General features: G+C 36.4%; 1 protein-coding gene, 1 long non-coding RNA gene, 2 other non-coding genes and 1 pseudogene across 12 annotated transcripts; 3 read left to right on the top strand and 2 right to left on the bottom strand.

Moving 5' to 3' along the window:
• Positions 35,614 to 35,684, top strand: TRNAG-GCC. Its single transcript has one exon. It is a non-coding gene; the product is annotated as a tRNA-Gly (tRNA).
• On the bottom strand, positions 35,985 to 36,056 carry TRNAA-CGC. The gene has a single exon. It is a non-coding gene; the product is annotated as a tRNA-Ala (tRNA).
• On the top strand, positions 84,127 to 103,325 carry NR4A2 (nuclear receptor subfamily 4 group A member 2). 9 transcript variants are annotated; one of them, XM_005657531.3, is made up of 8 exons: positions 84,127 to 85,452; positions 97,007 to 97,130; positions 97,616 to 98,481; positions 99,259 to 99,388; positions 99,782 to 99,945; positions 100,836 to 101,038; positions 101,433 to 101,611; positions 101,758 to 103,325. In XM_005657531.3, exons 3-8 carry the CDS (start codon positions 97,618 to 97,620, stop codon positions 102,012 to 102,014), a joined length of 1,797 nt encoding a protein of 598 aa, XP_005657588.1. In that variant the 5' UTR covers positions 84,127 to 85,452; positions 97,007 to 97,130; positions 97,616 to 97,617; the 3' UTR covers positions 102,015 to 103,325.
• LOC100521298 lies at positions 168,335 to 168,885 on the bottom strand (annotated as a pseudogene).
• LOC110257064 lies at positions 221,666 to 467,345 on the top strand. Its single transcript, XR_002339238.1, has 6 exons — positions 221,666 to 221,809; positions 232,515 to 232,655; positions 302,536 to 302,632; positions 378,688 to 378,826; positions 459,237 to 459,362; positions 465,750 to 467,345. It is a non-coding gene; the product is annotated as an uncharacterized LOC110257064 (long non-coding RNA).

Raw genomic sequence — 570,708 nt, 5'->3', positions numbered from 1 at the left:
CATGAGGATGTGGATTCAATCATTGGCCTCGTTCAATGGGTCAGGGATCTGGTGTTGCCATGAGCTGAGATGTAGGTCTTAGACAAGGTTCATATCTGGCATTTCTGTAACTGTGGCGTAGGCTGGAAGCTGAGGCTCCAATTCGACCCCCCTTGCATGGAAACTTACATATGCCACGAGTGCAGCCCTAAAAAGACCAAAAAAAAAAAAAAAAAAGAATTCCACGGAGTTTGCTGATTGAATTATCTAACAGGAGTGAAATTTCCCATATGCCTAAGCAATTTTTTTTTCAGTATTAAGATAATTTTGTGAGGAATTTCCCATAGTGGCTCAGCAGAAACAACCCAACTAGTATTCATGAGGACGTGGGTTTGATCCCTGGCTTCGCTCAATGAGTTAAGGATCCAGGGTTGCCGTGAGCTGTGGTGTAGGTCACAGACATGGCTCGGATCCTGCTTTGCTGTGGCTGTGGTGTAGGCCAGCACCTACAGCTCCTATTAGACCGCTACCTGGGAACTTCCACATTCCACAGGTGCAGCCCTAAAAAGACAAAAAATTAAAAAAAATAATTTTGTGGGGAAGAGATAATTGTTAATTTAAGAATTACTCTTCAGAATTATTACACTAGATCCACAAACAATATTAAAAAAAAAAAGGTGTTCCCGTCGTGGCAGTGGTTAACGAATCCAACTAGGAACCATGAGGTTGCAGGTTCGATCCCTGGCCTTGCTTGTTGGTTTAAGGATCTGGCGTTGCCGTGAGCTGTGGTGTAGGTTGCAGACACGGCTCAGATCCCAAGTTGCCCTGGCATAGGCTGGTGGCTACAGCTCCGATTAGACCCCTAGCCTGGGAACCTCCATATGCCATGGGAGCGGCCCAAGAAATGGCAAAAAGACAAAAAAAAAAAAAAAACCTCCTTGCCCACACACACACAAACACACGCACACACACATGCATGCACTTGCTGCAACATGGAATTAAAATAAAACTGAACAAATAAACATGTTGGGGGCTAAAAAGGGAGAAAACTGAGTGAGAGTGTAGGAGGGGAAGCACTTATCATAATCAAGTTTTAAAACTGTGAAGTAATTATTTCAACAGAAGGCGATCTACTGACAACGAATATCTCAGGGAAGTTAAGAGTCTTAAGTATTTCTCCTTGTCATCATAAGCATGACTCAGCATTTGGAATGAAACTATGTTTACTGTCTTTCAGACTGAGTGTCAAATAACTTTGGTGCCACCTAACTCTTCTCCTGTGCCTACAAAAACTTCAGGACTATCATAGGTTTTCAGGCTCACATGATTACCGAAATGTAAAAAGCTTTCCCCTTTTCATTCATTCCTACCTTAACAAAGCCTAGGTTTGCCCACCATTAATTTATCTTGCTTTTGTTTGTAGTGTTATTAGGTAAATTTGGCTTATTTTCTATATTCTGTTGTAACAAAACAAGGGAGAAGTTCTTCCCTCCCTAAGCCTGGGGAGTAGGTTCCCTGCTGCTGAGACATCTAAACCCAACTGCTTGGGGTGAGTTTTACCTTACCCAGTATGGGGAACCTTCCACTGCTGGTACTATTACATGCTTTTTTATGACTATCCACCACATGCCCAGGGTCAACTCTTAGTCACTGCCCCTTTCTAGAGAGAAAAATCTTTCGTTGGTTACCAAAGCTCGTAAGAAAATTTATGAAATGTAAGGACTGAAAGGAGCCATAAATGTTATCAACTCCTACACTTTTGTTTTACAAATGATGACACCACGACCCAGAGGTATTAAATTCTTTACCTAAGTTAACCAACTTGGCTAAACATAGAGCCAACACTAAAATGAGAAATCACTTGGTACAGAGAACAGAGTTTGAGTTTCAAATCCATCCCTTCTAAATTCTTTAACTTCTAGCCTCCTACAATCTCAGTTTCCTCATCAGTAAGGATGTTAATAGCGAACATGAAATACTATTTACTTTGTGTCAGGCACTAGTCTTAACAGGGTACATGTAATCTTTAATCCTCAGAAGATTAGTAGTAGTGTCCACGAAAATCTTAACAGAAATCCTGGAACAGGGAGTTCCAGTCGTGGCTCAGTGGTTAGCATCCATGAGGATTCGGGTTTGATCCCTGGTCTGGCAAAGTGGGTTAAGGATCCAATGTTGCTGTGAGCTGTGGTTTAGGCTGCAGACGTGGCTCGGATCCCGAGTTGCTGTGACTGTGGTGTAGGCCGATTCGACCTCTAGCCTGAGAACCTACACATGTCATGGGTGTGGCCCTAAAAAGACAAAAAGATTTTAAAAAGAAAAAGAAAAAGAAATCCTTAAACAGGACCAGTACCTTTGGGGCTTGGAGATTAGAGCAGCTCAGTTATCATTTAGTGGCCTCCACCTCCTTGTTTTTTGTTTATTTATTTATTTATTTATTTATTTTTGTCTTTTTGTCTTTTTGTCTTTTCTGGGGCTGCTCCCTCGGCATACGGAGGTTCCCAGGCTAGGGGTTTAATCAGGGCTATAGCTGCGGGCCTACACCACAGCCACAGCAATGTGGGATCCGAGCCGCGTCTGTGACCTATGCCACAGCTCTCGGCAATGCCAGATCCTTAATCCACTGAGCAAGGTCAGAGATCGAACCCGCAACCTCATGGTTCCTAGTCAGATTCATTAACCACTGTGCCACTACAGGAACTCCGAAATTTCTTGATTTCTGTAAGCCAGTATTGACTCATGGAGTTGGCTGTTTTGGCAGCATTTGGGGTTTGTATTAGCCACTACAGGAACTCATCCACCTCCTTGTTACTTGAATTCTTAAAAGCAGAATTGTATCTAAAAATATCCAACATGGAGTTCCCTTTGTGGCTCAGTGGTTAACAAACCCAACTAGTATCCGTGAGGATTCGGGTTCGATCCCTGGCCTCATTCAGTGGGTGAAGGATCTGGTGTTGTCGTGAGCTGTGGTGTAGGTCACAGACGCAGCCTGGATCCCACATTGCTGTGGCTGTGGCCTAGGCCATGAGCTGTAGCTCCGATTAGACCCCTAGCCTGGGAACTTCCATATGCCACCGGAGCAGCCCTAAAAAGCAAAAATAAATAAATAAATCCAACAGAAAATCTTCCTGCATCAGAGATTCTCAGGATCAAGAATGAGGTGATAGTACAGTATATGATCCTTGAAAAGAAGAAATAAAAATACTTAAAGATAATTTTTCGTGGCTTTAAGTTTTATTTCTACTTTATAAGAATCTGGGAAAGTGTTTTTTAAATAAATTTTTAAGGTGTCAGTATAAAGTGGCACCAAACTTATTTAGATCTAAAAGTCTTGAGGGTAAAGGAAATGTGAACTCCAGCCTTGGGCAGGTGTCCACTCTGTTCCTAGGGGTAGCACTGAAAACAAGCCTTTGTAAATGTTGTTGATGTAAATTGAGTAATGTTGTTTCTGGAACATAGCCTCCTAGTTAATAGCAGGAAGAAGGCTGTGGGCAAGCAGAAATGTCCCAAATAACTCATGCAGAGAACACGAATAAGTATTAGGTTCTGTGGGAGCTGAAACAAAACAGAGAATTGGGTTCCTCAGAGTAACCCCGGTTATGATTCAGCGAAAGAGACGACTGAGCCAAGAGTAAACAGCCCAGGAAACCGGAGATTTTTTTCAGTTCCACATCTGAATACCTGTTACATAACCTGGAGATGGCTTAAATCTCAGCAGTAAATGCTTAAAATAAACTTGATCCCAGTTTGTAATGTTATGGTGTGATTTTTTAAAAAGGTAAATGAATCTGAACAGCAAAAAAATAGAGCAATAATAGCATTGGACAGGGTTTCTGTCTGTGCATGATTAGCTTTAAAATGAGGAGAACATTGTGTCTTAATTCAGCAGCCTTGAAGCACAGGGGCATTGACCTAATTTCTGCTAAGCCAAGAGGAAGGCCCTTTACACACAAGGGTACAGGCCAGAGAGTAACAGGTGCTGTTCCCTCAGCAAATTCCTTGGACTCAAAAGGGAATCTCCTTCATTCCTCCCCTATCAGCAAAAGCATCATACAAAGCTGAAAAATGAACCACAGAGAAGTAGAGAATCTTTGTTCTCCAACTTTGGGTTGTATATTGAAGTTTATTTTTGAAATAGCTCTTTTGTGGTCAGTAAAACAGAAGAGAATGGTTCAATGCAACTGTCATCAAAGAGAAATTTGAAAACTTAATAGAAAATCTATTATTTTAACATTCTCTAGACCACACTGTAAATAGGTCATCCATTTCCTTTCTACCTAACTTCTAATCCTGGTCAAGTTTCTGAGAATTGAGACAGCTTGACGTACAAAAAGCTAGAAACTGGCATCAGGAATCTGAAAAAAATTTTTTTTTCTAGTCAATTTTGAGTATATGTGTGTTCTAAAAATATCTTTCAATGGTCAAATGTGAAGGAAAGCATTTTTACCTGAGCAGGTGCTCTTCACCATCAACCTGACTCTCTTGGAGTTTTGCAATAAAGTAAAAGTCCAACCCTCACAATGATGTCCTTCCCACAGTGGCTCTTAAAATGCCACAGGGTGGAATTCTAGCTTTTCGATCAGTTTCCTCACCCTAGATGCAATTTACATTCCTGCATTTAGGCAATGTGAAAGAAAACTGTCCCCAGGCTTAATGAGCTAAAGTGAAAATGTTAAAGCTATCCTTTGGTAGCTTAAATAGTGGCCACCCTGGAAACTTTGGATGTCACCTTTTGGGGGGGATGGGGAGTATCAGCAGATTTGATTTAATTAAGGATCCTGAGATGGAGAGGTTTTCCTGAATTATCAGAGTGGACTGTAAATGCAATCACATGTATCCTTATAAGAAAGAAGTAATAGGGAGCTTTTACACAGACAGAAGAGTAGAAGAGGAGTTCCCACTGTGGCACAGTGGAAATGAATCTAACTCATATCCATGAGGATGCGGGTTTGATCCCTGGCCTCGCTCAGTGTGTTGGGGATTTGGCATTGCCATGAGCTGTGGTGTAGGTGGCAGATTCGGCTTGGATCCCGAGTTGCTACGGCTGCAGCGTAGGCTGGCAGCTATAGCTCCAATTCTACCCCTAGCCTGGGAACCTCCATATCCCATGGGTCCAAACGTAAAAACCAAAAAAAACAAAACAAAAAAAAAAAAAGAGAGAGAGTAGAAGATAGTGTCACCATGGACACGGAAGGAATGCAGACACACACCAAGGAATCAGCAGCCATGCCAGAAGAAGTGAGGAATGGACTCTCCACCAGGTCTCTGAGGAGAGTGGGGCCCTGCCCACCCCAATTTCAGTCCAGTGATACTAATTTTGGACTTCCGGCCTTGAAAACTGTGGAGAGTCTATCTCTTGTTTCAAACCACCAAGTTTGTGGTAATTTGTTAAAGCAGCTATAGGAAACTAATACAGCTCCTTTCATAGCTTCCTTCATTTATTTCTCTTTGACATCAATGCCAATCTATCTTTGGAGAGCTAGCCCTTCAGTACCTCATGCCATTTGTGGGGTATTCATCATTCAGGATGCTTCAAAATGCCAAAGCAATTTATAGCCATGTAAATGGGCTCAATTTTCTGCCCTCTGGGTCATTCAAGTAATACCAGAGCCTTCCTAAATTTGAGAGATGTCTGGACCTTTTTTTTTTGCTTTTAGGGCTGCACCTGTGGTATATGCAGGTTCCCAGGCTAGGGGTCGAATCGGAGCTGTAGCCGTCGGCCTACGCCAGAGCCTCAGCAATGTGGGATCCGAGCCACGTCTGCAACCTACGCCACAGCTAACGGCAACGCTGGATCGGTAACCCACTGAGCAAGGGCAGGGACCGGACTCGCAATCTCACGGTTCCTAGTCGGATTCATTAACCACTGCGCCACGATGGGAACTCCAGAACAAATTTTATTTATTTATTTATTTTTGCTTTTTAGGGCCACCACGTCATACGGAGGCTCCAGGCTTGGGTCGAATCAGAGGTACAGCTGACAGCCTACACCACAGCAACAAAGACCCAAACCTCATCTGTGACCTATGCCACAGTTCACTGCAATACTAGATCCTTAACCCACTGAGCGACACCAAGGATCGAACCCGAATCCTCAGGGATCCTAGTCAGGCTCATTACCACTGAGCCACAACAGGAACTCTCAAGAACAAAATTTTTAATCTAAAGTCTGGGGTAGACAGATTGCTACACCACCCAGATCCTCATTCAAGCAGAACTTTCACCACCTGCTGGAAGCACCTTCAGCTGCTGACTCCTTCAGAATGTGCCTCTACTGCAGAAAGCAGCCCCATTCAATGCCATCCCTTTCTTGGACTAGTCCTTACCCTGTGATTGAGTGAAGCAGGGAGATAAAGGCTCAGTTGGGTAATTGGGAGATAATTCTACCAGAATGTGTACGTAACCAAGCTAGTGCTCTGTGAGGCTCCTAGGCACCCAAGACTTTCTGTGTCCTCCACTGATTGTTTTCAGGGAATAAGCCTCAGCCTCCGTGACCTTCCCTGAGTTCCAAAGGCAGTTGCTAATCAGGGAAGGGAAGAGATGCAGAGACCAGGAAGGAGCAGTGCGACCTTGGGGCAGGGTCCTTGTTCCTCCTCAAGGAATATGCTTGAGCCTTTCTATACAACTGAAACCCCCAACAAATGGAAGGGCTACTTAACAAAGCTTTTGTCATTTGGGGAAGGAGGAGGACCATCACAACCAGTCCTGGGGCCATTCAACACCAGCTTTGAGAAACTATGCAAGCTTGCTTCTACCCTGACCCTTATCTATGATCCTGATCCTTATTCCACTCCCCAAACTATAAAACATATCCTAACCCCTTCCAAAGGGGGCAGTGTTTTTGTTTGTTTTTGCTTTTTAGGGCTGCAGCCACAGCATATGGAACTTCCCAGGCTAGGGGTCCAACTGGAGCTACAGCTGCCAGCTGAATGCCACAGCCGTAGCGACTCGGGATCTGAGCCAAATCTGCGACCTACACCACAGCTCACAGCAATGCCCCATCTCCGACCCAATGAGCGAGGCCAGTGAGCAGGCACAGTCTTTAAGGCATTAGCCTGCTGTGGCCCCCTTTGTCTGGCAAAGCAATAAAGCTATTTTTTTTTTCTCCTTTATCCAAAACTCTGTTTCTGTGTTTCAATTTGGCACTGGCAGGCAGAGGCCGGATTTCAGCAACATGTATGCTCCAGAACCCAGAGTGGGTATATGAGGCTTTGTTGGGCTTGCATCACAATTCTCCTTCTCTCTCTGCCCACTCCTGCTTCTGTGCTCTTCTTTTCACAAATATTCCTAATAATAACCTGCATGTCATACTCTGTCTCAGCATCTGCTTCCAGAAAACCAAAGCTGAATCAGAGCCCTTAGTAAATGGGAAGCCCTGGTAACCAAACACTTGAGTCCCACAATACTTAAAATTCATTTTTTCTCCTTGTTCTCATTTATCCACTGGGATTATACTTTTCTGTCCAGCTCAAGTAATCATTCCCTAGGAGTTTCTGTTGTGGCTCAGCAGTAATGAACCTGCCTAGTATCCATGAGGATGTAGGTTCGATCCCTGGCCGGTGTTGCCATGAGCTGTGGTGTAGGTGGAAGAAGTGGCTCAGATTCCAAGTTGCTGTGTCTGTGCTGTAGGCCAGTGGCTATAGCTCCGATTTGACCCCTAGGCTTGGAACTTCCATATGCCCCAGGTGCGGCCCTAAAAAGACAATAAATAAATAAATAAAATCATTCTCTAGAGCCAGGAGCCTTTACAATCTGCTCTACATATCTAAGGCTACAAGGCTTCTCTGAACCACATAAGTATGAGTGGCCATATTTTTTCCCAAACCCCACTTCCTTTCAAACTTTTCATGGCTATATGTTGAGTATCACCTATGCACCAGGCACTATGGTACTGTCCAAGAGTTAGGGCAGTAAGTGCTCTTACCACACAGTCCAGATTATAGCATGCTATATACTCTAGGTTTACCTTTACATATGCCTCCCAGGCAAGGTAAAATGAATTTAACTAGACGAGATGTAAAAGAAATAAGGCGTGGTACGTGGTACGTCTGGAGCAAACTGGAGAGAGCAGACCACATTTAAAGAGATTAGCTTCCTTCCTCCCTAAACTTGGTGATCAAATTTTGTGTTACCAAGTAGGACAACAGATATTATGTGTATCCTTATGTAATATGAAGTTTGCATTATCATCTTGGAATTATTTTGCTACAAGTGCTTAACCTAAAATTAATTAAGCCTTTAATCTGAACTCCAATCAACAAGATAACTAATTCCTTCAATAAGCCAATGTCATAGAAGAAAAGGGGGCAAGGGGGGGGAGGATACTTTTTTGTGACATAACTTAATGTAATACATATGTTTTCATTGGATTCTGGGTGGGAAAGGAAATGAATATAAAAGAAACTTGGGGAACAATGGGGAAATTTAATATAGACTGAGTAAAGATGAACTTAGGGAGCTATGATTGATTTTTTTCTTCAGTGTGATAATAATAATGCAGTTATGAAAAAAATACAGTTATGTAGGAAATTGTCCTTATTCTTAGAAATGCATGCTAACATATTTAGAGATGAAGTAATAAAACCACTTTAAGATGGTTCAGCAAAAATATATAGGTATAGATATTAATAATAAATACGGCAAAATATCAACAATTACTGAATCTAGAGGTAGGTGAATAGATATTTATTTGTATTTCTACCTGCCAGTTAACTTTAAGATTTTCATAATGAAACTCTTGATGTCATGGACCATGATGGGTTCCCAAGATATATGTCTGATTGAGCCCATAAGCTCAGAAGGGTAAGGATAGGAATGTTGTAGCAGAGAGATGGAAAAGAGAAAATGACAAGGTAACTTCTGCTCTTGGATGATCCAGGCTATTTTCAATCTCAGGTAATCCGCTCCCTCTTATATTTAGATATTTTCATTTTCTGTGATACTTAATAAAATGCCTGAATCGCAACCACGCCAAAAAAAAAAAAAATCTTGAGAAAAAACAGATAGGGCAGGCTTTACACAGCTCTTATACATTGTTGTCGTGGAAGAATTAGGCCCAGTGTAACTAGCTACTCTGAATTTTTAAAATGAAGCCAGAAATCTGAAAATTTTGTATAAAATGCTTTTCCCACTTAAAATATTAGTTAGCAACTAAATCTAAAAGCAGATAAACAACAACAGGAGTTCCCATCATGGCTCAGCGGAAACGAATCTGACTAGTATCCATGAGGACGCAGGTTCGATCCCTGACCTCACTCAGTGGGTTAAGGATCTGGCTTTGCTGTGAACCGTAGTGCAGGTCACAGATGAGGCTTGGATCCCACATTGCTGTGGCTGGTATATGTTGGCGGCTACAGCTCTGATTTGACCCCTAGCCTGGGAACCTCCATATGCCTTTGGTGTGGCCCTAAAGAGACAAAATAAAAATAAAAATAAACAACACCTCCGTGTAGTCCTGATACAAAGCATATGGAAGAGAAGCTCTAGGCTCTAGTCACCATCTCTGATTTAGATCCTTTGCACCTTAACCCTTTTCCTTATTCCTTAGCTCTGACCTTCCATCCCTGATTTTCTTCTTTCTCAAAGTGACATCTAGCTAACTTAGTCCTTTTCTCACTTTCGCTCTTCTTTTTTCCCAAATGGCTTCTACTGCTTTGAGCATTTGGCAGACAATGTGAGAATTAATCAGGCTATGGATTTCCCTGGAATAACAGATGATTTAGCAAACTGAGAATTGCTTAATAATTATTCTAGAGCACTAAACAGTATCCTAATGATCTAAAGTAGTTATTAAACCTTCCTACTTAAGATTATTAAATTGCAACATCTGTCTTCAGGAAGCATTGCTATTGCATGTAATATTTGTAAAACATTTACAACTGCTTTTAGTTATATCTCAGATCTTATGATAAGTTTATGGTATTTTTCCTTATTTAATGGCTAAAAACACTAGACACAGAGACCTAAAGGTAACTTGAGTCTTCTGTGGGAGCCGGTATTAGACCTAGGCAAGCTTTCTGGATGACAGGCTGCTGTTTATCCCATTGCACCATGTTCTCTCCAGCCCTTGTTTGCTTTATTAGCTGATTACCAGGCTGCATATTCAACCCAGGTTCCAACTATATTAAGGGCTATTTACTAGCTAAAATCAATACTATTTCGATTAGACACCTGGCATGGCTTTTGGTAACTAAGCATTATTTGGGCTTCACTGCTTTTACTCCATCAGGGAGATGGGAAAGTGCTTTGTTTTGATTTTTTACACTTAGTGGTTACCACTCTTAGCAATAGGAGATAAAATGGCAGTAGAGACTCAATTTGCCACAGCAGAGGCTAGGAACAAAAACATAACCTTTACCGCAAAAGGAAAGGGGCAAAGAAAAATAGAATGATGAACAGTGATTTGACTATTTTATTTTTCCTTAGATAAATCTCTTTTAATATATGTCTGGAGCTCCATATTAGCCCTAAAAATAAAAAGATTAATAAAATACACTCTCTAGGAGTTTTTGTCATGGCTCAGTGGTTAACAAACCAGACTAGTATCCATGAGGATGCAGGTTCAATCCCTGGGCTTGCTCAGTGGGTCAAGGAACTGAGGTTGCCATGAGCTTCAGTGTAGGTCACAGATGTGGATCGGATCGGGCCTTGCTGTAGGCAGGCAGTTAGAGCTCTGATGCGACCCCTAGCCTGGGAACCTCCAGATGCCAGTGGGCAGCCTAAAAAAAAAAAGGCAAAAGACACACATAAACGCAAAACACTGTCAAATTTGGTTAAGCTGGAAAGAAAGTTAAAACAGTAATTAGTATAAAAGAGTGAAAAGAGCAAAACATAAATGTGGAACTGGGTTTTGATATACCATAGGAGAGGGAAAGATTTATTCTTTCTAGAAAGAAAAATGCCTGAAAGGCCTTTTTGTTGGTGATAATGTTGAAATGAACAAAAAAGTCCCTCTTTTTTTTTTTTTTTTTTTTAAAGAGCCACACCCACAGCATATGGAGGTTCCCAGGCTAGAGGTCTAATCGGAGCTACAGCTATGATAGCTGCCGGCCTACACCACACCCACAGTAACGTGGGATCTGAGCCGCCTCTGCAGCCTACTCCTTAGCTCATGGCAACGCCGGATCCTCAGCCCACTAAGCAAGGCCAGAAATCGAACATGCAACTTCTCGGTTCCTAGTCGGATTCATTTCCACTGCGCCACAATGGGAATTCCAAGAAGTCCCTCTTCAATGTAGGTATTTTATTATGAAAGTACAGTAGTTCCTCTTAATCAGCAGGGGGACCTTCTAAGACCCGCAGTAGATGCCTGAACCTGCAGATATATTACTGAACCCTATAGGTACTGTTTTTTCTACACATTTATACTTATAATAAAGTTGAATTTATAGATTAGGTATAGTAGGACATTAACAAAAGTAACTAATACTAAAGTAGAGCACTTATAACAATACACTATGATAAAAGCTATGTGAATATGGCCTCTCTTAATCAAAATATCTCACTGAACAATGGCTTTTCCATTTTAACTAAGCACTTACCCATACACTGTGGCTCTAACTTGCAGTCTGAGGTGCAACAGCAAAACTAGCACAAATTTCTTTTTCTTTCTTCACAAGTTCACAGAAGATTCCTTCTTACTGTAGATCTTAGCAACCTCAGCATACGAATTTTTTCTTTCTATATTGAGAACCTTCTACTCGGCTTCAACTATGGCTTCTCTTTGACATATCTGAATTGCCAGCATCACTACTCTAGAGCTTTGGGGCCATTACTAAGTAAAATAAGGGCTACTAGAACACAAGCATGCAATCCTCTATCTGATCTGATAACCTGGATAGCCACTAAGTGATTACTGGGCTGGCGGGATGCACTGGACAAAGGGATGATCCATGCCCCAGGGGAAGGGAAAGACTGAGCAAAAGACCTTGAGATTTCATCACACTACTCAGAACAGCACAAATTTAAAACTTAAGAATTGTTTATTTATGGAATTTTCCATTTAACGTTTTAGGACAACAGTTGACTGTGGGTAACTGAAACTGTGGAAAACAAAACTGCGTGAATAAGGGAGAATAACTAGTATAATCCACCTTCATTTTATATACAGACAAAAAAGAGAAAGAAATACCTATATTTCCATTACTTAGATCACAATTAACCACTGTTAATAGTTTGCTATAAACATATTAACAATGTTTTCTATGATGTGTATGCATAACTTTCTGAAATAATAAAAACCAAAAAATTTGTCAAGACATAGGCTTTGAGTTAGATTGTTCCAAACCAGAGCTTGCTATTTAATACACTTAATGACTTTGGGCAATCTGCTTAATCAGTTTTCTCATCTATAATATACAGGTAATAATACTTATCTCAGTGGATTGTTGTAAAGATAAATAAGATAAAAAGTACAATTCTTAGAACAATGTTTGGGACTATAAAGTACTCAACATATTCATTCTTCCAACAAATATTTATTAAGAGCTTTCCGTATAAGAACTTAGATGACATAAGTGAATTAAATATGGTATTGATTTTAAATATTATTATTATTATCATGTCCTATAAATCCTCTTTCATTTAACAAAATATAGAGAACATCTTTCTTTTTTTTTTGTCTTTTTGCTATTTCTTGGGCTGCTCCCGCGGCATATGGAGGTTCCCAGGCTAGGGGTTGAATCGGAGCTGTAGCCGCCGGCCTACGCCAGAACCACAGCAACTCGGGATCCGAGCCGCGTCTGCAACCTACACCACAGCTCAGGGCAACGCCGGATCGTTAACCCACTGAGCAAGGGCAGGGACCGAACCCGCAACCTCATGGTTCCTAGTCGGATTCATTAACCACTGCGCCACGACAGGAACTCCGAGAACATCTTTCTATGAAAATAAACTTATAGGAGTTCCCATTGTGGCTCAGTGATAATGAACCTGACGAGTATCCATGAGGATGTGGGTTCAATCCCTGGCCTCACTCAGTGGGTTAATCCGGCATTGCCATGAGCTGTAGTGTAGGTCGCAGACACAGCTCGGATCTGGCGTTGATGTGGCTTTGGCATAGGCCAGCAGCTGCAGCTCTGATTCAACTCCTAGCCTGGGAACTTACATATGCTGCAGGTATAGCCTAAAAAGACAAAAAACAGGAGTTCCTGTCATGGCACAGCAGAAACAAATCCCACTAGGAACCATGAGGTTGCAGGTTTGATCCCTGGCCTCACTCAGTGGGTTAAGCATCTGGCATTGCCGTGAGCTGTGGTGTTGCCTTGAGCTATGGTGTAGGCTCAGATCCTACAATGCTGTGGTACAGGCCAGCAGCTGTAGTTCTGATTGGACCTCTAGCCTGGAAACCTCCATGTGTTTCAAGTGCAGCCCTAAAAAACAAACAAACAAAAAAAACCAAAAAACAAAAAAAGAAAATAAACATATAGACATGGATCCATATCATTATTTTTACTGTCTGCACAGCATTTCAGTGAGAAGCTATATCACAATCTATTCAGCTAATCTCCTATTAAAGAAACTGCAAAGATGGCTTCTAATCTGTATTATAGAAAACATTGCTTTGAATATCTTTGTATCCATATCCAGTAAATGAAAGACATCAACAGGAAGGATTTTATTATCTTCAAGTTGTTCTGAGGTCATACTCTAAACCTAGGCATATTTTGGGCCAAATAGACAATGAGGAGCAGTAGTTTTATTTTATTTTATTTTTACTTAAAAAAATTTTTTTTGTCTTTTTGCCTTTTCTAGGGCTGCTCCTGTGGCATATGAAGGTTCCCAGGCTAGGGGTCTAGTTGGAGCTGTGGCCCTCGGCCTACGCCAGAGCCAGTGCAACTCGGGATCCAAGCCACTTCTACGACCTACACCACAGCTCACGGCAACACCAGATCCTTAACCCACTGAGCAAGGCCAGGGATCGAACCCACAACCTCATGGTTCCTAGTCAGATTTGTTAACCACTGAGCCACGACGGGAACTCCCAAGGAGCAGTAGTTTTAAAGAGAACCCTGTAGGTAATGTAAGGTAAAGGATATAAAGGATATAATGTTCTGTTTTGTTTTCTCTCAACACTCAAGAATACTCTAAGTAGTTGGAAGACCGAGAGCTAACATGAACATTTTCATGATCCACAATGCCAGACAGAATTTTCAAGGACGGCAAACCATTGTTACCTCTTAGCCCACTCTTCCAATGCCTATTCAACCCTTTCTCTGCTCCCAGGAAAAGTACAGAACTACAGAATTGCTTGATACAAAGTTGTTGATTGTTTTTAATTCTTTTTAGGATTGCTCTTGAGGCATATGGAAGCTCCCAGGCTAGGGGCTGAATTGGAGCTGCAGCTGCTGGCCTATACCACAGCCACAGCAACGACAGATCCTTAACCCACTGATCGAGGCCAGGGATCGAACCCAAATCCTCATGGATGCTTGTTACTGCTGAGCCACAACAGAAACTCCTGTTTTTCTTTTTTAAATTTAATGTACCTAAAAATAACCTGGAGCACTTGTTTGAAAATGTTTGTTCCTGGAAGTAAAGGGTACTACCTACATAGATTTTATCTCAGTAAAAAACAATTTGGGGACTGAGAACTTACATTCGTTTTTTGCTTTTTTTTTTTTTTAGGGCCGCACCTGTGGCATATGGAGGTTCCCAGGCTAGGGGGTCAAATCAGAGCTACAGCTGCCAGACTATCTATACCACAGCCACAGCAATTCGGGGTCCAAGCCGCGTCTGCGAGCTACGACAGGACCTCGAGGCTTTACATTCTAATGAACACCCCAACCTAATTAGGATATAGGTAGTCTTTAGACTACACTGAGTTGAACAACTCTGCTATAGTCCCTTGGCATTCAAAGGCAGTTACTGTATAAGAAACAAACACACTACCTGAGTGCTTGTTAGAAATACAGAATCTCAAACCTCACTCCAGTCCTACTGGACAGAATCTGCACTTTAAAAAGTTTCTTGGGTGTTCCCATTGTGGCTCAGTGGAAATGAATCTGACTAGCATCCCTGAGAATGCAAGTTCCATCCCTGGTCTTGCTCATTGGGTTAAAGGATCCGATGTTGCTGTGAGCTGCGGTATAGGTCAAAGATGCAGCTCAGATCCTGCTTTGCTGTGGTCATGGTGGAGGCCAGCAACTACAGCTCCAATTCGACCCCTAGCCTGGGAACCTCCATAAGCCGTGGGTTCAGGCCTAAAAACACACACACAAAAAAAGTTTCTTGGATGATTCACATTCACATTAAATTTTGATAAACCCTGCTCTGTAAGTTAACTATTAATAAATAATAAATAATCTGTGAGTAGATTCAACACAGAAAAAATTTCCCATGAAAAGTAGAAGTCCCATCCATTTGGTTTTGGGGGAGACCTAGAATTCATATAATACTGGACACTAAGAATATGCAGCAAGAAGCCTTGTATCTTACATTCCTTCCAGCATCACTTGAATAATCTGGGGAAAAAAAAATCCTAGAAGTACAAACCAGATATATAAGACTCCTTCACTAACATTCCAGGAAAAGTGATGAGGAAAAATGAGATCTAAATGATCTATTCATAGTTATTCTTTTCTATGTGTATATCAATTTCTAACTCTTTTCTAGGTATGATGGACTTTATGGGAGGTTGCAGCGAGAACGATTTAATAGCTTGAAGTATGATCAATAGACACTAAATGAAATAAAATTGGTTTTGATTTTATTTCTCTTGTCAGTTTCTACCGATGAAACTTTCAAATTATGAAATGATGCTGCTGAAACCAAAAGCAAATAGAGGAAATGATGGAGCTTTTATTTAGCATTACTAGTTGATATTTTAAGAAGTTCAAAATTAGTAGAAATACATCTTGTTGAGTCCCAAATTTCATTGTATTAGTCTCCCACAGGAATCCAGTTGGAGATAACCATTTTGTAATCAAATCTGAACATTTGTCGGGATGTTGAAAGTTTCATTGAATAGTTAAACAATTATTTCAGGTAGGTATGGTGGGATTTAGAGTAAACTCAAGGGGAAAAATAATATATGTTGGGTCAAGCACCAATATTGCATCCTGCAATTTCTTGCGTTTCAGATATAACTTACCAAAAAGTTTCAGAGTTTGTTAGACCTTGAAGATGCAAGGTAACTTTGGTTGTCCTCATCCTCTAAGTTTTTGTTTGTTTGTTTGTTTTGTCTTTTTGCCATTTCTTGGGCTGCTCCCATGGCACAAGGAGGTTCCCAGGCTAGGGGTCTAATTGGACCTGTAGACGCTGGCCTACACCAGAGTCACAGCAACTCGGGATCCAAGCCGTGTCTGCGAAGTATATCACAGCTCACGGCAACCCCGGATCCTCAACCCACTGGGCAAGGCCAGGGACTAAACCCGCAACCTCATTGTTCCTAGTTGGATTGTTAACCACAGAGCCACGACGGGAACTCCCCCTCTAAGTTTATTTTGAATAAGGCAATGGCTGATTTTGATTAACCAAAAAGAGAGAGAGAGACAGACAGACAGAAAGAAAGACATACCATTGAGCCATATTAAGTTCTTGATTAGTTCTTAAAAGTATGTGCCAGGAGTTCCCGTGGTGGCGCAGTGGTTAACGAATCCAACTAGGAACCATGAGGTTGCGGGTTCGATCCCTGCCCTTGCTCAGTGGGTTAAAGATCCGGCGTTGCCGTGAACTGTGGTGTAGGTCGCAGATGCGGCTCGGATCCCACGTTGCTGTGGCTCTGGCGTAGGCTGGTGGCTACGGCTCCGATTAGACCCCTAGCCTGGGAACCTCCATATGCCGCGAGAGCGGCCCAAGAAATGGCAAAAAGACAAAAAAAAAAAGTATATGCCAATGCTCATTTCACCATTAAAAAAAAAAAAAAAAACAGGTAAAATTTCTCTTAATGCAAATTTAACTACATTCTGTCTCTTCAAACTTGTTCTAGTCAATGATAAGGGGGGTAAGGGTGATTTTAAAAGACAAAAGAGGTCAAGAGAAAAAGAAAAACAGAATGGAAGTCCAGAGATCCAGATGAGATCAGTCAGTAGGGAGGCATTATTTCACTCAGATATTTAAATTTAAAGCCAACAGTAACAAGAAGAAAAAGAGCCGGAGTGCTAATTCTTTTCTCATTAAAACTGGAAAGAAATGCTATTTCTGCCTGAAATTAAGGTTCATTATCAGCTATAATACTTAATGGTCCATTTGGCTAGTCAGGGAGAATGGGTCTCTGGAAATCTCTTGATTGCCATTTTTTTTCCCCCTTTTTAGGACTGAACACGTGGCACATGAAAGTTCCCAGGCCAGGGGTCAAATAGTGAGCTGCTGCTATTGGCCACAGCCACAGCAACGCAGGATACAAGCTGTGTCTGTGACCTACATACAACACAACTCAAGGCAATGCCAGATACTTAACCCACTGAGTGAGGCCAGGGATTGTACCTGCAGCATCATGGATACTAGTTGGGTTCATTACCACTGAGCCACAACGGGAACGCCTTCATTACTTACCACTTTATGATTCATGGTATAATATTTCTCAAACTTTTAATATCTGTCTTTCACTATGCTTCTTTTGACAACATTTTTTCAATTTATTTTTTAAAAAGTTAACTTCTTAAGAAATAATTTCTATGAATTATACATTAATATAAACAAATTAAAATAAATAAAAAAATAAATGTCAATATACACCTAAAAGCATTTCATGAACCAACAGGATATGGCAACTCCTGATGCAATAGGTGCTCAATAAATATTTGGTAAATTAACAAAATCAACTTGTTTTTAGTAGCTTGTTTATGAACAGTGAATACACAAGATGCAAATGGAAAATCATTGCCTGTTCATTGAGGTTTTTCTCCAAACCATCATATCAATCATAATTTTCATCTTCTGGCATCTGTTTAATTTAATACAGCCATTCTGCCTAATTACTGGTAATAATCAAATAGTATTTTTAAACTTTTCAGTGATCCTTTTTATCTTTTTCATGGATCATTCACCTTGCAAAGAAAGATCTAAGGGGGAAAAAAAAGTGACCCCAAACCAAATTCTGGGTAAAACTGATAGATTCATCCTTCACTGAACACCTACTGTGTGTGAGGCATTGTTCTGGCTTCTGAAATGTGACAATAAATAACACTTAATCCTGAGCTCAAACTGCTTAAAATCTCATGAGGAAACAAGTCAGTTAACAGATAAATGGCAAAAAAAAGTTATAAGAATGGTATGCATCAGGGCCTCAGGAGTACAAAGGAGTAAGTGACCAACAGTGCCTGAGGACAGCCAAGGTGAAGTTTCAGTAGAGTCAGGTATCAGCTAAACTCCAGGATCTGGCACCATGCAAGGCACTCAAGAGTCATTTATAAAATTCATGAAGAGTGAATGAATAGAGCCAGATGTTAACCACTTGGACAAGCAGGAAAAAAATAGATTCGGACTTAAACTGTCCATTACAACAGGCAAATCAGTTTGAATTTTAGAATAAAGTGATACAAAACATGTGGAGATTTTCAAGCATTCTCATTTAATTTTAAGCAATGAATCCTAATACACATATTCCAAATTACATTTAAGTAATATTTTTCATTTTCCAATATGATTTCAAAGCATGAGTTATTTTAACTCTTAGACAAGTGAGATGATTGGGATAAGTATAAAGTGGGGCAGAAGACCTGTAATCCGATGACAGCTCTACCAGTAACTGGCTTCTCTTCTTGGTCAAACCATAGCCTCTCTGGGCCTGAATTTTCTCAGCTTTGTAAGCATCTAAATTTGGGTTACAGTTGCAAAATGTATTCACAGACTTACTATGTCTCACCATTGTCATTGCTACCATCTGTCCCAGTCTCCATCATATTTTGCATGGATTATTGAAGTAACCTTTTAACTTGACTCCCTGCTGCCTTTCTTGCCGTCATTCGCTCTATTCTCAACTCAACGGCCTGTTAAGAAAGATCAGTTAAGTGAAACCAGACTTCTGTTTAAAAGCTTCCAATGGCTTTCCATATCATTCAGAGCAAAAGCCAAATTCCTTGTCATGAACACCACCCACCCTCCTATCTCCCTAATCTCATCTCCCATCACCTTCACCCTCCTATATTTCATTCCAACCACAGGATCTCCTTGCGGCTTCTTTTAAAAAAGCACCTTCCACCAGAGACTTTGGAATTTACAATACATTATCTCTGCAAGAATAGTCTTCCCCCTTGAGACATCTTCCCCCGAATGTCACTTCCTCAGTGAGGGCTTCAGTCACCACCCTACTTAAAATTTTAGTCCCTTACTAACCCCTTTCCCTGGTTTATTCTTTCCCACAGTCCTTATCACTAGAGAACAATACATTTTATCTTATTTAGTGCATCTTTTTTTTAGTCTTCTCATATTAAAGTGTTAGTGCCACAAGGGTAGGGATTTTTGTCTGTTTTATTCAGGATATAGCCTCAGTAACTTGAAGAGTATCTGGCACATAAAAGCCTCAAAAACGACTTCATGAATGATTAAAGTAATTAATGAAAATAAAGACTCTGAACTAGACTTTCTTCTGTTCAATTCTTCCACAGATGAATAACAGCATGTGTGGTCCTTATTTGTCTAAAAGAAATAGGAGCACATTAACTCATTTTCACAGTCATATAATTTCTGAATCTAGTTAGATATTATGTACACCTTTATGTTCTTTTTTTTTTTTGTCTTTTTTTTTGTTGTTGTTGTTGTTGTTGTTGTTGTTGCTATTTCTTGGGCCGCTCCTGTGGCATATGGAGGTTCCCAGGCTAGCGGTCCAATTGGAGCTGTAGCCACCAGCCTACGCCAGAGCCACAGCAACGCTGGATCCGAGCCGCGTCTGCAACCTACACCACAGCTCACGGCAATGCCGGATCGTTAACCCACTGAGCAAGGGCAGGGACCGAACCCGCAACCTCATGGTTCCTAGTCGGATTCGTTAACCACTGCGCCACGACAGGAATTCCCACCTTTATGTTCTTATTTAACACATACATTAAAGATCTATGCATCCCTTCTAGGACTGTCACTGTTATTTAGAATATATATGGAGTAATTGACAACATTCCCTGTTTTTAAAAAAATACAAAATGGCATTGAAATTATAATAATTTAAAGAGTAAGTACTCATTGGTACTAAATAACCTTCGAAAAAGTTGGGTTTTTTTGGCCTTTTTAGGGCAGCACCCACGGCATATGGAAGTTCCCAGGATAGGGGTCAAATGAGAGCTATAGCTGGCCGGTCTACGCCACAGCACATCTATGACCTACACCATAGCTCATGGTAATGCCGGATCCTTAACCGAGCAAGGCCAGGGATTGAACATGTGTCCTCAAGGATACTAGTTGGGTTCATTACTGCTGAGCCACAAAAGGAACTCCCTGAAAAAGTTTTTAAACCTCATCTCCTTTTTTCTTTGCTTTGCCAGCAGCATGCGCAAGTTCCCAGGCCAGGGATGGAAACCGCATCACAGTTGTGACCAAGACCACAGCAGTGTCAACACTGGATCCTTAATCAGCTGAGCCACAAGGGAACTCCAGATCTCATCCACTTTGAATGAAAAAGTTGATTTCTTTTTAAACAAATACCACCAATAATATTATGCTGATAAAGCCTTTAAAATGTCACAGAGCTACAGAGCTAGAGAGTAACTTGAGATCATTTGGTTCACACTTTTCCATAAAGCATGTAAATATCAAAACTATTTGGGACCCACAAATTTCTTAGGATAGAAACACATTTAGATATATCTATAAGAAATATTATGAACGTTTTCAGATGATAAGATCTATAGCTTAATTTTAATTTGAATGTCTGACCTCACATGTTGGTTCTCTCTCCTTGTGCTTCAGCATCAATTATTACAGAATTGTTGTGTTTAATATACAATTTAAAGAATTAGGAACATAGATAAGCAGTAAATTTTATGTTATTTATGTTTTAGTCTGCTTTAAAACATCAATTCTGAAAGCAGTTTCACTTGAAAGCTAAAATGAGAGCAGATTAATGACATATGTTCCCTGTATTTTTATCACAGTTTCAAAATTTAAGGAACAGCAAGAATGACATCAAGACTATCTTTTTTTTTTTAAGGAGCATTGGATATAGTGTTCATAATTTATTGAAGACTCTGTCCTTGATTATAAGAAAAATCAAGCTTGTCTCCAAGTGATTTGTGCATTTGCATCAAAACTTTTGAATTTATCATTGCAAATCATTTAAACCAAAGTGACTGAACTTTTGAGGCAAACTAAATCCAATTGAATACTTTCTGCTGATTCACTAATTGTGTTAAATATATAAATCATTTTATCTACATTCACCACACACCCATGAAAGAGAATTCAGGAATTTAGAATGAAAAAAAAAAAAAAACTTCTGCCCCTTTAAAATGGTAGTTTTATTTTTTTAACCTTCAGTTTCTACACTAATAAAACAAAGAAATGTTAGCTATCAGAGTTGTTGCAAAGCAAAATGCCTATAAAAGTTCTTCGTGACATAAGTATACTATAAACATATGGAGTTCCCATCGTGGCGCAATGGTTAACGAATCTGACTAGGAACCATGAGGTTGTGGATTCGATCCCTGGCCTTGCTCAGTGGGTTAAGGATCTGGCGTTGCTGCTGTGAGCTGTGGTGTAGGTTGCAGACATGGCTCGGATCCCATGTTGCTGTGGCTCTGGCTTAGGCTGGTGGCTACAGCTCAGATTAGACCCCTAGCCTGGGAACCTCCATATGCCTTGGAAGTGGCCCTAGAAAAGGCAAAAAGACAAAAACAAAAACAAAAAACAAATATAAATATATATATATACTATAAATATAAAAGGCCATCACGATTATTAGTTTTGCCATCACCCCTACCAAAATATTCCCCAAAAGTGTAAGCAAAGATTATGAAATATTGATGAAATAAGAACTGCCTTTTTTGCTAACTCAGCCAAAAATACACTTTGGCACTATGTAGTTTTTTGTCTCAGTTTTATACTAATTGGTCTTTATAACTATGTTGCTCATCTTTATACTGATTATAAGCAGGTTTTCCAGCATTGGCTCTCATTTACTATTATTAATAGCTAACATTTATTGAACTAAGCTTATTATTTGCCAGATACTGGGAGAATTTCATGTGTATTTGTCCATTTACTTCTTGCAATAACCCTAAGAGGTGAGTATAATTGTGTACTCATTTTACCAAGGAAAAAACTGACACATAGAGGTAAATGCCTTGCCTAAATTCAGCGAGCTAGAGATGGAAATAGGATTTAAACCCTGGTAGCCTGACTTGATCCTGAATGTTTAACTATTATACCATGCCACAAACGTTTCATACAGTTGTCTACAGCTACTTTCTAAGGCTGACTGATAAAACCTACCTCTTTATTACTCAAGGCTGTTAGGAGAAGCTTTGGGTGCTTAGCAGTGCTCTCAATTGACTTGAGCAAGCACTTTCACTCAGGATAGAAAACCACTCCAAGGAAACTACTTAGTGTCTGAGCAGACTCAGCTTTTCTGGCCAGACATGATTCCTCAAGAACATGAAGCATTCTCAAGGAAGACTCCTTATCCATGATTCAAACATTTGAAGGTTATTGCTATTATTATTATTTGTCTTTTGTCCTTTCAGGGCCACACCAGTGGCATATGGAGGTTCCCAGGCTAGGGGTCTAATCCCAGCTGTTGCCACAGGCCCACGCCAGAGCCACAGCAATGCCAGATCTGAGCTGCAACTGACACCTACACCACAGCTCACACAGCAACGCCAGATCTTTAACCCACTGAGCAAAGCCAGGGATCGAACCCACAACCTCATGGTTCCTAGTCGGATTCGTTTCCACTGTACCACAACAGGAACTCCGAAGCTTGTTTTAATAACATGTATTTGTTCTATAAGATGGGATCATCAAGCCAGAATATGGCAATTATATTTGGAATTCTTTATTCTGAGGGACAATTGCAGTTAATGACCTTAAGGTCATATTAGAAGACATCTGATTAACTCGATGTCTTCCAGCTACTTGGTGCTAACGGAAAATTATTTAAAATTTAAGTAAAAACTTAAAATGACTGGGAAGTTATGCAAATCAAATACAGGGTAAATCTGTTATGGTCTATTATAGACCAGTTGTTAAAAATATAACCTCTGGAATCATACTTCCAACCCTCCACTTACTTTTTGAAGTTACTTAAGCAAGTTACTTAAACCCTAATTTTCTCATCTGTTAATTAGATGTATTCTAGTTTATGGTAATTATTTTGCTGTTACTTCAAGATGAACAGAGAATAATTTCTTAGAAATACTGTATGGGAGTTCCCGTCGTGGTGCAGTGGTTAATGAATCTGACTAGGAACCATGAGGTTGCGGGTTCGGTCCCTGGCCTTGCTCAGTGGGTTAATGATCTGGCGTTGCCGTGAGCTGTGGTGTAGGTCGAAGATTTGGCTTGGATCCTGAGTTGCTGTGGCTCTGGCGTAGGCCAGTGGCTACAGCTCCAATTTGACCCCTAGCCTGGGAACCTCCACATGCCGTGGGAGCGGCCCAAGAAATAGCAAAAAGACCAAAAAAAAAAAAAAAAAAGAAATACTGTATGTAGTTTTAGTTATTTTCACAAACCCTGTTATTTTTCTTCCATTACATAGAATTAATCTTTGAAGTGGGGGAGAACATCACATTAAATTGGAAATAATTTGTCTGTTAGACATTCAGTTAATTGACCAAATGGAACATTCTTCTCATGGCGCAATATCCTTTTTGGGTAAATACTGCATACATACAACAGAGGAAAGAGGAAGAGTGAAGAGGTCTCCAAGTAACTAATAGCAATATTAATCTTTTAAGCATAAACTCAAGATGAGATGGTCATGAATGTTAAGGAGCATAGCAAAATCAAATGGTATATGATTTTGCAAAACAGCCCCTTGCCATAAATGGAGGTAAAGGAAAAAATAAAGACAAATGTGTTAATAGTTCTTAGTGTTCACCAGTTAAATCTGTAAGTTTCTACTAAGGTATATTACTCATTTCCACAACTTCACAACTGTGCTGGGATGACTCATTCTTGGGTGGCAAAAGCTCAGGGCATGTACAAGCAACTGAAAAGATGCATTTGTCCATTATATTAGCACGCACAGAAAACTAAATCTGTGCAAAATGCTCAGGGAGCACAATATTTTCTGAAACATTGCCTTGGCCCTATTCTCTAGGCTGATGGCATCAAATCTGGGGCCTTGGGAACTGAGGCAAATTGAGCCTACAGCATTGGGGTAGAGAAAATAAAAGGAATTATTAAGGGAGTTCCTGTCGTGGCTCAGCATAAATGAATCTGACTAGCATTCACAAGGATGCAGGTTCAATTCCTGGCCTCACTCAGTAGGTTAGGGATCCAGCATTGCTGTGCACTGTGGTGTAGGCCAGCAGCTATAACTCCGATTCAGCCCCTAGCCTGTGAACCTCTATACGCCTCAGGTGCAGCCCTAGAAAGACAAAAAAAAAAAAAAAAAAAAAGTTGGGAAGTTGGGAATTATTTCCAAGGGCATATCTGGGGGCCATAGTGACAAAGAAAGAGCAGAATACACATCCAAAAAACTAAAATTGGGGAGTTCCCGTCATGGCTCAGTGGTTAACAAATCCGACTAGGAACCATGAGGTTGTGGGTTTGATCCCTGGCCTTGCTCAGTGGGTTAAGGATCCATCGCTGCCGTGAGCTGTGCTGTAGGTTGCAGACACGGCTTGGATCCTGTGTTCCTGTGGCTGTGGTGTAGGCTAGCAGCTACAGCTCCAATTCAATCCCTAGCCGGGGACCTCCATATGCCACAGGTGTGGCCCTAAAAAGACAAAAGGCAAAAAAATTAAAAAAAAAAATCCCAACTAATGACTGATAGTTATCCTCTGAATTAAAGATATTCAGATAATTGCGTTTTAAAAAATAATTTGCATTATTTTATTTATTACAGAAGTAATATGTATAGGTTTTTAAAAATATATGTATAGGCAAAAATACATGTATAGGCAAAATTAAAAATTACCTATAGTAATTTTTATTAGTAATTGTTGGGTTGCTGCTATATTCCAGGAACTGTCCTGAGTGCTTAAAGTATTAATTAATCCCATTTATTTCACAGAACAACCCAATAAGTTTGGAACTGTTATCCTTATTTAATAGATTTTAAAACTAAGGCAGAAAGGTTAAGTAACCCCCTAAAGCTCACACAGCTGGTAAGTGGCAGAGTATGCACTTACAACCCACGTTGCATTAGTCTCATAATCTGTTCTTTCATATAGTCCTCTCTGTACAATTAGGTATATTATTTTCCTTACATAAATATGATGATACTATACATACTTTTCCATAGTGAGACTTTCTCCCCAGCCCTACAGCACCACAATACGTTATGAACATCTTTAGAGACCAAACCATGAGGCATGCTCCTTGGATACTATAGTGACAATGATTTCATGCCCTTTCAATTGACAAAACTAAAAAAAAACATTTCTTTTTCTTTCTTTTTTTTTTTCTTTTTATGCCCACACCTGTGGCATATGGAAGTTCCCAGGCTAGGGGTCCAATCGGAGCTGCAGCTACCAGCCTTCACCACAGCCACGGCAACACTTGATCCCAGTCACATCTTACGACCTATGCTGCAGGTTGTGGCAACACCAGATCCTTAACCCACTGAGCCAGGCCAGGGATTGAACCTATCACCATCGCAGTGATAATGCTGGATCCTTAACCCCCTGTGCCACTGCAGGAACTCCTGTTTTTTATTAAATGTTGTTTAAATATGTTTAAATGATTTAAGTGCAAAGCTGTATACAAGTGTATGTTCAAGGATATCTCACTTTCATTTGCTTTGTTATCACACATCCCCATAGGTTTTTCCTATCTGTTTCCTTTTAGAAAAATGATATATATCTATGTATAAGTATGTGAATGTATGTGTGTGCACAGTTAATGAGGTATGTGGAAACTTGGCTTACAATTATAAATGAACATAGTACATTCAAGAACAAATCAGAAAAACCACAAAGCTAGTATGATTAATAAACAAAGTATTTGACAAAAAGAACTCATAGATTTTGCAGTGATATTTAGAAGTGAAAATAAAAATATTTCATTCCCTCCCTAAAGTATCATGTCCTCCTTATCGTGTCATGCCTATTTCTGCCACCCTTCGTGACCATTACTTATATTTAATGCTTCTAACCTCTCAAATAATCATGCTAATAGAACTATAACCATTTAGATTAGGAAATATTGTAAAAATTGATCTGAAGCAAAATGCTATTTTTTATTTTTTATTTTGCATTTAGTGATGACTTTTTATTTTTATTTTTTTTTAATTTTTTATTTTTATTTTTTTTTTTGATTTTTGTCTTTTTTTTTTTTTTTTTTTTTTTTGTTGTTGTTGTTGTTGCTATTTCTTGGGCCGCTCCCACGGCATATGGAGGTTCCCAGGCTAGGGGCTGAATCGGAGCTGTAGCCACCGGCCTACGCCAGAGCCACAGCAACGCGGAATCCGAGCTGCGTCTGCAACCTACACCACAGCTCACGGCAACGCCAGATCGTTAACCCACTGAGCAAGGGCAGGGATCGAACCCGCAACCTCATGGTTCCTAGTCGGATTCGTTAACCACTGCGCCACGACGGGAAGTCCAGTGATGACTTTTATATTTAGAATTAGCCAGCTGGACTCAGTTAGTGCTATTTTTTTTTTTAAGTGATCCATTATTTTATTATCTATAAGCTTCTTAAAGAATCTACACTTGGAGTTCCGGTCGTGGCTCAGCAGTCAATGAACCCAACTGGTATCTATGAGGTTTGATCCCTGGCCTTGCTCAGAGGGTTAAGGATCCAGCATTGCCATGAGCTGTGGTGTAGGTTGCAGACTTGCTGTGGCTGTGGTGTAGGCCGGAGGCTACAGCTCCGACTGGACCCCTAGCCTGGGAACCTCCATATGCCGAGGGTGGCCCTAAAAAGACAAAAGGGCAAAAAAAAAAAAAAAGAATCTACACTATAATTTATTTAGGGAACTAGTACATTCATAAATTATTTAAATACTTTTACTAAGCTTCTTTAAATTAAATCTCTGGTAACCAGGATGTTGCTTTTGGAGGAGAGTTGTATTTGCGGAACTCAGTCCTCTTTCCTGATTATTCATGTTGAATAGTTGACTTTCTGTTATTGGGTCAGCTTTGTGTTGCTTAAATTATAAAAACTTATTAAGGCAAGAATTCATATTAAGAATGAAGTCAGGAGTTCCCGTGGCGCAGTGGTTAACGAATCCGACTAGGAACCATGAGGTTAGCAGGTTCGATCCCTGGCCTTGCTCAGTGGGCTAAGGATCCGGCATTGCCGTGAGCTGTGGTGTAGGTTGCAGAGATGCAGCTTGGATCCTGTGTGGTTCTGGTGTAGACCAGCAGCTACAGCTCTGATTCGACCCCTAGCCTGGGAAACTCGATATGCCACGGGATCGGCCCAAGAGATGGCAAAAAAAAAAAAAAGACAAAAAAAAAAAAATGTTCCCATGTCTCTGCTCAGAGGTGGCATGGTACAGCTTTCTAATGTTGTCTAGTCTAGCAGGCTTAAAGTGCCATCTACTTTTTTAACATGAATTACTTTGAGAACTCTAAGAAATGTAATGAGAAGATGTCTTCTTCATCCAAACCTATCACTCTATAATCTATCACCCTTTCATTCTGCTACCTCTCTTAGAATCCAGCTGTGTTTTCACTTAGTTCAACTTGTATATTTTCTCTACAAACTCAAACTCCTCGTCTTTCAAAGCAATATAAAATATTCACAGATTATCGGTGTTAAGAAGAATCTTGGTGGTGTAGAATAACACCCTCATTTTACAACCAAGGAAACTGAGGCCTAGAGAAAATAAATGACTCATCTACTATTAAAGGGATTTGAGGAGTAGAACCAGAACTGATGAGCAGCAGGGTATAGGGTAGAAGAGGCACATTTTTGGAGTAAGAAAGAAAAGGAGAAATACAAGGTGGTTGGAATAGTTGAATAAGGCTTCCTATAGAGGAGATAAAGCTGAAACCACCTTTTGAAAGGTGAGAGGAGAAGAAGGAGGAATGTTCCAGATGGAGAGAGCAACCCAAAGCCATCATCATGAGCAATGAGCATGCAGTGCTTCATACATGACAGAGAGCCCTGAGAATGTACGGCTCATACAGATGGCCAAGAAACACATGAAAAGATGTTCAACGTCACTCATTATTAGAGAGATGCAAATCAAAACCACTCTGAGGTACCACCTTACACCAGCCAGAATGGCCATCATCCAAAAGTCTACAATCAATAAGTGCTGGAGAGGGTGTGGAGAAAAAGGAACCCTAGTACACTGTTGGTGGGATTGTAAATGGGTGCAACCACTGTGGAAAGCAGTATGGAGATGCCTCAGAAAACTAAACATAGAACTACCATTTGATCCAGCAATCCCACTCCTGGGCATCTATCCAGAGAAAACCACGCCTCGCAAAGACACATGTACTCCAATGTTCATTGCAGCACTATTTACAATAGCCAAGACATGGAAACAACCTAAATGTCCATTGACAGAGGAGTGGATCCAGAAGATGTGGTACATATACCCAATGGAATATTACTCAGCCATTAAAAAGAACGAAATACCAGCATTTTTTGCAACATGGATGGACCTAGAAACTATCATGCTAAGTGAAGTCAGCCATACAATGAGACACCAACATCAAATGCTTTCACCGACATGTGGAATCTGAAAAAAGGACAGACGGAACTTCTTTGCAGAACAGATGCTGACTCACAGACATTGAAAAACTTATGGTCTCCGGGGGAGACAGTTTGAGGAGTGGGGGATGTGCCTGAGCTTTGGGATGAAAATCCTGTGAAATCAGATTGTTATGATCAGTATACAACTACAGATGTGATAAATTCATTTGAGTAATAAAAAAAAATAAAGCAAACTGTTTGTTCCAAAAAAAAAAAAAAAAGAGAATGTACGTCTGCCTTGGGGAAATGCGCCTGGGACTTGGGCAGTCTGGAGAATCCAGCCAAGGACTAGCTATGTAATTTTTAGGGCCCAGTGCCAGATGAAAACACAGGGTCCCTAGTTCAGAAATTAAGAATTACAGCATGGCACAGCAAAGCATGAAAACAAGTGTGAGGTCCTGGGGGACTGAACAGGACACACATCTTTGAACTTGGCCCTGAGTCTAGTAAAGTTTAGAAAATGTGGTTGCAACTGGGATCCACTGGGGTTGGTGAGCAAGAGTGATATAATGAAATCAATGTTTAAAAATGTAGACCTTTTTTTTTTGGGGGGGGGGTCTTTTTAGTGCCACACACATGGCATATGGAAGTTCCCAGCCTAGGGGTTGAATCAGAGCTGCAGCTACCAGCCTACACCACAGTCACAGCAATGAGGGACAGGATCCAAGCTGCAACTGAAACCTAAACCACAGCTCACAGCAACGTCGGATCCTTAACCCACTGAGCAAGGCCAGGGATCAAATCTGAGTCCTCATGGATCCTAGTTGGGTTTGTTACCACTGAGCCATGATGGGAACTCCCTAAAAATATAGACCTATCTTGAGATTAATTCCTCAATACATATGGAAATTTTACATGCACTGACCCTTTGACATAGCAGTCACCCCTCTGTGGATTTATCCTATACAGGTTTCATACATGAGCAAAATGGCATTTGTTCACAGATATTCACTACAGTGTTGTTTCCACTAGCAAAAGATCAGAGACAGACCAAATGTCCTCTGCTAAGGAACTGGCTAACATAATTATTGCACTTTCATGCCATGAACATTCTCAGCATCTTCATGTGTCTTAGCATTATGGCTGTAGTCTTCATCCCCTGCATTTATTCTAAATCCTTAGGAAATTTGGCCTTAGGGCACTGTTTGTGATTGTGAGACAGAATAAATAATGTTTTTATTCCTAGCAAGTGAAGGGCAGTTAAAAATGAACATACTGGAGTTCCTGTCGTGGCGAAGAGGTTAACGAATCTGACTAGGAACCATGAGGTTGCGGGTTCGATCCCTGGCTTCACTCAGCGGGTTAAGGATCCGGCGTTGCAGTGAGCTGTGGTGTAGGTCGCAGATTCAGCTCGGATCCCACGTTGCTGTGGCTGTGGTGTAGGCCTCCGATTAGACCCCTAGCCTGGGAAACTCCATATGCCACGGGAGCGGCCCTAGAAAAGACAAAAAAAAAAAAAAAAAAAAGAACATAGAGCAATTAAAAAGAGATAGCTCTACACACCTCTTTTATCTCTTTTAGTTAGAAGGAAATTTTTCTGAGATCTATTTTCCTGAAAAAGAAAGAAAAGGCAATGACCACAATAGTGTATACAGTATGTTCCATTTGTGCATAAAGGTAAAATGCAATATGTATATCTACATAGAATATCTACAGAGGGAAACACAAGAAACCTATGATTGTGGGTTGCCTCTAGGAAAGGAAACCCAGGAACTGGAGTGCAGTGGGATAAAGACTAACTTTTTTTGACTTAATTTTTATTTTTTAATTCTTTGTCCATGCCTGCAGCATGCAGGTTCCCAGGGTCAGGGATCAAACCCACAGCACAGCTGTAGCCCAAACCACAGCAGTGACAATGCCAGATCCTTAACTTATTATGCCTCCAGGGAAATCCAAGACTTACTTTTTAAGGCATACTCTTATATATTAAGATTTTTTTTTTTTTTTTTTACCATATGCATGGTTTACTTCTGAAAAACACATTTTAAAAGATCAAATGACTTGAGAGTAAGAGAGAGCGCTTGGGAAAGGAGAAGAAAACCATTTCTACCATTAGATGGTGGGTGGCCAAGCAGCACAAGTTAGGAGTATTTGAATAAATGCTGCACCCAGAAATGGGTGTCAAGAGAAGGATAAAGAGGAATTCCTGCTGTGGCCCAAAGAGATTAGCAATGTTTTGGGAGCACTGGGACGCAGGTTTGATCCCTGGCCCTGCACAGCGGGTAAGGACCTGTTGTTGCTACAGCTGCTGCTTAGGTCCCAACTGTGAGTTGAACCTGATCCCCTGTTGGGAATTCCATATGCCACAGGGCAGCCAAAAAAAAAAAAAAAAAAAAAAAAAAAAAAAAGAAGCGAGAAGGCGGGAGATACAGAGAAGGATAAAGAATTCATAACTCCACCCTAAGGACTCTGTATGGCTTTCAAATTAATTTAATTTTTGAATAAGCAATAAAATGATTGCATTTTCAAAAATTAAGGAAATAAGAAATGCAGGGAGGGAAGGACAAGGAAAGGTAGGGAGAAAATTGAACTGGTAAGAACATGCAGGATGGCAAAGGAAATCAGGGGTTTCCCAGGTAATCCAAGGAGTGAGCTGATAAGGGTCTGCGCTAGGTAGGAGGAATGGGCATGAGGAAGAAGAGCCAGATTCAGTGCCATTTTAAAAGGGGGAAATCAGATGTGTTGACTAATTGGACGTGTTGAAGGACTAGGAATGAACATATCATGAGCAGGAGGATTTTGCAGTGACAGCTTTCCAGGAAAAATTGCTGCATTCTCAACATCTGCATGCATCTGAGAATTACACCTGGATTCTTCATTTCCATGCCTTGATTTTAATCCTCAGGAAAGTAGGCCTTGGGGTACTACTTGTGATTCTAAAATGGAATAAGTAATGATTTAATTCCCAGCCAGTAAAGGGCAATCCAAATGACTGGCTCCACCATTTCCCCAGGGCTAGTTTGTAACCTGGGACAGAAATAAGCTGTGTGTATTAAATCAATACAATCACTCACAAGTCAAAAAAAAAAAAAAAAAAAAGTGATCGCTTTGGTGGCTATGCATTCTAACAGAAACTATTTCTGTTTCTTAATGGTTTGCTTTCTTCAACTCTAAGCCTGGCCACATTTCTATAGTGATACAACACCAACCAGGGACTAGGTGCCTCGAGTAAGTGTCCAAGGTGCTATGACACAAATTATAAGCCTCTGCCTGGCACACGGGGCTGTCACAAAGACCAGGTTTCTTAAGAGACACGACTGTGTAACATTTCATGGCATCCCCTGCTTTCTTCCTCTCTGCCAGCCTCATTTGGGGGCTGCTCATGGATCCTGGGAGCATAGCAGACTAGGGATAGGTATGTGACAGCTTGTGTTCTTCCCATGTTTGACCATTCCAAAGACGAAATCACCGCCTGCCATAGCATTTCTGACATGAAACAGTGTTAACACAGAGTATTACAGAGTATACGTCTGAAACACAATAATACCTGTATTTGTCATGATATGTCATTCAGAATTAGCAAAGGGGGGATGGTTCTGCCTGCCTGAAGAAGCCAAGTCCCCACAGATTCCATGACACCTCGTGCCCCTGCTATTCTATTTTGACACCTCAACTCCTGCCAGTCCCTAAAACAGACCTTGCCAAGGCTCTACTCTCTTCTCTCTCTGTGATTTCCTCCACATTCTTACCTTTCAATTCTGGGCAGTTGACTCCAACTCCACTTCAGAGCCTTAATTTGTCCAGATCTAGACATCAGCTGCCCAGTAGGTGTCTCTCCCTACTTACCTTAGTCAGTATTTCCAGACGTGAACACTTTGCTCCACCCTTTTCTTCCAACCCTGTCTTAACACCACTATTCTTCCAGTCACTTATGCTAGATTCCTAGACTCATTTTTCTTCCTCCTCCTTGCCTTGCCAGGAACCTCATGCCCTCACCCTGATTCAGAACCTTATTGCCACTCCACCCTCATTGGAACCACCTCCTGGGTGAATTTCCATTTTTACTTCCACTTCTCTGACACATTGTTGCCAGGTCATGTCTTCAAAGGCTCTGATCCTTTGCTTGCTCAAAAAATCCTCCACCTCTTCCCTTACTAGGGAATTAATACTAGTCCAACATACTAAGGATGAGTCCTTCAAACTTCTCTTATGGCTTTTATTGTCTCTTGGTAATTTAATCACTGGTGATGAAAGTCTTTAAACTTTTCTTAAATGTTCATATTTTCAGACTCTAGCATTCTGGAGTAATGAGTTCTCTAAATTTAATCTATTTAGAATAAAATAGCTTCTCAATTTGTGTTGTCCAGATGCAAGCAATATAAATGCTACCCAAACCGACTTAAAAAATAAAAGACAACTCATTGTATAAGGACAACTTACTAACTCACATAAACACAAAATCCAGAATTTGTTCTAGTTAGGCATGGCCGCTTCTAGGGGCTCAAGGTCATATTAGGGATGGATATGTCTCTCTCTCTTCTGGACAAGTAAGCTATACTTCCAACCTGTTGGCTCACACCAACAAAGCTTATAGCTCTGGTAAGAACTCTGATTATCCTTGCTATGATCACATATCCATCTCTAATTAAGCACAGTGGCAAGGGAAATTATTTGAGTAGACCTGTCAATGTGACAGAGAAACAGAGATGAAGGGTCAAGTTAGCTTTACTCAAATCAGAAGGTATTGATTCTCTATAGTATAGAAGACTTGTACCAGAAAGTGTATGAACTGCTGGACACACACTCATACTCACATACACCCTGCATGCCTTTGGCTGCATGTAACAAAATACTCAACTCAAAGGGGCTTAAACAATAAAGATCCTTAATTACCATACCTAACCCAAAATCTGGGTGGAGAAATTTCCAGGACTGTGCAATATCTCTTTCTAATTTTCTGCGGGATCCATCCTCCATCTCCTTGCAAGTCGCAAGACGGCTGGAACAGCTCCAAGCATTACACCTCACATGGTGGTGTTATAAGCAGGAAAGAAAGAGATCTTCCATACCATCTTTCCCAGAAGCCCCTAGCAGACTATTGCTTTCTCTCACTGGCAGAAACTGTCAGAAATTCATTCTGGATCAATCTTGGAAAGGAAAATAGGATAATTGGCTTAATGCACCACATTTGTACCTGGAGCTAGGTAGACTCCTCCAGACTTTTACGTAAAAAAAAGTAAAGTGGCTTTTGGTAGGTCAGTAATAGCGTTTGCCATTAGATCACACTTCTTATTTGATTCCTTCCACCAGTTTTCAATTTTTTGTAGTGTTTCTCATGTTGAGGTTTTTTAGATTGCTCTGTAAATTTTAAATCATAACATTTCAGAGTTCAAATGAACTTAGGTTATTTATTTGAGGGCATTTCAATTTTTTTTTTTTTTTAATTCCAGACTACTTGTAACCCACCAAACACATACAAATAAATGGAGAGTTTAAAAGTGAGCCTGTGAAGTAAAAGAGAGGGCTGGGCAAAGGTGAGGCTACTACCAGATCCACTACCTCATGGCCCTGAGGCACTTTTGGAAGGCTAGATCTCTTCAGATTGCAATTTTAAAATCTCATCTCTCCTCCAGTTCTCTTATTTTAAGGAACTGAGGTTCTGAGAGGTAAAATGATTTGAACTTGTTCTTCTGTAGTCTAGTTTTCTTGATTCCTTAATCTCTCCATAACTTTTATGTCTTTAAAATTCCATAATGTATTTGTCTTCAAATTTTGCTTCGTATGCAAATACTAAAAAGTCCTTAAAAATAAATCTTGAGGTAGAAGTCTTTACATTATTTCAGCAGTCTATTATGATCTTTCTCTAATGTCACTCTTGATATACAGTGTTCCTGACTACACATGCAGTATTTCTGGTGCAACTACATAGTGATTTATTCTGTTGTAGGCAGAACAGACCAGTGGCTAAGCAACCAAACATTACACAGGTCACCCACCACTTGTGTCCCAGTCTTGCCTCTAAGAGATTCAATTTTCTTATTGTTGAGTTGGGGGTAATTACTATACCTACTTCACTGGGTTGAAGATATGTAATGTGCTTACACAGTGCAACACACAGTAACTGCTATGTGTTTATTGTTTTTGTCTCCTTTCCCTGAAAAAATTCTTGGCCGTCAAAGGTTCTGCAAATTGCTGGGAATTTCCCCCTCGGATATAAAGGGCCAATGATGTCTAAATCCAGAGTCTTCTATGTCATATTTAGATTCACTTCCATGAAGGCATTTCCTTCATTTTACTTTCTCCCCCTCATATATCGTTGGCATATGGTTTGCAATTTACTTTCCATGGAAACTAAGGGTAAATGGTCAGACTCATCCTATTAGAGCAGAAAGGGGTCCCAGGACTGAGTCTTTCATGTTAAGGAAGGGACAGTTTAGAGAATTTAGATTACCTGTCAAGGATCACCAAGGCTCCAAGGTTCCCTGTTCAGATCACAGAGTTCCAATAAACTTTTATAGCTTGGATCAGGGTTCCAGTTCCCCTTCACTGCCCCCTTATCCCTACTCCTAATCCCTGGCAAATATCTTCATGTACTTGCCTGAATAGCTAAGACAATAAAAGTTAAAAGGGAAGGGTTGTTCTAAATTATCTAAATATCTGAAAATACAGCTAGGTAATTGTATACTCCTGCCTATACATAGCAAACTTTTCAGTTGCCTCCTTCACCAAGGACAATTTCAGAAGAAAGAATCTACTCATAGTGTTCAACATAAGTTAATATAATGAGGTTTTTTGTAAATGTTAACCCAATATTTTATTATAGTTATTCTATTTTAAATAAAATCCATTGCTGCTTCTGATATTGAGCACAGAAATTTAAAATCACTAAAAACATTGCGCACATGGAAATATCTGTTCTAGTAAGATATGGAACCCCTTATCTTCCAGTAAGCATTGGTGGTTCAGTGGTAGAATTCTCGCCTGCCACGCGGGAGGCCCGGGTTCGATTCCCGGCCAATGCATAAGTGTTTTCCTATCCTGTTTTTTCTAAGCACCTCAGGTTTTTAAAACAAGTTCGGTAAACACAAGGAAACATTAGTTTTATGCAAATAAAGAAAGATTAATTAAGGATAATTTCCCTTTCACTCTTTCTTTGAGCAATAGAAACGGCTGATTTCCTGAGGGTGACCGTATTTTAAAATTTTTGCGGGCTCCCTAGAGCATGTGAGCAAAATGTATAAATACGTAATGAGACATAGAGTGTTTTACAATAGTAGACATAGAGTGTTCTACAATAGTTTTAAAAATTTACACCGACTGTTTGGAGATGCCGGGGATTGAACCCGGGACCTCACACATGCGAAGCGCGCGCTCTACCACTGAGCTACATCCCCCAGCCTAAACACTTTTTTTCTGGTATAGGTATTCAGTCCGTCTAGCGCTACCTCAATTGCTTTAGACAAGTTTAAGATTCTCTTTTGGCAAGTCCTTCTGCAGCTTGTTTCTACCCTTCCCACCCTGGTCTTAAATTGCTTCTAGGGTGCATCGGAACTCCGGGCACCCAGCGGTGTGGGGCGCAAACAAGGCCAGCTCCCGAGGACTCCTGCCGGCGCCTAGAGCTTGAGGAAGGAGGGATCTGGGGCCCCGCTGGGAGGGAGGGACCGCAGCGCGCAGAATGCCCGCCCCAGTCGGATTCCACCGTAGACGAATTGCGCAGGCGCCGCTGATCCGGGAGGTCGGAGGCTCTCAGCCCCGGGCTAGGTTGTGGAGGTGTAGGAACCGCCGCTAGTACCCCGGCCCAGGGGCCAGCACGTGGGACGCGCCGCGAGCGTTGCCCTGGTGCCAAACAAGACCTGCTTCTGAAGCAGAGTGGTGGGGACTCTCTGTGCGCCCCGAAATCCTTATGGATTTACCCGTGAGGCACCACCCCCCCACCACTGAAATAAACCCACCTCTTAGGAAAAAAAACATGTCCACGCCAACTCCCCATGAACTGGATTTTGCAGGGGGTATAGGCAACACTTGAAGAGAAAAATGAACATGCTTTGTTATGGGGCACCAACTGAAAGAAAGAGAATGACACTGATACACTTTTTTGTAGCTTAATCGTATATAAATGATGATAAAGTCGGGGCGAGGTACCTGCTCAAGATGCATTTTCCTCTATTTGATATTTATACCTTGGACCCACATGACTGATACAATGGTAGTATAAGTCACTCAACATCTTCTTTATGGTCTTCCGTGCAGTAATCGTTCTCCCAGCCCCAAATGAAGAAATACACCCCGAGTCCAGTTTTCTCGGAAATCGCCTCTCTCCAGCTGAGTGCTAGATAATATGATGAATTAACTTGCATTATAATGAAATGACGTGTGTTGGACCCATCTCTGTGCAGTTTAAACTGATACCAACCTGGGAAGAGAAAGCTGATGGGAAGAAGCCTCAAACACCCTGATGGGAGGCAGCAGAGGAGAGTTGGTGTCAGGGGAGCTGGGTTACCTACACTTCTCACCGACGTGTAAGGCTGACCCAACAGGAACAGCTGGACCTACAATTTCCATTGCCTCCCACTTCAGCAGAGCATCCCTCCTAAATGTAATAGTCCACAGGCCAAAAGCCAGAGCAGAAAAGCAGAAGTTTCAGAATAACTCTGGGTAAACCACAAGTTTCATAATCAAGTCCTAGATTAAAAATAAATAAGTTACTGAGTTTGCTTACAGTAATTTCAACAATTGCTCATAATGAGATTTTGTTTTTAATGAGAACAGGCCACATACTGATCTAATACAACTATAATACATAAAGTTAAAAGAAAAAAAAATGGCACGTCAGTGGACAGTCATTGAGGAGCTCTGCTCCAAACTAAAACATTTCCAAACCAACCCCTGCTTTCCATCTGGAGGCATTAGAACATGAACGTCTTGGGTTGACTCTGAGTGGGGAAACTGGGAGCCATTTTTCACCAATCAGGATTTTCACCAGTGCAAAGTATAACTATAGCACTCAGTTAATTGTAAAGGAAGCACATTTGCTTTTGGTGACAACACCCTGACATTCTCTTTAGGTTCCCTTCCTCTATTATGGCTTATTTCTCCATCACCTCAGGCACTTCCTTTCTGGGACTTCTTTTTCAGGCAATTCTTAAGATTGAGAGCTAAGCCTAGAGAAGGCTCCTTTTAAATGTTCGCTCCTCCTATACTACCAGTCCAAGACCTAGCTTGGTGCATTTGATGAAGAAAATGAAACCAAGCTCTAAAGCCAATAGAGGATGTGAAATTGATTTCCTGGTCTGGCATAACCTAAGAGAAAGATGTTTTTTTCAGCCACTATGGTTTGGGGAATATTTCTTGGATTCTATCTATTCTGTGTGCAAATAAAACTGCCCCAGCTCTGCTTGCACATGAAGAGAGGCTGACCAAATGTCCATAATTCTGGAGTATTAAAAAATTCAGTTCTATCTTCCACCCTCTCCACATCTCTCTTGGTTGGGGACAAATTTCTCCAATTCTCAGTCTCTCTCTGTCACACACACACGCACACACACACACATGCACACCATTCACAACCATTGACCATATGTCTCCACTTTGAAGCAGGTGACGTTTACCTCTGGCACCGTTTCTACATTGCCTTTCACACTTTTGCTTCAGCTCTTGGCAATCTTTGTCCAGCAGGTATTTTTTCCTCCAAGCTGGCAACAAATTAAGATGTTTATTCCCAATTCAAGCAGTAGTTCTTACTCCTGATTGCACATTAGAATCACGGACTGAGCCTTTGAAAAATGCTAATACTTGCTTGAGCCCATTCCCAAACCAATTAAGTCAGAATCGCTAGGATTGGGTCTAGGCATCAGTATCTTTTTAAACTTCCAGGCTATTCCAGTGTGCAGCTAAGCCTAAGAGTCATTTCTTGAGGACTATTTTCAAAACAATAGATGTCTAACAATGGTTGTTAACTAACCTTATAGCATTAATCATTTCATAATACATACATATATCAAATCATGTTGTGTACTTTAATACAATAGTTTGTGTTAATTATATCTTAATAAAACTGGGGGGGGGGAGGAATCCCAAGAGGCATCTATTACCACTCCAATAGTTTTCAAACTGGTGGCAGCACATTGGAAGCACATGGCAAGCTTTAAAAATATATTCTGAGGCTTGAATCTATCTACTGATTTAATTGGTCTGAGGGGGTTTGGGCATAGGAATTTTAAAAGGCATCCCAGGTGACTCTAATATGCAGCCAAAGTAGAGAACCATGGTGTTCAAGTACATACTTTCTCAAGTTCTTCCCTTGGTTGTGTGAGCATCCAAGTCTGCCATGATTCTGACATAAGAGGACTCATTGCCCAGGGCCCCCACATGGGGAAGCTGGCATTGCTACAGGGTGAAAGAAGTTAACTCATTCCAACCTCTCTTCCCTATTTTCCTTCATATAAAATAAAACTGATAGAGGTAGGTGTTTAAGTGCTAAAAACAAGCATTTCTTAACCTCACATATCCTGTGACCTCTACCCCATGCCCATATTACATGAATGGGTTCCTCCCGTGAGCTGTCCCTGCTGATTTGCTGGGCTTAAGACAGGCTAGGAAAGGAGTGGGAGCAGAATAGCTGGCACCTGGCACCTGGGAAGGCCCTGTGCTTGTGGCTTCCTGGATGAAAAAAGATTGATTTGCTTTACCCACCACCTAAACACACAGACAGCTCTTTGAAATATGTTATTTTGCTCCTCAGGGTTAAAACTATTAGGAATTTTTCATCGCCCCAGTTAATTATCATTAATAACAACCTGGGGGCCAAAAAGCTACTGGTTACATTTAATTCAGAGAAAGTTAATAAACATTACTCTTTTCAATAAGTACCCCAAAGTGAAAAATTACAGTGATCATAATTTGCATTTAGAATTAGAAGTATTTATCGAACAGTGTTAGATTCTACTTGGAAAGATGCAAATTCTATAATTTAGATTCTGGTTACAAATAGATGGAAACAGAAGGAGGTACATATTTAAGATGACATTTAAGAGAGAAAAGATGTTACAAAAAACCCAGACTTTTGAAAACTATCAATGGTCAGTTTCAGAAAGGGTGTTTTAAGACTGCAAAGAGAAAAAACAATCCATTTGTATGGGATATGAAAGATTTTTCCAAATATAGATTACTTGCTCAACCATGACAGGAGATTCCGTAGTCTGATAGTACTGGCCCATTCACAAAAACTGCAGGTAGGATATATATATATATATATAGTGTGTAAATATATATATATTTTATAGCCATCTCTGACTGAGGTCTTATTTTATCCAATAACTAGCCCCCTTGAGATTATACAAAATATATTACTCTGTATGAATTCCCCTTAGTACCAAGCATTCACTGAGTTCTACTGAGGCATATAATACATCCTGGCTTTTCAATTTCAGTTGGGAAATTGGTTTAAAAAAAAGGGGATGTGTTTAGGGGTAAATGGACATACAGGATTCTATTGCAGTGATGGAGATATTCTAAAAGATATTCTAAAATTGGATTATGGTGATGGTTGAGTTTTATGATACGTAAATTATACCTCAAAAAAGTTTAAAAAGAGAGGGATGCAAGGGAATGGAATGTGTTAATAATGGAATGGGATTAATGCTACAGACTGTATAACTCATCTGAAAAAGGAAACAAGATGATACACAAAAGAAGAAAAGTGGAGAATGAAAGGCAATGATTTCCTGTGAAAACAGAAAGGAGAAAACAGTTGTTACATAGAGAGGGAAACTAATGTTTCCAATAACTATTGCAAGGATAGAGAATGAATAGCACTTAGATAAATGTGTGGTACTTCAGAAAAAATTCCCTAGCTCTGCAAATATAGATCTCTATTTGAACAATACAATAATAATATGTAACACATAATACACATATATGTTAAGGACTCTACTTTACATTAACATATGTTAATGTAAAACATCTCTGATATTAATTCACTGTTGATTGACTTAGGGATATACTGAAAATAGGGATTACTAGAGAAGGAGGTGTCCAAAATGATTCCCAGGATTCTGGCTTGAACAATGAGGTGGACCATGGTGTCATTCAATGAAATGGAAAACACTGGAGGGAGAGTAAGATTTATAGGTGGTCATTAATTCCATCTTTATTCTGTTCAACTTGGGGTGCATTCATCTCATCTCTCCAAAGGGAGACCTTTTTTTTTTTTGCTTTTTAGGGCTGCACCTGTGGCATATGGAGGTTCCCAGGCTAGGGGTCTAATCAAAGCTACAGTTGCCAGCCTACACCAGAGCCACAGCAATGCCAGATCCAAGCTGCATCTGCAGCCTATACCACAGCTCATGGCAACACCGCATCCTTAACCCACTGAGCAAGGCCAGGGATCGAACCCCATGGTTCCCAGTCAGATTCGTTTCCACTGCACCACGACGGGAACTCCTGAAAGGAGATCTTAAGTAGGTACTTAGATGATAAATTTGGAGACAAGAAGAGAGTTCTGGTGTTGAAATATATATTTGAGAAACATTGGTATAGAGAAAATAAAGGCATGGACTGGATGGCACTCTTTAGAGAGTAGAGAGTAAGACAAGAAGGAAGTGAAGGTCTAGTTTTGAGGAACTCTAAAATTTAAAGATTGAGAAGGGAGAAGGAAAAGAAAGAGCAAAGGAGACAGAAGGAAAGCCAGAATAAGATTTCAGCAATCCCAGTTGAAAAGAATGCTTCAACCATAGAGAGATAAGCTTAAAAATACGGGGCCCTGAGAAATCAGGTAAAATTTCTAAGATTTAAAATGTTTCCGATTTAGTGACATGGAAGTCACTGGTTAGATTTAATAAGTTTTTTTACTACAAAATCAAATAATAAGTTTAATATATGCCATGGAATTCACAATTATTCTCTCTGGGAAGTTTTCCTGTTTTTCTTCTCGCAAAAGAGCTATTTCATGCTCTTTACCTTTTAACACCTTCCTTAAATAAATTTTCTTTTGAAGCAAATTCATCTGGAAATTAGTGAGATCCAAGGACTCAAGAAAGAAGAGACACAACTACCTCTAATCATAGGAGAATTTGCAAATAGGAAAGATTCTTTTTTTATTTTTCTTTTCTGGCCTTAAAAAAATCACATTTATTCATTTACTCATTCATTTACTCAGAGAACATCTACTAACCACCTACTATATGCTAGGCACTATGACTGGGTCTGGGGATAAAAAAGTGACAATAAAGGCTATGGTAGAAAGAACTGAGAGTTCCATTTGAGCACACAGGAGGAACACAAAATCCGGAGTGGGGATCAGAAAGATTTGTATGGAGACTTGAAGTATAAGTTGCAGTTAGCCTTTTGAAGATGAGTAGGGATAAGGAAGATGAAGAAGAAAAAACTAAGCGAAAGGAACAGAATATGCAATAACCTCGAAGCCAAGAGATAATAAGCTTTTCAGGAACAAAATATATTTAGTGGTGTGTGTGTGTGTGTGTGTGTGTGTGTGTGTGTTGTGTTGTGGAATATGACAAGGAAGAGAGGAAGCTGAAAAGGAGGCAAAGTCCAATTTATGCAGGGGTTCGTAAATATCATAAGAGCTTACAGAGCTGTAAGAAACCATGCAGAGCTCTACAGAGGAAAAGAACATGAGATTTTATTTTTAGAAAAGCATTCTGGCTGTAGTTTATTGAACTTCCTGTTGGAAGCAAGGAGACCACTGAAAGCTTCCTTCTGGCATCAAGCAAAGAAATGATAGACTCGGGCAAGAGATGTTTGAGAGCTGCCGTGTCCAATATGGTAGCCACTAGCAATACATGTCTATTGAAATATGGCTAATCCAGACTGAGAAGGTAAAATATCTCATTAGTAGTTTTTTAAAATCATGATTACATGTTGAAATGATAATATTTTAAATATATTGGATTAATTAAAATATACTGTTAAAATTAATTTCACTTACAATTTTACCTTCTGTCATTACTAGAAAATTTAAAATTTTACATATATGGTTCACATTACAGTTCTGTTGGACAACACTAACTTAGAGACTTTGCACTGGAAATGGAGAGGAAGAAAATTGAATGAAGAGATATTAAGGAAATGGGTTTGACAGAACTTTCTTTTTCTTTCTTTTTTTGTTTTTTGGTTTTTGGTTTTTTGTCTTTTTAGGACCATACCACTGCATACAGAGGTTCCCAAGCTAGGGGATGAATTGGAGCTATAGCCACTGGCCTATGCCATAGCAACATGGGATCCGAGCTGTATCTGCTAGCTACACCACAGCTCACATCAACGCCAGATCCTTAATCCACTGAGAGAGGCCAGGATTTGAACCCTTATCCTCATGGATACTAGTCAGGTTTGTTAACCGCTGAGCCAAGATGGGAACTCCAGAACTTTCCTATCAATTGGATACTGTGGATTAGGAAAGGAATAAATGATTCCAAACTTCTGACTTGAGCAACTAAATGAGAGAAAATCTAGGAATAATAAAGTTTTTTTGTTTTGTTTTTATTTTGAGGGAGAAGAAGATTCAGTGTGTTTGAATGAAAATATGAAGTCAGAAGAGAGGGAGACAACAAAGATATGAGAAGAAAAACTTGAGTTTCCCTTAAGAAAGGCATATCTACATTCTTAAAGCAAAAGAAAAAGCAGAAACAGATGGGTTCTGGGATACAGTTAATTTTATAGATTTGAAGACATTTCCATGAAAAAAGAAGAGAGTTCATCCACTTGCCCTTATAGTTAAGTCATTGTGTTTATTTTTATTACTTTTATTTTTATTCTTTTGTCTATTTCTAGGGCCACTCCTGTGGCATATGGAGGTTCCCAGGCTAGGGGTCTAGTCAGAGCTACAGTTGCCGGCCTACGTCACAGCCACAGCAACTGCTGTGATCCGAGCTGCATCTGCGACCTACACTATAGCTCACAGCAACACGGGATCCTTAACCTACTGAGCGAGGCCAGGGATCGAACCCGAAACCTCATGGTTCCTAGTCGGGTTCATTCCACTGAGCCATGACGGGAATGCCATCAAGTCATTGTGCAAAGAGTTGATGAAAATGAAAAAAGTCTAAAGGAGTTGGAAGGATTTCAAGGCAGCACTAAGACCCAGATGAGGTGACAGAGAGAAATGTGGAGAGTCACTGGTCAGCAGTAGGCACAGAGAAAGATACATGCCAGGTTGTCTGTGTAGAGTTCTGAAGGTGCCTATGGTGAAAGGGAAATGGGGACAGGAAGCTTGGGAATTGGCAAGGGTATGACTGAATAGATGAACACAGAATCTAGGATGGAGCAGGCAGTAAGCCAGATGCATGTCTTTAAGGAATGGAGAAGGGGGCGGGAGTTGGTGACAGAAGGGAAGATTTATTGCATAGTAATTATCCAATAAATGTTAGTTTCTTTATTTTTATTTTTATTTTTATTTTTTGCCTTTTCTAGGGCCACTCCTGTGGCATATGGAGGTTCCCAGGCTAGGGGTCCAATCGGAGCTGTAGCCACTGGCCTGTACCACAGCCACAGCAACGTGGGATCTGAGCCACATCTGCAACCTACACCACAGCTCACAGTAATGTCGGATCCTTAACCCACTAAGCAAGGCCAGGGATCGAACCTGCATCCTCATGGATGCTAGTCAGATTCATTAACCACTGAGCCACGACGGGAACTCCTGTTAGTTTCTTTTAACAGTTCACATGCAAATTAATAATTTTATATGGTAATTTTGCATTAGAAAAATATTCTAGCCTTCTTTTCCCAAACCTATGAAGATGCAATACATACCTACACTCTTTCTCTAAACATACACACAAACATACACACACGTAAACACACACACTCACATATGCTCCCCACTGCTGATATATACCAATTCAGTTTTTTAGATCAAACTATTATACAAACTGGGGGTAAATGTGTCAAATTGTGCATTTTCTTTTTGCAGTACAGATAGAAAAAAAGACGTACAGTTTCTTAGCATCATTAACAATAGAAACTTCATAAATGTGCTCAAACAAAAGCTTCTAAAGGTTAGAAGCAGGCCATGCTGGTACATGCTGAGGAAGCATCTTTAGAAAGATTTTCATAGTGAAAAGATGCTGAATTAGGAGTCAGAAGACCTGGTATCCAATCAGATTGGTAAGTTATCAGTTAGGTGTTTTAGGCAAAACACTTAACCTTGCTGAATCTCTGCCTTCTCATCCTTGGAAGACAGGTGGCTTTTATAGCTCCTACAACTCAATAGGTTCTTTGTGAGGATTCACTAAGAAAATGTACTGGAAATTCCTTTGTGGTCTTATAAATGCTCATATAAGTTATCTGAGGGGACTCCTGACCTACTTCCAAGAAAAACTTATCACAGTTGCTAAAGTACTGATAATATTTAAATTCATAACAGGGAATTATAATTTGAATAAAATTTATTATTTCTAAAGGGTAGTTATGTTATTTGTTTATTTGATTATTCTGAAATTTTGTGGAATTTCTTTTCTTGTTTTGAGGAAGTACAGAAATACATCACCTTTTAGATTTCCCTAAAAGTGTGGCTCTTGAGTCATCTCATTGGAGTCACCTGAAATGTTTGTTTAAACCATGGTTGCCTAGATTCAGCATCCAGAGATTCATTCCTCTGGACTAAGACTCAAGAGCTGTATACAAGTGTGACTCTATACATACTAAAAATTTTATAACAACTTTGTTGAGATATAAGTCACCCACTTATAGTGTACAAGTCACTGTATGTTTTTGGTATATTCCAAAGTTGTGCAACCATCACTGTAGCGTTGACTAACTTATTCGGTCAATTAAAAGTTTCATGGAGGTAGAGGTTGCTCTGCTGTTCAGGTACAAAGCACCCTCCTCCATCTCCAAGTATAAAGACAGATAAAAACAAAACCACTGCATGCCATCAGACCGGTCTGCTTTCTGAGCACTGCTGGCCCTCTGCTAGACAAATGTTCTCCATTTTACAAAAGACTTAAGAGATACTATAGACAGGATGCAATCGCTACATGGCCAAGTTGCTGAGCCTGTGGATCAGAAAGAGTTCCTAAGGGCAAAGAATCATGATTGGGCTGAGGTTCCTCAGTCTCCTTAAGGTCTGCTTTCTGATCTAAAGGTCTTTTTCTCTTCTTAAGAATTCAGGATCAATGCAACTTCCTAGTATCTTTAGACAGAACATGTTTTTAATAGCTTATTGACGTTTTCAGTTTGTCAGCTTCTAGAACTCCATTGTTGACTCAGTTCCAGCTCTGTTTAATTACAGGAGAAAGACTTTTAAACAAAAACACTTCATTGTTCCTGTAAATAGTAACCTAAATAGTAAAATGTGAGCCAGGAACACCCAAGCTCTAGAAGGAATCACAGCTCTATTTAGGGTGATGTTTTAGGAATTTTGCAAAGTGCTTTTCTTACTCTATGGGGAGAAAACTGATCTGGAGAAGAATACTAGGTAAGTTTCTTTTCTAGTTTTCTCAGAGAGAGTTTCTTATTTAGTTTATGGTGTGGTAAATTTCTTCAGCATCATAATCACTTATGAGTATTATATATACATACATAATATGTATGCGTGTGTGGATGTCTCTCTCTTTCTTTCTCTCTCTCTCTCTCTCTCACACACACACACATATACCATAGGCTTCTCCTCTCTTCTGTTGGAACTGACAGTCGCTCTGGGGAGGTCATGTCCATAACATCTGAGTTTGATTATGAGGATTAAAAATAACAACAACAAAACCCCACAAATTCCTATAGGGGCTTTAGACCAAAGCTTCCTTTTTATAGATGAGAAAACTAAAGGTCAGAGAGGTTTGGTAACTTTGAACTAGAACACAATTTCCTGCTTTCCTTGGACTAGGTGGTCATATCTCTAGAAGTCTTCTATTTTTTTTAGCTTTTTAGGGCTGCACTGGAGGCATATGGAGGTCCCAAGGCTAGGGGTCTAATGGGAGCTATAGCTGCCAGCCTACGCCACAGCCACAACAATGCAGGATCTGATCCTCATCTTTGACCTACACCACAGCTCACAGCAACACCAGATCCTTAACCCACTGAGCAAGGCCAGGGATTGAACCCACAACCTCATGGTTCCTAGTCGAAGTCTTTCTGCTGCGCCACTACGGGAACTTCTCTATAAGTTTGTTTGACTTAAAGTTAAGAACTCAATGAAATATGATTTTCAGGTTACAATCTAAAAGCTATAATGAAATAGGTCCTAGTTTCTGTTAATAGTCAAATATTACATTTTGAAGATTATGACATTAAAATAAAAGCAGAGTGCAAGTTATGTTTTTAAAATGGTTTTTTTCCATGATGTCAAAATAAAAGCAGAGAACAAGCTATGTTTTAAAACTGGGTATTTTCCTCGGCTGTATGCAAAGACTGTCAACTCAGTATAAAGCCTGGTTCAAACTATCTATGAATGGTTTCCAAATTCCAGAGACCTCTCTGGGAACACTGTCCAAACAGCTGGTGATATTGCCACATATAGATACGTTCTTGGTTTAAAACATGGGTCCCCACAACACTACCCTTGTTTATATGTCTTGAAGCAGCCCCTAGTTCCAGGAAATACTTTGTCATCATGCACTTCACAATTTTTGGTTGCCATCAACCACGTCACAAACTTAACACTCAGTTTTCCCAGTCAGTCTTTCCAGGGACCCAACTCACCTCTGTCTGTTTGGGTTTCCATGCTGACATTTAGAAAAACAACAGTCACTGGACTCATAAAACCCTTTCTCTATATTCGTACTAATTTTAATATTGACTTTCTCCTAAAAGCTCCAAAATATTTTAAGGATTTTTCCCCCCCCTTTTTTTTTACAAGATTGTGCTTCCAACTTGTATTTTTTAAGTGCTTCCAAATTTTTTCTTAACATATGTTGCACAAAGTCTGTCCTATTAACAGAACCCAGTCCTCTTCCAAATAGTATAACAATCCAAAGATTTAGCCTTTCAGCAAGCATTTCTAGGTTGTACCATTAATTTGAGCTTTGTGTTTGGCTCAAATCAATTTGTTTAAACTAGGTTCTCCCAAGTCTCTTCTCTCTGATCATCAAAGATTCTGAGTTCAAATCCATTTCTGGAACACCCAGTTTGGCTGTTATGTCTGGATGGGGACACATTTCTTGGTACTCATGAGGGCAGTGAAAGATTTTTTTTTAAATGAACACAGCAGGATAACATTTGCTTCTAACATTTTTGAACAGCTCTCCTTTGCTTCCTCTTTCTACTCAGAAAACTCTATTTAAAATCACAGGGTTTGATAAATATATGTAACAAAGTAAGAATTTTAGAGAGGCATTATTGTGTGTGATTAAGCACTTTGATGTTACAATCAGATTCCTGGGATTGAATCTTCATTTTCTTATTTCCCACCCTGAATAACCTTGAGACAGGTGCCATTCTTTCTAGGCCTCAGTTTCTAAATGGGAATAACAAAAGCTAAGTGAAGATTGAGTAGTAAATAAATGCAAATCACTTAGAACCATACCTGCTACCTGTGGTGCAGGTTGCAGATGCAGCTCAGATCCCAAGCTGCTGTGGCTGTGGCATAGGCTGGCAGCCGTAGTTCCAATTTGACCCCTAGCCTGGGAAACATATGCCAGGGGAAAAACAAAAAAAAATTCAAAGCAATAATTAACAAAGAAGGAACTTCTCTCAAATTCCTCCCAGAATTATCCTATTTACGTATCCCAGGGATCTCATGTGTATAGCCTATAAACTCTATGGTTCCTTTATTCCTAGTAACTGATCTCTGAATTTTATTTTATTTAATTCAGTTATATAGAAATAGCTAATACTTATTATGTCCTGTGCCACGATGGGAACTCCTGCTTTGAATTTTTATTTTATTTTTTATTTATTTATTGCCTTGGGAATATTACTTATTTCTCTGGATTTCGATTTGCATCATAAAGAAATAATCAGAGTTCCCATCGTGGCCCAGTAGCTAACGAATCCGACTAGGAACCATGAGGTTGCGGGTTTGATCCCTGGCCTTGCTCAGTGGGTTAAGGATCCAGCATTGCCGTGAGCTGTGGTGTAGGTTGAAGATTTGGCTTGGATCCTGAGTTGCTGTGGCTGTGGCATAGGCCGGCAGCAACAGTTCTGGTTAGACCCCTAGCCTGGGAACCTCCATATGTCGTGGGAGTGGCCCTAGAAAAGGCAAAAAAAAAAAAAAAAAAAAGAAAGAAAGAAAGAATCTTTTGGGAAGAGGTGTTTAAGGACTCCTCTATGGCTGTCATTTTGATTATAATCCACTTTTATATCCATTTCTTGATAGGGTTAGGATGTGAATGAAACCTTTTTTGAATAATTTTGACTAATCTGAGCCATCGTGATCCTAGAATCCTGCCATAGCAAAAGCACCAGGAAAACTGAAGTCTGCAGGGAGACAATTTAAGAGAAGGCAGGAGTGTTGCCTTCTTTTACCCATCAGGAAGTTCATTCATAAACACTAACCAGATCTCTCATAGACTTGTGGCAAGGCCAGAAGCTGAAACAAATACTTAGAGTGGAATTTAGGATGATTAATTCTTGTCTTGGTTAGGTAAAGCCAATGATCCAGCCATTACATAGATGTCTCTGCTTATAAGCTTATTTGACTGTTATTGAAATACTCAAGCTATTAACAAGACTTCTCTTGTTCATTAAAGGAATGGTTCAGAGACTAAGATAAAAGAATTCGGAGTTCCCGTTGTGGCGCAGTGGTTAACGAATCCGACTAGGAACCATGAGGTTGCGGGTTCGGTCCCTGCCCTTGCTCAGTGGGTTAACGATCCGGCGTTGCCATGAGCTGTGGTGTAGGTTGCAGACGGGGCTCGGATCCCGCGTTGCTGTGTCTCTGGCATAGGCCGGTGGCTACAGATCCAATTCGACCCCTAGCCTGGGAACCTCCATATGCCATGGGAGCGGCCCAAAGAAATAGCAAAAAAAAAAAAAAAAAAAAAAAAAGAATTCTACATTGGAGAATGGAGATTAAAAGAGATTTAACCCTTCCATGGGGATAAAATACAGTGCAATTTATTCTACGGGTATATATAACCGAGGATATGAAGAGAATAGTGATGTTCCTAAAAATTCAGTGCCTTGATAATGATGGAGATTTGTTTGGGATATATGAATTCAAATCTATGTCCTGTACCCAGGAATTCAGCAACTTTTTGTTTACTGTTTTCTGTTGTTCTCTAGTCCTGCCATCTATGTAAACCTCACCAGGGTTTAGGACTTGCATTTCTTTCTCAACTCCTTTAGCACTTGCATTATATCAGGCTGTTTATTCAACTGTACTAGAGATTTACAACAGATATCCTTGCCCTCCTCTCACAGCCTCTCAAGATGTTGTCAAATATGCTGTTGGCAACACCAAGAGTGACATCAGCAATGGACCTTCCAAAGGTGAATATCCTGTATGTGTTCAATTACAATCAATGACTCAGATAGGAAGCTCACAACTAAAGCCAGAGGGCAGACTATCTGCTCTGGGAGGCTCAGAGGACTATACAGTGATAGGAGAAACGGCATTGTGCCTCCTGGCTTAAATGTACACTCTAGTATAAAGATACAACTCACATTTTACCCACACTCTGCATCTTTCAAGCCAATGGTTGGGCTTGGCCCTGCAAATTTAGAAATGGATGACACCTGACCCTTCCTTTAAGGACTAGATACCCCAAAAAACTGACACTCTGAGAAAACAGAATTAGAAAGAAACAAACCAGCACTTGTAATTCAAATAGAGGAAGTCTCCAAAGTGCAAAAAAAAAAAAAAAAAAAAAAAAAAAGTGAAAAATTGAAGTGATTAAATCAGCTGAAATTTTTTTCTTATAAATTAACCAAGTCAGATTGTAAAAACATCCATTCTGTAATAAAAGCTAAAGCTCTGCATACATGTCAGCTCCTACAGAAAGGATAAACATTAGACTTTATGGCTTTGACATTCTAAAATAAGGAAGGTGAGGAGTTCCCGTTGTGGCTCAGCAGTAACAAACCTGACTAGTATCCATGAGGACGAAAGTTTGATCCCTGGCCTTGCTCATCGGGTTAAGGATCCAGCGTTGCAGTGAGTTGTAATGTAGGTCAAAGACATGGCTCAGATTTGGTGTTAGTGTTGCTATTGCTGTGGGTATTGTGTGGCTGTGGGGTAGGCCAGTAGCTACAGCTCTGATTTGACCCCTAGCCTGGGAACTTCCATATGCTGCATATGCAGCCCTAAAAAGACAAAAATAAAACAAGGAAAGTAAAGTAGTTATACAGATTTTTTGTAGATTTTTCAAGTTAGAAACTTCTAGATAATTATGCGATTCAGCTTTTTACCGGCCCTTAATTTATAATCTCACTTGTGAATCCATGGAAAATCTGATTTAAAAATTAAGACAGCTTTTAATCGACAGATGATTGGATTCGGAAGATGTGGTATATATACACAATGGAATACTACTCAGCCATAAAAAAGAATGACATAATGCCATTTGCAGCAACATGAATGGAACTAGAGAATCTCATACTGAGTGAAATGAGCCAGAAAGACAAAGACAAATACCACATGATATCACTTATAACTGGAATCTAATATCCAGCACAAATGAACATCTCCTCAGAAAAGAAAATCATGGACTTGGAGAAGAGACTTGTGGCTGCCTGATGGGAGGGGGAGGGAGTGGGAGGGATCGGGAGCTTGGGCTTATCAGACACAACCTAGAATAGATTTACGGAGTTCCCATCGTGGCGGCGCAGTGGTTAACGAATCCGACTAGGAACCATGAGGTTGCGGGTTCGGTCCCTGCCCTTGCTCAGTGGGTTAACGATCCGGCGTTGCCGTGAGCTGTGGTGTAGGTTGCAGACGCGGCTCGGATCCTGCGTTGCTGTGGCTTTGGTGTAGGCCGGTGGCTACAGCTCTGATTAGACCCCTAGCCTGGGAACCTCCATATGCCGCGGGAGCGGTCCAAGAAATAGCAAAAAGACAAAAAAAAAAAAAAAAAAAAAGAATAGATTTACAAGGAGATCCTGCTGAATAGCATTGAGAACTTTGTCTAGATACTCATGTTGCAACAGAAGAAAGGGTGGGGGAAAAACTGTAATTGTAATGTATACATGTAAGGATAACCTGACCCCCTTGCTGTACAGTGGGAAAATTAAAAAAATATTAAAAAAAAAAGACAGCTTTTAATTAGAACAGATCATTAAGCAGGGCCATCTGTATTTGATTTGAAGAACCCTTGGTTATAACATTGTTCTATATTTGACTCTAATCTCAGAAATGTGTTAATATGATGTTAAAATAAATTTTGCCACTTATTATTTTTAGACTATCAATAGCACATAACCCAAATTTGCCTACATTTATGAATGTAAGAACTAAAACAAACAAACCAAGAAAAAAAAGTCTTAGAAGCATGTATGCAGGCTGTATAGAAAGGAACAAAATGCTACTACCTTCACACATCTGTACAGCAGTACCCTCCCAATTCAATGGAGCAACATCTGAAGAGATTTAAAGAAAAGAATAAGTAAAAATAGTTACACTTGAACAAGCTGTCTTTCAGTATGAGTAAAAAGGAAGAGATTCTTCGTTATATACTGTCTCAGAAAATATCATGTCCTGCACTTATAATCTGGAGACCAGAGATGATTCGAAACTAAGATTTCAAAATTGCAAAAGTAGTGAGATAAAAGAATTTGCATAGTTTTTCTTACTTAGTGTGGACTTCTTTCATTTATTCAGTTGAAAATGCGGTATCAGATGAATTCTGCAGTTTTGGACACTCTTAATCTTCAGTGCTTCCTTAATCTGTTCTTTCCTCTTTCTTCTTTTTCCTTTCTCTTTTCCAATTACCTGAGCATGAATATTTATTTGCAAATCGTACCTCTCAATTTTTTTTTTTGTCTTTTTGTCTTTTTTTTTAGGGCTGCACCCATGGCATATGGAGGTTCCCAGGCTAGGGGTCTAATCGAAGTTACAGCTGCCAGCCTATGCCACAGCCACAGCAACACTAGATCCTTAACCCACTGAGCGAAGCCAGGGACCAAACCCAAAAATTCGTGGTTCCTAGTCGGATTCGTTAATGCTGTGCCATGACAGGAACTCCCTCTCTCAATTTATAATGAACCTCTCTCCATGTTTAGTGACAACTTAAAATAATATCTGTTGTTCTCAAGTTTTATCACTTGTTTAAAAATGATAAATTCTGGTTAATGATTATATTTGTTTATCTCTGATCCTTCTCCAAATCTCACTGAAATAAAAATAAAGGAATGAAAAAATAAAAGCTCATAGCAGCAAAAATAGTGTGATAAGTAGTGAAAAGAGGAAGCCAACAAATTTGGAAGAAGGAACGGTGATGGATGATCTCTGAGAAGGCTTAGGAATACAACAGGTATCTAAAAGGTGGCAGTAGTAGCTGGAATTGTAAATGCGGAAAAAAAGGAGTTCCCATCATGGCTCAGTGGAAATTAATCTGACTAGGATCCACAAGGATGTGGGTTCAATCTCTGGCCTTGCTCATTGAGTTAAGGATCTGGAACTGCTGTGAGCTGTGGTGTATGTAAGTCACATATGCAGCTTGGATCTGGTGTTGCTGTGGCTGTGATATAGGCCGGGAGCTACAGCTCCAATTCAGCCCCTAGCCTCGGAACCTCCGCATGCTGCAGGTGTAGCCCTAAAAAGACAAAAAGACAAAAAAAAAAAAAAAAAAAAAGAAAGAAAGGAAAAAATAGTTATTAGCCTCTCGTACCCTCATGCCATAGTACCCAGCCACACAGCATGCCCCACCCTCCTGCCATTAGGGGACTATCACCATTCTAGGCAGGTTTCAGGTTATGGATGGATTTCTTTCTATATTTGGCAAGAGCCAGAGACTCATATTCCAGATAAATTAAACTACAGGGAAGCAACACTGACTCATACATCAGAGAATGGGAAGTGAGCCCCTGCAGAAAACAAGGGGAATATATGAAATTCCTATAAAATATCAAGACATCTCAGCTCTATTCCCTGTTCTGCTCCAGAGGAGATCATCAGACAGGAAATTATAATGTAGAACAGGCAGAATAGTGACCCTTAAAGATGCATGTCCTAATCCCCCCATCTGTGAATATGTTATTTGTCATGGCTAGGGGGAATTATGCGTCATGGCTAAAGGGAATTAAGGTTACAGATGGAACTAAGGTTACTGATCAGCTGACTTTAAAGTAAAATTTGAGTGGATTATTTGAGTGGCTCAAAGCAGTCAGAAGATCTTTTAAATGTGGAGGAGAGAGTCAGAAAAGAAAAAGTTAGTGTCAGAATTACAAGATGTGGGAGTTCCCGTCATGGTGCAGCAGAAATGAATCTGACTAGGATCTATGAGCATGCAGGTTCAATCCTTGGCCTCGCTCAGTGGGTTAAGGATCCAGCGTTGCTGTAAGCTATGGTGTAGGTCGCAGACGCAGCTTGGATCTGGCGTTGCTGTGCCTGTGGTGTAGGCCGGGGCGGCTACAGCTCCAATTTGACCCCTAGCCTGGGAACCTTCATATCCTGCAAGTGCGGCCCTAAAAAGCAAAACAACAAAGAAACAAAGAGTTACAAGATGTGAGAAAGACTTGACCAGCCATTGCTGGTTTTGAAAATGGAAGGGGACCGTGAGCAAAATGACGTGGTCGGTCGCTGGAAAGAGAAAAAGGCAAAAAAATCAATTCTCCTGTAGACCCTCTAGAAAGAAACAAGCCCTGCCCACACCTGGTTTAACCCAGTGAGATCTGTTTTAGAATTCTGAACTACAAAACTATGAGATAGATTTGTTTTGGTTTATGTCATCAAGTTTGTGGCGATTTGCTATAGCAGTCACAGAAAACTAATACAAAGGGTCTGGCCCAAATAAAAGTCCAACAATACTGACATTTGGAGAGCTAGGTCCCTCTCCTTTCCCCCTGCATCAGAAGCCTCACATCAGCAAGGCCCTTCTCACTTCACACTGCCCCCTTGAATACACAAGCACAGAACCCCAAATCAGCATATAGAGCTTCCATCTTGGATCTGAATAGACAGTCCACCATCCCCAGGAACGTGAACACAACCTCCAAAATATAAAATAGGAATAAGTATTTTTTAAAAGACAAAATTAAATGCAGAAGAAATAGGAAAGTGGAGGGCAGAAAAAATATGTTAAAAATGTATAATTAATATAATCAGAAAGCTAAGTGAGTGACATATTGGATCTATAAATCAAGAAAGGTGTGTTAATGAAGAAAAGGGAGTGGAGAGGAAGACAGAAAAGAATAAAGTTTATAGAAATTACAAAACATGTCAGCAGAGTTTTTTAAATTATTAGAGTGTTTAGAACATAAAATTGCGGAAATCACCCAGAGAAAAAACTAGAAACAGCAAAAAGACAAGCTACAGGAGAGGAAAAAATAAGAAAATCAAGCATGCCAACACAGGAAGTCCAAAATCCTAACAGAAATTGTTGAGAGAGAGAGTAAGAAAGAAAAGAGTAAGAGAGGGGTGAAGTGATCAAAGAAATAATATAAGAACATATCCTGTTACTGAAGAACATGGTTCTGCAGAATTCTTGGTACAATAAATGAAAGAAGACAGACACCAAAGCTCTTGATAAGATTTCAGAATACCGATGACAGAGGTAAGAGCTTCTGGAGAGAGAGCTGAGACCCTGTTCGAGAAGGGTAACTGCAAGCCCAGGATGCCAGAAGAATGGAGAAATGCCTTTATTGCTCCAAGAGAAAACAGTTAGCTTTTCTTTTCTTTCTTTTTTTTTTTTTTTTGTCTTTTGTCTTTTGAGGGCCACACCCAAGGAACATGGAGGTTACCAGGCTAGGGATCTAATCAGAGCCTAAGCAGAGCAACAGCAAGGCCAGATCTGAGCTGCATCTGCAACCTACACTACAGCTCAAGGCAACGCCAGATCCTTAACCCGATGAGTGAGGCCAGGGATTGAACCTGCAACCTCGTGGTTCCTAGTCAGATTCTTTCCACTGCGCCATGACGGGAACTCCAAAAATGTTTAACTTTGAATTATCTACCCAGCCAAGCTATTAATTGAATGTGTGTGCATAAAAATCTATCAGATGAGCAAGTTTTCAAAAAAGAAAAAAAAATTCCCTCCAATGCATGATTTACTTTACTAAAATGAGGGAGTACACTGAAAGAAGGAAAATCTTCAGTTCAGAAAATAATCAACACAGGGAGTGGTGAGGGGAAGCCCAGGAGTGAGGCAGAGGACCTAGAAAACATTTAGTCTGTGTTCTTGGAACAGATGGGGTGAGAAGAGAGCACCAAAAAAGCAACCAAGCAATACAAACTTGATATATTTGATTCTATTGACCCATTTCTTACTTCAGGGGGATAGTTTAATTTAAAAAAATAAATATTAAAAATTGGGGGGGGAATACAATGTTAGGTATACAGAAAGTAAAGAAAACTTGTAATAGCAACAACCAAATCAGACAATAATTAACTCTGGAAGCGAAGTTATAGAAGAGAGTAAATATAACCATAATAAATTATATATTCCTCTATAAATAAAAACATTTATATGGACACAGCAATACAAACAATTTATGTTGATTTAATGAAAAATTATGATATAATACTATTTGAAGAGTGGGGGGAGAGTGGAAGATTGCTAAATATTTATATTCTAAATTTGAGAGGTAATAATCAATGTTTAAAACTCGTAAGGATAAATGGCATTAAAAGCATTAAGACCCATGTTGGTAGAATCTATAAGATACAGTGAAAGAATTGAAAGTGGTGATCTCCAGGGAGATGGACTAGGAGGGAACCTACTGGGAGAGGTGGGGCAGAGGGTTTCTGTATTTGTATTTATCTTTTAAAATTATGTGCATATTCTACTCTGATTTTAAAAATTAAAATTAAAAATGACTAAACTATTTACTCAGTTGTGAGCCACAGTGAGAGAATTAATACATGTAAGCCTTTACCCTCCTTACCATTGAAAAGAGCTACATATAGCAATGGTGGTCATTTTTATTGTTAGGAAGCTTGAGTTATGAGTTTCCACATCTCTAAAACTCATATTGATTACCTGAGTCATTTTTTTTAATTGGGAAAGGCTAATAAACCATCCAGTGGTAAATATTATCTGTCATCTAAGACAAATGAGCATTTCTTCATTAATTATGCTTAAAACACAAGTATAAATAGCTTTACCTTAACTGTATAAAATATTTGATGCATACTAAAAATTAGTGATGTTATTTCAATGAGTTTTTTTTCTTCCTTCCTTCCATGCATCCTTTCTTTTTACTTTGCACTTCTGCATTTTCCCATTTTAAAAACTTGACTAGATATTCCTCTTATAATCAAGAAAGGCATACATTAGTTTAAAACTCAATTTAAAATAATACACAAAATTTGGTATAACATAATATACCCACATGTAAGAGAAAAACAATGATGATAACACTAAATTTTATCTTCACTGGTAGGATAAGAGCATTTTCTACCTTCTAATTTTCTATATTTTTCAATATTCAGTAACAATGCTTTATTTAGCAGTTCTAACTATTATGTAAATAACATAAATAACATTTAATACTGGAAGCTTCCTTCTTTTTAACACAAACTACTTTAATTTGGGCAGTAAGGATATATATAGGAGGCTGCTATATGCAGGTAGCCAATAGCAAGTCTATTTAGGAATAGGGCTATGGAAAGGACATGCAGTAATTCTTCTGACTTTAATTCTTCTCCAGCCCATTGCATGGCAGCCTTTTGGTTTTGATGGGATTTACAGCACCTCCAGTTTTGGGGAATGGTTCCGGTGTGTTAAATTGATTAGGGTAATCCCATTTCCTTTAGCACCCGCATTGGTTCAGGAACAGACTAACCATGACTGAGTCAATGCATGGCTTTCCCTGGCCAGAGCCACTGGCTCAGGAGTGGTCCAATCTTCATAGGACTGGAATTTAGTTCCTGGTTTCAGGAACTACATTCTCTCTCACTATATGGATCATTGAGAAGCTAGCAAGAGGCAAAACCAAAACAGGAGGGTAGAACAAAAAGAATCATAGAAAAATAGAGCCAAGTCCTGTTTCAACAATACCCTATGCCCACCACAAGATCTAGACTTTTCATTTACCTAAATCAATAAATTACCTTTATTGTTAAGCAGGAGTTTTCAAACTTTGCAAACCAAAATATTCACCTGATAGCATAGGAAGAGAAAATTTTCAGTGCTTCTTGTGTACCAGGCATAGTATGCATTTTATCTCATTTCATCTGCACAAAACCACTCTGTGATAGGAATAATGATAGTAAATTACCCAAGGTCAAAACCCAGCAATTGTTTTGCTAATTTTTATTTTGCTAAGAACATTGTTTAAAAATACCATGTTTTATCACAATAATTTCATAAAAGGAAGAACATTCAACTTAGAAATTAAGATAGCTGTGATCTAAGACCAAAAGACAGTTCTCAAAAAGGACTGTTGGGAATTCCTGCTGTGGTACAGTGGGTTAAGAACCTGGCATTGATGCAGCTGTGGTGTAGGTCACAGCTGTGGCTTGGATTCAGCCTCTGGGCCAGGAACTTCCATATGCTGCGGGTGCAGCAAAAAAAAAAAAAAAAAAAAGACTGTTGTGTCATTAACACGAAGATTTTCACTGTGGCAGGTGAAAGAAAGCTTCATCATGGGTGGATGTTGGACCAGTTGCATAATTTGTCAGTGTCTTATCCTGATTCAGCAGAACCTGAATAAGGTCTGGAAATAGGTTTTTTCAAAAGCACTCCAGGTAATTCTGATGAGCAGCCAAGGTGGAGAATTACCATCCTGGGAGACACAAGCATTCTTCAACTGGAACAGGTCCCTGAGACCTGCTTTCCCAAAGGTTTCTTTCCCATTCTCCAATCTGCTTCTATTTGTATTTTAGGCTATACTTCTCAGCCTGGCAGATCCATGAATCATGTGTCTTCTGATCCTCAGTTTCTAATAATTAAACATCATTTCTCTTTCTCTTGTTGCTCAAAGATTACCTGGTTCCATTTTGATGACTGTTTTCTTACTTAGAACTACCCAGGGAAGAAAGGAAGTCTTCTCTATGAGCTCAGAGAAAGGAAACAGTGGCATGACTATTCCCAAAGACCTCACACTGTAGGTACTTACCCTGGAAAGTGAAGAGCAGTTCAACCTGATCCAGAATAATTTATGATTGCAACCTTTGTCAATAATTTTATTATATAATATATTATAATCTTTGGGGGAATGGGATTATACCACATTTTGAAAACGGACGCTATGATTCCTGAGCTCTGATGATAATACAATTCAGATCGCTAAAAAATTGTTCAGTACTTGACACTTTCTATGTTCTTTTCCCCCCAGTTTCCAGGATCAAAGACTTACTGTATTCATTTCTAGAACTCAGCTATTGTTTCCCTTTCTCCTATTCTTTCTCTAGCCCTTTTTCTCACTTCCCTTATCCCTTCTCTGCACCTTGCTTCTGCTACTGATATTTCTGGCATCTGTTCCTCATTCTGTTAACCTTCCCAAAGTGTGAAGATAGGATTATGTTTGTCTGTCATTAAGATGCATTCATATTTTGCAGCTTTGAACTCAATTGCTTATCCTTTGGTCTAATTAATAATGATCAAGGTAGCAGAACTGGTTTCATTCTGAGCACGCAGCTTCTTTTCTCCAAAGGTTTTAGTAGAGGGAATATAGCTGGCTTATCCTCTGGGGCTCTACAACCCATTGAATACAGTTTTGCTCAGCAAACACCTGAAAACTCCCCAAGCAAGATTTAGCTAGGGGAAGAGAGAGCAAGCCATAAATAATGACTGCTCTGTATTTTTTCTTTAAAACAGAGAAATAACAGCATTGTCTAGATTTTCTCAGCCACATGTGAGGGAGAAAGCCCAGACAGGTATTTATTAGCAAAGTGAACAACCTCAAAATGGATGCCTCCAGGTGTGAGAACTTGATTCCCTGCTTCCACACTGCCTTCATGGCATAATTCCTGTCAACCTCGACAGTCTCTTCTCTCGCTCTTCTACACATACAGGATGCCAAACTCTAATTATCTGCAGTTTTCTGTTCCATGCACTTGCAGAAGAAGCTCTCTCTGCCTTTTCAGTGTTTCCAAACTTTAATCACCTGGCCAACTCCCACCTGAACTCAAGGTTCAACATAGCACAATCTTCATAAAGCTTCATGAGTGTTCTTGGTAGCTTCTGTGGAGACACTATTTCTTGCCAGCAAAAAGGTTATTCCTCTTTTTATTCTTTCATAATGGAGCCCCAGATTTGTTCAGAAATCAGGCAACAATCTCTAGTTCTTGGGAAATGTGGCTTCAGCAGCTGGTCTAAGGACTGTCGTGGGACAAATTGTAGCCAAGAAGATGTAAAGAGAAGTCTGTTGAAAGGTTTTCTCTCCTTGATGAGAAGACAACATCCAAGAAGAAAGTCACTTGCCCACACACCTCCTGCTTCCTGCATTAGAAACATGCTTTTGCTGGGACAAGGGTGCTGGAACCCTTTTGTGCTGCAGCCATCATTTGACATCAAGGAGAAGGCCAGTAGCATTACAGAGATAGCAGCCTTAAGCCACAAGCCAAAACTAGTTGAAGACACTGTTAAGTAATTCTTTTGTTACTTGCAGCTAAGAGCATTCCTAACTGCTACCTCTTCTGTGTGCATATATGTGATCATTGAAGTGTCCATATCATCTCCTCATCTCCTCAGAATCAGTTCCTTCTTTTTTTTTTTTTTTTGTCTTTTTTTAGGTCTGCACCTAAGGCATATGGAATTTCCCAGGCTAGGAGTCAAATTGTAGCTGCAGTCTACACCACAGCCACAGCCACAGCAATGCCAGATCCTTAACCCACTGAGCAAGGCCAGGGATTGAACTCAAGTCCTCATGCATACTAGTTGGGTTCATTACCTCTGAGCCATAATGGGAACTCCTCCTCAGAATTAGTTCTGCCTGAGAACTGAAAACACCTTTGCTCTTAAGGAGTGCTATATGAGTGACAACGGAAAAACATCTGCAACCGGCTGTATCTGGACACATACTTACTATGCCAATAAAAATAAGGCAGCTATAGTGGCAAAAAGATCTCATACTATCACTAAGTGGTAGAGTTTAGTGTAAACCCCATATTGACCAGGCAAATTATTTTTACAGTATGCCTGCATACAGAAATATGAGAAAGAAAATTTTCAGCTGAGTAGAAATAAAAATAATTTCTGGTCTAATGATTTTCAAAGTCTCACAATAAGAAAACCAAACCTCACATTACGGGAGCCAAAATTCATCCATCATCAGCTATATATGTTTCTTGGTCTATATTATTTCTGTCCCAGACACTGGAAGTCTGGACTTCTCCCAGAGAAGAGAACTGTCATCCTGTCACATGATTGCAATTGGCAAGTCTTACCAAGAAAATTTGGCAGAGTCTTAGAACAGGACTAACATATGTTTTATATATGTGTGGGTAGGTGTATATATAGCCATCCATCTACATACATATATGTACACTTATTTATTTATAAGTCTTAGTTAAAGTTAGAAAAATTAATTTAGATGCATATGGGTAACAAATTAGCACTAGTTTAAAAGGAATTAGTATAAACCTAAAAGAAATCATTCTGATTTTTTAAAGTAAAAATGCCAAAATGCAAATTTCTTCCAATGCAAATTTTAAAAGTAGAACATTATGTTAATAACTTTTATCTTTAGGTTATTGCTCATTTATATCAATGATTCATTCACTCATTCAACAAATATTTATGAAATCAACTACTACAAAGACATAGCTAAGACACAAAGTCCTTGCCCTTGAAAATCCTATGGTCTAGCAAAAGACAGAAAAAAAGGAACTAGTTCATTCAATCATTTGAAAAATCATTATTTTCATATATGAGAAAGAAATGTGCTGATAATATGAAGGTGAAAAGACAGAGAGGATACCCTCTTTCATAGAGCTTATGTAACATTAGTGGGAGAAAAACAGTAAATACACACCATCAATATATAGACATAAGGGAGTTATAAATGCAATGTTGAGATTTCAAATAGATTACGATAAATTGTAACTGTGTGCTGCTTTTAATGTATGGACAGGGAAGACTCCTCTTAGAAAACTCTTTAGTGGAGGCCCAAAAGACCACTGGAAAAGAATGTGAGCTGAAGCAAGGGTCTTTTGCTGCTGCTGTTGCTATTGTTATTGTAATAGTAGAAGTTAGTGGTGGTGGTAGTGTGTGTGTGTGTGTGTGTGTGTGTGTGTGTGTGTAGGAAAGGAGTTACTAGAGATGCCTAATGACAATGGGAGCAACTGGTAAAGACTGATGATTCAGGAGAATATGAGGAGATAATTGAGAAACCAAGCCCTTGATAAAGACAGAGGGAATGAGATCTAAAGCAAAACTAGAGGGTTAATCCAGTGATGGCAGAGACACTTGCTCTGTAATAAAACGAAGCAGGCAGAGAGCAAGCAAAGAGTGAGGTGTGTAGACCATTTTAGGTTTGAAAGGTGAAGGAATTTTTATCAAATTACTTCCACTTTCTCAATGATTGATGAAGCTATGTCACAGACTGAGAGCATGGAGAGTAGAAAGGCGATTTAAGGACTAAAGACAAAATGTGAAATTATCATTTTGAAAAGTGGGAATGCAAAAGTCCTATGGAAGTAATGAGATAGCTCTTGACTACCACAATGGTTAATTTTATACGTCAACTTGACTGGGCCACGAGGTGCCCAGATGTTTGATTAAACATTATTCTGAGTGCATCTGTGAGGGTGTTTCTGGGTAAGACTAACATCTGAATCCATAGACTGTCCTCCCCAGTGTGGGTGGGCATCATCCAATCCAACAAGGCCTAAATAGAACAAAAAGGCTAAGGAAATGAGAATATACTCTCTCTTACTGTCTTGGAGCTGGGACATTGGTCTTCTCCGTTTGTACTGGAACTTACATCTTTTCTATTTTTTTTTTTTTTTTTTTTTTTTTGTCTTTTTGCCTTTTCTAGGCTCCTGCAGCATATGGAGGGGTCTAGACCAGGCTACGGGTCTAATTGGAGTTGTAGCCACCAGCCTACGCCAGAGCCACAGCAACGCGAGATCCAAGCTGTGTCTGTGACCTACACCACAGCTCATGGCAATGCCGGATCTTTAACCCACTGAGCAAGGCCAGGGATCATCGAACCCGCAACCTCATGGTTCCTAGTCGGATTTGTTAACCACTGCGCCACCACAGGAACTCCTGGAACTTACATCTTTGACTTCCCTGGTTCTCAGGCTTCTGGACGTGGATCAGAATTACACCATCCAGGGTTTCCAGCCTGCCAACTACAGGTCTTGGGACTTTGCAGACTTCCTAATTATCTAAGTCAATTCCCTTATTATCTATCTATCTATCCTCTCTCTTTGGTCTCTTTCTCTGGAAAGTCCTGACTAATACAACTACTCATTTGAGATTTATAGCCAGCATTTAAAGTGATGTTTGCCAACAAATTTGTTGTGTCTTCACACAATATTAATGGTCAGTTGTTTTGGTGCATGAGGACCATTGGGTGTAACCAGGGTTGCAGCTCAGTCAGTTGAGAGAAGGTGGCAGAAAGAAAGGAGTGAAGGGTGTTGCCAAAGAGTGGCTGAATAAAAATGGAATTATAAGGGAGGGGAAGAAAGTCTCCAGTGCTGCTGCTGGCACCAGAGGCAGCTCATAATCTGACCCTGAAGGCACTGTGTGTGCTGGTGCTGACCTGGCAAAAGCTCTAGGTATATTAGGGGAGGAAATTACTCTAGCACCAGAGTAACTAGAAGAACTGGGTCTGTTTTGGTCTCCAGATCTATAACTGGAGCTATAACACTCCTGGGCCACGGCTTTGATTATAGAATCTAAGCTGGGTACAGAGACGAGAGAGGATCTGGGAGGGCAGATTAATAGTGATACAGTCACAAACCCAACAGATTGAAACACCTTAATGAAGTCAAAATGTTGCTTGTGTACTTGCATTTGCTTTAACGAGGTGTTTAGTTTAGGAGACTATAGTCAGAGAATGCCTGAACTTGAAATTTTAGAGATGATGGATATATTAATGACCACAAGGTCAAAAGTATGAAAGAGGCTGAGAGTGAGTGAAGAATAACATCATTCTATCCTTCAATTGTAAGAGGAGGAGGTCTAGAAATGGAGAGCCAAAGGTATTAGATGTATCATCCACGTGGGTACTGAAGTCAGCAAGAAGGAAATCTATGAGAATAACAGCAGATAATAAAAATACAATGATGTTATCAAATAATGAAGGCAACTGAGTTCTCCAGATGACAACAACAAAGAGGGGGGAGAAGGTGACCAAGTTTGATGGCACAAACTCCAAAGAACTGAGAGTTTGGAATGATGAGGCAAAGAGAACACTCACTCTGGATCAAGTCTGTAGCTAGGTAGGATGTAAGAGAAAAACAGCCTACACTGACTACAATGCATCAGAAGTGACTTACTTAGAGCAAGTATCTACTTTAAGTAAGAAAGCAAAGACTTGAAGCTGAGGATTCGGACAAGTCTGTTGATGAACTGTTAGCTCCAAGTGGCAGAGTAGAAGTGAAAGATCAGGTCAGATGAATGGATGTACAGAGTTGCATGATGATGAAGGTCTAGACTAGGGGTCAGCAAACTTTTTCTATAAGGAGCCATCTAGTAACTATTTTAAGTTTTGCAAACCTGATATCCTTTGTCACAAACACTCAACTTTGCCTTTTTTATGTGAAAGTAGCCATAGACAATTTGTAAAGAAACGAGAGTGGTTGTGCTACAATAAAACGCTACAAAAACAGGCAGTGGGCTGGGTTTGGCTCATGGATAATAAAAAGAGCAAGTGATAAAGTAAGCTTGAGTTCCTGATGATGTGCCAGGTAATGTGGGTCAGAGAGGTGTTTGATACCTTCCTAGAGAAGGAGGATAGACATGGAAGATGTATGGAGTTCCTGTTGTGGCTCCGTGGGTAACGAACCTGACTAGCATCCATGAGGACGAGGGTTTGATCCCTGGCCTCGCTCAGCGGATTAAGGATCCAGCATTGCCATTAGCTGTGGTGTAGGTCACAGACCTGGCTCAGATCTGGCATTGCTGTGGCTCTGGTATAGGCCAGCAGCTACAGCTCCTATTGGATCACTAGCCTGGGAACCTCCATATGCCTCGAGTGCAGTTCTAAAAAAAAAGACAAACAAACAAAAAAAAAGATGAAAGATGTGAAGCTACCAAGCATCCATCAACTCCTGCCACTCCCAGGTGTGTCAGGCAGGAATAAGAGACGACCTTGAGATGGAACTGCTGAGATGGGCAAGAAGCATTAGTTTTGGTGAGGACCTCTGCTTTTGAGTGGCCTGGGTGTAATCTAGAACCATCCAAATGGGTTTCATCTGGAGCTAGAAGCTTGGGACTTTCTCTTCTCCGAGTGCCCAGTGTTGTTGACTCCACTGAGTTGACTCCAATTCAAAGAGAAAGGGCAAGGCAAGGTTTCACATAGGTAGAACACATTGCCTTTCCAAAGAAAGAAGATGGAGTACCTGTCGTGGCTCAGTGGAAACAAATCTGACTAGCCTGCATGAGAATGCGGGTTCGATTCCTGGCCTCGCTCAATGGGTTAAGGATCCAGAATAGCTGTGAGCTGTGGAGTAGGTCACAGACAGGGCTGGGATTCCATGTTGCTGTGGTGTAGGCCAGTGGCTGCAGCTCCAATTGGACCTCTAGCCTAGAAACCTCCATATGCCTCAGGTGCAGACCTAAAAAGACCAAGAAAGAAAGAAAGAAAGAAAGAAAGAAAGAAAGAAAGAAAGAAAGAAAGCAAGCAAGCAAGCAAGCAAGGAAAGAAGGAGGGAAGGAGGGAAGGAAGGAAAGAAAGATGCAATCATTGGTAAATATGGGAATGGACAAGGTTTTCTTACTCCTCTCATGTCTATATTCCAAAACTCAATCACTAAATAGGGAATTTGGATTTCTCCAATGTTTAAAGATGATCCAACAGCTTCCAATCAAGCAGGCTTAAGATTTTGTTAGCCTGTCTTTTTGAGGGCCTAGTGTTCTGCATCAGATGCATTTAGAGTCACTCACCAGTCACTCATTACAGGATCTTAAACTCAATCTATAAAAACAATTTTAAAAGATCCCTGGCCTGATTTTTTTAAAAAATGAAATATTCCCATTTGTAGCAACATGGATAGCCCCAGAGAATGTTATATTAAATGATGTAAGTCAGACAGCAGAAAACAAATATATATCACTTACATGTATAACCTAAAAAGTAATATAGATGGCCAACAAGCACATGAAACAATGCTCAACATCCCTGATTATTAGAGAAATGCAAATCAAAACTACCATGAGATACCACCTCACACCAGTCAGAATGGCCATCATTAATAAGTCCACAAATAACAAACGCTGGAGGGGGTGTGGAGAAAAGGAAACCCTCCTGCACTGTTGGTGGGAATGTAAGCTGTTACAACCACTATGGAGAACAGTATGGAGGTACCTTAGAAATCCATACATAGAACTACCATATGACCCAGGAGTCCCACTCTTGGGCATATATCCGGACAAAATTTTCCTTAAAAAAGACACATGCACCCACATGTTCATTGCAGCACTTTTCGCAATAGCCAAGACATGGAAACAACTCAAATGTCCATTGACAGGCGATTGGATTAGGAAGATGTGGTATATATACACAATGGAATACTACTCAGCCATAAAAAGGACAAAATCATGCCATTTGCAGCAACGTGGATAGAACTAGAGACTCTCATACTGAGTGAAATGAGTCAGAAAGACAAAGACAAATACCATATGACATGACATAACTGGAATCTAATATACAGCACAAATGAATGTTTCCACAGAAAAGAAAATCATAGACTTGGAGAATAAACTTGTGGTTGCCTGGGGGGAGAGGGAGGGAGTGGGAAGGATTGGGAGCTTGGGCTAACGGATGCAAACTATTGCTCTTGGAATGGATTTACAATGAGATCCTGCTGCATAGCATTGAGAACTATGTCTAGATACTTACATTGCAACACAACAATGGGAGGAAAAAGTATGTATACATGTATGTGTAACTTGGTCCCCGTGCTGTACAGTGGAAAAAAAAATAAATTAAAAAAAGAAAATTAAACAACAACAAAAAACCCCAACTATTATAAATGACAAAAAAAAGTAATAGAAATGAATTTACAAAACAGAAACAGACTCATAGACATAGAAAACAATTTTATGGTTACCAAAGGGGGGAGGGGTGGATAAATTAGGAGTATGGGATTAACATATAGACAAAACTATATATAAGATAATCAACAACGATTTACTATATAGCGCAAGGAACTATATATCTTATAGTAACCTATAATGAAAAAGAATCTGAAAAAAATATATAAACTGACTTGCTTTGTTGTACACCCGAAACCAACACAATATTGTAAGTCAGTTATACTTCAATTTAAAAAAAGAATCCCTGGTAGTTCCTGCAGTGGTGCAGTGGCATCTCTGGAGTGCTGGGACATAGGTTCGATCCCTGGCCTGGCACAGTGGATTAAGGATCCAGCGTTGCCACAGCTGTAGCTTAGGTCACAAATGTAGCTCAGATCTGACCCCGGGGCCCAGGAACTCCATATACTGCAGGCAGTCAACAAAGAAAAAAAAAAAATCCCTGGGCTGAAGTTCACTGCAGATATGAAGTAAACTCTACCTAGAGATGGGCTCTTGGATGCTCATTTTGAATGATTCTTGAACACGTTTTCACCTCCATTTCTAAAAGATTTTTTTTTTAAACTCCCAGACCACTAATTATACTTCATAGAATTGGACCAAACATTATTGATGCTGGTTCTTTTTTTTTTGGTTAATATTATTAAAACAGATTCTCCAAATGTTTAAAGTATTCCCTGATAATAAGCCAGGTGGCATTTTATAAGGAGATATTAACTGTTCGAGATACCAGAGTAGAATTTGCTGTACTTTGCTGGTAATCTAAAGGTATCTAATGTGCTTCTTAACAGTAAATTGGGTCCTGGGACACCGGTTGATTGCTTATAACTTATAAGGCTTCTGTTATGCTGATTACCAAAGAGATGGGACTGTCTTTTAAGGGAACATTTCATTTGGTCTTACGGAAGAAAACCACACACACAAAAAAAAGGTTTGATTTAATTAGAGTTCCTTTTTCTTTCTTTCCCTTTTTTTTTTTTTTTTTTTTTTTTTTGTCTTTTTGCCTTTTCTAGGGCCGCTCCTGCAGCATATGGAGGTTCCCAGGCTAGGGGTCCAATTGGAGCTGCAGCCCCCAGCCTACGCCAGAGCCACAGCAAGGTGGGATCTGAGTGGCATCTGCAACCTACACCACAGCTCAGGGCAATGCCAGATCCCTAACCCACCGAGTGAGGCTAGGGATCCAACCCGCAACCTCATGGTTCCTAGTTGGATTCGTTAACCACTGAACTACGACGGGAACTCCAGCTTTTTCTTTTTTACGGGAAATACATACTTTAATCAAAGACATTTCATGATAGATTAAATAAAAATTTGATATTCATTTAGCAATTTTTATATGCAGAATCTTGGGGAAGCAAAGCCTTACAAATTCTCGGTTTACTTAGTTATTTTTATATTGGATCTCTATTTAAGACCGAGAAAAATCAACAATTTAGAATATCCTTGGAGTTCCCGTCTTGGCGCAGTGGAAGCGAATCCAACTAGGAACCATGAGGTTGCGGGTTCAATCTCTGGCCTCGCTCAGTGAGTTAAGGATCCAGCGTTGCCGTGAGCCGTGGTGTAGGTCACAGACTCAGCTCCAATCTGGTGTTGCTATGGCTCTGGCGTAGGCCAGCAGCTGTAGCTCCAATTAGAACCCTAGCCTGGCAACCTCCATATGCCGCAGGTGCAGCCCTAAAAAGACAAAAGACAGAAAAAAAAAAAAAGAATATCCTAATATACATTAATTATGTAAATGATAATAGCAGTTAACAAATATTGAACCTTTACTGTTTCTCAACATTGTAATAAAAATTTTACATCTATGCATTTATTTACCTCTCACTACAATCTTATGGGGTAGGGATTGGTATCCAGTCTTAAAGATAAGTAAATTGTGATCAGCATCAAGTAAGTGGCAGGGCTGAGTATCAAAACTGGATCCATTTGACTGCAAAGCCCTTGATCTTAATCTCTATCTCATTATGCTTCAGAAACACACATTTTAAGCTGGGTAGAATCAATAAGTAAAAGCCAGTTATTGTAGGATATGGATTTTTGCCACTCTTGACAGACAGAAAGATGTGACATTTCTACTTCTGGCAATAGGTCTTCAAGAGTTCCTCTTAAAAATGCAAATCTGTACTCCTAGAAGGATAATATATTTTTAAAAATAAACATTTTCAAGCTCTTAACATGTGTGTCCTTGCAAAATCTTAAAGGAATAGGACAAAGGGTAGATAAGTTTTGATATAGGTAAGGAGTGATGGGTATGGGATAAGGGAGGAACAAGCCAAAGCAGGGGGGAGGGAGCTCTACCTCCAGGAAGCAAGCAGCATGAAGGAAATGAAGGAAGTGGGTATGTGTGGTGGGGCTCCTAAACAGAGGTAAGATGGGAGAACATCTAAGAAAAGATTTTATAGCTCCATAATCTGCACAAGGCCAGTAACTTCTGCTTCTATTAAAAAATTCAATGTACATAATTAGCAAGTATGATAAAATTGATCTGTATGAATTCAAAAAAATATAGTAGCTGCCTTAAGCAATGACTGAGTTTAAATTACCATTGTCCAAGAGTTTATAATCAAGGAAGCATTTTTTCCTTATTTCACACCTATGTGCTCCACCAGTCTTTACATGTAAGATCTTACCCACGATTCTTGCAACATGATTCTGAATTAGCCTTATACCCAGAACAGAGATGCTAGTAAAAATTGATTGCTAATTAGTTCTGTCAGTTCTTTTCATTGCAGTCACATTCTTAAGTTAGTTATACTTGTCGATATATGACTCATTCACAAAACTGCAATTTTAAATACTTAGTACCATCATCATCGTGCTAATAATTAATTATAAGGATGATGATGATGATAAACTGAAGTGGTTTTAAGGTTAGAAATGTGATCTAAAGATGCTATCTTCATGATCTGCGTTTATCCTACATCAATAATTTTGCATCAAATTTGTTCAATTTACAAATCAAAAATAGACTTTTCTGTCAGCAAAGATCATTCTTGTATCTGAAAATCAAGCACAGCTTGTACATCATCATTAACCATAAAGGCTCTGAAATCAGAACTTAGCTGCCAATTTTGTTGATGATGCATAAGATGAAATCGAGTACAGCTGGCTCTTCTGTCCTATGCTAGCTCTGCAGTACTGACATTAGTGAAAAATCTGTTTGTTTTTTGTTTCAGGAAATTAAATAGCTATGACTAAAATGAAGCAGAGGGAACAGATATATCTGGGTAATAAACAGGTGCTATTTTTATTTTTAAGTTTATTTTTCACTTGCAAATTCACTTCAATTACTGTAATACTACTTTAATATGATTAGTTGCAATGACCTCAAAGGAAATATGTGAAACTTCTTAAAAAAAAAAACCTAGAAGGGCCCCCCTTTTTTTGATAAATGGGGACCAAATAACACAAATCATTTATAATTAAAAATTCATCATAAGTAAATATAATTTCCTCCTAATATAATGTTATAGGCAGATTGCAACTTTAAAAAATAGATTTATTTTCTGACTTGTCACCTGCCTTTTCAGAATGGGTACTTCATATGATTTAGGCCCAACTTTGGTATCTTAGTGCTGCAGAAATAGACCAGTTTCTAAATATTTCCTTAAAATGAGCAAATGAGAGAATTTTCAAAAAGGCAATATTCAGTTAATGGCATAAAACTAAATTCTAAAACCCAAAATTTACTGGAAATTTGTTGAATCAAGGGGATCCTTATCCTTTTTTCCAGGTAAGCATTAAACATGCTGTGCCAGTGTGGGGTTGAGGCAAGGACCAAATATACACATGTTAACTGCCACCAGTTCAGGAAATACTGTGAAAGCAATCTTCAGGACATTTTTTTTTTTTTAAGACATAAAAAAACAAAGAGGAAGAGAGGCGATAACAGCAGCATACTTTTGAAAATTGGAAAATAAGTAAATAAAACCTGAGACACTCCACAGACCCCAGAGAGTAAAAACTAAGCAAGAAATGGGGAAAGCTGAGAAACATGTGCATTAATGCAGCAGAAACTTCAAAAGGTTCAGGAAATGATTGCCCTAGGTAATTCTGAAACTGGAAGTGAAGGAAGGTCGGTGCTTCAGGAGGATTGGGCGAAGGCAGACTGAAGCAATTATCTCCTAGATCTCCTTCCCAGCCTACTGTGAGTGGGAGGCCGATGTTCCCCCACCTTGGAATAAGGCCATATTTTATTCTGAACTAATAGAGGCCAGTCACAATTGAAGACCTGAATATTCTATAGAAAACACCCCCTCCAACTCCTTCCCCACTCAGGTCCCAGGACACTGGCAGCCCTGGGACCCTCCACAAAGGAGACAGGTGGACTTTTCTCTAGTACCTGACCATTCCACCTGGAAAGACCTAAAATACTGTTAACAAGGCAACAAACAGCCTTCCCAGATCACCTTGCAGTAAAGTTCAAGATCAATGAGTTCCATATGCATGTATATATTCAGAGCTCCCAATCAGCTTTAGTCTCCAATTCTTAAAGCAGAACATCAGGGATTATAAAAGATCTGAGAAAACCTATAACACGGAAAAGAGAGACCAAAATAAACAAGCAGTCAAATGAAACTTGAAGGAAATGGATACCACACAGGGAGAAATAAATGTACATATTAGTGTGTGTGTGTGTGTGTGTGTGTGTGTGTGTGCGCGCGCGCGCGCGCATACATGTGCATGTATGTGTGTGTATATATATATATAATACATACCCATATATTCATAAACATATATCCATACATACACATATATACTCCCATTAATATTCTCAGATAATTAATATAAGATTTTATAGCCTTGAAAAAAGAATAAAATACTATATAAATGGAACAGAGGACTCAAAAAATAAAAATATATATAATAGTATAAATTAAAAATATGATTTACCAATGTTTATAGCAGCATTATTCACAATAGCCAAAATATAGAAATGCCCCAAACATTCACTGACAGATGAATGGATAAACAGAATGTATTATATACATGTAATGGAAAATTATTCAATCCTAACAAGGAATGAAATTCTGACATATACTGTAACTTGGATGAACCTTAAAGACATTATACTAAGTGAAGTAAGCCAGGCATAAAAGGACAAATATTGTATGATTTCATGTATATGAGGTTCCTATAAATATCAGTCATAGAGACGAAAAATAGAATGGTGGCTGCTGGGGGTGCTTGAGAAAGGAAAGAATGGGAGTTGTTATGTAATGGATACAGAGTTTTAGTTTAGAAAGACGTTGTTCTGGGGGTGACTGATGACAACGATTGCACAGCAATGTGAATGTACTTAAAGTCACTACACTGTACACCTAAAATTGGTTAAAATAGTAAATTTACATTATTTATATTTTGCCACCATAAAGTAAATAGAAAATTTAAAATATATATAAATATCAGTTGGAAAATAAAGGTGAGGAATTATCTCAAAAAGTACAGCAGAAACAGTGAAATGAAAATGAGTAGAAAAGGGACAGGAAATTGGAAGACCAGTCTAGGAGGTCAAATATATAATACATAATGTATATATTTCCAGAAATGGAGAGAAAATAAAGCATACAAGAGGGAGTTCCCATCATGGCTCAGCAGTTAATGAACCCAACTAGCATCCATGAGGACACAGGTTTGATCCCCAGCCTCGCTCAGTGGATTAAGGATCTGGCATTTCTGTGAGCAGTGATGTAGGTTGAAAACGTGGTTTAGATATGGTCTTGCTGTGGCCATGGTGTAGGCTGGTGGCTACAGCTCCAATTGGACCCCTAGCCTGGGAACCTCCATATGCCATGGGTGCTACCCTAAAAAGATAAATAAATACATAAACTGTGAATTTTCTAGCTTTTTAATGTTAGTCTTCAAACAATACAGAGATACCCCAATATGATTACTCTTAACACTTTGGAACCTCCTTCAAGAACTTTTCTATGCAGTTGGAGTTCCCATTGTGGTGCAGCGGAAACAATCCGACTAGGAACCATGAGGACGCAGGTTCAGTCTCTGGCCTTGCTCAGTGGGTTAAGGATCTGGCATTGCCATGAGCTGAGGTGTAGGTCGAATAATCGGCTCGGATCCTGCACTGTTGTGGCTGTGGCATAAGCCAGCAGATGTAGCTCTGATTCAACTCCTAGCCTGGGAACTTCCATATACCATGGGTGCAGCCCTAAAATGACAAAAAGACAAAATAAAATAAAAAAGGAAAGAAAAAGAAAGAAAGCATACAAGAGGAAATCATTAGTAAAATAATTCAAGAAAATTTCCCGTAATTGTAAAATGTTAATTTCCAGATTAAGAGGCCTTGTGAGTGCTCAATATAATGGATGAAAGTAAAATCACATCAAGGTATATCACTGGTAAATTTTATTTTATTTTCTTTCTTTATCTTTTTAGGGCCGCACCCAGGGCTTATGGAGGGAGGTTCCCAGGCTAGGGGTTGAATCCGAGCTGCAGCTGCTGGCCTAACACCTCAGCCACAGCAACTCGCGATCCCAGTCATGTCTGAGACCTACACCAAAGCTGATGGCAACACCAAATTCTTAACCACTGAGCAGGGCCAGGGATCCAACCTGCATCCTCATGGATCCTAGTCAGATTTGTTTCCGCTGAGCCACAAGGGGAACTCCTATTGCTGGGAAATTTTAGAACATTGAGGACAAAGAGAAGATCAGTTTCCGGAGAGAAAAAAATTGGGTCAGAAATCACAATGGCATCATATTTCTTAATAGAAGGACTGGAGAAATGCCTTGGAGTTTCTGTTGTGGCTCAGCAGAAACAAACCTGACTAGTATCTATGAAGACACGGGTTGGAGGTTGGATCCCTGGCCCAGTTCAGTGGGTTAAGGATCCAATGTTGCTGTGAGCTATGTTGTAGGTTGCAGCTGTATTGGATCTGGCATTGCTGTGGCTATGGCATAGGCTGACAGCTGCGGCTCCCAGACACCAGGCCTGGGAACTTCCATATGCTGCACGTGCAGCCCTAAAAAGATAAAAAAGAAAAAAAGATGAGACTGGAACAATGCCTTTTAATTTCTGAAAGAGAGTATTTCCCACCTAAATCTGTTTTATCAGCCAAACTATAAATCAGATGAGAGGGAAGAATAAAGAGATTTTCAGAAATGCAGGATTTTTATAAATTTACCTCCTAGACATGCTTGCTCTGGGGCTTCTGGAAGATATACAATCTAAGAGACAGAGAGAGAGAGAATGTGTAGGGAGGGGAGAAGGAATTGGGGAAGAACACTATGAAGAAGAGGCATAAAAGGGACCACAGGGAAAAGGGAATTCAACACTGGAGAAAGGGGAAGAGAAGCCCTGGATGAGAGGATAAGATTACAGGGTAACTGCTGTTTATGTAAACAGGCCAAACTCCATACTGGGTCTTCTTAGACAATTTTTGGCTGAGGACAAGGCAAGACTCGTTATCCACAGCCTTCCTTCCCTCCGCACAAAACAGCTGTGCATAAAGAAAATTGGTAGAATTACTTTAAATGTTGATGGTATATGAGGCAATAAAAGAGTATGTTCCTAACTTGAATAGTTACACTGAATCCTCTCAGCCATATTTGCAAGAGCTTTCTGATCCTTGCAGACTACAATGCAGAAGAAAATTCAAATCTGCTTAAGTACATTAAATTCTCTCATATAAACATTCCTGCACATAGGAGTCTATATACATGGGTACTTGGTGTTCATGTAAAATCTCTGAAGGGATGGACAAGAAGTTGATGACATTTTACTTCTGGGAAAAAGAAGTATATGGCTGGGCAAAGGAGGGGCATGAGGAAAGGGGGCATAAGTCTTATTTTTCAAGACATCCTTTTGTTTCTTTTGATTTTTTTTGCTTTTTAGGGCGGCACTTGAGGCATATGGAGGTTCCCAGGCTAGGGGTCAAATCTGAGCTGTAGCTGCTGGACTACACCACAGCCACAGCAACACAGGATCAGAGCCGAGTCTGTGACCTACACCATAGCTCATGGCAATGCCGGATCCTTAACCCACTGAGCAAGGATGCTACTGTGTCCTCATGGATGCTAGTCAGATTTGTTAACTTCCTAGCCACAATGCGAACTCTTTTGAATTTTTAATCACAATTCAAAAATGAATAAACTACATTCCTTAAAAAAAAAGTATAACATACAATCTTAAGCAAGAAACTCAATTACTAGAAGCTTATACTAAAGAAATACCGATCCACAAACCAAAAGATGTAGGTGCAGGGATACTTTTGCGTTAGCAAACCTTTGGAAACAGCTTAAGTATTCATTCACTTGGTACTGAAGAAGCAAATTACGTCCATTTCTGCAATGGAATAGTATGCAACCAAAAAACTAATATTTTTAAAGCCCCTTATGTCCTGATACAAAACTATTTCCAAAGTAAGTTGTTAGAGAAAAACAGACAAGATAGATACTTAAACACATGTGTGAGCTCACATTTGCTTGTATACATGTAAACTATCTCTGAAAGAAAATACAAACATTTTATAGCATTAGTTTAGCCTGGAAAGGACTGTATGGCAGGGGAACAGGGATATGACAGAAACGATTTTCTGTACACAATTTTGTAACTTTTGAATTTTGAGCCATTTGAATATGTTACCTTCAAAAACTAAACTGAATTACAATTTTGAAAATGTGGGGCATTTTTAAATAACCAGGGTTATTTTCATCTTGATTCTTTCTTTTTTCTCTCTTGCAATGCCAGTATGAGATCTTTTATCTAATAATAACACTTTGGTTGTAGTTCTGCAATGCTTAAGAAATAAAATCTGTTACTCCTGCTGGGATCAGAACAGTTGTCAGCATATGTGGGCAGCAGTGGGTGAAGAGCTTTTGAATTTAAGGCATATAAACTAAATACCAAAGTTGAATGTATTATAACATCATCATTGATATAGGAGAAATCTTTTATCAATGTCATTTAAGAAGACATCGGTGAGGTACTTCTCTACCAATGAGGACAAGATTCTATATGTGACTCCACATGTCAGCTTTACACTATCCATTTAATCAAGATAGACTAAAGACATGAAAAGAGGGATAATGGGAGCCCCAGACTGGATTTCAAAGCTCTGTCTGGGTCCCCCCCCCCTTTTTTTGGTCTTTTTTAGGACTGCAACTGCAGCATATGGAGGTTCCCAACCTGGGGTCTAATCCGGAGCTGTAGCTTCTGGCCTACACCACAGCAACGCAGGATCCAAGCTGGTCTGTGACCTATACCACAGCTCACAGCAACGCTGGATCTTTAACCCACTGATTGAGGCCAGGAACTGAACCTGCAACCTCATGGTTACTAGTTGGGTTTGTTAGCCACTGAGCCATGACAGAACTCTTGGGTCCCTTTTCAATAGCATGACTTATTGGGATGGCTAGAGGGGCATATTTTCTGGTTCTTCCTTTCTCTTCTATGTGTTTATAAAACATTATGCATATCAGAAATGTGGGCATGAACTTAACTCCACAGAAAACTTTTGAAAATGCTATAAATAACTAACTTTCAGGAAATTAAGCAAGCTCTGTGTGTAAAAAAAGCTCCCAGTATAATGTGATCAAGACAAGGTATAGAAGTGAAGGTTGTTGCCCAAGAATTAGTCCATTTTTACCCAAAATCTCTGCTCAGAGATCCCACCATGTGCTCCATCATACCCTATTTTACTGTCTTTTCCCACCCAGATTCATTTAGGACCAGAAATATTTGATGAGATTATGGAATTACTAAAAAAGCATATCTCACAAGCCTTTTGACTATATGAACATTTACTTTCCCAAACAAAACTGACAGATTTTCCAGGACATCACTGCTTCTACTGTGTTGCCATCTGTCTCAGTACTGAAAACTTGAGTAATCTTTAAGTGGGTAAATCTTTAAATGGAATCCTCTTAGCATGACAAATGACTTTAATGGCACCTCTTAATGAACAAATGTCTATTAGCTTTGAATACCTAGTCTCCAAATGTGAGGAGCAACTTTCAATAGAAGTCTCAAGGACAGTAAACAAGCAGAAAGATGGCTTTTACAGGAAATGTTGGCCAAGTGCTGGGGAAGGTCATGGGCCAGCACTCTTTAGAAACACAACCCCAGCAGTAGGGTGGAGTAGAACCAGACCAGGACAAGGAAGCAACTGGTGACAGGAGACAACAGAGGCAGCTATAGCCAAAACCCAAGTAAAAATGATGAAAGTGGAAGGAAGAGAGAGGCTATAGCCAGATTTTGAAGGGAGGTGGGAGAGGAGGGGAGTTGGAGGTGCAGGGACACTGTTAAAATTAAAATGGACAGGAAGCTCTGATACCTTCAGCAAAGAAAGTTTTGCCCCCCTCTCCTGCATTACTGCTCATCCTTAGCTCTTTGGGGGCCTTGTTCTCCTTCACGATCCCTCACAAGCCACCATTCACTTCCCTATTACTTGCCAGAAGTTGGGACCACAGCACTGGCCTCAGGGAGGTCAGATGTACACAGTTATACTTCCCTATGCTGTTCTTCTTTTCCTTGATTGTCCCAAGCTTCCCCCAGGCTAGTCTGTGCAGGTGTTAATAACAACTGAATGTTAGAAATAAAGGAAGGAAATTACAACAAAGACGACAGATTACAAACTGTTCACTAAATAAAACTTCCCAGTAGTTCAAAGGAAAAGAACAACAAAAAACCTATTATTTACACAGAGATCTCCTTAAGGGCATACCCTGAATTGGTACAACCACTATGGAAAACAGTGTGAAGGTACCTCAGAAAACTAAATATAGAACTACCATAAGATCCAGCAATCCCACTTCTGAGCATATATCTGGACAAAACTTTCTTTGAAAAAGATACATGCACCCCTATGTTCACTGCAGCACTATTCACAATAGCCAAGACATGGAAACAACTTAAATGTCCAATAACAGATGAATGGATTATGTCTGGGTAGAATGGAATACTACCCAGACATAAAAAAAGAACAAATTAATGCCATTTGCAGCAACATGCATGGAACTAGAGACACTTATACTAATTGAAGTAAGTCAGAAAGAGAAAGACGAATATCAAATGATATCACATATCTGGAATCTAATATCTGGGGCACAAATGAACCTATCTACAGAAAAGAAAGAAACTCATGGACATGGAGAACAGACTTATAGTTGCCAAGGGGGAGGGGCAGGGAGTGGGATGGACTTGGAGTTTGGGGTTAGTGGATGCAGATTATTGCATTTGGAGTAGATAAGCAATGAGATCTTGCTGTAAAGCACAGAGAATTATATCCAATCACTTGTGATGGAACATGACAGAGGATAATGTGAGAAAAAGAATGTATATATATGTACAACTGGGTCACTTCGCTGTACAGCAGAAATTGACAGAACATTATAAATCAACTGTTAAAAAAAAAAAAACCCTGATTCCTAGACTTGCTTCCTTGTTTCAAGTCCCCACTGTCTCAAGGCCCACTTATTTACTCTTCTCTTGGAAAAGACCTTTCTTCATAACTCTACAGTACATATCTTTACTTCCTTATGCCCTACTCACAGTAGTTTAATCTCATGGAGGGTCCAGCCCCCTTTCTCAAACAGTGCAACCCATATTATTATTTGTAGCAACACCTTTCCCAAAGCCTGGGTTAGGAAGTATGAAATAATACTACCGAGGGTCTCTAACAGCACAGTCCCCATAGGGTTCACATTTCAATTTGTGCCTATTGGTAGTGGTGAAGATTTGCCACCTCATTCTTCTTGACCATCTACTGGATTCTACACATACACATCTCCCAAAGGCAAATAATAATTATCAAAGACAATTCACATTAAGGAAGAGAAAATTTTCCCTAAATACAACATAATCTGAACAGAGTCTACCCTAAATGGAGATAACTGGTTACATTTTTATTCAGAGTTATGTTGATTCCCATAACTCTGAATTTGTTAATCCTCCTGCTTCCAACTATGCCCAGATTCCTATAGGTCTGTAAGAAACAGGATGCATTACAGTAACCTTTTCAAGTGACAGCAACTCCCTTCCTACACAAAGATGTGAAATCACGGAATTATTAAAGAGTATAGATATAAATGTCTGTGTGTGTGTGTGCACGTGCGCACATGTGCGTGTGTGTGTGTGTGTGTGTGTGTGTGTAAAGTGGGGTCTTTTTTCCAGTTATAATTAGCTTGGCTCTTCTAAGATTTCCTTTGCTATTTAAACTAATGTTTTGGCTCTTGGTTATAATAAAATATTCTGTAATCAAAAATATTGCACAGACATACATAGGGAATGAAATAGTTAAGGGAAAGGAAGGTCTTAAATTTTAAAAAGAGAAGGAAGGTAGCCAAATTTAAAAAATGAGAATTCTTAAACTTTGTAATATATTGCTATAATTTGTGCAAGAATAAAGATTGTTATCATATGACACGTTCTGATAAAATTTAACCTTCCACCCTCTTAGAATTTTACCTTTACTATTTTTGCTATTGTGGTAAATATTTTTATTCACAAGGATTAGGTGGACTCTAAGATCCCAGCTATAAAAATGTGTGACTCTTTCTGCTTCCACATTCTTTTATTTCATGTATTCAATTATTTCCACTCTCCACACATAATTGAAGATGACCTAATGGCCAGGTCCAAAAAATTCCAAGATAAATTAGAAAGAATTTCTGAGCTTGTGGAGCTCAGTTTAGCAGAGGATATAGAGAAATAAACCAAAAATTGCATATGGGTCACAATAGAAGGATGTACAGGGTGAGATGTGGATGAGAGGTATAAAGACCAGGGCAGTGTTGGTGTCAACCAAAATTTCACAGAACCTGGGGGCCCTGAACTGGGTCTTGAAGCATAGACAGTACAGGAAGTTCAGTCCAGTCTGAGGAAAGAGCTAGCTAGTGCCTAGGTACTACTACTAGTACTAGGTACTAGGTAGATGAAGCATCACAGGCAATTGGGGGAACCAGTATTGGCTGACTAGGAATGGAAGCTGAGCTGGGTGCATCCAGAAATAAAGAGATGAGAGATGAACAGGGAACAAAAAGGCTGCTATGTTTCATTCTCCAGCATTTAGCACTAAACTCTCTGCTGTGGTGATAGAAGGGTTTAATGTCTCTGTGGCAAGGAGGGTCTCATCGTCCCTGGAGGTTGAACCAAAAATGGGTATTTCCATTTGATTTTGACATATTCTTTATGTGAGAATATGAAATGCTCCCTCCCTCTGTCCAGTAGCAGTAGCATTATAAATTATATCCTATGCATATGTATCAACATCAGTCTTCTGGTAAGTTCTGAGTTTGCTCTGCTCCAGCACTAAGCCCTTGAACAAATATTAGGGACAAATGTATCAGTTAGGACTCTTTCCAATGCAAAGGACAGAAAAAGCGATCTCAATTGACTTTAGTGAAAAGAGAACTTATTTACTCACATAACTTGAGAGTCAGGTGATAAGTCTCACTTCAAGAAGAGCTTGATCCAGGCTCAAATATCTTCAACCCAATTCCCTTCCATCTCTTGTGTCCATTTTCTCTGTGTTGGCTGGATTCTCTAGAAGACTCTTGCCGGGGTGGCAAACTACATTTTCCATGCTCAAGCACAGAGAACAAAAGAGGGAGAGGTCCTTCTTGGCAGCTCCCACACACATCCTGACCAGTCACTGTGGCTACTTGGGGTGCTGACTGGTCAACGAAAAAGAGAACTAATGTAATTGCTGGTACACATGAATGAGGTCCAGGTAGTATTTATGTGATCATTCATCTCCCATGACACCTGGAAGCTAGAACCTTGACCTCATGGCACTCCTTTGCCCACCCTGAGTTTATTCTGTGGAAATTCCTTCAGCCTTAGCTCCCAGCTCCTTGCTTCTTCCTCAGGAAACAGTGTATGCCCATGGGTATTCTCTTTCCAGTTTCAGGTAAATGCTTTTCCTTCCGAAGCTCCTTCAAGATAGTTGGGCTGTGTTCTGAAACACTTTTCCCTGAGAATTTAGGATTCTAGAAAACAAAGCCAGAAATACATAGATGACTTTTGTTTGATCTCTTTGCATTTTCTCAGTACAACAAAGGCAAGCAAGAGACCTGCTTACAGAGGTGGGAAGGGAGAGGAGAAACAATGGCAGAAAATATAGGGAGAAAAAAAGTGTAGACATAATTCAGATTTCAGAATATCCCAAGGACTCACACATATAATATTTCAAATTAGTAATAGAGAAAGTTCTGGGTTTTCTTTTCTTTTCTTATTTTCCTTTCTCTCTCTCTTTCTCAGATATAAGGAAACAAAGAGACCAACGGCAAATTAGCTGGTGAATGAGTGGCCCTTATAGAAGATGTGTAATGTAAATTGTCTTCACAGGTATTATATGCCACCCCTTTTTAGTGTGGAATTTATGTATCAGTCACAGCTAAGTATAGCCCTGTTCTGACTAATGGACAGTAAAGCTTAGCTTATAATATCTTGGTGTTTATAGTTTTGAATATTATAACCATGGAAAGTTGATTTTAAAAAATGTGTTGGGTTTCTTTCTGCTTTTCTGAGAACTGAACCCTTTATTAGCACCTCTAAATAGTACAGTAAAAAATAAAGAATTTCTAGCAGAAGAATATCAAGGAATAATAATGTCTTTCAACAAGATATGGAGTCAGGCTCCAAACAGGAAAACAGAAAGTGCGCTAAGTAGTCAACACCAGGAGAATTTAATTCAAGGAATTTGTAAAACAGGTGACACAAGGGAGAAGAGAAACCAAAAAGAGGACAGTGATTCTGAATAGGATAAAGCCGCTACAATTCTTAAGGGGGAGGACTAAAGGGAAAAGGCAATGTTCACCGGGCATTTGGTGGGAGCCAGAGCAGGAGGGTAGAGTGCGGAATAGCCTGACTTCCCACTAATCATACCCAGCTGGCAGCCATTCTTGAGGGAAGGCAGGGCAGCTCTGTTAGCAGGATAAGCTGTCCTGTGAAACAGACCAGAGAGAGGGAAAGAAGAGCCAGGAATGAATCAGAGAGCAAAACAGGCTTAGGACCCTGAACCTTCACAAAGATTTTTTTTTTTTTAATTTACTGTTAACTAATCCTGGTTTGATGTTACAATTTATATAGGAAAAACAAAGTTGTTTATAATGGACCCTATCAAGGAGTTAGCAAAGGCTCTACAGCTTGGGGATAAACCATTAAGATCTGGACATTTTCAAAGGGGCAGTTACATATGTATGTTCATATTTTGAACTGATGTTGGAAGACCTGTTAATTTTGCCAAATTTAGTCAACCTTGTTTTTAAGAACACTGCCTGGCTTAATTTCTTGGCTTTTAAAATGAAGAAAGCTCCTAGCTCTATAACCTCAGTTGCCCCTTTCTTTTCATTTAGAACACTAGGAATTCATTATCACTTTCTTGTTAACCTTCTGTTTATCCATTTGAAGGTCACTGAATTTGCTTATACTATGACTTCAATGATATTTTCCAAAATGAATTTTCTATCACCAAAACTACATTGCACAGGAAATGGCAAATGTTTGTGCTGATGTCTTTGAAGACTCAACCTGGTTGGTACAACTCTAAAAATAGATCAGAATTAACTGAGTAATAAGGCACGAGTGCACAGTAGTTTCTTTAATAAATTCGTCAATACCTTTACCACAGAGGAATCTTTTCAAAGGATTTAACTTCAGGTGGACAGAGACCTTGGAAATGATGAGAAGTGTCCACATTCTAAAACATTTATGATTAAAAAATTATAATAAGCTTTATGGTGTCGAGGAGACCCAAATAAAAGATTTCCATATTTTCAGCTTCCTATTTTCACAAATTTCAACATGATCATTTTGTTTTGTTTTGTTTTGTTTTGCTTTGAGGAAACTGATTGTTTCACTGTATTTCTATTGGTCTTAGAACTAAGTTTTTTTTTTTTTTCACCCCTCTAAAACTGGGCATATTTCAATTTTAGCCTTCTGTACTTTAATTCTCATTCTGTTAAACTTTTAAGGGTAAGGATAATGGAGAAAGGAATCGACCACATGAAAAAAGGATAAGAAATAAGCAAAAGAGTTTTAATATCAAACTATGTGAGAAATTGGAAGTTTCAGGAATGCAGCAGTGAAAAAAAATGCCTCTTTACGAGCTGCAGAAGAAAGAACTTTAAGACAAAATTAAATCAGAGATACAGAATATTTTATGGGAAAGGGAGACAGATGTGCTTTTGGAACCGGGAAAATACTGGTTAACTTTTAGTTGTGATCACACTTTGGTGGTGTCTATGTGAAGCAAATGCTTTGGCTCTAAACTCTTTTCTGTCACTTTTATTTATTTTTTTGCCTTCACCAACCTGGAGATAGAGAATTAGGCAAATTCTGACTCTGGCAAAGGACAATCAGGTGACTTTTGCTTGTCTCATAAATTCTGCTCATCGATAAACAACTTGGTGACTTTCAATAGAAAATTTCCTCCTAAAGACCTTACAAGCCAGGCGTGGGGAAAAACTGGAGAAAGTGGTCCTAGTACATTTTGTTACTCATAATATATTCACTCACGTGGTGAATCTGGTGTTGGAAAGGTCCTAAGACATCATTAGATGATAATGGTGTTTGCAGTCATGTAAATAAACCAAATAATGGGAAATATTTTTTCCTCTTAAAAGTGTTTTAATGGTACAGGTAAATTCATTCTTTTTCTGAAGTGGCTATAATATATTTTCTTTGTGAAAAAATGTACAAAATAATAAATTGTAAGAAGGCTGAATTATTCTACATTTGGTTATCCTTTTCCTATGAGACACTGGGTATTCACATTAGTAATTTTATACCTGAACACAGTTTTATTCCTGAGGGTCCTAGAATGCTAGTGTTGAAAGGGGCTGAGAAACCACCCGTCCTTCATTTTGAAGAAGAGGATAGTGAAGCAGAGTTAGGCTGTGATTTCTGCAAGGTGGCAGAGAGATGTAAAATGAAAATATAATTAAAATCTAATAAACAACCCCAGTGAACCCTTCACTACACTATTTTGTCTTGATTGTGAACTAAGAACCATTTCCTCAGCCCTTTTAACTCACTCTATCCATGCCTGGTCACTTCAAAACCTTGCTTGCATCTGCAAATTACATTATCAGCATCCCAGAAAATGTGGAGTTTATATACCTGGGGCCTTTTGATCCAGAGGAGCTACTGTTTTACTAGTCTATTAGGTGATAGTTCCAGGAAAACAGACTACCTCTAGTTTTATAGGAGCACCTTAAGGAGGAGGAGGAGTATCTGAGCCTGGAACAGAACTGCCTAAATATGGAAGCTAGGACAGAAAGTCCCCAGAGAAAAAATTACCAACAGAGAAAGTCCCTTTCAAATGGCAGCCTTGATGAGAAATCCAGAACCCCAAAAAGATTACAGACTTTGGAAAATTCAAATGTTCTATGTTTAAGGTCTATGCTCTGCTCAAGAACAAAAAGACATGCAAAAAAGGCTCTGGGATTGAGAAGATGAGTCCTGGAACCCTTGCCCACGCTGCTTCTACTACCGGGCACCCTTTACACAACTTCCCAAATGGAAACAGTAACGTATGTAGGCCAGGCCCCATAAAAACCCAGACAAAATTTTCCGGTGGAGTTTAGGAAAGAAAAGGTATGGTCCAGACAGAGTGGGATGTAGGCTGAACCCCATGAGATGCACACACAGGCGTATACTTTAAAAGAGGCTAGATCAGGACGTTTAAGAGGGCAGTGTTTTGTTTTGAATGGAGGATTTACTGCCATAAACACATCCGACTTGTACTACAATGAGTACGGGAGAGCTGAGAAAGCATCGAGTTGTTTATAGCAGTCTGGTAGTGAAGTGACAAAAGAGCCCCTTCGCTAAACTCGTTGCCAAGTTCCCTCCCCAGCCTGTTCCCTCAAGTGTCAGTAACCCCGCTCCCGCCCGGGGGAGAGCAAAGGGTTTCAACCCTCCGTGTCCCAGCCGGCTGTGGAGACCCGGGATCCGCTAGGTCCTTCACATCCGCCCGCCCAGCTCCGGGGAGGCGGGGACAGGGGATCGCGGCTGGAAGGGCCGCGGGCGGCCAGGGAGGGCGGAGGGAGGCCGAGGAGGAGGGCGGCGGGCGGTTTTATTGTTTCCTTTCGCCCTCCTCCTCCCGCGCTTGGCCCCGGCGTCACTGGAAAGCCGCCCGAGCAGCCCGGCGGCGGGTTATTTATAGCGCGGGCTGCGCGCGCGTCACGGAGCCCGGCCCGGCTGACGGGGCCGCTGACGCGCTTGGCCGCGGGGCCGAGTCCGCGGGGTTGCGCGCCGGGCGCCGGCGACAATGGGCTTCTGTGTGTGCAGCTGCCGCCGCCGCTGGGGGCCGGGGGAGGGGGGCGGGCTGCCGCTCTCTGACCACCCTCCCTCTCGCCTGCGACCCCCAGAAAGGTAACCGGCCTCCTCTGACCCTGGCCGGGGCCCGCCAGCTGCAGGTTTTTTTTCTTTTAAGATTTTATCAGTAACTTCCCCCTGCCCCCACCTCCGCTTCCTCCTCCCCTGTACCCCCTTCTTGCCACCCAACATGAGGAGAGAGGGGGATTTAGCCGGCCGGGGGCGACTACTTTCTGCGTCCCGGGGAGCGGGACCCGCTCACGGCGCGCCCAGCGGGGAATGCGGTGACCGAGGGGCCGGGAGCGCCGGGCAGGTAAAGTATCCCGGACCTGGAACCGGGGCTTTGTTTGGGTTCGGGGGAGGGGAGCGGGGTGGGTGTGGACGCCGGGCAGCCCTTCCGGGACTCCAGTATTACCCCGCTCTCCGCCCCCCTCGCCTGCGTGCAGGAAGCCAACCTGGGTGTGTAAGCGCGAAGAGCGAAAGAGAAACTTCTGCGTGACTAGCTGAGGCGCCACCGGAGAGGCCGAGATATTACAGGACCCCCGCCCCGCTCCCGCGCGCCCTCCCCCCCTCCCGTCGCCCCTCCCTCGTCTGCTCCCACCCCTTGCCTCTCTCCCGAAGCTTGGGACTTTGGAGTCCTCCCCTCTACCCCCTCCCCGCGGGTTCGGTCCTCGCACGCCCCCGCCCCACGGAAGGAGGGGCTGGCGAGAATTTTAGGGACTTCCTGGGATGCGGAGACCTGCTTGAACCGTCCCCCTTCAGCGGCCGGGAGCTGGGAGAGCTTGCTTGGGAGCCTCTCGCACGTGGCAGGCAGGCAGAGAACTTGCTGTGCCTTCTAGGAAATTGCAATCGATTTGTAATGCAGTTTCGCTAATTGGGAGTTCAAAATTAAACTTTAATAAAGCATTTGTGTCGTCTCGTCTAATTGTGAAAGCTTCCATCCGTCCTGGTAGATAGACTCTAAGTCTCAAGTTAATGGCGCTAAGCTAGATTTCCCCCCAAGTACAATTCCGTCAGCCGGCGTCGGCGCAGCTGGATTTCCGTTAGGTACAGATGTTGCTAATGGCAGCTTAAGCACGGATGGGCAGATAGCATACGGAATGCAACATGTTGCCATATGGTTCCTTTAGCCTTTCACCTCCAGGGATATCAATCACATATATTCTGGGAGGAACTTAATGACTCTCTGAACGGCAAAACGAATTACCTGGTACAATTTATATCCCTTGACCTGATATGTTATAACAACAGGAAGATAGCATCTCACAGTTTCTGTGGTATAAATTGAACTACAGAGCTACATTTCAAATTTTATAACATCAATTTGTAGTTTGAGGGGCGCTGTGAAATCATTCTGGCTGTAAAATCCTTTTCTCTATTGCCCCCCCCCCCCGACTGATAGAAAGTTTATAAAGTTTAGCAAAACTGTTGTCCTGGTAATTGCCCATCAGCTGACCAAATACTATCAATGAAGGTATGGTGAAACGGAAATATGATTTCCAGAGCTAGTTACTTAAGAGCAGTCTTTAGGAACACCATACCTGCAGAACCTAGAAAATTTTTCTATGCACTCCTTAGAAAAATATGTGAGTTTTTTCAATATAACTCCTAAATTCATTTATTGACTACTTGAAATTCGGGGTTTCTAATGCTTCAATCATTCTTAAACTTAGGAAAGTAACTTTCATAAAAGTGCTTAGAAATATGAGATGAAATATAAGAAGGACCTCAGAAAACTAATTTATATACCCCCCACACCCACATATTGAACTATGTGTGTAGTTGACTCCCATGTGTGGTGGTACTGGTCCTTTGTTTTTGCTCCCCTAATTTGTCAGTGACAACATACTGAAGTCCCTCTTAGATCCTAGTGGAGTGATTCTGTAATATTTCACAGGTTTTTTAAAGAAATATCCTGGTGACTAATAAAATGTTGATTGCCTCTAATTTCAGACTATAAACATTGTTGTCTTTTACTGTATCCCTCCTTTTTCTTTCACTAATGCAGAGAGACAACACCGAAAATCAAGAAATAACTTAAGGGTAAAAAAGTAAAATAACTTACAATAACTTTTTTAAAGAACTTTTACCTGTTCAAGGGATATCTGAAAACTATAGACATAAACTTTTGAAGGATTTTGCCTCCAACAATATGTGAACCACATTTTTATTGTGAACTGATAGACTAGTGAAACACACAAAATAATCTTAAAATGTATTTTCAATCCTGTCAAGTCTCAGAATCATTTAGAAATTACAAGTAATATTTCTCCTTTCTCTTTTTGTAACGGCTGATGGTTTGTTACCTAGTGCTTGAGTTAGGGCCATAATTTTGATAACTATTAACATAAGATCTTTTGTGTATGGAAATAGCACATTTTATACAAAACAAAATATATCTGAGTTACAGCAATCTTTAGTGGAGGCTGTTTTTGGTAATCTTTTAATGACTGAGATTGTATTTCTCTTTGTAGCATCAGCATTCAATGAGTTTTAATCTTGATCAGTAGTGAACTTGTCAATAATGACTCCATCTCCATGACTTCTGAATAGGCAGTGAGTGTGTCGTTTAATCAGTCACACAGAACTCGCCTTATAAAGCTGTTATTGTCATGAGCAGATATTGCAGGCTTTTGTCAAGCCCCGTGATTATTAACGTGTTCATTCTTCAAAAGCCAGGCTGAAAGTCCTGCTGTGCTTTATTTCAGAATTCTAGTCCATCGGTACATAAAATACTAAGCAGCACTATTTGCTTTTTCTCAAGTTATATTACATATATCCTGAATAATTTGGGGCCCACTTGTAGACAAAAACTATGTGTGCTTTTGGTATACATATATAGTAACAAAAACAAGATCCTTATCTTGCATCATGATTTACTTTAAATGAAGATTTGATGGATGTCCATTGTTACTCTAGATGAGGTGGCTGGCTGCCAAGGCGATCCCTATAGCTGGAAAGTACTAGCATTGTTATTGTCTACCAGGGACTCACTTTCTATTTTTTGAGCTCTTCTTTCAATATTGCCCTTCCGTATTGCTAATCTGAGAATTTGTTTGAATATGAAAACTTTTGAAAATGTGTTTGTATTGGCCAAGATTTTCACCAGTGTTTCTGGCTGCCTGCTGATTTACAGTTTTATCTTGAGCTAGCAAGTATGTTTTAACTGAGAATGAAGAAATACTATTAAGACAAGGTCTATTCCCCAGGCTCCAAGTAATTTTAATTGTGGTGTAATCCTAGCTGCTTTCTTATTTTTACTTAGGAATGTATTTTAAAACACTAAAGACAGCACAGATTTATGCTTTTCTCAAGGTAACATGGGATAAGTTGTGGATAGGCATTAGGCCTCTAACAGGACACTTCATTTGAGTGAGTGGGGGTGGGGAGGAGAGCCTTCAGGGAAGAGCATACAGTCCCACTGCACTGACCCTGTTTGCTTTTCAAATTCAAAACCCACATTGCTGCACTGGAAACTTGTTTCTCTCTTTTATAGACTTTGATTTAAAAAAAAAAAATTTTTTTTAAACTGTCACTCTGTAAATATTTAACCAGCCAAGCGGAAAACATTCTTTTATTCTCTGCTATATGCAGCTTTGTTTTTATCTGGGTTAGTGTGAGGGCCATGTAAATACCACATAAAAATCTGACTTGGCTTTCTTCACTTTGATGGAAGATTGACAGGGTCTTCTTTAATTAATCTTGTTCTCTTTCATGTTCTGTATTCAGATATTGAAATACAGTATTTTTATACATTTATAAGATTGTGTTTGCATTTATTTAATTTATGTTTCTTTTTTTAAAGCATGTAGCCTTGAATGTTTGTTCTGCTTTTTTTTTTTTTCTTCACATCATTACTCTGGTACTGCTTGATGTAACTTGATTAGCTCCCTCCCCAGTCATGATTGGTAATTAAAATAGGCATTAAAATTAGTCACTTAGCAATTTTGCTGTTCAATTGGCAATTAAATTACTTAATTGCAATTAAAGTCCTAATTTTAATTGGCAAAATGATAGATGTAGATTTAAGATAATATGTATAAATACTTTAATAAGTGTCTATATAAGGATTACTTAATTACTCAACTTCAAGTTTATGCTGTTAACTTTAGAACTTTTAAGTGAGCAATGAAATTTATATTACATCTATTCAAAGGATATGGTAATTAGATTTATTACTTATCACTACAAGGGTCCTTGCTATAAGTTACTTTTGTAATGTTAAAACTCTAGGCTTGATAATTGCAGAATTATGATGAAGAAAAGGGCACATATTTTTTTGTCATAATATATCAATACCATATTTTTATTTTGTATTAAATTGAGAAGTTCCTATATGCCAGTTAGTCTGAGGGGAAAAATCCCGAAACAGTTATTTTATCATTAAAAGTAAAACAAAAACAAGTCAGTTATCATATACATATGAAAATTGTTGCAAAGTATATGTTTTTTATCTACTGAAAGAAAATCCTATGTAATACTGTGATGGTTACTAATGTTGTTAACTACTTTTAGAATTTCAAATGTCCTTGATATTTTCTCATCATATAGCAAGTTTCAGAATCTTTAAAATGTCTTTCAGAACTTTGTACTTTTTAATGACTCCCATGTTTACTGAAATTATCAATGAAATCTAAAACTAAAGTTAACCCTTCCTTGCTTAATCAAAAGAATTCTTATATAAGAAAATGTTGGTGATTCTCAGTGGCTGGGAGGAGGGGAGAATGGAGAATTATTGTTTAATGAGTATAGAGTTAGAATTTTATTTTATTTTAGGCCCCAGCATGCAGCTGCTTATTGTGGGATTTTAGTCCCCAGACCAGGGCTTGAACCCAGGCAGCAAAGGTGAAATTGCCAAACCCTAATCACTGGACTAGGAAAGAACTCCCAGAGTTAGAATTTTATAAGATGAAAAGTTATGGGGATGGGTGGTAGTGATGCATGCACAATGATCTGAATGTATTTAACACCACTGAATTGCACACTCAAAAATGTAGATGGTAAATTTTATGTTATGTGTATTTTACTACCACAACAAAAAGAAAATAATACGAGGTTAATTTAAAAGCAAATATTTAGGAGATAGTTACTGAGAGTCAAGAATTAGAAGATGGAAGATTTTTATTATGCAAAATACTTTTTGAGTGGCATGAGGTTTCACCATATGTTCAGTTTTATAATTTTAATTTACAAGTAGATACTTCTAGAAAAAAAAAGAGTGCTGTTTTCTTCTGCACATCTTTACACATTTCTAGAACTGAGTGCTGAATCAAAGTAAGAATTTTTAGAGTCTTTGCATTAAGTGGTTTTTGAGTGAGAAATGGGCTGGGTAAAACTGAGTAAAATCCACAACTACCCAAAATGTGAATTATCACCTAAGTGGTTGACTTATTCCCTAAACATCTCATAGAAAAGGAACAAATGATTGGTTGATTGATATCTTATTAATGCAAGTGAAATGGCAAAGCAAATAACCAAAATCTTCCATATTAAAAAATATTCTGTAGTTTTAGAATTTGGGACTTTTTTCAAAGTGAAAATTCTTTCATCCATTACTAATGTAAAACTTTCTGCTGAATGGCAACAAATGCCATAAAATTTGTCCAAATATAACATAAAATATATCTCATTATGCTTAGCATTTTTTCCATTAACTAATTTTATTGTGAAATATCTTCAAGTTACCTTGATTCTTACAGCATAACATTTATGTCTGTTTACTATATTTGAATTGTAAGGGCTAATGGCTACTCTGAGTACGTTTTGGGAGAATAGTGAAATAAATCCCCAAAGAACACTTTCCCATGCATTAAGATAGAAAATCCAGTGGAATTAAATTCATGTTTGCTTTCTAAATTATACCAAAAGCACAATTTTATTAAGTATAATCTGCTTAGCCATGCATAAAATGAAATGCTTTGGTTTAGATGGGAGTATGTGTTATTTACATTGTTTTTTATAAAAATATTTTTCCTATTCATGTACAAATATGTTCTGCCTAGTATTGGTTAATATCATAAAAGATAATATAGTAACATTACTTTCCTAAATGCCTTTTCTGAGGTCACCTAATATTGTATATTGATGGGAATAATAATTTTGTAATTTATTTTAGTTGGTTTCAAAACAAGGAACTACTTACGTGCTACAGGACCACTTTTTACTCCCATTTATTATAAATTGTTAAGAGTCGAGGACCTTCATTTGTGATAACTTTGTGTATTTATACATGGCAAAAATTTAAAATTATATCGGATTCTGGGTCCTGAAAAACATTATTGTCACATTAATTGAGTTATAAAGTAGTTTAAAGAATCTTGAAGGATTGCAGTCATATAAATGCAAAATTTCAGTTTCTTTTAGCCTAAAGCATCATTTGAACATTTTCTAAAAGGTTGTTCAATTCTACATTTTGATTCCATTATACGTGTAATTAAACCTCTATGCACAAAAGCATTCTCTTACGTACTAGCAAATACACCCACAGGAATCCTCTTCTAAACTATAATTTATTTAAGCATATAATCATAGGATTTTAAAACATGCTTTCATTTTTCCAAACTATATGCCAATTTGAACTGCTTGGTGATAAAGTGAGAGATTTTATTACCATTTTGATTTTGTTTTCTCCCTATGACCTAACAGTGAGTTAAACATGGGCAGGAGGAAATAAAGAAAATCTATTGTGAACCTAATTCCAGTGTTAACTGTTTCCCCTTTTGAGAAAAATAGAGAATCAAGATTTGTAGTTATTTATGAATTCCAGCAGAATATAAATATGTGGGCCTGCAGCAAGCTCTCCTGGGGTTTGGCCTAAGTAGTAAATAGCTAGTGAGAGAGAGAGAGAGAGAGAGAGAGAGAGAGAGAGAGAGTGAGAGTGTGTGTGTGTGTGTGTGTGTGTGTGTGTGTGTGTGTGTGAGATGTATTTTCTTGAACGTTGTGGAGTCAGGCCCCCTACTGACAGTATCAGTCAACTACAGACATTGGCCTTTCTACTGATGAGGACATAGGATTCTGGAGTTTTGAGTGTGGTCATTCTTTATACTCTAATGTCTGCTGGATCACTTCTACCCCGACGAAATCTGAGCCTTACCAAAAATACCAACCAAGACTCAGCTTACCCAATAATTGGTTTGAGGATCAGTCTTGCATCCAGTGTGTCTTCCTAAGACACACTTCCTAGGAACTAGAATAGGAATTCGATGAGAAGACAACTCATTCGGATTGCTGACTAGAAGGTTAAAAACAAAACAAAACAAAAAAAACCCTTTTTTTCCTCGGGTAAATGTTATATTTATTCAATCCATTCCCAGTTACTAACAATTATTAATAAGCTGCTATGAAAACTGCACCTTAATCTTGTGTACTGAGACTTGGTCAAAAGCTCTGTTACCTAGAAGCCAGAGTCGACAGGTTGCTGTTATAGAATAACGCATCACATGACAATGTTTGTCTTCCTTGGAGCTCAGTTTAAGAAGTCCAGCACACTTTTCCACTTACTGAGAGAGAATTTTCAAATTGTCCGCAGACGCAACCCAGGCTAAAGCCAAATGTTTTTTTTTGTTTGTTTGTTTGTTTTTCTTTCTTCTTTTTTTTTTTTAATGGCTTAAGGGAGGAGGAGAGTGTGGAGGGAACGTACCTACTTAGATCTGCGTATGTGTGTTTGGAGAGTGATGGTTACAACCTTAAAGTTCTCCCGGCCCCCGCCTTCCTAGGAATATATTAAAAAATAATAACTGCCACCCCAGCATGGCTGCGCTTGAGTTTCCGACTGCCTGAAAATAGCTGCTGGGAACCTGGCCCACCGCTGGGATCAAGGAAAGCTCCCCCAGGCCGCGCCCTGCTCCATCGCGGAAGGGGAAGGGAACCCGGGAGGGCGCCACCGAGCTAGAGCTGCTGCTATTTTGGGCCCAGCCCGGCGGGTGCGTCAATGCCTGCGCCCCTGCGTCACCGCCACCCCCACCCCTTTCCTTCTCCCCTGCTCTCCAAACTCTCACTTTTTCCCTTTCGTTCGCGTGGAATCGCTTCTGCCCACAGGGCGCTGACGCTACTCAGCTCATGCTAATAAGCTATTCTTCGCCCTCCTCCCCTCACCCCGCTACTCACACGCCCAACACACTCTCTCTCTCACTTCCTGGTTTAATTTTTTTCTCGCTCTCGCTAGGGCATAACTGAGCTGCTGCGGCTGCGGCAGCAATCGCAACATCTGGGGGAAACTTAAGGTGGTCACGTAGGTTTTCCGAGGCTGCGGCACAGAAGAGCCTGCGGCTTCTCGGGGCAGCCGCGGGGCATCTGATGGCAACGCCCCTCCGGCCTCCCCAGAGCAGAAGGCGAAGGGAGCAGGCAAAGGCGGGTGTGCAGATTAGAGCTGAGCGGCTCAGGAACCCGGAGAGTTCCAAGGCGCTTTCGGCTGGCCAGTACTGGGAACACCAGGGTGGGGGCGGGGGGCAAAGGGGCCCCAGCAGACTGGAAGCTAGCCACGCCGAGCGGGGAGGGGCGGTTGGAAGTCTCCAGGGGCCAAAAGGGGGCGCTTCCGAACCCTCCCTGCCCCGGTGCCTCCCCCAGTCTCTCCAGAGAAGCTCCGAGGCCCGCCCAGCTCCGGCCCAGAGACAGGAAGGGGGTTCGCTCCCGGGAGAAGCGGGGTTTCTTTGCTAGAAAGCTTCTTGTGCCCTCAGCGTGGAGGGTGGATTGATTTCCCAAGCTGAATCTGCGGTGCCTGGGGCAGCCGCGGGGGTGCGGCGAGCTCCTCACACTCGCCGGGCCCCTCTCCTGGGAGGGCTGGATTCAGAGTACGAACGCTTTGCTGAGATGAAGCCCTCACATCCCCACGTTTAGTCTTTACCTCTTGGCTCTCAGATTGAGACTGCGAAAGCCCTTGTGCTGCAGAGGAGGGTCGATTTATTTCCCTAAAACTTGTGGAATGGTATGAGTTGATAGGCACCCAGGAGTATCAGAGTATGAGAGTTGGTAAAAGGTGAGACTGGAGCACCTTTCTGCAGAAGGCACACCTGTTGCCCGCGGCTCAGCTGCATTATCTGCAAGAGGAAAGTGGGCGACGCCTAACTTTGACTTTTGGGGTCCCCGTAGGGCTAGTTCACTGTCTACCCCCAGCTCTCCTCTCCTCTCCCCAGGCACTCTGTCCTCCCTCGCACGTGAGCACTTCAGGGAAAGAAGGGAACACAGAAAATGGGTCCTACTCACTCTTCTCCACTTTGGGGTGTGTGTGTGCGTGTATGAGAGAGGGAGAGAGAGAATATGGGAGGGAGGGAGAGACGGAGGGAGGGGGAGAACACACACACACACACACACACACACACACACACACACACACACACCAGAGGAGTAAGGCCAGGGACAGGAAAAAGAGAAAAGGAGGATGCACTGGGCTAGGGAAATCCCATCCCAAGTGCCTCAGCCCTCTGAACATCTCTTGTCATGGGACATCTGTATTCGCTTCCGTTAACAATTGTGACAATTGTGGGTGGGTGAGGTTACGGCGCCGCCAGGCACACCCCATCTCGTGCGATTCCAGGTGCGGGCTACCTGGCCCATGTCTGGGTTCCCTTCCGCCCAGGCTTTTGTTGCACCCTCCCCCACGTGTGAGCGGCCGAGCAGCAGCAGTGGCGCGGGGGTTGAGGGGGGGAGGTGAGGTGAGATGTCGAGGCGCTGCGGGCTGCGCTGACTTGAGTGGAGAGGTCACACCTCTTTCGGAAAAAGAAAAAAAAAAAAAAAAAAAAAAACCTAGCTGGCTACCAAGGTGAACCCTGAACGGTTCCCACCTTAAAATCTGCCCTGCTCGTGACGTCAGGTCGGAAATATACCAAAGCGAGCGCCGGCCAGGAGTCTGGGGAGCGCGGCGGCGCGGCGATTGGGCGGCGGGCCGCTGACGCGCGCTGACGCGCGGAGACTTTAGGTGAATGTTGGCAGCGGCAGCGCGAGCCACATAAACAAAGGCACATTGGCGGCCAGGGCCAGTCCGCCCGGTGGCTCGCGCTCTGCTCCGCGGTCCCGTTCGCCTGCCCAGCCGGCCGCTTTCCCCTGCTCCCTCCCTGCTCTCGGCGTCGCAGCTCCCATCGCCCCTATCGCCCACCCCTCCCTGACCCTGACGCCCCGACTTCAGAGGGAACTACACTTCGGCTGAGTTGAATGAATGAAGAGAGACGCGGGGAACTCCTAAGTGAGTAGGTGCAGCCCATACGGCTGGCGTTCTTTAGCCTTCCTTCTCCTTTTGCGTGTCTCTTCCATCCGTTTGTATGGCGCAGGTTCTCTTGGAAGTGGGCGCTAGAAGCGCGGAACGCGAGTGGGGCCGGAGCGCTGGGAGTAGGTGTGCGCAGCTACAGAGGACATTTGTCGGAACTCAGCTTTGCCACTCAGCAGAGGCTTCCAGGCTCCTCATTGGTGGAAGTGGAAGGGAGGCTTGCATAGTTTGGGGAGTTGCGGACTTGCCGCGGAAATGTGCATAAAGTTTGCTCTTAGTGCAGATTTGATTATGGTCTTTGAACACGTAGACTCCAAGTTCTGTGTTTACGGGAGGCCTGGACGCTGCATACAAAGTAACAGGGAGTAAGTTCTTCAGTTTATGTGTTGCTTGGGAACTGTGTCACCGCGGCTGGCCAGCGTGCCCAGGTTTCCTGGGTATTATTGGGTAATGGGGGGGCAGTTGGTAGAGTGACCTGTTACTAAGTTGCTTGAAATTTCTGGTTTTAATCTATGCTGCGCTTGCGTATGGTATGTGAATTTGTCAGAGACAGAGACAGACAGAATATTTAAAGAGTACAGCTCTGAAGCTGCGAAGTTACCAGAGGGTTAATATTCCAGCCAGTCATATCTGTCAAGTGCTATGAGGGTCAAGAGTCTCCTTTCTTTCTACTTTTTCTGATTATCCTCCCTCCCCCATGAAGCAAGATTATGAAGGGATGTGAGCAAGGAGAACAGAAGGATTGGGTGTTTGGCTTTCTTTTTTATTAGTAATAAAATTATCTATGCTCTAGAATGCCTTCTAAGTGGGAACGTCTGAAAATTACTAGAACACAAGAATGCCTTGTTCCAGCAAGACTGTGGAAGGCTGGATAGGGAAGGTGCTCAGCTTGCTATGTGGAGAGGTACTTCTAACACTGGTGCCAATTTTGGATAAGTAGTTATTTCTCTCTCTCTACAACTGACCTAAGATGCTCCTGGAAAAATAGGGCCCCTTCTTTCCATTCCTTGGCAGTTTAAGATGAAAGACCAACTTCCTGGAAAAGTGAGTGCCAATTCACCTGTATCCCCAAACCTAGTACTCTGTCAAAAGCTCTTAGGAAATCCAGATGTTTCCATTCAGATTGCCTTCAGGGCTACCCAGGCCTTGCTAACATTTTGTAACTCCTAGGGGTGGAGGGAGAGATTGTTTTCACATTTTATATTCTTGACTTCTACTTTCTCCCCCCGCCTTAAAAAAGAAGCCAATTTCACCCATGGGGGGGGGGGTTAAGAGAAGGTTCCAATGGTATACTTTAATTAAACCCTAGTTTCTTCTTAGTTCCGAATTAAACTAAAATGGAAATGACACTCCCTTCCCACCCCCCCACCCTAGAAAAAGGGCCAATTTATTTCAACATAAGTATTAAATAAGCACATGGAATTCCTTTCCTCCTTCAGAACTCTCTCTCTCAGAAGGATTTGAGTCAATGGCTGAATTTTTCTGTTGTTTCCAGCCATCTCTTTTGCACATTCATATTAACTGCTAAGTTTGGTAAAGGCTACACACTGATTTCCAATTAAACAGTCAAGAAGGGCTTAGAAGGGCCTGCTTAGTGATACAGATGCCCAGCCAACAGCCAAATCTGTCAGGGAAAGTCACCCTGAGGCTTCCTGTGTCTTTATTTCAGGGAGGAGATCCAACAGGCTGGGCTCTCCACTGCTTTTCTAAAGATCTTGGAAACTTTGTCCTTCATTGAATTACGACACTGTCCACCTTTAATTTTCTCGAAAACGCCTGTAACTCGGCTGAAGGTTAGTGCAATATTATTTTTTCCCCCTTTCCTCCCCCGAGTTCCTTAAACGTCCAGAAACAGGGCAATGCGATCTTTCTCAGCAAACCCTGTAACTTAAGTTTTTTCCCAACCCATCGCCTTCAGGAACAAGTTTCTCATTGTGCAATTCAACTTGATTTCTAGATTGGGCTTGCTGAACTCGAGCTTCAGAGGAAAGGCTCCTTGGAGCAGGGTTGCTCGGAAGAAGGGGTGAAGGGGGAAGCGTTGGAAATATCTGGGAATGGAGACCCTAGTAGTTTTCTAATTCTAGCTTTTGACTGGATCAGCCTTTCCTTGCCCTGTACTGTTTTGCTCCGCAGTCTTCGCGCTCTCTGCCCTTCCTCTCGCGCCCCTACGCGCTCTCCGACCGCCGCGGGCTGCCGGTGTAGCTCCAGGTGTACCCGAGCCCGGGAGAAAGTGTTCAGTTGACCAGGCTGAGTGTATATTACCCTGTTTCATTTCCAGCCATGCCTTGTGTTCAGGCGCAGTATGGGTCCTCGCCTCAAGGAGCCAGCCCCGCTTCTCAGAGCTACAGTTACCACTCTTCGGGAGAATACAGCTCCGATTTCTTAACTCCAGAGTTTGTCAAGTTTAGCATGGACCTCACCAACACTGAAATCACTGCCACCACTTCTCTCCCCAGCTTCAGTACCTTTATGGACAACTACAGCACAGGCTACGACGTCAAGCCACCTTGCTTGTACCAAATGCCCCTGTCCGGACAGCAGTCCTCCATTAAGGTAGAAGACATTCAGATGCACAACTACCAGCAACACAGCCACCTGCCCCCCCAGTCCGAGGAGATGATGCCGCACTCCGGGTCGGTTTACTACAAGCCCTCCTCGCCCCCGACGCCCACCACCCCGGGCTTCCAGGTGCAGCACAGCCCCATGTGGGACGACCCAGGCTCGCTCCACAACTTCCACCAGAACTACGTGGCCACCACGCACATGATCGAGCAGAGGAAAACGCCGGTCTCCCGCCTCTCCCTCTTCTCCTTTAAGCAGTCGCCCCCCGGCACCCCCGTGTCTAGCTGCCAGATGCGCTTCGACGGGCCCCTGCACGTTCCCATGAACCCAGAGCCGGCGGGCAGCCACCACGTGGTGGACGGGCAGACGTTCGCTGTGCCCAACCCCATCCGAAAGCCCGCGTCCATGGGCTTCCCCGGCCTGCAGATCAGCCACGCGTCGCAGCTGCTCGACACGCAGGTGCCCTCGCCACCGTCGCGGGGCTCCCCCTCCAATGAGGGGCTGTGCGCCGTGTGCGGGGACAACGCGGCCTGCCAGCACTACGGCGTGCGCACCTGTGAGGGTTGCAAAGGGTTCTTTAAGGTGAGCCAGAACCGGGACTGAGGAGACAGGTAGGGGCCCCCTAGTGCCCAGAGCCTCAGAGAGTACTCTCCGCCGGGGTGCAGGCGTCTGGCCCCAGCTGATCTCTGACCTTCCGACTCCCGGGGTCCGTGGAGGCTGCCCTGCAGGCGACCCTGGGCTGCTGCGGGGGCTTCTGGGTGCCTGAGAAAGGGGACTGGGAAGACGGGAAGACCCGAGGTCTCATCCCCGGAAAGCAGCCGACCCAGCAGGCCCCCGCCCGAAGTTGCTGTAGCTGAGTTGGAAGAGGGTCATTTGCATGTGCTAGGAGCTGTCTTCTCTGTTCAGATTGAAATTGGTTAGGACAGAGAACCGTGTCTGAGCTAACCAAGTGGAACAGAATTCCCTATGGTCAAATTAAGTGATCTCTTTATTTCGCCATCCTGATTGAATAATCTTATCATTTTAAATAGAGAAGGTCTCTAAGGAATGTAAATAATATGAATGCCCACGGATTTGTATTTACTGAGCGTCTCCTTCTCTTTCTCTTGGCATATAAAACACAGCAAGGAGCGGCAAGGTTAGCTCAAATGTTAACGCTATCAATTTTCTTCTGTTAAATGCCCTGGGGGAGGAAAAAGAAGAGAAAGACAAGGAAAAGGACAAAAATTAAAAAGGAGTTGTGTATGTGTTTGTTTGTGGGGAGTGTGTGTGTGGATCATGGCGGTTCTGTGTCTGGATTCCCTTGATTGTTGGATTTTCAAAATAAATTGTTTCGGCCTCTATTGTCTCCCTTTGCAGCGCACGGTGCAAAAAAACGCGAAATACGTGTGTCTAGCAAATAAAAACTGCCCAGTGGACAAGCGGCGCCGGAATCGTTGTCAGTACTGCCGATTTCAGAAGTGCCTGGCTGTTGGGATGGTCAAAGAAGGTAGGTTGGGCAAGCGGCACCCCCCCCCCCCAGTCTGCTCCCTAGGGCAACTGCTGCTCCTACCCCAACCCCACTTTCCTCTTCCCAGAGCCGAGGCGGGTGAGAGAAACCCCACTCGCTTCTGGCCTCTAAGACCGGGCTGCCTGCTTGCCCATCCTGCCCTAGAGAAAGCCGCCAGGCCCTTCTTGACTTTAACTATACGACCCATTTGGAAGAGGATATAAAACAACCCTGCATTTTTTATGCTTCTCATCAGTAAAGATGTTACAAGCAGTGGGACCCTTTGCCGCCCGGCCGGTGCGCCTGAGGCCGCAGTCTTTCCCCCCGGAGGGATCCAGGAGGCAGCTGGGTACCGTTTGGGGAAGCGGAGCTCACCCGGCTATTCCTTTGCAGTGGTTCGAACGGACAGTTTAAAAGGCCGGAGAGGTCGTTTACCCTCGAAACCGAAGAGCCCACAGGAGCCCTCTCCCCCCTCGCCCCCGGTGAGTCTGATCAGTGCCCTCGTCAGGGCCCATGTCGACTCCAACCCGGCTATGACCAGCCTGGACTATTCCAGGGTAAGAAGCTGGTGGGGCTATCTTGCGGACAAACCAACAGATGGGCAGGACCCCTTCCCCATACCCATCACTAACCCCCAGACCCAAGGGATAAGGGAGGCAGGCAAGACTGTGGCTTCACAGCTCTGGGCAGGGCCTGAGTAAGACAGAATGAGGCTGGGAGTGGAGACCTGAGGACAGGGTGGAGGCAGGAAGAGAGGCCAGGCCACAGTGGTCAAACCTCTGTGAGGCCCCTTCCCAGTACCACCGTGGACATATACATACTCATACCCTAACGCCTCTGATGCCCAAACCGAAGGCTGTGCCAAATGCCCCCACTTGGGGACTACCCCCAATCCTCCATAGAGATGCTTTAATCCCCATCCACTCAGGCGCCATCAGGGTGAGGGATGCCTGCTTGGGGGTCGGGGGAGGGGAAGAGAGGGTATAAGCAATAGCAGTGGGTGGGGGATCAAGTGGTCAGATTCTCTTTTACCCCAGCTGTGAGAAATGTGCGGGCTTTAATTGGAGGAAGTATGTCAAGCAAACCTAGAAGCCACTGCAATTTTATTAAGATTTGCAAAGGGCGTCTCTGCTCAAGACCCACTCTGGGATTGGCATGAATACTAACGTGTCAATTGTTTTGTGGAGATAAGAGTGAATGTTTCCCAGGGCTGGTTGGCACTGTATTTAGTCTGTATGGAAATGGTAATTTACATATTTAAAGCAGCGACCTCATAGCACCATCCCTAATTGAATTAATTGCCCCGGAACATCTAATTTTCTTACTGGTCAGAGAGAGGTTTAATTGTTATAAAAACCTGGCTCCCCTACTAGAAACGAGGTTAGCAATTTCACGGGTTATATATTTTAGAGAACCTCATTAAGTGCTTTTTAAAATGAAATTCCAGTTCCAGGCGAACCCTGACTATCAGATGAGTGGAGATGACACCCAGCATATCCAGCAATTCTATGATCTCCTGACTGGCTCCATGGAGATCATCAGAGGCTGGGCGGAGAAGATCCCGGGCTTTGCGGACCTGCCCAAAGCCGACCAGGACCTGCTTTTCGAATCGGCTTTCTTAGAACTATTTGTGCTGCGATTAGCATACAGGTAATGGGGGGGGGGGCAATCCAGGAGGCTGGGAATGGAGGAAGAGAGGAACAAGAAAGGAAAAGGAAGAGGGAAAAGGAAATAAAAGGGGGGAAAGGGAGAAAAACAGAGTGGGAAATGAAAGAGGGGGAAAGAAAGGAGAGGTGAGTCAATAAAAGGAAGAAAAGAGAAGGAATGTGCCCAGAAACCTTGGATGAATGAAATGGAGGTGGGGTAGGGGGCGTTCTTCATTGTTATGAAATTAAACCCTTTCAAGGTCCACTGGTCTACATTTTATTAACTCTTCGGTAATTAGGTGCCTCTTAAATCCCTCATTTATTGCTCTTCAAGTAATTAGTTGTTTAGCTTTTCTCTCTCTCTTTTCTCCCCTCTCTCTCTTTGGTATTAATTGCAGGTCCAACCCAGTGGAGGGTAAACTCATCTTTTGCAATGGGGTGGTCTTGCACAGGTTGCAATGTGTTCGTGGCTTTGGGGAATGGATTGATTCCATTGTTGAATTCTCCTCCAACTTGCAGAATATGAACATCGACATTTCTGCCTTCTCCTGCATTGCTGCCCTGGCTATGGTCACAGGTCAGTACTACAGGCACAGGGCACTTCTCCAGAACTGCCCAGTGGGATTCATCCCAGTGTTCCCTTACTGCTGACCCTCCCCAGTCCTGCCAGCTAGCTAACCACTTGGTGCATTCCTCTTTTGTTTCTGATTGTGTTTTCTGCAGAGAGACACGGGCTCAAGGAACCCAAGAGAGTGGAAGAGCTGCAAAACAAGATTGTAAATTGTCTCAAAGACCATGTGACTTTCAATAATGGGGGCTTGAACCGCCCCAACTATTTGTCCAAACTGTTGGGGAAGCTCCCAGAACTTCGTACGCTTTGCACACAGGGGCTACAGCGCATTTTCTACCTGAAACTGGAAGACTTGGTACCACCGCCAGCAATAATTGACAAACTTTTCCTGGACACTTTACCTTTCTAAGACCTCCTTCCATGCACTTCAGAGGAACTGGAAAGAAACCCAAAACTGCCCAGACGGGCAAGTCACAGGGCAGAGAGATCCCCCTGAGCTGCTTCAGCTCTAGCCGGCCCCCATCCCTTCCACACCCTCCCAGCCCTTTGATCCCTAAAGAAAAACAAAAACAAAAAAACAAAAACTGTTGCTATTTCTTAACCTGCAGGCAGAACCTGAAAGGGCATTTTGGCTCCGGGGCATCCTGGATTTAGAACACGGACTACACACAATACAGTGGTATAAACTTTTTATTATCAGTTTAAAAATCATTTTATTGTTCAGAAGGAAGATTCCTGATGTATGATGGAAAACGTTTGGCCATGTTTGGTTGTTGCAGTTAAGACAAATGTAATACACATACACACATATACACACACACCCACATTGTAAGGGGACCCACAAGTATTGCCCTTTAAAAGACTTCAAAGTTTTCTGCTGTAAAGAAAGCTGTAATATATAGTAAAACTAAATGTTGCGTGGGTGGCATGAGTTGAAGAAGGCAAAGGCTTGTAAATTTTCCCAATGCAGTTTGGCTTTTTAAATTATTTTGTGCCTATTTATGAATAAATATTACAAATTCTAAAAGATAAGTGTGTTTGCAAAAAAAAAAAAAGAAATAACTACACAAAAAGGGACAAGCATGTTGATTCTAGGTTGAAAATGTTATAGGCACTTGCTACTTCAGTAATGTCTATATTATATAAATAGTATTTCAGACACTATGTAGTCTGTTAGATTTTATAAAGATTGGTAGTTATCTGAGCTTAAACGTTTTCTCAATTGTAAAATAGGTGGGCGCAAGTATTACACATCAGAAAATCCTGACAAAAGGGACACATAGTGTTTGTAACACCGTCCAACATTCCTTGTTTGTAAGTGTTGTATGTACCGTTGATGTTGATAAAAGAAAGTTTATATCTTGATTATTTTGTTGTCTAAAGCTAAACAAAACTTGCATGCAGCAGCTTTTGACTGTTTCCAGAGTGCTTATAATATACATAACTCCCTGGAAATTACTGAGCACTTTGAATTTTTTTGTTTTTTTAAAATGTCTAAGATTGTCAGTTAATATATTATTTTATGTTTGAGTAAGAATTTTAATATTGCCATATTCTGTAGTATTTTTCTTTGTATATTTCCAGTATGGCACATGATATGAGTCACTGCCTTTTTTTCTATGGTGTATGACAGTTAGAGATGCTGATTTTTTTTTCTGATAAATTCTTTCTTTGAGAAAGACAATTTTAATGTTTACAACAATAAACTATGTAAATGAACAGAATTTTGTCTTTGTTCTGGGTCAGGTAAAGATGATGACTAAACAGCTATATACAAGAGACAGAGTTGGAGAATGACTGGGAGAGGTCACTTATTCAACATCTGAGTTTCAAAATGACAGCCTAGGAACTGGGGAATTGAGCAAATTATCCAGAGAGTTCAGCACAATGTTTTTCCTTAACCAGAATTTTCCACAACCTACATTTATGAGAATCAGTTGAGAATATCCCAACTCTCCTGTCAACTTTACTAGTAGGTGCAGCTTTCAGAAGAGAAGTTCAGGAGACCAAAGAGTTTTTGAACTTTTGCAGGGTTCTAAGTCTTCAGTTTTTGTCTTGTATAGTGTTTAGAAAGTATCTTTTTAAGACTCAAGAAGTCAACATGGATTCGAAGTGTGTTCTATGCAATCTCCTATTTTCCTAATTCCTTGTAAAGGATCTTGGACGAAGAGCCAAGCAGTCTGGTTCCTTTGGCATAGAGCAGAACTCAGTAAAAGCTTTTTTTCTTTTTCCACATTTTTTTTCTGTTACTCCTTGAGTGGACAGTGATGAGGTTCAATTGGCAGTTTTAGAATAATATTCTGCCTTGTAAGTTTCTCAGATAAAGAATAAAGTGTCCATTTGTCAGGTCCTAGGTCTTGTCAGGAACAAACAAGTTATATGATAGTCTCTAGGATTCCACCAACACCAACTTTTAGCAAAGAAAGTAACTAACACTGTAGGAGCAACTTCTGGTCTGAGCTTCCTCTCAGTCACCTGGTCCTTGGGCAGGGAGGTCTAGCCAGTTTCCCTCAGGCCAGTTGTGTATTCATAGAAAGTGTAGGATGGGAAAGGTTTTCTTCATGGATCCTGGTGAATTACAGATAGTCTCCTGGTCACTCGAATTTACAAAGAGTGTTACTGTTTTAAAAATGCAAAGTTAGAAGAGTAAATCGCCAGTAGAGTTCTCAGGTTATTTTTACTTTACCTTTTCTTCTTTAAAAAAAAAAAAAAAAAGAGAGAGAGAAGAAAAGAAAAAAAGACATGTTTTGCTGGTTGGGCAACAGAAAGAAAGCAGGTCTCCGTGATAACTTAAGGTTATTTTTAGGAGATGCGTTTCTCTGCAGGTAACTCTGAGGGGCAAAAGTGGGTGGTCACATAAGAGATTAAATAATAAGCTAAATGTCCAATTTCTTCGCTTTCTTGAAAAGATGGGGCTTGCCATTTCCTTTTATTTTCACAACTGCTGCCCAACCAAAGCTGTACACTAATAAGCAGAGAGAAAAAGAAAGCTCTTTAGAAATGTTGAGAGTCTGCAGAGCCGTCAGCACAGGTCTCCCAGGTGTCTGCAGCCCCGAGACAATTACATTCCGACTCAGAATCCTGGAGAGTTGGACCCAGAAACGAACTCTTGCTGGTTCTCTCTTAAGGAAGTGGCCGCGCATCACCCGAGGCCAAAGGGATGCCAGGTAGTGCGTCTCCGGAGAATCTGGAGTGAAAAGAGGGAGGGTTGACTCTCTCCAATGCCTGCGTGCAGATTGCACCGGTTCGGCGTACATTCAGCTTTAATTCCTAAATAGAAAAGTGGCCAGTGCTTTTTCTGTTTCGCAGTTACCGAGTCAATTTCCAGCTCCCAGCTGCGCACCAGGTTGTGCCGGGAAAGAACCTCGCAGGCGTCCTTCCTGCATCTTCCTGGGTCCGCGAAGCTGAAGATTTTCCTGTCCAGATCTTTCTAGGAGTAAAGCCCAGGAAAAGCAACAGACACGCTGCCTTGCCTTGTAAAAGACAGTCATTGCATGGAACTTCTTTAGAAAGAGATTAAAACTTTATAAAGGAAGTTCCATATTGCCCTCCTCTCCCCAAGTTCTCTTAAGAATTTCAGTTACTGTGTGTCGGTCTAGCTATGTACAAAACTTCATCATTGTTCGGAAGACATGACCATACATACACTTCTCAGCTCTCGAGGAGGGTCTATTTTTAAGTCTTCACGGTGTCTAGATCCACGTTGAGTAGTTACTTAGAACGCCCTGAATTTATGGAGAGTTGCCCTTAATTCAAAGCACGGGTAAAGTGTTCAGGCGGCCCTTCCTCCGACCTTCCGCTTGCGGAGAGAGAGCGAGAGTGTTTGAATTACTGGACCTGATTCTAACAAAGATACGTCTGGTCCAGGGAGCCGAGAGCACAGTGCGGTGACAGTGGCACCCAACGACCTAGTCTTGTGTATTTCTTTCTGGTGCTCAACTCCATCCTTGGTGAATTGGTGTGCCCTCTCCACTAAAAATACCGATCATAAGTCTTATGAGACACGGGTTCTCCGAGTGCAAGGAGCCGGACAAGGAGAAGCAGATATTCCTGCCAACTTCAGAATGTCACTTGAAGGTTCAATTTTACTTTGCCATGAGACTCTCTTGGCTCTGTTGGTACTTCAACACGAACAGTTACTTATCTAATTATTTTAAAAACATAGGTATTGGCAGTGAATATTTCCGAGATACAAACTGGTATCTGAGGGAAAAGTTTTTACTTAATTGTAATATTTTGATCACAGAGTTTTCAGGTACAGGATGGATACATTTCCATCCCGCTAGGCCCTATCCAGGGTAGCAATACCAGGGCACTTCCAGGCATCTCGCGTGTTGCGCTTCTTTGCGCCACCAGCTCCGCGCCTGGATCCGCACTTGCGTCCGTTTCCTTTTTTATCCGCGGCGCGGCAGCGCGGAGGTGGCTGCGGAGAATGAGGGCTGGGGCTTCTCGGGCTGGCCTCGCTCCTCTCGGTGAGAGAGGTGCCTGCTTCTGTCTCGGTGCCCTATGTGTCCGACGCTACTGGAGACTGGTTCTATCATGGTGGGAGGGGGAAAGAGGGTAGTTAATCCCGCAGATTTAAAAACTTTTTTTGAGTATAATTTTGATGGTTGAACAGAGGTCTAGGAGTGAGTATCTCTCTAAAAAATTTTCCTCCAAAAGGGGTTTTAAGCCCCCCCCCACACACACCTGTGCCCGCTATTCGGGAACAAGAACTGTCGCTGCGTGGGCGCGCCCGGAAATTTCTCAGCGATGCAGATCTTTTGAGCACCCCGCGAGCCGGGACTTGACTAAATTTTAGTGTCCCACGGAGGAGGGATGGGGATTTGGGGTCCCAGCCGATGCCTAGCCAACCGATCCTCCCCATAGGTCTCAGCCAGGACTTAAAAGAGAGCGCCGGGTTGTGGCAGTCTTCGGAAAATGTTCTGCCTAGATCTGTGCATCTGGCAGAGCTCAACCAGGGGATAGCGTTTCGCAAAGCCGCATTTTTTTTTTTTTTAAGTTCAGTCTATACTGGCTGACTTTACTAGTAAGAAATTTAGGAATTCCAAACAGGGTCGTCATTTTTTAGTAATTCGTTTTTAATAATAAAACAAACACAAAAATCCGCTTTCCCTTTTTCCTTTTTAAGTTTACTAGAAACCTCAAATTGGATACTACACATAACCACTTAGGATGGAGAGGCTGTCATTTAAATCCATTTTCCCTTAGTCTCTCCGTTTTCTGAGCACGACTGGAGATGACCCTGGGGCCTAGAAGGGTCTTTGCTCTGACTTTAATTTTGTGCTTCTTTAGCGAAAGTCCCACTTCAGTCGGAAGGCGCCTCCGGGAGCAGGAAAGAGGGGCCCCACCCAATACCGGGGGCATAAGGAGGAGACCCGACCCCAGGTTCCTGGAGGCGCTGTGCGCTCCGGGTCCAACAGACTGTGGCGGGAGAGCGAGGCTCTAGCTACTTACTCCCCACCCCTCGCCTTCTCACCAGCTCCCCCCTCCGCCCCCAAGCGTGGTCTGATTTTGAGGCCCCAGGATTAGTGGAGACGACGTGCGTCTGTGATTCGTGGGTGCAAATGTGGGGACGCAGGAGCTCCAGCTCTGCCCACTGCGTTTTGGAGACTTAAAATTTGGCTCTAGAGGTTGCATCAAGGGACTTCCCAGGGAGCCCTGGAACAGTTTTGACGAACTCGCCCGGGTTAACTCTGTTTCCTCCGTTTCCTGCCCTGCCCACCCCAGATGCTCCCTGTTTTTCCTGGCTGTTCCTTGTGCCCCAGGGCCGGAGGCCGCAACAGGTTCTAATCATCGCCTGGCCAGGTCCGGTGCTTCGGGGCGCGAGCACGTGCGGCCGAGCGCGCCCCCAGCTTCCCCTGCACCCACTGATCAGTGGTCAGTCTTGTGTTCCCCCTAGCTGTGAGCGGGGCTGGAGCGTCCGTCCACCCTGCACTGGGGAAATCTTTTTTCCTAGTTGCAGGCGCACCGATAGGCGGGGCAGAGGCGCTAGGGCGCGTTTCCAAGGCGCATCCGCACGGCGGGAAGGGCCGGGAGAGGGGCTCCTGCACCCACACCACACGTGTGCTCCGCACGTGTGCTCTTGACCCCGAAGCTCCGAGGAGAGATCGCGAGCATCAGGCTCCGCTTTCAGGTCTCCTCGCACCACAGGTTTTGAGCCCTAGGCCGGCTCGCCCCGGGATGCGACTCTTCAGGTGGCCAGATGAGTGCTGCGCCTGGAGGGGCCTCAGCGCAGCCGGTCCACCTCTCTGCCTGCGCGGGCGTGCTCCTTCCACTCCTGAAGTCGCCGACTGCGGGCTGCTGGCTGCTCTCTTCTTGGCTTAGCAGACCTCTTTCGTGCTCAGCTGGACTTGACACAGCGCAGAGCAGGGACCTGGATCCTTGGAGAGATCGGCTTCCAAGCTTTCCTCCGCGTTTCTTTCCCTCTAGTTGTTCTCTCTCACTCCGGTTTCTCTGCCTTTCTATCTAGCTTGCCTTTAGAGAAACTAGGCTTTCCAGGACATGTGCCGTCTGTCGTAACAGGGTTTCTGTTAGAGACTTTCCTGGGGCAGTAGGGGGCGGGGGTGGTCGAGGGGCTGCTGTGCTCGTGAGAACTCCATCGGATATTGGAGGTACTTCTAGAGGGACTGGTCCTGCCAAGAGAGGATCGTGTTAACTATCTCAAATTAAATTGGACTTTTCAAAAAGGTAGGAGGTTGAGGGAGAGAAAACTCCCTACCAATAAGCTGCAGGTAGGCCAGTGGTTTTCAAACTGCGGGTCTTGACCCATTAGTGGTTTGTAAAATCAGTATGATGGGTTGTGATCCGAATTTTCTCTCAAAGAAATAAAAGAATCACAGAATAGGAATCATAAGTGTTTTGGACAGAATAGCCAAAGTGTAAAATGTCTGGGCATTGTTGGCTGAAACTTCTTGGCTTGCAATGCAGAATGTATTTATGACTGTGGGTCTCAGTCAAAAGTTGAGGCACCTGACTGAGCCGGAAGTGAAGGAGAGGGGTTGCTTGTTCTGAGAGATGCTGATAAGAGAATTTCAGTAATGTGCTTTTTGTGGTCAGTCTTTTCTGTCTTATTTATTTATTTTTTGTCCCCCATCTCCTTCCTCCCTCTTGGGAACTCCAAAGAGGTTCCACATCTCTACCCTCTGGCCTGTTAGGTGTCTGGAGCCCTGCTGGGCATGGTAAGTTCCAGAGGACAAGCACTCAAGATCATCTCTTTTTCCTTTCCCTCAGCAACCTAGCACCTGGGAAGAGAGCGAACAGTGAAGAAGGTCATGGGGGAAGCTAGAGAGAAGGGAGAGGAGTAACCATCACACTCTTTACCACTTGCCAGGCCCTCTCATTTACTGGCCAAACATTAGAAAAGCATCGAAAACTTTTGAGGGGAAACAGGTAGAGACAAGGCTGGATAAAGATAATGAACCATACTGAGAAAGATCAGATGAGTGGGGACTGAGGAGATGGAAGAGGAAGGGGACATGTGAGGATTTATTTAATCAGAGTGTTAAAATTGAAGGCAAATAGAGATGGAAAGGAAAGAACTTAAGTGACCTAGAAATACAGGATGTCAGGGCTCCATTAATAATGTAGATGGGCTTAAAAAAAGGAGGAGAAGAAGAGATAAGAGTAAATAAAAAGGGCACATAAAGGATGCTGGTGGGCAGATGTGAGCTGGAAGTTGGATGTAGAGGCCATGGTAAAGGGATTATATGAGAGAAGATGGCTTTAGGTGTGGGCAGCCTTGGGTTAATAGAAATCACACAGAAGTTTCAAGTTACATCATAAAGGAATTAAAGAAATTAAACCCTTGGCATGGAAATGTACCCTGCTATTCCATTCTAACTGAAGGGCTTTGAAAGCAGGCTTGTTTCCCATGGGGTGCTGCAGCCTCCAGGCAGGGATGATGTGGATGCCTTTTGAAGATCTGAGCCAATGGGAAAGGCAGAATCAAATGGCAGATGAGGTCACCTTCCTTGATTTCCGAGATTCCTCCATCACAATAATTTTGCCTGCCATGTTGTAAGGCCAGATCTCATCTCATGTAATCCTCACAGCTCCAACCTGGGATGTTCATAAAGTTAATTCTATTTTACAAATGAGAAAAGTTTCAACAGGTATTGTTAAATACCTTTGCTTTTAAGTACATGGCATAATTGGAATTTGAACTCAGAATCAGGGCTACAATTCCAGTTGCCTTGCTTTTGTGCTATCTGGTGCAGGAGGATTGTACCCTTTCCCCAAAACTTCTGTCAAAGCTGACTGTGAGTTTCTGTGGGGCATTGAGGATGTTGCATTCTGACTTCTAGAGGAAAGCAGTGACCTAAAATAATAGGGTAGTGATAATAGGTGATAATAGTATGTTGCTCTTCTCTCTTTTTTCAGAGAATAATTCCCTTCTCTCAGAAGGGGATTATTTTGATTGTGTTTTGATTGCTTTAAGAGTTAATGCTGAAGGAGTTTTGAGTCACTTGCTTTGCTGCCCAAGAAAAGAATGGGAATGACTGTTGTATTTATTTATGCCACCAAGAAAGTCATATTAAAGGTAGTAAAGAGGAAAAATGTTTTTCCTCCTCAAGCGGTTTGAATTTTCTTATATTAATCATTTGATTTTTAGTCAGCTTCTGCATTTCCTATCAGGAAAACCAAATTGTACATCAGTAAGTTCACTTTAGTCATAGCCTCAAGCAGGCCACTTTCTAAAAACCGGTGGTGTATAAACCCTTCACTCTTTCTCCTACTTCTCCTGTATTTGTGGACTACAATGTTTAACTGTTATGAACATGTTCTCAAAAGCTACTCTCACAGTCCACCAAATGGCATAAATGGATTTTTGCTTGGAGTGTCAAGTAGAGAGTAATATTTCTTCAGAAGACTATCTGCATCTAACTTGGCATGGTCAGAGGGCTGCAAAAATTGTATTATGTATTACGCAATTTATTAGAATATTGTACTTGACAAACAAAATATGGTGGATTTAGGTCAGCTGTTTGGTTATACAGTAGATTTAGTTTATCTTTGACATTTCATTTAAGCTTCACTTATCTGAGGGCCAGGAATTGGAGAAGTATGTTCTGCATATGTTATGCTTCTTGTCTTGTAAAACTTACTTGTCTGCAGCTATCTGGAAATAATTCACCATCAGTGACTTAGGACAAGGAAGCCTTGTGACATGTTTTGCCTTTCTGAAACAAAGTTCTGAAAAGTTGGATTATGGAGACCTTCACAGGGGTTTTTATTTTTGAGGAATAAAGATAGCTGCCTTTGCTTTCTTGGTCTTTTGGTGAATGCTCTTCCCTGTATAGTGAAATGATATAGCTAAAAATAAACTTCCAGAAATCCATAATGAATCTATCCAATGCCAAGAATCTGTGTTCTGTGTACTTGTCTGACTCTCAGCAGTGCTGGGCAGAATGTGCCTGGGCCACATATGTGGAAACAACATCAAAAACATTTGACACATCAGTGACTTATTTTTAATATATCTGAGAAAAATAAAATCTGTTGCTGTAAAATCTGCACTTGCAGATGTGTTAGCCCTAAATAACCTTTAAAATTGGTCGTGGTGTAGTGGGAGATGTTGGTATTCATGAGTGTTTTGACATGTTTGACATTTCATGTATGGTGTACTGCTCTATCTGTCTTGCATTTTTCCCCCAGTAGTGCATGTTTTCCTGCTAAAATGCAGCTCTTGGTGTTTATATATGGGGCCTATAAGTCTCCTTATTGGATGAATTATTTCTTATTATCTATGCAAATACTATTTTAATGAATTAGATTATCACTGCCTTCTCTGCAATAACCATAAAAAGAGAGCTGTATAAAGAAGGCATGATTTGATTTTTCATTTTTAAAGAAAAAATATTCTTGATGTTTGTCAAACATGCCAAATTTGCTACAGTCCTGGATTAGCACATAAGGAAAAGCTATTCTATGGAATGATTATACTCTCAGAAGCTGAGGAATTTGTGTACCAGAATCTGGCATAATGAATAGAGGTTTTGAAATCTGTCTGAGTAGCTTTTAAAATTGTCCTCTATTCATTTATTTTTGGAAGGGGTGAAACATTCCCTCGTAGGGAATTTCCAGTTGAACTGAGAAATCCAGGTGGCCTTGAGGTGAGTATACTGTTAAAAAACCCACAAACCTACATGTAGATAGAATCAGATTTCGACAGCATTCTCTGAATAAGATAAAGTCTTGATACTGTGGTCATCTTTCCTTTGTACCATCTTCTATGTTAGTTCTGCAGGTAGAACTGAGTAAATGAGTTCAAAAGATTTAGCTAATCTTTGGTGAGGTGTTTTTCGAATTTATGAATACCAACCATGCTATGGAAAATAATTACACTTTGTTTTTTGAGTGTTGGAAAAGGCAACAACTTTGACTGAAAAGCTTTTGCTACCACTTTTTTACCTTGTGTGATAAACATGGGTGCTACACAAATTCTGTTCTAGTGTCTATTCACACTTGTCTATGGATGGATGATCTGGCAGAAAATTTTGTAATTCAGAACTAATAAGTTGCTTGTTACCTTTTCTTCCTTTAAAACTGATGTTGCTAATAATGTGACTTCCCTTTAAATGTTCATCTCTTTAAGACTGTAACTGACTCTCAGGCTTTGACATTTTTTTGTCCCAGATATTTCTCCTGTTTTTAATCTCCACCTGTTGTCACATGCCAGGTCTGCACTGTAACTCCAGGTGAGAGGACAAAGGGGCAACTTACTCTGTCTAGGGTGTCAGGGCTGCTTTTCCTCTAGAGTGGAAGTTCTATGTGCACTTTCCTTTGTGACCTCTCCCTGGGGACTCACACATCACCTCCATGACACACACAGCAACAGTGGCCTGGGGTTTGACAAGAATACCGTAAGTTTACTTTTGGTTAGCACAAGTATTTAATGTCGTGTCTTGCAATTCAAATGATGTCAAGAGACCAACTTTTGTGCACCATCTGCTCTCTTACTGGGATGGTCTAGTTTCTCTTCCTGTCTCGCGAAGCCTTAGGTCTTTCACATCCCTTTGAGGATCTTTCTGAGCAAAATTTCATTCATAAGACACGAAACAACATAAAACTCTAACAGGGAAGGTACAGTGCTGTTCTTTTAAAAACAATATTTTGATTTGTAGTGCATTATGAATGATTAGAGTGTAACACTAACAAGAGTAGGAATCTCATTTCCAGTGTTATGAGTTAGGGGAAAAAAGGCAAGGCTCCTCTTCAATGTGCAGTGTTTTGTATGCTTAACATTGCTTTCATCAAAATATGTACTGTTGATTCATTCATTACATATCTTGTATGTACTTAACAGAAAAGCAAGAAAAAGAAAATCAAGTGCTTGTCTTTCCTTGAGTTAATTTCCCTTAACATGTATTCAAAATAAGCACTCCGATGTAGCAGAATATAAAATACTTATGGAATTTGATGACTATAGGAAAGTTGGTGTGGGTGAGAAATGCATCATTCATTAGATGGCAAGCAGCAGTATATGATATAGAAAAGGCAAGGTACTATAAACAGGAAGCTGTAAATAAGAATTTTTTCCCTTTGTGTAACTAGAATACAAATGCTTGTGTTATTTAGACATTCATAAATTTTAATGATAACTTAGTGAAACAGGACCATAAATATGGAAACAAGGCATATTATTAAATGTATGTGATTTTACAATGAATGCTTATTATTTTTAAAAGTCTGTGTTCCTATGGCTTTCACTTAGAAAATCAATCTCCCACTACTATGAACAGCCTAACCATTTTTTTTTTCCTCCAGCTAATAACGGTAACTTCCAAAATTTGGAGACAACTCCAGCAGTCAAACTTAACAACGCTTTGATCAAATTATAAAACTAGTGACCACAAAGAACATGAAATCTGTGATACAGTTCCACAAAATCTCTTTTGAAATATTATACAGATTAACATGAGCACTGTCATGAGTGCTGAAAATTGGTTGAAAGAACATAAATAAATTGAACTGTTGTCTGGCAATAAGTTGATTTGTGTGGAGTGATTCAGTGAGGGTGCTGTTATAAGGTTTTTATTTAACCTTATTATTAATAATCCTAATAATGGGCAAAGATCACATTAATTACACTCACAAATGGTACTGAATGGAGAACTTGGTGAGACTGGAGAAATAACAGAAGCACAAAGAGAGGTCAGGCATAGACAGAGAAAATAAAGCACTTCTCAGCTGAGACAGATGAAAGCAAATATATCCAGTACAGGTCTCAGCATAACGGATTCGAAATACAGAGTATGAGCGCAAGGGAAATATTTGTAAAATGCTAATGCTTGGAGTGAAGGCTAAATTAAAAAAAAAATTTGCTAGAAATATTCCACATAAAATTGGAGTAAAAAAGAAGAAAAGCTTTAAATGCTTTGTAAAGCTGCATGCCCAGGGACTTCTTACTATCAGAACAAGAGAGGTGCAAATCCTTTTCAAGAAAGCATTGGGGAGGCAGTGCCTGAATCCCTCATGCAGTCCTGAACTTCCCAGCACCGGAGGGATGTTGACAAATTGGACAGGTTTCAGAGAACCACAACAAAAATGATTAAGGGCCGGAGCAATTGACTTATGAGAAAAGATTAAAAGAACCAATTATGTATTGCTTATCCAAACAAGACAAGCCGGAGAGTGGGGAGGAGACACAAGAAAACCATGTATGATTATTTGAAGAGTGTAAATACCAAGGTAGGAGATGAATTGTTTAGATTGGTCCAAGGTGGTGATAACTTTGAGGTAAGGGGAGGAAAATAAATAAAGAGGAATTTGGTAGATTATCAGAAAAATAAATTGCATGATGTTACTTGAAAAATGAGAACAATTTTGAGGAATTAGCATACTGCATTGCTTTATTGTTATTATTATTTTAATGCAAAAAGGAACATTTATTCACTGCTAGGAAAACTTAAATGAGAAGGAGGAAAATGAAGAAAAAAAATAGTTTACTTCAATTTAGAATATGAAGGATTTTATATATAGTTTAACTTAAATGGCATATTCAAATAAAAATCAGAATGTATCTTAAATGAAGCTATCCTAAAAATAGGACCTTTTCTTCTTTCAGAGGTCTTAGCTGGAGAACCATGTATTCTATAGCAGGGTAATCATACCTTGGTCATTGTAATCACAGGATTTTAACGTTTTCTTTTAATAAAATATTCCTCTCATAGAATTGTTCTCCTCATAATGGAAGTGATGTTGATGGAACACAGCCCAGTATCAAATATTTAAAGGAGCAAGAAGTGTTCTCATTTGTCTTTTACTAGTATTTTTTCTGGCATGTCCCTCCGAAACTTGGCTCAGCTTGGAAGGGTAAAGTAGGAATGGAATGAAGTGACCACTTTAAATTGTAACAAGCAAGGAAGTGAGGGAAAGGATATTACAAAGCATCCCACTCTAGGAGCCAAGCAAAGGAAAATATTTCTTCCGGTGTCAATGAGAAATATAAATGGATCTAAAAAACGTTAATGGCAAAAAAAAAAAAAAAAAAAAGTGAACTGAAGGCTCATAAGGGGCTCCTGCTTTCCCTGTCGTAGGAAGAGAGTGATTTTTCTGTGCTAGAAGATGCAGCATGTGAGGTAGAGAGATGCAGAAAGAGAATCTCATTAACATGAGCTCTCCACTCCCCATGCACTTTGAAACTGCCTGCTGTCAGGCTGCTGAGAAGCCAACATATGCAGGCTTCCAGGGCGTGCCTGCTGCAGAAGGCTGCGTGTAATTATTCCTGGATAGGATCCTATATATGATTCCATGATAATACTGACTTCTAGTCTGTCCTTTATTTGAACTGATATTTCCTATATGCATAATTTAAGCTTCTAACAGTAAGGTATCATACTAGGGGAGCACACAGGTATTTTCTCTTAAGCTACGATAGTAAACGCTGAAGTCTGAATTCTCGTGGATTTACTGTGCTGATTGGAAAAAAAAAAATAACCCAAATAGCCAACATTTGTTTTTACATTTTTTTTGAGATGTTGTTTATAGCCAGAACATAATAGCTTGTGTCAATCACTGATTTCATCTGGAATATCTTTAAATTTCTAATAGGTGTGTTTTATAATAAAACATCACAATTTTAATTTCAGGATGACATATAAAGTGTCTATGTGGTACCCTTTTAGTCCGCTGCAGGAGGTCCCAAGTGATTTTCTTTTATTATTTGCTAAAAATAGTTTTCAAAAAAATGCAATAAAAGTCAATGAATTGTATTTACTGGACAATTTTATCAAATGAAAAGGATGCTATAAGAGTTGAGTAGATTGGAATTCCCATTGTGGCGCAGTGGTTAACGAGTCCGACTAGGAACCATGAGGTTGCGGGTTCCATCCCTGGCCTTGCTCAGTGGGTTAACGATCTGGTGTTGCCATGAGCTGTGGTGTAGGTTGCAGTAGCGGCTCGGATCCCGCGTTGCTGTGGCTCTGGTGTAGGCTGGCAGCTACAGCTCCGATTGGACCCCTAGCCTGGGAACCTCCATATGCTGCGGGAGCGGCCCAAGAAATGGCAAAAAGACAAAAAAAAAAAAAAATAATAAATAAAATAAAAAAGAGTTGAGTAGATTTTTTTCATTTCATAAATGATTATAATTTTTATTTTTATTTTAGCTAACTCTTCAGCTCAGAGATTTAATTTAATCATTTTTGCTTTGAAAAGTGATGAGATGACACAGGTAGACTGTACTGTAAGCAAACATTTATAATTGCTAAACTGCTTTACTTTTGTTACTGTGTTAATGATTTAGAGGAAAAATGACCTTACTTTTGCATTAAAAAATTAATTAAAGTAAACAAAGCTGTTATCATTGACTTTTTCTTGTAGAACTAATGATAAATTTTCTAATAAAGAACATTTCTGCTGTAACTGTTCATTTAAAAATTCCAGTGTGGATAAAAGAGGGGTTGATTTTTGTGGCCGCACCTGCCTCATATGGAAATTCCCAGGCTAATGGTTGAGTCAGAGGGGCAGTTGCAGGCCTATGCCACAGCCACAGCAATGCCAGATCTCAATCACTTCTGTGTCCTATGATACATCTTGCAGCAAACACCAAATCCTTAACCCAATGAATAAGGCCAAGGATCAAACCTGCATCTTCATGGACACTAAGCTGAGCCATGACAGGAACTCCTCAAACATCCTTAATTCTTTTCTTCATTTAAAGGAATGTTGAATTTTAATTAATTAAATCATTTTTTTTTCTTTTTTTGCCACCCCCTTGGCATATGGAAATTCCCTGGGGAGGGAAGGAATCCAAGCTGGAGCTGCGACCTACTCCACAGCTGCGCAACACTAGATCCTTGACTCACTGTGCCACAGTGGGAACTCATTTTATTTTTAAAAATTTTATTGGACTATAGTTTACTCACAAAGCCATGTTAATTTCAGGGGTACAGAAAAGTAAATCAGTTTTACATATACATGTGTCAGTTCATTTTCAGATTCTTTTCCCATATATGTTATTACACAGTATTAAGTAAATTTCCCTGTGCTTTACAGTACTGGGTCCCCATAACCTGTCTATATTATATACACCAATATATATCTCAATCCCAATTGCCTAACTTATCCCCACTCCATGTTTCCCCTTTGGTAAAAATAAGTTTGATTTTGAAATCTTTGAATATCTCTCTGTTTTGTAAATTTTATTGTATCATTTCTATTATATTCCACATAGATTGATCTCATATGGTATTTGTCTTTCTCTATCTAACTTACTTCACTTAGTATGATAATTTCTATCTCCATTCATATTGCTGCAAATGGCATTGTTTCATGCTTTTTTATGGCTGGGTAGCATTCCAGTATATATATATATATAGCACATCTTCTTTATCCATCCCTCTGTCAATAGTCATTTAGGTTGCTTTCATGTCTTGGCCATTGTACTTTTTGTTTGTTTGTTTTTGTTTTTGTCTTTTTAGGGCCTAACTCAAGGCTTATGGAGGTTCCCGGGCTAGGGGTCTAATCGGAGCTGTAACCCCCCGACCTATGCCACAGCCACAACAACCCAGGATCTGAGCCGAGGCTGCAAGCTACACCTCAGCTCATGGTAACGCTGGATCCCTAACCCACTGAGCAAGGCCAGGAATCTAACCCACATTCTCATGGATACTAGTTGGGTTCATTAACCTCTGAGCCATGACAAGAACTCCAGCTATTGTAAACAGCGGTGCAATAAACATGAATAGGGGTGCATGTATTTTTTGATTTATGGTTTTCTCTGGATATGTGCCCTAAAGTGAGATTACTGGGTCATATAGTAGTTCTATATTTAGTTTTTTTAAGGAAGCTCCATACTGTTCTCCATAGTGGTTGCACCAGCTTATAGGAATGTTGAATTTTAGATTATTCTATTTGACCTAGGTTCTACAGCTAATGGCAAGTATCTTTATTATTCTAACTTCTCGATAACCAGGAATTTATTGCAGGTGAAATTGAGAGTATTTTTTCAATTAATCATTTCATTTTCCTTTTTAATCTTGTCATGGCTTTAAAGTGGAAACTTAGCCCTAACCCTTGCATTTGTATGCTAAACCTTTTATTCAATTTATTTCTTACATGATATTGAGTTCAGGTTTTTGACCACAAAACTTCCTGAAATGATTATGTATTCTTTTTCATAATTTTTTTTGCTGTTTGTGGTTCCTTTCAGTCTTGTCTTTTGAAAGCATAGGACAAGTCCAACCAGGGTGGAGGGGTCATGTTAAGGAAGCTAGGAATTATGCAATGAGACAGTATAAATGAATTGTCTAGGTCCTTCCAAATTCACTATACCATTGCACAACACATGAATTTTCTTTGAGTACAAGAACATTATTATTAACTATGACATGACTTGTGCAATATTTATAATGTCTAATTTGTGAGTTAAATTGATTTTTGAGGCAGTTAACATTTGTTGTCTTCTCAGGAAGATAAGCACTTGTCTGTTTAGAGAATTGTAAATTGAACTTAAAGTAGTCTCACAAGGTTGACTAAGGCCCTCTTTTTCTTGGCCAGTCTTATCTTGCTTCCTTTGCATGTCAAAGACAATATCTCAGTTTATCTCCAAGTACCTAGAGGGAATTGTGTCACAGAATGGGGATTTGAAAACAGTTTTTTATGAGCACTTTGATATTAGACACTAACTACTTTGAATACGCTTTTAAAAGGAATGAAAGATTTATCTTTTGATAAATTTCTGGGACCTAGTGAAAATACTTAGGCACTCAAGTGTTTTACTCCATAGTGCATTAACACATTTATATTCCAGATAAATGTCTCAGAAATGACTGTTTTTAGGCCCACTTTAGGAAGGGCATATTTTGCATATAAAATATTATGATACAGTGACAGAATATTATAGCATTTAGTGAATGATTTCATGAATACTCTCCCAAGTGCTTTTAGGATGCCAAATGTATCTAAATTACATTATGTACATTTGGCTTACTTATACAAAATGTATTTATTTATAGAAAAAGTAGTTTTTTGAGATGATTCTTTAACATATGTGAATAACTTCCATTGACTTTTTCCCAAGGAATAAGATGTTGTTGAGTTGGTATGAACCTGAGAGTTTTTGACAATTTTGCTTGACACTTGCTTTGTGGATTAGTAAATAATAATTTATGTTTGAAAGATGCACATAATGCAGAGGAAATGCTTGAGGCAGTAGACATACATTATTACATATACAGATACCAAATTGCTCTGCCACTAATTAGGGCACAGATAGTGGCATGCCTAACCAAAGGCAAGCAAAACACGTGTTCAGCAATTAAAGTAAAACTTATGTCTTCACAGGTTCAAAGTCTGTTTAAAACAGTCTAGGTCATATAGATAAAATATAAGCAAGTAGATGTATACACAGCGCCCAGTCCTGTATTGTACTGAGTGCAAAATTAAGCAGCCCTCCTAGAGAAATTCTCTAAGCAAATGGCACTTGGGTGCTTAGTGTAGCATTGCTTTAAGATTGAAGGCTGAAACCAGCTAAAATGTCTTTTAGAGGAATGATTAAATAAACTATGACACAGTCAAACCATGGAATATAACATAATAGGTAGAAGATATGAGGTCTGATATATGAATATGGCTATGGTATATCACAAAGGGATATTGTTAAGATAACATCTATAGTTGTGTGCCATGGTCTTATGGTTCTAAAACCAACTCCAACGTGTGTGCTGGCAGGGGGTAGGGTTCTCTACATCAGCAAGCAATTCTCAAACACCAGTTGGGTGTCCTACAATCCAAGTCAATCTTGAAAAGACCTACCAGGAGATTGTGTCAGATTCCACCGGCTAAGGCCTCAGTCTCACAAGACTGCCCCTTTCCTTCAGATGCCAGTTGTAAGCTCAAGTTATCACTTGCACCTCTGACCACCTGATTATAGATTGGAGGTTCTAATAAACCTTCCCCCCTCAACACTCATCTCAGACACAGGATGTCAATCTCAAGTCCAGTAGGTTACCTATATTTCTGGCTGACTAGCTATATATCAGTGATTCCTAAAACCTCCTCCTCAGATGCGTTTATTCTGGCTCACAGAACCCAGAAACATTTTGCTTACTAGATCACTGGTTTATTGTAAAAGGATGTAACTCAGGTACAGCCAGACAAAAAGAGAAGCTCAGGGCAAGGCATGGGGAGCCCTCTCCAGCCCTCTCCAGGCTCCCAGCACCTCCAGGTAATCATTATCTGGGAAGCTTCTCTCACGTGGTCCTTTTGGAGGACCTTGAAGATTAAAGCCTCCAACCCATTATGGAGGCCTCAACCTCTTATCCCCTCCCCTTCCCAGAGGGGCATGGGAGGACAAAAATTCCAACACTCTAATCACCTGGTTGATTCTCCTGGCAATGAGCCCCCATCCTTAAGTTCTTCAAAAGTCACCTCATTCACATAAAAAAAGACTTTAATCACTCTTAGCCCTTTGGAAATTCCAAGGGTTCTGGGCCAGAAACGGGCAAAGACAAATACATATTTCTTATTATTAATCACAATATGTAGATGTGTATGTATAATATGATCTCAATATTTGTATTTGTAAATAAGATCATCATATACATGTGTTACATATAATGCTTTATACATAAATTTAAATACACGAACAACATTCTGGAATGTTGCTTGTCGCTCAGTTTTTTTTTAAATTTTTTTCCCGCTGTACAGCTTCGGGATCAAGTTACTCTTACATGTATACATTTTTTTCCCCCACCCTTTGTTCTGTTGCAATATGAGTATGTAGATATAGTTCTCAATGCTACTCAGCAGGATCTCCTTGTAAATCTATTCTAAGTTGTAACTGATAACCCCAGACTCCCGATCCCTCCCACTCCTTCCCTCTCCCGTCATCAGGCAGCCACAAGTCTATTCTCCAAGTCCATGATTTTCTTTTCTGAGGAGATGTTCATTTGTGTTGGATATTAGATTCCAGTTATAAGTGATATCATATGGTATTTGTCTTTGTCTTTCTGACTCATTTCACTCAGGATGAGAGTCTCTAGTTCCATCCATGTTGCTGCAAATGGCATGATGTCATTCTTTTTTTATGGCTGAGTAGTATTCCATTGTGTATATATACCACATCTTCCGAATCCAATCATCTGTCGATGGACATTTGGGTTGTTTCCATGTCCTGGCTATTGTGAATAGGGCTGCAATGAACATGCGGGTGCATGTGTCTCTTTTAAGTAGAGTTTTGTCCGGATAGATGCCCAAGAGTGGGATTGCGGGGTCATATGGAAGTTCTATGTATAGATTTCTAAGGTATCTCCAAACTGTTCTCCATAGTGGCTGTACCAGTTTACATTCCCACCAACAGTGCAGGAGGGTTCCCTTTTCTCCACAGCCCCTCCAGCACTTGTTATTTGTGGATTTATTAATGATGGCCATTCTGACTGGTGTGAGGTGGTATCTCATGGTAATTTTGATTTGCATTTCTCTTATGATCAGCGATGTTGAGCATTTTTCATGTGTTTGCTGGCCATCTGTATATCTTCTTTGGAGAAATGTCTATTCAGGTCTTTTGCCCATTTTTCCATTGGTTGATTGGCTTTTTTGCTGTTGAGTTGTATAAGTTGCTTATATATTCCGGAGATTAAGCCCTTGTCAGTTGCATCATTTGAAACTATTTTCTCCCATTCTGGAAGTTGTCTTTTTGGTTTCTTTTTGGTTTCCTTTGCTGTGCAAAAGCTTGTCAGTTTGATTAGGTCCCATGGGTTTATTTTTGCTTTCATTTCTATTGCTCTGGCAGACTGACCTGAGAAAATATTCATGATGTTGATGTCAGAGAGTGTTTTACCTATGTTTTCTTCTAGGAGTTTGATGGTGTCTTGTCTTACATTTAAGTCTTTCAGCCATTTTGAATTTATTTTCATGCATGGTGTGAGGGTGTGTTCTAGTTTCATTGCTTTGCATGCAGCTGTCCAGGTTTCCCAGCAATGCTTGCTGAATAGACTTTCTTTTTCCCATTTTATGTTCTTGCCTCCCTTGTCAAAGATTAATTGACCATAGGTGTCAGGGTTTATTTCCGGATTCTCTATTCTGTTCCATTGGTCTGTCTGTCTGTCTTGATACCAGTACCACACTGTTTTGATGACTATGGCTTTGTAGTATTTCTTGAAGTCTGGGAGAGTTATGCCTCCTGCTTGGTTTTTATTCCTCAGGATTGCTTTGGCAATTCTGGATCTTTTGTGGTTCCATATAAATGTTTGGATTGTTTGTTCTAGTTCTGTGAAAAATGTCATGGGTAATTTGATAGGGATTGCATTGAATCTATAGATTGCTTTGGGTAGTACGGCCATTTTTACAATATTGATTTTCCCAATCCAGGAACATGGAATATCTTTCCATTTCTTTACATCTTCTTTGATTTCTTTGATTAAAGTTTTATAGTTCTCGGCTTATAAGTCCTTTACCTCCTTGGTCAGGTGTATTCTGAGGTATTTGATTTTGTGAGGTGCAATTTTAAAAGGTATTGTATTTTTGTATTCCTTTTCTAATATTTCATTGCTGGTATACAGAAATGTGACAGACTTCTGAATGTTAATCTTATATCCTGCTACTTTGCTGAATTTATTAATCAGTTCAAGTAGTTTTGGGGTTGAGTCCTTAGGGTTTTCTATGTATAGTATCATGTCATCCGCATACAGTGACAGTTTTACCTTTTCTCTTCCTATTTGGATGCCTTTTATTTCTTTTGTTTGTCTAATTGCTGTGGCTAGGACTTCCAAAACTATGTTGAAGAGCAGTGGTGAGAGTGGGCATCCCTGTCTTGTTCCATATTTGAGTGAGAAGGCTTTCAGTTTTTCTCCATTTAGTATTATATTTGCTGTGGGTTTGTCATAAATGGCTTTGATTATGTTCAGGAATGTTCCCTCTATACCCACTTTGGTGTCACTCAGTTTTTAATCCCAGTTTTATTGAGAAATAATTGACATACATCACTGTAAGTTTAAAGTGTATAGCCTGATAATTCCTTGTCAGAGTATAGAACTACCATTGATTTTTGAATGCTAATTTTGTGTCCTGCAACCTTATTAAATGTCCCATTGATTGGGGACCTGAATCAGGCCTGGTCAAGTGAGGCCTCCGATTTTGCTCTGCAGATGGGACATGTAGTGGGCTGTGCTCTCTGTTCAAATGCCACTGTTCATAAGGATTTTTTTTTTTTTTTTTTTTTTTTTTTTTTGCTTTTTAGAGCTGCACCTGTGGCATATGGAAGGTCAAATTGGAGCTACAGCTACCTGCCTATGCCATAGCAACTCGGTGTCCAAGCCGAGTCTTCGATCTACGCCAGGCCTAACGGCAATGCCAGATCCCTGACCCACTGAGCCAAGCCAGGGATCGAACCTGCATCCGCATGGATACTAGTCGGATTCATTTCTGCTGCGCCACGACAAGAATTCCTGTTTTTTTAAAAATAAATTTTATTGCAGTATAGGTGACTTTCAATGTTTTGTTAGTTTCAGGTGTTCAACAAAGTGAATCAACCATACACACACATATACATCCATTCTTTTTCAGATTCTTTCCCCATATAGACTATCACAGAGTATTGTGCTACACAGCTTCGCATGGGCTGTGGTTAGGCTCCCTGGGTGGATAGGCTGAAGACTGTATTCTGCATTGAGCAGGGCTATGAATTGCTTCCTGGAGGAAGCAGCTCTAAAACGAGTAAAGCTCTGTTTTGTCTTTTTTTTTTTTTTTTTTCCTTTTTTTTCTTTTTAGGGCCGCAACTGACTCGTATGGAAGTTCCCAAGCTAAAGGTCCTATCAGAGCTGTAGCTGCCAGCCTACACAACAGCCACAGCAACTCGTGATTCGAGCCCCATCTGTGACCTATACCACAGCTCACCATAATGCCAAATCCTTAATCCACAAAGCGAGGCCAGGGATTGAACACTGCATCCTTATGGATACTAGTCGGGTTCATTTCTGCTGAGCCATAACCTAATGCTTCTTTGTTGTCTTAACTCAAGCTCACCTGAACCCCCAAGTTTCCTGGCCAAAAGGGGCCACCAGTTTTTCTCTGCAAACCTCAGCTCTGTCGGACCTTCTCCTGGCTTGAACACCTCTGGGCCGCACAGCTTTTAGATGTTTGCACCAAGTCTTCTTGTCAAGTGGGGCTGGAAAACTCTCCCCAGGGGGTGGAGTAGTGGCTCATCACCTTTCCTGGGAAAACTGGACTTTAGGGCCTGCCAAACTCCTTGTTGGAGGATTTGAATTAGGCAGATTAACACCCTGCCGAGCTCTCTCTTATTGATTCTGCAGATGAGCAGAGCCACCGGTGGGGATTACTGCTTGGGCACTGGGGGTGTGAACCCAGTCTGCCAAGATATGTGTGCTGGTTTTGCAAGCCCCTTCCCCCTTGTCCACCAGTCAGATTTCCAGGAACTGGGCCCTGGAGATTCCCCTGCAATCCCTGCACTGTGAAATAGGAGTAGGGGCTCCCACAAACCAACCCACAATGCTAGGGGAGGCTCGTTGTCCTCCGGGGTTATCTTTTCCCACTGGAGGAACCAGATGCTCAGGAAAGACCTATCCCAGTGCTGTTGCTTGGGCCTGGAGGAGGGGCAATGCAGTCACTGTGCAGCTGCTTCTCCTACCTTTCTACATTTTGTGTTTGCGTGTGTATTAAATCTTCACAAGGTGTATATTTTTCTTAGAAAAAATATTACACATGTGAACTTGACATGAGCTTGATATGTCTGCTGTTCTGGATTGGCTTAAAGCACTTTTAGACCTTAGTGAACTTTGATGTATAGAATGACTATATTGCAAACTCCACACAGAAGCAATTACTGAGACAAATGCAAATTTATTGTTTTGCACAATCTACTCTGCTACTCAAGACTCTTAGTGTTAATTCATTTAAAAATATATTGAGAAGTTCTCATTGTGGTGCAGCAGAAATGAGTCTGACTAGGAACCATGAGATTGCGGGTTTGATCCCTGGCCTCACTCCGTGGGTTAAGGATCTGGCATTGCCATGAGCTGTGGTGTAAGTTGCAGACACGGCTTGGATCTTGTGTTGCTGTGGCTGTGGTATAGGCCAGCAGCTACAGCTCCAATTCAACCCCTAGGCTGGGAACCTCCATATGCCGCGGGTGCAGCCCTAAAAAGACAAAAAGACAAAAAAAAAGTGTATTGAGCACTTAGTATGTGTCAGGCTATGACAGAGCTGGGAATTAAAATGAAAAGAAAGACAGAGTCCTGTCTCCTCCAGAAAATACAATCCAGTGGGAAATACAGACAACTAAACAGGCAATCCCCTATTGTTGTATTTTTCTAGTTGGTGAATATTTTCTCTTTCTTTGCTTGTAGCTGTCACTTCTCAGTATTGAGTTGTTACAAAAATCTGATTTGAGATGTTAGTAATTAGTAGTGGATGAATAAAACTGTTTTTTCTTGCTCAGGAACTACCTGCTTTGTTTATTGTTCCCAAAAAGATAACTTCATAAATATGGAATTGGTTACATACATAATATCTTCTTTATTCAGCTGGCTTGTTTAAACCTTTTGGGAACAACCACTTGCAAATTAATGAATAATTATTTACAACTCTCATTGATGGAGTACTTTCTATGTATCCTTTACATGTAGTAACTCATTTAATCATCAGAACAATCCTGTGAAGAGGGTCTTATATTCTTCATTTTAAAGACAAGGAAACAGAAGCACTGAGAGGTTAAGTAACTTGCCAAAAGTCACACAGCCAACAAATTGGAGGCCGAATTTAAGTCCTGGTAGCCAGGCCCAGAGCCATTGCTCTTAATTAGTATACTATATTGACATCGGAATGAATTAATACATAAATATTTTCCAGTCACACCCTCGGCCTAGCTCTCATTTAGCACTTTCTCTGGTTCTGTTAGGTTGGTATTCTTAGGTATCTCTCTCTCTCTTTTGCTCTCACTCTCTCTTACTGGGATAACATGAAAAATCAGGAAAAGTAGCAGTTATGTTATGTGCATTGTGCATCATGATTAAGAACAGACTTGTGGATTGAATAGAACCTGTGGTAGCTTTGACCTATGTAGACTTTAGAAGACTTATGTTTTAAGGGTGAATGACGTACTGTGGAACCAGGCTCAGTTGCTGTGTATATTGAAGAGAGGAAGCAGTGAAGAAAGAATGGCATTTTGTAGCTAAATGAAAAAATAAATGGTAAAGAATACCCAGTTTGTTCAAATAACTTGCTGTGGCTTGAGTGAGGGGGTTTAACCTCTCTAGATCTCTGTTTTGGGTTCCATACATTAGGAGTTAGATTAAAGAACCTATAAAATTACCCCAACTCTAAAATGTTTGACTCTAAGTATAAAATAGAAGATTATGACATATTATAGTTGCTCAACAAATATTTGTTTAGTGATTAATATGAGACATGTATCAATTTACTTAGTAGGGTCTAAGCCAGTGAAACCTTAGCACTATGTTCAAGAATGCTATGATTTCCCAACTTTAATATTTATATTTGAAGTCAGAAGTAGGAAAAACTGATATTTTATATATGTGTGTGTATATATATATACATTTGTATCTTCATTTCAATGCAGGTATCTTGTTTTGGAGAGTTAAACATATAATTTGAATATATTCAATGTGAGATAATGGTGAAATACCCAAATGTTACTGCTCATTAGATAGATGAATAAATGGAGGCTTTTTCCAAGGATTAAATGACAGAGTTGGGTTGTCTTAGCGAAAATTGTGATTTTTCTGCCTTGAATTTTATGTATCTAAACAAAGCCAAATAGATCTGTGTGAATTCAAAGGCAAGCAATTCTAGATAGTCTCTCCAAGTACCTTCAGGATGTGAACAAGACAAAGGCAATTCTGAAAGCATGGCTCCAGCACAGTGGTTTCTTGGTAACAGGGATAGTAATGGTGGTCACCAGGATGGGGCTTTGATCTAGAAGGGAGTGGGTGTGGGTCTTGGAGAGGATGGTAGTGGCTTATTAAATGAAGAATGGATCTATCCAGGGTATTATTTTTTTTATTTCAAAGGTTTGCTGTCCAATCTGTCTTTTGGATCCTGTATTCCTAGAATGATGCACAGCAGAAATAGAAAAAAGAAAATTGAGAGCATGTGACCATGGCCTTATAGAACAATCTCTTAGAGATTCCTTGCCTGCTGAGAAGTTGATGATAACTAAAAAAGTCACATACTTTGGTTCTATTTTCTCACCTTGCCAAATCATAATAGAATTTAGAGTTTGGAAAATAACATTATGAACATTGTTTAATTACATGGAAAGTATATGAAAGGGAACATATTTTTTTTCTTTAGCAGATATACTATGCCCTACCATACTCTTTACTTGACAATTCATATTTTCTTTTTTTATTCCTTGGAGTTTATAATAAGCTTTAAAACAATATATGAAATAGAGCCTAGGGATTCCAAAACATGGAAGTTGGTGTTCATAAAGCATTTGTAAGAAAAAGCTGATACAGCTTTTGAGGCCATCCTTGTTAACCCACTGTTACTATATGTGTCTGAGGAGCATATTAATATGCCTATTAGCAATGTAAGTCTATTTCATTTTTGGGTCAAACAGCCAAAAGAATATTTCTTTTTTTCTTTTCTTCTTCTGATTGCCCTACCTGGGCTGTAACTAGCTGAACATTTACAACTCTGAATGATATAATGCAATTAAGACTCTCTATAACATTCTAATTTGCATATCTCATTATATAGAGTGACACCATTAGAAGACATGTGTTGAAGCTTTCAAAATGATTATGATATGTGAATGTATTATGGGATGAATATGCTCTGCTGAAACAAGATTCTACAGTATTCACAGGCATACTTAAGCTAGCAGGTGCTTTTTGAGGAAGTAATTTCTATGAGCAAGTGGCAATCACATTCTTTATTTTGGTTTTCTTTTTACGTACACAAGCACAAAAGCCCAAAATAAAGTGTAAATACTATAAAATAGGAGTTTTAGAAGACAGAATTATTCAACCACAATTAGCTGGGTTTCTTATACTGTTTGTCCCTCTAGATCTGCCCATTCGTTTGGGTTTGGTAAATTGCAGGCACCATTAGTAGAGAGAGGTTGAGGTATTTATTTTCCTGACTTCTCCTTGATGGACCAAGATTCAGCAGTGACTGAATTTGAAGGAGGATTTCCATGAAATGAACAAAGTTTATGCTTCAGAACCACTCATGAATACAGGCTCTTTCCAAGGCCCAGAAATATGCCCCCACAATATTTGCATGATCACATGTTTTCGTGAAAAAGAAAAAAAAATTCTGACATTAAAAAGTATAATAGAAAATAAATTTTAGAATATTTCAATAATACACCACAAATTTTAAAAATCTAAGCAAGAACTTCGAGATTCCTGATTAGGAGATAAATGAAGGATACTTTCTTTTATTGTCTCTAAATATATTTATTTAAAAAACTGAGAGATAAATTAAACAATTAATGAAATATGAAACAAAGGTGATAAATTGAGTGATTAAATCAGTAGAAACTTCTGATAATGAGAAATAAACAAATTTTTTTCAGATCATACTAAAAGCTGTAATTCATTAAGAGGAAGAGATAAATTATGAGTGTTAAGAATGAATAGACTCTTGAATTGTTTGATAATCTAATTAACAAAGAGGAATGAATCATACAGACACATTGGGGAATGATACAAATTTGTTGATACTTTGACATGAATTACTGACATCGATGAATATAATACAAAACTCATAATAAGATGAGGACAGTTAGGACAAGTTGGTTAATGACTATTGTCAACTCAAACAGTATTTAATACTAGTTGCTATGTAAGAAAACTTGAAGTGTCTTGAAATCTCATAGTTTATATGTGACGGACACTTATGGAGTGTTTCCAAAATTTGAATACAAAATAAAAAAATATTACATTAACAATGGCAATAGTGAAGCTGTAAATTGTAATAGTTGATTATAAACTAACAATGATGAAAAACAAATTCCAATGCATCATGTTAGAGAAAATAGTGACTCTATTTTCTCCCTATAAAAAAATCATTATTTTTTTTTTTGTCTTTTTGCCATTTCTTGGGCCGCTCCCGCAGCATATGGAGGTTCCCAGGCTAGGGGTCCAATCGGAACTGCAGCCACCGGCCTACCAGAGCCACAGCAACGCGGGATCCGAGCCGCGTCTGCAACCTACACCACAGCTCACGGCAACGCCGGATCGTTAACCCACTGAGCAAGGGCAGGGACCGAACCCACAACCTCATGGTTCCTAGTCGGATTTGTCAACCACTGCACCACGATGGGAACTCCCCTTCTCCCTATAAAAAAATCAATCGTAGAACTTACTATATGGGGAAGCAATTAGAATATGCAACTAAAAGAAGTTAGATAAAAGATGTTTCAAACTGTTTCTATTAGTTAATTAATTAAAAATTACTTTCTAAAGTTTGTTATGTTTGTGGTATTTGTTGGATTTAAAAATTTTGAGTTTTTATTTTAAAATATTCACATTCATGCCTAATTTTACATTTAGAATTTTGTGTAATTTTTTCTTAATAGAGCATTATAAATTATATAAACATAAGCCCTATAAAACCTGCATCATGATCTCTCTCCACAGCGTAGTTCAGCTGAGATCTGGTAACAGCTCTCTCACTTTGACCATTTGGGCCTAATGGTAGTAACCCCTTCCTGATTTTCTGATTTTCTGAGGAATTCATCACCTTTGTTGGTTAACTTAAACAGTGTTTCTCAACCTTGGCACATTGGCATTTTGTCTGGATAGTTTTTGTTATGGGGGCTGTTCTGTGTGATATAAAATGCTTAGTGCCTCCCTTTGCCTTTGTACTCTAGATTCCAGTAACACTTAAGTTGTGACAAGCAAAAACGTCTCCAGACATTGCTAGATATCTCCTGAGGGGAAAAATCATCATCTCCAGTTGAAACCACTGTTTTAAAACCTTATAAATAGTCCCTTTATTAAAAATCCCTTTGATTGCTTCTTTTACCTTGAGGCTTTTTTTCTAAGACAATTATCAAATATCTATTCAAAATATAGGAACAGATATGAAATTGTGATAAAGGTTAAAAATATGGACTGGACCAAGGAGTTCCCATTGTGGCTCAGCAGGTTAAGAATCCACTAGTATCCATGAGGATACGAGATTGATCCCTGGCCTTGCTCAACAGGTTAAGGATCCAGTGTTGCCAAGAGCTGTGGTGTAGGTCACAGATGCGGTTTGGATCTGGCTTTGCTGTGCCTGTGGTGTAGACTGGCAGCTGCAGCTCCAGTTCAACCCCTAGTCTGGGAAATTCCATATGCTGCAGGTGTGGCCCTAAAAAAAAAAAGGCAAAAAATGGACTGGATCATTTTTTTCTCACTAAAATGCTATGCATTATATTCCTGTATGTGAAGTAATAGTCTGAAGCAATTATTTATAAATGCTAAGCAGCTTAAAAAGAAGAAAAATATTTAAATGAATAATAACTATAAAAATGAAAACAGGAAAGTATATTCTAGAGAGAAAAAGGCATAATGTCAATAGATAAATATAGCAAAGAACAAAATTGAAAGTAACTGAATCTGCTCAGATGATTCAAGCAAATAAAACAGGGAGAATTACAGAAGAAACAAGAGTGTAAATTTAGACAGGACTTTCAGTGATGGCAAAGTGAAGGGGGTTGGCAAATCCTCTTCCTCACAACCAACAGTAGTTTTTTGCTACTGAGTTACAGGAGTTCCTAATATGCAGTTGCCCCTTGTACAATGTGGGGGTTAGGGGACTTCAACCCTCTGCACAGTCAAAAATTGGTGCACAACTTGTATCTGCAGTTCCACAACTGCACAGTGGCAATACCACGTAGTTATGCTGTAGGCCACAAGGGAAGTCCCCTATATTGAAATCTTAATGTCCTTGTTGAAGATCAGTTGGCCTTATATGTGTGGATTTATTTCTGGACTCTGTCTTCTACTCCACTGGTCTATATGTCTTTTTATGCCAGTACCATACCGTTATAATTACAGTAGCTTTGTAATGTATTTTGAAATCAGGAAGCGTAATGACTCCAGCTTTTTCTTCTATATCAAGATGATTTTGGCAGATCTGTTATGATTCTGTATGAATTTTAAGTGTCTTTTACCTCTATTTCTATAAAAAATACCATTGGGATCTTGACAGAGATTTCACTGAATCTGTTGACCACTTTGGACCACATGGACATTTTAACAATACTAAGTCTTTCAGTCCATGAACATGGATGTCTTTTCATTTCTGTATGTTTTAATTTCTCTCATCAATATTTTGCAGTTTTCAGTGTACAAGTCTTTTACTTCCTTAGTTAAATTTATTCCTAAGTATATTAGTCTTTTTGATGCAATTATAAATGGGACTGTTTTCCTAATTTCCCTTTCAGATAGTTCCTGATTAGCGTATAGAATTGTAACTGATTTTTGTATGTTGATTTCATATACTGCAAATTTACTAAATTTGTTTATTAGTTCCCAGAGGTTTTTTTTTTTTTTTTTTTTTTTTTTTTGGTGGAGTCTTTAGGGTTTTCCATACATACAATCAAAATCACAATGAGGAGTTCCCGTTGTGGCTCAGTGGTAATTAACCCGACTAGTATCCATGAGGACAAAGATTGTATCCTGGCCTCTCTCATTGGGTTAAGGCTTGCTCAGTGGGTTAAGGATCCAGCGTTACTGTGAGCAGTGGTGTAGGTCGCAGACTCAGCTTGGATCCTGCATTGCTGTGGCTGTGGGGTAGAATGGCAGCTGTACCTCTGATTCAACTCTTAGCCTGGGAAATTCCATATGCTGTGGGTGTGGCCCTAAAAAAAAATCACAATAAGATATCATCTCACACCTATTTGGAAGATTACTTTAAAAAAACAAAACTAGTAGGTATTGGAAAGGATGTTGAGAAGTTGGAACTCTTGTTCCACTAACATTTTTTATGGGAATGCAAAATAGTGCAATCTCTAAGGAAGACAGGATGGAGGTTCTTCAAAAAAAAAAAAATAGCTCTACCATGTGATTTGGTAATTCCACTTCTGAGTACTTATCTAAAAGAATTGAAATCAGGATTTTGTGGAGATATTAGCACTCTTGTGTTCATTGCAGCACTATTCACAATAGCCATGATGTGGAAACAATCTAAATGTCCATCAGTGGATGAAAAAATAAAGCAAATGTGGTATGTAATACAGTGAAATATTATTCAGCCTTAAAAAGGAAGGAAATTTTGCCACATGTGGCAGCATGGATAAACTTTGAGGACATTATCCTGAGTGAAATAAACCAGTTACCAAAAGACAAATGCTGCAGGATTTCACTTATATGAGGTATCTAAACTATCTAAACTAGTCACATTTATAGAAGCAGAGAGTAGAAATCTAGTTGCCAGGGATTGGTTGGGTGGGGCTGGGAGCGATGAGGAGCTGCCAATCCATGGGTATAAAGTTTCAGTTGTGCAAGAGAATAAGTTCTAGAGCTCTGCTGTACAACATTGTGCCTATAGTTGACAGTACTGTATTGTACACTTAATGTTAAATGTTCTTCCCATAACTAAAAAAAAAAAACTTTAAAACTGGATAAAACTCTCAAAAACAATCTCTAGAAATTAAGCAAAGGCAAATAATGACTTGAGAAATCTTTGTTTATAAAAATACTGCTGAATGTTAGGTAAAAACAGTGGGAGTTTGTGGTGTTCTTGCCTGGGGCTCTTTCCTTCCCCACTACTCCTCAGCCTGGTTAGCACAGTAATAAAACCAGGGCTAGCTGTGAAAAACATCAGTTTCACTGCCAGAGAGGGCAGGCTTAACTTGGAATGGAGAGTAAAAAATAACCCAAGCTCATTGGTATTGTCAATAAAAATAGCAAACCTGGAAGAAAATGAATGGAGAAAACCTACAGTTCTCCTAAGCTAAGGTTATAGCCCTGTCTAGGGCAAGAAACAGACAAATCAATAAGCACAATATTTAATAGGGAAATTCTGGAAATGAGGTAGTAACTCTTGGCCTAGATAAGCTCTACACACCTTGCTGGCTGACTAGGAGGCAGTGCACATAAGCAGGAAAGACCAAAAAGGGACTTGTAAAATAGTAAAAGCCAGGGAAGACTTGAAAGAAGCTCTCAACCCACATACAGCTCCATCAACAAAGGGTGGAAGACTTATTAATTCAAGATGTTTGGACACATTCTCTGATCAAGCATTGGTTGGCTGCTATGTAATCAGGATGAATCCTGGGAAACTAGGCTTAAAAAAAAAATTGAGCAAAGACATCAGTTCCCATTCTTCAAGGAGAAGAAAGTTTCCACAGATTAAATCCAGTCATTAAGTCCAAGTCATTAAAAAGAAGAACAAAACAAAACAAAACAAAACAAAAAACGGCAACCATAACCTTCAGGAGGAGAACAGAATCCAGAGTTGCTAAATATTATCTAAGATATCCAGTTTTCAACACATATTTGTGGAAAATTCATAGAAACAGAAAAGTATTTCCCTGAGTACTTTTCCTTTACTCAGAAAAAATAAACAGCCAATACAAATTGACTCTGAGTGGGCACAGATGTTGGATTTAGCAGAAAAAATTCAAAACAGCCATTATGAACAGAATTAAAGCAACTGTGTAATTATGTTTAAAGAACCCAAGGAAAATATGGTGATGATGACTCAATAAAAGTAGAAAAATCTATAAAGAATAGAAGCTATAAAATAGAATCAAGTGGAAATTCTGTAGTTGTAAAGTACAATGACCGAAATGAAAAATTTGCTGGTTAGGCTAAATAGCAGATTTGAGATGGCAGAAAATTAGTGACTTCGGAGATATAGCAAAAGAAATTAACCAATCTGGAGAACAGAAAGAAAAACATTTGAGAAAAAAGTGAACAGAACCTCAGAGACCCAGGGGGCAATATTTAAATGTACTAACACACGTGTAATTGAATGTCAGAGAAAAAAATAGAGAAAGAAATAAAAAAAAATTGAAGAAATAGTAGTGGAAAAGTTTTCAAATTTAATGAAAAACATTAATTTACAGATTCAAGGATTTCAATGAATCTCAAGTAGGATATGCAAAGATACACAAATAAGTACACATCTGGACACATCATTGTCAAACTGATGAAGATGGAGAGAAAATGCTCATCATATACAGAGGAACTACAACATGTTTAATAAGTAACTTTTCTTCAAAAACAGTGGAGGCCTGAAAGAAATAGAATAACATATTTGAAATGCAGAAAGATATAAAAGATCTTGTCAACCAAAATGTTATAGTCAACAAAATTATTCTTGACACATGAAGAACTAAAGATGTCTCTAAGTTAAGACAAAGAGAATTTGTTCCTAGACCTGCCTTACAAGAAGGAAATACTTTAGGATGAAAAGAATGATACTAGATGGTAAGTTGAACCTACAGAAAGAAATGAAAAGCCCGCAAATAGTAAATATGTTGACAAATATAAAAGTCTGTATGCATATACGTTTTTCTTCTTTTCTTAATTTCTTTAAGAGATATGACTTTTAAAACAATAATTATATTACTGTATTGTTTATTTTACAATATGTGTGGGTGAAGTATATGTGTTCAGTAACACAAAGGAAGAGAGAATAAATGGAATGATATTGGAGAAAAAATTGCTTTCTTTTATTGGAATTAAGGCAATGTTAACATGAAGCAGATTGTGAATAGATGAAGCAGATGGATATTGTGATTTGCACAGCTATCAGAAAATAGGTAAAAAATAAACAGAAAAATTAGAACAATGTAATAAAAATATTAATTTAGTACAAAAGAAAGCAGTAAAAAGGAGCTGAGGAATGAAAATGGCATATATAGAAAACTAATAGCAAAATGGTAAATGAAAATTTAACCACATCAATAATTACATTAAATACAAGGTTGGCTTAAGATAAAAAAAGAGTCAACTACTGACACATGCTACAATGTCAATGAACCTCTAAAACATACTCAGTGAAAGAAGTCTGACACAAAAGACCACGACTTGCTTGGTTCTATTTAGATATACATTTTAGAAAAGGAAAATCTACAGAGACAGATAACCAATCAGTGGCTGCCTGGGTTTGAGTGTGGGGACAGAGTTGACAAAAGTGGGCATGAGGGGTGGTTTTAGGGTAATAGAAATGTCCTTAAACTGAATCATGGTAACTGCACAATTCTACATGTTTACTAAAAATAATTGAATTATAAAATTATAATGGGTGTAGTTTTTGGACTATAAATAAAACCTCAGTAAAGCTATTTAAAAGAGCAGTATATCATCATGTTGGTAGACAGTTGATGCTTTCTTGTACAAACAAAATGGAAATGATATTTCAATTTAGCCGTAGAAGTCTAGTTGTCTTATGAAATCATCAATATATTCAAATTTATTATCATTGTTTGAATTTTTCTGTTAATATTAATGAATTATGCTTTGCAGGTGAAAGAATTTATATTAAGTAGTTATCCTTCAAAATTCTGAGTTAGTGTAACATCAGAAGTATTAGAGAGAACTGCCCTTTAGGTTGAAAAGGGATCCAGACATTTTCCTTGTCATTTCACCGTTTTGGGCTTTATGGTTAGGTTTGCCTACTTTTATTATGTCCTTTTCATTTTTGATTTTCTGAGTTCAGTGACCTAGCTTAACTCTCTCTTGGTTCAGTCCTTCCATACTGCTTGACTGGGTGATAGTTGTTAAGCCAATGTTGTTATATATTACAAAATATTTTTTTTTTGTCAACAGTGTGTACATGTAAGTACATATCACACTGGCTTGCATTGATTACATTTGGGCCTGTGTATCTGGTCTAGCTAACATTAATGTGATTTAAACACTAGCTTGACTTAGTTTGGTTTGGTTTGGATTTGCCCAAACATGTTATCTGTTCATACATTAAGCCTCTAACATTCATTTGCGGTTTTCAGCCATGCCCCTTTCAGTCAGGTTAGATAATGTGACTTGGGAAGCAGATTTCTTATTAGCATACTGTCTGATCAATCTAATAGACTTTAATTCAGTTCGGTTTAGTGTATTCCTCCCCAGGGTGCAGCGTGAGTCTCTTCAAATTGTTGAGGTAAAGCTCTACTCATACAGCACTTAATGTGCCCCAGATGGACTTACCTACAATTCTCCTACAACAAGTTATACGAGGGGCTGCCAATATGTAGCCTCTGGTTTAGTCCCCTAATTATTGGTTTACTGAATCATCTGGTGCACTTTTCCAGAAATTTCATCCATAGAATTAATGTAGAAGTTATTGAAATGAGTTATAACCATTGAGATGAATATTTGAAGTCATCTGAAAATTCTAGGAAAAAAGCTAGTGAAGGTTTTTTGTTTGGTAGGATCATTAATGTGTATGAACTCAATGAGCTATTGAATATTATAACTAGGATGATATAATTATATCTTAAAAACACTTTAAAAAGTTAAAACCTGTAAAATTTGCACATGAGTTTTCATTACTATATTTCTGAAATACTTTTCTAGATTCAGCTTTTAAAACAGAAAAATTTATGTTCCTTTTTGGTGAAATTATTTTCTACTATCCCTATTCTCCCATTCTACCTCTGCATTTGAGCTTGTCGTTTTGTTTTTTTTGTTTTTTGTTTTTTTTTGGCTGTTTGCTATTTCTTGGGCCGCTCCCGCGGCATATGGAGGTTCCCAGGCTAGGGGTCGAATAGGATCTGTAGCTGCCAGCCTACGCCAGAGCCACAGCAATGCGGGATCCAAGCCGCGTCTGCAACCTACACCACAGCTCATGGCAACGCCGGATCGTTAACCCACTGAGCAAGGGCAGGGACCGAACCCGCAACCTCATGGTTCCTAGTCGGATTTGCTAACCACTGCACCACGACGGGAACTCCCAAGCTTGTCGATTTTTTTGTTCTTGCTGTTTTCCTATTTTGGAAGTTTGAGAAGACATTGTGCAGGAAAAAGAATGTGGATTTTCAAGTCAAACAATCTCAGGCTTAACTTTTACTTATAAGAACAAGTGTTGTCCCATTAGGCAAGTCACTAATATCGCAGGGCTTCAGGGTCTCTGTCTTAGATGGGGGTTGTAAGTCTATCTCAGAGGGTGCTGTGAGGAGTGAAAGTCATGTTCATAAAGCACCTGGGACAGGTGGGTACACAGCAAATATTAATTGATGCCCTTTCCTTTCTTTTCCTCTACTTTTCCTTCACTATTACAACCTTTGCCTGTCTACGTAAAATAAGCTCAATGGTAGTCATTATGCCCTTTTCCTCCCTTAAAAAGCCTCTGCCTGTCTTTTAGAGACATAAGACGACAGTCATTCATTTATTTCTTCATTGACTATTTATGTGCCTCCATTACGTGCTGGGCAGTACTCCATACATTGAATGTACAGTTATGAACAAAATTAAAATCTCTGCCTTTAAGAAACACACTTTCTAGTAGTTATGAGTAACCACATGGAAATGTTTAGCTCTTTATAATAAAAAACCTGAGTTGATATAAAATCTAGCAGTATTTCCACACCTTTGAAAGTACGACCATAACTTGCCAATGACGTGGTTGTTGAATGATTTGACTTTAGAAAACAGTGGCTGTCCTCATGTGAAGTCTGGTACCAGATATTTTAGACAGTTTGAAGACACTTAAAAAAATAAAAATAAAAATAAACTAATACTCTCACAGATATTCCTTCTTTTTTTCCTTGAAATAGCCATTAAAGGCAGGTCTTATTTTTCTTCGATTTAGAATAAGGAACCAAAGCTGAGAAGATGATAAATTTTGCCTAAGTTCTATAGGCAGAAGGTAGTGATTCTCTTTGTCTTCAAAATCTATTTTCTTGATACTATGTCAAGAAAATGTAGCTGCAAGATAATATAGCAGCATTAGCTAAACAGACAAACTCAGTTTCTAAGAATGGTGACTAAATGGTCTGTCTTTGATACTCTCATCCTTCTCTATCTGACCCTGTTCTTTCCTGCCATTTTTTTTTTCTGCCTCCCCCATGGCTACATATAGAAGTTCCTGGTCTGGGAATCGAAGACCAGGAATGGAAACCGAGCCACATCTGTGAACTTCACCACAGCTGCATCAATGTTGGATCCTTAACTCAGTGCACCAGGATCTAACTGGTGCTTCCACAGAGACAAGCTAGATCATTAACCCATTGAGCCATACCAAGAACTCTATTCATGCCTCATGCCATTTTAAATGGCTTAACCAGGGTTATCATCTAACACAGATTCTCTCCAGAGCAGAGGAGGAAATAAATGATTTCAAGAGTTGCTTCAGTCTTGTTATTTATGATTTTTATGGGTTCGTATGGAAATGTTTTATGCCATTAATTTGCATTTTTTAATCAGAGGATACTGTTTAACCCAAATGAATGAATCTCTAAAGAAAGAATTTCAAGCATGGGGACAAGGGAAATATTTTATGGATGGGTCAGGTACAGACTTTCTGAGCCCTGATCTAGTCCTGCAGATTAGGCAGTTACCCACTCCAGGACCCTGGATGTGCATTACCTAGGACTTCAGAGATAGCAGTGGTTTGGCTAAGTATGAAGTTCTTGTATATAAGGAAGATAAAAGGTACGTTGTCTATCTTACATACTACTCTTCTGTGACAGTCTGAGAACACCCCTTTGATGACAATAATCAGTGATTTATAGAGTATGTTCATTGAAAAGATTTTGCTGGACTGGGTGAGTTTTTGATAAATTAAACCATCCTTCTAAAATCCTCTTTCAAATGAATTTCTCCTATAAAGATTTACTTCTCTTAAAAAGTATATCAAAAGACAAAGTCACCAGTACCATATCACTATGTAATTACAATTACATAAACTTTTGAATGAAAACAATGACAATTTCAATGGTAAAAATTGATCGTAAAAATGTACATAGAATACAACCAGAAATAGATCCTGATATCTGTTTTTCCTAGGAAAACTAATTATAACAACACACAGAACATGTCTTTTATATCTTGTGTCCTTAAAATAAGAAATCTTTCCACCAAAAATTGTCTCTTTCCTATTATTTGGTCAGCAGAGAAGAGAAATTGACTTCCATAAAGAGCCAACATCTCCAGGTTTTCTTCCTTCCTAATTATACAGAAAGTTAGTCTGAAGTCAGACTACTTTTATGCATTAATTAACCTAATTCCCCCATGCAAATATTTAACAAACATTCAGGAAACAAATATTCAGACATTGATTGAATTAAACAAATATTCAGACATTGATTGAATTAAACTGAACCCATAATCCAGATTCCACATGCTGTTTATTTTTTTCCTCAGTTAAAGTTGATGGGTGGGTGAAGGTTTGACTTTTCTTATACTCCTGAGGTTTTGAGCATCATTTTATATAATTGATTTCCCTACAAACTGACAGTCTGGTAGACAAGGAGCATATTTATTTCTTAGTCAGAGAAATGGGCTACAATCTGGAACACCAGGACTGATCTTTCTCAAGTGAAATCTATTTCTTTCATTTAAATCATGTTTAATCTTTTAAAAATTATAGTAAGACAAGAGGAGTTGCAGAGAAAATTCAAGGTGTGTATAATACCTAAGCACAGTTTTGCTTCTGTTAGTAGAAATGTTTGAATGTCAACAGCATCACATCTCAACCAACAATTGATAATCATGGTTGCCTTGTGAATATGTAGATGATTTGCCTCAACTTGATAATAAATTGCATCAAAGGAAAAGAAGGAAAGGGCAAAGTAATAAGCTTTTTTTAAAAAAATATACTGTGATATGCCTTACAAAATATCCTCTCTGAAGGTTTTTGACTATTGCCCTTTCTTTCTCCTCTCCAACTTAGCTCTCTCCTATCTTTATTCAGTAATCATTTATTAAGAAAGTGCTATACTGCAGGTTACTACTTACTGCTAGGTTCCAGTTAAGCTAGTCTTTACCTTTTAAAGAATAGTTACTGTACATAGCATTTTGAGGGGTAGAAGAAGGGAGGAGGGGAAGGAGGAGGGGTGAGAACAAAGAGGGAGGTGGAGAGAAAGGATAAGACAAAGGCAAAGACAAGGGAAAGTTGTAAATGTTAATTCATATTAAATTGAATTTTATTTCCCTTGAGTTGGTTCTTTTGTTCACTTACTAAGTGTTTATTGAGAAAATACTATATTTTAGGCACTATCCTAAGCCCTGGGGAGGTAAAGTTGAGAAAGACTTGCTTAGGAAGTTCCCTGGTGGCTCAGTGGGTTAAGGATCTTGTTTTGTCATTGCTGTGGCTCCAGAACTTTGAGAGGAAAAAAAAAAAGTTCTTGTTTATTCCTGTCCTTAAGGAAGGTAACCTGCTAGGGAAGAGGGGGGTCCATAAAGCACATTGGTCAGGTGCTGGGGAATCGTGTGATGCAGAGCCACATACAAACTGTGCCTGCCTAGGGAGAAAGCCTCCAAATCTCCCATTAGATGAGAAAATGATGCTGCATTTACTATGAGAAGACCCAAAGTAGAACAAAACAAAACAGAACACTTTGATATGTCAAATTGGTCTAGATAAAAAAGGATTTAATGAGAGAAATTGAATGACAAGGCTATACTTCTTGTCTCCTCATCCTGCAAATCCCATTATCAACTTAAAATATAGAAGAAGAGTAAATTCACCACTTGCTTAATGTTTTAATGCTTATAGACTGCCAACACACTTTTGAGTATATATCCTATATGATGTTATTTTGTGGTAAGTTTAATTTATAAGCCTTTAAGCATTGTTCTCTAATCTCAAATTATTCTTTATCATAATGGCAAATTAGCAATAGTTCAGTGACTATTTTAACCACATTTAACAAACTGCCTGATATTTTAACTCTAGAAAACAGAGTTATTCTGTTATTATTATTTTATTCTGGGGAAGTGTTTTTTTTTTTTTTAATTGGCATTTCCTAAAAAAACATCAGCTCTGCCAGTCATACCATTATGTGGTGGTAACTTGGATGCAAAGTTGAAGTTGGAATGTCTTTCCTCTCTGAGAGCACAGGGGAAAGGACAAATGATGCACCTTACATGTTTTTCTTTGGGAGGCTGAGGCACCAAGTGAATAGCTGTAACCCACTCTGTGAGCTGCCCATCAGATGAGAGTACATTTACTGGATGTGGAAAAAAAAAAAACTTCAGTTTCAGTGTCCCTTTAGACAAGCCATCAAAGTAGCCCTGGCACAAAGAAATTAACCATTCCTTTGAAGTTATTTTATGACCAAGAAAGCAAACATTATAGAAATAGAATTTTCATACATTATAATGTAGAAAAGAGATGTATAATTTTATCAAAATCATGTTAATAGTAAAACAAATTATGGTAAATTAGATACTAAAACTGTTCAATGATGGTACATAATAAGTGTAAAATTATATGAATTCTTTTTATAACTCTGATTTTGCACATTCATATATACTTAATATAGCATTCAACTTAAGGTAGCATTCATCCTGTTAGAGAGAAGGCACTCTTAAGCAAGATATTAATTCATGAGCAGAAATATGCCAGAGATTTTTGAATAGATGAAAATCCTGGAACTACTTCTACTTTTGCCATTTTAGCTTTATCATATATATGAGAAGAGTGGTACTGATTCTTTCTAGCAAATTTAATAATAATTAGGTAATTGAATCTCCAACTTGGAGCATTTTTTCCTTCTTGGGTATCACATATTTAAAGCTTCTCTGAAGCCTCCATATGAACAGTTTCCTAGGAATGAGTCTCATCACAATGAAGCCCTTTACAGTTAACCCAATTTCATTAGCTAGTGAGAACTATCAGAATATTGGCTTTCCCACTCTTTACATACTATTTGTTAATATGAGACACATCTATTTTTATTTATTAACTAATTCAAATTTAGGCTAGGACATTTATTTTATTATAAAATTTATTATAAATAACCTTTATTTTCAAACATATTATTTTATTTTTTGTCATCTAATTTATAGCCTTCTAATCACCCTGTAGTTTTTGACTGGTGTCTATTCTGCAACACACCACATATCCATTTTCTCCAAAAGGCACAAGTAATTATGTCATAGATCTATTTGTGCTTTTCTAATTTCTAGGCTGGTGAAAATAGAAACATTTGATATTAGCAACTTAACCAATAGTATATTTAACATACTGCTGTGTTTATTAAAAAAAATCACATTCTTTGGAGAAATAGAGAACACAGAAAAGCTAGCATATAAATGTTGTAAAAACACAAATTGTTGATAAGTGATAATTACTGTGGCATTTTTGTTGTTTTCTGGATGAGATGTCATCAAATAGATTCAGAAATGTCTGTTCTTTTTTAATCAATATACCACATTCAAATACTGTAGTAAAGAAAGATCCATCATAATTGCTTGAAGCCTATAAGAAGCCCATTTTTTTTTGTTATCTCACTTGAATTTACATGTAATCAAGCTTGAATCTGCTCACTGTTTTAGTTCAGGCAGTGTTATTATCTTAGAAGCCACTGTACTCTTGGCAATAGGAAGGTCCACCTGGTTCTTGACTAAACCTGTGAACTGGTTCTTATTTAACATGATTGTTTCACATTTTCATCTCTGCCAAGAATGTTCTTTTCTCACATCAGTCTTACTGGTCAACACATGCTTTGTTGATAGGAAACTTATTGTTAGTCTCAGGGAAAGTTTCCCTCCTTCCCTCAGTTTCTGCTTCCTATAGACTTTGTTATTATTATTGATGTTTTTGTTTACAGTTATTGAAATATAATTGACATATAACATTGTATCAGTTTAAAGTGTATATGATGATATGATATATGTATATACTGCAAAGTGATTACCATGGTGATTTCAGCGTAATTTTGTCACCTCATAGTTCCACATTTTTAATTTTCTTGTGAAGACAACTTTGAAGACCTGATAAGGTTAATCCTTCCTGTGTAAGACTTGTGAATGGTTATGTTTGCCTCACTGTATTTTGGTCCAGCATCTTCCTGACTGGACTGTTTCTCCTATCAGACCGAACTCTTTGAAGACAAGAACTCTATCTTAGTCATTATTTTTTTCCCCCCAGTACATGGTGTAGTACAAAGTCAATATTAATACATATTTATTGCGTCAAAAACAATGTAATTGCCATCCTTATAAAAAAAAGATTGTTGTAATACCTAGAAGTGAGAAGGAAATTTGGATCAGTAGGCACGACAGGATTAAACATCTTGAAGGAGTCATGACAATGAACCCATTAGATAATATATATATATATATATTTGTCTTTTTGCTATTTCCTGGGCCGCTCCCATGGCATATGGAGGTTCCCAGGCTAGGGGTTGAATCAGAGCTGTAGCCACCAGCCCATGCCAGAGCCACAGCAATGCGGGATCTGAGCTGCGTCTTCGACCTACACCACAGCTCACGGCAACACCGGATTGTTAACCCACTGAGCAAGGGCAGGGACCGAATCCGCAACCTCATGGTTCCTAGTTGGATTCGTTAACCACTGCGCCACGATGGGAACTCCCCATTAGATAATAGATGGCTCTAGAAACCTCTTTTTAAATCCTTAGGATTAAAAAAATAAAAGGATTATTTTATTTTAAAAAAATTCTCACTGGCTTAGAACCTATGCGACTTAGAACCTGTGTGGTAAGTTCTATTTATCAACTATTTCCCCATTCCCCCTCCCAATTTGTGAATAAGAAGGAAACATCCTAGATGCATAGATAAGTGATAAAATCAATATAGCAAAATGTTAACAGTTGTAGTCCTGTAGTGGATATTTGGGTGTTTGGTGTGCAATCTGACTTTTTCATAGGTTTTAAACCTTTCAAAATAAAATGTTGGGAATAAAAAAAAGGAGAAAAAAATAGGTATCAATCCATAAGAGATGTGGGGTACAGGTCTCATTGAATTTCTTAACAAAATCTACTTTAAAAAAAAGGACATATTTTGTAGGAATACTCTGAAAACTCCATCAAGCCTCAAAACTCGAAGAGAATTGCCAAGTTATGCACATCTTAAGATTTTTCTCTTATAAAGCCAAGAAATGTGAAACTTATTAGCAGTTCTCATGTGTGGTTTTATGAGGAAAAGGAAAATGCAGAAGTTAGTGTTCCTATGGCAATGAGGCTTCAGTTCTGATTCTTTGCCCAGCTTTGCAACCAGTGAGCCACGGCTGCGGATTCCTCACTCAACCAGACAGCTGGCGGAGCCTCCTAGGACTGAACAGTTTCTTTGACAAAAATCTTTGCTGGATCTGCCTTATCTTTTCTTTTCACTTGTGTTAGAGAAAAACCCATGCTTATGTACAGATAGCTTGGTAGATTTTTCATAGAGCTTGCTTTCTTTTCATAAACGTATAACCCATCTCTTTTTCATTTTTTTGTGCTTGACTTATGAATCAGTTTGCATTTCACAAGCTCTGATCACATTCAGGAAAAAAGTCTGAAAACCAAGGCATCATCTCTGGAGCAGGAGGTCAAGCTCTCTGATTGATGGCATTGCAATGGGGATACAAATCAGTTATATTAGTCACCTAAAGCTATATCCATGGTGTCAGTGGATTAACAGTAATGCACCTTCAAACTAGGTCTTGGGTCATTAGAGGTTGCGTTTGTTAGAGGCCAAATTTAGATCACAGCAAAAAGATCTGACACAAGAATTCTTCCCACTCATGGGCTGTATCACTTGGGATTATGTTAAGTTTTGATTCCCCCATCTATAAAGGGAGCTTGATCAAAACCTAGGCATTCAATTGCTTATGGAGAAACAGTTGTAAGGATTAGGGGATAAGAAGGGGGAGGATTAATTCTAGTTAAGTAAAGCATAAGGATGATTGTCCTTTTTCTCCTCTCTGTCTCTCAGTCATTAGGGGTTCAGGATAAGGTTTGTCTTTCCCTCTGAGATAAACTTTTAGAATTAACATACAGTAAAACAAACTTTTTTTTTTTTTTTTGGTGTACAGTTCTATGAGTTTTACACATGGACCTGTTACCTGTTACCATCATCACATTCAGAGTGCAGAATAAGTCCCTTTATGCCAAAACATTCTCCCATACTAACACTTTATAGATCCTTTCTGCCCCAAACTCTAACCTCTGGCAACCAGTGACCTATGTTGTGGTACTAGAGTTTCATAGTTTTGAGAATATACCATTCCACTCACAAATATGGACTATGATATAAGTTTTGTGCATGGACTAGCCTGGTTAGCCACTTTTGGGAGTGGGGCGCTAATGAAGAAAGTGGTTCAGGGGAGAAGAGTTGGAAGAATTTCTTCCTCATCAGTTACATGCCCCTTTTGTGAGCCACAAGGAAAGCCCAATTACATGCCCTTTTGAAAGTCTCTCTTCAACTTAATTTTCTTTCCATATTACTACAGAAGAGCTAGGAAGAGTAATTAAAATCTTTTTTCCTTTGTCCTCCAGCAAAGATTCTGGTAAGGAAGTAATAAGTTTATGTAATGGAGGGGAGAAGAATTCTTTTTTCTTAAATGTTGTGTAGACACAATCCACTGACAAATGTAACCTAGCACTTTGATAATCTTATATGGTATTAAGGCAGGTACCTAAAAACCTCTTGCGGCTCTTAAGCACGGTAAGGATGATTTTATACCTATGGAGAGAGCTGCCTAGTGACTCCTCAAGACTTTCTTGATCTTGGACTTGCCTCTTGCCAGAGAAGTGAAGAATGTGCTTACTGGGGTATGGCCCCCTTTTCCTTCATGCTTAGTCTAATTGATTTAGCACAATCTGATGGCCTCAGCAACTGCAATGAGCAATTGCTAAATTGATAGAAATAATTGGAGTTCTTGGGCTTCATTGATAGAAGTAGATCATCCCAAAAGGGGAGTGGGGAACTAGTTCTATTTGTGCTGCAGAATACCTGGAATGTTTTGCCTAGTTTGGGGGCCATATTTTACAGGTGAATTGACTAAACTACTGAAATGAGAAACAGGTTAAAGAATTACATGTGGTTGGCTTAAAATCAGAAGACACAGCAGTATGATGCTTGTCTTCAAATATCTGTTATGCAGAATTGGGTTTAGATTCATTCTGTTACCCACAGAACAGTGATTCTTAAGTTTTATGTGTCATAGACACTTTCATGAATCTGATGAATGCTTTGGGCATTTGATGCAGAAAAATGCACACATACTATCTATATATGTATATTTTAGGAAGTTTTAGGAAAAATATGCATACATTTTCAGGAAACCCCCAGATGTGATTTTTCCTTAGAGGATGGATATAGAAAGACCAGAGTAGCAGGTTTTAATTTAGTAACAGCAGAACTTTCCAGTGATTTGAGCACTCTGGAGCTGAAATTCATTGCTTCAGGAGTTAATAAGCTCTCTATCACTAGGTAAGTATAAGCATAAGCTGAGAGTCCTTGATGGCTATGTTGAGGAGGGATCTTATAAATATGGTGGAATTTTGGCTAGATGAACTCTAATTCCTTTAAAATCCTGAGAATCAGTTAGATTCTATGAGTTTTATAGGAAAAACCTCATATACCATGAATGGTCTCTAAGGCATATGGTAATCCTGTTCACAGACACTGACATTCATGTATGGCTTTATAGAGTATTTGATTTATTTTAGGACTTCTGCTTGATTTCCTCTTGGTCTGCCCCGTAATTTTCATTAGCTCCATTTGGAGTTCTTTTTGGGTTTGGCTCTATGGACCAGTACCCATATTCATTGCAGTAATAAAGTTTTAAAAATGAGATATAAAATCATGTGTTAGTTATCAGATTTCCTTACCTCATTAGCTCCTAAAGAATAGAAACTGGAGTGTTTAGGTTGATCTTGTAGAGACACCTGCTCCATGGGGTTACCAAAGTCACTCTGTGACTCACTGCCATCTTTTGCACAATCATATTTCAAGGAGCCTTTAAGCCAATAGCACTAATGGCTTTATAGCGTTTTGCTAGAGGGAGGGAAAGGGGAAGGAATGGGGGGAGAAAGGGGAGGAAGAGTGAGAGAGAGAGGGAGAGGGAGGGAAGGAGGGAGAGAGAGAGAGACAGAGAGGTAGAGAGAGAAATTGTGCTCACTTTTAGACATAACCTCTTAATACTGATCTACCATATTGCTGAACTAAAAGAATAGATTTAGTTTCTATTTTTTCAATCCTTGGAATTTTTTCTGACCCCGGAAGCAAAAATGTTGCCTAATGACAATTACGTTGCTTGGGGCTTCCAGATCAATTTGAGGTAGAACCATAACTTTCTTGTCCAGACAAGGCACAGAGAAAGAATGAATCAGATCATTTCCCAAAACGTAGAGACCTCACAAAGAATATAAACCGAGAGACATTGCTACGGAAGCATTTGCTGCTATGTAATTAACAAGTCCTCAGATCTCTGATAAGTTGGTTTAATTTATATTTTAAAATATTGATAAAATACGTTGCTAATCTTTTCATTCCCAATAACTGGATGTTACTTGAGAGATTTCTAAGAGTAGATTCTTCTACAGGAAAGCAACATGTTTCTCAAAATGCTGGCTATTTCTGGGAATTATCATACCAGGTATTAGAGTAAGGAGATCAATGTGTGGAATTTTGGATGTTGCAACCAGAGGAATAGCTAAGAGAATGTCCAGAAAAGGGCACCTGAACTGAATCAAGAGAATGTGAGTGCTGCCATCTGAGGACAATCTAAAAATATTTGCTCTCATCTGTCTGGCAATATGCAGGCTAAAATGAAAAATGATTGATGCCTGTCAAATTATGAGAGTTATGTATAATTGGAACCAGACTTAAATGCAAATGAATGAACATATGTGAATGGGATTTAAATAGTTCCTGGCACATAGTAGGTGTTCAATAAATGTTAATTCCTTTCTTGTGAAAGCTTATTTGGTAGTTTAAAAGGGGAAAGTTTGAACGCAAATACAAAGAAATATATTTTGCAGCAGGTAGTAAACATATGAAATTTGGTATTGAAAGAGAGGGTTTTGATGGAAATGTAGAACTAACTTCAAAATAGACTTGGATAAATCAAGAGATGATAGATATATAGTGATTAGTTAAGGGAAATGAGGCTTTGTAGGCTGAAAGGACAATTTCTAACTTCAGAAAATAAGTTTGTTGTTTGTCTCATTATAAAAGACACATTTGTTAAATAATTTTGAGAAAAATAGATGAAAAAAATCCGAAAATCACTTATGATATCACCAGTTAGTGATAGCACTCAAAATTTTACATGCGTAATTATGACATTTTTCCATGTAAATGAAGATACTTTATGAACCATACATAAATGTTTGATAATTCTGTCTTAATGAAGTAAACTCATATTAAAACTGGGTCAACACAATTTTATGTGGTTAATATTCCAAAGAAGAGCGATAACATATAAATTATGTAATCAATTGCCTATAGCTGGACCTTGATAATTTCAAGTTTTTGCTATTAGAATTAACATCAACATCTGAGTATCTGTCCTTGTGTATTTCTGAAAATATGTTATTAAGTTGAATTCTTAGAAGTGAAATTACTTGGTTAAAGAGCATGAAAAATTTTGAAGCTTTTAATAGATATTGCCAAATGTCCTCCAGAAGTATTACAATAGCAATGTGTATGCTTATTTTGGTGTAAAAAGTACTCATTTCCTCAAATTTTCTCCAAATCTGAGTATATTAAAAACAACTTACCTGTTAATATACTTTGATTACTAGTGAGATTAAATATGAAGTATTTCAAATGCTTATTTTTGAGGGATGCATACAGCCCTTTTATATACTTTATCTAATTTTGTATTGATGTGTTTGCCTTATTAACTTCAGAGACTTTTTCGGCGTTACCATGGAGTTGATCTTTCTTCTTTTTACGTGTGCAAATGCTCCTTATTTGAGTTCTGGCTGGATTTCTACTATAGAAGCCAACAGGATAGGATCTCTATTTCCCAAGATCCTCTGCAATTGTGGTGGTCATGGGCTCTGGTGCAGCTAGCAACTGCATCCATCTGGGATTTTAAACCTGGAGCTAGTGATGCAAAAATGTAGGGAAAGATGAGGATTTGTTCTGGTAATATGGCAGCTCAGGTAGTGTCAGCAGCAGCACCTCATATCTCATGCTCAGCTTCATCAGCAGTGAGGTTATGGGCAGATGGAATCTGTGATGTGATTGGTTATGATTTTGGCTGCTCAGCCCCCACTGATTTTAAAATTCAGGTTTGTTATGGTGTTTGCATACAGTAAAGATTAAATGTATTGTTTGATGAGTTTTGATAAATGTATACAGTTTTATAACCACCACCATAATACACAGAGGTAGAGATGATTTGCTCATTTACTGGCTATTTAACATGAGCTAAGCATGACGTTTCATTTACGTTCTTTTATTTAAGTTGTATCACTTACTACTTTATGTTGTTGGTTTTACTATCATTCTCATTTCACCAGTGAGATGAAAGATATTAAGTAACTTGCTCAAAACAACAAATCTAATTGGCGGTTGAGTTAGATGTAAACCAAGACAGTCATTTCTCCTGCTCTGCTTTGCTTCCTCACATCGAAGGATTGTTCAATTGTTAAAATACTCATTACCTAGATGTCCATTTAGAAGTACAATTTCTGCACATTATTCCTGTTTTAAATCTAGAATACTCAGAAACATAACCTAAAAACAAAATAAAATTCAACCATACATAACTTTATTTTGGCATTGGTTACTGGGTTCCCTAGACATAATAATTGGGTGTCTAAGGTATTTGTATGGTATTCATATCAGATAAATCAACATGAACTTATTGAATACATCTATGTACAGGGTAGATTACTGAGTAAAGAAGATATAAGTAGAGGACAATGTATGGTCTTAGTTCTCAATTTTGATGAGAAAAAATACATAGAAATTAATAAGTTAAGGTGCAATAAAAAATTCTTTGTGGGAGTTCTTGTTGTGGCTCAGTGGGTTAAGAACCTGACTAGTATCCATGAGAATGCTGGTCCCATCCCAGCCTTGCTCAGTGAGTTCAGGGTCCAGAGTTGTGTAAGCTGTGGTATAGATTTCAGATGCATCTTGGATCCAGTGTTGCTGTAGCTGTGGCATTGCCCAGCAGCTGCAGCTCTGATTCGACCCCTAGCCTGGGAACTGCCATATGCTGCAGGTGTGGCTCTAAAATTTTTTTTTAATTTTTAAAAATTTTAAATTCTTTATTAATGAGGGTTAACTGTGTGAAAGAGTAAAAAGGGACAAATGGGAGTGTTATTAAGAAAGTTCTAGAAGGAAAGAATGGGTTCAAATAGATGTATTTAACAAGGTGTAGATTTGGAATAGTAGAAGGAGGAGGAAGTTATTTCTATGAAAAAGTTGGGGAAGTGAGAATGAACTAAGCACTTGTAGAAGACAGACACTAACTGGAGTGGAAAAACTGAGTTGGAAGGTAGGATGAAATAATGTTGCATAAACATATGTTAAAAAGGAATTTGTATATCAGTGAGAAGTTTGTGCTTGATTCCATAGGCATTGAGGGAACAGTGTACACCCTTGAGCCAGAACAATAATTTAGGAATCAGGAGTTCCTTTGTGGCTCAGCAGGATAAGGATCTGGCCTTGTCACTGCTATAGCATAGGTTTGATCCCTGGCCCAGGAAATTCCACATGCCTAGGGCATGGCAAAAAAGAAAAAAAAAAGAAAAGAAAAAAATAATTTAGGAATCATGATCTTTGTTCTGATAAAGCTAAATTAAAATATTGAACTATGGAGGCCCCTTAAATAAATACTAGTGTTCCCCATGATTTATCTAAGAACTTCTTTTATTCCCTTTTAACAGCCTCTTGGTGATCTTTGTCACCTCTCTGTGTAACCAACCCTTCCTTTTAAGAGGAGGGAAATAATTTTTAATAACTCTTTTTTTTTTCTTTTTGCCTTTGCTAGGGCTGTTCCCGCTGCATATGGAGGTTCCCAGGCTAGGGGTCTAATTGGAGATGTAGCCACCAGCCTATGCCAGAGCCACAGCAACACAGGATCTGAGCCGCATCTGCAACCTACACCACAGCTCACGGCAACACTGAATCCTTAACCCACTGAGCAAGGGCAGAGACTGAACCCGCAACCTCATGGTTCCTAGTCGGATTCGTTAACCACTGAGCCACCACAGGAACTCCAATTTGTAATAACTCTTAGTGGAGTACGATCTGTAAAAATACTGTATCACTATGCTGTACACCTTGTAAATCAACTCCACTTCAATAAAAATAAAACAAATTATATAATATGATTCTGTTCATTTATAATTTTTGGCTAATAATTTTTTTTTCATTTAGGTGCACTTTTTTTTTTCCCACTGTATAGCAGGGGGATCAAGTTATCCTTACATGCATACATTTTTTTCCCCACCCTTTGTTCTGTTGCAACATGAGTATCTAGACATAGTTCTCAATGTTACTCAGCAGGATCTCCTTGTAAATTTATTCTAAATTGTGTCTGATAACCCCAAGCTCCTGATCCCTCCCACTCCCTCCCTCTCCCATCAGGTAGCCACAAGTCTATTTTACAAGTCCATGATTTTCTTTTCTGTATAGATGTTCATTTGTACTGGATATTAGATTCCAGTTATAAGTGATATCATATGGTATTTGTCTTTGTCTTTCTGACTCATTTCACTCAGTATGAGTCTCTAGTTCCATCCATGTTGCTGCAAATGGCATTATGTCATTCTTTTTTATGGCTGAGCAGTATTCCATTGTGTATATATACCACATCTTCCAAATCCACTCATCTGTTGATGGACATTTGGGTTGTTTCCATGTCCTGGCTATTGTGAATAGTGCTGCAATGAACATGTGGGTGCATGCGTCTCTTTTAAGTAGAGTTTTGTCTGGATATATACTTCAATAAAAATAAAACAAATTATATGATTCTGTTCATTTACAATTTTTGGCTAATAATTTTTTTTTTGTCGTATTTTCAGGGCCGCACTCATGGCATATGGAGGTTCCCAGGGTAGGGTTCTCATCTGACCTGTAGCTGCCAGTGTACACAACAGCCACAGCAATGCAGGATCCGAGCCACGTCTGTGACCTACACCACAGCGCACAGCAATGTTGGATCCCCATCCCACTGAGTGAGGCCAGGGATCGAACTTGCAACCTCATGGTTCCTAGTTGGATTTGTTTCTGCTGTGCCACTACAGAAACTCCCTAATATATTGAAATTTATATCGTCACCAGGATGCAGTGGAGAAAATATGGCCTTGTAGTCAACTCCCTAATGTGAAACAATGAGAACTAGACTTACCTGCATATTCTGTCAAGATTGTTTTCAAGTTGAAGTGAAGTGATGTGTGTGAAGCTGAGTGTGTGCCACCTTGGAGGAACTCAGTAAATGTTGATTCTCTCCTCCTCCTTTCTTATGTCTACCAGTGACTGATAGTAGAAAACAAGAGAATGAGGAAATAGCAAGTATGTATCAATGAGAAAACTTAGAAACAGTCAATAATTTGTATATTTGTTTTCTATATTGTATGTTTGCTGTATATATTGGTACAGTATTTTCCTCATTATCATTATTATTATTTTATTTTTAATTTTTTCTTTTTTTTAAAGGCTGCACCCATGGCATATGGAAGTTCCCAGACCAGGGGTCAAACTGGAGCTGCAGCACAGAAAAAAATTAAAAAAATTTAAAAAGTCCTACCCTTGAGAAAATTCCTAATTGAACATGTAAGTAATTACAAAGAGTAAGTAAGCAAAATTTTAAAGTAATTATTTTTAAGACCATGTTGAGGTTGTTAGTGTGAGTTTGCAAAATGGAGCAATGGAGAATGGATTGGGAAGGCGTGGTGATGAAGTCCTGAGCTCCTGTGTGCCTAAAATACTGTGTCCACTGCTTATTAAAACTAGTACAGCTGAGGGATCTTTGCCATAGTTATCAACCTGTTCTCATCTTGGCTTTGTCATCTGTGAAATGAGGGTATTAATAATAGTAACTGGCCTCACAGGATCGTTGCCTGGATTAAACAACACAATATATAAATGTTAATTATGGAGTTCCCGCTGTGGTGCAGTGGGTTAAAAATTCTACTGCAGTGGCTCAGGTTGATGCAAAGACCTGGGCTCAATCCCTGTCCCGTCTCACTGGCTTAAAGGATCTGGCAGTGCTGCAGCTGTGGCTTGGATTCAATCCCTGGCCTGTGGGTATGTCCATAAAAAATGTTGGTTGTGTTTATTATCTTTTATAGGTATCATTTGATTTGCTGGAATGTTATTGATATAGTTCATCTTTTCTTCTCTGGAATAATCTTAGCACTCAGAAACTTTCATTTTAAAATAAACATTTACTTAAATCTTGTTAGAAACTACATATTTCAATTTTAAAGCATGCACGTTTTAAAAAGAAACAATAAGAGTATGGAAAATTTGTTATTTTGAAACAATCAGTAGGTTAAATTTTCCCTAAGAGAGGAGTGTTCTAATTTTTATATTTAATGAAAGCAGGTTAACATACATAGACTGATAAAAGGAATTTACACCTCTGGGATTTTTTACCCCCAAGCATAATTGCCTTGGAATAGGTGGGGGACACTGTGCAAGGATGGCTTTATCACTTACATTTGTTGTTCTCAAGGATTATGTGCCATGAGGGTGAGGCTGAGAAGCCTCCAGTTATATACCAGGTCTATATGTTGATAAATCAAAAAAAGCCATACTTTTATAAGGGGAAAACACATTCAACATTTTTTCCCCTGGTTAAAGTATGCAGAAAACCTGCTTAAATGGGGCATATAATTTTTAATAACTTAGGCCTTTAGTCCTTGGAAACGAACCAAGTATGATAAATAAGATGAATGCCGGTGAATATTGAGTGTCTCATCATCACATCATCAGATTTGAAATCACCTGAGAATGCATGTGAAGGGTAGTATTCTGAAAGGATTAGTCTATAGTCTAGCTGACTCTGAAGAATGTGGAAAGTTGATTGTAATCAATTAATTAAAAATATCTTCCTGAAATTTGAGAGATACTGACATGATAATCAAAAAATAGTGTAAGAATTTCATTTCAATAAAAAATTATCAAGGTTCAGTTTCTCATATAAATTTTTTTTGTGTGTCAGTTTTCTTTGACTCATGCAGTATTGGCAAGAAAAGATGTTTCTATCTTGCACCTTTCTTTTGTTGACTTTTGACCTTTGATTTTTCAAACACCTTATAGTCTACACATGGGTAGGTTGCTCTTATTTCTGTTCTTATTTTATGGATTATTCTTAGGAGGAATGTTCACTAATTAGCCCAAGAGAAAAGCAAGGTTTGTGCATTATTAAAAAGCAAATGAGGAGTTCTCTTATGGCGCAGCAGGATAAAGATCCTGTGTTGTCATTGCAGTGGCTTGGGTTGCTGCTGTGACATGGTTCCATCCCTGGTTTAGAACCTCCACATGCTGTGGGGGCAGTGAAAAAAAAAAAGTTGGGGTTAGTAAATGCAAAGTATTACATTTATTTATTTATTTATTATTATTATTATTTTTTTGTCTTTTTGCTATTTCTTTGGGCCGCTCCCGCGGCATATGGAGGTTCCCAGGCTAGGACTCGAATTGGAGCTGTAGCCACTGGCCTACGCCAGAGCCACAGCAACTCGGGATCCGAGCATCGGAGCCCGGTCTGCAACCTACACCACAGCTCACGGCAACGCCGGATCGTTAACCCACTGAGCAAGGGCAGGGACCGAACCCGCAACCTCATGGTTCCTAGTCGGATTCGTTAACCACTGCGCCACAACGGGAACTCCGGTATTACATTTAGAATGGGTAAGCAATGAGGTCCTACTGTATAGCACAGGAAACTATATCCAATCACTGTGATAGAATGTGACAGAAGATAATATGAGAAAAACAATGTGCGTGTGTGAGTGTGTATATATATACATGAATGACTGGGTCACTTTGTTGTACAGCAGAAATTGACAGAACATTGTAAATCAATGATACTTTAATGAAAAATAAAAATAAAAAAGTAAATAGATGCATTCATTCTTTCATTTAATCAGATATAATAATTTAAAACTGTATTAAACCTTTCCCTGAATAACATAAAGAAGAGAAAATGTGGAAAATTAAAGAATTAGGTAAACTAGAAAAGCTTAGATGAATAGATAGCTAGTGAAGAAAAAAATTTACTGTATATGCAACTGGTTTTAATACAGAACCAATGGATCACCAATGCAAAAAACCTACACCTGTGGAATTTAGTCTACTTTTATTTTGAAGGACACCTAGCTTCTTAGGAGTCCCCCAAATGAAATAGCACAGATAGATCAACAAGCAAAGGAAATTTAAATATACAGAAAAAATGGAAAATGGTGATTGACCAGACTATCTTATGAAATATATCTGATTGAAAATAATTAGAATAGCAATTTTCAATTTTGGTGTTGAGGTATCATCATTAGCTAATCAAATATTCACTGAAACTCAACATACTCTAAAATTATTAAAATTATAAAAAGGCATAAACTTATTAGGCATAATTTTAAGAACAAAACAAAATATAAGGGATCAAAACTACAATAAGATTCAGAATCATAGAGCTAGGGACTAAAAGTGTTATAATAACTATCAAATATAAAGCTGTAAATGTCAAGAAAATGAACATTTGACAAATCTAAATTAGATTGGTTGATATGAGAGATAAGAATTGAAAATTATAAGTCAAAAATATAGAAAATTTTAGTGTTTATAAAAAGGCTCAGAGTTCATAACAGAGTTCATAACAGAAGAAACATCAGTTCATCTTAATAGAGTTGAAGAATGTGAATGTATATTGATTAAATTAAATTCACAAAAATTCCTTCATCCTAAAAATATTCTCAAAAAGAAAAGCAAAGGAAAGAGGAATCTTTACTGCAACTGCAAGCCTATTATGTGTTCATATTGTGAGAGAAACACTAACCAAAATTAATCCCATAAATTTTCTAATTTACACAAGAACACACAATCACACACAAAAGTAAAATGCATGTGGTGCATTTGTGTATATATGTGTGTGCATACTAATATTTTTTAGCATAAAACCAAAATTCTAGGACTTACAATAATAATTCAAAAGAAATAAGAAAATTAATCAACTCTGTATAATACTGTCTCACATTGAAAGCGCCTTGCTCTACCTTAAGAATTGACTTCACAGATAAAGTTTCATTATCTATGAAATGTGTATAAAAATCTTTACCTTATATTGTCATGTATGGATTAAGTAAGGAAATATTTTTTTCATCCAAAGTACAGAATAATTTTATTTATTTTATAACAATTTTTTTCCATTATAGCTGGTTTAAAGTGTTCTGCCGATTTTTAACTGTACAGCAAGATAACCCAGTCAGACTTACATATATATGTTCTTTTTTCTCCCATTATCATGCTCTATCATAAGTGGCTAGATATAGTTCCCAGTGCTATACAGCAAGATCTCATTGCTTATCCATTCCAAAGGCAATAGTTTGCATCTATTAACCCCAAATTCCCAGAAGTTAGGAAATAAATGGAAGGGTCTTAGCACACTATCAGGCATAGAGAAAGTCTTTCATAAAAGCAAATACTATTAAAAAATTATTAAGAGAATTGGGGAACTGAATGCTTATGCCACTAGAAATGCTTTTATTAATGATACTGAATGATAAACATACTAAAAGACCCTATAAAAGTAGAGTGAAATATAAAATAGTTGTAACTGTTAGCTAAAATTTCCATTTTTTATGGCTAATTTCTTGGGTTAGTTGACAAATGCTTGTTTTGGCCATTCTATAAAGGGCTTCATACTCTACTGAAAGAAAGTAAAAAGTCTATTGCATACTTTTCAGTGGTATGTTATACAAAAAATTCTTTTCTCAAAGTATATGAACTGACTTCTCTCAAAGATTGAGCTGCTGCTATGACAATGCCAGATCCCTGACCTGCTACACCACAAGGGAACTTCTCAAAGATCAATTAATAAATGACCTAATATTCGTGGCAGATTAAGTATGGATCCGGGACCAATGGAAGTTCTTTGTACATCTAAAATAGGTAAACACATAGGGAAGTTAAAAGTTTTGTTTTCTAGAAATCCACATTCTTTAGATCTATCTAGGAAATCAGTTGAATATGCATGAAACTGTGTTATCATCTGGTTTACATTTTTCCATCTGGTCCAAAGAATAGTGTCTGTCCAATCTCTTGCTAAAGCAAATACACTATAATTTGTTATTCTCCAGATCTACTAGTTCAGTAATTCTGTTAAAATGGAAATTTGGCTAGTTGGATATCCATTTATTTATTTATTCACTCAATTGTAATTTCTAAAGATAGTAATGTATTATTAGTGAATCCTTATTGGCATTTGATGATCACCATTTTATAAATACTTGCAAGATATCAGTTCCATCAGCATTCCATAATTTTGCTGGCCTGCAATTTTCAGAATTCAACATTCAGCATTTAAACTTCAATGTTTTATTTTGTTTTTAATTGTATGCACACAATATTCCATCCCATGAGCAAGCAACTATGAAGACTCAGCAAAAAAAAAAAAAAAAAAAATGTGCCCAGAATTTGGCATAAATGATAAGATACTCAAAAAAAAAATTTATTTATTTACATATTTTTAGAGGTGAACTTTCTGGGTTTTAAACCCCAATTTCAAAAAAAAAAAAACCTCCAAATTTTAGTTACTTTCTTGGTAAGTGTGGATGTAGTAATACTTGTGTTATAGGATGGTTGTGAATAGAATAGTCACAGCCAAATAAGTTGTTTATGAGGCATCTAATACAAGATATGGAACATTGTAGAGATTCGGTAAACTAGAGAAGGAGTTGTTATTGTTATTCTATCAGCCCAATTTCAGGCACCCACAGGAGTGGTCCTGCAGCTGTCTGTTCAACTTCTCTACACTTTTTATTTATCTTAATTAATTAATTAACTTTTTGTCTTTTTAGGGCTGCACTAGCAGCATATGGAAGTTTCCAGGCTAGAGGTCGAATCATAGCCACATCAATGCCAGACATAGGCCTCACCAGCAACCTAAACCATAGCTCATGGCAAGCCGGATCCTTAATCCACTGAGTGAGGCCAGGGATTGAACCCACGGATACTAATCATGGATACTAATTGGGTTCATTACTGCTGAGCCACAATGGGAATTCCAACTTCTCTATGCTTTTTAACCTCTAGTTGTGGTGCAGGTTTGGGCCCAGGAGAAACTCTGGGCTAGAGACTGTAATTGTGTAAGGAATGGGGGTAGGGTGAGGATTTGGAGTAGGGCAAATAGCAATGGGAGTGTCACCACTGAGCCGGCCAGCGAAGTGATGTAGAGACCCATCTCAAGAGGCTAAAAGGTCAGAGAGGTGAGTAAAGATCTGAGAGACTTGGGGCCCACTCTTATAGAGTGGAGGTGATATTATTGAAACAGAAAGTTATAGGTTGGTTAGAGTCTTTGTTCAAAGTCCAGATGTACCATTTGTAACTGAATGGGGACAGTGATGTCAGCTGAACACATTTAATACCCAACACTTTATGGTGCATTGGAATTGAGCATCGTCAACCTGAATTTATTTCCCAGGAAAAGGGGGAGTTAAACAACAGGGAAGACTAACTGCACATCTTCTTTGATTTCCAATGGCATTATGTCTTCATAAACCCATCGTAAGCTGAAAATACTGTTAAATCAAAAATGTACTTACTATACCTAACCTATCACACATCATAGATGACCGCTCAGAACAATTACATTAGCATACAGTTGGGAAAAATCATCTAACACAAAGCCTATTCACAATAAAGTGCTGAATAGCTCAGGTAACCTATTGAGTACTATACTTAAAATGAAAATGTTGTATGGGTACAGAAAGCTTGTAAATGTATCAGTTGTTTACACTGGTGATTGTGTGGCTGGCTGGGAACTGTGGTTCTTGCTGCTCAGCAGTGTGAGAATGTCGAACTATGTTTCATTAGCCTGGAAAAAGATCAAAACTCAAAATTCAGGAGTTTCCATTGTGGCACAGTGAAAATGAACCCAACTAGGACGCATGAGGTTGGGAGTTCGATCCCTGGCCTTGCTCAGTGGGTTAAGGATCCGGCTTTGCCATGAGCTGTGGTGTAGGTTGCAGATGTAGCTTGGATCCTGAGTTGCTGTGGCTGTGGCCTAGGCCAGCAGCTGAAGCTCTGATTCAACCCCTAGCCTGGGAACCTCCATATGCCATGGGTGCAGCCCTAAAAAAGCAAAAAAAGCAAAAAAAAGAAAAAAAAAACCCAAAAAACCCCACCAAAACCAAAAAACAAAAAACCTCAAAATTCAAAGCATAGTTTCTACTGAATATGTATTGTTTTGGCACCATAGTAAAGTAAAAAAAATCATAAGTTGAATCACCATAAGTCGGGACTGTCTTTGCATCTTTTCCCATTTGGAACTGAACCCCACTGGCCCCAAGCAGCTCCCACTCAGGCACAGTGAAATCTCTCAAACACTTGGCTTATAGAGGCTTGAACTTCTTTATGTCAGAAACAAAATGTTAGAGATAAAGGCTTTAAAATGCAAATAAACTGAAATAAATAACAAAATTTTTTGTTTACTATATAGGAGTTGGTTGAAAAATCCAAAATTTGTCTGGAGCCCTGTCCCAACTATGATTTATCTCTCCACTAGGGGAAATATTCTAAAAAAAAATTAGGTTTATCGAGGTATAATTTACATATAATAAAATTGTCCAGAGGTTTGCTTTTGATGAGACACAAGACAACATTTCTTCAGCATCTTACTAGACAATTTTGCAAAGGCTATTTGGGCTGTACCACAAATTGTTGATGAAATTCAGCTTCCCACACCACAACTGTCTAGGTTGGAATGGAAACAGCATCCTATCAATGACTGAGGTGGAATCCAGAGACCAGCCAAGTCCATTATATTCTTGTCATTTTTTTACACAGGCTCTCATGCCTCCCAAACCCAATACTGTTTGCTCTGGGCTTTCTAACCCCTACTTCCTCTCTCTCTACAAATCTTCCTTCCAGTTGCAGCTCACATTTCATTTTAAATGATTCCATGTCTTTAATGTTAGTCATTAACACAGAGCTATAATATGCACATTTAGCCTACATAGAGAGTCACTTAGACATGTGTCTAGTATTACAAGCATGCATTCACCCTCCCCAGGATCCCTCTCCTTCCACATGCTCTAGATGTTCTTCTCTGATAGTGTGTTAGCTCCGTTGAGGGCACTGACTGTTGTTTTAGCCACTAATATGGACCAGGTAATCAGAGCAATGCCTCTCATAGACTAGGGATTCAATAACTAGTAATTAAATGAATGAAGTCTTTGAGCATTCTTCAGCAAATATATGGTTATTTGGTAATACAACATTGAATGATTAGAAAATTATCTTTCCCTCATAGAGTTTACATTCTAATGCTTATGTGAGTGTTAGGAAAGTCAAAACACTAGACAATAGGAATGAAAACAAGTGTAGTTTCAGACCTTCCTTGTACTATAGCAAAAATAAATCAAGCAAATGAAATAGAGAGTGACTGGTAGGGGGTTTTCGTTATTTTAGTTAGAGTGGTCCGGATAGTCCTCTTTGGGGAGGCAAATCTGGGCAGAGTACTAAGTGATGTGAAGGTTTTGAACATGAAAAGATTCATGTATACAGAGAGTATAAAGGTCCTGAGATAGGAACATGTTTTTTGCATTTGAGGGGGAGGGGGTGGGAAATGCTGGCAGGAAGATGAGCAAGGGCCATATTGTGCAGCTCTTATAGTTTATGCTGAGGATTTCAAATTTTATCTAAATGTGATAGAAGCTATGGGAGAGTTTGGAACAAGAAAATCATATGATCTCATTTACAGGATTAAAAGATCACTGAGCAAAATGCTATTTGATAGAGACCAGCAAGAAAGCTATGCTAACATCAGTGGAGAGATGATGGTGGATAGAGTTGGGATGGTGGCAGTGGAGTTTCTGGACATTTATGAAGGTAGATTTTGAAGGTGAATTTGATGTGGGTAAAGGAAAAAGGAATTAACAAGGGGGCCTAAGTTCCTCAATTGAACTGGGGAAATCCCTTTTACTATATGTATTTCCTTAGGGAAGAGAGTGAGTTGATGCGTTTTGGCAAAATACTTATTTTGGCTCCCTGGAAATACAAAAGAAAATGGTTATTTAGAAAACAGTCCACTTTATTTTTTCTTTTAATATTTTTTATTTTGAAAAATATCAAACCAGAAGGTGAAAAATAGTGTAATGGACAATGATATATCTTATGCCTATATTCTTTAATTTTTAATGTCTTGCAATATTTGTTTTGTCTCTCTCCATATACACACACAAACACACACAATTTTTCCTCTGATCCAATTGAAAGTATGTTGTAGACTTCATGAAACTGCACCCCTAATATTTCTGCAAATATTTACTGTGAACAAATTCCCTTACACAAGCACAAGACCAGAGACATTGAACATTGATACAATGCTATTAATTTAATATGCAGTCTCATATTGACATTTTCTCTGTTGTCCAAATAATGTGTTTCATTTTCTTCTACCCTTGAGTCAATCAAGGATCATACATTGCCTGAGGTTGTTTCTTTAGTTTCATTTAATCTGGAGAAGCCCTTGGCATATTTTTCTATAAAGGCTCAGAGGGCAAATATTTTAGGCTTTGTGGGCCAAAAAGAGTGCCTGTTGCAACTACTTAGCTCTGCTATTACAGTGCAAAAAGAGCCATATACAAACTGAGTGTGACTGTGTGCCAATAAAACTTTATTAATGGACTATGAAATTTGAATTTCATATAAATTTCATGGTCTATGAAATATTATTCTTCTTTTGATTCCCAACCCCCTGAAAATTAAAAAATATAACCATGGGCTGCTTGTAGGCTGTACAAAAACCAGCAGTAGGCTGGGTTTTCTGTCCACTGGCCTATAGCTTGCCATTCACTGATCTAGAACAATCTTCTCACCTTTTTATTGTCCTTAACGACACTGACATTTTAAAAAAGTCCATGCTTGTTGTCATGTTGAATGTCAAAATAAGATTAGTCTGATTATTTCTTCATTGTTAAATATAGGGGAGTCATTTTTGCAAGAACATATACAGTTCTTTCTCAGTGCATCACACATTAACAAGTGTACATGATATCAGTTTAATCCTGATTTGTGGTTCTTTCTTTCTTTCTTTCTTCCTTCCTTCCTTCCTTTCTTTCCTTCTTTCTTTCTTCCTTCCTTCCTTCCTTTCTTTCTCTTTCTTTCTTTTTCTTTCTTTCTTTTCTTTCTTTCTTTCTTTCTTTCTTTCTTTCTTTCTTTCTTTCTTTCTTTCTTTCTTTCTTTCTTCCTTCCTTCCTTCCTTCCTTCCTTCCTTTCTTTTTCTTTCTTTCTTTCTTTCTTTCTTTCTTTCTTTCTTTCTATCTCTCTCTCTCTTCCTTCCTTCCTTTTCTTTTTCTTTCTTTCTTCCTTTTTTTTCCTTCCTTCCTTCCTTTTTTTCTCTCTTTCTTTCTCTTGTTTTGCTTTTTAAGGCCTCACCCATGTCACATGGAAGTTCCCAGGCTAGGGATGGAACAGGAGCTACAGCTGCTGGCCACAGCCATAGCCACAGCAACGTGAGATCCAAGTGCGACCCATACCACAGTTCACCACAACACTGGATCCTACACCCACTAAGCAAGGCCAGGGATCAAACCTGAATCCTCAGGGATACAAGCTGAATTCCTTTCTGCTGAAATATGATGGGAACTCTCTCCCTTCCTTTCTTTAATTCAGTTTTGTGAGTATAAAATGGGATGTTTTTATTGATATGACCATGTCCATATGCAGAGTGCCTAAAAACATTGAATTTATAGTAAGAAACAAATTGATATCCAATAGAAAAACAATGAAAAAGAGAGAGTTCAAACACTATGAACCTTGTGCATCATTGATGGGCATAAAATTAGTAAGAGACAAACATTTGCAAATGAATGAAGAGTTTTGTGTCATTCTTATTTTTACTTCATTTTGTTAAAAAGTTTTTTTTAAAAATCATGTCCAGAAAATTGGGCCAGCTACATTCCTCTCTTCATGGTAAGATATTATCGTCTATACCTACAGGACCCCCTCTCATTTTATTTCTTCTTTTTACTTTTAATCTTACTTTTAATCTTCCTCTCTACCTCCCAAACAGAAACCCACTCTTTGCACTCAGATATATATGCATTACAAAAATATAGAATGTTGTCTTGTATTCATATGTTTTAAATTCATATAAGTGACAATGTATTATAATCTCAGTCTTTCATCTCTTCATATGATTATTTTTCTATTGGGTGTTCCTGGGTTTCTCATCTTTTACCTGTTGGTTGGAGTGTCCTTCTATCTTCTAGATATAAATTGATAGTTTTTTTTTTTTTTTTTCCTGGCGTAGGGGTTGAACCAGAGCTGCAGCTGTGGCCTCATTTGTGACCCAAACCTCAGCTTTTGGCAATGCCAAATCCTTAACCCACTGAATGAGGCCAGGGATCAAACCCTTATCCTCATGAAGACTATTATGTGTTCTTAATCTGCGGAGCCACAACAGGAACTCTGACTTTTTTTTTTTTTTTTTTCCCTTTTCAGGCCAACCTTGGCATGTGGAATTCTCAGGTCAAGGCTCAAATCTGAGCCACAGTTGTGACCTATGCTACAGCTGTGGCAATGTTGGATCTTTAACCCACTCTTGGGTCAGGGATCGAATCTGTGTCCTAGTGCTGCAGAGATGCCGCCAGTTCTGTTGGGCCACTGAGGGAAGTCTGATAGCTATTTTTGATGTGCAAATTGAAGAGAGAGAGAGAGAGAGAGAGAGAGAGAGAGAGAGAGAGAGAGAGAGAAGAAGAATGGAAGAGAACAAATAGAGCAGAATGTTAACAGTTAATGCATCCATTTGGAGTTTATATGGGTTCATATGCTATTCACTCTACTGTAGGTTTGAAAAAGCCTATATTAAAAATGTGGGGTATTTCTTGGCATCAGTAGATCTCTCAGATGCTTTGAAGTTTATGTGGGGAGCTGAAATACAGAAAGTATTCATACATTAATTCAGCTATTGAAGAAACAGTTATTGATAAATGACCATGAGCCAGGTGGTGAATGAGATAAAGACCCCATTTTTTTTTTTTAAAGTCCTCACCTGCAGCATATGGAAATTCTCAGGCTAGGGGTTGAATTGGAGCTACAGCTGCTATCCTACACCACAGACACAGCAATGTCAGATCTGACCCGCATCTGCTACCTACACCACAGCTCACAGCAACACTGAATCCTTAACCCACTGAGTGAGGCCAGGGATTGAACTTCCATCCTCATGGATACTAGTCAGTTTCATTACCGTTGAGCTGCAACAGGAACTCCAAAGACCCTAATCTTAAGGAAGTGAATCCTAAGTGCAGTGAAGAAGGATGGTCCATAAATGAGAAAACTAGTAAAGAAAAAAATAATTTCATATAGTAACATATACTCTGAAAAAAATTTAAAAAGTTTTATGGTAGTTACTGGAGAGATTCTGATGTACTTTGAATGTGAAATCAGTGGATTGAATGAGTAAAGAATTTTTAGGTTAAAGACAGAGTGTGGTGACAGAAGACTGGGGACTCTGGAATCAGGCAAATCTGGGTCCAAACTCTGGTCTCTTCACTAGATAAGGACACAGACAGACTTGGATTTAGTTCCTAGTTCATTCTTTGGCAAATAATAGATTCCTAATAAAGAAATACATTCTTGCTCATGTTTTCTTAATCACTGAATAGAACAGAACCACTAGTAGGAGGTTCTGTCAGCAATCAAGAGAGGAAAGAAAAGAGAGTGGGTGATTAACACTAAAGCAGGAAAAAGAGGAGTAAGAAAGGAATCAGGATGAAATAGAAAGATGGAGGGAGAGGGAGGGAGGACAGAAAGGCAGGGGCTGGAGTTCCCGTCATGGCGCAGTGGTTGACGAATCCGACTAGGAACCATGAGGTTGCGGGTTCGGTCCCTGCCCTTGCTCAGTGGGTTAACGATCCGGCGTTGCCGTGAGCTGTGGTGTAGGTTGCAGACGCGGCTCGGATCCCGCGTTGCTGTGGCTCTAGTGTAGGCCGGTGGCTACAGCTCCGATTCAACCCCTAGCCTGGGAACCTCCATATGCCGCGGAAGCGGCCCAAAGAAATAGCAAAAAGACAAAAAAAAAAAAAAAAAAAAAAAAAAAAAAAAAAAAAAAAAGAAAGGCAGGGGCTGAGGCTCAGGGAGGGGATCAGTGGGATTTATAACATAAAATGGAATTCTCTTAAATGAAGGATAACTCAGAATTGGTGCCATAGTTAAACAAAGACTGAGCAGACAGACCCTTTCTTTGGGGGCTGCTTGAGTTCATGAGACAATATTAACATTAGCTCTGTTCCCTCTCTGGCTTTTTAAGGAAGCTGACTGACTTTGCATAATGCCAGGCTAACGTGAGTGTAAAACCTTAGAGGTGTGCAGGTGTAGCTTTGAATAAAATCGGGCCAATTGGGGGAGAATAGGCCATGGTTATTAGTGAGCTTGAGAAAAGTGCCAGGGTATTATTCAGAGAAATATCTGGCAACTGTTCCATTCTATACCTTGATTTTAAGAGGTTTTCAAATTTAGTTCTTAAATTCACAACAGGTTGGAAATTGGCAGCTGTTTTGTAGACTGATGTGGCTTTCATTAAAAGACATTTTGATTGAAAATGGTTCTCCTCAAGAGTAGCAAAGGGGGGGGGAATTATCTTGGAATTATGCTGTAGATTTTTTTTAACTAAGAAAATATTCTAATTCATAATGATATGAATTAGAAAATTATTATCCTATAGTGCCAGAGCTATAGTGTAGGAACTCAGGCATGGCAAGGAAGTCAAGAGGGGTTTAGGAGGATCCAGAATTATCTCACATCAATATAAGCATGCACAGATATAGGAAATCAGAAACCAAGAAGGTAAATCAAAATTGGGTAATAAATATCAGAGCTCAGGGATTTCTGATATCCTTTTTAACTCTAGTCATAGGAAATGGAAAGTAGTTGGCTAAAATTTTAATAAGAAGTTAGAGTAAAGAAGTTCCACAGAGTTTAGTCTAGATAGCTCAGTACTCAGCATATAGTAACACATGTTGAATAAATTAATGAACAGATCAGAGGCATCAGAATGAACAGAGCTGACCCTCTTCCATGGTTAAAGGAAAATATTGTTCTGGCCCATCTTGGACCCATTTCTGCTCATCCTGGAGATGGCATCCCAGTTTTTCTCTGGTGAACCATGCCCAAGACCCATCCATTCTTCACTCATATGTATCTACTGATCTTCTTCCTGCTACAGGGTGAAACCTGATTCAGACTAGAGCCATCAGTGTAATTTACAATCATGGCTTCAGTGATTGGTTCAGAGAAAGGACCGTGGCTCAAATCTTCCAGTTAATGCTAACCTGGGGATTTTTGTTGGAACGCCTGGGGAAGAGTACATTCTATCCTTTGGTGTGGTTGGGAATGTAGCATGTAAGTCTGCTGCTGTCAGCTGTACTGTGACCACCTGAAAAGAAGAATCCAGTGCCTGAGCACTGGACCAGCAGAGATAAAACGGAGGAAAAGAACAAACCCATTCTAATACCATCAGCTGAATGCTTGTGTCTAAAATTCTACATTAGACTGTAAAGTTTTGTGAGCCAATCAATTCCTGGTTTCTGTAAAGCAACTCCGATATTCTGATGTTTTAAACAAAATCGGTTAAGTAATTTCCATACAATTACTATTGGAGAAAATTATATCTCTTAGTGAGTGATCAGAGACAGAAGGAATCTCAATAAATATCCAGACTGTTATTTTATTCTGTGCTAGATACTAGTTAAAACATAGCATGAGAATTCATATTTCAGAAAATGGATAATCTAGGCTTCTATTTTACTTAAATATATAAGGGTTTGCTATTTTATGTTTCTAATGTGCTACTTTATTGAGTGAAAACTAGAGTTATGAAAGTCTTCTCATGACCTTTCCATGTAGAGGGAAAATAAAAAATTTCAGCTATGACTGATTATTCATGGAGTATATGCTATACTAATTAAAGATCCCAATTTAATTTTGAGAATACAGTGTAGAATAAGTATGAATCTTAAATAATGGCATGAATCTACTTACAATAATTGTATGATTTACACTCTACAATGTTCATACAACTCTAAGTACCCACATAGTTAAAGCTAATTTGTTAAGATGCTTAAAAGTAGGGCAGTGTTTTATCAAGTACCAATTTGTTGATCAACCATTAAATAATATGGTCCAGAATATAAAAATAAGGGAAATGAAGACTTTAATTAGCCAAACCAAGCACTGGAAAATTCATGTAATAACTCTCATATTTACTTTATATGAGTCTAAAATATTTCATCCAAAATATATGGTATGAATTATACCATTTGCATATAGAGAAACCTGTAGGAAAATGCCATCTGTTTGGACATCGTGATAAGCAGAATAATGATTCTGTAAAGACACCCATGTCCTAATCCCTAGAAATTGTGAATATGTTACCTTAACAGCAAGGAATTAATCAGTGGTAGAACCCATATTGCAGAACCTAAGGAAGAGAAGTATCCCTTTAAAATGCAATTGGGAAATTATCATTCGGAGATCAGACTGCCTAGATATCAGGATAAGTGCATTAGATTTTCTAAAGAAGTAGATTGCATCAAAGTATGTTTTAATGGCAATGGAAATTGAGGCGATAATGGAATCTTGAAAAAATCTTAGAAGTTATTGAGTCCAGTAATTCTTAAACTTGGCCATGAACAACTTTGGGAAGATTTTTGAAAATAGAGATTCCTTAATTTCATCTTAAGTTTATCGAATCAGCTTTTCCAATGGTGTTCTTCAAATTCTATATTTTAAAAAGAGCTCCTCAGGTGATGCTGATATGAATGACAAATATTTTGGGTTCATTGACTAAGTCTAACCATTTACCTAAAGCATTTATTCATTTTCCAGCACCTTATTCAAAAATTCAGCAAACATTGGGGGTATGAAGGTAAACAAGTCAGAATTTATTAGCCTGCGAATTTACAAGCCTAGTGATTTTTAGGTATAGAAAGAATTCAGAATCCAGTGGAGACAGATTGCAATGAAGTGCAAAGTGTTCATTTAGGAGTAAGTAAAAAGCCAGGAGAAAATGCATATAATGCAGCCTAATAAATGGAATAATAAAAAGAATTAACCAAATTTTCTTTTTAAACTCTTCTAATCATAAGACATACTGCTCTTATGGCAACCATTGTATTCTTAGCTACAAGTTTGAAAATATTTCTTTTACATTAGTCAAAAATACCCCATATAACTTTTTAAAAAATTTTATTTGCATTTATTTTTGTGAAATTTATTCCTGGACCATAAGTTTTTGTTTCTTCACTTTCTTCTGGGATATCTTTTTCTTCTGTGCAACATCCTTTCCTGGCTTAGGAACAATCTGCTCTTTTTCAGTAAGGATCATCTCAATGTGGCAGGGAGAACTCATATAAGGGCTCAGACCATGAGCTCTGTAAGTCCTGCGCCACATATTGGGGGCTTTGTTCACCTGGATGTGCTCAATGACTAGAGAATCTACATCTAAGTCCTTACGTTCAACATTACTCTGCATTTTTTGAGCATGTGCAAGAAAAATTCAGCACTCTTTTTGGGTCACCGACCCTGTGCCCAGCCCTGCTTTTTGGCCTGGGCACAGCTACCAACTTCACCACCATAATGATGGAATGGCACATATTACTTCTGTAGAGTGACATCCTTCGGCTACTTTGTGGCTTTTTGAATATGTATACCCTTAATGGCCTGGACAGTTTCATGAATGTTTCTGAAGTGAAGGCAAAGATTTGAACCTCTTGATTTGCATGATTTTGTTGGGTTTTCTGGGCCAAGTGAATAGCAAACCATTTTTAGAGGTCACCTCAGGTCACTTAGTGGAAAAGCCATGTAAATTTTAACTAAGAGTTTTCATTCTTTTCATTATAGCCACATGAAGTGAGAGGAGTAAATGAGATGCTATAAGTGGCTCAGTGCCAGGCTCAGACATCTAGATTAGGCACAGCTCTTGTGTGCTTTCCTAGCACTAAATCCACCTTACTACAATGTCTTCTGTAAGACTGTAAATGCCTTTGAAGGTGAGACTGTTTCTATTCTTTCAGAATCCTTAGCAACTAGTATAAGGTCTGGTATGGGTTCTCAATAAATATTTGTTAAATGACTGGACAAATTGGTGTGATTTACCAAATCTTAGGTTTCATCCTTTTTCTTTTGTTTTCCATGTTTCTCTTCCTCTTCATATCTAGACAGTATTTAAAATAGTTAAATATTTTTCTCTCATCCAGAGTTAGCAACTTTGGTTCATTCAGCTGTATCTCACAATATTTTTCAGATTCTTCCCCACCCTTGCCTTCTTCTCTGAATATTTTTTTTTCTTTTTCTCTTTTTTTCTGAATATCTTTGGAAGGTCAATTTCCCTATGAGAATGTGACAATTCCCTATGAGAATTGATTGTGAGGCTATAGTTGAAGTACAAGCAGCACAGAGTATTCATAAGCCCATCATCCACCTGGTTGCAGTCACTGCAGTTCTGTCAGTGAAGCCTGAAGAGGCCTTGTCTGCTTAGCCATTCACCTTATCACCAGGTTGCCTCAAATTGAGCAGGCAGCCAATGAAAACAAGTAGGCTTTCATCATATTAACTTTTTGAAAACCACTCCTTCCCCAACCTGTTTTGTGCCTTTTTTAAAAGCTGTAACTCCATGGAATTTAAATCTGGAGTTTGAAAGACTTTATACTTAACTTTATTAAATTTCACTTAGATTTAGTCTGTGGTTATATGTTTTAAATTTACTTTGTAAAATATCTTCATTGGTCCAGTGCCAACAAATTTCCATATTTGTTGAACACACCAGCTTACCTATATGAAGTTTAATGGTAAAATTTTGAGGTCAGAAAAGCTATGAAATACTGGAGTTCCTGTTGTGGTGAAGTGGAAAGGAATCTGACTAATATCCATGAGGATTCAGATTCCATTCCTTGCCCTGCTCAGTGGGTTAAGGATTGGGCATTGCCATGAGCTGTGGTGTAGGTTGAAGACAGGGCTTGGATCCTGCATTGCTGTTGCTTAGGCCGGCATCTGTAGCTCCCATTCAACCCCTAGCCTGGGAACTTCCATATGCTGTAGGTGTGGCCCTAAAATGCAAAAAAAAGAAAAAAAAGAAAAAAAAGAAATGCAATGAAATACTACTATAAACTGCCATTTAGAGAGATTGGAATCTACTAAAGTAGTTGATGAAGTGATTAATGAATCAATCTTGATTCTTCAGTTTATTTGTTACAAAAGATATAAATTTATCTAACTATATAAATTTCCATTTTGCATGTCTATTTTATTCACAAGAGTCTAAGTGGGAGACTTTATAAAAAATCTTTTTAAAATTTAGTCTATTTGTGACATTCCTCTGGGGTATTCATAAAATATGAGACCAAGAATGTGGCCTGAAGCTAAAAATTATTGAAGAGTGGAGTGACTCTACAGAAGCACCTAGGTTTTGGAAAAAGAATGGTGGGTCGGGGATCCAACGTTGCTGAGATCTGTGGTGTAAGTTGCAGATGCAACTAGGATCGGGTGTTGCTGTCTGTGGCTGCGGCATAGGCCGGTGGCTATAGCTCAGATTTGACTCCTAGCCTGGGAACCTCCACATGCCGCTGGTGCAGTCCTAAAAAGATACACACACAAACAAATGAAATATAGGAAAAAATGGCGATGTATGGTGATGAAACAACTTCCATATCCCATTATCCATATCCCAGCTTTCCTTTGGCATGTAATAAATTATTTAAGACTATTAAATTTTGAATTCTATCAGGTTATAAATCAGAGCTATTTTTTCTTCGAAGTTTTCTATGTAATCTAAATGGTTAAGGACTGTTCAACCATCATATTATCATATCACTGAGTAGTGTACTATAATAATAATAATGATAGCAATAATACTATATTATCTCTGTTTTATAGTCAGGAGAGAGCATATTGTCTAGTGAGTAGACCTGGCTTTGTGCTATCAAAATATCCTCATGCTCCTGATTTAAGGAACTGGGCAGTCTTAATAATGGAATTATGTCTACTTATAGAGGGAGATGGGGAGAGATGCTGGAGATGTGGTTCTAAACATGAATACATATTTAGTCATTGATGCCGATCCCAGGGCCTTTTGTATTCCATTCAACATCCTCAACCCTATGTCCATTTGGGATATGGTTTTTTTAAAACTGCATCACGGTGTTCACATTCTTTCAGCTTCCTAACTTTGGTTTCTTTTCCAAATCTTGAGATTTCCTTCTTTTCTCTCACCATCTTTGTTTCTACTGTAGAATTATACTTTAGCCCTATAATAATGTAAGCTGGCCAATTATTTCACTAACCTTGAAAATATGTTATCAGGATTGTATGAGAACAAGAGAATTTCAGTTCTGGTATTTCAGCTCAAATCTTTCCTTGGTTTACTTTTCCAGGTTTGGTTGATGTTTCCTCTTGTTATCTACAAATTCTCTAGCTTTATCCTATAAGCTAAATAGATACAATTTTGCCTACTAATTCAGAGGAGAGTCAATGAACTGTCATTGATAGCTACTGAAAGCCCCTCTTCTGAGACATTATTTTAATCACTGTAATCTTGTAATTTTTATTCTTTTCCTCTTTGTTTAAAGATTTTGTTATAAAAATTTTAAACATACCCAAAATTAGAGTGACTAGTTTCATGAGTCCTGTATGTTCATCATCCAATTTAATTAATTGTCAAAATTTTACTAATCTTGTTTCTCAAAGATGTACTGGATTTTTGTAATGAAGGAGAAATTAATGGTTAATTTTATGGCATGAAAATTATTTTCCTACCACCCTTACAATGTTGTCACTCATTTTCCATATGTTCACTTTTTCAAAGGTATTTAGCTGGACTCTGAACTTAAAAAACCTTTATACTGTTATTTATATGACAGTTCTGATGTAGTGTGATGTCCATAAAATTGGATAAAACTGTTATTAAACAATTTTCCAAGACCATAGAAAAACATAACTTCAGAAATTATAATTTCCAACTTTCAATACAAAGCATAGAGTACTCACCTTTGTTTGCTTACTCTTTCTGACTATATCATCTTCATTTAGGCTTAAGTCCAAGGGTGATGGCTATGTAGATTTGTCTGTTATGAATACCAAGTACTTTATTGTAGAAAAAGAATTTAACTAATTAGTTATGGAAAATATTATTTAAACTTTCACCCAAAAGATACACTAAAGAAAGGAAATGGAATACAAACATTTACATAACAATAAATGGAGGGCTCTAATGTAAAGCAAGAAACAGAGCAATTTAGAATCAACTTGTTTGCTGTTGGTTAATAAGAGGATTTAAGTGTCCTAGCTAATGTGTTGTAGACATTGTATTTTTCTAAAGCTCCTTACAATAACAACAAATGGAATGCTTTTGGTATGCTTCTAAGGTCTCTCTTCAATGGTCATGCAAGAATGGGACTACATTTTTGTAATTATGTGCTGGCCTTGAGTAAGCAGCTCATTGCACGATAGTATGACAAAGTCCTGCTTGCTTCCACTACTGGTCTGACCAAATATCTGAAAAATTCACAATTAATAACATTTTGGGGTTATGACATTGATTGCTTAAATAGTGTAATTGCATTCTATGTGAAACCTAATCTAGTAAACCGTAACCACTATTATCATACTGGCCCCACTTCAGTTATCAGATCAGCTAGTCACATAGCTAAAAGATGACCAGAAACAAATGGAATTTAATGGAGGAAAGGGAGAGAAATAGATACAGTGCAAAAGATAACTTAAGAAGCTTTGAAAAACACAAAGGGCTCACTGCTTGGGAGCGAAAAACTTTGGACCAAGGATTGGGAGAGCATTCTTTTTAAAATTTTATTTATTTTTTTATTACTCAATGAATTTATTACATTTATAGTTGTGCAATGATCATCACAATCCAGTTTTATAGTATTTCCATCCCACACCCCCCAGTGGGAGAGCCTTCTTAAAGGAGATAACAAATGACCAAGCAGTAACTCTACCTTAGACAGCCCTCGTCCAGATTATTGTAGTTACAGATAAGAGATAGTGAGACTATTTCTCTATAGTAAGGATTGATTTTATCTTTTTTTATGTAAAACTTAGTTTTCCCTCTATACTAGCATATCAGTAATCATGGTTTTAAGGTTTAGCATGTTCTGAGGAAATCCATGAATGACACAAAATATTGAGATTTATTCTCACAAACCTAAATTAATCACAAGGGACAGGGATACAGAACTTATTGTATTTATTAGCCAGTAGATTCCTGACTTCAGTATTGTTTGGATCATAAAACTCAGGTCCATGATTGAATAAGGAGGCATCACAAGGTTTGGTTAAGTAAATATTCTTGAGTTATAATCTCTTGTTTATTAACCCAAGTGCCACACTATATTCCTCAGACAGCCTGGGATTATAAAATGTGAAGACTAAAAATGTAATACCATAGAAATCATGTAATTAAAAACTCAAGTGCCTTAACATTTTTGAATTTTGTATTTCTTATTGGTAGTTTTGTTTAAGATCTCTTTTGGCCTGGATTAGATAGAAATAGAAATTAAAAATCATAAAGTTCACAGTCAACATTTTGTGAACTTTCATCTGTATTTCACTTTAAGGGTCTTGTAAGATATGGCATCTTATTTTAAAAACATTTAAATAAATTTGCTAATAATTCCTTTCTATTTTATGCATGAGACATGCTATGAAATATATCCAAATATTTGGGCATAAAATATAAATTGTAAAGACTTAAAGCTCTCCTGGTGAATCAACTATATGTCAATAAAAAAATATAAAATATATCAATTAAAAAAACTTTTCCAAATAAGAGATCTAAGGCAATATTAAACATAACTTGGTTTCTTTAAAAATACTTCTTCATTTAATAAACATTTTTTGCATTCCTAATCTATGCAAATCTCTATACGAGCTGTTAAGAGAGTATATAGTTGAATGACACTTGGTATTTGCAAGAATGACCTTCTATAGTGTAGCTATTCTGAGAATAATTATTTTTAGGTCAAAGGTAGTGGTGAAACAAGTTGAGTTACAGAAGACCCAAACTGGATAGACTAGCTTTCAGAGGCATTGGGCAACCGTTCATTTACTAGGATGGAGATGGAGGAAGGTACAAGTCTCCCAGGATACTGAGTGATCAGGAGAGAGTGGTCATCAGCAGGATTAATTTCATTCTGATCTAGAGAACTACTAGAGTATTTTTATGTTGTACCTAGCTAGAACCAGATTTAGAATTTCGAGTGGTCCTGTGTATGAAGAAAGGTTTAAATTCTGTGCAGTGCTATTGCTCGACAAGTGTAAATAAAGGAGAGAGAGAAATCTAGCTGGATTGTGAAAGACAGGAAGTAACAAATGGTTCGAGACTATTGTAGGCAGAATAATGGTTTCCCAAAGATGTTCAAGTCCTACACCCTGGAAACTACGAATATGTCACTTGATGTGGCAAAAGGGAATTGAAGTTGCAGATAGGTTGCTAATCAGATGATCTTGAGGCGGGGAGATTATACTGAACCATCTGGGTGGGCCCAATGAATCAAGGGTACTTAAAAATGAAAGAGGAAAATAGGTGAGGTAACCAAAAAATGGCTGCGTGAGAACTTGATCTGCTGTTGCTAGCTTTGAAGATGGCGGAAGAGAGCTGTTAGCCTGGTATAATGGGTCGCGTCTCAAAGCTGAAAAAGGCTTCCTAAGGAATGGATTCTTCCCTACACCCTCTAGAAGGAAGGCAGTCTTGCCAAAACCTTAATTTTAGTTTGGCATGACCCACTTCAGACTTTGTGACCCACGTCAGACTTTACCTTGTCGTGACCCATTTCATATCTTACAGATTTCACTGTACAGATTTCACTGTAAGATATGAAATTTGGGTTTTTTTAACTAAGTGAGTGATAATTTGTTACAGCAGTAATGGGATACCCAAACCATAAAAGTCAAATTGTTCTGAGCTTTATTTTCCTTTAGTCTAAAAAGAGGGTTGGAATTCACATTTGTGGCTCAGCAGTAACAAATCCAGTTAATATCCATGAGGACATGGGTTCAATCCCTGGCCTTGATCAGAGTTGCCATTAGCTGTGGTATAGGTCACAGACAGGGCTTGGATCCTGCATTGCTGTGGCTGTGGCATAGGCTGGCAGCTGTAGCTCAGATTCAACACCTAGCCTACATATTTCCATATGTCATGTGTGCGGCCCTAAAAAGCAAAGCAAAAAAAAAAAAAAAAAAAAAGCAAAAAACAAAAAAGGGCTATAATACCTGCCTCCAAAACAACTATCTCAAAATTCTACTTCAAAACTTACATGACATGAAGTAATTTTACAGGCCAGGGAAATATGAAATGTTCAGTTAGTATAGTTACTTTTATGCAGCTTTATTATGTACTTTGGGAAGAGGCTCAGAATCACTTTCTTCAATATCCCTCTATAATTCTTGGAGATAATTTTTACGTATGCACTGCTGACGTGTGCTGCTGGACTGGACAATCAGGCCACAGTTTACGAATCATTTCAGATAGCATTTAACAGAGTTCCGCATCAGAAGCAAATGTCTAAGGTGCAGAATTGTGAAATAGAAAAGAAGTTGACAGCTTAGACTGAAAACTGGCTAAGGGCAGAAGTTAAGGGTAGAAGTAAATGGAAAAATTTCAAGCAGGACAAGGAATACCTTGGGGAAGAAGACTGAAAAAAATCAGAGACACACAGCAGATTTTTTCTTTTATGTCTAGCACTGTTTTAAAAACTTTATATCCATTAACTCATTTGATGCTCCAATGAAGTTGGTATTTAACTATCTCTATCTCATATATGAGGTCACTGAGGCAATTAACTTGCCTATGTCACATACCTAGTCAGAGGTAAAGCTGGAATTTAAGCCCAGGTAGTCTGATTCTAGAATCCAGGCTCTTTATCTTTAGACTCAGACGGAATTGTAATATTTAAGTCATATTTCCCAATTTTATACTCCACAGGGCTCTTGACTCAGATACAATTTTAATAAATTTAAAATAAGCACCAAGAAATATTGGATTGTTTTGAAAAATTAACTTGTGGTCATTTGTTATATGTGATTGCCCTCCCTTTGTATATTTGGAAGAAAAATTTGAAGTTATGAGTCCTGTCCCCTGATGTGAAAATCAGAACTCAAATTCTCAGGTGCTTTCATAGCTGGAGACGCAGTTGTGCAAATCAGATGCTTGCACATGAGGCATGCTTGCACAATGTGACGTAGAGCTTCTGGTTTTCTGCTATCTGTTACTGATTGCAAGATCAGTTTCCTGATGCAGAAGTGGTATCAGTGCTAGAAGCAGTAAATATGACTGAAAATCAAATTCTAGTTGTGACTTGGTGGTGGTGGTGGTGGTGGCAGAAGTGGTATTGGTGAATTTCTTACTAGCTCTCTGGCATGATTTTAGCCCTTTACTACTTCTGGAAGTTTAGAAGCAAGTCTCTTTTCCAGCCCTCTCAACAATTCTGTGAACTACCTAAAATTCAATAAATTCTTTTTCTGCTTTAGTTAGCCAGGGAGGATTCTGTTGCTTGCAGTGAAGAACTCTGACAACAGAAGAGTCAAATGAGAAAACAATACCAAGTGTCCTTTAAAAGGGGAGCAAAATAAGTTATAGGAGAATTAAAGGATTAATGTAAATGATTAAACAATAACAATAATTAAAAATATAAATTAATGTATCTATCAAATCACTAATTGTGAGATGATTTTCTAAGTGTGAATTATATAAATCTGACTAAAAATTGATAGTTATATACATTTAAATGTATTATGTGTAGAAATAGAGAGGTAAAAAATAAACAGCTAATGGATAGAGTTCTCTTGTGGCTCAGAGGGTTAAGAAGCCGGTGTTGTCACTGCAGCAGCCTGGACAGCTGCTGTGACACGGGTTTGATCCCTAGTCTGAGAACTTCTGCCTGCTGTGGGTGTGGCCAAAAAAGAAAAAGAAAGCACCTAATAGAGGGAATTTTCATAGCAATTTAAATAGTCATCTGCAACTTCATAGCAAAATGGCACAGTTTTTACTCCCCTACCTAGTTTCTGAAAATAATACAAGTCAAAGGAACTAGTTGATATTATTCGAGTACCTATCATTTGCTTATAAATACAGAAGTTATTTATCTTGATGTCAACTATATCAGAATGAATTAGTTTAATATAAAGTGCACAAGAACATAATAAAGCATTTATTTAGAGTTTCTGGAACTTTTTTTTGTTTTTTTTGCTTTTTCTAGGGCCGCTCCCACGGCATATGGAGGTTCCCAGGCTAGGGGGTTGAATCGGAGCTGCAGCCACTGGCCTAAACCAGAGACACAGCAACGCAGGATCTGAGTCTGAGTCGCGTTTGCAACCTACACCCCAGCTCAGGGCAACGCCAGATCCTTAACCCACTGAGCAAGGCCAGGGATCCAACCCTCAACCTCATGGTTCCTAGTCAGATTCATTAACCACTGCACCACGATGGGAACTCCGAGAGTTTCTGGTACTTTTTAAAGGTATAAAAACACTTGGAATTTTCCCATGACCATAAGGTTTGAGATTATTTTAAAATAGCTAATTGAGTATTCTTGTTGTGGCTCAGTGGAAACAAACCTGACTAGTATCCATGAAGTTGTGGGTTCGATCCCTGGCCCTCCTCAGTGGGTTGAGGATCTGGTGTTGCCATGAGCTGTGGTGTAGGTTGCAGATATGGCTTGGATCTGCCATTGCTGTGGCTGTGGTGTAGGCTGACAGCTATAGCTCCAATTCGACACCTAGCCTGGGAACTTCCATATGCTGCAGGTATGACCTTTAAAAAAAGTTAATTGGAATATTAAATCTTCAAAAGAGGAGGCATCAGACTGTTAATTTGTGAGTTCAACAAACTTAAGGGAAATTGAAGCCTTTTAAAGTTGACTTCTAAAGTCAACTCTTTGTAATTACAAACATACATTTAAAAAATCATGACTTAAAACAAGAAGTGTTAGCTTGTAAATTAGGCTTGGTCCATGTAGGCAAAGTAAAGCAGGATTAAATAATTAGAAATACTCTCTAAATTTGATGACTAATTTTAATCATTTGGAGCAGTTACTCCTTTTCATTGGAATTAGTATATTTCAAGCTACTCAATTACCTGGATAATTATAGTCACTCTCAATTTCCATTCACATTCTGAAAAAAAAAAGAAAGTTGTTATTTTTATATCCAACAATTGTAATTTGTATATTTGCAGTGCTTTCTACAATATCTTATAACAGAAAATTAAAAAGTAGTGGAGTTAGTTCTAAGATACATCCTGGCTTGGCTAATAGCTAAGTAACCTAGGAAGATGTTGACTTAACTTTTTTGAACTTCAATTTCTAATCCGTAAAATGGCTATAATGATACTTCATATTATTAGTATGAGGATTAAACAAGACACAATTGGTAAATATTTGACAGATTGGATACAATCAATAGATGTCTTAGAAGAACTAATCAAAAATATTACAAATGTAATAATATTTATTAAGTTAATACATATTTACTTAAAATCAAGCATACCAGCATATGTCTAATACCTAAATTGTTTTAGAATGTTTAATAAGCTTTGAAACATATTTGTGGTTCTTTTGGAGGATGATTTTATTGTACTTTGATTCTCAATTCCACTCACAAATGGAGAGATCAATAGCATACTAAATACTGAGCAGCAGGCAAGCCAGTTTTCACATATACGGAGATTCAGGATTATTTTTATTCAGAAGAGTTTTGTCTTTCTCATTATGTCTGATCTGAGCTAATATTAAAACAAGTCTGCATTTTATTCGTAAGTATTACCAGGCAGCAAGATACAAATACTCTGAAACAAGCTCAGTATCTTGGAGAAGCATACTGAAAACAAAGTGTGAATAATCCATATTATGAAAATTGATCATGAAGGAAAATAAAATCAAAATATTTTCTCCTGGATTTACATCCATAAAGTTTTACTGGTTAGAGTTTGCATATGGGCAGACAGCCCTCAAAGAACATTAATGAACAACTTTCCACATTGTACAAATATTGAGAGAAGATAGTTTGCCATGGGTGAAAAAAATGGGTGATGTGTTCTATAAATGTCTATTTAGGTCTTGGTTGTTGACAGTGTTGTCCAAGTATTCTATTTCCTTCTTCACTTTCTGCCTATTTGTCCTATCAATTATTGTACATGGGACATTAAAAATCTCTGATTATTATTGTTGAATTATCTTTTTTAATTGAAATTCCTCGATTCTTTCGGACTTTATGTTGAAGAGTGTCATGGCTCTTGAAATTGACTTTTTGAGAAGAGTGTTATGGATTTGAGAAGAATGTTTCAGGTCCCATTTTGTTCCTCATCTACTAAATGAAATTTCATACAACATGGGTCTTATCACCTCATAGCATTCTTATCGACTTCAGCCTTTCCTTTGGTCACTGTTATATTCATTTTCTGAATGCACTACCTTGATCACCTGATCATTTTCTTTTTTCTTTTTTTTTTGAGGGGGGGGTGCTGCACTCACAGCATGTGGAAATTCCCCGGGGTCAAATTGGAGCTGCAGCTGTAGGCCTATGCCACAGTCACAGCCACACCAGATTTGAGCTGTATCTGTGACTTACACCACAGTTCCTGGCAATGCTGGGTAGAGGCTAGGGATCCAACCCCGCATCCTCATGGACACTAGTCTAGTTTGTTACCACTGATCCACAACAGGAACTCCTACCCTGATCATTTTCATCTCTGCCATCCAACACCTCTGTTTAGTAACATCTAATTTCTTTAATAAGGCCCAGGTTCACAAGGATGGTTTAACGTATGCAAATCAATCAACTTCATACACCACATAACAAAAGAAAAGTCAAAAACCACATGATCATCTCAATAGATGCAGAAAAACCATTTGACAAAGTCCAACATCCACTCATGATAAAAACTCTTACCAAAGTGGGTATAGAGGGCACATACCTTAACATAATAAAAGTCATTTATGACAAACCCACAGCAAATATAATACTCAATGGGGAAAGGCTGAAAGCCTTTTCACTAAAATCTGGAATAAGACAAGGATATCCACCTCACCACTGTTATTCAACACAGTACTGAAAGTCCTAGCCACAGCAATCAGACAAACAAAAGAAATAAAAGGTATCCAAATTGGAAGAGAAGAGGTAAAACTGTCACTGTATGCAGATGACATGATACTATATATAGAAAACCTTAAGGACTCAACCCAAAAACTACTTAAACTGATCAACAAATTCAGGAAAGTAGCAGGGTATAAGATTAACATTCAGAAATCAGTCACATTTTTGTATACTAACAATGAAATATTAGAAAAGGAATACAAAAATACAATGCCTTTTAAAAGTGCACCCCCCAAAAAATCAAATACCTGGGAATACACCTGACCAAAGAGGCAAAAGACTTATATGCTGAGAACTATAAAACATTAATCAAGGAAATTAAAGAAGCTGTAAGGAAATAGAAAGATAATCCATGCTCCTGGGTTGGAAAAATTAATATAAAAATGGCCATAACTACCCAAAGAAATCTACAGATTCAATGAAATCCCTATCAAATTACCCAGGCCATTTTTCACAGAACTAGAACAAACAATCCAAAAATTTATATGGAACCACAAAACACCCAGAATTGCCAAAGAAATTCTGAGGAACAAAAACCAAGCAGGGGGCATAACTCTCCCAGACTTCAGGCAATATTACAAAGCCACAGTCAAGACAGTGTGGCACAGGTACCAAAACAGACATACTGATCAATGGAACAGAATAGAGAAGCCAGAAATAAACCCAGACACCTACAGTCAATTAATCTTTGACAAAGGATGCAAAAATATAAAATCGGAAAGTCTTTTCAGTATGTACTGCTGGGAAACCTGGACAGCTGCATGCAAATCCATGAAACTAGAACACACTCTCACACCATGAATGAAAATAAACTCAAAATGGCTTAAAGACTTAAATATAAGACAAGACACCATCAAACTCCTAGAAGAAAACATAGGCAAAACACTCTCTGACATCAACTTTACAAAAGTTTTCTTGGGTCAGTCTCCCAAAGCAACAGAAATAAAAGTAAAAATAAACCAATGGGACCTAATCAAACTGATAAGCTTTTGCACAGCAAAGGAAACCAAAAAGAAACCAAAAAGACAACTTACAGAATGGGAGAAAATAGTTTCAAATGATGCAACTGACAAGGGCTTAATCTCTAAAATATACAAACGACATAAACTCGATAGCAAAACAGCCAACAACCCAATGGAAAAATGGGCAAAAGATCTGAATAGACATTTCTCCAAGGAAGATAGACCAGATGGCCAACAAGCTTATGAAACAATCCGTAATAGCACTGATTATTAGAGAAATGCAAATCAAAACTACCACGAGATACCACCTCACACCAGTCAAAATGGCCATCACTAATAAGTCCACAAATAACAAATGCTGAAGGGGGTGTGGAAAAAATGGAACCCTCCTGCACTGTTGGTGGGAATGGAAACTGGTACAACCACTACGGAGAACAGTATAGAGGTACCTTAGAAAACTATATGTAGAACTACCATATGACCCAGCAATCCCACTCTTGGGCACGTATCTAGACAAAATTTTCCTTAAAAAAGACACATGCACCCGTATGTTCATTGCAGCACTATTTGCAATAGCCAAGACATGGAAAAAACCCAAATGTCCATCAACAGATGATTGGATTAGGAAGATGTGGTAATATACACACAATGGAATACTACTCAGCCATAAAAAGGACAAAATCATGCCATTTGCAGCAACATGGATGGAACTAGAGACTCTAATACCAAGTGAAGTAAGTCAGAAAGAGAAAGACAAATATCATATGATATCACTCATATCTGGTATCTAATATACAGCACAAATGAACCTTTCCATAGAAAAGAAAATCATAGACTTGCAGAATAGACTTGTGTTTGCCAAAGGGGAGGGGGAGGGATTGTGATGGATTGGGAGCTTGTGGTTAATAGACGCAGACTATTGCCTTTGGAATGAAGTAGAAATGAGATCCTGCTGTGTAGCACTTGGAACTATGCCTAGTCACTTATGATGGAGCATGATAATGTGCAAAAAGGAATGTGTACATGTATGTGTAACTGGGTCACCATGCTGTATAGTAGAAAAAAAATAATGTATTGGGGGAAGTAAAAATAAACAAATAAATTCCTTAATAAGGCATGCAAATCCTTAGTCATAGTGATTTTGTACTATCTGGACTGGCTTAGTCAACTCAGGCTACTACAACAAAATACCATAGACTGGGTGGCTTATACAATAGAAATTTATTTTTTTTATAGTTTTGAGGGCTAGAAAGTCCAAGATTAAGGTGCTTTCAGAGTTGATTTCTTTCCTTTTCCTTTTTTTGGCCATGCCTGTGGCATGTGGAAGTTCTTGGGCCAGGGATAGAACCTGAAACACAGCAGTGGCGCAAGAAGCTGCAGTGACAATGCAGAAACCTTAACTTGATGTGCCACAAAGGAACTCCTAAGATGCTTTCAGAGTTGGTTTCTGATGAGAATTTTCTTCTTGGCTTGCAGAAGGCTGCCTTCATGTTAAGTATTAAGTCCTCACATGCCTTACCTGGGGAGGGGCCATGGGGAGAGAGGGAGAGCAAATCTGACTCTCTAGCACCTCTTCATCTTCTTCTTCTTCTTCTTTTTTTTTTTTTTTTTGTCTTTTTAGCTATTTCTTGGGCCGCTCCCGAGGCATATGGAGGTTCCCAGGCTAGGGGTCTAATCGGAGCTGCAGCCACTGGCCTACGCCAGAGCCACAGCAACGCGGGATCCGAGCCGCGTCTGCAACCTACACCACAGCTCACGGCAACGCTGGATCATTAACCCACTGAGCAAGGGCAGGGACCGAACCCGCAACCTCATGGTTCCTAGTTGGATTCGTTAACCACTGCGCCACGACGGGAACTCCTCTTCCTCTTCTTTTAAGGACATCAGTTCTATTGGATTAGGATCCTACCCTTAAGTCTCCATTCAACCTTAATTATCACCTATGGGACCTATTTCCAAATACTTTAATTTTGAGGGTTAGTGTTTCAACATATGATTTTTTTTGAGGGTCAAAATTCAGTCCAGAGTATGTACTATTTAGGATTAGGCTCAGGAAACACTAAATAACAGAGGCTTAAAAAAAGACAGAAATTTACTTCTCTCTCACGAGAACATAGGCAGCTCTGAGATGATCTATCTTTCCACAGTGAGAGGGACCCTGGCTTCTCCTGTTTTGTTGCTCCTCTGTTCTCAAGAAAAGTCTGCTTACTCCCTTTAAAGATACTTCTGGAAGTTGTTCACTCCACTGCCAGCAATGAGCCATTGCCCAGAACTTAGACACATGGCCACCCCTACATGCAAGGAAGTCTGGGACATTCAGATTTTATTTGAGGTGGATGTTCTATTACTGAGGAAAATGGGAACAATGCATACTGTAGGACCACTATCAGCCTCTGCTACAGCATTTTCTAGCTTTTTGTTCCCCTGTTAATTTATAGAAATTTCCTAAGCTTTTGCTAACCTGGATTACCTTTTATTTCCTACAACTTTATGTTGTTACAATCTCAATATTTCATTATGCTCTTCTTTATTTATGGAATGCATTCCTGGCTGAAGGTGAATTGACAGAATGTGGCCATAACCCTTTCAGGAGAGAGGGAAAACATTGGGTATTTTTGAGGAAACTGGACAAAAGTCACTGAAAGAACTTTTTCTATGAATAATTATGGTCTACCCTGAGCTATGGTCACTGACAAAGCTATTTTCTAGAATGTAGAAAGGCCTGATTTATTATTGTATGGTGAGGGATTTGTATGCAATGGAACACTGTTGATCATGGTAATTTTAAAGTAAAAATAACCTGCTTTCAGAAGAATGTTTTATGTTTTATTTATATTTCTCCAAAGCAAATTTTATCAATTCTATGGTTTGTTTTGGTGTGTATAGTGCCTAGATGGCACTAGAGAAAGATTCTCATGCTCTTTTGTAGTAAACAGTGGTTTTTCATTGTCAGAATGATTATTGCTCTAGTGATAGGCAATTCTTTTTTTTTTCTTTTTCTTTTTAGGGCTGCACCCATGGCATAGGGGGGTTCCCAGGCTAGGGGTCGAATCAGAGCTACAACTGCCAGCCTACACCACAGCCACAGCAACGCAGGATCTGATCCTTGTCTGCAACCTATACCACAGCTCACGACAATGCCAGATCCTTAACCCACTGATCCAGGCCAGGGATCAAACCCCCAACCACATGGTTCCTAGTCGGATATATTTCCTCTGCGCCATGACGGGAACCCTGTGATAGGCAATCCTTAATTTTAACTTGTGTAGTAAATATTAGTTGTTTTGTCCATCATTATTATCCCAACATTACTCTAAAAGAAAGTTATTTCTAAAGTTTCAAAGAACTCCTTTGTCAAGCTTGTTAAAAATATTTTCTAAAGTGGAAATCATAGATATTTTCTAAATTTTTTCACTTTATGTATAATTTTCCTTTATAAATGTTCCCACCAATAGTTAGTAGAATATTTGTTATTAAGAAAGTGCCATTATTAAGGAGACTGACTAGAGAGCCACAGTGTCTTATCGGGGATACTTGAGAAAGCTTTCTTTCTGTACCTTATTGAATTTAGACGTGCCTTTTTTTTTTTGGTATTAATTTTTTTTATAATTGATTTACTATATTCTACCAATTTCTGCAATACAGCAAAATGACCCAGTTATACATATGCACATTTTTTTCACATTATCCTCCATCATGTTTCATCACAAGTGATCAGATATGGTTCCTTGGGCTATACAGCAGGATCTCATTGCTTATCTACTCCAAATGAAGCAGTTCGCATCTACTAACCCCAAACCCCCAGTCCTTCCCACTCCTTCCCCCTGCTTCTTGGCAACCTCAAGTCTGTTCTCCAATGTCTGTGAGTTTGTTTCTTTTCTATAGATAGGTTCTTTTGTGCCATATATTAGATTCCAGATAAATGGTATTATATGGTATTTGTCTTTCTTCTAACTTACTTCATTTAGTATGAGAGTCTCTAGATCCATCCATGTTGGTGCAAATGGCATGATTTCCTTTTTTATGGCTGAGTAGTATTCCATTGCGTATATGTACCACATCGTCTTAATGCATTCATCTATTGTTGGACATTCAGGTTGTTTCCATGCCTTGGCTATTGTGAATAGCACTGCGATGAACATAGGAGTGCATGTATCTTTTTCAGTGAATGCTTTGTCTGGATATATGCCCAGGAGTGAGATTGCTGGATCATATGGTAGTTCTATATTTAATTTTCTAAGGTATCTCTATACTGTTTTCCATTGTGGTTTTACCAATTTACATTCCCACCAACAGTAGAGAAGGGTTCCCTCTTCTCCACACCCCCTTCAGCATTTGTTATTTGTAGACTTACTAATGATGGCCATTCTGACTTGTGTGAGGTGGTACCTTAATGTAGTTTTTCTTTTTTTTTTGGTCTATTCAGGGCCGCACCCTTGGCATATGGATGTTCCGATGCTGGGATTGAATTGGAGCTGTAGCCGCTAGCCCAGGCCAGAGCCACAGCAACTTGTGATATGAGCTGCATCTGTGACCTATACCACAGCTCATGGAAAAGTCAGATCCTTAACACACTGAGCAAGGCCAGGGATTGAACCTTCATCCTCATGGATCTGAGTTGTATTTGTTTATTGCTGAGCCATGATGGGAACTCCCCTTCAACGTAGTTTTGATTTACAAAATTTTAGCCATCAAAATCCAGCAACATATAAAAAAAGATCATTCACCATGACCAAATGGGATTCATCCCAAGTTCACAAGGATTCAACATAGGCAAATCAATCAACATCATACACCACATTAACAAAAGTCAAAAACCACATGATCAACTCAATTGATGCATTTGACAAAATCCAACATCATGATAAAAACTCTTACCAAGGTGGGCAATAGAGGGAACACACCTAGACATGCCTGTCTTTAAAGATCTCCTTTTAAAACCTGGTATTTTACAGAGCACAGTTTTGTGTTATATACTTTTTCTCTCCCTTCCCTCCTTCCTTCCCTTCCTCCCTTCCTCTTTCTTCCTCCCTCCCTCCTTCCCTCCCTCCCTCCCTCCCTTTCTTTCTTTCTTTCTTTCTTTCTTTCTTTCTCCCTTCCTTCCTTCCTTCCTTCCTTCCTTCCTTCCTTCCTTCCTTCCTTCCTTTCTTTCTTTCTTTCTTTCTTTCTTTCTTTCTTTCTTTCTTTCTTTCTTTCTTTCTTTTTTTTTCTCTCTCTCTTGCTCTTTCTCTCTTTCTCTTTCTTGTGAATTCCATCAGGATGGGTGAAGTTAGGCTATGGAAACAAACAACTTACAATATTAGCAGGTTAAAACAACAGACTTTATTTCTTAGTTGTGCTCCACACTCCAGTGGAAGCTGGCAGTGGGCTCAGCTCAGTTGTCAGATAGGGACCCAGGCTGATGGAGGCTCTGACCTAACACACACTTCCACAATCTAGGGACAGGGGAAAGAGGATGTACTCTTACAGATTCATCCCATAAGTGACACGTGTCACTTCACATTTTATTTGCCAAAGCAAGAGACAGACCACATATGAGTTCAACAAGGTAGGGAGGTATAATTCTCCCACAGGAAGAACTGTGAAGGGTAACGTAGCTTCCCACAGCCTTGACACAGACATGTTTGGTGGTATGGAATGTTTAGTGGTATGGAAATAACACAAATTCACTGATATAATTTGCAAGGGTATTTCAAGACCAAATGGATGACCTGGATCACTACTTGTTACCAAAACTGGTGAGAGTTCGGGGAGATATGGGACTCCTATTTCGGTCTGAGACTTGAGAGGGATAGAGTTTGTTAATGGGCTCAGAAACTGGACCTCTGGATCTAGGTAATAAAGTTCAAGCTTACTTCAAAAGGAAATAGTGACTATATTAATCTAATTAAATGACTGCTCTTTGGAGTGTTAAAAACATTCTCTAGTTGTGCCTGAATTTTCTAGCCAAATCAATCTATCCATTGTTTTCTACCTATTTGACAAGTATTCCACAGTTCAGGAATACTAAAAGGCTTGGTAATCAGTAAAAAGTTTGTAAATTTACCCTTTAAAAATTATTCCCAAATACTAAAAGAGATAATCTATATTAATGCTCACTTTATTGACCATTTAAATAACTTTTTATGTGATCACAATTATAGTCAATTTTCAAAATTCTGTGACTTTTCTTTGAAAAATAGATAAATAGATAATTTTTTTTTTTTTGTCTTTTTGCCATTTCTTGGGCCGCTTCCGCGGCATATGGAGGTTCCCAGGCTAGGGGGTCGAATCGGAGCTGTAGCCGCAGCTGTAGCTGCCAGCCTACACCAGAGCCACAGCAACGCGGTATCTGAGACGCGTCTGCAACCTACACCACAGCTCACGGCAACGCCAGGCCAGGGACCGAACCCTCAACCTCATGGTTCCTAGTCGGATTCGTTAACCACTGCGCCATGATGGGAACTCCCCTAAATAGATAAATTTGTTACGATTTATTGGGTACCCACTATGTGTCAGGAATTATCAATTAATTATTTTTAGTTCTCACCAACTATAAGGTACTAGCCCCATTTAGGATAAAAAATGAGTTCAGGGACATCAAATAATTTTTCCTAAATTTTTTAGCTAGTAAGTGAGATTTCTTTGAGATTTAAACTCAAGTCTGCTTGATGTCAAAGTAAGCCTTCTTTCCCTTTTACACACCACATCTTTCTACTACCCTGTACAAAAACTATGGTGCGATATTTTCTTTGCATATTTTGCTTTTGAAGGTGATGTTGATGATAGTGTGATTAATCAAACATTTACTAGACATGATTTGTTCTTGAAAGAATGTGAAAGTTGGGTGGCTTGCTCCAATTATTTACTGAACTCTTTCCTCTTTGTTCTGTATACTGCCATGTAATTGTTTTTCCCAGTGGATTTTAACACAATTTCTATTACTACAGAACTTCACAAAGCATCGTTCTATTGAAAGTCATATCAAGGCGCAGCTGCTTAAAAGACCAACTCTAGTATGTTTTGACAAGTAAAGCTACTTTGCATCACAAATTAACATTTATTACTTTCTCCTACTTCCTTTTCCTTTTGCTAGCCTAGGCAGCTTAAAATTATGGAAGATTTTGTATAAAACAAATACTTATTTCCACCATATGAGAAAACTGAGAGATAGTAAAATTAAAAGACATTATTAATTTCTAACAAATCTATTAAGCTTGGTAATTTAGTCTTCTCAGTGGGTCAAGGCCGTACTTCTTCATCACCTCTATTTTCTTAGAAAAATAAATTCTTGGTTATTGATGTGACATTAAAATATCAATTAAAAATATTAGATTTTGAAGATAATGAGAAAACAATCCATAAAATGAAAGTAGAAGTTTTCAATGAATATATACAACAGAGGACATAAAGAATATACACACTGACCATCGACCATCTGTACATCAATAAATAAAATACAAACACAATAGGATAATAAATAAAACTTTGATTAAATCCTTCAAAAATGATGATGTCCTAAAGGCTAGCCTTACTAACTTTTAGGAAAATAGAGAAGAAAAGCACAGTGATACACCACTTTACACCCAGCAGAATAGTTTAATTCAAAACCAAACAAATCAACAAAGAAAAAATCCACACCTGACAACAAATATTAATAATGGCATAGTATATTCAGACCTGCCATATACTGATGGCGAAAATATAAACTGGCCTGACCATTTTGGAACTTTGCGTCAATATTTGTTAAAGCTAAATATATGACCAAAATAATTGCTGTCCTAGGCATACGCCCAAAAGACACATGGACATCACTTTAACAAAAGTCATAGACTAGAGTGTTCATCACAATGTTATTATAATGCACAATAATACTATCCAGGTGCCCGTCAATCATACAAAGGATGAATGAATTGTGATATATTAATACTGTGAAACAATGAGAATGAACGTGCTACAACTGCAAGCAACAATGTGGGTGAATCTCACAAACATAGTATTGAGTGAAGAAATCCATACACAAAGAGTACACCTTGTGCAGTTACCTTTACAAAAAGTTCAGAACAGGATAAAATGTTGCATTGTGTTTGAAGTCAGAATGGTGGTTGCCTTGAGGAATAGGGAATTAGGGGAGGAGTAATGACAATGGGGTGCTAGGAATATCCTATTTGTTGATGTGGGTTAACATTGAAAGTTATATTTCAATGAAATATTTATATTTCAGTGAAAGTTCATAAAGCTATACATTTATGATCCTGGAACTTTTAAATGTTATACTTTTTTGTTTGTTTGTTTTTTTTAGGGCTGCACCTGAGGCATATTGAGGTTCCCTATCTAGGGGTCCAATAGGAGCTGCAGCTGCCGGCCTACACCACAGCCACAACAACGCCAGATTTGAACCACATCTGTGACCTAATCCACAGCTCACGGCAATGCTGGATCCTTAACTCACTGAGCAGGGCCAGGGATCGAACCTGTTTCCTCACATATACTAGTAAGGTTCGTTTCCGCTGAGCCATCATGGGAACTCCTTAAATATTAAACTTTAATAAAAGATGTATTTAATCTCATGTGTGCTTTTCCTTTTAATAGAATCTTCTTAGATTTATATAATTCCTTTGATATGCCCACCTATACAAAATATACTCCTGGTCAATCCTTAATCCTTAGATGAAGTATACTCAAAGATTAGTATACTTCATGGATACTAGTCAGAAGTATCCAAGAAGGTAGGATACTTCTGACTAGTATAAGCAGGTTTAGATTGGCCAAATAAAATCTGAATTAGATATTAATTAAGATGTGTCAAATGTAAACAATCTCTACATTATAGCACAACTTTGAGCCACTTTTTATAAAAATAGGTAATTGAGAATTGTTTATTTATAACATTGTTGGAGAGACTTCTCAATTAATATTTCTATTAAGTAGGCAGAAGAGTTAATTTTGCTTGTGATGAAATACTGGGCCCAAGAATTTCTAACCTGTATTATTAGATTTTTCTTTATCCTTACTGTTCTATACTTTCTCTCTCTTTCTCTCTGTTTTTACCCACTGCAAGAAGACATTTCTGTTCACTTAATGGATTTCAGACCTTTTAAAAAAATTCAGATCCATCTGATATTTATCTTGATTTAGATGTCATTCATAGTGTTTGCAATGAAAGAGATTTTCTATATGCCTTTCTAATATCTAGTATCTGTCACTGCCACTAGACTGGTTCACCTTTGGTTTTCTTTTCTTTTGATGAAATGTTTCATGAGAATAATATAAGATGCATAAATGTGCATTTAAAAATTAATTTCAAATATTAGGTAAAACTGTTAGATTTAGAGACCGGGTTTATTGACCTAGATAGAAGTAATAGCCTGGTATAATTTTAAATGTGATGATCTTTGTGTAACAATTAAAAAAGAGATACAGGTGGTAATTAAAGAAACCCACTTGTGATCTACATAGTCATGTAAAAAAATTGAGGACTCAAACTACTACCCAGATGGGGTCTTCAAAGACTCTGATTTTGCTTTAGTGCATCTAGAGCATTCAAACACTCATGAAACTTTTTATATTCATTTTTTACTGATGATCAAAGAGATGGAGAATGGAAGGGGTGATTTTTGGGGGTAGGTGACTGTAGTGAAATATCACTGGTAATTACAGTGTGTTTTACTTAAATGTTAATTTTTTCCATTCCCTCATGTACCCCTCCAAATGACCACCTTTCTAACTTTCTCTAGGATAATCTAAGAGAAAGGACACTATCTCTGGTCCACACCCAGATAACTAACTCTGTGGCAGCTTCTTTTTTTTTTTTTTTTTTTTTTTGTCTTTTGTCTTTTGTTGTTGTTGTTGTTGTTGCTATTTCTTGGGCCGCTCCCACGGCATATGGAAGTTCCCAGGCTAGGGGTTGAATCGGAGCTGCAGCCTCTGGCCTACACCAGAGCCACAGCAACGCGGGATCCAAGCCGCGTCTGCAACCTACACCACAGCTCACGGCAACGCCGGATCGTTAACCCACTGAGCAAGGGCAGGGACCGAACTTGCAACCTCATGGTTCCTAGTCGGATTCGTTAACCACTGCGTGTGGCAGCTTCTTTATGATCCCCTCAACTCTTCTGTGGACCTCTGATCATCTAGCCCTTTCTTTAAGTATTAGTCTTTCAAGGACGTGTTGAAAAGTTGACCAGACTTAACTGAAAATTTGGCTGTAGAGAATTTCTTATGCATGTCCTATACATGGGTCTCGCCTCTCTTTCTCTGGCTTTCAAGTTGATAGTTTCCACTGCCTGTTCATCTGTTAAGACTCTCTTCCCATTTCAGGCTGCTCCATCCACACCACTCCCTCCACTCCTTTCATTTTTTTAATGTAGGACAATGCAGATAGGTCTTGATTTCACTGTCTTTTTCCAAATGAAGCCCTGGGGGGCTTCAGCATTGAAACTCAAGTGGCCTGTTAAGGTATTTTGCTTAACAAAAGGCCACCTAATCCAGAGAGAGATTATGCTTGTTCTTTGGTGGCATCAGTGATTTCAGTTAGTTCTGTGTTTCTTTTTTTCCCCTTCTGTTATAAATATAGGAACATAAAATGTCACAGAGGAATCTGCCATTCCCTTCTCGTGATTATTGATATCACTAGTCAGACATTCTGCCATTGCTAAACAGGCAGATTCTTTTCTTGTGTTTACAAGTTTGCCCATACAAAGCTATCTTGAATTGAGTTGTGACTGACAACCCTCAGAAGGTGATGTCTTTCACCACCTCTTGGTGCCAAGAAGCACATCAGAAAAATGAAATGATCATAAATATTTTGTGGAATAAAATATAATCAATGAAGTGCCAAATTTAAAAAATCCCTGGATAAGATTTTTATTTTATATAACTGAACTACAGGCCTATTTAATTCATATTTGCATTTAGCTTCAAAATGCTATTTCAATTTGGCACAAACTTCTTCTAAGTCAGTGGTTCCCAATGGCTGAGTGGGGTGAAATTCAGACTCTTATGTGTAGGTGAGTATGTGTGCATGTGTCATAAGTGTATGTGTGTTTAGTTTTATGTATATGTGTGTTTGGAAGAAACCTCTTTCTAACCTGCATCAACCAATCACAATTGAATATACTCTTTCCCAGTCCTACTAGGAGTAATTGCTGTATACCAACATCACAAAGGGGTTAGCTATGTGATCAACTTCTTTTATAATTATGTGAATTATACTTTGCAACTTTGGTGCAAAATATTAATATTCTGTTGATACAATTTTATTTTATTTTACCTTTTTATTTATTTTTTTTTTTGTCTTTTTGCTATTTCTTGGGCCGCTCCAGCATCATATGGAGGTTCCCAGGCTAGGGGTCTAATCGGAGCTGTGGCTGCCACTTTACGCCAGAGCCACAGCAACGCGGTATCCGAGTAGTGTCTGCTACCTACACCACAGCTCACGGCAACGCCAACGCTGGATCGTTAACCCACTGAGCAAGGCTAGGGACCGAACCCGCAACCTCATGGTTCTTAGTTGGATTCGTTAACCACTGCGCCACAACGGGAACTCCGATACCATTTTAATGCCTTGAATTATTATCTGAAAGCATCCCCTTCATTGACCACTCCTACTTTTATTTTTTTATTTTTTTTCTTTTTCGGCTACCCCTGCATCATATGGAAGTTCCAAGACCAGGGATAGGATCAGAGTTGGAACTGTGACCAACACCACAGGTGTGGCAACACTGGATCCTTTAGCTAACTGTGCTGGGCTGGAGACTGAACCAGTGCCTCCACTGACAAGCTGGATCATTAACCTGCTGTGCCACAGTGGAAACTCCTACCACTGCTATTCTTTATGTGTGTCAAAAAGTCTAAAAAATTAACAAAAGCAAGCACACAAAGAAAAAAATCTGGAGTTCCTGTCATGGCTCAGTGGAAACGAATCCGACTAGGAACCATGAGGTTGCGGGTTTGATCCCTGGCCTCACTCAGTGGGTTTAAGGATCCGCGTTGCTGTCAACTGTGATGTTGGTCGCAGATGTGGCTTGGAACCGACATTGCTGTGGCTGTGATGTAGGCCGGCAGCTGCAGCTCCAATTAGACCCCTAGCCTGGGAACTTCCATATGCTGCGAGTGAGGCTCTAAAAAGCAAAAAAAAAAAAGCAAAAAGAAAACAAAAAAAACCAACTGCATAATCTTACACTCTTTATCAGCTTCTTTAATAATGAGAATAATGAGAATTTTAATAATGAGAATTTTATTTATTTATTTTTAATAAATAATGAGAATTTTATTTATTTGTTTTTAATAAATAATGAGAATTTTCTTTATTTATTTTTTTAATAAACATAAAATGCATATAGAACAAAGTAAAACATATAAGAGAACATAAGCAAGAAATAAGTTTTTCTTCCATTTCTGTTTCCAGTGACTCATTTCCCTTCCTCAGAGGAACAATTGTTCAATTGTTCTAGTTCCCTTTTGTTCCATAAATTATCTATTCACATATAAGCATAAACATCATTTTTCAATTGATCTATCACCTATCAATAATCTGTTTACTTTTCTATCACCTATAAATCTTGTAAAACATTCTAAAGCAGCACTTTAAAAAAAGTTGCTCTAGAAATTCTACTGTATTTTATTATTAAATTCATTTAACCCATCCACTAATGATGGGCATTTGATTTATTTCCAATCTTTGGCTCTGACAAACAACACTGCAGTGAATAACCATTTACATATGTCAATTTATTTATGTGCAAGTATGTTGGTAGGATAAGTTTCTAGAAGTGCAGTTGTTGGGTTTGCTGAATTGCTCTCCATAGAGATTATACCAATAACAGTGCTACTTTCAATGTAGACATCATACAAAACGTATACAATAAATTATAATTATTATTGTGATTTTATTATTGTCAAAGTTCTTCTAGAAAGTATGTATTATTTTTTTGGTCAGGACTGTGGCATGTGAAAGTCCTTGGGCCGGGGATCCAACCTGCACCATAGCAGCGACCTGAGCCACAGCAGTGACAACACTGGGGCCTCAACCTGCTGAGCCACCAGGGAACTCAGGTATGTATTATTTTTTAGGATAAGATGATGAAATTTTGACTTGGGCTGGTTAATGACTTGCCCCAAACTGAACAATCTCTGAGTCAGAAGCACTTCCCAGACTGGTTTCTCTTTCTCTTAAAATGGTGAAAGAAACTGTCATGTTGTGAGACCTGACAGAAGCCAGAAGGCAACTCCAGGACTATCCCTGAGATATGTTCTCATTTTACTATTTCATAGAAGAATCTATCCTTTCCTCTCTATTCCTTAGGTGTACAGAGAAAGCATGCATGAATATATATTTTATGAATGATAAATATAAAAAGGAAAACTTCTGGAGATTAACTGTGGAAAATCATCTCTGCCTCCTCATCTGTAAAATAAAAAAATGGACTAAATTATCTCTTAGAGTTATATTTTAAATACAAATAGGTCAATTAACGTGATGGAGTGTGATCTTTCCAAAAATTAAGTGCTGAATGAAAAATTTGAAATGTTTTTTGGAACATCCCCCCATACCTTTCTTTCGTTTAACACAGAAAGGGATAATGACTACATACCTTCCAGATTTGGTAGAACTTGACATTTCTCTCCTTTTGGCAATTCAGTATAATTATTTTCTATTAGGATTATAGTATCTCCTCATACTAGGCCTATTAAGTGGGGGCACACCCAAGAGGGTATTTAGAGAGAAGAAGGTATTTGGCTGTCTGAATTGTTTTAGCATCATTGCATGCTTCCTGGATGTTATTCTAAATGATACGCTTTATAGTGATGGCATTTAGTTGTCATGGTATATGTGCTTAAAGAAACACACTTATAATTGTGTGACAGTTTCTCTTGCATATTCTAAGAAAGGGTTACAATCTGAGTTCTGCAAAGTACAGCCATGCTTCCACAGATTTTGCAAATACTGCTTCCACTTTGTCCTCTACCCAATTTTATTTTATTTTTTTCAAATTGGGGTTTAAAAAATAAGTACTGGTTTTGGAAGAGAAGTAAAAGTAAAGGTCAGAAATGATTCTCTTTTGCTTGATCTTAATTTTGAAACTCTGTTTATGAGAAGCATTTGCAGAAAAGGGTTTGAAAGCTAATCATTTCACTTCCCCTCCCTTCCAATAATGTGAAGTGAAGTGACTGTGGCTTTTATAGACTTAAGTTAATATTGTATTGTAATATTGTAATATTTTGATCTTTGTGTGTAGACCCTTTTAATTTATTTATTTTCTTGTTTATTTATTTTCACAAAGAATTGTTTCCTATTTTAGAAAAAAATCATGTTAAGAAAAAGCATCTTGGGAATTCCTCTCATGGCTCATCAGAAACAAATCTGACTAGCATCCACGAGGACTCAGTTTTGATTTCTGGCCTCACTCAGTGGGTTAAGGATCTGGCGTAGCCATGAGCTTGGTGTAGGTCATAGACATGGCTCAGATCCTACGGTGCTGTGGCTGTGGTGTAGGGCAGTAGCTACAAATCCGATTGGATCCCTAGCCTGGGAACATCCATATGCTGTGGGTGTGGCCCTAAAAAGACCAATAAATAAATAAATAAATAAATAAATCTTGGCCATTTGTTTTGATTTATGAGACACTCTGCATACCTACTGAGTAAGCAACTTAATTTTTTTCTGTTGATATAATTTCCCTAATCTTTGGACTCTGAGGAAATTCAGGTCATTGGAGAAATTATAGGTGGAGACAATAAAAGTCTGGGAGTCAAATAAATAAAAAACACACCCAGAAACTCAAATTGGAGATGAAGAGTACAGAATAATTAGAAAGTATTTCCTTTTTCCTTTTTGTCATTATTTTTTTGTGTTCTTTCTCTTGTCTCACTTAAACTAAATACATAAATATGTATATTTTACTATAGATCTCTCCTAAATGGGAATCTGCCTTCAGAAGGGGGGGGGGAGGACAAAAAAACTAACAGATTTACTTCCCTAATCTGCTCTATAGATACTTATAGGAAGTTGATTCTCTTCAAAATAATCCATGTGCACAAAGAAAAAAACAGTGAATTAAGCTGACTGCCACCTTTCCCCAATCTGATTCTACTATTCTCTGTGGAAAATCTTAGACCTTGGAGTTCCCGTCGTGGCTCAGTGGTTAACAAATCCGACTAGGAACCATGAGGTTGTGGGTTCAATCCCTGGCCTCGCTCAGTGGGTTGGGGATTCGGTGTTGCCATAAGCTATGGTGTAGGTTGCAGACGTGGCTTGGATTCCATGTTGCTGTGGCTCTGGTGTAGGCTGGCGGCTGCAGCTCCGATTGGACCCCTAGCCTGGGAACCTCTATGTGCCGTGAGTGCGGCCCTAGAAAAAGACAAAAAAAAAAAAAAAAAAACAGACCTTTAAGAAAAGTCTGTGGGTTCAGAGGGTAAGGAAGATAAAAGAGGAAGAGAAAAGAAGAAAAGTATGGATGATCGCATCTCAGGATGGAACAAATTAGAGCTGGTATCAGAGACGGCTGAGTAGAAGCTAGACTTGCAGTCCCATTGACTGCAAGGAACACCCTTCTCCCTCTCTTCCAGTGGGATTCAGGAATTCCACCAGCCCCCAGCTATGAGAAATGTACTTATTACATGAAGAAACAGAAAAACCTTAATTTGAATGAGAAAAGATAATCAACAGATGCCAAGACTGAGATGATACAATGTTGGAATTATCTGATGAGGATTTTGAAATGGTGGTCATCCTAAAAATGCTTCAAGGAACAATTACAAACAAGCTTGATAAAAATGAAAAAATGGAAAGTTTTAGTAGAGATATAAAATCTGTAGAGACAAATTGAAATTTTAAACTTAAAATATGGTAAACCAAAATCCCAAATGAAACAACAAACAACTTACAGAATGGGCTCAACAGTAGCTTAAAGAGGACAGAAGAAGGACTCAGTGAACTTGAAGATAAAAACAATACAAGTTATATAACCTGAATATAAGAGAGAAAATTAATGTAAAAAAAGTAAATGGAGGCTTAGATATGTTTGAGACTATAATAAAATATCTAACAACTGTGTCGTCAGAGTCATGGTTAAACTCCTGAAACCTAAGGATCAAGAAAAAACTTTTGAAGCAGTAAGAAAGAAATGACAACTTCCCTATAGGGGAAAAGGATTCAAATGACTGAAGATTTCTCAGGAACTAGGGAGATCAGAAACAAGTGCAACAGCAGTTTTCAAGTGCTGAGAGAAAATGACTGTCAACTCAGAAGTCTACAGCTACTGAAAATATCCTCTGAGAATGAAGAAAAGAATAGCCATTCTCAAACAAAGGAAAAGCAAGAGAATTTGTTGTTAGCAGAATTACCCTAAAATAATGACTAAAAGAAGTCTTTAAACAGAAGGGAAATAATATAAGAAGTTATCTTAGAACATTAGGAAAGAAGAAAAGACAATGGAAAGAGAAAAATATGGGAGCATGTAATCAGTATTTCTTTTCATCTTGAGTTTTCTAAATTTTCTTGGGTAGTTCTCAATGTTTGGTGTGGCTTTCAGTGTATGTAGAATAAATATTTAAGATAATTATGTTGTGAATGAGGGAGAGCAAAGGGACTTCAACAGAGTTAAGCTTTCTATTTGCCACTTGTACAGATAGGTATCAACACTGAAAAGCTGTGAAAACTATATATGTGAGAGAATGTAACACCTAGAACAACTACGGAAAATCTGTACATGGAGATACACCCACAAAACACTGTAGATATATAGGGATAGAATTCTAATAAAAGTTCAAACAAAACAAATGAATAAAGAGAACCACTTAAAATTATTCGAGGAATGTTTGAGAAGTTAAAGTTACTCACACATTAATGAAAGTGATCAGTCAGTTGTTTGCTTTCTTCCAAAAATCCAGTTGAGGGGTGCTGCACAGAGCAAAAGCGTATTTTATTTGAAGTGGAAAAGGCAGTAGGGAGGCAGGATCAAGATGGCGGAGGAGTAAGACATGCTCACGACCTTCTTCTGCAAACACATAAAAAAAACCCCCATCTACATGTAGAATGATTGGCACAGAACATCTACTGAACCCTGGCAGAAGACCTTAAACCTACAAAAAGGAGAAGAAAGCCTCCACATAACTGGGTAGAACAAAAGGAGAAAAAAAAAAAAGAGAGAGAGAGAGAGAGAGAGACAGGATGGCACTAGCACTCCTGAGAGGGAGCTGTGAAAACAGTAAGGAACCCCTACCTGGGGAAGCCTCCTAACTGATGGGAGATCAACTGAGATGAGGGACCTCAAAGCCTCAATAAAAAGCGCAGAGCTGGACTGAGGAGGGCAAAGCAGAGATTGAGCAGCACCAACCATCAGTACCTCTTCTTGGGCTGGGGCTGGGAATTGAGACTCAGGCTCCGGAGGTCAGTACGGGGGAGAGGACTAGGATTGGCTGGGTGGGGACAGCCTGAGGGGGTAGGGAGTGATGCACCAGAGACTGGTGAGCTGAGCATTACGGCCCAGGGAACTGGGGAGGAAGTCTTAGTCTGCAGGAGAAGCAAGGCACCATTGTTGGGGAGGGCGAGACGAGGAGGGGTGGACCTAAAAATTAAAAAAAAGGAAAAGGCAGTAGGACAGTTTGGAGCTGTTGGGTGAGGTGCTTAGTGAAGGCCGAGCATGGAGCACAACCATAAGTAATAGAGGGATGGGGTCGGGGAAATTAGGAGATGGAAAAGGAGCACCAAAAGGAGATTTAAGCATGAAGAATTTTACTGACTTCAATTTTTTGCCTGACATGGGCTCTTCATTCAAGTTAGAAGGAAGCTTCCCTTCTATTCTTTCTTGTACCTCTTGGATTATCACCCACGTCTCTCTGGACTTAAATTTCCAGGGTATTACACATTACATTATACAATAGGCTAAGCAGGTTATTATGGAGAGAGTGTGGGCCTAGCTGTCACGAACACATCACTTTTTTTTGGCTAAATTAGTTTTGAGTTCCACACAACAGACTGAGCACTTGTCTGTTAGACCAGCTTCTCTGTGGTGGGGGTACTTGGGTTCTGCTAAAATGGATGCTCAGTTCTAATGATCAGAGAATTCCTCTCACGAAAATTGTCAGCAAGATGCGAGAAGCCCTTCTTTTTCAGCAGATTATTATGGAAAGTTTAGCTACATATAACTTTTCAAATGCAGAGTCAATAGCTACAGGGTTTTAATATATTAAAAGAAAGTCACATCTAGACTTTGGGATTCAGTGTTGGTGTGTAAGCCAACTTTTGCACTGAGTGAAGTGGACCCTGCTGTCAGCTAAATGTAAAGAAGGAATAGAGAAACACACGCATACACCTCTTATGAGGTCAATTATTTTTTTAAGGTTACAATGTCCACGAAGCATTTGTATTTTGAGTAAGGTATACAATGACAGAACAGCTATCATTTTCTTTTTTTTCCTTTTCTTTATTATTATTATTATTTTTAATATTTATTTCCACAATACAATTTTTTTTCTACTGTACAGCATGGTGACCCAGTTACACATACATGCACACATTCTATTTTCACACATTATCATGCTCCATCATAAGTGACTAGACATAATTCCAAGTGCTACACAGCAGGATCTCATTGCTAATCCATTCCAAAGGCAAAAGTTTTTATCTATTAACCCTAAGCTCCCAACCACCCCACTCCCTCCCCCATCCCTTGGCAACCACAAGTCTGTTCTCCAAGTCCATGATTTTCTTTTCTATGGAAAGGTTCATTCGTGCCATATATTAGATTCCAGATATAAGTGATATCATGCAGTATTTGTCTTTCTTTTTCTGACTTACTTCACTCAGTATGAAAGTCTCTAGTTCCATCCATGTTGCTGCAAATGGCATGATTTTGTTCTTTTTTATGGCCAAGTAGTATTCCATTGTGTATATATACCACATCTTCCTAGTGCAATCATCTGTCTATGGATATTTGGGTTGTTTCCATCTCTTGGCTATTGTGAATAGTGCTGCAATGAACATGTGGGTGCATATGTCTTTTTTAAGGAAAGTTTTGTCCGGATATATGCCCAAGAGTGGGATTGCTGGGTTGTCATTTTCTTTTCTCTCTAATACCATCCTTCCAATCTGCTGCTTTAGATCTTGGGCCTAGATCTTAGATTTTTTTTTTTTTTTTTTTTTTTTTTACCATTCCCATGGCATGTGGAAGTTCCTGGGTCAGGGATTGAGCCTGCACCTCAGTAGCAACCTGAGCCTCTGCAATGAAAATGCCAGATCCTTACCCCACTGTGCCACAAGAGAACTTCCAGATTGCCTTTTTAGACACCTCAACAAATATTTTTTTGGACTTAAATCAATGAAAAAACACATATAGGATAGTATCCATTTATGTTGAAATCCACTTACTTCCAAGCTATCATTAATGATTACTATCCCATAACTTCTATTATTCTTTAACCAAAATAAGTTTTTTGAATTAGTTTTCAGATGACTGAGGATCTATGTAGAAATATAATTATTTCTTTTCTATTTCAATCTGGCTTCTCTGCTTGAAGTTCATAGTTTTAGAATGAAAAGTAGTAAAGTAAGAAAAAAGAGGAGTATAAAATATTATTGTTCCCGTGGCTTTAGAGTCATTTAACAAAACACAATTTTTAGGTATATGCTTACTATGAAACTCACTAAATGAGTTTCTTTAGAAGATAAACAATCCTTTTCTCCTGCATATCTGAGAGGCCCAAATATGTAATGAGTCAGTCCTGTGTAGTTTCAAAATAGGAACCTTTCAGCTTGAATAGAAGAGAGGTGTTTTCTTGAATAATGGGTGTGTGCACTTCTGGCTTCTTTAAGCAGAGAAAGAACCCCAGAGGAGAAGTCCCAGGGTGTATCCTTACATTTACACTAATTAACTCCTTAGGCACTAGTGCCCTGTTGGCTTTAGATCAAATTTGTGATTAAAAAAGGACAGGTTATTCAGTAATTATGCAGGACCAGCCATCTTTATAAAGGGGGTTTGTCCTTATTTTGTAATGAATTAGCTACAGTTGAACTGTCTATCGTATTTCTCAGAATATCATCATTGAATACTCTTGGACCACAATGTTAAGGAAGGGATTAGCAAAATATCTGTATTTAAAGTGGATATTCTGTATGTGCATTTGAGATGGATAACCATTTTTATATATACATATATTTTTGCTTTTCTGGGCCATACCTGCAGTATATGCAAGTTCCCAGACTAGGGGTCGAATCAGAGCTGCAGCTGCCAACCTATGCCACAGCCACAGCAACACGGGATCTGAGTCACAACAATGCCGGATCCTTAATCCACTGAGCGGAGTTAGGGATTGAACCCGCATCCTCATGGATAGTAGTTGGGTTCATTACCACTGAGTCACAGCAGGAACTCCAGTTTTTCAATATTTTGAACAAGTCCATTCAATTCACAATGAATAATCACTAAAGACACTACTCAATGGGATATATTTTGAGAAGTTCAGGGGTATTAATAGGGGAGAGGACTAAGGTAAGTGTGAGAGCTCGAATATGGAAATTTGAGAACAGTTAATATGGTGAATTATCACATCACATATTAGAGTTTTCACTTGAAAGACATTTCAAATTACACCTTTGAATATAAGCTTTTAAAAAGACAGGTATATTGATGGTACTCAAATAGCTATTAAAGTGGAAGAAATAGGGGAATTTCCGTCATGGAGCAGCAGAAATGAATCCCACTAGTATTCATGAGGATGTGGGTTCAATCCTTGGTCTCACTCAGTGGGTTGGGGATCTGGCATTGCCATGAGCTGTGTAGGTGGGGTCGCAGATGCATCTTGTATCCCGCATTGCTATGGTTGTAGTGTAGTCTGGCAGCTTCTAGCTCTAATTAAACCCCTAGCCTGGGAACTTCCATATGGCTCAGGTGTGGCTCTAAAAAGCAAAAAAAAAAAAAAAAAAAAAAAAAAAGAAGAAGAAATGGGTCAAAAAATTTCTACTTGTGTCCATTGCACAAGGCTCTATATCTACTACATTATGCATATGGGTTTGATTTTGCTTTTTGATGTGGAATGAAATCCTCTAAGAACTGCTAGGAGAGGTTTTTCTTTCCTCATGCTGTCATTGCCAATCTACTTGTAGCAATTTTTCCTTACTCAAACCCTACCTAATAAGATGTCATGTTAGAAGTATGATTTATGAATATGGTTTGAGTCCTTCCCAAATCAGCTGGAGTGGAAAATAAATGAATTCGTGAGTCATGATGAAGAAGTCATTTGCTTATGATACTTTTTTCTATCCAAAGTCCTATATTTAAAATGTTGAGATAGCTTCAGCAGGACTGTTGTTACAGCCATGGTAAAATGGCTTTAACGCCTGGTGGCTGCTGAGTTAGCCAGAGTGTCACTTCACCTCTGCTAACCACATACCCTCCAAACAGAGAGGAGATGCTCTGTTTCTCACACTTCACCTTACCCTACTATTGTTAGGAGTTTTCAAAAGTGAAGACATGCTTCTTTTCCTGGGGCAACCTCCTTGAGTGAGAAGTATAGTTAGAAGTATGAACTATGGAATGTGTTAGAAAAAAAACCAGACATATCTTTCTCTTCTTGGTGTGGGGCTAGGTATTCGTTTAGTCTTTTAAAATGAAATCACAATGTGGTATTTGATTTTTTTTTTTAAACTACAAAAGTACCCATGACATTTTTCACAGAACTAGAACAAACAATCCAAACATTTATATGGAACCACAAAAGACCCAGAATCCAAAGCAATCCTGAGAAACAAAAACCAAGCAGGAGGCATAACTCTCCCAGACTTCAAGAAATACTACAAAGCCACAGTCATCAAAACAGTGTGGTACTGGTACCAAAACAGACAGACAGACCAATGGAACAGAATAGAGAATCCGGAAATAAACCCTGACACCTATGGTCAATTAATCTTTGACAAGGGAGGCAAGAACGTAAAATGGGAAAAAGAAAGTCTATTCAGCAAGCATTGCTGGGAAACCTGGACAGCTGCATGCAAAGCAATGAAACTAGAACACACCCTCACACCATGCACAAAGATAAACTCAAAATGGCTGAAAGACTTAAATATACGACAGGACACCATCAAACTCCTAGAAGAAAACATAGGCAAAACACTCTCTGACATCAACATCATGAATATTTTCTCAGGTCAGTCTGCCAGAGCAATAGAAATTAGAGCAAAAATAAACCCATGGGACCTCATCAAACTGACAAGCTTTTGCGCAGCAAAGGAAACCCAAAAGAAAACAAAAAGACAACTTACAGAATGGGAGAAAATAGTTTCAAATGATGCAACTGACAAGGGCTTAATCTCTAAAATATATAAACAACTTATACAACCCAACAGCAAAAAAGCCAATCAACCAATGGAAAAATGGGCAAAAGACCTGAATAGACATTTCTCCAAAGAAGATGTACAGATGGCCAGCAAACACATGAAAAATGCTCAACATGGCTGATCATAAGAGAAATGCAAATCAAAAGTACCATGAGATACCACCTCACCCAGTCAGAATGGCCATCATTAATAAATCCACAAATAACAAGTGCTGGAGGGGCTGTGGAGAAAAGGGAACCCTCCTGCACTGTTGGTGGGAATGTAAACTGGTACAGCCACTATGGAGAACAGTTTGGAGATACCTTAGAAATCTATACATAGAACTTCCATATGACCCCGCAATCCCACTCTTGGGCATCTATCTGGACAAAACTCTACTTAAAAGAGACACATGCACCCGCATGTTCATTGCAGCACTATTCACAATAGCCAGGACATGGAAACAATCCAAATGTCCATCGACAGAGGATTGGATTCAGAAGAAGTGGTATATATACACAATGGAATACTACTCAGCCATAAAAAAGGATGACATCATGCCATTTGCAGCAACATGGATGGAACTAGAGAATCTCATACTGAGTGAAATGAGTCAGAAAGACAAAGACAAATACCATACGATATCACTTATAACTGGAATCTAATATCCAGCACAAATGAACATCACAGAAGAGAAAATCATGGACTTGGAGAAGAGACCTGTGGCTGCCTGATGGGAGGGGGAGGGAGTGGGAGGGATCGGGAGCTTGGGCTTATCAGACACAACTTAGAATAGATTTACAAGGAGATCCTGCTGAATAGCATTGAGAACTATGTCTAGATACTCATGTTGCAACAGAACAAAGGGTGGGGGAAATAATGTAATTGTAATGTATACATGTAAGGATAACCTGACCCCCTTGCTGTACATGGGAAAAAAAAAAAATTAAAAAAAAAACTACAAATTATGCAATAAGTGAAATGGTGAAAATGTAAATATTCTTGAAACAGCATTAGCTTTCTAATTTTAAGTAGTATTGGAATTTGTTGTGCAGTCACCAGCATATGCAAAGAAATTGGTTTGGACAAAGACATTTCATTCAAGACTCAGTCAACAACCTGATAATTGGTGCAAAATTAAATAAGGTGTTGGTGTATGTTTCATTTGGAATAAGTAATAGTAAAAGACTGGAAAAAATTAATGCAATTAAGCTGATTAAAATGTTGTGTCATCCTCCTTTACATTAAAACATTTTGTTCAAAGAAGAGAAATGTTACCTTGTGAAGAGTATGGACTTTAATATAAATATTTATTGAACTGTAATGTCTCATTTGATAAGAGTATGTCTCTACCATGCCCAGCATTTTAAAGACTCTACTGGCAGTAGAATCACTTTGCTTCAGAAATGTAGCAGGCGAATTGTAATTGTCCAGCCAAAACTGGAATCAGTTCAATAGACTATCCCCCATGTTTATCCAATTGCAAGTAATGTCAAGAGGTGAGATGTTTGATGAAGGGGATATGATTTCTCATCTATGAAATGCTATTCTCATTTGTTCCTTTGGGAACTGTAGCTGTCAAAAGGAAAAAAAATAGACAACCAAAAAAAGAAAATCTTTATCCAAAGATAACCATAGAAATGTCTACTTAATCCAGGTTTTGAAGAAAATTTTATATATCTTGGTTAAAAAATAGAAGGCCTTTATCCTTTTTTAGTCAATCACATATAATAAAATATATCATTGGAGTGGTCACCAGGATTTCTGTGATTAACAAGTCTGTATTGATCACTTCTTATGAGTGCAATGGACTGAGAGCTTTTGGGTAGTCACGTTCCTTGGAAAACCACTGACTCTTACTTTCTTCCTGTCTCCCATCTGCAGATTTAGTTCCCCTGGTAACCCTAGAGAATCTTTTAGCTCTCTTAGCATTGCAGTTCTCACAAAATATTTTGGATGTGTTCTCTCACAGGTAAAATATTTTATTTTACAAAACTTTATGCTTCCGAGACACTATAATATTGACAAAGTAAAAAAAAGTGTGAAAACTATTTATAGTTAACTCATTTAGTTTGACAATTAGCCAGAATCAAACGTACTTTGTGTATGAGCTATAATTAATATTCAATGCTATTGAAAGAGCACAGTTTTACTATCTAATGCAAAAAATGGATTTAGTATTTGGATTAATTTAGAAAGTAGAGGCTACCTAATTGTTTGTAGATAACTGTTTTTTTTTATAACAAATTTTATTGATGATATAAAAGACCACCTAGACTAATGTCTATTTATCTGGAGAACTTCTTGGCAATTGATTACAAACATGCATTTAAGTAACAGATCAATCACACAGATGGATTAGAATTAAACTACCAGGTGTTTTTATTTTAGTCATTTCCAACTAATAATGCAATGTATTTGCAGTTTTATTTTAATTCTTTGCAGCAGTTTTGAAGATAAACTGGCTTTAGTGATTTCTGTTTGGTTCAAAGAGCAACAATGCAGTAATCTTATCTTGGAAGTGTATGTGTGTGTTTGTGTGTAAGAAGTAGGGAGAAATATGAAGCTCTTCCTATCAGCTGCTTTTTGGATAGCACTTTATTTTAGCAATCATTGCTGACAGAGTAAAAAAAAAAATCAAACCATAGACTGCCAAAAGAGGAAGAAATATGTTCCTTATTTTATGAATAAATATTCCAATAACATAGACCTACTAAGTAGTTCACAGAGGTAATCTCTTAACTGTATCTCTAAGACTACCTATATACTACAGCCATAATATGGGGTGTCCCCAGTCTTGAGAATTCCTCTCTCATATTTCTGTAACAGAATAAGCTATAATTGTTAAAAATATTTTAAAATAATAAAAAACTGCCACTAAATCATTTCTTCTGTTAGTAAGGTGGGCCCTCTCAACAAATTTATTGATTGAATGGGGGCATTCGGTGAGCTTGATCCTTCTAAGGGACAATCCACTCCTGGGAGAAAAGTGGACACTCTTAGGAGTTCCCATTGTGGCTCAATGGATTAAGAACATGTCATTGTCTCTGTGAGGATGCAGGTTTGATCCCTGGTCTCTTTCAGTGGCGTTGCAAATTCAGCTCAGATCCTGGGTTGCTGTGGCTGTGGCATAGGCCTATAGCTACAGCTCTGTTTCAACCCCTAGCCTGGGAACTTCCATATGTCATAGGTGGGCACTTCTATTTATTGTATTAACTTTTTCAGTTTTTTCTTCTTGCTTTTCAGGGCCACAAATGTGGTATATAGAAATTCCCAGGCTAGGGGTCAAATTGAAGCTATAACTGCTGGCCTATTATGGCCTATGCCATAGCCACAGCAACACAGGGTGCAAGCCACATCTGCGTGAGCCACGTCTGCAACCCACACCACGGCTCACAGCAACACTGGATCCTTAACCCACAGAGCGAGGCCAGGGATTGAAATTGCATCCTCATGGATACTAGTCAGGTTCATGGCCTGCTGAGCCACAGTGGGAACTCCAACTTTTTTGAACAAGACTTTTTTAGGGTAATGGAACAGTGATTTAATGAAAAAAAAAAAAAAAACAACACTTCAAAACACATTCTTGTAAAGAATCTCTATAAGCAATGTATTAGACAAACGATCAAGCCCCCTAAAAATATTTCATCCCTCTTCATTAGGAGAGTACTCTAGGAAACAAATACCAGGGGGTCTATCTCCTTATTCCCATTTTACAGTTAACCTCCAAGGACTGACTTTTTAAAAGCAGAGTTTACCATATCAGTGAATTCTGTTCTAGCCTTATAATCAGGAAAGGTTTTCAAGAGGAGATGAGAAGAGAGGTGTAGGGCATATACCTTAAGGATGGGAAAAGCATGATATAAGGCCGACAAGGGTAAAAGAACTCTATAGGGCATGGGGTTGGAGAGGGTTGAGAATTAATAGATGAAGTAACTCTCTGACAGTGTTTGAAGGATTATATAAAAGTATGGAACCCAGCTGTTCTATACTTTATGAAGGCCAGACAAGAAGGAATGGACTGAACTTGAAGTAAGAATTGACAAAGGACGTTCTTCAGTACTGGAAACACTTATGAAAGGAGGTTCTGTCCTTGTCCCTTGATACACACATACATGTTCCGCTGTTATTCTCAGTTGACAGAGACCAGGCTGCAAGACCTTTTGAGGCCCTTTACAGTTTTATAGAAATTTGAAAACTAACTGAATTGAATTATGTGACTCTGAGAACAAAAAATTCTGGTAAACTATTCTGCCTTTCCAAACCCAAGGTCTTAAAGTCCTTTCAAAACAGTCAGGATACGCAAGGATCACTGGAAAGACAGTCTTTGCAGGCCTATTACTTTCCTCTCCTGTGAGCCAAATAGAGAGTTTTCAGTTCATAGGCAGCCATCTGGTCATTTGCAATTAGGGGCAACGATTCACTCATCCATTCTTTTATTCCTTCTTTTTAAACATTTTTTGAGTGGCTATTTCAGTGCTAGAGTCTGACTCATTTCAGTAAAACAGTGAATAAATGAAAATTTGAGTACATGCAATTATGTAAATACATATATAAATGAAGATTATTGCTTTCATTTGTCCATAGATGAGCTCTCTATCTCAGTTAATATAGATAAGCCTGGAAAGAAATGGATGACCATTTAGGGTTATATTATGTAGCGAGTTATTCTAATTTGTTAACATATTTTTTAAAGTATTGTATATTTCTGCAAACTGACATTGAAAACAAGGTTTTTACTTGGTGGTTCCAAATTAGTGCTTTTCTCCATGTTGGAAATTAAGTTGCTTTCATTTTTTTTTCCACCGAAATGAACAGCCTTCAGATAGAAACTTAGAAAGTTACCAAGTCAAAGGGTAAGAACATTTTTGATGCTTCTAATTCTATCCAGAAATTCCATCAAGAGCATATGAGTGTTTTTTTTTTCAATGCACCTTAACCAGTATTGACTGTTAACAACACACAAAGTGTGGAGTATCATTAAATGTTTCCAATTTGAACAGTACTGATGAAATTATTCCTAGGTAGGCATATTATCTTGGGCATATGAGACTACCTTCCAAGCTTTTAAATTAAATAAATGCTTTTGTTTCAAGCATTACATTCATTCATAATATTTGACAAATATTATCTGTGTATCTGATAAGCACCTACTATGTGTCAGGCTGTGACCTCTATTACAAGAGTGGTGGTTTAAATTTCCTTTTCAGGTCACTAAAATGTCTTGCCTAGTTTAGTGCACTGGTTTTCTTGTGTTTTTCCTGGATCCAGTGTTTCTTTTTCACTTTACCAACTGTGATGGTTAATTCTGTGTGTCAACTTGACTCAGCCATGGGGTGCCCGGAGATTTGATCAGATATTATTCCTGGTGTTTCTGCAAGGGTGTTTTTGAATGAGATTAGGATTTAAATCAGTAGACTGAGTACAACGGATTGCTCTTCTTAGGTGGGTCAGCATCAACCAATTAGTTGAAGGTCTGAACAGAACAAGAGGCTTTTCTCCCCCTGCCTCCAAGTAAGAGAGAATCCCTCCTTCCTAACTGCCTTTGGACTGGAACCACACCACTGACTCACTGGTTCTCAGGCTTTTGGACTTGGACTAGAACTACATCACCAGCTCTCCTGAGTCTCAAGTTCAAAGACAATAGATTTTGTGATTTCTTGGTATCCATCATCCCGTGAGCCAATTCCTCATAATCTCTCCCTCTGCCTTTCTGTCTGTTTCTGTCTCTCTGTCTGTCTAGGAGATAATATGTGCATCTGCTATTGGTTCTATTTCTCTGGAGAGTCATGACTAATCCAATTACTATAGCTAAAGTGATCTTTCCACAAAAATCTAGTAATTCTGTTTTCCCCCTTGGAATTATTTAGTGAGTTCCTATTGCCTTGCAGTAAACCTCAGACTCCTTAATGGTTTTCTTCATGATTCAGTCCCTGCTTTCTACTTCTCTAAATATATCCCTCATTTTCTACACTCTCTCCATATTGTTATATTTATATTTCCTTGAACACTCTGTGCTTTAACACCTCTCTGAGCTACCTCTCATGCCCTTCCATCTTCTTAGTAATATCCTCACTGTCTTTCCTCTGCCTCATGTCTACCCATCCTTTTGGTTCTCTGCCTGGACAGAATGCTTCTAGGAATCACTTTAAATCCCTTAAATCTAATTAAGGTGTCCCAGCTACTTTCCCTATGTTAACACTTTATATCATAGTTGCCCATTCCTTTATCTGACATCCACATTGACATGGAGAGTCCGTGGAAACTAGCTTCTAACACAGTGCCTGACATAGTCTAGGCTTTGAGTGGACACTTGTTGAATAAATGAATGGAAGCCTTTCATGAGATTTTAGGATTTCCTTTATCTGCTCTATGAAATTGTTGACGTTGCAAATCAATCGCATTATACTCAATGAACCTGGTAACACTTTTAACAGATATGAGTTTTGCCACTGTCAGTGACCACAATATTAGATAAATAGAATTCCAGAAGATTAGCCCCCATTCAAGTAGGTGGATTGTTTAGGTAGAGTGATCTAATGCTTTCTGCTTTACCAATGATCACTTTCCTATAACCATATCAGTAATTCTCAACTGGGGATGATTTTACCCCCTAGAGGGCTCGTGGTAGTATCTATCTGGAGACATTTTCATTGTCATGGCTTGGGGCTGGACATGGGGCTACTGCTGATCTTTAGTGGGTAAAGGCCAAGGATGCTGCTGATCAGTCAACATTGTACAGTGCAGCTATCCCAACAAACTTATCAGGCCCCAAATATTGATGGGGCTAAAGTTGAGAAATCCCAGTCTGTATAAATTCAGGGAAAGTTCATGAAGAGCAAGCTGTCTCATGTGATGGTCATATTGTAGTTGCTTGATACCTCTTGTCTTTTTAGGTTGTTGCATACTATCTGACTATTAAAGGAAAAACAAAAGAAGGGAACCAGGCAGCCAAATGATACATAGTATTATTACATGGAAGCTGTTTTGGTGCTGTATTTTAACTCATTAACATTTAAAAATTGTTATGCAGCAGAAAAATAATTATGTCCTTTTAACGTTGAAACAAAATCCATTTTTCCAAGCATACTTTTTTTTTTTTTTAAGGGCATATTGCTTTTAAAACACCAACTGTTTTACAAGCACAGTAATCACATTGCTGTTGAGTTTATTGTGTTTTGTTAGGACACACTTTACAGTGTGGAGAATGCATTTTAAAGTAATTCTTCTGGGTGCAGTTATGGAAAAGAAAAAGGTATGCTCTATTTTTGTAAATGAACAGTTAGCAGCATAGTGACCCCCTCTGGCATGTGAAAGGTGCAGCGGTTTCTCTAGGTGGTTTCTGGAAAGTTCAGTATCTGAGTCTTTGACCTTCACTTGAAGAAATGAAGAGACTAAAGAAACAAAATAAGAAATGGAGAAAATTTAAGGGGCTCTGAGGACTTCAGTGCCTTTCAGGAGAATAATTTATTCTGCTCATGATCAATGATTCTTTCGTGGCCCTTCATTTGCCACTTTCATTACCCTTTAGAGCATTTGTTTTTGGGAGTTCCCATTGTAGCTCAGCAGCTTATGAACCTGACTATGTGTTCAATCCTTTGTCTCACTGGGTTAAGGATACAGCGTTGCCAAGAACTGTAGTGTAGGTCGCAGAAGCAGCTCAGATCCCACATTGTTGTGGCTGTGGTGTAGGACGGCTGCTGCAGCTCTGATTCAACTCCTAGCATGGGAACTTCTATATGCCATGAGTGTGGCCCTAAAAACAACCAAAAACAACCAAACAAAAACAGGCATTTGTTCTTGACCTGGTTTCATTGACCTACATATTCACATGTTGAATTTCAGGGGGTTTCTGATTCACCGGAAATATATACAAGATTGATATGTATGCAAATTTAATAATTTCTCAATGAGAGTGGTTCATAGCTTTATCAGGATCTTGAAAGGATTGTGACTTGAAAATATCTGAGACAGTTATTTAGGGCATGTACGGGTCCTACTGTAGGAATTCTGACATTTGTGTGGCTTCAGGAGAAGGTGTACTATGTTTAAAAGGGAGCTGCTTAATCACTAGTTCGGGCTATGGCAACTGCTTGTAGAATTGTTATGTGCTGCCTGGGACATAAGGTTTGCTTTGTCCTTTTATTCTGTCTTTTACACAAATGGGTGCCAAGGGTCCTGAGAGGTCACTTTCAGACTTTTACTTCTCTTGCTTGCCAAAGATGAGTTGCAACTCTCTGTTTTCATCCAACTCTGCCTTCATTTGATTTTTTAGCCTTAAAATAATCTCATTTAATTACATGTTTTTCTTACATGGGATGTAATGTAATTTGGGATTAAATATAAGGGAAATTTGTATATAAATAAAAAAAGAGGAGTGCAACTTTTTGTGTTTTTTTCTACACATGGGGATTCTGGTCTGGTCTTGATTATACTGAAGGTTCATTTATATGCTTCTTAAAGGGTTAAGATGTGTCTCTTTCCAGGCAGATGGAAAGGCAGATGCACTGCCACCTCTCCACATCATCATCCTGTGTGTGGAACACAGTGGGAGGGCAACAGTGGCTCCTGCAGTTGACTTTGGAAACATGCAAATTTGCTTTCTCCCATGACAAAATTACACAAGAACCGGACACACAGTAATCCTCAATTTCCCTTTCCTTAGAAGTTGCCAGTTGTCTGACTCTCTACTCTTGTGCAGTTTGAACACATAAATGTTCTCTAGACTGCTTGCAGTGGGGGTTGGGTAAGGCAGAAGGGACTGCTCTGATATTAATATAAGATTTTTCTACCCTCGACATTTCTATGTTCTTGAGAGAGGATTATGTGATTTAAGTTTGTATAGTCACAATTCAGTGAGGGCTCCTAGATTCATAAATAGGTAAACTCTGATCGTCAGAATAATAAAAGGTGGCAAATTTATTTTTAAAACAAACTGAGCACGGAAAGTTCCTATATAAATATGTTTTGAAATGGATGCATCTACTATAAGATATATTCATTGTGGATTGGAAGCACTTATTCAGTGCTATACTCAGAGAATTTTTGTAAATCATGGATTTACAATGTTTGATCTGTGCATAAATTGATGAATATCAATATTAAATTATGGTGTTAGTATAGCACTATTATTTTCCTCAATATCTTATTAAGGAAGTTCCTTCTGAGGATAACGGAAGGTCAAATACTATATCACACAATGGTCTAACATGAAACTGAGATGTAAGTGTGAGTGATCAGCGTGAGAATGCAGATGCAATCTTTCTTTCTAAGTATCTTAAAGAAATCGTAAAAAAATTTTGCTTATAAGAGCCATGGTTCAGAATACTTTGTGGCTCAGGTAAAGTATGAGAAGACCTTTGTGTTTAAAAATGCTTTTATCTTAGGACGATGTCAGAGCTCTGGAGAGAACTCAGTCTAACTTTTGCACGTGAGGGACCACTTGGGAGCAAAGGTTAATTTAGGTTATAGCTACAACAGTCTCAGGTAACAGGTAGGAAGGCTCCAACATCATCCTGGTTGTTCTACTGGGCATTGCACCAAATTGGTTAAACAAACACAATGGGAGCCACACCAAATTGTCTACTTAAGGTCAGAACATGTCCTTTTGATGTAATTTACACCAATGAAAGTAGTATAACAATAAATATTAACATAATAAATTGTAACAATAGTAATAGCATTCAGAGTCCTTAGTTGGGGTTCAAATGGATTTAAGAACATATTCTTTCCGGGAGTTCCCGTTGTGGCGCAGTGGTTAACGAATCTGACTAGGAACCATGAGGTTGCGGGTTTGGTCCCTGGCCTTGCTCAGTGGGTTAACGATCCGGCGTTGCCGTGAGCTGTGGTATAGGTTGCAGAAGCGGCTTGGATCCCGCGTTGCTGTGGCTCTGGTGTAGGCTGGCGGCTACAGCTCCTATTCGACCCCTAGCCTGAGAACCTCCATATGCCGTGGGAGCGGCCCAAGAAATGGCAAAAAGACAAAAAAAAAAAAAAAAAAAAGAACATATTCTTTCAAATTGTATTATTCTTAAACTACACCAGTCTAAGGAATCATCTCTAGTTTAATGCTTTAATTTCAATAAAAATGTTAAGTACTTATTAAGTGCTCACTCTATATATACGCTACATAGGCTATATAGCACATGAAACTTGTTCTTTAACAACTTCCGAAGTAACTGGGGAGATAAAATATATACCATGACAAACTAGAGAAGCATTTTAGTGTATTATTTAAGATAATAGTTTTTAAGATGACAGTGCAAGAAATGTGACAAAGTAAGACATACTTAGTAATGAAAGAATTTCAGGAGACAGAGAGAGTGCTTCAGGCCGTGGTGGAGATTTTATTGGTGTGAGGAGGTAGGATTTAAGTTTACTTTTGAAAGATGTGTGAACTCTCAATAGGTGAAGTAGAGAAGAATGGACTTTCTATTTTGGAACAGCTTGAACAAATGACATTGAGCTGTGAGTTTGGAGGACAGTGAAGGAAGAAAGGATTTCAATTGTGGTGAAAAATTTGTGAAGCTAATTCAGCCAAAGTAGGTTGGATTCTGACTATAGTAGACCTTGAATGACAAACTAAAGAGTTTGCATTTAGCTCCTATTCAATTCTGAGCCATTGAAGATTATTCAGATTTCCTAGGCCTACTTGTGCTCTCTCTGTAACCTATGAATATCAATGTCTGCTTTTAGGTGTTGGAAGGCAAGTCCAGAGAAAGGACAAAAATTGCTCAGTTAAATGAAGTTAGGATTCCATGTCAGCAAGAAACAACAACGAAATTACTTTTTCCTAATCTGAAACACCTGATAGCATATCCTTCCCAGGAATGAGCCAACCATGGGTGCACTGTTCTCCAGTAATCATTGTCTAAACACACCACTCCATTCACCACAGTCTCCTGTGTACATAGTGCTGGTTGAGGTGTTTGTTTTATTCCACAGATAACTGTGCGTTATACCTGCCATCAATCACCAGTCATAGGTGTGTCTCTTAATTACCACTTAAAGGTCTTCTGAAAGTGACTTATGTATATTATTGCTCTCTTTTTCCCTCAGGTTAAAGTCCTTGTTTAGAGCCAGAAAAGGATGCTGACAATGGACTGTTATATTCTTTGTTCGTTTGTTTGTTTTGGCTGTGCCCACAGCATGCGGAAGTTTCCCGGCCCAGGGATCGAACCCCATGCCATAGCAGTGACAATGCTGGATCCTTAACCTGCTGAGCAACCAGGGAACTCCCACATTCTTTTTAAAGTTATCTTCTCATTCAAATTGTTGATGTTGTTCAGGATTACAATTATCATTGGTAAGAGTTTGTAATGTATCTCCTTGAAACAGGAAATAAGTGTTTTTCTAAGGGCAGGAACCAGATGATTTTATTACCTAATGTCTGATTTTGCAAAAATAAGAAGGTAGATCGTACAGATTATAATCTGTAGACCGTGAGGTTACTTCTAAGCAAAATTCTAGAATGATTTATTCAGCTATAGTTTTGTGTTTAGACAATGAACCCTTGATCATTTTCAGCTAATTTACTAGAAATACATCAAACTGCCCTTGCAGCCTATTTTCTTTTACTCAAATATTCTTTGCTATGATACATTTATTTACTTAACAAATGTTAATAAGTCCAACTCCATAACAGGCACAATGCTAAGATACAGATATATAGATATATAAGTCTTGTTGCACATGAGGCATGGTTCTTGTCCCAATGGAGTTTATATTCACTAGGAACAATGCCCCCAAACAAAACTGAGAACAAACAATAAGAGTACCCTGCAGATAAGCCTATGACATAAAAAAGAATTTAAAAATGCTAATATATCTTTGAGGGAACCAAAAAAGGGACAAAGGTTGATAAAGATCTATAGGCGTTGATATTCAAGATCGTATATACATTGAAAAGCATGTGTTATTTAGCCTCCTCCTTATTAGGGTAGACTGGTTTGAGGTAACAAAGGACTCAAAATGTCTTAAGTCCAACACAGTAGAAATTGATATCTACTCTAGAAATGGTCCTCGGCAGAGTTCAGGCAGGCAAGAAAGCTCTGCTGTATGCAGTTGCCCAAAGACCCCTGGTTCATTCAACATTATAGCTCTATCATATCCTAGAATTGGGTTTCTCAACTTTGATTTTATTTGTTTTGGGGGAATGTCCTGTGCATCATAGGATATTTAGTATATGTGCCTGGTCTCTAATCACCAGAAACCAGTAGCACTCCCTCTTTTCCTCCTTGTGCCAATCAAAAATGTCTCTAGCTGGTGTTCCCATCATGGCTCAGCAGTTTAGTGAACCAGACTAGCATCCATGAGGATGTGGGTTTGATCCCTGGCCTTGCTCAGTGGGTTAAGGATCCAGTGCTGCTGTGAGCTGTGGTGTAGGCCAGTGGCTACAGCTCTGATTTGACCCCTAACCTGAAACCTCCATATGCTGTGGTATGGCTCTAAAAAGACAAAAAGACCAAAAAAAAAAAAAAAAGGCTCTAGCTATTGCAAGATATTCTTTGCTCTAGGGCCTCATTGCCATTTGTCTTCAACAGGCAGAAGTTAAAGACAGCAAAGAAGAGGCATATCTGTTCTCAGATCCAGAAATGAGAGGTCTCCCTTCCACTCATATTCCTTTGGAGACCTAAGTCATGTAGCCACATCTAACTTCAGGGGGGGCTGGGAAATATGGTTTAATTATGCATTCAGGACCAGGTACAGGGTCGACTCTGTTTAGATGTTGTAATCAGAGAGATGTTACTGTCTTCCAGCTGTTTGCCTGCAAAGATGAGCCGCTGCTGGTCAGCTGGATGCCTTCCTTATCCTGGATCTTGGCCTTCACATTCTCATGGTGTCACTGGGCTCCACCTCCAGGGTGATGGTCTTGCTGGTTAAGGTCTTGGTGAAGATTTGCATTTACATTTGTGAGTGAATTCAAAGATACTGTGAATCCAGTCCTACTGAGTCATCTCCATACCAACACACCACTGCTCAACAATGCCAGTCACCTCTCTTGTTCTTATGGAAAGACCACCCCCGCCCCCAAGATTTTGATGGTCTACTAGTGGCCTCTGCCATACATTTCAAGGAATTAAAAACTGTAATTTTCTTATAGTTTCAGAATCAATGAACTCTCACTGTCAGCTTGTTATACGTGTGGAATATTTGTGTTATACTTGGTGAAAGAGCTATCTTGTACATGGATCAGGCCCTGCTCCTGTTTTCTTAGTGTTCAGTGCAGAGTCACCAGTAGGCGACAGGCTTTGTGAAAGTCATCTCAATCCTGCGAAAGCGCTCAGAATTGTATAATGTGCCACTTTCTCTTTGATTACATTTTTACTTTGACTATGTCTGGTTTTAATGACTGAATTGTAAAGGTATGTGGAGAAAACAAAATACCTAGCCTAGAGGAAAACAACAAAAAGCCATTTCAGAAAAAGGAAATAGGCCCTCCAAGGCAAATGAAAAGATCTTTGGATATTTAGCTAGTAAATATCTTTTGTTCTATAAGGGAGTTTTATTTTTTTGAAGGTGAAGACGTAAAATTTTTTCCCATAGAAAACTAAGTATAACACTTAAACAACTATTAGAGTGGATACATTTTTTAAAAATTAAGTTTGAACAAAGAGTTTAAATATTGTGGCAATAAAAACTAGAGTGGATCATCTTTGAGAAGAGACAAAGAAAGCAGAAGATGAGAAGATGAGGATAAAGAAGAAAGAGGAGGAGGGGGAGGGGAAAGAGGAGGAGAGAGTGTCTTCTTGATGGTGCTATTCATGAAAGCAGGGCTGAGTCAGACCATTCTTCAGTATTCCTTTCTACCCTCCTGCGATGAATGTGGCACACATACTGTGTCTCAAAACTGAGTTAAACTACTATCTCCATTCTGGCTCTTATAATCATTACAGAAAAGTTGGTTCCTTTGAGAAAAGAGGTATTGGCTAGCTCTGACTATCCTGAGGGATTTAGTGTAGTTTGTTTTCCAATCAGATCACTTGGAACTAGGCTTCTCCTTATTCCTGTCCAGAAATAATTTTTTGGGGGGGCATTAATGGAATCTTGTCATTCTGGCAATTTTTGTCAGGTAGGTGATAGAACACACTTTTAACTAAATATTTGGTATGTTTTAATATTAAAGACTCAAATGCTAGCTAAAGTAATTTCATTATAACTTCCAAAGAAAGATTTCATATCACATGTGCTCATGTAATCATGGGCCGAACTTCAAAATCCACCTCTATTCCATTTTAACTTAATATGTTCTCTTTGGCATTTTCACATGCTTTAGAAGTCTATTTCCCAGATCTGCTCTTTCATCTGGAACTAAGATTCTTATTAAGAAACAGTGCCATAGACCTACCATTGGAAAACATCCCTCTTCAGGGCGTAACTTGGCATTTATAGACTCATGCAGAGCAACAGGATGTGACAATTGAGGACAATAAAACAATGGTATGTATTGTACTACAATAGAGTTTGACATGATAAAAGCAATTTGAAGGGCCAAATGTAATTTGCCAAGGCACTTGTTCTCTAAGGAGTCACCACTGACTTTCCTGATACACTGGTAATGTGTTTAAATAAAGCAAGAAATTAAGTCTTTAATTTTTTCCCTCTTTACTTTAAAATGCAGTAACTGGTTAAGAGTTTTCAATTTTTCTTTTCTTTTCTTTTCTTTTCCTTCCTTCCTTCCTTTCTTTTTCTTTCTTTCTTTTCTTTCTTTTGCCTTTTTAGGGCCATACCCTCGGCATATGGAGGTTCTCAGGCTAGGGGTCTGATCAGAGCTACACCTGCTGGCCTATGCCACAGCCATAGCAAGGCCAGATCCCAGCCGCCTCTGTGACCCACACCACAGCTTACGGCAAGGCTGGATCCTTAACCCACTGAGCGAGGCCAGGGATTGAACCTGCAACCTCATGGTTCCTAGTTGGATTTGTTTCTGCTATGCCACAATTTCTTAATTTGTAGAAAAATGGACACAAGTTAGTCCATAGTTACAGAGTATAAATTTCAGTGGGTTAGCTTATTACCCCGAGTATTAATTATTTTGAAAGCAAACCAGGATCTTAAATGAATGAAGGAAACACATGGGGAAAAAAAATGTCTTCCCAATGGTGGGAATATATGCAAGAAAAAAAAACAGAGTTAAAGTGATTATGTAAATATCCCTAATGCCTGTAATGCACCTTTCAAACTTTGTCACTTATTTCAAGACCTCAGTCTATGCTTTCTGCATCCCCCAACTCTGCTTCCTCTGCAAATTACCTTACACCTTCCATCTCAAGCTTCCTCAATTTTATACTCTCGAAGTCTGTCTTACATTTCCTTCCACTCTTTTGGTTCTGAGGAACAAGTGTTCTCATGCACCCCTCAGCGCTGCACCCCCCCAACCCCCTGTATTTTAATCTTCAAGTCATATTTAGTACATCTGCCAGGACACTGGCCCATTTAACTTGTTTTCAGTCATCTTAACCCAAGTTTTTCAAGCTACTTTGTCTTTTTTCTCACTCCCATCTTGAAGTTTGCAATCTTTGTTTCCTCACCATTCAATAATTCTTTAATCTTTTGAAAATAAAGTTCTCTCTGGAAGCAGCCTAGGTTTTTCACACACCTGTTAATCATTCTGTTTCATACATTTTCCTCTTCTAACTTTCCAAAAGGAGGTGGTTTCCAAGTTTCAGTCCTTCATCATCAGTTTCCCTGCTTCTCCATATTGGCAATATTAGGTACACTCAACTCTTTCTTTTCCTTCCCTTCCTTTCTTCCTTTCTTCCTCCCTCCTTCCCTCCCTCCCTCCCTCTCTCCCTCCCTTCCTTCCTTCCTTCCTTCCTTCCTTCCTTCGTCTTTTTAGGGTCAAACCTGCGGCATAGGGAAGTTCCCAGGCTAGGAGTCAAATAGGAGCTGTAGCTGCCAGCTTTCTCCACCTCCACAGCAGCACCTGATCCAAGCAGCATCTGCAATGACCTGCATTGCGGCTCAGGGCAATGCAGGATCCTTACCCAACGAGTTGGGCTAGGAATTGAACCTGCATCCTCATGCATACTAGTCGGGTTCAGCACCGCTGAGCCACAACAGGAACTCCAGGTACACTCAACTCTTACCTCAAGGAGGATAATTAGTGATGATGTTATTGTCACATTTTTTTTTTTTAACCTTTGTGGAGATTCTGCTTTATACTGTTAACTGCCTGCTGCCAATCCAGTGCAGCATGTTCCAAACAAAAATTGTGTTCCTGCTGTGGCACAGTGGGTTAAGAATCTTGACTGCAGTGGCTCGGGTCACTGAGGAGGCATGGGTTCTATCTCTGGCCTAGCACAGTGTATTAAAGAATCTGGCCTTGCCACAGCTGCAGTGTGGCTCAGATTCACTCCCTGGCCCAGGAACTTCCATGTGCCGTGGTGGGGTCAAAAAAAAAAAAAAAAAACCTAAAAAAAAAAATGCAGTTTTTTTCCTAACCATTTCCCCAAACTTTCTCATAGTCCTGACTCCCTCAGTTTCTATATGCAGTCACTTGTTAAGTTCTCAACAGTTTCACAGCCTCTCTCCCATTACCCCCTTCAACTCCCAGTGCAGTCTCTCTTTTTTTATGATTTTTATTTTTTCCATTATAGTTGATTTAAAGTGTTCTGTCAATTTCTACTGTACAGCAGCAAAGTGACCCACTCATATATATATATAGATATACACACACACACACTTTTTTTTCTCTCACATTATCCTCCATCATGTTCCATTGCAAGTGACTAGATATAGTTCCCTGTGCTTTACAGCAGGATCTCATTGCTTACCCATTCCTCAGTGCAAAATGAAAATTTGTACTATTTTACTAGTTTGCTAGATAATCTTTCTGTTTTCTGTATTCTTTTCCTTCCAATTAAATTTTTTTTTTTGTCTTTTTGCCTTTTCTAGGGCCGCACCCGAGGCATATGGAGGTTCCCAGGCTAAGGGTCTAATCAGAGCTGTAGCCACTGGCCTAAGCCAGAGCCACAGCAATGTGAGATCCAAGCCACGTTTGCAACCTACACCACAGCTCACGGCAATGCTGGATCCTTAACCCACTGAGCAAGGCCAGGGATCGAACCCGAAACCTCAAGGTTCCTAGTCAGATTTGTTAACCACTGCGCCGTGATGGGAACTCCTCCAATTAATTTTTTTTACTCTTGTCAATTAGATCACTAAATTATTGTTTCACATTAAAGGTTTTGACAGACCTTTGTTACACACTGAGTGTAACTGAAAACCCCTTAGCTTGGCATTGAAATTGTCCTTTCTTGCTGCAGTGGGAGAGAATAATACTTCCTAAGTGTCCTTAGATGATTAAATGACCCACCATGAAATCAGGAAAACAAAATGTGTTGACTGGGATTATTTACTCTCCTTACTTATGTGCCATGGTTGTCATAATTCTCTTTGAAATACTTTATAAAACCATTGGTTATAGAGTTTTGTTTGGAACTGATGTCAGTTTGGTAGACCTCTTCATTGTTTATCAGTTTAGTTGACAAGTTTTCTTATTATTTACCCTCAACCACAGTTGCATTTTATTGCTATAGTAACCATTTAAATTCCTTTTTTAGTAGAAAAACAAAGCATTCTTTGCTGTAGTTGGATGGTTGTCTTCATTTGAAACGGAAACCACAGCTGAAATATTGTATTAACCATTATGTAAGTAATGTACGATTTCAGATTTTAATCAGATAATTTTTCTATCAGTTAGAATAAATTATGGTTTAGGTAACTGCCATACTGGCATTTAAAAATCCATTAATTCAAAACTGGTAATATGTTTCTATATGCATACAACTTTCATCCCCTGTTTATTTAGAAAACAAGCACTTATGGAGTTCATTTAGAAAAGATAATAATCTTTGTTATTTCAACCAATTTTGCACCTTCCTAACCACTAAATTTCCTAACCAGACAAAATTAGAAATATAGCCTGGAAAGGAATTTACTTGAAGTATGTAATTCACTATGCTTTTTGGTAAATGGATTGGGATTTTTGTTTCAAGCTGTCACTCTTTGAAAATGTATTTGTCCCAGGCAGGGTTGCTGATGTCACAATTAGGAGTTTACATCCTGGGAGAGGTTTTCAGTTGAAGCTGGGGTGTATCCGATTCAGCCCTGAGGCAGAAAAACTGGACAAAGCAGTTTTTTTCCCCCTTCCCCTTTATAGAGTGTGTGATTTGTGCAACAGCTTTGGCTTGGCAAATAGGGAAGTGTCAGCGCTAAATCAGCTTTACTCTAAGGGCACGGTACGCCTGTGTTTCTCAACCGAGTGATACCCAAATCCAGGACCATTTTACTTCAAGTGGAATACACACACAGAGCAAACATTCTCAAGGTCAGTCTATGTGTTCTTTATTTTTCCACTGTAAGAACCATTTTTTCTTGTTCAGAAAGAGGCAGAGAACTCATTCATGCTTCAGAACAGTAAACTCCATGGAAAAAAAGTGTTCAAAGAACCACTTCTTTTTAAAAAGAAGGTGTTATGTAATCAGTGTTTATGGAACAATCAAATATGGGGGCTGGCAGCCTAGGTTTACCTTTCTGAGCACATGGTTGGCAGTCTATTTGTGGGATGGCCAGATTTCTATGGCATAAGGCAGTGAACAATTGAAGCAAGTACCTATATATTTGAAGCAATATTCCTTGATTTACCTATAATTATAGTATTTCAAGCAGTAGTAGGGTTGAGGGCTGAGTCATTTGGATTATTCTTTCCTTTTCTATTTTATTTTGGTGGAATAAGTAACAGCTAAATGATGTGCTTTTTTGAGATGTGTGTACATATATGTCATTGTTATTATTATTATTTTCACAATTTTGCAGTTCCACACAGCTTACTCTTGTATTAAACTAGATTCAACAACTTGATAAAGAAGACCTGAATTGTCCAGATGCCTGTTTTGGAATGGAGGAGTGTGGATTTTTCTTTTCACTCTATCTCATGCTATTAGAGACAGAGTCACAGTGACAAATGGCTAGGTCTTTTACAGGCACAGGCTCAGTCAATACCTCTGGATCCCTCCCCCACCCCCAATTCTCAGTCATGAATGCTGTCCTATTGTTTCTTTTCAGCTTGTGACACTTCACATCTCTTACCATTTTCCCCTTAGTTTTATATAAATTATGTGTGGATAATGGAATGAAATGGTTTCCATGGAGCTGAACAAATATAGGTCATAGCGTAAGGAACTCTTGAAGTACACAGGTGAATTTGCATATATTTTTAATTATTCAGTTCTATAAGTAGGATGGGAACTGTGAACAAAGTTGAGCTTTCTCTCATTTCATATATATATATACACATTAAAAACTGAAACTACACAAAAAAAGTAAAACTTAGTAGATGGAAAATCAGATGGAAAATCTTTTTAAAATATATTTTTATTACCCAAGTTGTTCTTGTTGTAGTGCCTTGGGTTAAGGATCCAGTGTTGCCACAGCTGTGGCATAGGTTGAAGCTGTGGCTCAGATTTGATCCCTCACCAGGGAACTTCCATATGTCCCAGCAGTGGCTACACACACACACACACACACACACACATATGCATTTATTACCTACTAACTTTCTGCTTACTTTTTGGTGCATCAGGTTGTAAATTTATCTGTGCACTTGTCTCTTTAAGCCTCCCATATATCTAGACTACTCCCCTTTATTTATTTATACATTAATTAAGTCATTCAATAAATATATAAGCTTTGGACTCAGATGGACCTGGAGTTGAATCCTAGTTCCACTCCACGCTAACTTTCATTCAGGAGGAAATTTAGTGAAACTTGCCCAGTGTGAATTTCTTCATAGGTGAGGTTGTGATGATTATACTACCTTACAAGGTTGCTGTGATGCAGAATGATATGTGTATATAAACTCCTTGATCCAAGGCCTGGTGCCTAACATGAGCTATAGTGGCCATGAGAAGGTGACTTGAAGACTTCCAGTTACAAGGAGCATGACCAAGAACATCAGCTTCTGTGATCTGAAATCCAGCAAAGCATTGACAATGAGGCCATGTGTAGGCTGCCTCTAGCCAATGACTGGGTGAATCAAGAAGAGTGAGGAAGGTTCATTCCTGGAAGATAGGAGCCTCCTCAGCATAGTCACTTTGACTCGAGGACATCTTGATGACCTTGGCCTTGTTGAGCCTTCCTTACATGGCAGGGCAGTCTAGGACACTTCCACCCAACCTTGTTTCCTTCTCTTTTACTTGCATTGTGGTCTGAAGACTCCCCCGGCCTTTCTTGGCTCCCTCCTCACATTCTTTCACAGCTGTCTGTGAAATCTTTTGCATCTTGGTGTATGCTTTTCAGAGCACCCACACTAACACAGATATTCACTAATGATAGTTGTTCAAAGACTATATTTATTACCTACTTGTTCAAAACATTATTTGGACTCAGTCCATGATGGAAAGTTGAATTAAGCATATTTCATTATTTCAAGGAAGTGGGAACATGATATTTTGATGCATGGCGTTGCAAAGCTAAAAGATAAATACTGAAATTTTTTACCTCCTAGATGAAAAGTGCCATAAAAATTAATGATGGACAAAATAAAATTAAAGGCCACCTTTTAAAATAATGTCATTCAGAAATGTGACACCAATGCATTTCTAGTCTCCTAATTTAACTTTATTCTAGCCTAATTCCTCAGACAAATGTTTATGAAGTAAATTTGCAATGAGGGATTTGTAATGAGGGAGTTCAGCTTGGGTTTAAGTTAGTCCAAAATATGCTATATATTTTGGTAATCAGTTTTACCAGAACCATGAGAATGTTGGTAGTGGAAAGAGAAAGACATTTGGATTAATTTGACTTCTCCCATTTATTCTGACCTTGGGTCTGTTGCAGGAACTTTTATCTCTTATTTGTTGAGTTAAATTTGAACTAGATGAACAAAAAGGCCCATACCCTTTGATCTTCTGGGTTCAGTAGTTCCACATCTTTTCAGATATATTGATACAGTGATGATTAGAGTATCAAGATACCTCATTTTATTAAAGCTTCCGTAAGTGAACTGACCACCCCCACTGTTAAAGTTTGGAGAGGGTTTTCTGAAAGAGAAATTATCTCTCTTTTTCCCTTCTTACTGTCTCGACAAGTTATGTGTGTGTATATATATATATATATATATAGGCATGGATATGCATATGTTTTGGGAGTATTTTGTTTTTAGTTTGATAGACAAAAATCATTGCATACTGCCCTTAAACTTGGGTGATGTTTTAGTTTTTTTAAAGTATAGTTGATATACAATATTCTATTAATTTCAGGTGTACAGCATAGTGATTCAATTTTACATACATATATTTTTTCAGATTCTTTTCCATTATAGGTTATTACACATATTTACTAGAGTTCCATGTGCTATTCAGTACATCCTTATTTATTTTTTTAAATGTCGTGGTGTGTTTGTGTTAACCCATACTCCTAATTGATCTCTCCCCCTTCCCTTTTATAACCATAAATTTGTTTTCTATATCTGTGAGACTGTTTCTGTTTTGTAAATAATTTCACTTGTATTTTTTTTTTAGATTCCACATGTAAGTGATATGATATTTTACTTTAACTTGTTTTACTCAGTATGATAATCTCTAGGTCCATCTGTGATGTATAAATTTTTAATAATTATTTTTTAAAACTTATAGAGCATCGTAGACAAAAATCATTAATTCTCACTCTCCCAGGCAATGTAAGAGGGAGGTATTTGTTATTATAATAATTTTATAGATTAAGATCTTAATAAACCCAAATTTCAATAGCTTTTTCAGGTTCAGAAATAGATCTGACACATGCTGATTTCCAATTTTCACTTGACTCTACAGATATTTCTTATAATTGAGGAAAATTGTGTTAACACACCCAAATATCTTGAATTTTTTCCTTCCATCACAATTCTGTATACCGCAGAAGGGCACTAGTAGTTTGATAGTGAATACACATATTAAAGGGGTGGATTAATGAGAATTATCATCCATAATGTGAAATAACTCAGTTATTACAATCAGCAGTGATCCTTCTTTTTCCATACCAAAGTCAATAAATAGACTTTTAGTACACTCATGTTTGAGGCAGAAAGCTTCCGATTTTCATAACTTTCTTACCTTCCTCCACAACTCTGAGGTAATGTTATGCATCAACTCTGAGGTTGCTCTTGGTCTTTTGGCTATTCAGGACTGCTGAGTCTGGGACTTGAGTATATTTCAGCCTAATCTTCCCCAGCACATTCTCTTTCAACCTACGGCCCTAGACTAACTGTCTGCTTCTGTCTTCCATCATCATCTTTGTAGACTCTACTTGGGTTCCTTCACTATAGCCAGAAAATTTTAAAACTAAATATTAAAGATGTGTATCTCCCAAGTCCTCTTCCTACTTCTGCTGGTCGTGCTGTCATATGAAGTATCTATGGGCTGACCCTATCCCCACGGCATGGCATAAATATGAACTTGGGGAATCTTCCTCTCAACAAATCATTTGTGTAATTCTGAGTTCTTAAATATGTCAACAAAGTTTTTTTTTTTTTTTTTCCCAATGAATGTATAAAACAAGAAGTACATCTGAGGTGCTACCAGCCCAATTCTGGTATGATATTGTTTCTTATTCCTTAAGCCTGTGCTGTCATCTTAGAACTTGTGAATATATTTTTCCTAAAGCTCTTATATTGACTTAAAGTTTCTAGATTCTCTGTGCTTTTATGCTCAATAAATCCCTTAATTTTTCTCCTATAAATATGCAGGCAGAAAAACGATAAGGCTAGTCTTTCTCAATTTTATGTTCTCTTCTGTAAATATTGCTTAAACTTTCGTCAGCTGCTCTTGCTTGAATTATGTGAGATGAAGTTTGATTTTTCGCAAAATTGCACGAGTCATTGTCTAAACAGGTTCTGAAATTCCACATAGAAATATAACTTCGGGGGCTTTCCCACCTGAGGGGCGAGGACTTAGAGGAGTATGGATGTCTGGCCACTTATCCAGTTACCAACTTAAACCTTTCTCTGAATATCCACAGATCAGCTTTTGGGATATTCCAGAGGGAAAAGAAGCTTCTGTGGCCGAATCATTTTAGGAAGTGCTGCATATTTGAACTCTTCCTGTCTTTGTTCTTCAGGTGGACCTGACCTTAAACCTTGATCAGAAAAATTGTCCATAGCCTATTTTCTACAATATTGGGAGAGAAGTGTCCATGGGCTCTTTTTGTCATATATCCCAGCATTTTAGAAAACTTTCGGAGCTCCCCTCGTGGCGCAGTGGTTAACGAATCCGACTAGGAACCATGAGGTTGCGGGTTCGGTGCCTGCCCTTGCTCAGTGGGTTCATGATCCGGCGTTGCCGTGAGCTGTGGTGTAGGTTGCAGACGCGGCTCGGATCCCGCGTTGCTGTGGCTCTGGCGTAGGCCAGTGGCTACAGCTCCGATTCGACCCCTGGCCTGGGAACCTCCACATGCTGCGGGAGTGGCCCAAAGAAATAGCAAAAAGACAAAAAAAAAAAAAAAAAAGAAAACTTGCTACCCAGAAATGCTAACATCTTGCATCTAAATTTTGGAGCCTATAGTTGACTCTAATTTGCCATTGATCAAATGCTGTTGTTTAGCTTGTTACTTTCTTGAGGGAATAGGAAGCATCTTTATGCAACTATGTGACACATTGACATGTATTAAATATGTGAGTTATATTAGTACTTCCATAAATACATTGGTGCCAAACAAATAAAAAGCAGAATATTCTTGTTACATAGGTAGCTGCCTGGGTAAGAGGAAAGGCTAACATCTTTTTTGTAAAGACCCCATTAGTGTGTTAGCTCTTAATCTTGGCTTGTATAATAGAATCACTTGAAGTGCTTTAAAAGAATTGTGATGCCCTGGTGTCACTGCAAACTAATTAAATCAGACTCTCCAAGGAGTGAAGGAATATGGAACCCAGGCATCATCATTAAAAGTCCTCAGAAATGCTGATATATGGCCAGAGCTGGGAACCACTAGTTAGACAAATGTCAACTTAAGTCTAATGATTTTCTTTATGAGTGTAGGTTGGTGCTGAATAGTTGGGTTTCGTGGCTTGTGGGTCACCTCCTGAAGAAATGCTTTGGGCTCCTGGGACTTTAATTCTACAAAGTACACCTTGGGGTATGAAACAACCTCTGTGTGTGCTGCCAAAGAGCTGACCTGACCAGTTGGTTAAGGCAATTCAAGGGCAAACAAAAGCCTGTGATTGCCCCAAAGGAACTGTGAGCTTCAGGTTCCCAGGAATGGAGTGAAACCAGGTTACACTCCCAGAAGCTTTAGTGTAGGAACAGAAAGTCAAGAAAAACAACAACAACAACAAAACCAAACATGGGTCAGCTCCTCCCCTTCTTTCACATACTTTCAGATACCACTTTCTATAACCTTGGGGTCCAGGACACTCATTTATTTCTTATGAACCCCCTCTGCAGTTAAATCTCACCTAAATCTTGAACTTGAAGGTATGGTATGCCAACGTAAATTATTAACAACAATATAATGAGTTTACATGGAAAAAATTAAAAACAGAAAAAGACCAGGCTAAACCAAACCAAACCAAAACCTTTGTAATCTATTAAACCTGAGTAGTAAATATTTGGATGAATAAGCAGATGGGTAGTTTACATCAGAATCATTCCCAATGAAATCACTGCCATGAACATATGGGTGCATGTATCTTTTTCAATGAAATTTTTGTCTGGATATATGTCCAGGAGTGGGATTGCTGGGTCATATGGTAGTTTTATATTTAGTTTTCTGAGGTACTTCCTTACTGTTTTTCATAGTGGTTGTACCAATTTACATTCCCACCAACAGTGTAAGAGGGTTCCCTTTTCTCCACACCCTCTCTAGTATTTGTTATTTGTTGACTTGTTAATGATAGCCACTCTAACTGGTGTGAGCTGGTATCTCATTGTAGTTTTTATTTTTATAATTTCTCTAATAATTAGTGACGTTGAGGATTTTTTCATGTGCTCACTGGCCATCTGTATGTCTTATTTGGTAAAATGTCTATTTAGCACAGCACTATTCACAATAGCTAAGACATGGATACAACCTAAATGCCCATCGACAGATGAATGGATCAGAAAGATATGGTACATATATACATTGGGATACTACTTAGCCATAAAAAAGGACAAAATAATGCCATTTGCAGCAATATGGGTGGAACTAGAGACTCCCATACTGAGTGAAGTAGGTCAGAAAGAGACAGACACGACATGATATCACCTATATGTGGAGACTAAAATATGGCACAAATGACCTACCTACAAAACAGAAAATATCACGGACATGTAGGATAGACTCATGATTTCTGGGGGAGGCGGAGAGGGAGTGGGATGGATTTGGAGTCTGGGGTTAGTAGATGAAAACTCTTGCATCTGGAGTGGATGAGGAATGAGATCCTTCTGTATAGCTCAGGGAACTATATATCTAATCACTTGTGATAGTACATAATGGAAGATAATGTAAGAAAAAGAATGTATACATATGTATGACTGGGTCACTTTGCTGTACAGCAGAAATTGACAGAACATTGTAAATAAATCATAATGAAATGAAAATAAAAAAGAAAATCACTGCCTTTCCTTCTTCCCATGTTGTTGATTCCTTTCTCAGGGCTGGAGCTTGGTTCTGATCCTGTGGGACCAGCTTATCTTAGTGCGTCTCTAGGACCTGTTAGTGTACTGTCCATCCTCTCCCACCCCCAAGGGCAAACACCCAGGTCACATGGCAGAGGAAGCTGACTGATATGCTTAGATTCTGATCTCAGTCCCCAGAAAGCCTGGATGGCTTTGGGGTGGCAGACGCCAGAGGGCAGCCTCCTCTGGTACCTCAGCATGTACTGCAAATGTGATCACTTGCTACGTGTCCCATGACATGAAAAGTTTGGGAGGTATATGTTTTCATGTCCAAAATTGGATTATTTTTCTACTTAGCAAATTCTATCTATTAGAAAACAAAACTCTACATTTCAATTTATCATTTAAACCTTGACATGCATGTGTTGGCCCATAATGAGACCTGATTGCTATGAATGAATTTCTTTTAAACAGTTCTCAGGAAATTTATGTTTTTCAAATCCTGAATGTTACTGACGTTTTCGAGTCCCCCCCCCCCCCCCCAAGTCCTTTTGCTAGGTGTTACTCACATGGAGAGGAGGAGATGGAGTAGAGTTCTGAAGCAAAGGAAAACTTTATTCTTCGATCAAAGAATGGAGAGCTGTGAGTTTCAGCTCCAGAGAGTGCTCCCCTAGTTAGCGGTGGAGGTGGGCGGGCGCAGCTTTACTGGGCTGTTGTCAGCGGGAATGGTGGGTGGAGCTTCCTCTGGTTAGCGCAGGCGCAGCTGTGCTGCTCCGTCTCAGGCTCTGGCTCAAGATCCTCGTGCTAGAGTAGCATCTCAGCACACGCCTCACCACACGCCTGCCTGGTCGCCACATCCAGCTGAGGTGTCCCGCGCAGCGCTTCTGCTCACGGTCCAATGAGTTGAGGTGTAGGTGCTGCTGTTTTGCACCGGGAACTCTGGTCTGAAGGGCTGAGGCCTCTGCACGCGGCACCCAATTAACAAGTGCAGCTAGACTGAGCACAATGGAAAAAAAGGTTAGAGTTTATTTTATTACCCAGATTCAATTTTAATTTCCCGGAAATTGTTAATGGGCTTTGCCGAGGACAAGTCCTCAGAAAAAGATTAGTCCAGAATTCAGGAAAACAAGAGAATGCATTATAATTTTCCTGTGAGAACAACAGCTAGGTAATCAGGAGGTTCCAGGTTTGAAGGAATTAACTGATGTTAAGTCAAAAACAAGAGCAGGAAATACTGACAAGGGAGTTGAGGACTCCAGACAGCAGAACTGGAACTAGGAGAAGTGGTCACCATTTCATCAGTCAGTCTTGTAGGTAGCTGTTGCTTGGTTTTAGGGTGTGTTTATTGCTCTACTGCTGACACAGCCATTCTTGCAAATAAAACACATATTAATGTTTATGCACATAGTATATTTTACATAAGTCCTGTGAGTGCTCTTCCATGTGATAAGTTTTGGAAGAAAAGTGATTCAAATAGTACCTATTTGACTACTCCTGGAGTTTTCCAGTATTTAATATTTGCTGGAGGCTATAGTTCTAAGTACTTTAACAGAAAAAGTACAAAGAAAAAAAAGAAGTGAATTCAGTAATCTGACAGGTGAAATACCAATCTACAATCTAAATAGCAATATCAATAGCAATATCAATTTCAAGAGCCAAACCAAAATCAGAGCAAGCAGATAAAATATTTTGGTCATTAAAAAAATGGATTAGTGTGTATCAAGTTATTTGCACCCAAATATCCAGCTTGAATGTCCTTTTGGATGCATTCTGAACAATGCAAAATGAAAGAAGCTTTTCTACATCTGGAATATATGTCATGGAACAAATGTTATGACTATTTGATATGGGCACTAATGGTTTCTGTGTTTAGAATTTCATTTTAAGAGTAATAACTTTTAAATCTTTATGGCATTGTCTTTTAATTTTTAAAATAGTTTTTAATTGGCATTTTTGTACTAATGATTTCTTCTGTATTTTCAGTTATCAAATATTTATATCATAAAAATCATTTTTATGTTAGTGAATTTTAATATATATTGTTTATAATATTAACAAACCATGAATTTATTATTTATTACTGACTTTTTTTTTTTGTCTTTTTGCCTTTTCTAGGGCCGCTCCTGTGGCATATGGAGGTTTCCAGGCTAGGGGTCTAATCGGAGCTGTAGCAACTGGCCTGCACCAGAGCCACAGCAGCGTGGGACCCGAGCCGTGTCTGCAACCTATACCACAGCTCATGGCAACGCCGGAACCCTAACCCACTGAGCAAGGCCAGGGACCGAACCTGCAACCTAGTCGGATTTGTTAACCACTGCGCCACGACGGGAACTCCCATGTATTACTGACTTTTGACTAGAAAACCTGTGAAAATTTAGTAGAAAACCTCTATCAGAAAAATGATTTGTTGTTTATTATTATTAAGGTCACTTCATTTTTATTTTTAAATATAAAATGTTACCAAAAATACAGAATGCTTTGATTTGGGGAATTTCAGAGAATTTCTTGTGTCCTAATTCTGGAGATTAATATCAGAAATACGCAAGACTAAGATATAAAACAGAGATATCCTGGGGACCAGTATCAGGGAAAGAGAAGATCAGCATGAAGCCTAGGAGGCAGAAGAGTTGGGAGGTTAAGCCAAGTTCAATTACAGGGTGTCAGGACAAAAGACACCAGGAGCAGAATGGCGTGGATACCAGAATTGGAATCCTGAAGACACATCAAAGTCAGGAAACATCAGAGGCAAATGAGGGGGCAGAAGAAAGGGAGTTAAAAAGGAAACTAATTCCAGGGGTCAACATCTTCTGGAATCAAGATTGCTTTATAATGCCTGAGCTTGGATCTCTGTGGTCCCTGAAGCTAGAGATTTTAAAGGAACAGCCAGTGTTGCTTCCTTCAGAATTTAAGGATTTAAGGACATGCATTTGATAAATTCACCTTTTGGAAATTGATCAATGGAGAATGGTGATAGGAAAGAAATCTATTTCTGTAATCAGAACTCTTCTTACACTTCTATTTATTATTTATGCATAACTGATCTTTCCCTTTCCTAATTTATAAGGGGAAGACTGGAGGGGTGGTGCATAGGAAGATAGAGAAGAGAGGAAGAAAGGATGGGGGAGAAGGAGATAGGTGAAAGTGGAGTCATTTTTAATCTGGGGAAGAGAGAAAGTTGAGGTTTTTTTAATCCCTATTTTCTTCCCATAGGAGCAAAGGAAAGGGAAGTATTTTTCATCCAAGTTTAGTGAGGGACCTTCAATATAATTACTTGTAGAAATTGAAGGTGCCTGCAACAAACTAAGGCATCCTGGTCCTTATCTAGACTTCTGCTAATCTGATTGGTGTGACTACTTGGGCAGGAGGAGAGGGGAGTTGGAGAGAAATGTCAGGCAGAGAGAAGCCTACAACCTGACTGTTTGGTGTGGCACTAATGTGGTTTGTTGCTCTGGATCTCTGCAGTCTTACAAAGTGGCCAGACCTCATCCAATTGGCTGAAGATCCACCTAAGAGGACTGAATGCGCGATCCTGCTGCAAGAAGCATGGTGGACGCCTACCCAGTGGGTTAGAAGAGGTTGAGCAACACAAGTCTTCCATACCAGGTATCAGTTGAAATGAGGATGGGCTGCACCCCAGCTATCTCAGGGCACTCACCTGTGCCCTGGGGAGCACCAGCGTTTGTGCATGGCCACACAGAAGGTTTCACGTAGCAAAATCAGCAGAGTAGATTCCAATTGCATGTTTAGGTTCTTTCCCCTTTTAAACGTATTTCTCCTAGGTAATCATAATCCATGGGTTATTTCGTTGTCACTTCAACTGTTTCAATTGCTCTGATCTTTTATAGTTCTTTAACACTGCCATGTTTCCTTTTGTGTCTAGGCTTTTACATTTATTGTTCCATTTGCTCAAAACGCTTTTCCTCCTGTTCAGTGACTCACTAACTCCTACTAATTCTTTCAAAGTTTCAGCTTAATGTTGCTCATTTAGGGAGCTCTTCCTTAAATTCCTAGGGGTTTTATCCTCCCATACTGTGCTTTCTTATTCTGAAATTCCTGCTTCCCCAAAAATGTGTCAGGAATAATACCTCTTATTCAAAATTGTACTCCAGGACCTACCACTGGGCTTAGTGGAGTATGAATAGTTAATGTATATCCTTGTCTGAACAAATGAAGGAAACTAACTATAGCCACAAAAGGAGGAATGAGAGAGGTAGATTCGTATTATGCATATCAATCAGTTCTGTACTTCGGACCATTTGCACTTGGAAGCATTGCTATGGCCTAATCAAAAGTCAGTTTTGTCTCTAGCTATTTACCCACAGGCAGTCAGGATTCATATATATCTACATTGACAATGTTGATTTTGATTGTTTTATTATTTTTGGCAAAGCTCAGGTGTGGGAAAGCAGTCATGGTTGTACCCAGGTAGGCCTTTCACAGAGACGGAGCTGGGGCGGTTTACAGAAGATGGTCTGAAGACTCTTAAGGAATCACTTATTTTAAAGATCTCTAACTTATTAGTCCATACTGTGCCAGAATTCCATAGCAATTGAAATACTCCTTTGAAAGTGAAGGTACACTAAAGAGAGATGCCTTCTGGGGGTGGGCGGTGAGGAGTAATGTGGAATATGAAACAGCTCTCCTTTGGTGGTCTTAGGTTCCTATGTCTGTCATCTTCTACTCAAGATCTATATCTCCTCTTCCAGTCTTGTAGGTCTTGCTTGTTGAGTACAACAGGAGGCCAAAGGCCACTGGGGAATCTTTAGTTTCTTTAGCAGGAGAGGAGGTGCATGGCCAAATGCATGGCATGTCATGGCATGGCATTTCTGAGTTTCCTGTTAGCTTTGAAAATCCACAGTTTCATCGAAAATGGGGCATTTTATTGAAATGAAACAGCCCTGGACTAGGAGTCAAAGACTGAGTGTTTTGTAATTAACAACCTTGGATGTCAGTTAATTTCGCCAAATTTTAGTTGCTTCCTCTGAAAATTAAGTGTTGTAATTTATGATGTCTTAGGCCTTTTCCAACCTTAACATTTAATAAATATTGATAATTATTCCCAATTATGGAAAATAAGGAAGAATAAACTTTGAAAATTCTCTTTTGTAATAATGCAATAATTTTACTTATGAGAAGGATAGGAAATGGGTAATAAATATATTAAAAAGGGAGAGAGACATTTATCTAGAACTTGCCAAAATATATTAAAGAAGAAATCTCCTGAACATGAATTTTTATTGAAATGTCCATCTTTCCTCTCTGGGAAATTGAAGGACCAAACACTTGAGAAAGATGATCCAAATAGCAAAGTTTCTGGCAGGTTAAGGGAAGGGGTGGGAGAACAAGATTACTTTTATGAGACGTATTTAAGAGAGAAATTCTAGATGACCTTGGCTTTGGCAAAATCTTCCCAGGCGATAAAGGTCATATGAATTTCTCCAATATATCTGTGAATGGATTGATGTGTTACTGCATTTCTATTACTCTGTGAGTGAACCTCACAAACTCCAGGTACTTTACTTCCATATTATGAGTTGAAAGGGATAAGAGGGATTAAGAAAAAGTAAGATTCCCATTTACTCTTTTGTAAAAATTTCAAACCAAGTTTGCTTCCACCATGTACAAAGAGGCATTAGGCAAGGGGCTTACTCTTTGTGTGAGAAGTTGCTGCATGCTGCAGAAATCTGTGGCTGGGCTCTCAAGATGGCCTATTGAAGGCCAGAGGTCTCCTTTCTCCTGAAATTCAAAGGTCTGGCTATAGGAGAGAAGCATGCAGGGAAGATTCCTCCACAAAAGGTCGAAGTTGGCCCCTCATCCGAGACAGATACCATCATAGGGCAACAGGGGGTCTCAAGATCAGTGGGTTGAATTTCCTGCCTCTCTTTAGGGGCCTTCACACTTACAAAAATTAATCCTTTTGATTGACTCTGTCTCCTAATCTTGAAGATAAGCTCAGAACATTTACCAGTTCTCAGCACTGCTTACCAGGCCAAGTCTTAGCACCAAATTATGAATTTTGTCATCAGTGACCTTTCCAACCTTCCCTTTTTACTTGCCCACTTGGTAACTCAAGTCCTCTGCCTTCCTTTTCCGTCAAAGTGTTTGGGATTGTTAAGGATTTAAAGCGATCAAATCATTTAATCTTTTCATTTTCAGAAGAGAAAACTAAGATCTAAAGAGGTTAGATGACTTCCCTAAAGATATGCTTTTAAATCCTCTTGGTGATTTCAATATAAGGCGTCTGAGTTACTGATGTTGGGGAATCATTATTAATTGGTTTCATATGTAGGTCACAAAAATTTTAATTTGGTACTGCTTATCATTTCCAGATATTCAAGTGTCAATGCAGGTATGTTTCAAGACAATTTAAATATGTATATTTATATATATATGTGTATATATATATATATATCATCTCCACATATCGTTCATTTTTTAAAACGTCTTAGCAAAATCTTTTGGGATATGAGTTCTTTGCCACTATTTTGAAAATAATTTTAAACTATGAAAGTAAAAATTGTCTTCCACTTAAAGAGTATAGATCTAAGAAAAAGGAGTAAACAAATTAAGTTTGTGAAACATTAACAAGACATTAGTGATTCAAATACTGTAGAGCGTGAACACAACTGTCAGGTGGACTTCTATAAAAAAAACTAGGTTACTTGCTTCTTGGGTAAGCATGTAGGTAAGACATCTCAGGGCTGGCATGCAAGGATGACTAGACTGGAAGGCAGAGGCATCTGGCCTAGGAATCCTAAAGTGCTATCAATCTTGCTCAAGACAGCTATTTCCATCTCCTCCACATTTTTTGTAACCCTGCTTGATGCAAAACGGTTCCCAGGAGGCTTCTACCTGCCAAATGAACTTCGGCTTTTCTATAGAACCACTGATGTGGGAAATCTTACAAATAAGCAACCTCAGCGGAATATTTTATCATTGACATATTGGCATCACCTTGTCCTTGTTCCCAATGTAAAGGTTTCGCTACCTGCTGAATTGGTCTTCTCAAGTTTATTTTGTCAACTCTGTCAGAGAGAGTTATGATGGATTTTTAGTGTGGAAAAGAAGTTGTTAGTCTTTCAGGTAAATGTTACATCTTTGGATATATTTTCCAATAAAATATTTTAGTGCTGAAGTAAACAAAATTGTGTAATTTTTGTGAACTTATTAGAAATCCTCCTAGATGTCAATGTTACTAATTTTATTAAAATAAACATTAAAACATTTTCTATAACTTAAAACATGGTCTTAACATACTGAGAAATCATAATTTAACATTAAAGGAAATATTAAACATCAGCAGAGTATCTGATTTTTTTTTAACAATTTAATGAATATTTTAGGAGTTCCCATCATGGCTCAGAGGTTAATGAACCCAACTAGCATCCATGAGGATGTGGGTTCGATCCCCGGCCTCGCTCAGTATGTTAAAGATATGGTGAGCTGTGGTGTAGGCTGGTGCTACAGCTCTGATTTGACCCCTAGCCTGGAAATCTCCACATGCCATGGGTGCAGCCCTAAAAAAAAAAAAAAAAAAAAAAGGCAAAAAAATTTAATGAATATTTTATACTTATTTTTAATATTCCTTTTTTAGAAACCAGCATATAAGTTGTTGGTTAATGTTATAATCCTCAATGGAGAACTAGACCACTCAGACTTCTTGCCTTTGCCATATTTGCTCTGAGTGTACTTTTCTCTTCCTAAACTCAGTGGTTTATTAGACGTAACTTCAAAGAAGAACCTCTTCTATTTGCTGTGCCTCCCATCAGCCATTTATATCATTTGAATAATCAGGTACACATTTTTAGAAGTCTTCTTTAAGGAGGTAATATTTCTTTTTTATGGAAAGTAGAACATGTGAAAAGACAAATGCATACAATGTGAATAAAAAGATTTAGGAGTTCTCATCATGGCTCAGTGGAAACGAATCTCACCAGCATCCATGAGGATGCAGGTTCGATCCCTGGTCTCCCTTAGTGGGTTAAGGATCCAGCATTGCTGTGAGCTATGGTGTAGGTCACTGATGAGGCTCAGATCTGGCATTGCTATGACTGTGGTGTAGGCCAGGGGCTACAGCTCTAATTTGACCCCTAGCCTAGGAACCTATATATGCCGTGGGAGTGACTATAAAAAGACCAAAAAAAAAAAAAAAAAAATTAAAGCCTGCCAAATAAGGTCATAGACTTTTGGCTGTAAGTCTGTCTGTGAAGGACTCTCACCTCTTTCCATTCTTGCCAGTAGTGGGTTGTGCTTGTGTTACTGGTATTTGAATTACTTTCCTTAAATACATCTTTTCTTTTTATTATTTATTTATTTATTTATTTTTCCACTCTACAGCATGGGGACCAAATTACACTTACATGTATACATTTTTTTCCTGCCCTTTGTTCTGTTGCAATATAATTATCTAGACATAGTTCTCAAAGCTACTCAGCAGGATCTCATTGTAAATCCATTCCAAGTTGTATCCGATAATCTCAAGATCCCCATCCCTCCCACACCCTCCCTCTCCTCTTGGGCAGCCACAAGTCTATTCTCCAAGTCCATGACTTTCTTTTCTGTGGAAATGTTCCTTTGTGCTGTATATTAGATTCCAGTTATAAGTGATATCATATGTATTTGTCTTTGTCTTTCTGACTTATTTCACTCAGTATGAGAGTCTCTAGTTCCATCCATGTTGCTGTAAATGGCATTATGCATTCTTTTTTATGGCTGAGTAGTATTCCGTTGTGTATATATACCACATCTTCCGAATCCAATCATCTGCCGATGGACATTTGGGTTGTTTCCATGTCTTGGCTATTGTAAATAGTGCTGCAGTGAACATGCGGGTGCATGTGTAAAGACATCTTTTCATTCAGTGTCCTAAAAGTGTCTGGAGCCATTCTAGGTCTGCTGCTGTGGATTAGCTGCTACACAAAATCTTACTGTATACTCTTGGAAGCATGAAGACAATGTCCTGTGTGCATCCTTTATGGAGAACAACAGAAGCTAGTCTCTCTACCAAAGTGAATTTAAATGCCAGTCCATGGGAAGGAAGTTTCCAAATTTGGGATTGCCAAGGACCAAATTCTACCATCTAAGATTAGAAAAGCTGAAAAAACAAACAAAAAACAAACTTGGTGTTCCCTGGTGGCTCAGTGGGTTAAGTATTGGCATTATTACTACTGTGGCTTGGGTCACTGCTATGGTGTGGGTTTGATCCCTGGCTTCATAACTTCCATATGATTCAGGCACAGTCCCCAAAAATAAGATTATAAAAATGGAATATATTCTCATTTCTAATTAACTTTGATGATGCTGATTCTCCATAGAAAGGGTAGTGACGAGGCTTTCAGAAATCTTGGTTCATATGGAAGGCCAAGATGCCAGTGTGGATGAAGTCAGTGATTTAGGCTTGTTTTTTTTTGTTTTTGTTTTTTTTTTTCCTGTATTTTATCCTTTAAGGGCTGTGCCTGTGCATATGGAGGTTCCCAGCTAGTGGTCTAATTGGAGCTGTTGCTGCCGGCCTACGCCAGAGCCATAGCAATGCCAGATCCAAACTGCGTCTGTGACCTACACTACAGCTTACGGCAATGCCGGATCCTTAACCCACTGAACGAGGCCAGGGATTGAACCCACAACCTCATGGTTCCTAGTCAGATTTGTTTCCACTGCGCCACTACAGGAACTCCTAGGCTTCTTCTTTTTTTATGCAGAAACAGTGGTACATTTAGATATGATCTTATGCTACAGGCCATGCCCAGAACTCTCCATATGAAGGTAGTGGTAGGCTTATGGACAGGGCTGCAAAATTCTACTGTACTGCTGTGTTGCTGGTTGTGCCACATTTATCATCACCCATCTCTTGTGTGCTGGTGTATGTTTGTGCATGTGTGTGTATTTCTATTCCTTTCTCTGAAATTAGCATCTGTAGCATTACTTATTTATTTTTTATAACTGCTTAGAGCCATTGCAAAGAAAGAAAACACAAATTATGAATAATTAGAATTGGTAGCGTTTATACACTCTGGCAATTCAAAATCACTCACTATATGCAAAATGCCAAGCGAAGGGATAGGTAGGGTTCAAGGTGGAATAAGATAACTCAGCCCTTTTGGGATACTGTAATCTGGGGTGGAGAAATAGGCAAATCTAGAAGTAGTTCTTCTGCAGGGAAGACCAGGATGAATGGCCCCATAGAGGTGAGGTACAGCATTGAGAACATGGGCTCTGGCTTCAGACTGTCTTGCAAATTCAGTTCTTGTAGCTTAACATGCATGTGATCTTGGAAAATGATTTAATCTCTGGCAGCCTCAGTTTCCTCATCTGAGAAATTGCAGTTAAAATGGGACCTACCCTGTGGAGTTGTTGAGAGGATTAAACATGGTATTTATGTTAAAGTTCCTTTTTAATTTATTTAATTTATCATTTTATTTTATTTTTATTGAAATACTATTGACGTACAATATTATGTTTCAAGTGTACTATGTAGTGATTTGACATTTACATGCATTATGAATGGTCATGTGATAAGTCTAGTAACCATCTTTCCCATACAAAATTATTACAGTATTATTCCCCATATTCTTTATGCTATATATTACATCCCTGTGGCTTATATATATTGTATATCTGGAAGTTTGTACCTCTTAATCTCCTTCATCTATTTCGCTTAACCTCCCACCCTCCTCCCCTCTGACAACCACTCCTTTGTTCTATGAATCTATCTTCATTTTGTTTTGCTTTGTTTTTTAGACTTCACATATGAGTGAGGCCATATGGTATTTGTCTTTCTCTGTAGGACTTGTTTTACTTAGTATGACACCCTCTAGGTCTATCTATGTTGTTGCAAATGACAAGATTTTTTTTTTATGGTTGGGTAATATTCCATTTTATTTGTAAACCATGTCTTCTCTATCTGTTCATTTATCAATGCATGCACACTTAGGTTGCTTTCTTATCTTAGCTATTGCAAATAATTACAATAACTTATGTTAAATTTTTTTTAAGACATAGTGTCAGCCACACAACAATCCTTATAGCTAAATAAGTGTTGCCTATCCTTATAAACAAAGCCCACGGGAATATGGGGTGCTAAGATGTATGTATGATTGAAAGAGTAAAATAAATATGTTTTCATAGATGATTATAATTTAAGGCTACCTAGAGGTGGATTTAATTTACATATACTGGTAAGTTATGCAGGTTTTGCATGTCTGTTCAGTCTGTTATTCAGTGACAAAATACGTATTTACAACAGCAATTAAAGCAACTTAAAGTACCACTGTAATACATCACAGAGTATCTTTGTAAGGAAACACAGTTGCTGTAGATAATTTTAGATGCTCACTATTTTATAAATATTTTAAGAAGTAAAAAACAGCAGTAAAGTGTAGTGCTATTATTTTAAACCCAGAAATCTAAAACTGTTATGGAAGAACTCTAAAAAGCCTTTTAATAAAGGCAGATGTTTCTCACTGCATGAAAGATCTACCTTTGAGTACCTGATTACTGAATTAATGTAATTTTGTAGCATCTTTAAGAAATACATATTCAACATTGTTTTCAGTGTTGCTTAAATAAAAATTTGCAGGTATTGACTTTTTGCGCATAAAGATTGTAGCCAGGTCGAAAGCATAGAATGATAGGCGACTTTGAAATGATGTTAATAAATATCTGTTTTCTTAAAGTTTGCCCAGGAAGAAGTGCAAAAAGGAGCTCTGAGAATAATGTGGACTCTATCACAACAAGAATTACTAGTGATAGAAGACACTGTGAGGAGGAGTAGGTTTGTTTTCAGTTGTGGTTGAAGCAGAGGAACTCACCTTCCTCAGAAATTAATGGAAGCTTTCAATCTTGCTGGCACCGCTACTTTATCATTCATATGACTAAACAGACAATCAATTTAGTGGCAATGTATGGGAATGAAGGGAAGGAACAAATAAGCTATGAATGATGAGAACAGAAAAATCAAAACCCCCTCCCTTATTCTTTTTTAATGGCTAATACCAACAGGGACAAGACTAGTAAAAAGAGGTTAATGAATTGCAAAGATCCTTTAGAAAGTGATTGACTGGTATTGAAGCACAGTCAAATCAGTCATAAATATTTACTTTTATTAGCAACAGTGGGTTGCCTGTTATTTTCAATTGATTTTTAAAGCTGGCAAAAGTCTACCACTGTGACTATTATCAAATGTTCACAATTTTGTCAATATTTCTCTGCTCTAAACAATTCCAGAACACACACAGCCTCCTAAACCCTTATTTCAGTGTATTTTTTTTCAGTACAATTTCCAAATGATTACAAATGACAAGTTAAAGTGAGGTACCCTATATCATTAAGAATAATTATCATCTTTTCATTTTGACATTTGTTCAAATGCATAGAATGGCAGCAATTGTGGGATTAATGTTCTTTGATAATCTATATTCCACTACCATTGACTTGCTAACCTGCAGTTGTGTTATTTGCTTTACCAAGTGAAAATGAACCATAAGAGAAACCTCTTAAAAAAAGAATCCAGTCAGTGTAGCAGCGACTAGAAGAACTACAAGAGTTAACAGGGCAACACCGTTCCAGTTTTTGAACAGTGTGCAATCTTGCTGTTTACATCATTGGATAAAATGCTGCTTTATTTTGTAGAATCCAGTCCGATATAAGGACATTTTCCTGAAACTTGCTGTCTAGACCATCAAAAAGATGGAAATTGCTTTTAACACAGTGTTTGTAACATTAAGATCCAATAATTCAATTCAAAGGAACATAACAAAAGGAATTTCCTACAGATAACAACAAAGAGTTAATATTTCCCAGGGCAGACAAGTTTCCAATTCAATTAGTTTTAATGAACCTTCTGCTCACTGGTTACTGAACTAGAAAGAACAGCAATAAATGCCCAGAGGAAAGAGAGAGAGGATATTAAAGGAGGGTTAGTGTATAGTATATAAATTTCCAAGTTGACTAAAAGAGTAGCCTTGATGTAGTTTTGGGAGCTAAAGACAGAGAATCCGGTCTGTCTTCTGAGTTTAGTGTACGGGAATAGTGAATCTCAGCCAGTTGTTCCGTGTGATAAAACAAACACTAGTCCATCCCCTCTGTCTATTACTAAAATAGTTAATAGATATATAATATAGTCATACAGGTTCTTAAAAGAGCTGAGCATGTTCTATAAGGAAAACATAAAATGAATTCTTTACTAATAACCAGCAAACAGATTTGTTGTTTTATACATATATATAGGTGTATACATCTAAGATAAATGTGTATCTTTCAATTTTTTTAAAGTTATGATAGATTTTTCCAGTTTTTATATAACAGAAAGTATATTTTCACTCACACATGGAAGAGAATAGACATAAAGTTGTGAAAGTAAAAAGCTGCCATACACAAGTAATTTTTTATTTGAGATCCAGAGAATGAGTTTTACCCTAAGAATTTAATGGGTTTCATATTTTTATTTGATTCTGATGGTCACCTTAAACCTGTAGTATAGCACAGCAAACTTATATTTCCAGGATCAAGCTGCAAATCATACTGTGGTTAAACATGCCCACCCTCACAGATATGATTGTATAAATATACAAATCCACTCCAGTTAAATATTTGAAATAAATAGTAGAGTCCAGCAAGAGCCTCCATGTCTATTGTTGTTTCTAGTAAGTATTGTCAGGAATTCTTTCCATTTCTTGAATTTCTTAAAAAAAATTCCTAGTCATACTCATTATGTTGAATTATCCTTTATGTTCTTAGTTACAACCTGGTTCCCACCAATGTTTTGGGACTCTTTCTGGATACTGAACATTAAAAGTTCTGAGTGCTTAAAAGGAATTGATACTTTTTTCATACTGCATAGGATTCTCCTAACCCCAGAGGTGCCCATCTTTCCACAATAGTGTTAAAAGAACACAAGTGCATTCTAAAGTAAGCTGTAGCTTGCATCACTGTTTCATAAGGATCATACTTGAGAATATGGCTGTAAATTTGATCGGCAGCTACAGCATTTTAATGATGCTTATTTTTCCTTGCAGACACATTTCTTTGATTGAGTTTAAAGTTAAGCTTGTGTTTGTGGATAGCTGCTTTGTCAGTGAACATTTGGATTTTGAGATTGCAGCACCTGGGTTGGCTTTGGGAGAAAAATGGTTTCAGCTTCATAATCATACATTTAACCAGTGCCATAACAAAATGAGGATGAAATTGAACCAAATCAGATGCGAAGTGTTAGTTTAATGGTGCAATGTCTCTCTTAAATAATCTTTAAAGAAAACTAGATAATTGACACCAATGACAGGGGTCAACTTCTATGTGAAATGTTATGGAATCTATGTGATCTGTTGTTCAGTTGAGGCAAAGCTGGTTTGATACCTTAAAAGTTACCAAAATTTTGATATTATTCAATGGCCTTCTTTTATTTATTTTCAGTACTTTTTTTTTTTTTTTTTTTTTTAAGAGCCACACAGGTGGCATGTGGGAGGTTCCCAGGCTAAGGGTCCAGTTGGAGCTACTGCTGCTGGCCTATGCCATAGCCACAGCAACACAGGATCTGAGCCGCGTCTATGACCTATACCACAACTCACGGCAACGCCGGATCCTTTACCCATTCAGCGAGGCCAGGGATTGAACCTGCAACCTCATTGTTCCTAGTCAGATTTGTTTCTGCTGCGCCATGATGGGAATTCTAGTACTGTATTTTTATCATGAAGAGAAAACACCCACTTCTTGTATAGTTCCCAAGAGATGACTGCTTTAGGTAGGATGAAGTGAAAAAGAATAGAAAATAAAATGAAATATAGAGCACTAATTTCTAGCACAAATCCTTTGTCTTGCAATTACCTCTGTTCTGGCCCCATAGAAAATTACTATAAATAATGCTACAGTACACTAGAGATCTCACTGTAGTTTAAAAATAGAATCTGATAGGGCTAACCTCTTTGAAAACATATTTATGTTGGTCAAAAGAGGTAATTGCCAGGGATGGAGTTTAAAAATTCATTTCTAATTTAGATACATGTTTTACTTTGAAATTCATTTGAGGTTCTTATGCATAAGTGGTTGGGTGGATTTTTAGGGTTGCTGAAGGGAAGGGTTGGGAAATATAAAATTCACATTTGCACTCTAGGTAGTGATACAGAAAATGAAACTTTAGGGAAAGCGCAAATTCTTTATCAAATGGTAACCAGAATATGAAGTATGATTATGAGCACATTGTTGGAGAAACAACCTGACCTACCAGTAGGGGTGCCTCATGGTTGTAGAATTAAGAGCATATTGTTGGGAGGTAAAACAAAAGCAGAGGAGAACTCCTCCCACAGAACAATAGAGACATATGAATAGGCAGGTGTGGGCAGAAAAGAAAACAGTATCTTAGTCTAAGGCACTTAATTGCAAAATGAGAACACAAATGTGCAAAACACTAAAGACCTCTGATGCCTAGTTTTCTTAAATAGCAAGAGAAACTCTAGAACTTTGCCTCCAAGGTATTACAAGAACTTTGTCAAGTTGCACATGAGAAAATAGAGCCCATGGCCATATAGTAAGCAAAAAAAATTCTGTTTGAGTATTGACATGACAGTTTTTGAAAGTTCAAGCAGAAAACCAATTATAATGAGCACTGGAAAGCCTGGAGCCCTGCTGTTCAATAAATAAAAAGTACAACAAACTATTTTCCAAAAAGGTTCTAGAGAGTTTCTTCTTGTCCCACTACTTACAATCTGATTACATAAATAGTCTCTATTTGCTGTTGAATTGCCAGGCAGCTGTATTAAAGTACAAATCAAATCAAGTCAGGATTAGAAAGTAAAAGAGCATGGTTTAAAGTAATCTATCCCCCAGGAACTGTGCTCGATTCATCAAACAGAGCTTAAAGTACAGTATATCTTATACCCTCGTGTTTCCATGCTGCATTGCTGCAAAACCAGTTATTATTTTTGATATTCAGAGAATGTTGCTTATTGCCGAAGAAGGCTCACTTGCTTATTTAAAGGTACTATTCATATGTGCCACTTATTTATTACTTCTTTTGGTTAAGATTCACGCGATGGACATAAGTACTGAAGACTAGTAGGCTTTTTATTGATGTCCTATCTGCCTCAGCTGTGAATTGTCATGAATATTTCTTATAGAAATAGAGGAATGACTAATTTGTTCCAGATTTGGGGTGATACACAGTTGTGATGATATTAAAGAAAAACTAGGCATCCTTACATGCTATTGACTAATAAAGAATCATGCACACCTGCTCTTGCAAATCCTGCTCCATCTCATTATTACCAAAGGAGAAGGCAAGTTAGTCATTTCAACCTGTAATTGTTTTTGATGGAAATCTCTATATGCAATTGTCAATGTACCCATCCTAGTCATCATTTTTTTTTGGTATTTTTATAAAATTGCTGTCACCTTAAAGTAGAATGAACCAGATTTCAAGAATTATGTGTGGTTTTATCAATGACCATTTTATTCTTTTATTATAGAACAAACTTATTTAAATCTACAAATATAAGCTTATACTTCATCACCTTCATTGTATTTATATATAATAGCTAAGGATCTATTCAGAAATATTATAGTGGCTTCAGTTATCATATTCTATATTTAGCTCCAAAGGGCATAAATGTAGCCTGTGAAGATAGCTAGATATTGATTTATAGTGATAAATTTATATTTTATGTGTAACATGAAGGGGGAAACAGGCAAAAGTGTTATTTCTGTGAGCTGAATGGCTTCCAGAGAATAGGTAATATGTGTTTTAACCAGGCAGACCAATGATCATTTTTCTTCCTACATCCCTGAGCAAAGAAAGAAAAAGTCGACGGCTGCCATTAGTTAACATTTCTCATGTAAGTAGCTCTACTTGCAAACTATGCTACATTAAAACAAGCATTCAGTGTCATCATTGTGCATCAGGATGTTTGAAACATTGGCACCTCTCCATTGCAGTCTCAGGCCTTTCAGCCCAATTTAAAATTTAGTTCTCTGCACTTTGCTAACCTGATCATTACCGCTGATGGAGATCACCTGTAGTGCAATGTAGCCAGATGACTTGGCAGCAGTGGGAAGAGACCGGCATTCGTTTAGGACACTTGGAGCTTTTTCTGCATGGGGACAGAGATCCCTGACTGAACTGTTTTAAAAAAAAAAATTGAGGAGGCTTAATAACCTTCTGTTCATCATCCTCTCCTAGATTTATTATGAAAAGGTCACAATTGGAATTTGCTATTTATAGCCTCTGTGAACCACATATTATGAGTAAGGACCTTGCCAGTTTACCAGAGAGGTAACTGCAGACCAAGATCCTTCACACAAGGTATTTATGGGTCTAGTGGTGCTCATGGAGACATTTACTTGTAGATTCAGGCACGATGATGCTTCTGAGAAATGGCTGGCAAACTGGTCTGGCTGTGTGTTTGAAACAAACAATTTTTGAAAATCTTTTAATGAAATATTGATTTTATCAGGCACATCAAACTAAAGGCAAATGCACCATGGTGTCATGATTAAAAAATAACAATATATTACAGGTAAACTAAGATAAATGAGTTAAGTGCTCAGTTTGCGGTGCAAATTGAAACCATATATCACAAACTTTCATTATATTACATTACTGCTAGAGTACATAATATGGAAACTGATTGAATGGTAATATCAAATTAGTGGGGAGCTTTAGCCTGCTTCAGTTGATGGTGGAATGTGGAGCTAAAAGGGGATTATTTCCATAACAAAAGTTTCTTAAAGATATTTTTTAAGTGAATACAGTTGATAATCAGGAAGACCATGGCACCCTGAAATTGCTCTTCCCAGATATCGCATGAAGAAATGAAGGGATCTGTATTAATTTTAAACCTCCCTTTGATTGGGTGAACCTGTCTCCGTTTTGTATGACATTGTTGCCACAGGTCATTGCCTGGTGCGTTGTACCATGAAACAAACAAATAGAAAAAGGCACCTTCTGGCACTTTAAGTCTCACTGCCATCTGACTACTACCCTAGTGGTTCAGAATGATGAAAAGCAGAGGCTGGGAGAAATCTTCCTATGCTTAGATTGGGAAAAATGAGCATGATGATCACATGTGCTGGGAAGGGCAGGAGAGACAGCTGAAGTCATCTCAGAACTCAAGAGAAAAGGAGAAGACAAGAGGTCACAATTATATTCTAGTATCACATTCCCTTTCACAGAGATCTGATATATTCAGTTTGTTCTTGTATGGTGCTTAGGGAAGTTCTAATTAAGGGAAGAAAGAATTTTGACACATGTGAAGCAGAGATCAATATTTAGCACTATAATCAGCAATTCCTGATGGTTTGACAATGTCACTATACACATTGTAACTATCCATTATTTTCTCAGAGAGGAGAGCCAGGCAGAGGCTAACAGGCTTACCGCAAGCTATCATGAATCACATAAAGCAGTGTCTCATTCGCTTCTATTTGTCTTGCTTTTCATCTTCATTCATCCTTATAAAGAAGGCTGTACTGCCACCAGCACTGAAACGCCACCCTGCCTCTGAACTGCAACAACAAAAAGCAAAAATAGTTTCTAAAAATGTCTACCATATAAAGTAAAATACTTTCCAGAGAAATTGAAAAATAAAAAAAAAGGTAGTGGTGGCTGTTTACTCTCTGAAAGCATACATGGTAGATTCCCTTTACATTTAACCTAAAGGGACTCTATTACCCCTAGAAAAATATTAATTTAAAACACTTTGGGGGGAGGTTATGTTTATAGTAAGTTACAGGTTTAGAATATATTTATCTCATTTTTTTTTTTACCCAGACTAAACAGTGTCTGCTCCATAACAAAGAAAATCCCAATATCACAAAGCTGAGCCAAATTCTGCATAGAATTTTGGTTTTGGTTGTAGGAACAGAATTGTAATAAAATAGCAGAATAGCTAGTCGTCTTAACTTTAGGGGTGCAAATAGGCAATAGAGCTCCGTGTTCAGATTTTCATCTTGCAAGAGGTGTGTGAAGATGTAAATTTTCCTTTATGTTCACAGATGTGAAAATTTTGTTTATGTCATCTCCCCCACTCAGATTTTGGCTAAGATGTTAGTTATGTAGTCTACCTGGATATAATTTGGCTTCTGTTTTTTAAGTTACATATATGGTTTTTATGTCATAGTAATCAGTAGTCATTTTGGCATATTTAACATCAACACAAAATAAAGTACAAATTCTAAGGATACTGTTCATTTGATTTTAAGTTAATTGCATTCTATTGCTCCTTTTAACTATTAAGTGCTGTTCTATGTTTTTTAAAATATTAAAAATGATGCCAGGTATAGTTGATTTTTAAAAATTGTCAGAAAACTGATTTCAAGATATATTTTATTTATTTTTGCACATTAGATTTTGATTGGAGAACAAGTACCTGGGTAACTTGAAGAAATAAACACTCTGTAAAAAGTGATGGAATAATTTGAGTCCAATTTACATACAGAACATTATTTCCAACATTTTTCATAACATTCATAGGCATGCAGCATGCAATGTATGACTGTAGGTGGAAGTGGAAGACCTGGTGTCTTGCATTTCAAACTGTCAGCTGATTCTCACTGCTCTATTCCTGTTTAAGTGAGATGCTGACATAAGCTCACACACTGACTATCCCAAGTAGCACTAATTAAGGGCTGTCCAACTGTGCTTTCTGTTGAGCAGTTTGCTCCAGTGGGTGACAGGAAACAGCCTGAGCTCTGTCTGCGGAATGACATAACAAAGAAGGTTTAAAAAAAAAAAAAAAAAAAGAACACAGATCTGGTGGGCAGGATAAAAAGACCTAAGAGAGATCTAACTTGCCTATTTGTTGCTATGAATATATGATTTTAGATTAAGAAAACTTGCTAAGTCACTGTTTATTATCAGCTTATTAGGGTACTTCTTCCTCAAATTAGTCATAATTATCTGAGAAAAATGTGAATTAATAGGGAACTTGGGGACTAAGCATCCTTTTTATTCGAAAGGTTATCAATAAATATCTTTTTTAAAATGGTGGTCAGGTGTTGTCATTATGATATACTGGCATTATTTGTAACTTGGGGAATTTAGCTTAAAAAGCAAAGACTTAAAGGGAATGACTCCCTTGGGTATGACTCTGAAAGTTAATTTATTAGCAGCTAGGTTGATTAAGGAAGTGTTATCAAAAAACAAAACAAACCAAAACAAATTCCCTCAAATAGGAAGTAACCAGAGTAAGATTAACCTTAAGTACATTTCCTACATTTGTTTTCCTGAAAATATCAATGGATTTGAATCTGAGATTTGGTGCTCATCTCCGCTCCCTCTAAAAGTAACCCTATGTAGAGAGTCTTAAGAAAAAAATATATAAATGAGCCACCTACTCCCCCCAGGTATTATATCATTACTGGGAAGGATAATAGATCAACATGAGTAGCTAATCGAAACTAAAAGGGAGAAAAAATGCCAAACTGTTTTCTCAAGGTGTTACTGTGTATTTTAATGAGCATATCATCACCATCCTCATCATCTCCTAGAAGACATGGGACTAGAACCGAATGCAGAGTTGATTTCTTGACAGCACTAAGCGATAACGCCTCCTGGCTGCTGTGTCGTGCTTGAGAAATTGGCTGGCCCACTACTGTCCTTTTACAATGGTTTCATTTAATTGTAATCCAAAGATCAAAGGTCTGTAACTCTTTAACCAAATTCCAATGTCTGCCAAATTCAATAGCTGTCATTCTTATAGAAAAAGGCAGTGTAATATGTGTGTCCTGATCTAATTTTATAGAAAAAGACACAATTTACATACTGTTTATTTAGTTAAGTCCCTAAAATCAATACCTTTGTCTGTACCTCTTTTGTTTAAAATACATCATGACATGGCAAACGGCTATATAAATGAATTTTTCTAAACCACACGCATTGTTAATGTTTGTCTATTGCACACTCAAAAAAAAGAATAGTTGAAATCATAGCATTTTATAGATCAACCTAAATGTATTTTAATATTGGATTGCTAAAGAATGTTAAGTTTTACATTTCTAAAATTATAAATTTTGTTTGAAAAGGTCAGTCATTTTCCTGAGCCACATTTACCAACAGGAGCACATATTTCAACCATTGAAATGAAAGGAAAAGTGATTATGTTCACTATTAAGAGAAAATAATTCTTAAAAATGTGTCTCTGTAACAAATAAATGAAAACCCAAACAACAATGAGCTCCAGGAAAAGTTTCAGGATGAAAGAGCAGTATTCTCGAGGAAGAAAAATCCCCTTAGGGTGGATAAGAAATAAATCCATTCAAATAGTTTTAGATTCATCTGCAATTCATTACACCTAAGGAAGAAAGGTATGATTTGGTTCTTACAGTCACAGATATCTTTTTATTGACATCCATGGTCATGGCGATATTTCTTTGAAATATAAAGCAAATGATTATCTTTAGAACAATTTTTTTCCCAACTCTGAGAATAGCTATTTATGTGTTAATTTTGCATTTTTAATGACATGTGGCTTTTATATTTTGATTAGCTCTTTAGAATAATTTCCTTCCTTCATTGTCTCTGGTATGTAACTATAATTAGTTAGCAAAATTAAGCGAGATGGATCTAAGTGACACATACCCCGTGGTTGAAGGTGGTGACCACGTGACAGTGAATATTTAAATGTGTGTAAAGACCCACACAGTCACTCCTTTAGTAAAATTTGATAATTTTGTGCTTTAAAAAGCCTAAAGTTTAATATTGTCCACATTTCAATTAATGAGACTTAAAGGGCCAATGTATTTATATATGTTTTCTTTTTACATGAGATGTTCAGCATCTAGTTTTCTGTTAATTTTTCTAGGAAGAATTTTTCTGAGCTGAAATGTAAATAAGTCTTTTAAGATGTGAAACCTAAGCCAGATATCCTCCACATGAGAACAGTTATTGAACCTATTACCTAGTTTATCTCATAAGAGAGAGAAGAACTTAATGGTTCTTGATGAAGGCAAGATAGTTGGGACTCCAAATTAGAAATTTTAACACTTTTATTACTGCATTACCTTGCACTTAACCTTGATAAAACGGCTCTGCTGCTTTTAAGCTCATTTTTATAGACTGTACGCTCTCACCATATTCTAGTTTCCTCATTTTGGTGCTTTAGGTTCTGGTATTTAAGGTTATGCTCTGGCTCTAAGGTATTTTGTGGGTTAGTCTGGGGATCAGAAAACTCTCCATCCTCCAATAAGGAAAATCTAGGAATTTTCATGCTTTAAGAAAGAAAATGTGCCTGGAAACTTAAGAACATAAGTCATTTCTCTTAATTATAGGGTATTTCTAAGTACCTGTTATTGCCACAGTTCTTCCATGAAAATCTATCCATTCATCTCCCTACCCATCAATCTACCTAAAATATATTGAATATCTTTTATATGCCAGGAACTGTGCCAAGAGTTGTAAAAACAAAAATGACTATATCAAAGTTGCAGCTCTCAAGGATTCTGCTATAGCAAAGGAGACAGTCACATTAAAAAAAAAAAAAAAAAAAAAAAGGCAAAAAACCCCAAACTAAATCTGTATTCCTATGTCTTTAAAAATTCCTAAAAGGCTGTTCTTATATCCTTGAAAATTCTGTGACTGAAGTGCCAGAATTTTCTGAAAAGTTGGAGCATACATCTCCTTTCCTAAATTTGAAAGATTAAATGAGAATAATGGGGAGAAAAGGGTACTGACTGTTGATCTAGGCTTTTAGCTGATTTGGGAAAATGAATATCTCATGGTACCTTGAGTAGAAACAATTACTTCTGAAGAATCCAACAGGTAGCTATTTTATCCAGCCTCATATTGGAGAAAAATTATCCTAATACTGAATAGCTGTGGTGTTTACAATTTGTTTTCATTATCTCATTTTTCCATTTGTGGCTTCCATGTCACTTTTCATAGAAACAATATAGCCCATTTCCTTTAAACTTTGTCTTCTTCTGGCTACCTCATCACAGCACTAGCGCCTTCCCAGCTACACCATTTCCAAGGGCAGGAAGGGACAGTCTTCCGAAACTATATTTTCTGTGACTGTCTTGGGTGATGTGTAGCACCCTCCATTTTTTACCCAACAAGTTCCTATCCCTGTCCTGATGCAGGGTCTAGCGTCTGGGACCTACTTTGGCTCTTGGTTATTTAAGAACTTGTGTAAAGAAAATTAATATTTCCCAAACATTAAAACATTTCCCTGGACAAACACATTGCCCAAATAATTGTCCAAATACTTGGACAGTTGACAAAACTTTAGGTCACTCAGTGATGTGCTAGGAGTTACATAATTGTCTTAAGCTTTTGATTCCATTACTTTTGATATGCATATACTTTGTTCAAAACATTTTGCTAGGAAATCTTTCAGGGTACAAAATTTCAAAAGGGTTCATGCCCTTTGGGTTCTCATAATCTAGTGAGTGATTAAGAAAAGTACTTCCAAAACAAGACAGATTATGAAAATGTAGATGATTTGAGAGCAGTTTTTTTCCTTCCCAGTAGTCTATAAGAATGAAAGGATATCACTTAAAATATTTTTTCTTTGAAAATCAATTCACATTTTAATTTTACATGATGTAGACTGTTTTGTCCATTACTTAAATATAATGCTATCATTATTTGGAACTTGATTTAATGCTTGACATGGGCAGTAGAAAATTGGGTTTACTGACCTAACAAGAAAGAATTTTTTCTTGTTACTATTCATGATTCAAAAAAAGAGGACCATGTTAAATGAGAAGACGGTTCTCTGAGGGTAGAAGAAGGACCAGTATGGGCCCTCCTGTTCCCACTTAATTGATCTGACAGACTTTCAAATCTAAAATCTGGAGACTTTGCTGATTATAGCTCATATTCAAGATATAAAAAATGTTTTAATATTTATCTAAGATGGTAGCAAGTAACTATTACAATATCATGATATACAACACTGTTTTAAAAGAAAGAATGAAAGGAAAAATATGGGAAGGAGGGGAAATGGAAGGAAAGGCAGGTCAGCTATCAAGCTGGGCATTTCAGACATTAGTTTATGTAAGGTAGATATTATTATATTCACTTTACCATTGAAAAAGAAAAAAAAGCAGAAAATTTAAGTACCTTGCCTCAGATTACACGTGCAGTAAGTGCCAAACTCAGCTCTAAGCCCAGGTTTATCTGACTTTAGTCTACGTACTTTTTCTATTATACAACCAAGATTCATGAGTAGATGTTTTAAGAGCATGATAAATGAAGCAGGTGTATGAAATACTTAATTCAAATTATAAGACTCTGGTAAATTGCAGAATTTTGAATGGACATTCACTTTCAGAAATTTTTAAAATCCTGTGCTGGCCAATATTAAAATTCAAATAACAACAATAACAACAGCAGCAAGAAGAAAAAGCTACATTTGGTGTGTCTCCTGTTTTATGCTAAAACTCTTTCCTTAAATGATTACCCTGTTTTCTAGATCTTTATCTCAGGAACTCATATCTAAAGGAAAAGCTCATTTCCTTTCAATAATATTTTCTTTTGCTTGCTGTATAATTTTCTATGTGTAAGTGCAGTTGGAAAGAAGAGGGAGATGGCTTGACTCATGTGGGAATTCACTGATTTAGGAGGGAGGACAGATGGCAGACATGGCAAGCCAAGGAGAGGATTGTATCTTTTTCCATTCACATAATGCCTTAGTAGTACGTATTATGCTTTTGACCTTGACTTAGATATAGCTTCTTCCAAGAAGCATTCTTTTGTCCTGCTATGTTTGTGTACTCTTGTAGCACCTTGAACTTACCCTTTCACAGAATGTTATGTTCTACTCAATTGCTTATATATTTGCCTTTCTTCTCCTCTTTCTGTCTACTCTGTTAGGAAGAATCTTGCTCACTGTCTTGCTCATCACTGCATCTCTAACACTGTGTATAGCATTTATTACTGAATTGGGTTTGATAAATATTTGTTGAATGAATGAGGGAAAAAGTAAATGCTAAATATATCTTTTATGCACATTTATTTATATTGCTTTGGAAAATGTTTAAGTCTCCACATGACTTCTAATTATGGAAATGAGGATTTTGTGAAGTTTTTGAATATTTTATGTTCATTCTAAGTAAGTGGTGGGACATTCAGAGCTTGGTATCTTATTAGTCAGCATTTGGTCAGGAAGACAGAAGGCACTCCATGTGTTTCAAACAGAAAAGGTTTATTTATTTATTAACATTTTTGTTAAAGGAAGAGTTTAAATTTAAGAGCTTAAAATCAGTTGGAAGAACTGAGGATGTGGTAGAACTCACAGAAAGTTGTTGCTCGGTTTTGGGAAATCAGAGAATTGCAGTCTATTGCAGATACCCATTGCCAATGGACTCAGTAGCCTTCAGCATGGAAGGGGATGAGATATAAAGAAATCCTGGAAGCCCACTTCCAAATTCTCTGTGCCTGCACATTACTATTGGAAGAATAATAATGGTTTGGATTTTCTTCTGTCTTCCAAATTTTATGTGAGTGCTCTCACAAAGAGAAGGTGTCTTAGTTTCCTATGGCTGCTGTAACAAATTATCAAAACATGTGGTGGCTTAAAGCAACATACATTATTCTCTCAATATTCTGGAGGCCAGAAGTCTAAAATGGGTTTCACTGGGCTGAAACCAATGTGTTGGCAGGGCGACACTTCTTCTGGGGACTCTAGGGGGAATCCATTTTCTTGACTTTTTTCAGCTTTTGGAGAATACCCTTCTTTGGTTCCCTGCATCATATCACCTTTTTCCTCTTCCTATTTCTTTTCATCACACTGTCTTCTTCTCCTTGTGTTTGAAATCTTCCTTTGCTTCTCTCTTATAAGGATATATATGATAACATTTAGGGTCAACTTGGATAATCCAGAATAATCTCCCAATCTTAATAGTCTTAATAACATCTGTGAAGTCCCTGTTGTCTTATAAAGTAATACTCACAGGTCCCAGGGATTAGGAGCTGGATATCTGGAGATGAGGGGAATAGGAGGTGGAAAGAGGGGGTACTATTCAGCAGTATAGGGGAGAGCATACAAAGAAATGAAAACGAAGGCTGGTTATAAACCAATCAGTATCCAGCACAGACTTCAGTAACACGAAGTTGTCAATAAAGTTAATGGATTTTGATCTTTGAGCATTAATGAAGGTATGTCCTGAAAAAGGAAGCCACATTTCTGTTCTAGTCTCTACTCGATGGAATACGTGGAAATCAGTGATTTAAATTCCGATTATAACTCTTTAAAATTTCTTTTTTTCCTGAGACATTCTAAGGTAGGGTGGAAGTAACCAGTAGTTTAGTTCAAATGCTAGAACTTCCTAACCCTAAGAGTCATTCTGTAATGGAACATGCTGTCTTAGGAAATAATGACAGACCCTGATGGGCATGAAATTAAGAAGGCATGTGATTATTGTCTGTGAAGTCTTTAAAGTTCTATCCATGCCAGTTTCATTTAAGGTTTCTGTAATTCATAATTGGAGAAATTATTTTCTGATTTGATTAGATTTTCAGATTTAAATATGAAGAGAACATAAATCTTGTGCTTCTAATAAGTTCTTTATATTTAGTTTTTGCTGAGTTAAATGCCGTGTCTTTTAGTTTACTCTAATTGTAATGGGCTGGAGTTTCGGTGGATATCCCTTGTCCTATTATTTCTGAATTATGGATAAGTGATTATTACTAGCTAACATTTTCTTTTTTCTTTTTTTGCTATTTCTTGGGCCGCTCCTGCGGCATATGGAGGTTCCCAGGCTAGGGGTTAAATCTGAGCTGCAGCCTCCGGCCTACGCCAGAGCCACAGCAACGCGGGATCTGAGCCACGTCTGCAACCTACACCACAGCTCACGGCAACGCCGGATCGTTAACCCACTGAGTAAGGGCAGGACTGAACCCGCAACCTCATGGTTCCTAGTCGGATTCGTTAACCACTGCGCCACGACGGGAACTCCCAGCTAACATTTTCAATTAGAGTTGTTTATAACTTCTCTTTTCTTATGTTATGCACTCTATTTTCAACATCCCTAGGGTTTCTACTTGTAAAGTCTATATTTACTCTATTTTTATCTTTACATCATTTATGAGTTAATAGATTTTCCTAGTGCATTCTTTGAGTCATAACTTATTTAAACTAGTTTGACTTTTATATAGACTGAATATTTGTACACACACCCTCCACCTCAAATTTATATGTTGAAACCTAATCCCTTCTGTGATGGTGTTTGGAATTTTGGCCATTGGGAGGTGATAAGGTCATAAAGGTGGGACACTCATAAATGGAATTAGTGCCTTTATAAAAAAGACTTCAGATAACTCCCTTGGTCCTTTCTCTCTTATGAGGACACAGAGGGAAGACGATTATCTATGAAACAGGAAGTGGACCTCTCCACACCTAATTTCATGGCACCTTTATCTTGGACTTCCCAACATCTAGCACTGTGAGAAATAAATTCTGTTGTGTATAAGCCTCTCAGTCTATCGTATTCTGTTACAGCCATCTGAACAGACTAGAACATATTTCTTTCCCCTACTTCAGTGTGTGCTGTAATTGGTCTTTGAAATTATTCTGGTTCCACATCATTATTGAGATGGAAAGATAGTGTTCTAGAAGAATATTCGATATAGTATTTTTTAACTTATTTTAAGTGTTTGTTTCAGTACCTCTTGATGCCTACTGATCAAAGTGTAGCATAGCGGAATGTGTTTTAAGTTGTAGCTGCAGAGGAAGTCTTCATTGTTGGGTGTTTTTTTGGCAAAATGTTTACATGTCTTGTACATAAAATAGGCTGAAGCTCTGATTTGATGTAAACCTGTGAAATAGTGTGGGTTGTATTCTGAATGATCATTTCAGAACTTTTCAGTTAAAGGACATTTCCCCAAATCTTTTTCTCTTTCTAGTGCTTCCTATTTCTGTATGCATTCTAAATACAGCTCTGGTGACAGTAATTGCTCTAGATATGTGCATGACACCTAATCAGAGCCAGGGAGTCAATGAGTCGTTTTTTAAAAATCCTAGGATAGAGTCTTTTTTTTTTTTCCTTTCTTCTTTTTATGGTGGTACCTGTGGCATATGGAAATTCCCAGGCTGGGGTCAAATTGGAGCTGCAGCTGCCAGCCTATGCCATGGCCACAGCAACACTGGATCCGAGCTGCATCTGCAACCTACACTACAGCTCATGGCAACACAAAATGCTTAACCCACTGAGTGAGGCCAGGGTTTGAACCTTCATCCTCATGGACACTATGTTGGGTTCTTAGCCTGGTGAGATACAATGGGAACTCCACTATCAAAGCTAAATATCTTGTGATACCAAAGATACAGACAACAGACAACAAAAGAAAAAAAAAATAGAAAAATAGGACTTCACATACTGATAAAGGATTAATATTCAGAATATATAGAGAACTCATAAAAGTCAACAACAACAACAAAAACAACCAACTTAATTTCAAAAATGGGCAAAGGACATCAATTGACATTTCTCCAAAGAAGATATACAGATGACCAATAAGGCACATGAAAAGATTCTCAACATCCTAATCATTAAGGAAATGCACATAAAAACAAGACACCAAAACCTTTAAAAATGGCTATCAAAAACAAACAGAAAATGAGTGTTGGTGAGAACATGGAGGAATTGGAACCCTAGTACACTGTTGGAGGGAATGTAAAATTGTGAAATGGTACAGCTGCTGTGGCAAACAGTAAGGTAGTTCTTCAAAAAAAAAAAAAAAAAAAAAAGGGATAGAATTACCATATGATCCAGAAATTCCACTTCTGGGTATATACCTAAAATAGTTGAAGCAAGGTCTTGAAGTGATATTTATGTACTTATGTTCATAGTAACATTATTCACGGCAAGTAAAATGTGGAAGCAACCTAAATGTTCATCCATGAATGAATAGACAAGCAAAATATGATATATATATATGCACACATACATACACAAAGGACTATTATTTATCCTTAAAAAGAAAAAAGTTCTGATATATGCTACAGCATGATGTACACTGAAGATATTATGCTAAGTGTAAGCTAGTCACAAAAAGCTAAACTGCATGATTCCACTTATATGAGGTACTTTGAGTATTTCAAATCATAGAAAAAGAAAGTAGAATGGTGTATGCCAGGGTCTGGGGAAAAGAGGGTAAGGGAAGTTAATGTTTAAGGATTATATAATTTTAGCTTTACAAGATGAGAAAGATTTTGGAGATGGATAGTTGTGATGATAGCACAATATTATTAATATATTTAATGCCACTGAGCTTGTACACATAGTGGCAGTGATGGTAAATTTTATGTTGTATATATTTTACCATAATAAAAAATTGTAAAAAAAGCAGGCCGAATGATAATATAAGATAAATTAGTAAAATAAAGGCATAAAACTGAAAAAGTATTAAATATCTTACTGTCATAAGGGCAAGCCTGAAGCTGTCAGAAGTCAACATGTTGTGCCTATGTATTAAAGTGATCTCACTAAAAAGCACAGAAAAGAGAAAAATCTGGTTTCAATGACCTCATTTGAACTTCTCAACTTCTGCTGTCTGAAGCCTAACATACTTGTTGGAACTTTCAGTTATGTGAACCAATAAATAATTTTTGGTAATCCAATTTAAATTGGATTTTATAAATAAAAAGACTATTCATGGATACAATCTGTAGCTATCTAGATCATTGTGTATAGAACAACTACATGTCACAACTCCATCTAGACTTATTCTTCATTTCTCCACTTAGTGACTTTCTGTCCTGTCTCCCCCAGGATCTAGCTAGTGATCCCTTAATTACCTACCTCACCAGAACACTTCTGCAGTTGGTATCCTAGTCCTCCTCTGCATCATTCCCTATCTAACCATGCTCCCAAAGCATCTTTTCCTTTCTAGCATCATTCCCCTAGTAGAAATAAGCAAAGCTTGTGTAGCTTTAAAATTTGTTTCTGCTACTTCTTTATTTTGAAATCAAGTGTTCCCTGCCTAACTGCTGAGAAGAGGATTTCATAGAACATTTGAAGACAGAAATTGAGTAACAATATATAACCAGTCACAGTAGTTGTGGGATTTCCTACTGAGGAAATGTGAGTTCTCCAGAGCTTCAGTAAAAGGTGGGATACTGGTTGACTAGGGCTGAGTATCTTTGGGGTGGTGTCAATTACCCAAAGGCCCTTCCTTGTTGGTATAAATTCTGGTCCACTGCCAATGAAGATGCTGTGCTTATTTGTGCAAGGTGTCACTGAAAAGGTGGGTATTCCTAACTATACAGCATACATGAGAAACGGTCTCAGTTTCAGGAATCTTTGAAGAATCTTGCGTTTTGTACTCTCAACTCTAAAATGTGTGGTTGCCTGGAATGATGGTTTGAGAAGAGCTTCCCCATTTCTCATGGCTGCTTATCTTGAGGATCTTAATGCTGCTACTTGTTCCCAAATTTCACCCAATGCCATGTTGTTTGAAACTATTGCTTTTGTGTGTGGTTCATGCCCTGTTCTCCTCTTTCTTATAGTTGACCCATTTCTGTTTGCCATTCAATGATTTATACTCTTGGTAATTATTGGTTCTTTAAAGATGCTCACTCTTCACACATATCTAGGCAATTCATACTTATCCTTGTGCTATGAAGTGCTTCTACAAGGAACATTGCTGGCTCCATTTTCCCACTCCCACATATTTCCAAGTGTGTGATATGGGCTCCTTCTATATAGTTCCATAGCACCATGTACTTTCCCACTGTAAAACATTCCACATGCTATAATGAAGCTACTTGTTGACTTGCCTCTCCCATCCAATGACTGCAAGCCTTATGAGGAGAAAAATTTTATCTTATATTCTATTTATGTTAATGCCAAACACAATGGCCCATCGTACTGGTTTAATAAATGAATGAATACATAAATAATTATTCGAGTATACTAAAATCATTTAAACTCTATTCCAAGAGGTTGGATACAGTGGGCATTCTTGAAAATGTCAGAATTTTCTGCAGAATTCACTTGTAGAAAAGACGTATTTTTGGTATTGGAGCAAACTATTAACTGTTAAGGATTTCTTAGAATAATTTAGAGTTAGAAAGGTACCTTGTGTATTATGTTGTTGCTTAATGAAATTTATCCTTTTATACTATGAAATCATCATTATGTTCTTTACCACACAAACCAGATGAGCGTTTTTTTTTTTTTTTTTTTTTTTTTTTGGCCCTGCCCATGACATGCAGAAGTTCCCCAGGCCAGGGATTGAACCTGTGTCACAGCAGTGACCTGAGCCAGAGCAATGACAAAACTGGATCCTTTAACTCAGTGAGCCACCAGGGAACTCCCAGACAAGGCTTATCATGGTTGAGAATTTAATTGTTGACATGGTCTGGAAGTTAGTATAAATGTAGTTGTTTTTGAAATTGAGCCAATATTGAAAGAAATATTGAAAGATTTCACATCAAAATTCACATTTCCAATTTATATTAGAAAACTAGAAATTTATCAACACTCAACCCTCATTCCTTCAAAATAAAGATGAGGTATGGATTCCCCTTCAGATGGAGAATGCCCTTGGTTAGCCATGACCCCCAACACATGAGACATATATCCCAAATTAAAATATAATAGATGTCAGTTAGGGTCCCATGACAACTCATATAAACATACCTGAAATATGGAGAGACAGTAGTTTTTTATAACTGTTAACAACGAGTTAGCAGAACAAGATCTCCAAAGAAAATGAAATTTTATTTGTACTAATTGTATAGAAGCCAATCTGAGGGAGGTGTCTAAAGTTGTCAGTACATGGGACCTGATCAAACTGACAAGCTTTTGCACAGCAAAGGAAATCAAAAAGAAACCAAAAAGACAATTTACAGAATGGGAGAAAAAAGTTTCAAATGATGCATCTGACAAGGGCTTAATTTCTAAAATATTGGAATGACTTATACAACTCAACAGCAAAAAAGCCAACAACCCAATGGAAAAATGGGCAAAAGATCTGAACAGACATTTCTCCAAGGAAGATAGACCAGATGGCCAACAAGCTTATGAAACAATCCTTAACAGCACTGATTATTAGAGAAATGCAAATCAAAACTACCACGAGATACCACCTCACACCAGTCAAAATGGCCATCACTAATAAGTCCACAAATAACAAATGCTGGAGGGGGTGTGGAGAAAACGGAACCCTCCTGCACTGTTGGTGGGAATGTAAGCTGGTATGACCACTACGGAGATCAGTATGGAGATACCTTAGAAAACTATATGTAGAACTACCATATGACCCAGCAATCCCACTCTTGGGCATATATCCGGACAAAATTTTCCTTAAAAAAGACACATGCACCCGCATGTTCATTGCAGCTCTGTTCACAGTAGCCAAGACATGGAAACAACTCAAATGTCCACTGACAGACGATTGGACTAGGAAGATGTGGTATACACACACAACGGAATACTACTCAGCCATAAAAAAGAACAAAATCATGCCATTTGCAGCAACATGGATGGAACTAGAGACTCTCATACCAAGTGAAGTAAGTCAGAAAGAGAAAGACAAATATCATATGATATCACTCATATCTGGTATCTAATATACAGCACAAATGAACCTTTCTATAGAAAAGAAAATTGTGGGCTTGGAGAATAGACTTGTGGTTGCCAAGGGGTGGGGGAGGGAGTGGGGTGGTTGGGGAACTTGGGGTTAACGGATGCAAACTATTGCTTTTGGAATGGATCAGCAATGAGATCCTGCTGTGCAGCACTAGGAACTATGCCTAGTTGCTTATGATGGAGCATGTAATGTGCAAAAATAGAATGTGTACATGTATGTGTAACTGGGTCCCCATGCTGTACAGTGGAAAAAAAATTGTATTGGGGAAATAACAATAAAAATAATAAAGTCATCAGTACAAAAACCAAGGCTTTTAAACATTTTTTACACTGCTGATATTATTTCCATTGGTCTCCATTCTACTCGTGCCCTCCTCAGAACTCTCTCTGCTGTGATTATTTTACATCATAAATTTGAAAGTGTCATTCTCCCAATTAAAACAATTGGCCTCAATGTCTTCTGTCCAGTGGCTCCTACTTCTCTCTCCATTTTCTCCTGGAATTGTTCTTCCCATCTCACCAAGTTTTAACGATTTATTTTGTAGTTTCATAAATAAGTCAAATAATCTCCCAGCAAGACCTTCACACATGCTCATAGCCTCCAGTTTGCTAGAAAGCTTCTCATCTTTCTTGTCTCATTTTCAAACCCTCTTATTCCTAGAGACTTTCTCTAATCACATGGCCTGAAGTGACCTTCCTCTCTCATGGCTCTTTATTATTTACAACACATCCATCATCATTTGTAATTAGATATTTATTAGTGTATTTACATTCTGCCCTATACTACTTCAAGTTACATGAAGGTAAGGCTTACATGAGTCTTACACACTGCTAAATGTAGTCTTGTGTCTACCATATGATATGTTCAATAACATTTTGAAGGAATGGATGTATACTGTATAGACACGTAAATTTGGAGTTAAAAACAGTGAACTTTGCATGATTTGTGATTTCAGTTGTGAATACTTCTCATCATAAGAACAAATAATTCCTAAAATATTGAGTTTACAGTATGAAAAAGACTTGTTTTGAAATATGTAGAATAAACAAATGCTTGTTGAAGTCACTCCCATTTGAAGCAGTAGGATGTACTGAATCACTCCAAACTGTTTTCCAGATGAATGCAGTTTTGTGTTTCTCTTTCAAATGGGAAATGTAGTCCCACTTGGGAAAGTATTGCAAGAGTCAATAAATATGTGACTAATCTCAGTCTGGTTGTGCACAGAGAATTTTCAGTTTAGCAAATAGGTAGACATCTCTCTTTCGTTGCTTAGAATTTTCTTTCTTATAGAACTGAAAATTTCTGTCCAAGGAATGCAAATTTGATTAGGGATAGCTATGCATTGACATTTTGCATTCTTCATTTTTCTATGGTGATGAAATTATGCAACAACTTGGCCTGGCTAGAGTTTTGCTGGTGGGTTTGCACTGTTCCTTGAATTCTGTGAAATTATATCACTGGCATGTAGAATCAGTTTTTCAAGGATAGGTGCCATGGACAAAGAGTTACAATATGTTAACATATCCTAGGGGGGAAATCCTATATTCATATATATTTGTGTGTAGGCTTAAGTTTTTAGCATTTGCTACAAAATATTTACTTTGATTAAAATTTTCTGTTGATACCTGATTGCATTTAAATGTTTTTGTTTCTTGTGAGTGGAAATTGGAAATTGGAGGGTTTAAGTTTAAATTCTAAATAAAAGAAAAATTAAATGAAAGCTCTTTCATTGTTTGCAGGTGCAGTTTCCTTTAACACATTCTACTGACCTATGTTTACTCATGCATAATACACAAATATATAGTCATACATGGAATATTCTTAGTTTTGCAACATGAAACATCTTCAGTTGAAATTAGTTTAAGTCATTCTTTTGGGGAAGAACTGTCAGAAAACTGTTTCGTTCGTGCTTCTTTCTGTTGCTTCCCATTACATGATTCAAAATTAGAAATAGCTTGGAAAAATCAACCTACTTGGTGATTTCAGTTTTAGACTGATAAATTGTGGAGGTTTGATTATAAGCTTGGTCAATAAAATATATAGAAATGCCCCCAAAGCAGTTGGTTTTGTTCACTACTGTATTCTCATTGCTTAGTATAATTCTTGGCAATAGGAAGCACTCAACCCATATTTATTGAACAAATGCAGTTTTATGCTATTACCCAGACTGCCTATATTTGTTGGTGATACTGTGCAACTGTGACAGTAGTAAAACTGAGAAAACGAGTTTCTCTAGCTGCCTGACCAGACTTCTCATTGAGAATAACAAGATCTTGTTGAAGTGGACTGAATAAACCCTGGGAATCTTTGGGAACATCTGGAGGGAGACTGCTAATCTTAGCTAATGTTTGCACAGCAATTTATTCTTCTGAGGGCTTTACTTCTGTTAACATATTTCATCCTTACAACACTAGAAACTAGGGGTAGTAAATGTTCTTCATCTCACACAAGAGAAACCAAAACACAGAGAAACTAAGTAACTTGCTCAAAGCCCTGTATTAGTGTGGGGCAGAAGTGGGTTCTAAAGTCTGCACCCTTAATCCACTGTGCCATTGTGAGCTTGAGGAATGGGGGTTTGAAAATATATTAGCTTAAATATTAAAAGAGAAGTGGACATATTTTGAGCCCAAAGATAAAGAAGGATATGTCAGTAATAGGCATTTTTAAATAAGAAATGCTACTTCATTATTTCCATGCATGTTAATCCAGATATGTTAGATATACACACATGCGTGCTCACCCATATATATAACATTACATATCTATCTATCTATCTCTCTATATGCTTTTATCAGTTAAACATTTGGCTATGTATATGATCTTTTTGGTTCTCATTTATACTTTGTGTGTGTGTATACAATATTTTTTAAAAAACAATTTTAGACACAGATTTTAAGAGAGGAAAAAAGAAGCTATAGTCACTGTTACTGGATAATCAATTGTTTTATTAAAATTATAAAAGTAGTAATTGAACATATTTAGAAAATTTTAAGTTAGAAGGAAAAAAGGTAAAAATCTAAAACTTCCTTTCCCTTCACTGAAAACCCCAGACTTATATTCCTTAAAATGACTTGTTTACTCAGTTTAATCAAGTATTATCAATTTTACATGATAAATTTACATGAGTATATTATACATTTAAAAATTTTACCAAAAGAACAAAGACTGTTTCATTGTCTGTATATATCACATATTAGTTATCTAGCCTTTTTTTTTTTTTGGTCTTTTTGCCATTTACTTGGGCCGCTCCTGCGGCATATGGAGGTTCCCAGGCTAGGGGTCCAGTCGGAGCTGTAGCCACCAGCCTACGCCAGAGCCACAGCAACGTGGGCTCCAAGCCGCATCTGCACCCTACACCACAGCTCACGGCAACGCCAGATCCTTTAACCCACTGAGCAAGGCTAGGGACCGAACCCGCAACCTCACGGTTCCTAGTCTGATTCGTTAACCACTGCGCCACGACGGGAACTCCGTATCTAGCTTTTTATTGATTGATATTTCAGTTGTTTTTGGTTCTTTAATTTTATAAAATTAACTGCACTTTTATAACTCTTATGTGTATCCCTGTGCATATTTTTATAAACATGCTGCAAATTCTTATCATAGATTTTCTCAGTCTAGTTATATATACATTTTAAATTTTTATTTTTAAAGTTTTATTGAAGTATAGCTGATATACAATGCTGTGATAATTTCTGCTGTACAACAAACTGATTTGATTATTCATGTATATACGTCCATTCTTTTTCAGATTCTTTTCCCATATAGATTATCACAGAATCTTAGGTAGAGTTCCTTGTGCTATACAGCAGGTCCTCATTAGCCAGTCATTACATATACCACTGTGCATATGCCAATCCTAAACTCCCAATCCATCCCTCCCCAACACCTGTCCCCTTTGGTAACCATAGTTTGTTTTCAAAATCTGTGAGTCAATTTCTGTTCTGCAAATAGCTTCATTTGTATCTCTTTTTTTGATTCCACATGTAAGTGATATCATTTGATGTTTGTCTTTTCTGAGTAACTTCGGTTAGTATGATAATCTCTAAGTACATCCATGTTTCTGCAAATGACATTATTTCATTTTTTAATGGCTACTATTCCATTGTATATATGCGCTACGTCTTCTTTATCTATGACTCTGTTGATGGACGTTTTGAGTTGCTTGCATGTCTTGGCTATTGCAAATAGTGCTGCAGTGAACGTTGGGGTGCATATATCTTTTTGAATTATAGTTTTGTCTGGATATATGCCCAGGAGTGGTGTTGCTGGATCATATAGTAATTCTATTTTTAGTTTTTGAGAAACCTCCATAATGTGGTTGTACCAACTTAAATTCTCACAGAGAGTGTAAGAGTGTTCCCTTTTCTCTGCACCCTCTTCAGCATTTATTGTTTGTAGACATTTTGATGATGGCCATTTTGACTGGGGTAAGGGGTACTTCATAGTAGGTTTGATTTGCATTTCTCTAATAATTAGCAGGGTTGAGCAGCTTTTCATATGTTTTTGTGGTCATATGTATGTCTCTTTTTAAGAAATGTCTGTTTAGATCTTCTGCCCAGTTTTTGATTTTTTTTTTTTTTGATATTGAGCTGCATGTGTTGTTTGTATATTTTGGAGATTAATCCCTTATTAGGTGCCTCATTTGTAAGTATTTTCTCCCATTCTGTGGGTTGTCTTTTCATTTTGTTTATGGTTTTCTTTGCTGTGCAAAAGCGTTTAAGTTTAATTAGATTCCGTTTGTTCATTTTTGTTTTTATTTTCATTACTGTAAGAGGTGGATCCAAAAAGATGTTGCTGTGGTTTATGTCAGAGAGTGTTCTGCCTGTGTTTTCCTCTAAGACATTTATAGTATCTGATCTTATAATTAGATCTTAATCCATTTTGAGTTTATTTTTGTGTATAGCGTTAGTGTTCTAATGTCATTCTTTTACATGTAATTGTCCAGTTTAACTCTTGTGGGCATGGCTGTGTATGTATATATTTATAAATATGCTGCAACTTTTTGTCATAGCTTTTCTCAGTCTAGTTGTATGCACATTTTTAATTTTGAGAGGTATTGCCAAGTTTCTCTTAAAAGGTGACACAAATTTTTTTAGCTTTTTATTATTATTGCTATTTTTTAAATAGTTATTTCCCCAATACAATTTTTTTCTACTGTACAGCATGGGGACCCAATTACACATACATGTACACATTCTATTTTTGCACATTATCATGCTCCATCATAAGCAACTAGGCATAGTTCCTAGTGCTGCACAGCAGGATCTCATTGCTGATCCATTCCAAAAGCAATAGTTTGCATCCATTAACCCCAAGTTCCCCAACCACCCCACTCCCTCCCCCACCCCTTGGCAACCACAAGTCTATTCTCCAAGCCCACAATTTTCTTTTCTATAGAAAGGTTCATTTGTGCTGTATATTAGATACCAGATATGAGTGATATCATATGATATTTGTCTTTCTCTTTCTGACTTACTTCACTTGGTATGAGAGTCTCTAGTTCCATCCATGTTGCTGCAAATGGCATGATTTTGTTCTTTTTTATGGCTGAGTAGTATTCCGTTGTGTGTGTATACCACGTCTTCCTAGTCCAATCGTCTGTCAGTGGACATTTGAGTTGTTTCCATGTCTTGGCTACTGTGAACAGAGCTGCAATGAACATGCGGGTGCATGTGTCTTTTTTAAGGAAAATTTTGTCCGGATATATGCCCAAGAGTGGGATTGCTGGGTCATATGGTAGTTCTACATATAGTTTTCTAAGGTATCTCCATACTGATCTCCGTAGTGGTCATACCAGCTTACATTCCCACCAACAGTGCAGGAGGGTTCCGTTTTCTCCACACCCCCTCCAGCATTTGTTATTTGTGGACTTATTAGTGATGGCCATTTTGACTGGTGTGAGGTGGTATCTCGTGGTAGTTTTGATTTGCATTTCTCTAATAATCAGTGCTGTTAAGGATTGTTTCATAAGCTTGTTGGCCATCTGGTCTATCTTCCTTGGAGAAATGTCTGTTCAGATCTTTTGCCCATTTTTCCATTGGGTTGTTGGCTTTTTTGCTGTTGAGTTGTATAAGTCGTTCCAATATTTTAGAAATTAAGCCCTTGTCAGCTGCATCATTTGAAACTTTTTTCTCCCATTCTGTAAATTGTCTTTTTGGTTTCTTTTTGATTTCCTTTGCTGTGCAAAAGCTTGTCAGTTTGATTAGGTCCCATTGGTTTATTTTTGCTCTTATTTCTGTTGCTTTGGGAGACTGACCTGAGAAAATATTCGTAAGGTTGATGTCAGAGAATGTTTTGCCTATGTTCTCTTCCAGGAGTCTGATGGAGGTGACACCAATTTTTATGCTCACCAGTAGAACATGGGAAATTCCCTTTTCCCCATCCTATTTATCAAGAGACTTAAAATTAAAACTATCTATCTGATGGGCCAAAAATTAGTATCCTATTTTAATTAGTTAATTGTGGATAAGTTTGAACATCTCATATTTATTATTTCTCTTACTGTAAAATTATTTTGCTATTTTTTTGTGTTGTATTAAATTACTGGTTTACTTGAGCATTCTATCATTTATTTCCTTAATACTTTCCTTTTACAAAATATTCTTGGCCTTCCAATAAGGAATTTTGTTAAGTAGCTCTGTAAAATAGGGCAGATAAAGGTTTTCCTAATTTCTTATAAAATATTTTGCTCCAAAGTTTACCAGAAGGGACTTAATAAGGGGATAGGTGATAGATAACATGCTTCTAAGAAAATAGAGTAAATAGTAAAGGAGAGAAATTAAACTGAAGAAAAGAGGTCTTGTTACGTGGTAATTCTTTTTGATAGTCTTCTATGCTCTAGATTTGACTACCACTTTTAATTATATTTTGATACATATTTATATGGTAATATATACTTTGACATGTTCTCTCTAGAACTATTGTTTTTTAAGCTCAGCACTTACTAAGTAAATCCTCCATGTTCTTTGATTTTCTTGTTAACATTTAAATTTTGGGAAACCATAATCAATGAGAGAATTTCTTAAAAGATTCTGTAAGACATGAACAAAAATATTCCATACTGTGCTCTGATTATAATTAAAATAAATGTTCTTCCTTTTACTTATAATTTTAGCTCTGCATGAGCAACTGAAGCAACTGAATCATTTCCTTTTTCTCCATTTTTATGCACTATAAAAATTTCCATATTATTTTTGGTAAAAACAACAAAATATATCCATTGAAACATTAATTTATATAGCTGTCTCTTTAATTCTTTCTAATTGTAACATGCTTCAATATTTTAATTTTAAGACACTTTAAAAAACTACGGAAATTTGAAGTTAATTTTTATGTGTGGTTGATATGAATTACTTAAAGAAATTTTGGGGTAAATGTACCCTGTATACTACTTTAGTAAAAATATATATTTCAATTTATATATATTTAATAAACTCCTTTTTATATGAATGAAGAAATTCCTGATAATCTGTCATTTAATATTAATCCTTGGAATTTTTATTGCTGCAGCATATTAACTTCTTGAATTTCATTGAAATACTTTAATTGTTTTTATTTATTATGAAACCTACCAAAATATTAATTTCGTCCTTTCTAATTTCATTATAGAAAGCATTTTTTCACTCAGCGTTCATGTTTTCATTGCCAATCTCTTAATTTTAGGACGTCAAATTTATTTTAAAAATTGGATCTTTTGGTCTGTTATCAATTACTTCAAATGTAATTTATACAGAGGCAGTTAATTGGTTCCAAATAATCAAACTTATTATAGCTCTAAAACTTTGTAATCTATGTTTACTCTCTGGACATTTCTAAATTTCACCATAATTTGAGACTTTATATGACTTCGAATAATTTCTGTATGCATTTTCCTGTTAAATTTTAGTTAAAACTTATAATTTTGACTTACATATTATGAATTTTGAATAATGGATAATTAATTGAAAAATTAAACTAAAATTTTCCTAAAAGTTATAATCTATCAACATATATATTTAAACAATTAATGTGAAGAAAATAATTTTTGATATCCTATCTGGAAAAAATTTATCTTTTATAATTGTAAAGATCTTAGAAATACACTCTAAACGTTATCATAAGAATCTTTATTTCTTCCCATATTAAAACACTGTGTGCTTATTTTTAAAATATTGACGCTATGGGGCAATATTTTTGTGTACTTAAAATTAAAATGTTATTTATATATGAGCTAAAAATTAAAAATTTCTTTGTGCTACATTGTCCAGATTATTTACTGAGTCTATACCAGGTGATAAGTACTTTTTGATTACGAAAAATTAGTGTTAAGGAACTTGCATTTACAGTATTGTTCAGATAAGGAAGTGGATCCTTTGTGCAATCCACATTACTGAATTAAGGACTCCTCTCGTTGTGAAGCATCTTGTTTTAAATGCACCACTGGTTGTTATTCATTCATCCATTAATTCCACAATGATTTGTTTATTTACCTGAGGTCGCTAAACATATACTATGTACAAGACAATGGGAATATTTACAGAAAAAATGATTTCGCAAATAGTGGAAAAGAAAGAAATATAAATGCTTTAAATAATAGTACAGTTGAGTATGATGACCAAAGTATCCATGGGAGTCATAGGAACCAAGGATATGTACACTCCAGCTTTACCAAGAATAGTAAATATCATATCAAGGTAATGGAGGGGAGAGGCATGAGAACAGAAGTAAAGCTATTTCGTGTCTTGGAGAAATCTCTGTGGATTCTGGACTAGAAAAGGCAACTGGCAATTGTGACGAGGGAAAGGAACACAAAGAAGTAGCAGTATTATCAAGTGCAAATTAAAACACCATTTAAAAATGCCCTCCATAATTTTGGGAGCATTGCTTCATATACCCTGTTACCGCTTAAAGTTTTTGCTCACAAAATTAGAGTAATGTTTTTCCCCTAAAAGAATGAATTTCTAGTTTTTTATTCAAATTTCTTAAATATTAGTAAGGAATGTAGGTGGCCATTTAAGCCTTGGGATTTCAGGGCTCAGAAATTTCCACCTTAGAGGAATAAAATGCCAAAACGTGCAAGGAAAGTTAACTAAGTCTAAGTGAGAGTGTTGGATCCATGAATTTGGACATAAAAGTCAAAGTTCTCAAGTTTTGAGTACACAGAGTCCTGACGCCCAGGTCTTTGTAATGTTAATTTGTTCTCAAATAAAATAAAATTTATAATGCTTCACTACTAATTCCTTTGACACTGTAGAAAACTAAAGTATTTGTAAAGATACATTTCACCTGCTGACTTTTCTTCAGTAATACCCTACTATTCAGTCTAGGTTTTTTTTTTTTTTTTTTTTTTTTTTAATTGTACTCCTTCAGTCAAAAGCTGACACAACTGTCGAAATATAGTCACTCATACACTAGTCAGTCACATTCCGATAATGTGTCTGTCATCATGTTAAAACAGTCATTTGCTGACATATTTTATGGCCATGAACCTGTTTCAGAAACCAGCAAAAAGGATTGGCCTTTAAAAAATAAGCAAGAGTAGCATTTCCTTCTAGTGAAACGACATATAATTTGAAATAATAGTGTGTCAATAGTGACTATAGGAAATTGCTAGAAAGTGGACATTTCTAAGTCCACATTTATCTGGGAAAAAGTAGTTCTTTTTAAACCAGCAAACACTTTATTGAATTAAAAGCATCTTTGTCATATTCTGAAAATGTTTATTGCGCAGGGTTTGGAGTTCTGAACTTCTCTAAATATGTGGAATAGCAATTTTGTAAAGAATAAATGTTAATACTGTACAAGGTAATATTCTATTCTCAATACCTTTTCATTTATATTAGACCATGTCCAAACTGACTTTGGCATTTAATAACCTCTATTGAAAAGTGTAAGAATAGACAGGGAAAATTTAGAGATAGAAACATAAACATCCACATAGATCAGCGTGTGTGCAATGGTTTATTCCAAAAGCTTTTAAAATATGTCATGTATAGACTCCAGTTATTTAATAGATAGGAAACATTTTTGAAAATAATAAAGCATAGACAAATCCAAAAGCATTATGTACAAATGCACACTAATTTTTTACATATCATTGAAGTTGGTAAAATGAATACTTTAGTGGATCCCTAAGTAGCTATAAGAGTAGTATCTCTTCAGACTGAAGAATTTACCTGCTGAAAATAGCTGCTAGTTCCTGTTCTGCATTAAAATTTATACAAAAGACCACATATTCTGTTCATAATACGACTGTATTTTGATTTAGCAGAATTTTCATGTATAATTCCAAGATCTTATTGTTGAAATACAAAAATCATTAAATATTAAGTTATAAAAACAATTTACTTATTTTCTAAAATACTTGCTAAATTAGCAAGGAGATCACAGTTCTGAAAACCATTTCATCAGTATTGGCCACCTATTGGATTTGTGGGTAAGAAGATCGCATACTTATATGTTAAAATTCTTGAATTATAGTGACTTCTTATCCAACAAGATTTGTTAGTACTTTTTAAGCAATTATTTAAAAGTACTACAATGTTCCTTATTAACATAGACATTTAAATCTAGTATCAGGTCTCTAGCAAGCATTGAAAGCCAAACTGTTTTACAGATGCTTATGCCCACGAAAGCAATTTTAATAGAAGAAATATTATTTCAATTTATTTCACTTACTTGTTTTCTTTGTTCATTAAGCTAATTACTCTAGTCTACATACATGCCTTTCATCTACCTTGTTTCATGAGCTTGATCCTTTCCCAACCCTGAATCGACTGTTACTGAACAGTTGAAGCTGAACAGGAAGGAATTGCAGGTGTCAACTCACAGTTTACAAATATGACATCTCCTCTGGCATAGCTGGAAATATGAAATATTGATTTATGTGCAGTAAAAGGTCTTATAAAAATGATCACATACACATGAGAGATTAATGCGCAGGAGATCAATAGAAATTTCATTCTTGACGCTAGACTGTCACCTATGGTGAAATGCTAAAATACAGAAATCAATATTATCTATGAAATGTCAAATTTATTATAATTATGAGGATGAAAGCTGGCCAAGTGGCTCCCAGGAGAGAAGGAAGGATAGGTTACTGTGCTGAAGCATCCTTCATGTCCCTTGTTCACTTGCTGCCAATTTGAGAGCAATATTGGTGCAGGGGGTTTTCAGGCATTATGTACCGCTGTGTAGTAACAAATTCCTGCTGGAATATTTAACTCTTGAAACTGACAATAATACAAGTGTCCACATAGTCAAAAGGTGCAGAATTTTAGCTACAAAATATGAAGAATATTTTAAGCATAGATTTAAATGTGGTATGTGTACCACAGACCATTGCTTAGGAAAATTGAGCCTTTACAGACAGAAGATTAATAAGATCTTGGTGCAATTTTATTCAAGCTCATGTTCTGTTCTCTCCAGTGGTGGAGGGGAGAGGGGAAATCCTAAATTATCTATTAGTAGGCTTCACATTTTCTATAGTTTAAGCCATTAGCTTGATTCTTAGAAATTGCCATTCAATTTCCACTGCTAGGCAGCAATTCTTTGAAAAGATTTTTATGAGTTTGTGGCAGTCTACCAGTCTCATGTATCAAGTTTAATAGAGTCTTTGAAAAAGTAACACAAAGCTAAAATTTTATGAGCCTATAAGAAAACAATAAAATGAGGGTATTTTGTCTTTCCTTTTAAGTGGGGAGGGGGATTTTTAGAAGTTGAAGTTAAAAGCATAAAAGAAAAAATTCTTCTTTTCACGTTTCTCCATGAGTATAGAAAAGCAGAATGTTAAAGCCTTGTTAATAGTATTATTTTTCCTCATAACAAATACAGGTTTTACTCATGAATATTAGTGAATTACACTGTAATTCTTGCAGAGATTGGGACTTGGAGTGAGTACAAGAAGCATGAATGCACCTGAACAATGAGAGAATTACAAATCTTGGAGATTCCATTGTAGATGGTATAGATGATGAATAGGTTGTGTTATTTGCTGTCAGTTAACGCTATTTTTAGAGTCCTTGTGATTCAAATTTTAATGATTCACAGTTTTTAATATAAGCAGTGTGCTCTGCCAACTATGCCTAGAGGACAGTATGAAAAGCTTGTTTGTTTTGCTACTCTGCTGCCTTGATTTAGAAAGTCCTCAGAAATTCATGAAAGGAGTGAATGAGTGAGTGAAACATTAATTTATCCTATTGTACTCTGGTACCACATGCGTGGTGGGGGATAGAATTCCTTCTCATTTGTGCTTAATATTCTGTTTGTCTTTAGAATTATGATTCTCTTTTCTTTTTCATCCCCTTCTCAGATCTAGATAAGTCTTTGGTAACCAACACTTCTAGTTGAAACATGGACTTGAGGACTAATTGCTACATATCAAAATTTCAAAACATAAAATCTGTTAATATGAATGCTTTTCATTATGCACCCTTCAATTTGTTTCGTCACTGAATTTTTAATTGAAATTACATGCAATATGGGGAATTTACTTTCTCTATTGGTAATGTTAATTTGGTTCGTAATAACTCTTATGCATTTGTGAAGTTTTATTTGTTATTCTATGTTTTCTTGAAACTTCCTAGCTTTAAATTTATTTTAGAGCTTTATCTTTAATCTGATTCTTAGGGAGATGTTTCTTGTCTGTACTTGGATTTAGTTGGAGACATTTTGACTGAAGGGATATCTAAACACTAGTGTGTAGCATTATTCTGAATTTTTAGGAATTGGTATAAAAATTGAGTAGAGCCATTTCAATCAGGCACTTATCCCACTAGTAAATTGCCATTTTTCTAGAGTTTTGGTTTTTCAGTGCTATTATCTGAAGCTATTGTTTTGTTCATGATGTATATTTTCCAAGTATTGCTTCTATATTATTCTTGGAGGAACACTTGTCATAGATGGTACAGTGCTGGCAGAATTGACATCTTTTACAGAGGAAAGCAAAGAGGAGTCAAAGGGAGGTTTTTGTAAACACTGAGCAAGACCCCATGTTAATGTTATTTAAGTCAATGAGTGTTAGCTGAATATTTACTATCTGTAGGAACCCGAGATGAAAACATGAAAAGGGCACTGACAGCTCTCAAGGAATTCAAGAATGGTACAAATAGGGTAATATTTAGAAGTGGGAAATATTTAGAAAAAGAACTTGCAAGACTTGGAGCCTGTACAAGCTATCCTGAATCTTTGGATTGGCATACTCTAGGCGCAAATAAAAACCTATTTCCATATCCTTTAGAAAAGAGTTAGTCCGTAGTCATTCCAGAGACATAAAATACAAAGTCATTTCTCATCTATTATTACTGAATTATTTATTTTTCCTAAATATTATCTCTTTTGGCCAGAATTGTAGGATTATTATTACTGCCAAATATGATGAAGGATTCATAAACTTTCCTCCAGTTGGTAATAAAACACGTTTTTTTTTTAAATCTGGAAAAAAGATAAAGATTTATTTACTTTTTAAAAAACGCTGTAGCATTTACACAATTTATAAATAGAGATTTGGGAAGATTTTCCACTCTATACAGCTTCTTAAGGCTTTTTTTCCCTCTTCTGTACCTCAAGTACCCAAAGCAGTTAAAGTTAATACTTAATGCAACCCAGTTGAAGAGATAGGCATTTCTTGCAGTCAGGTCTCAATTAAGAGATAAAAGACAAAAAGTGCAAAGCACTTGATAAAGCTAAGAATACAAGCCCAGCCATGGATGTGCTTGAAGCTGTCCATAGCGATAACTGGATAGTCAGCTGGAATCTTCTTGAATTGAAGTGGGTGCTCTAACTTATCAAATTCCACATATGGGGAAATTATTGGTGCCTACAGTGGTGATTAACACTAACCCACTGGGTCAGAAACAAGCTGGGATAAAGGTGAAAACTGTATCTGACTATCAACACCAAATACATCCATTTAGAGAAAGATAGCAGAGGGTTTTTTCTTTTTTTATATCTTCAGTTGTGCAGGTTGTCAGGCTGGTCACACAGTTAACGCTGCATATAGAGTGCTCTCTATAATGTGCAAATTGCAATGCACATTAAAATGTAATCTACTTTAATAAGTCACATGAAGATTACATTTTAAGATAATTGTTTGTGTGTTTATGCTACACACCAAAAATATTTTACTGCTTTGTTTACAGCATTTTACCTTTGCCTTCAAACACAATGATTGCAACTATTAGCACTAAATAACTCCCTCTTTCTAATGATTGGGGGCAAAGTTATGGAGGTTCAAATTTTGGATTCCTGGAACCGTAGTCATAATTTAATGTTCAAACTGCTTGATGTTTTGAATTTCTCAAAGTTAAACTTGCTCTGATATTATCATCATCAAAAACCTCATTGGGTATCAATAATTAGAACACTTGAATTATGCATATCGTTTTATAAAGTTGTCCACTTTCCAATCTTTGTAGACAAAAATATTAAGAGATGGATATTTTTGAAATAGATTTTGAATACAGATCTATTCACTTGGAATACGGCCAATTATCAATGATTTATTAGAGTAGGTGAAAAAGAAGTTAGAGGAAGATGGAAATGACAAATAATCTCCAAATTTCACATTGTTTATTCATTTAAAAGTGCTTTCTACTTAGCCACCAGTAAAATAATTTACAAGTGATGACATTTAACTGAAAGGATTTCAATATCTTCCCCACCCACTTATCCATCTTGTAAAGGAAGTACCAATGAATACGAAAGTAACCCATTGGGGTCGAGAGGCAAAACATATCCTTATTAGTCTATGCAAATATTGCACACTCAGCAAGAAGCCAAATGACTGGTCCAGAGTTGGTACCCAACAAATATTTCTATGAATGAATAAATGGAGAATTGAAAATGTAACTGAATTATGAGTTGGCTCAACTATGCATTTTTAAAACCTGGAAATAATTTGATTCTCAAAACTTACCGCATTATTTTGGTTTGCTTTATAGAAAGCCAATTTTTGAATAGAACTATGTAATTATAATTCCACAAATATATGTCATATTACTTAGAAATATTGTAATAGCCTTCCTCTGGAGCCATGAGACTCTAGTTTAATATGCTCATTTCCTCAGTAATCTCTGGGTTAACAGGTAAAATTTCCAGTGAATGTTCTATTTAAATAATTTAGTGATCTTTGTTTTTATCTTCTTGGCTATTCTGACATTCTGGAAAAGTAATGGAAAAATATATTGAGAGAAATGTTTCAATTCCAGGTGATATAAAACCAAACTGAAACAAACTGCAGAAAAAAATTAGTTTATATAAACTAATATAACTGAAAATTGGCAGGAGGTCTTCAGGCATAGTTAGATACAGGAGCTCAGGTAATGTCATCAGAATGCAGACTTTCTTTACCTCTTGGCTATGATTTCCTTTGTTGGCTTCCTACTCAAATAGCTCTTCCCAGAGGAAGATTAGATGGCCCTCATCAACTCAAAGCTGCCTAATTACTAAACTCAATCCAATGGAAACAGAATCTCCATTCCAATATTCTTATCAAAATTCCTGAGTTGGAATTTCCTTGACTTGCTTGGGTCCTGTACCCATCTTTGACCCAAACACTGTGACCATACAAATGGAATATGCATTTTAATTTCTGGATCACATCCTCTTTCATAATTCAATTTGTGTTGCCAGTGGAATGGAATGCTCTGTCTTGGGTTCTAAGTCTAATGCTTGGATTCAGGAGTAGGATTATCATGAGCTGAATCAGAGAACTGAGTGGAAAGAACGACGGCTCTCTAGGAAGCATAAAGTTATATTTCCAGAAGAAATAAGGAGCTCTTGGGAAGATAGCAACAATAGATGACATTGCAATAAATGTAGACAAAAAAATAGGAATATTAGGAAGAGGATTACAAAAAATGAAAACCTGTGAAAGAAGCTCTGAACTCATACTTGCTAAATGACTGGGGTTTTCTCAAGGGCAATCTCCAACTACTATACCAAAAACTGCATAGCATTGCAAAAGAACCAGGTCTACCAAAATATCTTGGAATTTATTTAATTCTGTGGTTGAGAAATGTGGCCAATATGTTATTTTTGAAGTGGGTCAGACTAAGAGAGGAAACAACATACACAGATTTACCTATTTTTAATTTAATCTGGACTTTGGTGTTGAACGCAACTGAGAGTCAAAGTGGGCAAGAGCGGAAGTGGCACATTTTTCCCACAGAAGATATTCTTTAGCTGGGGTGTATTGTGATTATTATCTGAAAATTTTGAAGTCTAGAATACATTAGTTTAAATTTAATTCATGAATAAATTATTTTATTTTTCATAGTTTAGAACCATTGTCTTATTCAACTTTGCTTTGTCTTTTGAAACCTACTACTGAAAGAAGAAATTCTTTTTTTTTTTTTTTTTTTTTTTGGTCTTTTTGCCTTTTCTAAGGCTGCTCCTGCGGCATATGGAGGTTCCCAGGCTAGGGATCTAATCGGAGCTGTAGCTGCTGGCCTATGCTAGAGCCACAGCAACTCAGGATCTGAGCCATGTCTGCAACCTACACCACAGCTCGTGGCAACGCCAGATCCTTAACCCACTGAGTGAGGCCAGGGATCGAACGTGCAACATCATGGTTCCTAGTCGGATTCGTTAACCACTGAGCCACGACAGGAACTCCGGAAATTATTCTTTATATTCCGTTGTTTCTAGCAAAAGAAGGCATTTTTCCATCATGATTTTCAGCACTATTTTATCAGAGTTACAAAATTCTAGACTTTAGGACCACAGTTAAGTGTCTGTGATTTTGATATGATTGAATAGACTCAGGATTATAAATCTGTTTTGTAGATAATTCTCTGTAATTCCTTCTTGATCTACCATTACAAATAGGCAGCATTTCTCTTCAGCAAGTTATTGGGTTGTTCTAAATTGGGCCAAATCTGGTAGCCTATGGTACTTTTTAATCATTTTCTAAATTATCTTGTATCAAAATGTATATGCTTTTGGATTTTATGTATAGAATTAAGATGATATTACAAGATTAGTGTTGAGTTTTAGATAAGGGATTATATTTCAGTTTATTGTGAATTGTTTTCACATTTTCCAGGCAGTTTAATCTGGACTGACTTTATGAGCAGGCATCTGTGTGCTATAGTTGAGGGGCAGCCAGAAGGCCCCCTGGACCTACTAAAACTTCTTTTATCACAGAGTCTCTTGAAACAAGTACCATAATTCCCATAAAGTGAGCCACCTTATCATTAGCTCATTATTTCTAGAAAGCCCCGTGAGGATAACATATACAGTTATTAACAGAGGCATTAACATTTGAAGCCAGCAAAGGTATTGGGCTGGAGAGGAAAGTGGTGAAGGATAGGGTCTTAATCCCTCTGGGATGTAGAGGAAGAGCCTGTTTAATTGCACAAAAAGAAATAACTTCACAGTTTTGCATTTTTCATCATTTTGTGTAGATTAGACTCTAAGACAAGGTATTACTAATGAATTGTTTTGAGATATAAAGATTTTATATGATATTTAATACATTTAATTTTGGAAGATACAGTTCTTTGTTTTTCAAAGATTATTTGTTTGCTCAAATGTTCATTCTTTGATTTAACAAAAGCTGTTTTTGAGTGTACCCTATGCCAGATACTGTCTTAATTATGTGTATCATCTCACTTAAGTCTTCTAAACTACACTTTGAAATAGGTATTATTTTTATTCATGTTTTACCAAATGAAGGTGAATACAGACATTAAATCAACAAGATCACATAACTAGTAAATGATGTGTATAGGAGTTGAGGAGGGTTGAAGCACAGTGAACAAGTACATGAAAAATAGTGCATGTAAAAAAAGTCAAAATTGGTGATGAGAATAATGGGGCTTGGATGCAGGAAGGTAGGGATTATAATGTGTCAATCAGGTGGTTAGGGAAGGATTTGGGAAGAGGTGACATTTGAGAGAAGACCTGTAGGATGAGCAGCAACATGCTATGCAAACACTAGTGCAAACTTCCTAAAGCAGAAAGAAGCTTAGTATATTTGATGAAAAGGAAAGGGAACCCCTGTTAGCCATGTCTCAAGAATAGTTCTTCTGCAAAAGCCTTATCTATTTAGAGATCTAGCAAGATCAGAGGAAGAACAAATAGTTGTTTTTAAAGTTCTGTTCAGTGTTCTTCATTCTCTCTGGAATCAGCATGTCTTGGTTACTGGAGTGTCTTCTCTTTTGGATTTCACATGGAATCTCTCTCTCAATTTTCTTATCCAAATACTTTTATTGGTGTACACTCTAAAACTCCACAGCATTTGTCTGAGAAGCAACTTTTTTCTCTATTCAGTCTTTATTAAGACTAGAGTCTGGACTTGATTAGGAGGAAACATGTTTTTTAATTCACTCAACACTAGTTGAGGGCCTATACAATGTATAATTAGCAAATATCAAAATGAACTTGTCATGGACATTATCTTTAAGAAGTTTAAAGTCCAATATAATAAATATTTTAAAAATACATATTATTTAAAAAAAGGTTAATATTTACCTGATTTGTTTTTTATATCCCATGAATCTTTCTGCATTGTGATTCTACCATTCCCAGAGCCCATAGACCACTCAGAGAAAATAAAGAAGTTATTATTCACGCATAAGTTTCACAAGTGATTTTAAATTAAGGAGACAAAAGTTTTAAAAACCAAGCTTTGTTGAGAAAGAAAATGGCATTCAAAGATCCTAAAGTGTGCCTTTACAGAGCAGGAGCAAAACTTAGAGATCTTAGTGTCTTATTATAAAGTATAATGTATGGAGATTATAAGACATGATGTAAGAAAAATTCTTATGCAAGTAGCAGGGAATTTTTTTTTTACTCTGGGGGTATAAAAGCACAAAAGCATTAAAGAACTGTAGAAAAGAAAGGCATTCCTCAGGTGGCTCAAAGCCTCTCTTTAGTTTTGGCCCTAGAAGGTAGTTATAGAAAGATGGAAAGATTGAAAACAATATAAATTGAGCTAAAAGTTATGAAGTTTTGCTTCTTCATTTTTCTTAGGAACTCTGGGAGGAAGACTGTCAGAATGGCCTACCATGTACCTGTGGGCACAACACAAATTTAGGGAGTGTTAGTCAAATTATAGTCTATCGCACTTGTGCCACTGGAGTTGTGCCTTGCTCAACTGTGACTGAGTATGGCCTCTTTGACTACCTCTCATCATGACACAGAAATGGCTGTGTGGGATGTCTATGCAAAGAGGGACCTGAAATAATTCTCATGAGTCTCCTTCTTTGCACGAGAGATGGAAAGGACTTGAAAAATTTACACATATCTTCAATTGAAGAGGGCAAAAGGAATGTTAATGTTGGGGATACAATGGGAATCATAGCCAGTCCACAGGAGGCTTGTAACCTCAATGAGAAAAGAAGAGGGGTTCTGTACAACAGATGGGTGGACAAGTTTCCTGCTAGAAAGCACAATTCCTTTCTCTAAGGACAGAACAGAATAGACAAATTAAAACTGTAGCCACTTTAGCCCTGAAGCCAATGAGGTTAGAGGCTGCTTGCTCCCTACAGCCTGAGGGATAAAAATCTAAAGGGAAGTAAAGCATGAGGCCCCTTCCTCAGTGCCATGAGGTGTGGCTAGCTTCACTTCACACCCAGATGCCCTCCTTGGGAAGGAGAAGAGGTGTCTTGAAAGGGCACTGAACTTTGAGTTGTCTTTATAATTACCAGAAATCGATGACTCTGAACCAGAGGAGACAGACTTAATACTAGTTTTTGGTAAGATGGAGGATTTTATTAATTTTTCCCCCTGGATAGGCCTCATAATAAATAAAAGTAATATTTCCTCCCCCTCACCTCCATATCTGTATGTGGGACTAAATAAAAAGCAAGATATCTGACAACGTTTCAATAAAGTGAGTTTGAGTTCAGAAGAGAACCAGATTCTTATAGGTAGGAGTATCTAGTTTTATTAAAGCCATTTTTTTTATAACTCTAAAAGAGGATTGTTGACAATGGATGTTTAGTTAATTTGTGTACTTGTAGCTTTTTATGCATTAGTGATCAACTTTCAGGATTCATTTGGATTTTGAATACATAGTGCTTTCAATAATTAAAGAGGATTAGTTTTATTACTGAGCTGGAGATCATTTTGTTTTCCAAATGTATTTGATTTCACCACTGTGTACAGAAAGTGAAGGAACTAGGTGGTTTCTCACTGACTGGGTTGGGTATAATGCCTGGTGCCATCCAATTTGCTTTGGGGTTTTCCATAGACAATGTGATTGGGGGTAGATGAGATCTTTTATGGGTACCTACAATAAACTCAATTTAAATTTCTAACAATAATTTAAAAAGTTGGTATACCCTGGTAAGGTGTTGGTTTTATCTTCTGTTTCTTGTTAACTCTTTTGAAAAATTTCCCCTAACAATGTTCCTAAGGTTAGTCACAAGTGATATTTAAAATGTTTATCAACTGGTATGTCTTATCACCAACCAAACAGAGCCATCATAGACAGGAACCAATCAATATGGCTCTCCAGACTAGAGCTAGCAGATTGTCAGTCTTGGTTTGGGCTAAATAACTGCAGCTTTATTTGTCGTTTATCAGACTTGTACTAGAAGTACTAAAATGTTAGTATTATTATGAAAAATAGAGTTTTCTAATACTCCCTCTCCTCATATACCCACCCCATTTTTGAGATCTGGACAATGTACAACCAGGATAATAGAGTTGTTCCATGTTTAATTTGGGAATGCAGGCAAAAGAGAAAGATATTTTCATAGCATAATAACAGGAGTTATATAATGAGGAAAATCCATATCAGCGGGAAAGGACTTGATTTGTGCTAGAAATTATTTTCATGGAGGCTAGACTGGGAAGGACAATTTTCCTTCATCTTTTCCCCCAGAATATGGAGGCCTGCTCCCTTTCCCTCAGCTTACTAGGGGATTGACTACATGGGTCAAAGCACAGTGAAGAAAGACTCAGAAACCTGTTGGAGCTCAGAAAGAACAAAGTGCAAGGAGATTTTGGAGAATATGGAGAGAGAGGTCAGAGAGAAAGTGTCCCTTGATGTCCATAGGAAACAGACTAGATGTGATTGATAGGCAACTGCTGGCACAAATAAATATTTTCTATCAGCTCTTGGACACTTTGCTTGATTGTCCAATAGCAGCGCTTTTGTGTGGTGATGCTACATTTTTATTCTTTATAATATTAAGGGCATAGTTTACTATTTTGTGTATGTTCCATTTTTCTGTGGTAAAATTTGTTAAATTTTTTTCATCATAGATACACTTTTAAATGGTAATATATTGATATAGGATCATGTTAGCTGCCTTCCCTTCTGAACACTTTTGGTTATTTAATTTATTCCTTTCACAAATAATGTCCCTCTACTATGTACAAGTCACGATAGCCAGGCTAGCAATAGAGTAGTGAACAAAATACTTTCCTGCCCTGGTGGAGTTTACATTCTAGTGTGAAGCACAGAAAATAAATGAGGTAAAGAAGTAAATTACAAAACATAGTATATTACTCCTACCTGGCACTACATAAAAGCATTAACTCAAAATGAATCAAAGAACTAAAATGTGAGAGTTAAAACTATAAAACTGTCAGAAGAAACCACAGAATTAACGTTTCAGCACCTTGGATTAGGCAAGGGATTTTTTTTCTTTTGGTTGAGGGGGGACCATACCTGTGGCATATGAAATTTCCTAGGCTAGGGGTCAAATTGGAGCTGCAGCTGAAGGCCTATGCCACAGCCATGGCAACACCTGATCTGAACCACTTCTGTGACCTACACCATAGCTTGTGGCAATCCCACTGAGTGTGTCCAGGAATCTAACCTGTATCCTTATGGACACACTATCAGGGTTTTAACTCCCTGAGCCACAACAAAAATGCCCATGGGGGAGGGATTCTTACTTATGACACAAAAGCACATGGGATAAAAGTAGATAAATTGGATTTCAGCAAAATTAAAACTTATCATGCATCAAAGGACACCATCAGGAAAGTGAAAAGATAATCAAAAGATTGGAATAAATACTTGTAAGTCATATATCTGATAAGGTCTAGTATGCAAAGTATATTAAAAACTCTTACAATTTACAACAAAACCACAAATATCTCAGTCAAAAAGTGAGCAAAGGACTTCAACAGATATTTTTCTATTGAAGAAGAAGATATACAAATGACCAGCAAGCATGAGAAAAAATATTCGACATTGTTAGTCATTAGGGACATTTCAATAAAACTCACAAAAAGATGCCACTTCACAACCAATAAGGATGGCTATAAACAAACGGAAAATAACAAGTGTTGGCCAGGATGTTAAGAAATTGATACCCTTGTCTATATATTGCTGGTAGGAGTGTAAAATTGTGCTGACACTTTGAATAACACTTCAGCAGGTCCTCACAAAGTTAAACATAGAATTACTGTATGATCCAGCAATTCCATTTCTAGGCATATATGCAAAAGAACTGAAAACAACTATTCAAACAAAACTTGTCCATGAATGTTCATAGTGTCGCTATTTATAATAGCCAGAAGGAAGAAGTAACACAAATGTCTATCGAAAAATAAATAGGTAAAGAAAATGTGGCAAGTGTGGTGTATCAGTACAATGGAATACAATGCTATGAAACTGAGTGAAATGCTGATACATGATATAATATGGATAAACTGTGAAAACATTATGCTAAGTGAAAGAAGCTGAACACAAAAGATCATATATTGTATAATTCGATTTATATGAAATATCTAGAATAGACTGTAGAATAGGTGATAAAATTTGATGATGGATTATGTATGCTATAAAGGAGAAGAAGAGTAAGAAATGCCTTCAAAGTTTTCGGTCTGAACAACTGGAAAAATAGAGTTGTTATTTGCTGAGGAAAAAAAAAAAAAAAAAAAACTATTGTAAGAGAAGGAGGTGTTGGGAAAAATCAAGACCATGGTTCTGGGGATACATTCATTTGATACTTAAAGGGAAGGTTGTTGAACACTAGTTGGGTATTCAGGGAGTGGTCTAGACTCACCAGCAGACAATAATGAAAACCGTGAGACTTTTAAATCATCAGAGTATGGTAAGACGTGAGAAGAGTTTCAAAGACTGAGTGCTGGGCTTTTCAACCTTTAGAGGTTAGGAAGGTGAGAGGCTATAAAGGAGCCTGAGAAGAAGCAACCTTGGATTTCATTCCATTCTGATGGCTTTAATTGTTTTTATTTAGGTAATTATTAAATATACCTCACCAGTTCCAGCCTCTCCCTAAGCCCTAGATTGCATTTTACACTGTCATTTTAACACCCTACCATAGTTGGACAGAGCCTTTAATTCCATGTACTATGATGCTAATTCTCTTTCAAGCCCTTTAATCAATTCAGACCTCACTGCTGCCTTTGGGATGCTGACAATGGCAGCATCATTCCTCCAGTGACCCAGGCTTGAAACATCAAAAACACATATGACTCTTTCTGCCTTGATCCAGATAACATCATAATTCAGACTCTCAACATTACAATAGGTCTCTACAGTCTCTGTCTGCTTCTTCTAGCTCTCCCTTCAAATCAACCCTGTGTACTGTTGTAAGTTTAACTTTCATAAAGCAGAGCTCAGTAATGCTATTTTCCACACAAACTCCTTCATATCTCCCTTTGCCTACCGGATGAATATTTCAAGGCCTATCCAAGTGCAGTCACATCTTTATTTACAATCTTGTGCTCTCTGCCCCCTGTACACACACTTTTGCAGACACTAAACTCTTCTGCTTGTTGTCCTTTCACTGTCACTCTACTTTCCTTCCTAATCTTTGTCTAAATCCTAGCCATCTTTCCAGGCCCATTTCATATGTGGCACTCAAACCTGGACCACAGAACTTTTATTAATCCCCAGTCCACATGCACTATCTCATGCCCCTGAGAAAATTTTATGTAGACTTTTCTTATACCCCAGTGGGGTTTGGTTAGTTTTGTCATTTGAGAAGCTATGCCTTCTTCTGGTAACAACATCTTGAGTTTCTCTTGGGGGAGCTATTTATTCCATTTTCTTCTCTCAGGTGATTTGAGAGGTGTTGAGGGCATTCCTGTTGATGACAGAGATGGTCATATGTTCCAGGCCTGCCCAGACAGCCCATTTAATGCTTCAAGGATGAATAGGCAACACGAACTGGGCAGGTGAATCACTTTCTACCCTTCACCCTGCTTTACTTTTCATTCTAGCCCTTATATAATAAATGTTTATTTCTGTATTTGTCCAATATCTATTTTCCCCATTGGAATATGAGCTCCATGAAGGCCGAAACTTTGTCTGTTTTGTTCATAACACAAGCCCTTAAGCCTGCAACACTGCCTAGTACTTAGTATGTGCTTAATATTTGTTAAATGACCGAATAAATCAGTGGCACCAGCCCAGGTTTACCATAAGAATTATTAGGAACAAGATTTGCCTGTCTCTGAGTTTGATAGTCTGGTAGACTGTAAGTGTGGAACTATCAGTGGCTATTTTGCCAACACATAGGAGAACCGGCCTGAGAACCGAGCCAATCCTGAACCTAGGGGAGCTAAAAATTAGCCAAAGACAGATGTCTATCAACATGATTTGAATGCCTGAACCCAGCTGGTTCTGAACTTACTAAGGCTTGTGGAATTTGCAGTTTGTGAAGCAATGTATTTTTCCTTTCCCCTTAAGGCAGTTTTAGTCATTTGCAATGTTGAGTTCTCTCATACATGGATTTTATTGTACTCTAATCTGTATAGTGTGTCATAGATATAGAAATTTTTTATCTCCTTTGTTGGACTGTAAGCTATCTCAGCTTAAAGGCTGTATATTATACTCATCTTTATGTCTTACATAGTATTGACCTTCTGATTTCCTGTAGTCATTGGTAAACGTTTGAGAAACAATTGTTGAATTAAAGTGAAATTGTCTATTTTTATTTGAACATCAGAAATAGAATTTATTGCATACTATTTTAAAGAAAGATGTTGATATTCCTGAACAAAATGTTTGCAGTATGTCTACGTTTTTAGTGTTCTTTCAAAGGATAAACTCCAATCACTACAAAACGTATTTTAACTAACATTTTATACTATATTCTATAATAATACAATGATCACACTAGAATTTTGAATAAGTGTCTATAAAGGAGTTTGACAAAATTTAGCTCCTTATCAAAAGCCTGGAAGAAATTATTGAAATATCTCTATTTGAATTTATAACTTTGATTTGAGTTCTTCTTTGGTGTATATTGGTTAAAAAATAGAGGGTGGTTCCACTGATTTAACAGAAATGCCATGTTTTGGAATTTGTAGATTAATGTCATTCTAATGAGTTGATTTCAACATTCTTATATATTGGCTAGTATTTCTGCTGAGGAAATTTGGGCTAAATGAAAGGCTATGGCTGTCCCTAAAGCCAGGACTATCTACAGGCTTCTGGCCAGAGTTAGAAACCAAATGACCTGTCTGGGCAAGAAATCGGCAGTTTTGATTACCGAAGCTCAGAGTTTTAAATTAATTGAAATGAGCAGCCAAAGATATAAGGTAGTCTATTCTGATTCATTAGTATTTCAGGAAGAAGCAAACAAAAGCACTTTTTCTGTGGTTTTTTTTTTTTTTTTTTTTTTTTTTGACAGAAGCATATAGTCTAACATGTCCACAGGTCAGAGCCTTGCAGGTTATTCTCAGCATACTTTGTTTTCCCATTAAGGCATGTATTCCCCAAATGATATTCCAGCCAAGAAGTTGGAGAAATGTTTGACCCAGAAGAAGATTAGAAACCACTGTGTGCAGAGCACAGGACTGGGTTGCAGGAGACATCCTAGCTCTAGGGAGGAGCCTGAGAACTGGGACCAAGCTGTCTTTATATAAACTCACACACACAGTGTCTGGCACATAGTAGAGGCTCAACAATCTTTATTTTAATTGGTAAATGAAGAAATAGAGTCCAGCCACCATCCTTGGGGCAGAATTATATGCTATGATACTCAGAAAGTCAATTTTTTTGTTTTATTCTATGAGACTTCTTAAGTGGATTTGGTATTATTCACTGATTAATAGCACTTAGAGACAAGATTTTTGGAATTACATTTCAACTGATACATCTATTGTTGTCTGTCAAGAACATTTTTTTTCTTTAGTTCAGTGCTCTATAGAGTCAGAGAACAGCTGCTCAACACCTTCCTTATAATTTCAATTCATTAATGTAGAAACCTCTCAGACTTTTTTTCCCCTCTAGGTTAAGTGGTCTTAACTTCTCTGAAGCCCCCCAGCATTAATTTTTTCCCCTAATTACCTTTCTCTGGATAATCTCCAGTTCCTCCAAGTACCTCTTTTAAGGGTGTAAAAATTCATTACTGCAGGCTTTCATGGACAATAATAATTCCATTCCTTGCTCTTTGGTCGTGGTAATATGCCCAGTGTTATGGTAATGGAAGGGCTGAGGAAACAGGATTGTTTTTTCCCCCTACTCAGTCACCAGTTAAATACTACCAGCATTTCCAAGTTTACTACATCATGGACTCACATCGACTGAGAAAATCTTAAATGGAGACAAAAGTTTTTAACCTTGTCCTTGTAATATAAAAGAGGCAATTTTCCAACTCTTGCACACACATCTGTAGGCTGGCACTCCAACGTTAGGTGCCATGGGTCAAACTCATTAAACTTATGAAGCTGGTCAAGTCCCAAGCACCTGTTCTAAGCATTCCATATGGTTTTCCTCCCAGAAAGAATGGCCAGTCTGAAGCAGCTGTGGGTGATTTTATTAGCCAAAACAAGCTGGAAGCAAAAGGGAAAAATAACGTAATGAAAATCCTAAATGGAACCCAGTACAATCTCATTAATAGGCTACAAATCACTTAAATAACTAATGAGCCTATGTGCTTGCCAGCATTACTGCATCATATCAAGAAAGTGAAAAATGGACATATGTGTTATGTATTACATCCTCAAAAGTAGGAAACTTGTGAACTGATTAGTTCAAGTAGGAAAATGAAGCCACAAAGTGTGGATTACATGTCACCCATTGCTAGTTCACCTCTTTTTGTTGTGTGATAAAGAAGAGATGTATGTTAAAGTGTTCTACTAGAAATGATAAATATGCACCCTAATAAAACCTCAGAGCAAAATTGTGGGGGTTATCAACTCAGGGGCTATTTCTTGAATTCCCACTTACTCTGGAGTTACAGGCACATTGTTGATTTCTGAGTTATTCACGAAACTTCAGAGTGCTACAAGTCAAAAAAATGTGCAAAAATAGTAAATAACTGTCAAGCCAGAAACAAAGTGTAGAAGATGATTAAAAACTATTCTCATTCCTGGAAATACATCCATTTGAAATGTGACTTCTCTAGTCCTCTTGAGCAGTGAACTTTATTTCTCTGCCCATTCTATCTGCCTATGTGACTTGCTTGGGTCAGTGGAACATTAGCAAATAGCTCAAGCAGAGACTTGAAAAGTCTTTGTACACTAGAGCCTGTGATAGTTAATTTTACAAGCAGCTTCACTGGGCATGAATAGCTAGTAAATGCCCAAATAGCTAGTAAAACATTTCTGTGTGTGTCTGTGAGGGTGTTTCCAGAAGAGATTAGCATTTGCGTTGGTGAGAGCAAATGTCCCTCCCCAGTGTGGGTTGGCAGCATCCAATCCCTTGAAGAACTGAATAGAACAAAAGGGGGGTGCAAATTGCTCCCTCCCCACCCCAGCTTGAGTTGAGACATCCATCTCCTACTTCTGGTTCTCAGGCTTATTGGAAATTACACACTCTACCCCTTCCTCCATCCTCCCTTCTCGGACCTCTTTACTCAGACTGATTTATGCTATTAGCTTTCCTAATTTTCCAGCTTGCAGAGGGCAGACTGTGGGACTTTTCAGTCTCCGTAACTGTGGGAGTCAATTCCTATAATAAATGTCCTTTTGTATAAATCTGTTTCTCTGGAGAATCCTTACTTATATGGGAGCTCACCCTCTCTTATTGCTGAGAATCCTGCATGCACCAAGTGCAAAAGCTTGGGCTACTTCCAGGAGAGAGACCAGAGGGATAGGCTCAAACATTCTATTCTCTCTATCAGAACAATGTGTAGAGAGAGAGGCTCACGCACTCCAGCCATCCTTTCCACAGCCGCAGCTAATTTGAGTAAAGACAAACTAGACCAGCCAGCCCTCAGCTTAACCACCTAGACCAGAGTGCCAAGTCCCCACGGAAATGTGAAAAATATTAAATTGTTTTTAAGTCACTAGAAAAGGCTAATTGATGTACAATGAACTAAATATTTGTGTAATTAAAATCCAACTGTAAAATGTGATACGTGGCATAATGATTAGAGAAATTAAACAAGGGTGAGGTCTGGATGGAAAAGCCTCACAGCCTGTGAGATTTGGTGACTTTGTGCAGAGTATTTTGCAAGGATCTTTTTCTGCTTCATTTTCATCATCAAGCCATCTGCAAATTCTGGTCCATTTATATTTAGATTCCTATAAACACCTTCTTCTGCATCTTCCATTTCATTTTGTCCATGATCCAAATAAATAGAGACATTTGAATTATATGTAAATACTTTGAGGACTGAAATTTTATAAAGTATTAGGATTTTTTGATTGTTCAAATAAAGTATGTCAACTTGGAAGCTAAATACATAATATGGTGGTTTTAAAATATGTCTACAAAATCTTTGACTCCACACTTCCTTTAAAAGGTGGCACCCATATTCTAATTAGTTCTAACTAATTAGTCTGTTTATTAGACCTCTGTATGAAGTTCCATTTGCTTTTTGTTCAATTGAAAAAGGGCAGACTGGAGTTCCCGTCGTGGTTCAGTGGTTAACGAATCTGACTAGGAACCATTAGGTTGCGGGTTCGATCCCTGCCCTTGCTCAGTGGGTTAACGATCCGGCGTTGCCGTGAGCTGTGGTGTAGGTTGCAGACGCGGCTCGGATCCCGAGTTGCTGTGGCTCTGGCGTAGGCCGGTGGCTACAGCTCCGATTCGACCCCTAGCCTGGGAACCTCCATATGCTGCGGGAGTGGCCCAAGAAATGGCAAAAGACAAAAAAAAAAAAAAAAAAAAAAAAAAGGCCCCGGACAGTGATTTGCTTCTAATGAATGGATGGTAGTGGAAGGGATGCCAAGTGACTTTTGAAGCTAGACCGTTGAAAAATAGAATCTCTACTTCATTCTCTCTCTCAGAACATTCATTCTGGAGGAGATCAGAAAATATGAGGACAATCAAGCAGTCCTATGGAGAGGGTCACCTGCTCAGTAACTGTTTCCCATCATTAACTTATCAGCCATGTGAATGAGCTACCTTGGAAGAGGATTAGCCAGCCCAGTATCTTAACTAAAACATTATGAAGGATTCAAGGCAGAGCCTTCCAGCTCAACTGTTCTTGAATTTTTTTGTTTGTTTGTTTTTTTATGGCCACACCCACAGCATATGGAAGTTCCAAGACTAGAGGTTGAATCGGAGCTGTAGCTGCCAGCCTATACCACAGCCACATCAATGTGGGATCCAAGTTGCACCTGTGACCTACACCACAACTCAAGGCAGCACCACATCCTTAACCCCCTGAGCGAGGCCAGAGATTGAACCCTTGTCCTTCATAGATGCTAGATGTGTTCATTACCTCTGAGAGATGGGAACTCCTTCTCTCGAATTTTTAACCTTGAGAAAACCCGAGATTAAAATATTACTTGTCATAAACTACCCAGTTTTGAAATAATTTGTTTCACAGTGATAGATAACGATTACACATAATAAGAAAAGGGTAAAATTTACATAGTATTTATTAAAACAAACTTATAAATAATTAGCTTTTGGTACAGCAGCTGATGAAGGGAAATTAGTTCTTAAGAAGAACTAACTTAAGAGTCCAAATGTAGACCCACCCACATCTTAAATATGTTACGTGATATAATACTGTTGCCTAGTCAGTAGACCTTATTCAAATTGTGGCAAATACTGTCCTTTAAAGAAAGACATTGATTACACATTACTCAGGTATCATATCTCTTTAATGCTGTTTAGTTTTCAACAATGGTTACAAAGTTTTTCACTTGTTTTGAAATTACAAAAATATTTATTTTAGTGTTCAACTTTATTACTTAAGATGCAAAAACTTGCATATACTTAATGTATATGTATATTAATGTGTATATTTTGAGTTTTGACCTATACATACACAAGATAATAAACACATCCATCACCTCCAAAAGATTTCTTGGGTCTCCTTGCCTTTTTTTTAATGTCAAGAACATTAATAGTGAGATTTACCCTCTTAAACAAGTTTTAAAGTGCTCAACACTATGCTGCTCACTGTAGGCTCTATGTTGTGCAAAAGATCTCTAGAATTTATCCATCTTGTATAACTGTAACTTACCTTTGGTGCCATAATGCTTTCATTGGTAAAATTTAGTTAATAAATCCATCGTACCCAAGCCATTTAAGGAAACTATGTAAGCTCCCTTTTCTTTTATCTTCATCCAAATTGGTTGATTTTATACCTTTAACATCTTTATTGTCCATCCTCTCTCTGTTCCCTCTGTAGTTAAGCCCTTGTCTTATATTCTGTGGAATACTGCGGAATTTAAGACATATGCCAGTGAAGTAATCTTTTTAAAAGACATTACTTATAGGATATTATCTAAACTCTTCTGCTTGCACATGATGACCTGGCCCCTGAATATCTCTACAATAACATATTTTGTCCCTGCCAAGCTCATCTTATGATCTAACTGATTACAGATCTCCAATCAAGCTAGCCTGTGTCACAGTTCTAAGGCCTTTGCTTAGAATGTTGTTTACCTCGTTTAACTTTTCTTGTATAACTTTATGGGTTAAGAATCACATATACTCTTTAATTGCTGAAAGTAGGCTTGCTCTTGAAGGGAATGTATAATCCAGAATGAGGAGTTGATTAAATGATCTCAAACAGAAAATCATAAGGTGTAAGTCAATAAACAAAAAAATCCAGAATAAAAACATTTATGTAATTAAATCTTTAGCACAATTGCTGCCAAATGCCATAGAAATGAACATCATTCAGAGAGTCTGTTAATATTGAGGCATCTAAATCCTATTCCTGAAGATTCTAAATTTTTTGGCCAGGGGGCCAAAGGACTAGCAACTTTTTTAAACAAATTCAAAATGGGTATTAAAGACCTAGGCCTTTATTGTTTAGGGTAGGCAATGAGTAATGACTAATTTTTAAAGCCAAAACTGATGTAATCACTATTCAAAATAAATTCTTTCTTAGCAGCAAAATCTAACTGAACCATAAGAAAGTTGGAGTGGCTATTCTAGTATCAGACAAAATAGACTTTAAAATAAAAAATGTTACTAGAAATAAAGAAAATTTTGTAATGATTAAATGATCAGTATGTCTGGAAGATGAAGCAATTATTTATGTACACATATATGTACCAAATAACAGAAAACTAATATATAAGCAAAAACAAAAAAAGAAAAATAATTATAATCACTCAAAATTTTAAATATTCATGCATCAAAGAACATTATCATGAAAGTGAGAAGACAATCAATGTGGTGGGGAAAAATGTTTGCAAATCATATATCTCATAAGATGCTTTTATCTAGAATGTATCAAGAACTCTTACAGCTCATAATTAAAAGACGACCCAATTTAAGAGGATCTGGATAGACATTTCTTCAAAGAAGACATGAAAATGGAAATATACACATGGAAAAGTACTTCATATCATTAATCATCAGGAAAATACAAATCAAAATCCCAATGAGATAGCACTTCACACAAACTAGAATTGTTGTAATCAAAATGTCAGCTAATAACAAGTGTTGACAAGGATGTGGAGAAAAAAGAACCTACCCTCATACACTGCCGGGGGCATAAAATGGTGCAGTCATTCTGGGAAATAGTCTAGCAGTTTCTGAAAAGTTAAATTTAGAGATAACATTTGATCCAATAATTCTACTATTATGTGTATACCAGAGAGAAATGAAAACACATGTCCATGCAAAAATTTGTACATAAATGTTTATGGCAGAATTACTTACAATATCTTAAGGGCAAAAACAACCCAAGTATCCATCATCCAGTGAATAGGAAATATAATGTGGTGTTTGCATACAATGGAATATTATTTGTCATAAAAAGTAATGAAGTACCAATACATGTTACAGTATGGATGAAAACATTATGCTAAGTGAAAGAAACCACATCAAAGACCACATAGTAGGAGTCCCTTCGTGGCTCAGCAGTTAACGATCCCGACTAGGATCTAAGAGGATGCGGCTTCCATCCCTGGCCTTGTTCAGTGCATTAAAGATCCAGCATTGTGGTGAGCTGTGGTGTAGGTCACAGATGCAGCTCGGATCCTGCCTTGCCGTGGTTGTGGTGTAAACCTGCAGCTCCAGTTCCTATTTGACCCATAGCCTGGGACCTTCCACATGCTGTGGGTGTGGCACTAAAAAAAAAAAAAGAAAAAAAAAAAAAGACCATATAGTATATGATTCATTTTACATGACATGTCCAGAATAGGCAAATATATAAAGACAGAAAATAGATTAGTGGTTGTTTTGGGCTTAGGCAGGTGTGGATGGGAAGGTTGGGAGGTGATAGCTAAAAACAGGATTTCTTTTTGAGAGGATGAAAATGTTTTACAACTGATTGTGGTTATAGTTGCACATCTGTGTGATTGATACTGAAAACCTTTAAATCATATACCTTAAATGGGTGAATTGTATGATATGTGAATTATATCTCACTGAAACTGTTACAGAAAAGCTCAACTAACTAAACATTGGCCACATGCATTCAGACTCTTAATAAATGTTTGTTGTGTAACATTTTAATCCATGATTATTAACTCTAAAATTTGTGTTTCATGTTAGATTTGTGTTAGAGTGTACACTCTAAACTTAAAGAATAAGATTTCCTAAAGCAAGTTTTTTTAGAATCATGAGAACAGAATTGTGTTAAGCAGAACAGGCTGTGGATTGGAGTTTTTGCTCAAACTAAACCCATATTGACTCCTAGTGTATAAGCTAAGACTTCTTAATATCACAGGGTGAGAGTAAGCTGAATCACAAACTAAACAAATCAAATCTGGAAACATTATAGGCTTCTTCTTCTTAAAACTAAAACATAAGAGACTATTCCTGAATTTTGGGGACAGAAATCTTAGAATATGGCTATCGATATTGTTACATAAAATGTCTTAAAGCATGCATGCTAGTGTGTCAGACCTACCCACTACCAAACCATCCCAACTCCAGAACACTTTCCTGAATAGTTTCCCCATTTTTTTTTTTTTCTTTTTAGGGCTGCACCCACTGCATATGGAAGTTCCCAGGCTAGGGGTTGAATTGGAGCTGCAGCTGCTGGCCTACACCACAGCCACAGCAATGCCACATCCAAGCCGTGTCCCCAACCCACACTGCACCTCAAGGCAATGCTGGATCCTTAACCCACTGAGCAGGGCCAGGGATTGAACCTGCAACCTCATTGATACTAGTTGGGTTACCACTGAGCAATAATGGGAACTCCTAATTTCCCCATTTTTTGGTTTATATTTTCTTTTTATTTACCTTCTACAATCCATAGATAAATCTTTAGATTTAGCACTAAGAATTATTAGTTTGAAAATTGTATTAAAGGCTATATTTCTTCAACCCATAAACATGTGGAATACTTTCATGTTGATAGACAGCTTCTCTTGGTGCATTGTTGCCTGAGTCTGATAGGTTTATCATCCAGGACATAACATAGTGCCTGACTTATTACTTAAAGCCCTGGAGGACATGAGATTCTTTAAATTAGTGTAATATCTAGAGAAGAGGTGGATATGGCTGGACAGACACACGAATTTGGCTTGGAAAGCCTTTGGGAGGAGAGGAAGGGTGGGGAAGGGAAGGAAATAGAGAGGGAGTCGGGTGTGGTGGAATCAGGCATAGCAGGTGGCTGCTGTGGTGATAGTTTCTTTTTCTTTGCTTTGCTACAGAGCAGTAGTTCTCATGGCGACCTCCTTCCAACACTCCCTTTTCACAACACTTCCCTTCTCCGAGGCCACACTTGAGATTTCTGGGCGGGGTGAACCTGTAGAGGTGAGAACCCCCAGGAATGTTCCTAAGGGCTAGGGTCCCCAAGTGCTTGAACAGAAGGGCTTGCTACACAACCGGGATCTGGGGCTTTTAAGCACTTTAGTCTGAATCAGATACCCTGGGAACAATGCAAGAGCTGTAGCTTCTAGTTAGAGAGAAGTACTGGGGCTTAAGAGGTGGTCTTTTCTCCATATCTGGAGGTGGGAGGAAGTAAGATGGATAGGGAGTCTGGGGTGATAAATGCAAACTATTATATTTAGATTGGATAAACAATGAGGTCCTACTGTGCAGCACAGGCAGCTATATCCAATCTCTGGGGGTAGAATATGATAGAAGATAGTATGTGAAAAAGAATGTATATATATGTATGACTGGGTCACTATGCTATACAGCAGAAATTGATACAACACTGTAAATCAATTATACTTTAAAAAAAAAGAAAAGAGAGAGAGACAGTCTGGACGCAGATCTTTGTTCAAGTCACTTCTCTACAACTTACTAGCTGTATGATCCTGGGCATTTACTTCACTCTACTGAAACAAATTTGCCTTAACTATAAAAAAGATAGTAGGAGTTCTCGTTGTGGCTCAGTGGGTTAAGGATCTGGCATTGCTGTGAGCTGTGGTATAGGTCACAGATGCGGCTTGGATATGGCATTGCTGTGGCTGTGGTGTAGGCCAGAGGCTACAGCTCTGATTGGATCCCTAGCCTGGGAACCTCCATGTGCTGTGGGTGTGGCCCTAAAAAGACCAAAAAAAAAAAAAAAAAGAAAAGGAATAGTAGTAATAGCTGCCTTATATGGTTATTGTGAGAATAATTCTCACAATTAATAATAATATATTGAATCATGAGAATTGTGTCTGATACATGGTTATCAGTAAATAAATGATAGCTATTTTATTATGTGTGAAGACATCACACATCTAGGGCATGGTGGCCCTAAACCTTATTTTCCACTCAGCCACCCAACAAATGTTAAGGACATTTTGGTTATCTTAACATTCTGAGTATGCAACCATCTGGAATATAACTGGAAATATTTTGAAAGACGATAAAAGTTAATTGTAATATTTTTCCCAAATGAAATGACAGCTGTGAATGGATAAGAAACCCTTTCCCATCACTTTTTGGATAGTTCCAAGGTATTTAACATTTTCAGAAGAACAAATTCTGGAGGTCACCTTAGATAGCTTCTTACTTACTAAGTCCATACTATTTGGTTAGGTATTAATTCTCAGCATTTTATTTTTCAGAGAAGGAAGGAAAAATTTTAAACTTTTCTCTCATATGCCCATAGGGTTTGGGATTTCTTAGTTGATTAAGAGTGAACTTAAAAGAGTAAATGATCTTATTGACATAGAATCTCATTTTGTACCAAAATAAGGGACACTGATAGTAATAGTCACTAATTAGCAGGTGATCATAAATAATTCTACTCTTCTCATTGAGGACCTTATTTTCTGGGATTCATTATTTGAATTTGTATTTTGTACCTCAGCAAGTGTTACTGGTTTTAATTTAAAAAATACCTATTTTTTAAAGTGAATTAAAGAACAAAAGAAGAAAATATAGGACAGGTAGAATGTTGATATGTCATAACAGAACCTAGCTCTCTATTTGTGTCATAGTTCTCAGCATATTATGTCCTTAATAAATGCTCTATGAGTGATGAGTGTAATTCTCCTTTTTTTCCTAGTGCATCCCTGCCTTGTTCCCCAGTTCTAAGAAATGTGCTTTCCCTGAATCTGCCATTTTGTGTGCACATTTACCTCTTGGATTCACATCTGCCTTTGAGTCTTTATTTCTTTCTTCTTATTTTAACCATTTTTGAGCACTTTGAGTCTAGGTTTGCTCTGTATTTTTTTTCCTTTGCTCTTTACCCTTTTCTTTCCCCACCTATTGAAAGCTCCAATTTCCAATTTCAGGTACCTTTCCTGCTATGTATTTTTTGTACCATCCAGGACACAGCACAATGCCTGACATTTCAGTACTAAATACAGGTTGAAAATTAATCATAGAATTAATTTAGTGGCTCTATGCAGTTGCAATCTAGTAAAACTGTATGAGTTGCTCTCATAGGTTGGTCAATTCTCAGTCCTCATCTTTCTCCATCTTCTTATCACTCATCAGTCCTTTTTTGTTGCAGTTGACCCTTGAACAATGCAGTGGTTTGGGGCACCAACCCCTACACAGTGGAAAATCAATATGTAATTTTTGACTCCCCCAAAACTTAACCGGTAATAGCCTACTGTTGATCGCAAGTCTTAACAGATCACAGTTGATTAACACGTATTTTGCATAAGTATTATATATTGTATTCTAAAAATAAGGTAAGCTAGAGAAAAGAAAATATTATTAAGAAAATCATAATAAGAGAAAATACAGTTATAGAACTGTACTTATCAAAATCATAAAATTACATCATGTTTACAAGATGTTGTCTCTGTCAATACCACACTGATGATGTCTTATGTGCTAAAAAAACACTGTAGATGGTATACATATTTCTAACATAGAAATCAAAAGCAAAAAGATAATGTGAAAAAGAAATGCATATTTATTTATAACAGTATATATTTTGATAATGAATAAGCCTCAATATGATTGCTTTATGGTAGCCTAGCATTATCACCACTGTTGCTTCCTGGTAGCCTGGTCTATATACTAATAAATGAATCATTCTAAAATTTTATGGCATACAGTATTGGAGTCATTTTTACAGTACAGTATTGGAAAATTTGTTACCTCAAAAAAAACCTGTGACAATAGGCTGATACTTAGTTTTCGTAATTTTTAGAAAGCAGTGTACTATATAATAATGTAATTCTTTGAAAGAAAAGTTATAAAACAATAAATAAACTAATACATTATTAATTTTATCTTAAATATTATTCATATTATAACTATGTAAAGTTAGACTAGTGTCCACATACATTTCATTCATTCGAAACATGCCAAAATTTTTCTCATTTTTTCAATATTTCTAGGCTATGTGGTTCAACTGAGAGTTTTTCAAATAGCTGCAGATCTTCAAACAATTTTCCAATGTATTTATTGAAAAAATCTGCATATAAATGGACTCATGCAGTTCAAACATGTGTTGTTCAAGGGTCAACAGAATTTCTTTCTTAAAACCCCTTTTTTTACTTTTTTTCCAGGAAACCATACTCTCCTGGTTTTCCTCCTTTCATACTTGCTTCTCCTTCTCAGCCTCTTTTGTTAGTTTTCTTCTTTTTAAACTGTTGTAGGTGTGTCCTAGAGCAGAGTGTTACCCTCAATTTGTACTCACTTTCTTCAGGATATTATCAATTCAATACTTTATGTTGTTAAGGCCAAAAATCTTGAAGTCATTCTTGAGTCCTCTCACATTATATAACTAATCCATGAGCTAAATTTGTTGACTCTATCTAAAATATATCTGGAATTCATTGGCTTCTCTCCACCATACCTCTATATTCCTGATACAAGAGACAGTTATACTATACCTAGATTATTTCCTTATCCTCATAATTTATGTTTCCTTCTACTTGTCTCCCTATAGTTTCTTCTCAGACAAGTTGATAAAAAATCAGTAATATCATGTCATTGTTCTGTCAATTCACATATTTAATATCTATTTAAACTGTTCTCCAGTTCTCTTATCATATATATTTTTATTGAGGTATAATCATTATGCAATAAACTAAATATTTGAAGGGTTCAGTTTGATTAGTTTTGACATATGTGTACATACATGAAAAAATCCTGCTCCCTTGTAGTCCATACCTCCTGCTCTTCACCTACCCCCATGTCTTAGGCAACCACTGATAGGCATTTTGTTACTATAAGTTGTTTGAATTTTCCAGAATTTTAAATATGAAATAATACAGCATGCATTTTCTACTGTCTTAATTCCTTTATGCAGCATAATTATTTTGAGATTTATCCATGTTTTCTGTGTATCAATTGTCCATTCCTTTTTGTTGCTGAGTACTATTCCACCATATCAATACACCATTATTTATTTTTCTATTCATCTGTTGATAAACATTTGAGTTATTTCCAATTTTTGGTACCAACAGATAAGGCTGCTGTGAACATTCATGTACAAGTCTTTTCATGGAAACAGGCTTTCACTTTTTTGAAGGTGATGTGGGTAAACACCCAGGGGTGGAATGACCAAATCATATGGTAGGTGGATGTTTCACTTTTTATGTAACTGCCAAACTGTTTTCCAAAGTGTTTGTATCACTTTATGTACCCAACAGTAGCATAATGAGTGTTCCAGTTTCTTCACATTTTAATACTTAGTGTGGCTGGTCATTTAGTCATTCTGGTATGTCTATGGTGGCATATCAATATGCTTTTAATTTGCATTTTTAAAAAATTTTATTTATTTTAATGATTTTTATGTTTTCCATTATAGCTTATTGACAGCATTCTGTCAATTTTCTACTGTACAGCAACATCACTGATTATTAGAGAAATGCAAACCAAAACTACAATGAGGTACCACCTCACACCAGTCAGAATGACCATCATTAATAAGTCCACAAATAACAAGTGCTGAAGAGGTGTGGAGAAAAGGGAAACTTCCTGCACTGTTGGTAGGAATGTACCAACCACTATGGAAAACAGTATGGAGGTACCTTAGAAAACTACCATATGACCCAGCAATCCCACTCTTGGGTGTATATCTGGACAAAACTTTCCTTGAAAAAGACACATGAACCTGCATGTTCATTGCAGCTCTATTCACAATAGCCAAGACATGGAAAAATCTAAATGTCCATCGACAGATGATTGATTGGATTAAGATGTGGTATATATATGTATATATATATATACATATATATACACAATAGAATACTACTCAGCCATAAAAGAGACCAAACTAATGCCATTTGCAGCAACATGGATGGAGCCAATTTGCATATTTTTACATGCCCTATATCTTTTTTTTGGCTGTGCCCAAGGAATGTGAAAATTCCGAGGTCAGGGGTTGAACCTGCGCCACAGTGGTGATCTGAGCCACTGCAGTGACAACACTAGATCCTTAATTCACTGTGCCACAATAAATTCCATCCCTACATCTTTGGTGAAGTACCTTTAAATCTTTTGCCTGTTTTCTTTTCTTTTCTTTTTTATTTTTCTTTCTGACTGCACCTGCAGGCTGTGGAAGTTCCCAGGCCAGGGACTGAACCTATACCACAATAGCAACCTGAGCCACAGTAGGGACAACACCAGATCTTTAACCCGCTGAGAGAAAATCCCTTTTGCCCATTTTCTTATTGGATTATTATCTTATTGTTGAGTTTTGAGAACTTTTAAAAAACATATTTTAGATGTAAGTATTTTTTTATCAGATATATCATTTACAAATATTTTCTCCTGATTTGTGTCTGGTATTTTCATTATTTCCATAGTATCTTTTGAAAAACAAAGTATTAAATTCCGATGGAATCCAACTTATCAATTTCTTTTTTAAGGATTCTGTTTTTGGTATTGTAGTTAAGAATCTTTGCCTAAGTAAAAATCACAAAATTTCTTTCTTATATTTTCTTTCAGAAATCTTATAGTTTGAAGGCTTACATTTAGGTCCATGGTGCTTTTTCAGCTAACTTATATAAATGGCATGAGCTATGAATATTGGTGAAAGTTCAATTTTTCCAGCTCTATTTATTGAGAATACTGTTATTCCACTAAATTGCTTTCTCCTCTTTGGCAAAAATCAGTTGCCTATATATGTGTGGGTCTATCTCTGGTTTTCCTATTCTGTTGTACTGATCTACTTTTCTATCTTTTTTTTTTTTTTAATCTTTTCTCTAGGGCTGCACATGCAGCATATGGCGGTTCCGGGGCTATGGGTTAAATCGGAGCTACAGCTGCTGGCCTATGCCGCAGCCACAGCAACGCGGGATCCGAGCCCAGTCTGCAGCCTACACCACAGCTCACAGCAACGCCAGATCCTTAACCCACTAAGCGAGGCCAGGGATTGAACCCACAACCTCATGGTTCCTAGTCACATTTGTTAACCACTGAGCCACGATGGGACCTATTTTTCTCTCTTGATGCTATATCTACACTGCCTTGTTTATGCATCTTATTCTTATTCTTTTTTTTTTTTTTTTTTGCTTTTTAGGGTCATACCAGCAGCTGCAGCAGAATTCGGAAGTTTCTGGGCTAAGAGTGGAATCAGAGCTATAGCTGCTGGCCTGCACCACAGCTCATGGGAATGCTGGATTCTTAACCCATTGAGCAAGGCCATAGATCAAATCTGCATCCTCATGGATATTAGCTGGATTCATTACTGCTGAGCCACAATGGGAACTCCCTATTCATCATAGTCTAATGGAACGTTTTATATGATTTCCCCATTTATTTATTGTCTGTTTCCCTCCACCCCTAGAATGCAAGCTCCACAAGGGATGAAATTTTTGTCACCTTTTTCTCTGCTATTTCCCAGAACACTGTCTATTACAGTGTAGTCACTTGATACATGTTGTTAAATAAACAAATGAATGAACAGAAATAGAGAACTCAAGTGAGGAGATAGTTGCCTTCTGTCAAACTGAAGTAACAACAGGAGTTCCCGGTGTGGCTCAGCAGAAACAAATCTGACTACCATCCATGAGGACCCAGGTTCGACCTCTGGCCTCACTCAGTGGGTTAAGGATCCAGTGTTGCCGAGAGCTGTGACAGCATGGCTCCGATCTGGCATTGCTGTGGCTATGGCACAGGACAGAGACTATAGTTCCGATTCAAACCCTAGCCTGGGAACCTCCATATGCCACGAGTGCAGGCCCTAAAACAAAAAGACAAAAAAAACAAAACAAAACAAAACAAAACAAAAAAAAAAATTGAAGTAAAAACAGAGCCTCCAGGGAGAGCTGGCTTTTGAAAATATGAGACTGTAGAAAGGTCAGATAAGAATAGGGATTTGGGAGATATCTATATAAAGGAGAAAATTATTGGGATCTTTTCATTTTTTTCAGGTGACTTAAAGACAACAGTGAGGATATCCATATTCTGGAGGTTGGATCTCTGGGAAAGCTGGTCACTGGCTTCTGCCTGGCATGAAGGGTACAGAAGGTAGGATTTCCTTCTTTAAGGTGTTTGGTATATGAAACTGCGTGTTTCTGGCCTGTGCTACCTTGTCCCAGTTTAAAGCCCACTGTACTAGCTTGACATCTGGCTGAGGCATGATCCCTTTCTTTTCATTTCATTCAGCCTTGATCTCCCAATTGGCCTTTGACTGCTGACTTTCGTACTCTTTTTGGTTCCAGACTGTCTGCTTGGCCTGACCTTGTGCTTAATGCTTGACCTCTCCATGACTCCTAGGAACCATACCCTGAACCTAGATTGACTGCTGTCCACAGCTCAGTCAGAAAATGGAAGCCTTTAGAATAAATGAATTATCAAAGAGAGGAGAAATACATAAGTACAGGTCTCTGGGTCAAACCTTGTGAAATGCTCAAAGTAAAGGAAAGGAAGTAGAGAATAAAAAGGGAATAAAAGACACAGAAAAGGTGGAAGAGCATAAAGGGGAATAAATATATTCATGAAGAAATTAGTCAAATGAATGAAATTCTACAGAAATATCATACAGAATAAAGTGTGCATCAAGTTCATTGGATTGTGCAAACAGGAAGCCATTGATGATCTTTAAATACATCCTAGAATTTAGTTGCTAGATAATTTTGGTACTGATTTAAATGTACTTCACCATTTAGAAATGAACATATGTTTCCATATGTGTAAATACAGACTTTTCTAAGAGATGATTTGGCTTAATTCTTACTGAAGGTAAGAAGAAGAAATGTGTGCGTATGGGTGTAGGTGACTAGTAGGGAGGAGAAGCACTTAAGATTTTAAACTTTTTTCTTGGTTCTCTTTCCCCCCTTCTTTCTCCCTCTTACAAATCCAAATATGTAGAAGTAAGAAACCATGGTCTCATTTGAGGGCTGTGCTTTGGGTTAGGCAAGGCAAGTATATGCTTGCTGTGCAGAAAAAAAAAAGACCCATTTTTTTTTTTTTTTGTTCACCCATCTCAAACTCTGATTTACTGTTCTTAAAACCTAGCAACATTTAGAGATCTGTGTTCAGCTTCATTCAGTGACCTCAGCCTGTTCAGATGGTTTGTATGACAGGATGGTCTCATCCAGCTTTTTCAGAAGTTTAAATCTGGGCTTAAGAAGCTAAAACTGGAAGTGAGATGTGATTAAGCGTATCAGAAGGACAAAGGCAGTCTTGTGTTTACACAGCAGCCAGTAAAGAAGCTCATTTTAGAAATATATATATATATATATATATATATATATGTAGACGCATATATACAATGCATGTATATTACATATAATATAGCTCTCGTTTTGATGAAAATATTATGGCTCGATAATATGACTTATTTAAAGCCAAAACTATTTGAAAAAAATCTGTCTTAGCTTTTGTAATTGACAGTGTTTTTAACAAGAATTTTAATGGCCCAGCTTATAGGTTGCTTTATACAAACAACCTGTACACAAACACACGCTCATACACACATTTAAGATACGAGGTGGGAGAAAAAGTACAAGTTTTGGGGGACCCTGCTTGATTGCATGCCACAGTTCAAGGTAAGCAGGTGGCCTAGTGAAATATAAAAGGGTTGCTAAACAAAGAATTTTATTTCCTGGTTGGTGCCTGCAGGAGAGGAATTACAAAAGGAAAACAGAAATCTGACAGCCAAAGAGAGTCCAGAGTTTTAAAATAAAGCATTTTTATTGATTTTAAAAGGTATGCAAATTAATTACAATTTACAAAAAACGTAAGCTTTTTGAAAATAATAGATTATTAAAAAATACCATAAAAAGACAGTTCATTATACTTTCTAAGAACTGATAGTTCAAGCTCAGTAGAAGGATATAACTCTATTTTATCATAGATGACAGATTTTGTTAGAAGCCAAATAAGTATACAGTTTGAAAGACAGAGGGGTATATTGCTTAGTTACCCATTCTTTTGCATAAGCCTTTAATGAATAGATCAAATAGAAAAAAATCCTTAGCGGATAACACCATGCCAAATTCTAAAACATTTTGTGCCACAATTCCAGCCTCAAATTATTTCTAAATAGGAAAGAGCATCTACCTCTAGCTAAATAAAATCTTTATTTTAGTAGACATACAAAACAAATACTGTGTGCTCATTGCCTTTCTGAAATTAATAGTTACTTGCAGCCACAAATGCCCACATTTGTTTTCTTATTTTCATAGATGATTTCACTAAGCAGAAGCCCTTGTTAATCCTACATTCACATAGATAGAAGGTCAAAGTTGGTCAGTGAGCCAAGAAATACCATATCAGGGTTTCTTTCCTCTTCAATTGAAAAAGGTATAAATTGTGGAATTAGTGTATTGATTGAAGGCTACAACTTCAAGCAATCAGTTTTTCTGGCTTGACAAGATTATTTTATCCTACTTTTCTTTTATTATTATGTGTAGTATTTGAGTCATCCTTCAGGCAGATGAAGTGACAGCTTGATTTAACTCAATAAAATCCACCAGTTAGGTAACCTACTGAGCCGAACAAAAGATGAAAACGACTGCAAGGGGCAGGTGCACTGTTAGTTTAAGCGGGCACAGAAGTCTGAAGAAGAAGAAAATATTAACGGAAATTATGCTCTAATCAATGCATTTCTATGGAAACTTGAGAGAAATTTGTAAAACCTTCTTGCTGGGCAATTGAGCAGATAATGCCTTTGCTTTAAAAACAAAACAAAATAAACAAATCTTTAAAACTAGTCTACGTGCCTGAAAAGCAATGCTTCCATAATGACCGTGCTTTTGTTTAATTGCTGCAAGTCAAATAATCTTTAATTTCTTGGTGTATTTGAGATGAAAATGCTGCATAATTGGATTTGTGGTGGTTTGGAAATTAAAACTATAATTTGTGTATCTTCATTGAACCTTTGCTTTCTCACATCATATCCAAAGGATATCTTTCATGCTTTCTTGAAATGAAAGTATTTGTACATTTGCAAATAATATCAATCTGAATTTTCCTGAAGAACCTAAATACATAAGCCATAGTGGATATTTTGTTTGCAGAACTAGAAGAGTCATAATTTTAGATGTTGACTTAATGGAACTAGTTAAGACTATTTAAAGCTCTTTAGACCTAAGGATGCTCATTGCTCTTTGATTATTTATAAAATTTTCATCACTGACAATGGGAATGGCTCCATAGCCGATTGAGAACAATTTATAGAAGCAGACATTTGCTTTTAAATGAATAGTTTCATTAATATTCACTATTTGGAACTTTGGAGACCACACTGTATTCCACATTATTTTAGTGTGTCGACTTGAAAAATACTGGGTTAGAAATCCTGTAGAAATGGTGAGGTTTGTGGTGTGTCCGTGGGGCAAAAGAGAGGAAATAGTTTGATTATTAGAAGGATTTAGGAATTGCTTTCATGACACTCTTAGTTTTCAAATGGTTGTGATATGGTTTTTGTAGAAAGAGTAATTTCTTATGCAACCCAGCTATGTGAGGGCCAATTTTAAAAATGCCTTTTAAAGTTTTCCTCAGTAAATAATACCAGTAATAAATAATTTTCAAAAATAATTCTTGTAAAGTTACCATAAAACTCTCAAAGGATGGCAGATAGATTTTTCCTTGCATACTAATTGTGACCAGTTTGTAGTGTTTTCCTGACATGATGAGAGGATGATTCTGAGGTTCTATCCAAGCTTAGCAGGAACAAATACAATGAGGTGTTAGTAACAATTGCCTTAAACGTAGGATGGGAAAGTTATAGCACATGACCACTTTACTTTTTTCAAAGTGGTGTAAGTCATAGCTAATTGTTATAGTAATTTGTATATAACTTTTATCTTTGCTATTCTCTGACTTCTCTTCCACACATGTTTGTCTCACAGAAATCTCCATAGTTAAGGGTAATTTGTGATGGGCAAGGGAAGTGGTATTGAGGCAGTGTGATTACTAGGGGAGCCAGGGTCTTCATTTACTCCAATGGCACAACAGTGGTGTTGGCAAGTTAAAACCTCGGGGGGGGCGGAACAGGTTGGTAGTACTACGGAGCAGGTGCCCTTTTACCGAAGGCACTGACGTTACAAAAATTCATTTTTTCCAAATACTTTTCATTTCCTTTATGGCCCAGGGAATTAAAAGTACCTTATGAAGCTGTGGTTAACATAAAGGAAATTAAAATCTCATGCCTAAGGATGTAAACTTTTTATACCCTTAAGTTTAGGAGAGATAAAAAAGGAAATATTTTGTTTAGAAGCCATACAGGATTTCTCTCAGAGTCAATATAGTGACTTTGTATGAGATATAATTTAAAAGGTACTATCAAATGTCCAAAACGTGATTCAGCTCTTATGAGCAGAAGCCATTGAAACTAATTAAGGTTAGTGTTATTTTATTTATTTATTTATTTATTTTGTCTTTTTGCTATTTCTTGGGCCGCTCCTGCGGCATATGGAGGTTCCCCCGGCTAGGGGTCCAATCGGAGCTGTAGCCACCGGCCTACGCCAGAGCCACAGCAACGTGGGATCTGCACCCTACACCACAGCTCACGGCAACGCCGGATCGTGAACCCACTGAGCAAGGGCAGGGACCGAACCCGCAACCTCATGGTTCCTAGTCGGATTCGTTAACCACTGCGCCACGACGGGAACTCCAGTGTTATTTTAATAAACTACATTTAGGGAATGAATGACATTTCAGGGAATTCATGTCTAAGGCTGACTTTTTGATCCACATCCCCCACATGTGGTCCATTTTGTGTTTGTGGGGATGAAGCAATTATAGTGTCTCAGTTTAATTTCAAAGTTTATACAGGTTTCTTCTTTTAGTTGATTTTTTAATTTTTTAAATTATAATTGATTTACAGTGTTCTGTCAATTTCTGCTGTACTTTTTAGTATTGAAGTATACTTCACATGTTCAGTTTGATGACTTTTGAGAATTATATACACTCATGTTACTATAACCCAAATAAGATATACAACATATCTATCACTTCTGAAAGCTCCCCCAATGTGCTTTTAATTAGTTCCAGGCTCCTCCCCTATGTCCTTAGGTAATCAATGTTTTGATTTTTAATAAACAACCATACCCCTCACCCAAAACCCATACTATATATATAGTATGGGTTTTATATATATATATATATATATAGTATGGGTTTTATATATATATATGTTGTACAATAATACATGACTCTCTCTCTCTCTCTGTATATATAGTTTGTATGTGTGTACCTGTTTTTGGACTTCTTATAAATGGAGTCATAGCACTCATATGTTCTGTTTTTTATTTGGTTCCTCTTACTCAAAATAATATTTTTGAGATTCATTCATATTGTTCCTTTTTATTTCTGAGTAGTATTTTATTATCTAAAACAGAACAATTTGTTTATTAATTCTGTTATAGGATATGCAGGCTGTTTCCACTTTCTGGTTACTATGAATAAGGCAATTAAATACATGCATTTTGTGGAGACATGTTTTAATTTATCTTGGTGAATACCTAAGAGTGAAATTTCTGGGTCATAGGTTAGATGTATGCTTTGTTTTTTAAAAAAAAATTTGAAACTTTACATATATAACTTAACTTTTATTTTTTGGTGTTCAGTTCTGTGAATTTCCATACATATATAGATTTATGTAATCACCATAACATTCAGGGTAAAGAATAGTTCCATTGCTCCAAAAACTTCTCTGTGATGTCTGTCGTCAAAAACTTCCCCCTCCCCTAACCTTGGGCAGTCACTGATGTTCTATATCTTCATGGTTTTGCCTTTTATAGAATGTCATACAAATAGAATTTATAACCTTTGAGACTGGCTTCTTTCACTCAGCATTACTGCTTTTGAGGTTTGTCCATGTAACTGTGTGCAACTCTATGCTGCTCCTTTTCATTACTCAATAGTATTTCATTACATAGCTATACCATCATTGTATGGCTGTATCACAGTTTGTTTTCACTCATCCATTGAAGGACATTGGAACTTTTTTTTAAAATTAATTTTTGGATAATACTATTAAAAATGTTATAAATAAATATTCAAGTACAGGTGTTTGTGTGAGCATAAGTTTTTATTTTTTTTAAATATTGGCATTTCCTATGAACTTGCTGAACTTACTTGGTAGTTACAAGAATTTAATTTTCATTCCAGGAGATTTCTACATAGACAGTCATATTATCAACCGATGGGAGTAGTTTTATTTCTTCTTTTCTTTTTTTAAATTTTATAATTATTTTTATTTTTTTCCATTATAGCTGGATGTTCTGTCAATTTTCTACTGTACATCAAGGTAATGCAGTTACACACACATATTATTTCTTCTTTTCTAAACAGTATTGCTTTTACTTTATTTTTTCTTACTGACTACACTGGCTAGAATTTCCAATAAAATGTTGGCAAGAATGGATGAGAATGATATTTTTGCCCTGTGGTTGATTTTAAGGTGAAAACAGTTACTCTTTAGCATTAAGAATAATGTGTGCTATGTGTGTTTTTGTTTTGTTTTATTTTTGTTTTTAAATTTCCTTTATCAGACTAAGGAAGTTTATTCTATTTCTCATTTGCCGAGAGTTTTTTTTTTTTAAACCATGAATGGGTATTAAATTTGGTCAGATTTTTCTCTGCACTGATTAATATAATCATCTAATTTATCTTTGTTAATCTGTTGATATGATGGATTCCAGAAATTGATTTTCAATATTGAACTAACCTTATATTCCTGAGATAAACCCCACTTGGTCATGATGAATTATTTTTTAAATTTATTGGTGGATTTGATATGTTAATATTTTTAGGTAACTTTGTTTTGAGTATTTCTAAAGGATATTGGCTAATAGTTAAGTTTCTTCTGTTATGGTCTGTATTGTGAGTAATGCTGGTATATATAATGAATGAGATATGATCTATCCTCTTTTATTTTCCTGGAGAAATTGTTTAGAATTGGTGTCATTTATTCTTTAAATTATTGCTGGAAATCAACAGTGAAAAATATCTGCTTGAAAGACAGTTCTTTCACGTTTCTTCTTTTAGCAAGGTTTTAACAGTTGATTTAGCCTTTTTGTCTAATAAGTCCAATATTGGTGTCATCTTAAGTTTACCATCTGTTGACTATCCTAAACATGAGAAGCTAAAATTTTTTTGGTACTTGCATGTCAGTTTATTTTGGATTGTATCTTAGTCATTTTAATACTAGTTTTATGAGTCTAGGTCTCATTTAATCCTATGGAGAATATCACTTGTTTTTTGTTTGTTTTGGCAAGATCAGGTCTATGCATGCTCAGCTTAGTGGTGAGCCCAGGAGTTCACACACAACTTCATAGAATCATTTTTTTAAATCCCTCCTCTCTGACTTCCCAACGTGTTTCTCTTTTCCTCAGCTGGAAATTTTGGGTTTTAGTTTCTTTGCTTTGACATGCCTCTCGTGTGACTGTACCTGTTTCTAGGGTTAAGCAGTAAGGGGAGAGAGAGGAAAAAATGGTAGAGGAGTGGAGAAACTGGAGGGAGAGAAAAAGCACAGTAGGATTTCCCACCATACTCTTAAAAGAATAATCCCTCTGATCAGTGAGAAAATTTCCCCCTTTAGAAATATCTTATTTCTTTGTTGATTCTGTTTTCTCAGTGAGACTTTCTCTTTCATCTTCCATATATACCAAGCATACCTGAAAGCACACAGTCTCATTATATTAGATCATTTTCTTAGTGAGGATAGAGATTGTTCAAGAAGTGCTTTGATAATTTTTGAACCAGCTGTTTATACATTGTTTTTTAAAATGAAGAGTATGTATTCTTTAAACCATTTATTTTAAAAATTATTTTAGTGGTATTTTACTTACAGTTAACAAAATTGAACAGAATTATTGTTTAAACACATTTGAAGTTTTGAACTAAATTTTAGGGAAGAATATAAAAACAGTAGAAGATATTGAATGTTATGTTTATTAGAAATAATTCTACCAAAATTTACAAAAAAATTAATTTATAAAGTATTTCATACAGGTGATTTGAGTAAATCATTAAATTAATTTTTATGGTCTGAAATGAGAATTGGTACATTTTAACAAAAGATTTTAAAATGCATATAAAAATTTGAGGGTGTTACCATTGTGGCTAAGTGTGTTAAGAACCTGACTAGTATTCATGAGGCTGCAGGTATGGTCTCTGGCCTTGCTCAGTGCGTTAAGGATCCAACATTGTGGAGAGCTGTGGTGTAGGTCACAGATGCATCTTGAATCTGGTGTGGCTGTGGTGTAGACTGGAAGCTGTTAATTCCGATGTGATCCCTAGTCTGGGAACTGCCATATGCTTCAGGTGTGGACCTAAGAAGAAAAATAAAATTGAGTGTTATTCTAAACTGAGATTGAAGACTTTGTTTTCTGATATCTAATAGAAAGAGGAAATGTAGATTATATGTTAATAGTTCTTCATCATCAATACTATATTTATAGTTTTGATTATTTAGGGACAACTTGAAAGCTTCAAATATTTCGCTTGTGTTTATTTTTAGACTTCTTCTTGAAAGGTAGTTTCAAGATTTGATAAATGCTAGTTTGATTTCAGAAGTTTTATTGATATATGCATTAAAAAACAGTGCATGCTTTTATTTTGTTTGGCTTAAAAAATCTTGATTGTTGAAAATACAATATGTTATTGTAATTTAATATGAAACAGTTATACTATACTGTAATCATTTTTTCATCCTGATGAGGCTATTGTGCTTTAAATTTCAATTACTTTCAAAATGGTACACTTACTCAATATTAATGAGGAGGTTTAATATTCTTGAGCTTTTCCATTAATTTCTTTAGACTATATCAAATAGTGCTCAGCCATTCCAAGATTATCAATTTCTCAGACATTTTGAGCAAAGTCATGATATCTGCCTAGCTAATGTGGACACATTATGGAAAGATCTTGCACTAGATTCACCTTCTATGAAGCATCTATGATGAACTAATGTCAACTCTGATTTCCTTTTTTTTTTTTTTCTTTTTAGGCCCCATCCGTGGCATGTGGAGGTTTCCAGGCTAGGGGTTGAATTGGAGCTGTAGCCACTGGCCTGCTTCACAGCAACACAGTATTTGAGCTGCATCTGTGACCTACACCACAGCTCACACAATGCTGGATCCTTAACCCACTGAGCAAGGCCAGGGATAGAACCCACATCCTCATGGATGCTAGTCAGATTCATTAACTACTGAGCCACAATGGGAAATCCAAACCCTGATGTCTTTTTGATGCATTGTATCATTTAATTCTCACAATAATTTTGGGAAGATATCACTTTTATTACATGCTACTGAAGATTATCTTATAGATTAGGCTGTCCTAGTCTATTTGGACTACTATAACAAAATTATAGACTGGGTGGCTGATAAACAACAGAACTTTATTTCTCACAGTTCTGGAGGTTTGGAAGTCTAAGAATGAGGTCTATCAGATTCAGTTTCTTAAAAGGGCTCACTTCCTAGTTTATAGATGGCTGTCTTCTCCCTGTATTCTCAGTGGGGGAAGGGAGAAGGGATTTCTTTGTGATCTCTTAAAAAGGCACCAATCCCACTCATGACAGATCTGCCCTCAAGACTTAATCATTATGCCAAAGTCCCCACTTCCAAGTACCATTGCCTTGGGCACTGGGTTTCAAAATATGCACTAACCATTACATAGAAGAACTAACCAGCTCCTGTCATGGCTCATCAGTATGAATCCGACTAGTATCCATTAGGATGTGGGTTCGATCTCTGGCCTCACTCAGTGGGTTAAGGATTCCACACTGTGGCGAGCTGTGGTATAGGTTGCAGATGCAGCTCAGATTCCACGTTGCTGTGGCTGTGGTGTAGGCCGTCAGCTGTAGCTCTGTTTCAGACCCTAGCCTGGGAACTTCCGTATGCCATGGGTATAGCTCTGGAAAAGCCAAAAAAAAAAAAAAAAAAAAAAAAGCACTAACCATTACATAAAAGTTCTTTCTTTCTACCTTATTTTTTTTAAAACCTTTGTTAACATTCTAAAGTAAATTTAATAATATTTTCATGGAATAATTTAGAAATAGATTGCTCTACAAATAATTATTTGAAGAAACCCAAATTATTGATTCATTTTAGGATAAGTAAATAAGCACAATAACTATTCCATAGAAGATCATAGGCATTAATATCACAGAAGCAGAAAAAAAAAAACAGTGAAATTAAGCAAAGTATTAAAGTGGAAGAAAATACATTGGTGTGGATGGTAAGAGAACATGGTAATAAAAGAAGAGTGATATGAATGTGTCCCTTCGGTTTTTAATATGTGAAATCAGTGACTGGCCCATGGGGGTCAACGTGGTAGGAAGCACGTGGTTCTAGCATGTGATGGAGGGTGTGGAGCACACATAGGGTGGATACCAGGGCACATGTGGAAGAGGTGGCCAGTGCCAAACTAAAAAATTTCCATGTTTATAGTCATGAACAAGGTAAGACACATGCAAAACACAAAAAAGAAAGAACCATGTAATTTCAAGAAAGGAGGAATTTCTGTTTTATTTTGTCATATTGCCTTCTGTTAATTTAACTCTAGCCAACATTGTTTGTAAAATAGTGTAAGGGAGGAAAAAAATGCAATGTTTGATCCAAAGAGTAGAAATTACATATGTGTCACATATCAAAGTGTGATATTCAGAGTAATTAGAATTTGGAAAATTTATGAAACAATAGTGAGGAAATGATTAAAGCCCTAGGAACTTGAAAACATTTCAACTTAAATAATTACAGGCCATAAAGCATATATCATTTTCTCATCTTACCCCCTCCAAATTATTTTTATTTATTTATTTTACTTAGTTCTTTTGAAATATTTAATTTATTTATCTTTTTAGGGCCATACCCACAGCATATGGAAGTTCCCAGGCTAGGAGTCAAATTGGAGCTGCAGCCTCTGGCCTATGCCACAGCCATAGCAACACCAGATCTGAGCTGCATCTGCGACCTACACCACAGTTCATGACAATGCTGGATTCTTAAGCCACTGAGCAAGGCCAGGGATAGAACCTGGATCCTCATGGATATTAGTTAGATCGTTTCTGCTAAGCTGCGATGGGAACTCCCCAATTTATAATAAATTACAAAAAATACAAATTCAATGAAAGATAAGGAAATTGTAAGACCTTATATTTTGGTTAGATCCATCTTTTCATAAATGTGAACTTTTTGCTAAAAAGATGTAAAAAAGTAAAGAGACCAAAAGGGTTGTACTTTTTTCTTTCATCTGGATTTGTTTATAATTAGGTAATCTGAGTAAGTTCCATGACAAAACGCTAATTGTTAAATTTTAATTATTTTCATTAATTCTTTTACCTATTTTTGATGTATTAATTGAGTGTCAGCCTTGTGACATGTACTATTTTGGTGTCTGAAAATAAAGTGGCAAATAATGAAGAAAAATCCTAACTCTACTGGGCTTACATTCAGGTGAAGAGAGATAGATAAAAAAATAAAATGTGTAATATATCAAATAATTATGGCAGGAAGAGAAAAGGAGAACTTTTGTGTGTGTGTGCCAGGGATTTGTTTGTTTCTTTTAATAGGCTGGTCAGGGCAAGGGTCATTGTTACAGAGATATTTGTATAGATGACAGAGATGGTAAGGATATGAACCATGCTGATATTGGAGAGAAGGTCTTTCAGGCAGAGGGACCAGCAAGGTCCCCACATGAGTATGGTTAGTATGTTTGAGGAAAAGTAAAGGGTCAGCATTGACAGGGCAAAGCCGAGTGAAAGGGATATAGCAGCAGATGAGATCACTAAGGTAGTGGAGGCCAGATCACTAAAGAATAATTTTATTCTTGGTGAGATAGAAAACTGTTAGAGAGTTGAAGAGAGGAGTCCTAAGATCTAAAGTTTAAAGATCATTCAAAGTGTTACATTGAGCATACACTGTGTATTTACATGTGTGTGGATTAGGAGTGGTAAGGATGAAAACAGCTAGACACATTAAACGGCTATTGTAGTTAATTTGTTGACAAAACATGGGACAAGGTTATTAATGGAGGGGGTGGTGAGAAGATAGGATCCTTAATATCTAAGTTGACTGTTGATTTCATAGAATTTATGATGGATTAGGAATGGATTTGAGAGAAAGAAAGGAGTTAAGCTTGTTTCCCAGGTTTGGGCTTGAGGAATTTGAAAAATGGGAATTCCATTAAGATAAGGAGGACTATAGGGAGATCAGGTCCTAAGCATAATATGTTTGAGATGCTTCTAAGTGGTGATGTCAACTAGATGGTTGGATATATAAGTCTGATCAAGAAAAAAACTCTAGGTTAAAGTTGTACATCTTGAAGATATCAACATGTAGTAACTGGATAAGATTATCTTGGGAGTGTGCGTAGCTAACAAGGAGAATATTTGGTAGTTAGGGATGAGGAGAAGAGGTAAAGGAGACTGATAAGATGGATCAGAAAGATAAAAGGGAAACCTAGAGTCTATGTTACTTCTAAAGCCAACTGAGGAAGTATTTTAAGAAGGAGAAGGTTAACAGCTTAACGGGAAGTTGGTGCCTCATTCACATCCTTTGGACCTTGCTATTCTGAGTGTTCCTGACAACTTTCAGTTATCAATATGCACACTTTCATACCTGGGGATTGTTTCCAAAACAAAGGAAAATGCACTGTGCCCAAGCATGACCCAGAAATGCTGGGAAATTAGTACAATCCTCCTACCCGGAAGCCCTTAATCAATGACTAGAGGCATCAGTGTATAAATATTCCAGTTCTAGATTTGTAGGTGGGAATACTGCTGAGTTGAATATTTATAATGTTTCTAAGAGTGTCTTAAATGGACTAAATTACAGTGGTAGCTATTTTAATAATACACCCTTCATTGGATGGCTTTCCTTTCCTGTATAACTTTCCACTTACCTATTAGTGTTTATTGCAATTTCTAAATAAATACTTTCATTTGAAACTTTGTATCAGGAAAAACCCAAACTAATGCTGCTGAAAGATTCAGGAAGTTGAGGGCAGTGTTTGGTTCCTTGGAGTTAGTGTTAGTGGCCTTGAGAAGAGTGGTTTCAATGGAAGGTTTAGAGTGAAAGTTTTATTAGATTGCCTTCAAGAAAGAAGAGAAGGAAATGAAGTAAGGATGTGAATTATACTCTACTCTTTTAGGGAATTTATGGTAAAGGGAAACAGAAAGGTAATTGGAAGTAATATAGAGTCAAGAGATTTTGTTTTTTTTTGTTTTGTTTTAACATGTAAGGAATTACAGCATGTTTGTGTGTTGATGCAGTTGATCCAGTAGACAGGGTAAAATAATGGTCTATAAAAAAGAAGAGATAATTCCTGGAATAATGCTTTTGAGTAGTCTAGAAGGAAAGAGTGGATAAGTTGTTGGGAGCATGGACAGTCATCTATGGAAAACAAAGGAAAAAGAGTGCAAGGATACAAATTTGGATAAGTGACTAGATGTGGTAGGAGTTTGTGAAATTTCTGATTTCTTCTGTTTTCATTTATCAGTTGTGACATACAGGAGGGGAGAGGGTAAAATATTTGGAGGAAGATGGAAAAAGTAGGAAATAGGCAAAAGACCCAGAATAGCTAACACAATATTGAGGAAGAATTACAGAATTGGAGAACTGACCCTATGTAGTCTTAGGACCTTTGATAAAGCTGCAATAATTAAGATAGTGTGGTATTGGCAACAGAAAGGAAAAACAGACCCATGGAACAGAATAAAGGACCCATTCAACCTAGTCAACTGATTTTTGACAAAGGAGCAAAAGCAAAAAAATGGAACAAAATCTTTTCAAAAAATGGTGCCAGAGCAACTAGATATTCACATGCCAAAAAAAAAAAAAAAAAAAAAAAAAAAAAAAAAAAGAATCTAGATACAGATCTTGCACCCTTTATAAAAAGTAGTTTAAAATGGATCATAGACCAAAATACAAAACATGAAACTGTAATACTCTTAGAGATAAACATAGGAGAAAACCTAGATGACCTTAGACTTGGCAATTACTTTTTAGCTACTACTCTAAAGCATGATCCATGAAAGAAATAATTGATTATGTGGACCTCATTAAAAATAAAAACTGCTCTGTGACAGTCAATGTCAAGAGAATGAGAAGACAAGTCACAGACTGGGAGAAAATATTTGCAAAAGATGTATCTAACAAATACTGTTATCCGAAATGTACAAAGAATGCATAAAACTCAATAATGAGGAAACAAACAACTGATTTTAAAAAATAGACCACAAGACCTGAGTAGATACCTCACCACAGAAGATATACACAAGGTAGATAAACATAGGTAAAGATGTTCAGCATCATATACCACTAGGGAATTTCAAATTATCAATACATACCTATTAGAGTGGTCAAAATGCAGAACACTGACAACACTAAATCCTGTCAAGGGATGCGGAACAACAAGAACCTTCATTTACTGTTTGCAGGGATGAAAAATGGTACAGCCGTTTTGAGAAAAACAGTTTGTCAAGTTTTTTGCAAAATTAATTATACTCTTGCCATATGATTCAGCAGTCACACTCCTTGGCATTTACTTAAATGAGTTGAAACTATGTTTACACAAAAACCTGCACATAGATGTTTATAACAGTTTTATTCATAATTGACAAAATTTAGAAGCAACTAAGATATCCTTGAATAGATAAGTAGATGGGTAAACTGTGGTACATCCAAATGAAGGAATATTATTCAATACTAAAAGCATTAGTAATCAAGTCATGAAAAGACATAGAGGGAACTTAAATGCATATTACTAAGTATCAGAAGCCAATCTGAAGGGGCTATATGATTCCAGCTATATGACAGGCTGCAAAATGTGAAATTATGAAGAGGGTGAAAAGACTAGTGGTTACTAGGGATTAGGGGAGGGAGGGATGGATAGACAAAGCACAGAGGATTTTTAAAGCAGTCAAACAATTCTGCATAACATGATACTACAATGGTGGGTGCATGTCACTATACATTTGTCAAAACTCATATAATGCACAACACCAAAAGTAAACTCTAGTGTAAACTATGAACTTTGGATAATAATGACATGTCATTGTAGGTTCATTGTAACGAATGTACCACTCTGGTGAGGAAAACTGATAATAGGGGAGTCTCTGCATGTTTGGGGACAGGCAGTATATATGTGGAAAAATCTATACCTTTTGCTCAAATTTTCTGTGAACGTAAATCTGCTTTTTAAAAATAAAGTCTTTTAAGAAAAAACAAGTGGCTGGCCCATGGGAGTAATTGTCATCCTCTTGGTTGTGGTATGTATGCCCATGAGCCTGAGTTACTGGAGTAGAATGGGATATAAGACTGCTGAAGTTGAGAGGGATCAAGGAATGAAGGACCTGAGTGTTAAAAGAGCCATCAGTGTGGATATGACATTACCCAGACCCTTGAAAGTAACTCTGGGAAGGGTGACAATGAGCCTCGTGTTCAAGTGTTTTAAGAAGTGTGGGAAGTGATTCTGGATGTTGATAAATGACCACACAAGGGTGTCACAACAATTTTTTTTTTTTTTTTTTTTACAACACGCAGAGAGTTCCATGCATCATGAATATCTGAACTTGAGTATTGGTAAGATGACATTCAAAGGCTAAGAGTCTTTTGGTAAGGTTTAAAGAAACACAAAACTACAACCAAGAGATCAAACTTGTCTTAAAGCAAAATGCTGAATAATTATGTTATTTGTCCTGTACCACATCGGACTTCTTCTGTCTATGGCATTTATTTTATCCGTGACACTGATTAATCACGTTACACTCTGATGTCAGACTCATTTGGGAACAAGCTGGTTTAGGTACATTTAGTTTTAATTCTTAATAACCTTCTCACATTGTTATTTTTCATCTTTGCATTTCACGTTGATTTTTGTTTGGTTAAATTTAAAGATCTGCTAAGTAAAACAATCATTTAAAATCACAACTAAGCTAATCTTCAGTCTGCGTTAGATAGTAATGTTTGCATCTCAATACGCCATTAAAATCTTGTGGGTTGGCTAACAACATATATCTCTTTTTATAGCCTCTGATTTGTAGAAACGTGGCTTATTTCTAAACTGATGTCAGCTACAGCTGGTTAGGTACTGTGAGGGCAGGAAAAGGACAAGAGCCACTTAAGGAGTTTTTGTTTCCAAATGATTACTCATAGCCATAGAATGTAACATTAAGATGCCTGAGCCTGTAGATTAATCTTTTTATCAACCTATATTCTTTTTTTCCACCCACCACCTCCTGCCATTTAAAATTTTTGATCTTCTTTGTCAGAACCACGTCACAAATTCTTAAAATTATAGCTTGGTAAATTACTTGTTTAGAATTAAAGTTTAGAATACATTTATAGGTAAATACACTTTTCTTGCATTCCTTACTAGGTATCATTTACTTTGACTAAATTTATTTAAACCATTTTAACTTACAGAGAAAGTTCAGGAGTGTTTTTTGTTGTTTATTTATTTATTTACTCAGCTGACATTCTGACTTACTAAAAGGACATCATAGTTTTCCCAATGTGCATCTCTTCAAGAAGTTTCATTTTCTTTTCATTAAAATTTTTTTTCACCTTAAGGAGTTTTGGGACTTGTTATGGGTGATGCATAAGCTCTACCTACAGCATATCAAATGCTGTCAACTGTATTAATAAAAAGTGTTATTCAATATCAAAAGTCCTCGGAGTTCCCTGGTGTCTCAGTGGGTTAAGAATCTGGCATTGTCACTACCATGACTTCGGGTTGATCTCTGGCCCAGGAACTTTGCATGCCACAGGTGTGCAAACCTATATGATTGCGTACCTCTCCCATTGATGCTCCTGCCCCATTGTGGGAGTGCAGACTTTCAGAAGAGGGTTTTCCAGGACCCCTTTTGGGTAGAGCTACATACACTTTTTTTGGAGACATCCTGTGGCCAATATATTGACTGGTTAAGTTTCCAAAAACTTTAAAGAGTTCCTTTTCTTCTTAGAAGTTAAGACTTTTGGTAGATGCTTTTAATTTAGAAGTCATTTTACTTGTTCAAAGGATCTGTTTCTAATTACATAGTAAAAGATATTTTACTATGAATTTATTGTTCATTTTAGAATGAACATGACATAACAGGTGGAAGAACATTGACTTTTATTTTATACAAAGGAAACTGTTGCTGTTATTTTATAGAAAGAAAAATATTTCCTGTATATTTATTTCAATGCTCATACTAGAGACTGTATATTTAGGAAGTAAACCCGACCTTTACGGTATGTGGTATGGGCGCAAGGACTTAACATATGTAAATTCATTAGTTACAATGGCAAGCCCATATGTGTGTTCTTGAAGAACAGAATTATGGGTGTACTGAAGTTTCTAAATGATTGGCTCAAAGATTTTTAATGATATCTATAGTTATTCAGATAGTTGAAACAAAACTACTTAATGGATTAAAAATGTTTGGTAATATGAATTTCACATCACTTGTTATAAGTGTGTTATAAAAATAGTTTAATACCTAGCCTATTTTATATTCTGTTTTCATGCTATACTTTTTAGAAGTAGATAAAACATTGACTTTGACTCAGCACACGCTGGGTTAAATTCTTATTCATTTTATCTTGCATAGTGGATGACAGAGGACAAGTATCCTAATTGCTTCAACTACTATTATTCAAGAGATAGAGCAATCATGATGTATATGGTAGGCCTTGAAGTTAAGAGCTTATTTTGAAAAGATACATCATAATTCTAGGAATGTGTGTGTATATGTGTGTGTGTGTATGTATACATTTATACACATATATGTGCATGTATTAGCATTTAGTATTCATGGACTAACTACTGAGAAAGATTTTGTATATTACACAATCCAGGGTCTGTAGAGAAAAAGAAAGCAGAATGATTAAAGCCACAGCCTATGACTCTTCTTTCTGGGGATGCTATCGCTCTCTGATATTTTATGTATTAAGATAAAGCCAGGTACCTTTGTAGCCTTCATTAAGCATAAGTTAATTGGAGAATTAGGAAGATGAATTTATTTACTTTTAAAATTTTCTGCTCAAAGCACTGTACTAGGTGTTAGGATGGCAAAAGATACACAGAGAAGAGTGAAAAAATTTTTTACTGTTGAGCAGCCCTCTAATAACACTGGGAAACTAAACATATTATAGAATACTCTTAAAGTTTTGTGATGAAAGTTAGTATATTAAAGGTTCTGACAAACTCTGATAGGAAGATATCTGTTTAACTTGAAGATGCCGTATCCCAAGAACTCTTGTTTTGTTAAAAAAAATTATTAATTTCTCCAGCAATCTCTGTTTGATGAATAGGCTTTGGGAAGTCCTAGGCTGCATCTTTACCTTAGTTCAACACCCCCATACTCATACCTCCTGTGTCTAGACCCAGATACATAGAGGCCTCAAGGCAGGATTTCCCTGACTTGCCCATCAGCAGCCACAGCTAATGATTGGGATGGGGAGTTTTGTTTATTTTCCTCCATGTAATCAAAGTGAATGGGCTTGCATTTACATTTTCTCAGATTTCTGATTTAAAAGACTCTGACTATACAGTGTGAAACATTATTAAGTATGCTGATGTGATTTAAATTGTTAGTAAGTTCCTATGTGTTTCCCAGGTATTGAGCCTATTCATAGTGACCTTGCAGGGTCACCATGGTAAACCATTAGACATTTGGAAGAAGAAGAGGCATTTCAGAACCTCAATACCAAGATGCATATGTAGTTCACAACTTGGCCTAAACCATCAATTTACCCTGATTGTATATATTTTTTAAAAATATGGTTGATTTACAATGTTTCTTCAATTTCTTTTGTACAGCAAGGTGAAACAATCACACACAGTTCCATCTACTGAACAGTAGGAGCCCACTGCTATCCACTCCCAGTGTTGCAGTTTGTGTCCACCAACCCCCAAATCCTCCTCCATTCCACTCCCTTCCTTCTCCTCCCCCCTGGCAACCACAAGTCTGCTCTCCATGTCAGTGATCTGCTTCTGTTTTGTAGGTAGGATCATCTGTGCCATATTTTAGATTCCACATATATGTGATATCATATGGTATTTGTCTTTCTTCTTCTGACTTACTTCACATAGTATGAGAATCTCTAGTTCCATTCTGGTTGCCACAAATGACACTATTTTATTCCCTTTTATGGTTGAGTAGTATTCCATTAAGTATATGTACCACAATGTCTTTTTTAAAATTATTTTTATTTTTTACATTCTATCTGGTTTACAGTGTTCTGTCAGTTTTCTCCTGTACAGCAAGGTGACCCAGTCATACATACATACATATATATATTCTTTTTTCTCACATTGTCATGGTCCATCATAAGTGACTAGGTATAGTTCCCAGTGCTATACTGCATCATCTATTGATTATCCATTCCAAAGGCAATAGTTTGCATCTATTAACCCTAAATTCCCAACCCATCCCACTCCCTCCCCATCCCCCTTGGCAACCACAAGTCTGTTCTCATGTCCATGATTTTCTTTTCTGTGGAAAGGTTTATTTGTGCCATGTATTAGATTCCAGATACAAGTGATATCATATGATATTTGTCTTTCTCTTTCAGACTTACTTCACTTAGTATGAGAGGCTCTAGTTCTATCCATGTTGCTGCAAATGGCGTTATTTTATTTTTTTATGGCTGAGTAGTATTCCATTATGTCTGAATACCACATCTTCCTAATCCAATCATCTGTCGATGGACATTTAGATGTTTTTTCACATCTTGACTATTGTGAATAGTGGTGCAGTGAATGTATGGGTCCATGTGTCTTTTTCAAGGAAAGTTTTATCTGGATATATGCCCAAGAGTGGGATTGGTGGATCATGTGGTACTTCTATATTAAGTTTTCTGAGGTACGTCCATACTGTTTTCCATAGTGGTTGTACCAATTTACATTCCCACCGAGAGTGTAGGAGGGTACCCTTTCTCCACACCCTCACCAGCATTTGTTATTTGTAGACATTAATAATGGCCATTCTGACTGGTGTGAGGTGATACCTCACTGTAGTTTTGATTTGCATTTCTCTAATAATCAGTGATGTTGAGCATTTTTTCATGTGCTTATTGGCCACCTGCATGTCTTTTTTAGAGAAATGTCTATTTGGGCCTTTTGCCCATTTTTCCATTGGGCTGTTGATTTTTTTTTTTGCTGTTGAGTTGTATAAGTTGCTTGTATAGTTTATGGATGAAGCCCTTGTCAGTTGCATTGTTTGAGACCATTTTCCCCCATTCCATGGGTTGTTTTTTTGTTTTGTTTTTTAGATGGTTTCCTTTGCTGTGCAAAAGCTTGCCAGTTTGATCAGGTCCCATTGGTTTATTTTTGCTTTTATTTCTGTTGCCTTGGGAGACTGACCTAAGAAAACATTTGTATGGTTGCTGTCAGAGAATATTTTGCTTATGTTCTCTTCCAGGAGTTTGATGGTGTCTTGTCTTATGTTTCAATCCTTAAGCCATTTTGAGTTTCTTTTTGTGCATGGTGTGAGGGTGTGTTCCAGTTTCATTGATTTACATGCAGCTGTCCAGTTTTCCCAGCACCACTTCTGAAAAAACTGTCTTTTCCCCATTTTACATTCTTGCCTCCTTTGTTGAAGATTAATTGACTATAGGTGTCTGGGTTCTCTGTTCTGTTCCATTGGTCAGTATGTCTGTTTTGGTACCTGTGCCACACTGTCTTGATGACTGTGGCTTTGTAATATTGCCTGAAGTCTGGGAGAGTGATGCCCTCCTGCTTTGTTTTTGTTCCTCAGGATTGCTTTGGCAATTCTGGGTCCTTTATGGTTACATATGATATTTGCCTTTCTAATACTGTTTTTTAATTTTAATATAATGCCATTATATTTCCCTGTACACTGTTACATAAATATTATAAAGGTAATACTGTTTATTGTCAAAAATTTAGAAAATTTGAAAATGCAGAAATTTACAAATTCAGAATGAATATATGTATAATTACCCAAAGCTAAGATGACCATTTTTTACTTTTTGCTATAAATACTAGCAAATATTTACTGTATAATTGTGTATATTCACACATCCCATACACACACACTTTGGAAAAAATGGAGGCATAATTTGCACACTGTTATTCGATTTATACTTTTCTTTAACTTTATGATATATGCATTCATCAAATGGATGTACTGTAATTTACTTCATTATTGACAGGCATTTAGATTATCTATAATTTTTTATTTCATTGAACATTCTTTTACATATACTTTTATATTTGTCCAATAATCCCTAGTGTTTGATATTGAAATTTTTACAAAGTATAAGCAATCTAATAAGGTTATATACCTTCTTTACATATTCTCCCATAAAAGTGAAATGTCTCAAGTTCATAATTTACTTTATTTATATATGTGAATAGTGGTCCTGATGAGAGGAATCCAGGATTATTATACTACTAATAAAAATATCTAATTCAATGTTGAGCACTGGGAAATGTGCTGCATTTTCCTAGTGTTTAATGATCAGAGAGTAAAACTAATTCAGGTTTAGCTAAATCCCCTTACTAAGTGCCTTTCCATTCTTTGCTGAACCACTATTGGTCAAATTAATTTTGCTCCCATAACATATTTACTTTTGTGGATCTTTCAGAAAGCTTGTAATGTGGTTTTTGTCCTCTGGAAATTGAAACTAGTTCCTGTAATTTTGCAGTAAAATGTAATTAGGAATGCAATAAACTACAATGAGGAAAACCAAAAAGAAACTCATAGGATATCTTCCAACAAGATCTATAACACATCATCATGGAACAAATATATGAAGTAGGAGCTATTTAAATTCAATCCAAGATCTGAAACAAATTAGCCATCAGGGAGGGACTAGTCTCACTCTGCCTGAAATTCAATTTCCTCATTTGCTAAGTTTTATTTACCCTCAACTTTCAAGGTAGTTGTGTGGGTAATAAGAGATAACCTACGTGGACAGCTTTTGGATATCATCAAGACTAATTTCATACAAAGTGCATCATTCAGGAGATGAAGGAGAATTTCCATTTAGATGGTTTCAACTGAAGATCATTTAATCACATTTAATCAGTCTGTACAGAAATGATGGCAAGGTTAGAAAAGCAAAAAAAGGTAATGGAGACTAACAACAGAGGCTGACAACAGCATGAAAACATTGCACTTGTATCAGTCAGAGTAGCCTAGGTTAGTGATTCTCAATGTCTGGTCCCTGAACTAGCACCATCAGTAGAATCGTTAGAAATGCAAATTCTCAGGTTTTACCCCAGATTCACTGAATGAGAAACTGTAGATGTGAACTAAGTGATTGTGATAGATGCTGAAGATTGACAATCACGGAGCTAAGTTATTTTCTGGTATTAAGGGGCTCCAAATAAATGAGTCCAAAAACATTATTTCCAGCTCATGCTGCATATCCATTTTGGACATGTTTGTTATAGGTGAATTGCAGCTTTTCTCCTTGTCTTCATTTTAGGAAATAAGCTGAAAAACAATTCCTCTGGACAACACTACTTGTCACCATGGAGAAGTGGATTGGTAATATAACAGAAGCTGGCTGAGAAATGACAAAGTTATTTTGCTCTTTATAGGCCAAATTTGGTTGTGTTGTCATGCTCAACTTTAGTAAGTCAGGATGTGGATGTATATTTCACTTATAGTGAGGTGCCTTGGATTACAGGTAAAAAATAATACGGCCTATATAACCACTTCCAGGCTAGAAAAAGTCATGGAAAAACAAAGAGTTTCTGGAGGCTGGGACAACTTGGACCACTGGAAGAAAGCTCAGTAGGAAAGAAAATATGTAGTGAGGATAGCCATTGCTTAAAAGAGGCACAGAAACAGAAGCCTCCAAACTCCTCTTGTGTCTGCACAGGTCATTCCATTGTGGCTCAGAACAGGGCAGGAAAGTGTAGAGCCTGGATCTGGGGTTGGCAGCAAACAGAATTACCAATTTATAAGTAGTTTTCATTAGTGACTTCTTATTTATATGCTGTCTAATCATCTCTATACTCTTTTCCACTCATCAATGTGCAGGAATGCGAACTGACCAAGTATGAAAAGTTTTTATCTTTACCTTGTATATCCCACATTATACAAATTTGATGTCCTGCTGAGTTAAATATAATTCTAATTATCTTAAAAAATTAATTATAGTAGATTTACAATGTTCTATTTCTGCCATACAACCAAGTGACTCAGTCATATATATATATATATATTTTAAAATATATATTCTTTTTATCATATTATATTCCATCACAAGTGATTGGATATAGTTCCTTGTGTTATACAGCAGGACCTCATTGCTTGTCCACTCCAAATGGAATAGTTTGCATCTACTAACCCCAAACTCCCAGTCCTTCCTGCTCCTTCCCTCTCCACCTTGACACCCACAAGTCTGTTCTCTATGTCCATGAGTTTGTTTCTGTTCTGTAGATAGGTACATTTGTGACATATTTTAGATTCAACACATAAGTGATATCATATGGTATTTGTCTTTCTCTTTTGGACTTACATGAGGATGTCTAGTTGATCCATGTTGCTGCAAATATCTTGAATTAGATGGGTGTTTATTTTTTAATCACCATAGCATAATTTGGTACCATTGTCATCAGTGTCAAATAAGTTTGCTTCAGTAGATTTGGATGAAAAGGATCAGAAGACAGTGTATAATTTCTAAAGCAGAGATAGCTTCTACAATTCATGATGAAGAATGGTGAAGTGAAAAAATGTATTTACTGGGGAGTTAGGAACTTTAATTCTAATGCTTGGTCTACTGTAGGCAGGCTAACAATTGTGGGGAAAATGCAGTTTATGCATCAATAAAAAAAGATTGTTTGAGATAGTTTTTAGGATCCTTTTTAGTAATACAACACAATGCTTTTATGTCTCATTTGCTTTTTTATTAGATGAATATTAATAGAGGTGGAAGCAAGATAGAGCTGGTCACCATTTTTTCACCAAGAAAGTCTAGATATATACCATGACCAGCATTAATTTATCCTTAAATATTTCAATCCCAGGAAAAATAAGTTGACATATTGTTGGTTTCAAGCAAATGTTTCTTGATTTCTAGATTGGCAGTAGGATTCCCTTGGAAAATGCAATATAGAGTAAACCACAATAATTCTAAAGAGTCATTTATCTCTATATTAAGAACAGCAAGAGACAGAGAAGTTAGGTATCTTGAAAAAGTATACACAGCTAGCATATAGGAACACTAGAATTTGTGTGTAATCTTGCCCAGTTTTTAAAAATCTTTTTGAGCCTCAGTTTACTCTTCTTTTTTTTTGAAATTTTATTTTTTTTTTACAGAATAAAATACATATATTTAAACACAATTACATTCACACAGATTATTATATCATGGATCTTAAGAAACAGATTAAGTGACTCCCTCTGGAGAAGTGGAATGGAAAATATGCTGAGACAAATAGGAAATTTATTCTATACTTTATCCCATTTTATATGGCTTTCATTTTTACTATTTAGTATTATCTATTAAATTTCAATTTTTTTTTTGTTTTTGTGCCTTTTCTAGGGCCACTCCTGTGGCATTTGGAGGTCTCCAGGATAGGGGTCCAATCGGAGCTGTATCCGCCAGCCTACACCAGAGCCACAGCAATGCAGGATCTGAGCCGTGTCTGCAACCTACACCACAGCTCATGGCAATGCCAGATCCTCAACCCACTGAGTGAGGCCAGGGATCGAACCTGCAACTTCATGGTTCCTAGTCGGATTCGTTAACCACTAAGCCATGACAGAAACGCCCCAATTTTTCTTTAACAATTAGCTTAAAATTGTGTATATTATGCAACTAAAATTTATAAAGAAGGCCTTATATACCATTAAATATTTTATATAGCATAATAAAAAGAATGACTGGTAGAATAATGAAAATAATACACCCTCTGAAAATAAGTAAAATATAAAATGCATAAATTGGTTAAAAAACAGTGTAACTATATAAATATGTCCTCACAATTTGTTACATCTTATTGATTCTTCAATATAGGCATTACACCATTCTAGGTGATGTGATAAACAAGACATTATAGACCTTACATTGTACCATGGAGAGAAATGGTTATTAATAATACAATTGTAGAACTGTATTATTTAATTATACAGTTGCATTATTTAATTATAATTCTCATAAATTCTTTGATGGAGAGGAAATCAGAATCAGATGTAAGAAGACTTCAGCATTACAAGAATGATGTCAAATGACCCCTTTCATGGTGGATTATGCTCTTATTTACTATGAGATATATTTCTTCTCCAGAGATTCCTTGTTTGTATATCAATTGTAGATTTTTGGTTTTCAGTTATTCTGAAGTTTTGATAGATGAGTCTATATGTATATGAGATTATTTTAAGTTGTTCTCTTAATTGCAAGTTCATCTCCAGTGTCCTGCATTTGTACCCACCTCGTTTCATGATTTCTGATTTTGGTGGTATAATTGTGCACGGGGGATGATTTCGTATCTTTACTGTATATATACCTTTACTGGTGAGCCTTGTCATTTGTGGAATTTTTGTTTCCTGTTGCTGTGTTTTCTTTTCTGCCTAGAGAAGTTCCTTTAGTATTTGTTGTAAGGCTGGTTTAGTGTTGCTGAATTCTCTCAACTCTTGCTTATCTGTGAAGGTTTTGATGTCTCCTTCAAATCTGAGTGAGAGCCTTGCTGGGTAGAGTAATCTTGGTTGGAGGTTTTTTCCTTTCATCATGTTAAGTATATCATGCCACTCCCTTCTGGCCTGCAGAGTTTCTGCTGAAAAATCTGCCAATAACCTTATCAGGGCTCCTTTGTATGTTACTTGTTTCTTTCCCCTAGCTGCTTTCAAGATTTTCTCTTTGTCTTTAATTTTGGTCAGTTTGATTATTATGTGTCTCGGGGTAGTCCTCCTTGGGTTTATTTTATGTGGTACTCGTTTTGCTTCCTGGATTTGAGTGAGTGGTTCCTTTCCTATGTTAGGGAAGTTTTCGGCTAATATCTCTTGGACTATTTTTTCTGTCCCCTTCTCTCTCTCTTCTCCTTCTGGCAGCCCTATAATACGGATGTTGGTGGTTTCACGTTGTCCCAGAGTTCTCTGAGACTCTCTTCATTTCTTTTCAATCTTTTTTCTCTTTTCTGTTCTGCATCTGTAATTTCCACTAATCTGTCCTCCACCTCGCTTATTCGTTCTTCTGCCTCCTGTATTCTGCTGTTAGCTGCTTCTAGTGAGTTTTTTATTTCAGTTATTGTATTTTGCATCTCTTCTTGTTTAAGTTTTATATCTTGTATCTCTTTGCTCAGTGTTTCCTGTAAGTTATCCATCTTTGCCTCCAGTTTATTTCCAATGTCTTGCATCATCTTCAGCATTGACAGTCTAAAGTCTTTTTCCTGGATGCTGAGAATTTCCTCATTGCTTAGCTGATTTTTGGGGTTTTTCCTTTCTCATTTGAGTTACAGGTCTCTGTCTTTTCACTTTTATAGGTTTTTGGTGTGATGACCTTTTTATAGATAATAGAGTTGTAGTCTCTCTTACTTCTGGTGTCTGCCCCCCTTGTGGCTGAAGTGAGTATGGGGGGCTTGCTGTAGGCTTCCTGATGGGAGGGGCTGATGCCTGCCCACTGGTAGGTGGAGCTGATTCTAATCCCTCTGGTGGGTGGGGCTTAGTCTCTGGATGGGGTTAGAGGCAGCTGTGTGCCTGAGGGGTCTTTAGATAGCCTGTTTACTGAGGGGCGGGGCTGTGATCCCACCTGGATTGTTGTTTTCCCTGGGGCTACTCATGGCTGACTGATGGGTGGGGCCAGATTTTCCCAAAATGGCCACTTCCAGAGAAAGGCAGCTGCTGAATATTCCCAAGAGCTTTGCTTTCAATGTCCCTCCATCACAACAAGCCACATTCACCCCTGTTTTCCCAGGATGTCCTCCAAGAACTGCAGTCAGGTTTGACCCAGATTCCTATGGAGACCTCGCTGTGCCCTGGGACCCAGTGCACGTGAAAATCTGTGTTTGCCTTTTAAGAATGGCGTCTCCATTTCCCCCAGTTCTATGGAGCTCCTGTGCACAAGCCCCACTGGACTTCAATGCCAGATACTCCAGGGGCTCTTTCTCCCAGTGCCAGATCCCCATACGTGAGAGCTTGATGTGGGGCTCAGAACTCTTACTCCTGTAGGTGAGTCTCTGTGAACCAGTTAGTTTCCAGTCTGTGGGGCTTCCCACCCAGGAGGTATGGGGTTGTTTATATCGCATAATCGCCCCTCCTACCTCTTCATGTGGCCTCCTCTTTGTCTTCTGGATTAGGGTATCTTTTTTAAGGTTTCCGGTCCATTTGGGTGGAGATTGCTCAGTCTTTAGTTGTGAATTTTGTTGTTTTTAGGGGAGAAGTTGAGCTCCAGACCTTCTATTCCACCATCTTAATCCTCTCCCTCAGTTTACTCTTCTTTAAGAGTAGGATTATAATACAATTCGAGTGAATTTGAAACAATTAGGAGAGATTTTATATAAATATTCTTCAGTGAAGCATCTGGTGTTTAGCAGATTCCTTATAATTGTCAGTCCCTCTCACCTTCTGTTTATTCAAAGGTAATACTACAATACCTTGACTATAATAGGTGCTTTATATATATCAGATGCCTGCTTGGTGGGACCTAGAAATTCTAGAATTGGCTATTGCACTAATTGCTATAGAAGGGGTTTTTATGATATTCCTGTCATTTTTATATCTGTTGGCCATGGTGACTAAGAACTTGACTGCTTTGAGTCCATGTTTGAATCTTGACTTTGGCAGCCATTAGCTATGTGACCTTAGCCAGAGACTTTGTGTCTCAGTTTCCTCATCTGTAATGAATATAATGGTGATGAAGATGATGACAGTGGTAACTTTCTCACAGATTTTTGTGTATGTCAGTGCTGAAGAATTTAATACCCGTAAACATTTGAAATACTGGTTGGCATAGAGTCATCACCCCAAAATGGTTAGCTTTTATTTCTCTTTTTCCTTACATGCCTTTCTTAAATATTTATCTCCTAACACACACTCTATAACACATTCTTTAAGTAACTCAAATGATCTCCCTCCAAGAATGACCCCAAATGTACAGTATCAATATGTGTAGGATTCCAAGTGACATTTTATAAATGGGCACCAAAAATTCTCTTAAGCAAAAGAGAGGGAATCAAATGCCAAAAACCAATTAAATAATGTGAAGAGTAAAACACTATCTGACACAATCAGGCGACAGAGAATGAAGGCCAAGATAGCGTTTCCAGCTGTACTCTCTGGTGCCCTTTTTCCCCTCATAACAGGGTGAGTTAAGGCATAGTGTCATCCTTAACTTTGAATTTTGCTGCTTTTGTCAGTTTGTGTCACAACCTTAACATTATTTAAATGTACTTTTTTGTATTTAATATTCATATTCAGGTGTTCAAGCCATAATTTTTGTTAGTAAAAGTGACATTTCTTAAAGTTCATTATTTTTCCACATAGAAATCTCAGACATTAAAAAAAAAAACAGACTTTAAATAATAGAACAGAAGTGTCTTCAGGTAACAGCCACCCCTATGATTTGTCAGTTTAGTACTTGAGTACTTGGGAGAAATAAGTTTGATAAGTCCAGAGTCATTTAGCTTTGTGATTAGAAACCTGGCAGTTAGAGGCAGCCCTTCACATTCAGTGGAGAGCTTATATAGACTGTGTTGCTTTAACGTTTTTTTTGCTTGAAATTTTCAAGCCAAGATGCACTATATAAAATATCCATTAAATTTGTCAAGGATTTCAAGTTATCATGGCAATGTATCTTGATGATAATCAAGAATGTAGCAACAATTATATGGCATCCATCTATGGGGTTTACGTAGAGTACTCAATGGAAATCTTCAAATGAATCCACTTACAAAAAGCAAAATGAGTAGTTCTTATTACTGAGGGAGAGAGAAGATGAATGAAACTTGTTGAAATGTACCATGAGAAGAAATGCAAGAAAATATCAACGTATTATGAGGGTGTTGAGAGGGTCTTTCTAGTCTGATTTTATTGCATACAAATGACATCAATTTTTTCTCTTTTTTTTAACATGGCAGATTTTTTTTGGAAAGTCCTACCAAAGAGTAAAAAGTATTTCACAGGTATTCAACAACATTTAATGTAGGAGACTGTTTCAAAGAGGCATGGTATTTTTCAGTTAGTAGAGTTTGATGAATACCATTTATCACTAATGCTGTCAGTTTATAATAATGGAGAGAAAAAAATAAATAAATTATCCAAAATTAAAAGAAATAAATTATCTAAAATTCATGCCTTCAAATCCCTACACAATGCTTTAAGAGCCAATAATGCTTATTCATACTTCATTCTCATAGAGAGGTCTGTATTCATTTTTAGTTAAAGAGAATGCTATGTCATATTTAACTTTAATAAAACTTGGCATCATCTAAGACTCTAAACAAAAATTTATGAGCATTTGAGTCATAATAAGAAAAAAATTATTTGCTTTATTTAAGAATTTACTTCAGTCAGTAAAATTATAGAGAGTTACTATTTGCAACTTGTCAGGAACATCTAAAACATCTGTATTATAATTCCAACAATTTATGGCCTTCATGAGTCTAATCCAAACTGTATAAAATTAATAAAAATGAATTGTGGGAGGAAGTAGAAGATCCATTTAAAATAACTTTTAGAGATCTTTCATCTTTGCTGGTGTTTTAAAAATGTTTTGTATTCCTGTTTTGCTCTTGGCTGACACATATAATGATATTTTTTAACTGGAATTTTTAACTTTTTTATAGAAGTAAATTGTTGTTCAACACTTGTTTTCGACAGAGTCAGTATGTTTTTGATCCATGTTTGATTGTACCTTTGATATAGACATGTCTTTGTATTTTTATTTTTTTGTCTTTTTATTTATTTTTTTTTAGGGCCACACCCATGGTACATGGAGGTTCCCAGGCTAGGGGTCTAATAGGAGCTGTAGCCGCCGGCCTACGCCACAGCCACAGCAATGCCAGATCTGAGCCGCATTTGTGACCTACACCACAACTCGTGGCAATGCTGGATCCTTAACCCACTGAGCGAGGCCAGGGATCAAACCTGCAACCTCATGGTTCCTAGTCGGATTCATTTCTGCTGTGCCACAATGGGAACTCCTATTTTTATTTTTAATGAAACTCATCTAACCTTCCCTTTTTTCTAAGCAAAGTATCAAAAGACATAGTTCCTTTCTGGAAGAAAAGGTCCTTAGTAGAGAGAACATCATTTTCTTATCCTCTGCTGTCATTTTAGAGCTTCTTGGTGAGACTTGCTTTTTCCAGACAGTAAGTAGGAATTGTAAAGAGCAATTCTTTTTAATGAGAGTGATGCTCACAATTTCCTTATCTATTCAAATCTTAACCAGTCTTTGAGGACCAGGTTAAATTTTACTCCTCGAATCTTTCTTTGACTGTGCCAGTTCCCTTTCACCTCCATACTCAGGATTCCAAAGGAATTTGCAATTTTTTTCTGCCCATTTTTGCACATAATTGTGTATTTAAAACATTATTTACATTTGTAAAATCTCACAAAGGGGTGACATCACAAAGATGTCAGCAGACATTGCTCCTGACTTGTCTCTCCCTCAGAAGAAGAACTAACGACTAACAACAATTGAAGAACAAGATGCAACCTAGAGGATCCCAGAACTTGAAGCAACCCCTTGCATCACAGAGGCCAAGACAGATTTCATTAGAAAGGTAAGAGAAGCAGCTATACACTGACCACATTGCCCCGCCCCCAGGTCACTGCAACACCAGAGGGAGGTCTCCCTTGAGCCTCTGATTCCTCCAGTGGTGAAAGAGAATATGGGGGACTGCCAGTCCTCCTGCTCCAGGATTGTGGGCTGCTTTGCAGTAGTCCCTACTCCAATCTCTCACCACAGGCATTTCAGGGGAATATGTGGGGCTCAACCACTGCTAGTCTGACTAAGACAGAGAAGGGGAGGGGCCTGCAACAACTAGTACATGGATCTTGGCAGCAGTTCATACCTACAGTGCCCAAGTGGTGATCCTATTCAGCAATTTGCTTCTCTGCAGAACCACTCTGACCAAGAAACCCAGCAGGGTGCTGATGGCCTAATTTGAACCCTCAAGCAAGGATTTTTGCCAGCCCTAGATCTAAGTTTACTCAAGCCCAGGTAAGAAGCTGAATCACAGCCCTACCTGCTATGGAGAGTGTCTTCCTGCTCCTTCTGAACAGAAGTTGTGCTAGTGACAACTCTTGGAAGCCATGTGGTCCAGCAGTGCTCAAACCAAGAGGAAGGCAGACAGATTGCCCTGAGAGAAAAGCCAGTACTGGATATGGAGCATCCCTGTGCTATGCACATGTAGGGGAATTAATTCATAGATAACACAGGGTTTTTCCCAGCCTCTCCTGAGCGAGGAGTCCATTTGAGAAATTGAAAGTACCCTGGAGTGGCCCCTCCCAATTCTCCCCATAACTCTACCAGAAGTGGAGAGTATGTTCTGGCCCCACCTGACAAGAAGGGCTGGCAGAAACTCCTGGAGGCTATGTGGCCCAGTGGCACTCAAGCAAAGAGGTAGAGATGATAGTTTGCTGAGCAAAACTAGTGGCCCTGTTCATTCAGGGAACTTGGAGTGCAGGTAAGCTCAAGACAACAGAGAGCTTTGGGGCTGCTTCTCTCTCTATGACCAGTCGAGGAATCCAATTCATAGTGCTCTTCATTGCTCAATATGGCCCATCCTTCAGCCTATTCAAGCTGGGAATCTAAGCAGAAAAGAGGCATAGCTGCAGAGCTCATTCAGTAGCTCAATGTACAGTGGTACTTGAACCAAGAGCACAGCTGATGGCTTCCCTCACCTGAATAGCAAAACCAGGGCCTCACTTGACCAGAGAATTCAGTGAACACTCAGGCCTGATTCAAGAATCCAACAATGAGCTGTACAGGCCCTGGGTCTCATCCTACTGCCCTGCAAGGGCAGGGAAGATAATTCACAGCCCAATCTACTACTGAATATAGTACCCAGTCCTGACCATCTAATAAGTCTGACAGTAGAGTCCAGGCAACCACAGAGCTCAGAGCTCTCATCCTACAGCCTCAACTTGGCAGAGAACCAAGCCAGAAGTCCTATCCAACTGTTCTCAGCCAGTGGGACACCTCCTCATTTCTGTTCTCAGAGTTCAAACAGTAACTTGCCCCCAAATAGACTATAATAGCAGGCCCCACCTACTCAAGGATACTACCATCAGATACACTCAAAAACTCTAACTGAGCTGACTGGTGAAGAGCTGCAAAATCAAACTTGTAAAGTCTGGAAGAGAAGCCTAATTACTCAAATGCACAGACACCAACATAAAGAGTCAAGGATAATAATAATAAAAAAATGGGTAAATATGACACAAAAGTAAAGTAATAAATCTCCAACAACTAATTATGAAGAAATGAAGATCAATGAAAGGTCAGATAAAAAATTCAGAGTAATCCTCTTAAGGAAGTTTAACAAACCTCAAGAAAACACAGCTAACAAAGCAAAATTAGGAAAATATTACATGGACAAAATGAGAAGTTTGACAGGAGATAGCAACCATTAATAAAAAATAAAACAGATATTAAAATAAATAACTGTACTGAATAATTCAGTAGTTTCAAAAATAGGCTTAACTATGCAGCATAGAGAAAAGTCAGCAACTGGAAAGATAGGACATTGGAAATTACCTAGTCACAGGAGAAAAAAAAAGAATAAGAAGGAGTGAAGAAAGCCTTCAGGAATTACAGAACACAATGAAAAGAAACAACATTCTCCCTATAGGAATTCCAGAAGGATAAAAGAAAGACAAAGGACAGAAAATATATTTAAGGCGGTAATGGCTAAGCATCCTGAATCTGAGGATATAAATGAAGAGAAGAAAAAAATTGAGCCCAAAGTTAGTGGAAGAAAAAAATTAATGATAATATATATATTTATATGTGAAGAAGAAAACATATAATAAAGCTATATATTCCAATGTGTGTGTATGTGTGTGTGGAATATTATTCAAACATAAAATTAAGAAATCCTATCATTTGCAACAGTGTGGATTGACCTGAAGACATTATGTTAAGTAAAATAAGTTAGAGGAAGACAAATACTGTATAATATCACTTATATGTGGAATCTAAAAAGTCAAACAAAACCTCTGAATAAAGAGATCAGACTTGTGGTTATCAGAGGCAAAAAGTCAGAGGATGGGAAGTTGGAGGAAGGTAGTCACAAGTTATAAACTTCTAGTTATGAGATAAATAAATACAAGGGATTTAATGTAAAACATGGTGACTATAGCTAACTGTGCCGTATGATATATAGGAAGGTTGTTAAGAGAGTAAATCCTATGAGTTCTCATCACAAGGAGAACATTTTTCTCTTTGTCTTTTCTTTTTACTGTATCTGTATGAGAAGATGGATCTTAGCTGAACCTATTGTGGTAATCATTTCACAATATATATAAATCAAGCCATCATTTTGTATGTCTAAACTTATACAGTGATATGTCAGTTATTTCTCAATAAAACTGAAAAAAAAAAAAAAGCTCATGAAGACAGGTACCGAGATATCAATGCAATACTGATTACTAGGCCCTCAAAAAGTAGCATTAGGATGATCAATTCTCATAATAACGCTGTATTATTTTTACATAAAAGTATTTTTTCTATAATATATAGGGAATTGCAAGCATCATTTTAAGGATGCATCATAGTCTTTTAGAAATAGTATGTCCTATGTAATAGTCAAAACTCCTATAGAACCTTTAATAAATACAGAAAAATACTATATTCCTCTAAGTATATGTTTAATTAGTGTAATATTCTGAAAGAGATATAGTTGTTATTTATATGTTTCCGGAAACAAATGAAGCGAGCAATATAGTTTTAATCATTATAACTGGCTAGTAATATTGGGTCACAGTTTAATTCTTAGGGTAGAATCCAGGTAACAAACAAGATTTTTACTTACATCCAAAGCCATTTAACTCTTCACATCATTTACATGATTTTGGTCATATTATTTGAGGCAGGCCTAATTGTAGATTTTTCAGGTTCTAATTCATTATGATCTGAAAACAGAGTAAACCTCCAATATATGAAACTCCAGAGAACTAAACTCTTTGAAACAGATTTATATGTTATCTTTCTCAATGACAACAATTGGAGGTTAACCACATTAACCAAGGAATGAGCCAGGTAAATAATCTATTCCCCGCAGGAGTCAGAATGGTGCTGGTTTTAACATATTTCACTCAGACAAAGAAATTAAGTATCTCTATAGACTTTAGTCCCTATGGTACATGTTCAAGCATCCATGAATGAAATATCTTTATCAGCTTGAGGCCAATATTCTTTCAGGAGCTTGACCCACTTTGACCTTAACATGACCATTTTTTTCCATATTTGGTTAGGCTTTTCTCATTGTGATTCTTAAATATGATGAAAGTAAAGTGTTCTGGGCTTCAGTAGAGAAAAAAGATGATCGAGTTCATGAGAAATTACTTTCCCCCTAAAATTAATTGGCTGAACAAAATCTGGCTTTAGGAAACACATGTGATAAACAAATTCTTCATATGTTGGGTTTCTAATAAAGCTTCAAAAAATGAACATTTTTGTGACCCAGTATGCCTCTGTGGCAGGAAATGACGTACTTTTCTAATACATTAGAAAACAAAATTAAATTATCACCCAATTTCTGGTAAGATGTAGAAAAGGATTATGGGCTATTAATCTCCTAAGAGTGACTTAGTTTTCTTTAGTTCTTAGGCCTTTGTTATAAAAAATGATTTCATTTAAATTCAGATGTTCTCAACATGTAGAAAAACAATAGTTGCAAAGATCTTTTCTTAGGAAGAACTGTCCCATGCTTCATTTCCACTTAATAATTAAGATTTTGCAAACAAGATGGGGGAAACACTGGAGGGGAAAAGAAGGCACTGATATACCAGAACTAACAGCCCTGGGAGAATGGTTATAAAAAGGAAGAGAAGACACCTATTGCAACTATGCCCATTCTTCTCTGCAATCCATGAACTCTCTTTCCATTACTTTTGGTGTCAACTAGTACCTATCTTTTCCATACCGGTGGTTTCTACATATTCTCCCTATAAGACAGTTTTATATAATGTGTCTGGATTGCTGGGTGTTCAAAAACTCAAGTATATATATATATATTTTTTTTTTTTGGTCTTTTTTTTTTTTTTTTTTTGTCTTTTTTGCCATTTCTTGGGCCGCTTCCATGGCATATGGAGGTTCCCAGGCTAGGGGTCTAATTGGAACTGTAGCCACCAGCCTATGCCAGAGCCACAGCAACGCTGGATCCGAGCCGCGTCTGCGACCTACACTACAGCTCACGGCAATGCCGGATCGTTAACCCACTGAGCAAGGGCAAGGACCGAACCCACAACCTCATGGTTCCTAGTTGGATTCGTTAACCACTGCGCCACGACGGGAACTCCAAAAAAAACTCAAGTAGATTTTAATAGATTTATGGAAGGTGTGGGTTTGCACCATTTAATTTCTATTAAATATCTAAGCAGGATTAGAATGACTGTTGGCTGGAGGAAGCAGATAGGAAAGGGTAATTGTGTTTCATCAGAGATAAAGATATTCCAGGGTAGTACTCGATTGTCCTGTGGAGCAGAAGAACTAGATTCCATATGAGAAGATTTAATTTTGTTGAGCATTCTGGGGCGGTGGAACATATTAAGAAATATACTGAAGGGTATGCAGTGAGTAGATTCAGGTTCAAGTTGTGAAGGATTTAATTACTGGATTAGATTGGAGTTACCTGTGTGAATGACCAAAACTTTACATAGAGAGCAATTATTCAATAATCAATTTATTTTCAATGTTTTCAAAGTGCACCATAACTATTCTCGCTTCCTATTAAGATAGTAATTTTTTTTTTTAGTGTTAATCTCACCTAGAAAGATGATTTTTACTTAATGATAAACTGAAAGATACATTTAGTTTTACTGGTAGCAAAGACATTTGATAGCATGGACAGTAGGTGAGAATTTCTCTAGAAGGAAAAAAGCCTTATAATTATGAAGTAGGGTTCTAGTTCCATGGTAATTACTTATATAGTAATTACTTTAACCACTTGGCCTTGAGGCTTTATGTGATAGTACCTGACACTTATGGTCACCATGAGTTGACTTCACCATCCTTTTTTACCTTTGATGTTAAAATTTTCATCTAATTTGCTTTAAATTTTGCTGAGACTGTTACTACTTCTCCTTGGTGTCACTGTCTTTGGTTGTCGGGTGTCCAGTAGTTATGATATAAAACAATTAGGTGGTAAGTAATTACAAAAAGCAAAATCACAGATAATTTGTAAGACTGAACATTAAAACTTAAAACATTTTTACTCAGGTCATAATAATATAAAGGACTATTCTAAAAGCCACTGACAAGAATGGGAAGAATTAAGAAATGCCATCAAAAGAGATAGCAAAAAACCCCAAACCAAAATAAGAAAAAATGATTCAAAGCAGCAGTAGATTCAAGATAGCACATGCAGCAGGTATAAATATTAGAAGATATATAGTCATATAAATTCACAGGTGTGTAAGAATGTTTACATCCTTGCTTTAAATCATCTCTATTCTGATTCTGCAATCCCATCCCACCTGGATGGCGTGAAATTTCATTTCATTCTTAGCACTCCTGTTTTCTATCAAAACCTTGAGAACTGTAGTAACAGTGTAGTAACCAGAACTGACAGACTGTTACAGGATTGATGACATACCCAGGTCCAATTTTTGGTAGTCCCTTGAAATCCAAAAGTTCTTTGCTTTGATGCCACTCAGAGGTTAAAGGGATGTTTGCCAGGTTTGGGAACACTGCTTTTCATTATTTGGGTTTTCTTTCTGAAAACTGCTAGCCCATTCTTCTGATATCTAGCAGGAGTGGGGCTCAGTTCTTTAGACATCTTGGGACCAGCTGCCTTTCCTGTTTTTCCCACATTAGGAATCCACCCACATACCCTCTCTTTCTCTTTCTCTCACTCTGTCCCCCTTAATTTCTCCTCCCCTCTTTTCTTTTCCTATCCTTCCCCTCTTTCTCTCCTATCTCCTCTAAGCATCAAATGTCATCTCGCCTATGAACTTTAGGTTTACAGCAAACAAGAAGAGCTCAGAATCCTTCCCTCTTTCTGCTTCCCTAACTTCGGAGAAAAACTGCAGAAAACATACACTGACTAGCATCTCAGCAAATTATATGGCACTATATATATAATCAGACCTCCCTATCCACTGATAAGGTAATTGAGCATCTGTGGATTTTTTTTTTTTTTGTCTTTTTTTTTTTTTTTTTTTTGTTGTTGTTGTTGTTGCTATTTCTTGGGCCGCTCCCGCGGCATATGGAGGTTCCCAGGCTAGGGGTTGAATCGGAGCTGTAGCCACCTATGGCACTATATATATAATCAGACCTCCCTATCCACTGATAAGGTAATTGAGCATCTGTGGATTTTTTTTTTTTTGTCTTTTTTTTTTTGTTGTTGTTGTTGTTGTTGTTGTTGCTATTTCTTGGGCCGCTCCCGCGGCATATGGAGGTTCCCAGGCTAGGGGTTGAATCGGAGCTGTAGCCACCGGCCTACGCCAGAGCCACAGCAACGCGGGATCCGAGCCGCGTCTGCAACCTACACCACAGCTCACGGCAACGCCGGATTGTTAACCCACTGAGCAAGGGCAGGGACCGAACCCGCAACCTCATGGTTCCTAGTCGGATTCGTTAACCACTGCGCCACGATGGGAACTCCGAGCATCTGTGGATTTTGGTGTGACTGGCTAGTTGTGGAAGCAATCCCCCATGGGTAAATAGGGACAACTGTACAGTTAGAGAGCATACAAGTTGATTTCTATCTGTTTTATAGTCTCTGAGCCAGAGAGTTCCAAACTTCAGTGAGCACATTTAGGGTATGGCATGAAAATATTAGCATTTCTATTTTTTATTTGGATAATATTATCCTTTAAACTCATAAATTGCTGGCATATTTTATATGAGCATGTTAATACAATAGCAAGTATATGTATAAATAAATATATAATGAAAATGGAAGCTTAAAGCTGAAAGAGTACCCGACATATACAAAACAATGTTCTAAATATTTCAGGGTCAAAGACCTGTTGTATAAAAGAAGATTTTTCAAAGAAAATCCTATTATAAGTTTTTCAAAAGAGGAAAAATTCACATCTAGCTGTGTGTTGTGTGATGGGGAAAATGAGTAGGACATGGATCAGGAAAACTTTATGAAGGCGATACTTTTGGATTTCAGTCATCCAAGCAGCATAGGTACTACTTGTGAAAATAAATTAAGGGAGAAGGGTAATCCTTCTCAAACATGGAAGTCCCTGGGCACCACTGAAGGTACACAAATAATTTTTAGGAGGTTACTCAGATATGGATGTTTTTAAAGAAGCCAAATTTCAGATTCTCAACATGCATTCTTTCTTAAACTGTATCCATCTGCTTCTAAAAATCTTGGGGACGCAAAGTGGTGATTCCAGAATTCATATTTTGTTTTTGGTTTTACCCCTAAACATTTCCTGTATAATGGGGAGGGATCATTAAATATACATTGGAAATGTTGCAACTACCAATTGGCGATTTTTAATACTTGAAAGAAAAGCAGAAGACTTAGAATGGTGTTTAGGAGAATATAAAATAATCACAACACTATGTAAAACACAGAATTATGATTAATGTTGATTGCTGCTTTTGTTCAAGAATTCAGTGATGTAACTAACAATAATTTCAACAACTAAAAGGTTTATAGTGCTTTATAGTATCTAGTTTTCATATATACTCTCTAGTTTTTCTAACATCCTTATGACTCTCAAAGACTATGTAACTCTATAAAGAGGAACTGTAACTCAATACAGGCCTTTGGAATATATCTTATATACATACTATTATGTTATCTTTATGCTTTATTCTTGCAAGTCTGCAAACAATACTGAGCAAATTAGGTAAAAATAAACTTCAAAAAAGATAACTTACTTATAATCAAATATAAGATATGGACCTGTTCTCCAAGTTTCAATCCCCATCTACCTCCTTGCTTCTAAAGTGCAGTTCACAGATGGGCAAAAATAACATCACTTGGAAGTTTGTTGGACATGCAGAACCTCTGGCCACAAAACCAGACTTACGAAATCAGAATTTGCATCTTTAACAACATCTAAATGTTTTATTAAAGTTTGAGAATCACTAGTTATAGATGACAAAGCAAACCTCTCAGGACAGATAAAATAGCTTGGTTAGCATTTACAAAACTCCTTCTTCCAGTGAGTGATTTAATCACTGGCCGCAATATTAGAAATTCTCCTTTATATCCATAAAAATCCAGACAGAAAAGCTAGTTTCCTGTCAGCTCTCCATGTAAAGGGACATAGTATATTGTTTAAATTCAGTCATCACCTAATTTTAATAATGTTTACATAATTTAACCACACAATATCTGAACCCAAAGATCACAGATTAGATAAAAACTATGGGAGTTCCTGTCATGGCTCAGTGGAAACAAATCTGACTAGCATCCATGAGGACACAGGTTCGATCTCTGGCCTTGCTCAGTGGGTTAAGGATTTCTCGTTGCAGTGAGCTATGGTGTAGGTTGCATATACTGCTCAGAACCCATGTTGCTGTGGCTGTAGCATAGGCTGGCAGCTATAGCTCTGATTCAACCCCTAGCTTGGGAACCTCTACATGCACTAAAGACAAAAGACCAAAAAAAAAAAAAAAAAACTAAGGACAGATTGACTGACCACCTCCGCCCCTTTATTTTTGCTTTTTAGGTCCACACCTGTGGCATATAGAAGTTCCCAGGCTAGGGGTCAAATCGGAGCTGCAGCTGCCAGCCTACACCAGAGCCACAGCAATGCCAGCCTACACCACAGCTCACTGAAATGACAGATCCTTAACCCAGTGAGCGAGGCCAGGGATTGAACCTGCATCCTCATAATACTAGTTGGGTTCGTAACCTGCTGAGCCACAATGAGAACTCCCAGAATGACTGATTCTTAAATATTTGGTTGTTCCAGTAAATGTAAATTATTTACATGGAAGGGTTGTATATCATATTTTGAGCTTTATGTTTCTCTTTGTTAGAAGAAGAACATGGAAAAATTCAAAAGGCAACTACAGAGAGATGGCTCTAGAGTTTATTTCCCTAAATTCTTATGTACTTCCCTATGCTTCTAATACTCTTCAGGATGGGTTTTTGTTTTTTGTCTGTTTCTTTCTTTTTTAGCATCAAGTTTAAAAAAAAGAAATATTTATAAAGTTGGTGGTGGTTTGTTTAAACTCACTGCACTTTTGTAAATTTTAAATGACAAGTATGTTCTGCCATTAATAGAGTTTTTGGAGCCATTCATACAAATGTGCCAGCACATGCAAAAGCCACACATTCTTTGTTAAACTAAACAGTCCTAAGCATTGTGTGGACTCCTGGCATAGTATGGCTAAATATTCAGACACATGCCTATATAGTACTGTGTGTTCTGCCAAATAGAGGGAAAACAAAAGAAAGAAAATCATATAAATATACTGGTAAACATTGACTTTGTAAGGAACAGCATAAGCTGCTTTGGAAAAAAAATGTAGAGCATGATTCAAAGAATACATTTAAATTTTTTTCCTTAGGAAAATGTATCTAATTTGTTTTTCATGAAAACATGTATTTAGCAGTGGAGAGTTTTTCATTGGCTAAGATATTTTGGCATATTTATGGTGTAAAGGTGATTGGAATAATATTTGCATTCATTTTGCACTGAAATTTGAAATAAGTATAAGATATACACTTTGTAACATAAAATCATTGCCAGTCAGGATATACTCCCTTTAAGAAAACATAATTCAGTACATGAAAATTCAAAGTGACTAACCTATAAATATGAGGGAATTATTCATGTTACTAAAGGATCCTTCCTTTACCAAACATCTATCACAGGATATCTTTAAATAACTAGCTTCCTTTTAGGACATTTAAAAGTACTAAGTTTAAATTTATGATGTTTAAGAAATATCTGAAAAGCAAACTTGTTATATAAGGCATAGATCTAAGTAGGTTATTTTAGAAGTCCTTAATGATCTTGAATTATGCTATAGTTATAATACATAATTATGTAATTATAGTATATAATATATATATATATATATATATATATATATATATATATATAATCATCACCAACTGAGGAAGAAATTAAAAGGCTAATAGTCAAGCCAATGTGATATTTCCTCAAATAATTTTCTACCCACAAAAGAATACGTCCAAACTCCTTTTAGTTTTCTCTTGATATGATAACTTTCTAAATGGTATTCTATTATGCCTATAAGTATGTACTCCAGAGCAGGTGCTATTTTTTGAAGGCCTATTTGAAATCCATATATCTTTCCATAAAAATCAATATTTTGCTCTCCTTTCTGTCTAAATACTTCCCATAAAATTGTGTAATTAAATCTCCTTCTGACCAAACTCAACTTCCTCTAGGACCTCTCCTAAACTCTAAGGTATCCTGGCAGGTGCAGTGAAAGCAGTGGTTCAGACTGATAGAGTAGCTTGTACTGGCTGTTGCTGGCTTACTTTTCCATTCCCCTTGGCTCTGGGCAAATGTATAGCAGAACCAGTTTTACTTTCTCATTCATGATTTTGCTTCTTGTACAAACTATTACCTAAATCATGCTGTTTTCATTCACTCTCTATATATCATAGAATCTGGTGATTCTCTACATTGTAGGCCTTTAAATTGTCACCAGTGTTCATCCTCTATGAAACAAATCTGGCCACACTCCTCCATTGTTTAAAAGCTTTCCAAGATGTCTCATGTAGTGTGGGAATTTCTCATCTGAAGGGAAATGGCCCAACGACTGGGCCTAAGTAAATGACTCAGTAGTTTTAGAATAAAATTCTTGGGTGTATTATAGATATGGCATGGTTATATATCAATCCCCCTAAACAATGGGAAAAATAGCCAATGGCCTTTGTATTTAAGCCCAAGGTACAGAAGAAAATTGTCATTATATTCTTATCCCTCCCTTTTCAATACCTACTACTGTGTCCATCTTATTTGTACATAGTTTAATCAACTCAGCTTAATCCATCCAATCCCAATTCCAGGTAATAATGTTTTTTCTATGCACATTTTCTCTGTAATGTTTCTTATCTTTATGTAGATATAAGATTTGTTTTATCTTCTCATTTCATTTGCAGAATTTTGCTTTCAATTCCTTTCTAACTAGGTATTTAGAGTGCCTCTGCTTAAGAAAGTATATTCCATCAATTTCCTTTGTCAATTCAGCTGGCAGTATCCTACAACATACGTTTTGTGCCATTCTGAGCAAGATCATAAGTCAGATAGGCAGAGTTAGGCATATTCAGAATGACCTTAAAAATCGTGATTTTTCAGAGTTCTCTTATGCAGCATGTTAAGGAGCTAGTGTCGTCACTCCAGCGGTTTGGGTTGCTGCTGTGGTGCAGGTTCAATCCCTGGGCCATGAACTTCCACAAGCCATGGGCACAGTCAAAAAAGGGTGATTTTCGTAATACTGTTATTGGGAAAATTAGTTCACATTGGTTTGTAATTATGTTGACCCTATCCATCATTTCCCCTCATGTATTCTATTTCATAGCTGGTCAGAAAAGGCATGTCATTTCCTAACTACGCTAGACTCTTGTGGGACCACGTGGTATTTCTCAAATTTGAAATTATTTTCCTTTTTTTTCCACCTGGAAAATTCCTATGCAGACTTCAGAGCTCAAATGTCATCTCTTTAGTGAAGTCTTCTAAATCTCTCTGGGAAGAATTGTATGTTTTTTCCTCTGTGCTGTGAAAACTCACATTAATATCTGTTTTTTAATTTTCAGTATGGAATTTAAAATTCACATTAGTATACTTAACGATGGGTTACATAAAAGCCTAGGGCTCTGGTCATACTATAGTCAGAATAAAAACAAAGAATCGGAAGGAAATTTTGAACATTTTATTCCTTCCTTGCAATGAGTTCTTTCACCTTAGGAGAGAGACCAAGAAGCATGCAATGACACCAGGTGTGTGTAATTTAGAGAATTTTATGTGCTAAAATTATTTTAGTTGTCCAGCTATCAAGAAAAATCCAGAAAAAGATGTAAGCTATTCCAGCAAGTGAACTAGCTCATATTCTTACTTGCATTGACAGGCTACAAACTTCAAACATCACCTCTAACATTTCAACCAATATATTAGATGTTTCTGAGCCAATTTCTCTGCCTAGGTAACTCTTTCATTGAGTTACACACAGGTTGGGAACTTGTCTCATTAATATTTCACACAGGTGTACTATACCACATTCAGTTTCAGCTCTCTGGTATTTAGTGTTTGCAGACATATAGAAACATAGTTTTTCAAGGAATGAGACACTTACTTTCCCTTAATCTAGGCATTACCTTCTAACTTATTTTGGGAAAAATTCTATTATCTCTGGAAGAACCATTGAGAATTTTCAAAAGGAACTCGTGGCTTTTAAGAGTAAAATGATTAGCCTGTTGAAATTCTATATTGGGATTTTATCTAATAAAATTAATTGGAACACATTTGAATTGGAAATCAGGAGAAGCTTTCTCTGTTTAGGATTTTTTTTTCAAGTTTTGGGAACTAATTTAACTATTTCAACCAGAAAGCTTTCACAATGTTCTGAATTTATTTGTACTTGATTTGTGATCTGCTTAGGTTATAGCAACTAGAGAAGATTCTGTATCATGTAGACACGCAAACCAGCTACAATTTGCTCTTACCAGTCTGATTTCTGTTTCTTAATTTGTTCAATGTATTTCCCAAAGTATCCTGTTTGAACAGGCAGCCTGCAATCTATATTTTCAGGACAAGCCTGTAAGGAATGTATTATTTAATTTATTTTTTATAACAATTTTTTCAGGTGGTCTGTGCATTCTTTTTCTCTTGTGTCAGGTGCCAAAATATTTCAAAAAGGAAGCTTACTTCTGCCATGTGTGATTTCTGATGTATGATTTCTTTGGATGTCATTTTGCATTGCATGTGAGACAGCTATTTTTTATTTCTTGATGTCTGTTTCACCCAAAGAAAATCTGTATTTTGCTTTCTGTAAGAAAAGAGCAACTGGGTGGCATCGGAAAAACTTCCACCCACTAACATGGAAAAATATTCAATCTGTCCCATTACATTGAAGTGGGAGACTTTAAAGGGCAGCATACCCAGTTAAGGAAGATATATTTCCATCTGTGATCAATAGCATGTGAAGAACAGCTCCTCTCTGAGCTCTATCCAAAGCAAAATTACCTTGGTAGCTCCTGGACCGTAGATTCTTCACAAATTTCTAAGGTTGAGAGGCCATGGGGAGCCATACCTTATTCCAAGGGGGAGACCGTTCTTTACATGAGGTCCATGGAATACAACTTTTCGTGATTCCCCAGAGCTGCAGGACAGCTTTTAGAGACTGTATCTTCTATGTCGACTACATAATAAGCAAGAGATAAATAGATCCCAGAAAGCATTAGAATAGGGCTCACTTGACAAATGTTTTCTCATTCCCCCCTGTACTTTTATTCCTCTTAACAGAGAAATAATTTGGTTTCCTGATTGGTTTGGGGGAAATGAATATGTTTTCCATAAAAGAACCAGATCATCTAGTTCTCTTTAGTCAAATGGCATCTCTTTAATCCTGAAACTTGTACCTCATCTTGCTATCTGAATATTTTTATTCTCTCAGACATATAAGGATATATAAAAAATTAAAATGCAATAAAAGTCTAACAATGAAACTTCTTCGTAAAGCTATATATAATCTCTCACTTTTTAATAGTAAAGACCTATAAATTCTGAGATCTTTACTTGGTATCATTTGTCAGTTTTTCGTCCTCCCTCCTTCTTCCTTCTTTCTCTCCCTCCCTCCTCCCACTCTCTCTTTCTTTTTCTCCTGATGAAGAAAGAAGAGTTAGCCATACAGATTTTTTTCTCACTTGAAAATAAAAATTTATTTCTATAATACATGAACTAATCAGGTCAAGTTTGGCAGGTATGCATAATTTAATCTGAATGTCTCCACTTGATCTAGGAAAATGCAAACTAACAAAAGTCAGAAAAAAGAAAAAAGTTTCACCTCTGTATTATATCTATATTTAGGTTAATTTTGAGTTTTTCTTCAGGAAAGATTTTTCTTCCCAGGGTTGCTGTTCTTTGGAACTGATGACAGTGTTGTTTGTTCTGAACAACTGGACCTATTGCTCACAAAGGGCATTTTTTTTTCCTAAGGTAATGAGAATTTAGGATTGGTTACTGGTATTCTTTTTATTATAACCTTAACTAATTCTCTTGAATGTTACAATTGAGAAAGCATTATCAGACTGCATAATGGATTATAACAAATTGGGAGGATGTAGAGAACCAGAGTAGAAGGAAGAAAACAAAGGGGTAGATAGATTGGGGAATTTAGGGAGTATTCAGAACCTAGGGTTCAAAACAGAGCAGTGTCGAACATAAGCAATGTAGTACAGTTAAAAAAAACACTGGACAAGGATCTAAAGACAACTAGCCATACCGCTAATTAGCTGTGACAATAGGCAAGGAGTAGCATTTAAGTCACATAAAGCATTTTCTTTTAGTGAAGTCTAGGAAGCACAAGTGATGGGGGGAGACTGAAATTCTCTGTCCAAGATGGTAAACTATCTTATTACAAAATACCACAAATTTCTCAGTCCACAAAATTTCTCATTAGCCTTTTCATTGTGGGGGCATTCATAGAACAGATATTTTATGTTAACCTGTTTTTAAAACCATAGACATGATATAATTTCAAAAATAGTATGAGGTAGTTATTTAATCCTAAAATAACATTTAATTTTATAAAAAAATTACACAATCTCTTTAGACAAGATATCGAAGCTTATATTTATAGGAAAAAAATGTGGGACCTGCTTGTATTTACCAAGCAAAGTAACTTTTTTTTTGGATAGAGTTGCCAATTGTGAGGCTGCAAATGCAAGCGTTTTTCTGCCAAAAGACAGAACTGTGGACTAAATGACCCTTAACCCACCCTTTCCAAATTTATTTCTATTTGTGTTTCTACTTGATGGTATCTGAAAGAAATTTAAACTATTTTTTTTTTTTTTTACCATTCATACCTGAAATATACCCCCAACACATTTCTTCCTCAATAATTACAGCAAGGTGTTTTTTCACTCTTTACTTTGTGAGGCTATCAATAGTCTGTCTGGTCAGAGTGATATTAATATTTGGGGACATTTTCCATGTTCCTCTATGAATCAAGAATTAATCAGAGGAGATTAATTAGTGTGTTGATTATTCAGGTCCCTTAACCTCTCTTCTTTTTCCTTCTTCTTCTCACCTTTTGGTTATTTCATTACTCATTTACAAACTTATCAAAGAGTGGGCAGGGAGAGGAGGTAAAAATCAGCATTTTCTACCATTTTCCAGGGCTGGTTAAAAGTTTGACGTGTAGGAGGAAGAGTAGTTAGGAAAACTGGAGAGGAAAACTGTTAGCTGAAATGAGATTCTTTTTATTACTCAGAGATTTCATGTCAAGTGCAAAGGAAAGATGAACCTGTTACCTTTACTTTTTAAAAACATGTTTTATAATACCAGCATACATTAGTTTAGTTTTCACAGGCAAATCAAAAGATACTATGCAGAAGACAGAATACAAAGCAGAGAAAATTCTAATCTACATAGCTTGAAATGCCTGTTTTTCACTCAGTTACTACCATACAAAAATAATGAGTCCTTGATTCCCAAACTCTCATCTTCCTTGTATATCTTTTTCTTCTGGACATTAGATGAGTTAGCTTCTCCATTAACTTCCAATAAAAATTCTATACCTAGGAGTTCCCATCGTGGCGCAGTGGTTAACGAATCTGACTAGGAACCATGAGGTTGCGGGTTCGGTCCCTGCCCTTGCTCAGTGGGTTAAGGATATGGCGTTGCCGTGAGCTGTGGTGTAGGTTGCAGACGCGGCTTGTATCCCGCGTTGCTGTGGCTCTGGCGTAGGCCGGTGGCTACAGCTCCGATTCAACCCCTAGCCTGGGAACCTCCATATACTGGAGGAGCGGCCCAAAGAAATAGCAAAAAAAAAAAAAAAAAAAAAAAATGACAAAAAAAAAAAAAATTCTACACCTAATTTTACCCGGTAATTGCCTAGTATGACCTCCTATTTGCTTTGCTGTTTAACATTTTCTGTGGTTCTGGAAAAACTGACCTTCCCTTGGGAAGATGTTGTCAGTATTCAACTTTTAGGAGGAAGAATAAGGATACACTCTTCTTTACTACCTGGTCCCAAACATGGACATAAGTGTTGCTTCTAATTCTCAAAAACACAGATGGGCCCAGATTGTAGCATTTAATAATTTTTTCTTAAGATTTGGCAATTACAGAAGAGTACCCAATATAGGGACACCTCAAAATGGATTAAGTATTAGGTATGACTCTTTTAAGTTCTTCTGTGCATCTTAAAGTGAAGTGTTTCTTTCACTACCACTCTGGGAAGACTTAAATATATCTATGTTCTAAGTAGTGCCAGCCCTCTGCAAACATCTGTAGCCTTCAAAGAGGGAGAACTCTTTCTCAACCCCAGTCTAAGATCAAGTTCTCATCTCCATTTCAGGAAATTCACTCACCCATCCCTATCTGTATAAATTGCCCTTATCTTTAGTATCCAATAGTACATGCATATGAGAATGCATAGTCTGAAGTGTATTTGCCCAAAATCCGAGATATTTTGCCTGGCATAAGCCTCACTGTACCACAAACCATCCAGGTTAAGTTGAGCTTCAACAAGTGAAGACATTTCTTCTTATAGGTTTTCCTATAGTTTAAGGATTATTTGAGATTTTGTAGTCATCAGGGTCTTAATTCCTAATCTTTTATGTCAGTTACTTAGAAAAGATCATGCGTGTATGCCCCTGCACACACACACACACACACACAAACACACACACACACACACACACACACACACATTGTCTAACATTTCTTGTAGTTCTGGAAACACACACATACACATACACACAAGCAAAAATTTCCAGAGTCATTGCACTGTAGATCATCATTCCAAGTATTTCTTAGAAGGATATTGGACCTAGAGATGCATTATTTCTCACAGATAATCATACAGAGCAACTTACTTTCTTGGAGCATAGCAAAGGCCTACATTTCAGAAGATGAACTCTTTTTGCGTTTCCTTGACGAGAAATACTTATTATGGTAGTTTTTAAAAATCAGAAAACTCTAAAGGTGAATTCAAGTCCCCCCTACTTCTTTTAAAGCTAGGACTACTCAGAGCCTTTGAAAATGTTTTTTTTTTCTTTCTTTTTTGGGTGTATGTGTGTTTGTGTGTGCCCATGGTATGTGGAAGTTCCTGAGGTCAGGGATAGAACCTGTGGCATTGCTGGATACTTAACCTGCTGCACCACTAGGGAACTCCAAAAATGGTTATTTCTAACTTCCAATAACTCCATTCAAAATTCAAAGATTTGGGGAACAAATTTGGCTAGAGCTCAAGAAATTTGCGCTCCTTCTCCCCAATCAGTCTTTTCCATAGAGTTACTTCTCCCAAGCACTTACACCGTAGATGGTACCTTACTTTTGAAAGGATGGTAGAAAACAACCTGCCTTACCCTTCCTATACATAATACCAGTGCTTTCTTTGCTTCAAGTAAAATGCAAACACAAATTAAAAATGCTTTTTGTAACAAATTTAGTTCTAAGATTTTTGTATCAGCTCGTTCCCATTTGGTTTTAAGGTTTCTTTCTGTGTTAATGAGATTTTCTCTCTTTCTACTTCCAGGCTGTCTTAAGCAGTATTTTGTTCTACGTCTTTCTTGGATCACAGGGAATCAGTTTCAGCTTATTTCTGTCCTGTCTTCTTCCCCTGATATGATGTCTCTTCTTTCTGTAACAACTTATAGCAAATCTATTCTTTCTCTGATTCTACTATGCCTTTTTATAGTGGTGACATGTAATGCCAATCTGCCTTATTTTATTCTAATTAATATACTTCCAGACCCTCTCTGGGTGACCTGACTTTTAAGGAACACAACTAATTGAGAGACCCATCATAAATTACATATGGTTACATCATTCAATAACCTAATCCAAGTGAAACATAAACTGGTATCTTCACAAATCACTGAGTAGCTAAGGTTATGAATAAAGGAAAGACTTGGTTACATTTGAATTATCTCCTTTTTCTTTTTGAACTGATCTGTAAAGAAAGGAAGATGTTAGCAGATTTTCTATTTTTATAGGATGAAGATTAGGTTCAAAAAGGTGTCTAGATTTTGCAGCAACCTTAAAAAAATTATGTTTTCCCAGTGTGCACTTTAGCCTATATTATGGGTTGAATTGTATCCACCTTAAAAAATTAGTATGTTAAAGTAATTACCTCAGGATCTAAGAAGTTAACCTTATTTGGAAATACGGTTATTGCAGATGCAACTAGTTAAGTTACCCTGAAGTCAGAGTATAGTAGTGTGGTCCCCTAATCTAATGATTAGTGTTCTTATAAAAAGGGGAAACTTGGACACAGACATGAAGACAGGGAGAATACACTGTGAAGATAAAGACAGAGATTGAGATGATGCTTGTACAAGCTATGGAATGCCAAAGATTGCTAGCAAGCAGCTAGGAGCTATTGAAGGTAGGCACAAATTCTTCTTCACAGCTGTTGTAAGAAGAGACTGGGAGATGGAGTTAGAGCCTGTCCAGTAGGAGCTACTGTTGCTGGAAATGCTATGTGTGGAAGAGAGAGAAAGTGAGCTTTACCCTGGCCTCTCCACTCCTCCTGCCCTCTTACGTCGGTCAAAGCCTCCTACGGGCTGAACTTATCAGTCAGCCAGTTGGCAGTGGAAACTGGGGTATGTAGTTTGCAGTGGAAATATAGAAAATACATTTTCTGTCCAAAAAGCAAAATAACTGGTAAGGCCAGCATGGGGAGATTTTTCAGATGTGGGGACAGGAGTTGCTAATTTTTCAAAAATGGTACTCACACTTTGTTGAAAAGTGAACCAGCATTTACTCAATGCCTACTCCATCCTGGAAACAGTTGGATGTTTTTAATATTTGCATAAATTATTTCATTTATTCTATACAAACTTATGATTGCAGTTTTATTGCATGTATTTAATTTATTGCATGTATTTATTGCATGTATTTAAGGAGATGAAAATATAGAATACTCAGATATTTTATACATGATTATGTTTCCAGAAGCTGGTAGAACCAGGATTAGATCTATTTGTTTTGCCTGAGTCCGATCCAGACCTATCAAATTTCCATTTTATCTCATTAAACTGTGGGTCACGCTGAGGAGAGAAGTCTAGAGATTGGTAATAGGTGAAGAGGCAAGAACTTGCCAATGAAAAAGGGATAGGCTTTTTTTAGGCAACACAAAAATTGGTTAGGCAGTTGAAAGGCAAATTTATGTGACTGGATAGATGCCAGATAGAGTAGCTGAGATGGAGACTCAGTGTGAACAGGCAATGGAATTTAAAACCTAGTTTATGATACTGTAATGGATGCACTGAGGTTAGAATCTTTTATTATGTATTTTAAATATGCAGATAATGTGGAGAAATGATCACGACTGTTTTATTTCAGTTAGAAAATGCAACATAATTGAAAAAGAGAATGGTGTGTAAACTTGCATAGCTTGAAACTTCCAAACTATAAAGCATTTATGATAATGTGGTTGATTAGTAATTTCAGTGTGGATATGAACAAAATTTGACATTCTTAGGTTCCAACCACAGGCAACAACGAGGCATCATCATCTTCTCATGTCTCAGAGGATCTTTGAGATTCAGTGACCATTGCTGAGGCAGAAAAGCCATAGAAGAGGCCAAGGAAACCATTTCCTTTAAGACTATCATCTACTAAAGGACTTGGAAACTGGTGGTCAAGAATCATAATCTGGTGAATAAAATTTCTTAGGTAAATGATAAGATCTGCAAATACACAGACTTACCAAATTTCTTTAAACTGTTGCTGTACCTGCACCATGGATGAAAGTGGTGTACATCAAGATGACCTATATATTGTCTCATTTATTGGAAAGATTTGTAAACTTCTTTTGAAGGGGACTTCTGCTCTCTCTCTTGGGGTTGGGGCAGTTGTGGAGAGAATCCCCTCTTGCTTATGTCTCTCTAACTGAGAAGGAGTGTTTGATATGTTGGTAAAATTGAGGAGAATTTGACATTTCCTGACCAAGTTCTTTCTTTTCTGGTGAGTGCTCTTATCTAGCCTCAAAAATGGTGGTTGGTTCTCATCCCCCATTCCTGAATTCTTATGCTCTTTTTATTGTTCTCCCTCCCTTCTTTCCTCTTCCTTCCATCCCTTCTGTCCATATCCCCTTTCATCCCCTTCTCATTTTTATCTGCTTCAAAAATTGTTACAAAAAGAATTCTTTCTCTACTTCCTTTTTCTACATGGTGAGCATGGTCAGGTCAGAAGTTCACCACACTCTTTTCTACCTCCCATTATGCTTGTGACTCATTTTGATGATAAAACCAGGCGAGTAAGTCAGAATCTGCTTTGCAGAGTCAACAACCTCCAAAAAGTCAATCACAAAGACTGTTTGGGGCAGGTGGCTGACCTGCTTTCACTTTGGTCTGAAGTGCCAGAGGCATGATTCTATCTCACTTTATCACAGAGCTGGGCATTTGGAGGGTGTGGTACTGTTTTGCATGAGCTGAGATTTTGATCCCTATTGGCTTTGTTTCTATCAGCCAGAATCCTGGGGGAAGGAGGAGAATGGTTGGCACCATGAACCTAACATTGATTTCTTTAACATTAGAATATTTATTAATTTTGCTGTTCAGTGATTCGTTCCTTCGTCCTTATCCTGAACCTATTCCATCTCAAATTTTAGTTTACTAATTGTACCATACTCATTTCTCAGTGGGACCACATAACCTTGCAGATCTCTCACTCTGTTTCTCCTACTACTTCTGTTTTGAAATCATTGTGATGCCCAGAGATTTTGTGCCCACCTCACCACTTTCTATCCCTCAGCATCATATAATTTCACTTCCCATCTTCTTCAACTGAAGCCCTGAATCCCTTTCTTTCCAACACTCTCAATTTCTACTCTTCTATGTCCTTCTGCAAGTAAATGTCCCTTATTGGAGTAATATAATTATCTACCTTTATGCTCTCATATCTGCTATGAGAACTACTAGAATCAATCAGTACCTTGTGTCATTTTGTGTCCCTAAACTTTGTCTTACTCACTTTTTATTCTAACTATTCAGCTTAGATTGACTCTACCATGCATATGGTATATATTTATGCTATAAACCCATGGAAAGCACAGTCTATGTTTTTGAATTCTCTAGGTTAGAGTGTTTTCTTATCTAGAGGCTGAACAGAAACAAACTTCTATGTTTTCCCAAGTAGAGTTATTTCTTTCCCCTCGAAGATCTTTTTAAAACAAGATTCAGTCCTTTGAAGGTCTCAAAGGTGTGCCCTTTCTAATTTTATGCATTTTATAGCCCTAATCCTTTCTCAAGATTATATTTAATCTGAACTCTTGGTCATAACCAACTTTGATAGTCCCATTCCCCTCTCAAGAGCTGTGGCAGAATATGTTAAGTGAAATAAGTCATACAAAGATAAATACTCTATGGTATCATTTATATGTGGAATCTAACAAAAGTACACAAAAGTAGTTAATATAACAAAAAAGAAGCAGACTCACAAATACAGATAACAAACTATTGGTTACCAGTGGGGAGGAGAGGAGGGCAGCATAGAGATGGGGGAATGGGAGGTACAAACTATTGGGTGTAAAATAGGCTCAAAGATGGATTGTACCACATGGGGAATATAGCCAATATGGTGTAAATGGAAAGTAACCTTTAACCATTTATAAAAATTAAAAAAAAATTAAAAGAGCTATGACAGAAACAGATGTAGCATTATTGCTATGGCTTCACTTTCCCTTTTGGTTCTGCCTGATGAGATTTTCCTTTTTTTCTTCTAGGAGATAAGTTTTAAAATCTGTTTGTTATATTTTATCCAGTATTGGTTTGTTTTCTGCTTAGTCCGTCTTGTTTCCAGCTTTCAGCGTATTTTTATTATAACCCCATGTTGCAGGTATTTGCTCACCCTGTCCTAGAAATGAGGACTCAAGGCCAACAGGTAAAATGACATTCCCAGCCCCACATGGCTATGGAGTAGCAGTGCCAGGAGTTGAGCACAGAAAGTCCATACAGTAGCTACTAAACGTATGTGAAATTTTTTGTTCCCCAATTTTACCTTTAGAACTCTTTAAATTATCATCTTCTTTATTAAAAATAAAAAAGTACTAAAATATAGAAGAAACATCTACTTGTGATTACAATTTAGCTCTCTAAATCCTTGAATAATCTTGAGATGATTTTAGGGAATTATATAAAGATATTTAAAAATTCTGGGTGAATATTCACCTTGTATTATTTATGGAAACATGAGCTGGCCTTGAAGTACATATTTGGCAAGGTTTTAGGTTTTAGTATTTTAAGACTAAAAAAGTAAGAAATACTGTCTTCAATTTCTTTATAACTCAGACAGCAAGGCTTCGATATTTACGCTATAGATAGTGGACTTAAAGAGAAGAAAAGAGACACCATTAGAAAAAGTCTCCCAAAATGCCATGCTGTCCTTAGGGAAACATCTTGCATTTGAGGAAATGTGTGATTAGCCTTTGCTTCTACCAAGTATCCAAGCAGTATCCCTGGCCTGGGCCCAATTTGTATGGCTTCACCTCTCTGTATCCTGTCCTTTCAAATATGTGAGAGAGGAAGGAATGTAGGAAAAAGAGAGGTTAAAAATCATAAGTACACATTAGCATATTTAATGGTTAATGATATTAGATTCCACTTTTCCTAGTATTGACATCAAAATGTTATGACCAGCTCTTTTCCTAGCTGACTAGTACTGGTATCTAAGAGGCATATATAGTACATTAACTGGAACAGAATATTTTGGCCTAAATTGCTCATGTCTGTTAGTTTTAATGTGAGAAATAAATTGATAAAATTATAAATATGAAAGGAAGTGAAATTGTCTTTGGGTGGGATGCCCATAATTTATACAACACTCCATTAATGTACTTTTGATATCTGAGAGGTGCTAAAGAATTTGAAAATATAGATGACATGGATGATCTCCTAAAAATACAAATTAGCAAAATTTATTAGAGAAATAGAAAACATCCATAGGCCAATAACTACAGATAAAATGAATATAAAATAACATTGTAATCAACTACACTTCAATACAAATAAAGTATTTAAAATTAATGTAAAATAGATGACAAAATTACCTCTTCCAAAGTTCCTGACCTGATGGAGACAGCTCATTGGAAGGAAAGAAGGTTAAAGTAAGCTGACTCTTTGAGATCTAATTTATATTTGAAAATTACAAACCTATATAAAAGTTAAAAAAAAGCAACAGTACAACCAGCACCAGTGTATTCCACATCTAGATTTACCAACTGTTAATATCTTGCCAAGTCTGATTTCCCTCTCTCTATAAATAGACATACAATTCCCTTTTGCCAAATCATTTGGAAGTAGATTTCAGCCATCATGACACCGCATGCCTAAAAACTTCAGGATGTATCTGCCAAGAACAGGGACATCTTCTGACAAACACACACCATCATCACACCCAAGAACATCACCATTACTTACAGAACACCATACAGACCATGCTAGATAATAAAATTTTCCATTTCTCCCAAATGTTTCATATAGCTGATTTTTTCCTTTTAATTGAGCTTTCTATTAGGGTTTACACATTGTAATTGATCGTTAAGTCTAGTGTTCTGTTCTAAGAACAGCCACCCTGTGCCGCATTATCTCACTCTGTTCTTCTTGACTCTGGAGAATAAATTTAGAGTTCAGTTCAGTTTTCCAGTGGATACCCTACATTCTGAATTCTTCCGTTTCTTTAAGATTTAGTGCAAAGATATTCAGCAAGGATACCTTTAGAATCATGTGTTTCTGTTTGTATTCAATGTTTTTATTCTTTTGGTTTAAGTTTATATTTTAGATAAAATATAGGTAAGACATTTATTCATTTTGAAAAAAATATTAGATTTATAGAAGTGTTGCAGAAATATTACAGAGTTCCCATATACCTATTATTCAGTTTCCCCTAAGGTTAAAATCTTATATTACTATGGTATATTTGTTAAAACCAAAAAACCGACACTGGTGCATTACTGTTAACTAAGCTCCAGACATTACTGGAATTTCACTGGATTTTCCACTAATGTCCATTTTCTGTTCCAGGATCCCATGTATGTTTGCATTTAGCCATCATGTCTCTTTAGTCTCATCTGGTCTCTGGTAGTTTCTTAGTTCTTCCTTTTTTTCAGTACACTTTTGAGATGTACTGGTTAAGTATTTTGCAGAATGTTCATAAAGTTGGGTTTGTCTCGTATTTTTCCCATGAGTAGCTGAGGTTATGGGTTTTGGGGAAGAAACCACAGAGATGAGATACCTGTTTCATAGCAACATACCAAAGCTTATCAGCTTATCACCATGTTAACTTTGATCACTTGATTAAGTGACCTGCTTGCCAGTCACTTTTTCCTTCACTTGCCCTGTCCTTTAGAAGCAAGTCACTAAGTCTCACTAACACTCAAAAGAGGAGTGGTAGATTAAGCTCCACATTTCTGGAGGGGGTGTAGCACTCTGTCTTTTCACTTTTCAACATATCTTATAAGTCCTACTACATCATATCCTTCTCATTTTCTACTTTTTACATCTCTGTGTTAGAGTAGTTGTTTCTTTGAATAAACCATAATTTATTCAATCAGTGATGAACCTGATGCCTGTGGATGAAATATAGATTATTTCTAATACTATGGAATTATAACATCAATTATAAATACTAAATCATAATAGGTGTTTTTAATCTTGTTGAAGAGTTCTTTTGCTCTTTGCATGCTGAGAATTCTTAACAGAGTGTTGAGCTTTATCAATCAGGTTTTCTGTATTTTTTGAGATGCCATTTTTTTCTTATTTTTTCTATTAACATGGTAAATTACATTCCAATATTAGACAAATTGCATTCCCAAGGTAAATGATCATACTTTGTCATGATATATTCATCTTTTTGTGTATTATTGAATTCAATTTGTTAAAAATTGGCTAAGAATTTTTGCATCTATGTTTATGAAGCCTATTAGTTTGTAATTTTCTGTTCTTATAAATCAACAATTCCTCACTTAGTTTTTATGTTTTGTCAGGTCTGGCCAGAGAATGTTGAATGCTTTCTCTTGATTATAATGGGTAATGACCTGGCAGCCAATTACCTCTGTCTCTTGGTTAGTGAATGATTTCAGTTCTTGTGCCTGTTAACTCTTGGTAATGCCATGCTTCCCATGACTCCCAGTCAAAGATAAAAAGGTTTTTCTTAAACAAATCAGTTTGATCATATGTGTTGTGCAGAATCACAATGTGACTCAAATTATTTAATTCTTCCATTATGATAAAAGAATTAATTTGCCACTGTATTTGACCCCTTTTATCAAGAAAATATCTTTATTCTCTGTAATCAAAATTCTGAGCATTTATTAAGGGGCCCTCTCTCCCACCAACTACTGTCTTGTCAGACAGTAGAAAGAGCTGCTGAAAAAGCTGGATTGATATCTGGATAGCTTATGTGTTGAATCTATTGAGCAGATTTATTAAGAGCCATATGTTCTGAATGACAGTAGAGATAAGAATTCAAAAGTTCTCCAACTGATATCCTGGGGTATGTATGAATTTTTTTGTCTGTTTGTTTTGTTTTTTTGCTTTTTTGTTTGTTTCCAGTTTTATTGAGATATACTAGGGGCTTTTCCCCCCTTTTTATTTTTTTATTTTTAATTATTAATTTTTTTGTTTCCCCAATACATTATTTTTTTTTTCTATTGTACACATGGTGACCCAATTACACATTGTCTTCCTAGTTGTAGGGATTGTGCCCTGATCTTTAGTTCTGTCCAGTTAACAAAAGACAGTAGGAATCTACTTTCTTTGAGGGTTTATTTTAGGATCAGGGTGGAAAATCTAAACTTAGGTAACAGAAGATAATTTGGCTAAAAAAGCATTTAACCACTCTATGTTGTGTATATGAACATTCCCTACCATATTCTTCTTAACTTTTGTTTCACTTATGTTTCATTGTGAATTAAATGGTGACAAGATACATAAAATAAAAAAGCATATGAGAGAAATAACATTAAGATAACTTTCTAAAAGGAAAGGGATAGGAATAATAGTCTATAATGACATTTAAGAGTCAAATATGACCTTTTCCCAGTTGAAGTGCATTGTTATTTAATTTAGAGGTCCAAACTGGACTAACCCAGGCAACAGATGTATTTATTTTGACTTAGTGTTTTAAATATGTTTAAATTGGTGCCAAAAATCTTAAGATCATGAGTTTTTTTTTTCCCATAAAAATGTAGAATTCTGGTTTCTTTTGGAACATCAGAAGATTTGGCTGGTCTGGAAATCGTTGCCATTCTGGAAAAAATAAGCTGTTGCTGAGAGGTGTCTGCTTCTTTTAGATGGATGTCATGTTTGTCCCGTTTATAATGGTCCACCCCTGGTCAGTTTTACTTATTTTAATTAACTTTGTAGTCTGAGCAGGCATTTGAGTTTAAAATCTCTGATGTAACTACTTACAGCTTTTTTCCTTAGAATTTTTATGAGCATAATAAAGCAATTTAGTTTCAGATCAGTACGTATATTTGATGAATGAAAAGATGGAAACATTTTTCTGTAGTGAGATCTAGAACTTTTAGGAGGTCTTTCTAGGGTGGACTAGATGAAACTAAGTGTTTAAAGGTATTCAGTATAGTTAATCTGTCTTTTATAAATTTCTTATTGCTTATGACTCAATTATTTTTATTTTATTTCTGTAAAGGATCAAATTTGGTAATTAGATGGTAAACAGAACAAGAGGGTAGGAAGGAAATAGGGAAAGAAATTTTGCACCAACCCATATATTGATTAATCCAGTTTCTAGACTTGAACTAGATTGCTCAAGTAGGACCAGAAAGGTTTGCTTCTTGATGATTACAAACAACCAAAATGATGATTATATTCATTAGCCCACTTTACTATTTCATAATAATTGGTTGGCTTAAACAATTAACTCTCTCATAATTAAGTTAATAATGGAGCAAGAATATGAGCAGTTATTCTGGTGATCCATTTTTGAGGTCTAATAAGGGCAACTAGATCTTATATTTGTTATTATATTAATGCCAAATGGATATTTCATCAGTGAACTGATACCACAGGGAATTCCTCAGAATGAATCTGCTAATAATGTTGTCTAAATTACTTTACTATATTGCATATAAATACTGAAAAATTGCATGTACCAATTATCAAAATAACATGAATGCTTTACGTAAGATTTAACTTCAATGAAGGGGTAAATTTTTTTTGCTTAGGTAAACAATGAAACTAATTGGAATTCCAATAAAAGTTTAGCATACAATGGGAGCATAAGGGGAAAATGCCAGTTTATAGAGATCAGAAGAAAGCTGTCTCTGAAAAAACATGTAGTTCTTGCAATAGATTTGAATCCTAGGAAGTAAGGCTTCTGTGTTGGGCGTTTGTGGCCTTTAAGGCCATTTTGTTTAATCTCCTTCCTACACTTAGAAAACCAACCAAAAAAAAAAAAATCCCTGTGTGATGAAATTTACTTTTTATTATTTGCTTTTGAGAACCAGGACTCAATTCCCAGCGCAAGCAGTTAATGTTGGTTAATAAGAACTATGTACAATGGCTTTTGTAGGTTTTCACCTCCTTGTGTGCCACTTAAGTGAGAAAAAAAACCAAAGAGTTTTCCAATGACTTTGGATCTTTTTATAAGACATGCTAAATAATGATTAGAGCTCCATGTCTAGCTTCTGTAGTCAACTAGACTTCCCACTAGGGAGTGGATTTTTATCATGACCAAACCCTCAAAGTTTACCTCGGAGACTCATGACAGGCTAAGTAGAAATTCTGTTCAATTGCTCTTTTCTCACAGCTGAAGCTTAAGAATTTGAGGGATTCTCTGGTGCTGGGATGTTTTTTTATTTGCATATGTTTTATTATGAAGAGTCTTAGCATTTGTTTCAGTGAATTGCAGGATGTATTGGGGCTAAAATGGAGGAGAAATTTTGTCTCCCCATGGGCATTCATAAATTTAAACTTTCATGTTTACTGTGCTAATTAATATACATTTGATGAATAAAACATACACATGATAAAATTACTTTTATATCTCTATTTTTTAAATGATGTGTTATAAATCCTATTAATGATTCTATTTCAACTATTTTGATTTTACTTTAATTTTGAGTGTAGTTACACTATTTATTCATTGTTAAAGTCCAACAGAAAATATTTAGCAGGATCTCTCTAGGACTGCAATTTCTTCTTCTCTATTCATTCCCTATCTTCTGGGAACATTTTCTTGTCACATAATTTTTCCCTCTCTATTTCTTTTTCAATTTTATTTTATTTTTTTTTAAATATTGAAGTGTAGTTGATTTGCAATGTCATTGTATATATATATGTATGTATATACATATATTTTTCAGATTATTTTCCCTTAATAGCTATTACAAAATACTGAGTATAATTCCTAGTTCCCTATGCTATACCAATAGGTTCTTGTTGATTATCTATTTTATATGTAGTAGTGTATATATATTGATATCAAGCTCCTAATTTATCTCTCCCTTCCCTTTCCCCTTTGGTAACCATAAGTTTGTTTTCTATGTCTGTGGGTCTCTTTCTGCCTTGGAAATAAGTTTGTTTCATCTTTTTTTTTTTTTTTTAAAGATTTATTATAAATCTGTAGTAAATTTTTTTTTTTTTTTTTTTTTTTTTTTTTTTTTGGTCTTTTTGCCTTTTCTAGGGCTGCTCCCACGGCATATGGAAGTTCCTAGGCTAGGGGTCCAATTGGAACTGTAGCTACTGGCCTACACCAGAGCCATAGTAATGCAGAATCTGAGCCAGGTCTGTGACCTACACCACAGCTCATAGCAACACCGGATCCTTAACCCACTGAACAAGGCCAGGGATCAGAATCCGCAACCTCATGTTTCCTAGTCGGATTCGTTATCCACTGAGCCACAGTGGGAACTCCTATCTTTTTTTTTTTTAGATTCTTCATATAAGAAATATCATATGATATTTATTTTTCTATGTATGGCTTCATTTAGTATGGTAATCTCTAGGTCCATCCATGTTGCTGCAGATAACATTATTTCATTCTTTTTATGGCTGAGTAATATTCCATTGTGTATGTATATCACATCTTCTTTATCCATTCATCTGTTGATGGACACTTAGCTTCCTCCTGTGTCTTGGCTATTGTAAATAGTGCTGCAGTGAACATTGGGGTGCATATATCTTTTCAAATTATAGTTTTCTCCAGATATATGTCCAGGAGTTGATTTCAGGATTATATGGTAACTCTATATTTATTTCTTTTTTTTTTTTTCTTTTTGCTATTTCTTTGGGCCGCTCCCGCAGCATATGGAGGTTCCCAGGCTAGGGGTTGAATCGGAGCTGTAGCCACTGGCCTACGCCAGAGCCACAGCAACTTGGGATCCGAGCCGCGTCTGCAACCTACACCACAGCTTGCGGCAACGCCGGATGGTTAACCCACTGAGCAAGGGCAGGGACCGAACCCGCAACCTCATGGTTCCTAGTCGGATTCGTTAACCACTGTGCCACGACGGGAACTCCGGTAACTCTATATTTAGTTTTTTAAGGAGGCTTCACACTGCTGTCCACAGTGGTTGCACCAACCTACATTCCCCCAACAGTGTAGGAGGGTGCCCTTTTCTTCACACCCTCTTCAGCATTTACAATTTTTAGGCTTTTTGATCATGGCCATTCTGACTGGAGTGAGGCGATACCTCATTGTAGTTTTAATTTACATTTCTCTAAAAATTAGAGATCTTGAGCATTTTTTCATATGCTTGTTGGCCATCTGTATGTCTTTGGAGAAATGTCTACTTAGGTCTTCTGCCCATTTTTTTGTGTTGTTGTTTTCTGAATGTGTACAGCACTTGTTTATAATATCTACCACCTATGTGCCATTTGGATAGATGTGTTGTTTTTAAGTTGTTTATTCATTGATTTTGTCTGAGATACTCAAGAACAAGGTTATATATACTTCTATTTTTATTCCTATATTTCTGACTTAATAGACATCTGGTGATATAGGGCAGTGAATATTTTACTGTCATAATTAGCTATTAAAATATATAAATCTCATTTTAAAAGTAACCTTACTATTCTTATCTTAACATTTTCTTAGATATGAAATATTTCTCACTCTATGAGATCACAGTTACAATGGGCAGCTTTGTTGAAAAGAATGATGTAATGTAATAGATTTTCTGCATGTAAACCATAGTTTGATATGTGTATACAATTAAGATATACAAATTTACTCTCAAAACATTGTCCTCCTTGTAACCTTTCTTAAAAAGAGTCATTCTTCTCTCAATTTCGGGTCTTTTTGTTGCTCTATCTTACCCAAGTACATTTTTTATGATTCTATTCCTATAACTTACTTTTTTTTCCTTGCCAGTTCTGCTTGGATTTCTAAGATCACAGGACACTATTTTCCCTCAGAATTTCTACAGAAAGTGTTGCTTTAATGCTTAACAGAATTTTAGCTCACAAAATCAGTATGAAAGAGATTTCATTTTCTTCTATTTTTTTTTAACGTCCATCCAAATCTGACTCTGAGGTTTCCCCCTGCAATACTGGTTGCAAGGTTAACCTTAATACTAATTAAGCTTCTCCATAAAGGGTTCAATAAAGGCTACATCTAGAACCAAGATAATAGACGAAGGCTTTGAGAACCACAGTTATTGGTTTCCACTTGTAACTTTAGAGATGCCTCTATCAGTCTGGAGGCTCTTCAAATATTTTGTCATCCTTGGATCATAGGGACTCTATAAGCCTGGGGCTCCAGTGACTAGGATCTGATTTTCTTAGTTATTCTGTGTATATTTATATAGTCAATGCTACTCAGGGATATCAAACATATCCTCTTACCTATCCTAGAGTTTATCCTTGGCTGCAAAAGGCTTCTTCCTAAATCTCCCACACTTGAACACTTGCCGTTATTTCCTCATGTCTTTGACTCCAATCTCACAAGTCAAAATTCTGAAGGCAAGAGCACATAAAACTGACTGCCTATCTGTGATGTGAAGAAGATAAAAATCTGCAAGGAAAAGATGCATATTCACTTTGTCAAGAGCCCACTGTTTTTTGTCCCTTGACATTTTTTTTAAATAATGATTTTTATTTTTTCCATTATAGCTGGTTTACAGTGTTCTGTCAATTTTCTGCTGTCCCTTGACATTTATCATAATTTTGATTATGGGGACACAATTGATATGCCTCAGAAATGCTTCCATTTTCTGAAGAACATGTAACAGGGAGGTGTGAGAGAACAGCAATCAAAATGGCCAGCTGGTTTGACAGGGCACAGGAGCTGCTGTCATGCCTCTAACCCCACGGCCAACTGATCTATGGTACAATATTATTCTCCTGCAGAGAGACGCAGTCATGGCCCACACTTCTGGATCATAAACAGAGGCTCCTCTTCTAAGATTAAATTTATGTACTTTCTTAAATATGAACCCAACAAGGATAAGCAATGTTTCAACTTTGCCTGCTTTCCATAGGTGATAATAGTGTCACTTAGCACTCAGATAAATAACATTATAAACAGGCTTTTGGAACATCATTGATTAGCATTTCAGGAATTCCTCTTCTGAGTTGTACATAGGGACAAAATAAAAGACAGATGTAATTTGTTTTTTGTGCTCCCCCCCTTTAATTCCTTCCTTATTCTCTTTCCTTGATTCCATGCTACTTAATGGTAGATATCATTCTCTGTGATATTTATGAATAGTAATTAAAGAGTTAGAACATAATGAATCACTTCACAAGCTGGATGAAGACAAGAATATAGAGATAATGGATGAGAATGAGAGCATTCAACAAAGTGAAGAACAGGAAGCCTGAATAGAAATTTCTTTCTCTTTTCTTGTGTGTGTGGGTGGGTGTGTGTGTATCTATTGCAGGATTTTGATTTGTGGTTATCATGGGGTTCATATATGTTGACTCATAACTAAATCTACTTGTTTTAGATATAAAGTTACTTAAGTTCAAACACATTGCAAAACATCTACATTTTTTTACTACCCTCCACCACATTTTTGGTTTTGGTGTCATATTTTATATTGTCATACCTTTGCCTTAACTCTGTATTATAGTTGTATTTGATTTCACAATTTTTGTCTTTTAACTTTGTATTCGTTATTTGTGGCTGATTCACTGCCTTTACCAGTGGGTATTTACCTTTCTATACCTTCTTATTTTTTGTTATAGCCTTTTCTTTTTCACTTAAAGAAGACCGTATAACACCTCATAAGGTCAGTTTAGTACTGATGAACACTTTTAGTTTTTGCTTGAGAAGCTCTTTTTTATTTATTTTTTATTTATTTATTTATTTATTTTTGTCTTTGCTATTTCTTGGGCCGCTCCCGCGGCATATGGAGGTTCCCAGGCTAGGGGTTGAATCGGAGCTGTAGCCACTGGCCTACGCCAGAGCCACAGCAACACAGGATCCGAGCCGCGTCTGCAACCTACACCACGGCTCACGGCAACGCCAGATCGTCAACCCACTGAGCAAGGGCAGGGACCGAACCCACAACCTCATGGTTCCTAGTCGGATTCGTTAACCACTGCGCCACGACGGGAACTCCAAGAAGCTCTTTTTTAAAAGTGATTTTTATTTTTTTCCATTATAGTTGGTTTACAGTGTTCTGTCAATTTTCTACTGTACAGCAGAGAAGCTCTTTATCTTTCCTTCAGTTCTGAATGATAACCTTGCTGGGTAGGGTATTCTAGGTTGTGGGGTTTTTTCCTTTCAGAACTTTAAATATGTCTTGTCACTCTCTTCTGACCTGCAAAATTTCTGCAGAAAAATCAACTGATAGCCTTATGGGAGTTCTCTTGTATGTGACTCTTCATTTTTGTCTTTCTGTCTTTAGAATCTCCTTTTAACTTTTGCAATTTTAATTATAATATATCTTGGTGTGGGTCTTTTTGGGTTTATCTTATATAAGATTTTCTGTGCTTCCTTTATCTGTATATCTGTTCCTTCTTCAGTTTTGGGAAGCTTTTAGCCATAATTTCATCAAATATATTCTCTACCGTTTTTCTTTTTCTTCTCCTTCTGATACCTCTATGATATGAAGATTAGTATGTTTGATTTTGTCTTAGAGGTCCCTTAAACTTTGTTTCATTTGCCTTTCTTTTTACTGTTCTGATTAAATAATTTCCATTATTTTATTTTCCATATCACTTATAGGTTCTGTATTACCTAATCTTGCTGTTAATTTCTGGTAGTGTATTTTTCATGAACTTTGTATTCTTCAGCTCTGACATTTAAAAAAATTCTATGTTTTTTTGGTTGAAATTCTTACTATGTCCATCTATGCTTTCCCCAAGGTAAGTTATCATTCTTATTAATATTGCTTGATATACTTTTTCAGTTAAATTATTTATTTCTGTTTCATTAGAGTATTTTCATGGGTTTTTCTTGTTCATTCATATGAAACATATCCCTTTGTCTTTTTATTTTTGTTTAGCTTTCTCTGTCTCTATGAGATTAGATGAAACAGTTGCCTATCCCAGCCTTGAAAGTACGTATTATGCAGTCTGTGTGTGTCCAGTGGCTTTGGTGGGGAGTTGGATGTGTATTGAGCATGGACCATGTCTTCTAGCAGAGTGTGCTTGTGGCCACCACTTTGGTGGGAGATAGGGATGAAGTTGGAGGGGCTAGAGGCAGAGCCAGTGTGAGCAGTGTCAGTCACCACCCTGTTGGGGTGGGTGCAGGTCTTCAGGGTCTGAAGCAGGATCCCTGGGGAAGTTGGGTTACTCTAAGGTGTGATGAAAGTCTTTGCTTTAACTGGGGACATGGGCAGAGCCCAGGGGCTTGGGGCACCTCTGTGCTGGTTTCTCCTGGTGAGTGTGGGGGTGCCTTGGTTAGAGGCTGGGTCTGAGCTAAAGGGATTGAAGGCACACTACTGAACTGCTTTTGCTTCCTCCCACATGTGCCCATGCTGGCAATGACTGCCTCTGCCCTGATTAGGGCAAAGCTGGGACCCACTGGGCTCTGTTCCCTCTGGGTGTGCCCAGTCTTGTTGGTAATGACTGCTTCTGCCTTAGTGGGGAGCACGGCTGAAGCAAGAGGTGCTGCATCAAGAGACTGGTGTGGGCTGGGAGGCCTGCTAGGGCAGACCTGGCAAACTGCCAGGTCATAAGCCAGCTTTCAATCTGTCGCCTCCATCCTGTGACTGTTACTATGTGTACGCTTTTCAAAAGCAGTCTTTGTTTCTTATACCTCTCGATAATCTCCACAGGTTTTCAAACCAGCTGAGGTGTGCTCATTTTCCCAGAGGGGAACCCCAGGGCTGGGTGCCGAAACCCCTTACTCCATAGGAAGGATTCCTGAGCTTGTGATATTTCCTTCCTCTTCTGGTTCCCTGGTAGGGGTGCAAATCTGAACTATATCCCTTCTCTTCCCTTCCTACCAGACTTCATTTAGATCATTATTTACATCCTTGGTTGTAAAAGAACTGTTCTGCTTACCTTCAGTTCGACTGTAGTGAAAGTTGTTATGTACTTGTGATTTTGTTGCGTTCATTAGGGGAGCTGAGCTCAACCTCCTCCTATTCCTCCATCTTTCAAAAATATTTTTACTACTCTTCTACCTCCCAAATCCTGGACTGTCTTTCAATCAAGACACTAAATGTTAGAATGAGAAAATCCTTTTTCCTCATTAGATATGTTTCTGAACAAATTTTAATAAACTTACTTACTTTTTTATTACTGTGAAAATGATGCTCAGCAAACTACAAGTGTTAATACTCTTTCCACCTTCTTTATTAGATTCCAGTTTCTCGGATGTAGATCCCAGCTACTATGGTATTGTAAATTCCCTTTTTTTTTGGGGGGGGGGTCTTTTTTAGGGCTGTACCTGCATCATATGGAGGTTCCAAGGCTAGGGGTTGAATTGGAGCTATAGCTGCCAGCCTATACCACAGCCACAGCAATGCCAGATCTCAGCCGTGTCTGAGACCTATACCACAGCTCACAGCAATGCCAGATCCTTAACCCACTAAGAAATGCCGGGGATCAAACCTGTGCCCTCATGGATACCGTTCAGATAGGTTTCTGTTGAGCCACTATAGGGACTCTGGTATTTGTGAATTCTTAACCAAACGCAATTGATGACTTTATTCTGTGATGGAAATTACCATAAGAATGTCAAATGGCCCTCGGATTTTATTTATATGGAAACACTTTTTAAATCTGAGTATAAAGGAAATAAAATCTTAAAGCTAAGGTAGGAAAAAAAAATCCTGGCCTAGTAGTTTAAAGAACAATTTTGTCCTCAATGGGTGTTTACCTCTATAAGAAAGCTTTTAAAATGCTTAGTTGCTTTCTATACATATTTGAAATAACATTGCAAGAAAAAAAAGAACCCTGAACTATAAATGTTTATGCCTAATTATGGAATGACAAATCTAAAATTTTTTTAATAATACTTTTTTCCTCAGATTGCCTAGAGTTTTAATTAGTGAGTTACAAGTCTGGCATGGAGGGGAAAAAAAAAGAGTTTATTGAATACTTCTTCCTGTAGAATAAAACTAAAGTTTTCAATTACTGTATTTTACACCCATTAGTTGTGTTTTTAAGCTCAAGTTATTTGGGTACTCTTTCTATTTGTTTGTTCTTAATTTCTAATCTGAAATTGAGGAAGATTTTTCCAATTAGCATCTGTATGAAAATATGTCTTTCAGATAACCATAGTCTGAATTCATAACTGTTTCAATGGAAATTTGCCATTAAGCATAAGATGTTCTTTATTTTTTCTTTATATCATCAAAATCCCTAAATCTACCTTGGGAACATAGATGTTAAAATTATTTTGTTATTCTGGAACTGTGGCACCTAAAGCAAGTTGTTCAAGTGATTTCAGCTCCCACCTGTGTTAAAGTGAAAACAAGTCTTGTCAACCATCATAGTAAATTTTCTACAGACAGAAAAATTTGCCTCCTTGACAGAATCTTTAAAAATAAGTTACTCATTCTCACAATTCTTGTGGTGAATCCAATGGTGTCTAAATGCAGTGGGTAGAATTAAGGCATGGGAACATTTTTTTGACACAATGCTCTCTAGGGAATTTAACTTTATTCTTCTTGTAAGTACTACATGGTAAGAGAGCCAGTAACTTGGCCTCTTCAAAATGCAGTGCAGTGTTTATAACTGTGCAACCTCATATCTGTTTGAAATCTAAGATTTTGTGCCTGTGATCTGACAGCTAGTTACAAAACATAAAATGTTTTTTTTAAGTCAAATTTTTAATAGCAATAATGTGATGTTTCAAATTATAATGCTGTATTTGGCATAAATATATTTTTTCTTTTTTTTTTGTTTTTACATTTTGTGATGTCACCTGTAGTCATCTGTCCAATAGAATTCTAAAACTATTTATTATTCTGGTTTCTAGCTCTGTCCAGATGTTTAGCTACAGGGCAGTGTTACTGCCCAGATTAGTACAGCTGGTTAGAAGGCACTGTGCTAAATATGTAGAGCATCTGTGGTTGGTCTTGGGAGGTTGAATTTCAATTAATTGAATGTAGGGCTAACTTACAAAGATCTTTCTTCTCAGTTAAACTGACTATGGAGCAGAACTAATTTTCAAAGCCAAGAATAAATAGAATAACAGAAAATTTAAAAAACCCCCTATACCTCAGACTATACAAATAGACTGAGAATAAATATTTAAATAAAACTCTACTGTTATCGTATATGGAAAGCATGCGTCTATTTTCAATATTGATAGAGGGAAAAAGGACATATTTGTAAGATTGCCTGAAAACTAAACGCTTTGACTTCATTAAGAATTTAGTTTAAGTGCTCACTATTTCTTCTTGTGTCCCCTCTGCTTTGGTGTTTACTTTTATACAAAAGAAAAAAAAATGAATCTAAAGTGATCATTCCAACAATATTACATGGAGCCAAAATTAATCAGACAACAAGTACAGCTTATACCACTTATGATTACAGTTGTGATGTTTAGATGAATTTCCTGGCTTAATATTCTGTTAGGAGGTCTTTTGTCATTATTCAGACATTTGGGAAATGGATTTTATGAAAAAACATTCTAACAGTGACTGCTTACAAATCCTTCCCCTGAACATCTGCAACAAATTAAATAAGCTTGTAAATATAATAAATAAGCTAACTTGAAAAGTACTAGAGAGTAAACAAAACCTGATTCTGTTTTCTTTGGCTAGCTACAAATAATTTTATTTGTAATGGTTTTTGCAATCTCTGTAGTATACATGCCAGATACCTGCCTGATATAAGGAACCACAAGATTGATTAGTTTAAAAAAAGAAGAGGAGGAGAAAAAAAAAAAAAAAAAAAAAAAAGAAGGAACCAAAGTGCAAGCTCAGATTCCACACATAACACAAGTTTGGAATTGTTCATTTTTTGAGCATCTAACTGTGTGAAAAATCATTGGCTCCTTATTTTCTTTGAATGTGTCCCCTCAAAATTCCTATGTTAAAGCACTAGTGCCCTATATGTCAATGTGGAAGATAGGGCTTTAAGGAGGTGACTAAGGCTTAATGAGGTCATAAGGGTGGAATTATGATCTGAAAGAATTGGTGTCTTTTCAAACGAGAAGAAACAACAGAGATTGCTCTCTCTCTCTCTCTGCCATGAGAGAACATAGTAAGAAGGCAAGCCAGAAAAATAATTCTTACAAGAACCAGACTATGCTAACATCCTGATCTCAGGATTCCAGCCTCCAGACTGTGAAAAAATACATTTCTACTTTTAAGCAACCTAGTCTAGGGTGTTTTGTTATGTAGTCCAAGAAGAGTAACTCATCCAGTGATGACACCTTTTTTAAAAGAAGTATTCTTTATCATAGAGCCAGGTCATAAAGCTTCTTTATGAAGAAGCTTTCAATACTGCCAAGAAGTTTGCATAGTTCAAATACTGCCAAGAAGTTTGCATAGTTGATTTCAGCTTGCTTTGAAGTTGTCAGTACAGGTATTCAGAAATTGTAATTAACAGATGAATAAATTCATTGTCAAAAGCTTTATTTTTCAAGAAAGGGAACTCTACACTTTGGTTATCACAGAGCAATTCTCTGGATGACACATTGCATGAGGGCAGGAGACAGCCCCTCAGGGGAATTTTAAAGATCATCACCTGTTTAAAAGACCATGGGACTTTCCCAGTTTCCCTGAAATTGGTAACAATATCTGGCTTTTAAAACCAGGAGAAATTAAACTTTGAGGCATTTTGCTATTTGAATGACCTACTCCGTGGAATTACAGCAGCAAACTAATCCTTTAGGAGCGATGGCTCTATCAATCTTTGGATTTTTCTAATGTGGAAGCTACTCAATTGCATCTCAGAAATCAGGGAGGTAATTACTCATGCAGACAGCACAAAATGAAAGAAAAAAATGCAAGTTCTGCTGAGTATCCCTTTTAGAACAAGCTGTGGAACAAGGAAAACAGCCTCTATAATCAGTCAAATTCTTCCACTAATTTTTCAGGTGTTGAAGGCTGTAGTGAGAATACATGCTATGAAAGTTAACAAAGCAAAGTGGCTTTCAGAGTGGGTTTTATAGGAGAGAGAAAGAGGAAGAGGCATTTCTTATTTTTAAGCAAGAATTCTACTGGGAGTAAAGTTCAGATTCTTCCAAGTTTATTGCTTTAAGTAAATGTTCTAGGACTTAAATCCGATGGTATCTTGTGGGTCATTTACCAAAAATCTCATGACTCTATATGTAATAAATATTACACAAAATTATTGATCAGTGAGGTGGATTAATTCAAATTTTTATCTGGGACTAGTTGGGGTTAAAAAAAAAACTAGTAAAATGAATAAACTATAGCAAAGAATTTGAGAGCTTCTGCATTGGTACATTCTAGATTGCTTTCAACTTTTCATATTCCAAAGATTTAGATAATTTTAGATTTTGTAGCTGAAAACTCCACTCTGCCATAAAATGTTTTCCTGTAAGCATTTAAGTAACTAAGGAGGCTTCAGTTTCTTTCCAAACAGGTGAAGAGAGATAGCACTGTTATTATGACAGTGCCAGACACTTTGTTTGGCATTGCTGGATTTTTTTGTTTTTTATATGGTGCTCACAACAATTTGGTTATAAGTACTCTCTCCCCTCTACTCAGTTTTCCCTGTTCCCCTATCAGACCTATATATTTCTCACTTAAGGTGTTTAATTTGAATATTTAATTTTAATTAGCATGCTTTTTTTGGTTCTTAGGGAAAACAAAGGAGTGAGGGATGAGGGTAAGCAAACTGTTCATTATTGTAATCATGGCCTCCAAATGTGCTGACTTCTGTAGAAGTTCCTTTTATAGATAACCCATCTTTCAGATTGCCAGCCATATGAGAGCAATTTTGTACCATGAAAATGCTAAAAAACTATATAATTTTCTTGTAGCTTTTCGGTGATGCTACATTTACAAGGACAAGAAATAGCTTTAAAAAATTGATATTTCTAATCTGTATAAATGAACTGGCTATTCACTTGATTTTTAGCAATAATTTTTTCCCATGAATTGGGCAATTATGACTTTTGCAATCATTTAAAAGGCCATCAGTGATAGTAGGCCAAGAGTCAGAAGGAGTGGAAGTTTAGTGTTCATCATTAGAGCTGGGCTTTTGTGTGGCCTTTAGGAATCACAGGCCACTGAGGTTTCATTTTGGACAGTTTCCAGATAATGCAAAAGTGAGCTGCTTTTCTTCAGAAATTCAACTAGAAATTCACAAAACTGTAATAGCATATACAGATTAAGTTTCATTTCTTTTCTCATTCTTTCTCTTTACAATTGTTTTGTATCAAGTTGTCATTATCCAGAATGGTGAAAATCTTCCTGGATGACATAGTTATTGAATAATTAATAGAATTCAGTCTTAATGCCTAACATTAAAAAAAATCAGAATTCAAAGAATGTTGAAAAACAGAGGCATCAAATTAATACTCTTGTTGAAAGCTCATGTAAACAAAGAATGCCAACTATAATTATGAGAGACCTGGATTCCTTTCTGTCATATAGGTTTCTTGAAAAGTTTTTAATTTCTCATTTTCTATGTGCTTTTTTTTTTACATGTGTAGCTATAGGGATAAGATAATTGACATAAAGACACACATACACAAAGGCTTATGAAAAGGAGACAGTCCGAATTGTGTATATCAAGAAAAATGTCATGGAGGAAGTGACATTTAAAAAGGACCTTAAAGTAGCATTTAGGATGCTATTGGCAGAGGGAATCTTAGTAATGCTTTGGGTAGAATAATCTGACCACAGTGGGAATGGATAAACATGAACAGGGAGAGACAAGACATGAGTGATGTGATGGTTCTGACAGTCAAAGTAGGGAATATGAAGGTGTGAACTAGGTTGGTGACAAGAAGAATAAGAAAGCTGTATAGTGCAAAAGGCCGTGATACTGGGAACTAGTCATAAAATTGAGAATAAAAAGAAGAAACATATGAATATGCTTTTTTTGAGTTAAGAAGCTAAAAACATAATTGAGATGTAAAATATGGAGAAATATTGAGTTTGTTATTGCAACTAGGAGAGTAGGATCAGGAATTAAGTGTTATATCTGGGACTCATTTCCGTAAGTGTGATAATTGAAGCAATGGGGGTGATTTCATATCCTGAAAAGAAGAGCATCGAAAGAGAAGGGAAAGGTCTTACATTTTAGGAAATAGAGTTCTCAGATGACAGGATAAAAAAGTCATTCCAAGGTAATTTTACTTATGGCAGACACTCTAACAGAGGGGATTTTCAAGGAAGCTTATTTAAAACAATCGAATTCTCACTGTGGTGCAGTGGGTTAAGGATCTGACATTGTCTGTGTAGCGGCTCAGATTTGATCCCTGGCCAGGGAACTTGCATGTGGCCATAAATAAGAGTTAAAGTAGTCCAAGATTCAGAGATAATAAAGAGGATGAGGTCTGTGGCAAAAACTAATCAAGGTTAAATTTTCTTTTTTAACTCCATTTATTCATATACAAATGAATATTCATATGTAGATGATATACAGATTTTCTTTGTGATATTATATATAAGTAGAACAGTTTCTTTCATGAAAAAATCTTGTCCGTATTGTTTGTAATTTTTACATATTTCATTTATGATTTCTATATGGTAGTGAATAAAAGATGGCTATTGAGAACTTATGACCTAAGACATTTTCCTTCTTGTCACTCATCTCCTCTCAGGCAAGTTTTTTGTCTTCTGCCTTAGCCAGTCTCTCTCTAGCTCCCTGTCTCTCTCTTTGCCTCTCTCTCTCAGACCATAAGTTGAGTAGAGCCTCAGAAAATAAGAAATCCATTTCCAGTTAGAAGATAAACAACGTGGTAAGCATTAGAATGCTCTGAGGCAGTGTCTTCCTCCACTCAGAAAAAACATTCGCTTTTTGTTTATTCACAAATAAAATGGCATCCTCGGAAGGAAGAAAAGCATGTGTGTGCCTTCAAGAGTGAACTCTCTGTCTAGAAGAAGAAAACAGCAAAAAGCTGGCCCTATCATTTTTCATTTTTATCTTAGAAAACACAAATGCCTTTTGATGTCAAAATACAAGTGCTGAAATTTGAACAGAATACATTTAATTGTCCAGTCATACAACTAAGAAGACTTTTTTCCCCCCATGCCCTTAACATTCATTGTTAAGACAGAGAAAAACGGAATACAACTCTCCTAGGGAAGGAGGTAGGTTGTGAAATGGTGTTGAATACTCTGCATGAATCCTCCTGCCCTGTTTCTCTTCACTGCAGTCTTAAAACAACCAACCAACCAACCAACTAACCAACCGCAAGATTGCAATAACACACTCAGAACTTCTATGCTTACTGAAAAAGAAGTGGCGATGCTCTTACCTATGAAGTCTTTATTTCTTAAGTGTGAGTCACCAAAAACCTAGTATGGCCTCATGGTTCTCAACAGAGAGATGGTATTGTTTAAGTTTTTAAACTATACTAGCCTGGTTGTTCTTCCACATGAAATTTAGAATAATTTTCTCAAATTACAAAAGAAACATATTGGATTTATATTATAATTACTTTAAAAACCTAGATAATTGGTCACCATTCAGTGTTGTCTTATTGGGAAATATGCCAGGCTGGTTCTTTACCTAGATTTTCCTTCATGCCCCCTTCACTTTCATTGCTAGAATTATCCTTAGTCTAGCTATTATTGTTGCTATTGTGAATGGGGTGTTTAACTCCATTATTTACAGTTGGTTTTTGATATCATAAAAGAAAAGTATTAATTTTTAAAATACACTTACATACTTTTCACTATTCAGCATCACACTTATTTAAACTAGAGTGTTTCCATTAACTGAAAAATAAGCTCAGGCAGAAAAATAGTAAAAATAATGTTAATAAAATATTAATTTGGGCCTGACTGTGGGGCATTGTGATAAATGTTTCATGTCTTGGGGATAGCACTGGATTTCTTCCTGAATTGATGGGGCTTTTTCAATTCTACCTAACTTTAGAGGACAGGTGACATTGGGGCTAAACTAATAAAATATCTGCAATTCCTAAAGAATCAATACAAATTGGTGTTTGTCAATTTCTTAGTAATTTGACAGCCATTTTTGCCGCAAATGTAAATATTTTGAAAGATAAAACTCTATTTTGATGTAAGTACAATAAATGAGAGTAAGTTTCAAAATGATAAAAAGCATAATGGGAAGACTTGACCTTATGAAACATGTTTTGCTTGAATGGTGTAACTGGACATTAAATCCATTACTTATTTAACTAACTACTTGTAAAGGGACACACAGAATAACTTCACTTATTGTTGTACCTGGTCATCTTCATGTACTCTGTTTTTCTTGCTAATTATTGTCAAAATTATCTTGAGTTGTATCATAAGACAATCATACCGTTTGCGGGTAATGTTATCTCCTCCTTACCCAGTAATATTTCTTAATATATTAAATAGTTTATCATGTAGGTGAGAACTTGTCCTGGTTTACTGATAAGATTTTATTTATATTTTTAATCAGGAATTAGCATTATATTTTATCAAGCTCCTTATCATTTATTTAATTATTTAGTTACTTGCTTTTTAGGGCTATACCTGTGGCATATGGAAGTTTCCCAGGCTAGCAGTAGAATGTCACAGCCACAGCAAAGCAGGATCTGAGCCATGTCTGTGAGCTACACTACAGCTCAAGGCATCACCATATTCTAACCCACTGAGCAAGGCCAGGGATTAAACTCATTCTCATGGATACTAGCTGGGTTTGTAACCTGCTGAGCCACCATGGGAACTCCTCCTTGTTAGTATTTATTGTTGTTATTTTGAAAATTTGTATAACTTGTTAATCTATTGCTTGATATTAAATAATCATTACACATAAATACTATTTTGTTGTGGCAAATTCTCATAATGCTTATTTTATTTAGCATTGCTTATCTGTATATAGTTAAGAATTTAGTTTTTTTGTATTTGGAAAATTTTAATGTTTTGGAATGGAAGATTTATGAATGCAATAAAATAAGCTCACCTTAGACAGGAGAAAGTAATGGATATATCTATTTCTTTAAAAATTGAAAAAATCCGCTAGTACAATATGATTAATTTGGGAAAGCAAAAAGTAAAAAAAAAAAAAGGAAAAAATAAAAAACAACCCAAATCCACTCATAACTCTATATAGTATAGTGTTTTTGTATTTTTTATTTAAAAATTTTAAACAATAAAAACTTTTATAATTTTGAAGTAACTTTTCATTATTTTCTTTCTGTTATTTCAATAGCATATCTATTTCATTAGAATCAGGAATTGGACATATTGAATAATTAAATTATTCTTAATTCAGAATTTTTGTTTTTTTTTTTTTTTTTGTCTTTTTGTCTTTTGTTGTTGTTGTTGTTGCTATTTCTTGGGCCGCTCCCGTGGCATATGGAGGTTCCCAGGCTAGGGGTTGAATTGGAGCTGTAGCCACCGGCCTACGCCAGAGCCACAGCAACGTGGGATCCGAGCCGCATCTGCAACCTACACCACAGCTCACGGCAACGCCGGATCGTTAACCCACTGAGCAAGGGCAGGGACCGAACCCGCAACCTCATGGTTCCTAGTCGGATTCGTTAACCACTGCGCCACGACGGGAACTCCAGAATTTTCGTTTTTAATGCTTTGATTTTCCTTGGCATTCCTTGGACTAATATTGATTTTTTTCTACCTTCTAGAGCTGCATATTTATTAATTTTTAATCCTATTTTCAGAAATGAAAGCATTACATAGCTGTGAATTTACCATGAATATCATTTTGACTGAATTCCATAGGCCAAGTTGTGTGGATTTTATATTTATTATTTTTTGGATCCCTGCGTTAACTGTAATTTTCATTTCTTGTTTAACCATTTAATTATGTAAAAGAATTATAATTTTATTTCTAATTTTTAAAGAATATTATTATTGTCATTTTAAGTTTTTTAAAATAAATTTTATTTGAATATAGTTGACTTAAATGTTGTATTAGTTTCAGGTATATAACAAAGTGAATTAGCCATCTATACATATATATCCATTTTTCTTCAGATTCTTTCCCCACATAGGATGTCACAGAGTACTGAATAGATTTCCCCAAGCTATATAGTAGTTCCTTGTTATCAATCGATTTTGTATATAATCGTGTGTAGATCCACTACATGACTGATACACTACACATAAATGTATTACTGTGTTTTATCTATATAAAATATATTTTATAATAATCAGTATTTTCATTGGAAACTTCTAAGCATCTGTAGAGAGAACACAAGACACTTTAAAAAAAAGAAGATAAAGTCAAAATATTTAACTTGGCATTCTGAAATTTTTAAAATTGTATTTAAACAAAACAAAACATCTGGTAACTGGAATTAATGACTCATTGATTTTTTTGGTTTATTCATTTATTTATGCATTATATACTGAAATCTTTCATCTTTTTTTTTTTTTTTTTTGGTATAGTATGCAACAGCTTGCTGTGGGATCTCAGTTCCTAGAGCAAGTATCGAATCTGGACTACAGCAGTGAAAGCACTAAGTTCTAACCACTAGGCCACCAGAGAACTTCCCAAATACTGAATTCTTACGTACACTGGAGGCAGGTATGGTTCCAGCTCTTTTGTGGTTTATAGTTTACATGGGAAAGCACATACTTGGAAATGTTATGATGGCTATGAAAAGAATGAGCAATGATTCTGATAATAGATAACAAGAAGATTTAATCTAGAGGCATGTATGCCTGAGTGGAGCAGTGTTAAGGAATGAACATAATATTTGAGACCTGAATGATGAATTAGGTAAACAATGGGTGAGAATGTGGGGTTAGGATGAGTCAGGCGGGCATGTCCTATAAAGGTTCTGAAGTAATTGGTCTTTATAGACTTTTACTTAATAGAAGGCAACTGAAATGTTTCAATCATAAAAATAACAAGAGATATTTATTTTTTAAAAAAGTTCCCTCTCTTTGGTGAATTCAGGATAGAAGGAAATTAAGACTGGAAGTGATTAGATGGCTATCACAATAGTCTAAAAATGTTGGGCTGGGCCCTAGAATGAAGGAATGAGAATGGAAAGGGGTGGAATTTTCAGATATAGTAAAGGATGAAATTATATCCCAGGGTATTATTGTACTGATTGAACCTTGTAATTGGTTAGATGGGTATAAGATTGTGATGGATATGAGTAAATAATTAATTTTAGGTATATGTGTGGAAAGAGCAGTGCTGTCAAGCAGGAATTTCTTCATTTCATTATGTCAGTGGCTTTTAATCCATTAAAATCACTTGTATGTGTTTTTAAAATTGTAGTTTTATCGTGTTTGCATCCTGAATGTCCTGATTAAGTTGGTCCCTTGGAAGGGGCTTTTGTATTAAAACACAATGAAACAAAACAAATGACAACAAAATTCCTTTGGTGATGCAGGTGTACTATCTTAGTTGAGAATTTGCGAATCAGGTTCATTAGCATAAAGGAAAACTTTATGGCTAGAGAAAGTAGAGAGGCATCAAAATGGAAAAAAAATTTCGTGTGTTTAGTTAAGGCTAGAACATGAGTGAAGAGTGGATGGAATGAGTCAAAGAAAGGGGCAGGAGATGAAGCTGGAAAACTAGTCTGGTCCAGATTGCCAGTGACCTTGAATGTCACATTAACAATCTGGGAATTTAGTTTATATACACTTTCCTAGGAACCCCTCATGATCAGACATTCTGAAAATTTATAGTACTCAATTTGGGTTAATGGAGATGACAAGCAGAATAAATACAACAGGTGAAAAATCTGCATTGGGTTTGCGAAGTTTCATGGTAATGTTACAGGCATTTTAAGCAATAGAACTGGAATCTTGATTTTGGCAAAAATACTTAGCTGGATCTTAAATGTGTAATGTCACACATCTCATTTTGAAAGGAAAAAAACTTTAAAGGCATAGACTTTATAATAGGAAAAGTCAGATTATTTAATCTTATTAAGGGCATTGCAAATTTGAAAGGGAAAAAGTAATGTTACAAAAAGAAACAACTTGAATGCTATGTTTTTGTATTTTAGGAGACTTACAGAAAGCTTAAAATATTGCAAATTGATTTATATAAAGCCCACCATTATTTGTAAGATTAAACATAAATCCCTATCAAGAAATACTTGAGAAGAATTCAAAATACATATACAAAGCTGAAAACTAACATTCATGATTCTGCCATAGGTATTTTAAAATTGCTTTTTCTATGTCTATATAGCTTTCATCTATTTTTAAACAAAGATGAATCATAGGGTAAGAATATATAACAAATTCCCATGCTAATATTTATTGATACACACATATAATCATGGTTAATTGCTATTCCATTATGAGACTGAATCATGTTTTATTTACTCATTTCTCTTGTAAAGGGTTTATTTTAATTTTTTCAATATAAATTCTCCCCATCTCCTATCCTGTTCTCCTTCTTCCTTCCCCTCCCTCTCTCTTTCTCTGTCTCTTTTTCTATCTCAATTGTCCCATGTCTGTATATATTAATCTACTCAATTATTCTTTAAAAACTGTTTTAAAGAATTCTTTAAAAACATATTCTGCTGAATTTTGTGTGGTTTAAGTTTTTCCTACCAGTCAGCATTATTTTGTTTCCACTTTTTCGTTACTACAAAAAAAAAAAAAAGTTAAAATGAAAATCTCTGTACCTGCTTCTTCTCTGGAAGGGAAAAAAACTTAATCAATGTGAGAAAATATTAAAAAATTTTAAAGCTCCTGCCAAATTGTCCTTCAAAAATATGTGTATGTGTGTGTGACAAGGTAACAAATAAAAGTTTTAGAAAATTCAAACAATACAGAAGTACATAAAATAAGAAGTGAGACTCCCTGTTTCTCAGGTGATCATCTTATCCACATTGGAATACATTTGAGAGTAAAAATAAAAGTTATTAATAATTTAATTATTTGAGGAACATAGGTGAATCAGACCATTTCCTCAGAACCAAGCCTATTATAACCTCATTTATTCCCTTTCTTACCTCCCAATCTCCCTCCTTTAGAGTTAACAGTTAAGTTTTTAGGGTATGTATTTTTCTATACAGAAATCAATATACATATTTTTACAAAAACAGGATTAAATAGGAACTACTGTGCATATATTATTCTTTTAATTTAATACTACATATAAAGTATCTTTCCATATCAGTTTTTACTGTGAGAATCTTTGTGGGCTATATCATATTCCATAATAATGCTGTATCATAATTTATGCAACCTTCTCCGTGTTATTATACATTTATTAGGCTGTCTTTCTTTTCCAGTTTCGAATCATGCTACAGTAAAAATATTTGGACTAGTAACCTTGACCAGATGTTTTGAGGATTCTTGCAGTAGTGGAATTACTGGGTCAGGGGACACATTTAAATGTCTTTGGGTATTAACAATTTGCCCTTCTAAGATGTTTGCACAAACTTACAAACACACCAAAATTTCTTCACCCTCTCAATAACATGAGATGTTTTCAATCCTTTGGCACTATGAAAGGGTCAGACTGATACTTTATTATTGTTTAATTTGCATTTCTTTGCTAATAAGTTGAAATTTTTTTCTATATATTTTAGCTATTTGTTTTCATTCTTGCTCCTGAGAAGTGAATGTTTTTGTCATATAAGCTTATTTCTATGGGATGGTGTTCCATTTACCATTGTTGTATGCTGAATTACACTAAAATGTAACAGCTCGAAAGAATTATTTTATTGTGTTATTGCATTCTGATGGTCAGAAATTTTGAAAGGTATAGCAGAGTGTCCTGCTCCATGACATCTGGGACCTTTGCTGTGGGGACTGGTATGAGTGATGATATGTGATGTGAGTGATGTGATACCCGTGGGCTGTGCCTAGGGGACTTTTCATGGGTGGATGTCCAACATGATGGTCCTACAGTGCTCTGTACTTAGAAGGGCCCTGGACTGACCTGCTGTGGCTGCTTTTTTCATTTTACACTGGACCCAGCTAATAATAAAGCTCGTCCTGGCTATATCAGTTTGTGGTAGGCAGAATAATGGGTCTCAAAGTTGCCCATGTTCTAATCCCCTGGATCTATGAATATGCTATCTTATATGCAAAATATACTTTGCAGATGTGATTATGTTAAGGAGGCTGAGGTGGGAAAACTATTCTAGGTTATCTTGCTGGGCCCAATGTAATCGTAAGCATCCTGGTCAGTGGAAAAGGGAGGCAAAAGAGTAAATGTTGAGAGTGATGTGATGAGAGAAAGACATTGTTGGCTTTGAAGATAGAGGAAGGGGTTACATATCAAGGATGCAGGCAGCCTCTAGAAGCTGGAAAAGGCAAGGGAACACAGCCTTCCTTAGAGGCTCCAGAAGGAATGTAATCCTGTGGCAGAGCCTAGCAAAGCCCATCTTGGACTCCTGACCTCCAGATTATAAGAAAATAACTTTGTGTTGTTTCAAGCCACTAATCTGTGGTAACTTGTTATAGTTGCAGAGGAAACTAAAATACACCTGTGTTAATTCACACAATTAATACTAGTACATGCACAAACTCGTTCACACTCATGCTTGGCACCCGGGTTGGGGTGACTCAAAGACTAGGACTGCTGACCAGAACACATACTTAATTTCTCTCCATGTAGCTTGGCTTCCCCATTACAGAGCATCCTCAGAACAGGTGGATATTACACAGAGGGTCAGAGTCCCAAGAATGAATGTTCTGGTGAAGCTGCCTTGTCTTTTATGATTCAGCCTTGGTATTTACACAGCATTACTCTGCCCAACTCTATTGATTAAGTAGTCACAAGGCTGCCCAAATTCTAGGGGAAGGTTCATAGACCTGATCTCTCACTGGGAGGAGTGGCAAAGACTTTTAAACAAAGTATTTAAACCCAGTATTTTAAAACTACCATAGATGGTTCATCTTTTCTTCCTATTGATTTTTAACTCTTTGCTTATTGTGCCCATGAACCATCTGTACCTGATGATTATTGAAAATTGTTTTGAACAGGCTGCCATCCATCCTCATACCCTATTTTTTGACATTAAAAATACCATATTTAAATAAATATGAGTAAAAATGAACTAAATAACTGAATTTTTAGAGATTGTCTAAGATCAGATCTAATTCATTCATGGATAGCAACTCATTGTTAAGCGGGAAAAACATTGTGATAAGATTTCAAGGTGAGAGATATTAGCAAATTGAGGAAAGAAAGAGTTGAATATTGTTTGATATAATTACATTGACATCGACATTTTATTCTATTTCTGCTAATCCTTTTTTCAAAATTTTCAAAAATTTCTGTAGTGTCTCTGAGTCCCTATAATTGATACTTGAACCAAATTTAATTTTGGGATGTTTCTTGGTAATGGAAACTACACTTTGATTTTATCTTATTTTTTTTTTTAGGTTTCAGTAGAACTTATTTAATTCTAGGTGATATACTGTTATAACTTGGTGAAGAAAGGCTTTATTTTAAAATACGTATTAAAAGAAGATGCATTTAAATAAATATGGATTGAATTATAAATATGTTTATATTCAAGTTTGTATCTTTAAAGGTTGGGGTTTCACTTATTCTGTTTCAATAAATCTATGTGTTAATAGATATACTGTTTTATATGATAAAATATAAACAATTTTTAATCATCTTGCTGAAATGCTTTGAAAGAGACAGTAATTAGTAAATATGGATCAATGTTCAAAACCTAATGTTCTTTTAAGAAAGATCACCTATTTAGCACTCGTGTATTTAACACATATATGCTTCAATATATTTGATTGGGACATTAATAAAACCCTATTGCTTATATTAGCATCCACTTGTATAAAACAATTAACAGGCAAGAAGAACCAGGCACAATACATTAATCACTGATACAAAAGCAGTACAATTTAAAGAATTTGTTAAAGATAATCACTTTTGATAAAAATAGGAAAATGAAATGTAATATTATTCTTTTAATTAGTCTATACACAGGACAGTGCAGGGGATGATGTTCAAAGAATATATAAAATGAAAGGGGGGAGGGCTCTGTCACAGCCAAATTCATAAGCCAAAACGATAATGCTTTGTGTGTTAGGAAAAGACTAGGGTTTTCATTATAATGATAGATAGTGTGTTTAAGTAACTGGTCATGTCTAAAAAGTGTTTGTTTATTTTCAAAGAACGCATATATTTACCATTTTAAAATTCTTTTCAGACTGCTCCCAGATAATTTTGGACCACATGAGGGAAGATAAACAGTGATATTGCTCTGAAGATACCTCAGATATGGAAAATTTAAATTTGGTATAGCAATATACCATGCAACCTTTCACTTTTCAAAGAGGTGTTTTTAAGACTGCCCATTGCGGTTGTGTTTTTATCAAGATATCAAAGCCTGCTTTATGCAGTTCCTAGAGACTATACTTAAGGTGATACATTTTAATAAAATATTGCCTAAATGGCTTATTGTCAACTGCTGGCAACAGGATAACCCCTATGGGAAAATTGTATCAGAAAGCACAAATCCTCACTAAAACTAATGCACAACTGGAGAGATCCTCACCAAAGTGCATTTCTTAGATTAGGGAATTATGCCAAAAATAAATTGGCAAGAATGCCCTCATAATGATTTAGCAGCTTATAGTTGTCAATTTGGAAAAATAGGAAGACATGGTGGGAATTCTTATAGTAGTGAGGAGGTGCAAAGTATTGTGACCCATAAGATATTGTAGGAAAGAGATGGGTTAGTCCTTAAGTGGAGAAGTCCCAGGAGGCCAAAAAGGAGTGGAGTCCTCAATCAGTATTAATTGAGTAACTGAATCAAAAAGAAATGTGAGATAGGAGAGGAAGGTATTCGTTCATTCTTTTATATTGAATACCTACTATTATAAAGGCTTTGTATTAGGTGCTATAGATACAGACTCATTTTCACCATTGGATTAGATTCTATAGGCCTAAGTCATGATAAAGCCACACCTGACTACAAGGGAGGCTGGGAAACCATGTGAACAGAAGGAAAAGGAACATTATTTGGTGAACATGTAAGCTACTCCTGTCAGAGTTTAGTTTCTTACCAAATCAATTAAGTTCTTCCTTTCAAACGTAGATCACACACACCCTTCCCAAGACCCACCCTGGAGGTGTTGGAAGTTCTTTGATTAAATCGTAATTTTGTTTCCTGGGAAATATATACACACACATACACTGTAGGTATGTGAATGTACAGTATATGTGTATATATGTAGGTAGATGGATAGATTTAATTCTTAAATGAGAATTGGTTTTGCATGAAATGCCAGTGTCATGATAGATATACTTTCTCTTCATCTCTCTTTGGCAGAAAGTATTTATTTTAAAGTTTAATCTTTCAGTGAGGAGTATCTTTTCCAGGATTTTGGCTTTTTATGGTGTTTTAATTGGAAATCTTGAGATCACTTGGATCCAGACTTTTATAATTTGTTCCTTAATGTCCACCAAATCCCAACCCCTTGGTTACCAAGGTTATCAATAACTAAACACCACCCCTAAATTCATACCCACAATCAGGACATCTAAGTCCTATGTTCACTTCCATTTCTGATTTTCAACTTTCCTCTAATTTCTGCCCCTGGAGATGACTCACTGTCTCATGACTCAGCTATCGACATAAAAGGCCTTGTGTTATATTTAACACATTTTTAATAAGTTTTTCATAGCAGGGGAGTTTTTATAATGGTCAGTCAGTTGTATTGTTGGAAATGCAAGTCCTGGGACTGAATTTTGGAATTCGACTGCCATATATTTCAGGTTGCATAGGCCTTGAAACTATAAGTGAAAGATTGGAGGACTGTATCAAAGAAAAAAGATCAACTTTAAGTTTTAATCTACCATGTAGGTATCAAATTTTCCATTTTTGCAATTTTAAAGTCTAAAGACTTAGAAAATAGTTTTCATGTAATTTACTTACTTCAATGTTGTTTTCTTACATGTAAGCAAACTGGAGGCCAAAAAAGTCACATTCTTATTCAAAGATGCAATGATACCAGACAGGAGAGACAGAAGCTGAATTTCCTGTCTCTCCTGACAATATCACATGGCTTTTTAAAATTGTCTTGTAGTGTTAGAAAGTTTGAGGTACTTAATTTAGGTTCAAATTGACTGAAATTGCTCTTATATGTTTAAAGTTACCTAAAATAATTTTTCTATAAAAAGAAAGCAAAACACAAAAATATCCTCAAGACTAGAAAAAAATTATGATGTTAGCTACAGAAAAATATTTTTAAATATAAATTGTCATATTCACAATGAATAGGGCAGGAAAAGTAAAGCAGGGAGTCAGCTTCTTTAAAGAGGATAAACTCAAAGGGCACTCACAGAAATCTTATTTTATAATGGTGATTGGTTCTGTTTGAATCCACTTTCTTCCTAACCAGGGTTTGTTTTTTGTTTTTTTCCCAATAATGTACCCAAATGTCCCATTCTTTCCCCAGAGGGCTTACAGATCTCCAGAACCGCTGGACGGCAGCTTGTCTCTGGGTTAAGGTTGCAAGATTTAGAAAAAAACAATAACAAGAAAACAGGACACCCAAGTAAAGTTGAATTTCAGGTATATTACAAATACATTTTAGTGTGACTACATTCCATAAATATTGCCTGGGACATACTTATACTACATATTTGTCATTAGTTTATTGAAATTTAAGCATAACTGGTAAGTTGCATTTTACCTGAAAACCCGACAATGGCTGATGATTTAGAGGGACAAGGAGTCCACAATGACAGCTGAGTGCTGAGTCCATAATTTCCTGGTTTTCTTGAAAAAAAAATTCTCCTCTCCATTTCCATTTTATGGACTCTCCACTTTTACTTTCCTTTCTCTTTTCGATTTACCTGTTTTCTCCTCTTTATAGCAGTTAGGAAGTAGAGTACAAAAACAAAAAACCTCCAAAACATATAGATTAACATTTCAACCTAAAGCCCTGTTACTTTGTATCTGTTTATAAGCTATATATCACACAATTCAATGTTGTTTTTTCCTTTAGGAAATAGAATTTCAGTTTTATTCTTCATTCTTCCAACATAATTATATTTAGAGAACCAGATAAGTTCCTTTCTATTCAATTGCCAAATTCATGGTTAATAATAGTTAATAAATAAGTGAAATTCTCAAACTGATCCAGTAATATCTCTCCAGTTGTCTTTTGCCACCATGAAAAAGTTTCTATTTATGATCGTACCCTCATCTGCCCTTTAGCCAACATTCAATCCATTTTATGTACATTTATGTCCATTCTCCTTTCCTCCTTTTGTAGACCTCAATCTCTCTACCAAGACCTTGATCTCTGATGTGGAACTTTGTCAAATGCTGTCTGAAAATGTAAGCACACACTCTTCACTGCATGAGGACAAAAGCCAGTGTCTTCCTTTAAAGGCAGGAGGGTACTAAATGAATAAACATTGGCATTTCATGTTGGGGCTGTCTGTCAGACCTAAGCTGCTCCAGATATGAAATTTTTATTAGAAATTTCAAGAGGTGTTGTATGGAAGGGCATTCCATCATTGGTCTGTTGTCTAGTGATTTCACAGATTACAATAATACTTTTTCAAACCATTTGTCATTGGTTGAGGAAGAAAACAGAGCAGTGCTAAGCCCTGCTTAAGACTGACAATGGGAGTGAAGAAATATTTTTTTGTCTTTTTTTTTTTTTCTCAGATAAAATTAGTAGTGATAAAAATCTAAGGAATAGATCAATTTTACTGCTTTATCCTGGGAGAGGCTTGGTGAACTGTGAATGAATATTCAGTTTTTTTAGAGAAAGATTGATTACATTTTAGTGGCTGCTGTAGGTTTTATGAGCAAATATTTTTTTCCAATAACAATTTGCTATGAGATGAATGCAATTCTTTAGAACAAAGAACTATTTATATATCTATATCATCTATCTATCTATCTATCTAGCAATAAGAATTCTCTTATAATAATCAGATAAAGTTGGAAAGCCATAAAATAATCAAGATTCTTATTCAGCTAAATTTATAACTATAAACCTCTTCAAACTCAGTTAAAATATTGTTTAATTTTTCTTGATATCTTCATGGACTTGGAGAATAGACTTGTGGTTGCCAAGGGGGAGGGGGAGGGAGTAGGGCAGTTGGGGAGCTTGGGGTTAATAGATACAAACTATTGCCTTTGGAATGGATTAGCAATGAGATCCTGCTGTGTAGCACTGGGAACTATGTCTAGTCACTTATGATGGAGCATGAAAATGTGCAAAAATAGAATGCGTACATGCTACAGTCCAGATCTTAACTACATTCTTCTAGCTGACCACATCAGGTACCAGACATGTAAGGGAAGGGCCCTTTGGAAGGTTCCCTACCCCTAAGCCATTTCCAGACGTTCTGGAGAAAAAGCCATATTCACTGTGCACTGTCTGAATTATCAAACCACAGAATCCCTGACTGTTTATATTGGTTGCTGTTTTGTATCAGCAGATACCCAGAACAGTAGAAAGTCTTATTGAGAACCATAGCTTTAAAAAACTATCTATATAAAATGTTATCGATATGAAAATTACTCTCCTGTCTCTCAGCTTGCCTCTTTAAGGTTTCACTTGGATATGCAAGAGCTGTCTATTAATAGGATTTTATGAAGATTAAATGAGTTTAATATAAAACAAGAGTTTAAAACATTACGTATTATACAAGTTAGTTTTATTATAATTAATATTACTCAAGCTTAAGATGATAAAAACTTATTGATTCCCATAGGTTTAACAGCTCCTCTTGCTATTCAGTCTTAAAAAATTGTTCCACAACCTGCCCTGATTGCTCAAATCCAAAATTTTGGAATCTTGTTTGATATCTTTCTCACATTCCACATAACAATAGGTTCTGTTGTTTTGCTTCCTAAGTATTGGCTAAACTCATTGAATCCTATGTCCACAGCTGATGCACTCCACTGTAATCTGTCATTGGAATACTGTATCATTTTCTTAACTAGACTTTGTGTTTTAATTTTGTCCCCTACAATTCATTCTCTTTGTGGGAATGAAAGTGACATTTCCAGTCACAAATCAAATTATGTTATCTGATGAAAAGCCTCCAATAATCATTTCATTGTATTTTTTTGGGAGGCGGGGGCGCACCCATGGTATGTGAAAGTTCCTGGGCCAGGGATCAAACCCAAGCCACACTAGCAACCCAAGCCACTGCAGGGACAATGTTGGATCCCTAACCTACTGTACAAGTGAACTCCTCATTGTACTTTGAATAAATCCAAACTTTATGCTATGGCCTATGTAGCCCTATGTGAACTGGTCCTGGTCTACATCTCTGACTTCACCTTTCATAACTAGTCATTAATATTGAAAAACCTTTTTTATCATTTTTGGATAAAACATAAATCTTGTTTTAATGTTGCCTTAACCTGATTCTTAGTGAGGTTGAAATATGTTCTTGTATTTATTGGCTAATTATATTTCTGCCCCGAATAATTTTTTTATTTTTGTCTCATTTTCTGTTGCACTGTATTTTTCTTTTTGATGTCTTCTTGTTACAAATATTATATCTCTTGTATGTGTTTAAAATTGTTTTTGTAGTTAGTGCATTGCTTTTTAATCTTTGATCATAAAATCTTTTAAAATACAGAAGTATTAAAACATGGCCAAATATATCAAATGTTCCTTCTATAGATTTTAGAGTATGTAATTTACTAGAAAAGACTTTTCCATTTTTTAGACTATTAAAATATTTTCAAGATTTTTCCAAATGTGTCATATTTAACAAATTTTACATTGTCCCTCTTACTTATCTGAAATACCCTTTTGTTTATGTTGTATATGTTTATGGGATTGAACTTTATATTTTCCAAATAGCAATTATCATGTGGTCACTCACCATTTTCCCTAAATAATTCAGATTCTTAAATGCTAACATAAGAATTTGCCTCTTTTGGAATCCTCTGTTCTCTTTCATTGATCAATGTGTATATTTATGCAACAAATGAACACCAAGAATTACTACAGCTTTATTTTGTGTTATGATAATAATAAAATGCTGACAATGTGGGATAGACCCATATTTGATTATAAATCCTATCTTCCAAAGAACTGAACTACAAATACTAAATGCCCTGTGTAAAAGTTCAAAGATAACAAAAGTCAAAAAAATTGGGTCTGAAATTAAAAAAAATACAACACATCTTACCCTTGTGTGTCCCCACATATAAAAGCTAGGGAAAGGGGATATGTAAAAGAGCAGTTATTTCATTTATTTTAGTTGTCTCATGGAAGAGAACAATCTGATATGGATCAACTCTTAGAAATCATTTTTTATGGTTTGAATACACTGTTTAAAATTTTAACAGGAGAATAGAAATGGATGTATAACTTGTAAAGCCATAGCTAAATAAAGGAAAAATGGAGAAGGAAAACTTGAGCAATCCAGTCAGTGGCAGGAAAGGGAAGAAAATGCAAGAATAGTAGGAAAAAGTGTTAAGAAGAGCACATAAAAGAGCACAGCAGGAATAACCTCAGACAGACCAGTAAATCCATGATAAATATTAATGGAATAAGCAATCCTTTTAAACATTGAGACTCTTGATTTTTCTTTTTTTTTCTCTTCTTTTTATTTTATTTTATTTTTTTTTTTGCTTTTTAGGGCCACTGCCTATGGAAGTTCCCAGGCCAGGGATCAATTTGGAGCTACAGCTGCCAGCCTACACCAGAGCCACAGCAACGCAGGATCTGAGCTATGTCTGCAGTCTACACCACAGCTCATGGCAACTCCATATCCTTAACCCACTGAGCGAGGCCAAGGATTGAACACTCATCCTCATGGATCCTAGTTGGTTTCGTTACCACTGAGGCATGATTGGAACTCATTTTCTTTTTTTCTTTTAAAAAGCATGCTATATGCTATATGAACCCCACAGAAAACAGAATTACATGGAAGAAAAGAAAATGAAAAAGTATTTAAAGGCCATTATTTATGCAATATAATTTCTGATAAAAAAGTCAAACAAAAAGCATTAAATGAGACGGGCACTGTCATGTGCTGGTCTCAGCCTATTTCTATCATAGACAAAATGAGTCAACAAAAAGTGAGTAAAAATAAAGTGGATTTAAGTAACATTTTAAAATAATTTAAATAATATTTTAGATAAGCACCTTATCTTATAATAAATTTTAGTGGAGTATATCTAAAAATACTGAATTAGTAGTTCCTGTTGTGGATCAGGAGGTCAAGGACCCAGTGCTGTCTCTGTGATGATATGGGCTTGATTCCTGGCCTCACTCAGTGGGTTAAGGATCCAGTGTTGCTGCAAGTTATGGTGTAGGTTGAAGATCTGGCTTGGATCCTGTGTTGCTGTGGCTGTAGTGTAGGTCTGCAGCTGCAGCTTCCATTTGCCCCTAGCCCAGGAACTTCCATGTGCCACAAGTACAACTGTAAAAAGAAAAAAATACTGAATTATTAGACTGTACACCTATAACTAATATAATATCGTAAATCAACTTATACTTAAATAAAACATATGGGCAATTTAAAAGAAAATCCCTAGAAAATTTTAGTATACAAAAATAAGAGAAACTAATATTTGATCATTAGATGATAAAAGTAAAATAAATCACAAAAGAAATGTCTCATAGCCCACTTAATGGGACATTTTAAAACATTCTACATAACTCTTAGGTATAAAGATGAAAATTCAATTAAGATAGCAAACAGTTTTGGAATGAATGACAAAGCAAGTGCTTGCACACTGAAAACTTTTAAGTTAAAGCCAAAGCTACACTCAGAAAATATAATTTATCATCACAATTTATTTATTAGAAAACATGTCCCCTTCTAGTAATCCTATTTTTGCTCTCATTTGTACCAAAATTGCTTGAAAGGATTGTACTTTCTCCAATTTAGCATCTCCTGTTCTCTTGAATATGCTTCAATGAAGAATCTGTCCTCAACTACAATGAAACTGCTCTTATCAGGGCCACCAGTGACCTCCATATTGCTAAATGCAATTATCACTTCTCAACTATCACTATAATAGCACCTAGTAAGATCCCAGTACCTGATTGTAGTTGTTCAGACATCAAGATAGCACTTGTGAACCATGCCTCTGGGGTTATAAGATCATACAGTGCATCCTTGGGCCTAATAGCAGCATTTGCATATTTTTGATCCTTCTCTCCCTGAAACACATTTATTTATTTGCTCTACAGTACACAATCATTTGGTTTCCTCCTCCCTCTGAGACCATTCCTTCTCTGTCCCCTTTGCTTACTCCATCTCATCTCCTTGACCTCAGTTTCTGGAAAGTCCTGGGGCTTGATTTTAGATCTCTTCCTTTTTCTATTTATACTCATTCTCTTGGTAATTTCATCCAGTCACATATGCTGATGATTCCCAAATTTATATCTCCTAAAAAATGTCTCCCTTAGAGTCTTGACTCATATATCCAAATTAGTACTCAACATCTTGATTAGACCTCTAACACTTGATCTGCCGCTAACGAGCTCTTTATATCCCTCTTGCACTAAATTGCCGTCCCTCATAGCCTACCACTTCTCCATCAATGGAAACGTCATGCTTCTGGTTGCTCAGGACAAAGCTTTTAGCCATCCTCAACTCTTCTGTTTCTTTTACACACATCAGACGGTCTGGCTACTTTCTACCCTTAGATTTTATTTTCCTAATAATAGAAGTTAATATAAGTATATGGTTACTTATTTTAATAAGTATTTTTATTTAATTAATACAGATTCTACCAATATTTTTGTTACCACTTTCGCTGTTATGAAATAACTAGAAGAACAAATGCTTTATAGGGAAATTGGCACTTAAGCCAGACCCTGTAGGGAAAAGTAAAATTGAGGATGAAGTGATTTCAGGAGTGAAAAGTTTCAAGACCGATATTTAGTAATTATGAATAGCCTACAGTAATGACTCACAAAGTGTAATTTAAACACCCATAGGCCCCTGAAACGTCTTCTGAGAAGTCTGCAAAGTCAAATTCTTTTTGTAGTATGCTGGGATGTTATTTGGACTTCTTACTGTCATTCTCCCTTGAGTGCCATGGAATTTTCCAGAGGCTACATGACATGTGGTTACATCATTACTCTGAATACTAATAGAATGTATGCTGGATAGTCTTGTGTTTTAAGAAGTTTACAGTTTTAATTTCTACTATGCTAACTATCCATAGGTAGAATCTAAATAAACACAAATTCTTTGATTTCTTTAATAATGATTAAAAAATGTAAAGCAGTTCAGATACTGAAAAATGTTGGAAACTACTGTTGTAGGATGATATTTAGTACTTATGACTAGTCTAGGGTAGTTGAAATCTGGAGTGTTCATGTGTGCTATAAGTCACATAGCCCCAAAGGGTAAAATATGGTCACTCTCTGAAATAAATCTCAGCAGAATGGAGAACTTATTCTGTACCTCAGTGATTTAGAATATGGTATGGCATCATAGTTGGGCTAAAGAGGAGAGAGAAAGTTGACTATGAGCTCTATCTAGGGAACAGCTTAAAAAATTAAAGCTTAGATATGGAGAGGAGAGCTTCCAGGAAAAAAAATGTTTAGAAAAAGCTCATCCTGTGTTTTGATTTGACTCATCTTCACCAATCGCCAAGGCCTTTGCATCTACCTCCAGTATACACACGCATACACACACTGTGCATCTTTCCACATATGTGAATGCACACACATTGAGTATTAGTACCTGGGTCATTAGAAATCCATTGTCATTTCATAAAGAACATTGTATCTGTATGGCTGTATGGAAAAATGCAACAAAGTGACAAGTGTTTATAAGAAGGGAAGAAGCAAAATTCAAAACACATTTTGAGGAAGAATTCAATCGAACTTTATGAACAAAATGAGGCAGATATCAATTTCTAACCTGGTTGCCAAACTAGATGTTAATATTGTGTCGTAGACTGAATATTTGTGTCTGCCCAAAATTCATATGTTGAACCCTCGCTCCATGTGACTATAATGAAGATTAGGCCTTATGGAGTTAAGAAAGTTAAATGTGGGGCCCTGAGCCCATGATTAATATCCTTAGAAGAAGATACACAAGAGACTTGCTCTCTCTTCCTCCCTCTCTCTCTGTCATGTAAGACATAGTGAGGAGGAGGTCTTTATAAGTCAAGAAGGACCCCTCACCTGAAACCAAATGGTGAGAAAATCTGATATTGGATTTCTAGCCTTGGGAACTGTAAAAAAATGTCAATTTCTGTTGTTTAAATCATGCAGTCTGAGACATTTTATTAATATAGCCCAGGCTAAGATAGTATCATGTAAGATACAGAAACTTGGATGAAGAAAGGAACGAGTGTAGACAGATTTAGGAAGCAAAATAATGAATTGAAAAATATTACTTTCTCTCTGAACCAGTTAATTTGACTGAAATTTCTCAATATGTTTGAAAATTACTTTGGTTTAAGACTTCTTTTTTTTTTTTAAATGTTATTTGAAAGGTGGAACACAGTAAAAATTCATCATTGCTCTTTAACACATTAGTGTTGAATTAGCTTCTCAGATTACCTGTGGTTGAATAGGACTAAAAACAATTGATGTAGAATAGGTCAGGAAGATTAGTGACAACATACAACTGTTGCCTAATTCTGTCTATGGCACAAGGGTTTGAAAAACCTTACAACTCAGGAAGGCCTCATTTTACTGATGGGAAAGATATACCCCAGTGTTGCAAAGTGATTTGTCCATGAACTCACAAATAATAAAATGAATGCTGCTGGAACTCAAATATCTTCACTCATAAAAGTTACCACTAGGAGTCCTCAATATTTTTTGTTGTAATTAATGACTTCCAAGTCATAGTATAGATGAATAGTTTTAGAGGTATCAACTCACAAATTATTATTAAAATACTGGCTAGAGTTTTTGGCTTTTTATTAAGAATTTATTATTTTTTCATTTTGTAAAATTTTATTGAAGTTATGGTTCATTTACAATGTTGTGAGAATTTCTGCTGTAGAACAACATGATTCAGTTATACATAGAATGGATATGTGTATAAGAATTTATTTTTAAGAGCAATGTAAGGTTCACATCAAGATTGGGGGAAATATACAGCAATTTCACATATGCCCCCTGTCCCTACACATGCATAGTCTCCCCCTTATCAATATCTCCAACCAGAGTGGTACATTTCTTTCATGAACCTGCATTGATACATCATGATTGCCCATAGTCCATAGTTTATATTAAGTTTCACTATTGGTTTTGTACAATCTATGAATTTGGTCGAAGGTATTATGACGTGTAACCATCAGTATTTTCACTGCCCTAAAAATCCTCTATTTTCCATCTAATTCATTCTCCCTGCACCCTCTGCCCTTCAGCCTCTGGCAACTACAAAATTTTTAATTTTTCCATTAAAAATTTCCAAAATTTAAAATTTTTCCATAAGTTTGAATTTTCCAGAATGTCATATAGTTGGAATCATACAATATGTAGACTTTTCAGATTGGCTTCTTCCACTGAGTAATATGCATTTAAGCTTTCTTTTTTATGGCTTTGTAGCTTATATCTTTTTAGTGCTGAATAATATTCCATGGTCTAGATATACCAATTTATTGATTCATTCACCTGCTAAAGTATATCTTGGTTACTTCCAGATTTTTCTAATTATAAAGTTTCTATAAACAACTGCTATCTATGTCCAGGTTTCTGCCTAGATAAAAGTTTTCAACTCCTTTTGGGACATATCAAGGCATGCAATTACTGTATCATATGTGAAGAATATGTTAGTTTTGTGAGAAATCACTAAACAGTATTTCAAAGTGGCTCTACCATTTTACATTCCTACTAGCAGTTAATGAGAGTTTCTATTGCTCTGTGTGCTCACAAGCATTTGGTGTTGTCATGATCTGCCTTTTGGCCATTCTAATACATGTTTATTGGTATCTCATTGCTTTATTTCACAATTTTCTAATGAATTCCGACATACAGCAAATTTTCCTATGCCTGTTTTTCATCTATATGTCTTCTTTGGTAAAGTATGTATTTAGGTCTTTAGTCCATTTATAAAATCATTTTTTTTTTAACCACTCTCATGGCATGTGGAAGTTCCCAGAGCACCATCAAACCTGTACCACAGCAGTGAGCCAAGCCGCTGCAATGATAATGCTAGATCCTTAACCTGCTGCTCCACAAGAGAACTCCTAGGTTGTTTGTTTTCTTGTTGTTGAATATTAGGATATTTTTTTTTAGCAGCCCTTTGTCAAATCTGTGTTTCGCAAATATTTTCTCCCAGTTTGTGTCTTGTCTTCTTATTTTCATGACATTGTATTTTGCAGAGTGTGAGTTGTTAAATTTTTATGAAGTTCATCTTATCAATTATTTTTTTCATGGGTTGTGCCCTTAGTATTATATATAAAAGGTCATCAGCTTACTCAAGGTCATAGGTTTTCTCCTATATTATCATCTAGGCATTTTATAGTTATGTATTTTACCTTTAAGCCCATGATCCATTTTGAGTTAACTTTTTGTGAATATCTGCATCTAGATTCATTTTTTTTTTTGTATGTCCAGTTGCTCCAGCATTGTTTGTTAACAACACTTTCTTTGGTCCACTATATTACCTTTGTTCATTTGTCAAAGGCCAGTTGATTATATATTTGTGGATCCATATCTGAACTCTCTATTCTGTTCCATTGATTAATTTTTCTTTCATCATCCATACCACATTGTCATGATTACTGTAGATTTTATAGTAAGTCTTAAAGTTGAGTAGTGTCAGTCCTTCAACTTTGAAGTCCTTCTTCAACATTGTGTTTGCTGTCCTGGGTCTTTTGCCTCTCTATATAAGCTTTAGAATCTGTCATTATCTATGAAATACTTTGCTGGGATTTTGATTGGGAATACATTGATCTATAGATCAAATTTAAAAGAACTGACATCATGACAATGTTTTCTTTCTATCCATAAACATGGGAATTTTCTTTGTTTATTTAGTTATTGTTTGGTTTCTTTCATCAAATTTTTGTAGTTTTCCTCGTATAGGTCTTCTCTATATTGTGCTAGTTTTATACATAAGTATTTTATTTTGGGGGAACTGTCATAAATGGCATAGTGTTTTTAATTGCAAATTCCACTTGTTCATTGCTGCTAAATAGGTAAGCAATTGACCTTTGTGTATTAGCTTTGTACTCTGCAATATTGCTATAATCATTTATTAATTATAGGAGTGTTTTTCCCAGTTCTTTTAAGTTCCATATAGATGCTTATATTATCTGTGCTCTAAGATAGCTTTATTTTTTCCTTCTCAATTTATACATTTTATTTCCTTTTCTTGTTTTCCTGTATTATGTAGAATTTAGGCATCATAACACGGCTGGATTGGGCTTTCCCACTTTAGTTAGGCTCTAATAATCCCCCAGCAGGATAGGTTCTGGTTAACTAGCGTCCCCTGAGGGTAGGCTTTGTTAAGAACTGAGTATCGTGGTGCATTTCAAAATGGTTCCTTTTTCCTTCTACTACTGGAAGAAAGAGGAAATTTTTTCTAATATTAACTGTAGGCATATGGTTAAGCTCTAAGAGGTAAATCTCATGATACTGTGGGAGTCCCCATATTCCTGGATCCCCATGGAGTTTTTAACTCTATGATTTGTTCTCATTGATCCTCTAGCAACTCATCAGTTACGGTTCAGGTTTTGCTACCAGCACTGTTTCCCTCCACCGTTAGTAGAAAATCCTTGTCATTACCTGTCCATCTCTTCAATCTCATGGACAGTTTTACGTGTCTCCCCACTCTCTTACAGATCTAAGAACTGTGGACTTTTTAGTCTATTTAGCTTTTTACTTATTAGAGCATGGTGGCAACTTCCAAGCTCCTAACATGTAAACTGGAAACTAATCTACCTTGACTAATATTTTTAATTTAATTTTTCATTTGAAACACTTATTGGTCTAAATCATGCAGAAAAAAATAATGCAAATAATTCTCACTCAGTGTTCTTTGAGTTTCACACTTTGATAGTAGAGGCTTATGTTTAATCTCTGCCCCAAATATTTTACCTCCCCAGGTAAATGTTACCAATAGTTATTGAGCATAATAATTACAGATTGCTTTGAATAAAGACAAAGTATATCGCACGACATTTAGTAGTCCTCTCTTGCTCTTGGGGCTTTGCTTCTTCCAGTTAATATGCAAAAGACACATCTCTTGGGAGGTATAGTACCAGAATGTTACTCTTTTGACTTGGGATGTCTTATTGATTCCATCATTTTCTTCACTGTTGGGCCTGTGCTTGCCAATACAGCCCCCTGTAGAGAGATTTTTAAAAATTCCCAAATGTTTTGAAGAATGCTTTAGAATGTAACTTCTGCCAGAATCTAATTAGACAGGAAACCTGGGTTTGGGGAGACATTCTTTATAACTGGCTTATTTTTTCTTTATCCCTATTCTCAAAAGGAATCTTAAAAATATTGTCTTCATAATTATTCCTTCTTCTTATTTTTGGCCTTTTCCATAATGGCTTAAAAATTCTTCTAAACAATAAGAACAAATGGTATAAACAAACTCTTTCACAGGCTTTTTCTTCCTCACATCCTCCTTCTCTTCCTACACTCTGAATAAAACAAAGACAAAACCTCACAAAGCAGATTTTCATGAAGCAATGCAGAAATCATAAATCTAACAAAAATAAGGCAGGGTTAATTTTTTGTAACTTATCAATACATTTAGTTTTTCAGAGTGACTTTTCTATCATATCTTAGGGAAGTTGGTCACATAAGCAATAAGCTAGCCTGGTGGTGTGAAGGCTGCTGACCATTCTGGCATTGATTCTGCCCACAAAAATATGCAGCAAGTTACAAGTGGAATTTACCCTTTGGCCTTTAGCTCCCCCTCTTCTAAAACCAAGAAGTATTGTTTACACTGTGAGACCAGCTTTTCCACCAGCTAAAAGTGTTTGTAGCTTATTACTAAATGTCTTAAAACAGCTCCAAAAAATATGGAACTTCTTTTTTCCTGAGCACAAGAAAAAAAAAAAAAAAGACTAAAGTTACCAGTTAAAAAAGTGAAACTACTAGTATTCTCCTAGATTTTTATTTTTTTCTTTTTCTTTTTTTTTTTTTTTTTTTTTTTGTCTTTTTGCCATTTCTTGGGCTGCTCCCACGGCATATGGACGTTCCCATGCTAGGGGTCGAATCGTAGCTGTAGCTACCGGCCTACACCAGAGCCACAGCAACACGGGATCCGAGCCGCGTCTGCGACCTATACCACAGCTCGTGGCAACGCCGGATCCTTGACCCACTGAGCAAGGGCCGGATCGAACCCACAACCTCATGGTTCTTAGTTGGATTTGTTAACCACTGCGCCACGACGGGAACTCCCTATTTTTTTCTTGACATTTTCTTTGATCTCTAAAGCATATTAAAAGTTATGACCAGAATTATGTGTATCTGTCACATTCCCACTTATTCATCACCTTCCTAAAATTAACTTATCTTTAATTTTTAAGAAATGACAGAAAATAGATTGTAGATATATGCAGAGTTTCCAAAAACAAATTTTCTATGCTCAAATAAAAGATGTCCAGTAGTCAGGAGAGAGAGCTTTGTCTTCTAAAAGACTAGAGGACATAAAATGGTATATTACAAAAGCAAGATATGCCTAAGAAAATAAAGAAAATTCAGAACATATATCAAAAACTGCCTGAATTTTCTTTTATGCACACCAATATGGATAATTGTCGGATAATCTGTGATTATCATATTTAAAAGCTTTGTCCTTATAGCTATTTTTATCCTTTTATATTCAAGAAAACTAAAAAATAAAATAAAGAATTGCTGAAGTTGGTGCATGAAGTTGAAAGAGAGTCACTTAACTTTCCATGGTAGTATTAATAAAAAATACATATAAATAAAATTTCATGAGAAAAAATGGCTAAAATACACAATGGAAATGGGAAAAGAAGTAAAGCTAGAAAGTGTTAAAATGCCAAATGTGATTTTCTTGGCTAAATCATCCCAGATTTCAGATTAAGAATTGAGACTTATTTACGTCTCTTTTGTTGAGGCATAAGGATGGAGTTCTTGTCAGAAAATTGTTCACTTTTCTTGGCTGTAGTAGCATTATAAATGCCGTACAAATACTGTTTTTCTTCATAGCCTGCCAAAAAAAGTGGCAATAAAGAGTTAACTAAATATATCCATGTCTGAAAAGCATTTTAATTTTAATTTTAGAATAAGATTGTAGTTAATTCACTTTTAAAGGCTGCAAACTTTCTTAATTGTAAGAAGTAAAAATGGAATTTATATGTGAAACACTGCATGGTTTGCTACAGAAAGAGAAAGACATAGACAGGGACAGAGAGAAAGCACATACTCAAAAGTGATTGGTAATCAATTTCAGATCTATTCAGAGATGAGGGTATATTCAGAATGAAGGCCAGTGCTAGTTCAATTTTATGCCCTGTAGTTTACATAATCTCAGGGGGCACAAGGTGAAAAGAGACAGACCATGTATTATTCTCTGTTATTTAATTCTTTGCTCTGAATTCCAGTGATGTCTTATATGTTGTAATAAGACACAGAATGCTCCTTGCAATACCAGTGCTTTTATCCAAAGGAATGTAATTCTTGGAACAGATACTGTTTTTTCAGAGAGTTAAAATTAATAAAAATATATGAAACATTTTTCAAAGTATTTACATTCACCAAAATGGTCATAGTTTTGAAGAATCACAGATTAGGTATTCTTTTTCTTAATTGGAAGTGACAAAGAAAGGTGAACAGAGGTAGAGAAATAAGCAAAATGCAGATACTTTAAAAAATCAAGTGTACAGCAGAAACTGATGAAACACTGTAAATCAACTATAATAAAAATCAACTTTATTGATAGATAGTTTACATAAAATAAAATTCAAAGAACTTAATTGTATAATTCAATGATTTTGAAAAATGTGTATGGTTGGATAATCCATACATGATCATGACATCAGATTTTTTTCATCACCTCCACGCATTTCACTGGGCTTGCTTTTTGCCACCCCACCACCAACCCCTGGCAACAATTGATCTGTTCTCTATCTTTGGCTTTTTTAGAATTTCATGAAAATAGAATCATAAATTATGCACTTGTTTTTATTTAACATAATATTTTGAAATCCATATACATTGTAACATGTGTCAGTTAGCTTTTTTTTCCTTTACATGGTTGATATCTATCCTAGTACATGGATTTTTTTGACCAGTTGATAATCACTTGGTTTTTTGTCTCTTATTAATGAAGTTTTTAGAATATTTGTGTTCATGTCTTTGTATGAATATGTATGTTTTCTCTTGGAGAAATTTTAGGAGTGGGATAGCTGGGTCATATATTAAATGTACATTTAATTTCTTCAGAAATTGCCAAGTTGTTTTGTAAAGTGGCTATAACCATTTATGCCTGTCTGCAAGCAATGCATCAGAGTTCCAGTGGCTCCACATTCTCAACAACACTTGGTATGGGCAGTGTTTTTATTTTAGGCATTCAAGGTGGTATGCATAAGTATCTCATTGTGATTTTAATGTGCATTTTTTCTGATAAATAATGGTATTTATTTTTATGTGCTTATTTGCAATTCATTGGGAAACTGTTCAAATCTTTTGCTCATTTTTATTCATTTCTGAAGTGAGGGTTTTTTGTCTATCACTGAGTTTTAAGGCTTCACATATTTTAGATTTAAGTTTTCCCATTATTTAAAAGTTTTCATTTGGGGTAAAGTCCATGGTATTTTTTTTTTCTTTTATGGATCCAACTTTTGGAATAATATCTAAGAAACTTTGATGGTCCTAAGGTCACAAATATTTTTTCCTATGTTTTCTTCCATTATTTTTATACTTTTAGTTTTATATTTAGATCTATGATCCATTTCAGATTAATTTTTGCAAGTGATACATGGTAAGGGTAAGTTTTTATTTATTTATTTTATTTATTTTTATATGTAAATATCCGACCATTCCAGAACTATTTTTAAAAATGCTATTCCCCCTACCTTTGTATCTTTGGCTTTGCTAAAGATTTCAAGTTTGGTTAATTCAGTTTTATGTAATACAGTCAAAGGTCTAGATTTATAGCTCAGTTCTGCCAACCTCATCATATTAGCTTTTGACTGTAGATTTATCTCGTCATAGTCATAAAATGGCTGCAAAAGCTCCAAGTGCATATTCTTACACACAGACACACAAAATATAAAGCCTAGATGAGAAAATGCTTCTTCTGATGACTCTTTATTTTTTTATAATTATTTTTATTTTTTCCATTATAACTGATTTACAGTGTTCTGTCAGTTTTCTACTGCACAGCAAGGTGATCACACATACATGTACACATTCTTTTTTCTCACATTATCATGCTCCATCATAAGTGACCAGACATAGTTCCTAGTGCTATACTCTTTTATTACTCAACAAAATTATTACATTTATACTTGTACAATGATCATCACAATCCAATTTTATAGGATTTCTATCCCAAATCCCCAGCCTGTCCCCCCACCCCCCAACCTGTCTCCTTTGGAAACCATAAATTCTTCAATGTCTGTGAGTCAATATCTGTTCTGCATAAAGTTCATTGTGTCCTTTTTTTCAGATTCCACATGTCAGTGATGGCATTTGATGTTGGTGTCTCATTGTCTGACTGACTTCACTTAGCATGATAATTTCTAGGTCCATCCATGTTGCTAAAAATAATATTATTTTGTTCCTTTTAATGACTGAGTAATATTCCATTGTGTATATGTACCACATCTTCTTTATCCACTTCTCTGTTGATGGACATTTGGGTTGTTTCCATGTCTTGGCTATTGCAAATAGTGCTGCAATGAACATTGGAGTACATGTGTCTTTGTGAGTCATGGTTTTCTCTGGATAGATGCCGAGGAGTGCGATTGCTGGATCCAATGGTAGTTCTATGTTTAGTTTTCTGAGGCATCTCCATACTGTTTTCCACAGTGGTTGCACCAATTTACAATCCCACCAACATTGGACTAGGGTTCCTTTTTCTCCACACCCTCTTCAGCACTTACTGTTTGTAGAATTTTGGATGATGGCCATTCTGGCTGGTGTAAGGTGGTACCTCATAGTGGTTTTGATTTGCATTTCTCTAATGATGAGTGATGTTGGACATCTTTTCATGGGTTCTTTGGTCGTCCGTATGTCTTCTTTGGGGAATTGTCTTTTTAGATCTTCTGCCCATTTTTCGATGGAGTTTTTTTTTGATATTGAGCTGTAGGAGGTGTTTATAAATTTTGGAGATTAATCCCTTGTCAGTTGATTCATTTGCAAATATTTTCTCCCATTTTGTGGGTTGTCTTTGTGTTTTGTTTAGGGTTTCCTTTGCTGTGCAGAAACTTTTCAGTTTAATTAAGTCCCATTTGTTTATTTTTGTTTTTACTGCATTACTCTAAGGGGTGGACCTGAGAAGATGTTGCTGTCATTTATGTCAGAGAGTGTTTAGCCTATGTTTTCCTCTAAGAGTTTTATAGTATCTTTTCTTATATATAGGTCTTTAATCCATTTTGAGTTGATATTTGTGTATGGGGTTAGGGAGTATTCTGAATGAAATTAGATGTGGCTGTTCAGTTTTCCCAACACCACTTATTAAACAGGCTGTCTTTTCTCCATAGAGTATTATTGCCTCCTTTGTTATAGATTAGTTGGCTAAAGCTGTGTGGGTTTAATTCTGGGCTTTCTATCCTGTTCCACTGATCTATATGTCTGTCTTTGTGCCAGTACCATATGGTTTTGATGACTATTGCTTTGTAGTATAGTCTGAAGTCAGGAAGCCTGATTCCTCCAGCTTCACTTTGCTTTTTCAGGATGTCTTTGGCTATTCTGGGTCTTTTATGTTTCCAAACAAAGATTAAAATATTTTGTTTGAGTTCTGTGAAAAATGTCCTTGGTAATTTGATAGGGATTGCATTGAATCTGTAGATTGCCTTGAGTAGTACAGTCATTCTGATAATATTAACTCTTCCAGTCCAAGAGCATGATATGTCTTTCCATCTATTTGTGTCATCTTTGATTTCTTTCATCAGTGTCTTGTAGTTTTCAGAGTACAGATCTTTTGTTTCTTTAGGTAGGTTTATTCCTAGGTATTTTATTCTTTTGGATGCAATGGTAAACTGGATTGCTTCCTTAATTTCTCTTTCTGATCTTTCATTGTTAGTATATAGAAATGCCATTGATTTCTGTGTATTAATTTTGTATCCTGCAACTTTGCTAAATTCATGGATGAGCTCTAACAGTTTTCTGGTAGAGTCTTTAGGATTCTTTAGGTATAGTATCATGTCATCTGCAAATAGTGATAGTTTTATTTCTTCCTTTCCAATTTGGATTCATTTTATTTCTTTTACTTCTCTGATTGCTGTGGCTAGGACTTCCAAAACTATGTTGAAGAGTAGTGGTGACAACAGACATGCTTGTCCTGTTCCTGATCTCAGTGGGAATTCTTTCAGCTTTTCACTGTTGAGAATGATGTTAGCTGTGGGTTTGTCATATATAGCCTTTAATATGTTGAGGTAGGTTCCCTCCATGCCCACTTTCTGAAGATTCTTTTAATCAGAAATGGGTGTTGGATTTTGTCAGAGGCTTTTTCTGCATCTATTGAGAGGATCATGTGGTTCTTATTCTTCAGTTTGTTAATGTGGTGTATCACACTGATGGATTTGCGGATATTGAAGAACCCTTGCATCCCTGGGATAAATCCCACTTGATCATGATGTACAATCCTTTTAATGTACTGTTGGGTGCAGTTTGCTAGTATTTTGTTGAGGATTTTTGCATCTATGTTTATCAGTGAAATTGGCCTGTAATTTTCTTCTTTTGTGGTATCTTTGTCTGGTTTTGGTATCAGGGTGATGATGGCCTCATAGAGTGAGTTTGGGAGTGTTCCTTCCTCTGCAATTTTTTGAAATAGTTTAATAAGGATAGGTGTTAGCTCTTCTCTAAGTGTTTGACAGAATTCGCCTGTGAAGCCATCTGGTCCTGGACTTTTGTTTGTTGGAAGTATTTTAATCACAGTTTCAATTTCAGTTCTTGTTCCATTCATCTTTTCTATTTCATCTTGGTTTAGTCTTGGAAGATTGTACCTTTCTAAGAATTTGTCCATTTCTTCTAGGTTTTCCATTTTTTTTTTTTTTTTGGCGTATAGTTGAGTGTAGTAGTCTCTTATGATCCTTTGTATTTCTGTGATGTCCATTGTTATTTCTCCTTTTTCACTTCTAATTTTATTGATTTGAGTCCTCTCTCTTTTTTTCTTGATAAGTCTGGCTAAGGGTTTATCAATTTTGTTAATCTTTTCAAAAAACCAGGTTTTCGTTTCATTGATCTTTTCTGTAGTTTTCTTCGTTTTTAGTTCATTGATTTCTGCTCTGATCTTTATAATTTCTTTCCTTCTGCTAACTTTTGGTCTTGTCTATTCTTCTCTCTCTAGCTGCTTTAGATGTAAAGTTAGCTTGTTTATTTGAGCTTTTTCTTGTTTCCTGAGGTGGGCTTGTATTGCCATAAACTTTCCTCTTAGAACGACTTTTGCTGCATCCCATAGGCTTTGGAGTGTCATGTCTCTGTTGTCATTTGCTTCTAGGTATTTTTTAATTTCCTCTTTGATTTCTTCAGTGATCCATTGGTTGTTTAGTTGCATGTTGTTTAGTCTCCACGTGTCTGTATTTTTGCAATTTTTTTCTTGTTGTTGATTTCCAGTTGGAAAAGATGCTTGATGTGATTTCAATTTTCTTAAAAGTTACTGAGGTTTGATTTGTAGCCCAGCATGTGATTAATCTTAGAGAATGTTCCATGTGCACTTGAGAAGAATGTATATTCTCTTGCTTTTGGATGGAATGTCCTATAAATATCTATTAAGTCCATCTGGTCTAATGCATCATTCAGGGCCTGTGTTTCCTTACTGATTTTCTGTCTGGATGATCTGTCCATTGCTATAAGTGGGGTGTTAAAATCCTCCACTATCATTGTGTTGTTGTCAGTTTCTCTGTTTAAGGTTGTTAGCAGTTGCCTTATATATTGTGGTGAACCTATGTTGGGTGCGTAGATATTTAAAATGGTTATATCTTCTTCTTGGATTGATCCTTTGATCACTAGGTAACGACCTTCCTTGTCCCTTAAAATATTCTTCATTTTAAAGTCTATTTTGTCTGATATGAGTCTTGCTACTCCAGCTTTCTTTTGATTCCCGTTTGCATGGAATATTTTCTTCCATCCTCTCACTTTCAATTTGTATGTGTCCCTAGAAGTGAAGTGGGTGTCTTGGAGACAGAATATATATGGATCTTGTTTTTGTATCCATTCAGCCAGTCTTTGTATTTTGGTTGGGGCGTTTAGTCCATTAACATTTAAGGTAGTTATTGATATGTATGTTCATATTGCCATTTTATTAATTGCTTTGGATTTGTTTTTGTTGCTCTTTTTTCTTCCCTTCTTCTCTTGTTCACTCCTCTTGTGGTTTGATGACTGTCTTCAGTGTTGTATTTGAGTTGATTTTTCTTATTTGTGTATTAATTGTAGATTTTTGGTTTGCAGTTATTCTGAGTTTTGATATAAGCGTCTATATATTTACACGAGATTGTTTTAAGTTGTTCATCTCTTAACTGCAAGTACATCTCCAGTGTCCTTCATTTGTACCCTCCTCTTCTCACGATTTCTGGTTTTGGTGGCATAATTTTGTGTGGATGATTTCATATCTTTACTGCATATATACCTTTACTGGTGAGCCTTGTCATTTGTGGTATTTTGTTTCTGGTTGTGGTCTCTTCTTTTCTGCCTAGAGAAGTTCCTTCACTGTTTGTTGTAAAGCTGGTTTAGTGTTGCTGAATTCTCTTAGCTTTTGCTTATCTGTAAAGCTTCTGATTTCTCCTTCAAATCTGAAGGAGAGACTTGATGGGTAAAGTAATCTTGGTTGGAGGTTTTTTCCTTTCATGACATTAAATATGTCATACCACTCCCTTCTTGCCTGCAGAGTTTCTGCTGAAAAAAACTGCTGATAACTTATGGGGGTTCCCTTCTGTGTTATTTATTTCCTTTCCTTAGCTGATTTCAATATTTTTTCTTTGTCTTTAATTTTGGTCAGTTTGATTAATATGTGTCTTGGGGTATTCCTCCTTGGGTTCATTTTATATGGTACTCATTGTGCTTCCTGGATTTGAGTGAGTGGTTCCTTTTCCCATGTTAGGGAAGTTTTTGGCTATTATCTCTTTGAATATTTTTTCTGTCCCCTTTTCTCTCTCTTTTCCTTCTGCCACCCCTGTAATATGGATGTTGGTGCACTTAACATTATCCCAGAGTTCTCTGAGACTCTCTTCATTTGTTTTCAATCTTTTTTCTCTTTTCTGATCTTCATCCATGATTTCCGCTAATCAGTCCTCCACCTCACTTATTTGTTCTTCTGCCTCCTGTATTTTGCTATTGGCTGCTTCTAATGAATTTTTTATTTTAGTTATTGTATTTTACATCTCTTCTTGCTTAAGTTTTATATCTTGTATTTCTTTGCTCAGTGTTTCCTGTAAATTATCCAATGTCTTGCATCATCTTCAGCATCAACAATCTAAAGTCTTTTTCCTGGAGTCTGAGAATCTCCCAATCACTTAGCTGTTTTTTTTTTTTTTTTTTTTTCTTCCCTTATCTGAGTTATACTTCTCTGTCTTTTCACTTTTATAGTTTTTTGGCATGGTGACCTTTTTGTAGACAATAGAGTTGTAACATCTTCTGCTTCTGGCATCTGTCCCCCTTGTGGCTGAAGTTTGAATGGGGTCTTGCTGTAGGCTTCCTGATGGGAGGGGCTGATGCCTGCTCACTGGTAGGTGGAGCTGATTCCTATCCCTCTGGTGGGTGGGCCTTTGTCTCTGGGTGAGATTAGAGGTGGCTCTGTGTGTGTGTGTGTGGGGGGGGGGTCTTTAGGCAGCCTGTTTACCCATGGGTGAGGCTGTGATTCCACCTGGATTGTCGTTTGCCCTGGGGCTTCCCAGTGCTGATGGGTGGGGCCAAATTTTCCCAATATGGCCACCTCCAGATAAAGGCACACTGCTGAATATTCCCAAGAGCTTTGCTTCCAATGTCCTTTCCCCACCATAAGCCACATTCACCTGTTTTCCCAGGAGGTCCTCCAAGAACTGTAGTCAGGATTGACCCAGATTCCTATGGAGACTTTGCTTTGCCCTGGGACCCAGTGCATATGAAATTCTATGTGTGCCTTTTAAGAATGGGGTCTCCATTTCCCCCAGTCCTGTGGAGCCCCTGCACACAAGCTTCACTGGCCTTCAATGCCAGATGCTCCAGGGACTCTTTCTCCCAGTGCCAGATCCCCACACGTGGGAGTTTGATGTGGGGCTCAGAACTCTCACTCCTGTAGGTGAGTCTCTGTGATGCAGTTACTTTCCAGTCTGTGCAGCTTCCCATCCAGGAGGTATGGAGTTGCTTATGTCATATAATCGCCCCTCCTACCTCTTGATGTGGCCTCCCTTTGTCTTCTAGAGTAGGTTTTCTTTTTGAAAGTTTCTGGCCCATTTGGTTGAAGATTGCTCAGCATTTAGTTGTGAATTTTGTGTTTTTAGGAGAGAAGTTGAGCTCCAGTCCTTCTATTTCGCCATCTTCTGTCTAACTTCCCAGTGCTATACTCTTTATAAAATATTTAGCAAATGTTCTCTTTCCGTAAGGCTCATTCATGCATTCTTGCATCCATTGCAAACACATTTTGAACAACCATGGTCAAGGAGCTCAGATTCACTCTTACCAATCAAAATTCTTCCACAGGATCCGGTAAAATGCCTAGCTCCTTAAAGCCTGTGACTGCCCCATACCCTCCCCAAAATCAAAGTCTCTTAACAAGGGACAAAGGGAGAGAATGGCTAATGGGTAATCAAAAAGAGAGTTTTTCAGGTCTCTGATAGTTTTAAGGATGAATTTACATGTTTTTAATTACTTAGCAACAGAAGGATAAAAATAATAGTTTGAACCTGACTGACTTACATCTGTGTTATAAAACAAAGACATGAGATATTGTACATATTCATTTATGGCAATTCTAAATCAAATCTTAACAGACTAGTTAATGGAATAGCAAGTCAAGTACAGGACTATAGTAATTATACACAGATGATTTAGAAAAAACTTTAGTCTTCTTTGATAAGTTGTTCTATGTAATGTTTTCCATGTTTGTAGACTTAAGTTTAACCTTATTTGAGTGAAATGATGACAAATAAAAATTTGTCATCGTTATTCATATTATTTTTGAATATTATAAATAATGGCAAAAATAACTTAGAGTATATCTGTCATCTTAAAAAAAGAAAGAGGGAGTTCCCGTGGTGGCTCAGTGGTTAACAAACCCGACCAGGAAGCATTAGGTTGTGGGTTCGATCCCTGGGCTTGCTCAGTGTGTTAAAAAAAAAAAGAAAGAGATTAAGGTAACCAAAAAGAAATTGGCCAACTAACACACATGAGGAGAATGTAAAATAACAAAGCATAAAGTTGGAGAATTGTTCATTGATCTCTTAAAATAGATATTCATATGTAAAAGTGTTTAAGATGCCAAAAAGGCCTGCTTAATTAGACATAAATTCAAAACAAGCAGTGAAGTGAGAATTTAGACAGTTCTCTCACTATTTTCTTATTAAAAGGGCACAATATTTTTGGTGTATGCGATCCTATTCATTGACCCTCTCCCTCCTAAAATATTTCATGCCTAAAACTAATATAGCACTCCAGAATTAAATGCTAAAACTTTAAATTTGAAAGTCAAGAGTATGGTATTATTATTAACAAATTAGACTATTTTATGTTCAACTAGTAAATCTTTACATTTCTGTACAATAGAATATCATATTTTCTAGTATCATGTATATATATCATATGACATTTTAATACATATTAAAAAAATTTTTATGTGTGTGCGTCTGTGTGTGTGTGTGTGTGTGTATCACACTGCAGCCTCAACAAACACCATGTAGGGCATAAACTCTGGCACCTAGAAAAATAATCTTGAATAGTAAAATGCTTTCGCTTCTTAGCATTTGGGAGGTTAGGAGTCTCTGGGAGTACCAATACAAATAACTGTGCTGGAGTTAGGTAGTTATGCCAGCACAGTTAGCCATCTGACCTCATTTTGAAATTTTAAGTGCTCACGATTTCTATATCCTTGGTGAATTAGTGCCCACACACAATTCTGGGTGCAGGACTTGGCACAAATAGCACAAGTCAAAGGTCTAGTGGAAACCTCTCAAAATCTAGCTATCAGTTAACAAACTCTTCTTTAGCCAGTCCGTGAAGTCAGAAAGTGCAAATAATCATGCCCAGAAATAAAAATTGATTTGAGAAGGCAAAACTAATGCTACTTCTGCCTATAAGGGTGTCTTAGTCTTTTTGGGCTGCAATAGCAAAATACTAGAGACTTAGTAATTTGTAAATAACAGAAATCTATTTCTTGTTGTTCTAATGACTGGGAAGTCTAAGATCAATGTACTGGCAGATTCTGTCTAGTGAGGGCTCATTGATGGCACTTTCACTGGAATGTCTTTTATAAGGGCACTAATTCCCATTTTTTCATGACCTAATCACTTCCTAAAGTCTCCATCCCGTAATATTATCATGTTGACAGGACTTTCAAATATGAATGGGAGGGGGACACAAACATTCAGACTATAGCAGAAGGTAGGAAGTTGTTACTCAAAGTTTAGAGAAGTCATTGTCACACAAATGGTAGACAATAGACTCTCTAAACTGAGAATTTCTTTTGTTTATTTGATGCCTTTTCATCACCCATAACTAAGGATAGCCTTCAGAGACCCTGTGACAGTACTCTGAAATTAAAACCATTAGGTACTTTCTGAATGTTGCCACTTTAACTGATCTGTTAATATAAGAAGGACTGGTAACAAGAGCCCTGGTCCATCGATAATACTGGATAATTGAGAGGTTGTATTATTATTTATAAAATGTACTTTTTTATCTTTAATTCTTTTAGAAATAATGGTGTTTGGTTTCCACTTCATGTTTACATTTCTGCAGGATTATAAACAGAGGTCAGAACTCTTAAATACCAGTTTTGGAAGTAGATGGAAGAGAAAACATATAATATGCACAAAACTATGTACCTGATGCTCCATATTTTGCTACTCTGAATGACTCACATGAGAATTAATGATTCTGTTCCAAGACTGTTGATACTATGCTCATGGCAATAATTTGTAAGATAATAACACATAAAATAATTGCCTTCCAAATGCTCTGTATTTTAATTTTTAATTTATTTTTATTGAGATGTGTTTGATTTACAAAGTGAATTAGTTTCAGGTGTAAAATATAGTGATACACAATTTTTATTGATTATATTCCATTTATAGTTATTATATAATACTGATTTTAATCCTTGTGCTGTACAATGTATCCTTGTAATTTATTTACTTTGTACATAGTAGTTTGTACCCCTTAATCCCCTTCCCCAATATTGCCCCTCCCCCCCAAACAACTAGTCCGTTACATATCTATTTTCTTGTTTTTTGTTTTGTTGGCTGTGACTGTGGCATGTGGAATTTCCCAGGTCAGGGATCAAACCTGTGCCACAGCAGTGACCCAAACTGCTACAGTGACAAAGTTGGATCGTTAACCCGCTGAGCCACAAGAGAACTTCAGTTTGTTCTATATCTGCGAGTCTGTTTCTTTTTTGTTATATTTACTAGTTTGTTTTATTTTTTAAAAATATTCCATATACTTGGAGACTCATCGTGGCTCAGCGGTTAACGAACCCGACTAGCATTCATGAGGATGAAAGATTGATCCCTGGCCTTGCTCAGTAGGTTAAGGTTCTGGAGTTGCCATGAGCTGTGATGTAGGTCACAGACATGGCTCAGATCCGACATTGCTGTGGCTCTGGCATAGACCAGCAGCTATAGCTCCGATTGGATCCCTAGCCTGGGAACCTACAAATGCCACGGGTGTAGCCCTAAAAAGACAAAAAAAGGTATTCCACATATGGTTGATAATATACAGTACTTGTCTTTCTCTGACTTATTTCACTAAGCATAATATACTCTAGGTCTATCCATGTTGCTGCAAATAGCAAAATTTCATGTTTATGGCTGAGTAGTATTCCATCATATGTAGGTATGTGTGTGTGTTCTTTATCTATTTGTTTGTTGATGGACACTTAGGTTACTTCCATATTTTGGCTATTGCAATTAATGTTGCTATGAACATTGGGGTGTATGTATCTTTTCAAATTAGTGTTTCCACTTTCTTTGGATATATACTGAGGAGTAGAATTGCTGGATCATATGATAGTTCTATTTTTAATTTTTTGAGGAACCTCCATACCGTTTCCACAGCCACTGCACTAATTTACCTTCTCACCAACATTGTGTATTCCCTTTTCTCCGCATCCTCACTACCTTTGTTATTTGTGGTCTTTTTTGATGATGGATGTTCTGACAGGTGTGAGGTGATAGATATCTCATTGTGGTTTTAATTCACATTTCTCTAATGATTAGCAATGTTTAGCATCTTTTCACATGCCTATTAGCCATCTATATGTCTTTGAAAAAATGTCTATTCAGGTCTTCCATTTTTAAAATTGCCAAATGCCCCATATTTTTGTTCTAAAGTTTTCATAGTATTTTAAAAATAATGAATTAAGTTATGTAATAAAAATATATAAGAATTAAACCTATATTTTGAAACAGGAGAGGAAAAATCAAAAACAGAATTGCTGAAATAAAAATTTACTTTTAAAGATAAAAATAATAATTTGCAGAGGTTAAAATATCCCTGGACCTGTCAGTCATTTGGGAAGTATCTTATTTTGTTTAGATGTATTTGTTTGAGTTCATATGGCCATCACCCACAATTCTGGACAGAGAGGCCTAAATACTATCTCTATGGTAAAATACTAATGGCAAAATGAATCTATTTCCTCACTGGTAAAATAGACCTTAAAATAACTATTTTTTTTTTCTTCACAGTGTGGATTAGGTAATATGTAATCAATTTGTAACTTATTTGTCATTTATTTCAGTATTTTTACTGTTATGTTATTGTTGTCTTGGGATTTAAACCTGTAGGAGTTAGATAGTGCCAATTAATAAAAAGCTTTGAAATCCAAAAAACCACTCATTGACCTTTTTAGAAGTTCTATTTAAAAATTCATTCTTGGAATTCCTATTGTGGCTTAGTATCCATGAGGATGTGGGTTCGATCTCTGGCCTTGTTCTGTGGGTTAATGACCTGGCATTGCTGTGAGCTGTGGTATAGGTCACAGACATGGCTTGGATCCCACTGTGGCTGTGGCATAGGATGGAAGCTGCAACTCCAATTCAATGCCTATGCTGTAGGTGTGGCCCTAAAAAGAAAAAAAAAAAAAAATCATTCTTAAAACTTTTAAAAAAGTTGCCACACATTTCTACTTCATTTCTTGTCATCACTTTAAACTCAAATGTTTTCTCTTTAATTTCCCTATATCTATTAACAACTACTATTTTTGTCAGGCCAAATTTCATAATTCCTCAAGCCCCCAGCCTTTTTTTTCCTTAACTGTCAGTATCCAATCTGTTAAAAAGTCCTCTTTAAACTTATTTCAAAGCCTCTTTTCTATGAGTCTTTTCTTTTCTAATTCTATTTTTTATTTTTTTCCACATCTGTGCAATATGGAAGTTCCCAGGCTAGAGATCAAATCCGAGTCACAGCTGCAACCTACACCACAGCTGCAACAATGCTGGATCCTCAACCATCGGTGCTACAGCAGGAATTCATCTAAATCGACTGTTAATATACAAGCTCATGATTAAAAAGTTTCTATCCTTGATTTTTAATAAATTACATGTTCAATAGAAGTACCTAAACATTCAGAAAAAGTAAAAGTAGTAAAATCCAGATTTTACCATCCAGAGTATGTTACTGGAGCATATTTTCATAAAATTCTTTTTTTTGTGCATAATTTTTTCATCCTTGACAACCTATTGTATATATCTTTGCATTATTTTTTTTCAGAAAAGAATATTAAATTATATCAATGATTTACTGTCACTAACATTTCATTTGGTAGGTACTTTTTGAAAGTAAATTTGATTTATTTGAATAAATAAAACATTCATGCGGCTTAAAATGAACACAAGGTGTGATGTGAACATTACCCTCCCTCTTCAGTTTATCTCCCAGGCAGCTAGTGTCTTCCCCAAATCACTCCTGCCAGCTTCTTATATATCCTTCTGGAGATAATCCATACACATATGGTATATGTAAATACTGCTATATTTACTACCATATATATCAATATACTTTAAAAAGTGTGTATTTTAAAAATGTATACATGCATACAATTATTTTAAAAATCGGTAATATATAACATTTTCTTGTTCCTTGATTTAGCAGAGATTTTTACAACAAATTTACTAAAGTTAAATTGAGTCAGAAAAATTTCATTACCTTATCCTGGACAAAACAGAATTAATGAAACACCTTCATGAAGTACTTCTGATCTATACTGTTATCTGAGAACCATTCAATGAGCAATTAGCTAAGATAAGGACTACCAAATGCATTTGGAAAACATAAGAAAGTATTAAATATATAGAAGATACTGTAGTTGAGACTTTTTTTTTTTTTACAGATCAAATCCCTGAGCTACATCCTGATTCATTATCGAAGAATATGTGATAGTGTGAGAATTTCTGCCACTCTCACTAGTATCCTCTTTAATGATAGCTTAGTTATTTTAATATGCAAAATTTTACAAATTTTTTTCTGCTCATTCAGGGTGTTCCTAAAAGTGGCAAGTTAAAAATCTCCCACTGTGATTGATTATATATGTTTCAAATTCTTTTAATAGTTTTTTTCTTACATGTGTTTGGGTAAGAAGCCGTGTTTTTAGGCTCAAACAGGTTTAGCATTATTACGTCTTCCTGATGAACTGTTACCTTTATTACAGTGGAATGAGCTCCCTCTTCCCCTAGATTGCTTTTGCCTTATATCTTAATTTGCTTGATACTAATGTTGCATACCAGCTGCTTTGGGTTGGTATGTCCTTGTTTTAGGTGTGTCTCCTATAAAAAGCATGTGGACAGATTTTTAAAATCCAACCTTAGAAACTATCTGAAAAGTTAATTTTTATGTTTATATGTTTATTAAAATAACATATATGAATTGTGGTTTTGTGAATTTTATTTACAATATTTTTTCTTTACTTATTTCTCCTCTACTCCTTTTTTATTGCATTAACTTTTTTTTTGTTCCCCCTCCTCCAAGCTTTTTCCCTTCACTGTTTTGAATTATTTTTTCATTCTTTTTTTTCCTTTTAGTGATGACCCTTGCTTTTTCTTTTTTTTTCTTTTTTTGTCTTTTTTTAGGGCTGCACCAGCAGCATATGGAGGTTCCCAGGCTAGGGGTCTAATCGGAGCAATAGCCGCGGGCCTACTCCAGAGCCAGAGCAACGCGGGATCCGAGCTGCTTCTGTGACCTACAGCTCACCGCAACGCCAGATCCTTAACCCAAGTGAGGCCGCAACCTCATGGTTCCTAGTCAGATTAGTTAACCACTGAGCCATGACGGAAACTCCAACCCTTGCATTTTAGTTAGACACTTTATTTGTACTTTTTATGAACATGCCTATCCTTTAGATACTCTGTAATAACCATCGTAATTTACCTAAAGCCTCTTTCTCACATTTTCATTTCCATTGTACTACTGTCTTGTATTTTAATCTCATCTTGTTTTTAATTCTACCAAATGTGAGTTATCATTATTATTATCATTTTATTTTACATTATAAATGTTTGTTGAATGAATAGATGCAGGTAGAGTTTTGACTTCATGTTCAGGTTTATTACAAGCCTGTGATTTTGATTCTTCCTCATAGATGGCTTTTTATTTTTCTCCCTAGAAGTTTGGGGCATAGAGAAGGCCTGAGTCTTCCCTCTTCTGGTAGAGTTTTTTTAATTTTCACTTTTGTTTTTCTCAAAGTTTTATGGATGATTAAAACTACATTCCCTTAAATATTTTTTTTTATATATATACAAAGCTCCTAAATGTTTGAGCAGTTTTACCTAGACTCCTACAACACTGACCAGTAGTAGTATCATTCTGCTTTAAGCTTCATTTTCTCTTTGGCACTCAGGAATTTCTCTTTCGACTTCTTTTTAAGATATTACATAATTGTCAGTGTTTCTCTGTACTTGTAGGTAGAGAGAAAAAATACATAGGCTCCATTCAAAATGTTGCTAAAATTTAAACTCACATCTCTGTATATATACAATTTTATACACTGTAGTTTTATTTAATATAAATACTTTCTCAAGTGACCACAATTTCTTTGTAAATCTCCTTTTCATTGTTTTATAATATTCTGTTATTTGGAGTCAGAACTGTCTGGGTTTTATACGTCTTTGCTTTTTAATAACTTTGAAATTTTAGAAGGTTTTAGAAGCAATTGTGCCAGTTTGTTTTTTCATAAAACATGAAAACATTTTGTAGGATTGTTACGTAAAACAAATGAGTTAATAATTGTGGAACACTTGAGTCATGTCTGGTGTCTTCCCATTGCTCAATGAATGTTAGCTATTTTTATTATTATTTTTGTATTATTATATCGTCTTTGACCACCACCACCCTCTTCATTTATGACCTCTAACATCATCATCAACATCAACATCTTCAGGCAGAAATTGCCTCCAATCCAAATTCAGCAATATCAATAGTGCTCTAATTAACAAGTCCTTGCACAATTTTATTTACATTTTCTTTTCTTAAAATAGATGTTAAAATGGAGTTTTAAAGCACAGAATCTGCTCATTTAAAGGGACTTTTCGATACAGCTTTCCAAATGTTTAACATTGTCTTTTTTTTTTGGCTCTACCTATGGCATGTGGAAGTTCCTGGGCCAGGGACTGAACTCATGCCACAGCTGTAACCTCAGGTAGATAAGGAGAGAGCCACAGCAATGACAATGCCAGATCCTTAACCCACTAAGCCACAAGGGAACTCCTGTTTAACATTATCTTAAATGTTTTCTCTTCTCTCAAATTTCCTCCTTTTCAATATGTTTGTTGGTAATGTCTGGTCCCATTTCCCCTTGATCTTCCTGAATTCATCATTATAGGTGGTAGACTGCTTTAGGTATTGCTCATGTGCCTGTGCTCTCTCCCTATCTACCTGAGGACTTTCTGTACCATCCCGGGATCTTACTTGCTCACAGATGGGGCAATCTGGAAATGCAGGGGAGATTAACCCTCAGTGGCAGTCTTCAACTAATAAAGGATGAGAGTGGATGAATAAATGCCCCAGCCTTCCTTTCTCTGCATGGGATAATTTTGAGATATGTTCCAGATGATTTCTCACAGGGTCCAAGTGATGCTGAACCCAGTTGCCCATAGGGATGACCTACTCATGAATGCACCTTTAATGCTTTTCTCCCTTCCCTGTGCTACTTCCTTTCTCCTTCATTTGTGCTTCTCGGAGATTTCATCCAAATAAACTACTAAGATTAGTCTTATCATTTGTTGATGGAAAAGCCCAAACTAAGACAATATACTTTAACAGTTTAATCTTTCTAATCTTTATAAGTTAGCTCAATAATCTTCCATGGTTCCCAGGCATAAACGGCAAAATACAAACTCTTGGCTTTGGAAATTAAGACTTATTACAATATGTCATTTGCTATTTATCCTGTCTCCATTTTCTCTTCCTACAAAATCATTTTCTTAACCAAATGATTTACTCAGAATTTTAAAAATGTTAAAGTATATTATATCTTATGCCATTTTTTCACATCACTGTGTCTGCCTAGGATGCAAGCCTCCTTATTTTCTTTGGTTAAATTATACCCTTTCTTCAAAACTCATCTCTGAATATTTCTTCACTGCTCAAATCAGGAAATTGAGCATCTCTCTGAAGTCTGTAGTGTGACTGCTTTCCCCACTCATTTGGCTCTTGGCATAACCACCTTACAATGTCCTACTCCAATCTCATGTCCTATGTTTAGTTCTACTGGGAGAGAGGCTGTTTTCAGACTTGTATAATGCCTATTTATTATAGAAAAATTAGCATATATTGAACAGGAAAACAAAACTAATTTCTTCTCATCGTGTTTAGAAACAGCCAGAGTCAAGATTTGAAATATTTTATTTTAGCCTTTATGCTAGTTTTACTTAAATTATATATACAATTTTATGTAATATATATGAAGTTTTATATATTTATTTAATTATATATACACCTCTATATGTTTAATGATCTTAACATTTATTGTGAGTATATACTATATTCTAGGCATTTTGGCAAGTGCTCTGTATATGATGTGCTGTACAGCAGTGTAAAGGATACTGTCAGTTTTAGGTATGAGGAGCCTTGGGGCTTAAAGTGTTTATATAATTCTTCTTCTGTTCAAACACTATTAAGTGGTTAAGTTGGGACTCAAATCTAAGTCTATCTGGTTGAAAGTTTTATGCTTCTAACCACTAAAACAGTACAATTTTTACCTTAAATTTATGTCTCAGGATTTAGGCACATAGAAATGGATGAATCTTGGGAGTTCCCGTCGTGGTGCAGTGGTTAACGAATCCGACTAGGAACCATGAGGTTGCGGGTTCGATCCCTGCCCTTGCTCAGTGGGTTAACGATCCGGCGTTGCCGTGAGCTGTGGTGTAGGTTGCAGACACGGCTCGGATCCCGCGTTGCTGTGGCTCTGGCGTAGGCCGGTGGCTACAGCTCAGATTCAACCCCTAGCCTGGGAACCTCCATATGCCGCGGGAGCGGCCCAAGAAATAGCAACAATAACAACAACAACAACAACAAAAAGAAAAGACAAAAGACAAAAAAAAAAAAAAAAAAAAAAAAGAAATGGATGAATCATTATCTTCATTAATGACATCCTATTAATTTATCCCTCCTATTTTTCTATCTATATATGTATCAATCATCCATCTATGTATCAACTATTTATCTGCATTCTTCTTCTTCACTGCCATCATCAATCTCTCTGCATTAAGTTATAAAAACACATGCCCTACCATTTATTCAGCTTGGTGTTTAACAAAAAACTGTCACCTAAGAGCTCTCCTTTATCCTATCACCACAAATCCCATATTTATAAGTCCTCTGCTCTCCTTTTTGTATATGTTTGTTGCATTTGTGTGATGTGGTGTTCTCTGTTTAGAATCATACAAAGGGTATCATGCTGAACGTAATTATTTAAGCCTTCTTTTCTTATTAAATAGGTGTTCAGATTCAACTATACCGTTATATGCCACTGTAGTTAAGTCATCTTGACTTCTCTATATATTCTAGTGTGGGAATATGCAAATTTATATATCCATTCTCCTCTAATGAATACTTAAACTTCTAACTTTTTGCTATTGTGAACAATGCTCCCATGATCTTAACACGTCTTTTCTTCCTGTTTTCATTTACAATAATTTTGAGTTTAATTTTAAAACTTTACCTCATAGCACATGCATTTATTATCTTACTAAATCAGTTTTTATTTTTATTTTCAAATAAATTGCTACTTGAGAGTCTACTGCATATTTTACATAATAGCTCCCAGTTGTTTTAATTTGTGGATAGTTCTGATTTTCTTCTATTATAAATAATTCTCTGGTGGACATCTTTGTACTTAGAGTTTTTCATGAAAATCCAATTATGACCCAGTAAATATGAACTACTGGAATCAAGATGTAGACTACAAATAATACATATATGCTAAGATTATATTCTACATGATATGATATAAATTATAGGGTCTCAGCTGCATGGTTAGATTATGCTTTTGTCTACTGTTATGACAATTGTGACACTATTTTATTGCAAACATAATGACACCTAATACAATGCAGTTGTTATTTTTTGCCCTTAATAAACTATATATTAATTCATATTTGAGGTAAAAAATTCACATTTGATGGAATTCAATTTGAAATGCTAAGCTTCCTAAGGCAAAATCATATAATTTGTGAGTTTCAAAAGTAAGGAAGAACTAATTTAAATGTTTGACTTAAGATCTGTGTATGCATGTTGTAAAAAGGAAATATAATTAATTTGATTTAGAATCAAATAAAATGGGATACATAGGGCCATGAATAAAAGTCATTTTGTGAATTTAAGAGCCATAGATCTTCATCTCATTTCATTCACTCACCTTCCTCTCAGCAAAACTTTCACTATTTTCAAGCATGTCAGGGAGAACTAACCAGGTATTCTACCTACTTACCACCTTACCACCTTATAGCTATTGTTCTTGTCTAAGTCGAACTGCTCCATCAGTCTGAGACAGCTTTTTTTTTTTTGGCTTTTTTAGGTCTACACTCATGGCATATGGAAGTTCCAAGGCTAGGGGTCAGACTGGAGATGCAGCTGGCAGCCTACGCCACAGCCAGAGCAGTACTAGATCTGAGCCTTGTCTGCAACCTATAGCACATCTTGAGGCAACACTGGATCCTTTACCCACCGAGTGAGGCTAGGGATTGAACCTGCATCCTTATGGATACTAGTTGGGTTTGTTACCACTGAGCCACAATGGGGACTGCTGAGACTATTTTTAATTATATAACACTTACCATAAAATTGTATCTCCCATTAGAGATAATTAGTTTATCCTTTGCAATTGCAACTGTTCAGAACTGGAGGGATGTTTATTTCTTAAACTTTGCTAGAGATTGTGTGGACACAATACTGAAAAGAAGAAAAATGAAGATGGTCAGAGCAAAAATATGAATCTGCTTTACAGAGGTTTTCTTAGGGGTGGTTGGCATTAGTTTTAGATTGCTTCATGGCTATGCTGGGCAAAATCCATATAATGGGTGCTTAAAAACATGGATACCCTTTATTGACATCCTAGTAATAGAATGAGTCTTTTGCCTAGTTATAGAATTAGGCTTTGTAACTTCTGGAAAGCTTTCCTTAAATTAGTGATAGCTATCAATTTTTTATTGTATAAAAATTCAGACATAAACTACAAAGATGATAAAACTAACATTTTATATTGAACCACTTAATATCAGAATTCTTATAAATCTGAAAGTTGTCTACTAAAGAGGCAAACTGTTTAAAAATCTGTCATCATGTAATAAAGTATATAATTGCATATGAATAAAAAGCATAGAGTGTTGCAGCAATGTGTATACTTTGCAACTACCTTTTCTTCTATTAAAATATCAAATGTAGATTTTTGTGTTAAAAAGAATTTTTAAGTTTCCATAAAAAATAATTGTTAAATCACGTATTTTAAGATTTTATGAAGTGGAAAAAATTAAGTTGGTAAGAATAGAACTTCATAATGAGCATCAATGCTCTGAGTAAAATAGTTGAATAAAATAGTTACTGATATTATTCCAAATATTACATTTAGTTGTCAGCATAACATCTCTTTGTGCAATTATAGTTTTGCTGAAAAGAACCAAGTTATACAACCTCAGTTTACAAAAATATAGGAAGAGAATTATTAACATAAATAAAACTAGCAGCAGTATGTGATGTAGTTAGAGGAATAAAAACTGAAATTAAGAATTTTTTCAGTGTCTGAAGCAGTTTTTTTAATGAGAATTATTAACTTCATGAGTGATTTTATATATTCTGAATATAATCTGAGATGCAAGATTAATTGAAAACATATAACTCATTGTTTTCAATGTAAAAATATTCTCAATATTGTGAGACAAAATTGCAAAATTTTAAAGTGGGTTTAAATGTGAAAATAATAAAAAGTAAAAAATTGAGATAGGGAACCCTTTCATTGTTCATACAACTCCAAGATATTATGCGCACATGTTCTTACTATTTTGGTGGGGAATTATGCCATTTCAACTATTCCTAATAAAATTCTCATTTGGTGGATTTACATCAACACCTTAATATTATTTGAACATAATTTTTGTGGAATATTACAAAATGATTTTAGGTTAGATTTTGGTAGAAAATAGCCAGGGCCCATTTGGCTGCTACTTTTCTTGGACAAGAAAAAAATAAAAGCTTTATCTTAATTAAAGTTTAATTAAGGATCACGTTTGGCAGTACTTTTCACACCGATCTACACCAGCAGATTTTCTAGGGCTTAACTTTATCGTGCAGAAAATCCTCTTTTATTACTCCCAACCTGTTGTAAAAGCTGTTGGCACAGAGCAGTGGTTGCTTCATTCAGATGCCTTGTTTGCCACTGGAAATATCCCAAGTCTCTAGAGATAGCACCACAGTGGTTCAATTTAATATCTGTCCTATCACTACAAGACTCCAGCTCATTATTAATGATACTATTCATTAATTTCTTGTTGGGCTGATGTTGTTATTTATTAAAATATTAAAGAATGCCCCTGGGACACATGCAAATGAGGGACACCTCAGTTTCCTGAGCGGGACCAGCTGAAGGAATGAATGAACACACCCCAGATTTACCCACCCTGTGCTGCACCATTCCTCCCTCATTAGTCCTGCTACATCTCTGAGTGACACTGTAAATTCATTTTGTGCTCTGTCCAATCAGAGCTTAATACAAATGCAGGGCCTTTTTTTTTTTTTTAATGAGCCATTCCTATGCAAAATGAATTGACTACTGTCTAACTCATCTAATCCGCCTGTATTTTGGGGAAGAACTAAATTGCCTGTATTTATATAGGAGATAAATAAAAGCTGACATATTTTTTCCTTTTCAGTCTTGCATTAGGAAAATTTCAACATAATAAATTCTCCATCTTAAGAACCTGCCACCTTAGTTAACTAAATCCCAGCATGACATTTAAACATGTGATCGTTGTATTTAAAAAAGCCTAAACAAGCAGTTTGTACACGGCAGTGGTCATTTGATGTGTGTTTGCACATGCATTCAGGTGCAGCCTACAGAAATTCTAAGAATGCTTGATGTATTTGCTCACCTTTTCAATACATGGGTATTTAAAGACATTCTTTAAGTGTGCTCAGATGTATACGGTAATACAAAAAGGGAAATATGTGACATTTCTAACCATTTTCAACTATTTGGGGATTAAATAATATTAAAATATTTTTTTCTTAGAGAAGAAAAATCTTATTATTTGGTTCTCTGCTGGTCATTGAATGCAGAGATTCAAATCTGCATAACAATTGAGGTAGCATCTGAAGGTAAAGTTTTAATTTGTTCTATATGGTTGTTATTTTCTCTCCTGTGCAAATAATTACTTTGGTGAAGAAATACCACACTGTTTTGAGGGGATTAACTGGGCATAATTGCAGCCTGTTTTGATCCCTCTTTTAATAATGGATTCTTTCAGTCTATATCTAGTAGAGGAGCTTTGGAAGAATAGTTCAAAAGCTTTTATAGATGTCTGTGTGATCTTTATATTGTGAATTTATACCTGTTTGTTTCTGAGCAGAAAAAGGCATTGTATTTGTATGGCGATACTGAGAGTGCATATTGCAAACCATCTTTGCCTAGGACAGTGAATTGTGGCTTTTTAATCCCATCAAATAATTTATATTTCAATATACATCCTTTTTCGATTATATGCTGCTCTAAGTGAAGTTTATTGCATGCTTTACTTTGAAATACAGATTCGTTTCATGAAATGGTTTTTCCTGGCCAGTGTTAGGTCCTCAAAAATCATTTACAAAAATAAAATATGCTAGATAGGATGCAGAATATTACATTTATCTAAATTTGCAAATCTTGAACTATGTGACCTGATTTTAATATTGTGGCATCTTTGCTTCACAGTAGGGACTTAGAAAGGTACTGATTTTCAGGCCATATTTTCTTCCAAGTCCTGATTAAGGTAGATGATATCTTCCTACTTTTATTTACAGGTATTGGTCATATTTAGGAAGGACTTAGGAGTTTATTTTCTCTAAAGCAACAGGAATCATAATGATCAAATCCTGTGTTGGTTCTCATAACTGCATAAAAATCATTTAATTTTTTTATGAAAAAAAGAGCTACAATAAATTTTCTTAATCATATTAAAGAAAAAAAATAGAGTTTGGAAAAATGAAGATTGAGAGGAGCAATGACCAGATTTTAATAAAATCATGAGAGTGCAAGAAGCAAAAGATTATCATTATTTTTATTATTTTACAAAATCCCTAAAAATTAAAACTAGGGTTCTTTTGGAAGGATGCTTTATGTCAAAACAAACAATAATAAAATAGAAAAAAAAAGTTCATTACTATAATTCCTCTTAGGAAGTAAACTGCATTCTCTTTGGAAATAAATGATTTAAAATGAGACCTTAGAGTTGCAGAGTCAAACAAAGAGGGCCTCAGATGAGGGGAGAAATATTTGATGAGATATTAGAGTTGAGGGGTGGAGACTTGTAAGGAGGGAGAAGGTGTTTCTTTCTTTGGGGAGAGAGCCAGTGGGGAAATGTGATTGTTAGAAAGAGAGGCTGCAGAATGACTGTACTATGTGCCCTTCCTCCCAAAGTTAGTAGAACTTCCTAAAATCACCAAATCTTTGACGGAAGATTTTTGGAGTGAGGATCAGTGACAAACTTGCCTTAGACAAACTGTTATAGCTGGACCAAAATTAACAAATTATTTGGAATATCCTGCCAGTGACAGGATAACACACACATTTCTAGAGGTAGAGTCTGAAGGGCCCTTTCTCATAGCTAGTTTTTAGCCCAATAATCCCTCTTATTTACAGATAATGAAAAATACATTAAAAGTTATATAATGAAAAATACATTAAAAGTTATATAATGAAAAAAACATTAAAAGTTAAGTAGTGGAGTTCCCTGGTAGCCTAGTGGGTTAAAGATCTGGTATTGTCACTGCTGTGGCTCTAGTTTCTGCTGTAGTGTGGGTTCAGTCCTTAGCCTGGGAACTTTCATGTGCCATGGGCACTGCCAAAACAAAAACAAAAACAAAACCAAAACCAAAAAACACCCCCCAAAAACAAAACAAACAAAAGAAGTAAGTGACATAACTAGTTACATATTAGTAGGGTAGTTGGTATAATTTCCACTCACAATGTTTATATGGAATGATTATAGTTTTGTAATGTTAAGAAGTGGTACAGAATTAAACTACATGGTGCAGAAGGTATGAAATAAAATTATATAATTGTCAACACAGTTTTGGGCAGCCTCGTTCCAGAATTTATTGAAATAGGCTAACATCATAGGAAGTAGTTAGACATTAAAACAAAAATTTCCTTGGATCATCATCAGAGAAAAATATTTTGTCTGTATTGACCAGTAGTATGATCTTTTTCAATTCTTATGACACTTTGATTACATTTTTTGAGAAAGAATTCATTTACTGTACCATATATTCAACATCTTAGAAAGCTTAAATAGTATAGACAAGGTTCTCCATGAGTTATGAGGAAAAGAAACATAATTTCTCTTTGAGATTACCTTTAATAGTCTAAGTTAAAGTATTTACTTAGTGGCATCATTAAATGACTATAGTTATATTTTGAGAGTCATGTCTTAGAATTCAAAATGTGAATATGTTGATGTTTCTTTTGCAGTGCAACCTTAATCTTTTGGATTAAGAAGCAAGTGTGGAATGTACTTTTTTTTTTTTTTTTTTGGTCAGCAAGTCAATATTGTTGTTAATTTTCATAGTCAACTTAAATACAAATAAATGTAAATATAGAGTATAAAATACAGTGAAAATGTGAAATTTCACATGCTGTTATTTAATATTATTTTTGATACAGTCCAAACAGACTATACTGACAATCAAATTGTGAACCTATTTGTGCCAAAAAGTGAACTTATATGACAGATTGAATTGTGAACTTTCTCTTCATCTCATTTTGTCATATTGTATTTGACGACCAACAATTATTATTTTATCTTTCAAATACTAAGTTAATATTTCTATTCTCCAAAATGCTTCATGCAAAATAATAGGAATTTAAATCAAAGTGTATTTTAGAAGAATTTCTTTTCTGTTTTGAGTCATATGTTTCGTTTTTGAATTGCCAGGATGTTAAACTTAATAAAAGAATCTCTTTTCCTAGCCAGATCTTCAGCACACATTTAGAAATGAGTTATTTTTGTATTATATTTTGTACTGAGTTCCTATCCAAACAAACTTAGGAGTTTAAAAAACCTTGGTGAAAATGGTTATTTAAAATTTCTGAATGAAAATGACAACTTGCATAATTCTTCCCTGAAAAAAGAAGAAATGTTAAACTTCTACCTAGCTCTACCTTTCCGGGACATTGAATCTAATATAATGAAGATTCAAAGGAAAAGTTTGCTTTTAAAATAAGATGAAAAACATAATTTCTGTCATAGATATATGAAAAAAGATCTTGTTCTTTGGAATAGAGATCCAAAGAATGAAAATCCCATGCTTGAAAAGAAATGCCCTAACATGACCCTAATGAAAGTGATCATTCATCAGTATTAATTATTTGAGGGAATGGAGTTGTCTTCAAAATATATGTGTATATGTACACATAGACACAGACCTAGACACATACACACACACAAATCTTAAGAAAGTAAATAAAATACTATTTTCCCAGTTTTATAAGAAAATCAAGATTTTACTTAGAATAATTCTAAAATTTTGTCTGTCAGTATCCCTAAGTCAATAGCTTCAAGAAGTCCTTTTTACTATAGTAAATTTAGCTATACTTCTATGCCTTTGTGCAGCTAATTAAATGTTCTTGACGTACTTGGAATAACCTTGTAAAAAATTTTGATATTCATACTTTGAATTTGAAATTTTAGATTTGACTGTTAAAATACTTAACAAGGTCTTTTTTTTTTTTTTTGGTATTAGTGAAAATACTACCTCTAAGATAAGTCATATTTTTTGCAAGCATCTAATTCGTGGTGAACATGATCATTTCCGTTTTTTAGGAAAAGACCTAGAGCGGTAAAAATACTACTTGGTGCCATAGAATGGAGGTGCCATATTGATACCTGACTCTAAAGCTGAGGTCCAGTGTAGTGTTTTGTCTCTGGCCATAGCAGCAAGCACCTGCATATAGGAGAACATGGCTGTCCATGCTCACAACTTCAAAAGTTAGGAATACAATTGAAACTCCATCATTTCCTATAACCCAGTTAGAGTTTGATACTTATTATTTTTCCTTCTTATTTATGGAGGTAGAAAGAGCAGTAGTAATGAGTTTCTTAAACAATGTAAATAAATGTTTTCTTTACTTAAATTTACATTTATAAATTTTAAAGATTTGACTAGAACTTGGTGAACAAATTTGCATTCACAATAGCCATTCTATTAATTGCCTATCCTTCCCATGTTTTCTAAATAAGGAACATTAATCTTTTGTAAGTCTGTGGGGATAAATGGGCAGATGGGGGGATACATATACATACACATCTATAAATATTTATATACTTTTATAATGTCCATATTTGTTTTGAAGTATTAAAATTATATTTTGGCTACAAGTAAACTAGGTCCACTTATAGCTAGAATGTAGAAAGTTTCAGAAAAACTGTGCTCTGTCAACTAAAGAAAACTAGGTAAACTACAAGACCATTTATGTTAGAAGACACAGAAAAGTTGTGGTTATAGGAAACTAGAAAAAAAATTGAATGCCATAAAGAAAAATTTTTTCCTGGTTAAATGACTGTCAGTACCTATTGTTTTTTTGCATTTGTCGTATTTGGCAAAAGTGGCATAAGTGAGAAGAAGATGAGACTCCCCTTAGCTGAGAGATCATATGTAAAAAGAAACAGGCACTATTTTAATGAGTATAGAGGCCAGTGTGACCTACTGGAACAGTAGGAATCCTAAGCTCCTCACCATTCAGTTTTCCCTTGAGGAATTTGCTGGGCTGAGAAGTTGAGGGGTCTAAGTTAGAAAGGCAGATACAGATTCCCCCACAGAATCATGATGCTTGGGAGAGATTTCTTCTGGCAAAAAGAACCAATGGTAAACATAAGAATGTTCTTATCCTCAAGACATTTTAACAGGAAATAAAAGAATGATAAATGAAGCCACAAAACATATTCAACACAGCTCAGTTCCCAATTAAATCTAAGTGATCATCCTCTCACACTATCTGCCTTGTGAAAAAAAGGGCATACCTTCTTGGGGAACATATATAATAAATTATCTAACATTTTATAATATTAGAATTTGTGGCATATAAATATAGTCAAAATTATGAGATATAGAAAGTTGCAGAAAAATATAAGCCATATAATAGAAAAAAATTTAATGGAAGCAGAAACATACATCATACTGATGTAATAAACAGAAAAAGTAATTTGAAATAACTATTATAAATATATTGTAGAAAATGAAGAAAAAAGATGGAAAATGGAGGAATGATGGAAAAATTGAAAAGAGTATTGAAATAAAAAAACTTGTGGATATTCTAGAGGAGAAGATTACAACATCTGAAATGAAGAACCAATGGGATAGATTTATAGCAACCGAATGTAGCAGAAGAAATGCTTCGTGAAGCAAACAAATTATTCACTCTGAAGTGCAGAGAAAAAACAACCATAAAACAACAGGACAGAGTGTGAGACACATATGGAACATTGTTAAGTCAACTAACATATATAATTAGAGACCCAAAAAGGAGAGGAGATTAAAGAACGGGTCAGGAGCCATTTTGAAGAGATTATTATCAAGAATTTCTTTGAAATTGATAGTAATGGTTCAATACACTTACTCAAGAAGTTCAGGAAACTCCAATTAGGGTAAGTACAAAGAAAGCCATACCTACATACACCAGTCAAATTGATGAAAATCAGAGTTGGGGAGAAAATCTTAAGAGCAGCCAGAGGAAAAAAGACACATTGTGTATGGGGAGCAACCATAAAATTTAAGGCTTATTTCTAAATGCAAACTTACATAATGTGAAATTACAGTGGAGCACTAGCTCTAAAGTTCCAGGATAAATAACTGCAAAATTAGAATTCTATATTTATTGAAGACATCCTTGAAAAATAAAGCCAAATAAAGACATTTTTAAAAATTAAAATGAGAGAATTCACTGCCAAATGACTCAAAATTTTAAGAAATGGTTAAAAAATATAGTTTTCAGGTTGAAATTACATCTTTTAGATAAAACCATAGGACTGCAGGAAGAAATAGAGTAAATATTTGGGTAAATATACAAATATTTTAAAAACCTTTAAAATAAGTTAACTATAGAAAGCAATGCAAATAATGGCGACTTTTATTGTGCATAACATTTATAGAGGTAAAATACAGCATCCAACAGCATAAAATGAAAGAGGAGAGAATAAATAGAAACATGCTGTTGCTAGGTTCTTACATTATTCATAAAGTGATAAAATACTAAATTGATGTAGATTCTAATTAGTTAAAAGATGCATATTGTAATCTCTGGAGTAGCTAATTAAAAGTGCAAAGTTGGAACTAAAAAGCCAGTAGAAGATGTAAAATGGAATTGCAAAAAAAATATTGATTAACCCAAAAGAAAGCAAGGAAAGAAGGAAGAAGCTAAGAATACATGAGCAAACAGCATAAAAAATAGCAGAATGTATTTAAGCTCAACAAGTTATAACATTAAATACTGATTAAAAACACTAGTTAAAAGACTTAACTTGTCAGTATAAAATAAGCCCCAAAGAAAATACATATTTACCTATATCAAATTAAATGGATGGAAAAAACCCTATATCTCACTATATAAGTATTGGATAGAGTAGACTTTAGGTCAAAGACAATTATCAGAGATGATGGGGGACATTTCAAAGTGGCAAATTGGTCAATTCAGCAGGAAGACCTAACAATGCTAAATGTATATGCAACTAATTACATACCTACAAAATATATGAAAGCAAAACAGGATAAAATAAAAAAAGGAGGAATGGAAAAATTCAAGTGCAATTGTGAAGATATAACAATTACATCTTCAATACAATTGTTATATTGTATAACAATCATACAATATAACAATTGTATTAATTGTTAATTTAACAATTAATTAACTGCAAAATTATCAGTTACAGAAGTTGATCATACAGATGATCAATTATAGAAGTTGTAGAAAGCATACAAATGATCAATTATAGAAGCTGTAGAAAATGTGTGCAATGTTAACCTAACTGAGCTAAGTAACATTTATAGAACACCGCATCTAACCATATAGAATACACAAGCATATAGAATTTTGATCAAAATAGGCTGTATTCTGGATACCATAAAGTAAGTTTCAGATAACTTTCAAATGACGCTAGGCCTTGCAGATAGTTTCACTGCTGTCTTATCTTTAGTGTTTCTTTCTAGGCAGAAACACTTGCGGACTTGGAGGGAATTGTGATCCATTTCACTTCTGCCTGTTTTTAACTTAGACAGCATTATCCCTACTCTCGATTTTTGCCTGGAAAATATATTCTCATTTTTGAGTTCACAGATTATATTTCCCTTTTATTAGGAAAATATCTTTGTCACTCAAAATTGTGATATCCTTCTGTCTTTTCAAAATACCCTCTGCTTATGCCTAGCATAGTTCTTATTACATTATATTTTATTATTACCAGACATCCAAGTTTAAACAAACCTATACATTTTATCTTGTCTTGTGGGCAGAAGTATCTTGAGGACTGAAATTATGTATTTGTTTGTTCATTTTATTATTTTTATTGATGTATAGTCAACTTATAATACTATGTTAATTTCAGGTGTACAACATAGTGATTTGGTATTTTTATACATTATGAAATAATTTTCACTATAAGTCTAGTTACTATCACCATACAAAGTTATTCCAATGTTAATGACTATAGTCCATGTGCTGTACATTGTATACCTGTGACATACTGGACTTTGGACCTCTTAATTCCTTTCATCCATTTTTTCTCTTTATCCCTCTCCCCCACTGATAACCACTGGTTTCTTCTCTGTTTCTATCAATCCCTTTCTGTTTTGTTATGTTAGTTCATTTGATTTGTTTTTTAGATTCCACATGTAAGTGAAATCAAACAGTATCTGTCTTCTGCTGTCTGACCTATTTCCATTAGCAAAATATCCTCTAAGTACATCCTTGTCACAAATGGCAAAATTTCATTCCTTTTAATATATTTATATACTTATTTATATATTTCACACATATATATATCTCATGTATCCTTCATCCATTCATGTATTGATGGACACTTAAGTTGCTTCCATATCTTGGTTGTTATAAATAATGATGTAATAAACATTGATATGCATATATTTTTTCAAATTTGTGTTTTCATTTTCTTTCAATCAATACCCAGAAGTAGGATTGCTGAATCATTCAGTAGTTCTATTTTTATTTTTTGAGGAACATCCATGCTGTTTTTGTAGTAGCTGTACAAATTTATATTCCTTCTAATTGTGCATGAGGGTTCCCTTTTTTCTACACTCTCACCAAGACTTGTTACTTGTTATCATTTTGATAACAGCCATTTTGAAAACAGCCATTCTGACAAGAGGTGATATCTCATTGTGATTTTGATTTGAATTTTCCTGATGATGAGTGATGGTGAATATCTTCATATGCTTGTTGGCTATCTATCTGTCTTCCTCAGAAAAATTACTATTCAGGTCCTCTATCCATTTGTGAATTTTTTTTTTGATTTTGAGCTGTGAATTATTTATATATTTATTCTATTAACCTTATCAAGCATATCATTTGCAAAATCTTGCATTGAATAGGTTGCCTTTTTGTTTTGTTGATGGTTTCTCCATTGGGCAAAAGCTTCTTAGTCTGATGTAGTGACATTTGTTTATTTTGGCCCTTGCCTGAGGAAACATGTCCAAAAAGTGTTGCTAAGATTGATGACAAAGAGCATCCTGCCTATGTTTTCTTGTAAGAGTTTTATGGTTCCATGCTTTACATTTAAGTTTTTAATCCATTTTGAGTTAATTTTTGTATATGGTGTAAGAAAGTGGTCTACAGTTTACCTTGAACAGCACTAGTATTAAGATCACTGACTGCCTGAACAGTTAAAAATTTGCTTATAATTTTATAATCGTCCCTCCATATCTGAGGTTCCACATTCACAGATTCAACCAACCTCAGATTGTGTTTTATTGCTGTACTTGTTTATTGAAAATCATCTGTGTATAAATGGACTCAGTTCAAATTCATGTTGTTCAAGAGTCAATGGTATTTTATTTTTTAACAATTTGTAGCTGACTAGTTTTCCCAGAACCATTTATTACAGAGATTGCCTTTTCTGCATTGTATATTCTTGCCTTCTATGTCATAGATTAATTGAGCATCTGTCTGTGAGTTTATTTCCAGGCTCTCTATTGATCCATGTCTCTATTGTTGTTCCAGCAACATTATTTTAATTACTATTGTTTTGTAGGTATAGTCTGAAATCAGGTAGTGTGATATCTCCAAATTTTTTTCTTCCTCAAGATTGCTTTGGTTACTTGGGGTGTCTTTTTGATCCATATAAATGTTAGGGTTATTTGTTCTAATTCTATGAAAAATGTCATGGGTATTTTAATAGGAATTACATAAAATCTGTAGATTGCTCTGGGTAGTGTCAACATTTTAATAATATTAATTCTTATGATCCATAAGCATGGTATACCTTTCCATTTACTTTTGTTAACTTCAGTTTTGTTCAGCAATATCTTATGGCTTTGTTAAATTGATTCCTTAGTATTTTATTCTTTTTGATGCTATTGTAAATTGAATATTTCTTAATTTATCTTTCTGATGAGTTTTAGTGTATAGAAATGTTAACAGATCTCTGCACATTAATTTTGTATCCTGTAACTTTACTGAATTCATTTATTCTAACAGCCTTTTGGTGGAGTCTTTCAGGATTTTCTATATATAGTATCATGCCATCTGCAATTAGTGACATTTTTACTTCTTCCTTTTTAATTAGGATACTTTTCCTTTCTTTTTCTTGTCTAATTGCTGTGGCTGGAATTTCCAAAACTATGTTGAATAATAGTGGCAAGATCCAGCATCCTTGTCTTATTTCCAATCTTAGAGGACAAGATTTCAGCTTTTTGCCACTGAGTATACATTAGCTGTGGGTTTGCTATATATGGTCGTTATCATGTTGAGGTTCGTTCCTTCTGCACTCACTTTATTGAGGGTTTTTATCATGAATGGATGTTGAATTTTATCAAATTCTTTTTCTTCATTTATTAATATGATCATGCAATTTTTGTCTTTTGCTTATTAATCTAGTGTTTCATGTTGACTGATTTGAAAGTATTGAACCATCTCTGCATCCCTGGAGTAACTTTCACTTCATCATGGTGTATGATCCTTTTAATGTATTGTTGAATTCAGTTTGCTAGTATTCTGTAAAGGATTTTTGCATCTGTATTCATCTGAAATACTAGTCTGTAATTTTCTTTATTGTAATGTTTATTGTAATGTTTGTAATGTGTGTAATGTGTGCAATGTGTGTAATGCTTTTCAATTGTAATGCCTTTTCTTTTCAATTCTTACACACAAGAATTTGTTTCTCCCTTTCTACCATTATTGCCCCTTTCTAACTCCCCACTTGAAACCACTTGTTATCTATATCTGTGAGTCTGCTTCTTTTTTTTATATTCACTTATATTCCACATATAAATGATAATCATACAGAATTTGTCTTTCTTTGTATGAATGATTTCACTTATCCGAATGTCCTCTGTATTGCTGCAAGTGGCAAAATTTCATTCTTTTTAATGGCTGAGTAGTATTTTATTATATGTGATATGTATACGACATCTTCATCATTTTTTCATTGATAGACACTTAGGCTGCTTCCATATCTTGGCAATTGTAATTAATGGTGCTATAAACTTTGAGGTGCATGTATTTTTTTTTTTTTTTTTTTGGTCTCTTTTGCCTGCACCCAGGGCTGGTGGAAGTTCCCAGGCCAGGGTTTAAATCTGAGCTGCAGCTGCAGCCTACACTGCAGCTGTGGCAATGTCAGATCCTTAATCCACAGCACTGGACTGGAGATTTAAACAGTACTGCCACAGAGACAAGCCAGATCATTAACCTACTATGCCATAGCAGGAACTCCCATGTATCTTTTTGAATTAATTTTTTTTTTGTTTTTTTTTGGGTGGGCATATACCCAAGAGTGGAATTGCTTTGGCATACAGTAGTCCAGTTTTCCTCCTGTATTTGATAGTTTCATACCCTTGCCTTTGAAAAAGATGCTTGATCAATGTTCTTAAACTTATTGAGACTTACTTTGTTTTATAGCATGTGATCTATTTTGGAGAATGTTCCATGTGCAATTGAAAAGAATGTTCATTCTGCAGTTTGAGATAGAATGTTCTATGTATACCTATTAAGTATCTCATATAATATGTTGTTTAAGGCTAATGTTTCTTTATTGATTTTCTGTCTGAGTGATCTATCCATTGATGTAAGTGGGGTATTAAAGTACCCTACTATTATTGTATTACTGTCACTTTATTTCTTTATATTTGTTTATATTTGCTTTATATTTTTAGGTGCTCTTATGTTGGGTGCATAAATACTTACAAATGTTAAATCTCTTTGTTTGAGTGACACATTTATTATTATGTAACATCCTTTTTCTTTTATTAGTCTTTGTTTTAAAGTATTTTGTCTGACGTGTATGCTAGTTCTTTTTTTTTTTCTTTTTTTTTCTTTTTTACTTTCTATGTATGCCTTTAGTACTGAAGTGAATCTCTTATAGGCAGCATATAGATGAGTCTTATTTCCTTTAATCCCTTCAGTTACCCTAAATCTTTTGTTTGGAAGATGTAGTCCATTTACATTTAAAGTGATTATTAATTTGTACATAATTATTGCCATTTTATTAATTATTTTCAGGTTGTTATTGTGATTCTTTTTTTTTTTTTGTCTCTTTTCTTGAGGTTTGATGATTTTCTTTAGTGTTATGTTTGAGTTCCTTTATATTTTGGGTATCTATTGTAGGATTTTTGTTGTAATTTGTATATATCAACCTATACATATAACTTTCCTTGAATGAGAGTTGCTTAAGTTAGAACGCATTCTAAAAATCTCTCAATTTTTTACTCCCCCCACCAAATTTTGTTTTTGACATCATATTTTACATCTTTTTATCCTGTGTATCCTTTAACTACTTATTGTAGTTGATTTTACCACTTTTGTCATTTAACATTCATATGCACTTTTTAAGTGGCTGATTTACTGCCTTTATTATTATGTTTATTTTTACTAGTAAGACCTTTTCTCACATATTTTTTAAATTTTCAGCTGTGATCGTTTATTTTAGCTTAAAGAAGACCATTTTACATTTCTTGTAAGACCATTTTAGTGGTGACACATTCTTCTTCTTCTTCTACTTCTTCTTTTTTTTTTCTTTTTTGGTTGCTTATCTGGGAAACTCTTTATCTCTCCCTAAATTCTGATTGATAATCTTCCTGGGTAGAGATTCTCAATTGTAGCTTTTCTCCTTTCATCACTTTAAATATATTACGCCTTTCTCATTTGGCCTTTAAAGTTTCTGCAGAAAAATCAGCTGATAGCCTTATGCGGGTTTTCTTGTATGTGGCTTATTTTTCTCTTGCTACCTTTAAAATTTTCTCTTATCCTTAACTTTTGCCATCTTAATTATGATATATCTACTTAATATATCACTTTGTGTTCATCCTTGGGCTCCTCTATGATTCCTGGACCTGGATGCCTGGATGTCTGTTTCTTTCACCTTGGTTCCCTGCCCTCCCACCTTTTTATATATTTTCTATCTCCTTGTTGAAGTTCTTACTCATTTCTCCACTCTTCTCCCAAGGTCGGTGAGCATCTTATGACTGTTGCTTTGAACTCTATATCAGGCAAATTGCTTTCTCTTTTCCATTAGGATTTTTTGCTGTGACTTTTTCTTGTTCTTTCATTTCTGTTCACATTTTGACTGGCTTTCCATGTTTGCTTCTATTAACTAGATGAAACAGTTACCTCTTCCAATCTTGAAGGTGTGACCTTGGGTAGGAGCATACCTATATAGACTGCACATGCCTTGTGTCTTTGATGGCAGTGCTGGAGCTAGAGCCAGGCATGGGTTAAGCTTTGCCTGGAGCTCACTGGGGGTTGCACTTGGCAGGAGAGCTGGAGTTGGAAGTAGGTGTGGATCAGGTGGCATGTTGGAACAGTCTTGGCAAGATAATTAGGGCATCAAGTGTTTTTCAACCTGCTGCCTGTATGCTATCACTCAGAGTAAGTGAGTTTCTGCACAAGCTCTTTAAGAAGAGAGTCTTCGAGTTCCTATTGTGTTTCAGCAGAAACAAATCTGACTAGTAACCATGAGGTTGTGGGTTTGATTCTTGGCCTCATTCAGTGGGTTAAGGATCTGGCATTGCCTTGAGGTGTGGTGTAGGTCACAGATGTGGCTTGGATCCTGCATTGCTGTGGCTGTGGAGTAGGCTGGCACCTGTAGCTCCGATTAGACCCCTAGCCTGGAAACCTCCATATTCCGTGGGTATGGCTCTAAAAAGCAAAAAACAAACAAACAAAAAAAAGATGAGAGTCTTGATTTCTGTCAGCCCTCTAGCATTCCTGGACATAAGTCCTTCCAGTTTTCAAAGCAAGTTATAGGGGCTTGTCTTTCCAGTGCCAGTCCCCAGAGCTGAGATGCCCCATATGGGGCTTGTACCCCTTCCCCTTTAGGTAAGGGGTGCAAGCCCTCTGAGTTTGTGATATCTCCTCCCAATTGTGAGTTGCTATGCCAGGGGTATGGGTCTTTGTTAAAGCATGTCTTTGCCCCTTCTACTAAAAATGATGTAGTTTTTTTCTTTATATCCTTAATTGCAGAAGAGCTGTTCTGTTACTCTACAAGTCATGCTCAGAGAGAGCTGTTCTTGTGGTGTGTCTATGGGAAGAGATGTGCTTAGGATCTTTCTACTCTGCCCTCTGGATCCCACCTTATGGAGAGACACTATATTCTTAACATTGTGTCTAAAGTGCCTGGTAAAATAAATACTTTTTAAGTTAGATAAATCATCAAGAATAAATAAGAGTAGTTGGTAGGAACAAGTAGGAGCCCTGCTGTGTCTGCATCTCTCTTCAAATTCCATGAGAGGAAAAACCCACACCAACTAGAGACATTTGGGAACACACAGCCCCTTGCCCCCAGAACAGCATTAGTGGCCTGTGTGACTGAGTGGACCAGCTAGGGTGTGTAGGAGAACAGACTGAGAGGGACACAGAAGCATAGTACAGAGCATCACTAGGCCATTTTAATAAAAAAATTAAGAATTGTATTATGATTACCAACATATACAGAGAATCAGTGTTATCAGAAATGATAATTCTTTGTTCTCTCTCTTTAGTTAAGTATCTCCTTGTTCTTTTGAGGAGCGATATATTTTTTTTAAATGGTAGAAAAAGCCTTTTAAAAATGATTATTCAGAATATACATACTTTTTAAGCTCATTTTTATTTCAACTAAAAATGTACTGAAAAGTTATCCTTCATTTTTTCAATTGGTCAGATACCTTAGACACTTGAGATACTTGAGAGTTTGATATGTGCTAAGCAAGGCACCACTGTGGGAGAAGATTAAAAATAATTCAGAAAAAAATGATGACCCTTAAACATATTGCAATTAAGTAATGAAATATGTCACATGTATACTGATAGTCCTATTATAATGTAAAATAAGTATGTCAGTAAGTATAAATAAAACACTGTAGGAGTTCCAATGAAGGAGGGATCCAATTAATTATCTTGATGTTGGATGGCCAAGGAAAGCTTCAGGGAGGAATGAAAATTTGACATAACCTCTGAAGAATGAGCAGGATTTGGGCAGGCTGAAATAAGGAGTGAGAGTGTTCAAGGTAGATGAATTATTTAAACAAAGGCACAGAGATGGCAAAGCAATGTGTGTGAAAGGGAAGTTTTCAGTTGCCTGGATTATAGGGTATAAGTAATTCATTGAAAGAAAAGTTGGAATGGTGCAGTTAATACTAGTTACCAGTCTGAATTTCATTGTGCTTGTGGCTCTTGGATGGGGATACCCTGCATTTCCTAAAATCAAAGAATTTGCTTCAGCGTTTTGGCAGTTAGATGGAGTATCTGTCAAGACTTGCAGTGTTCCTCCTTAGTAGATAGGTTTCCAAATAGATTCCCAAATTTCGAACTTAAAATGAAAATGAAAAACAAAAACAAAACAAACCTTCCAATTAATGCAGTTTGTGGGGAACTGGTTTTAAAGTTACCCTCATCTGGAGTTCCCGTCGTGGCGCAGTGGTTAACGAATCTGACTAGGAACCATAAGGTTGCAGGTTCGGTCCCTGCCCTTGCTCAGTGGGTTAACGATCCGGCGTTGCCGTGAGCTGTGGTGTAGGTCGCAGACGTGGCTCGGATCCCGCGTTGCTGTGACTCTGGTGTCGGCCGGTGGCTACAGCTCTGATTAGACCCCTAGCCTGGGAATCTCCATATGCCGCAGGAGCGGCCCAAGAAATAGCAAAAAGACAAAAAATAAATAAAAATAAAAAAATAAAGTTACCCTCATCTGGAAGGCATTCCAGATAAGCATTTCTTCCATTATTTCTGTATGAATACTTGATATTCTGAGGACATTTCCAGAACCACAACTTTAAAAAATGTGAAGTGTACCTTGTAAACCATTTCTGGAGGGTTGGTGTGTACTCCATGGTGTCAATAAAGTAGTAATGCCATGTTTAGAGCTAGGCAGCTGCAAAGCGAATAAATTCTTAATGCTTTTTGACCTGATTTTGTTTAGCTATATAAAATCTGGAGGAACTGGTTTTACAAGAGAAATAAATAATGTAATTATTATAATTGAATATTTTTGAACTGCTACTGTTAAGGTCTCAGGGAATCTGTTGTGAGGGTTAATAACTCTTGGAGAAGGGGAAAAAAATTATATCCTCAGCAACCTACAGGACTGTGAAATGTTTCCAAGGGTAATTTTCTTGAAGTTAAAGTTGGGGTTATTAAGGTTCATCTAGCAGATAAAGTTTGCTACAATTTTCTGGGACTCTATGATAAGATGACAAGATTTCTCTTTTATAAAACTGAACAGAATACTAGAGGGCCATGAACCACACTCTGGGGACACTTCCAGATTTTTTTCCTTCACATGGAATCTGATTGATAAAAGAATTTGAGATTGCTCAAGCTAAATTTTACAGAAATAACTATCTTGGAATTTTTTTTCCTTCGAATATAGATCTTGATGATCTTTATGAAAACTTAAAATATTAACTAACTTCTATCTATTTATTAATATAGAAAAATAATAACATTCCAATTATTAGAATAAATATGTATTATTTTGGAATAAATATTTATTATTTTTTAGACTTTTCTCATTTTTTTCTCAGTGATTTGTTTCTAAATGAACAAAGCTGGATGAGGATTTTTTTTTTTTTTTTTTTTTTTTTTTTTGGTCTTTTTGCCTTTTCTAGAGCCACTCCTGTGGCATATGAAGGTTCCCAGGCTAGGGGTCTAATCGGAGCTATAGCCACTGGCCTATGCCAGAGCCACAGCAACGTGGGATCTGAGCTGCATCTGCAACCTACACCACAGGTCATGGCAACGCCAGATCCTTAACCCACTGAGCAAGGGCAGGGATCGAACCTGCAACCTCATGGTTCCTAGTCAGATTTGTTAACCACTGTGCCATGACAGGAACTCCAAGGATTTTTTAAAAGAAAACTGCAGTAAGGAAAGTCATTTAAATTTGGCAAAAATATTCTAGATTATATTCAGATATTAGAAACAATTGTATCATTGGTTTGTTTGTAAAAAATGACAAATATATAGAAAAATTTGGCTTGGAGGTACATATTAAAATCTGACTGAACTTCTAAAATTTCATTAACTGCCTAACCAAATCAATATAGGTTTTAAAGAGCTCTTCTTGACTTGCGTGAAAAAGATAATATGTTTTCTCATGAATGAGATGGTATTGCAGGTGGCATATAGTTTCCATTCAAACTAGAGCATCAAAATAATATTAGTTAGACCATTACAGTATTCTGATAAGAAAAATCACTTTATTAAATAGATTCGCATTACTTTTTTCCTATTTTTTGATGAAGGCACAATTTACATACAGTAAAATTCATCTCTTTTAATGACTATTCTGAGTTTTACAAACATGTATATTTTATAATCACAGCTGAAGCTAGTTTACAGATAAACCTGTATTTTTTTTCTGAAAACACTTTCACAGTAAATTACCTTTGCTAGAATGCCTATCTAATGTTTGCCACTGAGAAATCTGATTTAAGACACATATATTTGGTAAAAAACTAGTTATTAGTTATTATTATTTATTATTATTACTGCCTACTCTTGAAGTCAGTAAACTTTGCATGTTAAAGACTGAGCTATTCTACAGTCGCAAATATTATTTTCTTTAATTTACAATTTAAAAGTTATTTTTAACATAAAATAGAATAATTTTTTTTTCTATAATAACATGTTATATCTATCAATTCTAGTGTTTCTGGGATTTGCTTGAGGAAAAGCTGGCTTAGAAGATGTGATTCTTCATTTAGGCCTAAAAGTCAGAAAATTTGGATTGAATAATTATATTTAGCTCCCCTAGGACAATGCCACTTTTGGTCTAGGCTCATTAAGCTTTAGCAAGTACCTCGCTAGCTGATTTGAAAGGATGAGTTACAGAACAATTGGGATCTCTATCAGATATCAAAGTGGAGCAGTATCTTTCAGGAAACACTTTGTTGCTATAAGCCTCGCTTCTTGAGTAACTTGGTGAATTACAATTCTGATTACTTTATATGAGCATTTATTTTTCTTCTCTCTGATTGTCTGTTGCTAAGAAGACCATTCATATGTGTTGCACGGAAGAGTAGAGTCTTGGATTCACTTTTGTCTAGTGTTAATCATTAACAGTGTTACTCTCTTAAAGTATCCTAATTTGGTTAATAAATCATATAGTTTCTTTATCTATAATCAGTGATTTTGCTTACCCGACCCTGGGACTCTTCCTAGGCTTGACACCATCATGTGCTATTGAGTTTGCCACTAGTTATAACATTTTGTTAGTGTGTAGATGAGTTCTGCCAAAAGTCCTCTACCCACTTGATACACTGAAATTTATTATAGAAATACATTGAGATTATCATGCCCAGGGAGAAGTTAGTGAGCTTATTTAAATATGTAGTTTATTGACATATGAATACAGTTTCCTTTCTATCCACAGTCTTAACATCTGCTTACTGTACCACCAATTCTTTTTTTTTTTTTCACTTCTTTAGAGAAACAGGAAGTTTATACATTTTTTTCCTTTTGTGAAATTCCAGTTCTAAGATAGAACTGTGTGAGAGCATCACTACTTATGCCAACTTGAAGTTAAAATGGTGTGAAAATATAAAAAGTGTTGAATGTAAAACAAACTTCTGGAGAGCATATCTACAGTCAAAAAAATAGGTCATTTACAGCTTAGGACTATAGCAGTGAGTAACCAAGATTCAAGAAATTTGGCTAAGTATCAAAAATAGTGAAAAAATATTTTAACAATTTTAAAACATCTTTTTATCCTCCTGGAATGAAAATTAAATCATGTTTACTTTTTTCTTTATGCACTGGAAAATCTTTTTTTTTTAATGTTGATTTCCCCTGGGCTTGAAAGACAGAGGTAATTCATAACATTTTGTCTTTACCTGAACTCCATAATATAAACCCACAGATGTTCCTTAAATGCAACTTTTTTATGTGGCCAGCAGAGCTCATGTTTCATGTATGGGAGACTAGGAACCAATCCATTTACTCATGCTCAATGATGTGGAAGTTCCATACCCCTGTTAAGAAAAGCCACATAGTTTCCTATTTTGTTGTATTTTACTACTTTGACAAATTTTTTCTTCCATTTTTTTGGGAGGGGCGGGGAGGCACCAGAAGCATATGGAAGTTCCCAGGCTAGGGGTCAAATCAGAGCTATAGCTCCAAGCCTACACCACAGCCACAGCAATGTGGGATCCCAGCTGCATCTATGACCTATACCACAGCTCCTGGCAAAGCCAGATCACCAACCCACTGAGCGAGGCCAGGGATTGAAACCTCATCTTTATGGATACTAGTTGGATTCATTTCCTCTGCACCACAACGGAAACTCCCTTTTTCATGCAATTTTATGGGAAAAATTGTTGATTTGTAATACAAAATTCAACAAAAACATGGTGAAACTTTTCCTCAAAATGTTGAGTTCTCCAGGGAGTCCTATGTCTATTGTTTTGGTTCTACAGATATTCTAAGAAGAAATAAATGCTTTAAAAATGTTGATGCATGCATACAGACTAGTGACTAAAACTAAAGTTGATTTAAATTTTTTGACTCTTCTCTGGATTTTCTTCACCTCACAACTCTCACTAGTACAATAACAAACAAACATATTAACATTAAAGGGCTATTATATTTTTTAACAATAAAGATGTTATGAACATTTAAAAAATCATAAATATGTCATTGTGTATTTCATACTAGAAAAATATTTACATTATTTGTTGAACATCATTGTATTTTTAGATCAAACTTTATGATCACTGAGAACACAGAACTCCTAAATCTACTTCCAGGAATTACAAATAATTGCATCACTGACTCAGCTACTGATGAGGCAAAAATGTGAAATGGTCCCATAAACCTCAAATATATAAACAATTATAAAATACAGATAAAATAAAAATACATATATTTAAAGAAACTAGAAAATATCCAATGACAGATCTAGAAGAAAGTTTGTGGCTTCCTAACTCAAGTGCACTTCACAACTCCCCCCACCCCAACCGTGCCCCAGGACTCTGCCTAAAGGATATGCTATTGGAGAAAAAAATTGTGGTGGAAAAACAACAAATTTATCAACTAAAGTTAACAGAGATTAGCATTCAGGTATGGAAAAACATTGGAAAAGTCAATGGGAACACCCTTAACTGTGAAAAAGCAAAAGATTAGGCCCCTTCAGAACATAAATTGTCTGAGTCCCTGGTTGATAGTTAAGTGGTATGTATGCATGAGACCCCACAAGGGACACACCATAAAGAAAAGCAGAGACCAGAGAGAAAAAGTACTCTTGAAACTGAGCAATAGGGAGCCAGAAATGTCAGTTTAATGCTTTTTAAAAACAAGTGCATTCTCCAATTGTAAATATCTTTGGGTGCAGAAAGCCTCAAGGGTAAGATTATAAAGCTGAAAGCCAGCAGAATTGCTAGAATTAGGGATATCCTGAAAAGCAAAGAAACCTGCCAATTTTTGTATGTAAAAGAGAGTCCCACAGGGATTAGGTTAGATAAAAATGCAGCAATGGGAAAGCCTAAAACAGCAGATGTAAGTATTGCATAACTTGTAGTAGAAGTAGTGCATGATTTGATTCTGGGCAACTTAACTAACAACTAGGAAAAAAAATCCTATAATCATCAGGAGAACATTGTCCACTGTCACTGCAACAAATTATTTAAAGTGGACAAATAACAATCAAACCACCAGACCTGCAAAGAAACAGAAAAAGTAACCTATACATAGGAAATTTTTTCTTTTAACTTTAAAGAAGGAATCAATAGAATCCTATTCATAGAAAGTTAGATATTAAAATAAGCAGAGGAAGATTTCAATGCAGCCATTCTAAATATGTTCAAAGAATTAAGTTAGACTATATTCAAATATTTGAAGGCAAATATGGCATCAATAATTTAAGAGATGAGCAATCTCAACTGAGAAATGCAAACTATTAAAAAAATGGAAGTTCTAGAATTGAAAATTACAATTACTGAAATAACAAAGTGAACACAAAAGCACATTGGGGATAGCAGAAGAAAGGAGTGGTCATTTGAATATAGATCAAAATAAATTGCCCAGTCAAAAGTTCAGTTGGAAAAAAATTAAAGAAAAATGAGCAAAACCTCAGAGATCTGTGGTTATATATGAAGCAGACCAACGTATACAAAATTGAAATCCTGGGAGGAGAATAGTAACAGAAAATGACAGAAAAGTGATGTTTTAAAATGTCAAAATCTTTTCAAATTTGCTGAAAATGTTAACTTAAAGATTCAAATACTCATAGAACCCTAAGCTGACTGAAAATAAATCTAGTTTAAGACACATAAGAGTTAAAAATACAGATTGACACTCAAAAAAGGAAATTTTGAAAACAATAATGAAGGAAAACAACAACTTTAATGGCTTGCTTCTCATTAAAAATTATGGAGCTTGGAGTTCCTGTAGTGGCTCAGAGGTTAATGAACCCGACTAGCATCCATGAGGACTTGGGTTCGGATTGCTCAGTGGGTTTAGGATTCGGCGTTGCTGTGAGCTGTGGTGAGGGTCGCAGACATGGCTTGGATCGTGTGTTGCTGTGCCTCTGGTGTCGGCTGGTGGCTACAGCTCTGACTGGACCCCTAGTCTGAGAAGATCCATATGCTGTGGGTGTGACCCTAAAAAGACAAAAAAAAAAAAAATTATGGAAGCCAAAAGACATTGACTTTACATTGTCAAAATTCTGAAGGAACAAAAAGGTAACTAAGATTTCTAAATCCAGTAAAGTTATCCTTCACAAATAAAGAAGAGTGTGTGTTTCTAATTATAATAAAATTCTACAAAATGCAAACTAATCTGAAGTGACAGAAAACAGGTCAAGAGTTACCTAAGAACTGGAATGGAGATAGGGTTATACAACACCAGGAAACATCAGTTTCCTGAGACACAAGGAAGTTTTGGAAGTGATGAAAATGTTTGTTGTCTTGACTTATTGATATTGATGATTTTGTATATGCACATGTATACTAGTGCACACATGTATATACATACATGTATACATGTACACATGTATGTATATGCATATATACATATATGTATGTGTCATATATATATATCATGTATATATATAAAACCTTCCTGAAGCACTTACACATGTGTAGCAAGTGTGCAAAACTTATCAAGTTATATTTTTCAAATGTGTGAAATTTGTGTTACATCTATTTTTATCTCAAAAATCTGTAAAAAATGAAGACAAAATAATGACATTTTTCAGATAAACTAAGACTTAGAGAATTTGTTGCCAGCAGAACTGAACTAAAAGAAATACTAAATGAAGTCTTCAGTCTGAAGAGAAATGGTACTAATTAGTAAATTAGTTCTATAAAAAGAAACAAAGATCATCAGAAATGGTCAATTTAAAAACTATATTTTAAGTGCTAAAATAATAGCACTTATTGAGTCTATTTTACCTATATATTATGTATATATCAGCTATCAATTTTTTTATGTTGTAGACAACCATGTCACTAAAATTGAGAGAACAAATGGAAATAAACTTTTGCATATCATCTTGTATTTTTCCTGAAGTAATTTACTATTTTACTAATTTACTATTGATTATAGGTAGATTGATATAAGTTTAAGAAACATACTCCTATTCTTAGAGATATCGTTAAAATAACTACAGAAGGAGAGAGCTAAAAATCAATAATGTTCTTAGGATGGAATATTATAAAATATTTGATTCATATAAAGGCAGAAGTGAAGGAATAGAAGAACAAAAATATACAGTACAATGATAGACGTAAATATAGTTATATCTATAATTATATAGTAAATGTAAATGGCTAAAGGCTTCAATAAAAAGAAATTGTCAGTCTATAAAAAAGCAAGAGCAAATTATATGTAATCTACATAAGATGCTCTTTAAATACTAAGACACAAATAGGCCAAAAGTAAAAGGCTAGAAATGGATACTCAAAGCAAACAATAAGCATAATAAGCATAAGTGATAGTGATTACATTAATAACAGACAAAATAGACTTCCAGAAAAGGAAACAAGAAATATCTTAAATCAATGAGCTAAGCTTATCCTTAAGCAACTAGAAAAGGAAAAGTAAACTAAACAAAAAATAAAAAAAACACATAATAAAGATGATAGCAGAAATCATTGAAATAGAAAACTAAACATTAGAAAAAAAATCAATAAAATAATAAAAAATAATAAAATTCATATAGCTCTAGCCAAACCGATAAGGAAAAATGAGGCATCACAAATTACCTAAATCAGCATTGAAAAAAGGGATACCACTATAGATCTTTTAGTTAAAAGGAAAATAAGAAAATATTATGAACAGTCTTTTCCCAATAATCATATGACCTAGATGAAAAAGAACACATCCAGTATAAAAAAAAAATCAATTGTTTTTCTAAGTACTAGGAATGGGAAAGTAGAAAATGAAAAACTCATCCTAACATGAAAAATAGGAAATAGGGATAAATATCAGAAAATACATTAACAACTTATACTTTGAAAATGATAAAACACAGCTAAAAAGTTAAAGAATACCTAAACAATTAGAAAGATATACCGTTGGTACAACCAGTATGGAAAACAGTATGGAAGTCCTCAGAAAACTAAATATAGAACTACCATATGATCAAGCAATCCCACTCAGCATATATCCAGACAAAACTATAATTCAAAAAGATACATGCACCCCTATGCTCATAGCAGCACTATTCACAATAGCTAAGCCATGGAAGTAACCTAAATGTCCATCGACAGATGAGTGGATTAAGATGTTGTATATATACACAGTGGAATTCTGTACTATTTAGCCTTTAAAGAGAACAAGGTAATGCCATTTACAGCAACAGGGATGGAACTAGAAATTTTTATACTAAGGGGAGTAAGTTTGGAAAAGAAAGACAAATACCACATGGTATCACTTATATGTGAAATCTAAAATGTGGCACAAATGAACCTATCTACAAAGCAGAAACTGACTCACAGTCATAGAGAACAGATTTTTGGTGGCCAAGGAGGAGGGTGGAAGGAGTGGGATGGATGAGGAGTTTGGGTTTAACAGATGAAAAGTATTGCATTTAGAATGGATAAGCAACAAGGTCATACTGTATGGCACAGGGAACTATATCTAGTCTCTTGGGATAGACCATGATGGAAAATAATGTAAGAAAGGGATGTATATGTATGACTGGGTCATTTTGCTATAGAGCAGAAATTGGCACAACATTGTGAATCAACTATACTTTAATTAAAATAAAATCCAACAGAAAAGATATATCATATTTATTGATTAGAAGACTCAATATTTTAAGACATCAGTTAACTACAAATTACCCAGTAGATTCTATGTAATCAAATAAAAATTCTTGGAAAATTTTTGGTAGAAATTGTCAATTTATATGGAAATGCTGAGATACTAAAACAGGAAAAAAGAATTCTAAAAAATTAGAAAATAAAATAGAAGACTTAGATTCCTGATTTTAAGACTTTGACAGGGTGGGATTGAGATAAGAATATACAAAGAGATCAATGAAACAGAATAGGGTCCAAATCAGACCAACTCATATATTGATTTTGACAATAAAGTGGAGGAAATTGGAGTTCCCATCGTGGCGCAGTGATTAATGAATCCGACTAGGAACCATGAGGTTGCGGGTTCGGTCCCTGCCCTTGCTCAGTGGGTTAACAATCTGGTGTTGCCGTGAGCTGCAGTGTAGGTTGCAGATGCGGCTCAGATCCCGAGTTGCTGTGGCTCTGGTGTAGGCTGGCAGCTACAGCTCTGATTAGACCCCCAGCCTGGGAACCTCCATATGCCTTGGGAGTGGCCCAAGAAACAGCAAAAAGACCAAAAAATAAAAAAATAAAGTGGAGGAAATCCAGTGGGCAAAGAACATATTTATACTGCAGTAACAATTGGATAACTATGTTCCCTACAAATGCGTACCTCTCATGCCACCCATAAAAATTAATTCAAAATAGATCATAGATTGAAAAATTCTAAAAGAAAACATAGAAATCTTTGTGGTATTGGATTAAGCAAAGATTTATTTTAAAAGACACCAAAACCATGAACTGTGAAGTGAAAAAATAAGTAGAAACTTTTAAAATTAGAAACTCTTGTTTTTCAAAAGATATTAAGAAAAATGAAAATGCAAGCAACTAACTAGGAGGAAATAGCTTCAAAACATATACCTAGTGAAATTCTTGTACCCAGAATATACAAAGAATTTTTTTACAATACATTGACATGATAAACAACCCTGTTAAAAATTAATAAAAATATTTTAACCCATAATTCACTAAAGAAGATATAAAATTTATAAAAAAATCACCTCAAATGCTTCTTAACATCAATTTTCATTGGGGAAATTCAAATTAAACCAAAACGATTTATCACTACATACTAAAATGGCTAAAACTAAAAAATAAAGTGACAATACCAAGAAACGGTGAGGATATATAACAACTGAAAATCTCATTATAGCTGATGGGAATGCTAACTAATAACTAATAACAATACTTTGGAAAGTAGTAAATCTCTTATAAATTAAATATACACTTAGCATAGCACCCAGTACTCCCACTCCCTGATGTTTATCCAAGAGAATGAAATACTTTTCACAAAAAGATGTGCAAGGAATTGTTCATTGCAGTTTATTAAGGAGAGCCCAGAACTGGTAATAACCCAAAATATGTGCCAGCTGAAGAAAGAATAAACTAATTATGGTATTCTATTCAGCAGTATAAAGAGCAATATATACATTCATAGAACAGAAATAATTCTCACAAGGATTATGCTAAATAAAAATGGTAAGCACCCAAGACTACATACTGCCTGATTCTAGTCACATGAAATTCCAGAGAAGAAATAATTGTAGTGACAAAATTGTGGAGCAGTGGTTAATAGTGACCAGGGTTGGGGAAAGAGATTGACTCCAAAGTGCATGAAAGAATTAATTGGGAGGCTGGACATGTTTTATGCTATGATTATGGTAATAATTATAGAAATCTATACCTTTGTCGATACTCCTTAAACTATGCACTTAAAATTACTGAGTAATTGTATGTATATTTTACCTCAATTTAAAAAATTAAGAAAATACATAAGCAAAGTAAAAAAAATTGTATCAGAAAACGAGTGAGATGAGAAAGAGATGCCTAAATGCAAGTATATTAATTGGGTAGAGAACTATGTGTTGATGAACAGAAAGATAAGTAAACTGCAGAATTTGATGAGGGTTTAAGGTTGAGAACTAGAGTTTTTCATCTGATATTAGTAATGGGGAAAGAATGTGTTAGGATTGATTATAAAACCAAAGTATTTTTTGTTCTTTGAAAATTTTATAAAACTCTTCTCTGATGCCCTTCTATGCATAATGAATTTTTAATTTAGATAATTGACAATCATTTCTATTTCTTTTATCTTTACTTTTTACTCAGATTTCTATCATTACTCATGTCAATTTTGTTGCTTAAAATCTTCTAGAAAATAGGGCCTCTTTCACTTAGATTTTAATAGTTAACAAAATTATCTTTTTAATTTTTGAAATTCTCTGGCATCTGTGATGTGTCCTTTTTCATTCATAACATTCAGTATTTAGTATGCTGAACTTTAATTTCTGTTGTTTATTTTATTTGCTTTACTAACACCGGCTTCTGGTTTTTAAAAAATATTTTCACATCTTTATTGATATAGATGGCATTAAACAGTGTGTCATTTGAAGGAGTACAAAGTAATGATTTGATATGTATATATATATATTACAAAATGATTACCACAATAAGGTTAGTTAATACATCCAGCACCTCACACAAATTGTGTGTGTGGGGGGGAGAACTTTTAAGGTCTACTCTCTTAGCAAATTGGACAAACTAGAAGTAGGGAGTTCCCGTCGTGGCGCAGTGGTTAACGAATCCGACTAGGAACCATGAGGTTGAGGGTTCGGTCCCTGCCCTGGCTCAGTGGGTTAAGGATCCGGCACTGCCGTGAGCTGTGGTGTAGGTTGCAGATGCGGCTCGGATCCAGCGTTGCTGTGGCTCTGGCACAGGCTGGCGGCTACAGCCCGATTCGACCCCTAGCCTGGGAACCTCCATATACCGCGGGAGTGGCCCAAGAAATAGCAAAAAAAGACAAAAAAAAAAAAAAAAAAGAAGTAGATAAATTCCTAGAAACATAAAACCTCCCAAAACTGAGTCATAAAGAAAAAGACAACTTGAACAGGCCAATAATAAGGAAATTGAATTTGAATAAGAAATCAAAAAATTCATAACAAAGAAATGTCCAGAACCAGATGGTTTCACTGGTGAATTCAATTGAACATTTAAAGAATTAACACCAATCCTTCTCAGATGCTTCCAAAAGTTTGAAAGAGAGAATACTATCAAACTCATTTTACAAGCCAACATTACCCTGATATCAAAGTCCCATAAAAATACTACAAGAAAAAAACTTTAGGCAAATATCCTTGTTAAATACAGCCTCTAGTTTGGTTGATCGATATTATTATTTGTGTGTGTAAGGAAGGGGTAAGATCCGTATCCTTAAATTTCTGCTTTAATATTTATTACTTTTATCTTCCTACTTTTTATATTTTTATGAACTTATGTTTGCTATTTGGCATTTATTTTTAGAGTATGTTGCTTGCAATATTTTCATTTTTGGAATAATTTGACATTTTATGGTTGATTTTGTTCATATTCCTTGAATATTTGAAAAAATGAACTTAATTTTTTTAACTGTGAAATGCAAGTCTACTTAAATTGGAATTATAATGCAAAATAGTGTGTAGTTGCCAAATTCACTACCTATTTAAATCTTCTATCTCCTTTATGTTCTAACCTTTTCTGTCAAATTATGGGAACCATTTAAGTCATGTTGAGAGGTTTATGAATTTATTTTATTTCTAATAATGTTTTTTCCTTACATTTTTTTAATTCTATAATTTTTAGTGCATAAACTATCAAGACTATTTGATATTCTTCACAGATTGCAATTTTTACTGATAGAATTTTCCACATAGATGGATCCTATTATATTTTTCTTGAATTTTAACTTGTGTCAAATTAATATTAATAGCCCCTAATTTTTTCCATTTGTTTAGTATACCTATTTTGGGTAGGCGAATTTCTAAGATAGCTCTCAAGTTTCCTGCCCCTGGTGTCCACGTTGTATATAAAGCTACCCCTGAATCCAGTGTTGGAGGAAATTATGAGTATGATGGGACAGTTACTCCCTTTATGAGGTTACATTATAGGAGCAATATAATATATAACTTATAAAATATTCTATGTTAATAGACTGGGCGTGGTTCTCCTGCTGGCCTTGAAAAAACAAGCTGCTTACCTGAAAGAGGGCCGTGTAGCAAGAATTTAAGGAAGCTCTTAGGAGCTGAGAAAAATCCCCAGCTGACAGCAAGAAATATGAAGAATGTGATATTCACAGTCAATTAAACTAGTTCATTATTTGGCATCATAATATGGTAGTAAACATGATCTTGGCCAAGTTTATTGAATTAAAAACAGACTTTCAACCAAAGAAATATTGAGCCTTGAACTTAAGTAGTTGGAAGATGGTATAAGACATCCTAAAAATCCCTCCTATTTCCATTTAAGACACTGACTCAGGCGTTTTCAATGGCAATCCTATGAAATACTTTCACGAAGTTTAAAATGCATTCAGCTAAATATAGAGTAGAAAATACTGCTTCTTAAGTTCTCTTGTGGGGCAGTGGGTTAAGGATTGGCACTGTCACTGCTGTGGCTTGGGTCACTGATGTGGCACAGGTTCGATCCCTGGCCTGGGAAATTCCACATGCAGTGGGCATAGTGAAAAACAAACAAACAAGCAAACGAAAAATCAAAAAAGAAAAGAAAAGAAAATGCTGTTTCTTCCAACTGGAGACTTAAAATGTGGATGAGTTTATATGGAATTTACATATATAGCAGTTTAGCTAACTAACAAACAATGGTGTACTTTCTTTGAAATATGACAGAAATTGATAGGATAGCAGTATTAGATATTTAATTAGATAATAAAATAATGTTTCTTACTAAGGTTTTAATTATCCTTATCGTTTCAGTGTCTATTACGGCAGGCACTAGCCATTTGTGCATATGGAACAATTGAAATATGCTAATCTGACTATAGAAATAAGTTTTTCTTTATTTTTAATTAATCTAATTTTAAAACATATTTAAATTTATTATTGGAAAAGGTTTGAGTATGTTTGGAAAATTCGAGTGTGTGAATCTACCTTTCCAACTGTGAATTGTATGAAATGTAAATAAAAATCAAGAATTTCCAATGAAAATTTAGTGTTCAAATCATACATTATATGATCAAATGGTAGTATTTTACATATACTGGCTAGATAAAATATTTACTTTTTTTGTATGTGTTTTTTATTTTTATTTTTTGTATTTTTTAGATTACACCTATAAAAGTATTTACTTTTTTAATATGACTATTTACTTTTTGAATGCAGTTACTAGAAAATTTAAAATTACCCCCCCAAAAATAAAATTACCCATGTGACATTTATTATATTTACATTGTTCAGAGTTACTCTATATGGTCTTGATCTTTTATTATTTTTTTACTTTTATTACTTTGTTGTCATTGCTTTTTAAGGCTATAGGTGCATCATATGGAAGTTCCCATATGATTGGGAGCTGCAACTGCCTATGCCACAGCCACAGCAACATGGGATCCGAGCCACATCTGCCACCTGTACCACAGCTCACAGCAACACCAGATCCTTAACCCACTGAGCGAGGCCAGTGATTGAACCCACCTCATGGATACTAGTCGGGATCATTACCACTGAGCCACAGTGGGAACTGTCTACTTTTGTTACATGTTTATCTTAGTTTTTGAGAAATATGTAGAAATTTTTAAATATATAAATTTATAAATCTTTGGGAGAATTTTATGGAAGAAGAGTTCACATTTTAATCAGGAGAACTGACACTTTTGGGGTAGGGGAAAGGGCATTATTCTCAAGTGTAAGATGAATTTCATAGAGGAATTCATTTTAGCATGAGCTACTTGGTATTTCCACAGTCATTTTGAGATTCAAAATAAACATGCTTTAGGATCTAGTATCTAAAGAATGACTGAGACTGGTTCCCTCAGAACTGTATGAAAAACAACAACATATATATTAATTGGTTTTGGTTGTTTTCTCTTAGAACTCTTATACATTTTTCTCCCTTAAATTGGTAGAAGAAAATAAACAAAAGCTCTCACTGAACTCTAATATTCCTTAGTCGTTCATGCCCCAGAGAACATTGTACTACTTTTCAGAAGATAATAATTAAAGCCAAAATGATGTTCTGCAATCTTCCCATATCATAATTTAGGGCAGGATTAAGGTTTTGGCTTCTGTGTTTGGTTTTTGGAATATAATGTATGTCTACCTCAGGTTTTGGAAAGATGCTATAATATATATATGTGTTATTGAATTTGTAGTATTTGCCAGTCACCCCAACTTTTTGTCTCTTATCACGAATCATTTGGAAAAGAGGAGGGAAGTAGTATCAGATATGTATATTTGTTTCATGCTTGTTGGGTTAATTATAGTCTGAGGTTTTTAACTCAAATGAAAATCGGTAAGTGAAAGAGATTTGTATGTTACATCTTTAATCACTTTTTTTCTTTAATGCTAAAGTGAAGGAAAATATATGGGTATATTTATAAGTTGCTATGTGAGCAATTATATGAAATTTATGCTGTGTAATGGATTATGGAAAGTAGCTTTGAACAAACTAAATGCCCATTTCATCTGATCAAACTATGTTTTTTACAAATCCAATAATTATGGAATGTACAGGTTTTCTATTTTTTTTTTAAGTTTTCCAAAGTATGGTAAACAAGCACTAGGTTTTCCTCATTTGCACAGTAATGTGGACTTATAGGCTAAGGGTGATTTATGTACTGAAGTAATTTAAATTCCATACCTTCAGAGTCACAATGCATATGTTACATGCCTATAATTATGCTCCTCCGGGTGTGCAAGCCAAGAAGGTGGCAGAGTCAGACACAGAAAAAGAAAGGAGATTGATGATATGGTATTTTGCAAATACAATGCAAGGCACTAACAGATTATAAACCTCACTCTTGCCTTTCCTTCTAGGACCTTTTAAATTACATTTTAAAACTGACATCTTCACTGATCTCTCATTACAGAATTTGCCTTCATTATAAGGGAACCCACTTGGAAAAAATATGAACAAAACAAAACTTCAAACTTTGGCTAAAAGATAAAGGAGCTCTTCTACCTCCTCACACACACTCATTTATTAGATTTGAGATATATATGCTTAAGTATCAAACTTTTTTCCTAAATTTATAATCATATGAGGAAGAAAAACTACTTTAAGGGAACTGAAATAATGCACCGATATTTTGTAAAAAGTCACACCAAAGGAAGGTAGAATATTTTAGGAGAGTAGCACTCATTTCACTACTTGTAAGTTACAATTCTTGCATACTGTTGTTTTAAAAAGGGTGATGTGGATTTTCTTAGGTTTCCCACAGGTTGCTAGGCATTTTCTTATTCCAAAGTGTTGGGTGACCTTTAAGCCGACCGAACATTTATATGGAATACAATTAGACCTGGTAAGCAATTTCTATTAAATCATACATCCTAATTCCTTTATTATGCTACTGCCATGATGTTTAATGGCCTCCTCCTTTGGGTCAGTTCAACTCTAGGTTTCATAGATTTTATTTTTCTCTACGCTATTAATGGAATCCCACTTAATTTCCAAGTTTTAAATTATACACTTCTCTGCTTTTTTTTCCCTAAAGAAATATGTCCTCTCATTGATTGATATAGTCTCACAGTGTGTCTCTTCAAAAAGGGAAGAAATAAAGACTTCTTTACATATATTTTGGCGAGGGTACGACCTTTTGATGCCGTGTAAAATGTCAGTTTTATCTTCAATTTTATTTTTTAACCCTATTTGGCCATTTCAGGTCAAGTTTTCCACAGACATTCTTTGTACATTTGATGAGACCATGAGAAAATTATATAAACACATAAAAGTTGATTAACATGTAATATATCTGAAGGAGGATAACAAATTTAAAACTATGGAAACTTGCTACTTCTTAGAACAAAAGATTCTTTTGCATAGTTTTTTGGTATTGCTGTGTTTGTTTGCTTTTCCTGGGATCCTGTGGTTGGGGATATATTGTGTGACTATGGGGATTTCAAACATTTGCTCTTTATACTTCTAGATATACAATAGGCTCACCCAGCTACATTTTTAATGTAGTTTTTCCTTAGCAGATGTACTTTTTACCCTAAAAACTAAAGAAAAATAAAATTATACAATATTTAGATAATTGATTGGGGTGATGATTGATTGATTTTAGAGTGAACTAGTTAGATTTGGTCAATTAAGTTATAGGACATAGTAGCTACTCAATGTCCTTTATATGACTTCCTTGTTTTAATGTAGGAGAATGTAGGTGTGTGTTGTCTCTATAGTCGTTTTTCTGTATTTTTACTTTGAAGTCGGTAACACTTAGAGACCAGAAGAGTGCTGTTAATATACATGATTTATTGCATACATTTGAGAGCTGTATGAGGGGGGCTGATTTTTGAGACTAAATTGTTACATAGGATTTCTGATTTACGTTGTTATGTATTTTGACACTTCAAGATAGAATATTGCTGAAGCAAGGAAATATCATAATGGCCAATAGCTATAATATTTTCAAACATTAACAGTGATAAAATTAGAAAAAGCAAATTATTACAAATATTACAGTCATTTTTTGTGATTATTCAAAAATTATTACATCTAATAATTCAAATTATTCTCTAATAAAATTAAATTTTTTCATCAGTCATTCCATGCTTTCTTGAAATTATCCAGTAGTCTTTTTTCATTAAAACATTTTCCTGAGCTAAATAAAGTCATAAACTATTTACTTGTTTCTAAGAATTTCCTTAGGAAAGATTTGCTAAAAATGACTTCAAAAGTTAAAAATAACACAAGCTAATATATAGAGTCTTCCAGTCAGAAAATTCTCTTAATTAAAAACCAATTGTTTTAATCCTTTATTTTACCTGAAAGCAGCACACTATATAATATTTATTATTAATAATGACTCATTCTTCTCAATACTAATTATTAATTTTTATATTGGTTAATAATTTTTCAATCCACTAGTATTTGTAATATGTAAAATAACTTCTAGGTATTACAGAATAAAGACAAAATACAGGTTCTATATATTACAGATATAAAGACAAAAATTTGATATTTTCTCTGAGTATTAGTAAAAAGATAGAAATGCAAACACATTTGATGACCAAAACAATTGTTGCTTTAATGAAAATATTTCAGAGTAGGAACATAGGAGAAAGACCATTAAATTAGAAGAAAGAAATTCATTCAATAGTTGCCTCAGTCTTCTCAAAGTTGTTTCACATTAAATGCATGTATAGTAGGTATAGACTTTTAGTTTTGTAAGTTGAAAAAGTTCTAGAAATCTGTTGTACACGTATGTGAGTGTACTTAACACTGCTGAACCATTCACTTAAATGGTTAAGATGATAAATTTAATCTTACGGTGTTCTTGCCACAGTAAAAATAGCAGCAACTCCCCCTACCTCCCGCCAAAAGCTATGCTTTAAAAAAACCTGAACACGGAGTTCCGGTCATGGCTCAGTGGTTAACAAATCTGACTAGGAACCATGTGGTTGCAGGTTCGATCCCTGGCCTTACTCAGTGGGTTAAGAATCCGGTGTTGTGGTGAGCTGTGGTGTAGGTCGCAGACACGGCTCAGATTCCCTGTTGCTGTGGCTCTGGCGTAGGCCAGAGCAGCTACAGCTCCGATTAGATCCTTAGCCTGGGAACCTCCATATGCTGGGGGAGCAGCCCTAGAAAAGGCAAAAAGACAAAAAAAAAAAAAGACAAAAAAAAAAAAACAAACCTGAACAGCCTCTGACAAGTGACTATCACAACTTTACAGAAATTAAATACTAATAAATATATGGATTAAATAATAATAAATATGCAGATTAATTTTGGGACATTGATCACTTTGGCATCCTGTGGATAAAGGCTGCATCGAATATCTGGAGAAATATTTAAAGGAGAGTTTCAAGTATCACACATCTCTACTCAAATCAAGAAGTCAATAAAAAACAATATTCTAATTTTTTAAAAAAGATTTTTAGAGTCAATTAAAAATAAAATGGAAACAATACACTAAAGTCAAAAGTAACATTTTTATCGCATTAGAAAATCTTAGAGACTAGGTAATTAGATATGTTTTACCTTTTTTTTTTTTTTTTTTTTTTGTCTTTTTGCAATTTCTTGGGCCACTCCTGTGGCATATGGAGGTTCCCAGGCTAGGGGTCCAATCGGAGCTGTAGCCGCCAGCCTGTGCCAGAGCCACAGCAACGCTGGATCCGAGCCGCATCTGCAACCTACACCACAGCTCATGGCAACGCCGGATCGTGAACCCACTGAGCAAGGGCAGGGACCGAACCCTCAACCTCATGGTTCCTAGTCGGATTCTTTAACCACTGCGCCATGACGGGAACTCCTTACCTTTTTTTTTTTTTTGTGGTGTCAATCTAACCACTTAAATATGAATATCAGGAATAATAAACAAAGAGTTCCCATTGTGGCTCAGAAGGTTAAGAACCCAAATGGTATCCATGAGGATGCGGTTTTGATCCCTGGCCTTGCTCAGTGTGTTAAGGATCTGGTGTTGCCACAAGCTGTGACATGGGTTACAGATATGACTCAGATCAGGTGTTGCTGTGGCTGTGGTACAGGCCAGTAGCTGCAGCTCTGATTTGACCCCTAGCCTGGGAACTTTCATATCCTGCAGGTGCAGGCCTAAAAAAGAAAAAGTATGTTTTTAACCCCGAAGCCAGTGATGTACCTGACTGGTATGTTACACTTCCCAACTTGCATTTAGTGACATTACATTCGTAGCTTGTAATTGGTCATGGTGGGAGTACTTATATCAGGGTAACTGGCAAAGGCCACAAATCAGGACTTCCTTTTCTTGTCCAGAAAGCCATGGTTAAACATCTTCCTGTCTGCCATTGAGTACTGAATATGGAATGGGTGTGCTCTGAGGGGCATGACTGAAAAAAAAATCAATCTAGTGCAATACATACATGTTACATGCAGAGAAAATACATGGAACAGTATTTTCTGCAAGTTAACATATTGTCATAGATTACAATGGAATGTTTAGGATAGACTACAAATGATGCTGTTAATGGGCTGAATTGTTTCCCTTTAAAATTCATATATTGAAAACTTAACATCCATTTCCTCAGAATGTGACTGTATCTGGAGATGGGAACTTTCAAGCATGATTACATTACAATGAAAGCCATTAGGGAGGGCCCTAATTCAAACTGACTTACATCCTCAAAAGAAGAGGAAAGTGGTCACACAAAGAGACCCCGGGGATGCATGCTCACAGAGAAAAGACCATCTGAGGACATGGAGAAGGCGCCCATCTGGAAGCGAGGGACAGAGGCTGCAAGAGAAACTAAACCTACCAACACCTTGATCTTGGACTTCCAGCCTTTATGACTGTGAAAATACATTTCTGTTGTTTAAGCCACCTGGTCTGTGGTACTTTATGATGGAAGCTCTAACAAATTGAGCTTCAAATGTTTAGGGTCTCTGCACAAGAACTTCAAATGTTTAGGGTCTCTGCACAAGAGCTTCAAATGTTTAGGGTCTCTGCACAAGAACAGTTTGGCACAAAGATGACAGAGCAATCATGAAAGATTACAGCATGGCCTTATCAAGTGCATTTCTGATCATCATTTCACCAATGACTCTTAGTTATAGACTTTTTTCCCCCTATATATATATATATATATATATATATATATAGGCTTAGGGTCTGCTTCGCTGGAAATCAGCATTTATTCTTAATTCATTAATTCTTCTTTAAAAATTAGCAGGCATTTCTTTGTACCTAGCTAATCTTCCATTAACTTTGGGGACATTTTTGCTGTGAATTCATATCAGAGTGACCAAGTTCTTTGTTTAGTAAATAGGCAAATCATTTACCAGAAAAGCAGGGACAGGTTTGAGAAATTCTCATCCTCTGATTATATGGATTTCATGCACATCTTTGAAAAAACTATATGATCACAAACTGTATGATTTAATTTGGCAAGTATTGCCCATTGCAGGAGCAAATTGTATTGTTCCTTACTGTATTATCACACAATTCTCACTCCTGGGCCTTCCATTTTTAAAATATTTTCCTTCTTTTTAAGCTAGGTATTATTAACCATTTCATCTTACTCTCAACCTCCCCAACCTCTGTGTTTTACATTTTCTTTCACTTAATCTTCTTTCTGGTTTTCTGATTTCTTTGCAATGATGCTTCCTGGTACTAGTGAATAAACTGACCTTTGCTGTTTTTAATCTAACAGAACATATGTGAGTGTCTCAGCTCAACAACAGAAGATGAAGAACCTTCCTGTTACTGTAATACAGCTTTAAGAAGTACTTCTACAGCAATAGAACTGGAATCCAGAGCAACTAGTTGCAGTAAAATGGTAAATTACTGTTATTTTCCTGACTATGAATACAAGCAGTATACTTGTAAAGCCGTAATAACACTAGAGATGATCGTTAGTGTATTACATTTATCACATCTTAATGTGTGATTTTCCACATAGTTATGGTTGTGGGTCTGTTACAGTAGTGTGCCTCTTGACCTTCTTTGAAGCTCAGATTCTTTAATTCTATGTATTTGATCTATAAACTTCAATTTCTAATGCTTATTTGCCACTCTGTATATGTTTACTTCAGGTATTAAAAAAAATTGAGAAACCAGAATATGTAGCAACACATTACTGGCTGTTAATATTGCTGCTTATCTTGTTGATATTTTTGTAGTATACCATCATCAATACATGAAAAGAACAGCTATATTTAGCACAACAAATTCTATGAAATATTTTGTTGGGAAAAACTTGATCAGAAAACGTGTGCCCCTCCTGTTAGGTGTTTATCTAAGATGCTGTACTTTAAAATATGAAAATATGTAAATGGTATATTAATGTAAAAGATTATTGGAGAATAGCAAAGCATTGGCTGTTCTTTGATTTTTGACTTGATTTTCTATTTATTGCTTTATTATTTGGGGGAGCAACTGAACCTTTCCGTACATTTTGTTTCATCCGAAATAAAATGAAGCTGTCCTTTCCATTAAATAGTTCTTATATAAAACCTGAATACTCAAGCAGAAATGTGTTGCTAATATGCACTTGTTAAATTTAAAATTGTTGCACTTTTTTTCTAAAATAAATGTATAAAAGCACCTGTATTTACTTCTCAGAATCTAGAAAAGAACTGATGTATTTGTCACATAGAAAATGTCTCTCATAAGTAGTTTTTTTATAATTTACAGGTATAGATTTTACTTCAGAAATGTTTATGTTTTAAAAATGTAATATGTGTTCTGAAGTGCAATGTTGAGAATCTTGTCTGTTGTTCAATAGAAATTTTAGAAAAAGTAATATGAGCTATATTAACATTTCCCCAAAATCTTAGCTAAATCAGATGTTTGGATGAGAAGGGAGTTCACAAATTGATGTTCTGATAAACTCAGTTTTTTTTTGCACATTAAATAGACGATTCTGGGGTTCTTCAAATGTAATATTTATAGGATGTCTTCTTTTGAAGAGTTCCAAATTCTTAACAAATATGATTTTACACAATCCACATGAAGTTGCATTGTTTTATTTCAAGAATATGCTGTATTTGTGGAAAGTTGAGGAACTGAAATATTGTTTGTTGGAATCACATAGGAGAGGCATTGACAATTGCCAAACAACTACACTGCTTTGTCTTTTGAATCTTTCTACTAAGAAATGTGCACCAACATCCTTGGAAATGATATTTAAAAAATTAAATAAAACCCACCCCCCCAACCAAAACCCCCCTCAACTGGTTCTTCTCCTTTCCCTGCATAAAAATAGCACCATATTCATTACAACAAAATAGAATAACATCTTCTTATTTGATAAAAAATGTAATACTCCCTACCTTATTTTATGACCACACGTAATTACATATATCCATATTGAAAAAGCAAATATTTAATGAGATACTGAAATCAATTACTAAATATTTTTCTTTCAAAAAATTGTCTGCACTTCATATATGTGATAAAATTTTGAAAAAAAACTCATAGCATTGATCTTCATAAATAAAAGCCTACAAAAATTAAGATTTTATTTATGCAATTATTTTAGTTTTACCTTTTCTTAACTACAAAGCAAGTATATCTTTGTTATTGAAATAAAATCAATTAGTTCAGAAATATATGTAGAATATTGTGAAATTCTCACTCCCAGTCCTCCTAGTTCTATTCCCATAGATTCCTACTAGTAAACATTTGGTATGCATTATGTTAGACTTCCTTTCCTCATATAACCAAGTACAGAATTTAAAAATGAGATCATTCCATTTCTCTGCTGCTTGTTTTTTAAACTTTTAAGAATATCTTTTTGTGCCAGTACATGAAGAGTTAGCTCATTCTTTCAAATGGCCTAACAGCATTTTATTGTATGAATATGTCATCATTTATTGAATTAAATATCTATAAGTGGATGTTTAGGTTGTTTACAATCTTAATTCAATTCCTAAGGGAATAGTTGCAAAAGATATTCTTTAAATATGAACCAGAGCATTAGTTATTCAGATGAAAAACACTAATCTCCTGAGACAATCACACTGACTAAAGTCAGAATAAAAAAAAATAGAGATCTAAATGTTATATTCCATTTTTGTATCAGTCAGCAAGTAAGACTATAGATTTGGAGGCAAGGAATCTCAGTCTCTTTCAAACCTTGTCACTTATTAATTATATGGCATTGGGCAAACTATCTCACTTCTTAGAACATTGTTTGTTCATCTACAAAATGATGAATGTGAACTCCACAGTGTTTAAAAAGTCTAAGAACTCTAAATGGAAGACTCTACAGTGCTATTGTAAAAAATTTTAAAAAATTATGCACCCATCACTCACTAGGTGAGGTGAGGATTTCAGAGAAAAATAAGTAATCTCCCATCACCTTAGATTATTTATTTCTGGTAGGGAAGGCTAATGGAAGTTAGAGCACATGAACTGAAGAATAGCCAAAATTTATACCCCTTAGCATACCAATATTTTAGCCATTCTTTGTCCTATACAATATAATACAGATGTACGTGGGGGAATCTAGACTTTATGTCCCTAGAAAGGATGGCTTATACTCTGATACAGCAGTTTGATTCAGTTTTGGATGGAAGAGTTACTAACTCTTGGATTGATCAGATTTTCTAAGAGCCTTCCTTGTCTGGGTAGATTCTGGCATGAGAGTTGAATTAGGACAGGCTGCTTAGAATAGAGTGTGCCAAGGGGCAGTTTCTAGAGATTCTGTTGGTGGTGTAGAACTGATTCAAGGACACTAGTATTTACTCTTGCTTTTTCTACTAGTTTGCTAGACGATTTGCTTTTGGCTCTATCTGCATAGTTAGATAAAGAACTGATAAATAAGTTGGTTCTCTAAAATGTAACATGTGAATAATTGATTTTGGTCATTCTGTTATTCAGTTAAAATAAAAGTTGTCTCCTTTTGGGGTCCCTTTGGTCACACATATAAAGCACAACTCTCTGGTCTCTGTGTCTGGGTAATGACAATAAAAATGCCAAGTATAAAGTTTCTCTCAAAAAAGTGGATGTGTGTTGCTACAAGGCAGTATGGTTATTAACATATTATGATTTTTTTCCATTAAATGCAATGACTACCTGAAATCAAGCTAGGATATGAACTAAAGAAGTTCTCTTATAGAGTCAGATAGATTACCTGTCTAATTGTAAACACCCTGTACCCAGACTATTCTTATTTATGCCCTGGATGGTGAGAGATTTTATTTGCTTTATGTTGCATTTCCAGACAAAGTGTACTTCATAACCAGTTTTCTTAATGGCAGTTCATACACGATGTATTTAATAATGTCATCAGTTGCTCTGTTACTAATTGTTTCATTACCTTTCTTGTCTTAGCAACTGTGATCACCCCACATTATTTATCAGGTGTATGAGTGCCCTCTCTCTCCTGGGCGGCGATGCTTACTTAAGAACAGAAATGAAATCCTTTAGCAGGATTTCTGCCTTTCACTACAACTCCTACTGTCAACTGGGGTGAAGGCCAGCTCTAATTTCTAAAATAATTGCTACGAACATAGTTTATACATACAAGTAACCCACGAAAACGGCTTCAGTGTTGATCCTCACCTTAATCCCGTTTTTCTGCTCTCAGAAGAAAAACTAGCATTATCCTTATATAAATTATTTATATGAAGCCTTTGGCAGGGGAGTGGGGTAGTGCTGGTGGCTTATCTAAGAAGCCTGATAGGCCAAATTGTGTATCCTTGTAGTGGCTAGAAGATTTTTAATGATGTTCTTGCATTTGTTGTAATCATTTCCATAAGAAATACAGACCCAACCCAAATATCTTCTGAAATGTATGAATATGAATGAAGAATTTTACATGTCAGTATCAATAATCATGTGAAAGCTTCACAGGCATTCTCTCTGCTAAAACTGAAAGGACTAAGAGTCATGTGTGATTTAACTGTTTTGCTCTTCACCTGAACACAATGATTTCTTTACTTTCTTTTTCCTTTTGGTGAGCTTAATTTAATATGCATCATGAAGGAAAAATTGCAGCGATTTATAAAGCAAAGTCATCTCTTTTATTTGTACATTGGCTTGGTTATGCACCATTGTTTCATTTTTTAAAATTATTCACATTTTTGGATACCTCCATCCACTTCTAACCAAAAAGCTTTAAAATATTTTATTTATTTATTTATTTATTTATTTATTTGAATCTTGACGTTAATGCAGGCACCACTACCAATTCTGGGTGAGACCGATGAATCTATTTTCTAAGCAGAATTCAAGACTTTGTGCCCCCTGTTAAGACTCATGCCAGGAGCAGGGCTGGTACTGTTTATGAAAGATGCAAATTATACTCAACATCTTTTGTATTTTACAATTTATAATCAGGCATGCATCCTCCAAATCCAATTCTTTCCTTTAAAACCCAGAATCCCAGACACTTCATAAAGCAAAATGCTTGCTGCCACCTTCAAGGAACTCAAATTATCTGATTTTTTTATTTGCTGCTGCCATTAGATTGAAATGATTTTTCTTCAGTTTGCTCAAAGCCAGATTTAAAGTCAGGTCCCAGAGGTAACAGGAAAGTCGATCCCCTAAGCTACTCAGTCGTTGTTTGCTTTTTTTACATGTAATATCCTACTTCTAAGCCAAAATATAATTTAAAATACAAAACACACTCTACATAAATATGTCCTTTGGAAATTTTGTAATCTGACATTTAATAGACGTTAACTAAGTGCCTTATACCATGTTTGTTGAGGAAAATGGAGAAATTATAAATATCCTTCAAGACAATTATTTCTTAATAGCTTTCTACATATTTTGAATGCTACACATTTCCTTACCGCTTTAGATCAATAACATGACGTGCTCTTTTTGAACAGAGAACTGCTAGGTTTCTCATTTACAATGCACCTAAATCAGCGAAAAATCATTCTAAACACTTCAAACATATGAGCTTCTGATAGCCATTCCACAAGCTCTCCTTCACAGTCCCTTTCTGTTTGCTGGGGAACAGCAAAGGGTTACTTCAGCCCAGACACTGCAAGTACGAGCAACAGGAATCCATTGGCTTTCATTTGTCCATGTCTTTCATTTGATACTACCAGTATTAATAGCTTTGCAAGGAAATTCTGCAGTCATTAATCATAATAATTAATCAGATCCAATTATATTGCATATAAATGCGAACAAATTGCTGAAAAAATAATGATCTATCACCAACATGTCACAAGGAAAAAGAGACTAAAATAGTAATTAGAAGCAGGGATTTAGTAGTGTACAAGTGCCCTGCAACTGATTTTAACAGTATGATGATTCGATGATGTAATTAGTCAAAAGTCTAGCAGGCTTTTTTTTTTTAATAGCTGACCAACTAATGACTGTGCATCTGGAGAAAATAAAGTCCACTTTTCTACAAGATCATTTTGGATTTTCTCCTCACTTTGCACTTCTGAATAAAGGGGATCTACTGCCCTTGGTTTTCTAATACTGGTTAACTAAATTGTTCCTGAATGTGTTTTCTGGATTTTTAATGTTCATTTGTGAAGTAAGTCTGCCTGCTAACTGGAGATCATGGAAGTTAGGAATTAAGCTACTCTACATGGCTGTTTTTTTTAATCTTGTAATCATAAAAACGTGTAACATAAAATTCAAAATGAAATGTTTTGGTTATAGTAAGTTAACACACTGCGGGCATCATGCATGTTAGTTACGTGCACCTGTCTTCTTTCCTTTGAACTGAATTGAAAATATCCTAGAAAATGGAATTACTCTGTTTTCACTTTAGTTAGCATTCTCCATAGCACTGGCAGATTTTATCAGAAACTATTTTTTTAAAATATGTGTGTGTGAGTTATTCTTCTTTAACACATTCTTAAATCTGACCAAAGTACATTGTTCCATACAAGTTATTCTATAAAACAGTTTTAATAGGTCTTTTTATTTTCACCTGTCTCACAGGATAGAGCTCCAATATATATTTTCAATTTAAAACTTATACTATGCACGTGCATAATTAGCACTAGTTTACTGTGTGGTCAAATATATATTTTTAAACCTTTCAAAACATTTCCTTGCTTGACTCACAGATTACACATAAAATGGTTAACTAAAGATTGATGAGCAGTTTTTATGATAGGTTTGCGACTTGAAAATAAATGTTAGGTTCATCATAGTTTTCAATACTAAGCACTGCACTTTACCGTCTTTGATCTCAGTGTTGTGACTACTACAAAGAAATAAAACCTTATCTTACCTTTTCCAGCATCTACTGCAGAAGACCTCAATAATGCATAAGAACATCTGGAAGTACGGTAATTTCAGCTATCAGAGATAAGAATTGACACAGAACAGGTAAACCCTACAAAGTCATCATGTTGAAATGAACTGATTAAGGTTTAGTAACATAAAACATCATGTATAGTGTTTCCATGCTTGCTACATCTTGCTATTTTATATTAAAAGAGGAATGTCAATTATATATATTTAATAGGTTGATTAGCTGGTAGCAATATTATATTTTACATAAAGAGACAGAAATGTCTGCAGATCTATTGCCATACACATCTATTTAGAATTAACTGTGAGTTCATAGAAAATACATGGGCATAGTAAACAGGGTTTTGAAATGACAATTTTTTACTGGTTGCAAGTGCTAATTGCTAGTTTCTCAAGGGTATAGAATTAATCACCTGCTAGATTTACAGTCTCTAGGTTGAGACCTTAGGATGGAGGCAATAAGAAAAGCTCTTGAGGGACATATCATATGGTGAGTCTAAATATCAGTCTCTATGCATATGTAAATTGGTAACAAAGTTTTTTCAAAGCTCAAGTATGCTAATTTCAAACAGGCAAGACTAAAGCTAGCTTTTACCAGCTGTTTAACGTCTGCCTGTGGGTGGTAGAGAGAGCTTAAAATACAAGCAAACAGTGGTGCATAAGTAATTAAGCAACATTTTGCTGGGCATAAATAATTCTGTTTATATTGCTCTTTTGAAGAGTATAGAATACAAAATAACAGATCAAGTGCACCTTTGGTCACCAGAGGTTAACTGTTCCTCCTCTTTACCTTTTCTTTGGTTTTACAATTTAAGGGGAATAAATACAAAGTCAGTCTTTTAAAACTTCATAGGAAATAAAATTATTTAAGGTGAGAAAAACCCTATTATATAATCATTTCACTTAGAGGTCAACTACATTGTTTTCAGCATATTCCTCTAGTAATCTATTGTAAGAAAATATATTATCTAATCGAAGATTTGTTTATTAACATTTCTTTTAGAGTTATTAAAAGTGGTTTATTGGGATGTTTGTTAAAATTTTAAAAAAATCAAACTTTTTTCAAAGTCTACAAAAAAGAAAATGCCTCAATTTTTCAGAACCCATTTTAATTATCCCGTACATTAAAAATATCACCATGCTGTACAGTAGAAAATTGACAGAACACTATAAACTAGCTCTAATGAAAAAGAAAATCATAAATAAATAAATAAATAAATAAATAAATAAATAAATAATTCTCTCAGAGGTCACTGCCTAAAAATAATGAATGCTTAATTCAATATACCACATATAGGGTAATCACCTAATTGGAACAGCTCTTGCTAAGCCAGTAGAAATGTCTAAAAGCAAAAGGAAAGCTGGTATAAAAAAAAGTGCATTTGATTCAATAAAAACCTTGAAATTGACCAGGAGGAAGATGAAAGATTTAACACGATTTGGAAACACCTAGTCTGGAAAAAAGGATTATAGATACTAACTGTGAAAAGAGTCAGGGGTTTAAACTTTGTTTTCGTTAAATATTCATGGTTTAAGGAGTTAATGGTAAAAGGAAGTACTCAGTTGGGTATCAGATATTATAAAGGGCTTTATAACACATAAGAATGCTAGGAAGGCAGGAGTAGCCATTTATGCACAAGATTGCTGTTTCCCTTTGCACTGAAGAAGTAGGTCACTGAAATAGTTTTCAAAATCCCCTTTTATCAATTCTCAATGTTCTAAAAATATATAAAATTTGGTGAAATTAAAAATCATATTTTTATAACATTTCTATGTTTTTTAATTTTGCATTTTTTAACCTGTTATGAGGTTGGGTTTTAAAACCACGTGTCCTGAGCAGAAGAATGGATGGAGCAATAGACGATATGTACAGACTTAATATTCAGTCAGGGTGATCTATGTTCTTTTCCTGTGAAAGATACTGATACTTTGCACTCAGTTAGTTCTTCCTCTTTCTCTTCTATAAGATGTGAATATTATTAATGCTAGTTCCAGTCTCCTAACAAAGTAAAAAAGATGAAATTCAGTTAAATGACTAGAAAATAAGTATTTTTTTAGGACACCATTCTAAAGTTTCTCAGGCTCACAGAACATCTTACTCAAATTGTCTTTGCTGAACAGTTCATTCTCTATGAATTAACTGGCAAAACTCTCATTATCTAGTTGGTGGAGAATGGATGGGAAAAGAAAACAAGTAGTAACAAGCTGCCTATATCTACGTGATAATTTTAAAATGTTTTAAAATTCTGATAAAAACCGATGGTAAAGAGTCACCACTATTCAAACTAGTATAATTAATGTTCTTTTTCATTAGTCAGTATTTTCTTGAAAATTGTGCTTATTGTTTATGTAGATCCTACTTTTTTAATCGGAGAAGCCTTGGCTATGTATTTTTAAGTAAGAACTACATATTATTAAATGTCATTAGGCTAACATAAGTCTTGGCTATGTATGATTAGGTATGAACTTTAAATATTGTTTTAGGAGATTTGAAGTATTTTGCTTGCCCATATCATTTTTTTTTCCTTGATCTTCAGGCTTCCACATGATGCTTAGTACCTATGATCATTTTGGACTTGCATATGTTATAAAGTGTTCACACCACCAAAAATGAAGTTACTGAAAAAGCAGAGTAACATTGGAAGTGAAATTGTTTAAGTTTGAGTTTCCATAGATACATCATGGAACCTTTGTTGTATACTTACTCATGCACTTGTCAGTGGAGGATAACAGTTTACATACTTTAATTATAAGTAAAAATGTTTCTTGTATTTCTCTTATTATCTGTGAAGTATGAATGCAGCCAAGCAAGCTTAGGTTTCTGGTGATCGGATTAGTTTAATGCATATTTAAAGAGAGAATAGTATAGTTTTGTTCAGACAAGTCAGTCTAATTGATACAGAACTCAACATAGTGATGATCTATGATCCACTTAGTTCATTCCACTGGCAAAATTAATACAAATCTGCAAGATATAAAGGAACAGTGCATAGCTGAGTAGGAGAGATCAGAAATAGAGGTCTAAACAGAAAAAAAAAAAATAATCTGACAGATATTGACCCATGGAGTTTCATTCTAGAACCAAGTCCAGGGTCAAGAAAGCAGGATGTGGCAGGTACAATGCATATAGACACCCAATGTCAGACAATTAGCATGAACATTTTGAGACTAGGAAAATCCAGAGAATTCAAATCCCAGGATAAAGGCAGCTTTTTCCCTACAAATTTTGATGCTTTTTGTAGTGTATTTATATACAAACACACACACACATATGCAGAGTCACAAGGTGGCCGAGACTCGGCAGATATATCTCCTCTAAAGCTGGACAAAGAAGGAAATTCCCTTAAGAGTAATAAGGTATATTCTTGGAAATGTTTTTAATTCATCCCAGTTTGTGCTCAGTTGGAATCAGTTGTGCTCTGATTCATTTTAACAGGAGGAAATACAGATTTACTTAGTCATTCTTCCATTCACTCATCCTCTGACTGTTTAGTTTGTTACTGCAATGTAGATGGCACTGTACAAATCAAAATAAATGCAAAGATCTATAGGATACAATAGAACAGTAGGGTCAATAAGTGTGGAAATACTGAAAAGGCAGAATGGCGTATTACTCACCACTGGCAGGTCTTTTACTTAATATCTGACTTTTTGAGCCAGCATTATGACAGCCATTAAGAGATGGAATTACCTACTAATGTGATCCAATATATACAGAAAGTACAGAATATCTGTGAATATAAAATATCTAACTATAAGCTTTCCTTTTTCAGCCACTCTAAAATTTTGACCCCTCACCATGCCACACTGTTTGGAAATGGTTGTCTGAATATATGCTAATATAGATTGCTATTGTTTTGCTTATTATTCACTATTAAATTATAAAAACTTATAAGGGAACATGCTTATTCTTAAATAGAACCCCACATTCCCACACTCTTGCTTCCCAGTGATCATTCAGAAAACAATCGGAGCCTGATAATGAAAACTACCTATTTCAGAAAGAACTTTTTTTTTTTTTTTTTTTTTTTTTTGTCTTTTTGCTATTTCTTTGGGCCGCTCCCGCGGCATATGGAGGTTCCCAGGCTAGGGGTTGAATCATAGCTGTAGCCACCAGCCTAAGCCAGAGCCACAGCAACGCAGGATCTGAGCTGCATCTGCAACCTACACCACAGCTCACGGCAATGCCAGATCCTTAACCCACTGAGCAAGGGCAGGGATCGAACCTGCAACCTCATGGTTCCTAGTTGGATTTGTTAACCACTGCACCACAACGGGAACTCCACAGAATAAACTTTTGTCTTGTCCTTGTTCCAATTCACAAAGTTAAATTTACTTGGAATTTCAAACTTCCTGTTTCAAAACTGTTGATTTCAAATGAAGACGGCATAATTTTCTGTAGTGTGAAAGACAGTTTTAATTTGTGAATCACTTAGTAATATTTTTCTTTTTAAAACTCGGATGAAGCATTCTGCTGATTTGCTTTAGAGGTGTGCTGCTGTGAAAGAGGCAACAATTTACATATATGAAGGAGTTTATCCTGGGAAATTGATGGGGTAATAAATTCTGTTGAGAGAGAACAGCAAAATAGCATGAACAACGTGAGTATCTATAAAAGGAGAAATCCTATTTTCTTACATCAATTGATTTCTTCTCCACATATTATTGAATCTTTTGGACATGTGAGAGAAATTTGTTTTATTAATTTCCTTTGAAAACATCTAAGCTCCTCTTTCTTTTCTATTTTTGACTGTAGTTAGCCAATGGCATTAATAGACACTTGTACCAAATAGGGAAGTGACATTGGCAAATCAAAGACTAATACTCTGACCTTGAGGGAAAAATGTTCCTTATGCATTACATCTTTATACAGACTACAGCTATTTATATATTCGTGGAGGTAAAGAAACTTTTAGGAAAAAATTAAAATCCACCGTACTATCTTTCCAGCCACCTCCAGTCAATGGCTATACAAAGGATAGATTTGGAGCAAGGGAAGAAGAGAATTTTTTTACTGAAGACCCTAAGGCCTGTAGGTGATAGGATATCTTGAACCTGGAATCATTTCATCCACATTCTGTCCCCTTTGGGTCAGTCTGATATGTGCCCACAAGTATAAAATGTTGAGTCTTCTTTTGGTTTCTGGACTGAATTTCATCTTAAAGGCATCACCAAATCTGTCAGCTATACCTCATGTTAAGGGAAAAATCTAGATAGAATCATTTCAGTATTTGCGTTTTTCACCTTTTAAAAATGTTTTTATGAAGATGGTTGTACAATATTGAGAGCAACTGCAGCTGAGAAACTTCTCTCATTCTATTTACTAATTTGTATAGCAACCAAAAGGTAAAAAAGGACAAAAAAAAACCAAAAACATATTTGGTAATTTCATGCATTTGAAAACTAGCCCTGGGGGAAAATGCATCACTTTTTATTTTGTATCACTGCTGTGTTTAAGAAACCTAAAAATGGGAATTTCATATTCTCATATTTTGACAAGTACTTTACATTTGCTTGAATAAATATTTTACTATGAAAGGAATATGATTAAAAAGACAAGAACCCCCACACTATTAACTTCTCAGGAGCATTAAAGCAGTGAGAGTACACACTCCATAAGCCAAGGGATGTAGCAGCATTCAGTTAACTCTAACCAATCCTGGAAAGAGATTTTCTTTCTTACTTTTAAGCTGCAAGAAACCCTACACTTGAAGAAAGGGAAGATGTGCTTCAACTGACATATTGATGTGGCAGAATTTAGCTCTTTTTTGAAGAACTTCCTTGTCCCCAGAGCATGAAGACAATAATACACTATATAGAGGGCCAATAAATCAATTAGCTTTAACAGTCAGAGTTCAGGAAATGCATTTATTCTTTTCGATGAAAACACAGCTTTTACTTGTAGCCATACTTCATACTGTTAAGATCAATTTTTCATGTGGAAATTATATTTAGTGGCTGAAAAAAATCACTCATAAATTTTGTAAAGCAAAAAGAAGCACTTACTAATGTAGGAGAACAAGTTTGTTTTATTTGTAATTATCTATCTTTAGAGTAATTGAGATTCTAAACAGCAGCTAATAGCCTCACTGTCTTAAATTACTACTGCCTGTAACTTTGCCTTGCCAAACATCAAAGAGCTTTTCAATTGCAACTCTACTACTAAAACCTGGGTCATTTTCTAGCAATTAATTGGAAGAGGTGATTAATAGCTTAATAATGGGTTGCTCTGTGTTTAAAAAGTGCAGGGGACGTGCATAGGAAAGGAATATGTAATTTTGTATCCCTGAAACATAACCTAATTGAAAAATCAGCAGTTGGTCTTATTTACTTTAGACTTGTATTTCCAAACCCTCTTTTGATCTACTTTGAGAAAATGTGTAAATCTGGAGAGTATTTTTTAATTAACTCCTTGAACATTGAACACACTATGAATTTAAGGAGCACAAGCTATTCTGTGGCACCTGCTGTGCTGCAGTCAACTTCACAGGAATTTGAGGGCAATACGTGTCAAGTATCTATCTGGATGTGCAGATGGTGGTGCCCATTCAGCAAGTCACCCACTATTGGGCTACGCATGGCTTCTTATGGCATACTCACCTACAGCAGAGCCTTGTGACTGTGGTGCCTGGGAGCACTTTTTTTTTATAATGCATTTCTGTTATATGTATCAGAGATTCAATGGTGTAAAATCTAGGTACAATCTGTCAAAAGAGCCTTCCAGAAACATCCAGGGAAATAATCAATGCAATTTACTGAGTTCCCCAAGCTAAACAGTCAGTGTTTTAAGACTAGATCTCAAGGAAAAGGCAAGTTTACTAGTCAGATGAAGAGGAGTCCAGTGAGGGGGGAGGTCTCTTGATAAAGGTAAAGGATGGGAATAGTGAACTAAGAAAAAGACCAGACTCCTTTGTCCAGCTCATGACAACATGAGGTTGATCCATTACAAATGTCCTTTGGATATGGAACTCACTGATTTTTTTTCCATGATCTATCACAATCACTGGAGATGTTCCTGGATTTCTTCCTTATGTTACCAAAGGAAGGTGAAGAATGATGCTCTCAATTTCCAATGACTTTCTTCACATTGTACATCCCTGCCTCCCATTTTAGTCTCATCGTATCCCAATTGAAATTAAAAATACTGGTCTGTTTATCTCCTACTGTATTTACATGACACTAGAGGAAATCAGTGCTTCACTATCTGACACTCTTTCCATAGGACCAAACATAAACTGAGAAAGGAAGGACATATTAAATGAAGAAAACAATCTGGAAATGAGCTCCACTTCCCCAGCTCTCACAAACCCTGGCATCCATTCTTGAAGCCTAGTTTATTTATTTTTCCAAGGGTAAGCACCCAATTGGTCCCAGAATTTTCCTTATAATGCTTTACTTTCCACATTTATTAGAGACTATAGAGAGATATAGAAAAATACAGAAAAAAAAAAGACAATGACTTACGCTGCCACCACTAAAAGATGCTCAGTCACCCCAATTCAATCAGCTATAATAAACATGGAGCAGCATGCCAATGATGGGGAAAGCCAGTCGGCTGAAAACAGAGACAGGAGTGGCTTTATTAGATTGTTATATGCTCTTAAACAGGGCCCTATCATCTTCAGGTGTCAAAAGGCTAGAGAGGCCTGAATGAACAGAAAATGGTTCAGTGGCAGGAAGATTGACCTGTACCTTATAACTTCCTCCTGGTCTGATAGCCTGAAGATCTCATCATCCTCCAGCTTGGAGTGAGAGCTCTACTTCCAAGTTGTGGAGTAGACAGACCAGCACAGCTAAGGAATCCTTTGTTTGCCTAACTTTTAATTGTTTTTCTTGAGATAATAAATTGTTATGCTTCATTTACTTAATTATCTTTGTACCTATAGCTTAATCTCCCTATAACCTTCAAATTCTTAGTGTAATTTTCTATGCATTCAAATTTGTTAATATGTTGATTTTATTTCCTGGTGACCTCCCCTCCCAGAAGGCTCCATCCTTGTCTGTGTTCTGGTTTGATTATTTTCAAGTTAGGCCTGCTAATATATTTTGTCTCATCTTTGCCTTCTGGAATTCCTTTTATGTTTCTCATGCTTTATGTGCAGAGTTTGGTGGAATACATCTTCTAATGAGCTTTCTGAGAAATGGCTCTTGGAAGAGAAGTTGGTGGAGCCTCTGACTGACATGTCTGTATGCTACCCTTAGTTGTTCCATTGTTTGCTGGCATCCAGTGTTTCTCTGGAAAGTCTGAAATACCTCTGATTCTTTTTTTGCCACCCCAGGGCATATGGAGTTCCCGGGCCAGAGATCAGATCCCAGCCACTGTCTCCACCTAAGCTGCAGCAACGCAGTATCCTTGACCCACTGTGCCTGGCAGAGGATCAAACATAGGACCAAACCTGCATCCCGGTGTTCCTAAGATGCTGCCAATCTGTCATACCACAGGAGGAAGTCCACTCCAATTCTTGATTCCTTGTATATTAACTTTTTTTTTTTTTAAGGGGTGAGTTTTAGCAGCTCTAATCTAATTTTAATATGTGACATTAAAATTTCATAATTTTGTGCTCTGTTATGGGTCTTTTTCATTCTTCACTCTAGGCACATAACTAGAAATACGTATTTTAATTCTGAGAGATTTCCTTTTTTTTTTTTTTTTTTTTTCTTTTTTTAGGGCTGCACCCATGGCATATGGAAGTTCCCAGGCTAGGTAGGGGTCAAACAGAGCTACAGCTGCGAGCTTACACCATAGCCACAGCAACAAGAGATCCGAGCTGCATCTGCAACCTATACCACAGCTCACATCAATGCCAGATCCCCAACCCACTGAACAAGGCCAGGGATTGAACCTGCACCCTCATGGATACTAGTCAGATTCGTTTCTGCTGCTCCAGGTTGGGAATCCCACCCCCCTTTTTTCTGAACATTTTTTTCCATTTTCATTGTCCATGTTTTCTGCTAGCTGGATAGTAAAACTCCTGAGTTAGTCGTCTAATTGTCTTATCTTTTTTCATTTAATTTACTGTTTTTGTTTTACATGATAACTCCTTAAGCTTATATTTCAACTCATATTTATTTTTTAAATTTTACTTTCAGATTTATAATTTCCATGGCTTATTTCTTATTCTTTGATTTTAAATATATTATTCTGTGTGTTTTATGGAGTGTCATTATTTTCTAAGTGTATTAAATTACATTTTACCCACAATTTTCTTTCTTTCTTTCTTTCTTTCTTTTTGTCTTTGTAAGGGCTGCACCCATGGCATATGAAGGTTCCCAGGCTAGAAGTTGAATCAGAGCTTTAGCTGCTGGCCTACGCCACAACCACAGGAAAACAGGATCTGAGCTGTGACCTATGCCATAGTTCGTGGCAATGCTGGATCCTTAACCTACTGAGCGAGGCCTGGGATTGAACCTGCATCCTCATGCAGATTTGTTTCTGCTGAGCCACAATGGGAAATCCTCCCCACAATTTTCTTTTGCATTAACACTATTTCTATTTCTACTCTTAGTTCCTGTTTTTTGCATGTCCCCTCTGTTTCAAGAGTGTTCATTCACATATTCTTGCAAATATCTTCTGACTATTGGCTCTACTGTTTGAAATCTTATTGTGCCTAAGAAGAACTGTCATTTGGCTGCCTTTGCTTTAGGGTACCCATTGCTGCTAGCTAGCTTGGTTATTTGTAAGACATGTGGGGTGGTAAAAGCCTAGACGTAGTTACCAAAAGTGGGGTGAGAGGAACATTGAAGGTCTTACTCTTAAGTATGTAGACTTTTACTTCATTTCCTGTATACAGGTGGTGACCTTCCCCATCATCTGTGCTTGGTGTCCCTGAAAACAGTATTTCTTTGTTTTGTTTTTGTTTTGTCTTGCTTTTCCTTCAAAGATAAAAACTTTCAGAATTATGGAGATAGGAAATGTAGTACTTGGCAGTACAGGTAGGATCTGGGCTACCTTTCACACAAACTGCCTATTTCCAGTCAGATATTTGTCCCTGTGCAAGCATTCTCATTTAGGACGTTTTTCTTTTCTTTTATTGATACATTTGTGATATCTCATTTTATTTGAAAAGTGGAAAAAAAAAAAAAGAAGGGTCCTTATTTTTTTTTCACTAGAATTCAGGGTAGGCTAGGCAATTAGTGCTGTAATTTTCCCTGAATCTTTGCAATAACATTATTAGTTAAGAATTATCACCTCTCTTTTATAGGTAGAGCAATCTTAAGTTGCATGAAGTTTCAGAATAAGTAAATGGCAGAATCAGTATTTGTACACAAGTCTCTCTCATATAGTCCAGAGCATATTTTATTTTTAACACTATGAAGCCTCATAAAAAAGAGATATTTTTAATTGGTTTCAAAGTTTATTCTAGCAGGAAGAGATTAGATGGGCTGCAGATTTAGCTGGACAGGAATCATAATGATTTTCTCTTGGCAAGGCAGCATTTTGTTCTGCCTTTACTCCAGAGCCTTCATTTTCTTCCTATTCTTCCTACTAGACTCTGCTTTGGAAATTTTAACTTATACTGGAGTAGAAAGTATTGACAAAAATTTAGAAATAGCCCTTCCCAGGACCATCTGAATATTCATACAAGAAGATTTTTGATGAAGCTCTAGCAATATTTCAGGAGGTAGAAGACATTTTGGATTCAAGTAAATTTCTAAAATAACTATGTGGATAGGCATCTATGCTGTCTATCTCCAAGATGAGTTATTTGTGTTGAGAAAAAAAAAAGGGAGCCATATGGCATTAACAGGTAGCATCCCTTCATAGTAAGAAGAGACAGAGAAAGAGAAAGGTCTGCTTTGGATGCTGACATGATAAACTAGCTCTTAAGATTTAGCTCTCAGGGTGGGCCTGGGTCATGCACGGTATTTCATCTAAAGCAACAAGGAATGGTAAGAATGAGAGTATGTTGAAAAGCCAAGTAAAGAACAATGAATAGAGATAGGAGAGACAATATAGTATTTCTAAACTGAGATAAGATTATGGGGAATCTTACATTGAACTGTGTTATATGGCACTGGAATGCCAATGGTAATTTTTGCTCTTGGAATTTACAGAGCTAGACTTATACCCAAAGAGAGTGAATCTGATAGAAATATCTTTCTTATCTTTATCTGTATTTATGTAGTTTAAGTTGTTGACAAGAATATAAATGAAGTTGAATGACATTAAACTCCAGAGTCACTGTAGATAAGAGGGCTATAATTAATTCTCCAACCTGGGTCATTTATAAGAGTGAAAGAGGCATTGGGGCAAAAGACAAAAACAGGAAATCTCCCAAGCACATTAGAATGTATAGTCATACCATCTAGGAGGAAGATGGAGAAAGGAGGCAAGATAGAGTATATAAAAACTTGCCTGAATGTTTTCCAGAAGAGAAAGGGAAAGGGAAAAATAATGATTTCATTTTCATAAAGTCTTTGGCTTTTAATTCCATATTCAAGGTCTTTAATGGACTGAAATGTAACTCCATCTTTTCTGATGTAGATCATTTTAGTTTTTAAATATTTTTCTAAAAAAAAGTAAGAATGTGCTCTCATGAATCCATATATTCAGGGATATTAAACACCAATTTTTTTTGTTGTTTGTTTTTTTTGTCTTTTTGTCTTTTCTAGGGCTGCACCCATGGCATATGGAGGTTCCCAGGCTAGGGGTTGAATCGGAGCTGTAGCCACCGGCCTACGCCAGAGCCACAGCAACACGGGATCCGAGCAGCATCTGCAACCTACACCACAGCTCATGGCAATGCCAGATCCTTAACCCACTGAGCAAGGCCAGGGATGGAATCTGCAACCTCATGGTTCCTAGTCAAATTCGTTAACCACCGAGCCATGACAGGAACTCCGATATTTTTGACGACTTAAAAAACTTGCTTTCATTTTGATAGAGAAATGTATTCAACTCCTCTCATAACCAGAGCAAAAGTAGGCCTTGTGTTTATTGTCTTACACGTGTGTCTAAGTGCTCAAAATGTATGTTGAATAATCATTTAGTGATGTGGAATACCATAAAAATTGTGACATATAAATGCAGTGTTTTGTTTGAACAGTTGTTTAGTCCTTTGATAGACAAATTGTGTTCAAATTGTTTCTCTTCCATTTCAGCAGGGTCAACATATCCATTAGGCCCAGTATACTGTAGCCTAGGGCTACCATACTTTTGGAGACCCATGAAAATATTTTAATTTCTTTAAAACTCTGAATTAAAACAATAAACTTTTAGATCATGAAAATATTTTTCATGTATAATAATAGCATGTGTTCTTATATCAATCAATATAGTCAGAAAATATAATTGTTGACAATTCTCATAGAGAAAGGAGTCCCACAAAAGCCAAAGTAACTGGGGCTTACAAAAGTCATTGAGTCCAAAGACCCTGAAAAAATATATATTTCCCAGAGAAATACTTTTTAAAAACCCTACAGTTTTATGATTTCATAGTGTGGGAATGCATTTTTTTTAGTCTTACCTAGAATTTCATTTTAATTTGAGTATCTGAAACCAAGGTAACATATTTTGGGGGAGAGTTGAAAAATGTCTAAAGATAATTGTCCTCTTTCTTTAAGTATCCTTATTATGTGCTTTGTGGAGAGAACTTCTTTCACTTTCTAATGTCTTTTTTCATCAATAATGGTAAAAGTCCTCATAGGAACGAACTATTGAGCTCATTTCCTTAGGGAAAGACTGAGGAGATGCCCAAGTTGGGAGCCTCAGGTATGCCTCTCAGATGGAAATACAGAGATAGAGAGGGGCAGTTGATTATAAACCAGGTTCACAAGTGAAATATGTGGAACTTCTTCATTTCGTTTAAGACCAAACCCAGGTGGCTGTTAGTGTTACTTTGCTTATTGCTCTGTAAAGTACATAGATGCCCTTCCTTCCAGCACCCAAATCTTTGCTGGTAGTTAGTGAAGGCCAGTGTCACATATGAGAAATAAGGCTAAATATATGCCCCTGTGACATTAACCCTTTAGTAGGAAGCTGAAGTTTTCCTAACAGATATACATATTGTATGTACCATTTTAACCAACAGCTACTTGTAACCTTATTAATACAAATGATGATACCAGTGAAAAAACAATTTAAAACAATAATAGTTAACATTTGTTTTGCTACATATTATTCAAATGTGCTATGTTTGAATGCCTACCACAGTTCTATGAATGTTATTGGAATGTCTGCTATACATCAAGAAGGAAGGACGTATCTGCTCCATACTATGTTCTAGACTCTGGGAAACCAGTGGGGAATAGACAGGTGAAGTTTCTATTTTCTTAGAGTTAACATTCTAGTGTAATGGAAAACAAACCAGCAAAATAAATATCAGATGGTGATGACTTCAATGCAGAGATTTATAGAAGAATAATGGGATAGAGAACATTGGTGTTACTAGCTACATTAGATTAGCTAGTCCAGCATTTTTTTTTTTTTTTTTTTTTTTGGGTCTTTTTAGGGCTGCAGCAGTGGCACACGGAAGTTCCCAGGTGAGGTTTCCAATCAGAGCTGTAGCTGCCAGCCTAAGCTGCAGCCAAAGCAACAGGAGATCTGAGCCGTGTCTGCGACCTAGGCCATAGCTCATAGCAATGCTGGATCCTTAACCCCATGAGCAAGGTCAGGGATTGAACCCACTTCCTCATGGATACTACTACTTGTCGTGTTTGTTAACCAATGAGCCACGATGGGAACTCCTAGCTAGTCCAGCATTTAATTTGAGATCTAATGTTCAGAAAATTGAAAATAGCTGATGTACCTGGAGCAGAGTGAAGAAGGAGAGCACAGATGAAGACATCCAAGCAATAAGTGCATATGGGCAGATTATGTGGAACACTAAAAACAAATAAATATTCCCTTCTTAGCACCATGGGCATTTACTGGAAGCATTTAAACAAGAGAAGGATATGACCTTATAATTTTGGTTTGAAAGCCTGGATAGATGGTGGTCATCTTGATTAAATGAGAAAAATTCAAGAAATAATTCTGTCAAAAAATTAAAAATTGTGTTTTACTATTTAATTTAGTTTTACTGTTCCAGGAGCAGAGTGAGTTAAGTAGTTGGATGTGAGTTTTAAGTTTTAGAAATATAAAAATTGAGCCTTAAAATTAGAATTAGAAGTGAGCCTTAAAATTAGATGAGGTCACTTAAGTGGAAGGTGTATCTAGGAAAGAGAAAGGTACATAAGACAGAGTTCTGGAAGCTTCTGAAAATTTAGAGGTTTGAGCTGTGTAGAAAAATTTCAGAAATGACAGCATAAAATTGACCATCTATGGAGCAGAAAGAAAACCAAAAATATGGGAAGACTGAGGCTAGAATTAAATATGTTCAAAAAGGTGGAGTAGCTTACTGAGTCAAATGCTGGTGAAGGTTTGAATTAGATAAGGATAGATAGAATCTGAATTGTTGGATTAAAAAATATGGTGACCTTGAGATCAGTGTTTGTGATGCTGTGAGAAGAGCGGTGTGATTGAATTAAGTTGAGGAGAGGTAGATATAAACCATCATTTCAAGAAATGTTGCTGTAAAGGAAACAGTGTAAGGTGGGCTATAAGCAGAGTTGTTTTTCTTCCTTTCTTTCCTTTTCCCTTCCTTTCTCCTCTTTTTTAAAAATAGGAGCTTCTAGGTCATCATTGTATGCTGATAGAAGTAACATTGTAGGGAGAGAGAAACTGATAATTAAGAGCCATGGGGATAATTAAGGATCAAAGTTTTCATCAGTATAGTGGGTGGGGGAAGGAAGGATTCTGGGAATAAGCATAGTTGTTTGCCATTGACAGGCAGTAGGGAACTTTATTCCCAGTAACAGGTAGGACAGTAAACCCTGTGATTTTGATTGGTTGGCCGTTTTGCTGAGGGAATAATAGGGAACTTCTTGTGTTGTAGATATCAGCAAGAGAGAATGATTTTATTTGGAGAAGAGAATTCCTAACCAGTCAATACAGAACATTAGAACAAATACTTAAAATCACCTAGGAAAGACTGCTTTTACTTGACCAGCGCTTACAAGAACTTTTGGAGTTTTGACATGTTAGTTTCCAAAGATACCATTCATTTGAATAGTGATAATTGTGTAGCAGATCACCCTATCTTATTTAGTAATCATGGGTAAGTCAGTCTTATGGGTATAGATGTGTCATATTTGTAAATGTGTTCTGTCTAAAAACTCTAAAATCTTGGCATAGATTTTCCTAATTCCTTAAAATAGGTGTTACAAATAATTCATTTGCTAATCTCAGAATTCTATAATTCAATTTCAGGATTTATATTATTGGAATGTCTATATTCCTGTCAAATGCTAAACACTCATTCCCATCTTCTCTCTGTGTTCCTCACCTTGACTACCCTGAATCTATTTTTTCCTGAAATGCTTTAGTATGGATCATATAATGCCTGTTTGATACTCAATTTATCAGTTAAATTTCTCAGTGAATTTGAAACACTTTAAGGCCAAGGAGCTTGCTGATTGCTAATTTTTAACTCCCTCCTTAGTTCCTAATCCAGTGTTTCAAGTTTAGCAAGTGTTTAATAAATGCTTGTTGAAAAGCAGGAGTGAAATATATTTCTAAGTCTTAAGGATTTCTATTTTGTTGACTTATACCTTTTTTAAAGATCGTTTTTGAAGAGGTAGCATATACATGTTAAAAAAAGGCAATTAGGACAAAAGCAAAATCATGGCAAATAGATCTTTCTGCCCCGTCCTCCTTCCCATAGATCTAATTCTTTCCCCAGAGACTTTCCCAGTTCCCCTTCTTGTGCATCCTTCCTGGTGACGTTCATCTCACTTTGTAGTGTTCTGGGTTGGCAGTCAGCCCTTCTTTGCTCCAGATGGGGTATATGTGCATACTAGGAAAAGTTCTCTTTTGAGTTGAGAGACTGGTTTATTTTTTCAGCTGCTGCGAAATAATTAAAAATGAATGGATACGGTTGAATTGTAGGAAGCATATTTATTATTTGGAGTAGTTATAAAAAAATTCCTTGAAATTAAAAATCATACTTTGAACAGGTCGATTAGTCAGATTTAATTTTTCTTCCACTCTCCTATATTGGTGTAAATATTTTCATCTGTTATGCATAACCAAAAAGTATATTAAACTGTCAAAACATAAATGATTTCCTTTTGGCCACCATGGCTTGAGGGATTTATTTCAAGTCTGTTGTGCTACTATTTGCCCCTAGGATGTGTAATCTATATTTTAGGGGAATGTGGCTTTCTGCAAGACACCTGTATTATTTATATGTGATTAATATTTGCGTTATGGTGAATGAGGTCTTTTGGCCTTACTTTTCTCTTATAGTGACTTAATCATTTCTCACAAGAATATAGTCATTGTAATAAAACATTCCACATACTAGTTTGTTTTTCAGCAGTGACAAATGCAATTGTTGTAAAATGAGAATTTCCAGTTATTAAATATGGCATCATGGATGTAATTTACTGGGCTACATATACAAGATGCTGCTACATGGCACCGCTGAAGCTGAAACCCAGCCAATCCTTGTTTGTATGAATTTAAATATAAACAGTGGCGAGCAGCATCTTTAAATCACAATGCTTAGGCCACCAAACTTGATTTTGTGTTTCTGGAAATAAATCTGTAAACTGTACAACTACTTGGTTATATAGATGCCTATTAAAATAGTTTCATTGTAATTTGAAAATTTGCAACAAATTGTGAAGATCCTTGATCATCCCTGACAGATAATATCCTGCGTCAAATTAGGACATATTTCAAAATTCCTTTCCATAGGTCATAAGATATGACATTTTTCACAATTTTCCTTCAGAAAAAGCACTGTGTCAGAAGAGTGAGGAATTGTAAGAATTCCAAAATCTGTAGACTAAAATTCAATTAAATGTTAACGTTACCTGCCAGAACTATCTTCCATCACAATGGTACAGTAAGGCAAGCTGGTTTTAACAGTTATTACACAGATTCGGTGGTATATGGATTATTGAGTATAAAAGGAATTCATCTTAAAATGTCCATAATAATTCTTTTGGTCAGTAGCTTTGCCAAATAGCCAGAAAGAAGCTATAAACATATCAGGTGATGTATCTATTGTTAATTTTCCTTTGTAAATATGTGAAAGGAGTTTTGTTGTTGTTGCTATTGTTCAATGACATAGTACTTCAAGTTTGAAGAAATGCAAATAACTCTGAAATTTAGTACTGTTTTTTTCTTTGCACCTTGTTAGAGCTATGGTCTGTTTGTATGTTGTAATATTGCAAATGATGAATCTTTAGGGGAAAATCCCTCTGTCCATATTTTAGAGAAGGGATTAGAGTATGTGTCTACTAAAGATGTGAGAGAAGAATTTTCCATTGTAAATATTGGCACTTTGACATATTAAATACCTTTCAGGTATACATTAAAATTATAAAAGTACTCAAACTTGCTGAGCTTCCAGAGAGAGTCATCAAGAGTTTTAAAGAATGATGTTGATAATTACACTAAATTCAACCAGGATACGGTGGACAAGGGCTTTAAAACTTCAGAAACATCAATTAATGCCCAAGTTGTGTGCAATAAGCATCAAAAATTGATAAAAACTCAAATTTAGGTTTTTAGATTTAGTGTTTAAATCAATCAACTGCAAACAAGATTTAATTAAAGAATATTATTTCAAAGTGTAATTACCTACTGGGATTAGAATGAACCTCTATTGCCCATAATGTTCTCCTACTGTGATCCCACACTGAAAAATGTTGAGTTTTAGATTAATATGCATCTTGTAAGTACAAGTCCTAATCTCAATCTTAAAGGACATTTAAAACACACTTGGAACCTTCTATGCAATCAAGCCCAGTGTGACTACTCTGTCCACCATGCTAAATTTGTGATTACATTTTTTATGTGCATGATTTAAATCGCTTTAGCAGCAGTCCAGGGAGCATTTTACCCTGCATATTAATTACACAAAGGCTTTGTCATGTGAGGGTCTCAGTGGTCATGGTCTGTAATCCAGCTCATTTGAACTGTGAGTACAGTTTTTGAGCATGCTGTGCACATCAAGCCCAGCTTTAAAGCTAGAATAGGCTAAGATGGTTAACAGGTATGGTTCCTGCTTAAGGAATGAATGCCATTTATTTAGTGACATCTGCAAACTAATTGCTTAAAAATCTGAACGTGAATATGTGTGCTCAGAAGGCTGTTATTAATACATAAGAAAGGAGACTCCATGTCACAGCACTCCAGTTCTCATTGTCTTAAGCCAGCATATTCAAACAATCATATTATTCCTTTATAAAATTTTTCATGTTATAGGAAAAGGCTTTTTCTGTCATTAAATATCAATAATTTTATCATCATCAGTATATTTCCATGTTTGGAGATATTTTAAACATTGTTATGATTTAAGAGGAATCAAATATATTTTTTGATATATATATGTATATCTTCAAATATCATAAGCATAAAATAAGGAAAAAGACTATTAAAAAATCACAGCATTTCAACTCAATAATTTGTAACTATTCAGGACTTTCAAATATATTGCTTTACTATAACAGTTTCATTTTAAAGATCACAAAATTAATATAGTCTTTGTTCCCCATTTTTGGGGTTTAATCATATAATATTCATATGCTCTATATTACTAAGTTGAAAGCAAACATGGAGGCTCACATCTGATGTGACACTGGAGTCTTGATGTCCTGGAAATAAGGATGGCTTTTAAACACAAAAAAGAATCACAGTGATCTGAGTGAATGTCACATATACATCCCTAGGACCCATGCCAGAATTTTTAAAACAAATCCAATAAAGGGACATGTGCATGTGCATGTGTCTTCTGAAAAAAAGGCACTGAAAATTCAGAATCGCTGATGGTTAGCTGAGCAATTTAATAGAAAACAGTTCTTCTTCAATCTCTGTCCGAACAAGTGTGATGACACAAATCTAGAAAAGACTCTAAGAGTGGCAAATGCATCAAGATTTACTTTGCTGGGAAAATCTGTTGACTCTCTGTCAACTAATGATGTAGCAAGCAATCTTTTAATTAACACCTATTACTATATTGTCACACTTTATTGGAGGAAAGCGCAACATTTTAAAAAGGAAAATTATGTCTTAACATAAAGTAGACAGACTTAGGAATTCCTGTTGTGGCACAGTGGAAATGAATCCGACTAGTAACCATGAGGTTGTAGGTTTGGTCCTTGGTCTTGTTCAGTGGGTTAAGGATCCACAGTTGCCATGAGCTGTGGTAGGCCACAAAAGTGGCTGTGGTTGTGGCATGGCCAGCAGCTGTAGGTCCGATTAGACTTGCCCCCACTCCCCAAGCCTGGGAGCTTCTATATGCCCCACGTGTGACCATAAAAAGCACAAAAAATAAATAAATAAAAATAAAAAAAATAAGTGGACAGACTTAGGCAAACTGAAATACTTTATACAGCCTAAATGGAAATAAAATAAAAATTGACACTTTTTTTAAAGTTCATAAAATGTGTGGCCTATCATGACCACAAATATCTGAAGAAAAAAGATTCGTCTCTTAGAGAGAATGATCATCTCTGCTTTAAAAAATATGTTTTAAGTGATTTATGTACACTTTCTATTCAAAGCAATTTTCCTTTTATTTACTAGTTTCAAAATTAAAGTTGCTGCTAAACTATTTGAAATTATTGCAGGAATTCCTGAAAAAGTTCTACTCATTCTATACAAATATTTTTTCAAACCATGTTTTGTGTGCAAGATAATATGAAAGGTGCTGAGGAGAGACAGATAGCTAAACTATGGTCTGTGCCTTAGGAACTCAAAATCTATCGGAGAAATGACCAAAAAAAAGATTAAAATGTAGTATGATGATAATTTTATAAAAATGAAATTCATTTTCTGAAACTTTCAGTCTTCTATTGTCAGATTCATTTTTTATTTTATGTTCTGCAAAAAAAAGAAATTATTATTCTTTGAAATAATTATTTTGGAATGGAAGTTGAGACAATATGATTGATGTGAGCATTTATAAAAATATACATTATTTCACTTAATTAGGGTAGAGTTCATGATTTGAATGTGGTAGATCCATTCTACACCAAGGTAGATAATTTTAAAATGAATTTTTGCTGCAGGAAGAATTGTAAGTTTAACATTAGGTTATAATATGCAAAGGGTATGTAAAGTTTGAGATATTTTTGTGGAATTGGCTCAAAGTCATCCTATGGATTGAGTTGTGTATTTAAAGGACTTTTTGGTATGGTATTTGAAGAGTCAAATGCTACATTGACTTACACTTATGCATCATTGTATTATAAAAAGATTCAAGAGAAATTTGGCTATGCCATTTAGCAGGTCTGACAGCCTTTGTAGGAGTGTGAATACTCAGAGGCCATGTAAAAATGCAGTGTCTATGTCTGAACATTTGTGCTCTGTACTGTTGGTTTAGGTTAACAAAAGATTACAATGTTTTTTAAAGAAACAGCATTGATTCAGTCAATGCTAAATATTTTAATATTAATTTCAATTTTTGTTTGAAGTTTGGAATAAAGTTTTAGGATAAATATCTAAATAATTCAAATTACATAAGCAGCCTTGTCATCAATGATCTGAATATCTTACTAAAAAAAAGAATTATCGTTAGTGTGAAACTTGCTTCTGTTCTTCATTTCCTGTTTGGCCACACTGATGCCAAAAATTATGAATATTTGGAAACATCCCTGGTAATTGAGTTTTTCACTTTCCTTTGGGATGTTTGACGTTGTATAGCCATAGTCCTTATTGAATTTTGTACCCTTTACAGTGATTTCCTAACAGAGAAATCTTTCATAGAAGGTATATTTTAAGAGCATATTACTTAGATCAGTTTGAATACTAAATCCTGATGTCATTCCCTTTACATTCTATCAAAGAAACAGAGTGTTTTCTTAAAATAATCTTAGTCTTCTAGTAACTGCCTAACACTGTTCATAAAACAGTGTAACTCTTTCCAGAAAAATCCACTAAAATTATGCTTTTGTGTTCATTTACTCATATTACAATTCTTTAATAAATATCTTTCCTTTCTTAGAACTGTTCCCAAGTTCTGTTCATTTGAAGTTAAAAATGCCTTTTTGGAGTTGATAACTTTTCTTTAATGTACTTTCTCCTGTTCACCTAATAGAGCTGAGCATTAATAAAAATCTATAGATTAAAGCTATGTAGTTGATTTTCTAATGAAAAACTACCTAAATATCTGGCATTTGGGTTCAAATTTTAATGTTTCCAATTTTGAAATCTCAGCATAAAACTGTTGATGTGGTTCCCCTTTGATAAATTATGAAGGTAAACCTTAATGAACATTGAATAGGATCACCTTTGCTACTTGGGGTAATAGAATAAAATAAAACAAGCAAACACATTTTTCTTACTGCCACATGCCTCTCCTTAATAATAACTTTTGTCTCTTCTGCAGAAATAGATGCTGTGTAAGTCTCATTAAATTACCTGACTGATGGAATAAATACACAGCCCGTGGCTCGGCAGTCCATAGTAAACTGAGCAAGGGTCTTGATATCTCAGAGTTCTGCTTATTTACACATGCCTTGGACTCTTCTCACAGATATGTAAATTATTCTGGTTAAAACTAAATGCTAAAGTCTACACCATTAGTCTTCCACTTCATGATCTCCACATGGGGCTGTTAGAGGGATAATGTACCATACAATACACGGTTTACTTTTAATTAATAGAAAAAAATGTGAAATGAATATTAAATGTAGTTTAATGTGAAAGAAAGCACAAAGCAGTTTGGTTATTTATTTATTAAAAAAAAATCAGCACTGCTTCATTATTAGAAAATAAGTAATGCCTTCTAGGATATGAAGACTTTCTGGAGACTTTGGAAGAAAAACACAGCTTGGAGAGGCCTTAACAAACCAGCTAATGGTACCAGGCCTGGCACAAAGAGGGGCTGTTTTAGGGAGAGGTTCAGGAGTTGTGCTCTGTGTCTTTTGAATCCTAACAGAGCTTTTCTGCTGGAGTCTGTTCTGTGCTAAGATTGTCCCCTGTTCTACATCATACGAATTGTAGGATCTGGTATTAAATCTTAGACGAAAAAAACTCATCAAATAGAGCATTTAATTAAAACACAAGATATGTTTGTCTGTGTTATAATTCAATGTGTCAAAATTAATGCCTCTGTTTTTAATAAATAGAATTACCAATTTGCAAACAGTTTATCACACAGTTCCCAACCACAGAATGGAATTTTAATTATATAACATTATTTATGGCAATGAAATGATCGTGTTTCATAATATTTGCCAACAGCACAAGTTAGGATTTAAATAGAAAAGCTCTATTAAATAATCACTTCCTCCAGTGGATTCCCTTTTGTCTTATTTGGCTCACCTAGAACGAGGTAAGAACTTTGGGAAAAGACAAAGAACATGCACAACTCTGCCTAGGCTTTAGGAAATAACAGAGTCCTCACTGAAGGCACTTATTTGCAAGATTAAAGGGTTTGAAGTAAAGCCTGAAATTAGTAACTTTTCATCTCCTCTTTCCCAGACAGCCAGTGTTTTGTAATAAAATAAAGACCTTGCACTTTCAAACCTTCGTGCCAGACAGACTGTGAAACTGAATGCTACTCAATTTTAAATTATTCATACATTCTTAATTGTGATGTTATCCTTATAAATGATAGTAATGGTACCATTTAAAACCTAAAAACCAGCAGGCACCTGCCAGTGAAACGGGTTCATTTAAAGCTGAATCCTTAATATGTGAGGCTATTCGAGAAGACTCAGCGAGGAGAAAGTCACTAAGACATTTGATTTTACAGTTAGGAATTAGGTGGCTTGACGTGATTAGCAGAAGGGAAGTAAAATGCCAGTGCTTAATTTACAGAGAATTTACAGACCATTTGGAAAAATCACCCTGCACTTGGAGAGTACCTGCAGAAAATTCTAACTCTCCTTGTAAGAGATTTAGCTACAAACAGTTGTTTTCATATTGTTTAGCAGGGATCAAAGTACACTGAGGCAAAGAAGGTGTGAGATTGTGAATAAAGTGACTTGCTCACTTTAAAAAATATAAAAGTTTGTGTAGGCATGCATGTAAGTGTGTGTGTGGTGTGTGTGTGTGTGTGTGTGTATGCCTGTGTGCATCTGTGTGAATATGAGCAATTAAAAGTTTTAAACAAAGGTCCAAATAGTTATTTTGAGTATTAAGAGAACACAGTTAAGTCTGTAAAAACCAAGGTCTTTCCAAGACATATATACCAAAGTCATTTTACTTTCTCCAACATTTAAAAAAAATGGATGTTGCTTTGCATTCATTTTCAGAATCCTTTTAGTGATATCAACACTTGTCATGGTGTTGGGAGAAGAAATGTCTCTCTGAAATGTGGCCATATTCTTTTGGAACATACTTGTTAAAAAAAATAGAAACTTTTTGAGGTTGTGTCATTTTTAGATGGACATTTTTATATGCATCAATTTCTGTAACCTTTTGAGCAAATTTTTTTTTGCTTTTTTCTGTTTGTGATTTCACATTAAACATCTTTAATAGGAAGAAAAGAATTTAGCTGTTAAATATTTTATTTATCAGTTCTCAGACAGATTAAATAAGTAAGGAGATAAATAACGGATTTCTATGTATCCAACTTTGAGTCCGAGACATGCACGTCTCCAGGTCTCTAATAATACTGTTTCAGGTATCATTAAATGATTCTAGTCTGCATATCATTAAAGGCTTAAAAGAGCTGGTGTTAGTGAATTGCACTTGAATGCCTAGAAATCTGTTATTTATTCCTGAAGCCTTTTCCTATATCCATCAAAGAAAAACACTCATGTCTACAAGTCTAAAAGTTGCTGAATCTGAGATCTTAGCCCTATTTTCCACAAATCCCAACCAACAAGGTTTTCATTATTGTTCTTTAATTTTTTTGATTACCTGTGTCTGTTACGTGGCCTCAAATGAATTGCTTTTCTGCATGCCTGTATACTGACAATATTTGTTTTTAATTAGGATAATAAATACAATGGTCAGATAGGAAGCCTAATAATATTTTGACATTAAAATAAGGTGTCTCATATTTGATATATATCCTTTACTTTGAATTTGCAGTCTTAGAGTTTTAGAAGAAAATGTAGTTTACATATTTTAAGTATGGGTACTTAATTCATACTATTTGGGTTAAGGTCCAGGACCTGTTGCTTATTTACCACCTTCTGTGTCCTTGGGTTAAATGAGGAAAAAATGAGACCAAACAATTAAAGCATTTAGATATGATATTGATTTCTAGTAACTGTTCAATAGCTATGAACTCATTTGAAGGTCAGGGTTTGTTTTTTTTTTTTTCCCTTACTCACCGCATATGGAAGTTCCCAGGCCTGGGATCAAACCCACTCCACAGCAGTGACAACACCAGATCCTTAATCTGCTGTGCCACAAGAGAGCTCTTAAAGGTTAGTTTTTGGAGAAACCAACTTTGTACATTAATCTATAAGACCTTGCCAGCAAATGATTGGGTCATTAGCATGTTGAACAAATAAAATGCAATGAAAGTAATCATAAAATCAACTTTATTTGGTGGTCCCACTGCCCCTTTATATCCTTTGGAGGATAATTCTTTGTGTGTGTGTCAGTAGTGTTATAATTTATTTATTTATTTATAATTGACATGTTTTTCTTTTTTTTATTTTCCTTTTTTTTTATTAATTTTTTCCCCCACTGTACAGCAAGGGGATCAAGTTATCCTTACATGTATACATCCCCCCTCCTTTGTTCTGTTGCAATTTGAGTATCTAAACATAGTTCTCAATGCTACTCAGTAGGATCTCCTTGTAAATCTATTCTAAGTTGTGTCTGATAAGCCTAAGCTCCCATCCCTCCCACTCCCTCCCTCTCCCATCCCGGCAGCCACGACTTGTGGAGGATAATTCTTACCTTGCTCCTGGATGAAAGTTCCAATAGACGCATGACTTTCTACTCATCTTCAAGTGTTAAAAAAAGTGATCTTTTTTATCCTTAAGGTCAATATTCAGTTTCAATTCAGTAATTGAAAAGATCCAGTTTCAAAATAAATAAATAAATAAAAAATTCTAACCTATCCAATCTTAAATCTTTTCCCAACCTCTTCATCACACTGACAAGGGCTGGCCCGCGTTGTGGAAGCTCATCACAATCTGCTCTTTCTCCACCCAAGAAGAGTCTGAGGTTGCTGACTGAAGTTTCTGTCAGGTTCAAGTGGTGAGGGGCTATAGAGGAATAAGAAAATTCAACACATGATGCTTTTATGTATGCATTATCTTTAGCATAGCCTTATTTGTATACTTGAATTTCATTTTATGTTTTAAAAACTAGCTAATTCAATGTTACCTTTTTCTCATATGGCTTTTCTTGATTTATTCAATTATAATTAACTATCTTTTATGTTCTTATGACATTCCATATATTTCTTTATTAGGACATTTTTCACTTGACATCACAATTAATTATTCATAAGCCTTTTCCTTTGATTGACTGTGAACCACACAAGGAAGGACTGTATGTACAGTTTGCTCATTTTTTGGGTCTCTAGACCACAACACAGCTTCTGGAACATAGAAGTTGAAATTAAATTTTTAATCTCATTTGGGTAGACTGGATTGATATTTACTTTTAGTAGAGTAAAATTTTACACTTAGAAACCACTTGATTCCCCTTATTCTCTCAGTTTGGGTGCAAAGTTTTTAGGTTATGAAGCAATTCTGGCTCCTTCTTCATATTTGGATTATTCTTTCTTGGAAAATTTAAGCATTTAATTCTCTTAATTTTGATAGTACAAATTTCCTACTAAGCAAGTCTTCTTGGGATAAGGAATTTATTTCTTTTGGACATTCCTTTCCAATGCTGGCTTAAAATTTTTAATTAAGGTATAATCACACTATTTATAAAAATACAATATAGAAATTTGAAAATAGATAAAATAATTCATAGTGCAGTTTCTCACAAAGGGCTAAAAAATATTTTAACATGAGTGATAAGTTAGACAGATTTGTAATGACTCCAAGGCAGCAGATTTACAAAAAATTTTTTTTGCCATATCTGGCCACAGTACCTGTAATTGATTTATAATGTCTGCCATGATGCAGAAAGGAGTGCCATGTGTATGCTATCCTAACATAACCACTAATCACATGGTAAGCATTTCTTTCCAGGCATTTTCACACATGTAAGTTATTTATGCCATTGTAGTTACAGTGTTAAACAACAATTTTGAAGTCATTTCTGTATGTGGCTTGAAGTAGAAACACTACCAATTTTTTAAATCTTCTTGCTAGCCTCATTTCTACTTCTGAATTTATTGTGATTACCAATCCTTTATGAATTATTCACTATTTAATTAAATAGAATTAGTATCATCTCCTTTCTTGATGTTAAAAGTATTGGAAACAATTTGATAAACTTATGAATAGAATATTTTCCATTCTGTTGTATTTCCAAAATGGACAAATAATCTCAAATACATCTTATGGAAGCCAAAAGGATAGGCTTTATGGATACCTGGCATAGATATACGCACACATACATACATTTGGAAATTTAATTTTTTTAATTAAAAAATTGTTATACATTAAAAATGTTTTTTTCCATTTATGGCTATATTCCCCATTTTGTGCAATATGTTATTGAGCCCATCTTACACCCAATAGTTTGTGTGCACATTTCATTTTGATTGGCAATTACCACATAAATAATGTGTCCTAAAGACTAGAGTGGAGGCTACATTTTTAAAAAATAGCATTAATTGTATATTAATTATATACTATATTCACATGTCATATATTTTTTTAGAATTTTATTTTGATAAAATTGTAGCCTTGCATGCATCTGTAAGAAATAGTAGAGATCCCATGTGCCATTTACTAGTTTTCCTCACTAGTAACCTCATACAAAACCATAGTGGTATTATATCATAACTAAGATATTGATATTAATACAGTCAAGGTAGAGAGTAGTTCCACCATCAAAAGTATTCCTACCATTGCCTTTTGTAGCCCCTTCCCCCGCCCCCTTTATATAATTTTGTTATTTCAATCACATTATATAAATGAAATTATGCAGTATGTAACCTTTTGGGGATCAGTTTTTTTTTTCTCCTAGCATAACTCTTGGAGATTCATTCAAGTTGTATCAATAGTTTGTTCCTTTTCATTGCAAAGTAATATTCCGTGGCATGGATGTACTATAGTTTGTTTAACCATTTACCCATTGAAGAATGTCTGGATTTTTTCTGATTTTTGGCTTTTACAGATAAATTGCTATATATATTTGTGTACAGAATTTTATTTGAACCTAAGCGTTCACTTCTTTGAGCTAAATATCCAAGAGTTCAATTGCTTATATGATAGTTGGTTGTACATTTAGTTTTATAGGAAATTCAAATGGTTTTGGAGAATGGCTGTACCAGTTTGAATTCTTTCCACCAATGTATGAGTGATCCAGCTTCTCTAAACTCTCACTGGCATTTGGTGTTGCCACTATTTTTTCCACTAGACCTTCTAACAAGTGTCTAGTAATATATCATTGTAGTTTTAATTTGCATTCCCCTGATGTCTAATGATGTTGAACATCTTTTCATGTGCTTATTTTCCATCTGTTTCTCCTTTTGGTGAAATATATTATCATGTATTTTGCCCATTTTCTAACTGATTTTTTGAAATTCTTAACTTTTGAGGTTTTAATTTTATTTTATTTTTATTTTTGCTATATGTTAGAGGCCAGTCTTTTGTCAGATATGTGGTTTGCAAGTATTTTCTCCCACTTTTTAGTCTGCTTTTTCATGTTCTTTTTGTGGGCTTTTACAGAGCAAAATTTTAAATTTCAAGGATGTTCAATTTGTCAATTTTTTTTCTTTTATGGATAGTGTTTTAATGTCAATTATAAAACCTTTTTGCATAGTCTAAATCCTGAAGGTTTTCTACTATGGTTTTTTTTAATGCATTTTTTTTCTTAACCTTTTCTAAATGTTTTAAATTGATGACTTTATTAGGAGTCAAATTTTGTATAAGGTCTGAGATTAAAGTTGAAGTTCATTTTTTTGGCTGTAGATATCCAATTGTCCTACCCCATTTGTTGAAAAAGCTCAGTTTACTTCATAGGATTGTTTTTGCACCTTGTAAAATTTAGATAGGCAATGTGTGTGAGTATACTTCTGGGTTTTCTAAATTGTTCCATTGATCTACGTGTCCATCTCCTGTTAATATCACATGATTTTGATTATTAGAGCTATCTACTGGGCTTTAATATCCAGAAATGTTTCCTCCTACTCTTTTTCTTGCTCAGAAGTGTATTAGTCATTCTAAGGCCCATGCTTTTTCATCAAAATTTTAGAATAAGCTTGTCTGTGTCTACAGAAATCCCTTCTGAGCTTTTGATAAGACCTGTGTTAAACCTACAGATCAGTTTAGGGAGAGATGATATCTTTACTGTGTTGAATATTCCCATCTATGAACATGGCATGTCTCTCCATTTACTTAGATCCTTCTTTCATTAGTAGTATCTTATTTGTAAAATATAGATCCTATACATGTTTTGGTAGGTTTACACCTTAGTAGTTTACTTTTTTAAAATAATTGTAAAAGGTATTGTGTTTTTAATTTTGCTGAATGTTTGAAATTCAATTGTTCAACATTCTTCTCTCGCTTGCTTTCTCTATAACTTTAAGAAAGATTATATGATCATTCACTTTGGGGCAATGCTTAGAGTTATATTATAATTTCTTTTCTTTTTTTTTTTTTTTTTGTCTTTTTGCCTTTCCTAGGGCCACTCCCATGGCATATGGAGGTTCCCAGGCTAGGGGTCTAATCAGAGCTGTAGCCACCAGCCTAGGCCAGAGCCACAGCAACGTGGGATCCAATCCGCATCTGCAACCTACATCTCAGCTCACAGCAATGTCGGATCCTTAACCCACTGAGCAAGGCCAGGGACCAAACCCACAACCTCATGGTTCCTAGTCAGATTTGTTAACCACTGCGCCATGACAGGAACTCCTATAATTTCTTTTTTTATCTTGAAGAGCTAATAAAAAAGAGCATAACCTAGAATTGCTATTACTAACAGAAATATATGATGTTACATAAATCTATATGTAGTTACATTGTATGTGTAAATGATGTTCAAGCAAATATGGATGACAGACTATTGGACAAAACAAAATAGAGTCTTATATGCTGGATGATAATTAAATTGTAATATCAGCTACTTCAGCTTCTATATCTTGATATGATACATTTATATCAATATAACTTCTTAAACATCCCCATTATTACATTAGCGTATATATATAAAATATAGATATTGTACTGTAATATATATTATGAAATATGCATGAAATATCTCAGAATTTTGTAACAGATAAGATAAATATAAATAGAAATTCCTGGGAGTTCCCATCATGGCTCAGCAGAAATGAATCTGACTAGTATCCATGAGGACTCAGGTTCGATCCCTGGCCTCATTCATTAGGTTAAGGATCTGGCATTGCCTTGAGGTGTGATATAGGTCCCAGACAGGGCTGGGATCTGGCATTGTTGTGGCTATGGTGTGGGCCAGCGGCTACAACTCTGATTCAACCCCTAGCCTGGAAACTCCATATGCCACAGATGTGGACCTAAAAAGACACACACACACACACACACACACACACACACACACACACACACAGAAAAGAAAGAAAAAGAAATTCCCCATTGTTCTTCTCTTATTTTAAAGAATCATTTGTACACTCAAGTATGTACACCACACTTTGGAGACCATCAGATCAACAGTCATAATCAAAGAGTGGTGACTAAGGGAAACATCATATCTAAGGGGAAGTTTCAGGTACTGTGGTCCAAGCTTAACTCCTTATTTTTATTGATGTGGTTCCCTTTCCTCTCTCTCTATATATTCAACACCTATCTATCCCGTCTATTGTGCATGCATCCAAATTATAGCTTTAAAATTTGGTCCATATCATTTTTCTATTAAAAAAATCTTACAGCGACTTCCTCTATTACACAGATAAAAAGCCAAATCCTTTATGTATGATCTGCCTGCATGATCTGTTCTAGCCTAACTATACTCTCTTATTTCTTGCTAATGTCTCTTATCTTAGCCTTGTAGTTCTCTGGCCTTCAGTCTTTTTCTTAATGCTCAGAGCTCCGTTTTTTTGTTCTGCAGTATGATTTTCTCAGAGCTTCCCTTTGTTGCCTGTTGCAACTTAACATTAAGGCTTCAAATTAAATGTGAATCCTTTTATGTTGTTTTCCTTAAACTCTCCATTTAAAAAGTGTTCTCTACCTTCTACCTCCTATTCCCTGTTATCTCTATCTCAGCAGCCTATCCCTCCATTACATTAACACAAATGGTAATTATTTGTTTGTTCTTTTCTTTTTGTTTTACATTTGTTTCCCCCAAGTGACTATAAGCCATAAGAATGTATGGTCCTTATCTCTCCTATTCACTTTTGCATAGCATATATATGGATTCAATAAATATGTGCAGAGTGAATAAATCAACAATGAAGATAAGTAGAAGTTAAAAAGGAACAAATCTGGGATATATGTTAATGTTTATATTTGACTTCAAAACGCTCTGTATAACTTCCTACAAATAGCAAATGATCCTTGTAATTTTTGTTTACTGCACTTTTACTATGTGCCAGCACTGCCATGATTAGAAAATTAAAGGATAAAAGTAGTGTCTAGAACCAAAGAGATGATAACTTTAGTGTACTATGCTTTCATTAGGCAATGTTGAAGGTATTGTGCTCCATGTAGGTGATGTATTTATGACTTTGCTTCAGTGTTTTTTGTTTTTCACTAAAGTCTCATTTGTATTCAGTGAAATGCACTCATTTTAAGTATAGTTTGATATGCTTTAGTAATTGTATAAAATCATGTAAATACCACAACCACTATCAAGATACAGAACAGTTATTAGGGTGATATTTAAATTAATTAATTTATTGACTTTTGTCTTTTTAGAGCCACACCCACAACAAACATATGGAAGTTCCCAGGCCAGGGGTTGAATCGGAGCTGTAGCTGCTGGTCTATGCCACAGCCACAGCAACAGGAGATCTGAGCCATATCTGTAACCTACACTATAGCTCATGGCAGCACTGCATCCTGGATCCACTGAACAGGACCAGGGATCGAACCCTCATCTTCATGGATACTAGTTGGGTTCGTTAACCCCTGAGCTATGATGGGAACTCCTTAGGGTGATATTTTAAAAGGGAACTTCAATTTACCTGAAGTGTATGTGGAAAAAGATCAAGATTATGGTGCAATTAGAAGTGATGCATATTAGAGGCTGATGGAAGGAATTGGACATGTTTTGACTTGGAGAAAGTTTGACAGTGAAACATTATAAAGTCCTTCACATATTTGAAGGACCATAATTTGAAAAAAGGAATTAGGTAATTTCTTGGTGTTCTTAAGGAACAGAACAGAAAAGAATATGTGCAGAACTATAGATACGTAGATTTTAGTTCAACTATGGGAAAGATATTTTAGGAATTGGTATCTTATAAAGTAATGAGCTCCCCATAGTTGCATGTATTTAACCAACAGTTCAATATGTTAGGAATTTTATGGCAAAATTTCCTAAACTGGATGTAGGTTAGAGAGAAAGATCTCTACACCTGCTCTTACAAAACATTTGTTGAATGAATGAGATCACTGTGGCAGTTAGCAGGTTCAGACGGTAAAGTTTTCACAGAAGTAGGGTTTGAATTGACGTAGGGAGGACTTCAGGGTTTCAGTTAGGTACAGGAAGGTTAGGGGTAAGTAATAGAAGAAGAAGAAGTATTAGAAAGGCCAAAGTATGCAACAACATAATTCCAGTCAAGTTGGATTGTTCTAAATAACCACTTGGATTTTATGGATCAGAGGCTGCTGAAATAGGAAGAAAAATAGTGCTCTCTTACATTGCTTTTCTTACCCTTCTTTTTATTCCTAAATGGATTTACATGTAAGTAAAGAAAGGTTTTTATCTACTTGAACAAACTCCCTGGTCTCTTAAGCAAGACTAATGATCTTAAATTTACAAATGGCACACAGCTACAAACAAATATATATTTTTCATTTAAAAACACCATGTAGGTTTGCTTTTCTTTCAGGCAGATAATGGGCCTTTTTTCTCTCATAGTTCAACTGACAAAGAATTGGTAGATTTTCTCTATAATTTGCTATTATCCTAAAACTCAAAAGCAAACCCAAATGCCATCAGTGGTTATAAGCTATGATGTGTTTGAAAATGGAAATCTGACCACTTCAAATAGCAAAATCTTCATTTCCATTAGAGTTTTATGAACTGTCTGATTGTAGATCAAGATAAAACGTACAACTATTCTGTAGCCTGCTACGATGCACCAGGCAAGATGATGAAAACAAAGGCAATTATTTGTACTAGAAATAGCATATTTCATTAGACATGTCATGCATGAATATAGCCACATTGGTGCACATTGCCTTTTGCTGGATTTATACCCTCCAACTTATAGAGGATCTTCTTTTTTAGTTAAGGAAATTTGCCTCTAGACATTCTTCTTGTGTATATCTTTCAATTATGGATTAAACATACAACAGTTTATAAATCACTAATTCAATAAAATAGTCAATTAATTAATAATCTTTTTCTTCCATCAGCTCACAAAGATTACACATTAAAAAATAAAGATAAAATATTACTCATTACTTTTGAAAAGAAAATAAGGATAAAGGTTCAATTATTTTAGTAGGATTAAACAAACTTGAAAAGCTGAGTTTAATAGATCTTTCAGAATTGATAGGAATGACAAAAAGGTTTATTAGAAATAGAAGGATGTAAATACAGTTTCGAAAAAGAATGAGACTAATTGAAAGAGTCTTACTCAGCAAAAGGATGGAAATGTAACTGAAAAGTTATGGCTCTGAATCTCTAAGCTAATGACCAATCTAGACAAACTATAGGCTATTTTGTTTCTCTTATTGAGATAAAAACAATGTGAGTCAAAAGCCAAAAGTTTTAGACTTTTGTGCTTTTTGAGGGAACTGACAGCAAATATTCCCGAATGAAATAGAAGTGTTTTCTCAGACTGCTGGCATAAATGAACACTCTCAAAATGAGGTTACTGTAACATTTCTTCTTTTGTGTAGTTCAGAAATAATGACATAAAGAGCAGGATCTTCCTTTTTCTAGATCCAAGATCTTCATATACTTACATTTTGCATGTAGGAACAGCTCTTTGATGATCCCTGTTATATGAGAATAGATTATCTGAATATTGGCTATTCAGGCTTACCAGTAGCTTTGTGTTATTATTGTAGGTAGAGAAATCTTTGATGCTTTTTCTTGAATAATTATACTATACTCATTTGGGTCATATTTGGAGGTTGAGTCTACCACTTTTTGTTACGTTACTTTGGACAAGTTATTTACTCAGTTTTTTTTTTTTTTTTTGAGTTTCAGATTTTTACCATGAAATGGGTTTAAAAATACCCACGTAGAAGGATTGATGTGAAAACTTGAGAAAACATGTAATGCATCTAATGTAGTGTCATGTCTATAACACATGAAACAAAGGGAAACCATTTTGTTTATTATTCAGGGAGATGTAATGTCAGATCATCATCATGTTTGGAAGGAAGAAATGTGATTCAGGCTGTTTGGTCAAGAATGAAAGGTGCCAGATTCAGCTATACTGGGAACTTTGCAATCTTGGCTTCAAATATTCTCATCTTCATTCATTTTTAGTTATTCACTCAACAAGCATATGTTATGTGCCCACTATGTTTCAAGCACTACTCTAAATTCTAATTATAGTCAGCCCTCAGTATCTAGGGGGGATTGGATACAGGACCCTGCCCTGGATACAATCTGCAAATGCTCAAGTACCTTACATAACACAGTGTAGTATTTGCATATAATCAATGCACATCCTTTAATGTACTTTAAATAATCTCTAGATTACTTATAGAGATTAATACAATGTTAATGTTATGTAAAGAGTTGCTGGTGCATGCAAAATCTAAGTTTTGCTTTTTTGGGACTTTCTGGAATTATTTTTTTCTGAATATTTTTGATCTGGTGTTGGTTAAATATTCAGATGCAGAACCCATGGATACAGAGGGTTGACTGTAAACAAATATGATTAGAATAGAGTTTAGTCTAATTCTCCATTTGTTCCCAATCCAGTGGGAGAGACAGATACAGAAAACTACAAAAGTACACCAAGTGCAGTTGTGGAGGTACAAATAACATACTGTAAGAGCCTAAGGGGCAAGCATTGAAATCCTCTTAGAAAAGTCAGGGGAATATCTAAGCAGAGGTGAAGTTTGAGTTGAATTTTAAAGATGAGCAGCAGTTTGTCAGGCAGATAAGATGGAAAATGATTCCAGCATATGCAAAAGCAGGAAATTGAGAAAGAGCACAACATGGAAGAGGTGCCACTTTGACTGAGTATAATTGTATCATGGTTTAAGCAATAGAAGATGAAGCTTTAAAAGTACATAGAAATCCTGATACCATTCCATGGAAACTGAGGTGGCCCTGATGCTGTTTAGTAGGAATCAGATACCATACTTGCATTTTACAAAGATCCTTTGGCATCAGTGTTGGGGAGGTATCTGATGCTCAGGAGGTAGATACAGGGAACCAGTTGGAAGACAAGAGAATGCTTCCCCTCATAAAATCTGTTTCTAATAATTTAGTAGTATAATAATTGTTAATCTAATCTAATTAACTTTTATGCATTACCACTGTATATAAGTGCTCATTAATGAAAATGGTCACTATTACTTTGAAAGTATTTCTTATGTCATCTTCCCTGAAGTCTTTTGTTCTATATGGCAATAATAAATTAGTAAGGTGATTTGAAAAGTCAAATGGAGCTATGATTTTGTGTCTATTTTTCTGTCAAAAAACTTATTTATAAACAAATATATATATATTAAAACAAATAACCCATATAGCCAAAACCTAGTTTAAGAAATAAAGTTTACCAGTTCCTTTCAAAGCCACTCATATGTCTTCTGTATCACATTCTCTCCCTGCCTCATTATCTAGAATTTTGCATAGTTCTTTTATTTTCCATAGGAACTTTGTAGTCTTATAATTTCTTTGTTTAAATTCTCTCCCCCCATCAACCTAAGAGAAGATTAAGATTTGTAATGTCTACCCTATGTCTGATTGACGTATATGAGATATTCCCCAGTTGGTATTATAACACAGAGTTGGTGAGGTGAAAGCACATTTTATGTTAGCACAGATTCAAAATACTTGGAGCACTGGAATGCACATATGTTATCTTTGAATTCCTGCCAAATCATAAAAGAATGTAAAGAAATAGAAAAACTACTCTACTATATAGAATGAGATATTGTCATCAAGATCATACATTCTTTGATTGTTGGCATTCATATTTTCTTTGAAACAATATTGACTATATTAATTACCACTCAAAGAGTCTAAGACCACTTTTCTAGGTCGATGATAAATATTTTCTAAGTCTTCTTTGACATTTTACATAAAATGATTTCTACACAGCTCTTTAAGTAATGTCCAGCACAGAATAAGTACTCAACAAATGTTAGCTTACAGTATTGTTGCAGCTATTGTTGTTATTATTGTCACCTCTGTTCCTTCACTAATATTCTACTATTTTATTGAAACAAATACAGTTGTGGTAAATGTTACTGTAAAGTTTGGGAAAATCTTGCTACATTAATGGCGAAACACTACTTTCAATATTTTGACAATTTTGTACATAGGTAGGAATTAAGTGACAATATAATTAAATTTTTGTACAACCTTTCTATTTCCATCACTGAAATAATCCCTTATTAGAACATCCTTTTCATGTTATTTAAAACATGAATGCAGCAGTTCATCAATATTTCCTTTCTGAGCATACTGAGCATACATAGCCCTAGGTAAAATCACGTGACTGATTCAGTCCAATGAAATGTGTCATTTCTGGGTGCAAGCAATGCAAAACCTCTGTGTGATTCTCTGGTCTCAATTCCTAAAATAGTAATCACGGAAATCACTTGTTGGTGAGGTGGAGCAGCAAGATGGAAACACCTTAGGTTATTATGTTGCCACACAGAGGACAGCTGCCCAGGAGGGGGATCTGACCTATAGCTTAGTACTGTATGTATAACTATTTATACTTTTCATGAACTAGAAATAAATTATAGGTGGTAAGCCACTGAGATTCTGAGGTTGTTTTTTTACCTGTTCTGTCTTTATTAGTGCAAAGTACTACTTTGTTTTTTATGCACAACTAATACGGATATTCTTGTCTTAAAGAAAAAGAGCAAATTATTCATCCTAATGGACTATCACTGTACTGAAAGGATGAAAACTTGTGGGATTAATATTTATTGCTATAGGAGTTCACTTGCTTTTATTTGGTATCCTAATGGTTGTTTCTAGATATTTTAAGTACATATAATAAATTGACTATAACATTTTACTAATATGACATATAATGCTGAACATCACATTATAATTTATTGCAGGGGTTAGTGTTGGCTATGGCTAAACATAGATATATTAATCTCTAATACTTTTGACATAAAAAATGAAGTAATATAGAGGATATTGATCTTGATAATTGCTTATGATAATGGGATCTGATATCAAACTCAACCAGGTTAGTTTGTGGACAGCAGTTCATTGTAGGTGGAAAAGTTTGATCCAGAACTGAACAAGCCACAACAAATTCTGATTGAACAGAGTTTGTGTCAGGTAGCTAGACTAAGTAATGCTGAAGGAAAAAAATGACCTCAAAAGTGGCGGCATACCACATTTGTACTACACATCCATTCTTGGTATGTGTCTCTGCTGTAAATCATTGTCCTCATTCTAGTATCCAAGGGGAGGGAGCAGCTGCTTCCTGGGACATTTCTGGTCTTGTAGCAGGTGAAAAGAGATTATTAAACTCACAAGATTACCACTCTTAGAAGTCACACCTTTCCTTCCTCACAAACCACTGGGCAAAGCAAGTTATATAGTCAAATTTGGATATCAGTGGGGCAGAAGTAGATAATTCTCCCACAAGAATGGGCATTAGTTATTTTGAACACTAATAGTCTAGCCTGAGCCTAAAGAGGGATTTTTGAGGCTAGGGTTATGGTCAGAAGAGTACATTTTGGCATTTCGGAGAGTGTGTGATCAGTGTCAGCAATACTTATAACAAATGGGATAAATTGAGAAGCAATGATGAATATAATCAAGAAGTCTGTTTAAGAGTCAAATCTCTATCCCATACTGAAATCAGAAAATGGGAAGCCCATAAAAGTGGAACTGGGGGGGAAAAAGCATGAGGTAAATATCAACAGGATTAAGACCATAAAAACTAAGATGTATTTCCAGCTTAAAATCAGAATTTAATATTTTAAATTTTGAATTATATGAAATTTCAAATATATCCACAAAGAGAATAACAATGAACCCCTTATACACATATACATATTCTTGAAGGGTGGCCAATTTTGTTTCATTGTTTTCCACAAAATTCAGATTAACTTGGATCAGTTATTAAACAACATTGCCAATACATGGAGGTAGATTATATTTTTAGAGAAGGCTATGATATGTTCTGCTCCACAATTCAATGAGAAGAGTACGGTAGAAGTGACATCTAAGCTAAGTCATGAAAAGTGATGTATTTTATGCCTTTCTCTCTCTCTCTCTCTCTCTCTCTCTCTCTTTCAAGAGTCAGGCTTTGGGAGCTCTGAGCTGGTGTGTAAATCTGTCTATCTCAAAGCCACCAAGCTGGAAAGACCACATTGAGATAAATAGAGATTCCCAAGTTTAGCCCAAGTTGTCCCAGCTCTTTCATTTCTCAGACTTTCTAGCCAGGCACCAATTTATAAATTTGTGAGCTTTAAGCCTATTCTAGTTTCCAAGCTTTGAGCCATCCTAGCTCACCCAAAGTAGAGCAGAGTAAGTAGTCCCAACCAAAAATAAAATTGTGTTGTTTTACACTAATAATTTGCAGGTGGTTTGTTGCATAGCAATTGGTAAGAACCATCAAGGAATTCAGTTTCATTTACTTCAGCAGGTATATAGTTTAGTTTATAGTTTCCCTACTGTGTTCCAGGCATTGTGAAAGATTATACAGGTTCAAAAGTAAGTAAGACATGGTTTCTGCCATCATGTAACTTACAGTTTAGAATTCAGTATGAGTCATGATTTTCAAGGCTCTGTCAAATAGGGAGAATCTTAATAAAAATATTCAATACTTATTATACATGTATCATGTTGCTGAGCATTATACCAGATGTTTTACATAGTTATTTCACTACACCTGAAATGAATCCCATGAAATAAGCATTAGGAGCTTCACTTTGCACTTGGACACACTGAAATTCAGAGAAAATAAGTAAAGTGCTCCAGGTGACCTACTAGGAGTGATGGCAGAGCTGTAGTTTCTATCAGATATGCCTGGCTGTTATAGGTTCACTGTTGTTGTTCTATATTAAAACCTTGCCAATATTTTGAAGAATCTGTTTCAGTTTAACAGGACAAGGTTTACTCATTTTCATTTTAATTTACCCCTGCTCCAAAATTATATTGAAATGAGACATTTTCATGTTCCTCAGTGGCTGCAAAGGCTGTTGAAGTCCTCAGCAATAGCTTGAGTTCCAGTGGTTAGGGTAGGCAGTTATGGTGGCTGGAACTTGTGGTGTGCATATAATTTGCTCTGGGGTCCAGTTGCAGATGCCTTTTTAGTGGTAGGAGCCAGCTGCAGACCCTCTTCTAGTGGTCAGGGCCAAGATCAGCAGCAAGGACCAGGACCAACTGTGGGTGCATTGACATCTGTGTGTGTTCTAGTTCTTGGGATGTAGTCCTGTAATTGTAGAGTCTCACCGCCAGTATATGCACAGCAGCAGAAGCTGATGAAGGAAGTAGAGCTGGTAGGGTGCAGGTGCATAGTTGGAAAGGCTAGTTAGAAGCAAGCCCAGCAGTGGAGGTCAATGACAGGAGATAGCCTAATGCTGGGCCCACAAGCAACTGTGGGGTTCTGGATATTAGAGTGCATTATTGTGGCTGCAGGGTCTTACTGTGGGATATGGCAGTGACACTGGTATCAGAAGTCAGGCCGGGGGCATGCAGGTGCATAGTTTGTAGAGCTAGTTCTAGGTGTACCCAATGGTACAGACCAGTGACAAGAGATAGGGCCAAGTGGGGGACCACAAGCAACTTTGGGGCCCTGCTATCCATGTGTACTCCTATGCCTGCAGAGTCTCAACGTAGGTATGTAGTGGAGATCAGTAACAAGGTCAGGCCAAGGGCATGCACATGCACAGTTAGATGAGGCCTAATTGCAAGTGAGCCTGGTAGTGCAGGGTAGTGGCAAGGAAGATGGTACTGCATCTGGGCCCATATAGCTGTGGGGACCTTGATTGTGGGTGTACACTTCCATGGCTGCAGGATCTTGCCTTAGACACACACACACAGCAGTGCAGGCTAGTGACAACAGTGAAGGGCTCTGTCTCAGAGATCTAAGCTGGCATCTTATGCATGCACAGAGTCCTGAATGTGCTGCAGGTGCAGATCCCCAGCTCAAATAGGGCACAAAGAGGGAGACATCAGGTATTCAAGTGGTTGGCTTCTGCAAAGGCAAATACTTGGTGAAATCTGCAGGGGAGCTACAGCAGCTGTGTTGGCTGGCATTGGTATCTTCAGTGGTGAAATCAGATGTGATCCTCTGCAGAGCAGGTCACTGTGAGCCATGGTCACTCCTGCTACAAGGCTGATCCTTATAGCCCCTGCTCTTCCTTGTTCTTAGCCATCTCTGTATATCTCAGCTTTGCTGGTTTCTGGGTAGGGTGAAATCAAAGCAAACTTGTCTTGTGGTACCCCCTAAGTCTGGAGAATCTAGTTGCTCTCCTGCTCTCCCTTTCCTGTGAAAGGAACACTTTCTAGCTGCACCCCCACCCCCACCCCGGCCCATGGTGCTGAACACTGCTGGCCCAGAGGATTGGATGGTTCAGGGAAAATGAAGCTATTCTTCTTTTTTGCTTTTTAGGGTTACACCTGGTATCACTGTGTTGCTAAAGTTTCTTAAGTGGACTTCTGAGCTCTCCCTGAACTCTTTTTGTTCCTGAATAGCTGTCTAATTGTTGATCTTTGTGTCCGTAGAGACTGGGGTCTCCTACTCTGCCCTTTTGGTTCCTTTCCTTCTGTCTTGAAATGTTTTTCTTTATTTAGCTTCACAAGTACCATAATATGATATTTCCTTCTTTAGTGGCCTTTTCTTCCTAATTTCTTTTGTTTGCTTCCTCTGTTCTGCCGCTATCATTGGAGGACCCTCAGGGTATGGCTTTGCTCCCTTTTATCTTATCTATCTATATAAACATTTTAGGTGAGATATTCTTGTTTCAGGACTGCAGTGGATCTCAAATTTATCTCCTGTGCCAACTTGGCATTCTAATAGGCATGATTCTAAGACTCTATAAAATCAAAACACTACCAAAGAAACACTTTCATTCTCTTCTCCCCAAAGAACAGGTTCCTCTCCCATCCTTGCCAGTTTGAGTAAGTGGACCCACGTCTACTTGCTGACCACCCAAAATCTTGGAATTATCCCTTCTATTAGTTCTGTTTCCATCTCTTCTACAAGTATGTCCTGTAATTTCTACTTCCTTGGTACATTCCATATTCACCCAATTCTTTCAATTATCATGACCTCTTCTGGTTCAAGCACCATTTTCTCTTTTTTTGGACTACTGTAACAATCAGCTAACAAGCCTCTTGTTTAAGCTCTCATTCTTTGATTCTGACCACTGAAGCCTGAAAGAGATTTTGAAATCTTACACTATATACATATTTCCAGGCTTAAGAACTTCTAGGAACTTCTAATGGAAATAAGGTTATTTTTGCCTTTTGACCTTTTCACTAACTCTTGCTTTTGCTTGATATGTTCTTCCCATAGATTTTATCACAGTTAGCTTCTTTGTGTCATTCAGATCTTTACATAAATATCACATCCTCAGAGAGATCTTAAATCCTCAATCTGAATTTGCATTCACTATCACATTGCACTCTTAATTTTCTGCCAAATACTTATAAAACTACCTGAGAATCTTCTTGGTTATTTGTTTGTTTGTTTTCTGCCACTTGCAATGAAGGCTTGATGATAACAATGATATTCTCTGCATCTTTTCTTTTACATCTCAGAATCAATGTCTCTTGCTGTCACATAGTAGGTGCCTATTTTTTAATAAAGAAAAAATGATTGGGCCTCATAAGTGGACATATATAAAATTACAAAATAATTTAGGAATAAGTTTCTCCTATTTGCATTAACAATCAACACCTGGGGAACCATATTAACAGTCTAAAAACTGATGGTGCAGACTGAAAAGCAGTCACTAAGTTCTGTTTATTTAACTAGCTGTGGGTGGCAGGAAGCTAGAAAAGAAATGCATCAAAACAAGGAACCCATCAAGTAGAAGATTGGCAAAGAAAAAAAACAATATGGCCTAAAGTTCTAAATTAAATACAAGTTTACCAAAGATCTGAACCTATTGTGTGAAGCACATGACACATTTTATTAGCACCACTTATGAGTCACAAATAGCAGTTACTAGAAAGGGAAGAAACTAACCACAAGGTCCAATAATGTCGCTGAAGACAAGTTCATAGGAATCCTGTTGTACTGGAGTGGCAATAGGAAGTGACAGTGTGACATCATAAGAAGTACATTATGCCGTGCTCAAGAAGAAATCAAGATGAGTAGAAAATATTATGAAAATAGTGAACAGATAACAAAAAAAGGAAATAACTGCCATTGTTGGTATTTAGAATGATTATATTATGCATTTTGGTGGTAAACTTTATAGAATTAAATCCTTTCAATCCAAATGGGTAAGAAGTCTATTAAATATTTTCAATAATGCATTATAGAAGCAGAGAAGAAAGGACATATCATTGGTTAATATGGCCAAATGTTCAATATATTTGATGTCCAGTGCTCAGTTTCAGTCAGACTCCCAAAATTTATAGTTCATCCATATTAACTGAATATTTAGGAGTTGTTTAGGAACTCAGTTGGTTAAACATTTTTCGTGTATGTATTCTCTTTGCTCTATATCCACAGGAGTGTTGCATAAACAAAGTAGGAATTTGCTTTAAATAACATGAACCCCAATTCTTTTATACCTGTCAGTTGAGGTTTGATGACTCAGTCTTGCCACCCTTACTTAGGTACTCTTGAAAAATTTCAATAGAATGGTCAGAAAAACAACACAAAGCCAAATTTATCAATACTCATCAAATAAATCCTCTGTCTTTAATGTGAATAAGTAGAATAATTCTTATAACAATCAAATGGTTCTCAACTGTCGGGGCCTGATTAGCATTGCACAGGATGAAATAGATAGAAGGGGTGTATGCTTGCAGGGAACAGAGTTCAGAGAGTCTGAAGAAAGGAAAGGATTATACTTAATAATGGATGTATTTTTGAACTCCTTAGGAATGTTTTGTTGCCTTGTGACTGCAGAGCACTGTGGGATTTTGCAATACTGTGTTTCCCTAGGGTCTTATCATTAGATGGTTACCTAATTAGCACACAGCACATTCTTGCCTAAGTTCTATTTGCACTGCAGATGCTTTCATTTCATACATCATTCACAACCTGCAGCAATTACAAAGTGGTAAATGACCTTATGCAATAATTACACTAATAGATCTGTATTGTTTCATTTGGGGAAGACTGTTTGGAGAAATGAGGTGTCTGACATGTATGAATAGTAGTTGCAATTATGTTATTTCTTTAAATCTGGAACGTAAAGCTGGAAAAAAGAAAACCTTTTCCATGAGAGTTGTATTGTATACTCAATCTGATGAAATCCTTAGGTAGAAATTTCTCTTTGGAATGAATATAAACTTCCCACCAATATCTCAATGTAGTACTTTTTCTTGACAAACAGAATTTGGATTTACCAACCAGTAGTGATATTTTATTAAACCAATAGTGTCTTGGACTGTTAAAATTGGGAAGATTGGATGATCATTTTACCTTAAAACTGCTTGAAAACTAGTCTTGTTTTTCTAATAGTTGTAAAAATCCACAGATAATCTATGATCTTCATCTGGAAAATGCTTGCTAAACTAGTAGCAATTTTCAAGGGAAAAGGACATTCATAAAAGATGGATGCCAATATAGGAAAAAAGAGACAAATATAAATAGACAATACTAACTTCTTCCCTCCCCTCCATTCCTTCCATCTAATGGAGGAACCTTAGGACATTGTATTGAAACAATCCCAGAAAGGATTTGTATCATATGAACACACTAATAAGACGGTCTAAAAACTTATAGCCAAATATATACTTAGAATTTCTTTGTTAACTTGACCTTATATCACTGTCTTTTAAATTTAGTTTACAGGTACAATCTCTACCCCTATCTGTGGATTTGCTGCTGATGCGTTTAAAAACACTTTACAGCTTAGTGTAAGATATAATTGCTATCTTCACTGATGACATTCACAAAATAATGACTCAGTTTCAATTTCCTTTGTACTGACCAGAAGCTTAAAGGTGAGCAAAACCCCATGGTGATAAAGTGAAGAAAACATTAGCTATATAGGTAGGAAAGATGTTTTTTGGTCCTTGTATAGCTAATGCTTCATGGAATTTGAAATAATTAAAAAAAGTTTTTAACTGTACTTGAAGTGGTGTTTTTCCCAAAGTTCTATCTTATCCATGATCTGCTCAGTGGGAATTCTATTCCATTGGCTTAGAACTCAATATGGAAATTACTTGTCCAAAATATTCAAAAATGTAAGATGGATCATAGATTTAACAGCAGCTCTTTAGGAGAGAAAATAAAAGAGGGAAAAAAAGAAGGAAGGAAGGAGGGAGGGAAAAAGAGAGAGGAAGAAGAGAAAAGAAGCAAATACAAGAAGTAAAACATGACCTTTTAAAATGTATACATTAATTGTAAATGTACTCATATTTCAGAATTGTTAAATTTGAAAAATATGTGATTTAGCATGAAAGGATTAAAAATATTCCCCTAGCTAGCACACACACACACCTTGCAAATATAAGCTCTAACAGTAACTGCATTGATGGCATTGAGCAGTCATTGGACTAATTTGGACTTATAGTTTCTTCACCTAAAGATGATTTCAGGTGAGGTCATAGACCATAACTTTCTAACATGCTCTGTAGCTTTAATACATGGTCTCCTTCTATACTCATGAAGAAGTAGATACTCTTCCTTTTTGGAGCAAAATCTGGAACTCATATAAGTGGAACACCAAAAAGCGTCAAGGGCCACCACTCAAATAGTTTAATTACCTAGAGAAAAGTGTTTAGCTTTTGCCTGCTTTCTTCATGGCCCTAGTTTTGCTCCATGTGGTTTTCTGCTATATGTTTATATATGGTCAATATTAAGGTCAGGTTGTTTTTAGGCTGGTTGGCAATTTTTTCCTCCCCTTCACCAATAGTTCTTCTCACAGACATTTTCTTCGAGTCTTTCTCTCTAGTCACCCAGTGCTTTGGTTGACCCTCACTCCTACAGGGTAGTTTTAAACTTTGCTTCTTTTGTAATCTCAAGATTTTTTTTTTTTAAGAGTCTGTTTTGGTAACATCCTGGGACTTCACTCCCCCTCCCAAAACTAGTTGCTATCTTACCGAATCACAAATTACATTATTTCACTCTCTCATCATAGCTATTGTTATTTTATTTTATTTTATTTTTTTAAGACTACACATTGTTCTTCTCTGCTCAAAGCCTGGCATTCTGAACTCTGAGTAATATTTCAAACAGGATGAAATGAGGTAGTGAGCCATACTGTGCCAAAATGAAATGCTTGCCCCTTCTAATCAGTGCAATGAAATAAGAAAGACTTTGTTGAATGTCTTATAAAGCATTCCTAAGTACACATTTTACATGTTGCTAAGTGAGAAAACAATTGGAGTACTGTGAGTTGCTTCACAGTATAAAGCTGAATAACACATTGAAACAACTTCAAGTACCACAATTCTCTTCCAGAGAACTAACATCGTTTTCCTTGTTAGAACTGTCTTCTTGATATTCACATTTGGGGAAACTGAGAATCTTAATTTAGTTTCCACTTAATATTCCTTGTCCCTTTTATTTGATGATCATAATTGAGTAAATTGGCTGTAGTAACTCAGAAGTTTATTTGACTTACTACCATGCAATACCCTTCCCAAAAGCCACCCTCCATTTTTAATGGCAGTTTTCCCCCAGGTAGTAGTGGGAGGTGAGGGAGAGGGGTGAAGAAAAATGACAACTTGAAAGAAAATTATACTAAAGGCAGTACTAGTAATCTAGTTTATAGGTACCCTGTGGGCTAGTTTCTGATGCAAGAGAAAAACAACACAGAAGTGTGTGATAATTCACATATGGGTTTTAGAGTCAAGTTTCAACATTCTGACTGTCATTTTCTTGTTTGATCTTGAGCAAGCTAGAGAATATGTGTGGGTCTCAAATTCATCTTGAGAATCTGGGCCTCCTTCTCAAGACTGAGGATTTTCTTTTCTTTTACTGTTTGCATAAGTCTTTAAACACTTAATAATGATCATTCTTTATTACTGGAGCTGCTGCTATTATTGTATGGACATTTAAGCATATGTTCAAAAATAATAGGGACAGTTACACTGTTTCAACCAAATCCAATTATCAGACAGATATTTCACTAAAAGAATTAGCTAGAAGGAAATGCATTACTTCAGTTTGTTTTTTTACCTGTTTCCTTCTTAATTTTGATGACAAATTTTAAAGAACAAATGGTTTAGTAATATTTTTCTAGAAAAGATAAACTTTTACATGAAGCTTGAGCATTGTCTGAAAGAAGAGCAAATTTTACAATTAAAAGTTTATAAAAACATTGATTCGGATAAAAATTTTGCTTTTTTAAAAAAAATGATTTGTTTCCTCACTTGAGAAAATAATTCCAGTTATTTGTTGGCCTATGTTAAAATGTCATGAATAGAATGGAACAGCATAATTTTTCTCCCCTGGGGTTCAAGAGTTTATTCCTTTTGATACAACAATAAATCAACTGACAAAATGGAATTTCTTTGCAATACATATGCACCAAGTTAGGTTGCATGGACAAGTTGAGCTTCAGTTTAAATATAGACACTCTGAAACATTTTATTGTAAAGGAATAGTACTTGGAAGCTCCTTAAAGAGGTAACAATAAGAGTGACTATGAGAAGAAGATGATATGATTAACAATAGTAGACCTCAAAGTGATTTCTGCAGCTTTGGAAACTGCTCACCAAGTCAAACAGCAATGCATATATGGTGAGTATAAAATAATGCTGATTTAATTAATCTTTCTCACACTGTTACTTTATTAAAGTGGACAAGATGGTAGAAATTTTATATGAATTAGAATAGTTTTTTAATATTTTCAATGCAAGTTGAGTTTTTGAATCTAAGAATCCATGTAAATATCACACCTTTATGTCATCACATGTTTGGAAAACCCCATAACCAGATCTGTCTCTTCAAGAGACAAAAGCCAACTCTGTAGCTATAGACAAGCAATAAACGTTAAGCCAGCTCATATTTTCCTATAGCTTCTCTTTCTAGTTAAGTCTGCAAACTAATTTGGATTAAACTAAAACAGACTTTTGCTCCAAGCATTTTGGAAGTTTAAAGAGTTTGGCTAATTTTGGTTGTCTTTTCAAAATATTTCTTATATGGCTTCATGTCTGCGTCCTGGAAGGGGACCAATATGTGCTTAAATCTTGTAAGAAGTTGCTCTTTTCTTCTTCTCAGGCTTCTGAAATGCAGCAAATAAATGGAAGTTCTAAGGATTTTTGTCCGCTCTCATCAAATGAGATGCTAGACAAAATTCATTGTCACTAAGATCCAGAGTCATTGGGAAAGAACTGTAGAATATACATTGTCAGTAGGCTATTGTTTTTCTGACATTCTAAAACTTATGGGTACTTAAATCATTTTTTATGTAAGAAAGAACAAAAAAATTATGTTTTAAGTCTTTCCTCATCTTTTTTTTCTTCTTCTTTCATTTCACTGTGACTTTATTTCTTGCCAGTTGAACCTGAAAGCAGGTTATTTTAATTTCTAGTTTAGATTCTGCGCTATCATTGGTACATGGTACTACATAAGAAATTTACTCTTCTAAAAAATCCTTGCCACTGATGCCACATACAAATACCGTATGGACTAGCTCTCAGAGCCAAAGCAGGAAAAATCGCCAAAGGGTAAAAATAGTTCTTGATATGATGATATGCTGCTAAAAGCCACATGGTGTTTGGGTGCAGCATTTCACAGTCAAACAATCATAATTTCATGCCTAAAATGTGCATGTTATTTCAGGAAAATACAAAATCTGAGCATTGCACATTTGCTACAGAATGACCAGTGAGTGTTGCTATAATGATTTGTTTTTCTTTTACAAATGAATATTTCTTGCTGAGCCTTTTCATGCCATATTGCCTGGGGTTGCAATGGGAGTAAGTACAAGCTGAGGTGAGAGTAGGAGGGAGTATTGAGTATATGTGGTCTTTTTTGCTAAATTCCTATAATTCTATAGACTAGGTAGGGTATTTTTTAAAAGCCTCTCTCCTTTTCTTTCTCCTTTGGAATGTTAGGTGATAATAGTCTTCATCTGAGAAGAAATGAGTCTTGTGAGGCTTCTGCCTGAAAGTAGGGGACACCTTTTCAGAAGGAGGGTTTATTTTCTGTTCCTAAAAGTCATAGAGTTTCCATGTAATCTTTAGTAAAATATTTAGGGCAGTAAAATGCTCCCTCCCTTAAAGCTGTGGGATCTGAAAAGGTTCAATTGGTCAGAGGCAGAGGTAATTGTGATGTAGATACAAGAGCAGAATGACAGTTCACTAAATACTCTTCATGTAAAGTAGGTAAGCTATAAGATGCTACCTACTCAGGATACAAGGAAGGAGAATAGTGAGGTACAAGGAGGAATTGATAAGGGGCAAAAATTGGAAGCAGAAAATAAATTAGGGTGCATTTTTGTTTTGTTTCATTTTGTTTTGGTGACAAAAAGCTACTTATTCAAAGAGGAAAATGAAGCCCCCAAATCATTAACACAAGTTGAAGTTCCATGCTATCTAAAAACTAGGAAAATATTTAAAAGCCTGGAGACAAAACAAAACAAAACAAAAAACAGTTGAAAGGTTGTGATACTCATCATGATAGGTGATTAATCAAAAAGTCAAACCATGGTAAGTGGAAAATGGTCTAATTTCTTACTATAGTAATAATTGACGGCTTTATATAAAGCTATGTTCGAGGCACTTTAAGAAAATTAATTCATTTAATTCTCCACAGAAAATCTTACTATTATACCCATTTTACATTTGAGGAAACAGAGGTAAAGAAAAATTAAGATATCATAAACAGACCTCTAGAATACTGGCCAGTTGACTAGGTCTGAGAATAATTGGGAACTGAGGCTGAAGGTACAGGGCCATAACCTGTCAGTAAGAAGTCAGCATGGAACTAGAGCTACTGAAAAAATTACCAAGTATTGGATTAATAAAAGATGGCTATGTGAAAAGGTAATTATAGTAAAAGCTATAATCGAGTGATGTTATTCTGTACACTTGTTATCTACCTCAGCTCCATATATTCTAGCCTGGCAACAGCATATTTTAGAACTTGAGAGACTCTTAAGGGTCATCTAGTCCAGTGGAATTCAACATTTTTTTGAAAGAAACTCCCCAAAGGACAACACTCATATGCAGGTACATCCCAAGATGAAGACACTGAGGGCTAAGGAGATTTACTCAAGGTTCCACAGTTAATTAGGAGTGGAGTGAGAGGTCTGAGTCAGCTGTTTGAAGTCCTAGCTCAAATGACTGAATATATGTATGGCAAGGGACAGACGGAGAAAACCATATATCTAAGATCATGCTGCTAAAATGGATACCAAGAATATTTATTGACTATCGCATCTTCAGTGTTGTAATAATGCCCAGTGCAGATATAGTTGCAATCTTCATGTTTCCTATAACTAGCAAAGGAGAAAGACAGGGCAGCTGCAGTACACTTGCAATAGAATAGGGCATTCCCAGACCATGGAGAACATGGTCAAATCTGGACTTTTCCCAGATGATTTTTAAAAAATGGGTAAGAACTGGTCAAACACTCTTCATATAGTCGCTAAGCTATAAGATGCTCCCTACTCAGGCTACAGGGAAGAATATGAATTGTATATAGGCTATTGTTTTTCTGACATTCTAAAACTAGGGGTACTTTAAAATCATTTTTTATGTAAGAAAGAACAAAAAAAGTGTGTTTGAATCAGAGGAAATGGGTCCCACCAGATCTAAAGAAGAGAGAGTGTTATACAGGGGAACAACGAAAGAAAGTGTTGATTGACTGAATGCAGAGTGTATGTAATGGGAAGCTGAAGGGTAGACAGGGCCAGGTATTGAAGAGCTTTGCATGCAATATTAAGGAGTTTGAACTGTATCTCAAATATCTTGAAGTTTTTTTTTTTTTTTTAAACAAGATAACTGATATTTTTCAGATTTAAAGTATAACAAGATCACCTAATCTGTAGTGAGCATAGACTTTTGACAAAGAAACCAATGAAAGAGGATACAGTAATAATCAACATGAATGGGAAGTGGCTTGTAGTTCTGGAAAGCCCATGCAGATGGAGAAGAAAAAATAGTTTTGAGATGTTTAAAATTCAGAATGGTATCATACTAAGTAAATATGGGTGGTGAGAAAGCAATATGTGAAAATCAAAAATCAAAGTATTTTGGACTGAATTGCATTCCCTTCAAATCCTTATATTGAAACCCTAAACCCCAATGTAACTGTATTTGGATATGGGGACTTCACAGTTATAATTATGGTTAAATGAGGTCATAAGGATGGGGCACAAATCCTGTAGAATTGATGTCTTTATAAGAGGAAGAGAAAGGACATAAGAGCTGTCTCTCTCTCTCTCTGTGCACAGAAGAAAAGCCATGAGAGGCACAGAGAGAAGGTGGCAATCTATAAGCTCTCACCAGAAACTGAATTGGCCAGCAATTGAGACTTTTGATCTGGGACTTCTGGCTTCCAGATCTTAAACTAATTTCTTTTAAGCCATGTAGTTTATGGTAGTTCGTTATGGCAGCCCAAAATGACTAATATACTAAGCTCTATAGTTGGTCACTTCTTTGTTCCCTAGAACATAATAGTGACATTTACCAATTTTGGGAATATTAGAAGGGGATTTTTAGCTGTGATTCTCAGGAGGCACTGCCCAAGAAAGAGTTAGAAATCTGAGAGAAAAATCCTGAAAGTGTAGTGGAGGGAGGGCAAACTAAGGAAACACAGCTGGACTTTGGGGCAGATTCAAATTCAAAATTTGTTTAATTGCTTTTAACTTTTCAGATGAGCTTGCTGATTTTTTTTTTTTTTTTATTGGTGAGAAGATCCTGAGATTTGAACATCAGTTTTCCTGTTTTCAGACAATGCTTCTGACTACATACATCCTGTCACTATTTTCTACTGTTTGGGGAACTTGAATGAAAGTGTTTCTGAGATTTTGAATTACAATGGCAATGTGTCATGATCCCCTCCGTTCTTTAAGGACCTTGATAGTATATCAGTACTAGGAAGATTCCTTGCCTTTAGTATGAATAGTGATGCCTCACTTGTAGTTCTTTACTAAGAAAAGTCAAAATGCTGAAACAAGAAAAAAATTATCCCTAATCTTTTCTCATCTCTCCTTTGCATACTTCTTCTAAGGCATTTCAGGTCTTTCTGATGGACTACTCTTGTGGCACTCAATTATAAATAATAGAAAACCCAAGGGAACCCATGAGGGATGTTATTTCAACTTAGTAGTAGCCTCAAAATACATTGTCGTAATTATAGTTTCATAACATCACATTTGCAGTTTTGGACAAAGGAATGGAGAAGAGAAGTGAATGTCTGAAGTGTCCTATAGTAAGGAAAAGCAATCTTTAACAACAAACTGATGGTGAGAATCAGAGATAACCATGAGTTTTATTTCTTAAGGTACAAATAAAAATATATGATTAGTTGTGATACTGACATTGGGTCTTGCTCTACTGAGCACAGAAAAAGTGAAAATTAGTTTCTTCATTGTATTTGTTAAATCCTATTGGCAAAATTGTTGGTAGGTGGGCACATAAATAGAGAATTTGAGTATAAATGTATTTTTAACTGTTCATTATGCAAATCATTTGCTGAAAATTCCCTCTCCTGAAGGCACAATCAAATATGAACAACAAAGACTTTAACCTGACCCTACAGTGAAAAGGAGAATGGGTAAGCTGTCCCCAAATTCAGTAATACAGAAAATGATAGTAACTAGGAGATAAATCAATTGTTAAATGTGTTTATCAGATTCCAAGAGAAACAAGCTAAAAAAACCATCCTGTGTTAAAATTCTAATAACTACAAGTAAGTAATCTTCCTATATTTTTCTCCATTTTTTTTTTTTTTGGTATGACAAACATTTATTTGTTACTACCAATAGTTTAATATTTTATGAAAGCCTCCTATAAACTGTAAGGGATTTAAGATAACATAAAGTCATACTTTCTTCTTTGGAAAAAATATATATTTGTGAGTACACTGTGGATTTAAGACTATAGTATATGTGATCCTCATAAAAATGTTATAGAAAAATGTATTATTATTCCTTTCATTAACAATATATTTTCTTCATGCTGTTTTTCCTTGAAAATGAAGAAGACAGCTTTACTATCCTTAATTTTTAGTGAAAGAGGTGCACATCTTTTTTTAATTTTTAATTTTAGCAAATTCTTATCTAGTCACTTTACTAATAGGAGGAACTACTATTCGGCAGAATTTTTCAGAATTTATTGAATTGTGTGCGTGTGTGTATAATGTCAAGAAAATAAAATGATATGAGAACTATCTTAAAAAGAAATTTTCAAGGTGTAAAACAAGTTTATCTGAATTTCACAAACTGTCAGTATCAGTAATACAGTTTAGAGATATTCATGTATTTGAGGTACCATAAGAACATTAAGATTTTCTGAGTAATTTGAAAAAAAAAATCAAAGAAATGCATAAGGTTTAATATAGGTTCTGTTGGAAGCATATTTTACTTTCTTAATTAAAAATCCATGCATTGGATATATATATGAACTTTTAACTAACTATGGCATCATTTTCAGATTATTTTACTTAAATAGTTTAATAATTTTTAATCATTTTTTATTTAAAAAAGAGAAATATATATTTAATATCATGCCATAATTTTTGCAAATTGTGTTTTCAGATAATAAATTGATATTTAATGTTAACAGTCTTAGGATTTTCTAAATACCAGATATTTTTTATAATAATAAGAATAGTTCTTTTAGGTTTTTACTTTAAATTTTCAAAAACAGTTATCTTATAACTACTGACTTTTAAATTTTATGTTTAAAGCATGCAGGTTGATAGAGGTTTTGAATAGCAAACAGAAAACTTAGAAGCTCATAAGTTAGCTTTTATATTCATGCCTAAATTTATGTAACTTATTTAACTTTTATAGGCTTCATTTTGATTCTTGTGATCCTTGACACATCTAATGTTATTTGTTATGAGTAGATTCAACATTTTTATATCTTCCCTAATACATGAACTAATTCAGTTTGCAGTCAAATTTAATAAAATTATGAATAAAAAACATAGGCACTTGTCTCAAGCACATCACTATGTGGTTACAGTGGAAGTCTCACCATTGCAGGCCTATATGCTAAGGGAGTTTTTAGTGTCTTTATTCTCTTTATAATGGCTTCACAATTGTGACAAAAACAAAATGGTTGGTTCTGAGCAGTATGGCAATGTTTTCCCCAGTGATTTCTTGATAAGTCAGTTTCTCCTTTGGCCTCAGCTCAGTCAAGCTTCATGAAAAAATAATCTCAGAAATCTGTCTCAAAATTCAGATTCACACTATTTTTAAATTGGACTTGAGAGTGACAATCAAGCTACTCCCAAGGATAGCTTCAGCAGAGGCGGAAGTGCCTGGGGCCCTAGCAGCTGAATGCCCCAGGCAATGTGTAAAGAAGAAACTGCTCTCTGAACTGGGAAGGCACCTCACTGGACAGATTTGCTTGTTGAAGATTTTTTTCTTTTTTTTTTCATTCTGGTTTTGGATCAAGATGGAGAAATCATTTTGCCCTGACGTTATTTTAAAAAAAGTCAGGCAGGACTTAACTCATGAGATGTATATTCTCTTCTCAGTATGTGCTTGTAACTCCCACTGACAGTGATGGCAGTTATGCAGATGCATGCAGAAGAAAATAGACTCTTTTTAACATTAAACATCAGATTTGGGTCTCCCCGGAGAAAGCTGGTTCCTGGAGTGGCTGTGAATGATGCATTTTCACGGAATGTTTCAGCCATAAATCAATCCTGAATCATACTTTTCCTAGAGTTCTTTGCCACTCCTCTGAAATCCTAGTGTATCATGCATACACTGACTCTATTTCAGACTGAGCTTAAATACATTTACCAAAATAAGATTCAAATAATTAAATGTGACTTTTATAATTGTTTTTCTCTGAAGATCCAGAGCCTAATCTGGCTGTGGTTAATGGTTTTAATTTGACTTATAATACAGTGTCAGTTTATTTAGTTGAAATTAGTTTTCTATTTCTCTCCTTTTTGTAAGCACTGCCTGTTTACTTAACAATATTTGGCTTTGTCTAATGATATGTACAGAAGACAGTGCTAAGTGGAACATCAGCTGTTTACATCAGCTCTAACAATTAATGCATGTTAATTTTTAATTACACTGATTGTACTAGAGGCAGAATGTATGTTTCTTCACAGAACAGATGTACTAGTCAGCTTGGCTGGTGAACATGCATATCGATCAGATGTTGATGCTGCCAGCAATTCAGCAAAGTCTGCTAAGAGTGTCAGATTCTAATGTACTTACAAGTTTACGGCTTAGAGTCCTGGTGGAGGCAATACAGCTCCATGCTACATCCTCTAATGTTTGCAGATAATCACAATATGTCTGTTTTGTGGTTTGCATTCTACAGTGTATGATTAGAAAATTGAAGGTATGAGGGGATCTAAAGGTGTCTTCACTTGTGGACAGCATTCTCCAAATTTTTTTTTTTTTTTTTTTTTTTTTTTTTTTAGGCAGTGTCTTTCAATATTTTATTTTGCCATTAGGATTTTTTTCTTTTAAACTTATGGTTGTTGTGTTAATATTAGGTGCCTGACACAGATGACCACTGTCACTACAAGGAGAAATTGAAAAGATATTATCGTTACCTGTACAGAAATCTGTCTCTGTCAAGTACTATCAATAGAGCTAGTTGGAAAATATATAGAAAATGCCATGTAGTATGATAGCAGACAGCAGACAGACCTTCAGTCAATTGGCAATCAATTAAGAGGCATTTATTGGATAGTTCAGGATGAGCATTTTGGCATATGAGGGGTAGGAAGAAGTCTCAAAGTGCTTTGTCCTTAGGGGACTCATAGTTTTATTGGAGAAGTAACCTGAAAACAGTTAAAGAATATTTATATGCTGTAGTTGGTAACATGTAGTTGACAACGTGTACATTCTTTTCAATAAAAAGCATGGAGAAAATGCTTTATGATCCAGTCAAACTAGAGTTGAACTGGAATTATTTACCTCCAAAATACAGTTTGAATATATAGGTATTAAGCGATTATTTCTTGATTAGCTTTGCCTATGTCTTCTATACTATATGACAGTTAAGCAATGATTGCCCAATTTAATAATTCTGACACACTGATTGTACTTAGGATACAATTGTGTGTGTGTGAAAATTAAAAAAAAAACCTGATTTTGAAAACACAAAGAGCCAAAAAATAACTTATCTTATATAAAATAACTTATATAAGAAAAAGCTGAGGAAAGCTGAGGAACTTATATTGCCCAATGTCAAAATGTTGAAAGGCTGAAGTAGGTAAGCCAGTTTTAGTATCAGCATAGATAAAAACATCAAAGCAGCTAAATAAAAAATTTAGAAGTAGGTCTGCTTATGACACGTCAATTTAGAGGGGACAATATTGTCTTTTTAATAAATGATGATGCCTGATTAGATACTCATATGGATAAAAATGGACTTTAAGCTCTACATCATACACAAACAGTAATTTAAGATAGTTTCTAAATCAAAGTGTGAAACGTGAAACTATTAAGGTAACAGAAAAAAACATAAGACAATATATTTATGACATTGATGGAGGCAGTTTTACTTAAAATATACCATGTTATTAGCCCAAAGAGTAGATCACTAAACTGGAATTCATTAAAAGAAATAATTTCATTCATCAGAAGACATCATTAAAATAAGGAAGAGACAGGCCTAGGAGAAGATATTTGCAATGCATATGTCTGATATACCATATAAAGAACTTGTAAAAATAAAATAGAAAAAGACATCCAAAGCATTTTTTTTAATTGGCAAACAACAACAATTGGCACCTAAAATAAGCTAATAAATAGTTGGATAATTGGACAACATATGAAAAAATACATCATTAGTTTTCATGAAAATATGAATTACAATCACAATGAAATAGCACTAGAGCCTATCAAAAGGGCTAAAATTAAAAGAACTAGACAATACCAAAGGTTGGGTTGGATATACAGCAATTAAAATCCTTATTCATTGAAGGTGGGAGTATATGCTGAAAAAATGTAGAGAAATTAAGAAATGCTACTAAAGCTAAACATACATATACTCTATTATCCCTAAATTCAATTTTTAGAAATCTTCTAAGAACAAATGATTGCTTCCATTCATCAAAAAATGTGGAGTTCCTGCTGTGGTACAGTGGGTTAACAATCCAACTACTGTGGCTCAGGTCACTGTGGAGGTGCAGATTTGATCCCTGGTTCAGGGCAGTGGGTTAAAGGATCAAGCATTGCTGTAGCTGTAGTGTGAGTCACAGCTGTGGCTGGGATTCAGTCTCTGGCCAAGGAACTTCCATATGCTGTGGGTGCAGCAATAAAAAAAGTATGAAAATTGTCATATAGATTTTATTTGTAATAGGTCAAGATCAAATAATACTTAAGAGGACAATGACTAAATGTGGTATATTCATACCATGAAATATTATGCATCAAAGAAAAATATATTACCACTACATGCAAATATAGATGTATCTCAGAGGCATTATATTGAATAAAAGAAATAGCCATAACAACAATACACTCATATGATTCTATTTACATATAATAGAATCTATTTATATTTTTTTAACAGTTAAAAAAAAATGGTTGCCATTTCCAACAACATGAATGGATCGGGATGGCACTATTTTTTGTGAAAGAAGTCCAACAGAGAAGGACAAAGACAGTATCTTTAACTAGTATGTGGAATCTAAAAATCAAAACAAATTAGTGAGTACAACAAAACAAAAATAGACTTACAGATTTAGAGAACAACCAGTGTTTACCAGTAAGGAGAGGGGTGGTGGGAGGGACAAGATAGGGATAAAGGGTTAGTAGGTACCAGTCACTGTGTATAAAATAAATAAGATAAATGGATATATTGTACAGTACCAGGAATATAGCCAATGGTTTATAGTAACTTTAAATGGAGTATAATCCATGAAAATATTAAATCACTATGTTGTAAGCTAAAAAAAAATAATACTGTAAATCAAATATATTTAAAGAAAAAAATGGGAACTTTACTTCTGGAATGATTATATGAGGAGCTTTGCAAGCCCACTCTCCAGTAACACTGGTGAAAATTATAAATAAAAACAAACATTTAAAATTTCAGGATGGTCCTAAGAGCATATAGCAAACAAAGAAATATTTCTTCAAGAAAATCTACTATATCTCAGTAAGAACTGTGAGAATCCGTAGTATCTGAACAAAGACCCATGCCCTTCTTCCTCCCTGTTCAGGAAGACAGAAACATGACTCCAGATTGGAACAGCCAAGAACATAGGTGTGTCTCTCTCTTTCCAGCAACAAGTTAAAGGACATTCTTGGGGGTGCAGAACTGAGCATTTCTCATTTTGCTCCCAGCTACCTGTTTCTGAAGCTAAGATCCAGGTGAGTGTGACTGAGCTGTAGGGCTCTCTTATTCTGTCTAATCTCTACTCATGGGACAGAGGCTATACCTAGGTATGGTACTGCTGAAAATACCGGAGCCTGTGATTGCCCTCACTTTGGCTCATGAGGCAGTGTTCCATGCCAAGAGCAAGAGAGGCAAGCCAATGAAACCTAGGGATGCAGACCCATTTTCACACACTGAGTGCTCAGTTTCTGAATTGGGATGTAACTTAAAGAGAAGCTCACTACTGTTCATGCTACCAGCACCAAAGACATGGATTAGAGATTTTGCGTACAAGGAGGACAATAAGTCGTAAAACAGTAAATCCCTCTCTAAAGGAAATGACTTCATTTGCTGTAGAGTGTGAAGTTAGGCCTAAAGGCACTCTCAAAAAGGATGGATGTTTTGGTGAAAGGCAATAGACAGTATATGAATAGATTTATGAGAAAATGGGATAAGCTATAGGACAATTGGTTTAGAGGAGAGAAATTGGAAAAGAGATATCTGGAATAACTCTTTTGGGACCAGAACAAATCTCTGATCTTAGAAACTACATCTTCAATATAGTCCCCAAACTTGTTGAATTTGTTTGTGAAGCAATTTGTGCCCCTAATCACTATTAGCCAAGAATTCCCTATCCAGCAAAGCTCCCTTTCAAACATGAAGGTAATTCTTTTAATGTATTGTTGGATTCAGTTTGCTAGTATTTTGTTGAGCATTTTTGCATCTATGTTCATATCAGCCTGTAATTTTCTTCTCTCTCTCTCTCTCTTTATTTTTATTACTATTTTTTTTGTGTGTGATATCTTAGCCTACATTTGGCATCAGAGTTATGCTGGCCTCATAGAATGAGTTTGGAAGTGTTCCTTCCTTTGGAATTTTTTGAAATAATTTGGGAAGATTAGGTGTTAACTGCTCTCTAAATGTTTGGTAGAATTCACCTGTGAAGCCATCTGGTCCTATTGATTGTTGGGAGTTTTTAAATTACTAATTAAATTTTATTTCTGGTAATAAGTGTGTTCATATTTTCTGTTTCTTCCTGGTTCAGTCTTGGGAGATTTTTTTCCTTTCTAAGTATTTTTCCATTTCTTCTAGGATGTTCATTTTATTGGCATATGGTTGGTCATAGTAGTCTCTTATGATCCTTTGTATTTATGTGGTATCAGTTGTAACTTCCCTTTTTTCATTTCTGTTTTTATTGATTTGGACCCTCTTTCTTTTTTTCTTGATGAATCTGGCTAAAGGTTTATCAATTTTGTTGTTCTTTTCAAAGAACCAGCTTTTAGTTTCACCAATTTTTTTTTTCTATTGCTTTTTAAGTCTCTGCTTCATTTATTTCTGCTCTGATCTTTGATTTATTTCCTTCTTCTAACTTTGGGTTTTATTCTTTCTCTAGTTCCTTTAGCTATAGGGTTAGGTTATTTGAGATTTTTCTTGTTTCCTAAGGTAAGCTTGTATTTCTATAAACTTCCCTATTAAAACTGCTTTTGCTGCATTCCATAAGTTTTGAATCATCATAATTTTGTTGTCATTTGTCTCTAGGTATTTTTTTATTTCTCTTTGATTTCTTCAGTGACCCATTGGATGTTTAGTACCATATTGTTTAGCCTTCACATGTTTTTGTTTTGTTTTGTTTTTGTTTGTTTTTTGCATTTTTTACCCTATAGTTTATTTCTTATCTTACAGTGTTGTGGTTGGAAAGTTGCTTGATATGATTTCAAATTCCTTAAATTTACTAAGGCTTGTTTTGTGGCCTAGTATGTGATCTGTCCTGAAGAATGCTCCATGTGCACTTAAAAAGAAGGTGTATTCTGCACTTTTGGATGTAGTTCTCTCTTTATATCAGTCAAGTCCATTTGCTCTAATGTGTCATTTAAGGCCAGTATACCTTATTGATTTTCTGTCTATATGATCTGTCCATTGATATAAGTGGAGTGTTAAAGTCCCTAATGGTTTTGTGTTACTGTGGATTTCTCCTTTTATGTCCATTAATATTTGCCTTCTCTATTTAGGTACTGCTCCTATATTGGGTGCATATATTTATAATTGTTGTACTTTCTTCTTAGATTGATCCCTTGAACATTATGCTATATATTTCTTTGTCTCTTGTAACAGTCTTTATTTTAAAGTCATTTTGTCTGGTATAAATATTGCTACACCTGACTTTCATACTACACCATGATCAAGTGGAATTTATCCCAGGAATGTGTGGAGTTTTCAATATCTGCAAATCAATTAATGAGGTTACCACATTAAAAAATTGAGGAATAAAAAGCATCTGATCATCTCAAGAGATGCAGAAAAAGCTTTTGATAAAATTCAACATCGATTTATAATAAAAAAATCTCCAGAAAGTGGGCATAGGGGGAACATACCTTAGCATAATAAAGGCCATATGCATACTCAATGGTGAAAAGCTGAAAGCATTTCCTCTAAGATCAGAAACAAGACAGAGATGCTTACTCTCACCACTTTTATTCAAAATAGTTTTGAATGTCCAAGGTGCAGCAATTGCAGAAGAAAAAGAAATCAAAGAAATCCAAAATGGAAAGGAAGAAGGAAAGCTGTCACTGTTTGCAGATGATGATATTATACATAGATCATCCTAAAAAAGCCACCAGAAAACTACTAGAGCTCGTGAATAAATTCAGTAAAGTTTTAGGATACAAAATTTATATATAAAATCTGTTGCATTTATATATACTAAAAATGAGCTATCAGAAAGATAAATTAAGGAAATAATCCCATTTACTATTACATCAAAAAATATCTATGAATAAACCTATCTAATGCGGCAAAAGACCTGTTCATGGAAAGCTATAAGATACTGATGAAAGAAGTAGAATATGACAAAAACAGATGGAAAGATATTCCATGTTCTTAGATTGGAAGAATCAGTATTATTAAAATGACCATACTGCAAGAGGCAAACTACAGATTCAGTGCAATCCCTATCAAAATATCAATGGTAATTTTAATAGAACTAGTAATAACTTTTAAGTTTGTATCAAAACACAAAAAAACAAAATAGTCAAAACCATCTCGTTAAAGAAGAACAGAGCTAGAGCAATTATGATCCCTAACTTTAGACTATACTATAGAGCTTCAGTAATTAAAACAGTTTAGAAGTGATTCAAAAACAGACACAAAGATCAATGAAACAAGATAGAGAGCACAGAAATAAATCCATGCATTTATAGCCAATTTATATATAATGAAGGAAACAAGAATATACAAAGGAGAAAAGATAGTCTGTTCAATATGTGGTGCTGGGAAAACTGGACAGCTACAAATAAAGGAATGAAATTAGAACTTTTTCTAATCCATATACAAAATCAACTCAAAATGGATTAAAAACCTAAATTTAAGACTGAATATTATAAAATTGCTAGAGGAAAACATAGGCAGAACACTCTTTAACATATATTGCAGCAGTGTTTTTTCAATCTTTCTCCTAAAGCAAAGGAAGTAAAAGCAACAATAAACAAATGAGAGCTAATTAAACTTTAAAGTTTTGTGGGAATTCCCATTGTGGCTCAGTGGAAACAAATCTGACTAGTATCCAAGAGGAATCAAGTTTGATCCCTGGCCTTGCTCAGTGGGTTAAGGATCCAGCATTGCTGTGAGCTGTGGTGTAGCTCACAGACATAGATCAGATCCTGCATCACTATGGCTGTGGTGTAGGCTGGCAGCTGTAGCTCCAGTTAGACCCCTATCCTGGAAACTTCTGTATGCCACAGGTGTTTTGCATAGCAAAGGAAACCATAGACCAAACAAAAATACAAACTACTGAATGGGAGAAAATATTTACAAATTACATGACTGATAAGGGATTTATATCCAATATATATGAAGAGTTCACACACCTCGACATCAAATAACCTAACAGCACAATTAAAAAATGGGCAGATTGGTTTAAAGACCCCTGTGGATACTGAAATCCATGGATACTCAAATTCACTAAAGTCAGCCCTCTGTGTCTGTAAGTTCTGCATCCATGGATATGGAGAGCTGACCTATATTTATTGAAAAAAATTAATGCATAGGTAGATTCACACATTTCAAACTTTTGTTCTTCAAGAGTCAAATATAGTATATGTGCCAATAATAGCACAGAACAGGTAAGTAGATGCTAAACTATATTGGGTTAATATGACAGCAGATGGAAACCTAAATCTACAAGAATAACATACATTTCAACATCAAACAACCAAACCATACCAAAGAGACTCAGAAATGATAGTGAGAAGATTAAAATACAAAACTCATATTGTTCAAGGGTCAGCTGTGATGCATTTGCCAATAAGAGCACAAGAAGTAGACTGGTACAAAGCTGTATTGGGTCAATAAAATGACTACAGATGGGAACTTAAATCAACAAGAATAAATGGAGAGACTCAGAAATAAGTGAAAGGTTAATGTAACAAATATTATAAATATATATTTGCTCATATTTATCTTCTTTAAAAAGCATAAAATTCTATAAAATAATTTCAATAATGCATTGTTGGATTTATAGTAACCATAGATGTAGTATGTAGAAGAATAATACCACAAAAGAGGGGAGAGGAGAATTGGGCTATATAGGAATAATGCTTTCATATCTCAGTGGAATTGTTTGTGTAATATGAAGATGTTCCTTATAAATTAGTATGTATATGGTAAGCCTGATATCAACCACTAAGGAAATAACTCACAAAATAGAATAAAAATTAAAGAAATTAAAACACTTCATTAGAAAATATTACTTAATGCAAAAGAAAGCAGTACAGGAGAAATAAAGGAGAAAATACATTAGAGATATAGAAAACTAAATTTAAATGGCAAATATGTTTGACTATATCAGTAACAACATTAATAGTTTCAGTAACAACATTAATAATTTAAATCATGTCAAATATCATCAAATAGAACACACAAAAAGCCATCTATAGTGTGTCTTCAGTATACATAAAGTCAAAAGTAAAAATAGTTTTAAAAAGTAAAGTGAATGACAAATTATGCAAATGAAAACCATAAAAAAGTTGGTGTGGCTATACTAATCATAGACAAGGTAGACTTTAAAACAAAAATGTTGCTAGACATAAATGGGGACATTTATAGTGGTAAAAGAATCAACCCACCAGAAGATATGACAAGTATACACATATATCTAACAACAGAGTACAAAAATACATCAAAGAGAAAATGACAGAAGTGAAGGGAGAAATAGAAAATGTGACACTAATAGTCAGAGATTTAATACCCCTATTTTCATAATGGATAGACCAAATACACATGAGGTAAATAAGAAAATAGAAGGCTTGAACAATATTTTAAACAAACTAGACCTTATAGACATCTATAGAACACTCTGCCCAACAACAGCAGAATATATATTCTTTTCAAGTGCACGAGGAATATTTTCCCTAATAGGAATATGATATGTGAGGTCACAAAAATTCAATAAATTAAAAAAATATAAATAATATAAAATAAGTTTTCTGGAACATAAATAGAAATAACACAAAGAAATTCGAGAAACTCATATACTTGTGGAAATTAAAAAAAAAAAAAAAAAAAAAAAAAAAAAAAAAAAAAAAAAAAACCCACAATTCTAAATGCCCAAATGGTCAAAGGAGAAGTAAAAGGGAAGTTAAAAATTATCTTGAGATGAATAAAAATGAAGACACAATATACAAAAATATATGGGATGTAACTAAAGAGTGACTGGAGGTAAATCTTTAGCTATAAATGACTAAAATAAAAAAGAATGGTATCAAATTAATATCAAATTAATAAACTTATTTTTCACATTAAAACACTGAAAGTAAAATTTGAAGTAAACAGGAAAAAGAAAATAATAAATATTGCTGTGGAAATTAATAAAATTGAAAATTTTAAAAGAAGATAGAAAAAAAATCTATGCAATCAAATCAGTTTTTTTTTTTTTAAGATTAAAATATTGGCAAATACTTAGCTAGTTTGGCCAAGAAGAGATAAGACTCAAATTACTAGTATCAGAAGTGAAAGAGGGAATATTACTAGCAATTTTACAGAGAAAAATAATTATGAGATACTATAAATTGTGTGCTAATGAATTTCATAAATGAACTGGCCAAATTCTTAAAAACATAGAAACTACTGAAAATGACTCAAAAAAGAAATAGAAAACTTGAACATAATTATACCAAGTAAGGAGATGGATGTGATAATCAAACAATTGCCTACAAAGAAAATCCCAGGCCCAAATGGCTTCACAGGTGGATTATACCAAACATTTAAAGAACAACTAATTTCAGTGCTTCATAAGCTCTTCACAAAACAGAAGAGGAGGAACATTTCCCTTTTCTTTCTCTGAGGCCAGTGTGACCCTGATTCCAAAACCAGGCAAATCCTCCATCAGAACTGAAAACTGTAGCCTAATATCTCTTATGAATATGAAGGAGAATATCCTCTACAAAATACTAGCAAGCCAAATTAGCAACACATAAAAAGAGTTATACACCATGACAAAGTGAGATTTTTGCTCAGGAATGTAAGCTTGCCTTAATATCTGAAAATCAATTAATGTAATAATATACCATATCAATAGGATGAAAAACAAAATATTTATCTTAATAGACGTAGCATGCAAAAAATTCAGAGAAAGGATTTGACAAAATCCAACACTTTTTTCATTATAAAAACATTCAACAAACTAGGAGGGGAAAGGAACTCCTTAACCTGATGAAGTGTCAGTAAAAAACCTACAACTAATCATACATAGTGGTGAAAGACTAAACACTCTCCTCCTAAAATCAATAAAAAGAAAACAATGTTCATTCTGGATGGGATTAGAGGCAGCTGTGTGCCTGGGGGGGTCTTTAGGCAGCCTCTTTACTGAGGGGCGGGGCTGTGATCCCACCTGGATTGTTGTTTTCCCTGGGCTTCTCTGCGGGGAGCTGACGGGTGGGGCCAGATTTTCCCAAAATGGCCACCTCCAGAGAAAGGCACAGCTGCTGAATGTTCCCAAGAGCTTTGCTTTCAATGTCCTTCCCTCACAACAATCCACATTCACCCCTGTTTTCCCAGGATGTCCTCCAAGAACTGCAGCCAGGTTTGACCCAGAATCCTATGGAGACTTTGCTTTGCCCTGGGACCCAGTGCACGTGAAAGTCTGTGTGCGCCTTTTAAGAATGGGGTCTCCGTTTCCCCCAGTCCTGTGGAGCTCCTGCCCACAAGCCCCACTGGGCTTCAATGCCAGATGCTCCAGGGGCTTTTTCTTCCAGTGCCAGATCCCTATGTGGGAGTTTGATATGGGGCTCAGAACTCTCACTCCTGTAGGTGAGTCTCTGTGAACCAGTTAGTTTCCAGTCTAGCCCCACCCAGGAGGTATGGGGTTGTTTATATCGCATAATCACCCCTCTTACCTCTTGATGTGGCCTCCTCTTTGTCTTCTGGAGTAGGATATCTTTTTTAAGGTTTCCGGTCCATTTGGTTGAAGATTGCTCAGCCTTTAGTTGTGAATTTTGTTGTTTTTAATGAGAGAAGTTGAGCTCCAGTCCTTCTATTCCACCATTTTAATCCCATCCTCCATCCAAGAACACAGCATTTACATAAATTCATTTCATTCCTTGACATAGTGGAAGGATGGAACGAACCTAAATATCCTAGTAACAATTCCATTTCCTCAAACAGCACATTGACATATTTATTCAAGCCTCTTTTCAAATATCTCCTCCTGCTTTCTTGATTACTTTCTCTAACATTTGCTCCAGATTTTGTTTTGTTTCCTAATGTGCAAGAAATACTCAAATATTTATTAAAAGAAATCTATCAAAACTGTTATGAAAAGATAGTCATAATATGTTGCAAGAATTACACCAACACATGAATAATGATTTCTTTTTTATTTTTTATTTTTTTTGTCTTTTTGCCTTTTCTAGGGCCACTCCCACAGCATGTGGAGGTTCCCAGGCTAAGGGTCTAATCGGAGCTGTAGCCACCGGCCTATGCCAGAGCCATAGCAACTCGGGGTCCGATCCCTACACCACAGCTCACGGCAACACCGGATCCTTAACCCACTGATCAAGGCCAGGGATCGAATCCGAAATCTCATGGTTCCTAGTCAGATTCGTTAACCACTGCGCCACAATGGCAACTCCGAATAATGATTTCTTTAGAAGCGTATTAGGGGATTAAGCCATTTTCCTTTATATCACACTCAAATATATATTTGTTAACAAGGAGCATGTGTTTACTTGACTCTTTAAAACACCGAGAATATGGGAGTTCCCATTGTGGTGCAGCAGAAACAAAAATTCGACTAGTATCCATGAGGATTCGGGTTCAATCCCGGGCTTCTCTCAGTGGGTCAAGGATCTGGCATTGCCATGAGCTCTGGAGTACCTCACAGACATAGCACAGATCCTGTGTTGCTGTGGCTCTGTAGGACTGCAGCTGTAGCTTCCCCTAGCCTGGGAACTTCCCTATGCTGTGGGTATGGCCCTAAAAAGCAAAAACAAAACAAAAACAAAAACATTCAAGAACAAATAGTGTTTATATTATCTTTAAAATGGCTGGCAAAATTTTCAGTTCTGATAATCTTCAACAACTTCAGATTGGGGTTGGTATACAGGATTATAATTTTGTTCTATGAAAATTTCTTCCTGGAGAATGCATGAATAAGGGAGGGCATGTGCATGCAAGTGCAGTGAGAGTATGTTTGAGCCTGCACACGTGTGTGTGCATGTGGGTGTTGCTTCTCACTGTTCCTATTTGAAAGGTGTGGGGTATTTGGAGTGTAAACATGAAGGAGTTGTGATGTACACAGGGGAAAGGAGACCCTATCTTTTCCATTTTTTATTACTACAACCAGTCTTGCCTTCCCATCACAAAAGCAGTATACTTAATTGATAAAATGAACATTGATGACCATGTGTGCAGTAGTCTAATAAGACTCTATTATTTTAAGAAATTGGTATTATAATCCATGTTTTTTCCATATTGTTATTTTTTTACTTATTTCAATGAAATTTATTGTATGCCAACACATTTTGGGTTTTATGACAATTTTAGCATATGAAAACTTAATGTGAAATTTTCATCATCCTACATACTCATAATATATTCTCTTCTTAGAACCTTTGAAATGCTCTTTAGATGAAGAGCTGGATTTGAAATCTGTAACAACAAATGGAGTTAGGAAAAGTAGACGAGAAGTCTACCACATCTTTTTCTAGTACTAGGAGTGCTACTAATACTAATAATAACCATTTTTATATCTAGCATCTGTTGAGTGCTTTGTTTATACTGGAAAGTATTCCATGTGGTTTATATATGCATAGATTTGATGTATGTATAAACTATTTAGAAGTATGTTAGGTACATATAAAATGTTTACAAGTTTTTTTGGGTTTTTTTTTTGTCTTTTTTTAGGGCTGCACCCACAGCATATGGAGGTTCCCAGGCCAGGGGTCAAATTGCAGCTGTAGCCACCAGCCTAAGCCACAGCCACAGCAATGCGGGATCCAAGCTGCATCTTCAACCTACACCACAGCACAGGGCAACGCCGGATTCTCAACCCACTGAGCAAGGCCAGGGATCAAACCCGCAGCCTCATGGCTACTAGTTGGGTTCGTTAATCACTGAGCCACGATGGGAATTCCCTATAAGTATTAACTACTATTATTATATACAATAAGGTAGTAACTATTATAGTTCTCATAGGAGAAAACCTGAGGCACAGAAAGTTTAAGTTGCCCGATGTCATGCAGTTAACAAATGATGTAATCAAAATTTGAACCAAAGCAGTCTGACTCCCAAGTTCATTCTCTTAACCTTGATTCTGTACATCTTTTTGGTGAAAGAAATCTAATGTGTTACATTGTATCATACAAATGATTCATATTATTTAATCCTTAAATTAGGTGAGATCAGCAAGAACACGGAGAAAAATAAGTTCTTTTGCTGTATTGTGCCAGAAAATTTCAAGTCAGAACTAGTTACTCTAAATAACAAAAGAGATGATTTTAAACCAAACTTGAAAAGCATTTTAGTGTGTGGGATAAGAAAATAGGGCTTAACAAAAACAGAGCTATGTGGTAGAATAATCTGTGATTGAAAGGGAAAGGACTAAAGATTTTTTTAGGCTGGAAGATTATAATTACCTAATTGGAATATTAATTCCATTTGTCTTCCTTTGAAGGATGTTTCATCTTTTGTTTAACTCCTTGGTGGTACAATCAATTACTGAAAACAGGATGTGCCTCTTTCTAGAAAAAAAATAGTTTCCAGCTTTGAGGAGCAAATACACATCTACTATTAAATGTTTTTGTTGAAACCGAATACCCCAGAAAATCAAAACAGCAAATAATAATATCAGTAATTGTTTAAAAACTCCCTGTATTGTGCAAGTAAAAACAGGTAAACATGTTTCAGGGTATAGGTTTGCTGCCCTAGAGCTGAAATACTAACAGGAATGAGTTAGTTGTACTTGTCAGTTCCATTCCATTTTTGTGAAAGACACAGAGGTGGTACAAGGCTCATCTATTTAATGGACACTATTTCACTGAAAATGCTGAAGACCATGTACCCACTCACCTATGTGAGCTACAACAGCATTACTCAAAATGGACAACATCCCCCTTTAGCTTGTTTCTATCGTAACACTATCCTTGGTATAGAACTCAATGCAACTATTGCAGTCAAATGTTAAAGGAGCTTTTGGAATAAGGTGTTTAAAAATCCTTCAGAAAAAATAATCGGGTTAAATCAAAGACTAGAAGAGATAATACCATGCCTTCAATCATATATATATATTTATATATATATATATATATTTATTTATATATATATATATTTATATTCTTCTGGACAGTAGAAAATATGCCCAATTATTAAACTTATACACAAAGAGATTTCACAAGCTATCTTATGAATTCCAGTGATAAGGAGTACAAGAGACATGTAATTTACTTAATGTGTTTTTTGAAGTCACACAGTTCTACAAACTGGAGAGAGAATACTTTATCATTTCTATTGGGATGCTGCCACTTTGAAGAAACTAGAGCTGTCTCTGATGTTTTATTTAGTGCCTAACCCTCCAAACCAACAAACAAAGACTCTTATTAGAGAATTCTCTTTATAATTTTCCATGCTATTCTGAAACTATTCTGTGATTGATTAGCCAAACCTTTTCTAAACATTAGAGGCTTTTGTTCTTCGTATGTCTCAGGGTTGTGTACTTAACTATTTCAACTCTACCTCTTTTTTTTTATTTCCTTTTTTTAAAATATATAGTGATTTTTATTTTTTTCCATTATAGCTGGTTTATATTGTTCTGTCAGTTTTATACTATACAGCCTCTTATTTTTAATTATGCTCATAATTTCTTAGACGTGAAACTTCTCACAAGTAGGGATTGTGTCTGTTATTTATTCTATATAGAAGTCAGCATAGTTCTAAATGCATGTTTTCTGATGATGATGCTGAAGAGGGAGAGGAAGATGGCACCAGGTTAAATGCGGCCAAATATTCTCAGAATGAACGATGCTTACTTCAGTTTACCCTCCTCTTAGATTAGGTGGGAGAAGCATCAGTTGAAATCTTGGTATGCAAGTCAAGTAGTCGTAGCTGCTAAAAGCCAGGGCTTGACTTGGTAACAAAGGCCTTACTTTTTACTTTGTTTTATTTAATATTTGTTACCTTTATCTTTATAGGTATCCCAATATTTCTGTTTATGAAATCCTGTGTTTTTGATAACTCTTTAAAATTTGTAAGTATATCTTCTCACATCATCCAAGGGACAAAAAAGTGAGTGAGGGGTTATTGCAGTAGCATACCTCCCTTGTGAATGTCATCAGTTCATTCTTCTCTACTCATATTGTGTTATGATTATTCAACTGATTATCTACCTAATTGCTTCGGCAAATAGCCCCTATTATTTCCACCTTACCAGTTGCTAACATCAGTCAGGATAGGCTAGATTTATGCTGTGATGACAAACAACCCTAAAGTCTCAGTGGCTGGGACACTTTGCTTCTGCCTTATAATTTACTACCAGTTCAGTAGCTTGAAACAACATACATTTATTATCTCCCTGCTTTGATGGATCAGAAGTATGAGCATAGTTTACCAGAGTCTTTTGCTCAGGATCTCACAAGGCTGCAATCAAGATGTTGACCAGGCTGCATTCCTCTTTAGAGGTTGAGCTACTTTCCCAAGTTCATGTGGTTGTCAGCAGGATTCAGTTCCTGAGGTTGTACACTGAGGACCCAGCTTTTATTTGCTAGGGGTTAGCTAAGGAATACTCTTGGGACCTAGAGGCCTGCTAGATTTTCTTGCTGCAGTATCTTTTCCTTGGGCAATTCATTTCATAGCAGCTTCCGTCTTCCAGGCCTGAAAGACTGTTCCTCCTCTGTGGTCTGGTAAGGCAGAGTTTTTATATTGTGACATTGTCCATCACTATTGCCGCATAGCATAACCTGTTTAAAAGGTCCTTACACCTTTGCTATATTCTTTTGGCAAGAAGCAAGTCACAAGTTCTACTGGCATTCAAGGAGAAGGGATTATACAAGGGTGTGACTCATTAATACTCATGTTAGGTTGTGCCTTTGTTTAACAAAACCAAGGGTTTATTTCTTATGCACACAAAGTCTCTTGCAGTATTAATTAACTCTACAGGCTAGCTTTCCTCCAAGCAGATACTCAGCCATCTAGGCTGCCTTAATCCTGCATCACTTGCATTTCCCTATGCAACAGAGTGCTAGAGAGCCTCACACCAAAAGTTAATGTTGTCACATATAGTCAATGGGCCAAAACTAGTCGCAAGTCCCCACTTAACTGTAAAAAATGCGATGTTTAATGTTCCCAAATGCCTTAAAAGAGAGTGAACCAGGTGTGAGTGAGCAATCATGGTTTCTATCACAGTCATCCTGAAAAACATTCCTTAAAACGTGTGATGCTGAATATATGAATTTGTTTGACTGTTACAGACTGAAAACTGGATGCCCTCAAAATTAATATGTTGAAGCTATAACTTCCAAATGTGACTATAGGAAATGGGCTTTGAAAAAAGTGATTGGTATTAAATGAGGTCATAAGGGAGAAGCCCTAATCCAATGACCGGGTCCTTATGAGAAGATGAAGAGACACCAGAGATGCCATGCATAGAGGAAAGACTATGTAAGGACCTAGCCAGAAGGAGGCCATCTGAAAGCCAAGGAAAGAGACCTCAGGAGAAACACCACATGCTGACACCTTGATCTTGCACTTCCAGCCTCCAGACTGTGAGAAATAAATTGCTATTTTTAAAGCTACCTAGTCTGTGATATGGCAGTTCTAGCAAACTAATATAACACAAAAGAAAAAGGAATGTAATTAGTCTAAAGACTTAAAAGTTTACTAACTTACTTTCACCCATTTGCTTATTGATTTGGTAGCCATCTTGTAAATTACATGTTTGTTTTTCCAATCCAATTCTATAGAGCAGGAGGAAGAGATTCTCAAGAGGAAATGTAATTTATGCAAAGTTACCCAGCTAACTAGTGGATCAGATTCAGTATAGTGTTTACTTTGTGTTCAGGGTAATTCCCATTTTCAGGAATGCGTTGTCTCAGGCAAAACCAGTTATTTAAGAAGCCTATAAGCATTGGCCTTCAGCCGTAGAAGGATGTGTGAACTAAGCTTGCTACCTTAGGTTTATTAAGATTTGCCCCATGGAAACCTCAATTTAATTGGAAAGTCTCATGCGGCATTTATTTTAGAAACTGCAGCTTGGGGTTTAACTAAGTTTTCAAATTTTCTGTGGTCTTGGAAAACAATATCTTAGGCAACTAAGTGTAGCAATTTCCTAATGCTATTATTAGGGTACTCCTATTAATGGCCAGGTTCCTATGGGTAGAATATGCAGAAATCTCAGTTTGGGCAGGTTTGTTTGTTTTTTTTTTTAGTAAACCAATAAATATGGCTGCTGGTGTTAATTCTTATGTAAAATATATGCTTGCTTTAAAAATAAGGAAATGTCCCCACTCCCACTGAAGGTTTGGTCTTGTTAAGTGCACTCTTCTACAAAGTGGGTGATGATGAGTTTCCAAGGCACATTTAACAAAATGAGTGTGTGTTTGTATTTGAAAGTATCTGCCCTCCTTCTTTTGTTTATCATGCAAACCTTACCTTTATACGTATTGCATTTTCTTTACTGATTACTAGCATCTTTCCTTAAAATATACTTTAGTTCATTGAATATTCAGTGCATCAAATTTGCTAAAATGCACAGAGCTCATTCATGCATCATAAGTAATGTTTTTATCTATCTCTTTTTTCCTATTGTCCAGAATAATTTAATCTATTTTTCCTCAACTCTTTGTTTTAACACATTGATTTAGAGTCACTTGGCTGTAGATTTCACAAGATTTTCTAATAGCCTTATAGCATAAATCTTCTAATCCATGCCACTGAATCCCAATCTTACTTTCTATGATATTTGATATTTGTTTTGTTTAATTAGGATAGAAATTCATTTTCTGTCCCCTGCCACCATCAAAACAATGTGCCATTCCAAGTCACTTTGGTGTCTAATTGAAGATTCAATCAGCTATATCCCATACCAAAACATTATCTGAGGCTGGGTTCAGTCTCATGCTGCACCCATCCAAACTCCCAGATCTTGCTTTAGTCTCAGCTGATGACACTCTCAGAATTCAGATCCATCTCAGGCAGCCCCCAAAGTGCTCTAGAACATGGCTAACCACTATACCAGCCACTTCTATGAGGTTTTATGTAATGGAGGATTTGCATTAACAGACTGCTGCAGTATTAATAAAAACATATGCAAAACTGCATACACACAGTCTCTTTTTTCTTAAATAAGTGCCCATTAAAAATAACTATATGATAATTAATGAGAAAGGAAGATAGTAGTGTAGATGGTTTGTCAATATTATAGTTAGGTCATTCATCTGTGGAGCAGTGATATTCACCTACTTTCTCCTTTGTTTCAGAGACGTAGAGTTAATATTTCACTTTGTAGTTTAGATGCTCTCTCAAGCATTATTTTAAACAGGCAAACAGGGACCACTTCCAAGATAAAGAAAGTCACCATTCTTTGATGAGGAATTCGTAATGAAGGGAATCCTCATTCCAAATGGACTTCTGTAAGGCATCATTCCCCTGAAACTAATGTTCCTAAGTATGTGGGGAGAACCAGTTATTGAATGTTAAATCAAACTGTAACATACTTAGAGACATGGGTGATGTTTATGTGACACTAGTTTACTTTAAAACTCTCCCTATTGACCCTTACAAAAATAATAGGATAGCACTTTAAGATGAATATTTACAGTAGGTGGAAATAGTTCTGAAGTGCTAATTCCCAAACCACTGTTTGTGGAATGTCCTGCTTCTTTGATCTATGTTTTTGTAGGCTTCCTCAGGCAGAAATGGGCCAGATTACCAAGTTTGACAAGACAATTTCTTACTTGAGAACAGACCATACTTATAAACCCTTAAATGGGAGGAATCAAGTAGATAGGGTTACTAAAAAAAATATGACACAAACATGATAGCACATACAATTGAAACTACTAGGTACACTTGAAGAAAGCCTGAAAAGATATAAGAGCGAAGAGATAACATTATTTCAGCAAAAAAATGTATAAATAGTTTAACGCTTGGTACTTTTATATTAAAAATGCTATTTTTAAAATTGGTTGTATTTGTTGATGAATAGCATCTTTGAAGTGGATAACTCCCTATTCAGGTCTTATGTACTTATAAGTTGTGGTGGAAAGATTTTAAATCAAAGCCGTAAAATAAGCATAGTTAGAGAGCTAACGCAAGGATTTTTACTTCATTTACATTCATTACATATTATGAGTTTAATTACCTTCCTCAAATAATACCAGTATGAAGGAAAGATGCTGAAGAAGGCGTACTTCTATGATGATTTTATTGATTGTGACTGATGGATGGCATCAACATTTCATAGTGAAGAATCATGGTTTTGTTACATCAGGAAAATTAAATTGGGAGAGTTATTTTCTTTCCCAGTGATAGTGGCAGTTAGAATATTTCACCTGTAATGAGATGTGTGCGTTATGTGCCATCGTGAACCACGGCTCAGCCATTAAATATATGTAAATGAAGAGAAACACAAGAGAGCCTGGGCATAATAACGTGCAGAACAGAGAAATGGATCCTGGAAAGTGATTAATTTATTTGATGATGCCTCAAGTGAGGAATTTTAGGTCACAAATGAAGTGACAGAATGACAAATTACCATTTTAAAGAATTTACTGGGCATCATTACTGAACAATTGTCAGGTAGTTTATGGTGGCTGAGAAGATGGTATAAATATAGATCTTTTCCTTATCTGAGATGAATTATTAATCACCTTTTTAAAAATCTTTGTGAGTGATGGTTGGCTGTCTGATTGGAAATAATGTGTTCTACAATTTTAACTAAATTCTAATATGATATGTAACAGGAATCTTTACAATTAAAGTCTCAGTGGAGAGTGGTAGGAGGTTTACAGTCAATTGCAGTTTTAATGTAATAGAAGAGGATGAATCCACTAGCATATTTCAATAGATTTCCTTAGGTATATTATCCCTGCTGTGATGTTATTCAAATGTTTACAGTTTATTTTCATTTGAAAAATGACATTCAGATACTTAAATTGTTTTCCTTGGTTTATTAGTTAATGAAAATGAAATTCTAGTAATTACTATAGTTTTGCTGCCTGCCACATTATTTAAAGTGAAGTGACTGCCTTTGTCAGTGACATTATAAATGTCGCCTTCCTGTGTTTTGTTCAACTTTTGTTTGCTTTATCTATGTCACATCTTTTCTGTCTACATGTCATTCTGTCTGATACCAGTTAACAACTGGAGTGCGGAAGACAAAGTCAGAATTTAAAATAAAGACATTTTCTCAAGTTTCTTTTATGTTTGGATAATTAAAGCACATGCTAACCTACTTTGTACATGGCACTAACAGCACCCAAAATGAAAATGAAACTTACCAATAAGAAATATACTGAAAAATCTAAACACATTTAAAATGTCTGTTTGTGCCAGGCTAGTTCGAGCAGAGTTTATACATCTGCTAATTTATGATCAATTTCTTAGATCGAATGTATTTTCTAGTACAGAATTCCTTATATTTTGATCAAGATTAAGGACAGGGGTTGTTTCTTAAACAGTGTTTGCTAGTTATCAGAGTAGAAATGTCTAGAGGACTTTTTTTTTTTTTTTTGTCATTTTAGGGCTGCACTGGTGGCATATGGAGGTTCTCAGTTTAGGGGTCAAATCGGAGCTGTAGCTGCTGACCTACACCACAGCCACAGCAACGCCAGATCCTTAACCCACTGAGCAAGGCCAGGGATCGAAACTGCATCCTCACGGATGATAGATTTGTTTCCGCTGAACCATGACGGGAACTCCTAGAGAACTATTTTTAACAAGATTGTTTCTAAAGCAAGCAAAGGAGAATAGATGTTCTGCTTTTGAGATGGGAAGGACCTAAAAATTAATCTTTCACCTGGAAGAAAGGCAAGATTTTGCTCCTTTACACTGTAATGTGCAATTCCTCACTTTAATCTTGATCATTCTGAGAGTATATGAAACATTTGAATAAGTATTCCCTGTGTTACCCATGACATCTAACATTGCTGAACTGGCAAGAAATTTAAATTTTGAATGTACATGCTACTTTTCAACTCATTTTGCTTTTATTGCCCCCCCCACCCAAACTGGGTGGGAGAATTTTACTGAATCTTTCTGACATTCAAAAACAAACCCAAAAAGAATTGCTTGCTATTAATTTCAGGGTCCACATGGGATTCTGATTTTAGGGACTGTCTTGGCTCTGCTTCTTCTGCGTGGTACATTTCTTTTCCATAGGCATGCTCATGTTTCTCTGCTGCATATGAAGGCACCTTTCAGATCAGCCCAGTCTGGCATTTCTCCATTAGAGATGACCCTCACCTTCTTCTTTTTCTCTTTTCTTGCTTGCCACACAAAATGTAAACACGCAAACAAATGAATGAGGGCATGCTCCTCAGAGGAAAATTCAAATCCTGTATAAAATACTATAGAGAGATTGGACTTGTCGAAACCAGTGAAATTCAGAGCAATCAAGACTGTATCAGAGGAGAGAATGACTTCTTTGTGTGAACTGAGCCTTCTGCCACACTTTAATATCTTTCGTCTTCTGCCAGCTTACATCACCTGTCAGAGGGTGTTGCAAAAAGGAAATTAAGATGCCTTTGACTCCAAAGAATTAAAGAGGGCAAAAGAAAGGATTCCTAAGTAGAATAGTGAAGAATAGATTTTAAATGAACACACAGACATGGAAAAGGAGATGTTTTATTCAGTTAAAAGACTATAATGTTTGGCTCACTGCATGATTCAAGACTATGCTACAGGAAGAGGAACACTTAATTAATGAAAGTGCATTGAGGGGTCACTATGCCAAGTGTTGCATAGTGGGGAAAAAAAGCATGTTGGCTATGCTCTTGAAAGTCTTATCAACTGGTGATCACTTGGACCACCAAGAAAATGTTCTCACCACTCTACAAATTGAGATTTTTCAGGAAATTTATTATAGCAAAATAACTTAATTATGCTCATTTCTGGGAGCAGCACTTCTCCTACTGCTTTTCCCCCTCCAAATCCTTTCATTGACATTCCATATATCAAAAGGAAATATAGCCACATAGCTTGAAAAACCTACTCCCCACTGCCTATTTATTAACATTTTTTTTTATAAATTTTTTCAAGCACCTAGAAAGTTAACAGACATGTAGTCATTACCTAGAGCCTACCATTGATATTTTTGTATATTCATTTTATCACATAGCTAACCATCCATCATCCGTCCATCTAGTAATTTTGTAATTTTGAAATGCATTTCCAAGTAAATTTCAGACCTCACTCTCCCTCTAAATACTGCAGCATACCTATCATTAACTAAACCTTCATATTTATTTATTTTTTTTTCTTTGAAGTAAATTCTACATACAATGGAAATATATATTTGTTGAGTTTTGATAAATGCATACATTTGTATAACCCAAGCCCCTATCAAGATATAGGGCATTACTATCATACCATAAAATTCTTGCATCTCCTTCCCAACCAATATCTTACCTCCATCCCCAACAGAGGAAATTGCTATTCTGTTTTTTTTCCAATATAAATTAGTTTTACCTGTTTTAGAACTTCATATAAAATGTAATAATACAGGATGTATTACTTTGTGTCTGGCTTCTTAAACTCTGCACATTTTTTGAGATTCATTCATGCTGTTATATGTATATGTTATTTTTATGGCTAAATAATGTTACATTGTCCAAATACACTGAAGTTTATTCTGCTTTTAATGTATAATTGGGTTATTTATAATTTGGGGATGTTAGGAATAAAGTGACTATGGACATACTTTTAGAACATATGTTTTTACTTCCTTTGGATCAATATTTAATGTGCAGAATTGCTGGTTCACAAAGTATATGGTTATTATAAGAAACTGACAGACTTTTTTAAAATAAAATATTTTTTTTATATTCCAGCCAACAATAAATAAAACTGTTTCATTTCCTTGACAATATCTGATGTCAGTCTTTTTATGTTAGACAGCTTTGAATTTTTACTTTTCTAGATTTCCCCTCATCTATGTCTTTAACCATTGTCTTTCTCTAGGACTTTTTTTTGTAATCAGCCTTCAAACATGCTTTGATAGTCTTCTCCTTAAGAAACAAAGCAAAACAAAAATTTTGACCAAATATCTCCCTCCAGATGCCAAATTATTCCTCTACTCTCTTTAACAACTGAGCTGCTTCACTTTATTGACAAAACTGCCTTTATGTTATCACTTGAAACTTCCTGACTTACAGATATAGGGGTTCCTTCACCCATGCTCCTGAACCCTCTTAGGTTCTAATTATTCATTTTCTCCCAGGAAAATCATGTGGATTCTCATGAGTTTTAGGTCAGTCTATGTGCCAACAATTCTCAAATGTATATCTCTGGCCTGGACTTCCCTTTTAATTTCATCTTCCTGCTTTACATTTTCACATATCTGCAATGTTCCTACAATTTCTGCTGTACAGCATTTTTTTTCATATTGTCTTCCATCATATTCTAATCTGAAAGATTGGGCATATTTCCCTGTGCTGTACAGCAGGACCCCATGACTTATCCATTCTAAATCTAATGGTTTGGATCCACAAACTCCAAACTCCCCATCTATCCCATTCCCTCCCATCTCCCCTCTGGCAAACACAAGTCTGTTCTTTATGTCTGTGATCTATTTCTGTTTTGTAAATAGGTTCATTTGTACCATATTTTAGACTCCACATATAAGTGATATCATATGGTATTTGTCATTATCCTTCTGACTTACTTCACTTAGTATGAGAATCTCTAGTTCCATCTATGTTGATACAAATGACATTATATTTTGTCCTTTTTATGACTGAGTAGTATTCCACCACATCTTCTTAGTCCATTCATCTGTTTATGGACATTTAGCTTGTTTCCATGTCCTGGCTATTGTGAGTAGTGCTTCAATGAACATAGGGGTGCGTATATCTTTTTGAATGGAATTTTTGTCCAGATACATGCCCAGGATTGGAATTGCTGGATCAGATGGTAATTATATATTTAGTTTTCTGAGGAGTCTCCAAAGTGTTTTTCATAGTGGTTGTACCTGTTTACATTGCCATCAACAGTGAAGGAGAGTTCTCTTTTCTCCACATCCTTTCCAGCATTTATTTGTTGATTTGTTAATAATGGCCATTCTGATTGGTGTGAGGTGGTACCTCATTGTAATTTTGATTTGTATTTCTCTAATAAGTAGTGATGTTGAGCATTTTTTCATGTGTGTGGTAGCCATCCATATGTCTAATCCGGAGAAATGTCTATTTAGGTTTTCTGCCCATTTTTCTATTGGGTTGTTGGTTTGTTTTTTGGGTTTTTTTTTGTTGTTGTTGAATTGCATGAGTTTTTTGCATATTTTGGAGATGAGGCCCTTGTTGGTTACATTATTTGCAAAGATTTTCTCCCATTCTGTGGATTGTCTTTTTTTTTTTTAAATGGTTTACTTTGATGTGCAAAATGTTTTATTTGAGTCTCATTCTTTTTTACACTTATGCTATTCCTCCAGAAATACTTAATCTCTGCTAGGATTGTGCATTCCTTCTTCTTATCTAAGAAAAAGGTATAATAACTTTCAAATCCAGTTAAACAGTGTAAAAACTATATCAGGAAAAATAAAAATAATTTCAAAAGAATACTTAAAACACCTAATGTCTAAAAGAAATTAGACAATATTTAGATTGAGTTAAAAATCCATGTATCAGTGCTTAGTTGATGTAGTTAAATGTTCATCCACTGATAGCATAGTGATGTAGCGGGAGATGTTCAGCCTTAAGGTCCTTATATCACAAAAGAAAGATAAACATGAGTGAGTTAAACAGTTAAAATCAGATAATAGGGAAGGAACAAAAGAAAAATCACAAATAAATGAAGGACTAAAAAATAAGAATAAAAAAATGATAAGATAGAATTGATGTAAGAAATAAAACAAGCATCATGATCAAAAATGTCAAAAATTGGAGTTCCCGTCGTGGCGCAGAGGTTAACGAATCCGACTAGGAACCATGAGGTTGCGGGTTCGGTCCCTGCCCTTGCTCAGTGGGTTAACGATCCGGCGTTGCCGTGAGCTGTGGTGTAGGTTGCAGACGCGGCTCGGATCCCGCGTTGCTGTGGCTCTGGCGTAGGCCGGTGGCTATGGCTCCAATTCGACCCCTAGCCTGGGAACCTCCATATGCCGCGGGAGCGGCCCAAGAAATAGCAACAACAACAACAACATCAACAAAAACCCCACAAAAGACAAAAAAAAAAAAAAAAGTCAAAAATTTATTATTTGAGTAGATGAATAAAAATGTCAGGTCTCCAGCTAGACTCACTGAAATAAAAAGAGAAGGTTCAGATAAACAAAGCTTCCAATTAGAAAGCTGAGAAAGTGTGCACGAATATGGTAGGCAGTAAAATAATAATTGGAAAAAAAATAATACACCAATACATTGGAAATTTGAAAATGCTTTTTAAAAAAAGTTATTGAGGTATAGTTGATTTACAAGGTTTTGATAGTTTCTGCTGTACAACAAAGTGGTTCAATCATATATGAACACAATCCATTCTTTTTCACATTCTTTTCCCACAGAGATTATCTCAGAATATTGGGTAGAGTTCTCTGTACTAATGCAACTAATTTGTCATAGTTTCAACAAAATCCAGCCTACTAAAACAAGAAGAAATAGAAAATGTAAATGACCTTAAAACTATTAAAGGTATTGAAACAGTCATTAAGATGATCACATAAAGAATTATGGTTTTATAGTGTGATTCAAGAAAATATTAGTTGAACAATACCTAATATAGTTAATACCAAGCATAAACAAACTATTCCAAAGGCAACAAAACAATTATATTTTGAAAAAAAAAACACATAAAAATGTGTGTGGCTCAAATAGCATTGAAACCAAAATCAAACAAAAACCAAGTAAGAAAGAAAAATTATAGGTCAGTATCAGTCATGATCATAGATGAAAATATTATAAACAAACTGTTAACAAATGAAATCCATTAGTACATAAAATGTATGAACCATGTAGGGCTTATCTCAGAAATTTGAGTTGAATTTGAAAGTAGAATATTTGTCAGTTTAATTCTCCATCTTAACCATTTCAAGGAAAAAAAGGATCTCTAATTATAAAAGATGCAGAGAAAAACATATGGACAAACTATATATTAGTTTACCATAAACAAACAAAACAAATAAAACATTACATAACAAAGGATAGAATAGAAATTCTAAAACCTGAAAAGAGTTATCTATCAAAATCTTGTATCAAATGGCATACCAATATTGAATGTTAAAATCATTTCTATTAAAATTAGGAAAAAATAAGAATGCTTATTTTCATCTATTTCTATGGTAAATTTCAATGAATTTTGAAATCAGTATAAGAAAAATTAAAAATATCACATAATTATTTGTAAATATGATTGTTATAGACTACTGAAAACAATGCAAACTCTTTAAGTTTTATAAATATGTATTTATATATATATTACATCAGTACAAGAAAGAAAGCTGATATAGCTATAGCAGAATAGGCAGGCAAAAAGCATTACATAGTATTTAAGAATCAATTAAAAAAGAAAGCAACACAAACAAAATAGAGGAAAGACACAAACAGGAATGTCACATGAGAGAAAACAGGAATAGTTATGAAAATATGCTCAACATTCTAGAAAATATCCCAGTGAAATCTTGTATATTACCCTGGGAAATATATATAGAATGTTCATATATATATATTGCTTCTAACAGAAAAACACAAAGGTCTTTTTTTTAATCATAAAAGTCGCAAAACCACATTTTAATGCAAAAGTAAATTGAAATATATGCATATAGTATAAGGATACCATGATGGTAGAGCAATATGCCTCTTCACAAAGACTCTTACAAAAAGATTTAGTAAACAAGCATGTTTTGTTCATAAACATTCCATTCATATAAAGTTTAAAACTATGCAAATATAAACCATATTTACTTATGGATGCATGCCTAAGAGGTTATGATATATATATTTTAAAGTGAATGATGAACACTAAATTCAGAATAGTGATTATCTCAGCGAAATGTGGGTGTAGTGCAATTCTACTGCAAATAATATTCTTTCAATGTATTCTTAATGTTGTTCTTCCCAAACAGGTGTTTATTATACGAATATTTAGTTCAATATTATTCTTTATATGAGCAATACATACATTAATTACTGTAATGTGATAACCAATTTTCATTTATAATCTTAGCCTGATTACTGCTAGAATTAAGCTCTGATTATTGGGTGCTGAATTGTAAATTAAATTTTATTTCACTTTATCTTATTTTGAACTCCATCTATATTGGAAGATTTCTTTTAGGAATTCTCTCTGGTTAGTCTTCAATCCCTCATTGACCATATCCTGTGTTTCCAAATTCACTCTGATTTGATTATTAAATACAAATTAACCAAGCTTTCCAATTTAGAAAGCAAATTTGTGGAATAAAACTCATCAACCAACCAATACAAAGTTATGGCCCTCTATGCAGAAGTAAAATGTAGCTTTACCTAGGGCCAATATGGAATCAAATTAAATGATGTGACAATAAAAGTCACAGTATTCATTAAGTAAAATGAATTATTGATATGTATTTGGTTTAGAAATTAATTTTCCATGAGAATAGTACACTTTCCAACTTGAATGATTCTAGGATTTAAATTTTTATTGAAATATAACTGTCATACAATATTACTTTGGTTTCAGGTGTACTATGAAGTGATTTGACATTTGCATATATCATGAAATGATCACCATGTTAAGTCTAGTAACCATTTGTCCCCATACAAAGTTATTGCAATATTATTTACCAAATTCCGTATGCTATATATCATATCCCTGTGACATTATTTATTATAGTTATTATACAACTGAACTTTATGCCTTTTAATCCCCTTTAACCTCCACCTCTCACCCCTCTGGCAACAACATGTTTTTTCTCTGTACCTATGAATCTGTTTTCATTTTGTTTTGCTTGTTTGCTTGTTTGTTTTGTATTTTAGATTCTACATAGAAGTGAGATCATGTGGTGTTTGTCTTTCTCTGCCTGACCTATTACAATTAGCACAATACCCTCTAGGTTCATCCATGTTGGCACAAATGGCTCATTATTCATTATTTTAATGGCTGAGTAATATCCTACTGTATGTAATTTATATATATAGTCACTGTAGTGGTTCAGGTCATTGCTTTGGCATGGGTTCAATCCCTGGCCTGGTCTGGGAACTTCTCCATGCTGTGGGCATGGCAAAAAAATAATACCGCAACAAAGATTTGGTTGCATATGTATTTTAAAATTAGTATTTTTGTTTTCCTCACACAAATTTTCAGAAGTGAAATAGCTGAGTCATCATATTACAGTTCTATTTTTAATTTTTGAGGAACCTCCATACTGTTTTTCAAATAGGTGCCCCAATTCGCATTTCCACCAATAGTGCAAGAGGATTTCCTTTTTTCCACATCCTTACCAACACTTATTGTCTTTTCAATGATAACTATCATGACAGATGTGAGGTGGTATATCATTTTGGTTTTGATTTGTGTTTTCCTGTAATAATGTAGAATATTTCTTTCATATGTCTATTGGCTGTCTGTATGTCTTCTTTGAAAAATGTTTCTTCAGGCCCTCTGCACCTTTTAAAATTGGGATTTTTTTATGTTGAATTATATGACTTCTTTGTGTATTTTGGATAGTAGTCCCTTACCAGATACATCATTTGCAAATATGTACACCCATTTAGTAAGTGGTCTTTTTGATTTGTTAAAAGTTTTCCTCACTGTGCAAAAACTTTTTAGTTTTATATAGTCCCATTTTGTTTATTTTGCTTTTGTTTCCCTTGCCTGAGGAAATATATACCCTCAAAACTCATATGACTGATGTCAAAGAACATACTGCCTATGTTTTCTTCTAGGAGTTTTATAGTTTCAGGTTTTACATTTAAGTCTGTAAATAATTTTGAATTTAGCATATGGTGTGAGAAAGAAGTATAGTTTAATTCCTTTGCATGTAGCTGTCCAGTTTGGATTCTTTTTTTTTCTTTTGTCTCATAGCTGAGTCTAGGACTTCCAAACTATGTTGAATAAAAGTGGCTTGGCTGGGGGGGTGTCCTTGTCTTTTCTTGCTCTTAAATAAAATGCTTTCAGATTTTCTACATTGATGACGAATTATTGATTTGACATTGTAGGGTGGCCTGTATTAGGCTGAGGTATGTTTCTTCTATACCCATTTTGTTGAGAGTTTAGCCATGAATGAATGACAAATTTTTTCAAAAGTCTGTTCTTTGCTTTAACTGAGATAATCATATGATTTTTTTTTGTTAATGTAGTGTATCATATTGATTTATTTGTTGATATTGAACCATTTTTGCACCCCCAGGATAAAGCCCATTTGATCATGGTGTACAATCCACTTGGTGTATCATTGAATTGAATTAGCTAATATTTTGTTGCAAATTTCTACATCAAATTTCATTGGCGATATTGGCCTGTAATATTATTTTTTTGTGGTGTCTTTGTCTAGTTTGGGTACTAGAGTGATGCTGGTCTTTCAGAATGAATTCAAGTATTTTCTCTTCTTCAATTTTTTGGAAAAGTTTGAGAATGATAGGTGCTAATTCTTATTTAAATGTTTGGAAGAGTTCACTTGTGAAGCTGACTGGTCTTGGGCATATTTTAATTTTGATTTTTTTTTCCTTAATGCTGTATAATTTCTTCAGCTATATGTTCCAGTTAATGAATTCTCTCTTCACCTGTGTCTAACCTTTGCAATGAGTTTTTAATTTCTACCTCTATACTTTTGTATTTAAGGATTCTATTTGATTCTTCATAAAAGTGCTCCCTGTTTTTATTTTAGGGGTGCATTATTATTTCCACATGCATTATATATGTGTATGTGTGTATATATACATACATATATAGGTATATACATACATATGTATGCATAGGTATGCATAGGTATATGTATAGGTGTATATAACATAATTTCAGTACAGAGGAGAGATAAAACACACTGAAGTGATTCTTCCTTTTTAATATTTCCATATAGGAAATAATTGAAATATGCCCTACAAAATGTCTCTGATATAGAGAAACTATATTAAAATTATGTGATGCAATGCCAAGTAGTTATGCTGAAAGCAATAAAAAAATTAAAAAAAATAAAATTATGTGATGAAGTCTATACCTGATAACTGCAAATTATTGCACAGGGTGTTACAAAGTCTTTAGAAAGAGTTCAGAGGATGTAAATGGGAGAATTAACTAAGTATTCATAAAAATTTCAAGATATCAAGATATTTTAGTGGAGAATCAAACCAGTTATATAAGGAGAGGCTTAAAATCTGATAAACAATTAAAAAGATGTCTATATCCTAAGCTGAAGAATCTGTTACCATTTGTGGCAAAAGAGATTTTTGCATATGTGTTTAAGATTATAAACCTTGATATAGGAAGGTTATGCTGGATTGTCCAGCTAGGCCCAATATAATCAAATGAGTCCTTAAAATTGAGAATCTTTCTCAGCTATTATCAGAGAAAGAGATATGATGACAGAAGTTCTTTGAAAGTGAAGGAAGGGAGCCACAAGCCAAGGAATGAGGACATCCTCTAGAAACTAGAAAAGTGAAGGAAACTAACAATTACCTTGAGCCTGCAGAAAGGAAGCAGCCAAGCTGAACTTTGATTTTAGTGTGACCCATGTTAGAATTCTATATTACAAATCTGTAAAACAATAATTTTTGTCATTTGATCTAGCAATATTTTGGTAATTTGTTATGGCAGCAATAGAAAACTAATATAAATTTTGTTCTACAAATTTCAAACACAGTATATAAAATAAAGACACAAGAAAGTAGCACAAATATGCCAAAACTTGACAGCACACAAAGAATGTAATTGTCCAGCTACACTTAGCAATATAAAGATGGTGAATATTAAAGTACTTATTAGTATATAATTCATAGTATGTACAAGAATACTGTGTACAAAAGTTATTAATGATCTTAACATTTAAAAATCTTTTATATTGCCAAAAAACAGGAGAAAAAGGTTTTATATGTGCAGGTCATTCATAAAAGAAGGAATATGGAGATACAGATGGTATTCAAAGCAATGCATTGAGATATGTTTTATCACCTCAAATTAACTACACTTAAGAGAAAAAGAAAAGATTCTTGTACCTAGTGAAGTTCAAGTAAGTTAGAAAGCAAACTTAGGCACCCCAGATGGAGTGTAAAATAATGCAGCATTACCAGACCAGAAGAAAATTTGAAAGTGTAAACTACCATCCTAAAATATCCCTATCTCACTGACCAGTTTCATTAAGGGAAAATATTGCAACATATGTTATAATATTTCCATTTTTAGGAATTGATCAAGATATGTGACAATATCCATTTATGGATAAGCTCAGAAAAATATAATTTATTATGTCTTAAATTATATTTCTATGGCCAAAAGATGCTGTATTAGTTAAATATACTCTGGAAAGTCTACCAAGGGTTACTATGCAGCTATAAGATTATTAAATTATAAGAAGCTTTAAAATTTTGGGAAATTCCAACCTTTTGTTTTTACTAAAAACCCCATTTATCCCACAATTAATAAGAATTGGGAAGTTGTGCATATAAATAAACTCCCACATAGAAAAGTCTCTTTTTTATTCCCACTATGAGAGATTCTAATTGATCTTCTTTTCCTTGCTATGTTGTTCAGCTCTTTCCCTTTTCTTTTTCTCTTCCAAGATGAAATTCCCCTTCCCATTTTCCCTCCCTCCATTCCCTTACTTTTCTTCAGCATCTCCTTTCCCCCTACTTCTTTCTCAAACTATTGAGTACAAATTTTGAACGAACTTTGAATTCCTCTAATATTTTAATGCAGGATTCTTCAACCCTCTTTTGTTTTCTGTCTTCTCCTTTAAAAACATTGCCTTTTATTCATGTACAGTCTTCCAGGGGCTCTTCTCTGACAAAGAGCCACCTTATTTGATATTAATTATATACCTTTCTAAATATAAAAGGTAGATGTAGTATCAGTTTTTTTGTTTGTTTGATTTGTCTTTTTGTTTTTTTAGGGCTGCACCCATGGCATATGGAGGTTCCCAGGTTAGGGGTCTAGTTGGAGCTACAGCTGCCAGCCTACACCACAGCCACAGCAACACCAGATCCAAGCTGCGTATGCAACCTACACCACAGCTCATGGAAATGCTGGATCCTTAATCCACTGAGTGAGGCCAGGGATGGAACCCATCATCTCAAGGTTCCTAACGGATTCATTTCTGCTGTGCCATGATGGGAACTCCCAGGTTTTTTCTAAAACATTTAATAGCACATTTTCCTTCCTGCTTGTAAATATAAAACTATGCAAAAGAAAAAATCTCAAAGGCAAAAAGATGATTACCTATAAAGATGTTCATCGTAGTGTTGTTTATAACACATTTTGAAAATATGAAGTAATCTAAATGCCCTTCACTTAATTTGTATGTTCATTTTATACCTTGCCATATTCACATTACATAGTATTATAATAATATATATTATATTGTGTACACTTGTATATAACAATATATCAGTTTGGTATAATCAAATGCATATTAACAGTATTTATAATGTGATATTAATATATATCCCTTGACTTATGACAGAGTTACATCGCAATAAACCCATTGTAAATTGAGTCAAGAGTGTATTTAGTATACCTGAACTATGGAATATATAGCTGATCCCAGCCCATCCTGAATGTGCTCAGAACACTTATGTTAGGCCACAGTTGGGCAGAACCATCTAATGCAAAGCCTTTTTTTATTATAAAGTATTGATTATTTATTATGTTTATTATTTATTGAATGCTATACTCAAAGTAAAAAATAGAATGGATATGTGGGTACAGAATGGTTGTAGGTGTATGAGTTGTTCATCCTGATGATCATGAAGCTCACTGTGACTGCTGCCCAGCATCATGAGAAAAGTATCATCCTTCACATCACTGGTCCAGGAAAAGTCTAAAATTCACAATTAGGAGTACATTTTCTACTGAATATGTATTACTCTCACGCCATCATTATTTGGGGACTGTCTGTAAGTGCTATACCAGAGAAACTAAAAGAAGCTGCCTCAGAGATTTCAGATTCCATCTACAGTTCAACTCCTGAATTTAATGCCTGAGCATAAGGTATCTGGCACAGATAATGTATGACGTATGAACTAAAATAAACAAGCAAAGAAAAGCATCAGCCTTCCAGAGTCACTGTCTCATTAAGACAAACACCAGTAAATGGGAATGAGAATTAGCTTTAGCACTGGAACTAATTTGGTGTTACCTGTATGTGAAATCTCAGGAGTATCAGGTGAAGGCAGGTGGAGTCATGGTCATGAATAGGATGATGGTCTGTCCTTTTCATTAAAACATGTGCAAACCAACATCCAGATTCTCTTATTACAATCAGAGTTCTTGTTACCTTTTATGTTATTATAGAGAACAAAAATATATCGGCCTGTTTTTTTCTGATTTTTCCTTAAAACAGAAAGATATTTTTTTGCTTTAGTGGTAAAGAAGAAGGATTAACTGATTAGATTTATCTTTCATTGCACACTGCTACTGAACATCTAATTGTTTCCAGTTGACTAGATAAAATGCCTCTAAAACAAACAAAAACCTAAAGAAAACAATGGCAAAATACTAGCAATGGGTTAATTCATACAGATCAATCAGTTGGCCTAGATGGCACCTAAGAGTTTCTAAAGTTTCTAATATTTAATATACAACCCAGATAATTGTTATCATCAGTTAAGTTTAAAAAATATTAGTTTAATAAGATGAACTTACATGTAATATGTAATTGACAGTAGCTGCTTGGGAAAAGTAGTTAACCAAATTTGGAGGAAAGATGAGGTAGGTAAATTTAGATCACATGGGGTAGATATAAGAAATTGGGACATAACACGAGCACATTAGGAATTGAGAACACAAGGGGAAATGATACTTTGAAGTGAAAAGTGGTGTAAAATAGGTTTATATGTACCAAAATATGTTTTACACATTTTAATTTTTTTCTTAAAATAGTGCATAAGCATCCTTTTAATTCCTTCTTAGTCTTTCCTGTATAATGTCGAGATTTCAAACCATTACCATAGGATTTCTAAATTTGTCCAATTTTTGTTGAAATAACTTACTGCATGACATTCTGGTCTTATCTACAGTTATAAAGTTTTCTACGTAAAGTACATTCTAAAGTTCAAAGAGTTCTCTCATCAACATTTTAAGAATAGCCAAGTTTAAAAGTTGACACCACACACACCTATATTTTTACAATACAATTTATTTTAATTCTCCCTCTAAAAGTTTGAGAATATGTACACATTAGCAGATCTTCAGCGTTCAACATATATATGATCTTAATCACAAGTGTCATAAAATGACATGGTGTGTGACAGTATTTCCCTGTCATTTCTCTGATAGGCAGTGAAGTTGTTTGGGTTTAATATGTCTTTAAATTTTACATTTCCCTGAGGAAGGTAATAGTCCATTGTATGGCATTGTAAGGCAAAATGACTAAATGAGAATATTTAACAAGATGTCATAAAATCTAGTGGAAATTTTCAAATTTGGACATCCCACATAAAAGCATAACAAGCAAAAATCCTGAGTTTCTTAGGACCTATCGGCAACTTGTTAAATGAGGTTAATCCTTTGTTGAAAGAATTTTAAGTAGTCATCAACTCAGATTTGTAAATCATGCATCTATATTGAGCAAGGCAAAAATCAGGTATTGAACTATTTTTTTGGTCACTATTTATGTGAATCTATATTAAAAAATAAACTGTTTCTATAAATAATGTAATAATTTATACACGTATTTTATCTTAAGGAATAGAGTAGGTAAATATGATTTTACAAATACTCATTGCAACAATAATTTTAACAATAAAAACAATATCATAAATATATGATAGTTCAATATTCCCACCAGTTTACTATAAATGATACTTAAAATAATTTTGTACACATATTTATTTGTTCTGCCAAATAGTAGGCAATTAATTACAACATGCTGATGACTGGGTTTTAGGTCTTTGCTGATGTTTTTTGTTGTGACATTGTATCCAACTTCCATACTTAGTAACCTCCTGCTACTTTCTATTTTACTACTAATTAAATAACAAAACTAGTATCAACTCTGTACTTACTTAATATTAGATGCTATTCAAATAATTTTAAAAGAATTGTGGTTTGATCAAAAAGTTTTTGTGATTTACACTTAGAAAATTTCCTTTTCAAGTCTCAATTTGTAGCAAATAGTTGAATTTTTCACTAATTATCAGCAAAATGCTCTTCTGTCTCACATATTGCTGTTTATAGTAATTCTGTAAAAGAAATACATTTTCATATTCATAAGAATGACGAGAATGGCTTTTATTGTCTTCCGTCTTCTCTCTATATGCATGTGTGTGTACACATACATAAGTTTATTTAAAATATCATTTGTGTTATTCATTTTTGTGTTTCATTTATGTGTTCATCTCTATCTTTAGTGTTATTGAAAACAGCATCAATTCACTCAAATATCACTAGATAATTAAGTTATTTTCAAACAGCTTAATGGTATTCATTTTTGTGGCAGCTTCTAAGACATTTTCCCTCTCAGATTATGTTTCTATTCTGATGCAATTTTAGTTACTCTTTCAGTTTTTTAAATTTCAGTTTCTCAAAAGTGAAACCAGTTTATTTGTAACTTTTCATTTTTTTTCTTTTTGTTTATTCTAATTTCTTAGCCTAGTACTTGCTTTCATTTTTTTTGATAGTCAATAATACCAATAAATACTCTTTTGATTTTGTGTTGAAATACTCCTTTTTTCTCATAAAATTTTTTCATTTTCTCTTTAATAATCAAAAATTCAATGCCAAAATCTCTCTCTCTCACACATATGCACACACACATGCAAGCACACACACACACTCATCCGTGCTTCTCATTAGGTGTTATGCACTTTATTCTGTAATGTCTTGATCAGTTTTCATCACCTGATTCTGAACAGTTTCCACCATCTGTCATATTGAAAGAGAGATGGTTGCCAGTCTATTGTGAAAATGTTTCTATTTTAGCTCTATCACAGTGTGACAGATACAGGCCATGTTATTACTTCAATTTACCATATGAGGAATATGATGATTAAGCAATTTTTTTTTTTTTTGGTGGCATAACTTGCTAATAGCAAGCTGAAGTAAAAATCTAATTGTTGTTATTAACTCAATGACCATTCCCTTATACATTTTTTAAACTAATGTAGTAGGTTGAAATTTGCCATGGTATATGAAACAAATCATATATCTGGTTTCACTTCTCCATCTGTAAAATGAGGTAGAGTTACATCCCTTGAAAAATACCTTCACTGAATAGAGTAACATTTCACGTATATTATTGAGACCTCCATCAATTTACACTGGTTGGTTAAGTGAAAGGACTCTTAAGACTCCATAAGGTGAGAGGAGACAAGATGGCGGAGGAATAGGGGGACATGCTCGCCCTCTCGCACAAACACAACAAAAAAAAGCACATCTACAGAATAAATGAAAGAGTCATCAAAACCATAAAATGTGGGCAAGGGATGTTAGGAAGTAAATGGCTAAAACACACAATTATGGGAAGGGGTTAGCATACTTAAAAAACAGGGAAACCACAAGCCAAAACCAAATACTGCATTTGCAAAAAATGAAAAAAAAAAAAAAAAAAGCAGATAATAACAGGAGACCATCCAACCAAAAAAAAAAAAAGAAAGGAAGAATGGAGAACCATAGAAGAACCATAGAATCAACTGGAACATGAGGCTCAAATGGCAATAAATAATCATCTATCAATTATCACCTTAAATGTCAATGGACTGAATGCCCCAATCAAAAGACACAGAGTGGCTGAGTGGATAAAAAGGCAAAAACCTTCAATATGCTGCCTACAAGAAACTCACCTCAGGACAAAAGATACATAGAGATTGAAAGTGAAAGGGTGGGGAAAAATATTTCACGCCAATAGACATGACAGAAAAGCAGGAGTCGCAATGCTCATATCAGACAAAATAGACTTTAAAACAAAAGACATAAAGAAAGACAAAGAAGGACACTACTTAATTATTAAGGGATCCATCCAAGGAGAGGATGTTACTATCGTCAACATATATGTCCCAAATACAGGAGCACCCAGATACATACAACAAATATTAACAGACATAAAGGGAGATATTGATGAGAATACAATCATAGTAGGAGACCTTAATACCCCCCTCACATCAATGGACAGATCCTCTAGACAGAAAACCAATAAAGCAACAGAGATCCTAAAGGAAACAATAGAAAAGTTAGACTTAATTGATATCTTCAGGACACTACATCCAAAAAAATCAGAATACACATTCTTCTCAAATGCTCATGGAACATTCTCAAGAATCGACCACATATTGGGACACAAAGCTAACCTCAATAAATTTAGGAGCATAGAAATTATCTCAAGTATCTTCTCTGACCACAATGCCATGAAATTAGAAATCAACCATGGGAAAAGAAATGACAAAAAACCTACTCCATGGAGACTAAACAACATGCTACTAAAAAACCAATGGGTCAATGAGGAAATCAAGAAGGAAATTAAAAGCTACCTTGAAACAAATGATAATGAAGACACAACCTCTCAAAATCTATGGGATGCTGCGAAAGCAGTGCTCAGAGGGAAATTTATAGCAATCCAGGCCTTTCTCAAAAAAGAAGGAAGATCCCAAATTGACAACTTAACCCTCCACCTAAATGAATTAGAAAAAGAAGAACAAAGAAGTCCTAAAGTCAGCAGAAGGAAGGAAATGATAAAGATCAAAGAAGAAATCAATAAAATAGAGACTCAAAAAACAATAGAGAAAATTAATAAAACCAAGAGCTGGTTCTTTGAAAAGGTGAACAAAATTGACAAACCCCTGGCCAGACTCACTAAAAAGAGGAGAGAAAGAACCCAAATAACCAAAATTATAAATGAAAAAGGAGAAATCACAACGGATACAGCAGAAATACAAAAAATCATAAGAGAATACTATGAACAACTGTATGGCAACAAGTTTGACAATCTGGAAGAAATGGACAATTTTCTAGAATCTTACAGCCTTCCTAAACTGAATCAAGCAGAAACAGACCAACTGAACAGACCGATCACTAGAAATGAAATTGAAGAGGTCATAAAATCACTCCCTACAAATAAAAGTCCAGGACCAGATATCTTCACAGGCGAATTCTACCAAACATATAAAGAGGAACTGGTGCCCATCCTCCTTAAACTCTTTCAAAAGGTTGAAGAAGAAGGAATACTCCCAAAGACATTCTATGAGGCCACCATCACCCTCATTCCAAAACCAGACAGAGATACCACCAAAAAAGAAAACTATCGGCCAATATCATTGATGAATATAGATGCAAAAATTCTCAACAAAATCTTAGCCAACTGAATCCAACAACATACCAAAAAAATTATACACCATGACCAGGTTGGGTTCATCCCAGGTTCACAAGGATGGTTCAACATACGCAAATCAATCAGCATCATACACCACATTAACAAAAAAAAAGTCAAAAATCATATGATCATCTCAATAGACGCAGAAAAAGCATTTGACAAAGTCCAACATCCATTCATGATCAAGACCCTCGCCAAAGTGGGTATAGAGGGAACATTCCTGAACATAATCAAAGCCATTTATGATAAACCCACAGCAAATATAATCCTCAATGGGGAAAAACTGAAAGCCTTCTCACTCAAATCTGGAACAAGACAGGGATGCCCACTCTCACCACTGCTCTTCAACATAGTTTTGGAAGTCCTAGCCACAGCAATTAGACAAACAAAAGAAATAAAAGGCATCCATCTAGGAAGAGAAGAGATAAAATTGTCACTGTATGCAGACGACATGATACTATACATAGAAAACCCTAAGGACTCAACCCAAAAACCCCTTGAACTGATTAATAAATTCAGCAAAGTAGCAGGATATAAGACTAACATTCAGAAGTCAGTTGCATTTCTGTATACCAGCAATGAAACATTAGAAAAGGAATACAAAAATACGATACCTTTTAAAATTGTACCTCACAAAATCAAATACCTCGGAATACACCTGACCAAGGAGGTAAAGGACCTCTATGCCGAGAACTATAAAACTTTAATCAAAGAAATCAAAGAAGATGTAAAGAAATGGAAAGATATTCCATGTTCCTGGATTGGGAAAATCAATATTGTAAAAATGGCCATACTACCCAAAGCAATCTACAGATTCCATGCAATCCCTATCAAATACCCATGACATTTTTCACAGAACTAGAACAAACAATCCAAACATTTATATGGAACCACAAAAGACCCAGAATCGCCAAAGCAATCCTGAGAAACAAAAACCAAGCAGGAGGCATCACTCTCCCAGACTTCAAGAAATACTACAAAGCCACAGTCATCAAAACAGTGTGGTACTGGTACCAAAACAGACAGACAGACCAATGGAACAGAATAGAGAATCCGGAAATAAACCCTGACACTTATGGTCAATTAATCTTTGACAAGGGAGGCAAGAACATAAAATGGGAAAAGGAAAGTCTATTCAGCAAGCATTGCTGGGAAACCTGGACAGCTGCATGCAAAGCAATGAAACTAGAACACACCCTCACACCATGCACAAAAATAAACTCCACATGGCTGAAAGACTTAAATATACGACAGGACACCATCAAACTCCTAGAAGAAAACATAGGCAAAACACTCTCTGACAACATCATGAATATTTTCTCAGGTCAGTCTCCCAAAGCAATAGAAATCAGAGCAAAAATAAACCCATGGGACCTCATCAAACTGACAAGCTTTTGCACAGCAAAGGAAACCCAAAAGAAAACAAAAAGACAACTTACAGAATGGGAGAAAATAGTTTCAAATGATGCAACTGACAAGGGCTTAATCTCTAGAATATATAAACAATTTATACAACCTAACAGCAAAAAAAACAATCAATCAATGAAAAATGGGCAAAAGACCTGAATAGACATTTCTCCAAAGAAGATATACAGATGGCCAACAAACACATGAAAAAATGCTCAACATCGCTGATCATAAGAGAAATGCAAATCAAAACTACCATGAGATACCACCTCACACCAGTCAGAATGGCCATCATTAATAAATCCACAAATAACAAGTGCTGGAGGGGCTGTGGAGAAAAGGGAACCCTCCTGCACTGTTGGTGGAAATGTAAACTGGTACAGCCACTATGGAGAACAGTTGGAGATACCTTAGAAATCTATACATAGAACTTCCATATGACCCCGCAATCCCACTCTTGGGCATCTATCTGGACAAAACTCGACTTAAAAGAGACACATGCACCCGCATGTTCATTGCAGCACTATTCACAATAGCCAGGACATGGAAACAACCTAAATGTCCATCGATAGATGATTGGATTCGGAAGAAGTGGTATATATACACAATGGGATACTAAAAAAGAATGACATAATGCCATTTGTAGCAACATGGATGGAACTAGAGAATCTCATCCTGAGTGAAATGAGCCAGAAAGACAAAGACAAATACCATATGATATCACTTATAACTGGAATCTAATACCCAGCACAAATGAACCTCTCCTCAGAAAAGAAAATCATGGACTTGGAGAAGAGACTTGTGGCTGCCTGATGGGAGGGGGAGGGAGTGGGAGGGATCGGGAGCTTGGGCTTATCAGACACAACTTAGAATAGATTTACAAGGAGATCCTGCTGAATAGCATTGAGAACTTTGTATAGATACTCATGTTGCAACAGAGGAAAGGGTGAGGGAAAAAATGTAATTGTAATGTATACATGTAAGGATAACCTGACCCCCTTGCTGTACAGTGGAAAAAAAAAAAAAAAAAAAAAGACTCCCTAAGGTGAACTCATGGAAGGCAGTAAGAAAAGTAAATCAGGAGAAAGAAGGAGCTGGCAATCATAGAAAGGTCCAAAAACTTCCAGGTACAGCCCTCTGGGATCCTTTTCAGCCTCAAAGGACATTCTTCAGATCCAGATTATGAGGTGTATGAGATCTGTATGAGGTGGCTCACTTTTAAGGGAACCCAAGCACACAATTCCAGAGAGGGCTTTTTTGCCCACTGATTATACAGCTAAAATAAGGCTTGCTAACAATTTAAACCAAGCACAAAACATCCATTTATACATCCTGAAAATGGAGAAAAGCTGGTGCCTCCCCAGGAGGTTCAAGCTTTAAAATGAATATTATAAATCATTAGCTAGTGTTATCTCATTCTTATTTTTTGGCTAAAGGTCAATTAGTATTCCAAATGTCCCTACAAATAAGCACAGGTTTTCTTCTTTCCCAACCCCACCCTCAATACTACTAATCTTACATATTTTCACTATTGCTAATGATGAGTACTAAAAACATTTCACAGGCATGAAGGACTTTGGAGGGTAAAAAAGAGAGAGGAACATGTTAACGTATGGAGCATAACTCCTAGACTACTCATAGGATAGTATGTGGATTTATTTGTTTTGGTATTAAAAATGAGAGTGGGAGAATGAAGTGTTGCAACAGAAAATAGTGAATCCTGAAAAGCAACAATGACAGAGCTTTAGTGGGAACAAAGATAAAAACTGGTAAAGTCATGTCACTTTACATACAACTAGAGGAACTACTAACATGTAAAGGAAATTAGTTATGAAAAAAACAACCTAGAGAAAAATGGTTTCAAATATTAATTGTAAAATATTCTTATAATGCAAAACTGATTCACAGTTCCTCTAAAGTATTTTGCTTTTTTTCCCTGCTATATCAGCTTTTCAGAGTTAAGTGGTACCTGATAGAGAGTATCTTAATCTTCAAGTATCTACCCTCCCAGTCTGCTTGGTACTACTTGCTTTCTGGTCCATTTGCCTAGTGAAGTTTCCTAAGTGCCACTTTCAGTGTTTCACTTCCTAACATTTCAGCTATATCAGCCTGACCCTGGGTAAGTGTAGATCTCCAACATGGCCTCAGTCATGCCTGTTATAGAGAAAACAGCAGTAGTTATAGCTTATAGACCTAACCCACTCATATCTTTAAGGTCCCGAATTTCTCATAACTGTTGATATGTGAAGCATCCTACTGTTGTATATAGCTTTCCTAATGGCTACTTGGAGGAGACAGAGAACAACATAAAAAACAAAAACAAAAAAACCATGGAATTTTGACTAATGGGGGACAGGAGACTGGAAGGAACCAGCAATGACTCTTATGAAGCATGATGGTTCCATATGGCCACTGAAGGAATATCTCATATTATTGAACTTTGAGATAAATTTTCTTGTAAAGCCTTGACTTACTTGTTCAAGTACCACCTTGGATTAGTATTTTTCTTCTTTCTCTCTTTTACTCTCCTTTCCCCCTTAATGTTGTTTTCTTGGTCTTGCAAATCTTTTTTCTCCTCTCCCTCTGCCCAAAATTTTAGTATGCAAATTTTGCCTTAAGCTAGAGGAGCCTGGCCATGACACGAAGGTGTCATTTTTTTTTCCAATGGGTAAGAACAACTAAATGACTTATTTAATTATGTAATATGTACCATACTTTGCCAGTTCTGTTGTATATTAATTCATTATTCATTAAAGTGCTCTGTAGCCAATGATGTTTCAAAAATGTGCAAGTTTAGTTGAGTATCTTTATTTAATAACCTTAAATGTATTGTATTACTTTTTTTTCTTCCTTAGAGCATCCATTGAGAATAGCATATCTGAAATACACCACAAAAATAACATGTAGAGAGGAGAATTAGTAGAAAACTCAAATTCCCATGGGATCCAAGTAGGTAAATAAGTAGAAACCCTGGTTGTACCATGCTGAATTTGAGAGTGCTTGTCCCAGCTGAACTGTATAACATTCAGAGGATAGGTGGTATCTGGGAATGTGGGTTCTGTGTTTTAGAATGTCCAACAACTAGATTTTTTTTTAAATAAAATCTCCTAATGTTAAAAGGATTGACACTTGATTCTAATATTTAAAAGTACTACATGGTCAAAGATAATATGTCTATGAGTTGGATCATAGCCAATGGTTTGTAACAGTGGTGAGAATACCATTAGAATACTCTGACCAGGTGCTAATGGTTGAAGAAAAAAGGATTCAAAGAAATATTTCCTACTTTCAAGGAGCTCACAAGGAGCAAGAATGTTTCTTACCATTTTTTTGTCTAGTTTGTGGAGGTATACACAAATGCTTTTTCTCAGATCATCCCAGAATGGAAATCCATCTTAAAGGAGAATTCGATGTCTTTTTTCAGTTTTAAAAGACACAATTATACAATGTGTCGATTCTACTTAATGGTGTATTAAACCACAGGTAAATTGCTTACTCCTTTTTAATTATCATTCTGAACATTGATAATTGGATAAGGATTAAAGATTGGTAATTATATTTAATGATAATTATATTACCTAGATATGCTTCTCTGATGCAATTGAAGTAAATTTTAAGTAAGTGGCTTCATTTCACAGACAAATTTTTTTTAGGAATTGAATTAAAAAGATGATTTTCACCAAATATTATAACCTAAAGAAGTATAACATAATTAATGAAGATGATTACTGATAATGCTTCTAAAATCCAAACAAATGTGATATGATATGTAAGTAACGCCAGAAGTAAGTTACAGAGTTTTTGTAAGTATGTGAATATATTTCAGCTCATTTATAAATTCATTATTGCTATAGCTAAAATATTTTAGTGAAGCAACAATGAGCATTGTGGTTTCACTAAATATCAGTCTAACATTGTTGACAGTGGTATGAGTAGTGTGGTTGGCAGAATTCTAAGATGACCTTCATGATCTCCACCCCATGATGGTGTTACTGTCATTATTATATATTATGTAGAAAAAAAGATTTTGCAGATATAATTGAAGTTATTAATCTGTTGACATTAAGTTAATGAGATTATCCCAGTAGACTTGACTGAATCACATGAGCTCTTTAAAAGCAGAGCATTTTCTCAAGTTGTCAGCTAAAGAGAAAAAGGTTGGAAGGGGTGGATGTAAGGGAGATTCTGGATTTTTGAGATAGAGGGGGCCTCACAGAGACATTTTGGATCTGAGAGCCATTCCTGGCTACCAGCCAGCAAGATAATGGAGACTTTATCCTGCAATGTAAAGAAACCGAATTTGGCCAGGAAGAAATGGAAGAAAGGAGGCATCTATCTTATATTAATTTTTCTTGTCTTATTACCTAAATAGTAGCATTAGTAATACATATCCAACAAGTTATATGTGTCATCTTGCTTCTGACTTTAACAGGAATGTTTCTAAGTTTTGACCATTCTCTTGTTTTCTTTCTATAGTTTTCTGTTAAATAAATGTTACTAGGTTAAGAAAGATCCTTTCTTTCCTAGATTTCTACTAGGAATTTTTTTCTTTTTTTTATTTTCTAGAAAAATGCTTTATATCTAAGAATTCTTTATTCTTTAAAAGGCTTATAAAATTTACCTGTAAAACTCTTTGTGCCTAGTGGCATTTTGAAGGGAAGTTTAAATCACTAATTATATATATTTGTTTAATTTTAATCCTATTTTCTACTTCTTTGTAAGTCAATTTTTATAATTTATGTATATTTTAGAACAGTATTTATTACATGTATGTTTTCAAACTCATAGGAGTTCCCATTGTGGTGCAGTGACTAGTACCCATGAGGATGCAGATTTGATCCCTGGCCTTGCTCAGTGGGTTGGGGATCTGGCATTGCCATGAGCTGTAGTATAGGTCACAGTCGCAGTTCAGATCCCGTGTCGCTGTGGCTGTGGTGTAGGCCCTGGCCTGGAAACTTCCATATGCTGCAGGTATGGCCCGAAAAAGAAAAAAAAAAAAAAAAAAAAGTGAAGGTGAAGGAGCAATAAGGTCCTTATGAGACAAACAAAAAACTGAGGGAGTCCATTGCTTGCAAAACTGCCCTGAAAGAAATGTTCAAATAAAATCTCAGCAAAAAGAAAATAATATAGTTCAGAAACTTGGATTTCCTGAAAAAATGGAAAAAGGTTGGAGAAGAAATACATAAAGTACACTTGTAATTTTATTATCCTTAATTGATCTAATGTAGTTTACTTTTGAAAAACTCAGAAGTTAGGATTGCTGAATCTTCATGCAGTTGAAATTTCAAGCACTTCTAACTTTGCCTCAAAAACAAAGGAATTGATAAATGGCTTCACTCAAAAGCAGGCATCTGAAACAGTTTGGATAGAACCTAGACTCAAACCATAGTTCTTTTGATTGCACATATTGTGATCTCTAATTAACACAAAGTTTTTTCCACACTTAAAGATCTGTAAAGTAAAAACACAGGTACTGTATTTATTGAAAACAATTATATTATACGTGGACCTACGTACTTCAAAACTGTGTTGTTCAAGGGTCAACTATAGATAATTGTTCAAAATAAAAACAAAAACAGTGCATTTTGTGAATATAGCAGAAGGATAAGTAAAATAAATGACTGCAATGTTATAAAAGGTGGGAGGGAGAAATTAGGAATATTCTCTTATAAGGTACCTGCACTACTTGTGGCACGGTGATGTTATTTTTAAAGTGGACTTAGTTTAATATACTTTGAAATGTATTTTGCAAACCCTAGTGAAACCAGCAAAATTGTTTAAAAAATATAATTTATATGCTAAGAAAGGAGAAAAAACAGGATCATATAAAATGTTCAATTAAAACCAGAGGAGGTGAGAAAAGAGAAAAAAAAAGAACTGGTGAAAAAAAATTTAAGTTATAAACATATCAATAATTGCTTTATCAACTATATCAATAATTACTTTAAATGTAAATGGTCTAAATACACCAATGTAAATACAGAGATGGCCAGAGTGGATATAAAAACAAGGCCCAACTATATGCTGTTTACAAGAAATACACTATAAATTAAAAGACAGATTAAAAGTAAAGGCATGGTAAAAGATATACCATGATAATACTAATCAAAAGAAAGCTAGAGTAGCTATAGTAATTTCAGAAAAAGAGACTTCAGAACAAGGAAAATGTATCATACTAGTTAATGGAAGACATTAATGATAGAACTCTGTGTGTGAGGATGGAGGAAGTATATGGGACAACTTTGAATAGTTTCTCAATATTTATGTTAATTTAAAACTCATAAAATTAAAATCTATCATTAATAAAGAGGAAGAAAGGCAAAAAAAATTTTAATGTAATGGCAGAAATAAAATTAATCACAGTAAACTGAATGTTATATGTTTTAAGAAATAATTCTCACTTGAAATAAAAAAAATACTACATGAGATTGACAAAGTTTGGAAATAAGGTAGATACTAAATAAAATTGTGGCAACAGCAATTCTAATATTAGACTAAATATTTCTTAATACATAATGATTTAGGTAGTTAAAAAGAGGGTAAAATATATTTAATAATAATATTCTTGTGCAATAGAAGCACATAAATTACAAAAATTTACATATTTAATAAAACAATATAAAATATTAAAAAATCAATTTTGATATACTCATTTGCTTGTAAGTTTTTGCCATAGCTATTATTTTTTCTTGATTAATTTTACTACACGTGTTTATTTTTCACTTTTCAAAGTGTGTTTGTTTGATAGTTTTTAAATGTTTTCTTATTTTCTTTCTTTTAATTCTTTGCATTTAGTTTCTAGTTTAACTTCTGTCTTCTTGAATTGATGATTTAGTTTATTAATTTTTAGGCTTTCCTGATATTTTAAAAAAACAATTAATATATGCATCTTCCTTTAAAGAACACTAGATGTATCCCACAGTATTTTTTACTTTTAAGTAGTTGTATTCCATTTAGCACATGAATGTTTTCAGTGTGTATTTAATTTTCTAGATATAGGTTTTAGAACAAATAACTGTTTATTCACTTATTCATTTGAATGATTGAATATTGACTGTATGCCACTTATCCTAGGTTCTTGCAGTTCACCAGTGAAAAAAGAAGGCAAATTATTCTGATTTTGTAAACCTTATAGTTCAGTATATTTAGCATATTTTCTCATTGTTAAATTCCAATTTAATTGTCAGATAATGGGGTCTATATCTTACTGGGTCTTTCAAATTAAGTTGAAAATTTGTATGTAAACTTGAAAAGAAAAAAATAAAAAAAATTGAAAAGCTGTCATTTTTCACCTTTGAGTATGATGATATGTGGTCTTACCATATATGGTCTTTATCATATTGAGATATGTTCCCATTATAACCACTTTGTGGAGAGTTTTTATTATAAGTGGATGTTTAATTTTGTTAAAATTTTTTTTTGCATCTACTGAGATGATCCGATTTTTATTCTTCAATTTTGTGAATGTAGTATATCACATTCATTGATTTGAGGATATTGAGACATCCTTGCATCCCTAGGATAAATCCCACTTGATCATGGCATATGATCCTTTTAATGTAGTGTTGAATTCAGTTTGGTAATATTTTGTTGGGGATTTTTGCATCTATATTTACCTATATTGGCCTGTAATCTTCTTCTTTGTGTGATATCTTTGGCTTTGGTATCAAAGTGATGCTGGCCGTGTAGAGTAAGTTCAGAAGCTTTCCTTCCTCTGAAATTTTTGGGACTAGTTTGAGAAGGATATTTGTTATAATTCTCTGAATACTTGGTAGAACTCACCTGTGAAGACATCTGGTCCTAGACTTTTGCTTGTTGATATATTTTTTTTTAATCACTGGTAAGTCAGTAATTAAAATTTTACTACTGGTAATAGGTTGGTTCACATATTTCTTCCTAAGCCTTGGGAGATTTTACATTACTAGCAATGTGTCCATTTCTCCTAGATTGTCCATTTTATTTGTATACAGTTGTTTGTAGCAATCTCTTAGGATCCTTTGTATTTCTGTGGTGTCTATGGTAGCTTCTCCTTTTTTGTTTCTAATTTTATCTGTTTGAGCCTTGTCTCTTTTTTCTTGATGGGCCTGGCTGAAGGTTTATCAATTTTGTTTCTCTTTTCAAAGCACTAGCTCTTAGTTTCCTTGATCTTTTCTGATTTTTTTAGTCTCTATTTATTTCTGCTCCAATTTTTATGATTTCTTTTCTTCTACTAACTTTGATTGAAAAGAATGTTTTCTACTTCTGTAGTACAAGGCTTAGAATGAGTTAACTCTGCTGTTTGAATTTTCTATATGTTATGATTTAATTTTGTCTGCTTGAGTTAGAAGAGCCATATATATATATATATATATATATATATGCGCAATATTTTTATCAATGCTATAGATGCTCTAGAAAATATAGTCTGAGAAAAGGACTAAAGGGAAAGAGTGAAGGAAAAGGAAACTGAGGTAGGAAAAAGAAACTGAAGCTAATTCGTATGTTACCAAAATGAGTACTGCTTCATGACGAGCTTCAAAGTGGAAGAGCTCAATAGATGTGTCCACTCAGTATACACGATTCCTTTGGAAGAATATTGTTGAAGCCCTAACACCCAATATAACTGTATTTGGAGATAAGGCCTTTAAGAAAGTAATTATGTTTAAGTGGGATCATGAGGGTGTATGTCCATAGAAGAAAGACCAGGTGAGAAGACAGAAAGTGTCTAAAAACAAAGGAGAGAAACAGCAGGAGAGAAACATCCTGACACCTTTGTCTTGGACATTCAGCCTCCAGGACTTTGAGAAAATAAGCTTCTGCTCTTTAAGCCACTCTAAATATATAGCTGGTTGGCTGAGATATGCAGCTGGCCAAAGATGTTTAACTGACATTTCATATTGCATATGGCTTATGTGTTTTAGGAAGTGAGTCATTCCCTATAATCTGAGGATATCCTTAAAATATGTATCCTATGTAGTAGGTGAAGTGTATTATTCTTAACCTTAGAGGACCATCTTAATTGGAAGTCATATATATATATATATACACATATATATATACACATATATATATACACATATATATATACACATATATATATGTGTGTGTGTGTGTGTGTATTTTTTACTCTCATTTTTCTAATCTTTGTTTTCCTTTCACTTAAATGAACATGTTTCAGACTTAAATATGCAATGAGCTCTTGGGATTACCTAGTTTAACATCCTCATTTTAAAAGTGAGAAAAACTCAAACCCACAGAGATAATGTTTGGTTAATTTGTTTATACCAAGGAATTAGCTTTACTCAGTTTATTTTGTCTTGGAATTTGTTTTTTAACTCATTGTGAAATCCAAGGAATTTCCCATTACTTCATGCTTCTACTCTATGAGGATATAGCAATAAGGCTTAAGAAGCTGTAAGATTTCAAATAACATGTAAATTGAGCTATTTACTTTTGCTTCCCAAATATGGTATCTAATATAACAGAACTTGAATACAATAAGGTGTTTAGTATAAAAGGTAAAGCAGTGATGTTGACTTCAAAGTTAGCAGACAAAAATCAATCACTGCTTTACACTGCATTATTAGAGAAGACGTCAGTTACCAAAGAGAAAAAACTCAGCTGAGACTTAGATTTAGTGTAACAATACTTTAGCTGGTATTGGATAACCAGTTTAACAAACTTGCCTTAGTAGCCATCTTTTGTCATTTATTTTTCTGAAAGGGCATAGTAAAGTATGATATGGTTTAATTAACAGAAAAGTATTATTAGAAAAAATATGTGAATTAGGAAGAATAAAAGGATTATAAAGAAAAAATAATCATCACAAAATGAAATTTTAAAAATACCATTTTTAAGCATCTAGGTTAACAAAATTATAAGACTGTGATACAATTTGGAGAACTTAATTTTTAATACAAAAATAATCAACTGTATGTAATGCATATTCAGTGTTTGAGAATATAAAAAGAGCTAAATTACAAAAAAAATTTAGGTTTTGTTTTTTATGGTCACTGCAACTAGAAGCAAATATGACCTTTTTCCTGGTTTGATGCTGAGTGAATAGGTGATAGCTGGCAGTTCATTCAGAATAGTTCATATGCAATCAGTAGACACAATGCCTTATGTGACAGCTCTTCATTTGGTTTAATTTACTATAACTCACATGTATTAATATTCCAGTAAGCTCCCTGGTGTCCCATTTCTGGCAGTGTGTGTCTCATTTTCTCTGTATGGAATTCCTTTGTGAAATATTTGGGAACTCTATCATGGAAAGCATCAGGAGAGGAAGGATGCTGCTTGGAGGAGTAGTTCTTTTATATGGTTGATTAGGTAATTTGTTTCTAAAAAGATGATTAAAAACATGTAGTTTCTAGGATAAATTGTTTCAACATTTATTGTGAAATGTATAATAGCATATTATGTTGGAAATAAGACCATTAAATGAGTGTAATATGATTTGCTGTTTTTACTGTATTTCATTCTTAGACTCCACAATATATATTAGGTTCATACTATGTATAAGCACACTGGTTTATGTTTTATATATTCAAAAGAGATTGTAAGAAATTCCATTTTCACCAGTATAATTAAATAGATACCTGCCACAAAAAACAACTATGAAAGCTTGATAAACTATAATAATTTATTTATGTGTTTATTTATTTACATTAGGATGGCTCATGGAATTTTATTCTATTCAATAGATGATATTCCATTAATATCAATATTGATTTTGATGCTAAATTTACATCAGATTTGTTCAATGGGTAAATCTGGCTCTGATGTCCTTTTGATCTGGCTCAAATCCAAAACTTCCTTATTGAAGACAGTACATTTCAGACTGAAATTTTCGTATCCCAGGCTGGAATCAGCTTTATCTCCAATAACACTTGACAACTGTTAGTGGAAAATGGTATTTAGATACCAAGATCAGGGTGATAAGTGTGCTCATTGATAGCTGTGTCACTGTTTCTAGGCCCTCTTAGTGGGCTTATGACAGAAATAGTAACATTTCCACATCTATTTATTTTTTTCTCTTTCCTAAAAACCATGAGTTCATACTGATAGTTGAAATTTCCAAAAGTGAGAAACTGGGCTCTCATTAATATCTATTCAAATATTTTGTCTATCTTTTATTTTTAAAACAGGTCAATATATAACATGTTGAAGAGGGTGTAGAGAAAAGTGTACCCTCCTTCACTGCTGGTGGAAATGTAAATTGGTACAACCACTATGGAAAACAGTATGGAGGTACCTTAGTAAACTAAATATAGAACTACCATATGACCCAGCATATATCTGGACAAAACTTTCACTGAAGAAAATAATACAGCACTGTATCCCTCTTTGAATTCCTTTAACACCTTTGTCAAAAATAAATTGACTATATAAATATTGGGCTATCTCTGGACTCTATATAGTGATTTCTTGATTATCATAGATTTATATGAAGACTTACATTGAGATGGT

The sequence above is a fragment of the Sus scrofa genome, chromosome 15 (genome assembly GCF_000003025.6).
Source record: "Sus scrofa isolate TJ Tabasco breed Duroc chromosome 15, Sscrofa11.1, whole genome shotgun sequence".
NCBI classification, from domain to species: Eukaryota; Metazoa; Chordata; class Mammalia; order Artiodactyla; family Suidae; genus Sus; species Sus scrofa.
Note: the sequence above shows the minus strand (reverse complement) of the source record. Positions and strands in the feature narration are given on the sequence as shown.

Excerpts from the sequence above, each read along its gene's own strand:
- NR4A2 (XM_005657529.3), top strand. The coding sequence starts at position 95,286 with ATGAATGAAGAGAGACGCGGGGAACTCCTAA. Across the intron at positions 98,482-99,258 it reads GTTGCAAAGGGTTCTTTAAG|CGCACGGTGCAAAAAAACGC; the intron begins GTGAGCCAGAAC and ends CTCCCTTTGCAG. Across the intron at positions 101,039-101,432 it reads GTGCTGCGATTAGCATACAG|GTCCAACCCAGTGGAGGGTA; the intron begins GTAATGGGGGGG and ends TATTAATTGCAG.